Raw genomic sequence first — 500,101 nt, 5'->3', positions numbered from 1 at the left:
CCCTGCTTAATAAAAGGACAGTGCAGTTTAGAAAGTGTGGTCTCTGGAGTCAGAGAGACAGAGGGTTAAGTCCTTGCTCATCCATAAATCAGCTCTGTATTCAAGGGCAAGTTACCCACTTTGAGCCCTGCTCTTCATCTGTAAAATGGGGCTAAAGTGTAGGGAGAATTTAATAAGGTATAATATAAAGTATACAGGTCCAGGGCAGTGCCTAGCACACAGCAGAACACTCCATGCCTCAGCTTCTCATCTGTAAAATGAGGTAATAATCAGCTAGCACACGGAGTTGTCAGGGAATTAGATGAGATTATGTATGGACAGTGCATAGTAGATGCTAAATGATCAGTGTCTTTTATAATAATTGGCAGAAATTCTGGAGCCCAGGCCTTCCCAAGTCCCCTAGGCCTCTGTCCCCCACCTCCCACGTGGCTCTAACTTTCAAGGCAACAAGCAGCCCACAGCTTTCCGGAAGGTGCTGGCAGCCCCCTCCTCTTAGGGCTCCCAGGGCCACCCCAGCCACACCTCCTGCAATTAGATTTGTAAGTGGGAACAGGCTTTTGTCAGAGGCTCCTGATTGGCTCCGGGCAAAAACACAGTTTAGCGCTCAGTCAAGCTGCATTTTAGGGCCTCTGTCTCTTTCTCCCCCCTCATCCCCCTTAATTGCAATCTGTTCAGTAATTTCCTTTTCCAGCACTGCAGAACACAGAGAAACTGAAGCCACCAGGAGCAGGGCTGGGAGGAGGGAAAGAGCTCCCGCGGCCTGCAGTGGGTCTGTGGGTCTAGAACACCGTGTGTGTGTGTGTGTGTGTGTGTGTGTGTGTGTGTGTGTGTGTGTGTGTGTGTGTCCAGAACCAGACACGCATGCGGACGTGGGGAGACGCTGCCCAAGATCAGGCCAGGGCGCAGTTTGAAAGGGGCACCCACTGGCACCAGGCACTTCACAATTAGTATTTTATTTAATCCTGAGGAGGATTAATTTAATTTAATTCCAGAATCACATAGAAAGAAAGGAGCAGAGTTAGGACTTGAACCCAGGACTGTGTGATAGTAGGGCCCTAGGTTCGCACTTGACATCTTTTTCTCTTTTGGCTTCTAAGGCTTTGCTTTTAGGAAAAGAAAAAAAGCTAAGGAATCCTCTTGCACAAAGGAACATGGAGAAGTTTCTTTTCCCAGAGAGAACTGCAGTATCCCAGGGACAAAAAGCCTTTGCTAGAGAAATGAAATATTAATGGCAGAATTGCAGCGAGCAAGCTGAGTCAAAGAGAGGGAGGAGTTTAAGGGGGAACTCGCTTGGAGACCTGAAGGTACACGGGTTGGGGGCAGAACTCACATTTAGCTAAGCAAACTACTTACTACACCTTTTAGTAATTAACTGATTTGATTCTTTGATTAGCCTACGAGATGGCCATTACTATTCCTATCTCCAGTAGAGGAAAACAAGGCTCACAGAGGTTAAGTCACCTGCCTAGAATCACACAGCTAGGAAAAGGCTTAACTGGGATTCCTGCTGGCTCACTGAAAAGCCCACTGCCCTTCTACAGAAAAGCAGGCCCTTTAACTGCTAGGGGCAGTTGGGGAATGGGAATCCAGGAAACTCTAAGCACTCTTTGACACACACACACACACACACACACACACACACACACACACACACACATACACCCCTTCAGGACCCACAACACAAGGCCTATTCCCAGAGTTCCAGAGTCGGCTGCTGCCCTGGAGGCCACCAGCAGAGGTGGCCAAAGAGGCTAGGAAGCTGTTTGGGCTCCGTCCTGGAATCAGCTGCCTCTATTCCCACCCTGGGCTTGGCAGCTCCCCCAGAACCAGTTCACTGGCCCAAAATGGAGGCAAGGGAGTATTGAAGCACAAGGGCCAGCAGCCCCGAGAGTCCATACTACTGAAGGGAGAGGAGGAAGGATAGACTACAGAAGAGTCGTGTGGACTCTCCACTGACCATCTCTCCTTGACTGGGGAAGCCTAACACCTGAGCCACCGCTGACTCCTATGGGAGAGAATGCTTCACGCCAGGATGCAAGGCTTGGTACCAGCTGAGGACCCTTCAGCAGGTGCCCTTGTGTAAGGTACAAGGTGCACAGCTGTGCTTGGTGGCCTTGTGCCTCCATCCCGCCCCACCCAAGCCACCAGGGCCATATGCCCTGGGAGGTTGGAGCCCTGCATCTTGCCTGCCTTGACCTTCCTTGCTGCCAAGAGGTCAGAATTAGACAGAATCCTGCTAGCACACCAACCTCTCTCTTTGGACTCTCGGGGCACAGGGCAAGCCTGATCTGGGGTTTTTGTAGATGAAGGGGGCTTCCCTTGAGCCCCCGGATGACAGGGCCAAAGCAATTTTCCTGCCCGGAGGCTACAGATGTCATTTGGAGAGAAGGGGATAAAGAGCTTTGATTTGTAAGTAACAGCCCATCTTCCCCCAGTTTCAGCCTGAATTTCACACTGACTGCCCCTTACCCCCCACCCCCAGGCCCCTTTCCTACCCTGAGACCTCCAGATCTGGCAGAACAATGGGTTGAAAGTAAAATAGGGAAGAAGGGGCATTCAGAGGCTGGGCTGCTGATCCAGGCTGAGGGGAGGGGTGTCTGCACAGCTGCAGGCAGTCTCTCTACCCCAAGTCTGTGAATGGGCACATCACCCCCTCCCGCCCGCCTGCCTCGGCTCCTGAAACAGTTGGGCCTAATGAACACGAGGCCGGCAGGGCAGCTGTGTGCATTATCCATATGCCTGGGGAGGTGTATATTTATCCTCACATCCCACCCCACCCTGCAGCTGCTGCCACCCCCTTTGCAGGAGGGAGAACAGGCACGCGGACCCAGGCTGCTCCTGGGCCCCCTCTTCCTCCAGCCCTCCCTCCCTAACCCACACCCACAGCCTTCACTTGACCCATTTTGGAGGCAGAAGTTTGTATGTGTTTGAGAGAGAGAGAAAGCACAAGTGTGCACACATCATTTCCCCAGTTGGTGCTTTTGATTTCCTCTGAAATATCTTGATTGCGGACGTACAATGGCATCTTGCTGCCAGTGCTCCCTCAGCAGCTTCTGGCTCTGCACTGCCTCCTCCCTAGAGCAGGGATTTTCTGCTGACTCGGGGGGCCATGGCTGGCTGGCAAGGAAGAGAGAGCTGGAGCCAAGCTTCCATCCCTCGGTCTGAGTAGTGGGACCTGGAGGCTTCCCAAAGTACTTCCTGCTCCTCAGACCCAGGCCAGTCTACACCTGTGCATTCTACCTCCTCTCTTACTTGCACTGCCCTTGGCTCCTAATGGGCCTCTTGTGTCCTCCTACCTAGCCACTCATTCCCTCCGTGGTAAGAGCCATCCTTATAAAATGCCATCGCCCCGCTCACAGGCGTGCAGAGGCCCTGCTGCTATGGGAAATTCAAGCCCAAACTTTTCATCCTGTCATTCAAAACCCCTCTGGAATCTGACCCCAAACTTTTTTGACAGGCTTATCAGCTATGGATAAAAACTCACTCAGACCCTGTGCTCCACGTGAGCTATCCTCACTGAGCACAACCCCCGCCCCACCCCGAACATCACCCCCACACCCCCATAATTTTGTTTCCACACCCATGCTCACAGCGATCTCCTCCATGAGCTGTCTATCCCTCTCTTATACTTCTCTCTCTCTCTCCAAGTAAATGGCCTGCTACCCTCCAGCCCATAGGACTCCCTCCTCGGGCCCCAACTATCCTCAGCATTTGGTATTCACTCATTCATTCATTCAGCAAATATCTCTTGAGCAAGAGCAAAGTATTTACAAAGGCCTGGTATCCTAATCCCTGTTCCCTCAGCCCCTCACTGACCTCATCACTCACTACTTGGCCCCCCCAAACCCCACTTTCCCTCTGCAGCCATACCTCCTTGCTGGCCCTGAAATAAGCATCTTCTGCCTCAGGGCTTGCACTTGTGGTTTCCTCTGCATAGAACATTCTTCCCTCAATATATCCCCAGATCCTGCTCCCTCCCATTCTTGTGACATTCTCAATGTCACCCTCTCAGGAAAGCTTTCTGTGACCTCCCTATGTAAAAACTACCAAGCCCCCTCATTCCTAGCTGATATCCTCTACCCTACTCATTTGTTTAATTTTTTTGTGGTACTTACCACTGACTCACAGATTTACTTATTTAGTGTTCAACAACTATCTCTTCCCCATTAGGTTGTAAGCTCTCAAGTACAGAGGGTTTGCCTGTTTTGTTTATTGATGGCTCCCCAACATTGGAATAGTGCCTGGCAATTGTTAAATGAATGAATGAATCAGGCACTCTGCTAGGCTCTGGAAAATCAGCGATGACTAACATTTCATGTTTTCAAGGGACTCACAAGCTAATTGGAGTAACTGATATGTAACACCCAATTAGCGGCAATATCAAGTGGAGAGCTAAGTGCACAGATGTAGAGTTGGCCCAAAGGAACACAAGCACTGGGATGGCCATCACTCCCTGAAAGCTGACTATACCAGCACCAGCCTTGGCACTTCATAGGCATCATCTCATTACTCCTCAGCACACCCTCTGGAAAGGCTAGGGGAGGGGTTGCAGCAGAGGGGATGAGACCCCTACATAGACAATCAGACAGAGGGATCAGCAAGTCCCAAACCACTGGGCCATGGAACCAGTTGGGTTGTTGGAAGACTGACTGTAAGCATATGGTTTGATGGGTGAGGGCCAGGGAGCTGCAGCTGGCGGATGGCATTTGGTGTGGCTGGTGAGTCCCTATCTGTTTTAGGCCATGAGCTGCCCATTTGCATTTGTGCCCCCTTTCTGCTCTATGCCCTGCAGCAGACACACACATGGAGAGTGTCTGATGGTAATATCTGATTCATAACTAGACAAGCAGGACATCCACATGTCAAATAACTCAATGGAATTTTCCAGGTGGACCAGAAGCCTGCACCACCCCTAACACTCAGTTCGTGGACATCCCCCATTCCACTTTCATCCTGCAATTTTGAGATCATACCCGTGTGCCACTTCTAACTCCCCATTCTACAAGCTGTTGAAAACCAACCCACAAATCGCCCCCCCCAACAATACCCTTTTCTTGCCTCAATGTAAATAATGAAAAACAAACTGTGACACAAAGCAGATGGGTTCTCTTCCAAAAAGACTCAATTATTGAAGATCAAGTGCAAGGAGAAGCCGTAACTATCCCAACTCGCTGCAGTTGAGAGGAATTAACCACACAGTAATGAAAGCGTATCAGTCTTCCATGGAAGAAACAATCAAGCACCCCCAGTACAGAACTCTGGGAAAAGTTCATTGCGGGGTTCCTGTACTATAAATGCAAGATTTCAGGAATCTTAAAGGCTTCTCTCACTCACTCTGGGAGTGTGTTATATTCTACCATGGAGAATATGGTAGAACCCAAAACTCTACCCATCAGATTTCCATTTGCTATTTGGAAGAACTTTCACTGTGGAAGTGGGCATCTTGAGATTGTGAGTACTCTGTCACTGCTGGGCAGAGACTGGGTATATCCTGCTTTGGAAGGGAACAAAACATTTTGTTGTGTGTGTAAAGGGTAGACTGTTGAGGGGAGAAAGGGACAAACTGAAAGAAGCAGCTAAATTTCTCAAAGCCAGCCCCTTTCTGATCCAGGTCCATAGCTTCTCACCATGAGCCCCCCCGCCCCCCCGAATCTTAGCTGCCTCTGTCCCCACATTCTGATCGGCTTCCCATTCTCTTCAGTCACCAAAGAAGTTTCTGGAATCTTAGCCTTGAAGAGCCTGGATCCCAGGCTCTTGCCCCAGCACTTTAGCACAGAGTACAGGGCAGGTGCAATCCAAGGGTGCCCTGAATTCCATCTGTTGCCTGGCTAACTAGAAGAAACAGAACTCAGAGGATACTGGAACCATTACCAGGATCCGCACACACACAACCTTTATTTTTCTGGCCTAGAGAGCTAGGTTAGGAAGGGCTGGTCTAGACCCCCATAATTTACAGGAGGCTGGGTGGGGGTCCAGGTGCCGTCCTGAAAGGGCTCATTGGTTCTCCCCCACCCTGAGAAGGAGGAGAAGAGAAAGGTTATCTGAGGAAGAGTCCTGGTGACCAGGACAGGGCCTAAGCGCGTGGGTGTGAGGAGGGCCGGTAAGAACCCAGAATGAGAAAGTGGGGTTCTGGCTTCGACTGTGGGGCCTGGGGCGCTGACTCAGCGGAGTCGGTCCTCCAGGGTGTTCCCGCTGCCCGCCCCGGCCCTCCTCCCGCCCGCAGGATGCCCTTTGAAGTTGGGAAGGGGCTTTGATCTGGGGTCTACCGGGCGCTCAGCTGCCCCGGCCAGATGCGCAGGGGGAGGGGCGGAGGAGCCGGCCATCCCCCCCCCCCCCCCGCGCCACCCCCCGCTCACCCGGGCCTCGCCCTTCTCCCGACTCCCCTGCACCCACTCCTCGGCGAGGAGACGGTTTCCGGCAGTTGCTGGGGGGCAGCTGAGCACCCCTCACCCCCGTCTTGCAGCTGTTTCCCAGCTGCCCGGCCCCACCCCAAAGACAGCTGGGAGAGAGGCTGAGGGAGGGGGCGGAGGAAGCGGGCCCAGCTGCTCGGCTCCGGGGCTGCGGCTGGGGGGAGGGCAGCGACATGAAAGACTTCAGGCCGGCGGGGGTGGCGGGCAGAGGAAACCCCCGGCGGTCGGACCCCTCCCGTGGGCTCCGCACATCTGGGCCCCAGGAGCTGCCGCCCCCGGTAGGCGGGGAGGGGAGGCCGCGGGTCGGACACCCAGCCCTTCCGGGAAAGGGGAGGAGTGATGACCTCTCAGGGGAAGGGGGCGGAGGGCACCGCTCCGGGCGGGGAGGTTGTGAGTGCTGGTATCTCGGAGTCGGTTAGGGGGTGTGAGGACAGGGCGTTCACCCTGTGGGTGCGGGGAGGCTCTGAGTGTGCACACCAGTTCAGGGCCGGGAAGGCCCTTGGCAGGCCTTCCTGGGACTGCCCTGTGTCCTGCGGCTGCTTGGGTCTCTGGGCCTCCTCAGCCCCTGACACTTTTGGGAAGTGGGTGACAGCTGCTCCTACAAAGCCAGCGACAGCTGGATGGGGTTAGTGTCTCCTTGCTGCTCTGGCTGTCTGGCAACCTCAGGCCACCCTGCGGGCAGCTGGCTGCTTGGCCTACAGCTGTGTGCCTGAGCTCTTAATGGTCTGGGGTGGGCTTTCAAAGCTGGAGGGTGGGCTCAGGCCCATCCCACCCCCTGCACATTTCAATCTGATTGATATATTTGATGTATCCGAAGAAAAGGACCCTTTCCCCCACCCCTATCAGATAAAACAAAGCTAAGCCAAGCAGGTAAGAAAGTGGGCAGCTTTGTCTTGACCTCCAACTCCTTGCACAGGGGGTTATCCAAGGTCTCCTGATAACTGGAGATAAGGGATAGCAAGACAGGAACAGATATGAATGGAGTTAAATGTCTGTCATTGTCCACCAGGATCTGCCCCAGGCATCCTTCCACCCTGGGCTGGAGAAGCATGGTTCTCCACCCATCTGTACCTTTCCTTTAACCCAAACGGGTACAAGGAAATGGAAAGGGACAAGCTGGCTGATGTCATAGCTGGGGAAGGGGAAGCAATGAGGCAAGGGTCCACTCCACCCTTAGTCAGCTTCTACTCCCACAGGAAGAGACACTGGCAGGACCAATAGTCGGTCTGACTCAGCCCAACTGGCCAAGTGGCAAGACCTGACCATGTCCTTCCACCTGAATTTTTATTTTGGGAAGAAGGATGACGAGTGGTCAGGGAGGCCTGGGACTCATGGCACGGGACTTCCCCATAATCTCCCTGCCTTGCTCTAGGCTTCCTGGGGTAAAAGATGTTCAGGCCCCTATTCTGCCCAGACAGGGGTAAAGAGAAACAGGCACCCAGCAAAAGGTTGCCCCTCCTCCAAGTATGGGAGAAGGGCGGGGTGGCAGGGCTCTCCTCTGTGCTCTTCAACATAGACAGAACCACGCAAAACATCAGCAACAGATCAGAGAACCTTTTTAAAGACAAGCCCCCCACCACCACCAACCCTCCCCAAATCCAAGCTGGGCCTCAGTAATCAGCCCTTGTAACAAGTTCCCAGAGTTGCTTGCTTTGAGGAACTCTGCCACAGGAACTGAGGGTGGGTTATCTTTTTCATCTTGCTAACCTACCCCTCCCAGGGCCAAAGCACCCAAAGCAGGCTGGTAAGTTTCCTCTGCAGCCCAACTGGTGATCACTCCCCCTACCTGCCCTTCCTCCACCTTCAGGGGCAGGGCCCAGAGCCCCAAGTCATCAAAAGACTGGCGGGGCTGAGTGGTCCCTCCCCTCTTCCCATCAGGGCTAAGATCTGGCTAGATTCCAGGACAGGGTCTGACCTGCCTGTAGGCCCACAGTCCTGAGGTGCCTGGCACTTTGTGCTCAAGAAATATTTGTGGATCGAAAGAGGTAAATTTTGTGAAGATGTTTGTCCTTTGTCTTTGCCAATAGCACATTAGCAGGACCTCAAAGAGTACCAGTCTCTTGCAGGATAGGACCAGGCCTGAAAGAGTCACACGAAGCCAAGGCCTCAGATTTACACTCACAGGCTTGGACCTGACTAGACCCCACAATGCAGAATCAAAGCAAAGAGGGCACGGGCTTCTGTCCCTGGAAGACCCTTCCCTATACCAAGGCCTGAAGACCCCAGACCTGAGAGAGTGGGGGATAAGAGGCGAGGCAGGGAGTGGGACTGCGCCATCATGTTTATTAGAAGTTTGGATTTTGGTGTGTGCTCTAGACAGAATACAGAATAAATACCTGCACCTTGAGAACAGGAAGTCGACGATTCATACAAAGTGCTCACTACAGGAAGTTGCTGTGTCAAAATCCAGGCAAAGAACCAACTAGGGGCAGCCCCTCCTCCCCTGCTGACCTCAACAAGGGCGTGATGTTGTGTTTTTTTATTTCATTATTTTTTCAATTTCTCTTTATTATTATTAATATTATTAATTGCTTTTGCTGTGGTCACTATTATTGGCAAAGTTCCTTTTCCCCTTTCCTGGACATGGGGTTCCTGTCTTTAAAAGATACCACTTTGAGGCTGAAGATGCCAAAAGCTGCTTGAGAAGCAGCCTTTGAACTCTGGGAGGATGATGAGAAGGAAGGAAAAATCATTCTTGGTTTAAAATAAAAAAAAAAGTCCCACAATCTACAGGTCATTCCTTACTCAGTGATCAAACCGCCCAAAAGAAAAACAAGGAGAGAAACAGGCCAGTGGGCACTGGTCCTTCCTCCCAGGATGGGGTGAGGGGTTGGAGGCCCCCAAGGCTTTAGGGAAAACTGAGGCTTGTTCCAGCCAAGGGGGTTTGAAGGTGAAGGAGTGGGAGAAACAGAAGGAGGGAAGGGGCGAGAGAGGGGGAGAGAGAGAGAGAGAGATCAGAGCCTTGAAACAGACAACTTCCCAACTCCAGGGCCACCTGTGGCCCCAGCTCGGACCAGCTCCTGCTGTCACCTCTGCATCCAGGAGATTCATAAAAAAAAAAAATTCAAAAACAAAACAAAACCCAAAAGAAAAAACCTGGGGGAATGGAAGGAGGAAGGGAGGGAGGAGAGGAAGATAAGAGGGTAGGTCTCTGGATGCATAATTCCCGAGCCTCCAGGGGCTTGGGGGGAAGATTCCCCAGCACCCTGCCGCCCGCATGGCGTTAGCTGGTCACGTAGTGTTTGGTGGACGGCTGCCCATACACCCTGTAGAAATCCTGGTGGCCAGGTTGCTGGGAGGCGTCGAGCCAGTCTCTGACAGCTAGGCCGGGAAGGGACTGGGGGACCGAGGGTGTGGGTGGAAGCGGGTGTGAGTACTCCTGCGAGGGTACTGTCCAGGGGAAGTGGCCGGAACGGGGATAGGGCTGGTGGCCGCCATGGTTGGCCACGGAAGAACAGTAACAGTTGTCCACAGAACAGACGAGAATCTTGCGGCCGCCGTACTGGGGGAGCATGGGCTGCTGGGCGGCAGAGCCATTGGGATACTGTGATGGGGGGAACACGGGACTTGAGTGCACTGGTTGGGCGCCGCCCGGCAGGGCCACCAAGTGCTGCGTGGAGCTGCAGGGCCCCAGGGGCTGCCCAGACTGGCCCTCGCCGCTGGCTGTGCCCGCCGCCCCAAACTGGCTGCCCACAGGGCCCGATGACGTCTCTAGGAAACTGGCCTCAGGGAAGGCTGTTGAGTGCTTGCGCTTTTCTGCCCCAGAGCTGTTCACGCCACAAGGGTACAGTGGGACACTCTGCAGGAAGGGCACCGGTGTGCTGAAGGGGCCTGTGGAGAGGTTGGGGCAAAAGTCGCCAAAGCTCCCACCCTAAGCAACCCAGGCCTCCTCTCCCCTGAGGAACTTATACATCTATAGAACCAGGTACGTTACATCAGGCATCACACCTCGGCCAAAGTTCACTATTCCAAGAGGTAGATACTCTTATTCCCATTTTACAGCTGAAGAAACTGAGGTTGTATGCCACTTGCCCAAGAAATAGCAACGTCAGGATATGAATAAAGTTCTACCTAACTGGGTCATACTGTCTGTCGGAGGGAAGGCTCTGGCATTTACCCCCTCCCCATAGAGCTCTCTCCCTTCTACTGAGGACCCCACCCTCACCTTCTAGCATCTTCCGCAGTTGCTTCTCCTTCTTGGCAACCTCATTCAGGAAGAGCTTGGAGTTCAGGTGGCCAATCTTAGGGGGAGAAAGGCTGCTGCCTGTGCAGTTCTGGGTCCTGGGGGCAGTGGACGGGGCATCTGCTGTGAGGAGGTGTCACCGGTGAGCCCGCCCTACCTCCCCCGTGGACTTAGCCTCCCTGTCTCCCCCAGATGTGTTCCCCTGAGGGTCAAGGTCCATGTGCTCACCTGTCCATTAGGATTTTCACAGACTTGGTGTTCTGAGGGGAGAAAACAGCATCAGTCAGAGGAAAAGGCAGCAAGAAGAGATGGGAAGAAGAAAGCTGCCACCATCCTCCCTCTCCCCAGGCAGAGCCGAGCATCTGATTCTGGCTAGCATAGGGCAAGATGGGGGATGGGGCTCACCACTGTTAGAAAGTAAAAATAGCTAGTATTTATTGAGCATTTATTATATGCTTTCTGTGCATCCTGTTTCATCCACACAAGTAGCCAAGAGGTGGGTTCCACATCTTTATCTGAAATCTGTGGAGCCAGATGCATTTTAGAATTTGGAATTTTTTGGATTTTGAAGGAAAATATGGTGATATTGCATATCACACCCAGCAGGACCTAAAGAGCACAATATAATCCATCAACATTTCTGCAACAAAATATTTGAATAATCACACAAAGAGAGATAAATAAAGACCATAAACTGTCCAACATCAGTTCAGGTAAGTTTTTGCCGTTAAATGAGTTGCATTATCTTTTTTTTTTTAAGTTTTCAGAGACTTTTAAAATTTGGAATTGTACATCAAGGATAGGTGATCTTATTATCATTCCCATAAGATATATGGAGAATATGTGACTTTCCCAAAGTCTGGCTTTGTAGCCAGAAAGAGCAGGAGTGGGATTTGAATCCATGTAGACTGGCTCCAAAGCCAAGGACATGTGAGCATACTATTGTAGGACATTATGGAGGGGAGCAGAGAAAGGCAGACCCTCATTTGAAAACAACCCCTGGGTCCCACCAGCCCAGCCTGGGCCCCAGCCCACCTTCATGAAGCTGACATCCTCAGTCTTGTCAAAGAGCAGCTGCAGGGAACCGAGGAGCTTCTTGGCTTCCTGCATGCGCTCACCAAGGTGCAGCGCCTGCGCCGCGTTCTCACTGCAGAACTTGGCCTGGGCCTTGTCCAGGACCTCCACTGTCTGCCGCAGGTCCTCGTCAAGGAGCTGGTGCAGCTTCTCGTACTGCAGTCGCACCTCCTCCTTCAGTTGGCTCACCTTCTCCTGCAGGCCCAGGGGAAAGAGTAGATGGACAAGTGAGCACTGGGGAACTCTGGCTGTTGCTCCTGCCTGTCTCAAAACCTGGATGGCTGTCTAGGACTGCAAGTCCACAGGCTGCCCCAGACTCCTAAGGGCAAGGTCTGATCTGCCAATTCCCAACTGGGTAGCCCAGGGCTCTATGCTCCACCCCCGGCCCCCGTGGGTTCACTGAATGACTGGCACAAACTGACCACAGATCCTTAATAAGGAACTACTTCAAGGCCTTGCACCCAAGCCGCCCCCACCCTATACCACCAGCTTGGGCTTAGCTACCTCCACCAGGCGCTTGTCTGACTCGAGTTTGTATAGCTGGTCCTCAATGTCCTGCTCTCGCTCCTCCAGCCGGTCCTGCTGCTTCATCAGCATCTTCTGTAGGGAAGTTGGGGTAGGGGCTTCAGAGAAGGGGCTGTGGCTCTATCCCTTCCCAAGAATGGGTGAACAGTACTCTCCCTCGACAGAACAGATTTATGCTACAGATGGCCTAAAATCTCTGCCACCCAACTCCTTCTGACCCCCATGCAATCCCAGAGGCCTAATGACAGCTGTCTGGCCAGCCTCTGACCCCAGTTACAGGAAGCCTGGAATAGATTCCCACACATACTTAAACCATGAGGGTAGGGTCAGGCCAGCCTCTGTCCTAAGCACTTTTCCTGCATTGACTTATCTAATCATCCCAGTAATGCTATGAGATAGGTACTATTAATACCCTCAAAGAGGAAACTGAGGCCCAGAGAGGCTAAGTAATTTGTCCAAAGTCACACAGCTAGTAGGTGGCAAACTGGGATACAAACCCAGGTGATCTAGTAGCAGGGTCTGATATAATTTAAGCCATGCTGCTTCTCTCCGGGGAGCCCCACCTTAGATATGAGCACCCTGGGATACAGAGAGTCAAGCAATCTATTGCCAAGGTCACAGATGTCCTACGGCTCACCATCCACTTGCCCCACACTAGGGGCCTCAAGCCAGCCACTCCCTCCATTGAGCTTGACATTGAGAGCTAGGCCTCTGGAGTCCTTCCTAACTCCCTCAACTCCTCAGTTGGATCCACCCAGGGAGATTATGGCTCTCCTAAGGCCTTAGGCCATTCTGCTGGAAGGTGCTGAACCAAGCTGCTCTTCTCACTTCTTAATCCCATCCATAGACCCTTCTCCTTCAAGCCTTGCCCAGCCCAACTGCTCGAGCCATCTGGTCATCCTCCAGACATACCTCTTCATAACAGGGTCACTCCCCTGCTCAAGAACCCTCAATGACAGCTCCTTTCAAATACTTTAGCATGGCAATTAAGATGCTCTTACAACTTGACTCTCCCAGCCAGGTGGTATGATGTCCTGTTCTCAACATTCTGTTTTAACTCCCCGGACTCTGTTCATGTTTTTCTGCAGCCCACAGTGCCTCTTCCTTCCTCTTGCCCATCTTTCAAAACCCCAACTTAAGTCCCCATTCCTCTAGAAAGCATTCTACGGCCCCTGCTCTGAGTCGCGTAGATCCCACCCCATCGACCACATAGTGAGGCTGGCACATGCTGCCCTCCCTTGGATTACACTGTCTGATATGGTGCCCACTAATGACATTTGGGTAAATTTACGTTAATTAAAATAAATTAAATTAAACACCAGTTCCTCAATTATGCCAGACTCATTTCAAATGCTCAATAGCCACACAAGCTAGTGGCTACCATACTGGACACCATGGATACAAAATGTTACCATCATTGCAGAAAGTTCTGCCAAACAGCACTGCTCTGACGTCATGTAATTGTCTGCGCCTGCCATGGTCCGATTTCCTCACAAAACTTGAGGCCTCTTGAAAACAGGGCTTTACTACTGTCTTCCTCCTCCTCCTTTCCCAGCTAGACCACTCAGAGGCCTGTGCACCCTGGAGGTGCCCAGTATAGCACAATCTGTGAAGCAGACTGCTCAGAGTGTCGTTCACAGTAAGTGTCTTCTCAGCAAAGAGGGGTACTCTTTTTTCCTCTGTGGGGGTCTCAGAGTTACCCTCAAGTTTGACTCTAAGAGCCCCACTTCCAGCCACACCCACTGTCTTTCCAAAGACAAGCTATCACTGATCCCTTTTCCATTCCAACCAACCCATTTAACATATTTTGAAACCAAGGCCAGCAAGAGCATTCAGCCAGCTCCCATTTTGTGGTGGTGGCTATCCTAGAAAAAAAGACTCAGGGCCCTGGGGGTAGGAGGAAGTAGGGGGCAAGGCTCTCAGATTCGAAGCTGGGGATACCTGAGGAATTTCTCCCACCAAACTTGGCCTTTCAGTCACCCAGGACAGGTGCTCTAAGAACTAGACCAGAAGATTCTGCTCCTAGCAGCACTTAGTCCTTTCAAAAGGGCTCCAGGGTCCAGCCCAGTCTACCAGGCACTGGGATCTACCAGACAGAGGAGTCTGAAAATAAAATTTGGGTGGAGGGCAGGAAAGAGGCAGTCCCAGGTTCCAAGCTGAATTTCCCTCAGAACACAGGAATTGGAGCTGTTCAAGTCCCACCCTCCAAGTTAGTGGGAAGCCCCCTGCTGAGGCGCTGGGAGAGCCCCAGGGGGTTCCTGGCTGACCCCTGAGAGCAGTCAATTTCTGCCCAGTTCTGAGAATAGGGCTCCACCCCTTCCCTCTACCATATCTCAGGCTCTCTCAGAGCCTTCCCTGGTGGCACTTATGCCCTGTGATCCTGCTATGTCTTCTCTTAGGCTTCAGGGACCCCAGTCCAGGCCTAGCAAAGGCAGGGGCCCACACTCCCTATTGGATAGAGGGCTTTCATTTCTCCTCCCCCAATTAGAGGCCTTGGGCTGCTGTCTCTGCTGCAGGGGTAGGGAATGGGGAGGGCAGGCAAGAGATACTGTTCCTGCCACACAAGGAAACTGGAGGGAAAGAGGGAAATGCCTACCTGCGGCCCTTTCATTACCCCCCCACCCCAATTCTGCAGAACGACCTACTCATTGAACCGCTGGAGGAAGAGGAGCAGAGGAAGCAAAGTCTGAACCCAACCAACTAACAGCAGCCTCCTTTCCACCCCAACCCCAAGCCTGCCTCTACAGGGTGAGAATTGTGAGGTCCCATTTCCTACCTAGGAAAAGGCTACAGGTAAAGTGGAACCAGATTTCCCAGCTCAAATCAGGGGATGGGGAGTGCCTTACCAAGTTGCTCCCAGCCCATGGGGAGTCACCTGGACCGGGGTGTACCTCAAGTACGCATGGGAGAACCATGGTCTAGACTCAAAACAATGCTTGAAGTGCCAGGCCCAGGGATCAGGCCTCCAGTGGGGGTGGAGAGGGAGGAACAACGTGGAGCCCAGCCTCCTTCAGTAGTCCCCGGCCCAGGCAGCACCTGCTCACCTTGCCATGCCTCTTGGGGCCTTGGGCCTTCCATGGTATGCTCCTAGGCCAGTAAGGGCAAAAGCTTCAAGAAGGCTTGGAGGTATTCCATTCCCATCCCTCTAAGGCCCCAGAGCATCCTGCAGCTCATACCTGTCGCTCATTCTAGACTGGCCAGGTCCAGCTGGCATTTTTGTTGCCGGACAGGACTAAGCAGATGGGATGAAGCCATGGGACACTGGGCTGTATGAAAGTTAAGAAATATTGATAAGAAAACCATCAAGTCAAGGTTGAGGAGAAGCAAGGTCAGAAGGGAACAAGACCCCACAGACTGGGGCAGAAGTAGGCCTTAGGTTTTGAGACAAGACCAGGACAGGCTCTAGCAGCCTCTCTTCTGCTCAAGCTCATGCCCAGATGACCCACAGGCCAGCCCCAGCCCTAGCTGCAGCCCTTGCTCAGAACCACTGCTTCTCAACCTCCTCTGTAGCTGCCAACCCCCTTACTCCCTCCCAACTCCCCCATCTAATCCAGGTTTACATTAGCCTCCTCTCTCCCTGGGGCCTACAGCACTTTCCCCTTCTCTCAGTAAATCTCCCCTTTCCATGCCTTAGCCCCTGCCTTGGGTTACCATGTTGTCCCCAGGCTGGAAAACCACACAGCCAGAGAGAGGTGTCTATGGAGGGAGTGGGGGTGGGGGGAGCCTGGGAAAGGGGAGAGGCAGCACCTCGGAGGCAGCCTCAGCAGACCCCAGAGAGGTTTCCCAGCTGTAGAACAGAATCAGCTTTTGCCATGCAGAGAGCAGTGCTCTGGGGCAGCAGAACAAAGAGGAGAGAGAGAAAGCCCCCCTTTGTCTGGGTTTGAATGCCAGGCCAGCCGGGAAGGAAAGCTTTCCCAGAACCAGGGCCGAGGCCGGCCAAGCCCTGCCTGCTCAGCCCAGGGCGGTGGCCCAAGCTGGGCTTCCCCCACTTCCAGTGCCTATCCAGGTTGCCTCCCATACCACATCGCAGGATCCATCCCAGCATCTACCTCCAACCCCCCACGAGCAATAAGCACCCCATAAGGAGAATCTCATCATCCCCTTCCCTACCCAACAATCCCAGCAGTTGAGAAAGTCTCATGTCCTTGGCACAGACTCACAGCCACCAAATAACCATCACTGTGAGCAGAGACTCACACTAGCACAGTTGTGCTAACAGTCACGCATGCAAGCTCACTTCCATTCACAGGTACACTGTAAGCACGACAGGTAGACACCCTTTTCTCTCTCCAACATATATATACACACACACACACACATGCACGCAACACATCCCTTCCTGACCACACAACCATATAATTCAGTCAGTTACTCACATTGTACCTTTCCAGAGATATATATTTGAGAAACAAAAAGCTAGTCACATTGAGATACACAACCCAGACACCCTGGCTACATACATGCAGAGAGAAACACACACACACACCTGCTGATAGACATGGATGCACCACCCAGAGCTGCAGGAGGCAGAGCAATCAATAGGGCATGCAGGACAGGAGCTGGGCTGTGTCAGCAGGATCCTGGGGTGGAGACCGAGGGGTGGGGGCTGGGTCTTTGCCTGAGGCTCCTCTCAGGGCCCAAGGGCCAAGGCCATGCCAGTCCAACTTCCACACAGATTTGGGATGGTTAAAGAAAGAGTAGCTCCCCATGATCCTCCCAGGCACACAGCCTTCCTACCCTAGCTCCCAACTCTGCCTTAGGCCTCAGGAGAATGGTCTGTACCCCTGAGTCAGGTTCTTCCCATCCGGCATGGCCGGGCAAGGGCAGCTCTCCCTCCCATAGCCCACACAGAGACAGAAACATGGCAGTGGAGACCCAGGGTTCTCTCCTAGCTCCCAGTGCAACTCCTCCACACAGGGGCAATGTGAACTCACCCCACGCAGCAGTAGCCCCTAAGTGGCTCAGGCAGTGGGACCCCCTCCCCAGAGAACACTCTTCTCTACTATGAACCTCTGAGAATGCAAGGAATGGGGTCCTGGCAATGTCAGCAGAGAGGCCTCCATCTGGGGCCCTAAGGATGACTCAGACACACCACCATGACCGCACAAACACACCCTGCACAGTCCCTCACACACACAATTAGGCTTCTTTAGGTCTTCTTTCCATGAGATAAGGGGTGTTCCCCACCCTTACCAATCCTCTGTTGCTTATATAAGCCCCTGAACTGGAGGCTGGGGGCTAGAAAGTGGTTTGATCATCCTGGGCTGCCAGGCCTGAGCCCACCTGGAAGTCCCAGTCTTAGGCTTTCCACAGCCAGACATTTAGGATCTAGACATGTTCAGAGATGTTCTCTGGAGCCTGCCCAGTGGGCAGCCCAGCCTCAGCCTCTGCCTACTCCACCTCAGGGCAGTATGGCCCACACTGCTTCCCAAGGGCAGAGTGGAGCAACTGCCTGTACAGAAGACCTGCTTGCCTTTGCCTCCCTGCTGGGCCCCTGCTCCAGGCAGCATGTCCATGTGCACATGCCAGTGGGGACTGCCAGGGAGGGGTTAGTCAGGGTTTCCTATTTCTAGCAGAGAGGGCATTTCAGCAGCCCCCTGGGAGGGCAGAAGAGGAAGCATGAGAAACAGAATGGTATTTTAAGGCACGTGCCAGATCTCCAAGCTTCTGCTCCTATCCTGGAAAATTCTGCTGCTCTCATCCACCACACCAACAGAGGCCCTTTAAGACAGACTTCCTCCTGCAGGGGAAAAATGGCCAAGGTAAAGGCCCCTCCCCCGGTCTGGCTAGAGCTGCTGGAGAGTTGTAGATAGAGGGTTCCTCCGTTTGCGGCCTCCTCCCCCAACATTCAGTAAGTCAAACTTACCCTTGAGTGACACTGGCCTATTGAAGGGTTTCTATCCCCAGTGCCCTGTGGCCCCAGAAAGAACCCAGAGGGCCTGGGGTAGGGGAGCCTGGAGGAAGATGAGACTCAGGCTGCTGAGTACAAGCACAGATGCTGAGTGCACAGAATTGCACATCTCGCTCCGGTGCAACTCACTCATTCTGAACCAGCCCATACCAGACTGGAACATAAACACTGAACAAGTTCAGTGCCTGCCTCCAACCGGTTCCTGCCAAGAACCCAAGGATTCTGGGGTCTGCTGGTGGGAACCCCAGACTATAATCTGCATGCATGTGCTACCCCCCCACCCCCAATTATACAGGCAAAGACAGGTGCATTTAAGGGTAAACAAGACAGCCTCAAGGAGACTCAATCAGGGAGACAAACACACCTAAAGATACCCTCCTACTACCAAGTCAAGCACAATTATGTTTCTCCCCTACCCCAATTAAACACACACCCCAGCACTCAGATACAGCTAAGATCACAACCATGGATATAGGTACACATATGCTCATCACCCTGGGATGCGGCCCCTCTTCTGTCCCTTTCAGTCACATCCCTTTCCCCTCCCCTCATTTTCTGCTGCCAATCCCAGGACAGAGCAAAGGACGGCCCGCCTTTTTCCTGCCTCTGCACTTTTCCCAGCCTCCTCCCCCAGTCTATCTTTATTAATAGCAGCAGTTTCCCCAAACTGGGAAAAGTCAGGGCTTTGCCTGCCCTGAATGGGGGGTAGAGAGGTGGAGGACACCAGGGGTTCATCCATTTCCCCTAGGCCTCTGCCTTTCCAATCCATGTGTGTTTGTGTATATGGTGGATTCTCTCTCCTTTCCCCCATACTTTCTGAGAAAACTAGCCCATCCAATTGGAAACTAATTATACAGCAAATTTTATTTGTTATCCCCACCCTCAGCCTGTGGCGGCCCTCCTGCCTTTTGTTGGTTGTATGTGTCTGTGACTCATTCTGACTGGTCCCCCCACAGGAAACAATCCCCATCTACAACCATCCCCTGATCAGAGCTTCCTCATACCCAAGCTCTCCAATGACCTCAACTAGCCTCTGGGAGCCCCCACCCATAAACACTCCCAGCCCTACCAAAGCCCAAGCTTGCCCCCAGGCCCCAAGCTGGGGCTTCCAAGATTGCTCAGACAGTCTCAGGCCAACCCCCTTCCTTCTGGTATGACTCAACCCTGAAAGCCTGGGGACCAGGGAGGGACCTAGGAGCCCCCCTCAACTGACTGGGAAGGAAGTATTGCCTCAGTCCAGCTCCCAAAGCCAGGCCCAGAGGCCTGAGGGGGAAGGAGGTTTTGACATTGGCCACTGCTGCAGGGTGTATACAATGGGAGGGGATGTGGTTCCGTAATCACCCTGCCGGCAGCCCAGGGGAGCCAGCTGCCTGAAACCAGATTTCAAGGCGGCTCAACCTTAAACCCACAGGATTCTTTTTCTGTCTTCTACTTCCCCTCCCCAAATGTGGGAGGGCTGGTGACAGAGGGCTGGGTTGGGAGAAGAGGGTTCAGGGTGATGGAAGACACATACTTTAGGATTTGTTCATGCAGCCGCCTGCAATATGCACTGACACACAGAGGGCAGGGAGTCTTACACACAGAGAGCCGGCTATTGGGAATAATCCTGATGGCTGCGGGATACTGTCTGAGACTCTGCTGGCCTTAGCAGGCCTTGTCCACTTAGATACCCCAAGTTCTGCTCTCCCTCCAGAAGCCCCCCTCCCCCAACGTGTTTCCAGTAGAGCTTGAAACTAACATGGCTGCTTTTGTTTACTTCCTCATTGGTATGCCAGCATCATGGATCATGTCAGCCACAGCAGCAGCACCAGGACACTCATTACATAAACAGCAGCTGGGGAAGGAGGACTGGGGTCACTGCCTTGGTGACTTCCCATAGGGCCTACAGAAAAAACACTAGGGGAGGGAGCTACACAACACAGAAAAGCAACACCCAAACTCTACTCTTGACAACCCCACACCCCAATTCTACAAATGACTCAAGATGGACCCTATAAGCACAGGTGCCGGAACGGTTTGAGTGGTTACAGGGAACCCTTCTACCCAGGACCCTGTCTCCAAACTTTCAAAGTAGAAGAGTCTGGAAGAGGACCTCTAGCCTGATGTCACAAAGCTGGCTCGGTCCCCATGCGTGGACACAGATACCCAGGCAGGAAGGTTGTGTGTGTGTCTGTGTGTGTGTGTGTGTGTGTGTGTGTGTGTTCTGTGTATGTGTAGGGTACTTGCCCGGATCTCATTCCTCCGGATCTCCACGTCGCACACCGAGTGTCCCTGATGCGCGCCGCTGTAGTAGCAGCAGTACTGGCATACAGCCACCTGCTCGGCCTCGCAATGGTAAAGGCGGTAGGCGTTGTGCTGCGGGCAGCTCCAGGCCCGCACGTCGTCCGCCTCCACAAGGAGGTGCCCGCGGGCGGTGGAGGGCTGCTGCAGGTGCGTCTGCACGTGGGACTGGCAGCAGGGCGCCTCGCAGCGCAGGCAGACCTTCTGCGCGGGCAGCGGGGGGCCGCGGCGGCAGAACACGCAATGCAGCGCCGCCGGCGGCTTCTCCACGTGCAAGGCGTTGAACTTCTCCACGATGTTGGTGAGCTTCAGATTCTTCTCTAGGCCCGGCTTCTGGTTGTAGGCCTGGTTGCACTCCGGGCAGCGCACCAGACCGCTGTCCTTTGCCCACGCCTCACCGATGCAACCCCGGCAGAAGTTATGTTTGCACGGCAGCTGCACCGGCTCCACGAAGACGTGCAGGCAGATAGGGCAGATAAGCTCCTCCTCGAAGCAGTTCTTCCAATTCTCCGCCATGGCGGCTGCGGGCAGGGGACCTGAGAAGGCCTCCCCAACTGCGCAGCCCTGGGAGTCCGTCCGGTTCAGTTGTAGATCCACCGAGCCCCGAGCTCCGGCCCCAGCCAGCCCCGACAGTTGCCCAGTCACCAGAGCCTTCCGTGCGCCCGCCCCCCCGAGGAGGGAGCTTCGGTCCTCCCGCCGCGCGCGTAGCCGGCTGCGTCTCCTCCTCCGCCCGAGCGTTTAGCGGGAGGCTGCGGACTGCGCCAGGGCCGGGGCACCAGCCCTGATGGGGAGAGCCGGGGTCCAAATTCCATATAAGAGACCGCCTCCCCGTCGGCGCGGCTAGGGTAGCGACGGACCGCGGCCTGCGCTCGGCCCCGTCGCTGACATTGGGGCGCGCCCCAAGGCGGACAGAGCCCGGGAGCCGCACACTTCCTCTAGCGACAGCGACGGCGTTGGTGCTCCCTCCCGGCTCGCCCGCGCCGCGCCTCCCTCGCCTCCTCCGGAGTCCGAGAGGCTGGGGGAAGCGAGTGCGACCGCGCCGAGGCTGGCTAGACCCGGACGGGACGGGTGAGGCGAGCCGGCGGCCCCTGAGCTGTGGCGCGGACGCACCCCGGGTGGTAGGCAGTCCTCGGGTGCGAGGTGCGGAGCGCAGGCGGGCCGACTCCGGGGCGCTGCGTGCGCGCAGGGGCAGTCATTCAGATGAAATTCCAGTCCCCGGCCAGAGACACCAGCCCGCCTCTGCCTTCCTCCTCCCTTCACAAATAGAAACGGAAGGGGGAGGGAGAGAAGTGGGGAAAAAAAAAAAAAACAAATGGAGGGAGGAAGCAGCCCCGGAGGTCCTCTGGCTTGACCCCCTCGTCGGTACTTCTGCGTTCCCGCGAGGCCCCGCGCCGTACGCCCCCGCCGCGGAGAGACCCCACTCTCCGTCTCCGCGCTGGGCGGGCGCCTCGGCTCTGCCGAGGAAAACAAGGATTGATCAAACTAGAAAGGAATTTTTCTCAACTGCTAATGAACAGGAGGCTCGGCTCCCGGCCCTCCCCTCCCCCCGCCCCGGCCCTCCCTCTTAGCCACCTCGGCCCCCTCCCCCCCCCACTTTCTTTTCTTCTCGGCCTCTGCTCTGGCCTGGAAGGCTCCGGGCTGCGGTCGCAACCAGCCTGCGGTGGCAGGGCCGAACGGGCTGCCTCCCTCAGCGCCCAGCCATCTTGGGCTTCTGGCGGCGGCGGCCGGGTATCTGGGTGCGCTCGCCCGAGGGTCCTGCAACGTTTGGGTTTTCTTTTTTTTTTCTTTCTTTCTTTCTTTTTTTCTTTCTTTTTTTTTTTTTTTTTAGGGGAGGGCTGGAGGCATCCGGCAAATTAGAAGAGAGAGGGGAGAAAATGCCAAGTCCCGATTTCTCTCCACCTCTGCTCCACCCACCCCGGTCCTTTCCAAAAAAAAAGATTAGAATTCAAAGAAGTCGGCGGAAAGGCGAGCGCCCGCGGCCCCGGGCTGCTGTCCAGGCGACGCGTCCGGGGCGGGCCTGCGCCCGTCGCTCCGTCGGTGGGTCCGTTCTTCTACCCGCTGCTTCTCAACTGAGGGGAGGGCACTCCGGGCAGGGTCTCCGCAGCGGCCGTCGCCTCAGAGCTTTATCCTCAGATTAAAAGAAAGAAAAAAAGAGGAAGAAAAAACCCAACCCCAACACTCTCATCACAGCCACCTTCAGCCATCTTGCGCGTATTATTACTACTTCAGGAATAATCTGTTTAATAAAAATAGCTGCGTCTCTAGCCCCCTCCCCTGCCTCCTGAGCTCCCGCCCCCTTTTAATAATAATCTCAATAATAAAAATGATCGGCGGGCCGGGCAGTCCGCGGCTGCCTTTTCCTGCCTCGGCTCGCTCAGGCTCCGGCTCTTCCTCCCCACAGGAGGGGCTCGCGGGGGGCGGGAGGTGTTCGCCGCCGGGGCTCGACGTGTGTGTGTGTGTGTGGGGGGGTGCGTCCCTGCAGCCCTCCAGTCTGCCCCCTCCGCGGGGAGGGAAGGGCGCCCTCGCCGCTGCCGCGCTGCTGCGAGGGCGGGCAGGGGAGGGGCTCCGGCCCCTGGGACCGGCTGGACGGGCGCACAAGGTCTCCCGGATCCTCCCGCCTCGGTCTGGCCCCAGAGTCCGCAGCCGCGGGGAATACAATGGGCCCGGAGCAGAGTACAGCGGGCAGGGTGGGGACGCGGGCGGATAGTGGGTTGCGGCGAGCCAGGCTCCAGGGCTGGGACAGATAGAGGCGGGGGGTGCCGTCCCCACATCAAGGCCGGTCCCGCTACTCTGGGAGGGGGCGGGGATATGGGGAGGGGGCAGGCGAGGAGAAAGCGGCAGAGCGGCGGCGGCGCCTTTAATCAGCACCGGCTGGTTGAGCCTGCCCCGCACCGGTGATATAAACGGGCGGGGGGAGGGGGCGGGGCTTCTTGCCCGGAAGTGCTGTTACAGCTGCTGAGGAACCAGACTCCTCCCTTTACCCTGTCTGGGGTCCGGGCTTTCCGGAAGCTGTTCCTGCTATTGGGCCCCAAGATGAGGCCCCGCCCCTTTAAGGCGGGGCAAACCCGCCAGTCTGACCTGCACTAACTTCGGTACCTTAAACATTGTCGCGGGGAGTGGGGTCTTGCCTCTTAAGAGGGCGATGCTTTCTGATGCGTAGTGGGACCACTTCTTCCCGGACTTTGCCAGCCGTAGCCCTTTCTACCTGAGAAGGCAGGGTTTGTCATTCAGTATGCTCATCTAATGGAACTGAACAGGGAATTGCAAAGGTTCACAGTGAGGCAAACAATTTCCCCCTGTGGTTAATACTTTTCCCCATTTGCCTGGTGCTTGAAACTGCCACGCAAAATAGGCTTTATTATCCCGCTTTTATTGACAAGGAAACTGAGACTTAAGGAATTTAAGTAATCTGTCCGAGGTCAGTAAGTTAACAAATATTGAACAAAATACTTTATATGCCAGGCATTTTTCTAGGCCCTGGGGATTCAGCCGAGAACATGTACCAAATAGTAATAACAACAACAAGTAGGATTATTTCTGTGACAGAGGACAAGGGCTCTCAAAAAAGTGACATTTGAGCTAAGACCAGAATGCTGAAGAGGAATCAGGCAGGTGACAACCTGAAGGAAGAGTGTTCTAGTCAGAAGAAAAATAAATGCAAAAGCAATAGATAGGCATGTTCCAGAACAGAAAGAAGGCGGTGTAGAGGAGAGCGACAAGTAGGGGCCAGCAGCACAAGCAGGCGGTAGTTAGAAGTTAGGACTTTAAGCTTGTTATGAGAAGCTGTCAGTTTTGGTATCTGTTTTGGAAATAGCACCAACAGGACTTGCCCATGGATTAGATATGGGGTGGAAAGCAACCAACACAATTTTGGTAGTGGTATAGGGATCAAGGTGTGCGTTTCACTGTACGTAAACTTTATTTATGTATATTATCTATGCCCCCAAAAGGTTTTTAAATCATTCACTAGGATTTCATCCTTAATAAGTAAATGGATGATGGTGTCATTTACTGAGAAGGGGAAAATTGGAAGGGGTTGAATTTGGTGGGGGATTTTTAGTACTTCTGTCTAGCAATGTAAAGTTTGAGTTGGCTCAGATATTCCAGTGGAAATTTGAGAAGGCAATTGTATACGGAGGACTAGTGCTTAGAGGGGAGGTTTGTACGGGAGATATGGATTAGAGACGTCATCAGTGATTAAATTCTAAATGGTAGAGCTGAGATTCAAATCCAGTTAGCAGTCAGTCGGACCTCTGGATTCCTCATCCTTCCATCACATCAGAGGGCTCTGTGCTCCAGGATGTTTATTTCCTTATTCCCGATGAGATGAGAGGGCTAGTGTAAGCCCTTCAAGGACAGAGCCTGTGTCTACCATTTTGTATTCCCTACACATAGGAATGAATGAACAAAAAAGGGGAAAATGGTTTCCTAGACCTAATTCTCAAATCCACACCCTTAGTATACTGCAAAGAAACAAGAAGGCCTAGCTAGGAACAGTTGGAGGATCCTTCTCTTGGTGATTTCCCGGATAATAAATCTAAAGGGTTTCTCTCATTTCTTATCTTTTTTTGACAGCTCCCCTTGACCTGTAAGACATCATACTTTTCTGGCTTTCTCCTGATTGTTCTAACCACAGACATTTTCTATTTCTATCTCACAAATGTTGATATTCCTAAGAGTCCTGCCTGCCATCCTTACTAATCTACACCTGATCCCTGGGGGATCTCATTGCTCGCATCTATATAGTGATGACTCCTCAGTCAATCTAGATCCCAACCCTCCTGGTGGCAGACCTATATAGCCAACTATCCTCTCCACCCAGATGTCCCACAGGCACCTTGAATTCAATATGTGGAAATGAAACCCCTTCCCCTCTTCACATTCCAGACTGTTTCTCCTCATGCATTTCCTATCTCAGTCAGCAGACACATCAGCTACCCAGTTAGCAAGCCAAGAATCAGGTAGGTTACTTTGACATCTCCTTCATCCTCCTTATCTATCCAATCAGTCATAAGGTCCTGAAGATACTTCTCTTAAATCTCTAGGTTCATCACTTGACACCTTTACTTAGAGGAACAATGAGCATCTCAAGTTCAACATGGCCAAAACTAAACAAATTAATGTCCCCCCAACCTGCTTCTGCTGCAGTCTTCTGATTCTCAACGAACACATTCCCAACCCTTCAGAAAATCATGACTTCACCATAATCTTTTACCTGGTTTCCTTGTTTCTGCCCTTACCTTCTAGAGATAATTCCTAACGTAGTCACCAGAGTGATCCTTTAAAAATATAAATCAGGTTATGACACTCCTTTGCTCAAAATTTTCCAATAGCTTCTCACCTCAACCAGAATAAAAGTCAAAGTTTTATAGTTACCTACAAGGCCTCACCTAATCTGGCCCCTGAAAAACTCTCTGGCCTCATCTATCACTCCCCTTCCCCTTTCTCATTCTACTTCCCTCTTGTCCATTGTTCCACAAACACTCCTGGTGTGTTGTCCACTCCCCACATCTTTGTACTTCCTTTTCACTTTGCCCGGGCCACTCTTCTCCCTATGGCTCACTTCTTCCTCTTATTGAGCTTCTTTGTTCAGATGTCAGCTGTGTAATAAGGTCTTCTCTGACCCCTCTACTTAAAAATGTACATACACACACACGGCCCTCACTATACCCCCTCCTCTGATGTTTTCTTCACAGCATGTATCTCTATGTACTATGTACTACTTTTTTAAAAATTATCACCCATCATTAAAATGTCAGCTCCATGAAAGGAAGGATTTTCTTTAATGCTGTATCATAGTGCCTAGAATGGGACCCAGCACATAGTAGGTGCTCATTAAATATATGTTCAATCAATGAATGAAGCCTCTTCTCCCATGTTTACTGCTTCTACCCTAATCCAGGTCCAAGTGGTCTCCTTGCCTCCAGTTTTACCCTCTTCCAAAATGTTCTCCATTCAGTAGGCAAGGAGTTGGTCCTAAAGTGAAAGCTTGACATCTTCAACCATATACTCAAAAAGAGTTTTGGGGCTTTTGCCCTTGTTGTCCCCTTTGCCTTGAGAGATTTTGAAAGTAAATCTCTTCTTTATTTTCCCAGCTCATTCTTAAGTGTCCTTCAGGTTTTGTCATAGGCGTCACTTCCTTCAAGAGACATTTTTAATCTTCCCAAATTGGGTTGGCACCTCTTCTGTGTACATACCCTAGCATAGTCTTTTAAGAAAGGTTAACACTAATTAAGCAATGACTACATACCAGGCATCTCATGTGTTTTATATCTTATAATATTCACAAAATCTCCACGAGGCAAGAATCCATTTGCAGACAGAGAAACTGAGGCACAGAGGGAGTTAGTTAACCTGTCTAAGATTATGCTGAGAATAAGTGATGGAACTGGGGTAGGACAGAAAGCAGCTTGATCCTATTCCTTGTAATAGTTTATTTCCTTGTCCATTCCCCCCCACACTGGACTATGAGCTCCTTAAGGCAAGGCCTGTATCCAGTCCCCCAGGACACAGACGACTGCCTAGCACACGTTTTCTGAAAGAACAAGTGAATGAACATTATTTTTGAATTCTTACCATTCCCACAGGGTTATTGTTGAGGTTCAACAATGCACAGTTTACCTTCTTCCATCTTGTAAAGGTTGCAACCCAGAAGCCAATTCTCCATCCTTTCAAAGCTCTTAGGGTTCTGAGATGGGAAGTGGGGAGGAGGTGGGTAAAAATGGAAAAACAAAGGAACAAGGTCTCTGCCCTAACAAGGCTACTTCTCTCATCACGACCCCCTGGAAGGCTGCCTTACCCTGTAAATTAGGCAAAGCTGTGCTGGCATGCCATGGACACCCACCAGCTTTCAAATTGCTCCTTGCTCTACTCTACTCTTTAGCTGTCTCCCAAAGCTTTCCTGGCACCAAGGAGGAGAGAAGGGAACTGAATCAGCCTCCCAGACCCTACACACTACGGGCCCAGGGATGGCTGTCCTTCCCAGATTACATCCTGGCCTGCCCCTGTGGTCCTGGGATACTTCTCTCCCTCCTCCTGTCCAGCAAACCACTCCCCAGCCCACTTCTGGTCTCTCCACCTCCTCCCCTTCGGCAGTCCCAGCTGCCACAGTGCCTGGCAGGCTGGGTTGAGTCACTTCCAGCTCAAATTCTCCTTCTGGTCAGGCCAGTTTGGCAAACTTCTCAGGCTCCCTCACCCCACAGCCCTGGAATCTGTGTGCTTCCCTCCCCAAGGCTCCTGGGGTCCCCCCACCCAGAAGCCGGCAGAGCAGACACCTGAAGGAATGTATAAGCTTTTTGGGAATGACATTAAAGGTCACATGGTAATTTCTCTACTACCCAAATCTAGGGATGGGGTCCCTTCTCTGGGTCCAGAAGCCCTTTTCTTTCCACAAACAACTCCAGCTTGGTCATATCTCCCTGAACCACCTGGAACAGAGTCTTGCTACTCTGAGGGAAGGACTTCACCCTGACCCTGGGTTGTTCTTGGCTAGAGTCAGATGAGGAAGAAGAGATAAGCACTCTCCATCTCCAGTCTCCAGGGAGAAAGGAAAGGGGGCATGGCCTGGGCCACTTGGGTTGTCAGCCTAGCCTCAGACCCTCCCTTGCACTGACTGCCAGAGAGGCTGAGGGGCCCCAGACAGGACCTGCCCACTGCTCCAAGGGCCAGTCACTTGCCAGCCAGAGTTCAGGATGAGGTCACAGGGAAAGGAGTGCTGCACTCTTCCTGGGAAAGGTCTCAAAGAAGACAGGGAAAGGCAGTTGTGTCCTTTGGCAGCAGCTGACATTTCCCCCTCTTCCCAGGATTTTTGCTTCCAGCCCCAGTGGAAACTCCTGAGTGCTACAGACCAGTCCTGAGGAGCAGGAGAAAAAGTCCTGCCACTCCCCAGTAGTTAGAAAACCAGGCCTAGCAAGAAGGGTAAGAATGTGTGAGGGCCAAGGAGAGTGCCACAGATTCTGGGAATTCCACCTGGGTATAGACCCCATTCTGCCTTCCTCTAAGGTGCCAAGCTGTTGCCTTCTCCCCAATGGAAATTGGGCTCTGTTGCACCCAACTCACACCCCCAAGAGGAAGGAGCTGATAGGAAGGGTGGGCTGGCCTCTGGGTCACTCAGTGGTATTCTGCATTCTAAGTCTTAGGTCCTCCACCCAGATCCTCAGTCCTGCCTCCAGGCCCTGGATTAGATCGCTGAATTGAGTTGCCTGGTGAGGGAAGTGGCAATCTCTTGGTTCTGGTTTTAAGGGGAATGTGGGGGTGAGAACCCCAAAACTGGAAGTGAGGGAGGCCCAGCTTCCTCACCCTTTGGGGCCCCTCTTCTCAAGGGGAAAGGACTTTTGGGTGAGAGGAGGATAGAGGAGGAATAAAGTGGCAAAGAGAGCACCCACTCATCTCCTCATACTGTGTTCCTTATTCCTACCCCCTTGACCTTAGAGGAATTCAAAACCAGTGAGGGAGAGCTTGTCCCTGCAAAGCCATTTCTGCATGACTGAACAGTCTCCAGCTGCGTGATCCTGCTCCTTGGCACCCCCTCCACTCAAGTCCTTGGGGCCTTCCCCCATCCTTGTTGTTTCTAAGTGGTTGACTCCAACCTGCCCCCTCTGCCAGGGCCCCAAGGCTTCTCACTCCCCTACTCCAAGAAGCCAGAAAAAGTGTACACAATCCAGGCACTTCTGCAAATATGTTTAATGCACTTAGATTACACGGAGGAAGAGGGGGTAAGAAGGAAATGACATCTAAGTGATCATCCAAAAAATTTTACTTAAGTCCCAGGCTGGCTGCAGCCCCCAGGAACTGAGTTGCCACTGACATTAGAAACTAATATAAAATTTTACAAAAATCTGCTCATTGCAGCATTCAGGTACTTGTACAAAAGCAGGGGCTCTCTCTACAGGGCTCCTGACTTGTAACAGGAACACAGGAACCTCCCCTGGCAACGAGGTCCTGGAAGCCAGAGATGGAAGACAACCAGATAAAAAAATACAGTCCAGTAAATTCTCTACCGGGTTGCCCCATAGGGGCACCAAGCTTCAGGATTTTTTTTTTCCCTGCTCTCAGCTCAATCTCAAAGGTCAGTCCCAAGACCCTGTGTCTATTTTAAAAAGTGTTCTAGCCCTTTTAGACTCACCTAAGGCGTTCCCAGCTCTTGTCCTGGAGCCACTCCTTTGGATGAGGAAGAGGACAGGAAGAGGCACCAGCTCCCCCTGCCAGACCTGAGACCTTGCATGCAGCCTCTTTTTGCAGCCCACATTGGACATGTGTAGCACAGGAGGCCCCCCTTATCTAGCAGGCAAATAGCGGGGAGTGCTCTCCTCTCTGAAGCTCCAGCACCAAGGACCTGGAGGGTTGGATTAAGCCTGGGTAAGTCTCGAAGAGGTCTTTGGAAACAGCAAAAAGAGGCAAGGAGGGAGGAAGGGAGGCTCCTTTCCTCTTCAACCCACAATGAGCCCCACGGAGCTGCAGGGAGGGAAAAAGGGGTACATTTCTGAGCACCAACTACATGCCACGGGCTGTGCTGGGTATGGTACATGCTCAACTCAATGGAGAGCCCCCTCCTCCAGGAACCTCTGGGAAGGCACCACCACCCAAGGGAAAGGAAGCCTGATTGGGGATAGCTAATGTCTGCCACTCTGCCTGAGTCAATGCACTGCAGGGAAATGAGACAGAGGCCTGGCTCCTGCAGGACTCCTGGGTATGGTCTCAGAGCTCACCTACTTCCCTTTTGCCTCCCCTACTCCCCATGCACATGGCCACCATGCTGGCAGTGCTGACCAGCAGTCCACAAAGGCCATGCCAGTCTGGGGTGACCTGCTGACAAAGTCAGAAAATGCTCCCCCTCCCCCAAGCAGACTGATGGAGGGCAGACTGATGACCCTCAGGCAGGTCCTAAAAAGAGAAGAGATCTTGAAGAGACCTTCAAGAAGAAGGTCAGGGTGGCAAGGAAAGGAGGCAAGCTAATGGCACCTCTGTGCCCATGAAATGTCAGATACAACAGCTTCAAAGTCAGGGCCAATGAAGTACGCAAAGGCCAGGAAATGCCCTTCTGGAAATATCCTGGGGCAGTAGAAGGCACAACTGCTGACATCAGGTCCAGAGAGGCTCCTATCTTAGCTGTGGGTGGAAGGGGGCCTGGATCCAGTCTCTCCCAATGCTCTAGATGATCTGCCTTGAAGCTCTTCACCTGGATGGAGCTACCAGTCATGAAGGGCAGAGGCAAGAGCCAAGCCCTCAGAGCCGGGGCAGTGCCCTGGCTGGCTCCCTCATCAGAGGGATCTGGCAGCCCCATGGGCCTCCTGTGACACTCCTGGTGGAGCCTATGTGTGTGTGTGTGGCAGGGGTGGATAGAGGCTATGAGGAGGCCTGCCTGGTCCCTGACAAACAAAATGACTTTGATTTGGAGAGGCCTGAAGAGTGATCTTGAAGAAGCATTCCCTGAAGTCAGGGAGGAGGGGAGTAAAAGGGCTTGCTGGTTCCAGGCCAGGAGCAGGAGGTAACTTAAGACTGTGGACCAGAGATAGGATGGCTTCTAGAAGGAAGGCTGCTAAGGTCTGCAGTATTGGAAGCAAGGGACCAAGGACCACCAAAGGCTAGAGATGGAACAAGGAATAAGAAATCAAAGATGAGGAATGAATGGATGCAAGGAAGATGGGAGAGAGGCAAAGTGCAGTGCTGGCAAAATCAAAGTGAAAGAGATGTTGAGAGGTTGATTTTTTGGTTTTTAATAATCCATAGTTCTGCAGCCTGGAGACCCAAGGAATAAGAAATTGGGATAGGATGGTCAAAGAGCTGGAGATCCAGGTCCTGAGCAGCAGCTAGGGATGGTCTATGAGGGGCTGGGCCTCTTCCTCTCTCAGGTGGGCCTGGGTGGGTGGAAAAGGCCTGAAAGATAAGACTGGTTACCACCAAGTTTCTGAGACTCTTGAACTTTGTGGGGGTCCAGTCCACTTGGAAAATAGCAGAACTCCTCTCTGGCCTCAGCTAAGTTGAACTCATGGCTGCATGGGGGAGTGTTGTCTCAGCTCTCTCCCCTGCCCGAGCTCTGCCAGATCTAGCTGGAAAAAAAGCCTCTCTATGAAGCTGACTCCTCCAGGGCCCTATTGGCAGGCAAACACCAGGCACCTTCTCCTCTGGCAGTACAGGGGGAGACACAGCCTGACGCCCTTGTCTGAGGGGGTGACAAAGTTCATTTGGGAATAAAGTTCTGTTTAAAAAACATCATATACACGGCTTCTGGACATCTTTGCAGAGCATTAAAATACCATCCGGTTTCTAAAAAATAAAATAAGGAGAAAGGAAACCAAACAGGATTGGGAGAATTGTTCCATGGCCAGAGGATCTTGACTACCAAAGGTTTTCAAGTTGAGTTGTGAACTTTTCAGCGGTGGGTCTCCACCTCCCTCCTGCCAGGTGGTGTGGCAGGGGGTAGGTGAAAATGAGGCCTGTAAATCCAGGGGCACATCAAGGGTCCAGAGTCAAATCTCAAAACCAGAACCTGTGGCAGTGACAGGAGAGGGGAATTTGCATTTGCCTGCTCACTGGCCCAGCGGTGCCAGGGCCTGGTCCCATGGGTGTGGTCAGCTGAGTGGGCTGAGGCCCCTAAGCCGGAGGTGAAATGGGGTCTGTAGCCTGTGCTCAGCATCCCACCAAGACTGCAGGTGCTGTGGCTGTGGAGTGATCCTCACGCTTCTCCTTTTATTTGTGGGAATCTCTTTTATGCAGTTGTTACACTGGAAGTCACCAGGAAGCAGCTGGGCTCCCCTTCGGCCCTTGCAGGGCCTAGCCCAGGCTAGTGCAGTGGACTGTCAAACACCACGTCAGGTAGGATGGAGACTTTCAGCTTCTTTTCAGGCCAGCTGTATTCTTTGGGAAGTTTGAACTGTGGAGGGAGAAAGCACACACCCAGAGTGTTCATGGTTAGTGGGATCTACTGCCCTCTTCCCAAAGATTGCCTGGAGAGCCAAGGATCCATATCCAGGCCCTGTTCAAGGGATGCCAGGAGTAAGACAGGCTACTAGAGGCCTAGCTTCAAATGCTAGACCCAGGTGGGCACCTAGAGTTAAACTGTTGGAGTTCAGTGACCCCTTCTTTCCCCATGCCCTGGACAATAATTAACCAGGGTTGGAGGAGGCATGTTTTCTAACTTTTTCTTGACTGTGCTGACCTCCCTCCTGCTCACTTCCTTGGTTCTGCCTCCGGCCACAAGCATGTAAGGAATCTGCTCCCTGAGGCCCTGGGGTTGGAGGATGGGGGATAGAGGGAGAGTGCAGATGCTACAGGGAAGAGGCTTAAGGTCTGGAACTCTGGTCCTATCCCCACCATGACCTCTCTTCAGAGGTTGGTGTGGGAAGGACCCTGGAACCTGTCCTCTCTAGCCTTTGCCATAGAGCCCAAAGGGATGGTAGCCTTGGCTCAAACCCAAAGTCAGACCCACACTTGCTGCCTGAGTGAGAGTAGAGAAGGAGGAGGATTGTGGCTGCAGATTTCTTGGGCCTGGTGCATACTCAGGAGGAGCAAATCCCCATCCTGTTCCCCTTTGTTTCTTTGCATCCATTTACCAGGGTTACAGCCTGAGAGTGGCCCAAAATCTTCCTATTCAGCCCAGGAATCTCTGATTTGCTTATAGTTTTGTGTCTCCCAATAGCCTGGGACCTTCTGGTGGGAGAGGGAGAGGAAGCTGACATATCTTATTTCTTTGTATTCCAGAAACTTGCATGCAGTCTGGCATACAGCAGTGTTCAATAGATGCTCATTTGGATTGATGCTGAAGCTTGGAAACAGGGTTTGCCTTTTATATCTCCCACTATCCCAGGACTAGGCAAGAAGTCAGGGCCAGGGCAAAAGGGAGAGAACAGTGTTCTCAGCCCACTTGGAGCTGGATTGGAAGTGAACCTGCCGCTTCCTGCCTGGCTGAGAGAGCCAGCCAGGAAGCATCAGGTCCAAAGTAGAGAGTGAAGCAGGGTGTGGGGATAGCCTCTGGACAGGAAAGCAAAAAAAAAAAAAAAAGTCATTTTTAGTGACCTACTTTCCAAAGCTCCCCCTGGCTCCTGTCCCTCCTGCCTGGACTGTCCCCTCCCACCCCCTCAACACCCAAGCTCAAAGCAGCAGTCTGGCACAGAGCCATGCCAGTGCGACAAGGCCCTCCGGAAGCACTTCTGGGCAGCTGGCTCTGGTCTGGCTGAATGGGGAGCTGGGCCTCAGGGGCCAGTGTCTTGTGGGGGTTGAGTAGTTGGCACAAAGGCTGGCATGGACTGGGTGCTCAGTGACTGTGAGATTTATGAATGAATTTATTTATTGAGCTGCATCCCAGAGGACAGAGAAAACACTATCCTATTAGGACTCTGAGTAGTTCCTGTTCACCTGGAGACCTGGATAGGATAGCCTTGCTCTGTGTGCTCTCACTAGCCTCTTGAACATCAGAGGCCTCTGTGTCCCCGCTTGGCCATGGAAGCTGGGAAGCTGGATGCTCTAGCCCTAGGCTGAAACCTAGTGCTCTTGCCTGTCCTCCCTTTGGCTTAAAAGCCTGGCCTCTGGGAGGTGAAGCTCTCCCCGAAGCACACTTCCTGGCAGAAAGGGCAAGGAAGGGTCTATCCCTGCCCCAGGCAGGGGAGGGCCCAGGAGAGTGTTCCAGAGGCAGGGCCAGTTTGCTAATGTTCAACTAACCCACCAGGCATTGAGGCCAGGAAGGCTCAGATCCCACAGGGCAGTTGGTTAGTAGGAGATAGGGGGAGGGGAAGGGACTTTCCAGGATGAGGTAAGTCCCTGCAAATGATGCTGGGAACAAGGAAGAAAAACAAAGGGGATTATAGGCTCTGTTCCTATACCCCAGAGAGCAGCCAGGGAAGGCATAAGCCTCTACCTGGCCTGCTAGCAACTCAGGCTCTGGGCTGAGCCTGGAAGAGACGAAGGGGTAAACTTATGGCTGGAGAAGGGAGGAAGGGAGAGTGGCTTCTGGGTGGCCCAAGGCAGGAGCAGGAGTCCCTCGCTGCCCACCAGAACTCCCCAGTGGAAAGTCCTCTGGCAATAGATGTGGGCTTTTTGTTCAGAACCTGCCAGGGAATCGCAGAGGCTGAAGAAGAACTCCTACTAGCCTAAAGTCCTGACTGCCTCTTCAAGGAGGTACTCAGGAGCTGACAATTTGGACAATTTGCTGGGTGTCCTTACAAGAACTATGGGTGAGACATGGGATTTGGTTCAAGGAAACAGAAAAGAAATGAGTCAGGGTATCCCCCCAGCCCCCCACACCTCTGAGATGAATCTGTAGATGCAAGCAAACAGATACAAACGCTCTCTCTCTGTCTCTCTCTCTCTCTCTCACCACTGGCAGGCAGACAGGCGCATACTCCCAGAGACTGGAACCTGCTATCAGAGGGAATGAAACCAGCTTACTTCCTCTGGAGAAGTCAAATCTTCCAAGTCCTCCAACATTTTCTCTACGAACTCTTCGGTCAACAGAATCTGGAAAGAAGAATAAGGAAAGCTTTTATTTTTTTATATATGATATTTCTGCCAACTGCCAGGCTGTGGACTTTTCTTCCGGCCATAGAGGAGGTATAAGCCCACTGAGATCTGTTCCAGGGATAGAGGGAAGTTTGAGCCCCTTCCATCAAATATTCCCTTCCTACCCTGCCCCCACCCCCGCCCCTGCCCCAATACCTCCCACCACCACCTGCCTGGAATATTAGCATGATTTGAGCAGAGAAGAAAGGTGGTTAGAGGACAGTGGGGAAAGGAGCAGGGAGATCTGGAGGGTTGGTAGTGCTGGTCCCAGAAGGCGGATGGAAATGGGCAGCGGGGGTGGGAAGCCTGTACTGGCTGTTCAGGCTTCCTGCATGTTGCAGCCCAGTAGAGGGGAAACAGAAAAGCCAGAGGGGCAGAGAAGACCTGTGCCAACATCCTCCTTGCCCAACCAGGTTCACATGTCAAAAGCACCCCACCCCCACCACTTGATAGGACAAAAGGAATATCTGTCTGGATTTAGAATACATGCCTTATTTGGAATCTGGAAATGCCCCAAAAGGTACATCCAAGAATGTCTGAGCAGAGAATTAAAACTCAACTCTCATTTCCCTCCATAGTATCTGTATTCTCTTAAGATGGAAACCCCCAAATCCCTACCCTGCCGGCCCCATTAAATCACTGAGTTCTTCAAGACTTCCTTTGGGATGACTCTTTTCTAGGTTACCTCCCAGCTCTCCCATTTTGCTGCTCCAGTCTGACACCTTGTCATCTTGTGCTCTGAAGTCTAGGACAGTCTGGTCCCACTATTCAGCTGGTACAACCATCACTATCCATCCCTACAGAAGTTTTCACAGTCAATGGGAACATCCAAGTTGTTCTTCTGGACTCTTAGAGCCTCTAAATCAGGCATTCCTCAATCTGATGGGCTGTTTTCTCTGTCACAAAGAAGAGGCCAAGCTAAGCTCACTCCATGCCTGCATCACACTGGGTCCTGGCTGAGGATGTTTCCTCTTCCAGATCTGACCTCTTCCCTCCATTTTCATCCCTGTGCCTGTCCATGGGACTCCTGGTCTCTGCAGCAGACTCTCTTGCATTGCCCTGGCTGCCTCTATTTGTCTCTACTCAGCACACCTTAAGCACCTTGGGTGGAGCACAAAAGAAGAAAGACTGTCCTACTTGGGGCAGCATATATGACAGTGAAACACCAACATCCAGGCCAGGGTGAAGGACAGGGTGAGGGGGCTCCTCTGAGTGAAACCAGCCCTGGGAGAAGGATGGGAATCAAGAACTTGAGAAAATACCCACCAGGCTTCCCCAGAGGCATCCACTCTGAAAAGCTGTATTGGAACCAAGGGAAGCTTCAACAGTGGGAATATAGTCAGCTTGTGAAGTAAAATGAAATGCAGAGAAAGGAAGCAGGATCCAGGAACTAAACAGGATTGAGGGGCTCCAAAGGAAGAAGCTGATGGGGTAGGGTAGGAGCAAGAAATGAGAACATTACACCCAAGTGAGCAGAAAAACCACCACTTTACCAGGAACTATGTGAACTGCTCATATATCTTATCTCCTTCAATCTCCTAACAAATGAGGCAATTGAGGCACAGATAGGTTATACACATTGCACGATGCCACATAGCCTGTGAATGGCTAAGACAAGACCATATCCCAGTCATGTTTGGACTGCTAGTATCCAAAGTACTGCTTCCAAATCCTGAACTCTTATTCCCAGGACATTTACCCATTTACCCATTCTTCTATTCATCCACCCATCGATCCATTCGATTCCATATGTATTCTCTGAGTGCCTCTGCTAGGCAGGCCCTGGTGGAGCCTGGCAGACACAGGCATGAAGGTAGCTCATTCCCCATCTGGACAAGTAAAGTGCAAAGACCTCTCTTTCCCAGGCTCTAAGCCCACAAGCAGGAACCAAAACAGCTCTGACTGCTGGCCCACATCTAATCAAGGTTTCTGTTCCAGGTCCACAGATAGGCCTCAAGTGGGGACAGAGACAGGGCAGGAGAAAGGGAAGCTTAGAGACAGAGGGAAACAGGCACCACCTGGGTTCTACCTCCAACTTCCCCACACTGGGACTGGCAAACTCTGCAATCTCAGACTACAATGCACCTTCCCAGCCATCCGACCCCTGCCCCAGCTTGGGCCCCTGCTCCTTTTGCTCTCATTCCAGGGTTTTTCCCTCCAGAAGTCCCGAGTTTCCCCACTAGTCATCACCAGTCTGCTTGAGTAGCACAAAAGTCACATTCATATTTTTGGCACTTCCAGGGCTTGTTGCCATCTCTGCAAATGCTAGCACAAACACAAGCATACCTAAAACCCAATTATATTACAATGGCTCCAGTCTGGGCCAGGCTGGGCTGATTTCTAACCCACAAATAATTTGGAGGGAGGGACTCTCTGCCAGAGAAGGGAAACAGGCTGAGGACTGGAGCTAGTACTGGGGGTGAGATGGGGAGGGGGAAGGGCGGGCAGAGGGGGAAAAGTTTACAGGGACTGTGGTCCCCCAGTGAGACTACAAAGAAAGTTTTTCTCTAACAACGGGGAAAGGTTAACTCTACCAACACTGAGTTTAGTCCTAAGCCAGTTCTGACAAAGGCCTGGACTTGGTGCTGGGGAGAGGGTGAGCTTTGGTAGCTCTTAGAAGAGCAACCAAGCATGGTACCATCTGTCTGTGGTCTCATGAAATCAATCGGAGGAGGGGACTGCAAGACCAAAAGTGGGAATAGACCACAGTTGCTCCTACTTTTTACACTTTTTTGCCTCCTCAACTTTTACTTTTGGTGACTTGCTGGTTCCTGTTGCAAACATCACATTATTTTAAAAGAATTAAAGGGGAAAAATCATACCCAAGATCTGCATGATATTAAGAGTGACATCCCCTACAAAAAAACAGGGCAGACTATCAGACTACCATAGCTCCAGGCACCTAATTTAATTTCCTCCGGGAGTTAAACCTTAGAAGGTTGGACTGAACAAACAGGCCCTGTTCTTTGTATATTTCAGATGTGGAGTTGAGAATGTTAACAGATCTTATCAATAGGACACTGAAGATAGCTATGATGGAGCAGCTCCTGGGTTTTCTCACAAGTAACAGACTCGCTGTTGTGATGCAACTGTGGGAAAAGCCTGTGCAATTCTAGGCTTGGAGCTCTTGGAACTCAGTGGGTCCCCATGGAGCTTCCTGGCTTTGCCAGGATAATAATGAGAATGGTTATGATAGTGACAGTAGTCACGATAACACCACCTAAAGCAAGGGCAGTGCCTTCCCGTGTGCCAGCCACTGCTAAGTCCTTGATCTACATCATCTCATTGGACCTTCCTGGAGGTCCTGCAAGGGAGGTGACTCTTCCATTTTGCAGATGAGGAAGTGCTGAGAGAAAAGTCTCCTGGACTTTAGAAGAACAATGGACTGGCTCATGGTGGTGGTTACACTTTTACTACCTGGGGAAGGTACCCCAACTCTAGAAGTCTGTATATTCGGGGCTGAACCCTCCCTCTTCTCTGACAGGGAAAGTGAAAGTGACTTTGGCTTCCACCTGGAAAAGCAGCAATACCAACCCCACCCAGCCACAGCTCTCCTGGCCACCTGCACAGCTCAAGAGGGTCTCTGCACGGCTGAAACCCTGAGCCCCACAGACATGCAGCTGCTCAAAAACAAGTTCACCAGCTGGAAAGGAAGGGAAACCATGCCCAAAGAGGTTTTCCAATTGGGGACAAAGGAGGGCAAAGTTCCAGGCCAGCTTGATGAATACATACGGTTAGTGAAGGCAACAGTTACTCTAACCCAGAGAACAGCAGTAGAAGTAATGATGATGATGATGATGATGACAGCAGCACTCGTTGATAAGGGCCCTTGCCAAGAGCCAGGCACAAAATGCTTATGTTTGTTATCCCATTTTGTGTGCACAAACAGGCCTTGGATGGAGGAGGCCCTCTAGGGAGAGAGGGAAGACCCCCTCTCTCACTTTCTTTTTGTCTTCTCTCCTTCCTTAAAAATAAAAAATAAACATCTTCAACAAACAAACAAACAAAAAAAGCCAGTAGGTTGGGATGATGGGCCAAGGCCTAGGTAAAATCAAAATAAAATACGGAGATACTAGAAGAAAATTAAATAAATAAATAAATAAAAATATGGAGATACTAAGCCTCATCCAGACCATGTGAATCAAAACATGCAAGGCCAAGGCATTTCCATTTTTAAAAGCTACTCCAGGAGATCATGATGTGGGAAGTGCTGGGAAATGCTCAGGCACATAGGAGGAAGGGCTCTGGGAACAGTCTTAACCAACAGGAGTGAGTTGGTGGCTACAGCTCCACCACCATCTAATTGGCTGAGCTGTAGGATGAGAGCAATGCACTAACCCCCACAACCCCAAGCTTTTTGCCAGTGAGTGGGCTCAGAATCTAGGCCAGCAGTGCCGGCTTCCTCCAATGGGCTGCTCACACTAAGTACCTTATGACAGCTTGGCTACTTGGTAGTGAGGGAGGATTGTCAACAACCTCCCATTCCTCAGGCCCCAGCAAGTTCCAGAAAGGAACCTGAAAAGTCATCTTTCGTCAGTGCCTACCCTGGGCAGGCCTGGCTGTGCCATAGGCAGGAGCCCAGCTGCTGCTGATCTGACCCTGATTCAAATGTCTGTGGTCAATGATATTTCTAGTCTGCAAACAGCGGCTGACAATGCCTGCTCCTTCCTTTTGGTATGACAATCCGCACTTTGTCCAGGGCCTTGTTTGCTCTTCGGGTTGACATGTTGTTCTTGCTTCCCAACAAGTCTGGCTTTCTTTTTCCCTCCCTTTCCTTCTCTCAGGATAGGAAATGTTTTGTTTACAATGGTGAGGACTGCCAAGGAGCTGCTCCGGCACCTATGATGGCAGTGGAGGAGGCAGGATGAAGAAGCAGTTCAGAGTGCGTCCCTTTCCCCAAACCAGGCAAAAGCCAGAAAACAGACTGGAGACCCCCTCCCCCAGGCCTAGGGGCAGAGGCATGTGTGGTGTGTGCCAGGCTGCAGTGGTGGCACAGTGAAGCCTCATCCATTTCCTCATTCTTGGTGGGTAGCCAGAAACAGTCTTAGATCCCTTCTGCCCTGGCTATTGGTCACCAGAGTCCTCTCCCCAGGCACATTTCTGGGGTTTATGCCTTCATGAGAGTGCCCTTGGCCAGTGAGGTCTCCGAGACAGCCCAAACAAAGTCTCCAGGGAGAACATTAACTGTGGCCAGGTTCACCTGTGCAAGGAAAAATCAATAGAGCCACCAAAGAGGACCAGCCCAGGGATTCTCAATTAGGTGGTTGGGGACAGGAGAAAGAGGGGGCCTTGTCCGGAGGAGAATGGGGAGTCAGTGGCTGGGCTAGGATGAGAGCCCACAGCAATTCCTGAGCCTAGCCTGGAGCAGTAGGGTCCACTAGGAACAGCTGCTAGGTCTCTTCTCCCAAGCCTGGGGCGTCCCATCAGGATTACAGGGAATGGCTGTGAATGGGGGCACCACTAGGTGAGCTGTCAGATACCATGCAGCTGAGAAAGCATTTCAGGACTTAAAAAAATATTCTCATATTTGGTGATATGACCCCTATGTGACCTCTGGGCCAGACCTCTCCCCCTTCAGATTACCCTTGGCTGGGGATGGATGAGCAACTCGGCTCTGGGCCGGGCTCCCGCTCACAGGACTAACAGCTCGTGTTGACAGAGTCAAGGGAGAGAGACTTGTTGGAGTCACTGGGATGAGGGAATGAGGGACAGCTGGGGGAGGGTGGGTATAGATGAGAAGTATAGCCTTGGCCTTGGCAGGCTTCCCATCTGGAGTCTGAAGACCCTACTGCAAAAGTCTAGGTAGGATAGAAACAGCAAATTTCTAGCACAGACAGAGTTAAGTTGACTTCAGAAAACTGAAAAGCCTGTGGAATGGGAGCTGGATTCCTGCCTCTCCAGCTCCTCCATAAAGCAGGGAATGCCTACTGTACTCGGCCCAGCATTGTGGACAGCCCTGCTTTTCTGTGTGCTGGGACCTTGACTTGCCTGGGCCTGGAGAGAGTAGGGCAGATACAGGACAGGTGGGGGAAGGCCTGTCTAGGGTTATTCCGCAAGCTCTAGAAAGATGCCCAGATTCCATAACCTTCTGACTTCTATCTCTGTCTCCCCTTTCGTTCCTCATGAGGGGTGTCTTTGCTGAGCCTTCTCCTCAAGAGATAACAGGCCTGGGCTGGTAGCCAGAACAAGGTGCCAAGGCTGAGAGTGAGGGCTTCCAAAGCTGTTGAAGACTGATGCAAGAAAGTCATCCCAGCCCCTCCCAATTCAGCTGGGACCAACAGGGAGAGTTCAAGCAGCAGCCAAAAGAACAGGAATCTGGGTCTCTTCATGTCTTGGGTCTGCTGTGTTCAGCTCCTTCCTACCCTTTTGCCTGCAAAAGGCTAGGCACATGGGGGCCACGGAGAAACCCATGAGACCTGCAAGAGTGAGCAAGACAGACCTACGGGGGGCCAGGTCAGGGATCACTGTGTTGGAGTCTCTCTGCTGTGGTGCCTGAGGGATCTCCCCCGCCCAAAGGAGTGGGCCCTCACTGGTAACTACAGGCCTAACCCCAGGTCTCCAGGAGGTCCTGTAGACTCCTGGGGAGACAGCCAGCCTCACAGGGAGACTTAGAGATCCACAAGTAATTACAAGCCCAGATTCCCACAAGCTAGAGAGCTGCCTGTGACCACAGCGGCAAGACCCTGAAGGGAATGCAGACTACCAGTCAGATGGAGAAAATGCTGACTGCTTTAGAGGGGAGGGAGGATTTGGTGTGGGTGTTGGCTGAGCAGCTGAGAATCTGGCTAGGCAGGGTCAGAGGATTTCCCAGGGCTCCTTTTAAAGGGCCTAAGAAACCCCTCAGTGTGTGAGGGTGCTTGCCTCGGAAGGGGGGCCTCAGTCAGCCTTCCCAGGACTCCCTGTGAGTCAGCTCCCCGTGGTGGGTCACGCTAATGAGCCCATAACACAGGCCTTTGATTAAGCAGCTCTCAGCACAGCAACTTTATTGAAACACAGTGCTTGTTCCCATCGCTCCCCAGTTCCCCAGGCAACAAACGGCCCAAGGGAGGGAGCTGTGTGCTGGGGAGTCAGCGGGTGCTGAGTGCTCAAGTTCGCTGAGGGGCTGCCAAGGAAGTGAGGGGGTTGTGGGTCTGGGAGAAAGAATGCCGGCAGTTGGGGAGGGTGGGGGTGGATAAGGAGTTTCCCCTTTTCCTTTCAGCATGTGGTTGGGCCCAGAAGACTTTGTGGGGAACTAAGGGGCAATGTAAAATCTGCAGTAGGGCCTGCATGAGTGGGTGTTCAGGTTTCTGGTCTGTGAAAACTGAAGATGGTGAACACCCTCCCTCTTCAGGGCAGGGAGGTGTCCTCAGCCTAAACTTCCCTGGGTTTCCTGCTATTGGGGAGCGAAGAAGTTCCAAGGGAGATGGCAGAACTCCAAGAACAGGTACAGAGATGAGGATGAGAAGCATAATTGTGTGGAATTTCTTCTTGGGTTTGGAAAGACCCTAGTCCCTTCTTTCCCAAGAAAATGTGCTTAAACCTTCATTACACATAAATGCTGAGGACATTTCTGCTGAGATCTGGCAGTGTGTCGTCAATGCCTGGGAACCATGAATCTCAACTTTTAGGGTTCCTCACCATCCTCCTCCTCACCAGTTCTGCCCAGAAGAGAAGTCTGCTCGCCTTCTGCTCTTCAAATAGACAGCAGTGGCAGCTTGGGGCATAGCTGGGGGGTGGGGGTGGGGGGGTGGAAGGAGGCCCTTTCCACTTGTGCTGGGCTAATTTCAAATGTTACACTTCAGAGCTTTTGTTACAGTAACTACCAACACCACATGGATAGAAATCTAATGTTACCAAGTGGGACTTTTAAAATGTATTTATAACTTTATGGTTCAAAGTAATTTTGTTATGAAACAATGTAATAACAACAGTGGAAAAAGGCAAGATAATTTATAGAACACAATATCCCTAAAGCACTAGCTTCCATTTCTACCTCCACTTAGTCTGGGGAATGTGGTTGGTGGCCTTTGTTTGCTGTTTGTTTTAATTAAGGGTTAGTATTTTGGTGGTGGTGGTTGGGGAGCCAGTCAAAGGAGGAGAAATTCTGTTGCAAAGACAGATACACACTCGGGACAAAAAGAATGCCATATTAAGAGTATAAATACTTCACAGACACCACCCCCAGACAGGGGTAAACCCACAAAGTCAGCATAATTTTCCTCCTCTCCTTATTGTAATTCACCCCTCCTCCAGCTACACAGCAAACAAGATGTGGTCACCTTCCAGGCTTGGGTCAGATTCCCTTTCTTGATAATCCCAAGAGAGTTAAGGTAAAATGTTTCTTCTCCTCACCTCCTCACTCCCAACAAGCAAAGGAAACGAAAAAGGGTGCTGTTCCTTCAAAGTATGTGGGATATGTTGGACCAGTACCCATTAGAGACCTGGGAAAGGGTAGGAGCTGGAAGGAGGCCTGTGGCTCTCAGGCTCCAGAGCTTTGGCAGCTGCTTTGAAGCTGTGCTCCAGCCAGAAGAGCCAAAGAGGGACAAAGTGTTCAGGAGCAGCAGGTTTCTGCTCAGACAAGCTGGGTTTCCATCAAGAGGAATGGGAGAACCATTAGATGTGGGATGGAGTGGAGGGGTGGGGGGGGGCACACTCTGGCTGCTGAGACCTGCCCATCCTAGCCTTAGGTCCAGGTATGCATGCCTGCTCTCTATGAATTCTGACAGGATTGTCATATGGGCCACTGAAGAGTAGCTTCCACACATCTTCCGGTCCTGCTTCACTCGTAGTTTCCTGTGCTTTGGTTTACTCAGGGTGCAGAAAACCCTACATCCCTCAAACCTAGATTTCCATGTGTAACAAAACTACCCAATGGACAGGGCCTGGAGAGGTATCTCTAATGTCTCAGGTGATAGGGGAAGCAAGCTGGAAAGTGTTCCTGGAGCTGATGGGGCAAATGGCATGATCTAGCCTCCAAATCTCCAGCCTTGTCTCTCATTGCTTTTTCTATACTCTCCATCTCCTGGACCTCCTGTCTACTGCAGTCACATTGCTTCTCACTCCCCCCCCCCCCCCCCCGCCCCCTGCCCCGGCTAGGATGCCCTTCTTCCCTCTTTTACAAGGTAAATGCTTATTCTTTCAAGATTCAGCTCAAGTTTCACTTCTTTGAAGCTTTTCTGTCAAAAGAACCGGCTGTTTGCTTTTTTTCCTTGCAGTGCACAATGTATAGATGTCTGTCATGCTGTCTGTGGTGGTATATTACACAGGAACTATTTAAATAGTTGCTTCTTCTATTAGACAGTAGACTCCTTTGCAAATGTTTTTTGAATGAATACTTGAAAAAAAATAGCTTCAGTTCAAGCACCAGGTTTAAAGACGGAAGGAAAAGAGAGAAATCAGCCCATATATATACCCATTATTTGTTAGGGCAATGAATTCTCAAATTACTTTCCTAAAAGATTGTGCCCATTTAAATACTAGAGTTTCTAGAATAAATATTAAAAAAAGGAAAGAGACTTTATCAACAAATGTAATATAAGTAAACTGATTACTACTACCTTATAGAAGAATTCTAAGGTTAAAGACCCTTTGTGTGTGTGTATATGTGTATGTGTTTTAAATGTGTCTGTAAACAAAAAAAAAAGTCTTGACTCCAAGAGGTTTCTCGTAGCCAGCCCCTCAGGAAGGAGAGTCACCAAGGGAGGAGAGGAAGGGGATTAGCGAGGGAAGAGCCTACAGAAAGAAGGTAGGGAAGAAAAAGAGCCTTCTCACTTGTAACCAGGGTCCATGAGCTGCGTAAGGGTGCTCCTCAGTGGCAAAGGCGCCTTCCACTCCCGTGGAGACAAACGTGATGGCCATGTCACCTGTGATACTTTTATATGTAAAGTGCCGTCCATGCAGGAGCCTGCCCCTGGGGGTGGGAACATGGAGACAGTGAGGTGCTGGGCCTGGACAAAGCCCCAAGAGCAGCAGGCTAGGCTAGGGCTCGAGAAGTATGGGGGCTACGCTCCCTGGGTTGGATGCATGGTAAAGATCCTCCTGCCTGCCTGCCTGCCCAGTAACAGGGGATGTAATGAAACATACTGATTTAAAAGCCTTCAAAGAGAAGCCTCTCTCACAAGTTCTTTAATGTCATTCTTCCAAAGTGCTCAAAGCTAGAAGAGACAACACTCCATTGGAGTTCAAAGGGACTGCAGAGATATGAAGTCTATTTCCCTCATGTTCTGATGAAAAGAGTGAGGCCAGAGTGGGAAGGAAACAATGTGCCCAAAATCACACCCAGAGCAGAGCTGCAGGGACACCCCATGGTTGAGGCTGGGGGGAAGTAGTGCCTAAACAAATTTCCTGAACCCCTGGGATAATGGTGTAGTACCTTCGACAGCATAACCCCTGTGTCTGGGGCAGAACCTTCCACCTGCTTCCAGGCCTTTCCACAGATCTAAATGGCTAGCTCCAAAGCCACCAACATCTTTAAAAATAAAAACTGAAGCCAAGTCAGGTCACTCTGAGGGAGCTACAAGAAGTTACTGTTAATATCCAGTCTGGAAATACCCCTGGGGGAAGGGCAGGCAGGGGCATCCAGTGAGGCAGAGATGCCCATGGGCAAAGGAAGTAAAACGGACTCTCTGCTTTCTCAGGCTGTTTTGGATTAACTCTTCATCAACCTAAAGATCCTGGGCAAGAGAAGCAGCCTGGGAAGAAATGGTTGGGGTCATGGTGGTAGGCCCTGCTAGGTCCTGTTCATTCTGATGATTGCCATCTTTGCTTTGCTGCCCAGGGTAGCTGGCCAAGGCTGGTTATAATCCAAGCTCCTTTCCCAGGCTCCAGGGACAGTGGAAAGGACCCAAACCAGTGCAACCCTCTTCCTCCTTGTTTTAGTTCTTCAAGTTTAAAGTTCTTCTTGTTGCCTCCCCTAATACAAAAATGGGGGTGGAACCCCAGAGGGTTGCAAGGAAGCTAGCTACAACAGATTCAGCCCAGTACAACATCCCAGGAGCACAACGCTGAATTCTGGCCACAGGGCTGGGTTTCTGGCACAGTTGTCAGCAGCAGAAAGGACACAGCTGGGCTTCCTGGTCCCTCAAGGAGTCTTCTGGGCTGGCCACTGGGTTTGGAGAACTAATGTTTTACATGGGAAAAGTAGCACGCATGAAAAAATTAAGCTCCATTCACCAGAACCCCTGCCCCCCAAATCCAGTGCTGCTAGTGACCCTGCCATCCCCAGAGACTCTGGGCTTGCAGGATAGCTGGGAGGCATCAGAGCCTCCCTGTGGCACTGAACCTTTCTAAGAGGAGCAAGGCTGAGGGATAATTTTTTGATTGAAGGAGAGTACTTTAGTATCTATTCCCTGTGGATTCACAGACTTCAAAAGCTTGCATATGAGGAGGATCTGTCAACCAAGGAATCAGAGTAGAGACCAATGGGGCTTCCTGGCTACTCTGGGCTAGAGAGGAGATGTAGAAAAGAGAGCCCCTCTCTAGGGACATTCATCAGGGCCGGCTGGATCCCCACCGCTGGCAGACTTCTCACCACCTAGGCTGGCCAGAAGCTTCTCCCTCCCGCCCCGGAGTCCAGACTCTGCCTAGGTATGTGGGGACATGGCAACCAAAGGACTGGTGGCTCTTCAGGGTTTGGATGATGCTGGGAGGAGGGGGAAGGTGCTTACATGCCCCCTGGGGCCAAGATGGGCACTATGGAGCTGAGTGGAGTAGTGGGGTTGGCTGGGCTCACCTTAGGCAGAGAGGAATGAGGGCTCCAGACTCCTGGTTGAATTTCAGATGTACACTCTCGAGCTGCCGCGTACGGATCAGCTCATGGGGAATAATGGCGGTGGAGCTGTCGCTTTCCAGGCTGTCTTTGCGGCTCCTGCAAACCAACCACAGGAACAGGTTCAGCACAAGGTAAAAACTAGGGAGGAGCAGGATGGGAGGCTCTCAGGCTCCTGAACAATAATAGCAATAATGGTGACTGATGATAATGATGACAGTCACAACAGCCACCATCCAGTACTGACTGGCTACTCCTCACAAGGTTATTATTAACTCCATTTTACAGATAAGGAACCAGGGATCAGGGAAGTTAAGTAACTTGGGCAGGTAGCACAGCCAGTGATTGGATGGAGCTGGGATTTGGTCCCAGGTAAGTCAGGTTCTAAAGCCTGCATCTTTGGCCAACACGTTACATTGTAGCTTATGTCACAATGGCTTGTTTTACCCTATGATGTCAGCAGAAACTTCTAGGAGCCCTCATTCCTGGAGCCTGGGACCTACTCACCCCAACTTTAATTCTCCAAGGTGGGATGACAGGGCATGTGAGATGTAACTCCAAGAAAGTCCCTCCAGCTGACCCTGAAAAGGCTGTAACATCAGAGCAGGCTTTGAGCACTCATTTCCAGCATGCTAATAGCTGGAGCTGTACTGACATACACATCCTTCATCTTGCCAGGAAATGATACAATCCTCATTGAGGAGGTGGAAACTGGGCTCTTAGGAGTTGGGACCAGTGGGCTTGGCTGGCGGCAGAGTTGGGGTCCCCACCCTGCTAGACTCTTGAGGCCCCAGGAGCCCTGCAACAGATTCCTTGGGACTGTGGCCTTGGTCTCAGTGAGCAGTGACTGCTGCCTCACACTCCCTCCTGCCCTGTTTCCCACCAAAAGCTTGCCCCACAGCCATGGGGTCACTTTGTAAATGAAGATTTGCTCTTTCAAATTCAGCTATCTCCACTGACAACCTCTCAAATATGGCTCGCCAGAAATGAGGGTTACCCACTGATCATATTCAAAAAGCCGGATCCTGGTTTGGGCTTGTGAATCTCAGAACAATTCCCCAAGTGTCTGTCAAAAGGCTGGGAGAGAAGCTCTAGTTATTCATCATTCAAGCGGAGGAGCCACCCAGGATGTTTGGGCACAGCAGGCAGGCAGCAGCTGAGGGGTAGGCCCAACCTCCACCCACACTGGAGGCTAAGTGCTGGGGCCTGGTGTCGATAAGGTACCCCTACAAGCAAAGCACCTCCCCAGGGGAAGGGTGAGGTCAGCAAGCAAAAGAATGGAGAGTGATAAGGCACTGCACAAGGCCTGCAGGGGCAGAGATTTAAAAATGCCTTGGAGGTACTGGGGATCACTCCCACCAACAGGCCTCCTCCTCCCTCAGGAGCACCCACACCCAGGCTGGACTGCTCTGTCACAAAGCAGTCCTGACTTTTGTTTCCCAAAGCTAATTCTGAAACTGTCCTCCTTTCTCCTAGCTTCTCTTTTGACAAACCCTCTTATAAGACTTGTGAAGGAGACAAATGCTACAGCCCAGAGGGTCATGGAATTTCAGCTTCAGAGTTAGGCTGTTTAATCAACGTCTTTACTTTACAAAAGAGAGGCAGTAACTCATCCAAGGCCACAGAGCTGGTCTGTGACAGGCCAACATATGTGCCTCCCCAGAGAAGGGCAACACCACATTGCATCTTGGCCAGGGACTATGATGGCATGACATAGGGCTGCCCTCAGGGCCCAAACAAGAGCAGAACTCCGGAAATAGAAGCCCACATTTGTCAAGCCCTAACTCTGTGTCAGTCTCTGTGCAAAGTCCATAGATTCACTCATAGCAAACACCAGAGGTAGATTCTATTATAAATCCTCCTTTTACAGAGGAGGAGACAAGCTCAGAGAGGTAGGGTGACAAGCCTGAGGTCACAGACAGAGTAAGTGAGAGAGCCAGAGCATGACTGTCACAATCCCTCCCCCCCGTGCTATGTGGCACTGGGTTCCAGCATCAATGCATGCCCCCATGCTCCCGAAAGGTGCTGAGGCCTGGCTCACCCAGGCAGGGACTCTGGGCCCAGGGAGCCTGCTAGAGGATCCCAGCTTCTCTAGCACAGATAAAAATGCTGATGAACAGGAACTGGGGGTGGGGGTGGGGGATTGGTAGAGAAGAATCAACAGCACACAGGGCTAGAGACGTCTCAAGCTGGAGGGAAAAATAAATTGTTGAAAGTCAGCTAAAGTCACCTTGGTAACTGCTACAACACACTCACCCGGAACGAGGACATCAAACCCAACTGCAAACAGCTTTAAAGAAATGGAATAGAACTTAATCATCTGAAGAATTAATGTGACAAGTGCCCACATTTTACACCTCCCACCAACCTTCAATCATTTGAAAATGTACTTTAATCTTTTAAGAGAAAAAAATCACAAAATGCTAGATCTGCAGTCCTGGAGCTTGGGTATTTCCGGCATGCTGCTTCAATGGAAATGCGGCTGCTCCGCACACGCAGGAGCCCAGCTTTTTGCTGATTTGTTTTTTCTGGACATCGATGCAGGAGCATGAATTATTTGTGTGGGCTGGGTGAGGTATTAAATCTGCAGCTGACACAGGTTTGTAATGTTTTGCATGGTTGTCAGCTTAATCTTAGTTACAAAAAAATAAGTAGTTTGCTCACCAGCATGGCCTAATTTTCAGCTGGGCTGTTTTCTCCCTGAGTTCTCAGTGGAGAGGAAGGCAGCATTTTGGGGATTGGGTATGAAAGGGGATCCTATGGCCCACACTTACTGGGGACTGCTAGGAACATGGGACCCAGGGATGAAGGATGAACTAGTGCTCTGGGACAGTGGCTAAAACCATGGGTTCTGGGTCAGGGAGACCTGGGTTCGAGTCCTGTGTTAATTTGGGCAAGTGACAACCTTTTTAAACTCCATTAACTTTTCAGTGGGCATTAATAACAATACTCTCCTCATTAAGATCACTACAGGGATTAAATAAGATGATTCATGTGAAGCATCTTAGAGTGCCTAGGATGCAGTATATATTCAAAATATAACTGAGGAAATGAATTAGTGAGTTGATGTTGGTGCCTCTAGAAATCTGTCTGCTCCTTCTACAAGAATGCCAGTGACTTAATAGAGACTTACTTGCCTTTACCCTGAGCAGAGAATCCAACAGCCTCTGGCCAGATGGGTACTCTCTGCTAAGTAAAGTTCCTTGCCCTGAGCTTGGGAGAAGGGATCACTGAGATGGTGCTTGAAAGATCTCCTGACTTCTTGAGAAGTCATTGCAAGCCCTGGTCAACTACTATTGCTCTGGAAAAGACTGATGAAGGCCAATAAAAATCTTTGAAGCCTCTGTCCCACTGAGGGAGGTGCTGGCAGAGTTCTCTTTCTTCTACAGAGCACAATCTGCCTTCCTACAGTTCTCACTCACAGGTCCTCAATCACCCAAAGTAATCAACCTTCCTATCACAGCCTTTCAAATGCCTGAGGCTGTTCTCACATCCCATCAACAGTTTCTCTTTTCCAGTATCCACAGAACCAACTTTCAACTAGATTCTTAAGACAGGGTTCCAAACTATTCCATCCAGTCAAGTCCCTCTCCCTTGGATTCACTGTAGAGTGTTGTGTCTAGAAGTCAACCAAGTGTTATGTGCAGAAGTAAATACAGTATGTGGTTTAACCAGTGCAGATCACAGAGGGACTATGGTTTTTCTTGTTTGGGACACTTCATTTCTATTAAAACTGTCATCAAATTGTCTATTCTTTGTAACCTCATCATACTACCAACTCACACTGCATTTCCTCTGTCAACAAAATCTCCCTCAGGATTTCTTCCATGAGCTGCTCTTAGACCTCTTCTCTCCCATTTTGTATTTGTACTGTTGATTATTTGAAGTTAAGAGCACAACTCTGCATTATCTGGCTAATGTTCCAAGCAGTCTGGATATTTCTGAAACCTGACTCTGGCATCCATCATATTGGCATTCCCTCCTGACTTCATATCATTGACACTACAGATAAACTCACCATCCCATGCTCTCATCCCAGGGTTTGACTAACAGTGAGCAGGAAAAGGCTGGGCAGAAGACATAGTGAGAGAATGACGTCATTACTCTTTAGTTATGCTCATTTAACCAATTATAAATAAACTCAACCATCACCACCACCCCCATCAAGTCCCTCCCCATCCTGGATACTCTGTGGACAGCTCTCTGTTTTGCCTGCCGCTTCCAGTGCCAGAAGATATTCTCAAAACGTCTTGCTAAACCCCCTATAACCAAGTCTACAGCACACTTCCTCTGCCTACTTGGCCTTTCTAAAAAGGCAGTGATGACGGTCTGGCATGCCTGACTCTTTGTGAATCCGTGCTGACTCTCAAGGCTCATTGTTTCTCTTTAAGAGACTGTACAGCCCAAATTAAAAAAATGTTTTTGCATGAGGAAGAACCAAGGAATGTCAATACTGCAGGGTGTTGAAAATAGATGGTAATTAATATTTAAAAACTTTAACTTATGTGTGAGACTAAAGCCAAAAGTGTTTATTTGGTACAAAATTTATACTTTGACTAGTGCATTTCTTAATATAACTTATGTGGACAGCTTAATTGAACACCATAATATTTGGAACCTTGAGTAGGGCATGAGATTTTGGAGGTTTGTCCAGAGTGATGCCCCAATAAATCCCAGAGAGATCTGAACAGTGAACAAAAAAAGTATTTGCAAAGTTCCCTTTGGGGAATGGTAAGAAAGGGGGGAAATTCAACTTCCCCAAGTGGGGAATTCTTGATATTCTCACAAGCAGTAGGGACAACCAAGCAATAGGCTGAGCCCCCAATCTTGGTGTTTGTTCATAAGAAACTTAACCCCGCAAAGGATAGGCTAAGCCTATTTAAAATTAGGCCTTAGAGTCGCACCCAAGAGAGCCTCTTTTGCTGCTTGGATGAGGCCCCTCTCTCTCATCCAACATGACAAGCAAACTCACCGCCCTCCCCCTCTCTACGTGGGACATGACTCCCAGGGATATGGACCTTCCTGGCATCATGGGACAAATATTCTAGAATGAGCTGAGGCCTCAGGATCAAGGGATTGAGAAAACTTTCTTGACCAAAGGAGGAAGAGCAAAATGAGACAAAATTAAGTGTCAATGGCTGAGAGATTCCAAACAGAGTCGAGAGGTTATCCTAGAGGTTATTCTTATGCATAAAATAGATATCACTTGTTTATTTAAGGTGTAATGGAGAGGCTGAAGGGAACTGCCTGAAAATGTAGAGCTGTGCTCCAGTGGCCATGTCTCTTGAAGATGATTGTATAATGATGTTGCTTTCACAATGTGACTGTGTGGTTGTGAAAACCTTGTGTCTGCTCCTATTATCTACCTTCTCAACAGACAAGTAAAACATCTGGATTTAAAATAAATAAATAAGGGGAACAAATGTTAAAATAAATTTAGTAGATTGAAATGCCAGTGATCAATGAAAGGGAGGGGTAAGGGGTATGGTATGTATGATTTTTTTTCTGTTTTCTTTTTATTTCTTTTTCTGAATTGATGCAAATGTGCCAAGAAATGATCATGATGATGAATATACAACTATGTGATGATATTGTGAGTTACTGATTATATAACAAGAATGGAATGATCATATGGTAAGAATGTTTGTGTTTGTATGTGGTTATATTTCATAAACTAAAAAAAAAGAGAGAAAGAATATACAGCCTACTTGCTAAATAATGTAGTCCAGAATTTTCCCTGAGAGTAACACCAAGTTCACTAGTCCAGAGAGTGCAAGACACTTTTTGCATCTTGACACTTCTGAGTACTTCCAGTCAATTAATACCTCTCTCCTTTTCCTTCAAAGATTACTGACACCAGCTTCAGAAATCTCATTCACCAGTTTTGGTATTGTGGGGGCACAATACAAGTGGATCAGAAGATATGAAATCATTACTTCAATTTCTCTTACCAATGCCTGTTTGAACTTTCCTAGTCTGTTGGTCATGCTCTTTGCTATAGAAGTATAACAGAAATTGAGCACATTCTGCTTTCTCTTTACCACTGATTAAGTCAACATCACTCTACTTGTCCAAACAATGGGAGCCAAGGTTTCCTTCTTGCTCCAAAGAAAAGTACAAAAAATAAAGCCCTTTTTGCTGGCCATTGCACCTTTTTTTAAAAAAAATACTCAGTTCATCATGAGTTTCAGCTTTTCTTGACCCTGTTCCTTTCCTTAAAGTCTGTGTTATTAAAACATACTTTTCTATGGGGGAAAATTCAACTTCCCCAAGTTGAATTCTTGATACTCTCACAAGCAGTGAGGACAACCAAAGCTATAGGCTGACACCCAGTCTTGGGGTTTGTTCATATGAAACTTAACCCCACAAAGGATGGTCAAGTCTACTTAAAATTTAGGCCTGAGTCACCCCCAAGAGAGCCTCTTTTGTTGCTCAGATGTGGCCTCTCTCTCCAGCCAACATAACAAGCAAATTCACCACCCTCCCCCTGTCTACGTGGGACATGACTCCCAGGGGTGTGGACCTTCCTGGCAACGTGGGATAGAAATCCTAGAATGAGCTGAGACTCAGCATCAAGGGATTGAGAAAACCTTCTGGACCAAAAGGGGGAAGAGTGAAATGAGACAAAGTGTCAATGGCTAAGAGATTCCAAACAGAGTCGAGAGGTTATCCTGGAGGTTATTCTTACGCATTAAGTAGATATTACATTGTGATTCAAGATGTAATGGTGAGGCTGGAGGGAACTGCCTGAAAATGTAGAGCTATGTTCCAGTAGCCATGCTTCTTGATGATGATTGAATAATGATATAGCTTTCACAATGTGACTGTGATTGTGAAACCTTGTGTCTTATGCTCCTTTCATCTACCTTGTCAACAGACGAGTAGAACATATGGAATAAAAATAAATAATAGGGGGAACAAATGTTAAAATAAATTTAGTTTGAAATGCTAGTGATCAATGAAAGGGAGGGGTAAGGGGTATGGTATGTATAATCTTTTTTTTTTTCTGTTTTTGCTTTATTTCTTTTTCTGTTGTGTTTTTATTTCTTTTTGTGAATTGATGCAAATGTTCTAAGAAATGATCATGAGGATGAATATGCAACTACGTGTTGATATTGTGAATTACTTATTATATATGTAGAACGGAATGATGTTAAGAATGTTTTTGTTTGTTTGCTATTAAATTTTTTTAATTAATAAATAAAAAATAATAAATAAATTAAAAAAAACTTCTCTTTCTAGCTTAGGTTCAAATTGTTCAAATTCATCTAAAAGTCTGAGTTGTATGAAGGATTCTCTACATACCTATCCTGGTTCCTGGAGGTATTATACCTTCTTTTTGTTTTCAGGGGGCTCTTCACAATAATAATATTAAGACGCCTTTATTGAGCACAGACCATGGTGTCAAGTCCTCTGCTAAACTCTTTAAATACTTTCCTTCCTTTCATTCTCACCATAACCCTATAAATAAGCAGTATATTTCCCATTTTACAAATGAGGAAACTGAAACTTGGAGACTTAAATAACTAGTCCAAGATCAAACAATGAGCAAATAAAGAGCTGGGACAAAAAACTCAGGTCTTCTTGATGCCAGTTAAAATGTAAACACAGGGTGCAAGGGTAGTGCAGTGGTAGAATTCTCGCCTGCAGGAAACTCAGGTTCGATTCCCCGTTCATGCACTCCCCAAAAACAAACAAGCAAAACAAACAAACAAAATTCAACAAATGGTGCTGCAATAACAGGATACTCACGTGGACAAATAATGAAATGCAACCCCGACATACAGGATCAAAAAAAAAGTAACCACAGTATTTCTTCTTAAGAACCTCCCATTCCTTTTTTTGTGTTTTATTTTATTTTTTAAAATACCAAAAAAACACCAAATAAACGCAAACATTCCTATTTTGATCAATTCCCTTCTACACATATAATCAGTAATTCACAATATCATCATATAGTTGCATATTCATCATCATGATCATTTCTTGGAACATTTGCATCTATTCAGAAAAAGAAAGAAGACAAAAACAGAAAAAAATAATTATACATACCATACCCCTTACCCTCCCTTTCATTGATCACTAGCATTTCAAACTAAATTTATTTTAACATTTGTTCCCCCTATTATTTATTTTTATTCCATATGTTCTACTCGTCTGTTGACAAGGTAGATAAAAGGAGCATCAGACACAAGGTTTTCATAATCACACAGTCACATTGTGAATGCTTTATCATTATACAATCATCTTTAAGAAACATGGCTACTGGAACATAGCTCTACATTTTCAAGCAGTTCCCTCCAGCCTCTCCATTACATCTTGAATAACAAGGTGATATCTACCTAATGCATAAGAATAACCTCCAGGATAACCTCTCGACTCTGTTTGGACTCTTTTAGCCATTGACACTTTGTCTCATTTCACTCTTCCCTCTTTTGGTCAAGAAGGTTTTCTCAATCCCTTAATGCTCAGTTTCAGCTCATTCTAGGATTTCTGTCCCATGTTGCCAGGAAGATCCACATCCCTGGGAGTCATGTCCCACGTAGACAGGGGGAGGGTGGTGAGTTTGCTTGTTATGTTGGCTGGAGAGAGAGGCCACATCTGAGCAACAAAAGAGGCTCTCTTGGGGGTGACTCTTAGGCCTAATTTTAAGTAGGCTTGACCTATCCTTTGTGGGGTTAAGTTTCATATGAACAAATTCCAAGACTGGGTGTCAGCCTATAGCTTTGGTTGTCCACACTGCTTGTGAGAATATCAAGAATTCAGCTTGGGGAAGTTGAATTTTCCCCTGTTCTCACCATTCCCCAAAGGGGACTTTGCAAATACTTTTTTATTCACTGATCAAATCACTCTGGGATTCATCGGGACATCACTCTGGACAAACCAACAAAGTCTTATGTCCTACTCAAGGTTCCAACCTCCCATTCCTTTTGTGTGGTCTTTTCTTTTGGGGTTCCAGACCATGAAGAGATATCTATTTTTTCACTGAATTCTTCAAAGAACTACCTTCTTAGAAGATAGGGTAGGGCTTCTGAAAGGGTATTTAATGGGATCTTTTTTTGCATGGACAGGCACTGGGAAACTATTTAATGGGATTTTAATCTGAGAGAAGCTTCTAGAAAAGCAGGTGTGATAAGGGCTGGGGAATGCAAGACACCATATCTCAGATTAGAGTTACAGAATGTTGGCACTTTGAAGACACTGAAAAGAACTACAGAAAGAAAATAAACTGCTTTCATTTTGTGTAAGTTGGCATTTTCCAACCTTAGCCAGAGAACCCCCCTTTCACATACCACCTAACAAAACCCCCTAAAATGCTGTGAGGACTCTCTCTGGAGAATGCTGAGCAGATGCTGCTCTGATAGAGCCCAGGGTTTTCCCTCCTGAACTCCATCTGCCCTGCTGACATGCTTTCTCAAAAGGTCCTGCTACTTCTAATTCATCAACCTCCTTGCTGGTGAGCAGGAGGTCTGCAGCATAGTTCCCTCATCATTTCCTTTACTCTTTTTTTTTTTAATTAATTAAAAAAAACTAACAAACAAACAAAACAATAAGATATCATTCCATTCTACCTATATAATCAGTAATTCTTAATATCATCACATAGTTGCATATTCATAATTTCTTAGAACATTTGCATCGATTTAGAAAAAGAAATAAAAAGACAACAGAAAAAGAAATAAAATGATAATAGAGAAAAGAAAGTTATACATACCATACCCTTTACCCTCCTTTTCATTTACCACTAGCATTTCAAACTAAATTTATTTTAATGTTTGTTCCCCCTATTATTTATTTTTATTCCATATGTTCTACTCTTTTGTTGATACAGTAGATAAAAGGAGCATCAGACACAAGGTTTTCACATTCAAAGAGTCACATTGTGAAAGCTATATCATTGTTCAACCATCATCAAGAAACATGGCTACTGGAACACAGCTCTACATTTTCAGGCAGTTCCCTCCAGCCTCTCCACTATATCTTGAACAACAAGGTGATATCTACTTAATGCGTAAGAATAACTTCCAGGATAACCTCTCAACTCTGTTTGGAATCTCTCAGCCATTGACACTTAGTCTCATTTAACTCTTCCCCCTTTTGGTCGAGAAGGTTCTCTCAATCCCTTGATGTTAATTCTCAGCTCATTCTAGGGTTTTTCTCAGTCCCTTGATGCTGAGTCTCAGCTCATTCCAGGATTTCTGTCCCACGTTGCCAGGAAGGTCCACACCCCTGGGAGTCATGTCCCACGCAGAGAGGGGGAGGGTGGTGAGACTGCTCGTCATGTTAGCTGGAGGGAGAGGCCACATCTGAGCAACAAAAGAGGCTCTCTTGGGGGTGACTCTTAGGCCTAAATTTTAAGTAGACTTGACCTATCCTTTGTGGGGTTAAGTTTCATATGAACAAACCCCAAGACTGGGGGCTCAGCCTGTAGTTTTGGTTGTCCATCCTTTACTCTCAACAGACGCTTTCTATGAGGTCTGTCTGGCAGTTATCTACTACTCACCTTCAATTCTTAGCCTGATGCTGGGGAAGCTGAAGTTCCTCTTCATGACTAGAGCTTGCCTCAGTGCCAATTTTTAAATTTTTACCTGGAATATGTCCTTTCTTTTCACCAATAGCTCTGACTTTTTTTAAGCTTAAAGAGTCGAACAGTTCTATAAGGCTCATTACAATAGTCAGCAGTGTTCCCACTTTCACCTCTTTTAGCTGATTTGTGTTGTTTGTGTGTACTTTTACTGATATCTCAATATATTTTACTGCTACTTCCCAGTATTTAAGTTTTAGTCTTTACCTACTGACTTCTTATTAGGGAAGATGGTCTTTTAACTCTCTCTTGCCTCCCCATCCTTCCAAGATAAATGTATCATAAGTTTAGATCAGCATTAAGTGTTGTCATTATGACTATTTCAATGTTATTTAAAGCTGAGCCATGTAGTGTACTATGATTACTTTTACTTTCTGGTGTAATTTTCTATTTTCCTTAGATTTAATGACTGCCAATTTTCTATGTGTTTATCAATAATTCAATCCTAAATTAAATACTAATCATCTACCAGATTCTCCCAAAACTTGATAAATACATCAAGTTTTTGAAGACAGTTCTCCAGAGGATCCTTTCAACCTATTTCAGTCTGGGCTGGTTGTCCTCCATTCTTGCTGCACAATTGTCATCATGGAATCATCCTAGTGATTCCCCTGGCTTCTTTCTCATGTTAAAGCCTGTTTCCCAGAACTCATGTCTTCCTCATTCATTCTGATAGAGCATCTCTCCAGGAAATTTCACTTTATTGTTTAGTATATCTCTCACACCCAAATGATCTCCCTTTGATCTGCCATCCTCCTGGATTTCCAGACAGACTAAAATACCAGCTTTACTCTGTGCACTGATATGTAGGCTTCTAAGGCTCTCTTTCCAGTTTCTTTTCCTGTGAATTGGCAGACACCTCCTCCACTTTTAGCCCTCTTTCACAGATAGCGAACAGTGGTAAAGAGGCAAACAACATAGAATCAGACAACCCAGTGTTCCAATTCCTGTTCTGACACTTATTCCTAGAAGTTGGCCCCTCGATAAGTTATACAACCTAACTAAGCCTCAGTTTTCTCATTTGTAAAATCAGGACAACAGCAGCCCATAGCACAGGGCCTAGCACATGGCAATATTCAATACTGCTCAGCCACAAGAACATGTCCAGCCCAGGATTCCTCCTGTATTGGAAACAGTAAGGGATGGCTTACAAGATGGCTTAGAGGTACCTCAATTGAAGCCTTTCAGTAATTCAGAAATTGATCTAAATCTTTCCACTTATTTCTTTGTTAACATCTCTCTACAGAACACAGTCTATATTTATACTTCTTACTGCATAAGGTAAGGTGACTTTTTATATATCCTTTCCTTTCAGTGTCACAGTAGGATTCCAGTTTCCAGTACGGTATAGTTTACAGCACATGGCCCTATTCACCCTACTTGCTTTTTTTTTTTTTAAATTTATTTATTAATTTAAAAAATTAACAAATGAAATAAAAATTAACATAGATAATCAGTAATTCACAATATCATCACTTAGTTGCATATTCATCATTTCTTAGAACATTTGCATCCATTCAGAAAAAGAAATAAACAGACAATAGAAAAAGAACTAAAACGAAAACATAAAAAAAAGAAAAAAAATATTATACCTACCATACCCCTTACCCCTCGCTTTCACTGATCACTAGCATTTCAACTAAATTTATTTTTAACATTTGTTCCCCCTATTATTTATTTTTATTCCATATATTCTACTCGTCTGTTGACAAGGTAGATAAAAGGAGCATCAGACACAAGGTTTTCACAATCACACAGTCACATTGTGAAAGCTATATCATCATTCAATCATCAAGAAACATGGCTACTGGAACACAGCTCTACATTTTCAGGCAGTTCCCTCCAGCCTCTCCATTACATCTTGAATAACAAGGTGATATCTACTCAATGCGTAAGAATAACCTCCAGGATAACCTCTCGACTCTGTTTGGAATCTCTTAGCCATTGACACTTTGTCTCATTTCACTCTTCCCCCTTTTGGTCGAGAAGGTTTTCTCAATCCCTTGATGCTGAGTCTCAGCTCATTCTAGGATTTCTGTCCCACGTTGCCAGGAAGGTCCACACCCCTGGGAGTCATGTCCCACGTAGACAGGGGGAGAGTGGTGAGATTGCTTGTTGTGTTGGCTGGAGAGAGAGGCCACATCTGAGCAACAAAAGAGGCTCTCTTGGGGATGACTCTTAGGTCTAAATTTTAAGTAGACTTGACCTATTCTTTGTGGGGTTAAGGTTCATATGAACAAACCCCAAGACTAGGGGCTCAGTTTGTAGCTTTGGTTGTCCACACTGCTTGTGAGAATATCAAGAATTCAACTTGGGGAAGTTGAATTTCTCCCCGTTCTCACCATTCCCCAAAGGGGGCTTTGCAAATACTTTTCCCTCACTGATTGAATCACTCTGGCCTACCTGCTTTTTACTGACAGAACCCGATCCAAATTTTTTCTCCACCCTGGTCTCTTCCGACTGAAAAGTTCTAATTCTTCTGTTTTAGCCTAAGGGTACTAGTTATATCAGCCTTAGCAGAATGGAAAGAGGAGCGAAATCACCAAACCTCCTTTTAGTTACAATCTCAGTCCTGTGATGGTCATGACATCTAAAGTGGCTACACAACTTGAGGCCTTTTCCTTGGGGAAGCATTAGAGTTGGCAACTACTTGGAGGTGGAGTGGCTTTGGTCTGCTGAGTCCAGCTCAACCTCTGGCCTCTGCTTCTAGCCTGGGATATTACTCCCTTTGCTTTCTGATTGCTGATAAAAACGCTGAACTATCCAGAGAGAGAGCCACTTGCAGGTCCTCCTTCTGGGTGTGGGTATGGAAAGAGGGGAACCAGCTCATCATTACAGTTACTGTTAAGCACACACACATATGCAGTGAGCTTTATAGTTATCTGAGCAGATAATTACCCTGAAACAGACATATGTGTCTTCTAGGGACCAGGCACTGAGAGTCATCAAGTTTCCTAGTATTGGACAAGGCTGTATTACCTCGTCATTCTGACAAATTTCCCAATAGGGACAATACCAGATGTAAAAGACCACAAACGATTATTGGTAAACATCAAAACCAAATAATAAAATGCAATAATTTCACTATGAAAATCACCAAGATGGACTAAGATAAGGTAAGCAGAGTGTTGCTGAAGAAGACAGGGCAAGTAAAGGCTGGAGGATTCCCTAATCAATTACTAACCCCTCTGGGAATCAGGGACCTCCATCCACTGACTTCACCTTCTTATCTGGGTGGGATATTAGGACCCCTGCTTTCCTAAATGAGCCACGCTAGTTAGAGCCCTTGGCTTTCCCTTTTTTGAGACACTGAGTCATTTCCCTCTCCAGCTCTCATCTTTGAGCCTTCCTTTTCTCTTCCCTGGAGAAGTGACTCATTGCTGAAGTGCTGGTGATACTGAGGGTCAAGGATGGATAATAAAAATACTCCTGATTGTGCAACCCTGGGAAGGGAGATGTAGCATTTGAACTGAGAGTTCAAAGAGCCAGTGATGAACTCTGAAATTGGGGTATTAACAGTGGTCATGGCTTAATCTGTTTGGGAAAGTGGAAAAGAGCATGGGGTTAAAACAGAAACGTACCCACGGCAGATTTTCTGTGGAGTCCCTTGTTCTGTCCTTTCCAATGTGTACTTATGAGAAACGCACATAAAGACCCTGCAAAGTCCCTGATTCTTCACTTTCCAACGTGTTTCTGAGAAGGTCCATAAAGGCACTTAGCACGACAAACAAGGATCACAGCAAGGCAGGCAAAAAGCAGGATGCTGAGAGGCCTTGGCCCTTCCTCCCTCAGCCCTGCAGAAACTGGTGAGGGCCCTGAGAAGGAGGGCTGGTTCTCTCTGGGTGTTCTCTCCAGTGAAAACAACTGTACTTCCCCAGCGTGGGAGTGGTAGGGGAAGCCAATGAGACAGACTCAGGCTCCAGGCTGGCCGCTACACTGACGTGAACCCACGAGGTCTGGATACCAAAGACTGCTCTGCGTGAGAGTGGTGACAACAGCCCAGTTGTTTTCCCAAAGGAAAACTCACCTTCCTTTATTCAAACTCACTGGTCTCACTGGTAGGTTGTATGCAAACTAGATATTTTCTTCTAATAAATCTTCACGGGACTTATAAGTTGAGAAAAACAGAACAACTTCTCTCTAAAGGAAGACTCTCTGCTAGGTTATAAGCTATTCAAGATGGGAAGAGAGGAAGCAGAAATCACCCCGTCCAAAAGGCAAAGAGATGGAGCAGAGACCCTCAAAATAATATAAAGTGGACAGAAATATATGTGTGTACATTTGTGTGTATGTGTGTATGAGTGAGGTGGGGGCAGATAAGAATATCAGAACACAATAATCCATGCTACAGAATCTTAATTCTCCAGGAAATCAAGGCAAAGAAAATGCCTTAAAAGTCACTGGTGTAGTTCCAAAAGACCAAGAAACTCGGCTCACCAATGAGACTAGTTTGCTTTTTAATGATGTCTTCAATCACAAAGCGCTTTTCCCACAGCCAAGAAACTTCCCATTCCAACACGTGTACACATACCCACAAGTCCCTGCCCCGTGAGAGGGTACCTGACCCAGAGAGCTCCCTGAAGGTCTGCCCACCCTCGGTCAGTGTGTGAGTCACTGGCAGAGGGAGGAGGAGGTCCTGGAATACTGGCCCGGGTTGCCAGCTCTGTGAGTTTATAGAAATGCAAACATCTCCATGTGATGCACCTGGCCACAGGCGTCCCCCAAATCACTGTGGAGAGATGGTAGCTAGGGCCAGACTCCAAAGAGCAGCCCATTCCTAATAGGTGATCTCAGACAGAGAGGATGTCCATGACATTTTCCCCAGGCCCCTATAAACGCTGGCAGGTAGCAGTCTGTAAGTGAGGCTGTCCTCAGTGGCACGAAGTGGTTCCTTTGCCCATTTTCCAAACTCACCCAAGCAGACAGTTGGAAGGGAGGCGCCAGCCAGCCGAAGGAGGCTTTTCTCAACTGATCATCTCGGGAAAAGCCAGATACAAATTTTACAGATGGAATGCAAGGGTTGTGAAATGCTAGAAGAAGCCCCAAAGAGGGCCAAGGGCTCTCCGGGAAGGCAGTGGGAGGAGGACTGGTGACAGAGACTGGGAGAGTAGCAGGTTACCCAGAGGGGCCTGTCTTTCTGGGAAGCAGGAAGCAAGGCCTCAAGAAAGAAAGAAATCAATCCCTGGCCCCGAGGTGGTGGAGGGGCTAGAGATAGGACTGCTTTTGTTTCTGAAATGAAGAAAATGGGCCATGTGTCAAAAAGTAATTCTGGTATAAATGAGCCAATTATGACACAGCTTGTTATTTCTGGGATTTGGAATCACCAAGGCTATGGCATGTCCTTGCTTAGAGTTAAATAAGCACAGGAAGCTCCTGACTTGGGGTTTTAGCCTTGTCCTCAGTGTCAAGCTACAGGTAGATAAGGGCCACTACTAACTCAGAGAGAAGTGTTGTTCCAGGGGGTCTCTGTGAATGGGGTACGGAAGACCACACATGTTTAATGACTAAGATCTCTCAAGCTCCACCCCTACAAACCTCGGATAAGTGACCTTATTAGGCTATCAATACCATACCTCAGTTTTGTCATCTGTAAAAGGGGAATAATAAGATCATCTGCTTCACAGAATGGCTATGAGGATGAATTAAATTAATATATGTATAAAGCACTTAGATCATTAGTTGGCACGTAGTAAGAACTATGTAAGTGTTAGTTGCTACTGAGGTGTGAAAAGAGCGAGTGCCTGATTCTCCCAAATAGGCCAGAACCCAGCTGCTAACCCAGCCTGGATCAGCTGTTCTGACCCTCATAGCCTCTTCATACCATGTATGGAGCCATGAAGATCCATGCATCAGAGCTCTCCAGTTCAGAAATCCTGACTAAAGGAAAACCAGACACTTAGACAAAATAAGGCCCACGCTGGCTGCTCCCCGACAGGGAGAGGAGCAAACACTGGTGCCAGCACATTTTGGGTTGGTGTTTTCAGTTGCAATCCATGCAGTTTATCTGAAATGGGGTCAAGTCCCCAAGTGCGCAGTACAGATATTACGATTGTGCTTGCTAATCTGAACTGAGTCCATCATCATCGATCCTGAGATAACAGGGAGCTGGAATCTTAGAGACTTGAGTGTTGGAAAATGTTCTTGCCTAAGGAAGAAGAATAATTTCTCAACCAATTGCTAAAAAATCTGTAACCAGCACTGAGAACTTCAGAGGAGACATTCTGATTCCCCGTGGATTGAAGATTCTGGCACTTTAGAGACCTGACTGGGTACACATGAGCTGCAGGGAAGGGAGACTACCCCAGAGGGCTGATATCTCCAGTCTATTCCCCACTGTGTCTCAGTAACTCAGGCCAAGGGGTGGAGGCAGCAGCCTCTCTGCTTGTATATAGCTAGCCCTCTGACCAGAACTGATGCTTCCCTGCCCAGTCAGGGACTGGGCTGAGTCTGGGTCTGTGTGTGTGTCTACAGGAACCCAGAGCATTGTGTCCCCTCACAATGCCTGGGGGCTCAGCATGAGAGCTCAGGCCTGTCTCAGATACATGGGAGGAGCGGGAGGAATGTGTCCTCTGCAGGAATTCCTGCCCTACTACCCAGAGACCTCCTGGCTTTCCAGAGAAGGAAAGGCCATCTGGTCTGAGAACGTCTACAAGTTACAGGTAATCTGTTTGAGCCTTCAAACCTCCATGAACCTCCCAGCCTCCTGCCAGTGCCAAAGGGGCCCAGAGTAAGAAGCTAAGCTCAGGGCATAGGAAGGAATGTAGCCTCTGGGACAGAGTTCAGACTCAAAGCAGAGAGCTGCCAGATGTCTCATAACCCAGCCTGCCTATATTCTGTGGCCAAGGGAGGACCAGAGTGCCTCAAACCAGTAACTTCAAGGCTGCTGGCTAAAGAAACCTAAAGACTGGAGTCAAAAGTCACTCTGAGGTGGTGGTAGAGGCTTCTCCAGGCTCTTGTTAAAGAGCCCAATTCTCATGGCTTCTGGATGGTAGAGTCACCAAATAAGCCATTTTGTTCCGCCCTATTTTAAAATCTGCTCCCAGGTTGCAGCCTTAACTTTACCTAGCCAGATCTCTTATTCTATCCCCTACAGCTCTTTCTCCTGCTTGTTAAAATTCTAGGATGTCTTTGAGTTCCAGTTCACTTTCTGCCTCCTCCAAGAAGCCCTCCCTAACTACTCCAGATCATGGTGTCCTCTTCTTTCTATAGTATACCGAATCACTATCACTTCTGGGGTTCATGAATGAGAAACTAGAGCTAAAACCCAAAGAAGCCATTTCCAACAAACTGCATCTACAGCCAGACTCACACCATTAAAGTTAATTGTTTCAGTCATGCTTTTCCAAAGGAAAGGCCTGCAGCACCCCACATGGCCCCCTGGGTCCTGGGCTTGCCACACAGCAAGTGTGTAATAAAGACTTCTTAGAAGAGGGACAGATTACCCTGGCCTTGCAGGATTAGTCTGCCTCCCATTTAGCCGAGGGCATAACAATTTCCTCCCTGGCAGACAGGGTTCCTGCTCTGGGCTGCCAACTCCCAGGCATCCCTTGCCAGCAGCTCTTCCCTAGAGCTTCCCTGGGACTAAGGGCATAGGGAGGCATCCAGCTCTAGTCCTGCCCACCATTTGTCTCTGATCAGAGAAGAAGAGGTCAACAGGAAGAAGCTCTGATGGCTGGATGGCCACAGTCTCTCCCAAGGGCTACAGGGGCCTCTGGGGAGGCAACAGAGGTCTGCAAAGGACTTCCTTTCCCTTCCCTGGACCCCAGGGAACGGAGGCAGGAAGAGGGGCCTCAGCAGCAGGCAACCAATATGGGGCTGGCCAGACAGGGAGGCCCCTGGGGTTGCAGCTATCAGCCGGAGACCAGGCTCCAGGAAGGAAGGAAGGGCAATTCTGGCCGAGGCTGAGATAAGGAGGGGAACTGTACTCAGCACAATGGGCTCCCACAAGGCTGGGAGGCCCCAAGTTAGATTTTGCCCCAACCTGGCCTCCTGTCTGTTCACACAGCCCGTGTAAATATTTACTGATGTTTATATTCCCAGTCCATCGGGTCCCCTCTGAGGCCCTTTCCTAATCTAAGGTCCCATAGATTTGTGTGTTCCAGACCATGCCTGCCTTCAAGACCAGAGCCCCCAGACTTTAGCTATGGGCATTGTTCGCTCTTGTGCAAGCTCTCATGAGAATGAGTCTCTCTCATTCAAGAAAAAACTGCCCCCTTGTCTCAGCCATGGGTTGACAAGCCCCTCGACAGGATCCCTTACCACTGTTGTCAGGAAGCAATACTAAATCCCCCTGTGGGTGGGTGGGAAACTTACGGGGCCCTGTCGTGGGTGAAGCCGTTCTGCCGCTGAGGGTTGATTGGTGGAAGGACAGGTTTGCTGTTGATCTCAAGTCCTCTCCTCAGCGTCTCTCGGATTTGCTCTGTATCTGCAATGACACCACTAGGTTGCCTACTGGCTCTTTGGGCTCCCAGCATCCCCCAACACCGCCCTTGAAACCTGGCTCTGTAGATACACTGGGGAAAGCTCAAGGCCAGCCAGTCCCAGCCTGCCCTAGGCATCCTGACATGAGATCCAGTGAGTGCGGACCATGCAAAGGGCAGATGGGGCACCATGCTCTCAAGAAACACCTGGGCTGAAGAATACCATTCTTATAGAAGACAAAGGGTGGCCTCTGGACTTCAGAAGAGCTCTCAAGACAGAGCTCTTCTCTGTAGTCCTTTCTCTTCAAGCATCACAGGCTGTCAGCTTACCTTTAAAATAGATCCAGACAGTGACTGACTGACAAGGCCTTTGCCACTACCCAAGACTATAATAGAATTCTGCGCACTGCAATGGGTGAGGATAAGAACTGCAAGAGCCCTGCCATGAATGGGTAGGTGCCTCTTACACTAATTTCTGGGTTCTGGGTACTCTACTAGTATCCTTCCTGGCCACCCCTTTTTCTTAGGCCTGGATCAGTGGGATGCTGAGGTTATCTCCCCATGTTGTCCCTTACCCAGGAACTCTGCCTCTTCATGGATCTGGTTAGGGCCAGGAGACAGGAGAGGAATCCCTTGATGGAATTATTTCTTTGCAAAGTGCTTTGCTGGTCATTGGTGGTGAAGCTTACTAATCTGGTCCACATATAGAGATTTTCATCTAAGATTCACCTCTGCAAATTTCCCACCACACACACACACACACATACAATACACCCAAGCAAATTAACATTTGTTGTCCAAAGGCTGGGCTTAGAGTGGAGAGGAAATGATTATTAACTTTTCCAGGTTACAATGACGTGGATTACTTTTATACTTAAAAAAAAATAGCCAATAATGGTTAAAATTTTAGAGAGATTAAAAATCCCTCCTTTTATGAAAAGCAACTCTCTCTGAACCCCCCAGAGGGCTCAGCACACCATTAAGAACAAACAGGAAGAAAGAAAGGATCAGATATTTGCACTAGAGGTTTAAGTTTTTGGAAAGAGAAACACTTTCACCAGTGTTATCACATCTGAAGATATTTTATTAAGGTCTGTAAGTATTTTGTTGTTCAAAAAAACATGAAAAGATAAAGGAGCAGAGAAAAGAAGTGGAAAAATAATTGGTAAACACATGTAATTGTAACGTCTTTGGAGTTCGTCAGGGGATATCCTTTGCTAAAAACCACAACTGTTCCTGCAGCCAAAACCAGCATGATGAGCTTCCAACAGGAGAACTATAACCTTCCCCAAGGCTCCATCAGGAATGCAGAGGGCACAGTGTGCCCTGCCTATAGCCCCTTACACTGTAACTGCAGGACGGTGGAGGGTGGGGGAGGGGGGTAGTTTGTAAACTGGCCTCACTGTTAGGCCTCTCTTGTCTAAGGCCTGGGAGGGCTTGAGGCCAGAGTGATCCTCGGATTTGGCATGGCTTTCAGGCCAGAGTTGGGCCCTGTGTCAATTCTGTGGGTGGGCAATGCTTGTTCTTTTGCACTTGGGTGGACTATGGCCCTTTCCTGTAACTGTTCTATGGCTTCCACTTACCTCAGCTTGCAAGAGGGAAGTCTAAAACACAATGGTCACTGCTGGTGGTGCATTTGGAATACACACAGGAAAAACAACCAGAAATGGGCCACTAAAGCTCCCTTAATCCTACCCTGCTGGAAGATTTCACTTGCTGTTTAAATCAGACCAAGAAATAAACTATTGACTGGACTATTTTTTTAGAGACCCATCCTAGTAAGCCTGAAAACCAGGCCTGGGGAAAGGAAGAGGGAAAGTTGGGTGATCCCTCCCACCTTTGCCAGAGAGCCGCCTGGGCTGTGTGCCAATACAGATGCTACGGCTGTCCTCGTCATCCTCAGGGGGCCGGCTCAGGTCATCCCAGGCACACTTGGCACTGACCCCGCTCAGGTTGGAGCCGTCTGTCTCGATGCCTTTGTCAACTCTCTCCTGCTTGAAAAGAACCAAACAGCGAGTTCCTTCAGCGAACTAGTGGCCCAAGGTCCCGCCCAACCACTCACCCTTCCAGTATTTATTGAGCCCCTCTAGATGTTGAGCATAGGATATGTGCTGGGAGAGCGGGGTCTCTGCCCCTGTTCTGCCTTGGTTACCAAGAGATGACACTCTCTGCCAGTCATTGGATTCCTCCAGGGGAAGTAGGGCTTAGAGGAATAAAGAACAATGAAAATTCCAAGGGAAGCTTCTCCTCCTATCAAATTTCCAGCCACACTCTGTCTGCCCCACGCTGGCCCATGGAGCTGATGTGTAGAGACTGCACCTACTTCCTTGAGGAAAGGCACAATCCTTCCTCCCTCCCCTGATCCTCCAGAAGGAGTTCTTTGCCTCCCCTGTCCCTGACACAGAGGACAGAGTGGAAACCTGCCATTCACCAGAGGACTATGACTCATATCAACTTCTCCCTGACTCCACACCAGTACTTTCCTCTTTTAATAGCCAGAGGGTGGGGTCACACAGCACAGTGCTCCCAGAGAGTAGGGCCAGGCTTCCCCAAGCCACATAGGCTAACCTGTTTGGCAAAGGACTCCAGATGGAATTTCGTTTCCATTTCTCAGACTGAAGTGGGACCCCACCAGAAGCCCTGCCTTCATATAGGCCTTGGCACTACTGAGTCTAAACACGGCTCTCCAAATGGCCTCAAGGAAGAGTTGTACCCAGAACATCCCTGGGATTTTCTGGTGAAACAGTTTTGTGATGCTGGGCTTTGGATTAAAGGTCATCTGGAAGGCTCTAGCAACCTTGCTCATAAACAGCCATGTGGGCCAAAGAAAACCTTGTGAGGGAACACCCCAATAAGAGCCTGCGCTTCCCTGCCTGACATTCCACATGCACCAAACTGGCCTGCTGCAGCTGGAAGCCTACCTGGGGGAAGTGCAAGGTACAGTCCTTATTTCTTGAGACCAGTCAGCAGGTGGCGCTGCCCCCAGATGTCTTTTCCCCATCAATCACAATCTCCTTCCCAGTGCTATCATCAGCATAGGCTCAGCTGGGGATTCTGAAAGGGTCTGAGAAGCTGACTGCAGAGAAGCAGTTCTATGTAGGGAGTGTGTGGGCCCTGGTTTGCTTTGGATTTAGCCTGCACTTTTCCCTCTCCACTGGCTGCCCTGAGGCCCCTCACCCAAGTAAAGAAGTGAGGATACCTCTCAGCTCGTTTTGGCCAACCCATGTAACTTTATAAATAAAATGAAAGAAGAGTTAAGACCCAGAGACGTTAAGGGATGTGTTTGAGGCACACAGCTGGTTAGTGGTAGAGCTCGGATCAAAGGAACACAAGCCAGCTCTAAAATGAACTGATTGTAAGGAGGCCCCAGAAAGGCATAAGTGAGTACAGAGGAGTTCATTCATGATGAATCAGGAAAGGGACATCAGGAAAGAAAGCTGGGTTTTCTCCCCATAGTCCACCTGCTTGCTTTCAAAGACTACTAGGTGCTCTGGGTCCTGCTGGCTGGTCTTGAGACAGCCTGCAGATTAGGGAGAATTGTTTTTGGCATGCAGAAAAAGGATGATCTGCTTATCCTACTAGCTCAAATGACCAGGTTCTTTCTTAGCACTTGGCACTTAGACGACATGGGCCAAACAACAGCCCACAGTGCCCCATGCTGGATCACAGTGTGGCTGCAAACAAAGGCTTAGGGAAACATAGCCTTCATGGTTCCCGGTTCTCACATAAGCAGAAGCTATAAGGAAACCTAGTTTAAAGTAGAGATAACAGAGGATCCTGGCAGCAATTTGAGAACTTCAGTGTTAAAGGTGCTAGGAATAAAGAGAAGCATCATCTGTGAATGAGAGCATTTATGCCCCAGAACTCACAGATCTGTAGTACAGAACCCAGGGACTGCTGGCTACATGTTTGCTTGCCACCTTTCCCCTGCTCTAGAGACACAACCCCTGGCAGCTGTCTGCAGCTTACAGGTTTTTCAAGAAACCTGACAGTTCAGAGATGACAAAGGCCTTCAATTGGTGGTGTGGGAACGAAAAGCAGAAGGCGGAGACACGTGTCAGGCACTTTATTTGCTGTCTGCTGCTCCTGATTCATGAGCAGCCCATAAGAAAGCCAAGTGTGCTCTATATGGCTTTCAATATTCATCTGCATGCAAAAAAGATGCTTCTTCTAAGAAGCCAAAGATGACCCTGAAACTCTGTACAGGCAGGCCACAGTGAGTGCACAACTATAGGCCTGTGTGTACAGACTCCCTTTATACATCAAGGAATGCCAACCTTTAACTGCCCAGGATGTAAAAGGGGAATGGGACCATTAGTCCAATCAGCACTCACCCCTGGAGCTGGGTGGTGGGGTCAATATCACCTACAATTATTGTCTGTTACAGGGTGGGGGAGGGGTGACTTCCTAAAAAATCCATAATCTTTTAAGATAGAAGAAGTGAGGAAATGAATATTGAACAAGCAATATTTACTATACTGGTTTTCTTTTGTTGGTGATCTAATTTTTCTTTAAGTTAGGTTCATTGATGTATAATTTACATACAACACAATTCATTCTTTTTAAATGTAAAATAAATGTGTTTAAGACAAGCTTTCCTGGCTGGAAATTTCTGCTCCATTATACACTCTGTAAAAGTCAGGAGACAAGTTCCAAATCATGCCATATTTCTATTCACTCACAAATAAAGCGCCTCCATTTCCCCAAGAAGAAAGCCAGTGCTATTTGGAAGAGGTCTAGAACACAATGTGCTAGAAAGGTTTTCCTCACTCAAGACATACTTGCAGGTGTGGATCGATCTCAAATATGGTCTCTCCCCTCCGCATGTCAGTTATCAGCCAGGGGCCACCAGCGCTGTGGACAAGGAAAGGGGATACAATGGTAACTGATGGGCTATATCTGGGAAACAGTGGTTGGGGACTGCAAGGAAGGCCTGGTGTGACAAACCAGTCCTGAAACAGCAATGTAATGGGGGGCCCCAAACATGGTCAGGGTAAGGATTCCCGCCCCCAGGCCCAGGGAGCCAGGCCCCAGCATGTAGGTCAGGGGTGTACTCACACAGGCACTGTCCGTAGCAGCTCCAGGATGCCCTGTCCATTCCACTGCTGGGCTGCGTGCAGCTCCTCAGTGCAGACGCCAACAATCTGAGACCCAGGGACAAGGTGCCATCATGCATTAATGGTTGGCTCCCCATTCCACTTTCCCAGAAGGTCACCTCGTCATGGTGAACCATAGGCAAATCTGTGCTCAGGGCTGATGTTTCCAAGACAGAATGGTTCTCTTAGGAGGGAGAAGCTGCCTGGCTAGGAGATGGCACTCAGACAGGGCACTGAAGGCTGACCCTTGCCCTTGCTGCAGACCCAAAGTCTAGCCCTAGGCTGCACAGGAGAAAACTGAGGCCTGAGTCCCAGGATGGTCCCCAGGCCATGCCTCTAGGAGCAAGGGAGGTCCAGTGAGACATTCCTGCCCAATCTAGCATTATGGGGAATAAAAACAGGAGATTTTGAGAGCCTTTAAGCTGAGTACCAAGATCAAGCGGCCCCAGCAGCCTGCAGAGAAGCTCCCTTTCCTTACGCTCCCTTCCCTACCAGAGGCTAAGCCTTTGTGTAACTCTCATGGGGACCATCTGAACCTTTATACAGATCCCATTATGAACACCAAGCTGCAGTTTGGGTGGGTGCACACCCTGTCTGGGTAAGGACAAGTTCAGTACAAAGCTAGCTTCCTGCTGGGAAGTCCTGTGTTTGTGGCTGACACCCCCTTTCACCTACAACCATTCTCTCCCACTCAGATGGCCCTGTCTCTTCCCCCTTCACCCATTTCAGCAAGTTAAATCAGACCATGTGAATCTACCTGACAAACCATCAGTGGGAACAGGAAATGCGAGAGTAGCAAAAGAAACCTCCTGCTCCCTTAACTCATCCCTCCCCAAACTCTTGTTTTGCCCACTTTTTACACAGGGAAGCCTCAAGCCAACATCCAACCTCGCCTCACCTGGAGGAAGGTAACTACTCCAAAGGGTGTCTGCACAGGTTGCATCTGCGGGTCCTCTGTCAGCAGCATGTGCTGAATTCTTGACTCACTGTTATCCAAAGGGCTGTGCCAAGACACATGGTCCCCACTGCAGAAGGTGTTCTCTGTGGGAGAGACATGAGATCCTTAATGCTTGAGGCCCTGGTTCTAACCCTGGAACCCAATCTGGTATCTGAGAACCACCCCAGGCTGGGTGACTCCCCAGCATTCCAGGGTAGCTCTTGTGAAGGAGGGTAAGCATTCTCTCTGGATGGGAGCTAAGAATTTGTGGCCATTTCGAAAAACTCAAATGTGTTCCTGTTCACCAATCCCATCAGCTTTCAGAGAAAAGGACAGGCTGCTAGTGTGGATGCTATTTGGCCTGGGAAGCCCAAAGATGTCCAGCATCTGCTCCACTTGCCCTCACTCATGCAAGGAGGGGAGCAGCCATGATCAAGTTGGCCAAGAAAGAATAAAGAGATTTGCTATGAGGCCACTGGTCAGAAGTGCATAGGAAGGCTGGAAGGCAGTGAAAGCCCTTTATCAAGGAAGCATAGATCAGGATTTCTGTGCTGCTGAAATTTCTGTAAGCCTCCAAAAGGAACACCAACCTTGGAGGGTCTTTGAAATCTGTCACCGGTTTCCCACAGGTAAACAGATTAAGGGACTTCTGAGGAACACTGGAGGCTTAAAGTAAATGGAGGTCTTGACAGCATCTCACTCTTCAGCAGAGATGTACAGCTAGGAAGGGTGGCTATTTCCATGAGAACAGAGACACTGGGCCAGGCTGCCCAAGAGAAATGCATGTGTGTATACATGGCCATCTCATAGATTCATCACTGCACTTCTTACAGGGTCATTATTTCTAAAAAAATTGTTTAAGGTAGTATAGTCACAAGAAAAAAAAGAAATCAAGTGGTACTAAGTCTCCCACCACCCGTGACTCTTGTTTTAGGTACCATAAGTACTCTACATTTACCAGCCTATATACATCTATAGGTTCTACTCTATCTTTTTTTTCCTAATACAAATGGAAGCACATCATCTTACTTAACTGTAACTCCTAGGGATCATATCACATGAGCACATAGAGAGCTATCTCATTATTATTATTATTTTTTACATGGGCAGGCACCAGGAATCGAACCCAGATCCTCTGACACAGCAGGCAAGCATTCTTGCCTGCTGAGCCACCGTGGCCCGACCCTATCTCATTTAAAAAAATTTTTTTTTATTAATTAAAAAAAATTATAAGAAACAAACATTCCCAACACATACACTCAGCAATTCAAAATATCATCACATAGTTGCATATTCATCATCATGATCATTTCCCAGAACATTAGCATCAATTCAGAAAAAGAAATAAAAAGACAACAGAAAGATATAACAAACAGAAAAAAAAAATTTTTACAGGCCATACCCCTTACTGATCCCTTTCATTGATCACTAGCATTTCAAACTAAATCTAGTTTATTTGTTCCCCCTACTATTTATTTTTAATTTTTTATTAATTAAAAAAATTACAAGAAACAAACATTCCCAACACATACACTCAGCAATTCACAATATCATCACATAGTTGCATATTCATCATCATGATCATTTCCCAGAACATTAGCATCAATTCAGAAAAAGAAATAAACAGACAACAGAAAAATATAACAAACAGAAAAAAAAAATTTACAGGCCATACCCCTTACTGATCCCTTTCATTGATCACTAGCATTTCAAACTAAATCTATTTTAACATTTGTTCCCCCTATTATTTATTTTTATTCCATATGTTCCTCTCATCTGTTGACAAGGTAGATAAAAGGAGCATCAGACACAAGGTTTTCACAATCACACAGTCACATTGTGAAAGCTATATTATACAATCATCATCAAGAAACATGGCTACTGGAACACAGCTCTACATTTTCAGGCAGTTCCCTCCAGCCTCTCCATTACATCTTGGATAACAAGGTGATATCTACTTAATGCAGAAGAATAACCTCCAGGATAACCTCTCAACTCTGTTTGGAATCTCTCAGCCATTGACACTTTGTCTCATTTCACTCTTCCCCCTTTTGGTCGAGAAGATTTTCTCAATCCCTTGATGCTGGGTCTCAGCTCTTTCTAGAGTTTTTCTCAATCTCTTGATGCTGAATCTCAGCTCATTCTGGGATTTCTGTCCCATGCTGCCAGGAAGATCCACACCCCTGGTAGTCATGTCCCACGTAGACAGGGGGAGGGTGGTGAATCTGCTTGCTGTGTTGGCTGGAGAGAGAGGCCACATCTGAGCAACAAAAGAGGTTCTCTTGGGGGTGACTCTAAGGCTTAATTTTAAGTAGGCTTGACCTATCCCCTGTGGGGTTAAGTTTCATATGAACAAACCCCAAGAATGGGGGCTCAGCCTATAGCTTTGGTTGTCCACACTGCTTGTGAGAATATCAAGAATTCAACTTGGGGAAGTTGAGTTTTCCCCCGTTCTCACCATTCCCCCAAGGGGACTTTGCAAATACTTTTCCACTCACTGATCAAATCACTGGGATTCATCAGGGCATCACCTGGACAAACTAACAAAATCTCATGTCCTGTACAAAGTTCCATGCACTTAAGGTGTTCAGTCAACTATCTACATAAATTATATTAGGAGATGCACTAGTCAAAGTATAGATTTGTCCCAAATAAACATTTTTTGCTTTAGTCTCACACATTAGTTGAAATTTTAAAATATTAAGTACCATCTATCTTCAGCACACTGCAGTAATGACATTCTTTTGTTCTTCCTCATGTGTCTTTTGATTGGAGAGTTTAATCCATTAACATTCAGTGTTATTACTGCATGGGTAGTACTTTCTTCTACTATTTGCCTTCTGGATTTTATATGTCATATCTAATCCTCCTTCTTTTTACCTTTACTCATAGTCTTCCTTTCTACACTCTTCTCCACACCTCTCTCTTCTGTCTTCATATCTGCCTCTAGTGTTCCCTTTAGTATTTCTTGCAGAGCTGGTCTCTTGGTCACAAATTCTCTCAGTGATTTTTTTGTCTGAAAATGTTTTAATTTCTTCCTCATTTTTGAAGGACAATTTTGCTGGATATAGAATTCTTGGTTGGCAGTTTTTCTCTTTTAATAATTTAAATATATCATCCCACTGTCTTCTCACCTCCATGGTTTCTGCTGAGAGATCTGTGCATAGTCTTATTGGGCTCCCCTTGTATGTGATGGATTGCTTTTCTCTTGCTGCTTTCAAGATCCTCTCTTTCTCTTCGGCCTCTGACAACATTCTGACGAGTAAATGTCTTGGAGAACGTCTATTTGGATCTACTTTCTTTGGGGTGTGCTGCACTTCTTGGATCTGTAATTTTAGGTCTTTCATAAGTGTTGGGAAATTTTCAGTGATAATTTCCTCGATTAGTTTTTCTCCTCCTTTTCCCTTCTCTTCTCCTTCTGGGACACCCACAACACGTATATTCATGCGCTTCATATTGTCTTTCAATTCCCTGAGTCCCTGCTCATATTTTTCCATTTTTTTCCTATAGTTTTTGTTTCTTGTCGGATTTCAGATGTTCCATCCTCCAGTTCAGAAATCCTATGTTCTGTCTCTCGAAATCTACCATTGTAGGTTTCCATTGTTTTTTTTCATCTCTTCTACTGTGTCTTTCATTCCCATAAGTTCTGTGATTTGTTTTTTCAGACTTTCAGTTTCTTCTTTTTGTTCTTTCCTTGACTTCTTTATATCCTCCCTCAATTCATTGATTTGGTTTTTGATGAGGTTTTCCATATCTGTACATTCTGAAATAATTGTTTCAGCTCCTGTATGTCATTTGAATTGTTGGTTTGTTCCTTTGATTGGGCCATATCTTCAATTTTCCTAGTGTGATTTGTTATTTTTTGCTGGTGTCTAGACATTTAATTACCTTAATTAGTTTATTCTGGAGATTGCTTTCACTTCTTTTATCTAGGGTTTTCTTGTTGGATGAATTTGTTGTCTATCTGTTCTTTGACATTCTGTTCAGCTTTATCTGGACCTTTAGTTTAAGTTTTGTTTAACAGAGGAGAAATTTTCAGTTCTTGTTTTCTTGTTTCTTGCCCTGCTTGTGTGGTGCCTTCCCCACACACACACACTTAGGAGGGTCTATTTAGATATTATAGACCCCAGCCAGATTTTCCCAGACCAAACTGGCCTCTTATCAGGAGAAAAGGGTCACCTGCGTCAGTCTTCCCTGAGGGTGAGACCCAGCAGGTTGAAAGACTTTCCTGTTAAGTCTCTGGACTCTGTTTTTCTTATCCTGCCCAGTATGTGGTGCTTGTCTGACTGCAGGTCCCACCAGCATAAGATGATGCGGTACCTTTAACTTTGACAGACTCTCCCTGCTGGGGGCGTGGTGGAGACAGAGGAGAGGTTGGAGGCTGGTTTTAATGGCTTGAAATTACCAAGCCCTGGTGTCTGAATTCCTTGATGGAGGGATTCCACCTGGGTGGGGCTTCATCCCTCCCCTGAGGAAGGTACAAGCTCCAGATAAGCCCCCAAAAGAGCTCACTTCTGCCTATGCCTGGGGCAGTTGCAGCCTGAAAAGTCCTGCTGCTGTATCCAGAGGCAGTCAAGCCTTTGTAGATACACAGCCACAAAAACCTCTGTTTCCTTCTTTTTTTTTTTTCCCCCTTTTTCTGTCAGTCCTGCCCCCTTGGCGCTGGGGCAAAAATGAGCAACCTCTGCTTTGATCAGGTTCACCTAAGCTGGGAGCCTATTCTTAGTAGTCAGAATTTGTTAATTAGTTCCACAATTGGTGTTTGATTGTGCCCAGTCCCTGCTGCTGGTACAGTCCTTTCCTTTCCCCTCTGGGAAGCGGCCTGTGGGGGAGGGGCACTGGCCGCCGCAGTTTGGGAACTCACGTTTCTGGGGGGTGCTCGCAGCCGGTCCAGCTGGTCCAGACTGGGATATGCTGTGTGTCTGGTCACTATTGTGGCTCCGGGAACTGTTCTGTAGTGTTTCTGGTTATTTAGTAGTTGTTCTGGAGGATGAACTAAAATGCGCATGTTGTTAAACTGCCATCTTGACCCAGAACTCTCCGCTATCTCATTTTTTAAATGACTTATGGTAGTTCATTGTGGTCTGTCACATATTATCTGGGAATCTCAACAGTTAAGGGCCTTTTACTTTTTATCAATATTTAGGACAAGGCAAGAAAAACAATGAACAAACAAAAACTCAGCCTAAAGAGTCCTTGGGAGGTCTAAGAAAGCTTCTGCTCTTGCTTGCTTTGATGTGAATGCTAACTCCTTTCTGTTTAAGGTTGTGTTAAACAACCATCTTCTCCATTCAAGAGACAGCCTCAAGTTATTGGTCCTAAAACTCAAAAGCATTCATTTAAGAGGGAGGAAGCAAGACTAGCTGCTTCCTCTAAGGGACACAGGATAATAAAGGGGAGAAAAAAGGGTAAGCTCTAGGCAGAGAAAACCAGAATTTGCCAAATTTCCCAACTCCTACTAGACCCACTCTTTCCAGACTTCCTCTCCTTCTACAAGTGTATATCTGCAAGCAGCTTGCATGCCCTACAAAAAGGAAACAATACCACAAATAAAAAGATCGAGTTAGTAATTTTTTAATTTCTACAAAGAAAAGCACAGGCCAAGATAGCTTCACTATTGAATTTTACCAAATATTTAGAGAAGAATACCAATTCTTCACAAATTCTTCCAAAAAATACAAGTGGAAGGAACGCTTCACAATTTATTCTCTGAGACCAGTACGATCCTGATACCAAAATCAGACAAAGATATCACAAGAAAAGAAAAACACAGTCCAATATTCCTTATGTACATAGACACAAAAATCTTCAACAAAATACTGGAAAATCAAAACCAGCAACACATGAAAAGTTATACACCATGGCCAAGTGGAATTTATCCCAGGAATGCAAGGGTGGTTTAATATATAAAAATCAATGTAGGGTGCAGGTAGTTCAGTGGTTAGAATGCCTACCTTTCATGCGGGAGACCTGGGTTCAATTCCTGGACCATGCACCATACCCCACTGCCCAAAAATCAGTGTAATACTGAGTTGATGGTATGGTAGCCCATGCCAAACTCTGGGATCTGTCTTGTAACAACTTGTTGAAGAGAGCTGTGAAAACTACTGTTTTTTTCTTCTTTGCTTTGTATATATATATATTATATTATAAATTTTAAAAAGTTAAAAACAAAATAAAAAAATCAGTGTAACATACCATTATCAATAGGATAAAGGTAAAAAAAAAAAAAACCCACATGATCATCTCAATAAATGCAGAAAAAGCATGTGACAAAACTCAACATCTTTTCATGATAAAAACACTCAACGAACTAGGAATAGACAAGAATTTCCCCAATCTTATAAAGGGCATGTAAGAAAAACCACACCTAACATCATAACTATGTTGGAATTCTGGTGCAACACTAAGCAGCATTCAGGGAAGAGCTGGAGAAAAAAGCTAGTAAATTGTGCAGGAGCTACCATCCCCTCCCTATCCTCCAACTGCATGGCAGGTAGTGGGGATTGCAGCAAAGGCTCTTGGTGTAGTTTGTTGGTGGCAGGGTAGGCTATAAGGACGTAGTCCTCCAAAATCAGGGGTTGTGTGGTCTGATCACAGATCACTGCTTTGGGTTAGTTACTTCTGATCACTGGGGGGCCAGCTTTAAAGGAGGCCATTGTTTCAAAACCCCTGGGGGAAAATGGCAGAGGAGTCTCAAAGAGGCAGTATTCCCCCACCCCCATCCCCACCCCACACCATTTATCTTTCCATTCCTTGTTTGGGAGTAAAAACAGTTTGGAAAAGCTACAAATTGATGGCTCAGTCCTCAACAACAAACAAACAAACAAACCCCAGCAATCCCAGAGGAGCAGGAAACTAGATTTCCAGAGTTATAATAATATAATACTCAGAATGTCTGGTTATAAAGAAAAAATTGCAAAACACACAAAGAAATAGAGTATGACCCATTCACAAACAAAAAAAGAATTTGCTAGAAACCATGCCTGAAGAAGCTCATACATTTGAACTATTAGTCAAAGAAGCTCTTACATTAGAATTATTAAATCAACGGTCTTAAATATGTTCAATGAGCTAAATGAATCTATATACAAAGAACTAAAGGAAATGTTGTTTGAATAAAATAAAGAAATGGTAATTATAAAAAGGAACCAAATGGAAATTTGAGATGCAAAATACAATAATTGAAATGAAAAATTCATTAGATATATTCAACAGCAGATTTGAATAGGCAGAAGAAAGGTTCAGTGAACCTGAAGACCAGACAATTGAAATTATTCAGTGTGAAGAGCAGAAATAAAAAAATAATGGAGAAAAATGAACACAGCCTGAGAGATCTTGGGACATCATCAAGCATACCAACAAATACATCATTAGAGTCCCTTAAAGGATAAGAGATAAGAGAAAGAATGGTGCAGAAAAATTTTTTAAATAAATAATAGTCAAAAACTTCCCAAATCTGATGAAAGACATAAATATACACATCCAAGAATTCCAAGCAAGAGAGATTCTAAGAGATTTACACCAAGAGAGATTATACTGAATTGTCAGAGTCCAAAAACAAAACAAGAATTTTGAAAGCAGCAAGAGAGAAATGACTTGTCATGAACAAGGGATCCTTAATAACATTAACAACAGATTTCTCATCAGAAGCCAAGGAAGCCAGAAGATAGTGGGATGACAGATTGAAAGTTATTAAAAACAAAAACAAAAACCTGTCAACCAATAATTCTATATAGAGCAAAATTATCTTTCAAAAGTAAAGGAGAAATTAAGACATTTAGAAATAAAAGCTCAAAGAGTTCATTACCAGAAGACCTGCCCTATTTAAGAAATGTTAAAGGGAGGCCTTCAGGCTGTAAGAAAAGGGCACTAGATGGCAAATAGTAGCCATAAGAAGAAATAAAGAACATTGGTAAAGGTAACTAAATAGGTAAATATAAAATTTTGTATTATCATACTTTCAGTTTTCAACTGCTTCTCCCCCTGCCCCCACCATATGATTTAACAGGCAAATGTGTAAAATAAATTTAAAAAGATTAAAATCTTTGTTAATGGGACACAATATATAAAAATGTAATATGAGGCAATAACAATATAAAGGGGAGAGGCCAGAAATATATATAGGATTAGAGAGTCTGTATACTACTGAAGTTACTAGGTAGGTGCTAGTAGAACTAGGCTTTTATTAGTTTAAGATGTTAACTGTAATTACAAAAGTAAACAGTAAGAAAATAACTAAAAGATATAAAGAAGATGAAAGAAAAAAAAGGAATCAAAATGGTACAACATAAAAAAGCAATTAAATACCAAAAAAGGGGCAGTAATGGAGTAAATTAAGAGCAAAAAACAAAAGACAGACTGAAAACAAATAGCCAAATGGCAAAAGTAAAAAATTTCTTTTCTGTTATTACCTTAATGTCAAAGGATTAAATTAGCCTATTAAAAAGTAGAGGTTGGTAGAATGGATTAAAAAAAGTATCCATCTATAAGCTCTCTATAAGAGACTCACCTTAGGTACAAAGATACAAAGAGGTTGAAAGTAAAAGGGTGGAAAAAAATATTCCATGCAAATAGAAATCAAAAGAGAGCCAGAATTGCTATGCTATCATCAGAAAAATAAATTTTAAGTCAAAAGAGTTTACAAGATATGAAAAAGGATATTATATATTGACCATATACCTGGTAACTCCACCCCTAGGCATATATATCCAAAAGAATTGAAAACAAGGACTCGGACAGATATTTGCACACCAATGTCTATTACAGTATTATTCACAATAGCCAAACAGTGGAAGCAACCCAAGTAAGTGTCCATTAACAGATGTATGGGTAAATAAAATATATCATACAATGGAATATTATTTGGCCATAAAAACATAAAGTGCTGATACATGCTACAACATGGCTAAACCTTGGAGACATTATGTTGAATGAAATAAGCCAGAAGCAAAAGGACACATGTATTGTTTCTTTTATATGAAATAAGTAAATTCATAGACACAGAAAGCAGAATAGTGGTTACCAAGGGTGGGGAGTAAGGGGAATGAGGAGTTATACTGAGTATGAGTTTTGGTGTAGGATGATGAAAATAGCCTGGAAATAGATAGTGGTGAAAATTACATGGTATTGTCAACGTACTTTATGTCAAAAAATTGTCCACTTAAAATGGTTGAAATGATTTTACTGCTATGCATATCTTACCACAATCATTACTTAATTATTATAAAATAGTAAAAAACTGTTAGAATAGACAAGCTTAGCAATGTTGCAAGATACTATATAAATATACAGAAATCAATTATATTTCTATACACTAATAATGAACAATCCAAAAATGAAATTAAGAAAATTCCATTCACAATAGCATCAAAAAGAATATAATATTTAGGAATAAATTTAATGAAATCAGAGTACATACTTTGAAACCGCAAAACACTGTTGCAAGTAATTAAAGAAGCTCTAAATAAGTGATATCCCATATTCATGGATTGAAAAATTTAAAATTGTTAAGATGACAATAGCCCTTCAACTGGTTTTCAGATTCAATGTAAACTGAATCAAAATCCTTACTGCCTTTTTTGAAGAAATTGACAAGCTCATCTTAAAATTCATATGGAAATGTAAGAGTCCCAGAATAGCCAAAACAATCTTTAAAAATAACAAAATTTGAGGATTCATACTTTCCAATTCAAATTTGCTCCAAAGGTACATTAATCAAGCTACTGTGGTGCAGGCAAAAGAACAGATCAGTGGAACAGAGTAGAGAGTCCAGAATTAAGCTCTCACATCAATGTTCTATTGATTTTTGACAAGAATGCCAAAACAATTCAGTGGGGGAAAGAACAGTCTTTTCAGCAAATAGTGTTGGAACAAAAAAAAAAAAACATGAAGATGGATGCCTTCTTTATACCATATACAAAAATTAACCCCAAATGGATCACATATCTGAGACTGAGACTTAGACCTCCAAAGCTATGAAAGTCAGCAATACTCCATACAGAACTGTTTAAAAAGTTTAAAAAGTGATCAAACTTGGAGCAGAGAGATGAATGAAGTTGATTTGGATAGGACTAAGGTATATCAGAATATAGGGTAAAGGATGGTATCTTCTATATTTTAAAACTTCAAGCTATAATAAATAAATAAATAAATAAATAAATAAATAAAACTTCAAATTCTGTGTGAGACTAAAGGGAAAGATATTTGTGCAAAATTTTTGTTTTGGGTAGTGCATTTCCTAATTTATCTTGTATAGTCAGTTTAGTTGATGTGCTGGTTTGAAAGGATGTACGTACCCTAGAAAAGCCATGTTTTAATCCTAATCCCATTTTGTAAAGGCAGCCATTTTTTCTAATCCCTATTCAGTACTGTATGTTTGGATCTGTAATTAGATCACCCCCCTGGAGATGTGACTCAATCAAGAGCGGTTGTTAAACTGGATTAGGTAGAGACTGTCTCCACCGATTTGGGTGGGTCTTGATTAGTTTACTGGAATCCTTTAAAAGAGAAAACATTTTGGAGAAAGTGAGAGATTCAGAGAGAGCAGAGAATGCTGCAGCACCATGAAGCAGAGAGTTCACCAGCCAGCACTTTGGAGATGAAGAAGGAAACCACCTCCCAGGGAGCTTCATGAAACAGGAAGCCAGGAGAGAAAGCTAACAGATGATGCCGTGTTCACCACGTGCCCTTCCAGATGAGAGAGAAACCCTGACTGTGTTTGTCATGTGCCTTCTCACTTGAGAGAGAAACCCTGAACTTCAATGGCCTTCTTGAACCAAGGTATCCTTCCCTGGATGCCTCTGACTGGACATTTCTATAGACTTGTTTTAATTGGGACATTTTCTTGGCCTTAGAACTGTAAACTAGTAATTTATTAAATTCCCCTTTTTAAAAGCCACTCCGTTTCTGGTATATTGCATTCTGGTAGCTAACAAACTAGAACAGAATACCATAAGTACATGAAATCTTGAACAGAGTGTGAGATCTTACTGGTTTGTCCAGGTTAGTGTGATGCCCGGAATATATCCCAGAATGATTTGGGCAGTGAATAAAGAAGTATTTGCAAAGTCCCCTTGGGGGACTGGGAAGAAAGGAAGAAATATTCAACTTCCCCATTTGGAGAATTTCTAATATTTTCTCAAGCAGTGGAGATAACCAAATCAATAGGCTGAGCCCTCAATCCTGGGGTCTGCCCCTATGAAACTTATTTCTGCAAAGGATAGGGCTAAGTCTACTTAAAATTAGACCTAAGAGTCACCCCCAGAGAATCTCTCTTGTTACTCAGATGTGGCCTCTTCCTCTAAGTCAACTTGGTAGGTAAACTCACTGCCCTCCCTCCTGTGTGGGACATGACTTCCAGGGGTGTAAATTTCCCTGGCAATGTGGGACAACACTCATCCTAGGATGAGCTGAGACCTGGAATCAAGGGATTAAGAAAGACTTCTTGACCAAAAAGGGAAGAGAGAAATGAGACAAAACAAAGTCTCAGTGGCTGAGAGATTTCAAACAGAGTTGAGAGGTTATCCTGGAGATTATTTTTATGTATTATATAGATATCCCTTTTTACTTTATGGTGTATTGGAGCAGCTGCAGGGAAGTACCTAAAACTGCTGAGCTGTGTTCCAGTAGCCTTGATTCTTGAAGATGATTGTATAAAGATATAATGTTTACAATGTAACTGTGTGATTGTGAAAACCTGTGTCCTTTCATCCAGGGTATGGACAAATGAGTAAAAAAATATATAGATCAAAAAATTAACAAATAATAGGGAGGACAAAGAGTAAAATAAATTGGGTAGATGGAAATACCAGTGGTCAGTGAGAGGGAGGGGTAAGGTATATGGTATGTATGATTTTTTCTTTTCACTTCTTTTTCTGGTCTGATGCAAATGTTAAAAAAAAATGATCATGATCATACACCATGTATGGAATGTATGTGTGTGAAGATTTCTCAATAAAATATTAAAAAAAATATAAATATTCAGACTCCACCACTGAAAAACAAACAAAAAACACCTGGATCACAGACCTAACTACAATAGCTAAAACACTTAGAAGAAAACAGAGGAGAAAATCTTCATAACTTTGGATTATACAGTGGTTTCTTAGATCTGATACCAAAAGCACAGCCACAAAACAAAGTAGACATTATCAAAATTTAAAAATCTTATGCTGCAAACAATAGTATCAAGAAAGTGAAGACAAACTACAAGATGGGAGAGAATATTTGCAAATCATATATTTGATAAGTATCCAGAAAATATAAAGTATACTGTATTTAGAATGTAGAAAGAACTCTTATAACTCAAAAAAAGACAAAAATTCGATTAAAAAATGGCCAAAGAATTTTTCTCCAAAGAAGATATACAAATGCACAATAAGCACATGAGAAGATGATCAACAGGACTATCCATTAGAGAAATGCAAATCATTACCACAATGAGATGGATACCATTTCACAACCACTAGGATGTCTACAACAAAAAAGACAAGTGTTGGTTAGGATATGGTGAGACTGTAAAATGGAGCAGCCACTTTGGAAAACAGTTTAGTAGTTCCTCAAAATTCTGAACATGGAGTTACCATAATACCCAGCAATTCTACTCTATACATACCCAGAGAAAATGAGAACATATGGCCACACAAAGACTTGTACATGAATGTTCATAGCAACGCTATTGATAATAGCCAAAAGGTAAAAACAACCCAAATGTCCATCAATAGATGAATGGATAAACAAAACATGGTATATCCACACAATGGAATATTATTTGGCAATAAAAAGCAATGAAATACTGATATATGCTACAACATGGATGAATCTTGAAAACATGCTAAATGAAAGAAGCCAGTCACACAAGACAATATGATTCCACTTATGTGAAATGTCTAGAATAATATCTAATAGGCACATCTATGGAAGCAAAGTAGATTAGTGGTTGCCTAGAGCTGGGAAGGTTGAGAGGGAAGAGAGAGTGGCCAGTATGGGATTACTTTTTAGGTGTGATGAAAATATTTTGGTTTACTGTGGTGATGGTTCTACAACTGCAGAGATGTGAAAATCATTAATTGTACACTTTAAATAGGTGAATTGTATGAGATATGAGTTATATCTTGAGGTTTGCTAAAGCTGCCAGAATGCAATATACCAGAAATGGAATGGCTTTTAAAAAGGGAATTTATTAAGTTTCAAGTCTACGGTTCTAAGGCCATACAAATGTCCAAACTAAGGTATCCAGATAAAGATGCCTTACTCCAAAGAAAGAGCCGATGACGTTTGGAGTTTCTCTCTCAGCTGGGAAGGCCCAAGGCAACATCTGCTAGCTTTTCTCCTGGTTTCTTCAAATAGCTTTCCCAGGATGTTTTCCTTCTGCATCTCCAAAGGTCTCTGCCTGTGTGGGCTCTCAAGCTTTTTCAAAATGTCTCCCTCTTAAAGGATTCTAGTAGGCAGATTAAGACTTACCTTGAACGGGAGGAGATATATCTCCATGAAAACCACCTAATCAAAAGGTCCCACCTACAATTGGGTGTTCACATCTCCATGGAAACAAAACGATCCCACCCAACAATATTGAATGAGGATTAAAGGACATGGCTTTTCTGGGGTACACAACAGTTTCAAACCAGCACTATACACACACACACACACACACACACACACACACACACATATATGTATATGAATGTAGTAGGTAAAAGAGAAGAGGAGTTCAGGGGAAAAGGCAAGGTAGAGCGAGCAAGGCCAAGCTTCTGGATTCCTGCTATCATCTCCTCAGGCTAAGCAGCTGGGGCCTGGGAAAAACCTGGCTCACAAAGCCTGAACAATACAGCATTCTATGGGTCTACCTGGCCGAACAATCACTTAATCCAACATTTTCATTTTCTACAAACGAGGAAAAGATCCTTGAGACTGCCCCAGGTCTCAGGGCAAGACAGTGAGGATGGGCAGGCACAGTGCAATGCTTCCTGAACTTGAGTCACCCCTTACACCCATCAAGATTTTCTCCATCTCTGTGTGCCACCTGTACTGTTATCGCCCTTCATTTTTTCCCTTAAAATTGGCTCATATGTTTTACTGAAATAAATTTATATTTAAAAGGAAATTTCCTATCATTACATTATATATAGAATTCAGTATTGGTTACCATAAAGTGGAAGATAATTTGTTAACTTCAAAATAATACAATGAAAACAAAATGTTATTAATCTCTAGTTGATACTGTTGTCTACCTAATGTTGTAAAAACTGAAATGAACAAGGGTAAAGGAGCTGATAAAGGTTTAAAGAGTCACATCAAACAGACAAAACCAGTAGATCCAAGTCATTTTATTGAAATGCTTTGTCTAGTTACACCCTAAAATATCTTGCTGGCTTTGGCAAACCCTGGTAGAGTGAAGAGGAAGGCCAGTTTTGGAATTCGGAAGATCTGATTCCAATTTGTTTCTGCTGGTTCTAGTTGCGACCCTGGGCAACTTACCCACAATTTCTAAGCCTCAGTTTCCTCATCTGTGAACAGTCAATAGTGAACTTAATTCAGCGCGCTTTCCATTGCTGCATCTTATTATTCTTGGACTGGAACACTTCCACCAAAGTTCAAGAGAACAGGACTGGCCACATAGCCTGGGAGCTAACAGCAAGTGCCCAGTAGATGGCACCATTGCTCCTGGTTTAAGAGACCATTGGTTAGTCCCTGGAGTTCCTCAAGCCTATCAATTGTCTTGTCTGTAGAAATATACATACAGTACCCCAAATGGTACTTTTGGCTGTAAACAGAAAAGGCAGAAAAGGTCGGGTGGCAGGGCTTTCTAATAATCAGACATTGGTTTAAAAATATTGTGCAAACACAAACTCACTCAATGAAATAAGAATAACTAAAGAGCACTCAGTGCACGCCTCATTTGGAAAAGGGTTTAACAGGCAGTTGGGAGAGGGAGACCCTCAGGTAAGAAAAGGGAATCAGACCAAGTCGCTGTTCTAAAACCAACACACTCCATCCTGGGCAGCGTGATCAAGATTTGACAAAGAGCACTAGTGAGTTAATGAGGGGGGGAGAGGAGAAAGTGTAACTTCTCACAGATAGGGCTTAGAGAGCACGAAGCTACAAGAAACTTCCAGCGAGGGAAAGGGTCTTTCCCAGTCCTGCCTGATTGGGGCACTGGACTTATTAGCTCTGCTGTGGCCAAGAAACAGTCTTTCTTAACAAAGAAAGAGCCTTGGTCACAGTTTTCAAGCCTGGGACAAAGCCACAAAGGGCTCATTCTTGAATCTGGTCTGCTCTTTACGCCCTGGATGTTCAGCCCCATTCTGTGTGCAGCCATCTCCGGTCTCAGCACTCAGGCCCCAGTGCCTTTCCCCAGGAAGCCCTTGGCCCCTTCAGAGGGGTTTTCAAATGCTAATAAAGCCCGGTCGGAGGCTCCGTGGCTCAGGCCCGTGGTTACAGGCGCTCTTCTCCCTGGAGCTCTGGGCATACTCTCTCCCTTCCTCACTTCAGAGCCCTGTGGTATCCTTACCAAGAAATTAGGGTAAAACTTCCTGGGACTCCCACCCAAACCCAAACCTGTGAGGGACCGCTTGCCATTCTAGGTAAGGCTTGCGTGGTCACTTCCCTTCCCTCCTCTGAGCTTTGCTCTCAGCTACCAAGTCCTTCATGTTGCACTGAAGGGGAAAGCTGCCTGTTTGGAAAATTCACCAGAGGGGAAATACCACTCCAGGGTGGCAAAATAGTCCAAAAAATGTTATAGCTCTAACTTCACTTGAGAGAAAGGTTTAATTACTGTATGTCCTGGTTTCTTATTAGCAAATAACCCTAGAAATAACTTTTAAAAGCTGGGGAGAGGGCTTGTATGGGTGTGCAGATTCTAAATAGCTCCTCCAATTGGCCATCACTGCAGCCCCACCTCCCAAATATCCAGCTTTAGTTGTGGTTTGAAGTCAGACAGTCCCGGATATAACAAGTTAGGGAAATCTAGAGAAATGGGTTGCAGCAGAAAAAAACTATTGTTTGCAAAATAATTAGTGCAGACTTTGAAACACTGAGAAACAAATACATTCTTCAAGGGTTTAATTCATCCCAACTCTGGAGAATGACTGTCTCCATTCTGTGCAAAAGTACAGTGCCAGGGAGGTTTTAAACAATAGTTCAGAGGGCTATGCCCCACCCCCAGTCCAAAAGCCAGAATTAATACTTTTGGTCAGTGGAGAATGGTCTCATGTTCTATTTCAGAGCCCAGGAGAGTGGGTTTCTAAAGCTTGGAACCCTGAAGTCAAATATCCAGGACCTCTTTGACTCCCATGCCCCCTATGACCTCTGAGGTGATTACCTCTTTCCAGGGGAAGAGGGCAAGAGCAGGAAACCTGGTTGAATTGCGCAGGTGAGAAATGAGTGGCTGAACGGCAAGAGGTGTTTCAGAGCGGGCAGGAAAATGGGAGGTGCTCCACAGCAGGCTGGCAGGTTCAGGTCTGTAAACTTTGAGGTCAAACTTGTGAATAATAGCACAGCCATCATGGTTTCTTAAGAAAAAGTTTCCATCCATCTTGCCTTCTTGGTGTTCACAAATTACTTTGAGAACCATAGTTAAATTATCCTGTAGGAAGACACAGAGCTGGTTCCTAGGGGGACTTAACAGTTCTCCAAAACATCAGATGCATGAAATCTGCCCCAGCGGTACAGGCAGAAAATGGGGAGGGGTCAGTTAGCCCATCCTCCTGTCTCTGGGAAGTCTGAGGATGATGCCAACACACATGCGGAGAATCTTGCAACTGCCTTACACTGCGTTCCTTACAGGGCAGGCATAAGCTGCCGCTTCAGCCATGGGGGCTCTAAGTGGAAATGGGTCGGAGAAGGCTTCCTCTGAGATTAGAATACAGACCCTTAAAGTCGACTGAAATATATCAATGGGATCAAAACACAGGGAAAGGAAACAATTTTGGTGCTTTTTGTGAATGAGCCAACCCTTCTTGCTGAGGCAGTGGTAGAAGTAAAGTTCCAAAATCAGTCCTGTTAGTCTCTATCCAGCCCAGCCTGCTCACTGCCTCCAATGGATCTCTCACCTAGGCCTATCCTAACTTTTAAAACCCAAGGGCTTTCTCCTTGCTCTAAGCCAAGTCAGTGGAAGGAGAGTGGGGATGTATGTGCCCAGCCTATTAGTTTCTTGCTATATTTCCAGAAATAAAGACCTACACAATTTCAGAAGGTCCTGGAGTATAGGACAGCCTGGAGTCACTCGCACAGACTACATTTCTGTAGGCCTTAATGCTGGGGATGCTACCCTCATCGCACGAAGGGGATCACTCCAGGCATTGCACAGAAGATACTGTCCTCATTTGCTACCCCAGCACCCTAAGAGCTTGTGTCTCCTCCACCTGTACCTAATAGCACCCACCAAAGGAAAGGCAGCAGACTCTCTTTTCTTGCTGGGTAAGAGCATCACTAAGGCTGGAACCTTTTGTTTTCTTTTTAATTTATTTTTTATTATCAAAACAAAACAACACACAAACATGAACATTCTTTTTTTTTTTTTTTTTTTTTAAAGAAAGACAGAGAAGGAAGGAAGGATAGAAGGAAGGAAAGGAGGAAGAAAGGGAAACATCTTTAAACATTTTCTTATTTTATTATATTTTGTTTGTTTGTTTGTTTTTTACATGGGCTGGGGCCGGGAATCGAACCAGGGTCCTCCGGCATGGCAGGCAAGCACTCTTGCCCGCTGAGCCACCGCGGCCCGCCAAACATGAACATTCTTAACATACAAATATTCTGTGCACAGTGTACAATCAATGCACAATATCATCACATAGTAGTATTTCATCACCATGATCATTTTTTAGAACACTTGCATTACTCCAGAAAAAGAGAAAAAGAAAAAAGAAAAAACTCATATATACCATGCCCCTTGCCCCTCCCTCTCATTGACCACTAGTATTTCCATCTACTCAATATATTTTAACCTTTGTTTTTTTTCTAATTTATTTTTTTGGAATCTTTTCTTTTTTGAATTAAAAAATTACCTGATTATTTAATAAAAATTTTAAAATAAAAAATTAGTTTAAATTTTAAAATTTATTTTTGAATAATTTTTTATTAGAGAAATCGTGCAGAAAACACATATGCATGTCCCCTTCACATAGTTTTCCCTATTATTAACACTTTGTATTAGTGTAGTACCTTTGTTACCGTATATTATTATAAAAGTATATTATTATAATTTTACTATTAACTGTAGTCCAGAGTTGACAAAAGGGTTCAATATAAGTGCTGTACAATCCTATCTTTTTTTAAAAATTTTTGTTCTAGGAACATGTACACAACCAAAAATATCACCTATTAACCACATTCAAACATATAATTCAGTGGAGTTAATTACATTCACAGTGTTCTGCTACCATCATCACCGTCCATTACCAAAACCTTTCTATCACCCCCAACAGAAACTTTATAGATTAAGCATTAACTCCCCGTCCCCTACCTCCACACCAGCCCCTGGTATTCCAGTTTCTTACTGTATGAATTTGCTTAATCTAATTATTTCATATCAGTAGGATCATTTAATAATTGTCCTTCTGTGTTTGGTTTAATTCATTAAACATAATGTCTTCAAGGTTCATCCATTTGTCTCATGTATCAGAATGTCATTCCTTCTTATAGCTGAATAATATTTAATTGCATGGATATACCACATTTTGTTTATCCATTCATCTGCTTATGGATACAGGTTGCTTCCGTCTTTTGTCAATCGTGAATAATGCCACTATGAACACTGGTGTGCAAATGTCTGTTCAAGTGCCGGCTTTCAACTCACTTGGTTATATGCCTACAAATGTGCTTGTCAGATCATATAGTGATTCTATACATAAGTTTCTGAGGAATCACCAAATTTTTTTTCCACAGCAGTTGCATCATTTTACATTCCTACCAATAATGAATGACATTGAATGACTGTTCCTATTTCTACTCATTCTCTTCAACAGTATTTTCCGTTTTTTTAAAAAAATTATTAATTAAAAAAATTAACAAACCAAATAAAACATCAATATATATTGATCAATAATTCACAATATCATCACTTAGTTGCATATTCATCATTTCTTAGAACATTTGCATTAATTCAGAAAAAGAAATAAAAAGACAATAGAAAAAGAAATAAAATGAACACAGGAAAGAAAAAAAGATTATACCTACCATACCCCTTACCCCTCACTTTCATTGATCACTAGCATTTCAAACTAAATTTATTTTATCCATTTTTTTTTTAATAGTAGCTGTGCTGGTTGAAACTGATATGTACCTCCAGAAAGCCATGTTCTTCTATCCAATCTTGTAGGGACAGACCTATAATTGGGTGGGACCTTTTGATTAGGTTGTTTCCATGGAGATGTGATCCCACTCATTCAAGGTAGGTCTTAATCTGCTTACCAGAGTCCTTTAAGAGGGAGACATTTTGGAGAAAGCACAGAAATTTGGAGAGCCAATTTAGAGAGATAGAGAAACCCTGGACGCCATTGGCCTTTCTTGACAACCTCTTGTTGTCTTTAAATGACATTTAAAAATGTCCATAAAAATTTGGACATTTTTATGGCCTTAGAACTGTAAGTTAATAAATCCTCTTTATAAAAGCCAATCAATTCCTGGTATATTGCACTCTGGCAGCTTCAGCAAACCAAAAAAGATTTTGGTGCCAGAGAAATGGGATGCTGTGATTTGCAAATACCAAAAGTGCTAAAACAGTTTTATAAACAGACAAGGGGAAGATTCTGGAAGAATTGTGAGATGTGTGACAGAGAAGTCCAGTTTGCTTTGAAGAGACTGTTGGTATAAATATGGACACTAAAGGTTCTTCCAGTGAGGGCTTTGAGAAAAATAATGTGTCATTGCAAACTGGAGGAAGGGCGATCCTTGTTTTTTAAAGTGGCAGAGAATTTGGCAAAGTTGAGTACTGGTGTTGGATGGAAGGCAGAATTTGAAAGTGACAAACTGGCATACTTAGCTGAAGAGATTTCCAATTTAAATATGGAAAATGCAGCGGGGCTTCTCCTTATGGCATATATTAAAATGTGACAAGAAAGGGATAAGCTGAGAACTGAACTCGTGGGTACAAAGAAACCAGAAATTGATAGTTTGCAAAATTCTGAGCTTTTGGAAATCAGTTCCCAGGGAATAGTGCCTTATGTAAGGATTTAACCAAACATGGAACCAGTCAGCCATTTCAGCACAAGCCAGGATTGGAGATGGAGTTATCCAGAAATGATCTGTGGACAGTCCTGTTGTTTGATTGTTGTGGTTCCTGTATACTGCATGGAAAACCAACAAATGGTGCAGGATCTGTATAAATGGAACCACTGCCAGTCTGGACTAAAAGGGACAGATAAAGGACAAGTTGAATTAAAAATGACTTAAGAGGCAGAACCATGGGAGCTAAGGGCTGGAGCCAGGAAATCTTAGGCCAGGAGAAAGGATCCATGTATGTATGTGGAGAGGGTGAGTTTGCCCCAGAAGCAGAGGGTGGAAAACTGTTGCTACCTCAGGCCTCAGAGAGGGTAGAGTACATTCCCCAGGGATTGCGGACAGCCTGGCCACCACCCCAATTTTTGAAATGGTTGAGTGTATGCCCGAGAGATGTGAGAGAGTCCAGATGCCACTCAGATGCCCGTAGAGAGTGGGGCCAATATTAAGGAGGTCTCCCCAATGTTGCAACCCTTATCCCACTGTTTGGAGAGAACAGGGCCACTGTGTAAGCCCTTGAAAAGGGTGGGAATGCCACTTTACCAAGCCCCAAGAATAAAACGCCATTCTCTAAATGATTCACAGACTTTAAAATGTAATGGAGTTTGCCCTGTTGGTTTTCGGAACTGTTTGGGTCTGGTGATCCCTCTTTCCCTGTTGAAATGGGAACATTTATCCTCTGACTGCACTTCCTTTGTATACTGGCAGCAGACAGTTTGTTCTGAGTTTCACAGGTCCACAGTCAGAGCAGAATTTTGGCTTAGGACAGACAATTCCTGTAACTGATATTGATGAGATTTTGTACTGTTTCTGAATTGTATTTGTACTATCACTGAAATTGCTTAAGGCTTTTGTGATATTGTGATGGAATGAATATATTTTGTATATGGAAAGAACATGTCTTTTTTGAGGTCCACAGGGTGGAAAGTGCTGGTTTGAAACTGTTATATTCCCCAGAAAAGCCATGTTCTTCTAATCCAATCTAGTGGGGGCAGACCTATAATTGGTGGGACATTTTGATTAGATTGTTTCCATGGAGCTGTGACTCCACTCATTCAAGGTACTTAATCTGCTAACCAGAGTCCTTTAAGAAGGAGACATTTTGGAGAAAGCACAGGATGCTTAGAGAGAGAATACAGAGAGTAGACACTTGGAGACAGAACACCCCAGGAGATGCTAAGGAAGGACCCACAGGAGCCAGAGATCCATTTTGAAACCAACCCAGGAGAAAAGGGCCAGCAGACACTGCCATTTGCAGTGTAATGAAGAAACCCTAGACTCGATCGGCTGTTCTTTTTTTTTTTTTCCTTTTAGAGAAGTTGTAGGTTTGCAGAAATGTATAAAATACAGACTTCCCATCGATCAGCCTATTATTTCATGGTTTTGCTTCGCATTTCACTAACAGTTAATGATGTTGACATGTTTTCATGTGTTTATTGGCCATTTGTGTATCTTCTCTGGAGAAATTGTTTATTCAGGCCCTTTGCCCATTTTAAAATTTGACTGTCTTCTTGTTGATCTGTAGGCATTCTTTATATATTCTGGATAATAAGCTCTTATCAGATACACAGTTTCCAAATATTTTCTCCCATTCTGTAGGTAGTCTTACTTTCTTGATAATTTCCTCTGATGCACAAAAGTTTTTAATTTGATGAAGTCCAATTTATCTATTGTTTCTTTTGTAGTCCATGCTTTTGGTGTCATATCTAAGAGTCCATAGCCAAAGACAAGATCCCAGAGTCAATCAGCTGTTCTTGAATGAAGGTACCTCTTGTAGATGCCTTAATTGGCACATCTTTGTGGCCTTAGAATTTTAACTTGTAACTCAAATAAATCCCCTTTATAAAAGCTAAACCAATTCTGATATATTACATTTCCTTATGGTTAGTAATGTTGAGGATCTTTTTGTGTGCCTTTTGGCAACTTGTGTATCTTCTTTGGAAAAATGTCTATTCAAACCTTTTACCCATTTTTAAATTAGGCTGTTTGTCTTTCTGTTATTGTACTTGATCTGTTTGTCCTTCTGTTATTGAGTTGAAGGATTTCTTTGTGCCTACTGGATATTAAACCCTTACCAGATAAGTGGTTTCCAAATATTTCTTCCATTGTGAGGTTGTCATTTTCTTCAATGATAAAGTCCTTTGAGGCACAAAAGTTTTTAATTTTGGTGAGATACCATTTTTCTATTTTTCCTTTTGTTGCTTGTGCTTTGTGTGTAAAGTCTAAGAAACTTGTCATCTGATACAAGGTCCTAAAGATGATTTCCTCTGTTTTCTTCTAGGAGTTTAAAATTCTGGTTCTTATATTTAGGTCTTTGATCCATTTTGAGTTAATTTTTGTATATGTTATGAGATATACACCTTCATTTTTCTGAAGTCCTTTGAGGCACAAAAGTTTTTAATTTTGGTGAGATACCATTTTTCTATTTTTCCTTTTGTTGCTTGTGCTTTGTGTGTAAAGTCTAAGAAACTTGTCATCTGATACAAGGTCCTAAAGATGATTTCCTGTTTTCTTCTAGGAGTTTAAAATTCTGGTTCTTATATTTAGGTCTTTGATCCATTTTGAGTTAATTTTTGTATATGTTATGAGATATACACCTTCATTTTTCTGCAAATGGAGATTCCATTTGTTGAAGAGACTAATCTTTCCCAATTAAGTGGTCTTTGCCCCCTTGTCAAAAGCCAGCTGGCCATAAATGTGAGGGTTGATTTCTGAGCTCTCAATTCAATTCTATTGGTCTAGATGTCTGTCTTTGTACAATATCATGCTGTTTCATAATGAATCTTATGATCAGGAAGTGTGAGTCATCCAACTTCAGTCTTCTTTTCTCCAAGATGGGTTTGGCTACTAGGACTCCTTACTCTTCTGTATAAATTTGACAATTGGCTTTTCCATGGCTGCAAATAAGATTGTTGGAATTTTGATTCAGATTGTATTAGAATCTGTAAAGCATTTTGGGTAGAACTGACATCTTAACAATATTTAGCCTTCCAATCAATGAACATGGACTGTCCTTCCATTTGTTTATGTATTCTTTGACTTTTTTTTAAAGAATGTTTTGTAGTTTTCAATGTGCAAGTTAAATTTATTTTTATATCCTTGGTTAGATTTATTTCCAGATATTTGATTCTTTTAGTTGCTATTGTAAATGGATTTTTTTCTTGACTTCTTCCAATTGCTCATTAGTAGTATATAGAAATACTACTGATTTTGGGGTGTTGATCTTATACCCCATCACTTTGCTGAATTCATTTATTTGCTCTAAGAGCTTTGTGGATTTTTCAGGATTTTCTGGATCATATCATATGCAAATAAGGAAAGTTTTACTTCTTTCTATACCAAGGTGATGCCTTTTATTTCTTCTTCTTGCTTAATTGTTCTAGTTAGAACTTCTAGAACAAAGTTGAATAACAATGGTGACAATAGATATCCTTATCTTATTACTAATCTTAGAGGGAAAACTTTCTACCTTTCACCATCAAGTATGATGTTAGCTGTGGGTTTTGGATATATGCACTTTGTCATGTTGAAGAAGTCCCCTTCAATTCCTATTTTCCTATGTATTCTTAACAAGAAGGGTGCTGGATTTTGTCAAATACCTATTCTGCATCAATTGAGATGATCACATGGTTTTTCTCCTTCATTCTGTAATGTGGTGTATTACATTAATTGATATTCTTATGTTGAACCACCCTGTACAACTGGGATAAATCCCACTTGATCACAGTGTTTAATTCTTCTAATGTACTGCTGGATTTGGTTTGCAAGTATTGAGGATTCTTACTTCTATATTCATAAAAGATATTGTTGTATAATTTTCTTTTCTTGTGGTATCTTTATCTGGCTTTTGATATGAGGATGATGTTGGCCTAAAAGAATGAATTTATCTTTCATTCATTTTGAAGAATGTTCCCTTCTCTTCAAAATTTTTTTACAAGTTTGAGGTTTGGTGTTAATTCTTCTAGGAATATTTGGTAAAATTCCTCCATGAAGCCATCCAGTCCTGGATTTTTCTTTGTTGGGAGGTTCTTGATTACAATTTAATCTCTTTATTAGTTACTGGTTTTTGAGATCTTCTATTTCTTCTTGAGTCAGTATAGGCAGTTGGTGTGCTTCTAGGAATGTCTGTTTCATCTAGGTTATCTAATTTGTTGACATACAGTTGTTCATAGCATCCTCTTACAGTCCGTTTCATTTCATTGGGGTCAGTAGTAACGTCCCCCTATCATTTCTGATTTTAGTTATTTGCATCCTCTCTTTTTCTTTCTTGTCAGTCTAGCTAAAAGGGATTGTGGATTTTATTGATCTTTTCTAACAACCAACTTTTGGTTCTGCTAATTCCCTCTATTGTTTTTTTAAATTATTTATTTCATTTATCTCCACTGTAAATTTTGTTATTTCTTTCCTTCTGTTCACTTTGGATTTAGTTTTCTCTTCTTTTTCCTAAATCTTTCTGTCCTGAGGTTAGGTCTCCGATTTGATACAGTTCTCCTTTTTTAATGTAAGCATTTAGAGCTACCAATTTCCTTCTAGGCATTGCCTCTGCTGCATCCCTTAAGGTTTGGCATGTTTTGTTTTCATTTTCATTTGCCTCAAGATATTTCCTAAATTCCCTTGTGATTCTTCTTTGATCCTTGGTTGTTTAAGAATGCACTCTTTAACTTTCAAATATTTGTGAACTTTCCAGTTTTCCCTCTGTTATTGATTTCTAGTTTCACTCCATTATGATCAAGAAACACCATATGATTCCAACATTTTAAAATTTATTGAGACTTGTTCTGTGTCCTTACATATGGCCTATCCTTCAGAATGACCCATGTGCATCCATGCAGAAGTTGGGTGAAGTATTCTATGTTTCTGTGAGGTCTAGGTGTTTATAATATTGTTCAAGTCTTTTATTTCCTTGCTGACCTTCTATTTAGATGCTCTATCCATTATTGAAAGTGTTGTATTGTTGTGTCTTACTATTAAGGAAGAACCATCTATTTCTTCCCTTTAATCTGCCAATATCTGCTCCATATACTTTGGGGCTCTGCCATCAGTTGCATATATAATTATAATTGAGGATCAATTTTGGTACATCCAAGGTCTGGTTTTCTTCATTGATAGTTTCTAGATTTTTATCTTGTTCCTTTGGACAGACCATAATTTCCTGTTACTTTGTCTTGTAATCTTTTGTACACATTTTAAAATATTAAAATGTTAACTCTGAGACTTAGACCCTGAGCTGCCTACTCATAAAGTTTGTATCCAGCTAGTGACATGACAGAGACTTTCTTGAGTGCCAGGAGCTAAAGGAAACAAACAAACCAATGTAAAAAACACCTTTCACAGTCTTTGGGCTCTGTGTTGGCCAGTGCTCTCCTTGAGTTTTGCCCTCCTATCAAGAATGTTACCCTGACACAAATGTGAAGTACAAGATTCTGAGTCTGAGTCTTGTCCTGGGCTTGTTCTTGCTTGTAGCCTTAGGAATTCCCCCACGTACAGGAATTCCAATGCTCCCTCTGCTTCCTATGAAATAGACTTGCTTCCCCCTCCTGGGTGCTCCTTTAGTAGGTAATCCATTGTTCCAGGCCACTTTGATTTAATTGTTTCTTACACTGTTTTAATGTCCACAAGCTGCTTCTGCCAGCAGAGCAAGTTCTGGGCAGGGCAGGGTGGGGGTGGAGGAGCCAGAGATGAATTTCCTTATTTCAAGCTGCCACCCAGTAGTTTAGCACTGAAATAAAGATATCTCAGTATGCACATATGGGCTATTTTGCTTCCTCCAGAATAGAGACAGGGACACACAAGGGGAATGCAGGTTGGTTTACACCATGCCGGGGAGGGACCCGCAGGGGTCCCAGGAGCTTCTCCTACTATTTTTAAAGCTGTGTTTTCATTTGACACTTGCCCAGTCACTGCAACCCTTTAACTATTTTCTGAAATTTTAAGGGAGATGGCTCTGCCTGTTTTTGCTAATTGTTCAAAGATTCTGTGGGGAACAGCAACTTGGTGTGTCTCACATCACCCTCTTCATCAACAGGAAGCCCTGATACTTTTTGATAACAGAAACTTTCCTTCTTCCAGGGACCCATGTGGGCCAAACAAAGCTGTGAGTGAGCACCTCAATACAAGTCTGTACTTCTCTCCCTGCCTGACCCTACTGCCCATTCCCAGGCCAAAGCTAAGAGGTCAGTCTAGAGACCTGCAGCATAGTTATCAGCAAGACCCACACTAGGAACTTTGGATAAGAGTTGAAAGCAATGGTGTATCCATATCACACTGAAGTAAAAATTAGATAGGTCCTGGATGATTCCCCTTTAATATTCTATCTCCTACAAGGAAAAGAAAACAGTGAGATACTGTGGAGCTTAGAGGTCTCAACTTAGTACAAGACAGAGTTTGGCCCCCTCGCCCTTCACCACACATACGCACGGCAGACAAGATGCCTTTCAGAGAAGGAACTCCTAGGGGCATGATTGCACAATAACTCCATTGCAGGGGTTCAAATTAGACTCCTCCAAAGAAGGAGCAAAATAGAAGCCTTTCTTTAAAAAATGAATAAAAACAAGAACAATAAACACACAACAACAGATTCTCTGTACCGTGCAGTTAAAGAACTTTCGTGACTAGAAGGTGAAGTTCTTCATACCTGGATAAATGGTGTGGATAGTGGCCAGTCCTAATGTTTTTCCAACCTGGTCAGGTAGTGGAAGTAAGGATAAGCCCCTACCCATCAAGCTCTGAAGGCAGTTTCATGACTTGAAAAGTTCATTTTGAATGTTTGGTTAGAGAGCATCTTTCAACTAGTTCTGTCTAATATTAATTTGGCTAAGTGTGGTTGCAAGATTTCTATGAGGAAATGAATGTGCCGCAACATTTGATTAAATAAAAAGCAAGAGGAGACATGTTTGCTCTTGCAAAACTAAAAGGGAATGTAAAGGATACTCCTTCTAGGTTTTGCCTAGAATCAAAGGAGTCACAAAGGATTAGAAAGCTAGTCAAAGGAGACTCAATACTGTTTCCCTATGTATTTTCTCAAAAAAACTCTTGCTCTCCAGCTTCCTTCCTCTTCCCTCAAGGCCACAACCAAAAAGGAAAATAATGAAGTGTAAGGAAAATCCTTTTTTATAAGTAGAGGAGATCAGCAAACTGGAATACAGGCTATAATAGGTGTGGTAGGAGGCTGAGTGGCTGCTGCAGCCCTTGGGGGTATTCACCCCAAAAACTGCATCTGGGGGTTGCAGACCCTTCAAGGCAGGTTGACTACCCCATGATGGTACAGTTCCTCCCAGAGGCAGACTGCAGATCCCTGACTCACCTTGGGTCCAAACTCACGGCAAGACTGTCCTGGTAGAGAAGCCAAGGCCAAACAACTTCCTTTTCCTCCAGGTGAAATGAGTGCTTTGTATGCAAACAGAGCTTAGTAGGGGCTTACCTGACCACAGCCAGCTCACCCTGGCAGTACTCCAGTCACTAGTTAAATCCCTCCATTCACCCATTATGTGTCACACCCTTCTGCAAAAAACAGGTCTTTGCTCACAATTTCAAGAGAGCCTTGAGTCTTATTCAAGCAACTGCATTCTCTTTTTCCTTTAAACAGCTCCATCTATTTGGGAAGAAGGAATCTTCTGCCCAGAGACTTCTAACTGGACAGAACTTGCCTTACTCCTCTTATCCAAGCCTTGCTTCTACCAGCACAGAGAAGCCTATACATATATGCAGGTATGATTCCAAGTGCCTATGTTCTTGTTTTTGGGGGGGAGGTGCATAGTCTGGGAATTGAAAAAGTCCCAATATATATATATATATATATATATTTTTTTTTTTTACATGGTAGGCGAGAACTCTGCCAGTGAGCCACCGTGGCCTGCTCTTCCTATATCTGAAAGCCAAAGTGACTAAGGAAGTTTTAAACTTGCAGTCCCTATATACATTTCAACCAAAAAGTGCCTGAAGAGTTTTTGAAGCTTTAAAATCAAGCATATGCTTCTACTCCTTTCATCATTTTCCTGAGGGAAAAGTTAAATCCATGAAAATCCATTTGGTTGTCAGGGACATATAACCAGTACAGTCACTTTGGAGAGCAATATGGAAGAATCTATTAATTATACAAAGCACATTTCCTTTGCCCCAATCGTTCTACTTCTCAATGTCTACCCCAGAGAAAAACACGTTCACAAAGAGGAATGAACAAAGATACTCAGTGCACCAAGCACTGTTTCTAATAGTGGAAAACTGGAAACAACCTAAAAGCACATCAATAGAGGAATGGTTAAATTATGGTTTATCCATACTATTAAATCATAGGCAGCACTAAAAAAAAAAAAAAAAGAACTAGAAAATCTTTATATACTGACATGAAAGATCACCAAGACCTACTGTCAATTGAAAATTCCAATTGTGAAGGGCAGAATAGTTTTACTTACATTCAAGAAAGGAAAAAGCATACAAAACAAAACTATTTCTATAGGTACCTAAAAGGTGAACACATAGCAAAAAGTCTAGAAGAATGCAAGGACCCATAGCAAACTGAAAAGTGGTTATCTTTAGGGAGGAGTCTGAGATGAGGTAGTATGGTCAAGGGGAATTTACCTAAATTTTTAATCTCCTAAATGTATTTAAGTATTATTTATATATATTTTTAAAAATAAAATTAGAAAGATCTCCCTCTTTGATAGCCTCTGATACTTAGCAGGATCTCCTTTCACAGCCCCAACAGACATCGTGCTCCCACCTCACCATGTATTCTGGGAGTGCAGAGAAACAGGTTTGAATGAGAGGAGAATCTAGGAAGCCATCCTTGGTTCACAACTAAAATGTCATTATTGACACTTTCACCAGCTTAGCTTTTAAAGTTCTTGAACAGAAGCCCTGCCTTCTCCTAAATTAACCACAGGATAATGACACCCGTCCTTCTTGCCACAAACTTCAACCTTTTTCCATTTCTTTATTTTCCCTCTTGCTGGTTGTCTATTACAGAAAAACAGTTCCTTTCCCCCCTTACAATTTTTATTGGCCTTACTTCTGTTTCCATTCTAATTGTACACTGCTTATTATTAGCACTTTCAGAATTCTCACTGTTTTGTCGCTCAGGATTAATACTATGCTTAAAACATCTAAAATCTAAGATAAAAAAGTGTAACATGTCTATAGACTAACAACAGGACAGGCCTAGGTTTAGAATGACTGCACATACCTGTTATTCCCATTTGTTAGGGGTGGGCAGAGCTGATGTACTTTTGCTCTGTAGCTAAGGTGCATTTCTATCTACGACCATTCCTACATAGAGGAACTTTAGCATAGCCCTCATTTGCCTAAATTCCAAAGAGGAAAAGCATTCTGCTTCTTTGCAGGGTATTTTTTTTTTTAACTTTTTTTATTAATTAAAAAAAAATTAACAAACAAAACATTAAGATATCATTCCATTCTACATATACAATCAGTAATTCTTAATATCATCACATAGTTGCATATTCATCATTTCTTAGAACATTTGCATTGATTTAGAAAAAGAAATAAAAAGACAACAGAAAAAGAAATAAAATGATAATAGAGAAAAAAAAAGATTATACATACCATACCCCTCACCCCTCGCTTTTCTTTACCACTAGCATTTCAAACTAAATTTATTTTAACATTTGTTCCCCCCTATTATTTATTTTTATTCCATATGTTCTACTCTTCTGTTGATATAGTAACTAAAAGGAGCATCAGACACAAGGTTTTCACATTCACAGAGTCTCATTGTGAAAGTTATATCATTGTCCAATCATCATCAAGAAACATGGCTACTGGAACACAGCTCTACATTTTCAGGCAGTTCCCTCCAGCCTCTCCACTACATCTTGAACAACAAGGTGATATCCACTTAATGTGTAAGAATAACCTCCAGGATAACCTCTCGACTCTGTTTGGAATCTCTCAGCCATTGACACTTAGTCTCATTTCACTCTTCCCCCTTTGGTCGAGAAGGTTCTCTCAATCCCTTGATGTTAATTCTCAGCTCATTCTAGGGTTTTTCTCAGTCCCTTGATGCCGAGTCTCAGCTCATTCCAGGATTTCTGTCCCACATTGCCAGGAAGGTCCACACCCCTGGGAGTCATGTCCCACGCAGAGAGGGGGAGGGTGGTGAGACTGCTCGTCATGTTGGCTGGAGAGAGAGGCCACATCTGAGCAACAAAAGAGGCTCTCTTGGGGGTGACTCTTAGGCCTAAATTTTAAGTAGACTTGACCTATCCTTTGTGGGGTTAAGTTTCATATGAACAAACCCCAAGACTGGGGGCTCAGCCTATAGCTTTGGTTGTCCACACTGCTTGTGAGAATATCAAGAATTCAACTTGGGGCAGTTGAATTTCTCCCCACTTTCACCATTCCCCAAAGGGGGCTTACAAATACTTTTCCAGTCACTGATCAAATCAGTCTGGGATTCATCGGGGAATCACTCTGGACAAACCAACAAAATCTCATGTCCTAACTGAGATTCCAAGGACAGAGATTTTTGACTGTTTGCAGTTACTACTTTCTCCCCAGCACCTACAACAGAGCCTGGCAAATAGTAGATGTTCAATTAATATATTTTTTGGCATGATGGATGCAAAGGAGAGAGTATAGCTCTTCTATTTGTTTATAAAGCATGCCTGTTTCCAGGCTTCAGTCCACAATGCCTGTTTTCATACTCAAACACAGGTATAAAATAGTTAAATAAATGCACATACTTAATAAAATATGGCAGCTTTCTACTGCAGGGTATTTTTGTTTGTTTTGTTCTGTTTCATGTACGGGAAGAGTAGTGTTCTTGACACTTACAGCTACAGACAAAATAAATCTTCTGTTTACTTTTAGGGGAGAAAATGGTAAGGACGGAATGTGGCTCTGGCACCTTTCAGGAGAAGAACCTGGATCTGGCCTGGCCCTATATACACATAGTATTTGATTTCCAATTAATGTGAGGAGAGAAACTTTCTGGAGCCAGGTAAGGAGTTGAGTAGATCAAAAAGAAATTATCTCAAGTGCTATCCTTATTACAAAAAAAAAAAAAAAAAAAAAAAAAAGAGTCTGTCCTCATCCAGACTACAAGTGCAAATGAACCCAAGAGTGGAACCACTCAATGGCAGGCATGGCTAGTTAGCTCAGTCTTTTTACATCAATGCCCTCAGGAAGAAATCACTGCCAAGTGAGTCACTAGATTCAGTCCAGTGGCAAAGAAAACGGGCTGAATTAACCAAACCAACAAACTTCCTCCCTTCCTCCCACTCACCAACCTCACTGAAACAGTCTGAGAAGAAAGGAAAGCACCTGATTGAGAGGCGATTTGAGTATCAGAGAGCTCAGATTCCAGGGATTTCTTTCTTACTCTAACCAGTAGGGTTTGGTTAGTCCATCATCTTACCATACAGCTTTGTATTTCAAACCACCCCCAAGCACATTAAAAAACTAATAACATTTGCTTCTGGTCTGAAACTTTGAGTTAAAAACAAAAAATAAAACAAGAATAACAAAAAAAGTTTAATTTAAAACATATACCAAAATAGAGAAAAATACCAAAGTAGAGAAAATGATATAAGGAACCCTCTTATATCCATCCATCACTTGGTTTGAACAATTATGAATGCACAGACAATCCTGATTTATCTAAAATGCCACTCACTTCTCCAGCCCATTCCCACAGGATTATTTTAAAGCAAATCCCAAATAACATTTCAACCACAGATATTTCAGTATAGATCTCTAAATGATAAGGACTTTTTAAAAAAACATAATCATGATTACCAGCATCACACCTAAAAAAATTAACAGCAATTTCTTAATATTACTAAATATCTAAGTTACTGTTCACACTTGATTTTCCATAAATATCCTTTCACAATTGGTTTGTTCAAATCACTATCCAAACAAGTCTTATGCATTCCATTTGGCTGGTATATCTTTTTTATTTTAACTTTTTATATCGAATAATATAACATATATAGAAAGAAAAGCAATAATTTTCAAAGCACTCTTCAACAAGTAGTTACAGGACAGATCCCAGAATTCAACATCTCAGGTTTCTCCTTCTAGCTGCACCAGAACACTGAAAGCTAGAAGGAATATATATATATATATATACATATACAATTTCACAATTCTAGGTTTTTATTTCTAGCTGCTCTATGATACTGGAAACTAAAAGAAATATCAATATAATGATTCACTAATCATACTCATTTGCTAAACCCTACCTTCTCTGTACAACTCTACCATTACTTTCGATCTTTCTCTCTCTTTAGGGATGTTTTGGCTAAGCCTATTTCAACTTTTTCATGTTGGAAAGGGCTATTGATAATATGGGATAGAGGGATGGAACTTTATGATGTTCTCTATTTCAGGATTTATCTGGTCCAGGGACCCATCTAGAGGTTGTAGGTTTCAGGAAAGTGACTCTAATGTATGCAACCTTTGTAGAATCTTATATATAACCCTAGGTATTCTTTAGAATTGGAAGGAATTGTTTTGGTTGGGGTTTGGCAAGTTATGGTAGGTAGCAATGTCTAACTGAAGCTTGCCGACTCTATTTGAACTCTTTCAGCTACTGACACCTTATTTGCTATATATTTTTTTCTCCTTTTTGGTCAGGATGGCATTGTTGATCCCATGGTGCCAAGGCCAGACTCATTCCTGGCAGTCATCTAGGAGTTCTATCATTCTTTATAATTTTTTATAACGTTATCCTAAAGAAATCTTCTCTAAAGTTACCCTAAGGTAATCTATACAGGAAAGGCAGGTTAAATATTTGGTTCTTTTCCTTTATTTCCTAGTTTTCAGAATAATGAATTGGATTTCAGTATCTTCTAAATATGATCAATAAGGTGTTTTTGGTTTGCCCTTTTAAGTGTTATTGTGAACACCTGGACTATAACATTTGATTTCAATCCATGGCAGTTATTATTTTTAATATAATTATTACTTAAATTACCTCTTTTTAGTCACTGAGTCTCTACAATGGACTCCTGGGTCTGGTGAAATGAACCTTACAAACTTCCACGGCATCCTTGGGTCCTGCATGTTTCTGGCCCCAGACTGGAATCAGCCATTTTTCCAAAAATCCCTGGTTTCTTTCAGTGGGAAATGATATATAATGACCACAGTCTTGGGCCTAGAAATAGCTACTGTTAGTAGCTTGATGAGTATTTCAAGATCAGTGAACACAGATGAAATACACTCAATAAAAAAGAGAAAAAATCTTAACTTCATTCTGATACTTCCAATTCAAATTTAAGAACATAGCAGTTTTATTTAACTAATCTGATTTTTAAAAAACTTTTTAAATGTATAGTATAACATATCCACAAAGCAAAGAAATAAAAAAGCAATAGTTTTCAAAGCACTCTTCAACAAGTAGTTACAGGACAGATCCCAGAGTCTGTCATGGGCTACCATATGATCCTCTTGGATTTTTCCTTCTAGCTGCTCCAGAATATAGGAAGCAAGAAGGCTTAAATATTTTTTTATTATCACAATAAGCTTTTTTCCCTTCTTTTTTTGTGAAAAAATAACATATATACAAAAAAGCAATACATTTCAAAGCATAGCACCAGAATTAGTTGTAGAACATATTTCAGAGTTTGACATGGGTTATAATTCCAATTTTAGGTTCTTACTTCTACCTGCTCCAAGATACTGGAGACTAAAAGAGATATCAATATAATGATTCAGCATTCATATTCATTTGTTAAATCCTATCTTCACTGTATAATTCCACCATTTCCATCCCTCTCATTAGGGGTATTTGGACTATGGCCATTCTAAATTTTTCTTTTTGGAAGTGTCTGTCACTAACATGGGGTAGAGAGATGGAACTATCTGATGTTCTGGAGAGGCCGGGCCCTCTAGGCTTCAGGACTTATCTGGACCAGGGACCCACCTGGAGGTTGTAGGTTTCTGGAAAGTTACTCTAGCACATGGAACCCATGTGGAATCTTATATATTATCCTAGGCATTCTTTAGGATTGTCTGGAATGGTCCTGGTTGAGGGTTGGCAGGTTATGATAGGTAGCAAGGTCTAACTGAGGCTTGCATAAGAGCAACCTCCAGAGTAGTCTCTTGACTCTATTTGAACTCTCTCTCCCATTGATATTTCATTAGTTACACTTCTGTTCCCCCTTTTGGTCAGGATGGAATTGTTGATCCCATGGTGCCACGGTGGAATTCATCCCTGGGAGTCATTTCCCACATTGCCAGGTAGACTTTCACTCCTGGATATTATGTCCCATGTGGTGGGGAGGGCAATGATTTCACTTGCATAGTTGGGCTTAGAGAGAGTGAGGCCACACCCGAGCAACAAAAGAGGTCCTCCAGAAGTAACTCTTAGGCATGCCTATATGCAGTCAAAGCTTCTCCACTACCTACATAAGCGTCACAAGAGTAAGTCTCAGGATCGAGGGTATGGCCTATTGATTTGGGTGTCTTTAATGTTTGACAAAGTTTCAGGGGATTCCCTGATGGTAAGGTTTAATAGTTTCATATTCTTTCTCCCATCCCTCAAGGGACTTTGTCAATACTTTTTGATTATCTGCCTAATATACTCTAGGATGTATCCAGGCATTACAATAATCTGTACAGGATTAAAGGATCTCTTTCTGATTCTGGGCTCCCTGTGTCTCAATTCTTCAAATGAGCTATACAGATAGGTTGAGTTAGATATGTAGTACAGAAAATTTCACTTTCAGACCAGATAAACCTTTCTTCTTTTGGTCTCAAAGAGTATGTGTGATTCTAAAATATAGACACTGTCTTCCTTACCCATGTTCTGAATTACTTTAACCCCAAGCAGATCGGCTTTGTTCTTATCTCTAAATACCAGGTTATATATATACACATATAAAACAGCCTTTGTTCTTATCTCTAAATATCAGGTTATATATATATAAAACAGCCTCTTGAAATCCAGAAATAATAATCACCACTTCAGCTCTAAAAGCTCACAATCTAGGCCCCTGTTTTCTTATAAGCATTTTCTAAAGGTGGCCATACCATTGTTGTTCTTTTGTTTCTGGCTTATTTTGCCTCACCAAGTGTCCCATATGTTCATTCACATCATTGCATGGCTCAATGATATTTTGTTCCTTTTTGTAGCAGCACAACCTTCATTCATAAGTATACACCATCATTTGCCAATCTACTTCTCAGGCAGTGCATCCTTCAGCCACCTTTATGCTGGTCATAAAAGTGGACTCATAAAGTATCTATCCTTGTGTGTCTGGCTTATTTTACTCAGTATTATGTCCTCAAGGTTCATCCATCTTGTCATGTGCTTCAAGACGTCATTTCATCTTACGACTGCTGATATTCCGTCATATGTATATACCACATTTTGTTGATCCACTCATCTTGTTGGCAGGTATTTGGTTTGTTTCCATCTTTTAGTGATCATGAATAATGCTGCTATGAACATCGAAATGCAAATATCTGTGCCATTGCTTTCAGCTCTTCTGGGTATATACCAAGTAGTGCTACTGCTGTCATAGGGCAACTCAATATTTAGTTTCCTAAGGAACCACCAAGCTGTCTTGCATAGTGGCTGCACCACTATACATTCCCACCAGCAGGGGGTAAGTATCCCAGTTTCTCCACATCTTCTTCAATATTTATGGTTTCCTGTTTGTTTAATAGCAGCCATTCTTATAGGTGTGAAGTGGTATCTCATTGTAGTCTTGATTTGCATTTCCCTTATAGCCAATGAAAATGAGCAACTCTTCATGTGCTTTTGAGCCATCTGTATTTGCTCTTCAGCAAAATGTCTATTCATATCTTTAATTCATTTTATAATTGGGTTGTTTGTTCCTTTGTTGTTGGGTTATATGACTTCTTTCTATATACAGGAAATCAAACCTTTGTCTGATAAGTGATTTCCAAATATTTTCTCCCATTGAGTTGGCTGCCTCTCCATCTTTTTGAGAAAGTCTTTTGCAGTACATAAGCATTTGATTTTAAGGAGTTCCCATTTATCTATTTTTTTCTTTTGTTGCTTGTACTTTGGGTATAAAGTTTAGGAAGCTACGTTCTATTGCTAGGTCTTGAAGATGTTTTCCTACCTTTTCTTCTAGAAACTTTATGGTGCTAGTTCTCATATTTAGGTGTTTGATCCAATTTGAGTTAATTTTTAAGTATGGCGTAAGATAGAGGTCCTCTTTCATTCTTTTGGCTATTGATAACTAGTCCTTCCATGCCCAATTATTGAAAAGACAATTTTGTCCCAGTTCAGAGGATTTGGGGGCCTTATCAAAAATCAGTTGACCATAGATTTGGTGATTTATTTCTGCACTCTCAATTTGATTCCACTGCCCAATGCTTCTATCTTTGTGCCAGTACCATGCTGTTTTGACCACTGTGGCTTTATAATAGGTTTTAAAGTCAGGGAGCTTAATCCTCCCACTCCTTTTTTTCTTTTTTAGGATGTTTTTAGCTATTCAGGGTCTCTTTACCTTCCAGAATTTGGTAATTAGCTTTTCCAAGTCTTCAAAGTAGGTTGTTGGAATTTTGATTGGTACTGTTTTCAATCTGTAGATCAATTTGGGTAGAATTGACATCTTAACCATATTTAGCCTTCTTATCCATGGACATGGAATGTCTTTCCACTTATTTAGATCTCCTTTGATTTCTTTTAGCAAAGCTATATGGTTTATTGTGTACAAGTCCTTTATGTCCCTAGTTAAGTTCATTCTTAAGTACTTGATTCTTTTAGTTGCTATTTTGAATGGAATTTTTTCATTTACTTACTCCTCAGCTAGGTCATTGCTTGTGTATAGCAATGTTACTGATTGCTGCACATTAATTTTACATCCTGCCACGTTGCTGAATTTATTAGCTCAAGTAACTTGCTGTAGATTTCTGAGGATCTTCCAAGTATAGTATCATGTCATCTGCAAATTATAATAGAGCTTTACTTCTTTCTTTCCATTTTGGATGCCTTTATTGCCTGATTGCTCTAGCTAGATCTTCCAGAACAATGTTGAATAATAGTGGTGACAGGAGGCATCCTTGTTTTGTACCTGATCTTAGGGGGAAGGATTTCAGTCTCTCTTCATTGAGTATGATGCTGGCTATCAGTTTTTCACATATTCCCTTTATCATATTGAGGTAGTTATCTTAGATGCTGTGCTGGTTTGAAAGGATGTATATCCCCTAGAAAAGCCATGTTTTAATCTAAATTCTATTTCATAAAGGCAGTGTAATCCCTATTCAATACCGTATGTTTGAATCTGTAATTAGATCATCTCCCTGGAGATGTAACCCAATCAAGAGTGATTGTTAAGCTGGATTGGGGGAAATGTGTCTCCACCCATTTGGGTGGGTCTTGATTAGTTTCAAGTCCTATAAAAGAGGAAACATTTTGGAGAATGAGAGATTCAGAGAGAGCAGAGCAGAAATGACATAGCCACGATAAACAGAGTCCACCAGCCAGCAACCTTTGGAGATAGAGGAAAATGTCTCCTGGGGAGCTTCGTGAAACAGGAAGCCAGGAGAATAAGCTAGCAGATGACATCGTGTTCACCATGTGCCTTTCCAGATGAGAGAGAAACTGTGACTGTGTTCACCATGTGCCTTCTCACTTGAGAGAGACCCTGAACTTCTTTGGCCTTCATGAACCAAGGTATCATTCCCTGGATGCTTCTGATTGGACATTTCTATAGACTTGTTTTAATTGGGACTTTTTTTGGCCTTAGAATTGTAAACTAGCAACTTATTAAATTCCCCTTTTAAAAGGTATATTGCATTCTGGCAGCTAGCAAACTAGAACAGATGCCTATTTTTTGGAGTGTTTTTATCAGAAAAGGATATTGAATTTTGTTAGATGCTTTCTCAGCATCAATTGAGATGATCATGTGATTTTTTCCCTTTTGATTTGTTAATGTGCTGTATTACATTAATTGATTTTCTTCTGTTGAACCATCCTTTCATTCCTGGTATAAACCCCACTTGGTCATAGTGTTTAATTCTTCTAATGTGTTGTTGGATTTGATTTGCTAATATTTTGTTGAGAATTTTTGCATCTATGTTCATTAGGGAGACTGGCCTGTAGTTTTCCTTTCTTACAGCATCTTTACCCACTTTACCCATTTTTAGTATTAAAATGATTTAGCTTCATAAAATGAGTTAGGTAGAGTTCCTTCCTCAATTTTTTGGAAAAGTTTGAGCAGGATTGGTATTAGTTCTTTTTGGAATGTTTGATAAAATTCCCCCGTGAAGCCATCTGGTCCTGGGTTTTTCTTTGTAGGAAGATTTTTGATGACTGATTGAATCTCTTTACATTTGATTGGTTTGTTGAGAGCTTCTATTTCTTCTTGAGTCAGTGTAGGTTGTTTCTGTGTTTCCAGAAATTTGTCCATTTCATCTGAGTTGTCTAGTTTGTTGGCATACAGTTGTTCATAGTATCCTCTTATGATTTATTTCTTCAGGGTCTGTGGTTACGTACCCCTTCTCATTTCTGATTTTGTTTATTTGCATCCTCTCTGTTTTTTCCTTTGTCAGTCTTACTAGTGGCCCATCAGTCTTATTGATCTTCTCAAAGAAGCAACTTTCGGTTTTATTGATTCTTTCGTTCTCCCATTCATTTAGCTCTGCTTTAATCTTTGTTATTTCTCTTCTACTATTTGCTTTGGAGTTAGTTTGGTGTTCTTTCTCAGTTTTCTCCAGGTGTGCTGTTAAGTCCTCAATTTTTGCTCTTTCTTGTTTTTTAATATAGGCATTTAGGGCAATAAATTCCCCTCTCAGCACAGCCTTTGTTGCGGCGTCCCATTAGTTCTGATACATTGTATTCTCATTTTCATTTGTCTCCAGATAGCTACTGATTTATCTAGCAATGTCACCTTTGACCCACTCATTGTTTAAGAGTGTATTATTTAATCTCCATATATTTGTGAATGTTCTCATTCTTTGTTGGTTATTGAGATCCAGCTTCATCCTAATGTAATCAGAGAAAGTGCTTTGAATAATTTCAATGTTTTTAAATTTATAAAGGCCTGTTCTGTGCCCCAGCATGTGATCTATCCTGGAGAATGTTCCATGAGCACTAGAGAAGAATGTATATCCTAGTGCTTTGGCGTGTAATGACCTACATATGTCTATTAGGTCTAATTCACTTATCAAGTTATTTAATGTCTCTATTTCCTTGGTGATCTTCTGTTTGGTTGTTCTAGATATAGAGGTGAGTGGTGTATTGAAGTCTCCTACTATTATTGTTGAAACATCTATCCTTCCCTTCAGTTTTGCCAATGTCTGTCTTGGAGCTCCTTGATTGGGAGCAGAAGTACTTGATTGTTATATCTTCTTGGTGAACTGACCCTTTAATTAGTATATAGTGTCAGACCTCTTATGATGTCTTTATATTTAAAGCCCATTTTGTTTGATATTAGTATAGCTACTCCAGCTTTCTTTTGGTAACAACTTGCATGGACCATCTTTCTCCAACTTTTCACTTTCAATCTATTTGTATTCTTGTGTCTAAGATGAGTCTCTTGTAAGTAGCACATAGGTGGATTATATTTCTCAATCCATTCTGCCAGTTTGTATCTTCTAATTGGTAAGTTTAGTCCATTAACATTCAGAGTTATTACTGATAAGGCGTTTCTTGAATCCACCATCTCATCTTATTAATTTTATTTGTCAGATCTATTATTCTTTTCCCTCCTTCTCTTTTTATCCTTTATATTACCCTTACTGGTACTCCTCAATTCTGTGCCCTCTTCCAGACCTCCAGTCGACAGGACTCTTTTAGTATTTCTTGTAGGGCTGGTCTCTTGTTGAGGAATTTTTTCAGGACTTGTTTGTCTGTGAAAACTTTAATATCTCCCTCAGTTTTTTTTAATTAATTTATTTTTAACTTATGATACATAACCACATACAAACACATTCTTATCATATGATCATTCCGTTCTTGTTATATAATCAATAACTCACACTATCATCACATAGTTGTATATTCATCATGATCATTTCTTAGAACATCTGCATCAATTCAGAAAAAGCAATAAAAAGAAACAGAAAAAAATTCATACATACCATACTCCTTACCTTTCCCCTTCACCGATCACCAGTATTTCAATCTACTAAATTTATTTTTAACATTTGTTCCCCCTATTATTTATTCATTTTTAAATCCATATGTTTTACTTGTCTGTCGATAAGGTAGACAAAAGGAGCATCAGACATAAGGCTCTCACAACCACACAGTCACACTGTGACAGCCATACCAGCATACAATTATCTTCAAGAAACACGGCCACCAGAGCACAGCTCCATATTTTCAGGCAGTTCCTTCCAGCCTCTCCATTACACCTTAAATAAACAGGTGATATCTATTTTAAGCATAAGAATAACCTCTAGGATAACCTCCCGACTCCGTTTGGAATCTCTCAGCCACTGACACTTTATTTTGTCTCATTTTGCTCTTACCCCCTTTTGGCCGAGAAGGTTTTCTCAATTCCTTGATGCTGAGTCCCTAGCTCATTCTAGGATTTCTGTCCCACATTGCCAGGAAGATCCACACCCCTGGGAGTCATGTCCCATGTAGAGAGGGGGAGGGCAGTGAATTTGCTTGCTGTGTCGGCCAAGAGAGAGGCCGCATCTGAGCAACAGAAGAGGTTCTCTTGGGGGTGAATATTAGGCCTAATTTTAAGTAGTCTTAGCCTATCCTTAGCAGGGTTAAGTTTCATAGCAACAACCCCCAAGATTGGAGGCTCGGCCTATTGCTTTGGCTGTCCACATTGCCTGTGAGAATATCAATCTCCCTCAGTTTTGAAGGACTATTTGGCTGGATTCAGAATTCTTGGCTGGAAGTCTTCCTCTTTCAGGATATTGAATATATCATTCCACTGCCTTCTCACCTCTATGGTGCTAGTTGAGTAGTTAGAACTCAGTCTTACGTGGTTACCTTTGTAGGTAGTAGATTGTTTTTCTCTTGCTGCTTTCAGAATCTTCCTCTTCTCTTCAACATTTGACAGACCGATTAGTATGTGTCTTGGGGAAGGCCTACTTAGATTCTATTTGGGGTTCGTTAGGCTTCTTTGACTTGTATATTTATGTCCAGTATAAGGGTTGGGAAGTTTCCCCCCACTTATATCCTTGTGGTAGGTAGATTCAGTTGTCAACTTGGCCAGGTGAAGGCACCTAGTTCTGTTGCTGTGGACATGAGCCAATGGCACGTGAACCTCATCTGTTGCTGATTACATCTGCAGTTGGCTAGCAGGCGTGCCTGCTGTAATGAATGATGTTTGACTTAATTGGCTGGTGCTTAAATGAGAGAGCTCAACGTAGCACAGCCCAAGTGCTCAGCATACCTCATCTCAGCACTTGCAGCTCAGCCCAGGCTTTTGGAGATACAGAAAGAAATCACCCAGGGGAAAGTTGTTGGAACCCAGAGGTCTGGAGAGAAGGCCAGCAGAGACCATCCTGTGCCTTCCCACATAAGAAAGAACCTCAGTTGAAAGTTAGCTGCCTTTCCTCTGAAGAACTAACAAAATAAATTCCCTTTTATTAAAAGCCAATCTGTCTCTGGTATGTTGCATTCCAGCAGCTAGCAAAATAGAACAATCCTCAACTACTCTTCCTAGCTCTTTACTCTTCTCTTCTCCTTCTGGGATACCAATTATTCTTATATTTGTGTGCTTTGTTTTGTCTATCATTTCCCTGAGATCCAATTCAAATTTTTCCTTTTTTTTTTTTTTTTTGCCATTTGCTGTTTTGAGTCTTCGAAGTCAGTTATCCTGCCTTCTATATCACTTATTCTTTCCTCTGTCTCTTCAAATCTGGTGTTGTGTGCCTCTTGTATGTGAATTTGGTCAACAGAATCTTTAATCTCTGTGATATCTGCTATTTTTCTATTTAGTCTTTCAAATTCCTCTTTATGCTCTTCTAGTGTCTTCTTGATCTCCTTTATGTTATTTGTCATCTCACTTATTAAGAAGAGTTATATGAACATCTTTGATTAGTTGTTCCAACATCTGTGTCTCCTCTGGTGTTTTAATTTGGTTGTTAGGCTGGGGTATATCTGTCTGATTGTGATATGCTTAACGATCTTCTGTTGTTTTTGCATGTAAATATCTTGATTGATTTACTTTGGGAGTTGATTTGTTTCAGTAGTCTAAGGCCTTGTGTTTGCAGGATGGATGTGCAGCAGAGAGCAGGGTATGGGGCAGGGTACAACAGTGCAGTGATTCATTTCATGGCAGGTATAGGCACAGGTTGGGGATGTTATGCTGGTGTTTGTGAACGTGGGTGCCCAGTAGCCAGGGAAGCTACAGCTGTGCGGGTGCACAGGTCTAGGGGGCATAACCCTGGTGTGCAGTTGACTAGGGTGCGGGGCCCTTTGTTCGCATGCATAGAGCTGTGGCAGCAGGTCGCTGTTATGCCTTCGTTTGTTGGGGGCAGATTCGACCTGGCTGCGAAGGTCAGAACTTTCTCAGAGCTGACGGCCGTGCACATGCGCAGAACTAAGACTGCCATAAACTGCCGTTCTCAGAGCTGAATGACATGATTGGGGACCCATGTGCATGCGCGGGTCTGAGAGTGCCATAAACTGACGTTGCCGGAGCTGAAAGACATGATTGACATATCCATGCATATATGCATGTCTAGGAGTGCCGTAAACTGATGTGCAGAGCTTGGGAGGGTGGGGGAGCAGGGTGAGGCTGTGTAGCACTACGAACGGGGGTCAGGCGTAGCCTGGGTATGGAGGTTAGCATGTGTAACATTTATGTGCTGGTAACAGCCTGCAGGAAACAGGGAGGGGGGAGTGCTCAGGAGGGGTGCAGGAGAGGTGGGTTGGACTGCACTTGGGGTGGGGATATGGGGCAGGTATGCGCACTGGGGGCTGGTGGGGGAGCACTTGGAGCACAGGGAATGGGAGCGGGTGATGGGGTTTGGGTGCACAGGGTGTGGGTTGAGTCGCCAGTCAAGGGGCTGCACTGCTGAGGGTAGCACCTTGAAGGAACACAGCCTGGCTTACTTCTTTGTCCCCAGCTCCCCTCCACGCACTCCTGTGGGCTCTAAGAGCTCTGTGCCAGTCTCCAGCTTTCTGCTTCTCAATACCTTGGCTTCTGCAATCATGGCCACCCTATGTGGTGCAGAAGGCTCTTCCAGGTCAGTTGCACTCCTGAATTGCCATCTCAGTTGCCCTCCCATCCCTTCTAAAATTTTTCCATGGAGCAGGGCTGAACTCAAGCTATTCTATTCAACCATCTTCCTACAAGTCCCCTATTTAATTTTATATCTGTATTTAGTTTTCTCTTATGCTGAAAATCTTATTTCTAACACAATTACTTATTTGCTTTATCCTACTCTATATATACATGAGCTAGCCTCAGAATCATATTATTATTAACAATAAGATTACTGAAAACTGCTTGTTTTGTGATATATCTATTGGAGGTAAACAGTCAAATTACTCTGTCTTAAGATTTCTCTGTAGGGTGTGAGGCACACAACTAGGTGAATGAAGCTTAAGGACAGTATGCCAAATGAAAGGGTGGAAACAAAAAGACAATCATTACCATGCCTTACCCATATGGACTAACTATAATACACAAACTCAGAGAATAAGTCAAGAGCATGGGTTATCGGGTTGGGGCTTATTGTAAAGGGCCCTAGATTGTAAGCTCATATAGCAGTCACATTTATTCAGGAGCCGTTAACTGTAATTTCTAAATTCCGAGATACTGAGCTATTTGTGTATAATCTGGTCATTCCCTGAAACTTTGAGCATTTATGTGACACCTGAGACTCTGAGTTAGAGCACTGAAGCTCTGAAAGTCAGTATTAGCCATTCAGAAACTGTTTCAAAAGTTGAAAAAGTGATCAGACTTTGACTAGAGATATGAATGAAGCTGATCTGGAGAGGACTAAGGTAAATCAGGATACCAGAAAGGATGATACAGCCCATGGTTTAAAACTTCAACTTCTGTGTGAGAACAAAGAGAGAGAGAGATGTTTATTTGGTGCAAAATTTATATTTTGGGTAGTGCATTTCGTGATTTAACTTGTATGTTCAGTTTATTTGAACACGATAATTACATGGAATCTTGAATAGGGTGTGAGATCTTGTTGGTTTGTCCAGGTTAGTGTGATGCCCCAATATATCCCAGAGTAATTTGGGCAGAAAATAAACAAGTATTTGCAAAGTCCCCTTCAGGGACTAGGGAGAAAGAAGGAAATATTCAACTTCCCTATCTGGGGAATTCACGATATTCTTGCAAGCAGTGGGGACAACCAATTCAATAGTCTGAGTTCTTAATCTTGGGGTTTGCCCCTGTGAAACTTATTCCTAGAAAGGAGAAGCTAAGCCTTCTGATAATTATGCCTAAGAGTCAACCCCAGAGAACCTCTTCTGTTGCTCAGATGTGGCCTCTCTCTCTAAGCCAACCTGGCAGAAGAATCGACTGCCCTCCCCCCTACATGGGACATGACTCCCAGGAGTGTAAATCTCCCTGGCAATGTGGGAGAGAACTCCTGGGATAAGTCAGGACCTGGCATCATGGGAATGAGAAAGGCTTCTTGACCAAATGTGGGAGGAGAGAAATGAAACAAAACAAAATCTCAGTGGCTGAGAGATTTCAAATAGTTGAGAGGTTATACTGGAAGTTATTCTTACACATTATATAGATATCTCTTTTTAGTTTATGGTGTAGTGGAGTGGCTAGAGGGAAGTACCTGAAACTCTTGAACTGTGTTCCAGTAGCTTTGATTCCTGAAGATGATTATATAACTATATAGGTTTTACAATGTGACCATGTTATTTTGAAAACCCTCGTTTTCCTGCTGCTCCCTTTATTTGACAGATGAGTCAAAAAGAAGGGCAAAAATAAATGAATAAAAGGGGGGTGGGATAAGGAATAAAAAAATGGGTAGATTGAATTATTGTGGGTTAATGAGAGGGAGGGGTAAAGAGGTATGAGATGCATGATTTTTTTCTTTTTCTTTTTCTTTCTTTTTCTGGAGTGATGCAAATGTTCTAAAAATGATTACGGTGATGAATACAATAATATGAGCCATTGATTGTATAGTATGGATGGACTGTATGTGTGTGAAGATTTCTCAATAAAAATATTTTTTAAAATTTCACTTGTTTTATTTTGCTTTTCAATTTTAGGAACTGTGACAAGCAGTTTTTGAGGTGGCCCCCTGATCTGCACCCCAGTATTCACACCCTGTATAATGCTCTTTCCTTGGCAGTGGGTGGGAACTGTGACTTGCTTCTTACCAACAAAATATGGCAAAAGGGAAGAGATTTTACAGTTATGATTAAGGCTCCAAATCAGCTGATTTTGTAAAGGTAATTAAAAGACAGATTATCCTGGTGGACTTGATTGAGTCAGGTGAAAGCCCTTAAAAAGGGACTGTACATCCCCACCACAAGAAACTTTCTCCACTGTTGACTTTGAAGAAGCTGCCGTGAATCCTGTAGTCCTAAGGAAAGGGACTCTATCAGCAACCTGAGGGAACTTGAAAGTAGATCATTCTCCAAATAAGAATGCTGCCCAGGAGAGGGGCCAAGATGGCGGCTTAGTAAGGTACACGCGCTTCTTAGTTCCTCCTCCAGAGCAACTACTAGGTGACCAGAAACAGTGCAGAACAGCTCCCGGGTCCACGGCAGGGACCGGACACACAGCGTACCATAGTCTGGACTGGCTGGACCGGCTGCGAGACTCCGCTGCGGTGAGTTCCCCGAGCGGCGTGCGCTTCCCTGGGCCGCGGCGGCTGGCGGCTGGCGCCCCTCCCTCCCTCCTTCCCGGACCAGCTGAGAGTCTCCGAAAGGCAAGTTTCCTAAGCCACGGCGGCCGGCGGCCGGCACCCCTCTCTCATGGGCGGCTTTCCAGACCGGCTACGAGTCTCGGATCAGCAAGTTCCCCAAGCCGTGGCGGCCAGCACCCGGTGCCCCTCCCCCACAGGCGGCTTCCCGGTCCGGCAGCTAGTCTTGGATCAGCGAGTTCCCCAAGCCACGGCGGCCGGTGGCCGGCGCCCCTCCACCGCAGGTGGCTATCCGGAGGGAGAGGAGGGCGTTTCCGACAGTAGCAGGGACTGGGTCCAACCAAACACCAATAGTGGAATTAATAAAGGAGCCACAACATCTTTTGCTGGTGGGACCCGCAGACAGACAAGCGCCACATACTGGGCAGGATAAAAAAAACAGAGCCCAGAGACTTCACAGGAAAATCTTTCAACCTGCTGGGTCTCACACTCAGGGAAATCTGATTAAATGTCCAGACGCCAGCAAAAAATAACAAATCACACCAGGAAAATTGAAGATATGGCCCAGTCAAAGGAACAAACCAATAGTTCAAATGAGATACAGGAGCTGAGACAACTAATTCTGAATATACGAACAGAAATGGAAAACCTCTTCAAAAACCAAATCAATAAATTGAGGGAGGACATGAAGAAGGCAAGGGATGAACAAAAAGAAGAAATGGAAACTCTGAAAAAACAAATCACAGAACTTATGGGAATGAAAGATACAGTAGAAGAGATGAAAAAAACAATGGAAACCTACAATGGTAGATTTCAAGAGACAGAGGTTAGAATTAGTGAACTACAGGATGGAACATCTGAAATCCAAAAAGAAACAAAAACTATAGGGAAAAGAATGGAAAAATTTGAGTAGGGGCTCAGGGAATTGAATGATAATATGAAGCACACAAATATACGTGTTGTGGGTGTCCCAGAAGGAGAAGAGAAGGGAAAAGGAGGAGAAAAACTAATGGAAGAAATTATCACTGAAAATTTCCCAACTCTTATGAAAGACCTAAAATTACAGATCCAAGAAGTGCAGCGCACCCCAAAGAGAATAGATCCAAATAGGCGTTTTCCAAGACACTTACTAGTCAGAATGTCAGAGGTCAAAGAGAAAGAGAGGATCTTGAAAGCAGCACGAGAAAAGCAATCCATCACAAACAAGGGAAATCCAATAAGACTATGTGTAGATTTCTCATCAGAAACCATGGAGGCAAGAAGACAGTGGGACGATATATTTAAATTACTAAAAGAGAAAAACTGCCAACCAAGAATTCTATATCCAGCAAAATTGTCCTTCAAAAATGAGGGAGAAATTAAAACATTTTCAGACAAAAAGTCACTGAGAGAATTTGTGACCAAGAGACCAGCTCTGCAAGAAATACTAAAGGGAGCACTAGAGACAGATACGAAAAGACAGAAGAGAGAGGTGTGGAGAAGAGTGTAGAAAGAAGGAAAATTAGATATGATAGATATAATACAAAAGGCAAAATGATAGAGGAAAGTATTACCCAAACAGTAATAACACTAAATGTTAATATAATGAACTCCCCAATCAAAAGGCATAGACTGGCTGAATGGATTAAAAAACAAGATCCTTCTATATGCTGTTTACAGGAAACACATCTTAGACCCAAAGATAATAATAGGTTGAAAGTGAAAGGTTGGGAAAAGATATTTCATGCAAATAACAACCAGAAAAGAGCAGGAGTAGCTGTACTAATATCCAACAAATTAGACTTCAAATATAAAACAGTTAAAAGAGACAAAGAAGGATACTACCTACTAATAAAAGGAACAATTAAACAAGAAGACATAACAATCATAAATATTTACGTACCGAATCAGAATGCCCCAAAACATGTGAGGAATACACTACAAATACTGAAAAGGGAAATAGACACATCTACCATAATAGTTGGAGACTTCAATTCCCCACTCTCATCAATGGACAGAACATCTAGACAGATGATCAATAAAGAAACAGAGAATTTGAATATTACAATAAATGAGCTAGACTTAACAGACATCGATAAGACATTACACCCCACAACAGCAGGATACACCTTTTTCTCAAGTGCTCATGAATCATTCTCAAAGATAGACCATATGCTGGGTCACAAAGCAAGTATCAACAAATTTAAAAAGATTGAAATCATACACAACACTTTCTCAGATCATAAAGGAATGAAGTTGGAAATCAATAATAGGCAGAGTGCCAGAAAATTCACAAATATGTGGAGGCTCAACAACACACTCTTAAACAACCAGTGGGTCAAGGAAGAAATTACAGGAGAAATTAGTAAATATCTCAAGGCGAATGAAAATGAAAACACAACATATCAAAACCTATGGGACGCAGCAAAGGCAGTGCTAAGAGGGGAATTTATTGCCCTGAATGCCTATATCAAAAAAGAAGAAAGGGCAAAAATTCGGGAACTAACTGTCCACTTGGAAGAACTGGAGAAAGAACAGCAAACTAACCCCAAAGCAAGGAAAAGGAAAGAAATAACAAAGATTAGAGCAGAAATAAATGAAATTGAGAACATGAAAACAATAGAGAAAATCAATAAAACCAGAAGTTGGTTCTATGAGAAAATCAACAAGATTGATGGGCCCTTAGCAAGATTGACAAAAAGAAGAGAGAGGATGCAAATAAATAAGATCAGAAATGGAAGAAGAGACATAACCACTGACCTCACAGAAATAAAGGAGGTAATAACAGGATACTATGAACAACTTTATGCTAATAAACACAACAATGTAGATGAAATGGACAAGTTCCTAGAAAGGCATGAACAACCAACTTTGACTCAAGAAGAAATAGATGACCTCAACAAACCAATCACAAATAAAGAAATTGAATCAGTCATTCAAAAGCTTCCCAAAAAGAAAAGTCCAGGACCAGACGGCTTCACATGTGAATTCTACCAAACATTCCAGAAAGAATTAGTACCAACCCTGCTCAAACTCTTCAAAAAAATTGAAGTGCAGGGAAAGCTACCTAATTCATTCTATGAAGCCAACATCACCCTCATACCAAAACCAGGCAAAGATATTACAAAAAAAGAAAACTACAGACCAATCTCTCTAATGAATATAGATGCAAAAGTCCTCAGCAAAATTCTAGCAAATCGAATCCAGCAACACATTAAAAGAATTACACATCATGACCAAGTAGGATTCATCCCAGGTATGCAAGGATGGTTCAACATAAGAAAATCAATTAATGTAATACACCATATCAACAAATCAAAGCAGAAAAATCACATGATCATCTCAATTGATGCAGAGAAGGCATTTGACAAGATTCAACATCCTTTCCTGTTGAAAACACTTCAAAGGATAGGAATACAAGGGAACCTCCTTAAAATGATAGAGGGAATATATGAAAAACCCACACCTAATATCATCCTCAATGGGGAAAAATTGAAAACTTTCCCCCTAAGATCAGGAACAAGACAAGGATGTCCATTATCACCACTGTTATTCAGCATCATGTTGGAGGTTCTAGCCAGAGCAATTAGACAAGAAAAAGAAATACAAGGCATCAAAATTGGAAAGGAAGAAGTAAAACTATCACTGTTTGCAGATGATATGATACTATACGTCGAAAACCCTGAAAAATCCACAGCAAAACTACTAGAGCTAATAAATGAGTACAGTAAAGTAGCAGGTTACAAGATCAACATTCAAAAATCTGTAGTGTTTCTATACACTAGCAATGAACAAGCTGAGGGGGAAATCAAGAAACGAATTCCATTTACAACTGCAACTAAAAGAATAAAATACTTAGGAATAAATTTAACTAAAGAGACAAAAGACCTATACAAAGAAAACTACAAAAAACTGTTAGAAGAAATCACAGAAGACCTAAATAGATGGAAGGGCATACCGTGTTCATTGACTGGAAGATTAAATATAGTTAAGATGTCAATTCTACCTAATTTGATTTACAGATTCAACACAATACCAATCAAAATCCCAACAACTTATTTTTCAGAAATAGAAAAACCAATAAGCAAATTTATCTGGAAGGGCAGGGTGCCCCGAATTGCTAAAAGTATCTTGAGGAAAAAAAATGAAGCTGGAGGTCTCACGCTGTCTGACTTAAAGGCATATTATGAAGCCACAGTGGTCAAAACAGCATGGTACTGGCATAAAGACAGATATATCGACCAATGGAATCGGACAGAGTGCCCAGATATAGACCCTCTCATCTATGGACATTTGATCTTTGATAAGGCAGTCAAGCCAACTCACCTGGGACAGAACAGTCTCTTCAATAAATGGTGCCTAGAGAACTGGATATCCATATGCAAAAGAATGAAAGAGGACCCGTATCTCACACCCTATACAAAAGTTAACTCAAAATGGATCAAAGATCTAAACATTAGGTCTAAGACCATAAAACAGTTAGAGGAAAATGTTGGGAGATATCTTATGAATCTTACAATTGGGGGCGGTTTTATGGACCTTAAACCTAAAGCAAGAGCACTGAAGAAAGAAATAAATAAATGGGAGCTCCTCAAAATTAAACACTTTTGTGCATCAAAGAACTTCATCAAGAAAGTAGAAAGACAGCCTACACAATTGGAGACAATATTTGGAAACGACATACCAGATAAAGGTCTAGTATCCAGAATTTATAAGGAGATTGTTCAACTCAACAACAAAAAGACAGCCAATCCAATTACAAAATGGGAAAAAGACTTGAACAGACACCTCTCAGAAGAGGAAATACAAATGGCCAAAAGGCACATGAAGAGATGCTCAATGTCCCTGGCCATTAGAGAAATGCAAATCAAAACCACAATGAGATATCATCTCACACCCACCAGAATGGCCATTATCAACAAAACAGAAAATGACAAGTGCTGGAGAGGATGTGGAGAAAGAGGCACACTTATCCACTGTTGGTGGGAATGTCAAAGGGTGCAACCACTGTGGAAGGCAGTTTGGCGGTTCCTCAAAAAGCTGAATATAGAATTGCCATACGACCCAGCAATACCATTGCTAGGTATCTACTCAGAGGACTTAAGGGCAAAGACACAAACAGACATTTGCACACCAATGTTTATAGCAGCATTACTTACAATTGCAAAGAGATGGAAACAGCCAAAATGTCCATCAACAGAAGAGTGGCTAAACAAACTGTGGTATATACATACGATGGAATATTATGCAGCTTTAAGACAGAATAAACTTATGAAGCATGTAATAACATGGATGGACCTAGAGAACATTATGCTGAGTGAGACTAGCCAAAAACTAAAGGACAAATACTGTATGGTCCCACTGATGTGAACCGACATTAGAGAATAAACTTGGAATATGTCATTGGTAACAGAGACCATCAGGAGATAGAAATAGGGTAAGATAGTGGGTAATTGGAGCTGAAGGGATACAGACTGTGCAACAAGACTGGATACAAAAACTCAGAAATGGACAGCACAATACTACCTAATTGTAATGTAATTAGGTTAAAACACTGAATGAAGCTGCATCTGAGGTATAGTTTATTTTTTTATTTTTTTATTTTTTTCACTCTATTATCGTTTTATTTCTTTTTCTGTTGTCTTTTTACTTCTTTTTCTAAATTGATGCAAATGTACTAAGAAACGATGAATATGCATCTTTGTGATGATATTAAGAATTACTGATTGTATATGTAGAATGGAATGATTCCTAAATGTTGTGTTAATTTTTTTAATTAATTAAAAAAAAAAAAAAAAAAGAATGCTGCCCAGACAGCAACTTGATTTCAGCCTTGTGAAATGCTGAGCAGAGGACTTAGCTAAGTTGGGCCCAGAATCCTGAGCTAGAGAAACTGTGAGGTAATAACTGTGTGCTGTTTTAAACCATGAAGTTTGTGATAATTTGTTAAACAGCACAGAAAATTAATACAGGAAAATTTTTCATTATTTATCTTAATTTTGTTTTATAATCATATAACATTTCACATGGTTCCAAAGTCACAAATCTACAAAACAAGGTATATTCAGAAGAGTGGCTTCTATTTCTCTCCTTTCTATTCTCTTCCCATATAGGCTGACATTTATAAAACGTTATGGTTTATCTTTCCATTTAAAAACAATGAAGAAACAAAATAAAGAAAAACATGTTTTCTTATATACATTATAGTTTACTGTACTCACATTTCTCCACCTTGCTCTTTTTTTTTTTAAGACTGCAATGTTCTTTTTTCACTTTTTTCACAATACAGACTTACATTTGACTTTTATATTCCTGAAGGTTCAGCAACTTTATAGATTATTTGAAAAAGAAAAATAAAGCTAAGAAAGAATGATCAGGGATTAAGAGGTCATAATGAGATGCTTCAGGGCTCCATCTGCCACAGAAGCTTTGTACATCCAGCAAGAACTGGCAGAAACATCTTTCTCAAAGTTCCAGGAAATGAGGGCTGTCATAACAGGGCTAGTGGCATATGAAGTAAAAGCCTACTTAAAAGCAGTAGCATCTCATGGACTCTGGCTCTTCCCCATCCCCTCACCACCTTAGTGTGGAGCCAGCACATCCTCCCAGTATAGACCCTGGTTCTGCTCCAGGGGTAGCACAGTAACCCCTGCACACAAACTGGGAGCATGTATGTCTGGCACTATCTGTCTGACAGTGACCTGAGGGACTCACTATCCCAGAACTTGCCCTGCCTGTGGGAGGCAGTTCACTGAGCTCTCTTATAGAATGTTGGACAAGAACAGTCAAGTCTTGCTGCCTGAGACCATGACGAAACTGTTTCCTAGGGAAGAGGGAATTTTCAATATCTATAAATGGGGGAATTTCTAGAGCCACATAGCATGCCTAAAACAAGACACACGTGCAGTAAGGATTAGGGAGGACCCATGCTTTGGCCTGGAGCTATTCTTTGTATGGATAATCCCCAAAGGAGAGCACATGCACACGTCAACCTGCAAAAGACTGAGAATAGGGTTTTCCTTTTCTTTTTAAATGTTTTTAGCTCCTGGCATTCAAAGAAAGCTCTGTCACCATACTGGCTGGTATTAGCTTAAAGAACAGACACCTCAGAATCTAAATTTTAGCAATAAAGTCCTAAAATATAAAAATGTCTAGATTTCAACAAAACGCTACAAAACATACAAAGAAATAGGAAGTGATGGCTCAGGAAAAGAAGAAAATTAAAGCAACGAAAACATAAACGAGAAGGACCAGACCTAGGGGATACCGGACAAAGACTTTTCAAAAATGGCCCTAAATATGTTCAAAGAACTAAAGGAAAACATGGACAGAGAACTAAATGAAATCAAGAAAACAGATAACACAAAGAATATCAATAGAGAGATGGAAATTATGAAAAGGAAGCAAACAGAGCTGAAGACCACAGTAACAGAAATTAAAAATTCCCTTAGAGGAGTTCAACAGCAGATTGGAGTGGGCAAAAGAAAGAATCAGTGAACTTGAAGATATGAACTTGAAATTATCCAGTCTGAGAAGCAGAAAGAAGAAAGAATGAAGAAAAATGAAAAGAACTGGGGAATCTGTGGAATACGTTTAAGAGTACCTAATATAAGTATTGTGGGAGTTCCAGAAGGAGAAGAGAAAGATAAAGGAGCAGAGATAATATTCAAACAAAATTAACTTCCAAATTAATTTTGGAAAACTTCCCAAATTTAACAAAAGACACGAATATACACATCCAAGATGCTCAATGAACTCTGAACAGGATAAACCCAGATACACTCATACTGCAACATATTATGATCAGACTATCAAATGACAAAGTCAGAGAATTCTGAAAGCCACAAGAATGAAGCAAGATTGACCACAAGATTGAGGTTAGGTTGGTATCACAGCAAATTAGATTGTTACAGATTTAGGATGTTAAACTTAAGTCCCAAGTTAACTACAAAAAAATACTGGAGAATATGCAAGCTCACAACAACAGAAATTAGGGTACAGGTTGACAGGGGCAGGGGGCAGAGGGAATGGGGAGTTAATGCATAATAAGTCTAGGGTTTCTGTTTGAGGAGATGGGAAAGTTTTAATAATGGAATGTGGTGAGGGTACCACAATATTGTGAATGTGATTAATTCCATTGAATGGTATGCTTGGGAGTGGTTGAGATGGGAAAGTTTATGTTGTATATATATTTCAACAATTTTAGGAGAAAGCACAACTAAAGAGATAATAACAATTAAATAAAATACATGATCCTGGATGGGATCTAACAAGGGAGGAGAAAAGGCTCAAAGGCTCATTATGGGAACATACTTTGGTTCAGCTAACTGCCATTTTATTATTGTTTTTTCTTATTTATTTATTTATTAATCCATATTTTTTACTCATCTGTTCATACCATAGATAAAAGGAGCACCAGAACAAGGTTTTCACAGGCACACAGTCACTTTGTGAAAGCTATATCATTATACAATCATCTTCAAGAAACATGGCTACTGGAACACAGCTCTACAGTTTCAGGCACTTCCCTCTAGCCTCTCCTTAAAAAAGGGGTTATCTATATCATTCATAAGAATAACCTCCAGGATAACCTCTCAACTGTATTTGAAATCTTTTAGCCACTGACACTTTATTTTATCTCATTTCTCTTTCCCCTTTCAGCTGAGAAGCTACAAAATCTACCATTTAAAATAACAACTAACTCTGAGGACACTGCATAGACATGCCTGATGAGACAGTTCCATTGGTTATGCTCAACAACAGTCATTATTACTCTCAAATCTTTTACTTCACAGATAGGTTTCCTAATTGTCTAACATATAATGAATTATCTGCAAAATTGGTTGGATTTCTTTTTTTTTTTTAACTTTTTAAATTGTATAATATAACATATATTACAAATCAAAGAAAGAAAAAAAGCAACAGTTTTCAAAGTACACTTTAGCAAGTAGTTACAGGACAGATCCCAGAGTTTGTCATGGGCTACCATACCATCATCTCAATTTTTCCTTCTAGCTGCTTCAGAACATTGGAGGCCAGAAGGAATAAATACTTTTCTTATCATCACTATCAACATTCTTCTTTTTTGTGAAAAATAATATATATATATATATATATAAAGCAATAAATTTCAAAGCACATTGCAACAATTAGTTGTAGAACAGATTTTAGAGTTTGGCATGGATTACAATTCCACAATTTTAGGTGTTTACTTCTAACTACTTTAAGATACAGGAGACTAAAAGAAATATTAACATAATGATTCAGCAATCATACTCATTTGTTAAACCCTACCTTCTCTGTATAACTCCACCATCACCTTTGATCTTTCTATCCCACTTTAGGAGTATTTGGGTTATGGGCACTTTAACTTTCTCATGTGGGAAGGGGCTGTCAATAATATGGGGTAGGGAGATGGAACTAGCTGATATTCTGGAGAGATTGGCCCCTCTAGTTTTCAGGACTTACCTGGTCCAGGTGCCCATCTAGAGGTTGTAGGTTTCTGGAAAGTTACCCTAATGCATGGAACCTTTGTAGAATCTTATATATTGCTTTAGGTGTTCTTTAGGATTGGCAAGAACGGTTTTGGTTGGGGGTTTGCAAGTTATGATTGGTAAGAATGTTTAACTGAAGCTTATGTAAGAGTGACCTCCAGAGTAGCCTCTCAACTCTATTTGAACTCTCTTAACCACTGATACCTTATGAGAGTGGTTGGATTTCTACAGTTTAAGAGGTATCCTGTTAACCTAGGGTGTATTCTAGTTGGATAACCAGGATGATTTTTAAAAAGTCTATAAACCACTCTGCATGAATCACAAGTCTCTGAGTTTCCTGTGGTAAATTGATTTGCATTAGTAGCCTAAAAAATACTCTCCCTGAATTCATATCTTATGAATTTGTAGTTCCCTCCCTCTCTGACTCTAGGCTTCACAGTAGGCCTTGTTTTGGCCAATGAGAAAGTAGCAATTATAAGCTGAAGCTTGACAAAGCATGTGCACACTGCCACTTCTTCCCATGAGGTCCAACATGCCATGAGAAGATACCTGAGCTAGTTATGAACAAATAATGCCTCAATTAACAGCCATTTGTGAGTATCTCTTCATACTTCTGTTAGTATCTTTGGGATTCTTAGAAGAGGGATTGCTGGGATTGTGGTGTCAAAAGGTAAATTCATTTGCATTTTGATAGATATTGATACATTCCCTTCCATAGAGATAGCATCATTTTGCATCCCATCATAAATATGAAGTGCCTGTTTTCCAACAGCCTAATAACAGTGAATGTTATCAAACTTGGACTTTTATCAATCTAATAAGTGAGAAGTGCTATCTCAGGGTAGCTTAATTTATTACATTTCTGTTATTATACATGAAAGTATAATCCTTCATTTCTTATGTTCATGGGCCATTTGCTTCATCAACTTTTAAGGCAGTGAGTATTTGATTAGACTCAGTGAGTACTAGCAATCTGAAAAATGATATATTAATAAAACACAGACTTCTTTTCATTGTCACTGGCTACCATGGTGTAGAATGAAAGTATCATTTAAAAGGAGTGATTTTTTTTTCATTTATCAAATCATGGAGGCAAAAAAAAAAAAAGGCAAAATACAAAGAAGAAAAAACTAAACTAATAAACAAAAAAAGAAGAAAAAAACCATACATACAAAAAAGAAAAAACCAACAAATCATGGGGGCAAAGGATCACCCATAATGTACTATGCTTACCCTAAAATCCAAGGCATTTCTCTTTGCTTTAGTCTGTGATGCATTTTCCCCTGCTCTGGAACCATGGACAAGTCATTCAGTATCCCTGCATCAGTTTCTTGAGGTATCAAAATATGATCAAACGCTAAGACTGACTAGCTTGCATGGTGTTTCTTTCGTTCTTTCTTTTGATTTTTTTAAACTTTTTTTATTGTATAATATAGCATATATACAAAGCAAAGAAAGAAAAAAGCAATAGTTTTCAAAGTATACTTCAACAAGTAGTTACAGGACAGATCCCAGAGTTTGTCATGGGCTTCCATACCATCCTCTCAGATCTTTCTTCTAGCTGTTCCAGAATATAGGAGGCTAGAAGGAATAAACATTTCTTTTATCATCACAATACATTTTTTTCTTTTTTTTGTGAGAAATAATACATACATACATACATACATACATACATACATACATATATATATATATAGCAATAAATCTCAAAGCACATCATAACAATTAGTTGTAAAACAGATTTTAGAGTTTGGTGTGGATTACAATTCCACAATTTTAGGTTTTTACTTCTAACTACTTTAAGATACAGGAGACTAAAAGAAATATTAACATAATGATTCAGCGATCATACTCATTTGTTAAACCCTACCTTCTCTGTATAACTCCACCGTCACCTTTGATTTTTCTATCCCACTCTTTAGGGGTATTTGGGTTGTGCCCATTCTAACTTTCTCATGTTGGAAAGGGCTGTCAATAATATGGGGTAGGGAGATGGAACTAGCTGATGTTCTGGAGAGGCTGGGTCTTCTAGGTTTCAGGACTTATCTGTCTCCTGTACTTTGGAGCTCCTTGATTGGGAGCATAAACATTTATGATTATTTCTTTTTGGTGAATTGTTCCTTTTACTGATATATAATGCCCTTTTCTGTCTCTTATGATGTCCTCACATTTAAAGTATCTTTCGTCCAATATTAGTATAGCTGCTCCTGCTTTCTTTTGGTTACAACTTGTGTGGAACATCTTTTTCCATCCTTTCACTTTCAATCTATTTGTATCCTTATGTCTAAGATGAGTGTCTTGCAAACAGCATATAGCTGGATTATCTTTCTGGCAGAACTCCTTTAGTATTTCTTGTAGGGCCTGTCTCTTGTTGACAAATTCTTTCAGGATTTGTTTGTCTGTGAAAATTTTAATCTCTTCCTCAGTTTTGAAGGACAATTTGGCTGGGTACAGAATTCTTGGCTGGAAGTCTTTCTCTTTCAGGATCCTGAATGTATCATACCACTGCCTTCTTGCCTCCATAGTGCCTGCTGAGTAGTCTGAACTCAGTCCTTTGTGGTTTCCCTTGTACGTAGTAGCTTATTTTTCTCTTGCCACTTTCAGGATTTTCTGCTTCTCTTCAACATCTGACAGACTGATTAGTATGTTCTTGGATAAGGCTTATTTGGATTTATTCTATCTGGAGTTCATTAAGCTTCTTTGGCTTGTATATTTACGTCCTTTATAAAGCTTGGGAAGTTTTCCTCCATTATACCCTCAACTAATCTTCCCAGCCCCTTACTATTCTCTTTTACTTCTGGGACACCAATGATTTTTATATTTGTCTGCTTTGTTTTGTCCATCATTTCCCTGAGATCCAATTCAAATCTTTCCATCTTTTTTGCCATTTGCTGTTTTAAGTGTTTGAAATCTGTTGTCCTATCCTCTAGTTTGCTTATTCTTTTTTCTACCTTTTCAAATCTGCTGTTGTGTGTATGTTTTTTATTTGGTCTACAGCATCTTTAATCTCTGTGATATCTGCTATTTTTCTATTTATTCTTTCAAATTCCTCTTTATGCTCTTCTATTGTCTTCTTGATCTCCTTTATGTCATTAGCTATCCATTTATTTAATTTAGTAGAGTTATTTAAATATCTTTGATTAGTTGTCTCAATATCTGTGTGTCCTCTGGTGTTTTCATTTGGTCGTTAGGCTGGGCTTTATCTGTCTGCATCATGATATGTTTAGTGTTCTTCTGTTGTCTTTGCAGCACGTAAATACCTTGATTCATTTACTTTGGAAGTTGATTTCCTTCAGCAGTCTAAAGCCTCCCATTTTCAGGATGGATGTAGAGTAGGATGCAGGGCACAGGACAGGCCACAACAGTGCGGTGACGCATTGCAGCGCAGATATAGCTGCAGGTTGGGGATGTTATTAGTGCCTGTGAGTGTGGGCACCCAGTGGCAGGGGAGGATGTGGTTGTGCGGATGCATGGGTCTGGGGGGTGGTGCTCCAATGTGCACTGGTCTAGGGTACAGGGCCCTTTGTGTACATGCGCAGAGCTAGGGCAGTGGGTGGCATTATGCCTGTGTGGGCTGAGGGGAGGTGTAGACTGGGTATGTAGGTAAGCACCCACAGCCTTTATGTGCTAGCAACTGCCTACAAGGGGCAGGGATTGGAGGTAGGACTCAGGCGGGGTGGAGCAAGACTGCACTTGCACAGAAGAGGTGGGTTGGGCAGGGGCAGGCATGCACACACTTAAAGTGGGGTTGTAGGGCAGGTACGTGCACGAGGGGTTGGCGGGGGGGGGGGGAGGCACTTGGAGCAAGGGGAGGGAGATGGGTGACGGGATTCAGGTGTGTGAGGTCTGGGGTGAGTCGCGAGTCACAGGACTATAGTGGTGAGGGTAGAATGTTTAAGGAACAGGGCATGGCTTACCTCCTAGACCCCGTCTCCCCATCTGTGCACTCCTAAGGACTCCAAACTTCCACATAAGGCTGTTTGCACCAGCTGGACGGTCTCCAGTTCTCTGCTTCTCAGTTCCTCAGCTTTTGAAACGAGGGCCACCCTATGTGGTGCAGAAGACTTTTCCAGGTCATTTACACCCTGGAATCACCATCTCAGTCACCCTCCTGTCACTTCTCTAGCTGTTCCTTGGGCAGGGTTGAACTCAAACTATCCTATTCCGCCATCTTCTCAGAACCCTTGTCCTAACATGGTGGTTTTTAAAGTCAGATGAAATTAAAAATGTGAAAAAAATGTTCTGTATACTAAGAGTACCTTACAAATTAAGCAGTTGTTATTAATTTGAAAGATTCTATCACTGGAAAACACCACAACTGCTATGACAAAACAATAACAACAACAAAAAAGAAACAAAGGCAGAAGAGCACAGTAGGAACTGAACAACAGAATCCATTCACAGTGGCAAAGAAGACACTTTGCTCAAGGAGCCAATTCTAACTTAGAGTTCATGAAACTAACTTCCCTGTTCCTCCTTTAGTTTACATCAAGAATCACAACTATAGTACTTATGGGTATTTTCAAAGATTCTCCAGTGGGGTCAGACCTGGAGGGGCCTGACACGGAAGGCACCAAGAGCAAAGAGGCATGTTTGCAGGAAGCTAGACTGGAGCACAGCAGAAGAGTTGGAAAGAATGTTGGATTAAAAGAAAAAGGCTGTATTAAGTGGCCTCTGGGATCAGCAATCTAAGCTCTCCAATCACAAACCTCACACTTAGCATTTAAATCCCCTTTATAAAGTCCTGGGTTAGCAGCTTCTCAGATTTTGCTAGGACAACTTCAGATGGCAAGTTGCCTCCCAAGGCCTATTCATGTTAAGAAATGCTCCTACATTCCAATGAATTGTTAACAGCTTTCTAGTTCTCTATTCTAGGTAACAAAGAAAAAGTCAAATCCCTTTTCCATATGGCAAGACTTCAAATAATTTTAACAACTTATGATGAATTATAGTTTACCCCCCAACCCACCCCAAAGTCTTCTTCATACTAAAAAGTTTCCAGTTTCCTCACTTTTATAGCCATTCCTCACAGACCACAGTTTAGAGAGGTCTCGCCAGTCTGAAAATCACCCTTCTTTGGGTTCGCTCCAATTTGTCCATGTTATGCATAGTGTAGCACCCAGAAGGGGCCATTGGGAGAGAGATGGGATGTAAAGCAGGAACTTATATCTGAATATATGCGTAAAAAGCAGAGCCCCAGCTCTGTTGTGTCTGCCCTGTGTATTTCCAAAGTTCCCCTACCAATCATATAAACAATGGGGATTGGAGATAACCAATTTTGAGTGATCTGATATAGGAAGAGATAGCAGTAACTCATTAATGAGAACATTTGTGTGCTTAGGCCAGACTCCTTGCAAGCACCTTTTCCTGCTTGGAGGGATGAAGTAGGGGCTGAGTTGTGAGGGTGAGCTCAGTAAGTACGTTTTGCAGGGCTTCTTGAGAGTCATGGAGCCTGCTGAGCCTATAGGCCTTCAGACTCAAAAAGTTTCCCTAACATCGGAATAAAATCAGGCTTGGAGTTACCAAAAGCTGGAAGACTTATACAACTCATTTTGTGGACTTAAAAAACTATACGCTCCTGGAGCCTGCCCATGCCAAAAAGAAAAAAATAAAGACTATATGGTGGTTCCTTGGTGCCTGGGCTGCCAACTGGCCGTGACTATACAATGGCAGCTGGAGCTGGGGGCCACCCAGCCTAATGAAATCACTTTTATGGAGAACAGCCGGACATATATTCCAAACTGCAAAATGTGCAGATCTTGATGACCCAGTGATCCCACTTCTAGGAATTTATCCTGAGATAAATGGACATGGTAGACAAGATGTACATTCATGGATATTCTTTAGTGTTGTTTAAAATGGGGAAAACTGGAAACTATCTTAGAGTTCAAGAGGGGTCTGTCTGTGCTAAAGCTGTTGTATTACTATCATACCACCGAACACCCTACAACCATTGCAAACATTGTACTGATCTGTATTTCCTTAATTGGAAAGACTTCCATAACATGATGCTGGGTGAAGAAAGAATGTCAATACGCACAGTATTAAGTTAGGAAATTGTATAAATATTGCATGAATAGAGATATCCAGAAGGATGGTAACCAAATGTTAAGACTAGTGTCTCAGAGGCTAGGATTTTAGATAATGTTTATTTTTCTTTTTCAATTATATAGTTATTAAATTACAAGGTGATACAGACTTGTTACAAGAAATTCAAATTGTAAAGTGTATGAAATAAAAAAGGAAACGCTCTTTTCCCATCAGTCCCATGTCTTGGATGTAACCACTGTTAACATTTGATATGCATTCTTCAAGACTTTCTTCCAAGAATATATAATTAAATTTATACTTTCCTTCTTTTTTAAAACAAAGTAAAAATGTAACCACACTCTACCCAAATGTTCTGTGACTTGCTTTTTTCACGTTTTAAATATTGCTTGGATATTTTTTTAACTCCATTTTTTTAATTGGAAAAACAATATGGTTATGTTTATTTGGGCGAATAAAAGTGCACAAGACAGGATAGGACACAATGCATGTATGATCTGAGCAGCTCAGTGAAGAGAGGAAAATGATGAAGACTTCTCATATTTAGGTTGCCATGTTGGTCAATACCCCGATGTGCCCTGCCAGCCCAGGAGGTTAATAGTGTCCCATTCTCTCTAAATCTTCACACTCAAAGAGGGCCTCCGAGAGCAAGGCCCAAGGCTCAGGAAAGCCCAAACACTGGACTACAAGCCTGTCCTAGAGATGCCTCCTCTACCCCAGTGTGGTGCCCAGGTATGCAGCTTCCACTGGTCCAAGCAAGACAAGGCAGAGGAAAGCCACCCCATTGGCTGCTACCTGCCAGCAAAACAACCACCCTCACCCTGGGCTTGCTGCAATCCCTCTTAAAAAGCACCTGAGTTCCTATCTCCTTTTCTCTTCTGGTGCTAGTTTCAACTGTCATTATTTCTGGAGAAGGGGCTCTATGAGGGGCTGCTGAAACCTAATCAGAATTCTTGAGGGAGGAGCAGACTTGTTTCCTGGCCCAAGTCCTGGAGAGGAACCAAACAGCAAGCCTGTCACCACATCTGCCCTGCAAGGCAAGAAGACAGACCCATGTGCAGGGGAATCAGAAGAGAACTGTGTCTGGCTCTGGGGAACCATTCATTTCCAACTGAGAGAGCTATTAAGAAACTAAGCAGGGAAACTCCCCCAACTCACAGATTACTGCATCTTACTCAAAGCCTGTTCCAGTAAACATATTCTTATCACTACCAGAGGGCACACCCTGAGGTGGTGGCTTGTCCTCACCGACACTAGGGCCCAGTGGTATTGGTCTGGGGTGGCTGCGCAGGGCTCACTGTGTCTGTCCTCTAGGAAGTTTTCTTTAAATTTCAGTCATGCATCATGCTAGGTGAAATAATCCAGACACCAAAGGACAGATATTGTACAATTTCACTTACTTGAAGTATCCAGAATAGGCAAATTCAGAGAGCCAAAGTCGATTAGAGATTATCAGGGGCTGGTGGAGAGGGGGCAGTGGACAGTTAAATCTTTTTGTGTACAGAGTTTCTGTTTGGGGTGATGAAAAAGTTCTGGAAATAGTGGTGATAGGTGCACAACATTATAAATGTACATAATACCACTGAACTGTACACTTAAAATTGGCTAAAATGTTAAATTTTAGGTTATTTATATTTTACCACAATGAAAACAATTTTTTAAAAGTCTTGCAATGGTCTTCATTGTTGGTTTTGATTTGCATTTCCCCAATGACTAACGATATTGTATATCTTTTCATGATCAATGACCCATTTTGAATTAATTTTTGTATATGGTGTGAGGTGGGGGCTATGCAATAAAATTTTAAAATAATATTGCTTCCATTTATTGCACCATGCACTGCACTGCAAGCTTTAGATATATTATAAAGAGGATATTACTATTGCCCTGTTTTACATATTTAGTAACCAAGTCTTGGAGATGTTTAGTTTTGACCCCAGATCCCAAAGGTCTCACATGTCTTAACCAAAATTTGAACCCAGGTAACCTGCCTTTTGGATTCTTGTTCTCATCTCTACAATATTCTCCAGTCCTCTTTTCTGAACATTCTATCATGAGCGAATTTGAGGTTACCAAAGGGCTTTGCCTTTTGCAGAGATGCTGGGTCTCCCATCTTAACTCTTCAGCTGCTCTGCTCTGCCAAGCCTGTGGCTCTCACCACCCCCTGCAGGAAATATCCTTCAAATGAAGGTTCTAGAGACAAAGGGGCCACATCCTCCTGAAAAAGCCAGCCAATTAAGACTCCACAGGGGGCCAAAGATGAACTAGACTGAGAGGGAACTCTCTGAGCTTAAAACCTGTATCTAATCACCCCTTTCTACTAAGAAGCTCAAAGTATTACATGCAGTTCTCCAAGTAAGATACAGACCCACAGAAGCTAAAGGAATTTGCCTCAAATCACATAGCAGCTCAGCAAGAGATATATTCACCCCCTCTCTCAACAAACCTTCTGGGTATTGTAATCCCTCCATCATGGCTGGGGCACAGGATCCAGCTAAAAGGCAGTTCATTTCACAGGGCCCAGAGAGATTTAAAGATGACCACCTTCACTTGGGCCATTATTCAGAAGGAGAAAATACTCTCTAAGTTAGGAGTCAGCAAACTTTTGCTGTAATGGACCAGATATTAAATATCTAGGCTTTGAGGGCTATAGATAGAGTCTCTGTCTCAACCACTCAACTCTGCCGTTGAACACGAGAGAAGCCATAGACGATATGTAAACGAATGGGTGTGGCTGTGTTCAGTTAAATGTATTTACAATTAAGCATGAAAAGAGTCCACAGTATAATATATGCTGTGTGGAATAAATAATATTAAAGTAAGTGCTTATAAGGAATTAAAAAACAAACATGTATTTGCAAAGAGGCAATCATCAAGATTTGGCCTGTAGTTTGATAACCCCTGCTCTTAGGGTTTAAGTTCTCCCTAAAAATACTCATTTTGGGTAGACCTTCCATATTTAGATACTGGCTAGATTGCAATTTAGATGCAAACCACTTAAATTTATAGGGCACAAGCTCATTTCTGAGGGATTAATCTGTTTTTCTTCAGTGAAAAGGAACACAATTCATCTTTCAAATATTAGTCTAAAATCTTGGAAAAGTACAGAGAAACCAGGGATTGTTCTGCCTTATAGCTGGTCAGTATTACTAACAGATGAAAAGGAAAATATTTTACAGACCCATAGCAATCAGAAAAGAGAATAAATCAGGCTGAGGGAAAGAAAATGTCAGGAAAATAAAAAAGTATGAAGAAGAAAAATGATATTAATATAACCAGGCACTTCCATTTGGCTTCAGTTAGCTAACTGGGGCAATGGGCTACTCATCCAAACCAGGAAATGAAAGAACTCGACAGCTCTCATTGGTAATGATGGAGCATCTCCTTTCAAAAAAATCACGTGAGGCCAAGAAATGAAGATCAAGCACACTTGGGACATCTAGAGAAAAGAAAGCCAGATAAGCTGCTAATGATGAGAAGCTGAACTGTAGCCTAACAAAGCCTCACCTGGGGATGTGGGCTGAGCTCCTCACTCAATCTTGCTGATTTCCTTCAATCACCTGCAAAGCAGGCAAGAGGAGAGACGCCCTAAGGACGCATCACAGAACCTGCTGTTGAGCACAGGTAGGCTGAGGTTGCTAACATTCTGAAGAGCAGAGAAGCCCCTTCCCAGGCTGGAGAGCCTCAGGTGATAGCAGGTTGGAGAGAGGATTATACTGATCTCAAGTTCCCAAGGATTAGATTGGCAGAGTTGAGTGAACGCCATGACTCTGTGTCAGCTGTGCTCCAGCTGCTGCAGCAACCCCAGCCCATGCTTGGGGAAGAGTCCTCTCAAAATACAGGCAGAAAGCCTCAAACACTTCAAATCCAAGCATGTCTTACTTTTTTTTTTTTTTAAGATGGCTTTTCATGCCCAAAATTGGTCATTTTACTTTCATCTTCAAAATGCTTTTGTAGCTTTCCATTCCCTTAGAACCAAATCCAGACTCTTCAACACGATTTGTCTGCAAGGCCTGCACGTTCCAACCTTGGCCTAAGCCTCCAGCTCTTCAGAGCCTTCCCCTCTTCCTCACTTCCCTCCAGCCACACGAGCCATCTTTCATATTGTGTAAACTCTTTCCCTCCTCGGGGCCTGCACATGCTGCTCCCGTCTGCCAAAAGTTCAAGCCTGTCATTTCTGGCTCTTGAATTAAAATGGGTCCACCATCTTGTTCTTTTGGAGCACTCTGATATTTTCTGTTTTTTCAGTGTCTGTCTTCACTACTTAAGGGCAGGGACCCTGTCTGTTTGTTCAGTACAGGCTTCCCCAGCATCTAACAGTCCCTGGCATGCAGGAGACACAATAAATAAATGAAACTAATAAAAAAGAGTTCCTTTTCCTCAAATCCTCTTGTCATTTAAAACAGCATGCAAACTAATACTGGTTAGATCCTCCCTGAAGGCTCCCTCTGGCCACTTACCAACTGTATGAACACTGCCAGGCCGGTCACCTCTCAGAGCCTATTTCTATTTCTATAGAATGGCCATATCACAATGATCCTCACCAGGCTGGCTGCTACAGAGGTTAAATAGGAGAATGTAACTGCCTAGGATAGCTTGTTACGCAATAGCTACTGTTGTATCTATTTATTTTTAGCTACGAAAAGCAAGTAAAAATGGCCTCAATGGGAAAAGACTCAGCCACATGTAATTGTACTATTAGGAAGGGTAAGAGATGGCAAAACTCAAGAAATCTCCACAAGTCATTGAGATTCCACATATAAAACCTGATCTGCTGTTAAAATATGGAAAAATCTTTCTGAATTCAGGAGGTAGGCTGTTTCCCTCACGTTCAATTTCAGAGACAGGAAGCAAGATGGATGGGTTCCTGTGTGAAATCTAAACTGTACAAAACGCTGTAAAAGGGCTTGCTGATACTTCCTAATCCTCACTGTATGCCATTTAACATGCACTCCCTGTTTTTTTTTCAGGCCAAGTAACCTGGAAAGGTGACCAGTTCTCAAGGTCTCAACAGAATTACTTCGTAGCTATAAAAATAATTCTATGTAACAATCACTATATTGTTTTTTTGAAAACAATTATAACATTTACTGGATTGTCACAACTGTATTATTAAATTACATCCATCTAACTCCTTTACACTTAAAAAGATCCTTTAGTAATGGCTATGAGCATGTAAAATGTATATTTCCCTTGAAATCCCACTTCTAGGGCATTATCCCACAGAAATATTTAGGCAAAGACATACAAATAAAAGGATGCTCACTCACTAAAGTAGGTATGTGGTAGGAAAAGAAGTGGAAATACCCAAGTGCCCAACAACAGGAGCCTGGTTAAATAAGATGCAGTTTATCTAGATAATGGAAAAGTATACAATTAAAAAACCAAACATACTAGCATGAAAAGATTTCCAAAAGATATTAAGTTAAAAAACAATATGAAAAGCATGGTCTATTTTTATAAAACAAGAATAAGTCTATACAGATATATGGATTGAAAATGAAACCTGGAAATAGGAACACCAAAGTTTCTCAGTGGGGAATAAATTATGAAGGATTTCCATTTCCTGTCATATATTTCTGTCATATTTGTTTTTATAATGACCAAGCATCTAAACAGGGAAAAGAAGATGTAAATAAATAAATAAATCTCCATTGGCATTAGTCATCAATACCACCAACTTCAACTAGCCACAAGCTCTGACAACTCAGAAGAGGTCCCTGCTCACATGGAGATGGCCAGTCTCCCTGCTTGGGCCTGAATCACAAATCCAGCCAACTCAGCACATGTCTTGAGATTGTCATTAAACAGCAGCAAATGAAGGCACTTGAATTTCCAGTGTCAGTTACATGGCTGGGGGTAGGGTGGCATGGTTCTCCTAAAAACACAGATGAAGCTGCCTTGGAATTTGTGGTTAAGGCGTACCAATGGCAAAGCTGAGAGCAGACAGTCTCTCCAGCAGAATTCTAAAGTAAGCTCAGAAATCAAGCCCTGCTGAGTTGAGGAATGATTTACTTCTGATGAATCCCAGAGGTTAGGGGGTGGGGGGCAATCTGAGTAAAAAGAATAAACTGATCAAAAAATTAAAAGGGGATGGAGACGTAGGTAACTTCTGTATTTTTTTGGAAATTGGCTGTGAAGTAGGAACAAAAGAAGTTGCAAGAGTGAAGTTACCGATACAAAAGATTCATGCTAGAGGCTGGGTTTGATACTAAATCTTCAGAACAGTGGGTAAAACAAAGACAGCAGCCCTGTCCTCATGAATTGAGCATTCTCTTCTCACATGATACTTTTTACTGGGCCAATGTCTCAATCAATAAATATACAAGGTATGGTCCCAGGTGAGCCTAGGGCTTTAGGGAACAAGCATCAGACACTGTTTTGCCCCACCTAATAGCCATTTTCCTCCTTACTAACAGAATCCCAAGACTGACATATGGACACTGGAAGAAAAAAGCTTTCTGCCTGCTGGGAACATAAACTGGATAGAACTTGAAATTTGGAATGGTGGTGCTCATCTTTCCTGGTGCATGGGGAGAGCCAGTCTCTCCCCATGCAACAGGAGCATATAAATCAAGACATTCCTGGAACCCTGGACATCCTAGTTACCTAAGCCAATAAAGTCTAATACAATTGAAGGTAGTTTGAGTTGGGGTTTCTGTCATTTTTTGCAACTAGAAGAGTCTCAACTAAAATAAACACTAACCCATACCTCACCCCACCCTTGAAGCCTTCACCTTTTCTGGATATTCTTCTCCGACCTCTCATTTCCACTCCCTTTTCTCTACAGTTCACCTTCCCACCTCTGAGCAAACCTACCAAAGAGTAATCGCCCTCCAGCAGGTAGGGGATTCAATGTGATCTCTCTTGGATCATTCTTGACAGAACACTTAGAGGCAGTATCATGCAGTCCTGAGCCACCCCCCACTTTCTTCCCCATGAGAGTCTCATTTTCCTCTTTCCAGTACCCTGATGCTATTTCCAAGCCCTCATGGCAAAATTATGGATGCTATTTAAATCTGGAAAAGCAGGTCTAGGAATTCCACTTACTTGATTGTACTGGCCTGCATGTTCTCACATGAAAATGGGTAGGTGGAGGGCTCCACATAAAGTCACTGGGTATAAGTTGGAAAGCACAAGTGAGGCAAGGCCATCAAACAGAATTACAATGCCATTTACACATGTATGGTCTATCAATGTGCACATCAAACAATAAAATATATGTTCTGGGTATGTATAAGTGTAACCCTTGTAGCGTGTAACTCCTCATGGGATAGTATGATAGTGACACATCACAGAGTGTTCCTCTAAGGCATCAGTTGAGTGAACCTTGCTCTGAAGAAACCTGAAAGGCTTAAACCTAATCTTACAAAACAAAATAAATGGAAGTTATTCACACTATAAAAAATGTTTCCACTTTATTAAACGATTCACAAGGTCCAGCTAAACTGCATGTTGTCCTATTGAATTTAGAATGGGATTGGATTTTCATAAGACTTTACAGGGATTGTCAAATGCATAAATCAAAGAGCCATATTTGAAATGAATCTTTTTTTTTTGGTTGTATAATGTTATGTACAAAACAATGTAATTTTATTTGCATTACTGTATTAGTTTGCTAAAGCTGTCAGAATACCATATCCCTGAAATGGATCAGCTTTTGTAAAGGGGATTTATTAAGTTACAAGTTTATAGTTCTAAGGTCATAAAAATATCCAAACTAAGTCATCCAGAGAAAGATACCTTGATTTCGAAGCAAGAGGTGGATCGCATCCAGGTTTCCTCTGTCACATGGAAGGCATGTGTGTGCCGGTCCATTCTTAGCTTCCCTGGAGTGAAACTCTGGGTTTGGCTTGCTTAGTATCTCATGGGAAGACATATGGCAACATCTACTGGACTTCTCTCCTGTCTTCTGGTTTCAAACGATTCTTGCAGATCTTGTGAGTCCTTCTGGCGTTTTCCTGGGCATCTCCAAATATCTTCATCTAAGCTTTCTCCTAAATATGTTGGCTCTTTTAAGGACCCTGGTAAACCAATCAAGACCCACTTGAATGGGCAGTCACGTCTCTACCTAGTCAAAAGGTTACACCCACAATTTGTGTGCCACATCTCCATGGAAGTAATCTAATCAAAAGGTCCCACCATACCATATCATATCAGGATTAGAGTAACAAGCCTTTCTAGGGGTATATAACAGTTTCTAACCAACACATTTCACCCTCTAGACCCCAAAAAGACATGTTCTTTCCATATACAAAATGCATTCAATTCAGACAATGATGGTGATTAAATGTACAAAAATAAAAATGTTTTGGCATAAGGGAGAACAAATGAATGCAACATTGCATGGGGTTGAAGATGGATAGTATACAGGAAAAGGTACAATCAATGCAAGCTGGGTCCATAGTCAATAGCAACACTGTAATATGCTTCCATTGAATGTAACAAAGGCATTATGCCAAAACTAGATGCCAACAAGCAGGGGGCATGGGGAAGGGGTATGGATTCTATGTGGAAGAAAAGGAAATGTCTTCATATAGATCATGGTGGTGAAGGCATGTCTATTTACTTAGGTTGGACAGTATGATATGCAAATAAAATTGTTTAAAGATGAACAGAGAGAAACAAGTACTAGAGAAAATGTGGAGAAAGAAATGTACCTATTTACTGTTAGCAGGGAAGCTGAGAGGTGCGGTCCCTCTGGGGGGCAACGTGGTAGTTCCATAGGAGGCTAGGGGTGGGGTTGCCATATGATCTTGCAACCTCGTTGCTACGTATATACCGGGAGGAACTGAGAGCACAGACTGGAATGGACATTTGCCCACTGGTGTTTATAGCAGCAGTGCTCATGATTCACAATGGAAGTGGAAGGGTATGATGACTAAGGAATTGAAGGGGAAATTGTGGGATTTACATACAACAGACTACTGAGCAGCTGCAAGAAGGAATGAAGTTGTGAGGTATGCAACTAGGTGAATGAACCTTAAGGACAGTGTGCTGAATAAAATGTCAGAAGCAAAAAGGCAAATATTATCATGCCTCACTCACATAGATTAACTTTAGTATACAAACTCAGAGAATTGAAGTCGAGAGCATGGGTTATCTTGTTGGGGCCTATTGTAAAGGTTCCTAGAGTGTAAGCTCTTAGAGCAATCATATATATTTAGGTGTAACTGACTAAATTCTGAGATACTGGGCTATTTCTATATATCCTGAAACTTTGGGTGTTTATGTGACAACTGAGACTCAGAGTTAGAGCACTGAAGCTATGAAAATCAGCATTACCCAATTCAGCAACTGTCAAAAAAGCTGAAAAAGTGATCAGATTTTAACTAGAGACATAAATTAAGCTGATCTGGATAGGACTAAGGTATATCAGAATACAGGGTAAATTATGATATGGCTCTTATTTTCAAACTTCAAACTCTACACAAGACCAAAGGGAGAGATATTTCTTTGGTGCAAAATTTATATTTTGGGTAGCACATTATCTAATTTAACTTGTATGGTCAGTTTATTTGAACACCATAATTACATGGAATCTTGAATAGGGTGTGAGATCTTGTTGGTTTGTCCAGGTTAGTGTGATGCCCCAATATATCCCAGAGTAATGTGGGCAGAGAACAAAAAAGTATTTGCAAAGTCTCCTTGGTGGACTTGGGAGAAAGGAAGAAATACATTCAACTTCCCCATCTGGGGAATTCCTGATATTCTTGCAAGCAGTGGGGACAATCAATTTAATAGGCTGAGCCCTCAATCTTGGGGCTGGCTCCTATGAAGCTTATTCCTGCAAAGGAGAAGCTAAGCCAAACGATAACTATGCCTAAGAGTCACCCCCATTGTCGTTCAGATGTGGCTTCTCTCTCTAAGCCAACTCAGCAGGTGAACTCACTTCCCTCACCCTACATGGGACATGACTCCCAGGAGTATAAATATCCTTGTCCCAGGGATGAGCTGCAACCTGGCATCATGGGACTGAGAAAGCCTTCTTGACCAAAAGGGGGAAGAGAGAAATGAGAGAAGTGGCTGAGAGATTTCAGAGTTGAGAGGTTATCCTCTCAATTTCAGTAACAATAAAAATATAATACAAAGACAGAAACAGTACAAAATCTCATCAAAGTCAGTTACAGGCATGGTCTGTTCTAAGGCAAAAATTCTCTTCTGGCTGTGGCCTGTGAAATTCAGAACAAGTTACCTGCTTCCAACATACAAAAGAGGAACAGTCATCGGATAAACATTCCCATTGCCATAGGGGGAAGTTGGAAGGAAAACAGGTCAAAAGTCAAAGAATTTCAGAAATCTGCAGGGCATACTTCATTGGATTTCCAAGTCTGAGAGTTATTTATAGAATAATGTTTCATCCTCCTTGGAGCTTCAGAGAACAGCAATCCCATCTACTCTATGGGCTTGTGCAGTGGCCCTGTTCTCTTTAGATGCTGGAGTGAGGGTTGTAAATTTGGGGAACTTTGAGGAGACCACCTTTTCATCAGCTCCAGCCTCTCCGAGTATTGGGGCAGCACATGGACTTTCTTCCATCTCTGAGGCACACGCTCAACCCCTCCAGAACAATGCGGCAGCAGCCAGGCTCCCCACAACCCCCAGTTCATGTGCTCTACCCTCTCTGAGGCCTGGGGCACCAAAACTCTTCCTGAACATCGAGGCAGAAGGCCCACCCTGTGTTTCTGGGGCAAATTCCCCCTCTCCACACACGTGTGGATCCACTCTCCTGGCCTGAGATTTCTTGGCTCCAGACTTTAGCATTCATGGCTCTGCCTCAGAAGTAATTTTTCCTTCAGTCTGTCCCTTTTACTTCAGACTAGCAGGCATTCCATTTGTACAGATCTCACAAAAAAATATGTTGATTTTCCATGTATCACATAAGGATCCTAAAGCCATCAGAAAATAGGACTTTCCACAAATCCTTTCTAGATAACTGCATTTCCAATCCTGCCCTTTTCTAAAATGGCTAATTGGTTCCATGTTTGGTTAAATACTCATGAGACACTATTCTCTGGGGGGTTACTTTCTGAAAGCCCAGAATTTTCCAGACCATTAATTTCTGGTTTCTCTGTACCCAAGAGTTCAGTTCTCTGCTTATCCCTTTCCTGTTGCATTTTACTATAAGCTACAAGGAGAAGCCAGGTTGCATTGTCCACATTTACTTTGGACATCTCTTCAGCTCAGTATCCTACCTTGTCACTTTTTAATTCTGCCTTCCATTCAATACCAGTACTCAATTTTGCCAAATTTTCTGCCACTTTAAAAACAAGGGTTGCCCTTCTTCCTGTTTGCAGTGACACTTATCATTTCTGTCTAAGGCCTCACTGGAAGTATCTTTAGAGTCCAAATTTCTAACAGCCTCTTCAAAACAATTTAGGCCTTCTCTATCAAGCATATGACAATTCTTCCAGAACCTTCCCCTTATCCATTTAAAAAGCCATTCCAACATATGTGGAATTTGCAAATTGCAGCACCCCAATTCTCTGGTATCAAAATCTGTTTTGGTTCACTAAAGCTGTCAGAATGCAATATACCGGAAATGGATTGGCTTTTAGAAAGGGGGTTTATTAAGTTACAAGTTTACAGTTCTAGGGTCAAAAAAATATCCAAACTAAGGCATCCAGAGAAAAATACCTTGATTCCAAAGAAAGGGCTGGATGGAGTCTGGGTTTCCTCTGTCACATGGAAGGGACATTGCTGGTGTCTGTTGGTCCATTCTTAGTTTCTCTGGGGCAAAACTCCAGGTTATGGTTTTCTTAGCGTCTCATGAGAAGACGCTAAGCAATGTCTTCTGGGATCCTCTCCTGGCCTCTGGTTTCAAATGGCTCTTACATATCATATGGGTCCTTCTGGCATTTTCCTGGGCATCTCCAAATGTCTGTGTCTAAGCTTTCTCCTAAATGCTTCCCTGTGTTGGTTCTTTTTGAGGACTCCAGCAAACTGATCCTAAATGGGCAGAGTCACATCTCCAACTAGTCAAAAGGTCACATGCACAATTGGGTATGACACATCTCCATGGAAGTAATCTAATCAAAAGGTCCCAGTCTATAATATTGAGTCAGGATTAGAAGAAGAAAGCCTTTCTGGGGTACATAACAGTTTCAAACAAGCACAATCACTATTACTGATTTTCTGTGTGGGAGCAAGAGAATGGTACCAAATATCATCACATCAACTGAGGCAGACCTCTTATTCAGGGACAAAGCACTTCTTTTGTTTGTTTTCTTTTTTTTATTAGAGCAGTTACAGGTTTACAGAAAAATCATGCAGAAAATACAGCGTTCCTTTATCCACCCCATTCTCTCTCCCTTTTCCCTATGATTAACATTTTGCTTAGTGCAGTTCCTTTGTACAATTGATAAAATAATTTTATTAGAATCACATTATTACATTATTAACTATTCTCCATAGTTTACATTAGGATTCACTCTTTGTGTTGTACAGTTCTATGGGTCTAACAGTTTTTTGTTATTCTAATAAGACATATACAATCTAATGTATATTTTAATCACCTTCAAATATGCAATTCAATGGTGTATACTACATTCACAATGGTTTTTTTCTTTTTTTTATTGAGAAATCTTCACACACATATATTCTATACATGGTATACAATCAGTGGCTCATAATATCATCACATAGTTATGTGTTCATCACCATGATCTTTTTTCGAACATTTGCATCACTCCAGCAAAAGAAATAAAAAGGAAAAAACTCCTACATACCATACATCTTACCCCTTCCTCTCATTAACCACTAGTATTTCAATCTATTCAATTTATTTTAACCTTTGTTTGCCCTATTATTTGTTTATTTTTAATCCATATTTTTACTTATTTGTCCATTCACTACATAAAAAGAGCACCAGACACAAGTTTTTCACAATCACACAGTCACATTGTAAAAGCTGTATCATTATACAATCATTTTCAAGAAATAAGGCTACTGGAACACAACCGTATAGTTTCAGGTACTTCCCTCTAGCCACTCCAATACACTATAAACTAAAAAGGGATATCTATATAATGCATAAGAATACCTCCCAGGATAACCTCTCAACTGAAATCTCTTAGCCACTGACACTTTATTTTGTCTCATTTCTCTCTTCCCCCTTTTGGTCAAGAAGGCTTTCCTTTCCTCTTGATGCCAGGTCCTGGCTTATCCTTGGATTTCTGTCCCACGTTGCCAGAAAGATTTACACCCTTGGGAGTCATATCCCATGCAGGAGGGATGGCAGTCAGTTCCCCTGTCAAGTTTGCTTAGAGAGAGAGGCCACATCTGAGCAACAAAAGAGGTTCTCTAGGGGTGACTCTCAGGCCTAATTTTTTTTTTTTTCACATGGGCACGCTCTGGAAGTCAAACCCAGGTCTCCGGCATGGCAGGCGAGAATTCTGCCACTGTGTCTTAGGCCTAATTTTAAGTAGGTTTAGCTTTGTAGGAATAAGCTTCATAGGGGCAAACCCGAAGATCGAGGGCTTGGCCTATTGATTTGGTTGTCCCACTACTTGTGAGAATATCAGAAATTCTCCAAATGGGGAAGCTGAATATTTCCTCCAAACAAGGCATTTCTTAACAGAGTTTGCTGGTTGTTTTTTTTTTTTATTTTTATTAATAAAACCAATCAACATACAATATGAACATTCTTTTTTTATCACATATTTGTATATTCATCATCATGATTATTTCTTAGAACATGTGCATCAATTGAGTTTGCTATGTAATGGGGTCTTCACTGTCACTCAAGAAAAGATCAAGGTAGTCACCTTCTCAATCTACCCACAGAAATAATAATAATAGCAAGTAACACTTATATAGCAGTGACAATGTATCAGGCAATGTTCTAAGTGCTGTACAGGCCTAATCTCATTTCATCCTCTCAGTAACCCCATGCATAGTTGCTTTTATTATCCCTAGTTTATAGATGAACAAATAGATGTACAGAGCAACAACTGGCAATGCTGAGACACAAATGCAGGCATCTGGGTCCAGGGGCCATGCTCTTAGCTACTATACTATGAGGCCCCCTTGATCTGGCAGTCATGTGCAGGATGGAGGATGGTACAGGGGAGAGGAGTCGAAATGGGGACCCTACTTAGCATATTTATTACTAATGTTCAAGCACATGGTTCTGAGGACATGTACTGTTCAGCAGAATAGGAACAAAAATAAAAGGACAACGTTGTTAAAAATCAGGATAGGAGCTGCATGGTGGTTCAGTGGTAGAATTTTCACCTTCCATGTGGGAGACCTGGGTTCATTTCCTGGACCATGCACCCCTGCTCCCAGTCCAAAAAAAATTAATAAATCAGGATAGGGTAAGGGTACTGACTATCAGGAGGTACCAGGGAGGCTTCTAGGGAACTTAGTCTGTTTCTTGATTTGGGTTCTGGTTACATGGGTGTGCTCAATTTGTGTAAACCCAAGCCATACAGTCATATGTGTACTTTTTATATGCATCTGTACATGAATAAAAAGAAAAAATGAAAAGATGAACTTACAAAGATTTTGATCATTATAAATGGCTTTTGCCCTTCCGTATTTTCCAAATGTTATGTAATGTCATTATTTGAACATTAGTAGTCTAACACTAGGTAAAGCATCATGGAGCCCTGAAGCCATTTAAAACAGTAGTAATTATCCATGTGGATGATTCTCAAATTTCATTGTCCAGCCTGAGATAGCCAGCAGACCAGACATCATGGCAACACAGCATCATGGTTAAGAGTGTGGTGCTGACAACCCAATTACGAAATGGGAAAAAGACTTGAACAGACACCTACCAGAAGAAGAAATACGGATGGCCAAGAGGCACATGAAGAGATGCTCAATGTCCCTGGCCATTAGAGAAATGCAAATCAAAACCACAATGAGATATCATCTCACACCCACCAGAATGGCCATTATCAACAAAACAGAAAATGACAAGTGCTGGAGAGGATGCGGAGAAAGAGGCACACTTATCCACTGTTGGTGGGAATGTCAAAGGGTGCAACCACTGTGGAAGGCAGTTTGGCGGTTCCTCAAAAAGCTGAATATAGAATTGCCATACGACCCAGCAATACCATTGCTAGGTATCTACTCAAAGGACTTAAGGGCAAAGACACAAACGGACATTTGCACACCAATGTTTATAGCAGCGTTATTTACAATTGCAAAGAGATGGAAACAGCCAAAATCTCCATCAACAGAAGAGTGGCTAAACAAACTGTGGTATATACATACGATGGAATATTATGCAGCTTTAAGACAAGATAAACTTATGAACCATGTAATAACATGGATGGACCTAGAGAATATTATGCTGAGTGAATCCAGCCAAAAACTAAAGGACAAATACTGTATGGTCCCACTGATGTGAACGGACATTCGAGAATAAACTTGAAATATGTCATTGGTAACAGAGTTCAGCAGGAGTTAGAAACAGGGTAAGACAATGGGTAATTGAAGCTGAAGGGATACAGACTGTGCAACAGAACTAGATACAAAAACTCAAAAATGGACAGCACAATAATACCTAATTGTAAAGTAATCATGTTAAAACACTGAATGAAGCTGCATCTGAGCTATAGGGGTTTTTTTGTTTTTGTTTGCTTGTTGGTTTGTTTGTTGTTGTTGTTTTTTACTATTATTACTACTTTTATTTCTTTTCTTTATATTAACATTTTATATCTTTTTCTGTTGTGTTGCTAGTTCCTCTAAACCGATGCAAATGTACTAAGAAACAATGATGATGCATCTATGTGATGATGTTAAGAATTACTGAGTGCATATGTAGAACGGTATGATTTCTAAATGTTGTGTTAATTTCTTTTTTTTTTTCTTTCCGTTAATAAAAAAAAATTAAAAAAATTAAAAAAAAAAAAAAAGAGTGTGGTGCTGAGTTACAAAGCCTAGGTTCAAATCCTACCTTTGTACCTACTAGATGGGTAATCTTGGACATGCTACTCAGCCTCTCTGTGATGTCTTGCTTTTTACAGTTGTAAAGGTGGTGTAACAACAGAGCCTAATTCAGAGGGCTTTTCTGCAGATAAAATGAACAATTATAGAATAATAGCTGACAAATTGGAACACACTCACTAAATAGCTCTTACATTTGTCACTATTTAGGCCCACAGCCATAGTTTTCCATCTTAAATCAAACCATATCCTTCTCTTAATCATTTTCCCATTATTTAAATAATTTACCACTATTCCCTGCCATGCTCCAAAAATAATTTAAGGTAGATTTCTTTTCCCTATTATTTAAGTAATAGAATCATGTTACAGAACATCATGTATACTTTTAGCAGTGCAGTCGTTCTGTCCCAAGTCTGAAATCCCTGAAGTGACCTGCAGACACAAACTGCAGCAGTCACGTTAGAGATGCTGTAAGAGGGGCCAGCAGTGCCAAAGCACACACTAATCATTATCCAGTCAAGAAAGAGCCACATCTTTTTGAAACTGTTTAATCCTATAGAAAAGTTAAGAGTAGTACAATATATCGTTCACCTAGATTCACCAGTTAATGTTGTACCATATTTGCTTTCTCTCTTTCTCTCCATACAGTCACGTATACTTTAGTTTTTTGCTGAAACACTTGAAAATTAACTTACAGGCATGATCATTTTATCCATAAATATTTCAACCTGTATCTCCTAAGAACAAGGCCATTATCCTACATAAACATAATACCATCATCACTTACAGTGTTCATAATTAATATAGAGTCCATATTCAATTTTTCCCAACTGTCCTAAAAATTATCTTTATAACTTTTTTTCAAATCAGGAGCCAATCAAGGACCAGACAGTACATTTAAACTGTCATACTTTCTTTAATCTATGACAGCCCTGTCCCTTGCTTTTTTATGTCCTTCATAGTATTGACATTTTTGAAGGGTCCAAGCAATTACCTTATAAAATGTCCCCCAATTTGGATTTGTATGACTGTTTGCTCATGATTCAATTCAAGTAAAACATTTTTGGAAAAGTGCTACATACTTGATGTTGTATACTTCACATTGTAACACTTAAGGTACAAAATGATAATTTGTTCCATTATTAGTGTTGCTACACTTCATTATTTGGCTAAAGTGGTGTCCACCCAAAGTTTTCCATTGTAAAGGTATTTTTTTCTCTTTGTAACAAATAATCTTGTTTTATCTTACCTTGTGGTGTTTACTTTGTGATAAAACCTTGTTTTATCTTGCTTTGTGATAAAACCCTGTGTTTATCTTATTCCACAACAACCTTTTATTCAATGGCTTTAGCATTGGTTGATAATCCTCACCTGAATCAATAATTATATCAGTAGTTGCAAAAAGTTCACTAGTGATGTTTACTGTGTGGGTGAAATGAACCCTTGCAAATCAAATCCTATTTTCCAACTGACTTGCATTATAATTTCAGAACCAATTTCAGAAGTTCATCTGCTTGAGTTCCACCTGACAGTAGTTTGTAACACCTGTTTTACATTTTTCTGATCTCTATTCACTTGAGCAGGTACAGTAAGTGAAGACTAACACATGAATACACCAGCTTATGCAATGGAGCAGGGAGTTGAGTTACCTGTGTATACAAGCAAGAGGCTACCTTGTCTTTAGAGCCCCCTTTTCTATAGCAGATCAAATTCCATGTCAAGACAAGTTTATTTTCCCAAAGATTGTTCTGTAACAGAATCAGCTTCAAGTATCCAGGAGAAAGAGAGGGGGTACAAAGTACTCAGGCAGTAAACTCCTGGCACAATTTTAAAAGATTTTGCAAATCATACCAGCATAGTACTGAATCACATTGGCTAGTTGCTTCAAGCAGCCTGCTTCCTCTGCCTCTGTGAATGTTATCCTTTTTGGTCAACAACACTTGAAAGTCCAAACTCCATGTCCCTACATCAGAATCCCCTGGGAAGGTTAAGAAACAGATGCCCCAGTCCCACCTCTGGTCAACTGAACTAGAGCTCTGTTGAGAGGCTTAGGAATCAGTGTGTCAACAGCTCTCCAAGGGGTTCTGATGAGCAGACAGGTTTGGGAACCCCTGCTAAGATAGGACCTACTGTAGCCTCCAGGAGAGAACTATCCCATAGGACACATGCTGGAAGGTGGTTCTTATGGATCAGTCTCATTACGTGCAGCAGCCATTGACTACCAGGGTTCTGGAACAAGAGAAGGTTAATTCCACACAGAGGGGTGTACTGCAACACTGAATTATAACCTACTCAAGGCTAAAAAGAAAAGAAAAAGAAAAAAATCACTGTACCTAGAGAAGTTACCAGATCAATGGTTGTCCAAATGTAGTCTCTACCAAAAGCATCTGAGACCACAAAGATTCTGAGTCAGCAGGTCTACAGTGGGGCGCAGAATATGAGCTCCTAGGTGCTTCTGATGCAGGCGGTTTGACAACCACACTTGGAGAAAACCTGGCTGAGATGCTGTTTGGTCTTATCGATGGCAGTTGAAGGTAAGAAAAAGTGTCTCAGCCTGTTTTCTTTCTTTAGGTGCATGGTCTGGAAATAAAACCCGGGTCTCCAACATGGAAGGTGAGCATTCTACCATAGAATCACCCATGCACCCTCAGCTTTCATTTTAAGGCTACTTACCAAACAAAAGAAAAAAAAAAACTGAGGTCATATGGGAAATGTTTCTGGGCAATTAATTGGCCATCCAGAAGCAGTCAGATGATATGAAACTCTCCACAAAACACTAAATTCACCCTAACATTCCATCCCATTGGAGAACTATAGGCAGGCTGAAGCAAGACAGTGAGACCAAGGCTCCCAGCATAAATCCCCTGATTCAGGTTCTATTTTTTTGTCTTTATTTAAAAAAAATAATAATAAATTTTTTCTTATTTTTTTTAAGTTTTTTATTGTATAGTATAACATAAACAAAGCAAAAAAATAAAAAAGCAATAGTTTTCAAACAACTCCTCAACAAGAAATTATCTTTTTTTATTTTCAGGTTCTATTTTGGCAGTCTCCAAAGGTGCACCAAGAACAAAGAATAATCCCCTGGAGGGCATTTAACCAACTGAACCAAACACTATTTCTGATTGTCAAGGCCTTGCCTAATTCCAGCTTCTCCTCCTACCCTTCACACTATTTGGGAGCATACTCCTAGAGATTTCTTGCTTTACCTCTGTGCCCACCCTCCATTTTTAACCCAAGCCTTAGCTAAGATTAACATGTGATATGTTAATCTGGGCCTGTGGCCCCAGAAACAGAGATGGTCCTGCCACTTGATGGCAGGGAACAAGGACCATGTTAATTATGGGAATTGGAGCAGACACAGAAAGAGTGAGTCAATCTCCAAGCTGAGTTGTCCTCTAGCTCATGGGAATCAAAAGTAAGACTAGCAGACTGCAACAAGGGTGCGGGGCATCAGAATAGTGGCAGGGACAACAACCTGCTGCCAGAGGTCACAATGACATAGTCTTCTCCTCCATGGCCTAGGTGGCTTTCTAGCCAGGAAATATCAGGCAAGACAAGCCACTCTCATGGTATACAGGTGTATAGCACTCCCCAAAAAGTTCACTTCAAAGACATCAAAATATACCTGCGAGTTCCCAAAGCCAACCAGGCTTGTGGCAAAAGAACCACCAGATTGTTGGCTCCTGGGGCTCTTACCTGACTGGAACACATATCTGGCCAAGCCCTGCATTAGCTCTGCTGGCCATGTTGGTGGAGCAGACTCCCCTGTTTCTCTTTTCAGACGAAATGTCAACTCAAAGCCAAAACCACTGGGTCCATCTGTTCCTGTAAACCTGAAAATAATAAAAAGTAAATGTTTTTAGTTCAACTACCTTAGGAAAAAAACACCCAGTTTTAGAGGTCTAATTGAAGCAAAGTTCTCCATCTTTTTTTGCTGGCATCATCATCCAAACCCCCTAATCAGAGGCCTCTCCCAGGGTATGAGCCTGGGGATGGGGGGAGGAAGGATCCTGAAAGCCCAAAAGGAACCAGATTTCTTGTTCCTTTCGGAACACTCCTGCCTGCTACAAGTGACATATATAACACTGGCCTAGCCAATTAAATCCCCTTGCCTGGCACTCTTGAATCATGAATTCCAGACTTTGTGGCTCTGGAACATTCCTTTCTGTATGACTGAGGATCCATTACCAGAAATCTGCTTTATTAATGCTTACTATTCCTTCAGCTGTTCATAAGCACCTATTGAGTTTGCTAAGCATGCATACTGTTTCACGTACATGCCCTGGTGACCCATCACAAGGCTGAATGTTCATGAGACCCATTCTCCACCCCACCCTCACTCCACCAGCAGTCAGCCCTGGACCCTGCACTATAGGTGTAAAATGCCTTGAGCTGGGCTGGCTGGACTGGTCAGCTGGCTGGCTGTTGGCCTCCAACCTCAGCATTTGTGGATAGGTCCTAAGGGAGATTGCAAAGGTACTGGGTGGACCCATATTCTCCCTGAAACTGTATACCCCAAATGTACTCATTTGCTCTTCCTGAAACATGGCACCCCATGTATACTCTTCAATCCCTGAGACCTTGGGGAAGCACAATTTATCCTTCGTTCCCATCCCCAGGTGGCCCACAATGAAAAAGATCACTGCCTATTTGGCCACAACTCACCACAGTAAAAACAAGGCAAAGTAAGGATGCCTGCCTTGCTGTCTGATAGGAAACATTCAGGAGTCCTGAGTCTCCAGGGTTTTTCCCAAAATGGAGTTCTGCCAGGGAGCATAAAATTATGTAGATTACAAAGCAGGGCCTAGTTGGTGGGGTATAATGTCTCCTCAGGTGAAGTAAGCTTCCAGGGAGAAGTTTTTGAGAGGACATAGGCTTGCCAGTATGGGAAGGGTTAAAATATGTTCATGATATAATTTTCAGTAATTATATCTTGTACAAACATGAGCCTAATGACTGTACACATGTAAACTCCTCAGCATAGAAATACAAACTATATACTAAGATGACAGCCAACATTTTCTTGCTAGCCAAGGTACTGGAACAGGTAATCCTGGCTATATGAAGATATGGTGATGTAATGCCCAGCCTTGGATTCCATATGGCATCTTTCCTTCATCATTATTAACCTGAAGAGGCCAGGCCAAGACTGGATGGACAGGGATACCAGTCTCAGAAACTCTGATACTAGTGTCTTTGCCCTGGTTTTTTGTGCTGTAGCAAGCCCATCTTAGTTAAATGGGTCCAGCCCTCCTGCACTTGCTGCAGGGTGGAGATTATCTCTGATAAACTAAGTTCTATAAAGGATTAAAAAGGTATTCTTTAGAAATCATCATAGTCATACCCAATTACATTTAAAGGAGGTTTCCATTTTTTACAAATAGCCAACAGCACAGGAATGGAATCCATTTTGAGGGTATACACCTGGAATTTTGGAGACCAGGCTAGAAGATCCTTGGCAGGACACAATGTCAGCTATTCTACTTCTTTGCCAAATTGCCCTGTTCAGTGCAGGGAGGCTAAGGGAATAGCTATGCAAATTGAGGCTGAAAGAGCTACCTTCAGGGGGCTGCAGCCTGGAAGGGGTATGAAAACCACAGTGGGAGTAATGCAACAGAGATGGGTCACTAGGGCAAAGGGAAGACTTCAAGCAGCCACCAATTAGAGGCAGCTTTGTAAAATATATTAAACCATTACTCCAGAGCTTTCATCTTGGGCCAAAAAAAATACATGATTTCTAACCGCAAATCTTGAGAAACAGCCAAAAAGAAACATGTTCCTCTTGGACTGCGCAATGGGGAGAACCCTTGAATGCAGAGAGAAATAATATGCATTTGAGCAGCACCAACTCTCTAAGGAGGGCTAGTGTACACACACAATGGGTGTGCATGCCCGCACATGTAAGTGTACACCATCTGCCTCTACATGGGGTGCTTTCTGGGACAACTCTGTGGCAGGCCAGTCTTGCCTTGGCTGGGAGGCAGGGACAGGCCCAGCCAGATGGTCTCCACCTGCATTTGATTACCACCCACCAGGCTGGCTGGACGCAACCTTCAAAATCTGAAACACCAGTTTGGAATGACCCAGTCTCAGTCATAAACACATAATCGGGAGCCTGTCAGAAGGTCTCTTTTTCAAAGCAGGCTGTCCAGTCACTAGCCAAGTGACAAAGTCATTCAGTCCTAAAGTCTCCTTCTGGGCGCTGGCTGGGTTTGGACTTCCTCATGTGAGGTCTTCTCCAGTTAAAGTGGTTTTGTCTGACCAGAGGATGGAGCCCTTCCTAGGGAACAGCTGTCATTCACATTTTCTGAGGAAGGAAAGCATGAGAGGAAATTGGCATGTGCCAGAGAAGGTGGGATCTGGGTCAAAGCAAAGACTTTCCTAACAGAAGGCGGTTAAAATACTGGGTGGTGCTAAAGGATTAGGCCAGTGGAATTTCTTCCTACAAAGACTTTTAAAGAGATAAATGAGAGATTCTCCACAATCTGGCAGGGTGGGGATGGACTCTAACTGGCTCAGTCCTGTTGCAGTGGGATGGATAAGATGGCCTCTTGACATTGTTTCCAGTTCAAGATCACTGAGGTATCAGGGGAGAAGCTGGCTTTGTCAGCTTGGTGAGCAGGTCGGTGAGCCTATATGATGACTGCACCAGTCTTACTAGTAATATCAAATCTGTCAACGGGAAGAACATGGGTCTTGAATGTTACCCAAACATCGGAAGTTGCCCAAAGGTCTCCCCCAAACCATCTGACCAAGAAGATATCAATTTCCAAGAAACCAAAAGGAAAGCAGGAGAGGTACAGGAACCCGGCAGAGACTTTCTGGGGGAAACACAAAGCTGGGGAGCAGAAAGAGCTGAACTAAAAGTTGACATCTTATGCTCAACATTATTAACCATTAAAGAACTGCAAATCAAAAGCATGATTAGATACTACTTCATATACACTAGGATGGCTAAAATTAAAAAGACAGACACTGACAAGTATTGAAAAGGATATGCTAATACAATGCTGGTGGGAATGTAAAATGATGAGGTGCTCTGGAAAACAGTTTGGTTTTCTTCAAAATGTTAAATATAGAACTGCCATATGACCCAACAATTCCACTCCTAGGTATACACCTAAGAGAACGGAAAACCTATGTCCCATAAAAATCTGTACACAAATATGTTCTCAGTAGCATTATTCACATTAACCACGAAGTGCAAACAGCCCAAATGTTCATCAACTGATGAATGGATAAACAAAATGTGGTCCATTCATACAGCAGAGTATGATTTGGCAATAAAAAGGAGTAACATATTGATACATGCTACAACATGGATGAATCTTGAAAATAGTACGTGAAGCAAACAAAAGGCCAGACACAAAACGCCACACATTGTATGATTCCACTTATAAGAAATGTATGTGCTATGTGCCCCATGTCTCAAAAAGAAAGGAAAAAATAAAGAGGAGGGAGAGGGAGGAGGAGAAGGAGAAGGAGACTGAAAGGAAGAAGGAGCAGAAGATTATTCTGAGACAGAAACCATATGTGGCCTGCAGAGCCTTTCTATATTTACCATCTGGCCCTTCACAGAAAAAAAGTTTGCTAACAGTTGGTCTAAGCAGTCTCAGCTGGGATGGCTTGTCTCTGTTCCGTGTGGTTTCATCCTATACCAGTCTAGTCTAGGCTTCTTCAATAGTGGTACAACAGAGTAGCCAGCAGTAGCAATCTTGAGAGAGCAAGCTCTATGTACAAGCACTTATCAAGCCTCTGCTTGTGTCACATTTGTTAAAGTCTCATTAGCCAAAACATATCATATGGCCAAGCTCCAAGTCAACAGAGGAGAAAACTACACGAAAGTGTGGAGACAGGGAGCCTTGATTCTTTACGGCCATTACTGTGACAATCTATCACACACACAACCCCTCCCTTTCCATATGCTGGTCCATACCAATTTTTCAAAGTTCTTTCTGTGTCATTCTCAACTGGCCTCCTACTAACCTTATATCATTCTTCTACTTCCAAACATTTGGTTCCCTTCTCCTCATTCTTTGAAAGAATGACTCATCCATCTGGTTTCAGCATAAATATCACCTCAAAGAGACTTTCCTTGCCCATCTAAGACTGGGGGTCCCAGTGGGCTCCTGCATCATGATACACAATTACTGCATCATGTTAGCTTCCTCCACAACACTTACTATACCTTGTAGTTTACTCTTTATTGATTAATTACTTGTTTTCTGTCTGTCTCTTCCCCAAACTATAAGCTCCTCCTGGGCCAGGCACTTGTCTTTGATTTACTGATACAAACCCTGTGCAAATCCTTGGACCTACTATGTAACAAATGCTCAATAAAGACTTAATGAATTACTTAAAAGACTCAAGAAGCAGCCCTTTTATCTCACGGGCCAATCTGACCCTGGAGGAAGTGGTCCCTGCTGCCCTCCACTTCCTCTGATATCCAGTGGAAGTGCCCCGCAACCCTACAGTGCAGCTGGCAGCAATCCTTACCTATCACCCAGTACAAATGTGGACACCCATCTATCTTTCCAAGATGTGTTTGCTCCAGTAAGTCCATAGCTTGGGGTGTTGCCACACACACGAGCTACAAGGAACAGACTTTTAACACTGTATAATGATACCAGTCAGGGCTCTGGCTGAAGGAATTTGCTGCAGGGGAGGGGAGGGGTGATACCCAGCAGAGATATCCAGGACTCTCTTATTCCCTTCCCCAAAGCACCAAACTCCCAACTACCAAAACACAATTAGTCAACATGTAATCTAATCCACATCTCTGTCTGGAACAAATAGGGCCCCTGGTCACTCTGCCCTAAAACAAATCTGGTATGGCTGGAAAGCAAGAAGTGGACCTGGCCCTTCCTCATTCTTCTCCTAGTCATCGCCAGCCTCCCACGACCTAAGGAGGTTCCAACTCTTGACCAAGTTACTAAAGAAGACTTCATCCTGACCTCCAGGACTCTGGAGTTCCTTAAGTAGGTTGACCAACTTTCCTTGTTTGCCCAGGATTTCCCTGGGCTTTAGAATGGAAGGTCTGATGTCTCAAAAAGCTCTTTCCAGGCAAATTGGAAGAGTTTGTTACCCAATCCTCAAGTGTTACTGGCCCATACAAAGTAAAATGTTGCCGCATTTAAAAAGTGCCAAATATGCACCAAGAACCACCAAAATGTCAGCGGTGCAGGATAATGGCCAGAGTGTGGTTTCCGGAGTCAAACTGCCTATTCTCAAGTCCTGGCTCTGCAATTTCCTGGCTGTGTGACCCTTAGACAAATCACTTAGCCTTTCTGTGCCTTATTTCTTCACCTGTCAAAATGAGGATATGAGTAACTACCACATGGTAGCTACATAAATGAGTTAATCTATACAAAATATTTAGAATAGTACTGGGATCATAGTAGGTGCTATCTAAGGGTCAGCTATTAGATTAGTAGTTCCCAGTGCTGGGAGTTTAATAATTCTATATTTGGAAAAAGCCTTTTGTATAAATATATTTAGTGTTATTTATAAGAGTAAAAAAGCTAAAATATTCTAAATGTTCTACAAGTAGGGAATATTATATGAGTGCTTGTGCACTGTAGAGTAGTACAATACACAGTCATTAAAAATGAGAGTTCTCAAAGCAGTAAGACCAATCTGAGTTTTAAGAGGCAAAGGGATCTCCATTTCTAACTGATTAGGAAGAATAAGTTTACTTTAGAACCCCACTCTATAACCTCTATTGTTTTCTGTTCACTGATTATTAACTATACAGTAAAAATACAGATAACTTTTTAAAGCTATCATGAAAAAGCATGAAATGAAATTTAAGATACAAATATGAATCCAAACATTTGTGGATACACACAATGTAAAGAATATGGGAAAAAGAAAGAAAATGCAATAAAATTATATAATGATTATCACAGTACAATTTTTATTTCTTAAACTTCTTTGTATTTTCCAAATTTTCTACTGCTTATAATCTCCAGCTTAGTTTGCAAACCCTATGAGGGCAAGATTGTGCCTTGTTCACTACTATCTGCAGGTTTAGTCTGTGAGGTATCTCACAGAATCTGGTGACTCGGTATTTATACTGTTTAACCAAGAGGTATAACTGGAGAGGCCAATGGTTAGCACCCATTTCTCTAGGGGTGTTCTAAACACTTCCATTGGTCTCTGGAACAAGGAATGATGAGGCAGCACAAAGCTGCTGCTGATTCTGTGAAGGGGGTGCCTCTGCAGTTGGGTCTAAGGACTGTGGTTTGGTCTCAAGCTCAATGCTAGTGTTAGGAGAAAAGGAGGAGGGGACCACTTGCTTCAGGGAACATATGGCACGGGGCCAAGCCCTGTCCAATTCCAGAACCAAGGGTGAAGTTACTTCATTCCCTACAAAAGCTGGCATCCCCTCAGTCCCCCTCCTCTTACCCTGCCCCTGGTCCTCAGCAGGATGGAGAAAGGAGAGTTGGGTAGATCTGTCCTTTCTCCTGAGGTTGTTCCTCCTTTCTAACTAACTCTTCTTAGTAATGAATTAGGCTTACTTCCTGCTTTACTGCATTATATGTTCTTCCCCTGAAAAAATGGACACTCGAGGTTCTATTCCTTCTGGCATAGACCCAAAGACCTTTTCCTTCTGTGGCATCCCTCCAAGAACACACATATATTCCCCTATATATGTCCAACTTGTGTAGCCCAGCCTTAGACCCCAATGGACCCAGAGATTACAGAAAGACCTAACAAGACCTCCATTGCTCTGGGTCTCCGCATGGGAGGCCATCAACCCCTTCTTCACAAGCTCTCTAACCCCCAGGGCAATACCAAGCAACTTTAAGGACCACTCACCCAAACACCAGCATATGCTTGGGACCAGCTGCCTTTACTATTTGCAGCAAGTTTCCTGAGAAGATCAATTTGTCCCAAGGACCTCAGTGCTGCCCCAACCCCATGATGCCCTGGGACTAGCTACTGCTCTGCCCCTTACACCTATTGAAGAATAAAGAGCTGCCTGGCAATGGGAAGGCAACAGAGGAAACCACTTCACTAAGGGAAACAGAATACAAGCACTTCCCCTTGCACTGAGGAAAGAAGTACAAGGGCCAGAGCCTTGATTTCTCAACGGCTCCTAACCCTGCAGTTTCCTGAGTGGTCTCATGGAGAGAATTCATCCACCATAACTGTTGAGGATTCCCAAACCTATCTCTGAGCAAAGGATCAGACTCAGACACACCAAACTGAGTACATGCAAATCTGAAATCAATGCCTTTCCAAACCTCATCCTTCTCCATTTTTCCCTATTTTGAAGAATGCTACTATGGTAGCCTGAATAGTAGCCCCCTCACCAAAGATGTCCACAATCTAACCCAAAACCTGTGACTGTTCGACCTTACACGATAAAAAGGATTTGCAGATATGTTTAAGGATCTTGAGATGGGAAGATTTTCCTGGATTATTTAGATGGGCTCAATCTAATCTCTTCCACCCTAACGTTAGAAGAGAACGGCAGAAGAGTAGGTCAAAGAGATGTGGCATGGGGACTTGGTTTGCAATGCCAACTTTAATTGTGGAGGAAGAGAGCCAGGAGCCAAGGGATGTGGGCAGCCTTTAGAAGCCACAAAAGGCTCTCTCTAGAGCTTCCCATACAGGAACATAGCCTCATTGACATTTGACTTTAGCCAGTAAGATCCATGTCAGACTTTGGACTTCTAGAACTATAGGATAATAAATGTGTGTTGTTTTATACCATTAAGTTTGTGGTGACTTGTTAGACAGCAAAAGAAAACAAAGCCACCAAGCCAGAATCTCAGGAACTGTCCTCTGCTCCTTCCTCTCCTCTTGTTACCCTTGTTCAGATGGTCAGGCAGTCACCAAGTTCTTCCTTCTTCCTCTTCAGGAGTTCTCAAATCTGTCTTCTTTCCATCTCAGCAGTTACAGCATGGTCTGGTTTTAGCATCCTTCACTTAGATGGCCAACAACACTCTTCCTTACTCATCTCCTGCCTCCTGACCTGTTTAGCTCTTCACACTGTTGTTCCCAAACTGGAAATATGATCCATTCCAAAGCCCATCCCAAACCTTCAGGATAAAGACCAGACTTACAGGCCACCATAAACTGAGCTCTGCTCACCTCCTCTGCCTCACACTCTAAGATCTAGGCATGATGAAGGGACTTGCAGATCTCTGAACACACTGAGTTCCTTGCTTCTGAGTCTCATGGGATAGAGAAAACCTTCTTGACCCAAACGTGGAAGAGAGAAATGAGACAAAAAATAAAATCTCAGTGGCTGAGTGATTTCAAACAGAGTCGAGAGGTTATCCTGGAGGTTATTCTTATGCATTATATAGATAACCCTTTTTAGTCTATGGTATATTGGAGTGGCTGGAAGGAAGTACCTGAAACTGTTGAGCTGTGTTTCAGTAACTTGATTCTTGAAGACGATTGGATAATGATACAGCTTTTACAATGTGACTGTGTGATTGTGAAAATCTTGTGTCTAATGCTCCTTTTATCCAGGGTATGGACAGATGAGTAAAAAAAAAATATGGATAAAAATAAGTAAATAATGGGGGGATAAGAGGTAAAATAAGTTGTGTAGATTGAAATACCAGTGGTCCATGAGAGGAAGGGATAAGGGATATGGGATATGAGTTTTTCTTTTTATTTCTTTTCCTGGAGTGATGCAAATGTTTTAAAAATGATCACAGTGATGAAAACACATGTGATGATATTGTGAGCCACTGATTGTATACATGTATGGAATGTATATGTGTGAAGATTTGTCAATAAAAATATTTTTTAAATCATATTCTCAAATCACTATATCTTAAGGTTAAATTATGCTCTTTCCCACACCATGCTCACTCCAAGTACTCTGTGTTATCTCTACTATAGTCTTTCACGTGGTCTCCCTTACATTTTAAGCACGGATCTCTCACATTATACTGCAGACTCCTGACATTCTTCTACTTCTTTGTATTCCTCCAAAATGACAAATGCTGAACACAGAACAACGTTGGGCACATGCTAGTTGCTGAATACGTATCAGCTGACTAAACATTAGTAACTATACATGCTGAGACTAAATAAATGTTTACTAATTAGATTGAACCTGAGACAAGAGGCAAAGTTTTACAAGATTTAGAAGAGTGGTAAGACTGCCAGCAGTGAGAGGGAAGCCGACAAGTGAGGAAGATTTAAGTAAGTTTCTTAGTCTTGGGGTCCCTGGAATCTTGGAAGATCCCCCGATAGATTTAGGGTAGATATTACAAACAATTATACCACTCCAGGATCCCAATAAGATACTAGAGAGGAGTCCAAGGAAGTAGGCAAGAATACAGACTGTGAAGGCAGGTTAACCTGACACAAACCCTGACCTCCAGCACTTTCTAGCTGACCTTTGGGCAAGTTAACTTCCATGTGCCTGGTTTCCTTATCTGTAAAACTGGGATAAGAATACTTAGTTCATAAGGCAGTTAAGAAGCTTTTAATGATAAATAGAGTAGAATGAAATACTAGTGGTCAATGAAAGGGAGTGATAAGGGGTTGGCACTGAGTTTTTTCTTTTTTCTTTCTTTTGCTGGAGAGATGCAAATGTTCAAAAAAATGATCATGGTGATGAATACACAGCTATATGATGATATTGTGAGCCATTGATTGTAACCATGTCAAGAATGTTTGCATGTCAAGAATGTATGTATGTTTTTTCATTGTTTATAATAAAAATATTTTTAAAAACTTAAAAAAAAAAAAGGATGGCATAGTGTCTAGCACCCAGTAAGTGCCCAAACAGGGAAGCTACTGTTCATCGCTTCTTAATGCTCTCTAGAAGCAGGTGCTATTCATCATCTCTCCTTTAAAACAGCAGATGCCTCCAGCTTCCCTAAATTCTAGACACTGGAGCTTAATTAACTCAGTCCTTCAAGAGCTGACCAAGTTTTCCAGCTTTGCCTAATTTCCTGAACTTGGATCCCTCCCAGAGCCCTCCAACCATTCCTGAGATTCTTCCTGACTTCTACCACGCTGTGGGTGACAGCCATTGCAAAACAATTTAGCAAACAATTACTAAATAAACTCTCACAAACATGAATCACACACTCTTTTTATATTGAACAATTCACAATCTGTGACACTTCAATGCCATTTTGAAATGGTGTTTGATAACTACAAAACTGGTTAGATGGCAAAACTTTGTAAAATACTTTTGGAATACGTTTATATGGTAATATTCTGAAATAGCTAAAATTTTTCTAAAACTCCAGTTATAGTAAAGCAATTTTATATAATTTCCAAGGAAGGAAGAGAAGGGAAGGAGAAGGGAAGAGGAAGGAGAGGGGAGGAAATGGAAGGGAAGGGAAGGAAATGAAAAAAGAAAAAAGAACACACACACACACACACACACATATACACACATACACAAGCCCAAAACTCAGCACATTCACACCTGAGTGGCAGTCCGATGAGGCTACAATGCAGCACAGCACCTTAGAGTTTTAACTCTGAGTTATAGATGCACTCTAACCCCATTCAACCAGATTTATGGAATGTGTTTGCCTCACTCAAGTAGATGTTTCCCGAGATCCCTTGCTGGAGGCCAAAGACTGCTTTCCCACAGCATTCCTAAAGTTTGAAAACAGTAGCTCCTAGGACTGATTCAGCTGAGAATCCAGCCAAATAAACTTGCCTGGCTCCCAACGCTTTGGGTGACTCAACTGTGTCCTAGGCTTTCAGTGAGCAAAGAGATTCCCAGAGGAAGATGTCGAATCTAAGCAAACCACCAATCCCAAACCCTTTCTCTGCAGGATGGTGAGAGCATGCAGTCAATCCTCCCTCAGAAGAGATGTGGTGTACTTTCTTACCTCTATTTCCAAACAATGGCACCCCTACCCCCCAATCTTTGCCCCGCAAAGAACTGAAATGTCAGCCCCTAGGGGATTCCAAGCCAGCCTGGTGCTCTACAGGAACTCAGGCCAAAGAAGAAGCCTGGAACTGGGTGCTTAGCATCATTACTACAGCTACTGCTTTTGGCTTTGGCTTAAAGAAGCACTTAAATAAAAATCTTTTTAAAATTTGAAAAAAGGCAGGCAGACTAGTGCCTGTAAAATCACAGTCTGACTTGGGAAGTGAGGTGCCCTCTGCCCAGGTATGCAGCTTGGGAGCTTCTTGCTGAGTCAAGAGCCAGGGCATTCTGCCCAAGCACCTCTTGTCCACCCACCATTCTCCAAGACTCTGGGAACTCAGCCAGCCCAGAAGGTCAAGACATCTGAGAGAGAATATGAAAAGAAACACACCTTTCAGGATCTCAGTTCCCCAAGGGCAAAGACTGTACCTTTTGTGTGTTCTGTACATGGGCACATCATGTCACAGGTGAGCAAATGCTAAATGGTAATAACATTCCCACTGCCATCCAGAGAGATAATCAGGCTGAGACATTCACCAACAAGCAAGACAAGACAGTATTAAAAAGCAATGAGTGGGGAGGGTCACGGTGGCTCAGCAGGCAAGAATGCTCGCCTGCTATGCCCAAGGACCTGGGTTTGATTCCCGGTGCCTGCCCATGTAAAAAAAAAAGCAATGAGTGGGCCGGCCATGGTGGCTTAGCAGGCAGAGTTCTCGCCTACCATGCCAGAGACCTGGGTTTGATTCCTGGTGTCTGCCCATGTGAAAAAAAAAAAAGCAATGAGCTATCAACTCAAAATGGATCAAAGACTTAAATATAAGAGCCAGAACTACAAAACTAGAAAAAAATATAGGGAAGCATCTTCAGGACCTTCTGTTAGGTAATAGTTTCTTAGACTTTATACCCAAAGCACAAGCAACAAAATAAAAAATAGATAAATAGGACCTCATCAAAATGAAAAACTTTTGTTCCCCAAAGGACTTTATCATGAAAATAAAATGACAACCTATTCAGTGGGAGAAATAGTTGGAAACCACACATCCACACATCCAGTAAAGTTTAATATCTGGGATATATAAAGAAATCATTCAACTTAACAACAAAAAGACAAACAACCCAGCTTAGAAATGGGCAAAAGACTTGGACATCTCCCCAAAGAAGATACACAAATGGCCAGAAAGCATATGAAAAGATGCTCAACATCATTAGCCACCAGAGAAATGCAAATCAAAACCACATAGGGACTTCCGGAGAAGATGGCGGCTTAGTAAGACGCGCGGGTCTTAGTTCCTCCTCCAGAAAAGCAACTAAAGAAACAGAAACAATACAAAACAGCTCCCGGAGTCACGACAGAGACCAAAAAAGACAGCGTACCCCATTCTGGAACGGCTGAACGGGTAGGGAGAATCCACTGCTGTGAGATACCCGAGGGGTGCACGTTTTCCCGGCTGGGGTGGCTGGCGTCTGGGGTCCCCTCCACGCACGTGGCTCCCCGGTCTGACTGGGAACATTGGATAGCGGGGCCCTCCCGTCACGCTTGGCGTCTCGGGCCAGCTGGGCAATTTGGACCGGCACTCTCCCAAGCCGCGGCAGCCAGCGACCCCCCCTCCACACGCGGTTTCCCAGGCCGACTGCCCCGCAGACAAACGACCGCCACGAGCGCCACCTACTGGGCAGGAAAAGAAAAACAGAGCCCAGAGATTCCACAGAAAAACCTTTCAACCAGCTGGGTCCCACACCCAGGGAGATCTGATCAAATGCCCAGACACCAGCAGAAAATAATGGATGACGCTCGGAAAATTGAAGATATGGCCCAATCAAAGGAACAAACCAATAGTTCAAATGAGATACAGGAGCTGAGACAACTAATGCTGAATATACGAACAGAAATGGAAAAACTCTTCAAAAACCAAATCAATAAATTGAGGGAGGACATGAAGAAGATATGGGCTGAACAAAAAGAAGAAATAGAAAATCTGAAAAAACAAATCACAGAACTTGTGGGAGTGAAGGACAAAGAAGAAAAAATGGAAAAAACAATGGATACCTACAATGGTAGATCTAAAGAGACAGAAGCTACAATTAGTGAACTGGAGGATGGAACAACTGAATTCCAAAAAGAAACAGAAACTATAGGGAAAAGAATGGAAAAACTTGAGCAGGGAATCAGGGAACTGAATGACAATATGAAGCGCACAAATATACGTGTTGTGGGTGTCCCAGAAGGAGAAGAGAAGGGAAAAGGAGGAGAAAAACTAATGGAAGAAATTATCACTGAAAATTTCCCAACTCTTATGAAAGACCTAAATATACAGATCCAAGAAGTGCAGCGCACCCCAAAGAGAATAGACCCAAATAGGCGTTCTCCAAGACATTTACTAGTTAGAATGTCAGAGGTCAAAGAGAAAGAGAGGATCTTGAAAGCAGCAAGAGAAAAACAATCTGTCACATACAAGGGAAACCCAATAAGACTATGTGTAGATTTCTCAGCAGAAACCATGGAAGCTAGAAGACAGTGGGATGATATATTTAAATCACTAAAAGAGAAAAACTGCCAACCAAGACTCCTATATCCAGCAAAATTGTCCTTCAAAAATGAAGGAGAAATTAAAACATTTATAGACAAAAAGTCACTGAGAGAATTTGTGACCAAGAGACCAGCTCTGCAAGAAATACTAAAGGGAGCACTAGAGTCAGATACGAAAAGACAGAAGAGAGAGGTATGGAGTAAAGTGTAGAAAGAAGGAAAATCAGATATGATATATATAATACAAAAGCCAAAATGGTAGAGGAAAATATTATCCAAACAGTAATAACACTAAAAGTTAATGGACTGAATTTCCCAATCAAAAGACATAGAATGGCAGAATGGATTACGACCCAGCAATACCACTGCTAGGTATCTACTCAAAGGAGTTAAGGGCAAAGACACAGACGGACATTTACACACCAGTGTTTATAGCAGCATTATCTACAACTTCAAAGAGATGGAAACAGCCAAAATGCCCATCAACAGACGAGTGGCTAAACAAACTGTGGCGTATACCTATGATGGAATATTATGCAGCTTTAAGACAGACTAAACTTATGAAGTATGTAATAACATAGATGGACCTAGAGAACATTATGCTGAGTGAGTCTAGCCAAAAACTAAAGGACAAATACTGTATGGTCCCACTGATGTGAACCGACATTCGAGAATCAGCTTGGACTATATCATTGGTAACAGAGACCAGCAGGAGTTAGAAACAGGGTAAGATAATGGGTAATTGGAGCTGAAGGGATACAGACTGTGCAACAGGACTAGATACAAAAACTCAAAAATGGACAGCACAATAATACCTAAGTGTAATGTAACTAGGTTGGAACACTGAATGAAGCTGCACCTGAAATATGGTTTTTTGTTTGTTTGTTTGTGTGTTTGTATCTTTTGTTTTTGTTTTTTTCTTTATCCTTTATATATATATATATATTATTAGTATTATTATTTTAATTCTCTTCTCTATATTAACATTCTATATCTTTTTCTGCTGTTTTGCTAGTTCTTTTCCTAAATCGATGCAAATGTACTAAGAAATGATGATCATACATCTATGTGATGATACTAAGAATTACTGAGTGCATGTGTAGAATGGAATGATTTCTAAATGTTGTGTTAATTTCTTTTCTTTTTTTTGATTAATAAAAAAATTAAAAAATAAAAAAAAATAAATAAATAAAAAAAGAAAAAAAAAAAAAAACCACATAGGCAAAAAAAAAATACAGAGACACTATTTCATACCTATTAGAATGGCTGCTACTAAAAAAGAAAAAAAACAAAACAAAACAGAAAATAATAAGTGTTGGAGAGGCTGTGGAGAAATAGGAACACTCATTCATTGCTGTTGAATAGTGCAGCCACTATAGAAGACAATTTGGCCCTAAAACACTATTTGGCAGTTCCTCAGAAAGCTAAGTATAGAACTACCACACGACCTGGCAATGTCATTTCTAGATATACACCCAAAAGAAACGAAAGCAGGGAATGGAACAGATATTTGTTCACTGATATTCACAGTGACATTATTCACTATAGCCAATAGATGGAAGCAATCTAGGTGTCCACCAACTGATGAATGAAAAAATAAAATGTGGTATATACATACAATGGCATATTATTCAGCCATAAAAAGGAATGAAGTCCTGAAACATGAGACAACATGGATGAACCTTTAAGACAACATGTTGAGTGAAAAAAGTCAGACACAAAAGGGAAAATATTGTATGATCTCACTGTTTTGAAATAATTAGAATGAGCAAGCTCATAGAGTCAGAATCTAGACTATAGGTTACCAGGGGATGGCGTGGGGATAGGGAATGGGAAGTTCAAGCTTAAAATGTAAGGCTCTTTGATTTCCTAATATAACTCATGTAGATAGTTTGATTGAATGTCATAAGTACTTGGAATCTCAGGTAGCACATGAGATTTTGTTGGTTTGTCCAGAGTGATCCCCCAATGAATCCCAGAATGATTTGATCAGTGACTGGAAAAGCATTTGCAAGAACGGTGAGAGTGGGGAGAAATTCAACTTCCCCAAGTTGAATTCTTGATATTCTTACAAGCAGTGTGGACAACCAAAGCTATAGGCTGAACCCCCAGTCTTGGGGTTTGTTCAGACGAAACTTAACCCCACAAAGGATAGGTCAAGTCTACTTAAAATTTAGGCCTAAGAGTCACCCTCAAGAGAGCCTCTTTTGTTGCTCAGATGTGGCCTCTCTCTCCAGCCAATATGATGAGCAGCCTCATCACCCTCCCCCTCTCTGCATGGGACATGACTCCCAGGGGTGTGGACCTTCCTGGAAACGTGGGACAGAGATCCTGGAATGAGCTGAGACTCAGCATCAAAGGACTGAGAAAAACCCTAGAATGAGCTGAGAGTTAACATCAAGGGATTGAGAGAACCTTCTCGACCAAAAGGGGGAAGAGTAAAATGAGACAAAGTGTCAATGGCTGAGAGATTCCAAACAGAGTCGAGAGGTTATCCTGGAGGTTATTCTTATGCATTAAGTAGATATCACCTTGTTGTTCAAGATATAGTGGAGAGGCTGGAGGGAATTGCCTGAAAATGTAGTGCTGTGTTTCAGTAGCCATGTTTCTTGATGATGACTGAACAATGATATAGCTTTCACAGTGACACTCTGTGAATGTGAAAACCTTATGTCTGATGCTTCTTTTAGCTACTATATCAACAGAAGAGTAGAACATATGGAATAAAAATAAATAATAGGGGGAACAAATGTTAAAATAAATTCAGTTTGAAATAGTGGTAAATGAAAGCGAGGGGTAAGGGGTATGGTACGTATAGTTTTTTTTTCTCTATTATCATTTTATTTCTTTTTCTGTTGTCTTTTTATTTCTTTTTCTAAATCGATGCAAATGTACTAAGAAATGATGAATATGCAGCTATATGATGATATTAAGAATTACTGATTGTATATGTAGAATGGAATGATATCTAAATGTTTTGTTTGTTATTTTTTTTTAATTAATAAAAAAAGTTAAAAAAAAATTAAAAATTAAAAAAAAAATGTAAGGCTCTTTGGAATGATGGAAATGTTTTGGCAATGGATGGTAATGACAGTTGCCAAACATTGTGAACACAATTAACAGCAGGGATATATATATATATCTGCATATGATTAAAAGGGGAAATATCGGATTGTGTATATGATGACACAATAAAAACTGAAAAAATGAGCCCACTGTCCCAATCAAGAAAGCAGAATGAAAAACTTCAGGGCTCTATCCTCCCACAGAAACTCTGAACAACTAGCAAGAATTGGCAGAAACATATGATCCTGAAAAATGTTGCTCAGTATGGTGGGGACACATGAATGGACATTTGCACACTGGTGTTTCTGGTGGCAGTGTTCATGATCCACAATGAATGGAGATGGCCTAAGGGTATAACGACTGAGGAATGGAAGGGGGAACTACTGCGTATACTGCAAGAAGGAATAAAGTTGTGAGGTATGCAACCAGATGAATGAACCTTAAGAACTGTATGTTTGAATGAGATATCAGGAACAAAAAGACAAATACTATCATGCTTTAATCATATGGACTAACTATAATATAAAAATTCAGTGCACTAAAGTCAAGAACATGGGTTATCAGGTTGGGGCTTATTGTAGAGTCCAAGACTCTAAGCTTTTATAGCAGTCACATATATTCAGGAGGTGTAACTGTTAAATCTAAACTCTGAGATACTGAGCTGTTTTGTATATAACATGGTCTTTCCCAGAAACTTTGGGTATTTATGGGATACCTGAGACTCAGAGTCAGAGCCCTGAAGCTATGAAAGTCAGCAGTACTCCATACAGGAATTGTATAAAATGTTGAAAAAGGGACCAAACATTTAGTAGAGATATGAATGAAGCTGATCTGGATAGGACTAAGGTCTATCAGAAGACTGGGTAAATGATGATATGGTCCATATTTTAAAATTTCAACTTCTGTTTGAGACTAAAGGGAGAGATGTTTATTTGGCACAAAATTTATATTTTGGGTAGTGCATTTCCTAATTTAACTTGCATGGTCAATTTAGTTGAACACCATAAGTACATGGAATCTTGAATATGGCATGAGATCTTGTTGATTTGTCCAGGTTAGTGTGATGCCCTGATAAATCCCAGAGTGATTTAGACAGTGAATAAAGAAGTATTTGCCAAGTCCCTTTGGGGGAATGGGGAGAAAAGGAGAAATATTCAACTTCCCTTTTTGGAGAATTTCTGATATTCTCACAAGCAGTGGGGACAACCAAATCAATAGGCCAAGCCCTCAATCTTGGCATCTGCCCCTGTGAAACTTATTCCTGCAAAGGACAGGCTAAGCCTACTTAAAATTAGGCATAAAAATGTCACCTCCAGAGAACCTCTTTCGTTGCTCAGATATGGCCTCTCTCTCTCTAAGCTGACAAGGCAAGTGAACTCACTGTCCTCCCCCCCATGTGGGACATGACTCCCAGGGGTGTAAATCTCCCTGGCAACATGAGACAGAACTCTCAGGATGAGCTGGGACCTGGAATCAAGGGATTGAGAAAACCTTCTTAACCAAAAGAGGGAAGAGAGAAATGAGACAAAATAAAATGTCAATGGCTGAGAGACTTCAAATAGAGTCGAGGGGTTAACCTGAAGGTTATTCTTATGCATTATATAGATACCACCTTTTTAGTTTAAGGCATATTGGAGAGGTGGAGGGAAGTGTCTGAAACTGTAGAGCTGTGTTCCGGTAGCCATGTTTCTTAAAGATGATTGTATAATGATAAAGCTTTCGAAATGTGACTGTGTGATTGTGAAAACCTTGTGTCTGATGCTCCTTTTATCTACAGTATGGACAGATGAGTAGCACATATGGATTAAAAATAAATAAATAATAGGGGGAACAAATGTTAAAATAAATTTAGCAGATTGAAATGCTAGTGATCAACAAAAGGGAGTGGTAAGGGGTATAGAAAAAAAATAGGGAAACAAAGGCTAAAATATATTGGGTAGATGGAAATACTAGCAGTCAATGAGAGGGTAAGTATGAGTATGTATGAGTTTGAGTATGTAAAAGTATGAGTATGGTATGCATGAGTTTTTTCTTTTTTCTTTTTATTTCTTTTTCTAAATTGATACAAATGTTCTAAAAACTAATCATGGTGATGAATATACAACTATGTGATATTGTGAGTTACTGATTATACACCAAGAATGGAATGATCATATGGTAAGAATGTTCATATTTGTATGTCATTATGTTAAAAAAATTTTTTTTAATTAAAAAAATAGTCCTACAGGAACTATGTCTGTTTCTAATCATTATTGTATCTCCAGGGCCTGGCATTTGTTCAGTAGATAAACAAATGTTTACTTTCCATTTTACTAGAGTAAAAATCAAGAAACCTAGACCCTCTATTGAGCCATGTTTTTTTTAAATGGTGTGATTTAATCAGTACCAAAGACAAATTCCTGGTTTTGATATTATACCACAATTATTTAAGAGGTAATCATCAGGGAGAACTGGGTGAAGGGTACACAGGACCTCTCTGTGCCATCTTTACAACTTTCTGTGAATCATTAATTACCTCAAAATTAGAAGTTAAAAAATTTAAAATTAAAAACTAGTGTAGGGCGGGCCATGGTGGCTCAGCTGGCAAAGTTTTAGCCTGCAATGTCAGAAACCTAGGTTCAATTCCTGGTGCCTACCTATGCAAAAAAAGAAAAAAGAAAGAAAAAAAAGTAGTGTGACTTTCAAAAAAAAAAAAAAACCTAGCCTTAAATATGCCCAAAGAACTAAATGAAATCAGGAAAACAGATGAACGCAAAGGATATCAATAGAGAGATGGGAATTATGAAAAGGTACCAAACAGAGCTGAAGACCACAGTAACAACAATAAAAAATTCCCTACAGGGGTTGAACAGCAGATTGAAAGACAGAAGAAAGAATTAGTAAAACTGAAGATAAAACAATTGAAAACACTCAGCCTGAGGAGCAGAAAGAAGAAAGAAATAAGAAAAGTGAATAGAGCCTGAAGAATGCCTTGTGGAAACAGAAAGAAGATTCAAAGAAAATGTTGGAAAACAAGTTTAACAAATACATGAATATACACACCCAGGATGCTTGATGAACTCCAAACAGGGTTACCCCAAATAAATTCAAATAGACCCATGCCACAGCTAATTATAATCAGACTGTCAAATGCCAAAGATAAAGAGAGAATTCTGAAAGTTGCAAGAGATAAGCAACATGCCACATACAAGGGAAACTCAATAAGATTAAATGCTGATTTCTCATCAGGAATCATGGAGGCAGGAAGGGAGTGGGATGACACATTTAAAATGCTGAAAGCAAAAAATTGCCAACCAAGAATTCTATATCCAGCTTTTAAACGCCTTCAAAAATAAAGGGGAGATAGAGTATATTAAGTAGATAATCAAAAAGTATTGGCAAAAAGTATTGGGAGAAAAATATGGAACTATTAAACCTTACCATCAGGGAATCCCTGATACTGTGTCAAACTTTAGGGATACCCAAGTCAACAGGCCATGCCCTTGATCAGGAGGATTACTCCCGTGAAGCTTATGTAGGTAGCAGAGAAGTTTAGACTACCTATAGGGCATGCCTAAAAGTTACTTCTGGAGGATCTCTGTTGTTCAGATGTGGCCTCTCTCTTTCTAAGCCCAACTCTGCAAGGGAAATCATTGCCCTCTCTCCTATGTGGGACATGACATCCAGGGGTGAAAGTCTCCCTGGCGACGTGGGAGATGACTCCCAGGGATGAATCCAGACCTGGCACCATGGGATCAACAATTCCATCCTGACCAAATGGGGAAAAGAAGTGTAATTAATAAAGTTCCAGTGGCAGAGAGAGTTCAAATAAAGTCAAGAGGCTACTCTGGAGGTTGCTCTTACGCAAGCTTCAAGTAGACCTTGTTACATATCATAACCTGCCAACTCCCAACCAGGACCATTTCAGCCAATCCTAAAGAACACCTAGGGCAATATATAAGATTCCACAAGGGTTCCAGGCACTAGAGTAACTTTCCAGAAACCTACAACTTCCAGATGGGGCCCTGGTCCGGATAAGTCCTGAAACCTAGCCCAGCCTCTCTAGAACGTCAGATAGTTCCATCTCCCTACCCCATATTAGTGACAGACCCTTCCAATACGAAAAATTTAGAATCGCCATAGCCCAAACATCCCTAAAGACAGGGATGGAAAGATCAAAGGTGATGGTGGAGTTATACAGAGAAGATAGGATTTAACACATGAATATGAATACTGAATCATTAAATTGATATTTCTTTTAGTTTCCAGTATTTGAGAGCAGCTAAAAGTAAAAACCTCAAATTGTGAAACTGTAACCCATGTCAAACTCTGAGATATGTTCTACAACTAATTGTGGTGCTGCGCATTGAAATTTAGGGTTTTGCATATGTTATTTTTCACAAAAAAAGAAGGAAAAAAGTTGATTGTGATGATAAAAAAATATTTAAGCTCTCTAGCCTCCTATATTTTGGTGCAGCTAGAAAGAAAAATGTGAGAGGATCCTATGTTAGCCCATGACAAACTCTGGGATCTGTCCTGTAACTACTTGTTGAAGAGTGCTTTAAAACTATTGCTTTTTTATTTCTTTGCTTTGTATATATGTTATACTGTACAATAAAAAAAGTTTAAAAAAACACAAAAAATAAACAAATAAAAATAAAGGGGAGAATAAGACATAACCCAGGAAAGAAAAGTTGAGGGAGTCTGTCACCATTAGACTGCCCTAACAGGACAGGCTAAAAAGAGATCTACATTTGAAAGGAAATGACAATAGACAATAGACAGAAGTCATATGAATAAAGATCCCCAGTGAGGGTAAGAACATGGGTAAATTTAAATGCCAATATCATCGTATTTTTGGTTTGAAACTTACTTTTTACATCCTACAGGATCTAAAAGGCAGATGCATAATTTATAAGATAAATCAGTGTTCTGGGACTTAATATATAAACATGTACTCTGTTACATGAGCTACATAAAGGTGGGGTGCTGTAGGGGTATAGGAACATACTGCGTGTATACTATTGAAGTTAAGTTGGTATCAAAGCAAATAAATCTTTTATCTCCCTTATCAAGAGATGAGTAAAACATACGGATTAAAAAAAATAAATAATAGGGGAAACAAATGCTAAAATAAATTTAGTAGATTGAAATGCTAGTGATCAATTAAGGGAGGGGTAAAGGGTATAGTACGTATGAATTTTTTTCTGTTTTCTTTTTATTTTTTTCTGAATTGATGCAAATGTTCTACGAAATGATCATGATGAACAATATATAACTATGTGATGATATTGTGAGTTACTGATTATACATGCAGAATGGAATGATCATATGGTAAGAATGTTTGTGTTTGTATGTGGGTATGTTTAATAAAAAAAAAAAGCAAATAAGATTGTTATAGATTTAGGATGTTAAATTTAAGCCCCATGGTAACTACAAAGAAAATACCAGAGAATATGCAAGGTCATAGAGACAGAAATTAAGAGCACAGATTGCCAGGGACAGGGAGTAATAAGAATGGGGAATTAATGCATAATGGTTGTAGGGTTTATGTGTGGGGTGATGAGAATGTTTTAGTAATGAAAATTGGTGAGGGTACCACAATACTGTGAATGTGACTGAAATGCTTGGGGGTGACTGAGATAGGAAGGTTTATGTTATATATATGTTCCCATAATTAAAATAAAGAGCAGCTAAAGAGACAATGGCAATTAAATACATGATTCTGATGGGATCTAAAGAGGGAGGAGAAAAGGCTCATTACTGGGACATATGAAGAAACTGGAATACAGACTCTAAGCCTTTTATCAATGTTATATTTGTTTAACTTGATGCACTTAAGGTGAATACCCTTGTTCTTAGGAAATGTACATGGCTGGATTTAGGGCTTAAGGAGCATGATGTATACAACCTATACTCAAGTGTTCTGAAAATGGATTGATAAATAGGCAAACAGAAGGATAGATAAATAGACGGACAGAATGATATAAAAATATGGCAAAATGTTAAAATGGTGGATCTGGGCATGTGGGAATGGGGGTTAAGGGTATTTGGAGTTCGCTGTATAGGGTCTGTATTATTTTTGTAACTGTCCTACAAGTTTGAAAGTATTTCAAAATAAACAGTTAAAAAAAAGCAACGAGCCTTCCCCTCAGTCACTAACTATCAAAGCTAGATTCAAATATCTAAATGGCATTTCCTTTGAGCCACTTTTGCTTCTGTTTCCTTTTTAGGAAAATAAAATCATCAGTCAACTCTGTTCTCCTGCCTTTATAGTAGTGCTGAGGCTTACATACTACTGGAAAATTTTCCTAAAACCCCACCTGTATCCCCCCTTACATCATCCCTTTGTTTCCCTTATTTGATCAATAATAATTCAGTGAATATCACACTCTTTACCTTGTCTTCAAACTTTCTAACTTCAATGTGCTTCACTGCCCTTTCTATTCCTTAAACACTGAACACTTCAAGGTCACCTATACCTTGGGGCCTTTGCACTAGCTGTTCTCACTGCCTAGTATCTTCATATGGTTGACTGACTAGGACTCCCAGCATTATACAACTCCAGGGAATACCAATTACATAAAATAATATGAACAGTGTTCCGAGAACTGTGCATTGTGAGAGCCCTGGCTACTTCTTGGTCATTTATGCCTCACCTCAAATGTTATATCCTCAATGAGTCCATCCCTGATTAGGGCTAAATGCACCTTTTCCACCCAACCCATCTCCTAACTCCATCCAAGTACTCTCTAGCACATCATCTTGTTTTATTTTCTCCACAGCACTTGTCACTACCTAAAATTATACATACACATATACATATATATATATATATATATATATATATTTTACCTGTTTACCACTTAAGAACGTAAGATCTATGAGAACAGAAAGCTTGCCTGTCTTGCTCCCCAAGGTACCCACAGCCCTTAACAGAACAGCAGACACATAGGTAATGTGCGCTAAAAACTTATGAAAATGAATTAAATGCCTACCATATCCCAACACTATGGCTGGCAATGGGGGTACTCCTCCACCTCCCAGAAAGCAAGGCTGATATATTTCTTACCAAAAGCACAGCCTTCTCCCAGAGGGAGGCTCTGAGTCCTATGAAAACACACTAAGTATCTCCCCTCTTAAGGGAATAAGGGTCCAAACTGAACAAATCCTCCTGAATGAGCTAAATGCTCAGGCCTGGTACAGTGCTGGGAACATTCTTTGCCTCCAGGGGTGGGAATGCTTCCCAACAGCCAGAAAACCCCACAGAGCTGGGGCTGTCTCCAACTTCTTTACTTGTTCAACAAATAATTATCGCTGGGGAAACATCAATGGATAATAATAGATATAAATCCCTGCTCTGAGGAAGTTTACAATGTAGTGAAGGGGAGGGAGACAGATGATAAGCAAGCTAAATAAGCAAAAGAAGTTAAATGGTGATAGTGCTTTGAAGAATTAGGTATGAAAAGGAGATAGGGAAGTGCTTTGAGGAGAGGGTACGGGGTTACCCTAAATAAGGAGGTCAGGGAAAGCCTCTCTGAGTGGTGATATTTAAGGAAAAACCTAGGAGATGAGAGAGTAAGGAAGGTATGGGCTATCTGAGGGAAGAACTTTCCAAGCTTAGAAGAGAGCAAGTGCAAAAGCCCTGAGGCAGAAGAGTGCCTGGCATGTCAGAAGAATGGCAAGGAAGTCAGAGTGAGGAGAACAGAGTTGAGGAAGAGGGAGAGTGGCAGAGATGAGGTGGACTGAAGTTGGGTGCTTAAGACCTCGGAGACTATGGCCTTTGGCTTTTATTCAAGTAAGAAGGGAAGTTGTTGGATGTTCAGAGCAGAAGAGTGACAAGCAGCAGAGTCTGATGATGCATTACATGTTATGGACAATGGTTCCGGTCTCAGAGCTAACACAAAACTAAGGGATACACATCAGCAATGTACTTCCAAACTCCAACCCCCACAGGCTTCCTGATCAGCTACTGACTTGCTTCTGGGCCTTTCTCTGCATAAAAGTCCCTGGTTATGAGAATGAAAAATTGCCAAGCTGGCTCCAAAAAGGCGGGAATCTAGCATGTCTGCAATCTGATATATTGGAAAAACTGAAGCAGGAAGGAGAGCAGAGAGGACAAACCACAGTGTTGCTTGTCAGTTTTCACTACATTTTTTCCCTCTAACCAACCAAGCCATTCAGAAACATTTAGAGTCAAATCCATCACAGGCAAAAAGCACAGCCAGCCAGCTTGACCCTCTGGGTCCAGGAGCCTGGGCCAGGCCCCATTCTTCAGCAGTTACCCCTCCTCACAGCCACCATTCCTGAGTTCCTGTCCTCATGTTGAAGGGCCTGAGGGAAACAGGTGGTTAGAGGCAGGGTTCCAAGCAGCCCCAGACATGGAGATCAGTGCTAGAAAACCAAAAACACCTCCTTGACTGGCATTCCTGTAGCAAAGTCACCAGGCACTCAAGGAACCTGAATCATGGGAGGGGGAAAGAAGGATCTTTTACTATCAAAGTAAATTACTTTTTGAATTTTTTTATAATCTTTTACTAACATGCTGGTAGAGGGCCTGGGGTCCAGCCAGGATTGAAGGACAGTGAACTACACCTCTCTGAGAAGCTGCTAGTAAGCCACAGTCTCACTGACTAACAGGCAACAGGCATAGCCCCAAACAGAAGCCTGGCCATATTTCGGAGCCTCAGGATTTCTGCTCACAAAAAGCCCTCCACTACAACTCAAGGCCTGGACTGCAGAGAGGAGGTAAGGAGGTTCTGAGTGATCACCTAAGGCTCCAAAACTCTATCAGGCCCACCTCCCAAAAGACTGAAGGTTCCATGAGGGCCACGACCAGAATTGTGTTGTTCATTACTGTATCTTCATGCCCAGACTTGTGTCCCAACAATAACTATCTGCCATGATTAATGTTTGGCCTTCCAAATGAAGAGAGGCCAGTGATTAATGTTGGAAGGAAACCAAATGTGTCCACCTGTCACCTGGAAGACCCAGTATCAGAAGAGGCCAGCAGGTCAGCCACCCTTTCTCCTAGATTCAAAGATCAGATCCTGCTGCAAATGTACAGTGTTATGACAGAAAGCCCCACAAACCCTAAACGATAGCCCATTTATTTCAGGCAATTACCCAAAAAAGGCTCTCACATGTCTCTTGGCATTTGTGCTTACACCTGTGAACCACTGGTGGCCCTTATATACAAGGAGCCCAGGCACTGTGTAGGCCAAGGCCCTGTCTTCTGAATCCACACACCCAGGAAAGGAAGAAAGAAGGAGGCTCTTGGTTTTATTCCAAGGTGACACGGATCACCAAAACTTTTTTTTTAATATTTTTATAGAGATCTCTTCACGCACCATATAGTCCATCCAAAGTATATAATCAATGAATCACAACATCATCACATAATTGTGTATTCAACATCATCATTTTTAGAACATTGTATCACTCCAGAAAAAGAACTAAAAAGACAAAAGACAAAAACCATACATCCCATACCCTTCATCCCTCTCTCTCATTGACCACTATATTGCAAGATGCTGATCACCAAATCTTTTTTTATTTTTAATTGGGGGTGGTGTCTTTTTGTTTAATTAAATATACCAACATACAAACACAAACATTCTTACCATATGATCATTTCATTCTTGATAAATAATCAATATCTCACAATATCATCATAGTTATATATTCATCATCATGATTATTTCTTAGAATTGATGCATCAATTCAGAAAAAGAAATAAAAGGAAAACAGAAAAAAATTCATACATACCATACCCCTTACCCTTCACTTTCATTGATCACTAGCTTTTCAATCTACTAAATTTATTTTAACATTTGTTCCCCCTACTATTTATTTATTTTTAATCCATATGTTTTACTCAACTGTTGATAAGGTAGATAAAAGGAGCATCAGACACAAGGTTTCACAATCACACAGTCACATTGCGAAAGCTATATCATTATACAATCATCTTTAAGAAACATGGCTACTGGAATACAGCTCTGCATTTTCAGGCAGTTCCCTCCAGCCTCTCCATTATACCTTAACTAAAAAGGTGGTATCTATATTATGCATAAGAATAACCTCCAGGATAACCTCTCAACTCTGTTCGGAATCTCTCAGCCATTGACACTTTATTTTGTCTCATTTTGCTCTTCCCCCTTTGGTTGAGGTTTTCTTAATCCCTTGATGCTGAGTCCCAACTCATTCTAGCATTTCAGTCCCACGTTGCCAGAAAGGTCCACACCCCCTGGGAGTCATGTCCCACGCAGAGAGGGGGAGGGCAGTGAGTTTGCTTGTCGTGATCACCAAATCTTGACCCTTCTAAGGGCAAAACAACACCCTCAGGACTGCCACCACCATGCGTAATAGTAAAGTTGTGATTTTTATTTAAAGGACTTATATATTAACTGGGAGGTAGGTACAGCCAGTACATATACTATTACCTAGGCTGCTTTTTTAAAAGTCTTTTTTATGTATGAGAAGTCAAGAAGAAAAAAATGGATATAGTTAAAGCAACAATGAAAAGGATAAGAGCAGTATTCCCAATCAAATGTTCTGTTTTCAGGATCTAGAAGGCCAAGGAGCAGCTGGCACACTGAATTTAAAAACAGCATTTAGCTGTTTGGAAGATGTTAAGTCCCACATTGAGAGGAGACCCACACAAAGTGGAAGCCCTGACCACACCTTGGACAGCATCACTCCCTAGGAATTGTTTACAGAAATCAGCATAAGAACAGATGATACAGGATCACACACAAAGTGTCAGAGTGTGAGTGATTTTTTTCTTTCTTCTCTGATTTCCAACATTTTTGGCAAAATAATTCTCTACAAATGAAAAAGCAAATTTCTAACTAAAAAGTGACCATAATGGATGTAATAGGAAAAGTCCAGGCCCTAATGTCTAAATCCATGCTATGAGAAAAAGGTATGTGCTGTCAGGGCTGGAATGGGGAGGCTGGCAGGGAAGAGATGAGGCACAAAGACCGAGATACAACCATCTACACTGATAAGAGGACAGAGGAAAAAGTATCTTCTTTGAAGAACTCCTTTATAGCAGGAGTTCTTCCCAAATTGGCACTATAGGCATCTCACGTGGTTGTGAGATACCCCTAGCTTGGAAGTGTTCCTCATTTCTACACCCCCTCCCCAGAGAAAATAATCAGATACCCCACAAATAAGGGCCAAGACCTGGTCTGACTTTTGAAATGCTGGGTACATTCCTGATCATGCAAGCACAATAGGGAAAATCTATAAGAATTTGTCATGCAAGCCAGGAACATCACCTCCGTGCTTTTAAAAGTTGCAGACTTTCCTGGCAACTTGCTGAAAATGACTCCAGTAAGGTTACAGAGGTCTTCACTTGAGCAATGACATAACACCCTTTAACCTGTTCTCTGGTTTTACCCTTTTACTATTACTCAGTAGGACCCCTTCCTTCTCTGCCAAGTTGTCTTCAACATCCAGCTCAACACTTCCCCCACTACACACTCCCCTGATGAACTCTATTAAGCTATGATCACTCCATTAATCCAAGATACCCTTGAACTTAGATGGAGATCTCCAGTGTATACACACTCCCTCCCTTCTGCCACATCTTCTCTCTTTTTATTTTTTGATAGGGACAAGGGGGAATGGAGGGGAAGGTGTAGAGGAGCATTACTGGACCCAGATTGCCTGGGTTTATATCCCAGCTTCAGCACTAAATGGCTGCGTGGATGAGTCCCTTAACTTCTTTGTGCCTTGGTTTACTTCTATAAAATAAGGATACTAAGTTCTACCTCACAGAGTTGTTGTGAAGATTAAATGAGTTTACATTAGGCACTTAAAATAGCCTTGCACATAGTAAAGGCTGTAAGTGTTTGCAATTATTATTAGATGTTTTACATTTCCTGAAGTACTGAGGATCATAGGAATGAGAGGAGAGATAGTCCCAAAGCCACAGGAAGACAGGCAAAGCCAAAAATTGCTCCCAGCCCCAATCTTCATGGTCTTCTTTCCATCTTTTCCCTAGCAGATGTGATTTTTTTTAATGACAGTGGCTAGGTTGATTTCTCATTGTCCACCCCATCTTGTCCACTGTTCTGCCTAGAGTGGTCGGGACTTAACACAGCTTTGTTGATAGGGTAGACTGCACAGCCCAGACCTCTGTGCTCAGCTACAGAGAGCTCAGAAGGCAGGTCAGCAAGTGGGAAAGGTATTTAGGAAAAGTGAAGAGACCATTCCTCAGGGCTCAGGTCAGAGAGGACAAGATCACCCAAGGCATATCTCAGGATTTGGGATTAGAATTGAGCTACTGCAGAAGGAAACTAGCTGAGTTGGCTACCTCAGAGGCAGGATGGCAAAATAAATTTTGGAGTTACTGGCCAAAGTCTAGAGTTAGGACCTCTGAATCAGAATGCAGGGCAAAGTAAATGCTGGCAAACCCATACCCAGAATATGGAAGGTATGGGGGCCAGCATTTCATATGGAAAAAGCCACAGCCTGGAAGGTAGGAGCCCAGAGGGTAGGCTGGGCAGGGAAGAATCCTGGGACTGAGATCAGATTTCTGCCAAACTTGCAAAGGCTTCCAAGACTCTGCCTCTCTTTATAGGACAAGAAGGAAATCTCCCTATGCTGACCAGTCTGGAGCCATTCTCTGACCCAGCAGTCACTCCCCAGTCCCTGGCTAGTGAGCCTGGCTAGGCCATTCAAGGATTCTGTATTCAACTGTCTCCTTACTGCTGAAGGACTCTGAACTAGAAAGTATGGAATCTTACCCTGTGAAGAAAGAGAAAATCCATGCTGCAAAGGGAATGTATTTTGTAAAGGATGAGGCCACATACTCACATAGATCTATTGGAAAACCCCACAAGGCCTTAGTCTTCCTGTGATTACAAAAGAAAAGGTACCTGCCTTAACCTTCCACAGTTGGATCTGGGGCCTGAACTCCAACCATCAGAGGTGGTTTCAGCTTCAGGAAGACTTCCTGCTAACCCCTACTCCAGCCCTGGGCCAAGACCAAGGGTGCCACACTCCTGCTAGGTCCTAGCCATCAGCAGAGAGCTCCATCATTTCAGACAAACAGACATTCTAAAACTAAACACCTCGAAAAAAAAGGCAAAGGGACCATGGCTTCAGGGACGCTGGCCTCCAATGAGCTGGCAGAACCATCCTCTGCCCTGCTGAGCCCAGCTGGTGTGGGCTGTGATCCACAATCCATGATCGCAGATGGTTTAGTGAGGCCTTCCAGTTGCCACCCTCACAAAATCTTTAGGAGGAAAGCAAAGGCCTAGCCTAAGGAGAGCCCAAGGTCCCAGGGCAGGTATGTCAGGACAAAGGCAGGGTTTCTATTAGAAACCTGAAGGGATGAAATGACATGTTAAAAAGTTTCTGCATAGAATGCTTGCCTGCCAGGTAGAAGACCTGGTTCATTCCCAGCCCATGCATCCCTACAAAAAAAGTTCCTAAAAAATCACAAAGTTTGAGGGGGGAAAAATTTGCATTTTCCAAGCAGGGGACCAAGGTGACATAAAATAAGTAGAAAAGTTAGGCCACACTAAACAACTAGTAGAAAGTTTAATCTGTATCAGTTTTTTACTAAATAACTCATCCAGATACAGAGCCCAGCTAAGAGAAAAGGGAGGGAGGGTATCTCTACCAACCCAGTATAGGTAGCCATCTAAAGGTGATCAGCAGTTCCAGCCCACAAGGGGTACAAGAAAACTCCAAACCTCATTGGTTATACCTGCCAAGAAGTCAGCATTTGTGGGGTAGAGCTTAGACGGACTGTGGCAGCAGAGGTGAAATGTAGGCTCTCCCATGTGGGGTTGCCAGCCTTCGGGCCAACTCCACAAAAAGGCTGTTATTGGAACCAGCCCAACATTTACAGCAGATTACCTGCCCCAGTGGAATCCCATGAGGGAGGATTGCCTAATCACAAACATACTCTCCAACCTGCCAGCCTCCTGCCCTGGTTAAGCCCCGTATAGCTTTTGCGCAGTTAGGGTGGATGGCAGTCTCAGGGACAGCCAAAAGTCCTCACCCAGAGTGGGGCTGAAGCCACCTCTTCCGCAGCCCCACATATCTCCACATTCCAGTCCCCAGCTGCTCTGACACAGAGGGAAGGGCCAGAGCTGCAGGCTTCCAACAAGCACGTGGCAGCTCGGATGCCTTACACGTCCCAATTCCAGGAGAAAAGTAATAGGACTATCTTTCCCTGGACAATCTCATCTACTGAAATCAGCTGGGGATAGCCTTAGGGCTTCTAGAAAGGCACTCTGTTCTCTCCAGTGGCTACCATGAGCTGGAATTTGTTCCATCTCTCCTCCTCCAGAAACAGCCTCTTAAGAATCTTTTGATCCAAACAAGAGCTCTCTTGTCTTGTTTCATTTAGTGAATACAAACAGGGAAAGAAATTGAGTGGAACTGGCCATCCCAGTGCTTTTCCAAGCAGTTTGTTCTTCCCCCTTTTAGGGCTACCAGAGTGGGGCTCCCCTCTGCCCCTGAAGGATGATTGCCAGGAGCAAGAAGAAACGCAGGAGGTCCCTAGGCTTCTGCCTGTCCCTAGCCTCAATGAGCTAAGAGAAGAAAGATCCTATTGGAAAGAGGTATACAGTAGGCATTTAATAAGTAATGTTGACTGATAAAAATGCAAAAAGCAATACAGCACATTAGCTACGAAAACAGGCTGTGGAGTCACCAGACCTGGCTACTAGTTTACTAGGTTATATGACCTTGGGCAAGTTATTCAATTTCTCTAAGCCAGAGTTTATGCTCAGAGTAGTAAGAATTCCCATGTCATAGTAGTTACTGCGAGGATGATATAAAATAATTTTATCTAAAGAGTTTAGCACTAACCTGGAATATAGTAAAAACTAAAAAAACAAAACAAACAAAAAAATATTGCTTAAATTATTATCTCAAAGAGAAATAAGACCCCATATATTCCTCCCACCCCAATCACAAGAGAGAGCATAGAACAGTAGGGATGTTAGTAGACACTACTTCTACCTGCAGCTCTCATTAGCCTGCAGTATGGCCTTAGGCAGGCTACTGTAGTTTCCTCACCTGTACAATTAAGGGAGATGGACTCGATCAGCATTTCCTAGTGTGGAACTTGTCTGTGATGATAAATAATATCAAATCACACCATTAAAAAAAAAATATTTACGATCATATCAAGGTGTTAGCATAATTAGCATATCTTTTAAAAAGTTCTTTCATTTTGCTAGTTTCTCTCTTAAACAGGGAGCTAGCCTCAGGTTTAGAACCTTCTGTTACAGGCCACAGTATTAAGCTAGAATTTAATAACATTATTTCCAAAATTATCTTTAAATCATGGCAAGTGATCTTGGTTTCCAATTATGGTAATGACTTCATGATTCTTTTTAATATACTTAGGTCAGTAAAAAGAGGGAGACATAAAATAAACAATACAACAGGTGGCAAAAATTATGAAGGTGGCACCAAAAGTTTTGGAAACACCATATTAGAAATAATTTAAAGTCCCTCCCAGTCCTAAAAGTGAAGGCTGGCACCCTGGAGTGTCAGGCAGCAGCTCTCACCCCAAGACATCTACTACAAAGTTCAGTATCTGGTACAAGTAGGTGCTTTGATGGATGTGTACAGAATAAATGAACCAATACTCCAGCCCTGTATCCACTGAAGGAGAAGACAGAAGATAGTAGAAGAGCACTGCCAGAAACACAATTGCCATCATTCCAATTCAGCACCTCTTAGCACTTAAGGTAGTGGGTACAGTACTCCCCTTTCTGATCTCAGCTTCAAAATACTAAGTTAAATAAGAATCCATTTAAAGAGGCCATGCTATATGAAACACTTGGAAAAGCAGATCTTTCTTCAAGAAACTTACCAGGTATGCTGGTTTGAAAGGAAGTATGCCCCCTAAGAAAAGCCATGTTTTAATATAAATCTCATTTCTTAAAGGTAGAATAATCCCTATTCAATACTGTATATTTGAAACTGTAATGAGATCATCTCCCTGGTTGATGTGATTTAGTTAAGAATGGTTGTTAAACTGGATTAGGGGATGACATGTCTCCACCCATTTGAGTGGGTCTTGATTAGTTTCTGAAGTCCTATAAAAGAGGAAACATTTTGGAGAATGAGAGATTCAGAGAGATTCAGAGAGAGCAGAGAATGCTGCAGCACCACGAAGCAGAGAGTCCACCAGCCAGCGACCTTTGGAGATGAAGAAGGGAAACGCCTCCCAGGGAGCTTCATGAAACAGGAAGCCAGGAGACAAAGCTAGCAGATGACACCGTCTTCACCATGTGCCCTTCCAGCCGAGAGAGAAGCCCTGACTGTGTTCACCATGTACCTTCTCACTTGAGAGAGAAACCCTGAACTATATCAACCTTCTTGAATCAAGGTATCTTTCCCTGGATGTATGTCTTAGATTGGACATTTCTTTAGACTTGTTGTAATTGGAACATTTTCTCGGCCTTAGAATTGTAAACTTGCAACTTATTAAATTCCCCTTTTAAAAAGCCATTCCATTTCTGGTATATTGCATTCTGGCAGCTAGCAAACTAGAACACCAGGTTTAAGAAGAGACCAGTCACACCAGCACAAGGCCAATTACAAAGGCACTTTTAACTTCTGCAATATAGACCAGAGCTGTGTAAATATCCAAGAACAGTCTTTCCATGTCCTTCTAATGGCAGGATGGAATGCTAGAAAAATACCAGGCTTGAATAGTGAGGTGAAAACCCAAATGGAGGTCTCCCCACTGTCAAAACTGTCATTTGAATTTGAAAGTGTTTTATCCTCTAAAAATGATACACATTAGAGGGGACTGTTACACTAGGAAAAACAATAAGAAAGGCCCTCTTGCAAATTCAGAGGTTGCCCCCCATGAAATATGGAGTTTTCTCATTTATCTCTTCATGCTGCTTTGAGCCTTGGACCCAGTACCTGATGGGCAGGTAGACTGTAGGAATCTTTAAGCCACATAGGAAATGGTATTCTTTTAACTGGGATAAATCTGTCAACAGAAAGGTACAAGCTAGCCACACTAAATACCTTCTGCAGGTTCTTATTAAAGATATAAATTAAAGTCAAGCATAGGCCCTTTACTCCCCACATCTGTTTGCTATTCTATCTCCATTATTAATACTGTAATGCGGGGTCCCCATCCAAAAAGATTAATTCTCCGTTTCGAACGCCTTCTGCTGACATTACAATGGATCCATTTGGGAAGCTGTAGGGGCAGGCCCCGGCATTGGTCCTCAAACGTGACCACTGAGTTGATGAGGCCTGGGCCTCTGAGTTTAACAAGAGAAGAGGAAGTTAGGTTGAGTCTGTGATCAGAGAAGTAACCCAGTAGTTATGAACTTGGGACTTTGGACTCAGTCCCTTTCAGTCTCAGCTCTTTTATAACCTAGATGGGTGATATTAGGTAAGCCAGTTCCCTCATTTAAGAGCCTTAAGAGACTCAGTTTCCTCAAATATAAAATGGGAGATAAAAGAACCTGATAAGATTATAAACCATTTAACACAATAATGTGAGAAACAGAAACAATGAAACAAAAGAAAAAAAAAGGCTATTATCATCTTCATCATCACATCATCATCCTCATTTCTACAATAAGCTTCATAAAAAGCTGGAGCAGGGCAGGAAAGGACAGCCCTGCTGCCTTTTCAGCCTGCCCAGACTAAGCAGACACTACCAAGACTCAAAAAAGACGGTATAAGAGGCAAAAGAAGATGGCACCAGAAGCATAAAACAGAAGAGAAATCACAATAGACATAAAATCAGTTCTTGATTAACCACACTAATGAGGGGGAAGGAAGACTGTATTTAAACAGAAGGAAAGAATCCCCTTCCCCAAAAGATTATAGATCAAAAAATAATTGTTTATTTAAAAATTATACATGGCAGCTTATTGGAGTACATGACAACTGTTTAAGAGGGAACAAAGCACAGTCATTAAGAGTGTGGACTCTGGAGCCAGAACACCTGTGTTTGAATCCTGGCTCCACCATTTCCCAGCTGTGTGACTCTAAACTAGCAATAGAACCTCTTTGTGTCTCAGTTTCCTGATCTGTAAAATGGGCTAATATTAGTAGCTACCAGCACTAGAGGCTTGTTGTGAAGATTAGTTAATATATACACATATAAAATGATTAGAACAGTACCTGGCTAATAATCAGTGCTCAATAACTATTAGGTTTTTATTATTACTTTTGATGCTTCTGTTGTTATTTTAGTTGATTTAATACCAAGTTGATTATGTTTAATTTACTATTAAAACTTGTTTGCTGTCCCCTAAACACAAATTAAGTGATTATAGAGCAGAAGAAAGGACACAGGTGAGATTTGAAGTGTACAGGGCAGCCATGGAAGACAGATTAGAATGAAAAACATCTATGGATTGGCTAAGCACAGATAATCACAGGTTAAAATGAAATTGGTAAGATGGATAGAGGAAGAGAAAGATGGATAGATGTGCAATAAAGCAAATCAAGTAAAAATTAAAGGTAAAATCTAATTTGTGGCTATATGAGTGTTCACTATAAATTTCAACTTAGTTTTATGTTTAAAATTTTCATAATAAAATTGTGGGACTGCAGAGTCAAGAGGTTATCCTGGAGGTTATTCTTACACATGATATAGATATGCCCTTTTTAGTTTAAGGTGTATTAGAGTGGCTAGAGTGAAGTGCCTGAAACTGTAGAACTGTGTTCCAGTAGCCATGTTTCTTGAAGATGATTGTATAATGATATAGCTTTCACAGTGTGACTGCGTGACTGTGAAAACCTTGGGTCTGATGCTTCTTTTATCTATGGTATGGACAGATGAGTTAAAAATATGGATAAAAACCAAATAATAGGGGGAACAAATGTTAAAATAAATTGAGTAGATTGAAATACTAGTGACCAGTGAAAGGGAGTGGTAAGGGGTATAGGAAAAAAAATAGGGGGAAAAAAGGTTAAAATATGTTGCGTAGGTGGAAATACTAGTGGCCAATGAGAGGGAGGAGTAAGGGGTATGGTACGTATGAGTTTTTTTCTTTTTTCTTTTTATTTATTTTTCTAGAGTGATGCAAATGTTCTAAGAAATAATCATGGTGATGAATATACAACTATGTGATGATATTGTAAGCCACTGATTGTACACCAAGTATGGAATGTTCATATGTTAAGAATATTTGTGTCTGGATGTTGTTTTATCAATAAAAATATTTTTAAAAAATTCTGGGGCTGGGGGTGGCAGGGAGTATATTTAGAGGCATCAATCCAAATTCTGAGTTCTGGCTCTGCTGTATATCCTCCAAGCCCAGACTCCAGAATCTAATGGTTATGGGACAGATATCCTAGAATGAGCTGAGACTCAGCATCAAGGGATTGAGAAAAACCCTAGAATGAACTGAGACTCAGCATCAAGGGATTGAGAAAACCTTCCCGAACAAAAGGGGGAAGAGTGAAATAAGACAAAGTGTCAATGGCTGAGAGATTCCAAACACAGTAGAGAGGTTATCCTGGAGGTTATTTTTATACATTAAATAGATACCACCTTTCTAGTTAAGGTATTACAGAGAGGCTGGAGGGAACTGCCTGAAAATGTGGAGCTGTGTTCCAGTAGCCATGTTTCTTGAAGATGATTGTATAATGATATAGCTTTCACAATGTGACTGTGTGATTGTGAAAACCTTGTGTCTGATGCTTCTTTTATCTATCTTACGGACAGATGAGTAAAACATGTGGATTAAAAATAAATAATAGGGGGAACAAATGTTAAAATAAATTTAGTAGATTGAAATGCTAGTGATCAATGAAAGGGAGGGGCAAGGGGTATGGTATGTATATATATATATTTTTTCTGTTTTCGTTTTACTTCTTTTTCTGAATTGATGCAAATGTTCTAAGAAATGACCATGATGATGAATATGCAACTATGTGATGAAATTGTGAATTACTGATTATATACGTAGAACGGAATGATCAAAATAGGAGTGTCTGCATTTATTTGGTGCTTTTGTGTATTTAAAAAAATAAAAATAAATAAATAAATAAATTTTACTGGACCAGGAGAGTAGTACTTGGGTGCCGACCTGGACCATCTTGGCATGAGTAGACACAGGCAGAGGGCAGAAACTGAGAACATTATGACGTTATTACCCCTGCTCAGGAGAACCTCAAAAACTAAGCTCAAGGCTAAGGAAGAGGATGGTGGAGGGTAGGCAGGCAACACACACTCACTCATGGACTCTGCTGTCACCATAAAGATCACTCAGGCCGAAGCTGATGTAGTGCCAGTGCTCAGGGATGTTAGCAGAGGGACTCCCCACATTCCTGTACATGCTAACATAGTCCAACGGGTCTGGACCGCCCAACCTGCAAAAGACAAAACACAGGGGTGTCGGTGTGAGCCTGGATACCAGACAATGTCAAGCTAAGGGGCTTTGCCTTACAACCCTAAATTTACGCCCCATCCTGGAAGAACCTGGGGTGAAAGATGACTAAAGGGAAACCACACTTCTCTGGCATGAGACCAAGGGATGGGAAGCTGGAGGCTCTCTTACCCCCAAATATGCAGGACCTCTCTTAGAAATAAAACAAATAGGATGGTTGCTCGTTTTGCTTCCTGCTGTTTGAAACTATTGGTCCCAAGTGGGATTGGCAGGGATTATGACTCTTCCATGGTACCTGGTAAACATGCAAGCTTCAAGCCAAGAGGTACATCAGCAATCAACTGGCCTCTGTCGAAAGACTATGAGCATCCCCTAGGTATTGTTCCTAGAAGTAGAGACTCTACTTCACTCCTGCCTGTTAGATGGCTAATTCCTGAAAGACTTATTGTGCCCTATGTTAATTACAGTTTGTTCTAAACAACCCAAACCCCGTAGTTCCTGCAAACCAAAGCTGGTCCTTTATCATTGCAAGTGACAAAGGCCAAACTTAGGCTGGCTTGGCTCTGCAGAGAGAACTGCAGCCAAGAGCCAGGCTGAGCCCTGTGATCATCTACATCTGGAAAATGATCCCAGGAGACTGCTGGCTCAAAGGCAGAGCTGCAACATTAAATGATTTGGGGCCTCTGAGGACAACATAAAATTTCTCCCACAATCCTGCCACAAGAGAGACAATTGTAGAAGAGATTCAGTCTTTATCTCACTCTGAGGATTTAATTCAATAGTGGTTCCCTTTAGTACAGTGATTCGTGCTTTAAAAAAATCGTGCTTTTCTTCGGAACAGATAGAGAAACTCTGTAGATTTGAGAAACAGACTAAATGGAAACCATCAGCAGAAGAAAGTCTGCACTTAGCCCACAAACACTCTGAATTTGAGTTGCCTTGGACATCTGACCATTCCACAGACTCCAAAAACTTTGCCTGCCTCTGGGACACTGGGGGAGTGTACTTTGCAAGCGGGATAGTACGCTGAAAGAAAGCTAACAACCAAGTAAGAGACACATTACATATAATCCCAGCAAGTACCATGCAATTTCAACACTATTTAAAACCAGTAGGTTTGGTTTCATACTATTTCACCAGAATATTATTTGTCTTTGTAGAAAATCCTTATTCTTTAGTAGGAAATGTTAAGTTATTTATAGAACTTGTAAGAAAGCTGCTACAAATAATTTAGAAACTCAGCTGAGTGGATTAGAAAAAGGATAAATCTCCATGTCTGCCTTAACTCTGATTATACCAAATCATATGACTAATCTGTCCATCAATTGGATTTAGAAAAGTTTGCAGGCAGAAGGAGGAAAGAAAAGGGCAGAGACCCCTGAAAAGGCCCTATCATACTACAGAATCCTTAAAGAGACAGGAATGATGACAAGCCCCATATCTGCTCCAGTTTCCTGTTACGAATTCCCAATCTTTCCCTTCCAACATCAAGTGGCCAAGATACTTTTACCATCCATGCACCTTCTGCTGTACCACTGCAGCTCACTTTGCATTTCCACATTTCCCAGGGGCTATTGCATCCTTAAAACTCTAACTGCAGAGAATGACCAACAGTCAGACAAAATTAACCTCGGCCCCTAGCACTGCATGTTCTGTTCAATTACTCATAGAAACCTGACTGGAAGCAGATGAGTATGGGGAAAATAATCTATCCTGCACCTAGAAGATGTTATTCAAGGACCCAGAGCATGCCTCAACTTAATTCCAGAAGAGAACCCCGAACACCTAACTTCACTGGACAGGCTGGTTACAGGACTGAAGTGGGCCCAGGGCACAGGCTCTGCTTCCGACTCACCAAAGTCTCAGCTTTCAGCCAGGATGTCCTGGCCAGCACCACTAGCCAAAGAGCAATCCTGCTGCTGCAGGAAGAGGAATCCCAAGATACCCTGGGCCACAGTAAAACCCACACAACCTTGGTCAGTCATTCTGCTATGGGAAATAAAGAGGCCTCATAGAGTTAGGCAACATACAAAGATCCTAAATGTAAGAGATATGAAGTTCAGGATCTTAGGAAATACCAACTGCTAAACAATTTCTTCTTATTTTTCTACATATAGGTAGCATTTCTAATTTCACAAAGTGCTGTACAATCCTCTTTGGTCCATCTCTAAAGATAAGACCTGGCCTGATTAACAAATTTGCAGCAGGAAGGAGAGAAAAAAAAAAGTTGCCCAAACCAGTCTTGTCCTTTGCATGTGCTTCAATACATTTTACACACAGCTCCATCCTTTATGGCCACTTGAGTGACAGACAAAAACAGCTGCCCAAGTCTATGTGTGCATTTCTCCTCACAATCAAAGAAGGCCTAAACAAACAGTATGGTAGAGTCAGACCCACTTTTCTCTTGATACACTCCAACAAAGTTCATCACAACCCATATTTAAAATAAGAGATTCGATAAGCGTTAGCAAGAGCTGCTTTCCACTCAGAGGCTCTCTTCAAAAACTTTCAACCAAAGAACATGAACATTTTGCCTGCCAGAGAGAACTGCACCGCCAGCCACACCTGGTCCTGGCCACCCAGACAGAAACAGCCTGCTCCCCATGGCCCTTTCTTAAAGAGCAGATGACTGATCCCAAAAGCCCTCCACGCAGTCAGCTCTAGGGCCTGCATCCTCCCACTGACACAGTGAACCGGCCTCAGTCCTGCACAGCCTCCAGAAGTAAAAGGTAATCACTGAGGAGGGAGAGATAATCAGCCAAGACATTCACTTCAGGTCCTACCTTTCCCCTCTGGCCAAACCAATTCAGCTGCCTGACCTGTCTTTCCAGGCCCACTGAAGGGGAGCATCTAATACAATACCTGATGAGTACAGTCCTGGCCAGATTTAACTAATTTCTTAGTTAATATTTCATCTAGAAAGACCATGAGGACTGACTCTTTCCCAAAGTCCCATCTGTGGCCAGAGGCTGCAAAAAGACACAGGATATAAACAGGAATGGGAAACTAGAAAAGACCCACTCCTCAAAGGCAGCCCACCTAGCTATAATCCAGTGTGCTCCTTAAGGGAGCTACTTGAGGGTTACCCTCCTCAGCTTCCCTGAGAAAATCCTACTTATATTCTGAAACGCATGGCCAGAAAGTTCCTCTTAACATCTCACTGCACATTTCCTCTTCTCCCTGCCTGAGATCCCAGGTCCCCATCATTTACTTCCCAGTGGAAATGTAAGCTGTGACCCCCGTAAACCCTTAGCCAAAAGATGGGTCCGTTTGATCCTGCCCCTATTCTAGACAATGTTCCAAAGCAAAGAAGTTGCAGAGCCAGATGGGAGTTCTGCTTAAAGAACCGTGCAGAGTAAGCAAAAAGTTTATCAGGAAGAGTTGTTCCGGCAAACTTCAAAAGCAAAAGCTATACACTGATATTGAGTCTGAGCTCACTTGTATCAAAAGGAGACCTCCTCCTCATCTCTTCACGAGCACAACCCTCTCAACTCGTTCCCTTTCCAACTCACTAGAAAGCCCGGTGCCCCAGATCCGTCCCTATCCTATGCAGTTTCCTGCCCTCGGAGCTCCTCCAGCCTCGCTGCTCCAAAGCTCTCTCATTTGCTCCCCAGGCCCCGCCTCGCCTCCCCCATTCCACTTCAGCCCCCGCCTTGGCTTCCCCTCGCCCACTAATGACCCCCTACTGGCGACCCCTCCTTTCACCACGTTTACAGTTCCCCTCTCACTACGTTCCCCATTTTGCTCCCCATTCACACACCCCCAGTTCTCGGTCCATCCTCCTAATCCCAGTTAACCCTTCATCCTCCCCTCACCCGTTAACCCTTCACTGACCACACACTCCGTTAACCCCTTTGTCCCCATTCCCAACTTGAGCCTTAACTCCTTCCCTCAAAGCAGAAAGCCCTCCTTCCAAGTGCTTTAACCCTCCTCCTCCTCCTCTCCCTCAAATCTCTTTGCCCCGGGCGCTTTCCTCCCCTGTCCGTCTCCCCACGGCCCAGGTCTTACCAGTACTTGACGATAGCTGTAACCTGAAGCGGGTTCGGCTGGTCAGGGTAAAGGCGGCGGCACTCTCCGTAGATGGCGTGCAGTCCCGGGGGAAAGAGCGAGGCGAAGGCCGGGGGGGCAGTAGGGCCAGGGGCCGGGGGCGCGGTTGGGCCCGGGGCGCCGCTAGGCCGCAGCTCCGCCATCGGGGCAACTAGGGCGCTAGGGTAACCCGGGAGGGTGGGTGAAGGGGAAAGCACTGACGGGCCAGCGGGTAGACTCTGCGGGTACGACTCCCCGAAGCGATCCGGGCTGCAGCGAGGTCTACGCTCCGCGCCTGCGCACCGCGCTTCGTCCGCCCAGGCCGCCGCCGCTGCCGCCGCGGAGTCTACAAGAGGGTGCCTTGATGCCGCGGGGTGCTCGAGGGGGGCGGGGCGCCGGCGCGCCCTATCCAAGCACCAATTGGTTAGCGTCTGTGCCAGTCACAGATGGGGAAGGCGTGACCTGACAATAGGTCCGCCTCCCCACCTTGAGTTGAGGGTGTTCCAAGGCTCTTTATCTCCCCCTAGTGTTCGGAGGGAACCAGATTCAAATACAGATGTTGAGCATCCTTTTGAAGTACTAGAGTCCCACGAAAGCACTGGGAATGGCGCTGACAAAAGGGTTGCAATTGTTCTGCTGATACACTAACAAGGATTTAAACATAACTATGACAATGGATTGATTCATTCGTCCATGGGAATTAGTTTTAATGGATTATTAATCTAATGTTTCTTACTGTCTTTGAACGTCTTTAAATCATACTGACTGACACTGTTAACACGGCCAAATTCAGGGGTCCTATGCTGAAATAGAACAAGTCGACTTTTAATAATTTAACGCTTTTAATAACGATGACATTTTTTCTTCTGTTTTAGGTAGATGAACTGCAGATTACCTCGAGGCACTTCAATATTTATCATTTGCTATGGGTTTGCCTTTCGCTGTTACCTTGACTCTCCATAACTGGAATAATTTTTCTTTAATTTCTAAGGCATAGGATTTGGAATTGTCTTCCTGTCGATCGCGAAGAAATGCCAAGAGAAAGGGACAGAAGGGAGTGTTGGCTATAACTGCTATTGACTAAAGGGTCCCTCCAACTTGAACAGAGAAAAATAACATAGAGAAAAAGGCCCTGGTCTCATATGAGAGCAGTGCCACATAAACTTTCTTTTGATGGACTATCTTATCCATCAAAGTCATAGTTATTTTTAACTTAAAAATCAATATTTCTGTGGAAATTAAAGAGATATTAGGACAGTTCCCGAAACCCTTATATTAACGATGTTCTAATTAAAAAATCACCCATATTTATATACGCAAACGAATTAAAAACAGGAACTCAAAAAGATATTTGTACGCCAACATTCATAGTAGTATTATTCACAATAGCCAAAAGGTGAAAGCAACCCAAATGTTCATTAACAGATTATGAATAAACAAAATGTGGTATACCCGTTTTATTTAGCCATTAAAATGAATGACTTCCTGACACATGCTACAACACTGTTGAACCTTGAAGACACTATGGTGAACAAAATGAGACATACACAAAGAACAAATATTGTATGACTTCACTTATATGAAATACCTAAAATAAACAAATTCATAGATTGATTGAAACAGAAAGTACATTACAGGTTACCTGGAGATAAAAGTGAAGAAAAGTGAGGCATTATTGCTTAATGAGTACAGAGTTTCTGTGTGAGGTGATGAAAAAGTTTTGGAAATAGATGGTGGTGATGACAGCACAACACCGTGACTGTAAATAATATCACTAAATTATACACATGAAAAAGGTTAAAATGGGAAATTTTGCGTTGTATATATGTTCCCATGATGACAATAAAAACAAATCACCTATACCCAGTAGTTCCAAATGCCATTCAGATTGTCAGCCTTTTATAAAGTTTACACCTATTTAAAAAGTTTTTTAAATGCAAAAAGCTGCAATATACTGCTTTTTTCCTTAAAGTTATTATTATTTTCCTGTATTCTGGGAGCATATTCTTCTGTGTGTAGTGTTGTTTAATATGTCTAGAATGTAATGGCAATAGGAAATGCTTGTTTTTAATATCTTAAAGACCCAGATAAAAGCATGGCAACCGTACATTGTTTGGGGATAGGGTGGGCAATGACTGATCCATAAAAATTCAAACAGCCACGAATTACTGACCAATCCAAACCAAACTACAGACAAGTATTTTAAAAAAAAAACTACGCATTTCAGCACGCATTGCGAACCGCTTCAAAGAGACTACAGATCCGAGCACGCAATTTAAGCATCAATCTGTGTCCGAGTCTACTTATTTATGAACATGGACACTACAAACCCCAGAATACTGTGCGACCGAAACGCTAACGCCCAGTCCTTTAAACTGGGCGGGTCTCCGAGGAGGGTTTTCCGCCAACCCTGGTGCACGTCATGCTGGGGGTTGTAGTTCCTAGCAAAGGAGGTAGCGCCCCTCCCTGACTGCCCAGTGCCGGCGGCTAGACTGCGCATGCGTGTCAGCGGCGTTTGCAGCGGACCGGGCTGGCAGTTCCTTCCTCGGAAAGAGAGATTACTCTGCCATGGAGTCCTACGATGTGATCGCTAACCAGCCAGTCGTAATTGACAACGTGAGTTGCTTCTTTCCTCTCTCTAGAAGGACTTGTGCTCCCATCCCCGAAGGGATGGCTTCCCAGGTTTCAGGCTGGGCGGCCGGCTCTTTGTCACCGGCCTGGCCTGTCAGGCGGGTTTATCGCCGCCGCTTCCGTCCTCCCCCACCCATAGACCGCAGGCAGGGCGGTCGGCTGGCAACCTTGGGATGGAGAACTTTGGGGTGGGTAAAGGAAAGAACTGTAGTCCGAGTCAGATTCTTGGGCCCTTGGCTCGAGGGGCCTTAACCTCTCTGTGAGCTCCCGATGTCCGCCTTCTGCCCATTCCCGGATAATTCTATTGGCTGCGCTAGCTGTCCATCTTGACCAGTAACCCCGCCTCTAAGCCTTTCCGGATGAGGGCAACCCTATGCAGTGATTGGCCCGCCCTCCTGCCTTTCTTCCAGGCCGCCGTAGTGTTCCCCCTCTTGAGGGGCGGGGCGCTGCATGAAGTTTGAACGGATTATCTTGGGGTGGGGCCTGAAGGGCGAGGCCGGCGGGTGGGAAGGACTGAGTTTCCTTGGGTCCGGAACTGGCGGGGTGGCTTAATAGTGTATCTAGGTGGGGTCCGAGAATCTGGTGCCAGAAATGGCCATAGGGTTTCAGTTATTTCTGCTATTATAAGGCATAAAATTAATAAATGTTGAGAAGAAAGGAGAATGACAAAGCAAGACGGGAGGTGCCTTCCTCTTAGGAATGTTAGTTGTTGAGGAAACAATAATTACTAAACATAATAATATTTGCAAGATGCTCTAGTGTCTGCAAGGAGCTTTCACATGCTTTCGAGTTGGGTCCTCTCAAAAACTGCGGACAGTTAAGGAAATTTGTCATTTTACAGATAAGAAAACAAGCTCGTGGAGGTAAAGTGAGCCCAAGGTTACACATGAGACCAGGGTCATACAAGCCCTAAATAGAATGTTTTATTCGTTATTCATTTTGCTAGCGCCCCACGCAAATGCATCAATAGTGACAAATGTAAAGAATCAGAATACTACTTGTAATTGGGAGCGATAGTTGTGAGATTGCTGCATTTCTGTTTTACACTGAAAGGTTATGGTCCCACCGAGATAACCTTTCTGTGCCCCTTCTAGGTCCCTCCATTGGGGCTAAACTACCAATCCCCTCTGTCCTAAACTGATTTTTTCAGATCGCTCCTTTGAGCCAGCCCTTGGGCATGTTACATGGTACTTTCATTTGCATCATCTTGTTTAAGGTTCGGGTCTGGTAGGTAGGTTAAGAATTAACTATCTTCATTTTATGCGTGAAAGTGAGGCTTGGAGAGATTAAATAACGTATTTAAAACTACCAGGTTTGTGAGTTGAGGAATCAAAACTCAGACTGAGATCCAGTTCCAAGTTCTTCACTTTTTCTAAGGAAAGGTGTTTTTTTGTTGTTAGTTTTCTCACTGTGGGTATGGCTTCTGCCTTGGAAAGGGTGAGGTTGAGCTCAGTGAGACATCCCTTTTTGAAATTTTTTTTTCTTCCCTCACTAGACTGTTAAATCCTTGTGGGGAAAATGGTGTTCCTTTATTTTTTTTTATTACAAACCCCCACCCCACCCCCCTGCACACACACACACACACACACACACACACAGTAGTTAGGGCAGTGCCTGGCACACATAATGTGCCTAATAAATGCTTTTTTCATTGGGTTGATGGGTGGGTGGATGAATGACTGAATTATCTCTTGTCATAGTAACAGAGATGTCTCTAAATAAAGGATGGGGGGAAATCCCAGTTAGTTTTTGGAGGGAATTGACTAGGACTCGTTGTTCTTGATGTTGCTTTCCAGAGAACACTACCATTTCTATCTTCAGCCAGTCTGTATACTCATCTGCTTTTTCTTTAGTTGTAAAAATAATTAATTAATTAACAATTGGTAGCAATTTCCTATTTTTCATCAGCAGTCAGAAGGAGCAGTCCATGCATCTGACCAGATCCTTTGCTTTTTGAATGATTGGGCAGAAGTTCTGTCTTTAAAGTCATTGAAGCTAATGCTTCTTAATTCCTCCTTTGTCTTTTCTGATAATGGATACGAAATGCGTCAAAGCAGTGATGCATTTTCAGTTTTAAAGCTTAAAGGATTGTCTTTTCTCTGGGAAAACGTTCTCTTCCTTATCCTAATAATTCCCAAAAGGTGAAATAGAAGAACTTAAGTCATTTTCCCGTTTTGCAGAATATCTGCCACATTTTTAGATTTGGGGCCATGTGTAGTTCTTTCTGTTTGAAATTTAAAGAGTTGGTTTTGTTTGTTCTGTGTGTTTGTGTTTTTAACTCTCAAGATTACAGATGGATAGGAAAAATCATTTTAAATATTTGAGCCAATTTTATGAGAATAGTGTGGCAAATTTAACATCTCCATAGCTTAACATGTTGCTACAATTTTCTTTCTGGGCTAAGGAGAGTGTAATTAAAGGAGGAGGACAAAGAAAGCAGGGAAAAGATGGAAGAGCCCCATCATCAGTCCACAGCTTTTTCAATCTTAAAACAATTATTCCCTGGTACCAAATCTATTCATTGGAATGAATGAGGAATATGGAGATGTGTGTTTGTATGTGAGTCCACTTTAATGGCAACAATACAGTGATAGGTATTTTTAAAATTAAATGTAAGTAATTCCTTCTCAAAGGCCTATATCATAGATAGTAATTTAAGAAGAGAGCCAAGTTTTGAGGACTAAAGCACTTTGATCAGAATACTATGTTTATCTGAAGCTAAAATCTCTGCTAAGATCTTAAAGGTTACAATTCTGTCCTAAAATGGATCAAAGTTTTAGTCAATCTCAAAACTGTCTTTGTGACTAGGTGGGCCTCAATGCAGTAACAGTATCATATCTCCAAAAGTTCACCAATAAGCTGTTTCACTTTTCTAAAAATGTGTATCTTTAACCCCCTTTTAAAAAAATGAGATACTTTGAACATACAGAAAAGTTTAGAGAAGCTTACAACACAAACCCACCTAGTATGTGTCTACCACCTAGACTTAATAAATGTTGACATTTTGTCATATTTGCTTCAGATTTTTTTTTTAGGAAATAAAACACTGCAGGTATAATTGAAGACTCTTTTTACTTCTCCATAGCCCTGCCCTTTCTTTCTGTTTTCATCCATGATTTTATGGATATATGTATTTTATGTTTGTGTATAGTATTTGTGTATTGAATTTTTTTTTTTTTACATGAGTGGGCACCAGGAAACGAGCCACCGTGGCCCGCCCTGTGTATTGAAATTTAACTTGTGTTATCGTCTTATTCACCGGCTCTTTTTTTTTTCTTTTTATTATAGAATATTTGAAACGTATACAGAAGTAGAGGGAATTATACAGTGAATATCCACGTACCCATAATGTAGCTCTAACAGTTATCAACTCTTGGCCAGTCCTTTCAAGTGCATTCCCACCAGCTCCCCTCTCCCACATTCTTTTAAAAACATAATCAGTATAGCATTTTCTCATCTAATACAATTAATAATCATTTCTTAATATCATCAGATACCCAGTCAATGTTCAAATTTCACTGAGTGTCTCATAATTTTTTTAATAATTTGTCACCAGCTCTTAAGATCTTGCTAATGCTGATTGACCTAAGTTTTAGAAACACTAGAATTACTTCAGGAAATGAAGTGAATCTATATATTTAACACTACCACTTACAGTGTGACATACAGGCTGTTGGTGGTACAGCTTCAGTAAGAATCCATCCCTAATTTAATGGTAAGAGTGAAGAGGAGGTGCCTTTTTAGAGATAGTTTCACTGCTCAATTATGTATAATTTGAGAGCCATGGATGTGCTTCAGATCAAGCTAGGTGCTCTAAGGGAAACCAGATATACTGTGCAGAGGAAGAAACATCATTAATTTATCATTGCTGGGAATGCCTAGACTAGTTTCAAATGCAGTGCCTGCAGAGGCCAAGAAGGAACAGAAATACATTTAAAAAGCAACAGAAGGTGGTCTCAAAGACTCTGTGGGGAATCTGGAAAGTGTACTTGAGCATGCCTGACCAAAGGGCAAACTGCTTCCCATTTCCAGCCAGTTGACCCTCTGTAGGAAGGCAGGCCCAGTGTTCTGAAATGTTAAATTCATGTTAAAGTAAGAAATGTTAAATTTCATATGCAATCTCCAATGTTTAACTGTTGGCTGTTAATTTAAAAGCACTTTGTGACCTATAGAGACAGAAAGTAGACTAGTGATTGTCCCGGGCTGGATATGTGGGGCAGTGACTATTAATGGGTGCAGGATTTCTTTTGGGGGTAATGAAAAAAGTTCTGAAATTAGATTGTGGTAATGGTTACACAACTCTGAATAATAATTGAATTGTATACTTTAAATGGGTTAATTATATGTTATGTGACCGTATCTTAATAAAGCTATTTTTTTTAAAGTACTTTGTGGTCCAAACCAAATATACCTTTGTGCCAAATGGACCACCAGTAGCAGCCACAGTCTTAGAATCTGTGGCTCCATTTCTCTCAGCGTCCTTTTCTCATTTGTAAACTGGGAGACAACTAGTCTTCTTCCTAGCAAGCCGGGAATAATCAGGAGGCCCTGGGATAAAGATTGCTCAAGCCACAAGATCTATGGCTGGCAGGCGACTGAGAATGCCTTCCTGAGGAGTTTGCTGTTTGTTTGCCTGCATCAAAAGGAGGATGGTCATTGGTGGGTGGCAGCAGACCTGAAATCTTCAAAAATCAAATTTAATGAGACCACTTTTCCAAGAAGCCTACTGCAAGGCATCTGTTTACTTGGCTTTGCCATAGTGAATAACAAAGAAAGTGGCAGTTCATTTGCCAAATGCACAGCTCCTAGTTGTAAAAATTGTTTAAGAAATTGGCCTCACCCTTTTGTAGCTCTTCTGGTTTGGCTTGAGCAGCATAGAGGCAGCTCAGCTGCCTCCACTGTCCCCACCCATTCCTCACCCAACTATTAGCCTGACAGGCCAGGTCAGGGGCTGCTGGGACAAGCTAGGTCTGGTTCCTCCTTGTGCCTCATTCCCAATGCTGCCTTCCCCTTTCCTTCACGGCCTCCGCCCTGAGCTACTGGCATTCCAGCTGCTCATTCAAGTTCCATACTTAAAGTTTCACCTACCAGTTATTTGCGGTTGATTTTCCTTTTAGTCAACCATCGTCTATCGAATATGCAGCAAATGCCAGATGCTGCTGATATATAAAGTCTCTGACCTCAAGGAACTTTAAGAAACCATAAATTCTAATAGAAAGCAGAGTAAAATGCTTGCTGCTTAGTGGTACAGTAATCTCAGATTTGCTGTGAGATCATAAGAAAAGGATAATTAATTCCAACTGAGGATTATTCTTCAAGAGGAAGGGGGTGATTTCTTATTATATCAGAACTTATGATATTTATTTCTGAATGGCTGTTTTGCTCATACATGTCTTCAGAAAGTTCTTTCGAATTTTTAAAATTTAAAAACATAGTTTGTAGTATAATATATAATCTACAAGTAATTTTTAGGAAAAATATCACACCACAATATACATTATATTCTTAGTTCAAATTCTGTAACATAAGGAAATAACTATTATAGATCAAATCAACTGAGAGAAAGAAAAATTCAGTTTGCCTTAAATTACGCACACAGGTTATTTCTGTCATGACTTCAACTTGAATTATTAAAAGTTAAACTTTAATGTTACATCACTCAAAGACTTCATAAATATGCTACAGTGACCAGGCATATACGACGTTAGTTCCACAGGGGTCCATCTTCATCGAAGTCCAAGGCAGGGTCACCTCATGACTAAGTTAGTTTAATGGTAACAAAGCCAAACAATCTTTTCCCCATGTACTGTATTTCTGAAACTGCCCAGTAAATACAGACTGGAATTTGTTGCCTTTAAGTTAGTGCTCCCAAATTTCAGGTTTAAGACTCTAAATGCTTTATCTAATCATATTTTCCTGAAGTAAAGATAGTTTTCTACTAATCTTTCACCTTTGTTCTTTGGTATTTGTTTCCTGTATGCCACTTCTTTCTCTTTTTTTTACATGGGCCAGGACTCAGACATGTGTCTCCTGCATGGCAGGCGAGCATTCTACCACTGAACCACCTGTGCACCCCTATACTCCATTTCTTAATCACAGAGGATATGATTTTCCAAAGTAAGGATTAATACTAACTCAGAGTGATTTTATGGAAAAGCCATTCCAGGAAGTAATTTGACATGAAAGAATTCACTGAATGATGTTTTCTTTCAAAGTACTGGATGGCACTTTGGATGGCCAGTTTACACTAGTTTCAGTAGAGCTTTTCAGGCATAAGTTACCCTTGTTTGTTTGTTTATTTGAATTTTTATTATGGTAATATATATAACATTAAATTTCCCATTTTAGCAATTTTTAAGTGTACAATTCAGTGGTATTAATTACATTTATAATGTTGTACTACCATTACCACCATCCTTTACCAAAACTTTTTTGCCACCCCAAACAGAAACTCTGTACCTATAAGCAATAAATCCCCATTTCCCCCCCCCCAGGCCCCTCGTACCCTGTAATCTACTTTCTAAGAATTTGCTTATTCTAGATATTTCATGTAATTGAAATACAATATTTGTCCTTTTGTGTCTAGCTTATTTTACTTAGCATAATCTTTTCAAAGTTCATCTGTGTTGTAGCATGTATCAGAACTTCATTGTTCTTTTTATGGCTGAATATTCCATTGCATGTATATACCACATTTTGTTTATCTGTTCATCTGTTGAGGAACACTTGGGTGTTTCCAGCTTTGCGTTGTTTTGAATAATGCTTCTATGAACTTTGGTGTACAAGTACCAGTTCCAAGTTCTTGTTTTCAGTTCTTTTGAGTGTATACCTAGAAGTGGAATTGCCAGGTCATATAGTAATTCTATGTTTAACCTTTTGAGGAATCACCAAACTGTTTTGGTGGTGATATTTGAACTGGGCCAATTATACTCTTGCTGGGAAGGACAGAGAGTAAGAAATTAATATGACATCTTAATCTGCATTGTACCCAGACTGTAGTCCTTTTGCTAGTAAACTGAATATCAGATATTCAAGAAAATCATCTCTTAAAAATATCCAGAGTCAGAAACACAGAACATCTTTATGTTTCTTGCTTTCAGCGTATGCCAGGAGATCCAATTAGTCTGTCTGCACCACCACACCGAGATAAAATCAGTGAACAGTCCTGGAGGCTTGAGTTAACAAGTTCTGGATTCTCATGTACAGTGCCATTCTTGTTTATTCATTCTGCTGTGCCAGATCCTTGAGTTTGCAGTAGGATAGTACTCCCTCCTTCCCAGGCTTCCACCTCAGTTTACAGCTGCACCATTTCCATGCTCTTTGCTGAACCACCCAAACCAGTGAGTCTGTACATTGTCTCCTGTTTTCTCTCTTCTGTAGGCAGAGGTCCTGTCCCTTAGAGAACTGGCTTGTCCAGCTTCCTCCCATACCTTTTTCCTTGCCCTTCAACCACTTCTTACTTCCTCCTCCCCAGCCTCTGTCTTGCCAGAGTCAAGTACCAGGATGGACAGTCTTGCTCTTCATTCTTTAATAGAACAGAAATAAGAGAGCCAGGGAGCCAGGGCGTGTTGCTGGGAAGCCTTTTGCTGTCATCTACCCCTGCCCAACTCGGTTTCTCAACTTCTCCAGGTTTTCTCTCTTTTTCTTCCCTTTATTAATATTACATTTCATTCAGAATTAAAACATACCGAATGTGGAAAAGTCAAAGGCGGCAAAAAATCCAACAGTAATTTGAGTATACAATGAAAGTTCTCCTCACCACCTCTCCAGTCCTGCTTCCCCCCTTTTAGTATGCAGTCGGCTTTTTCTGTGCTAATATAAATGTACATATTATACACAAATTTAAGGTCTTCTAAAATATATATATTGTATATGTTGTCCTAGAACCTACTCTTGTTTTTGTGATAAATCTGACTTCTCCCTCTCTCTCCTCTCTCTTCAGGGATCTGGTGTGATTAAAGCTGGTTTTGCTGGTGATCAGATCCCCAAATACTGCTTTCCAAACTAGTAAGTCGTTCTGTGGCCTAAGCAGAAATTTGGGAGAGTTGTCAGCTTTTATTATGGGGCCAGGCCTCCCTTTGTTTGGAGGAAGGAATTCAATTAGATGGGCCTTGGTACTCAAAACAACAATAAGCAAGATATAGGAGCTGGCTCTTGGAGTAAGCAAAAGAAATGGTTGCTTACATGGTACAATTTGAGAAGCATAGGCAAGAAGCCTCTGTTTTAAATCTGTTTTATCTGATGCCAAAAAGTTCATCACTGGTGATTCATTCCTTTGGATGCTTGCCTCTTCAGGGAACCCTCTAAAATTCTCCTATAACCCAGGACAGGGTTGAACAGTAAACCATACCCCACCATCTTAGTAAGAATGAGTTTCTCAGAGCCCCCCTCCCAAGGCAGAAAGACTGCAAGCAAGAGAAGGATACAGATGCCTGGGGAAGTAGCTTAAAAGGGAAAAAATGGAAGAAAATTCTCTGTCACAGTTACACATCACAGTTTTACTAATAGAGAGGCCCTGAAGAAGAAGCCAAAGAGATTAAAATTGTTTTAGTTAACCATCCATTTAGAAATTCTTGTTTCCTTCTCTCTCATTGTCTACACATACCTTGGGGAAAAAGAAGAACTAGAGGTATTGAATCTTCTGAAATTTGTTTTTAACAAATTATAAAATAACATAAATACAATAAAAAATGTGAAACCATATACAAATAACTTAAAATAATACATATTCATTGTTGACATTTTGGAAAATGCAGGAGAGTATAAAGAAAAAAATAAAAATCAACCATAATCTCATTCTTCAAAGATAATAGTAAAATTTGAATATATTTCCTTCTAATCTAAGTATATACATCTATACATCCTTCCTGTGTTCTGTCATGAAATGAAAAGCGTTGGCTCTCCTTGCTCTCTTGTAGTGTAGGCAGACCGAAGCACGTCCGGGTCATGGCAGGAGCCCTCGAAGGTGATATCTTCATTGGCCCCAAAGCTGAGGTAATTCCCAACCCTACAGAAGCAGCCTCAAGCCAATAGAAGACCTTCATTATTCATCACATGGGAAGTGTCTCAAGTAAAAAGAATAATATCCTCTTAAAATCTCCCTCTTGAATCCCTTTATCCTAGGCTGTGGCCATTTATTTCTCCCAGGGGCAGCTTCTGGTCTTGGAGAGGAAATATCTGGAGACTCACTTTGGGAAACACTGAAACCAGTCTAGAAAACAGGGCTTTGGCCTTTCTTCTGTATTCTGTCAATACCTTGCCAATGATCAGACTGAATGGCTTGGTTGTGTTTTTGGCAAAAGGGATTCAGTGGGAAGATCCTGGAGGGGATATCCTGGGGATGAGTTAATTAGCGCAGTTTTGGCAGAGCCCTCAGGCAGCCTCTAGTAAGCGGAACAACAGAGTCCTTGCTGCCAATCTTGGCTCCACATGCTGAGGCCCAGAGGTGGGAGCCAGATTGTTAAAGCACCAGGTGGGACCAGGTGTGAGGAGGCTGCCTGCTGTCTCTTGTGCTAGGGCCACCAGAAGGCCCATGGAAATGCAGAAGCCTTTGCTTTGCCAGCTGCTTGGGCAGTAAGGGTCCTTTGCAGCCTGTAAACATGGAGACTAGGTACCCACCCTTAGCTCTGGGTGAGGACAGTGGGTGGTGGTGGGTAGAGAGAGTGGGGGTACTTAACCAAGACTCTTTATGAAGCACTTCCTCGCTGGCTAGCCAAGCACAGTCCTGGGACAGTAGGGTCCCAGGTGGCCTGGCTGACAGGTTGACCAAGGATACCAAGCCCTGTTCTCTGCCCCCAGGAGCACCGAGGGCTGCTGTCAATCCGCTACCCCATGGAACATGGCATTGTCAAGGACTGGAACGACATGGAGCGCATCTGGCAATATGTCTACTCTAAGGATCAGCTACAGACTTTCTCAGAGGAGGTGAGGGTCCTGTGTGTAGGGTGCTTGCGGAGATGTGCAGAGCTGGTCAGAGCCCCTACCCCTGGGATGATTGTGATGACAATGATAACTACCAAGAGCATTTGAGTTTTTACTCTGTGCCAGGGACCAAGCCATGTGTTTTCAGACATAATCAAATGTAGTCTTCACTTCATTTCTATCAGATATGGGTTGTATATCTCCTTTCTACAGGAGAAGCCAAGTAATATTTCTCAGGTCACAGAGTGAATAAAACATTAGTGCTGGAATTCAAGTCCATATCTTTCGTACTTCAGAACCTATACTCCTTAACTTCTAGGGAAGTAACTCTCAACTCAGAAATATGAAGGAAAGTACATATTAGGCATACCAGAATTTTGAGGGAAGGGATATATATTCAGGTTTTTTAGAAGCACATTCATTGAAATCTAATTTTTTATTTTGAAAAATTTTAAACTTTATTTTTTTATATTTTTATAAATAAATTTCCTATTTTAACCATTTTAAGTATTCAGGTATTTCAAGTACCTGTGCTACCGTCACACCATTCATTACCAAACCTTTTCCATCGCTCCAATAGAAATTATACCCAACAAGCAATTTTATCATAATAATTCAAAATACAGAGTTTAGCAAAATCCTCTTGGCATTTGGAGCTATTCAGTAGATAAGGGGGTCTATATAAGAATCTTGAAGGACAAGGAGGAGAATAGAGGGTGGAGGTAAGGACAGAGTGAGACATTAAAAGGGCATGAATTTGGGAAGTTGAGAAACCAGCTTGGGCAGGGGTAGATGACAGGCCCAGTTTGCCTTTAGAGAAGGAGACTAACGAAGGGCTCATGGGCTCTCTAGCTAGCCATGCAGGGGCTTTTCCCCCATTACTAATGAGGGGTAGAAATCTGGCCTCACCCTGATCGCTGGTTGGGCATCTTTCACCAGCATCCTGTGCTCCTGACAGAGGCGCCTTTAAACCCACGGAAAAACCGGGAACGAGCTGCTGAAGTTTTCTTCGAGACCTTCAATGTGCCAGCCCTTTTCATCTCCATGCAAGCAGTGCTCAGCCTGTGAGTAGCAGCCTGGCTGACTAGCCTGTCCACTAGGAAAAGAAAAGAGCCCGTTGGCAGAATATAAGCTGACCCTTCTTTGTGTTGCCTGGTTCAAAGCAGCTTGTGTATCCCCTGCTATAGGGAAGGTTTGAAGATAGTGGAAAAGCGAGAGAGGCTTCTACTTGAAATGAAAAGAAGAAATGTGGCTGATATTAAGACTTTAGCCCAATCTCAATTCTCTTAGCAGGTTTGGTGGCCAAGGCTCTCCCCAAGACTCTCTGGGAAGGCCACATGCTGCTGTAACTCTTCCTGAAGGCCTCTATTGATTCACTGTATGCCAGGTGCTATGCTAGGCTGGTGACACAGTTGTGGTCAAAACACAACCAGTCCCATTCCACTATCATTCTTGTCATGTTCCCACCCTGCCTCACATCAGGGTTAGTTCACTGTGGAGATTGTACACCGGTGACCTACAGATGGGATTTGTTTGGTCCCATTAAAGCATTGTGAGCCTGCATTTAAAAATTGGGGTATTAAATACAAATTTTGGGCTTCTCTTTAAAAAGTGGAAAGATATCACACTAGGCTTGTTTTCTTATAGGGCGAAAAACAGCTGGAGCTCAGCAGCAGCTGCCATTTTAGATAGGGTTTTCAAGTTTGACTTCATCACAGTCCGCTTCATTCTCTGTTGTCTTCCCAATACTGAAATAGTTTACCAGTTGCTATTTATCAAACATTGTTTTGTTTTTTCCTTTGTCTCTACCAAAAAAGAGAAAAACTAAAGACAGATATAGAATGTCAAGTGGGGGGAAAAACCTAGTTTTCTATGAAGTGAAAAATGCTCTTATTTTCTTCTACTTTTTTATTTCATCTGCCTGGCCCCTGTAGGTATTTGAGTTTTTTTCTCTTGTCTAAAGAGTAAAAACTTTGATCCCCTAGCCTGCATCCTCTGAAGAAGTTGAAGGCCAGACCATCTCCTCAGATTACAAAGCCTGCTATTCTGGGGACAGGGGAGGGAGCCTGGAGAAGCTCAGCTCCTTTCATTCAGATATTTCAGGGCTGGTGCCAAGGCTTAGACTTCCTTAATGCTCATCCCATTCTAAGGTAGCATCTGGAAAAAGGCAGACCTGAACTTTGGTTTAGCTGACATTGAACTCTAAAAGAAGTGACTTTCTTCCCAGGGAGAGAAGGCAGGGGTTAGTGATAGTCTGTCTCCTTTGCTTCAGTTATGCCACAGGCAGGACCACGGGTGTAGTGCTGGATTCTGGGGATGGCGTCACACATGCTGTGCCCATTTATGAGGGCTTCGCCATGCCTCACTCTATCATGCGCATCGACATCGCTGGCCGTGACGTCTCTCGCTTCCTTCGCCTCTACCTACGCAAAGAGGGCTATGACTTCCACTCATCCTCTGAGTTTGAGATTGTTAAGGCCATAAAAGAAGTGAGTGCTGACCCATGGGCCTATGGGATGGGATGGGATGGGATGGGCAATAGGCAAGGCAGCCAGGACCTTGGTGACCTAAGAGTGAAGTGGGGTGAAGCTCCTGTCTGGGGGTCTGGGGTCAGGTGCCCTTCCCAGAGCCAGATCTCCTGAGAGCTGTGTCATCTTCAGCTGGGGCTCTTCCCACTGACAAAATCACTTCCTGAAGTGCTGCCATCTGGTGGTGGAAAATGCAGCTACTTGTATTTCTTTAACTGAGTTGGGTAGGAGGGACCTAACCAATGGACACAGAACCATAGTCCCTCTATGAGTGGCAGAAGGAAAAAATGCCTGGGTTGACATAAAAAATTGATTTGTGGTCTCAGACCCAGGATCCATAAAGCCAAGTTCTCAAGCCTGTGCCCAAGAGGAAGATAGAGCTGGAAAGAATATATACCTGAAATACTGCCTACTGAAGGCTGGCAGAGGGTCCCTGCTCCTGCTCCTGGGCCACAGCTCTCATGGCCTTTGGGGCAATCATTGTGGAAGGGAAGATTTCTGCAGCAGCACATCATGCCCCTGGGACTTTGATCAAGTATGTGCCAGTTTCCTGCCAGCCTGACTGTTGTGCTTGTTTCTGCAGAGAGCCTGTTACCTATCCATAAACCCCCAGAAGGATGAGACACTAGAAACAGAGAAGGCCCAATACTACCTGCCTGATGGCAGCACCATTGAGGTAGGCAGTTGGACGTCTTCCCTCAGTTCTCTTAGGCATGCAGAGGTTCTGGGCCCAAATAGAACTATTGGTGAGGAGGCTGGAAGCAGCTGTCCTAATCCTTTAAAACTTGGAACAGTATACCTCTTGAGTAGCATTGACTCCTTAAAAGTTAGGGAGCAGGGACTCTGCTTCCTCCTGAGATTGGGATGGGATTAGGAAGTAGGATTATTAGTGCTGTCTTTAACCACTCCTGGGCACCACATAGGGTGGCATTCAGGCTGTGTTGCCCCTTCCTGGGACTCCCAGTGATAGGAAAAAATTTGTAAATGAATGAATCCATGAATTAATGCCAAACATCTCTTAGCTGGAAAATGCTAGAGCTAGGATTAAACATATGAGCTCCCCCTCTCTCTTTTCCCAGGTACCTTACCTGTACCCTTTTTTTCCTTGAGGCCCTTAACATGTAGGGACTTAACTGAGCCTGGCCTTCATAGCCACCTGGTTATTAAGAGATGAGCAGAGGAGCCTCTTCTATTTAGTAACCTGCCAAAGGAACTGAGTTCCAGTCCCAGCCTCTGAAGCTGCACTTCTACTCTGCAGATTGGTCCTTCCCGATTCCGGGCTCCTGAGCTGCTGTTCAGACCAGACCTGATAGGTGAGGAGAGTGAGGGCATCCATGAAGTTCTGGTGTTTGCCATTCAGAAGTCTGACATGGACCTGCGGCGTACCCTTTTCTCCAACATCGTACTCTCAGGGGGCTCCACCCTGTTCAAAGGTTGGTTTGTACCCTCAGTGCCCTGCCTAAGGAAGCTTCCAGACCTCTGGGCCCAAACACCCAGGGAATTAAGATTCTCCTTTTGTGCCCACGCAGGTTTTGGTGACAGGCTACTGAGTGAAGTGAAGAAACTGGCTCCAAAAGACGTGAAGATCAGGGTAGGAGCATGGTTGGGGCTGGGCCTGAGTGGAGCTGGGCTTCTAGGGATCTGGAAGGCCACATATTATGGCCTCCCTCCAGCTCTGCCTGAGTACTTCAGGCAGCTGTAGTCCACAAAAAGGCACTGTCAGATGGCTCCCAGGAACAGTTTATCAGCCTACACCTTGACCCTGAGATCTAGGTCTGCCAGAGAGGCGGACACATTCTCATTCTCCCACTTCACTCAAAAGGAAGGCACTTCTAACACCCAGATAGCATAAGTTCTAAGCTGGGCCCCACGTTAGTCCCCCAGGGGAAATGTAAAATGTCAGGAGACTGGCTTTTGCTGCTCCTGGGCCCCTTGCTCAGGTGGCTTCCCTGTAACACAGTTGGAGCTCTTTGTGACTGCCAACGGGAGTTGGCTAGCCTGAGGAGAGGAGGGATCCTAACGAAGGAGGGAGGTTCCTGCCACGGAGTCTGCCTTACCCCCTAGCCTCCCAACAGGGCAGAATCTTGCCCCCAGATGGCCCCAACTTCCCTGGGAGCTGTAGATACTTGGGCTGCTGGAAACCTACCTTCCCAAATGAGTATCAGGCTGGCCACAGTACCCCCAAGAGAGGGCACAGGTTCAGCAGGGACAGAGCTTAAAACCCACTGTGTGAAATGCATCCACTACCATGGATAAAGACATACCTTAGAAGGGAGAGAGAAAAGGAGGGATGAAAGCTCAGATTCCTCTTTCTACCTACCCTTGCAGATATCAGCACCTCAGGAGAGACTATACTCTACATGGATTGGGTGAGTAACTTTCTTTGAATAAGAGCAGAATGGGAAATGAAGACATTGATTACCCCTTGATCCCCCTCCCTTTCTCCAAAGATAGCCTTATGCTTTGGCCCCATGGGGACTGGCTGACTCCATGGACATCCACTGTCTTTCACACTCTTCCTTTGTATTCCCTCCAATCCAGGGGCTCTATCCTCGCCTCCCTGGACACCTTTAAGAAGATGTGGGTCTCCAAGAAGGAATATGAGGAAGATGGTGCCCGATCAATCCACAGGAAAACCTTCTAATGTTGGGACATCATCGTCACCTCTTTCTGAAGTTAACTCCACTTTAAAACTCGCTTTCTTAAGTTGGAGTGTTTGCGAGGAGCTGCCTGTTTATGCGAGTGCATGTGTGGGTGCGTGGGTATGAGTGTGTGCACATATACGAATGCCATGTGGCCCAGGAATCCCATGGCCCAGAAAGGACAATGAACTGCCCAAGATGGCGACAGCCTATGGCCTAGGGTTGACCACTAACTGGCCCCTGACAGGTAAGACCACTGGCAGAGGGCCCCACTCCTTTGTCAGCTAGGCCTTTGTTTGGCTCTGTGGGACTATGTTTACTACCATAGGGAGATGTAGAAGGTGGTGAACCCAACCCCCATGAGACCTTGCTGCTGCCCATTCCCTCAACCTCCCCAGGGCAGCTTGAAGTCCAAGGCAACTGCTGCCTTCCCATGCTCATCATTTTGTTCTCCATGGACTGATCAAACTGGGACCAGGGTTGAGTTCTATCTGGTTTTGTTGTTATGGTTTGTGAGGCTGGAAAAACACTCCAGGAGCTGTTACAGAGATTCCAGGATCAGGGAGAGGGCCTCAAGATCTCCTGGGGACCAGGTCTGGACATTTGAGGATGACAAAATAGTGCTACTTCAGATTGGCTGCGTAGGGGGTCTTGGAAGAGCTTGAAGAGCATTTTGGCTCAGGTACTGTTCCTTGGCTTTTCATCCATCCTTGTTTCAATGCCATCTTCAGTTTTATTTATTGAAGTGTTTGTTCAGTAAGGGGACTGGAGACAGGTAGCTTATCACCTCCTGCTGCCCCCACCCCCCATTATCTGTTCACACTAATGTTTACAGCATCAAAGCTTAGCACAGCACGCAGGGCCCTGCCAATCTCTGCTAATGGTGAACTGACAGTATCCATAGGCCTCAAAACTAGTTTGACATTGAGGCTACTCCCAAAGGCACTCCCACCTCCCTTTCTACTTGTTTACTGCCCTGGAACAAGCTGGTTCCTGGTCAGATTTTCCCCAAACAGAAGGTAGAATCACTTTTTTTTTTGGCAGAAGCCCCTAGTAAAGGAGGGATGTTGGAGATCCAGCCCCCTTAGGACAAGAGAAGGAGCCACCATCAGAACAGCATTAACCAAGTTCCCTTTTCCCACTCTAGCTGACCTGGGGGCCTAGGTTATAGAGGCGGGAAGGCTTCCTTAGGGCTGATCTTGTGCCATTCTTGACATTGGACCTGCTTGGATAGAGAGGGAAGGGACCACACCAGAGTGCTAGTAGGTGATGGGCTCAGGCTTATCTTCTCTGGTCCAGTGGGCCAAGGGCCTAGCCTGGACTGAATTGGCCTGTAACAGTGGTCCAAAGGCCCTTCAAGCCCAGAGGGTACAAAGCTGGAGCTAGCAAGTCTTCACCGGCGCCCTTGCCTGTGACACCAAGACTCGCCTCAATTCCAAATTCCAGGCAGTATTCTCCCCATGCTATCTTATGACCAAAGGCCTCTGCCAGATGTGGGCCGCAGCAGGTGTGTATGAAAGCAGTGTGGCGACCTGCAGACTGCAGTGTGCTTCACAAACTCGCCTCCCTTCTCTTAGCCCTACCCTATCCCTTGCGCAGCCTCGCACAAACCATGTTGCCTGGTGGGGCCCAGTGTACTTAAATAAAGTTGTTCGATAGACATGTCATTTAGACCTCTAACTTAAGCCAGTGCTGGGTGAGAAGAGGGAGGAGCTGTGGCCCCCTGAATCTGAGATGGTGCCTAAATCTCATCTGCCCTCTGTAGAGTACTTGTTGCATCAGACCTTTGCCCAACTCCCAGTCTGTAAGGTGGATCCAGAGAAAATGGTGTTCGTGCCAAAGCATCAGTTAAGGAACTGAGGGTCTCCAGCCCTGCATATACACTCAAGCTCTGCACTGTGAATGATAAGAGCAGCTCTTGATATCTATGAAGTCAGAGATTCTCAAAATTGTGTGTATAAGAGTCTTGGGAGCTTAAAATGCTGTTTCTGGGGCCCATTCTCAGATATTATGATTAATCAGTTCTCCATTTTAAACCTGAACTTGGGGGGAAAAAAACTTGCCTGGCACTTTACAAATGTTAATGCATTTAATCTTCCCAATAATCCTATAAAATGTAGGTATTTTTAGTATTTCTTTTATAGAAATGGAATTAAGAGCCGCCAAAGGGTTAAGGAATTTTCCTTAATGAAGGTTCTGTCCTTCATTAGCTAGGATTTGGCAATATGCCCCAGTACCTACATTCTCAACCACCATGCAGACCTCAAAACACCAATGGCCTAGAACACTTCTCAATTGAGGCCAGTTTTGCACCACTACCCCCAGGACACATTCAGCAAGTCTGTTTGGTTGTCACATCTGGGTGGTGGGGGTGCTACTGGCATCTAATGGATAGAGGCCAAAGATGATGCTAAATATTCACAACAAAGAATTATCTAGCCCAAAATGTTTCCAGTGCCAGAGCTGAGAAGTACTAGCCTAGAGCAGTTGTTTCTAATCCCAGCAGCATGGTAAAATACCTACAGAACTTTTAGAGACCCCCAGTGCCCAGGCTATACCCCATAACCATTAATTCCAAATCTTTGAGAACAGAACTCAGACAAGTACTTTTTATAAACTCTCCTGGTGATTGATTATAAGGAGATTATAATTGCCCTGGAAACTGGCTCCAGGCCTGAAAGTTACTTTGTTCCCAAGTCCCCAGGCAGCCAGTCTGTTCTCTCACTGGTACCTCAGCAAGGCTAATGCAGGTAACCCACTAGTTGGGAAAATGCCCAACCACAGTATCCTACTACTCACATACACAGTAAAGACCTGGGGAATAGAAACAGTTGGCTTTAATCAGTCTGTATGGAATGAACTCTTAGATGCCAGGTGAAGGTAGGGGAACTCTGCAGTAGATCGGGTGTGTTAACTTCAGGCATAGCTGAGAGAAACCACTGGCGAGACTTACACTCAGCTTCCCTTAACTAGGCAAAAGGAAGCAATGGTTCCTGAGCTCACACAGCAGCCAGGCTCAACCAACATCAGAAGAGGCCTCTGTGCCCCCATAGCAACCCTATATGTACTGCTGGACAGCCCTGACTCTTCTTGGTCCTCTTCCTTCTACTGCATAATGGGGAAACAGGTCCCTGAGCACATCCAGCCCAGCCCTTGCCTGAGTTAGGCCAGACAACCAAGCAGAAACGGGCCTCAGTGAAGCTCCTGGCTCAGACGAAACACTCCTACTTTGCATCTGTCCACTTTGCAAAAGTAGCTCCTGCCCAGGCTGCAGGCAGTGTCTTCCTGCACCGTAGCCTTGCCCCATCTCTCACACTGTCTTAACATTCAGAGTTTGGGCCTGTGACAGGTTCTGGCGCTGGGCTTTGACCATGTGCAGGCGTCTGCCATGCAACGTGAACTGGGACCAGATGAACAGCTGCAGCAGAGCACAAGTGATGGGCACCAGCACCAGCAGGTAGAAACAGCCCTGGCGGAGTGTTGGGGCCTGTGCCGGAGGTGGGGCCGGGGGCTCTGGCCAGGGCTGGGCACTCCCCACAGGTGTCAGTGGGGGCTGCTGGAAGAGATCATGGCCTAGGACAAGAGCACAGAGAGCATGGTCAGCTCAGTTCCCCTCCAAAGTCCAGTGTGTAACACCTCAAACTTCACAGATACACGTTCAAATCACAACTCTGGATTTCTTCTCCCAAACTTGCTCCTCCCCTTTCCTTCCCTTCTCAGTGAACAGTACCACTGTCTACCCAATAACTCAGGTCAAAAGCCTCAAAGGCTTTCTCGAGCCCTCAAGTTCTGTCATCATTTCCCAACATCCAATCCTTTTTCTCCCAACTCTATAACATAGCCCAAACCCATCTACTTCTTTCCAGGCCCCCTGCCACCACCCTAGTCCAGGCCTCCATTGCCTCTGCCTCAGCCTCCCAATGATTTCCTGCTGTTCCCACTGGCCTCGCTATAATCTTTTTTCTACATAATAGCCAGAGTAAACTTTTAAAAATGTAAAGCAGACCATGTCACTCACCTGCTTAAAACTTTGCCAATAGCTTCTCTTTGTATCAAGAATGAACAAAGCCTTCTTCACTTCTCCACCCTTATCTTCTAAGCACTCCTGATAACCTTGGGCCTTTGCACTTAACTGTTCCCTCCATCAGGGATGCCCTGAGATCTTTTCTAGACCAACTCCTGACCATTTGGCTCATCTTGAGTGTCACCTCCTCAGAGAGGCCTTTCCTATTCCAGTAAATAGCTTCTTAATCATACTGTTTCATATTGTCCTATTTTTTATCATACCACTACCTTTGACAAAATATCAGCTCCATGACAGCCAAGACCTTGTCTGCCATTCACTGTTAATTCCTTAACACATAGAGCAACACCTGGCACAAAGAAGGTATTCTATGCATATTTATGGAATGAATGAATGACTATTAGAATAAAGAATCTCAGACCTAGGCCCCTTTATCAAGTGGGAAGGGACAGAGGAGGGGTATTAACCCAGGGCCCAGGCCCAGCCTGGATCAAGATGGTCACCATTCTCTCTCTCTCTCAGTGAACCCAGACTCAGGCTCATCAGCTGGTGCCCCAGGTAAACTGTATCCCTGGGAGCTTCAAGAGCCCCTTGCCAGCTGCTGGGCCCTCACCTGTATAGAAGCAGAGCAGCCAGGTGCCCAGTAGTGGGGCGAAGGTCTGGCCTGGTTTGGTCACCAGGGCAACCATGCCGAAGAGGAGTGCCGAGGCCGCCTGCTTGCGGTGGTTTAGCACCAGGTCCTCATCCACCAAGTCAGTGACCACCAGGGTCAGCAGCTTACAGGTGCCCTCAGTAAAGACGCGATTACTGCCAGCAAAGAGAGAGAAGGCAAGAGAGTAGGGCGTGGAGCAGATGTGTGGGGGTGAGGGAGAACAGGGGCATACCTGGCAATAAAGAGGCAGAGCAGGCCAGGGTGGTCCGGGCCAGCTAACAGCATTAGCAGGCTGAGGCCCAGCTTGAGCAGGAAGAGCCCCCGGACCACAGCATAGACCCCCCGGCGCCGGCACAGGGGCAGAAAGTAGAGGTTGTTGAGATGGGGAGCAACATAGGAGATACCTGGGGAGAAGGAGCCCAGCCTTGTCAGGGGACACTGCCACAGCTTCAACAATGATCAACATTTAACAAACAGAACCATAGTTTGCATTTATTGAATACTAACATGCCAGGCCCTAAGAGCTTCCTGGTCATTTTTTAATCTTCAGACTGCTTTAAGGTAAGTACTATTATCCCTATTTTACACTGAGAAATGGAGATCTGAAGAGATGAAATTCCCAAAGCCACATGGTGAATAAGCACAGAATCAGGACTCCCACCCAGGTCCACCAGCCTGTATTTGTCACTGTTAGCCACCCATAGCGCTACATGGCCTCTGGAATGATGGAAGAGCAGTCCCCACCCCTTCCTTGGAAAAACAGAGCTGGAGACTGAAGGCACAACCCTACAGAAAATTCATCCTGGCCCTGTGCCACGTGGGGCCCCAGTTGGGGAGGTGGCCATTCTTGCAGCCAGGCTAGGAGTTCTGGGGTGCAAGCCTCTGTTCTTCCAGCCTGCCTGAGACACTCACCCAACAAGAAGGAGCCCGTGGAGAGAGAGATGTGGTCTGACAGCAGATGCTCCAGGAAGAGGGGGAAGAAGTTGCTGTTGAAGTGGCAGTGAAAGACCTGCAACCCAATGTGGGCAGTGAGGAGGTTGCTGGAACTGGGGTGGGAGGAGAACCGGGAACTGGTGCCAAAACGGGAGCACAAGTCCCTTGTCCTCAGCACAGCTAGAGGGAAAGCAGGTCTTTATCCCCATGTCTCTAAACGTGGAACATGCCAGAACAAAACCTAACACCAAATTCCTGTTACCTATCTAATTTTGCAAAAGTTAGGAGTGATAAGACGGTAATTGGAACAATTAAAAGATTTTTTTAATTGAAAACGCCTTAATAAAACAATTTTAATGACATAATCTTATTTCTAAATAAGTAATGCATGTGTTTTAGGGGCAGCACTCAGATTTTTAAAAAGATTGCCAAAGTCCTCAAAAGGGGCATCTCTCATATCCTCACATTATAGATAAGGCTAAGGGTGCCCACAGGCTGAGCCCTGCCTCAGAACACATGGTAGTTAAAAGCACAGATGGTGCTAGAATCCAGGTCTTGCAACTGTCCTCCCTGTGTTCCTTCCTAACACAAGGCTCACAACTGATTCCCCAGCTCTTGAGGACCCGCCCCCCCCCCCCCAACCTTGAGTGAGGCATATTCCAGCCAGCCCAGGTGGGGTTGGGGGCGGGGGCGGGCACAGTTCCCCATACCTGCACCAGGTCCATGCCGACGAACCACAGGAAGTTCCTGTGGCATGCCAGCTGCCGGAGGTACTGGCCCAAGGTGATGCTGCCCGCTTCCTCACCACCCATAGGTAGCTCCTCTCCACAAAGGCTACAAGGCAGAAGGGAGTCAGAGCTGCCTAGGGCTGAGGCTAGGCCAGAACCATCCCCCCACTCCAGGACCGCCACCCATCAACCAGGGTAGACAGTGGTGAAATCAGACTCCTGGGCTAATCACTCACCCACCATCCACAGCCAGGGTTGAGCACCCTGGCTCCTTGCCAGCAGCCTCAACCCTCCGCCTCAGCAACTGCGTGGCCCCTACGAAGCCCAGCCCAGAGCCAGCAGCCAGTGCTACGCAGAAGGCACGGAAGGAGAAGAAGTTCTCCTTGTTCCAGAAGGCATAGGAGGCAAAGACAGAGAGGGAGCCAGCTGCACTGAAGAGGGAACAGTAGAAGTTGAGGTGGGTGCGGTCGTGGGCTGAGACGGCCAAGTCAGCCAGCAAGGCATGATGGTGCAGGTCTACAAGGGTCAGGAAGCCATCATAGAGGCACAGGCACAGCAAGAACTGCAGGCCAGCTGGGGCCCAGGGCACCCAGAATGCCAGGAATGACAGTGCCAGCAGTGGCCCATGCCAGCTTAGTGCCTGCACCCGTGCTAGCACCACTGCCTTTGAGGAGAGCCTGGTGCCTGACCTGTCAGGAAGAGAAGGGCTGTTAGAAGATGCCCTTTCAGCCTTGGTGAGTCCCCATTACCCCTGCTCAGGCCCCAGAAGGGGATGGATGCCCAGAGTCTAGGACCCACATGAGAGTAGTCCCAGTGCCCAAGTCAGGGGCTCCATTGCAACCTGAGTCCCGAGCAATCCAAGTTAGCAAGCACAACTTACCAGTAGGTACACTCTCTGTCCCAATCTCCCAATCTCCTCCCCTACTAGCCTGACAGGGCTGACAGTCAAAGGGTGGTAGGAGACACACTTCTCAGGGGTGGAGACAGTAATAGGACCCAAGCAGGGGTGGGATTAAGGAACATGCTAGAAGCAGCAGAGGGTGACTAGAGTACTGAGCCTAGTCCTGAGAGGCCAAATCAGGAAAGGTGGGGTAGATCTCTTCCCCTGGGTGAGCAAGGCAAGGGTTAGCCAAGGCCACTTCCCCAATCTGGACAGGGCCTACCCTGGGTCCCAGGAAGGCAGGGGGCACAGACAGCTGAAAATGGTTCCCTTTTCATTCCCCACCCTCAACATGGGCAGACATCCTCCAGTCCAGGGATGAGGGGTAGGGTAGAGCCAGCCACAAGGCACAAACCGGGGCTGAGAGCCGAGGAACTGGCGGTCACTGAGCCAGCCGAAGAGAGGGTCATTGAAGCTGTTCCAGAGGAGAAACACCGTCTGCAGGCAGAGGGGAGTAAGGGCAGGAGGGCTCCAGGCAGTCTCCTCTCCAGGGCTTTCCCCACCCGAGCCTGCTTGCCATCCCTCAAAGATGACCCCAGCTTTCCTGCCTACAAACCTCTGCTCATGTGAGCCCTTTTGTTAAAACCCATTTTACCAGCCACTGCCCCCATCCAACTTGTATTAAGTTGGATATATTGTACACATATTATACAGATATCATATATGTGTGTGTATATATACATTTATATATAATAATATACACCTACTATATTAATCTATGCCTTTGAACACATGTATTAATCTATGCCTTTGAATACATGTATTAAACATATATACACACATACACATATATTATATATATGAATATACAGAACAGTGCTTGGCTACCAGGACAGTGGCCAGGAGGGCTGGTCTAATCCCACTGAGGTAGAATCATCAAGGCCTCTACCTCCAGCTTCCCTTGCCGTGTCTTGGGTAGGCAGCCTGGCCTGCCCCATGCCCTGATTGGACAGGACCTCAGACATGCAATCTGCCCGGCAGCCCATGTATTCTCTAGGCTCCCACCTGGGCTCGCTGCCCCAGCCTAGCCCTACCTCTCCAACCCAGAAGGCTGTCTTGTTGATCTTGTACACTGAGACAAAGGTGTCCACGTAGTAGAGCAGGAACACATTGTGCAGGATGGAGATGAAGAGGGCCAAAGAGCCATAGACCATGGCCATTGGCAGGCCCAACAACCAGGTCTGGGGCCGGCCCAGCCCCATGGCTGCCAGCCCCAGCCCCAGCCTCAGCCCCAGAAGCACTGAGGAAGGCTCATGGCCACAGGAAGTCTCGCCATTCTTGTCCCTGGGGAAGAAGGAGCCAGTTAGCAGCAGGGATCAGACTTGGCTGTGCTTCTAACCACAGTCCCCCAAGTCTTTTAAAAACTCATTTCTTCTGAGAGAGTGTACGTACACAAAACAAACTTGGGAATCATCGTTGAAGTACACTGAAACAATGCTGACCTAGATACCATTACTGGGGGAGTAACTCACTAAAACCGATAAAACCCATAGAAGAGAAAGCAGGGCTTCCACAAGCCGAGACAGGCTGAGGGCTGTATGTTCATTATCTTATTTCATCCACACTGCATGATCTTAAATTATGAACATGACAAACCTAGGCTTCAGCACATAGTGTACTTTCCGTACAACCTTAGGCAAGCTATTTAACCCAAGCCTCTTTCCTCTTCTGTAAAGGCAAAGGGATATAATCAAACCTATTCTGCAGAGGAACCATGAGGATTAAATAAGGGAACTCACAGCAAGTGCTCAACAAATGGATGTCGGTAGTGCATTAACTTCCCCAAAACCCTACAAAGTCTGCAGCAATGTGATGATTTTATGGAAGAACCCCAAGTTCAGAGATGTTAAGTGACTTGCCCAATGTCACACAGCAATAAAGTAGCACATTTGAACTCAAAATCTGTTCTGCTCTTTGATCTCCCAAATCAGGTTTATTTTCACTGCTTGAGAGAATGGGGATGTGATGTGCACTCCATAATCTGGCAAAATATTATGGTAAGAGTTCACAGTTGCTCATGCACTTTGATTCCAGAAATTCCACCTCAAGAATGAACCCCAGAGGAATGTGGACAGAGACGTTTGTGACAGCAACATTTATAAACACCAAAAAACTGGACAAAGCCCAAGAATGCAACAAAAGGACTGGCTCAGAAAGCCCAGTGTTCTCCAGAAAGGGTGAGGAAGGGCTTGCACACGGGCAACATCAACACACGAGCAGAGAAACACAAGAACACGGCATGTAAAAAGAGGAGAATAAAGGACAGTGTGGGTGCCTAGCTCTCAGTCAGGCAGATTCATACACAAAGACTGACAGGCTAGACTGATCAGGAGTGGAAAAGGAAATAAAAATAGCATTCTTATTAGAGCAGCACTTCTCAAACTATAATGTGCTTAGGATTCTGACTCAGTAGGTCTGGGGAGGAATCTGAGATTCTGCATTTCTAACAGGCTTCCAAATGGGGCTGCCATCGCTGGTCTGTGACCACACTTTAAGTACGGTGGCATTAAATCTGTCTTTTTCTCTTTTTAAAACTCAAAACTGTTTTCTTTTTAGAAGAATAATTCCCATGTGGGCTTATCTATTCTCCCCAGCGTTGGGGGCTTCCCTCTCTCAAATACCCTGTTGTGGATTGAAATGTGTTCCCCAAAAAGATACGTTTAAGTCTTAACCTCCAATATCAGTGAATGAAACCCTATTTGGATACAGGGTCTTTGCAGATGTGACCAGGTTGAGGTCACACTGGATTAGGGTTGTGTCCTTATAAGAAAGAGGGAAGTTTGGCCAGAGATAGACACACACAGAGGGAAGACAGCCATATGAAGACAGAGATTGGAGTGATGCAGCTACAAGCCAAGGATCGCCACCAGAAGCTAGGAAGAAGAAAGTAAAGATTCTTTCCTGGAGCCTTCAGAGGGAGCATGGCCCTGCCAATACTTTGATTTCAGACTTGCGGCCTCCAGAACTGTGAGAGAATAAACTTCTGTTGTTTTAATTCACCCAATTTGTGGGACTTTGTTTCATAGCTCTGGGAAACGAATATACACCTGTTTTAGTTTGTAAGGCTGCTGAAAGCAGATATCATAACGTGGGTTGGCTTATTTTTTTTTTTTTTTTTGCAGGGCAGGCAATGGGAATCAAATCCAGGTCTCCGGCATGGCAGGCTAGAGCCACCGTGACCTGCCCTGGGTTGGCTTTTTAACAGTGAGAACATATTAGCTTAGTTTTGAGGTTGAGAAAAATGTCCAAATCAAGGCATCATCAAGGCAATGCTTTCTTCCCAAAGACTGGCTGCCGGTGATCCTGGACTCCTCCGCCACACAGCAAGGCACATGGCAGCACCTGCTAGCCTCTCCTTTCTCTTCTGGGTTTTGTTGCTTTCACCTTCTGGTCTCCCTGGCTTTCTCGCTCTCCTTCTCTGTATTCATTCTGTTTATAAAGGACTCCAATAAGAGGACTAAGACTCATCCTGAACAAAGTGAGTCACACCTTAACTGAAGGAGCCTTGTCAAAAGTTCCTACTTACAACAGGCCCACACCCACAGAAATGGATTAACTTTAAAAAGATGTCTTTCTGGGGTACATACAGCTTCAAATCATCAAAACAACCTCAGGGACTGAACCTTGGAGAACCCAAGCCTGTCCACGGGCTTCATCTGCCTGCACATGTTCATGCACACACACCCACATTCAGAGCTGAAACTTGTCCCCCAGCAAAGTCAGGCCCTGCAAGGCAGACTTCAGTCCAGTCCCACAGCAGCAGCAGCTACTCCCCAGCACCTGCCTTTGCCCCAGAACCCACCATGGCTCCCACTACCTAGAAGCCAAGGCCTCACCACCCCCACTACCCCTAGTTTTCAAGGGACTGTGTAATCTGGCCTCTCCCAGCCAGGCCAGTCTGGCCTCCCTCAGGTCTTCCAATCCCCCTCTTCTCTGGCCTTTGTTCTTGCTGGTACCTCCCACAGAAGCACCCTCCCTACCTCTTCATCTCAATCTCACCCATCCCTTCAGTAGCAAGCACCATGTCCAGGGAACCTTCCACAACTTATCCAGCCCTCACAGACCCTCTCAGCCCTGCACACCATTTGCTCTGTTTGCTCAGCAAGCACTCCTGCCTCTCCCCACCCCATCCTGACTACGGGGCTTCCAATGGCAGGGCCTGTGTTTTCACCTTCCATCTCCCTCAGGGAGAATGAGCTGGACTCAGCCTCTCTTGCTGCGGAGTGACTAACTGGGAGAGAAAGAAGCTCTGAGGGAAGAAAGGAGGCATCTCACTGGAGTCTCAAGCTCATTGGGCACCATGCAGATATTCATTCAAGAGATCCTTAGATACTACCTCATGCCAACCTTATGGCAGTCTATGCCTACTGGGTGAGGAAATGAGAGAAGGAGAAGCTGGCTAAAGCTACCTGAAACCTTGCAACCTCAGGTAAGTCACTTAACCTCTCTGAGCCCAGGAGGCCTCTCCCTGAGGGAATTGAATTCCTGAAGAAATCTTCAGTTGAAAATACTTTCCCTACAGTTTTACTGAGGTATAACTGACATACAATAAACTACACATATTCAAAGTGTACAGTTAGGTAAGTTTTCACCTATGTACGCACCTATGCAAACATCACAACTGAGATAATGAACAGATCCATTACCCTTAGTTTCCTCAGCGCTGCTTTCCTAAGTACCCTAATGGAAAGAAAATACAACTGGAGGTCTCATATTCTATGCCTTTGTTTCTCAATTTGTATTATGGGAGCAATATTTCCACCTACTTCATAAAGTTGTTAGCAGTCAATGAGAAAATACTCTAGAGCACATAAATACTCAATAAACCTTAGCACTTATTACCACCGAACCTTGCAGACTTTCCATAAGATAGAAAGGGCCCTGCTACCTACCACACAAGTACAGGGTTCGGATTAAATGAGATATCATCTAAAGGTACTTTTGGGCTAAAAAGCACAACGTACCCCTCTGCTACTATCCTTAACCCAGGTTCACTTTCTTGTTACCCCTGCCTTAAGCCCAAAGCCTTTGCCAAAAGCAAGTGAAGCCTCCCTGACCCCTACCCAGATGCCCTGGGAGTTGGAGAAGACACACATGGTCCCCAGCCTCCACCAGAAGCCACCTACACCCACACTGAGACAAAGGTAGAAGAAAACCTCAGAGGGCAGTGAGATGCCATCAGAAGGGCTTGGGTTCAAATCATAACTGCACTTCCCTCTACAATTGCAACCTCAGGCAAGTCACTTAACCTCTCTGAGCCCTGGTTTCCCCACCTAAAATGGGGTACAGGGAGGATGAAACTAACGCCCAGGAAGCAGGAGCACACTGCCCAGCACGTGGAAGATGCTCAAAAACAGGCTTTTTCTTGGTATCACTTATAACAGATTGATATAGGAGCAGGAAAATATGATGGGAATCAGGCTCCAGCCCCAGGTAGGGGACTTTAAATGAAAAAAAGAGCATGGAAGGAAGGTCAGAAAGGGGGGCCTGCTAGCAGCAGAACCAACTGTGTGCAACGTCTGGAAAGACCAGAGACTCCCAACACAAATCTGGACTCGAGCAAAACAGCATATCTGGGTGAACTGCTGCCATGGAGAAAGTAGGAATAAAGGGGTAGAGTCACTCTTCTGCAGTTTCCCTTCCAGATCCTTCTCTATCAGGAAACAGCCTTCCCCTACTAGCCTTCCCTAGCCCCAATCTGCCCCCAGCCTAGTTGCATAACCTAGGAGAAATAACCTGTACTCTATAGTTGCATAACCTGGGGGAAACAACCAACTCCACCCACACTTGGCACCTTGTGGGAGAGCCTGCCTGGCGGTTGGTTCCTGCAGTCTGTCTCTCCAGCTTTCCCCCCATGATACGGTATCAGCTATGTGGCCTCAAGCCAGTCACTCCCTCTCCTTGAGCCTCAGTCTTCTCATCTGTAAATGACAACCTTACAGTTGCTATGGGGCTGAAATGCAAAAGGCATAAAAAGCACCAAGCATAGGCCCAGCGCACAGAACCCTCAGTACACAGTAGCTCTTATTATTTTGCATTTGTCTTGGTTTCATGATCTTTAAAGAGTTTCAGTCAGTGTGCTCCTCTGCTTAATCTATGACTGAAGTTCTTCCAGCACCCAACACTGATGCATCTCCCTGCCTGGGATACCCAGCCCCTCTCATCTGGCATCCCTCAAATTATATTTCTTTCAGTGCCACCTCCACATCTTTATTCATGCTCTTCGTCCACCTAAAACACTAAATTCCATTTCTCAGGCATATGCTTGACTTGCACTCATCATCATGAATTCTTATAACTTTGTTACTATTTCCATCCCCATTTCACAGATGAAGAAACCAAGGCACTGAAGGTTAAACAACCAGCTCAGAGTCACATGGCGAGTAGATGCTGGAGCCAAGATTCAAAACAGGTGACTAAAAAGAAGTCTCAGCATGTCTCATTTCACCATGCCTCTTACCACCACCACCACAATCTTATCAAATCCTGTCCACTCAAGGCCCAGTGCAGTGTCACAAGCCTTCCCAAGTACACCCAGGCAGGTGTTCTCTTCCCTCTCTGCATCCCTGGGCCTCTTCACCAGGCATCCAAATGCCTCCCTGACCCCTCCTTCAGAGAAGGGCCAGGCCAGACCCACCGCTGACTTCTGCCCACTCCCCCCACCAGGCTCTATCACCTCAACTAATACCTGCTGGATGGGTTTGCCCTTAAAAGGTCAAGACATGTATACCCATTCCAAAAGCAGAGTAGCAACAGTTCTTCTGATGATAACAGAATCATCATCCCCAGATCCCACTGTACCCCCTTGCTCTGTGTTCTGCTTGGCTGTGGGGGTCGGAAAGAAAGAGGCAAACTGAGGATCCTTGATGTGCCCCATTGAGTAAAATAAGGCAATAGGTGTACTAAAGAACGCTGAGAATTACAAAAAGTAACATTTGTTTTAAGCTTTTAGCATGTCCCAAGATTGTGCTAAGAAAAACAGCACTATATGGGAGGAGAATTAGAGCAGAGAGGTAGAAAGGGGCCAGATCAGAAAGGGTTTTGTAAACCACAGGAAGAGTTCTATCCTGAGGACAATGAGGAGGTAGGGGTGGGAGGTGGCAGAAGGGATCTAATTTGGTGGGAGCTCCTTGGCATAGCATAGAAGCTTTTCCCACATTCATTCCATCAGGTTCCTCGGAAAGAACTAGAAAGGTACAAAAATAGCAGCATCTCCCTGATTTCGGAGCCAACTATGGTAGATGAGAGGTTGTCAGGAGGCTAATGGATGTGATGGAAGAAATCAAGAACTCCAGACTGGTCCCCAGGAGTGAGGGGCATCGGAAGGAGGAAGGGTGTTTGCCTGCAGGCCTAAAAACCACAGGAAAAGCAGTGCAGAGGGAAAAAGCTGCTAATGCGCATATGATTTGAAGTTGGAAGCCCTGGGTCAGGTTTGAATGTTATCACCAAATAGTGTGACTTTATTCCTACATCTATGAAACAGAGAAAACAATTCCATTGCCAGCCTCTCCCCAGGGATAACAACTCAACAAACGAAACTGAAAGGTGTAAAACTCTATGCAAATGTAGACATTTCCTTTCCTCAACAAGCAGCTGACCTCTGAACTGTTTCTGTGTTTCCTGTTTCACACTCCAGAGCACTGTCTCCCTGCCCAGCCTCCCCACAGCAGGGTCATGTCCTCAAATCGACTGCTGGGGACCCCACCCTCTATCCCCATTTCTAATGGACCCATCCTCCCCCACAGGCTGGGAATGAACTTTAATGCAACTGGGAGTGGGGAGACACTTTCTCCCTCTCTCTCCACTGCCACACTTACTACAGCAGCACTGAAGGGTCACCAGCTGCACCCCAGGGCCACCCGCCCCTCCCCAAACACAGAGGAATTTGCGATCAACCCAGGAGCTCGCTGAAAGCAGTGCAGCGGTTCTCCATCACGGCTGCACATTCAAGTCACCTGAAGGGCTATTTCATTACACGGAGGCCCAGGTACCACCTCAGATTAATTAAATCAGACTCTCTGGGAGTAGAGCCTACTCTCAGTGTTTCGTTTAAAGCTCCTTAAGTAGTTCTACGACGCCATCAGGTAAAGTCTAAATATATGTATGGGACTGATTCCGGCCTGACTCACTGCAGCCTGTGATCCCAACCCCCCAGGGACCCCATTCCACTCGCACCCCTCCAGCCCAAGCTTCTCCCACTCTGACCCTACGACTCTCCCAACCTACAAGCGGATCGCCTCAGGGATCCCCGCAGACAGCCGCCATACCCCTAGAGCATTCCCGTTTGCCTCGAGCTTGTCACTTGGGTCTGACAGGATCCCAGTCGCGAACGCTCCTGCCCCCGAGCCCCGCCGCTGGCCAGCCTCTTGCCGAAATGTTGGAACGTGTACAGAATCGCGCGGCAGCCGGGGGCCAGGTGCCAGCCAGTGCGCCTGCGCACACGCCGAGGGCCTCCTCGGCAGCAGCTCCCTCCGCCCCCGCTCAGCGATTGGCTCAGCTGGGCCCCCAGGACCGCAGCTGGAGCAGGTGACCGTGCCTGAGGCCGTCGCCGCCATATTTGCCATGGGCGTCTGCCCTTAGGGACCGAAGAGAATGTGCACACTAGGAAGAAGGGGACAGGTTGCCTGGATTCCTGGCGGCTTACCCTTTCTTTCACTTCCGCGAAGACTCGATGTCATTTCAGTTTAAATCAACAGGTCTTTCCTGAGCGCCTCCCTCCCCATCCTTGCTCAGTACTGATTTGGAGAATGAAGGAAGTCCAGCATCTTCTTCAAGCCTCATGGTCTGACTGGATGCACAGCTGACACAGATGTGGAGGTTGCAGCGGCATAACCTGGGACTGGAAGATAGATTATGAGCTCGTCAAGATGGAAAGGCCCAGCTTGAGCTGCGGGCATCAGGGCACAGACCAAAGGATTGGGGGCACTGGGAGGGGGCAACCCTGCAGCCCAACCTCCTCATATTAATGATAGTAAAATTAAAATATAAGGAGTACTGACCTCTTACTTTGTGCCCAGTACTGTTAAACATCATCTCTAGGAAGGAGATGCTTCTATCCCCATTTTACAAATGACGAAACTGAGGTTCAGTGACATACATTGACTTTCACACATGCAAGAGGCCAGTCAAGTTGGTACCCACCTCTCCTGACTCCCAGAAAAGGGGTTTTCCCTCTTACCTGGCTGCTTCACATACCCCTTGCCCAGGCCCTCCAAGTCAAGCTGTTTTACTCAGCCTAGTCTGTGGAAGGACATTCCATGTCATTCCCCAACTGTCCTGTAAGCTCACCACCACGGTTAGGTTATTTAGGCAAGCAAACAGTACACAGTCCAGACCTACTCAGTTTCCCTATACTAGGATATAGGGCAAAGTGTATGACCTATGGCTTCAAGGGAAATTGGGACTCAGGCTTCTAATTCAACCACTTCTTTGTCAGGGGCCCCTTTCTGAACCTCTGTTTTTATGCCTCACAGAGCTTTTGTGGACTTTAAATGAGAAGCAGGGGTATAAGAGTTGAGAAGCAAGGGTATAAGAGTTCCATGAACTGTTGTTCCTAAGAGGTCTTTGTTGATTGTTGTCAACAAGCTTCCTGCAGCAGGAACATTGGCCTCCTCCTCCTCCCTCTCAACAACCCTCACCATACATGTCAAAGGATGACCCACGGCAAATGGTCCAACACAGGAGTCCCAAGGTTCAAGGGCTAGGGCCCATTCCTTTAGCTCCTAGGGAGTCCCCAGGGACTGCATGAACCTTCCCCCCAGCATCCAGCTCCCCATTAGTCCATCTCACTTCTCTCCTTCTTCCCAACCTTACTCCCTCAAACTCTCTTCTCACCTCCTAGGTTCCTGCCAAGCCATACACACATACTACCTCTCTTCTAGACCTCAAGTAATTACTGAAACCCCTCCTGCTCCAGGAAGCCCTTACAACCAGAAGGAAGGTGATGATTTCTTTCCAGTCTCTATGCCTTACACCCATCTGTGCTTTCCTGTCTGAGACAGAGGGCAGGAAATCTAGCATTGAGGGTGGAGTCTAAGCCCTCCATAAATTTACTATAAGAGTCCCCCTGCCTTTCTCTCTCCAGTCAATGCGTTTCTTTATTTCAGAACAAACTCTTAATCTCTACAAAGCATCCTCCCCCAAGTGTCCAGTGGGGAACAGGGAAATGGGGAAGGATAGTGAGGGGATAGAACTGGGTGTCACCCAACAGGACTTTGGCCCTCATGTTGCACTTAAAGCCCATGATTACACTCTGATATGGTTTCCTCTGAGGTTCTTCAGCCCTCCAATTTCATAGACTATGTAACCTGTTACCTTTTTATGTCAGCCTCACAGGTGGGCCTTGTGACTGTCTCTGATTTCTCTTCCTGGTTGCCAAGCACAGAACTGTAAGGGAAGGGACATGGGAGCCTTATCACCTGCCTGACTCCTTGGGTCATTTAGGCGCATGGGATAGAAAGACACACAAACATTCTCTTCTTAAAAGTCTTTCCTCCTCTCTGATGTAGGTTCTACCAAGTTTTCCTCCTAATTCTCTGACAAATCTTCTCAATGCCCTTTACGGGGACACTTTTCCCCAGGGCTTTTATCTCAATGAGAGGAAGTTTCCATCTTCAACACTCCTAACTTATTCACTCAGACTTTTAGTCTATGTCAAGCCATAAACTAAATGAGCTAATAGGGGACTTCAAGAACAAGATTGTTGCCCTTAAGAGGCCTAAATGGGAACCTAACAAGTTGACAGCTGTGAAGACACAGTGTGATAAAGCCAGAGACAGGCACAGTGTAGCAGCTACTCTGGTAACTTCACCTAATACCTTTCCCTTCATGATTATCCCTACACACCTCCCTGAATATAAAATGGCCTGCAGGACAATGCCCCTGAATCTCCCACCTGAACTTACCATTCCCCCAATTTCCAATCTCCCTTTAGGATTGCATTGGCCACTCTGCCATCCCCACCCCCACCCCCAAGTCAGCCAACCCTCTATCCCATCCAGCCCCTCCATCCAAGCAGTCCTATGGGGTCAAGTCCAGGTGAATCCCATTCCCTTCTCACCTCTCTTTTCCATCCCCTGCTTCTGTTTTGGCTGTCAGTTTTCCTGGGCTAATGTAAATACCTCCTCACAGTCACCCTCTTTCCAGCCTGCCCTCTACTTTGCTCTCAAATGAGCTTCTACAAATGTGTATCTGATCATGAGGCTCCCCAATCAAGAATGACTCAGGTTGTATTACATATTGGAGATTTTTCATAATAAAATGCTGGCGGGGTGGGGGTACTGTGTCAGTTGCAGTTAGCAATAGAAGACCTCACTCAAGCTAGCTTAAGCAAAAAAAGGATTTCACTGGCTCCTGTAACTTTGAAGTCTAGGACTCAAATGATGCCATTAGGACTCAACTTATCTCTTTGCCCCTTAGCTCCACTTCTTCTGTGGCCCCATGCTCCAAAAGCCCTTCCCCTCACAATCCAGGCTGTACTCTTTCAGGTTTCTGACCTAGAAAAAAAAAGGCACTTCCCGGGGTTGCTTAGGTCTCCAGGATGCCTCCTTTTGGGGCCATGCCACCTGCACAGCCAGAATGTGGAGGCCTTCCTGAGGAGCCTGAAGATTTTCCTTGCTGCTGCTTAACTTAGAGGAGTACCACTTTGAACAGCATACAGCTACTCATATTCAATCCAAACGCAGTCAGAATGAAAGAAACATAAGGTTGCTATTTGGAGCATTGAAAAAAATTAATATAAGACTTAAACAAAAAGGCAAAACATACTAAGATAATATAAGTACTTATAGGTAAGCCTATTGCCTCTGAAAAGTGAACATCAAGATGAAGAAATCCTCAAAATTTTGTAATACATCACAGAACTATTGCTGATCATATCGAACTCCGTGAAGGGAAGCTTGAACATGGTACCTGTGTGAATGGCAGAATTTTCCAACCCATTTGCCCATGTGCCACCAGCTAGCTGCCTGTGTGCATAGATGTGATGTGATGTCATGGTGAGCTCATAGTGCAGAGGGTGGCAAATGGCTATAAGTGGTCATAGGTCATCATCACAAGGAAGGCTGGTTCAGTGGATCCAAAGAAGATAAACAGGAAAATCTGAGAGGCAGAGAATGGGAGGGAAATCAATTTACTGCCTGTCAGAAAATTCACAATCATTTTGGGAAGAGTAACTGAAATGCAGCAAAGATCATGATGGATAAATTGTCTATAAAGAAATACACTGGAGCATGTACATATGGGTCTATTACAATGGCAGTAAGACTTAAAATATTCCCAGTAAGGGCTCCTAGATAAAACACTAAAAACATCAGACCTAGTAAAACCTGGAGCTCCCAATTTCTCCATGAGGAGAAATTCTGTGAAGATGGTGAGATTCTCCATGTCTTCCAATATGTTGCTATCTCCCTGTTATCAAAATATAATGAAATAATATTTCATTATTATTTATATGAATAATAATGAATTTAAATGAATGCAATCCTCATTACTCACAAATAAAATGCCACCGGGACTTCCGGAGACGATGGCGGCTTAGTAAGACGCGCGGGTCTTAGTTCCTCGTCCAGAACAGCTACTAGGGAAGTAGAAACGGTACAGAACAGCTCCCGGAGCCACGACAGAGACCAAGAAGACAGCGTACCCCATTCTGGAACAGCTGACTGGCTGGGAGAACCCGCTGCGGTGAGATCACCGAGGGGAGCGCGCTTCTCCGGGCCGGGGCGGCAGGCGGCCGGAGTCCCTCCCTTCCTCCTTCCTGGGACTGCTGGGAGAATTGGACAGGCGATCCCCTCAAGCCGCGGCGGCTGGCGCCCACCCCCCCACCACGCGCACCCCCCCGGACCAGCTGGGAGAATTGGATCGGAGATCCCCCAAGCTGCGGAGACTGGCAACCGGGGTCCTTTCCAAACATGTGGCTTCCCGGTCCAGCTGGGAACAGTGGATAGGCACTCCCCCAAGCCACGGCGGCCGGCGGCCCCCCGCCACGCTTGGCGCCCCGGGCCGACTGGGAAATTTGGACAGGCGCTCCCCCAAGCTGCGGAGGCCGGCAACCCTCCCCACGCGCGGATTCCCGGGCCGGCTGGGAGATTCGGATTGGCACTCCCCCAAGCCGCTTAGGCTGGCGACCCTCCCCTACAGCGAGAGTTCTCCCAAGTTAAAGGAGCCACAGCATCTTTTACTGGTGGGACCCGCAGACAGACGAGCGCCATCTACTGGGCAGGATAAGAAAAACAGAGCCCAGAGATTTCACAGAAAAATCTTTCAACCTGCTGGATCCCACACCCAGGGAAATCTGATTAAATGCCCAGACGCCAGCAGAAGATAATGGATCACGCTCGGAAAATTGAAGATATGGCCCAGTCAAAGGTACAAACCAATAGTTCAAATGAGATACAGGAGCTGAGACAACTAATGCTGAATATACAAACAGAAATGGAAAACCTCTTCAAAAACCAAATCAATAAATTGAGGGATGACATGAAGAAGACATGGGCTGAACAAAAAGAAGAAATAGAAAAACTGAAAAAACAAATCACAGAACTTATGGGAGTGAAGGACAAAGTAGAAAAGATGGAAAAAACAATGGATACTACAATGGTAGATTTAAAGAGACAGAAGCTAAAATTAGTGAATTGGAGGATGGAACATCTGAATTCCAAAAAGAAACAGAAACTATAGGGAAAAAGAATGGAAAAATTTGAACAGGGGATCAGGGAACTGAATGACAATATGAAGCGCACAAATATACGTGTTGTGGGTGTCCAAGAAGGAGAAGAGAAGGGAAAAGGAGGAGAAAAACTAATGGAAGAAATTATGACTGAAAATTTCCCAACTCTTATGAAAGACCTAAAATTACAGATCCAAGAAGTGCAGCGCACCCCAAAGAGAATAGACCCAAATAGGCGTTCTCCAAGACACTTACTAGTTGGAATGTCAGAGGTCAAAGAGAAAGAGAGGATCTTGAAAGCAGCAAGAGAAAAACAATCCATCACATACAAGGGAAACCCAATAAGACTATGTGTAGATTTCTCAGCAGAAACCATGGAAGCTAGAAGACAGTGGGATGATATATTTAAATTACTAAAAGAGAAAAACTGCCAACCAAGACTTCTATATCCAGCAAATTGTCCTTCAAAAATGAGGGAGAAATGAAAACATTTTCAGACAAAAAGTCACTGAGAGAATTTGTGACCAAGAGACCAGCTCTGCAAGAAATACTAAAGGGAGCACTAGAGTCAGAACCGAAAAGACAGAAGAGAGAGGTATGGAGAAGAGTGTAGAAAGAAGGAAAATCAGATATGATATATATAATACAAAAGGCAAAATGGTAGAGGAAAATATTATCCAAACAGTAATAACACTAAATGTTAATGGGCTGAATTCCCCAATCAAAAAGCATAGACTGGCAGAATGGATTAAAAAACAGGATCCTTCTATATGCTGTCTACAGGAAACACATCTTAGACCCAAAGATAAACATAGGTTGAAAGTGAAAGGTTGGGAAAAGATATTTCATGCAAATAACAACCAGAAAAGAGCAGGAGTAGCTATACTAATATCCAACAAATTAGACTTCAAATGTAAAACAGTTAAAAGAGACAAAGAAGGACACTATATACTAATAAAAGGAACAATTAAACAAGAAGACATAACAATCATAAATATTTATGCACTGAACCAGAATGCCCCAAAATATATGAGGAATATACTGCAAACACTGAAAAGGGAAATAGACCCATATACCATAATAGTTGGAGACTTCAATTCACCACTCTCATCAATGGACAGAACATCTAGACAGAGGATCAATAAAGAAATAGAGAATCTGAATATTACTATAAAGGAGCTAGACTTAACAGACATTTATAGGACATTACATCCCACAACAGCAGGATACACCTTTTTCTCAAGTGCTCATGGATCATTCTCAAAGATAGAGCATATGCTGGGTCACAAAGCAAGTCTTAACAAATTTAAAAAGATTGAAATCATACACAACACTTTCTCGGATCATAAAGGAATGAAGTTGGAAATCAATAATAGGCGGAGGGCCAGAAAATTCACAAATACGTGGAGGCTCAACAACACACTCTTAACGAGTGGGTCAAGGAAGAAATTGCAAGAGAAATTAGTAAATATCTCGAGGCGAATGAAAATGAAAACACAACATATCAAAACCTATGGGACGCAGCAAAGGCAGTGCTAAGAGGGAAATTTATTGCCCTAAATGCCTATATCAGAAAAGAAGAAAAGGCAAAAATTCAGGAATTAACTGTCCACTTGGCAGAACTGGAGAAAGAACAGCAAACTAACCCCAAAGCAAGCAAAAGGAAAGAAATAACAAAGATTAAAGCAGAAATAAATGAAATTGAAAACATGAAAACAATAGAGAAAATCAATAAGACCAGAAGTTGGTTCTATGAGAAAATCAATAAGATTGATGGGCCCTTAGCAAGATTGACAAAAAGAAGAAGAGAGAGGATGCAAATAAATAAGATCAGAAATGGAAGAGGAGACATAACCATTGACCTCACAGAAATAAAGGAGGTAATAACAGGATACTATGAACAACTTTACGCTAATAAACACAACAATTTAGATGAAATGGACGGGTTCCTGGAAAGACATGAACAACCAACTTTGACTCAAGAAGAAATAGATGACCTCAACAAACCAATCACAAATAAAGAAATTGAATCAGTCATTCAAAAGCTCCCTTAAAAGAAAAGTCCAGGATCAGACGGCTTCATATGTGAATTCTACCAAACATTCCAGAAAGAATTAGTACCAACTCTCCTCAAACTCTTCAAAAAAACTGAAGTGCAGGGAAAGCTACCTAATTCATTCTATGAAGCCAACATCACCCTCATACCAAAACCAGGCAAAGATATTACAAAAAAAGAAAACTACAGACCAATCTCTCTAATGAATATAGATGCAAAAATCCTCAACAAAATTCTAGCAAATCGAATCCAGCAACACATTAAAAGAATTATGCATCATGACCAAGTAGGATTCATCCCAGGTATGCAAGGATGGTTCAACATAAGAAAATCAATTAATGTAATACACCATATCAACAAATCAAAGCAGAAAAATCACATGATCATCTCAATTGATGCAGAGAAGGCATTCGACAAGATTCAACATCCTTTCCTGTTGAAAACACTTCAAAAGATAGGAATACAAGGGAACTTCCTTAAAATGATAGAGGGAATATATGAAAAACCCACAGCTAATATCATCCTCAATGGGGAAAAATTGAAAACTTTCCCCCTAAGATCAGGAACAAGACAAGGATGTCCATTATCACCACTACTATTCAACATCGTGTTGGAGGTTCTAGCCAGAGCAATTAGACAAGAAAAAGAAATACAAGGCATCAAAATTGGAAAGGAAGAAGTAAAACTATCACTGTTGCAGATGATATGATACTATACGTCGAAAACCTGGAAAAATCCACAACAAAACTACTAGAGCTAATAAATGAGTACAGCAAAGTAGCAGGTTACAAGATCAACATTCAAAAATCTGTAGCATTTCTATACACTAGCAATGAACAAGCTGAGGGGGAAATCAAGAAACGAATCCCATTTACAATTGCAACTAAAAGAATAAAATACCTAGGAATAAATTTAACTAAAGAGACAAAAAACCTATACAAAGAAAACTACAAAAAACTGTTCAAAGAAATCACAGAAGACCTAAATAGATGGAAGGGCATACCGTGTTCATGGATTGGAAGACTAAATATAGTTAAGATGTCAATCCTACCTAAATTGATTTACAGATTCAATGCAATACCAATCAAAATCCCAACAACTTATTTTTCAGAAAAAGAAAAACCAATAAGCAAATTTATCTGGAAGGGCAGGGTGCCCGGAATTGCTAAAAGTATCTTGAGGAAAAAAAACGAAGCTGGAGGTCTCACGCTGCCTGACTTTAAGGCATATTATGAAGCCACAGTGGTCAAAACAGCATGGTACTGGCATAAAGATAGATATATCGACCAATGGAATCGAATAGAATGCTCAGATATAGACCCTCTCATCTATGGACATTTGATCTTTGATAAGGCAGTCAAGCCAACTCACCTGGGACAGAACAGTCTCTTCAATAAATGGTGCCTAGAGAACTGGATATCCATATGCAAAAGAATGAAAGAGGACCCGTATCTCACACCCTATACAAAAGTTAACTCAAAATGGATCAAAGATCTAAACATTAGGTCTAAGACCATAAAACAGTTAGAGGAAAATATAGGGACATATCTTATGAAACTTACAAGTGGAGGCGGTTTTATGGACCTTAAACCTAAAGCAAGAGCACTGAAGAAATAAATAAATAAATGGGAGCTCCTCAAAATTAAACACTTTTGTGCATCAAAGAACTTCATCAAGAAAGTAGAAAGACAGCCTACACAATGGGAGACAATATTTGGAAATGACATATCAGATAAAGGTCTAGTATCCAGAATTTATAAAGAGATTGTTCAACTCAACAACAAAAAGACAGCCAACCCAATTACAAAATGGGAAAAAGACTTGAACAGACACCTCTCAGAAGAGGAAATACAGATGGCCAAGAGGCACATGAAGAGATGCTCAATGTCCCTGGCCATTAGAGAAATGCAAATCAAAACCACAATGAGATATCATCTCACACCCACCAGAATGGCCATTATCAACAAAACAGAAAATGACAAGTGCTGGAGAGGATGCGGAGAAAGAGGCACACTTATCCGCTGTTGGTGGGAATGTCAAATGGTGCAACCACTGTGGAAGGCAGTTTGGCGGTTACTCAAAAAACTGAATATAGAATTGCCATACGACCCAGCAATACCATTGCTAGGTATCTACTCAGAGGACTTAAGGGCAAAGACACAAACTGACATTTGCACACCAATGTTTATAGCAGCATTATTTACAGTTGCAAAGAGATGGAAACAGCCAAAATCTCCATCAACAGACGAGTGGCTAAACAAACTGTGGTATATACATACGATGGAATATTATGCAGCTTTAAGACAGAATAAACTTATGAAGCATGTAATAACATGGATGGACCTAGAGAACTTTATGCTGAGTGAGACTAGCCAAAAACTAAAGGACAAATACCGTATGGTCCCACTGATGTGAACCGACATTCGAGAATAAACTTGGAATATGTCATTGGTAACAGAGACCATCAGGAGTTAGAAATAGGGTAAGATAATGGGTAATTGGAGCTGAAGGGATACAGACTGTGCAACAGGACTAGATACAAAAACTCAAAAATGGACAGCACAATAATACCTAATTGTAAAGTAATCATGTTAAAACACTGAATGAAGCTGCATCTGAGCTATAGTTTTTTGTTTGTTTGTTTGTTTGTTTGTGTCTTTTGTTTTCTTTTTCCTTTTCTTTTATTATTATTATTATTGTTGTTTTTTCTCTATATTAACATTCTATATCTTTTTCTGTTGTTTTGCTAGTTCTTTTCCTAAATCGATGCAAATATACTAAGAAATGATGATCATGCATGTATGTGATGATGTTAAGAATTACTGATTGCATATGTAGAATGGAATGATTTCTAAATGTTGTGTTAATTTTTTTCTTTAATTAATAAAAAAAATTGCCACCATTGATATTGAAAAAAAAAAGAATTACTGGAGCTTATCTAACAATCTAGAGTGAGAGGAGTGTGAGACAGTCTACAAGAAACCCTAGCACAGATTGGCAATAATGCAAATAGTATGAACATAACTCTTTGAGATAGATAACAGGGTAGAATTTTGCCCTCACCCGAACTAGCTGTGAATTTGGACAAGTTTACTTAATCTACATGTACTCAAAGTAGATTCCCATACATTGAGTATACTTACTGTGTACCAACCTGAAGAATATTAGTACCTGTGTTAGGATTGATATAAACTTGATGTTAGATGCTCATAAACAATTTAAGTCATGCCTGGCATGTAAGAGCTTCATGCAAATATTAGGATAACACAACCCAACTGGAAAAGCTGGGAGGTTGGGGTGTGAACAGGGAGTTAACCTGATTGGAAAGGAAGTTGGAAAGTCCTCAATGTATGTTGCAGGGCGGCAATCCCTGAGCACAAATAAGGTTCAACTTCTAGGTTGGGGCCAGACTGACCAGGAGACTCACACAGATGTCAACACAGACTGGCTGGCTTCTAGCCAGCTCAAGGTGTTTCCCTTTGCCTAGAAACCGGGAGGCAAGGCTAAGGCAGGGCATGGAGCAGGAGGCAGCTCAACTAAAAAGTGGTGGAGAGGAGCTCTGCTCTGCATCCTTCTGGCTGCCCCAAACGCTGGGGACCAGCTTCCCCAGGCTGAAGGAGACAAGTAAGTGGGGGGCTACCTGGGCAGAACACATCAGGGTTGAAAAGGCCTTGGGTCTTATTGATAGCTGGGAGCATGGGGTTCAGGCCCAGCTCTGGGACAAGAGGTCAAGGTTGGGGAGCTGAACACCTGATTTTGAAAGAATTACTAAAAGCCATTAGGTACAATGGGCCCCTGCCATGAACCTGAGGCCTCGATGGTGGTGGTGGTAGTAACAACAAAGTCTGTGCCTCCTAGCCCCCTCTGTCCCCCGCCCCACAGCTCTGATGCACGAGGAGGCCCCAGCAAAAATGCCCGCTGCCTGAGGTTCAGAGCATGTACTCATACAGCTGCCTGCCGCCCGGGGAAGGCCTCTGGCCTCCGCTGCAGCCCCTCACCTACACCTACCTGTCCACCCCTCTGCTGCTGCCCCCTATCCAGAGCCACAACTTCTGCAGCCGCCCCTGCGGTGAGTGCGCCGCCCCGCGAGAGTACCACCTCTTCTATGGCCCCGGCACGCCCCTGGCGGCCATGCAACCCTGGTGGGCCTTCCCTCAGGCCTACGCTACCGCCCCATACACGCCGTTCCCCGCCGCCGGCTACGTGGGGCCGGAGCTGCAACCCCTCTCGGCGACAGAGACCGTGGAGGCCGAGACCTGGACGCCGTGGCCGGAAGGCGGCAGCCTGCAAGCCGAGCTGCGCTGGGGCTACGTGGAGCGCGCGGTGGGCCCGCGCCTCCACCTGCCGGACTTCGTGCGCCGAGAGCTGCGGCGCGCGTACGGCACATTTCCGCACACCGACGTGCGCATCACCTACCGCCGCGGCCAGTTTCTGCTGCAGGCTGCGCCGCGCGTGCCCGAGCCCGAGAACCGCGTGGAAAGGCGCGTGCGGCGTCGCCTGGCCAGCGGCGGCGGCGACTCCCGCAGCGTCCACAGCAGCCCAGCCGCGGAAGCCGCGGAGCGCGGCCGCGGGAAGAGGAGGAAAGGCCTGAGCTGAGGGCGTCGGATGACCTTGCGCACGATTCTCGTTCCCTGCGCTTCCCGCCGCCACCCGGAGAGGAGCTGAGAGGCCGCTTCCCCCACCGTGCGCCGGAGCTGAGGGTACCTGTCTTTGTGCTTTTTTACCAAGACCCCGACATTGCCCCCTCCGCACCCCCGCGCCCCTCCTGCACTTCTTGACTTTTCCCACATCAATTGCTGGACAAGGGGGATGGGCAAGAAGAGATCAAGTTCATCTCTGGGTGTTCAGTTTCCTTCAAGACGGGTTTGGAGGAAGGGCCTGCACCCTCTTTTGCCTCCTTCCCCCCACCCCTCCTCTTCTCTTTATTCCCCGCCCCAGCCCAAGAAGCCTGCGCTGCAGCAAGCCCCAACTTTCCTTTTCTTCCTCTCCTCTCCTCAGCAAAGCTTCCCTCACATCCGCTCCCCAAGCTCAGGGACAATGATCCCCAGCTTGTAATGAAAAGTAAATAAACGAATGAAGTCAAGTGTATGCTGTGAGTCATTTTAATGCCTGGAGGTGGAGTGTTCCCCGATCTGTTTAATGGGAGCATTACCTCCCCACCCGGTGTCCGAGGAAACGGGAGGGACGGAAGGAGGTGAAGTTAGCTGAACCTCCGGAGACTTGTGTGCCCCTCTCCCCCAGCTCTCCTCTATGCAAGCGGGTAGCTCTGCTGGCCTTCCTTGGCCCTGAGGAGCACCGCCCAAGAGGGCGTGAGGTTTATTGTTGAAGTGTGTTAGGCATTGGCTGGGGAAAGGGACCCGAGAGCTGAGTTTAGGACTGGCTGTGACATTTTCTATGCAACTTTTGGCTCTCTGAGCCTGTTTCTTTATATGTAAAGGGGCCTTAAAACCAACCCAGCCAATGTGGAAGACTGATTAGTGCTGAAGGCACTGTGCCTTCCCACGTAAGAAGGAACCTCAGTTGAAAGTTAGCTGCCTTTCCTCTGAAGAACTAATGAAATAAATCCCCTTTTATTAAAAGCCAATCCGTCTCTGGTGTGTTGCATTCCGGCAGCTAGCAAACCAGAACAGCCCCCTGTGAAATCACTTCTACTGAATTTCCCCTTGTAGCTGGCTAACAGCTACCTGGGTATGCAGGTGTGTACTGAAGCTGTAGGCTACCTGACCACGCATTGTCATGCTAATGTGCTCCAGGGAGAAGTTCTCTCAAACCTCAGCAGTTGGGAAAGGTGTTTCTCCTGATCAGTAGCTTGCTTTTATCTTTTAAGGGCCAAGGATCTTATTAACCAATCACATTTTCCTCTTTGTCCTGGCTTCCAGGGAGCTCAGAGTCAAATTTGCCTGACACCTTTTGCATAAAGCCTGAATCCTGAGCTCTTATTACTCCTAGTTTCATCTGACTTTCCTATTCTTTTTTTTTAATTATAAAAATACAGGAACGTGGTATATTGTGAGATCGATCTGCTGTGTGACCTGGGGTGAATTACTTAACGTCCCAGAATGAGTTTCCTCATCTACAAATGGGAATGATGACCTCAGTACCTATCTCACAAGGTTATTGAAAGGATGTCATGAAAGCCTGCAAGTGTTTAGCACAGTGCCTGGCGTGTACTGTGCTCAAGTGTTAGTGTTCGTTTTAAAAAAAAGAAGTTTGCAATATAAGACCTATATAATGTAGAAAGTCAGTCTTTTAATTCCCCTCACCTTCAGATGATCACTGGGATCTAATCTGTTATTTTTCCAGTGTTTCTTTCCATGAACGATAGTATTAATTACATGAAAGGGATTGCACTGTTCTGCCTGGTGCATTTTATACTAACTATACCTTAGATGTCATTCCATGCCACTGTACATAGAGCAACCTCATTCTTTAAAGCTCCCCTGTTTTCTATGGCACTTGGATTATTTCAAGTTGTTAGCTATTAAAAGTTTATCCAATACATTTTTTGAGTGCTGTTATTTGCCAGGAACTGTTCTAGTCTCTGAGGAGACAGTGGTGATGAGAGAATATGGTAGTCCCTGCCCTCATGGGGCTTACATTTTACTCAGGAGCCATGGAGAGTGGGGCAACAGGCAAACAGATAAAGGGAAGTTGATATAAGTACTGCAGCAGAAATCAGAGGCTAAGATAAAAAAAAAATGAGAGTAGGGTAATGGAACTTACTTAGAACAGGATAATCAGGAAAGGCTTCTCTAAGGAGGTGACATGTAAGGTGAGATTTAAAGAGTGAGAATAAGCTAGAATATGCAAAGAGAAGGATGAGAGGAAATCCTGGAAAAAGTCAATGAGTGAACGTTATTTCATTCACTCAACAAGCATTTAAGAGCTCATGATATCCTGGGAAGTATTCTGGGCACTGGGGCTACAGCAGAAAACAATAAGTCCCTGTCCTCATGGAGCTTACATTTAAGAAGAGGAAACTGACAACAAATAAATAGATGAATATACGATATGTCAGCAATAAGTGATGGATAGGATCCAACACTTGTTGGATAAGATAATTAGGGAAGGCTTCCCTGAAGACGAGACTTGAGTAGAGGCCTAAATGAAGACCATCGCAAGCCATTTGAATACCTGGAAGAGAAAAGCAGGTACCAAGACACTTTGGCTGGGGTGCCCCTGTCCTGTGAGTAAGGGGGAACGTTGAGGCAAATGAGGTTAGAGATGAAGCCAAATACTTTGGGGCCTAGAAAGAAACCAGGTTGAGAATTTTTTATTTCATTCTTAGTGGGTGGAGTGTTATGAGCAGGAGAGTAATATGATCAGAGTTTTGTTTTGTTCTAATTCTGACTACTGTATGGAGAAGAAACTATAGAGAGATCATCCTGGCAGGAGGAGGACCAGTTAGGAGGCTTTTGAAATAATCCAGGCAAGGGAAGATGATGGCTGGGTCTTGTTTGGAATCGGTGAGGCTGATGAGAAGATAAATGCCCTTGAATATGCATTTTTGGTCTCTTATACATGTGTTCAGTTTTAGAATCTAAATGCTCGCCTTTCATGTGGGAGATCCGGGTTCGATTCCTGGACCATGTACCCCCAAAAAAGAAAAAGAAATGATGATAGTAACAAATTATAACCCATTATTAAAATAAGAATCTACCCTGACCAAAACCATTCCTGCCAATCCTAGAGAATACCTAGGGCTTTATCTGAGAGCCTACAAAGGTTCCATACACTATGATTACTCTCCAGAAACCTACAACCTCCAGGTGAGTTCCTAGGCCAGGTAAGTCCTGAAATGCAGAGGGCCCAGCCTCTCCAGAACATCAACTAGTTCTATCCCATTATCCCACATAATTGACAGTCCCTTCCAACATGAAAAAGTTACAATGGGCATAGCCCAAATACCCCTAAAGAGTGGGAAAAAGATCAACGGTGATGGTGGCATTATACAGAGAAGGTAGGGTTTAACACGAGTATGCTGAATCAGTATGCTGAATCAGTATGCTGATATTTCTTTTAGCCTCCAGTATCTTGGAGCAGCTAGAAGTAAAACCCTAAAATTGTGGAATTGTAACCCATACCAAACTCTGAAATCTGTTATACAAATAATTGTTGCAGTTTGCTTTGAACTTTTTTGTGTGTATATGTTATTTTTAACAATTAAAAAAAAGAAACTATAAGTCCATACTGACAGTGACTAATTAAACATACAAAGGGAAGCTCCTCCTTACAGTAAAAGGCATAATAAAATTAGAAAATTCCCATTCTCAACTATCATCGGAATAATTGATTCAGGTGAGAATCATTAAAGGATACTAAAACTAGTCTTGGATAAAAGTGTGATGCAAAACAGGATATTTACATAGTTTCAAAGTATGTTCCAATAAAATATTTATTAATTACAAAGTGAAAAAAATAACAGCCTAATAGTAGAGGAGAGAAAACTAGTGGATGCCATCTTAAATAAACAACATTATCAAGAATAGGGCAAAAATTAACATTATGTGCTTTCCGATATGTTAAACTAAGAAAACACAACATCAATTCAGTAGTAATGCATAATCATGAGAAAACATCAGATAAACCTAAAATAAAGGACAACTCTGCTGTCTTGTATTCTTCAAATGATCAATGTCATGAACGCCATGACTGAGAAACCATTTTAGGTCAAAGGAGACTGAAACGTGAAAGCTAAATGCAATGCACGATTCTGGATTGGACCCTGGGCCAGAATAAAAATTGCTATGAAGGACGTTATTGGGATAATTAGCAAGATTTGAAGAACAGCAATTTTAACTAATAGATTAGTTAAAACTAATAGATTAGTTAAAAGTAATGTATTTGTTCTGTGCTGGTTTGAAGTTGTTATGGACCCGAGAGAAGCCATGCTGTTTTAATTCAGTCTTGTGGGGGCAGACTTATGGTGGGTGGGATCTTTTGATTAGTTTGTTTCCATGGAAATGAGACCCATCCAATTGTGGGTGGGAACATTTGATTGAATTATTTCCCTGGACCCATTCAGGACGGATCTTAGTTTACCGGAGTCCTTAAAAGAGCCAACACAGAGAGCAGATGCCTTGACACAGACATTTGGAGATGCTTTGAGAGCTGACATAGAAAGCCACTGGAATCAGAAGCTGAAAGTAGTGCAACCCAGGAGCAAATGACCAGGAGATGCCAGCCACATGCCTTCCCAGCTGACAGAGAAACCCTGGATGTGATCAGCCTTTCTCTAGTGAAGGTATCCTCTTGTTGATGCCTTAATTTAGACATTTTCATGGCTGTCGAACTGTAAATTAGCTTAATAAATACCCTTTGGCAAACCAAAACAGAAAAGAAAAAGTAATGTATTGTTAAATTTCTCAATTTTTGTAATTGTACTGTGGTTATGTAAAAGAGTACCCTTTTTTAAAAATGTATTTTTATTGCGATGTCTTCACACACAATACAATCCACTCAAAGTATACAGTCAATGGTTCACATTATTACTTAGTTGTGTATTCACCACTGTGATCATTTTTTCCCCTCCGAGTTGATCTTTTTTTTTAAATATTTTTATTGTAAACAAAAAAATATACAAACATTCTTGACATACTAACATTCTTGACATGGTTACAATCAGTGGTTCACAATATCATCACATAGCTGTGTATTCATCACCATGATCATTTTCATTTATTTATTTTTATTTTATTTTTTAAATACCAAAAAAACCCAAATAAACGCAAACATTCCTATTTTGATCATTCCGTTCTACATACATAATCAGTATTTCAAAATATCATCACATAGTTGCATATTCATCATCATGATCATTTCTTGAAACATTTGCATCTATTCGGAAAAAGAAATAAAATGAAAACAGGAAAAAAATTATATATACCATACCCCTTACCCCTTCCTTTCGTTGATCACTAGCATTTCAAACTAAATCTATTTTAACATTTGTTCCCTCTATTATTTATTTTGATTCCATATGTTCTACTCGTCTGTTAACAAGGTAGATAAAAGGAGCATCAGACACAAGTTTTCACAATCACACAGTCACATTGTGAATGCTATATCATTATACAATCATCTTCAAGAAACATGGCTACTGGAACATAGCTCTACATTTTCAGGCAGTTCCTTCCAGCCTCTCCATTACATCTTGAATAACAAGGTGATATCTACTTAATGTGTAAGAATAACCTCCAGGGTAATCTCTCAACTGTTCGGAATCTCTCAGCCATTGACACTTTGTCTCATTTCACTCTTACCCCTTTTGGTTGAGAAGATTTTCTCAATCCCTTGATGCTGAGTCTCAGCTCATTCTAGGATTTCTGTCCCACATTCCCAGGAAGGTCCACACCCCTGGGAGTCATGTCCCACGTAGACAGGGGGACGGTGGTGAGTTTGCTTGTTGTGTTGGCTGGAGAGAGAGGCCACATCTGAGCAGCAAAAAAGGTTCTCTTGGGGGTGACTCTTAGGCCTAATTTTAGGTAGGCTTGACCTATCCTTTGTGGGGTTAAGTTTCATATGAACAACCCCCTAGACTGGGGGCTCAGCCTATAGCTTTGGTTGTCTACACTGCATTGTGAGGATATCAAGAATTCAACCTGGGGAAGTTGAATTTTCCCCTGTTCTCACCATTCTTTGCAAATACTTTTTTATTCACTGATCAAAACACTCTGGGATTTATCGGGGCAACCATGATCATTTTTTAAACATTTGCATTTCTCCAGCAAAAGAAAGAAAAAAGAAAAATCTCATACACGCCATACCCCTTACCCCTCCCTCTCATTGACCACTAGTATTTCAATCTATTCAATTTATTTTAACCGTTGTTCCCTCTATTATTATTTTTAATAATATTTATTTTTAATAATTAAATTAAATTTATTTTATTTTTTAATAATTTATTTATTTTTAAATAATATTTATTTTTTAAGGTTTTCACAATCACACAGTCACATTGTGAAAGCTATATTGTTATACAATTATCTTCAAGAAACATGGCTACTGGGACACAGCGTTTCAGTTTCAGGTATAGCCCTCTAGCCACTCTAATATACCATAAACTAAAAAGGGGATATCTGTATAACGCGTAAGAATAACCTCCAGGATAACCTCTCGACTATGTTTGAAATCCTTCAGCCACTGACATTTTATTTTGTCTCATTTCTCTCTTCCCCCTTTTAGTTGAGAAGGTTTTCTCAATCCCTTGATGCTGAGTCCCAGCTAATTCTAGGATTTCTGTCCCACATTACCAGGGAGCTTTACATCCCTGGGAGTCATGTCCCACCTAGAGTGGGGGAGAACAATGAGTTCGATTGCTGTGTTGGCTGAGAGAGAGAGGCCACATCTGAGCAACAAAAGAGGTTCTCTGGGGGTGACTCTTAGGCCTAATTTTAAATAGGCTTAGCCTGTCCTTTGTGGGAATAGGTTTCATAGGGGCAAACCTCAAGATTAAGGGCTCGGCCTATTGATTTGTTTGTCCCCACTGCTTGTGAGAATATCAGGAATTCTCCAAATGGGGAAGTTGAATTTTTTCCCCTTTCTCCCCAAGGGGACTTTCCAAATACTTCTTTATTCACTGTTCAAATCACTCTGGGATTTATCGGGGCATCACACTAACCTGGACAAACCAATAAAATCTCATGCCCTATTCAAGGTTCCATATACTTATGGTGTTCAATTAAACTGTCTATATAAGTTAAATTAGAAAATGCACTAGTCAAAATATGTTTTGTACCAAATAAGCATTTTTTACTTCTGTCTCATACAGAAGTTGAAGTTTTAAAATATGAATTGCCATCTATTTTCAATACTGCAGTAATGACATTCCTTTGTTCTTCCTCATGCAAAAACATGCTTTTTTTAAAAACTTTTTTATTAACTAAAAAAATTAACAAACAAAACATTGATATCATTCCATTCTACATATACAATCAGTGCAAAAACATGCTTTAATTTGTACATTTAGTCACTATCATTATACACTATAGGCATTCCTAGATTATACCATCTCAGTCTTTATTGTCTGTCTTTCCTTCTAGTTTCATATGTGCCCCCATTCTCCCTCTATCATTCTCACATTCACCTTCATTCAGTGTGCTTACATTATTGTGCTACAATCAGGTAGTATTGTGCTATCCATTTCTGAATTTTTACAATCAGTCCTGTTGCACAATCTGTATCTCTTCAGCTCCGATTACCCAATATCTTACCCTATTTCTATCTCCTGATGGTCTCTGATACCAACGAAATTCTCCAAGTTTATTCACTAATGTCAGTTCATATCAGTGAGACCATACAATATTTGTCCTTTTGTTTCTGGCTAATCTCACTCAGCATAATGTCCTTAAGGTCCATCCATGTTGTTACATACTTCATAACTTTATTCTGTCTTATAGCTGCATAATATTCCATTCTCCCTTGGGGAGAAAGGGGGAAAAATTCAACTTCCCCATTTGGAGAAATCCTTTGTATTTAGTTAAAGAAACTAAAAAAACAGTTTGTTTAGCCACTCGACTGTTGATGGACATTTTGGTCATTTCCTTCTCTTTGCAATTGTAAATAATGCTGCTATAAACATTGGTGTGCAAATGTCCATTTGTGTCCTTGCCCTCATGTCCTCTGAGTAGATACCTAATAATGGTATTGCCAGGTGATATAGCAATTCTATATTTAGCTTTTTGAGGAACTGCCAAACTGCCTTTCACAGCGGTTGTACATTCCCACCAACAGAGGATAAGTGTGCCTCTTTCTCCACATCCTCTCCAGCACTTGTCATTTTCTGTTTTATTGATAATGGCCATTCTGGTGGGTGTGAGATGATATCTCATTGTGATAAACTGTGCTCTTAACTGAAATTCTCCAAGTTCACTCATTACTGTGAGTTCTTATCAGTGAGACCACACAGTATTTGTCCTTTTGTTTCTGACTAATCTCACTTAGCATAATGTCTCAAGGCCCATTCATGGGCCTTACATGCTTCATGACTTTACTCTGTGTTACAGCTGCATAATATTCCATCGTATGTATATACCACGGCTTATTTAGCCACTCGTCTGTTGATGGACATTTGGGACCCACCGTGATTCTTTTTAGAACATTTGTATTACTCCAGAAAAAAGAAATAAAAAGAAAAAAGAAAAACCCCATACATCCCGTATACCTTACAATTTCTCTTATTGAGCACTAGTATTGCAATCTACCCAATTTTAAGACTTACAATAGAAGTAGGTTAACTAAGACAGTAAAGTATTGACATTATAGACACACACACACACACATCGGTGGAACAAAACAAAACATCCAGCTGTAGATCCATACAAACATGGGCAACTGACTTTTTTTTGCAATATAGTCACACAATCATTATCAAAGATCAGGGCTACTGGATTACAGTTCAACAACTTTCCTTCTGGCTATTCTAAAGCCCTGGACTCTAGAAAAATCTATATAATGAGTCAGTAGTCACAGTCATTTGTTAAATCCTAATTTCTCAGTTACACCTCTTTCCTCTCATTTAATCATTCTCTCCCTCTTCAGGAATACCTTGGCAATGTCTATTTTAACTTCTTCACAGCGGAAAGGGATGCTGACTTTATGGGGCAGAGGAATGAGTCTAGTCGTTATTCTTAGAAAGACTGGTACCTCTGGATTTCAGCATTTATCTGGCCTAGGCTCAATCTGGACGCCTTAAGTAAGAATGTCCTTCTTCATAGTAAAAATGTACTGAAAAGTTTAGGGATAAATGGGCATCAAATCTGCAATTTACCCTCAAATGCTTCAGAAAAAAATTATATAGCATATGTGTATATAGAGAGAGGGAGAATGAAAAAGAGAGAGAGAAAGCAAATATGTTAAAAGGTTAACAGTTGGTGAATCTGGTTGAAGGATAAGTAGGAATTTTTTGTACTACACTGGCAACTTTTCTGCAAGTTCGAAATAATGTCCAACTAAAAATGAAAATAATAGTAATAGATACATTGAACCTCTGGGTTAAAAAGAAGGTGCACTAAAAATGTAATAACGGGGAAATCTAGAAAGACATAAAGTAGATTAGTGGTTGGTTAGGGCTGGGAAGGGGGCTTCAGGGTAGGGGGTGATAGCTAAAGGGTATGGGGTTTGTTTTGGAGTTAATAAAGTGTTCTAAAGTTGACCAAGGTGATAGTTTCACATATCTGTGAAAATACTAAAGACCATTAAATTGCACAATTTTAAACTGGCTAATTGTATGATGTGCAAATTAGAGCTCAATAAAACTGTCAAAAAGAACTTTTAAAATGCATTAGATGTGTGTGGTGGATTGACTTGCGTACCCCCGTCTGCACATGCTCTTTGTCCTGCTCCACATTCTGGTGGGTTTGGACCCATTGTAAATAAAATCTTTTGCAAGATGTTATCGCACAGGGATGCACGGGTGGTTCAGTGATAGATAGCATGCTCGCCTGCCATGCAGGAGACCCGTTTTGATTCTGGCCCATCCACCCGAGAAAGAGAGAAAAATAGTAAAATTGTGGCCCCACTGAATCAGGTTGGGCTTTAATCCAGATTACTGGAGTCCTTTATTCAGTGAAAGTCAAATGGAGCCACAGAAGTTAACAGAACCCAGAAGAGAAAGGAGAAGACATCGCCATGTGCATTGCCATGTGAAGGAACCCCAGAGTTTTCCTGCCAGCCACAAAATATCGACCAGGGGAGGGAGCAAGCCTTCTAGCCTCAGAAACCATGAGCCAACAAATTCCTGTTGTTAAACCAACACATTCTATTTGAGCAGCCAGAAACTGAAACAATGTCTATGTCACTGATTTTATTATTATTTTTCATTTTGGAGAATTGTCTGCATGCTGGTAGCCTCCTCAAATCCTTTTGTGAATGTGACTGTGATTGTGAAAACCTTGTGTCTGATGCTCCTTTTATCTACCTTATCAACAGAGAGGAAAACATGGAATAAAGATGAATAATAGGGGGGAAAATCCTTTTGTGGAACAGGGCAGGTTTCAAATAAATCATGAGTCCCACATCAACATAAGGGGTATTCTGTGTCCCTTTCTCTCTCCCTCTTCTTGGGTTCAGGCCCTTGAAGTCTCTTAACTTCCCTCTTACAGAAATGGGGTATCTTATGTCATAGATGTAAGCTGTGACATCCACTTAGGTCCTGAAAATGCCCATGGCCCCACACAAATTTCCCCCTAACCCCAGCCCCAGCAAGGGAGGGGTGCCTGATCCAGTTTGGTGAGGGAGGTGCCACCACTCAACAAGGCTAGCATCCAGGCACTCGCTGCTTCAGGCCCTGTGGGTGTGCGTCCTGCAGGGAGCCTAGATGCTTCCTTCTTTGATCCTTTCTTTGAACTTAACCCTTAGAAGCTGAGAACTCATAAAACACCTGGACTGCCTTGCTGTTCATCTGGTCCAACCCACCCAAAGTACATCCTGCTGGAGAAAGGGGGTGACCTTCTCAAAGTCATACAGCAGGTAGAATCCAGGGCTCCCAGCTCCCAGCAGGGCTTGGGCTACCAAACCCTGATCCTGACACCTACTAGATCCTCCTGGCCTTTGTCCCAGTCATACCTGTTACCCATTCCCCGCATCTGGCCCCACAAGCCCTGACGGACCAAGCTCCATCCCACCCCACAACTGACCTTAACTTACCTTTGGGTAGCTCACATTCTACTGGGGAATATTATAAGAATCATAACACATTTATTGAATACTCACCACATGCCAGGCTCTGTGCTAAAGTCCATGACAGGGATTACCAATTCATTTTTATTTTAATCTCTACAAAAACTTGAGGTAGGTAAGTATAATTATTACTTCTACTTATAGATGCTGAAACTGAGGTTCAAGATCACATACTGAGAACACACCTGAGAAATCTGACTCCAGTCTTAACTTCTAGGCCAAACTGCCTGTTCACAGATGAGAGACACAGTTAGCAAAATGCAAAACACATTTATTAAACAGCTACTATGTGCAGAAGACTGGACTAACACTTTGGGGTCTCAAGAAGCTAGCCCTGCCAAAGAGGAGTGTGGAGGATTTGCAGGAGATTGTATGCATCATTGGGAGAGTTGAGAGAGGCTTCTTGGAAGAGGCCTCTGAAAGAGGCTTTGAAGGATATATAGGATTCCAAGAGTGGGGGCAAGGAGGTGTCCTGAGAAGCTCTGAGGAGGAGCCAGCATGAGTAAAAGCATGGCAGCAGGAGCAGAAAGCAGTAAGTCTTCACTGGAGGGCAGGATAGGATTAGGGAGCAATGGAAGAACAGACTTGAAAGCTCAGTGGAGGCCATACTACGAAAAATTTTAATTGCAGGGAGTGCCGGTTTGAAAGTATTATGTAACTCAGGAAAACCATGCTTTAATTCTGATCCAATTTTGTGGAAGCAGCTGATTCTTTTAATCCCTACTCAGCACTGTAGGTTGGGGAATTGATTAGATTATATCCATGGAGACATGGCACGCCCAGTTGTGGGTGTGACCTTTGATTAGATGGAGATGTGACTCCACCTATTCCAGGTGGGTCTTGATTAGATTACTGGAATCCTTTAAAAGAGGAGACATTTTAGAGAAAGACAGAGCCTAGAGAAACGACGGAAGCCTACAGAAATGACAGAAGCAATGGAAGCCTCAGAGCTGATAGAAACATCACAGGACTAACACAGATGCAGACACGTGGAGAACAGAGACACAACTGTTTGGAGATGCTTGGAGTCCAGCAGATGTTGCCATGAGATATTAAGCAAGCCAGAACTTGGAGAGAGCCAAGGGATGCCAAGAGATGAAAGCTAGCCTGAAGAAACAAAATGAGGAACTCCCACAGGAACAGAGGCTGAAAGCAACGGAGCCCAGAAGCAAAGGACCAGCAAAGCCAGCCCCGTGACTTCCTAGCTGATAGAGGTGTTCCTAACCCATTGGCCTTTCTAGAGTGAAGGTAACCTCTTGTTGGTGCCTTAGTGTGGACAATTTTATAGGCTTAGAACTGTAAACTTGTAACTTATTAAACTCTCCTCTTAAAAAGCCATTCCACTTCTGGTATATCACCTTCTGGCAGCTTACTAACATACAGGGAAAGAAATGTTGAGGGACCATTGCATGTCTTTGAGCAGAAGAGTACCCCAAATGAAGTGCAGGATGGGTGCCTCAGGGAGAGCCCAGCTGGGAGTCGTCTGGGAGAAGCTGACGCTGAGCCAGCCGCTTTCCCGGAGGCTCTGCCTTGATGCTGTAGTACAGCCGGGCACCAGAACTGAGTCCATAGGGCATTTGCTAGAGCTCACAGCCTATGGAATTCAGTTCTCAGAGCCAGGTGTCCAAAGTCCTCTCAGTCTTAACACTTTCCTCTTCCCTCCGGTGTTCTTTTCTGTGAATTTCCCCCTATTCCCAGGATGAACAAACTGAGACCCAAGATAGGCCAGGCAAGGGATCTCAAGATTCCTTCTATCCCAGGAAGAATCTGAATGTGCAGCTGAAAAGGGGCACCCATAGTTGGGGAAAGGTGAGGGACTCCTTAAATTCCAATAGGAATTAGGTTCGAGTATGAGAGGAGGGACCTCAAGTCTGTGACAGAGATTCCATCTCTCAGGCCCTGGGTACTGTGTGTCTTTCCCAAGTTATCTCCTGCCCAGACCGGCCCATGGTGGGGCGAGAGGCTGTGCCGGAGGGCCGGGCCGAGGCATGGGGGGACAGCCAGACACCCTCTGTGGGTCAAGGCGCTTCCTGAGCCAATGAAGCTCCCCACGAACCACCACGAGAAGTGAAATCCTGAAGTATGCGGGGTAGGGGAGGAGAAAGAACTCCCTGGAACTTACTTTCATTTTCTGGAGAGTTGAGCTGAGGGCTGGGGTGCTCTCCCCATTCACAAGACAGAGCTGCAGCCCCCGTCCCTGGAGAGGAGAAGCTGGCAGGCTCAGGAGCCACCCTACCCCCAGCCTGCCTGAGTCCAGAACAAAGGGGCCAGCACTTACCCACACAGACCCACGCAGTCTTCTCTCCCACGCTCCTGGGGCTGGATCTGCTATGATGCCCTCAGAGAGTGTTCTTTAAATAGGGCCCCCACCCGCCCCAGGCAACTCCCGCCCCCGCCCCTGAGGAATCCCAGCTCTTCTGAGAAAGGAGGAAGGTGTGGGAGGGCTGGGCATCCTGCCCAGAGAGTCCTTTCTGACCTCAAGCCAGTACGGGGACCCCTTCCCCTCTTCTTCACTTCAGTCTCCCTCCCAAGTCTGGATTCTTTCTCTACTCAGTGTCTGAAAATCTTCCCTTTATCCCTAATGCATGGCCAGTTCCTCATTCTGAGACAGGATGGTGGAGGAATTGATAGAGTAGGGGAAGCTTCACTGAGGGGGAGCTCAGAGTTTCTTTGGGGGAATGGTGGGAGAGAAGGCCCGCTCCACCTCTGTTCACCCTGTATGGCTTCAAGCAGCACCCAAAGGGCAGCTGGAGTCTGTGCCCCTCCTGGGGAGGGAGAGACTGAGGCCTGAGGGGTCGAAAACCCAAGTGCTTGTGGTCCAGCCAGCTGTGGAGACTTGGGCAGGACAGGGGCTCCCTGGAGTTTGTGTGTGTGTCCCTGTGTCTGTGGTCTCCTCAGCCCACCGCTGGTAATCCAGCCGCAGAACCTGACCCCTGAGAATGGTGGGGGGTGGGGGTGGGGGGGTTCCCATAAGACAGCTTTCCCACCTTCCTTCCTTGAAAGTTCAGGAGGTTCTTTCTGATATCTAGCTTCATCCAGCTGCCATCCAAGAAGCAGGGGAGGGGGGAAGGTCTGCAGGGGTCTTGGCCAGAACTGGTGGCAGCTCTACTGAGGAAACCTGAAAAATCCCGGAATGGGGGTGATGAGGAGTGAATAGTCATCAGTGCTGTGCAATGAGCCAGGATGGGGGTGGGGGGGGCATGTTAGTCTCTGGAGGGGTGGCAGAGGCCTGGGGCTGCTAAGGCCCCCACCAGGCCCCTCCGAGGAGCCTGCCTGGCAAGAGTTCAAAGTGCTGTCACCCCACCCCTCATTAACCCTAGCAGCGCCAGGCTGTCAGCGGCACTGTTTTTATGGAGGACGCCACGCCAAATCTCCCTTCACCCCACTGGGAGCCGCCAACCCCTTGCCCTCTCTGAGGTCAGAGGACCCTGCTGGAGAGGAAGGAGCCTGCAAAAAGGACAGCCGGAAAGAGAGGACGTGAGCTCTCTTTTCCTCCACATCTTGGCACTGCCTCAGTCCGTAGGAGAGAGGGAAGGATGGGACTTTCTCTCCTGGACTGTGAGCTCCTTGAGGGCAGTGACAGCCTCTGGATCCCCAGCACCCTATAAGGGGACTAGCAGAGGACCGAGGCTCGGAAAAAGAGATTTTTTCATACTTGAAGGGGACTGTTTTCCTCAAGTCCCACTGGAGGGTTCCCGGGAAGGAATGCCTGTGGGCTTTCCCATCCAGCAGAGCCGGGAAGCTGAGACAGCAGGAACAGAAAGAAGTAGCTTGCCAGGCCCCAAGAGTTCAGTTGCTCTGTTCTAGATGAGCACTTGCTTACATGGGCATGGAGGGACCGGGGTGGGCATGGCCCACGGACCGCCCTGAATCCGGGCGCAGATCGATCCTCAATCCAGGCACCATCTGCCCTCATGCCCAAACCAGGCTTCACAGCCGCAAGACCCAGACCGTAACTCAGTCTAGCCCTGGGGACACATCGCTGTTAAGGGGCAGATAGGATGGCAGACAGGGTAGGGAAGTCAGCGCCTAAGAATTGATTGGGTGACAGTCACGGAGGGGAAGAGACATGGGGATTTGGAGGACAGTACTAGGTTTGGGGATGGAGGACCCCAGATCCAAACCGGGAGTCCCGAGGTCTGTGGAATGGAGGGAGAGAAACGAGAATATAAGGGCAAAGAGAAAGAATTTAAGGGCGGAGGCCTTGGGGGCGGGGACGTAAGACGGATGGGAAGACCACAAGTGGAGTTGAAAGGTACGCAGCCTCTGGAAGAAGACAAGTGCAAGACAGGATACAGCCCCGGTCACAGCAACTCCGCCTACAGGCCGGTTCTCCACGCCTAACTCCTCTTCGCCCGCAACAAAAATGGCCACCGCGGGAGTAGGACAGAAGCCCTGCGACTGGTGAGAATAGAGAAGAAAGGCCCGCCCAGTTTAGGGCAAAGTACCCTTGTCAAAAATGGCCGCCGTGGCGCCACTGGAAGGAACCGCTCTGGGCCCCGCCTTTGATCTCGTTGGTGGGGCTGGGGGATGAGAGCTGCACAGCGCGGGACAAGTCGCCTGCGGCGCCCGACGGAGCAGGTGATTTCCCCTTCAGCCTCCGGCCCAGGGCTAGAAGAGTTGCGGAGAGCGTTGACCCAGGGTACTCGTCCTGTGTGTTCCCCCACGGTACACCCCTTGGACCCTCCTGACCCCCACCTCTGATTCTCGCCATGGCCTGTATCAATGCACAACCTAGCTTGCTCAGGCCTGCCGCGTCATGTGTGCCTCAGGGCCGCAACTGCACCCCTATGCTCTCGGGCCCACTATTCGAGACCCTTGTGGGTACCCTCCTGGCTGAAACTCCTGCTTCAGGGTTCAGCCATCATCGCGGTCCCGTTTGCTGTCCTCCTCCTTTACCCCCATACGTTTGTGATCCCGCAGGACTTTGGATGCCGGGATTCCTTGTAGTACTCAATGCCTACGTGCCTCTAGGACCTGACTTGAGAGTTGAGGGAGAATGGTGTTCTCTGAGACATGCGACATGGGGTTGGGGGCCAGGAGTAAGTCTCCACGGGCCCTGGGAGAAGCAGTGAAGACCTCGGTGCTAGACCCTTTGCTGTTTCCCTGGGCAACTCCCAGGATACCTCCCACATGGTTCCCAGGACTCATACTCCTCCCAAGTGGCCTTCTGCTCTCTCTCCACCTTTGAGCACAGTCCTTTCCCCAGGGAACAGTATGGAACTGCTTCCCCCCACCCGACTTTGTATCGAGCATTTGGACGGTCCAAGCCTGTGGACCTCCAGAAGCTTTTAGGTCGCTTAGGGAGTGGGAGAGGGGAGGGGCCTGGGAATGGGTGGAATGAGGATGGGGGCAGTCAGGGTTGGCTGCAAGGGAGAATGGGGGCTATGCAGAATGAAAAGATTTGGAGAGACAGGACAATGGTGTAAGGATTCTGAGGTAAGCAAGAGGGCCAGCCAGGGAGGAGAGGAAAATCAGAATATAGGCTAGGGCCAGGGCATTTGTATCATGAGAGGTGCTATAGTGTAGTGGTTAAACAGCAAGGACTTTGGAGCCACACTGCCTGGATGTAAATCTGCCGTTTAACTGCTGTGTGACCTTGGGCAAGTTTCTTAACCTCTCAGTATCTTCATTTCTTCCTGGGTAAGATGGGGATAATATTATCTGTGTTTTTGGGTTATTGTGGGGTTTAAATAGTTAATACATATAAAGTGCTTAGAACAATGGTGCATTGTAAGTTGTCGGTAAGTACTATTATCATCATCATCAGAGATGTTTAAGCCAGGCTTAAGACAGGATGGCAACTCATATTTCATGGGTGCCACCAACCAGTGGTCCCTGATTTGGAGTCCCCAGGAAGTAATAGGATATTGGGGCTACACCCAAAATTTGGAATGCCCCATGTAATTCATGGTTTTATCCTAGAGAAGACTGATTGTTCAGGTTTTAACTTAGGAAATCAGTTGCATAGACCACATATTCCCCACCAGGAGAAAATATATTGGAATGATATTAGGAGGAGCCCCTTGGCTGGAAAGAAATGTTATGGAAGGTTGGGGGAACATGGAAGGGTGAAGGAGAGAGGTGGAAGCTTTGAAGGCAGGATGAAAGTTTGCATGGTTCAGGAACAGGGTGGGGGAGTGTTCCCTTAGGAAACAAGCAGAGGAAAAGCTCAGGGGAGACTTTTTTTATTTGAGGACAGTGAGGAGCTTTACAATAACAACTCCCTAGCCCTTAAACCTTGATTAGAAACCCAGAGGGATGAGACACATCCTTGAGAGGCTTCTTCCATGGAAACTGAGCTCTCAGGCAGCAGCCTTGATCCTTTGTGGAGGTTGCCAGGGAACTGACAGCAGTTAGGAATTGAGAGTGATATAACTAAGTGCCCATGTAGGTCTCGAGAGGACACTTGCCCTTCCGGGGGAGATGCATGATAGGGTTTGGTATGCCTGGCCTAAGTAGCTTTGCTTTTCCCCAGAGCCCATGGCTGGGGGTCTGGAGTAAGAGGCAGGCTCAGAGCCAGGTATTTCCCTGGCAGACTGAGGCTTCTCAGTTCTGCTTTTCAAAGTGATCCCTGTGCTGTCACAGCTACTCTTGTTTCCATTCAGGGGACCAAGGAACTATGATCTTAACACAGTAGCCCTGTCCCAGCTCACATAGAGTCTTGATACCACTCCACCTCCCATCCCAAAGTAGCCCCTAGTATACATTGAATTAGGACATCTGGATTCAAATCTTGACTCTATCATAGTCAAGGTGTGACTTTGGGCAAGTTGTTAAAGCCACTAAACTTCAGTTTCCTCATCTGTAAAGTTAGAAGTAACTGTTTACTGAGTGCCTATATCATGAAAGATACTGATATACACTGATGAATAAGCTAGGTGTATAGTCCTTGCCCTCATAAACAACTAGAGGAAACCTTAAACATCACCCAAATAATTATTTAATTATAGCTGTGTAAGCTGCTGCTGTGTAAGGGAAAGTGCAATCTGCAATAAGGATGTAAGTGGGGACAGGGGAAACCCAAACCAGTCCTAGAGGGTCAAGTACAGCATTCCTTGAGGAAGAAAATTCTGAACAGAGACCTGAGAGGTGAAAAGGAATTAGGTAAGTGAAAGGGTGGAAGTGGAAGGATGTCTAGGCTGTGGAAACAGTTTACGCAAAGGCCCTTGCCAGGAAGTAACTTGAATATTGGCAAACTAAAAGAAAGCCAGCCTGAAGGGGGATGATCCACAGAGGGCATGGTGTGTGATGAGGCCAGAAAGATAGGCAGGGGTAAGGTCTGAATCGAGGCCACAAGATTCTGACCTTATCCAAAGGGTAGTGAGAAGCCAGTAATGGATTATAAGCAGGAGAATGACATGATTTTTTATAAAATTCACATATCTACAGTGTGGAGAATAGGTTGTTGGGGGAAAGATGCTAGTGGTGAGACGTATTAGGAAGTGCTTGCAGTAGTTAAGGCAAGAGGTGGACCAGTGGAAATTGAGATAGAGAGAAGTGGTTGTGATTGAGAAATAATGGTCAGGGTGTGATGACGGATTGGGTGTGAGGAGGCAAGAGACAAAGTAGTGTCGAGGATAATTCCTAGATTCCTGGCATGAATAGCTGGGTACATGGACATGCATTTACTGAGGACTGGAGGAGTAAAGAACTTGGGAGAACGTCAGTTTGGGACATGTAAGATGCCTGTAAGATGTCCTTGCAGAGGTGTCAGGGAGGTAGATGAACAAGCTTGTAGTTCAGGGGAAGGGACTGGACAAGAGGATTGAAGATCTAAGAATTGGCAATATAGAGTTGGTACATAAAGTGATGGGCCCAGGTGAGATCTTCCAAAGAGAGAGCAGCAGCTTGAGGAGGGGTGAGGACCAGCTCTGAACCTAAGGAATAGCTGCATTTAGAGGTCAGATGTGAGGGGAGCAGAGAAGGAACTTGGGAAGAAATGGCCAAAGAGGTAGAAGGGAACCAGGAGAGGGTGATGTGTCAGGAATCAAGCTTCTTGCTGCTGACAGGACAAATAATAGGCAAAACCAAAGAATTTTTAAAATCAAAACAGGCAAAATTGGTGAGCTCATATGGTTCATCCTAAAAGACTGAAACCTGGAAAAGTAACTGGTGACTTTGAATGAGAGATTTTGATGGAGATGTTGAAGCAAAAGTCAGACTATAGATGGGGAGAAGTGTATAGATTAGAGAAAAAGAAGGGAATAGAACTGACAGGATTTGGTGATTGGATAGAAGGGAATAGAACTGACAGGATTTGGTGATTGGATATAATAGGTAGAGGTGAGAGGGGGAAATCAAGGGTAACCACCAAGTTTCAGATTTGGCAGCTGAGCGAATGAATTATTGTATCAGTTGATGAAATGGGGGGGGGGGGTGGGCACAGATTAAGGAAGGTATGAGTTTGGAGCAGGTGGAATTTAGGGTGACTCTGAGCTGCTTGAGTGGATAAGGGACAGACATTTGGACCTCTGGGTCTAGAGCCATTCACCACCACCTTCATGTTCCTGATTCCCAAATACAGGCTTTTTGGAGACAAAAGCATGTAGATGGGAATGAAATAAATCAATAAGTAATTTATTGAGCAACATAAAATAACATTAAGCTATAGAAAATGAAGGCATTAGGGAGTATAGGGAATATCTTTTTTGGATAAGTTAGTCAGGAAAGGTTTCTCTCTATACAAAATACATGTAGTATTTTGGGGATATAGGCAGGAAGCAGCTCAGCAACTTTGAGGAACAGCAAGGAGGCTGATGGGGCAGGAATGGAATGGTACAGTTGGAGAGGTAGGCAAGGGCCAGATCTTGTAGGGCCCACCAGGCCTTGGGAATAAGGATGTGAAGGTCCTTTATAGAGAGCCCCATGCTTCTGGAAGGGAGGAAGGAGAGAATTCTTTAAAGACCTCCCTTTCCATCTGGGCCCTGAAGCCAGAAAAGCCCCTTTGTGCAGAGGGTGGGTGGCCCATTCTGGGTGGGGGAAAGACTGTGCTCAGTCCTGAGGCCTGCTCCTTGGGGGGCTGGACAATGGGGCCCCTTGTGGTCAGACTTGTGGGCCAGGTGGCCCCCTTGTTGGTGAGATTCCTCAGCCAAGAAGCATGTGACCCCAAGACCTTGGCTTCTTGCCAAAGGGCCTGGGACTGCTGGTGAGGGGTAGGAGTGAGGAGGGTGGAGGAGCAAGGGTTAAGGGGTGGGGAATGACAGCCTCCACTTGGCCGTTCTCTGGAGACAGTACTGTGCCCTGTCTTTAGGCTGGAGGAGGTGGAGAGATGGGGTAGGGAGGGGGCCATGACTCTGCTTGGGGGAGTGAGGAAGAGCTAGGGAGCTGGAAGCCATGGGCAACATCATCAGATGGTTCCACAACAGGCTAGGAGGGAGGAGCTGGCCACCTCCAGGCCCAGTGAAAAGGGTGGGGACAGGGAGAAGAGGGCCTGGCAACCCTCTGTCTTGTGTCCCTTCAGAAGAGAGAGCATGGAGCTGGAGAGGATCGTCAGTGCAGCCCTCCTTGCATTTGTCCAGACACACCTTCCAGAGGCCGACCTCAGGTAGAGACAGCTCTCCCCCAGAAGGGACATGCTAGGGTCAGGGAAACTGCCAATCAGTCTTTCAGGCTGTGGCCACTGGGAAGACTAGTGTGGAAAGCACTCAGCCCTGTTCCTGGGTGGGGGGTGGGGGGGGTAGGGGGGCAGGGAGGGAGGGTTGATCATGATTTGCGGGGTAGGCATTACCCCTCATCCTGTCCCTTACATTTTTGGACAGATAGGAAACCAAAGCTCTGAGAGAGGGTCGGATAATCTCTGGCCTCAAGGATTGTAGTCTGGCTAATGGTTCCCATGAAGCTGAGGGCAGGAATCTTAGGCTAAGTGGGAGTGCTGGAGGAGCCAGTGTCCTACCCAGGACTTGTCCTATACTCTCCCTGCAGCGGCTTGGATGAGGTCATCTTCTCCTATGTTCTCGGGGTCCTAGAGGACTTGGGCCCCTCAGGCCCATCAGAGGAGAACTTCGACATGGAAGCCTTCATTGAGATGATGGAGGCCTATGTGCCTGGCTTCGCCCATATCCCCAGGTGGGGCCTGGCTGCGGCCAAGAGGAGGAGGGGTGCTGGCTGATGGGGTGGTGGGAAGAGCTGTCCCCTCACTACCCTCCTTGTCCTCTCAGGGTCACAATAGGGGACATGATGCAAAAGCTCTCAGGGCAGCTGAGTGATGCCAGGAATAAAGGTGAGTTTGGGAATCTAGGTACTTGGGTAATTCATAATTCTTCCCCAAAGGCCTGGCAAACCCGCTGCTCTCTCTACCCCTTTAAGAGAACCTGCAACCGCAGAGCTCTGGGGTCCATACTCAGGTGCCCATCTCCCCAGAACCTTTGCAACGACCTGAAAAGCTCAAAGAAGAGATGAGGTCCTCTCCTGCAGCTGCTGGAAACACTCAAGACAAGGTACTGGTTGAAGGAGGTACTGATGAGGGAGCAAGGGGACAGAAAGGAAGTTCTGCCTCTTGTCAACATTCATGCCCACAGGCAGCTGGTGCTGAGGAGGAGCTGCTGCCAGGGGTAGATGTACTCCTGGAGATGTTCCCTACCTGCTCAGTGGGACAGGCCCAGTGGGTACTGGCCAAAGCTCGGGGAGACTTGGAAGAAGCTGTGCAGATGCTGGTAGAGGGGAAGGAAGAAGGTCCTCAAGCCTGGGATGGCCCCAACCAGGTATCTTCCCCCATCTCTCCCTGTTAGTGCCAGTACTCAGACCTCCTCCCCCACCTTTTGGCCTCAGCTGCTTGGTATTAAACCTCCACCCTCTAATCTGTCCTTATGTGCTTCCCCTGCTGGTGCCTTAGAATCTAAACTGGGCTTCCCCTCTCTGCAGGACTTGCCCAGGCGTCTCAGAGGCCCCCAAAAGGATGAGCTGAAGTCTTTCATCCTGCAAAAGTGAGGCTGGGCTGGGCTGGGGCCCAGGGGGTCTTCTCAGGGTGGTGAGAGCTTCATCCAGCCAATTTTTGGCAGGTACATGATGGTGGATAGCGCAGATGATGAGAAGATTCACCGGCCCATGGCTCCCAGAGAGGTGAGAGAATTGGGATGGCTAGAGTTTATGAAGTGGGTGGGACTGTCTCCTGGCTTTTGCCGCTCACTACCTGACTGCCCAACAGGCCCCTAAGAAGCTGATCCGCTACATTGACAACCAGGTAGTGAGCACCAAAGGGGAGCGATTCAAAGATGTGCGGAACCCTGAGGCTGAGGAGATGAAGGCCACATACATCAACCTCAAGCCGGCCAGAAAGTACCGCTTCCACTGAGGCACTCACCAAACTCTGCCAGAGGGATGCAGGAGCCCTATACCCCCAAACAGGGGCCTCCCTAGCTCCTGTCCCCCTTCTCTACTTCCTTGCACTACAGTGTTAACTTCTTGGAGCTGCTCACAGGCACAGTAAAGGCAGCCTGGAGAAGGTGTGAGTGCATTCTGGTCATTTCTGCCACAGGGCTGGGGTACTGTGTCTGTCTGACATTCCCTCCCCAACATCCCCATCATCCACAGGGCAGGAGCTACCAGGCAAGAGGGGGTAAAAAGCTCTTTATTTGTAGCTCCAGGATGGGGCAGGGCACTGGCCTCTCACCAGAGGCCCCCACAGTCCAGCTTTCCTACAGCTCACAGTCAGGCCCCTGCCACACAGTCCAGCTGTGCCCTCACCAGCGGGCAGGTCAGACCTGCAGGTTGACAAAAGGTGCGAAGCCCGCCATGTCCTGCAACAGCACCAGGGCCTGGTGCAAGGGCGGCACCACGTCGATGTCCACGCCGCGCTTCCGCAAGCGGCTCAGGCTGGGCTCGGCCACGTGGTGGCAGTGCCGCACCCGCAGCGAGCGCAGCTTAGGGCAGTACTCGGCCAAAGTCCTAGGGGAGGAGGGATCAGACTAGGGGCGGGAAGCCGCCACGCCCACGAAGGAGACAGAGCCCCGGACCTCCTCTGCCTCCGACTGATTCCCCCAAAGCCCCTGTCTCCTGCCTGGGTATATATTTTTCCACCGTACATGAGGGAGGGGGCCTGGATTCGGGTCATACAACTCAATGCCTCCAATGAGCCGGAAATTTCATTGGGGAACCTGCTAATTGGCCCTGCCCAGGATTGCAAGATTTTCCCCAGTTGAAGAGAAGCCAGAAATCTGACTTTCTATGTGAAATCTCCCAATGTGTAAATATTGGTTTAAAAAGGTTTTTAAAATGTGTGGGCTCTCTGGCCTAGGCAATCCTAGAGCCTTATCCGTTCAGAATGGGGGTGCCGTAGTAACAGGAAGACCAAGAATCCCCCAATTCTGCCTCCTGACAACTACAGCCCCTCACCGCACCCCACTGCCCCATGCCCAGGCACCTGACGCCGTCGCTTCCCACGCGGAGGCAGCCGGTGAGGTCGAGGTGCTCGAGTTGTGGGCAGTTGCGAGCCAACTCCTGGACGGCGGCGTCCCCCACATTGGCGTTGACAGCCAGCGAGAGGCTGCGGAGGCCGGCGCCGCGCCTCTGCGCCAGGTACACGATAGCCTCGTCCTTGAGCTGGCGGCAGGCGGTGAGATCTAGCTCCTCAAGAGCCGGACAGCGGTCGGCGAGGCCGCGCAGCGCCAGCCCGTCCACCCAGTCACAGTGCGCGAGCGACAGACTCTGCAGGCGGGGGCAGCCCTCGGCCAGCGCCACCAGCGCGCGGCGGCTCAGTTGCCCGCAGCCGGCCAGCGCCACACTCCGCAGCTGCGGGTTCCGCGCCAGCACAGGCACCAGGTCCTCGTCAGAGAGCCATTCGTGACACGGCGCCAGCGCCAGGTCCTGCAGCCCCTCGGCGTCCCGCAGCAGCCCGGCCAATGCTGCCTGTGGAATCTGCGAACCCACCTGTGGGCGGGGAAGCACCCCGACTCTTCAACCCGCCCCGGAGGCGGGACAGGTGCTGCCTGTCCGCCCTTGAGGAGTTCTTTCCTGGCAGTCACCCGCCCTCGGGACTTGCCACTTACCCTCCGGGAGAGACCCCATCCGCTCTCTAAGTCGCTATCTGGTATCCGCCCTTGAGCAGAACTCCCTGCTCTGAGAATCCCTGCTTGCGGGACAGCCCTAGTGCTCTCAGGGGGTCCGGAAGGTTGGACAGTGGAGCTGGGGGCTGGGCTGGAAGCGGGGCTGCGGTCCCCAGCTCACCTGAGCCGCGTCGAAGCGGCGCAGCCCTGCCAGGTGCAGCTGCACTAGCGCCCGGAAGGCCCTGCTGACGCGCTGCAGCCGGAGCAACTGGCGCAACGGGACCCGGCTTAGGACGTGTGGGAGTAGCACGTCTTCCCAGGGCAGGTCCAGGAGCCTGCGGGTAAAGAGGCGTTAGCGGCAGCGTCCAAGGGTCGCTCTGTTACGGACAATCCGCCTCCGTTCAGCTCCGGTGCTCACAGGAGCGGCCCCCAGACCCAACTCAGCTTCCCTCCCCCAGTTCCTCTTCCCACCTTCGGCCCCTCTGGTCCTCGGTACCTGACGGCTCCCGGCTCTTGCTCCCCTCCGGACGGCTCCATTGGAGGCTCCATCGGCTGCCTACTGCGCGTGCGCAGTAAAGTCTCCTTTTACGCGCCCTGGAGTGGCCGCTGAGAGCCCGCCTCCTTGGGCTATAGAGACAGACCTTTTCAATCGAGTGCCGTCTCACTGAGCATCCTCTAAGAAAGCCTTCCTATGGACCCCGAAACTAAGGCGGAACAGGCGGGAGGGGTAGCATTAGACATCGCCTTCTCGGCTACGGGGCTTGAAACCCAGGCTAAAGAACGCGAAAGACAGCAGAATCTGACTTCTTCGTCTTGGGCCATTGACCGCCTCTGAGTGAAATGGTGATGGAGGAATAGGCAAGGCCGAAAGCAAAAGGGGTGGAGCCAAAAACCCGAGTTTCCAGGTCGCTCCTAACCCCACCAAATCGCATTTAGCGACTTTGAAAAATGGGGAGAAATTATCCAGGCCTACTGCCTGTCACGTAGTAAGGGCTCAATAAGTAATTCTTAAATGAATGAATGAATGGGACGAAGCTAGAATTTTTCTTATTCAAGAAAACTTGATCAGAACTACCACTCCTGTTTAATTGGGAAGTACAGCGCTACCAGCCCCCTTCATTCCGGGACAGTGTGAGACAGGTTTACACCTGAGGAGAGAGACAAGGGGGACGGATAAGAAGGAATTTATCTCCAGCCGCGTCCCTTTCCTTTCCCCAGAAGATCCAGAATGAGTGCTCAGTTCAGCCTGCTGGAATACTGCTTCTTGCTACAGGCTTGGGGGTTTAGTCGTGAGGCCTGGAACTGGACCCGCTTTGGGCCAGTGACGTCCCTGAGTTATAGATTCAGCTTCTGGTCAGTCATCCTACCGAGTCCCCAGACCCTACTTCCAGGACCCTCTCCCGGGAACCCTTTGCACAGTGCATTCCTCATCCTCCATGATGTGGGGTGGGAGGCAGGGGGTAGGTCGAAGGCCGGCAAAGGCCTGAGTGGCACGCTGCTGAGGAGCTGCCCTCCATCAGAGTTTCTCGATTCCTCAGTGTGAGCACCTTACCTGCCTCTTCATAACGAAAACTGCTTCCTGTTCGTTACCTCATCAGGACTTCTGGCCCCTGGCAAGGTGGGCAGGACTGTGCTGTCACTCCATTTTAAAGATGGGGAAACCGAGGCCCTGAAGAGGACGTGCCTTGTCCAGGGCCAAGACAATCCAGGATAGAGAACCCAGACAAGCTGGCTTTCCCAGAGTCTCTTCCATGCTCCCCCACCCCAGAGAGAAGGGAGAGGCAAGCAACGGAAAGGGCCACAACAAGGGCAGGTTGGGTAAAGGACTTGCTTTCTCTTTCTTCCCAGCTGCCTGGGGAGAGGGTAATAGGACTGACCTCGCTAGTCTAGGGCCACGTGGGCGCTCACCATCTCCCGCCGAACGCCTCCTCTCCCTCCCTGCTTTGTTCGCTTCTGCGCCTGCGCAGTGCGACAAATCTGTCGCTGTCCCCTTCAGCACCACACGGAACCCGCGCCGCCCCTCCCCGCGGTGAGCCCCGCGCGTCCCCGTCTCGCACGTCTCCGCGCCCCCTGATCGCCCGAATAGACCCCTTTTTCCTTCCGAAGTCACCACCTGCCTGCCCTGGCCTTTCCAAGGGGAGCAATCGCCATAAAAACTCGAGCGGCGTTTTTTAAAAATAGCCGGCCCAAGGGCACCCTTTTACCCTGGCCAAGGGCACAAGAGATAAAAGTGCTGCCTGCCCCCTACTTCCTCCAGTCTCGGAGTCATCTCATCTAACCTGTTAACCCTAGACCGGTGGGACACCTAACTCAGGCAGCAAGGAAGTTCTTCCTTCAGTCTGACTAACATCCCTCCTGCTGCACCCTAGGTGGATGGTCAGGATCCAAGACTCAGAACGCCGTAGGGTGGTAGTCCCCAGAGTTCCCCTCCATTAAGTTGACAGTCTCCGGATCGGGGGGCGGGTCCCGTCTACTCCTATATCTTGCGCTTGGCGCGGCCGCGTGCTCGTGGGGGCGGGAGCGCGTGTGGCATGTAACAGGTCATGTGGAAACCGCCTAGGGACACGCGTGGGTCTGGAGCAGGACATGCATGTACAGCTAGGGCCCTGCGTGCGGTTCTGGGGCGGTGGGTGAGAGGAACGTGGACACGAGTGGGGTGGGGCACGTGAGGGTGAGGGTCTGGGTAACAAGACTGGAGATTCCATACTCCCACCCCCTCGTCAGGGGCGGGTCTCGGGTTGGCGGGAGAGCCCAGCGGGGACTTAGCGACAAGCGGGGGGCAGCCCCTGGGGCTCAAGAGCCCTGAGGGGGGGGATTAGCGCCGCCTGAGTGGCGCGTAGGGGGGAGGAGGAGGGACTGAGAGGCGGGCGGGCCCCGGAGCGAGCGGGAGTCGTTCTGCCTTCACCGCCGAGCTGGGCCCAGCCTCTTCCCTGCCTCTCCAAGGCCCCGGCTCCCGGCGAGCAGCGGTGAGTACTGAGGTGGCTCCCAGTCGGGGCTGCACAGGGGACGCGCTGGGCCGCGGTTGAGCTTCTAGAACCTGCCTGGCAGGATTGCTGTTCCTGACCTCTGCTCCTACCCTGCATTGCCACCAGAGGCCCCATTACGTTTTTGGGCTTCCTCCCAGGTTGGACAAAATCTGTCATACCCCTTGGGGAGGCTGGGGTGGGGGATGATGCAGACCCCCCCACCTGTGACTGGTGATGTGTGTGTGGGGGAGGGTGTATGTCTCTGCTTGAGGATGCATGTGAGTGTGCAAACAAACAGTATTTGTGTGTGCAATATGCCTATAGACTGGTAGGTCTCTGTGAGTATCTCTGTGTGCATTGGAGAGTGAGGACCTGTGTGTATGTTTGAAATATCTCTTTGTGTGTTCCTGTCTGTCTGTATGACAGTGTGTGTGTATAAAACAAGCATTTGACTGTCTATTGCACACATACCTGTTGTGACTGTGAGAGTGTGTGACTGTGTGTCTTTGAGCAGTATATGCATGTGCCTGTATCAGTGTGCCAGAGGGTGTTGCCTGTGAATAACCATGTACAAGTGTATTTGTCCTTATGTATGTCTCTGTGTGTGTATGTGCACATGTGCCTATGTGTATTGTGTGTGTGTGCCAATACCTGTGTGGAGAACAAGAATGGCCCTTTCACATTCAGCATGTATTGGAGTAGGGACCTCTGTACAGAGCTTTCTCCCCGCCCCCCCCCCCACCTTCCCTGTGCCGCTCAGGCTCTCATTGTCCCTACATAACCCTCCCTTCTTCTCCTTTCTCTTTCCAGGGAGCCTGAGTTCCCCTTCCCTGGGGAAATGGCCTCCCTAAGAGGGACTGTAAGGGACCAGGGCTATAAGATAGTGCTGGCTGGCTGGCACCCATAGTCCAGAGGGTGGGGTATCAGCCTCTCTCCCACTGGTAGCAGCTACAAAATGCCTCTGGACTCACCCCACTTCTGAAATAGCTTCCTCTCCTCCCTGATGCTTATGCAGAAGGAGAGGGGCCAAGGGTCCTTTGGAGGGCTGTTACTTCTCCTTGGGCCTCCATGGAAGTAGCCCATGCAGGAGGCCAGATCACCCCCAGTGGTAGGATCAGTGATCCCATATTCCCAGGGTGGGCTAGACCCCTGGTCTCAGATGCCCCAGCCAGCTCCCTCCTCCCTCTCCAGACTTTCCTGTCCATCTACTTTCCCCGTAATTCACCCCTTATTCCCCTTCCTCTCTTGCAGGCCTGTCTGAAGAGCATGCTGCCCCCTCACTTCCCGCCCGGCCTCGCCATCCCTGCCCCCCCAGCCTGACCCCCGGCACCAGCATGGCCCAGGGTGCCATGCGCTTCTGCTCAGAAGGCGACTGTGCCATCTCCCCACCACGATGCCCACGCCGCTGGCTCCCCGAAGGCCCTATGCCCCAAAGCCCCCCAGCCAGCATGTATGGCAGCACAGGCTCCCTGCTACGGCGGGTGGCAGGTCCAGGCCCCCGGGGCCGGGAACTGGGACGTGTGACAGCACCCTGTACACCCCTGCGTGGCCCCCCCTCACCCCATGCTGCTCCCTCACCATGGGCACCCTCTTCACCCACTGGGCAGCCCCCGCCAGGGACCCGGAGCTCTGTGGTCATCTTCCGTTTTGTGGAAAAGGCCAGCGTGAAGCCTCTGAATGGGCTACCTGCTCTTGGAGGCTTGAGTCGGAGCTGGGACCTGGGTAGGGTCTCTCTTCCCAGGCCCACCCCAGGTCTTGGGCCTGGCTCTAACAGGAAGTTGCGGCTAGAGGCATCCACATCAGATCCACTCCCAGCTGGAGGAGGCTCAGCCCTGCCTGGCAGCCAAGGCCCCTTCCTTGGGCCCCCAGCCCCATGCCAGATTGGGGCAGATGGCCTTTACTCCTCTCTCCCCAATGGGCTAGGGGGGCCCCCTGAGCACCTGGCTACACTATTCCAAGGACCTGTCAACACTGGACTCCTGAACCAGGTATGTGACACACATCCCCCCACCCCCACCCCCACCCCGCTCTTGGGCACCAGAGCCCCAGTGAAGGCACAAGGCTTGCTTGGCCCTGAGCATTTGGGCCTATCTGCTGTTCACTCTGAATCCTTGCATTTATCCCTAACCTGTTTCTTTGTTGCCTTCTGTGTTTGTCCCTGTGTCTTTTCACCTCCATCTATCTTTCTGTGTGTGCTTTTTTCTGTTTTTATTCCGTGTTCCTGTGGATTTGTGTCTGGTTTATCCTTCCTTCTTTGGCTTAGGGGGACACCTGGTCCTCCCCCTGCGAAGTCTCTTCTCATGCCCAGAGAATCGCTCGAGCCAAATGGGAATTCTTCTATGGCTCCTTGGACCCCCCCAACTCAGGTAAGGGCTGGGATTGTGGTGAGGGAAACAGAGCAAGGCCTTTCCCACCAGCAGCTGGGCTTGGTAGGGAGCCTTCCTTCAGCCCCCCCACCCCCGCCCCTTTCCTGCATTCTCAGTTGGCTAATGCCTCTCCAAGTCACATCTTTGTTATGATGGGGAGGGGAGGGATAGGCGCTGGCTTGGGAAGACAAAGTCAGAGAGTGGAGGGAGGGCATGGTAGGATTTCAAGGGTCATCTCTTGGAGGAGAAAAAAGATTGGTCTCTCTCAGGCCCCTGAAAGCTATTTGATGAGAAGTTGGTTTAAAATGAGCTCTGTTGGCACTGGGAACAAGTTGAGTTTGTAGCTGGAGAAATTGTGGCTAGACAGTGAAAGGACTTCTTGCCAATGTGACACAGTGGGGGTGATCCCAGCAGAGGATCTGGACAGGGAGTCAACCTGGATAACCTCCTGACCCGGATGCCTATGCATACTGCAGGTGCTAAGCCCCCAGAGCAGGCCCCCCCAACTCCACCCGGGGTGGGCTCAGGGCAGGGCTCTGGGGTGGCTGTGGGGCGAGCAGCCAAGTACTCCGAGACGGACCTGGACACGGTGCCCCTGAGGTGCTACCGCGAGACGGACATCGATGAGGTGCTGGCTGAGAGGGAGGAGGCTGACTCGGCCATCGAGAGTCAGCCCAGCTCTGAGGGCCCACCTGGCACTGCCCGCCCACCTGCCCCTCATCCAAGCCCATGCCCCGGCCCTCATTCCAGCCTGGGCAGTGGCAGTGAGGACGAGGATGAGGCAGGCGGGGAAGAGGATGTGGACGACGAGGTGTTTGAGGCCTCAGAGGGGGCCCGGTGAGTGGGGAGTGGGAGAGGAAGGTGGCTTGCTCCTTTCCACTGGCCCAGTGGCAGAGCTGGGGACAAAGGGTCTGGAATAGGGATGAGGGTGGGACTGGGAGGGTCAGGACCAAGCTGGGGGTGGTGGTGGCAGTGTGGTGTGGGTAGCAGGAGATTCAGGACAGAGCTTGAGTTCTAACAGAACCCTAGGGGTGGGGGTGGGGCCGAGGTACAAACCCAGGAGGGTGGGGGGCAGCCAGGGTAGAGGAGGTAGGAGGTTCCAGCAGAAGAACAGCGGGAGAGCAAGAGGCCTGAACAAGCCTGGGGACATGGGAGCATCAGTCTGGATCTTGGAGGCTGGTGGGAGAGGGGGGAGTGTGGGGGCTTTCCTTTCCCGTCTCACACCCCATTGCAGCTTGGAGCTTCATCTTCTTCTCCTAAGATGTTGCCAGAAATAGAAATGGGATGGCAGGAGGGGAGCGGATCAGGGAGAAGGAAGAGAAAGGGAGATTAGCAGGGAGGGAGGGGAAGGGGACTGGGGACTGGGGGCAGGGCTGGGCTGCCCTAGGGGCACTGAATAGTTTAGGGGGAACCAGGTGGCTCTTTTTTGAAAAGAGTTGTGGACATAGGAGCAAGAAGCCTTTAGCATCAGGTTCAAACAGGGTCTAAATCCTGGTTGTGCAGTCTCAAGTAAGTGACCTCCTATCTTTGAACCTCATTCTTTTTGCTATAAAATGGGGCTGATAATCCCTATCACATAGTTAGTGTGAGAATTCAATGAAATGCCCAAGATCTGCCCGCTGGGCATGGTGGTGCCCCTCATCAAAGACTCTCCCTGCCCCTGCAGGCCAGGGACCCGGATGTCTCACCCTGGGCCTCTCAAGTCACCTGTGCCCTTTCTACCTGGGACCAGCCCCTCGGCTGATGGGCCTGACTCTTTCAGTTGCGTGTTTGAAGCCATCCTGGAGTCACACCGGGCCAAGGGCACCTCCTACACCAGCCTCGCCTCACTGGAGGCCCTAGCCTCACCTGGTCCAACCCAGAGCCCCTTCTTCACCTTCGAGCTGCCCCCCCAGCCCCCTGCCCCCCGGCCTGACCCATCTACTCTTGCCCCGCTTGCCCCACTGGAGCTGGATTCTGGTACCAGCTCTGCTGCTGATGGGCCGTGGACACAGAGAGGGGAGGAGGAGGAGGCAGAGCCCGCAGTCAAGCTGGTACAGAGAGAACCCCCTAGTCCGTGCCACTCAGAGGACAGTTTTGGGCTAGGCACAGCACTCTTGGGCAGGTGAGTGATTTCTTTGGCCCCTCAGAGCTGAAACCCCCAGCACCCCAAGAACCCAGAAGTAGCTGACCCAAGGGACAGAGCCTGATTGTGGGAATGTAGTTTATATCCCTTACTCCTGAGTGGGGTGGGTAGGGATGCAGATGCCTGTTTTCCCGTTGGGAGGACTACTTCCATTGGCTGGGAGAAGATGCCCTCCACTCTGGTCACAAATCCAGTGACTTGAGAAACCATGATTGAAGGGTCCCCAGAGAACACTTCCCTTTCTCTCTAGGAGGGCTCTTGTCTCCTCAGGCAGAACCTCTAATCTGCTTAGAATTCCTGTGACCCCCACCTCCATTAGGAATCTCACCCCTTCTCCAGGAAGTCCTTTCATTAGTCTAACCTTTTTGCTCCCCCCTCCACCAGCTACCCTCTCAGTCATAGAAGCCATGGCAACAGGAGGGGGTGGCCAGGGAGAACAGGTTGCCTAGCAACCAGGAGTTTCCGGCCTCTGTCTCTGGGGTGACAGGTGGCTTTGAGAGTAGAGCAGCTGGGGTGGGAAGGGAATGGGAGGAGGAAGAAGGGGGTAAGGGGGCGCACCCTGACCCTCAATCCCCCTACCCAAGAGCCTGCTTCTTGGTGGGTGGAAGGGAAGCAGAGAGGAGGAGGCTCTTCTTCCTAAAAAGGGGCAGAGAACAGACAAGGAAGTAGAGTCTAGGGGTGTCCCTGCTGCCCTCAAATCTCTGCCTGATCCTCCACTATTCCTCCCTGGCTCCCCATCCGTCGCAGTTTTCCCCATATTTTCAGAAAGAGAGGACTGTGGGTTGAGTAGGAGCAGTATGGGGATGGGGAATCTGTGTCCAACAGCAAAGGTAGGCCCCTGGGAGCTAGAACTCCCACTAAAGCAAGATGAATGTGGGTTAGATTTGAGGCAGGACTTCCACAGAGAAGGTAGAAATGATGGATTAGGCTGATGGAAAGAACCTGTAACAGCTCTTCTGTGGAGAAAAGAAAAATGCCTTCCCCTTGTCCCTCTCTCCCCTTCTCCGTTATCTTGGTCTGGAGGTAGAGGGAGGGACTGAATAACCTCCGAGGGCCCTGGTCACCCCTGAACTGGTGTCCCACTCTGGCAGTGAACCACCCTTGAGCCAGCTTGTGTCCGACTCGGACTCAGAGCTGGACAGCACGGAGCAGCTGGCCCTGGGAAGCACAGACACCCTGTCCAATGGGCAGAAAGCGGACCTGGAGGCTGCACAACGCTTAGCTAAGAGGCTGTACCGACTCGACGGCTTCAGGAAGGCCGACGTGGCCCGGCACCTGGGCAAAAAGTAATGCCCCCCCAGAGACTGGGGGGAGTGGGATGCATCCTGGGGGCAGCACCTCCACATCCCCTCCGTCTAATGCCCTCAGGTCTCCGGGTATCCCTTTCCTGACCCCATGACACTCCCCCTGGTAACCCCAGATGTCTCTCTGCCGTGTCCACAGCAATGACTTCAGCAAACTGGTGGCTGGCGAGTACCTCAAGTTCTTTGTCTTCACAGGCATGACTCTGGACCAAGCTCTCAGGTAGGTCTGAGCCCTCTGTGGGTAGCTCCCGCTCTCCAGACCTGGAGTGCAGGGTGTCAGCCATACTTCCTCTGAGCCCCTGTGCCTCCCCCTGCTGCCCCAGATGTGACCCTTCTCAAGCTGGCTGGTTAGGACCAAGGTTCCAGGCTTCCTGCAAAGGGGACCTGGGAAGGGAGTGACAGTCTCTCATTCCTTCTTCTCAGGGTGTTTCTGAAAGAGCTGGCCTTAATGGGTGAGACCCAGGAAAGGGAGCGTGTGCTGGCGCACTTTTCCCAGCGATACTTCCAGTGCAATCCCGGCTCTCTGTCCTCAGAGGGTGAGATGGTCTGGGGCATCGGGTTGTTCCTGTTGTCTGCCAAGGGAGATGGCTGGGCACTGTGTGTGTGTATGTGTGTGTGTGTGCAGGAGTGAATGTGTTTTGAGGCCTGTGAACATGTATGCACGCAGACCACTGATCTTTTCACGTGTGTGCAGTGCTGACATGTGGGCAGGCACATGGCTAGGGTTAAGTATGGCTTAACCCTAGCCATACTTAACTAACATGGCTGGGGATATCAAACCAGACCCTTGATGGAGAGATCTCCCATCCTGGGAGGTGCAGGGTGCCCCAAGCTCACAGGTCTCTGTGTTGTAAAGAGGCATGTGGTAGGTGGTGTTTGCATGCAATTTTTACATACATGTGCAGGACAATGCTTGGCTTGAATGGGGATTCTGTTGGGCTGCACTGGTCTGTGCAGACCTGCTCGCCCTAGTGTGTTTAGTGCACAGATACTTAGGCGTGTCCCTGGGAGGTGACAGGTTGAACTTCAACTCTTCCCCAGACGGAGCCCACACGCTGACCTGTGCCCTCATGCTACTCAACACCGATCTCCATGGCCACGTGAGTGCGGGGCGGGAGAGAGGGAGCTTGGAAACCAGACCCTTGATGGAGAGATCTCCCATCCTGGGAGGTGCAGGGTGCCCCAAGCTCACAGGTCTCTGTGTCCTCCCTTAGAACATCGGGAAGCGCATGACCTGCGGGGATTTCATCGGGAACCTGGAGGGCCTCAACGATGGCGGCGACTTCCCCAGAGAGCTGCTCAAGGTGGAGGGGGTGGGGGAAGCAGGGTAGAGAGAGCTGGTTCTGAGAATGGGGGACCCAGATGGCGGCTGAGTTGGAGGAAGGGGCGGGGAAAGGGAGGAGCCGGCCGGCCCCCACCTCTCGCCGCGGGGTGCGCGGGCTCGCGTGACTCAGCCGGGGGACCGCCCCCTCCCCCCAGCCCGCACCCGCAGGCTCGCCCGGAACCTGCACACACACGTGCAGTCGCGGCCGCGCGCAGCGGGGGAGGGGAAACGGTTTTCGAAGCCAAGTCACCCTGCGTTTGCTTTGATCAATGCCCCTCCTCCTGTGTTCCCTGGCGGAGGGGGGAGGGGTTACTGCCTGTGCGGGGTGGGGTGGGGTGGGGAGGTAGATGGAACTCGCAGGAACCCCTGTGTACACGGCCACAAAGGTCTTCCTGGTACCTGGGGCCAGAGAGGGACAAAGGCTTTTCCAAAGTCTTTCAGCGAATTAGCACTAAACTAGGACTAGATACTGCACTTCTGGCCCCTCTGGGCAGGCCGGGCGCCTAGGAGCCAGCCCTTCGTGGGTCGGATATGTAGGGGTGGGTGCGGGTGGGAGGAGAAAGAGAAGCTCCCGGTTCCCGGGGTCGCGCGCCTCCCTGGTCGAGTGGTGTTTTATCTAAGGAGGCCTGGGCTCACTTGAAGAAACCTCTGGGTTGGACAGTTGGGTCTCTGAGCCTGCACATACCCGTGAGGCACAGGAGCCTCATTGGATGTGTTTATGAACCGAGGGTGTGTTGGGATTATGAGTTCGGGAAAGTACCTGAGTGGTGGGTGGGTCTGTTGTGAGTTGGGGGTAAATGCTTGAGTTGTCTGTATATGATTTAGGGTGTCTGAGTCAAGGGGTGCCTGTGTTGCGGGGTGTTTGTGCTGTAGGGCTTATGAATTAGAATGTGTGTCTGAGTTGGGGTGTTTATGTGTGTTGGGGTGTAATCTTTCTATTGGCTGTCTGATTCGTGACGTGTCCTTGAGTAGGGGGGTAGTGTATGTGAGTTAAAGAGTGTGTACTTTGAGGTGTACGTCCGAATTTGGGAGTCTGTGAGTTGGGGTGACTGTGAGTGAATTGGTGCGTCTGTTTGGCTGGGGTGTACGTCTGTGAATTAGGGGTGTGGATATATACATGGGCGGCTGGGGATATCTGCAGGACCCCAGCCCCAGTGAGTTGGGTGAGGCCAGGGCAATTCCGTGGCTGCCTCCAGCCTGCGCCGCTGTCCGCTGCCTGTGGCTCCTCCAGACTGAACTAGGGCGAGGAGGTGGCTCAACATTGCCCCCAAACCCACCCCGAACTAGAACGAGTCAGGAGAAAGCTCCAGATCCTACGGGGTCAGCCCACCCTCACAGTCCTAGGCCTAGGAGCTCCCAGCGCACGCTCCCCATGCCCCGCCCCACACCACCATTCCTAGAGCTGCCCACCCCTACGCAAGTCCCCTCCCCCCCCCACTGGCCTCCCCAGGACTCTTCCCCTGGCGGCGTGCTGAGGGTCCCGCTCTCTACCGGGCGCCTCCATTTTGCACCGTTCCCGCCCCAACCCTCGCCCTCCCCTCCCCGTCGGCGCCCCCCCCCCCCCCCCACCGCCCGCTCTCGCGGAGCTGCAGAGCAGACAGCGCCGCCGCCGCGCCGCGGCGCGCTCAGTGCGTCGGTGGGAGCCGAGCCGGGCTCAGGCCGGGCCGCTCGCGCCGGCTGTCGGGGGATAAGTCCGCGGGCCGTCCTGGCCGTCCTGGCCGTCCGGGGCCAAGGGCGGGCGGGGGCATGGCTGGGGGCCGCGGCGCGCCGGCCGGGCCAGCATGATCGGCGTCAACAGCATCCACAGCAGCGCCGGGCGGCTGCGCTCGCGCTCGCTGTGCTCTGTGCGCTACGGGCGCACCCACCGCGGTGCCGAGACCCTGTGCTACGGCTGGCCGCAGCGCTCACGCAGTCTCAAGCCCGTGCTCTACACCGACCTTGTGGTCAGCCGCCTGCAGAGCCGCAAGAAGAAAAAGGCGGTGAGAGCGTTGGGGCCGCGGCCCACGCCAGGCTGGGGGAGCGACGGAGGGGATTGCTGAGGGCGCGGCGACCGAGGGGGCGTTCTGAGGGAGGCATCCATGGGGCCAGGGACAGAGGTGGGGATCCCAGCAGAGATAGAACTCGTGGGCAGCCAAGAGTAGGCATGGACTGGGGTTGGGGGCATGGCACAGACTGAGTGGCTGGTACACTGGTACCAAGGTGGGTCTCACAAACCAAATAGTCTTTGGAGACATGACATGGGACCTACTGATGGGGTTCAGAATGCACCAAGATGTGGCTGGGGGCCAAAGTGGGTCCCCAGTGGATTGAGAGATAGACCCGAAGGCTGGATACAAGGCTTGTAGGTTGAGTCTTAGTGGCCACTTCAGCCTCTGGGCCAGAGAGTGGGGGAATGAGGGTTTAGAGTCTGGGACCCAGAGAGGACTATGTGTGCACAAGCCTGGGTTGTGTTGGTGTCTGTGTGTGTTGTGCGTATGTGTGAGAAGGCCCAAGAGGCTGCACCCCCTCCTGGCAGGACATCTGGCTGGGCTTGTGGCTTTTGGGCAGTGGCAGTCAGAGACCGTGATGTGCTGGGGGTTATGGGCTGTGTCCATCATGGTGAAGGCACCGACGTCACCGCTGCACCCAGCTCACACGCAGGCAGCATCACATGCCACACACTCAGCCTGACAAGCACATGTTGGAGACACACCCACTCACAGACAGGCTGGCGGAAGCGCCCCCACATTCAGAGGTACTGGCATGGACCCATGTTCCAGGCCACTCTCAAAAAGGGGGGTCCCCTCACACCATTCCTGGAGTCTGGCCCTTCCTCTGACCACATCCAAGGCCCCCAAATGTCCCCCAGACCAACTGTACAGAGGATAAGTGACTGGTTCAGGAGGTTACAGGGTGTTTGGGATGAATGAGGCTTGGAAGTTAAAATTACTCCCTTTTGGACTAGTGTTTGCTTGCCTGTAACTTGTAGAATGTGAATGGGCACGGGGCTGGACAACCCTGGCACTTGACTTGGCGAGGCTCTTTGGGTTGGGGGAGGGTCCCAGTTCATCCTGGGATTGGGAGCCAGGTCAGTGAGTTCTCTGTTAGCCAAGGAAGGAGCTGACAGGGTGAGTACCTTGGCCTCAGTTTCCCTATATGCTATGTGTGGAAACCAGCCAGAGCACTTGGGTGGGGGAAGGAGAGCTTCTTGGGTTGTTCTTTTCCATTTTCTCCAGGGCTTTGCTTCTTCTGCTCAGGATCTGAGTAGGCTAGCCAACTTAACAATAACAATAAAAATAATCACAGCAGCTGCCATTTGCTGCACATCAGTCATGTGCCAGAATGCCCTATGCTAAATGCTTGACCTCTGTTAAACATGTGACTACATTGGTTCCTCCCATGGATACTTGCCCAAAGCCATGCAGCTAAAGTGGTGGAGCTGGGCCTGGGTCCTGGAACTCTGTGCTCCAGTGCCTGTGTTCCTAGTCATTACACCCTGCTCTCCCCCTTATTTTTTTCTAACTTGAGGGAGGGTTCTGAGCTCTGGCGTTGGGATAAAGGGTGCCCTTCCCCCTGGGATTGATCCACACCCTGATTTATTCCTCCCTCCCTAGGCCTTGTACAGCTCCATCAAAAATGAGAAGTTGCAGTGGGCCATGTAAGTCCCGGGGCTGTGTGGTGGAGGTGGGAACGGGGCATGGGGAGGGGGCTGTCTGGGGTGGGCCATGTGAGTCCTCAAGCTATGGTGTCAGGGGTGGGGATGGGAAGCCATGAGAGGCAGTGAGGCTGCATCATTTCCTTCTTTGGAGATGCCTGCCTGGACTTGGGGTTCTGTGTCTTGTCTTTAGCTGGGTTGTTTTGACAAACTGGGGTGGGCGGCTGCTGTCAGCTCGCCTCGGAGGAGCAATGTTGAAACAAAAAGGAGAGGTCCCTTGGCAACCTTCTTGGGAGAGCAGGAGGTAGGGACCTGACCAGTACAGGAGAGCCCCTCTCGGGTCTTAGGGAGCCCACAGCGTCATGGAGTAAGGAACTATATTGTCTATTCTTGGCAGCCCCCAGGTGAAACAGAGAGAGTAAATCTTGGAGTCCAGCCTGAGGGAGGAGTTACAGTTTTAGCTTTGGGGTCCCCAGTCTGAGCAGGGAGCTCTCACCTAACTAGTCAATAGACAACTCGTATTTGCTGTCATCTGCTGAGAATCCAGTCATTGCTCAGTTTAGCTGGGGGTTCCCAGTCAGCAGGTGAGAAAATGTCAGAAGAGGCAGAGCTCAGGATTGTGGTGCAGGGGGAGATCAGGGAAAGCTTCTTGGAGGATTGGGACGTAAGGCAAGTCCTGAAGGAGGGGAAGCATTTATTTGGGGAGAGAAAAGGGAAAGTCAGTATTTGAGAGGCAAAGATGGGGCAGTTGAAATGAGTGTGGGGTGGAGAGATCATAAGGAGATAGGCCAGGCTGGAATGGAGGGTAGAAGAAGAAAGAGACAAATGTTGGTGGGGATGGGGGCCAGACCTCAAGATGAAGTGAAGTTCTTGAACGAGGAGTGACAAGATAGAATCAGAATTTTTTTATGGCATCTGACAGAGCCGGCAGGCCAGGATGTACTGGGGGGCCATTAGGAAGCTACTTTTTCCTTCTTCTGCCATCATTTAGCCAAACAAGCTATGAGTAAAGCCTGGGGCTGGGTGTGGCTGATAGTCAGAGCTGAGTCAGAGTAGAATGAAGAAGGGTGTGAGGGTTGGGGTGTGTGTACAGAAATGGAGAGGAGAGGACAGGGCTGGTTACAGGTGGGGAGGGAGACACAGCCCTATCCTGGGGAGCTGTAATCTGAGGGAGGAGACATGCTGCCTCCAGGAACCCTGATCTGTGGGAAGAGATACAGCTATACCCTGGAGAGGTCTGGTTTTGGGCAGAGATAAGACCTCAGGCGTCTCAGGTTGAGGGGAGCCACCCCCCTTGGGAGCAGCAGGTCTCCCAATCACCACAAACACTGGGGGCACTTACCTGGGTGGGCAGAGGCCAGGGCTGAAGTGGGGGGGGGGTTGTGGCTCCATGGCCGGCCCCCTCTGAGGTGATCGCACCTGCAGAGACGAGGAAGAGCTGCGACGCTCTCTGTCTGAGTTGGCCGACCCCAACCCCAAGGTCATCAAGAGGGTCAGCGGGGGCAGTGGCAGCGGCTCTAGCCCTTTCCTGGACCTGACTCCCGAGCCCGGGGCCGCCGTCTACAAGCACGGGGCTCTGGTTCGCAAGGTGCACGCAGACCCTGACTGCCGGAAGAGTACGTGGTTAGGTGGGGGGTCTGGGGGATGGATGGGAGTGGGCCTGCCCCAGGCCCCCCTGACCTGTCTCCCCCCCCCCCCCCCAGCACCTCGGGGCAAGCGGGGCTGGAAGAGCTTCCACGGGATCCTCAAGGGCATGATCCTCTACCTGCAGAAGGTGCGGGCCTGGCCGCGGGCTCGGGGCTGGGCAGGCTCAGGGGAGGCGGGGCGGGGAAGGCTGGGCCGGTTGGGACTGGGGCCAGGACAAGGTGGGCACCCCCACAGGAGGAGTACCAGCCTGGGAAGGCCCTGTCGGAAGCAGAGCTCAAAAATGCCATCAGCATCCACCACGCGCTGGCCACCCGTGCCAGCGACTACAGCAAGAGGCCCCACGTCTTCTACCTGCGCACAGCTGACTGGCGGGTCTTCCTCTTTGAGGCCCCGTGAGTGCCCTCCTCCTCACCGCCCCAGCCCCTCTCCCTCACTTCCTAACTGGCTCCCCTCTCAGGTCACATCCTGAGCCAGGACTGGCGTCCTTGGGCGGGAACTCTGGGCACCGGTCCCAAGTGGCTGGGTTGTTCCACCAGGAGCCTAGAGCAGATGCAGTCCTGGATCACACGCATCAATGTGGTGGCCGCCATGTTCTCTGCACCCCCCTTCCCAGCTGCTGTTAGCTCCCAGAAGAAGTTCAGCCGCCCTCTACTGCCCAGTGCTGCCACCCGCCTCTCCCAGGTACCCCCAGCTCAGTCCAAGGGCAGACGGGTGGAGTGGGGTAGGCCCAGGCCAGCTGCACCCCAGGCATATGCTCGTGGAGAGGCCCACCACTGCAGGACGTGGGCCAGAGGGGGTAAAATGCAGCCCTACTCCATGTGCCAAGCTGCGAACCCCAATCATAGTGCTTTGTTTTTCCAAAGGAAGGGGCACCGTTTTTTGTTTGTTTGTTTGTTTTTAATTCACACAAAGGCACCATATGGGCTAGAATGACCCTGATTGCTTCCCCTGGCCGCCAGGAGGAGCAGGTGCGGACTCACGAGGCCAAGCTGAAGGCCATGGCAAGTGAGCTGCGGGAGCATCGGGCCACCCACCTGGGCAAGAAGGCCCGGGGCAAGGAGGCAGAAGAGCAGCGGCAGAAGGAGGCCTACCTGGAGTTTGAGGTGAGCCTTCCCGCCTGGCACCCCTGTGGCTCCTTCCTCAATCAGCGGTGCCTCTGTGTCCCCCTAAACTAGTTGTTAAGGGCACGGACTCTCTAAGAGTGAGACCAGCTGGGTAGCCTTGGGCAGGCTGCTTAATGTCTCTGAGCCTCAGTTTCCTCTCCTGTGGAACAGGGATAACCTTCCCTACCCCCCAGAGTAATCAAGTGAGATGATGGCTGTCAAGAGCTTGGGTTTTCTAACTCTGACAAAGGGCTTAAGAAACATTAGATGTTTCAACTGGTAGTCCTGATTGCGCCCAGAGGGTCACCAGCCTGCTAGGGGTCATCTCATGGTGTGAGAAGCTTTGGGACTTTTGAGGTAGGCAAGAACCTTCCACCTCCTAGCCTCCTTTGGTGTCCCTCCCTGGTCCAGATGGCGGTGGGGTGGGCGGAGGGTAGAGAGTGGGTTCTCACAGGTCCTACCCCTCTGCTCAGAAATCCCGCTATGGCACATACGCAGCACTGCTTCGGGCCAAGCTGAAGGCGGGCGGCGAGGAGCTGGATGCAGTAGAGGCAGCACTGGCCCAGGCTGGGGGCATGGAGGACGGCATCCCCCCATCTCACTCCAGTCCCTCCCTGCAGCCCAACACCTCCAGGCAGCCCCGGGCCCATCGTCATGGCTCAGAGCCTCAGGCAGGGGCAGGCAGTGGGCAGCAGAAGCCCTGAGTGAGGGGTGGGAGTTTGGGGGGCAGTGCCCGCTGGGCATCCGCATGACGGGGCCCTGCCTGAGCCCGGGCCGGCCTCGGGCCACCCATAAGGGCCCCTGGCCCAGGGCCCGACCGCGCCGGACGCGGTGTCCGGGGCAGGGCAGGGCTGGGGCATGGACCTCGGGAACCTGGGCTAAGGGCCCCTCTGAGACCCCCATTTTGTGATAATGTTTTGCACTTTTTTCGTACAGGGTGGGCGGGGACAGGGGAGGCCAGGGTCCCTGGACTTTTGATGCTTTTTTTTGTGGGGGAGGCCTGACAACATTTCTGCTTTCTGCTGAGACCACCCCCACCCTGACACCAGCAATCCCCCTCCATCCTGGGGCTTGGCTCAGATAGAGACCAGGAGCTGGGGCTGAGCTGGTTTCTCCTCCCTTCCTCCCTAAGGGTCCCCTCTCTCTTCCCCAAGGTAGAGGAAGAGCATCATGCTGAGGCCCCTGGAGGCACAGTCTTGCTTTCCCTTCTTGGGGGCCCTGCCCCTTGTAGAGCCTCCACCCCATTAAAATTGCTCTGGACTTGCTGGCTCAGCCTCCTTATTGTCTCTTCCAGTACCCGGCTTGGGGCCAGGGACAGCAGCTGGTTCCGGGGACAAGAGTCACATTGGGGGGCTGCCATAAGTTGGGTAGGGTTCGGGCCCCCCCTTTCTGTGAGAATCCTTTATTTGCCCCAACTGAGGGGTGGGCATGGGGTGTTAAATAAGAGTTGGAACAGGTAGGGATGCTGTACAGATGGTGCCCAGGAAGGGGTCTGGGGGCAGGTGGCAGGTCAGTGCACCTGAGGCTGGGGGTGCCCATGGCAGAGCCCTCCTGGCGGCTCAGGGGGTGGGCCCAGCTTCTCTGCCTCCTGTTCCACTGACTGGCTGCCATATGCACTGTCCTCCTTCACCTCTGCTGGGGGAGGGAGGGGAAAAGGGGATAGTTAAAGTCTTAGACTTCCCATCCCCCAGGTCCAGACCAACCTCCTAGGCAGGGCCCCTTCACCTGTGCTGGGCAGCTTGTCTCGTGTCTCGGGACTCCTCAGCAACCTCACTCCCTCCTCCAGGCCCATGTCGGAGAGAGCCTCTAGCAGACCTGACAAGTCCCCACCAGCCAGCTGAGGGAAGGGAAGAAGGATGAGATCTGAATTATGGTTAGAGTGTGGGGTGAGGAGCCGTGGGGCCAAGGAAGCATCTGGGATCTGGGACAGGGGAAGGCTGCTGGGGCTGGGCCTGGGCTGACCTCGTAGCTGCGCAGGAGGCTGCCGCTGGGTGAGACAGTCTTCCGGTATGTGTCCACCAGACTGCGCAGCCCCAGCCGCTCTGCCAGCTCTGCCCAGCTGCCCTGGGCTCCGGGGCCGTCTAAGAGCTGCTCCAGATTCTTCAGGGCTGCGTCCCCGAGTGACAACCCTGGCCCTGAGGGGGTCATACATATAGACATTTCAGTTACCTCCAGAAATTAACAGAAGCACAGACATTTGGATACCAGCTTTCTCCCAGGGTGCTCTGACAGAGGAGGCAGAATGGGCCGCTGGGGGCAATGGAGGAGGAGGGCAGAGAGAGGGAAAGCTGACCCTCAAAGGAGATACCTCTGTGAGGACGGGTCTGCGGTTTGGCACTAGGTGGAGAGGTCTTATCTGCTGGGCTGGGTGGGGTCAGGGGGGGCTCCATGGTGTCCTGAGCAGCATTTAGCAGCAAGGTCTTCACCTGGGGAGACAGCTTCAGTTTGACTACCTTGCATTCCAGTCCCTAAGCCCAGATAACCCTAACTCCAGATCCTCTGGGTCTCATCCGCAAACTCGGGTATACTGTTCCTGGTACTTTGGTCTAGGCTGGCCTCACCTTGGTGCTTCGAGTGAGGTCAAGAGGCGTGTGGCCCCGGAAGCTGCCTCGGGTGTCCCGCTCGGGGCCCTCAGAATCTGAGTCGCTATCAGAAGTGGGGGGTGAGGGCAGTGGGCACAGGGGCTCTTCATTCTCCGCGTGGATGTCGGCACCTGTGGGAGGGAGGCAGTCATAGGAGGCACAATAGAGGCCCACATTCGGGATTGCAAAGTGGGGGTACCGGGAGATATCCCTTTTCCTCCCCCCTAGCCCTGCTCATGTGCCCGTGGGTGAGACTGACCAGCCTTTAGAAGGAGGCGGGTGAGGGTTGGTGATCCCAGTCCGGCTGCGAGGTGCAGGGGCGTGTTTCCCGCAAAGGTGCGGGCATTCACATTAGCACCAAGCTGTGGGGTGCCAGGGGGTGGTTAGTCTGAAATAGTCCACTTAGTCTTTTCTCTCCGCAGTCCCATTCACCATCCTTGGCCCCTCCCCTTCCATAGTCCTCAGTCCCCACCCTCTCACAGTGCTGCTCGTCCCACCTTGGTGACCAGATGGGTGACCAACCCCAGCTCTTCCATTTCTGTGGCTAGATGTAGGGCTGTTCGGCCCCCTTGCCGCTCTGCAGCCTCCACCTCAGCTCCGTCACCCACCAGCAGATCCAGGCATTCTGGGCTGCGAGCATGGACTGCCAGGTGTACCGGGTACAGCCCTAGGGACACACGATAGCCTGCAGCTGTGACCCCAGGTTAGTCCCCAGATTGGCCTGGCCAGCTGACCTCAGCACTTCATGTCCACTCTTGGAATTCATCAGATACCCTCCCTGGATCCCCAACCCAGGTCTCCCAGGAGCCAGGATGACAGGGGGAACTCACCCTCGAAGTCAGGCATGTGCAGAAGCTGGGCCAAAGAGGGTGCCCCACTCTGCAGTAGCGCTCGCAGCAGGTCTGGGGCACCGGCCCCCGCCCGCAGCGCCAGGTGCACCGCTGAGTCTCCATGCCGGTCCAGCAGCGCTGGGTCAGCACCCACCTGCAGCAGGAAGCTCACCACGCTGGTCTGCCCTGTGATTACTGCCAAGTGCAGGGGGGTCTGGGGGCAAAGGTAGGGGTGAGGCAGGCCCACTTCAGCCTAGATCTGGCTTGCCCTCTAACCCTACCCCTTCACTGGTAGGTGACCACTTACCTGGTGTAGGTGGTTGGTGAGGTTGACGATGCCGAGGTGTGGGGCATGGTAGATGACATGCACTATCTGCTCTATGACACTTGTCTGCGCGTGGATGATGGCCAGGTGCAGGGGCCTGGAGGGGTGGGGTGTTGAGACTGCCCTAGCAAGCCCAGCCACTCAGTGGCCTCTACCCTCAAAGTCCTGCCTCCCCTAACTTCCCTGGCTTGGGGCCTGATGTGAAACCCCGTCTGCTCAACGCAGAGCCAACTCCACCTCCAACTCTTTGCAGGACCTGCCCCCTGCTCCTCATGCCCTTCTGTCCGGCAACGCATCCCCGACCCTTGTCCTGGGTACCCCAGTGCCCTTCCCCTTGGCCTACGTGTCTCCGTTCTCGTCCTGCGCTGTCAGCAGGTGGCGCTGTCCAGCCAGCAGAGCGCGCGCGTCCGCCGTGACGCCGTAGTCTAGCAAGGCTCGGGCGCTGCGCTGCGCCAGGCCGAACAGGCGCGCGTTGTATTCGCGGGCTGTCGGCGACAGGGAGCGTGGGCGCGGGCCACCGGCGCCGGGAGGCTCCTCACCCCACCCGTCCTGACCGCGGGATTCGGGAGGCCCTACCTCGCTGCAGCATCTCCGGAGCCTGCGGCTTGCACTTGGGAACCACCGGGGGCGCGCTCGGCTCGGCTGCTTCCTCACCCGCATCCCCATCAGGCGCCAAGGTGGCCATCTGCGCCCCGCCCCCGCCTCCCGGGTAGCAGCCCATTGGGGCCGCGCCGGACTGGTAGGGGCTGTAGGCCAGGGAGGAGGGGAAAAAGCCGAGGCTGCCACCTGTGGGTACAGGTAGGGCTGTGGGGAAGGGGCACCAGCGAGGGCTCCCAGACTTCTTTCCCCTAACTTCATTCCCTTTCATTTCTCCCTCCTCTCTCCCCCTTGCAGCCACCAGCAACCCCTCACCTCCTCCTCCAGCTCCTCCATAACCCCCAGCCGAGCCCCCTGAGCCTCCACCCATGTGGGAGCCACCTCCGAAGGGCTGGGAAAAGGTGGGTAAGGCCTTCCTCCTCTTCCGCTGTACCTCCTCCTTGTCTGGGGACAAAGGGAAATAGAAGTTAAACACCTCCAGAGCCCTGATCCAAAAAGCACTCAGCTTACACTCTCAGGCTGACTCCTAGGACCACTTTCTCCTGGAACCCTTCCCACTGCTGACTTGGCTTATGGTCCCCTGATCTAATTCTTGGGACCCTCCTGACTAGCCCCTAGTCCCACTCAGCACCCAAGGATCTCCACCTTCCACCAGTGGGTAATAGGTGAACTGCTTGGAGTCAGAGACATCTCCCCCACGCTTGCGTTTCAGTTGCAGGAACACTGTGACAGGACGCTCAATCTTCATCTTGTGATAGGGGGGTGTCCGGAACACAATGGCATACTGGGGGGGGAGGGGTATACACAGGGTGTGAGTGAAGCCTTCGCCAAATTTGGTGCCTAGCCCTGTCCCAGCCCATGGATACCTGTTTATGAACATCCGTGGGAGAGAAGTCCCCAAAGGCCTGCCAGCCATTCTCATCATCCTCGTAGAACCGAACCTCAATGTCATCTACAAGGAAAACGGAAGCTTAGCTACAGCTTCTAGTGGTATCTCCAGCTCCAGGAAAGTCCTAGAGCTACCCTACCTGCCCAGGCCTGGCCCCCAATCTTGACGCCCAGCCTAAGCTTCAGTCTCACCTTTCTGCACCTTGTCACATAGCAGATAAACTTCATCTCCGCCCCGCACAGAGCCGGCTGTCTTGTCCATCCGAGATATCTTCAGGTTTGAGGCCCCTGGAGACTCTATGGGGTTGGGATATGGATTCATTGGGATGATATAATAGCAATGGCCCCATTTATAAAGCCAAGTGCTTTATATTTATTATCTCAACAACCCCAAAAGGCACAAGAACTGATAGTATCCCTGTTTACCAAAGACGGATGTGATGCTCAGAGGGGAAAAGTGACTTGCTCAAGATCACTTAGGTCAAATGTGGCAGGGCCAAGTTCAAACCCAGGCCTATCTGACTGTACAGCCCCCCACCCCCACCCCTACCATGCATCCTCTGCTACCCCGGCCTGGACACTCCTGGTGGTCAGGATACTCACTGCTGTCATGGATGGGCTGGGAGATAACCGGCTTTAGGGGTAGAGAGAAGGAACCATCGCTGGCTCGAAGGAAGGCAGAGAAGCGCAGCCGCACAATACTCAGATCCATCACTTTCTTCAGTTCCTTGGCTTCCTGCTCAAGTTCCCGCCGCTCAGTCTCTGGGCAAGCAGGCACATCTGTGGTCACGGGGCTGCTCCTCCTATGCCTCATCCATGACCACCTCCCATGACTTCCCCTACTCCCTTCTCCCTACCTGTAAGGCCCTGGGGTCTGGAGCGGAGCCGTTGCCTCTGAAGTTTTTGTATCATAATCTCCATCATGTTTTTCTTGGTCACATGCAGGACTCCCAGGTTGTTAAATCTGGGGGGAGGGGGTTTCAGAAGCCTTTGCCCAAGTGGTTCTTTCTCCTGAAGCACCCTCCCCACTGCCAGGGCTCAGGTCAGCAAAGCCTGACTTCTTCAAGGAGGTGCTCCTGATTTTACTTTGTGCCTTGGGATCTGGGGCCAATCTATGTCTCTTTCCTCGGTCAGATGCTAAGTTCCCAGAGGTCTTCTTGGGCCTAGGTCTGGCAGGAAGTGAGGGGGCACACCACTGGGGTCCAGGGGTAGGGGGCACCTACTGGGCAGTCATGTCCTTGGGCCCCACAGACACAGCGCAGACCCCCAGTTCCGAGCATTGCTTGCCCACCAGGCTGTGGGCATGAGCGCGAGGCGGGTCGCTGTGCGTTACCAGGTCCACCTCGATTTTGGCTGGTCCCTCGTAGTTACAGATCTGTGAGGGGCAGGGGCTGTCAGTAATGCCCTGGATGCATTATCCACTAACCCCACCCTCAGCAGCATCCAGGCTCACCTTGACAGTGGGATAGGTCTTCCGGCCCTTCTCACTGGAGGCACCTGGCAGTCCTCCATGGGAGGGGCCTTCGCAGCCATATCGAAATCGGAAGCCTCGCTGAAGGTCCCGAGGGCAGAGTGACATTGTGATCAGGAGAGACTACCCCAGCTAGCCATGCTGCTGGTCAGCACTGACCACAATGTCCGGTGGTTTTGCCCTGAACCACCACCACTCCACTGTGATCAGCAGCAGCCAACCATCCCACCCCCATGGCCATCCAGTGACAACTACCCAACATGCCCCAAAGCTGAAGTCCCACACCATCTCTTCTGCTCACTCACCTGCTTAGGCTGCTCCACAATCACCAGGTAGGGGCCATCAGCTGGGGACAAAGGGACCTTGCTGACCCAGGATCCCCAAGCCCATTTTCCAGGCAGAGGGCACATGCCTCTTCTCACCCCCTCCCTCTAACACAAGGGGAAGTTGGGGGGGGGGATGTTACTGACCCGTCTCTGGGGCTGGTTCCTTGGGTTCCACAATGGAGGGGTTGAATTTGAAATCATCATACTCAATGATGCCATCCAGGCCCTGGTTAGGAGACATATTGGGGGTGGCAGCCGATTCTGAGTCACCACCAGAGCCCTCCACCTGGCTCAGCTCTAAGCCCTCAGTAACCCCTCTCTCTCCTCCCCAGGCCCAAGAGAAAGCTCCTTTGGAAGCAGTTTGCAGACAGAGTGATTGACAGGCAGGCAAAGGACGGTGTGGAGGGGCATTAGAGTAGACACTTTTGAGATCTGATGTAAGATAGATGCAGGAGGCAGCAGACAGATGTCTGGCAGGCTGAGCTAACAGGAGGGGTAGACAGGTGTAAGGCAGCAGAGGGGCCCCTGATAGGAAGACAAGCAGACGGAGAAGGGGACAGCCGGCTGGCTCTGGGGCCAGGTGGCGTAACTCACTGGGTCGTAGCAACCGTCCATGTCTTTGGGCTAAGCCCGGCTCTGGCTGGTGGCTCCAGCCGGGTTCCGTTTCCCAGAGTTTCAGGTGCCCGCCTTGCGGGGGGTGGGGGTGGGGTGGGGTAGGGGGGACGGATCAGGCCGGGGGGTGGCAGGAGAGCGGAGCACCAAATATGGGGGAGGGTCCGATCTCCTCCAGCCGCCTGTCCGGGTGTGGCGGACGAAATCCGGTGGACGGCGAGATCCGGAGCTGGGCTGGGCCGGGTCAGGGGCAGGAAAGTTAGAACAGCTTAGGAAAGTCCCGAAAATACCAGGGGGGGGGCGGGGCCGGAGGGGGCGGGCCTGGAAATGACGCTACTGGCCCCGCCCCAGCTGCGGGAGGGGTGCGAGACCTCAGCCAGCCAGCGGGCCCCGGCCGCCTCCGCGACAGAGAGGGGATAAAAACCAGGGAAGCCCCCAAGGGGGTTGGGGCCTCCCCTCCACCCTTCAGGGCAGGCTCCGGGGACAGGAGGGTCTTTCACGGCGGGGGAGGCTCCCAGTCCGTGGCCGGGCCTGGAGCAAGCTTGGGATTTTCTGCCGAGAGGGAAGCCAGGGCTGATTCACCTCGGGGGCTTTTGAGGGGACATTCCTAGAGTAGGGAGGCCTCCTCTCCGAATGGCCTGTAGGCGGGGGCTCTTTCCAGTGGGGGGCCCCAGGGTTCTGCCACGAGAAAGGGACTCTGGGGACTGCGACGTGGGGCGGGTGGGGGGAGGTGTCTCCTCCTTGGGGCAGGTTCCTCTTTTCTTCTCCCCATTGATTCCCACACCACACAGGCTCCCAGGAGAGGGACAGACCCTGCACGCTTCCCACCCCAGTCCCACAGACATGTGTGTCTCCACAGGTACACAGGTTTGTTTTGGCCCATGTGCTTGGGTGCATACTGTGTGTGCATAGCGTCAACATGCATGTGGAAGTGAGCATGTCCGTATATAGGTGCATGTTCGTAAACTTCTCAATATGTATATGTCCGAGCATGTCTGATATGTAAGGGTACAGGTGATCATAGCTTGGAGTTTGTGCGGGAAGGATGTGGTCCACCGGTGCCCGAATGAGCACGTTGCGAGTGTATGTTGTGCGAGTCCGAGTGCACGGAATATGCTGTGCGCGTGCCGCGTACATACAACGATGCTCAAGAATGTACATACATACAACCCGTCTGTTTCGTGTGTGTGTGCATGCTCTGCGTGTGTGCATATGCAGCTCTCCAGTCCAGGGGCTGGTTCAATGAAAGCCCTCCTCCGCCTCTCCCGCGTCCCGGCCACCCAAGAGTCCGGACCCCACTCACCGCCGAGGCGGCTCGGGTTCGGTCTTTTCTCCCCGTCCGACCAGCCTTGGACGGGTCGCGACACCTCTCTAGCCACTAGGGCTCCAGCCGGGAAAGTACCTTTTCCGCCCCCCGGAGGGGGGAATTCCCATGACGTTTCTGCGCGTCATTCCCCATGCCCTTTTTCATTGGCCAGAAGTTTAACGCCCGGACTCAAGTAGCCAATCAGGAGCGACTCAGGAGCGTCTCCTAGCGGGGAAAGATTCACTCAGGGCAGGGAGCTGGGGGTCTGGATGGCCGTTGCCCGCCCAGATGTCTAGCTTCCGGGTTACCCCGAGGTAAGACTTGCTGACCGAGCACCAGGCCCTGCCCGGGACGAAAGCCGGGCCCTTGTCCTCTGGGGGCCGCATGAGCCTGCTCGGGACGGCTGGGAGACCCACTGCCTTCATACTTATGCTGCGCCGAATGCTTGGCCACGTCTGAAGCCGGGGAACCCCAGGGGGAAGCCAGCCGGTCTCAGCTGGCTTCCCCCTCCCAGAGCCGAGCCCGGCTGCCGGGAAAAGTTAGGGGAAGAGGAAGGAAGTCGATCTTGCGGTCGGTCCCACGGCGCCATCTGGCGGCCTCCCTGGGCACCTGAAGCCGTAAAGACTGTTAGTCTCTTATTCAGTCTCCGGCCTGACTCAAAGCCTCTGGAAGAGACCTGCCGGCTCTAAAACGTATTCTATTAGTGCCAGGTTCACAGTGGGCCGGGAGTTCTATGCGGGGGAAGTGGAATGGGGTGTTTTTCTGGGGGATTTCGGGCCTCTTCCAGTCATCACAGAGATCTTAAATGTTGGAATTGAAAAGGCGTTGAAAGTCTTAAATAGTTCAAAAGTCCTCTTATGTAGGAGATCGACTCTTACCTACTTCCCAGCTTCCTCTTGAATCCTTCTACTGGCGGTGAGGTCAGTACAGTATTTCACAAAACACTGACCCCGTAGCTGGACTTCTCTGGTTGGTGGAGTTTCTCTTTGGGAAGCACACAGAGAAGTAATCTCTGATCATGGAGTCATCTTCCCTAGGCCGGTGATAGAACACAGGCTGTTTCAGGTCTCTCCTACAGTTGCCCCTGACCTTCCTGGAACTGCAGGACTGCACTAGCACCGAGTGACTATTATGGCCCTTGATTTGGAAACTTATTTTCCTGTGACTTCCCCCTCCTTCTCACCTTGTCCATAAATGTCAGGTACTTTAGTATAAGTTCTTATTCTTCTCAACAACCCCAGGAGGTTAATCTTACCTTTACTGGAAAAGAAATTAAGGCTCAGATATCAGGCAGAAGCTCTTTCCCCTAAATTCATATAAAACAAAGTAGGCCTTTCCACCTATTGTGGGTCATTCAAGCAAATATAGTGTCAAATACTTTGCTGGAATCCACATTTATTGTCAACCAAGTTCCCTTGATAAATCAGATTCTTAAATATGTGGTTAGTTTGGTATATGCCAACTGAGTGAGCCTGTGCTCGTTGCCATTGACCACAACTGTTCTTTCAACGTGCTCAAAAAGCACCTGCTGAAATTGGTATGTATTCTTTCAGGGTTCACAATGTCTCCAAAAGCACCCCAAGGGGTTGACCTGTTTTAGTTACAAGATACCGAGCTGTAATTTATTTGGAGATTAAAAAAAAAAACACTACAACTTTATTATGGGAAATTTTAAGCATTTAAAAAGTAGAGAATATAGTATAATGATATTTATGTATCCTTAATTATCTTCAACAATTCTCAATTTATGTGGGGCTGGAGAGTTTTAACTCAAAGTAGTTTATTTATTGTCTGTTGCTGTGGCTTCATCAATCTGGGTTTAAGAAATCTCATTATGTTTATTTCACTAATTTGCAATCTGATCATCTGTTTCTGCACCCAGCCCTAGCGCAACACCTGCTGAGAACATATGCACCATAAATCCACTCTATTTATTCACCAACAAACAGTGAGGGCATATTTTGCTTGCAGGAAGCTTACATTCTAGTGGGACGAATCAGGCAAGTATCAAATAGATTTACGTCTGTTGGTGATAATTGCTATAAACAAAAATAAAGCAGGTAAGGGAATAGAGAGTGACAAAGGTTTTCTATATAGCAGTCCGACAAGGCTTCTTTGGTAACATTTGAACAAGGATTTGAAAAAAAATGAGGGAGTGGACAATGGATATCTGGAGGCAGAGCATTCCAGGTGGAGGGAATAGCAAATGCAAAGGTCTGTTGTGAATATGATTTGCATATTTGAAGAACAGCAAGGGTAGTTAGGTGGAACGAAGTAAGAATTTGGATTTTATTCTGAATGAGATGGAAAGCTGTTAGAGGATTTTAAGCAGTGCAGTGAAAATGATATGGCTTGTTTAAAAGGATCGGTTTGGCTGCTGTGCAGACAGGAGAGTGGAGTATGTAGAGGGGGGGGACCAGTAGACTACAGATAGCAGCCTGGACTTGGGTGGTAATCGGTGAGGATAGAGAGAAGTGATCAGACTCTGGATAGATTTGAAAGAGAGAAGCAACAAGATTTGGTGAGGGGCTGGGTGTAGGATGTGAGAAAAGGGGAGGTTTTTGACGTAAGAACCTGGAAGAATGGTGTTGTCCTTTACCGATATGAGCTAGACCAAGGAGGAACAGATTTGTAAAGGGCTGTAAAAATTTTTTCTTTTTTCTTCACTCAGAGGTGTGGACACTATTCTGGAGGCATGGTAAGACACAGCTTTTTCCTTTTTAAAATTTTTATTTATTTAAACTTTCATTGTGGTAACATATACAATATAACATTTCCCATTTTAATCACTTTCTAGTATTCTATTCAGTAGAGTTAATTATAATCATAATTGTGCTGATTTGAAAGGATGTATGATCCCATACAAAAGCCATGTTTTAATCTAAATCCCGTTTCGTAAAGGCAGAATAATCCCTATTCAATACTGTATGTTTGAATCTGTAATTAGATCATCTCCCTGGAGATGTAACACAATCAAGAGTAGTTGTTAAACTGGATTGGGGGAAATGTGTCTCCACCCATTTGGGTGGGTCTTGATTAGTTTTTCTAGAGTCCTATTAAGAGGGAACATTTTGGAGAACGAGAGAGATTCAGAGAGAGAGCAGAGAATGCTGCAGCACCATGAAGCAGAGTCCACGAGCCAGCGACCTTTGGAGATGAAGAAGGAAAACGCCTCCCAGGGAGCTTCATGAAACCAGAAGCCAGGAGAGGAAGCTAGTAGATGACGCTGTGTTTGCCATGTGCCCTTCAACTGAGAGAGAAGCCCTGACTGTGTCTGCCATGCACCTTCTCACTTGAGAGAAACCCTGAACTCCATTGGCCTTCTTGAAGCAAGGTATCTTTCCCTGGATGTCTTAGATTGGACACTTCTATAGATTTGTTTTAACTGGGACACTTTCTTGGCCATATAACTGTAAACTAGCAACTTATTAAATTCCCCTTTTTAAAAGCCATTCTGTTTCTGGTATATTGCATTCCAGCAGCTAGCAAACTAGAACAACAATGTTGTGCTATCTTCACCACCATGTATAAGAATTTTTCTTTTTAAGTTTGTAATATTAAGATGGCTCTGAGGCATGTGAGTGGAGATGTCAAGAGGCAGGTGGATGTAGGAGTCTGGATTTGAGAGGAGGGTCAGGATAGAGATACAAAGTTAGAGCTAGGTATAACAATAGTATAATGGATGGTCTTTAAAGTCTTGCCAGTAGACAAGATCACACAGGGAGTATAGAGAAAAGATTTAAGAGCTGAGCCCTGGCTATCTTAATTTTAGAGGCTGTAGAGACGAGGAGCCCACAAAAGAAATTGAAAGGGCATGCCCAGTGAGATAGAAAAGAACCAAGAAAAAGTTTCAGAAGCCAGTTTCAAGGAGGAGAAGTGATGAGTTGTTTTCTTGAACTAAAACTCTTTCTCTCCAACTGGAGGCCAGGGGCTGAGTGGTTTTCCTGTCTCATGGCCACTTGTCTCCCAAGCAGTGAAACCTGAACAAATATAACCATCCACAGGCTCTAATAACCACATTTAAATTTTTTCCTGCTATTGTGGGTTGTGTGTGCGGCAGGGGGTGGGGGGTGGAACTATGCCAATGGTAGCTCATTCTGTAGTTAATTTTTCCTGATACCATTTTTATGGGCTCAGAGAATTCGTATTTATTCTTGGCATATCTTTCCAGTTTTAATACACTTCTACTAAACTCTGAACTCACTAGGTTAAATAGCCTGTACAGCCAATGGCTGATTCAGAGCCTCAACCTTTTATTTCCTATTGGAAACTACAGAAAATATATTTAGCTTAGGAGGATTTTTGCACCAACACCAATACTTTTGAATTAAAGAAGTGTCACTGGAAAATACCATGAGGTTTGGAGTAAGATAGACCTGGGTTTGAGTCCCAACTTCTTCATTTCCCAATGCCTTGACCTCTCTGAACCTGTTTCTTCATCTGGAAGAGGAGTAAATACCTCTAAAGGTTGTTTCACCAATTCCCTTTGTAATTACATACATGATAGGTACTCTAAAAATGTCAGTTCTCTATGTTATGGTCTTAGGTCATGGAACCATCTCTAGCTTTCCTCTGGATTTTTTGGACTCTGCTTTCCTAGAATTCTGGTAGGAGATAAGATTAAGATCAGCATTTCCCTCTGGTTTACACTATCACTTTCCCCCAAAGTTTTTTTTGGTCACTTCCACATCACTAAATCATTCTTCCTTGATGGTCAGAAATAAGGCCCAAGTATTAGTTCCTCTTATAGCTTCCTCTGCTTTCTAAGAGACAACACTGTCAACAACAGAGGTCATGCATGTGTGTGTCAGCTGCTCTTTTTATAGCAGAATAAGCCTTCTGGCAAATGTTTTTCTTTTTTATGCAGTGGAGAGAGGATCAGTTTGCAATCTCTCCAGCTTCTTTTCCAACTGAAGGACAGACTGTCATATTCCTTTGTTTGTATGCTGGACCGCACATCTCTTTGTAGCAACCGACACTATTTTCCCCAAACACATGGAAGCTTCTAAAGCAGAGCTTGTGAGGATTAAATGGGAGAACTGGGATACCATAGCTGAGGTCAAGAGCCCTAGTGTCCACCTGACTGTAGATACAAGTTTTTCTGCAACACACACAGAACCTCTATCTCTGTTCCTTGCTCCAGTGTTAGGGTTGTGCAAGGCCTATGGTTAGTGTGGAAACTGGGCATGGTCTGGGTGACTTGAAGGGAAGAGAGAGAAACTAAGCTAAAAGCTTCTGATCTCTGTCTTTTTCACATTGGGCTGTTCCCATTTCGGAGATGCCCCGTTCCATACCTGAGGGATGTGCTTACAGAGGTCCAACCTCCCAGCAACATTCATATGGAAGTGCTAAGTAAGGGGAAGCCCAAGGTGATACATGATCATACAGCCAGGGGGGCTCTTTGAAGAGGGTGAGTGCCTCTAACTGTCTATGACAGAAGTTGTACAAGAGGATACCACCCTCCCAAGAGGAAGCCAAGATGATGCAGATTTCACTTGGGAAAGCTTAATACACACACATCTGCATATCACCCATAGCACCTCAGGTCTGCCACACTGCCTGCCCCATGGACACTCCCACCTATCTTACCCTGACTCAAAGGGAAAGAAGGGGATGAATCTTCCAATCATGCCACGATGACTGGGATAGATGGAGATTATGCGGTAGGAAGAAATTGTCCTTCCTCAGTGTGGGGCCCAAATGAATGCCCTGTACCCAAAAACATGATCAAAGCTGTGGGCAAGATGGTCTGCCTTCTTAAGTCCCATTGGACTCTTTTGTGCCCTGGGCCACGAGTCACATTCAAGGGAAGGTTTCTGAATAACCACAACTCCATTCTAACACATCTTCCCTCTGACTCCAGGCCAGGCTTTCTCAGGTCTCTCCCTTACAGCAGTTATAAAGGCTAACTACCCAAGCTCCTGGCACACTGGTGACAAGGGTATACCGCTGTGATGTTGTAGGGGATGGCTGCAATGGCAAAGGAATCCTAATCCTAGTCCTGGCATCTGGCTGGTGGCCAGGAGCCATGTGGGCCAGATCATTTGTAGCACGTCTTACTTCTATTTGTACAAGGCCCAAGCTCTGAGTATTCCAATAACATGGGGCCCTGACCCACAAACTTAAGAAGGAAACTGGAGGGAAAGGCAATGTTGTTGGTACCAAGACATTTATTACATCATAAAAAGTCCATTTTTTCCTGTCTGTTTTTCCATATGTACATGCTCCTGTGGGCAGTCCAGTCCCTCTGTCTGGCCCCACTTGCTCACCCTCCATGGTGCTAATCAACTCTCCAAACTGACCGACTAATTAATAAAAGAGGAAGAACTGGAAGAGATGGTCCAGAGTTGATGGGTGTGGGAATAGATGAGATAAACAAAGTGCAGAGTTTGGGTTTGGCTCTCATGGCTTTACCGATGGGCAGGAGGGACACATTAGCACTGCAGGGTTGGCACAGTGAAGCCTGCCCAGAGCTGCCAGGCTGGAGGCGGAGCTGCAGGTGGTACCTGAGCGGGCTCTCAGGTGGGACTCCCAGGAATGGAGAGCAGAGGAGGAAGAAGATCCTTTTCCCAGGAGGGGATTTGAAAGTATTTTTCTTTTTTAGTTCTCATCCAAGTGGCAGCTGCAGCAGCTCAGGCTGGCCATAAAGAGTTTGTGGCCCCTGCCACAGCTAGAAAAGGGGGCCAGGGAAAGCCTGGTAGGAAGTACTGGTCCTGATCTCTGAGGGACCTGCCTTAGTTGACCTCCGAGGTGGGCATGGGGTCTGTGGGACGAGGTGTGGCTAGGAGGGGCACTGGTGAGGTGGCCTCGATAAGTGCAGGGTTGAGGATGATGGGCAGAGTCATGGGTGGCACACCCACCTGCAGCGGGGAGGCCAAGGGCTGCAGGATCAGTGGGGGCTGAGCCAGGGGTGGAGGCCCATCCGGGGTAGGGCTCAACCTGCTGGGACTAGAAGCCACTGGTGATCCAGGGGAGCTGCTGTTAGTGGCTCGAAGGCCCTCAGGCTTCTCGAAGTCTATAGGGAGAGCAAGGCAGATGCAGTCAGATTCTGTTGTTGGCATAGGATAGTTCTCCCATTCCCCAGCTGGTTTAAACAAACCTCTGTTGTCCCCCTCCCGCTTGCATCCCTGTGAGCTAAATGGCCTGTATCAGGCTAAAAAGTTTGGAATCTCCTCTTGAATCGCATTCTGATGTCCAACTACCTTCCACCTCCTTTGTTGTATCCCCAGTCAGGTTAATTTTGGTCTGCTCTTTACTAGAATCCCTGAAGGGCAACCTCTGCATATTCATTCCAAATCCCAGGCAAGCCTTTTCTTCCAAAGGTGAAACTCTCAAGCAACTAGCTCATCATTGCTTACTTGGTCCTGCTGTTTCTCACAGGCAGGGCAGGTAAGCAAGATTCTTTAGTTTCTCACTTCCTCTGGCTCATAGGCCATGCCCAGTAGCAAGCCCAAGCTATCCTAGGCCTCCTCTTAAGCCTCCTGCTTCCTACCCAACACCCAGCAGGCTAGCCCACTGCCCAACACCCAGCAGGCTAGCACAGAAGACTCACCACAGGCCCCTAGCTCAGAGGGCATCTCTGGAGGAGGTGGATGGCCAGGTGTCCTTGTATCACCCCCAGCAGGAATAAGGTGGGCTGAGGTCAGAGGTTTTGGGGCATGAGGCTCCATGGGTATGGGGTCTGGGGAGGGTAGAGAATCCAGATGGCAGCTCTAGTGTTTTATTTCCAAGAGAGCTCTGGCTGCCCACTGGTTTTCCCACCCATCTAGGGCTCAGAGAACTAGTTCAGTTTCTGACTTATTTAGAGCTTTGGGGTGCTTTTTCTTGATGAAATTGGGCTGAGCCCCTACCCTGGATGACAGTTTGCTTGAAGAGCTCATCTCGTAGGTGGGGCAGAAAACAATCAATGCGCTCCCATGTGATCTCCCAGAGGGCTGAGGGGCCACCTCCTCGTCCATCTGCACTGTGGAAAATCTCTGCTGTGTCCATCACCAGGAGCATGTTCTTCAAAGACTCTGGGATGGCCTCTGACTACAGGGAGCACCACAAAGATAAGAAAAGGGTTATAGGGAAATATGGTAAGGGGGAAGTAGCTATCAATGGGAAACCAGCAAGTCTTCCCAGCAGGTGGGAGAAAAGCAGGCAGCAGAAGTTGGGCTGAGGTGGAACATACCAGTAAGTCACTGGAGCCTGCATGCATGTACTTGTCCATGAAGTCCAGGATGGTCAGCCAGAGGGCCGCAAAGGTAGAGAGTGACAGCAGTGGAGACAGATGCTGCAGGAAGACCTATGGCCCACCAGCCTCTTTCAGCCAAGGGTAGCATAGGAGCCTTCTGTACCCCTCATCAAGGCTGGGAGGCAAGACTGCTCTATCTTGCATGGGCATCTTAGATCAGAGATTCCTCTGAGATTCAGAATCTTCTTGGGTCCCACTAAGTCTCCATAGCTGGGGGTCCTCAGCACCTACCAGAAGCCCTGGCTTTCCTCTTTGGAAGAGGCACATGTGGGGAGAGTTGACCGGAAGAGGTGGGCATAGAGTGGTGAAGAGTACCTTAGAGAGCAGTGTGGAGGCTCTCATCCGGGTCTCCTCCATCCCACCCACATCTGCAGGGCTGATGTTCTCCAAGAGCTTTGTCAGTAGTGGAAACAGCACCTGGTGGATAAATACCCAATATCCCCCATCAGAGTCAGCTGGGAAGTCTTGCCTGTCCCAAGGAAACCAGGGGCTGGGGTAGATGGGTACAAAGCAGGAGGGAAGGTATGATCCAGGCTGAGGATTAGAGATTCTTCAGACTGCCTGGTTCTCCTTGTTTTAAGGATTTGTACTAATCTTAAGACAGTGAGAAGTCCTACCTTGTTAAAACAGGACTCCCATTCTAGGGCATCTAGCTTTTGCAGATCATGTACCAGTAGTGCTCGCTGTAGATAGGTCAGGGCCTGCATCCTCACCTGGCGCCGGGCATCACAGCACAGGCAGGCAATACCTGGGAGCAAAAACAGTGTTAGAATCCCTTCAGGCAACCCGATCCTGGTACTTCCCAAGCTCCAGCTCCACACCCTGCCCCTACCCTGCCTGATCCCCCAAGGTACCCTGCAGTAAAGGGCACCAGCAGTGGGCCCAGAGAGTGCGTGAATCTGCATCAATCTTCCGGCCACCTGTCTCCAGGTGGCGCTGCTCCTCCGCCCATGAGCTGTAGATAGAGGCTGCTCGAGTGTGCAGGGTATGCATCAGGTCTAGCAACTGGGATCACAGGAAGGGGACAGAACATGAGTGGGGTTAGGTCTGGTGTACCTCCTTCTCCCCTCCCCCCTTCCTGTCCCTGACTGATCCTTAAGGGGCCCCTCTCACTACTCACCTTTCCCTTGATTTTAAAGGCTGGTTGCCCCAGTCCTGGGCAGTGTTTCCCAAAGTGTCAGTCAGGCATTACTTTGTGACAGAGGAAATTTCAGGGAGTATATGAACTAAGCATTTAGTAACACTGAATTACACAGTGAGAAAGGTACTTTTCTTTTCAGTTCTATTTCAAATCTTCATTTTGTTAATCTCATTTTAAAAACAGAAATTCAAACCTCAGTCTCAGATGGCTTTGCTGGGCAATAGTGTTGGCCAGATTTAATAATTTTTTATTTTCATCATTTTTCTAAGGTTATTCTATTTAAGGCAATTAGTTCTCTACTTATTTAGTAATATAAAGCCTTCTCTTAAAAGAAATGTTATATCCCTTGTATAGATACAAAATAACTCTGGAAGGATACAGAAGAAACTGATGGTAGTGGTTGCCTGTGGGAAGGCAAACATAGTGGCTGGGGAAAGGAATGGAAGGGAGACACTCTTATCTGTTTTGCCCTTTTGTACATTTTGAACTTTATATTACTATGTGCATATATTACCTATTCAAAAAATAAATAAACTTTAAGAATAAATTTAAAAAAAATAAATAAATTTAAGCAAACAGTGAAAGACACGTGATCTTAGAAAAGGAGAGAACTGTGAAGGTGTGGGTGGGGGCTTGGTCTGAAATACCTGGGCCCTTCCTCTCAGCCCTGACTTTCCCTGGCCCCACCCAGCTCCCAATACCAGGTGCAGAGAGAGGAGAGGAAGTAAAGTGTGTTATACTTACGTCCTGACTGACCTGTAAAGACACAGTATGGTAGCTGGCAGGCACGCCTTCATCCTCATCATCATCACTATGCCCGCCCCGAGTGGCATGTTGGCTAGAGGTTCGAGGCCGCCGAAGCACTGAGCCCTCCTTGGATTTCTTCTTGAAGCGGTTCCCCTTGCTGTCATATTTGTGATTCTTGCTCCGTTTCTCCTGGGACTTGTACCCTGAGCAGAGACAGATCCAAATCACATTTCCATATCCATGTGCATAGACGTCCTATCTTTTCCTCCCCTCTCTACCTCTCCCCCTGGATATTCAACTCATATGGCAATTCCCCATCTGCCCTTTCACCAAGTGACCCACCGCCATTCAGACTGGCCTCCACAAAAATGCGGAGAGTCTTGACGCAGAGCTCAAAGTTGTCAGGTGTGATATGGGCAGCATCACGCACGATGAAAGACAGCGATTCCACACACTTAAGCAGAGACTTAGTGTCATGTGGCCCCAGGTCGAGCCCTACTGTCAGGCTGTATTGATTGACCAGGGGTGAAGGGCTTGGTCGGCTGGGCCCCGGCCCTGGCTTGGAGTTGTCGATGTCGTCCTTCCCCACCTATAAAGTACACAGAGGAAGCTGGGGACCCAGGCTTGACCTCTAACTATCCTACTGATGTGCTTTCATACAACCAGGAATCTTTTCCTCGGGCCAAAGAGAAAAGATTCACCCTTTGTCAATACCCTCACTCACCACTAACCAACCGCTGTTGACCACATCAGCATCTGTGGCTGACCGGTGTATCTTGCCAGGTCTGCCATGGTCAGTGTAGACCTCTGAGTCAGAAGTGTAACCTCGATCCAGACTCACGTCATTTGGATGGTAGGATGGGAGTTCACTATCTGACTGGGCTCCTGAGCCAGATAGGGAAAACGGCAGAGTCAGGGTAGGGATGAAGACATTGGGAAAAAGGATAATTCAGGCTCTCAGAAGAAGGGTGCCGAAGCCCGTTCTCCACTCTCTCTGGCCTAGCTTAGTTTCAGCCTTGTCACCAGAGGGCTGAAGGATAGCCTGGACAGCTTCTCTCTTGACCAAATAGGGTAGCAGGCTAATTTGGGCTCCTGATGGCATCTAGTAACAGCTGTTTGTGTATGTGTATGTGCATGGCGTGGTGTGTGTGTGTGTGTGTGTGTGTGTGTGTGTGTCTGTGTCTGGCTTCATAGCTTTCATTGCCTACTTGCTTTCAGGTTATTGGACCAGTGAATATTGGGGAGAGGCCAACGGGTACCAGAAACTCTGGAAGCAAATGGCAGAAGCCTGGGGTATTTACTCTGCCAAATGCAATAATCTGTGTTTTGCTTTCCTGTCCTAGCCCCTGAGGCCCAAACTGTTTATCTGACAATGAAGATCTTCCTGGGAAAGGCCTTACCAGCATCAGGTGCATCAGCCCTGGCCGTGGCTTGCAGAGCAGCTGGAGGTTTCACACCAGAGCCAATGCACTCCAGTAGTGTGAAGAGGGTAGCCCAGTCATCGCCTGAGTGGATGTTGGCCGCGTTGGTCTTAAGAAGTTCATGGAGCCCAAAGGCAACCTGGTGGCTGACTCGAGACAGCACACTGGGCTTCATCAGTAGCAAAATGCGCAGGGAGAGGAGTACCTGGGGTGGGGAGTGGGTACACAGTTTTCTGTCTAATCTCCTCTACCAGTCTCTTTAGGCCAAAGAGGAAAGTCTGGCTAGGGCCCAATGTTGAGCACTGCTAGTGGTCTTTTCTTTTATTCAGTTTTTTTAATTGACATTTTATTGAGATAATATGTAGTTGTAGGAAATAATACAGAGAGAGCCTTTATACACTTTACCTGATTGACCCCAATGGTTACATGATGCAAAACTATGGTATATCACTAGCAGGGTGCTGACATTAATACATTGATCTTTTTTAGATTTCCCTAGTTTTACTTTACTCCTATGTGCATGTGTGTGTATATTAAGTTCTATACAATTTTATCACTTGTGTAGGTTCATGTATTCACCACTATAGTCAAGATAGTTAACAGTTCCAACACCACAGGATCCCTCATGTTGCCCTTTTATAACCATACCCACCTTCCTCCTGTCCCATCCCTGTCTTCAACTTCTAAGAATATTCACATATAGGTTTTTATATGACTAAGTTTTCATTCTCTGGAATAAATGCCCAAGAGTGCAATTGCTGGGTGGTTTGGCAATTGCATGTTTAGTTTTATAAGAAACTGCCAACAGAGTGGCTGTACCAATTTATATTCCCAGCAGTCATGTATGAGTGATCCAGTTTCTCCAAATCCTCACCAGCATCTGGTATTGTCATTAGTTTATATTTTAGCCATTCTGATAGGTATGTAATGATAACTCATTGTGGTTTTAATTTGTATTTCCTTGGTGGCTAATGATGTTGAATATCTTTTTGTGTGCTTATTTACCATCCATATATCATCTTCAGAGAAATGTGTGCTCATGTCTTTTGCCCATTTTCTATTTAGATTTTTTTCTTGATTTTTGAGAATTACTTAAATATTTTAAATACCATTCCTTTGCCAGATACGTGATTTGCAAAAATTTTCTCCCAGTCTGTAGCTTGTCTTTTTATCCTCTTCATATGGGCTTTCACAAGAGTCCACATCTTTAATATTGATGAAGCCCATTTTATCCATTTTTCCTTTGATGGATGATGATTTTAGTGTTGAGAATAAGGACTCTTTGCCTATCCCTAGATCCTAAAGATTTTCTCCTGTTTCTTTCTAGAAGTTTTAGTTTTATGTTTCATACTTAAGTCTGTGATCAATTCTGAGTTAATTTTTATAGAAGGTATGAGGTTCAAGTGAAGTTTCATTTTTTTCCCCTTTATGGATCTCAATTACTTCAGTACTATTTGTCAAAAAGTCTTTCCCTCTCCACTGAATTGTTTTTGTCAAAAATCAGTGGTACATATTGTTGTGGATCTATTTCTGAGTTCTTCATTCTATTTCATTGAACTACATGTCTGTATTCTGAAAATACTGCATAGTCTTCATTACTGTGGCTATAAAGTAAGCCTTAATATATCAAAAGAGTGATTCCTCCCACCTTTTTCTTTGTCAAGATGGCATTGACTATTTTAAGGCCTGTCCCTTTCCATATAAATTTTTAGAATAAGCTTTTCTATATGTTCAAAAATCCTTTCTGAGATTTTGGTAGGAGTTGCATTAAAATGATAGATCAATTTGGGGAAAATTGAAATCCATGAACAGTTTATGAACATAGTATGTCTCTTCATTTATTTAGGTAAATGAAGCAACTGCATATGGTATTGTGTTTTTAATTTCAGTTTCCATATATTAATTGCTAGTGTTCAGAAATATGATTGGTGTGTGTTGCTTTTATATCCTGTAATGTTGTGGAACTCACTTATTAATTCTATGCTGGTGGTCTTTTATAGCTGAACTGAGAGATCTCAGGAGGTTCCTAAGCGAGAGAGCCGGAAACTAGGTATAGGGTGAAGACTGCTATAAGGCACCATCAGTTCAGTTTTGAGAGCAGATTAATTTGTAGGAGCCTGCATAGGTGCTGAGCACCAGCTTCATGACTGAAACCACCTCAGATTCACCCCCAAAGCCACCTGTTAGACCCCACCAGTGCTGTGGTTGATCACTGGGCTCATGCCATGGGGTACTGAACGTGCTCTCTGTCTCAGGCCATATCTACAACTGACACTGGCTTAGCCCCTTGCATACCCACCTGCCTTCCCTGGCATACTCTGCTTACCTGGCCACTGATCTCTTCTCTCCGGAGCAGCCGAATGGCCAGACGGAGCAGCCCCACAACTGCCCTCTCCACAAGGAAGCAGAAATCCTGTGCCTGGACACACAGGTGGTATAGATGGTCTCTGACAGTCTGCCACACACAGCCCACACGGTCCCTGCAAGGAACCCAAGAGATAAGGACAGTTTCAGTTGGAGAGGCCACTGAGCAATAAGCTTCCCTTCCTGATACAGGCTAGACCTTTCGAGGCTCATTGATATACTCTGAGTAGAAGGGTATAATGAGGAAGCTTCTTCCCCTTGTCTATAGCCTCACATGCATCTTACCCAGATAGCTCCAGACTTCCATCCCATTATAGGGCATGCCTAAAGATGCCTTCATCTGCCTTTTCCTACCTGTTCTCTAGTACAATTCTCAGGAGCATCTCTAGGCAGAAAGCAGCATCCTCCTCATCATATGTCTCTTCATCTGGTGTCACTGAGACCAAAGCCTGGAAGAGAAGTAGCAGGAAGGCAGACATAGAGAAGCCAGCCCCACACAGCCCACACCGACCCTGCCCTGACAGGACTCCAGACATACACTGCTTTGTCCCCAGACCCCAGACCCAGCCATCCATTTTTCCTCTTCATACTCTACCTTCATGAGTTCCTGCAGTGACTCCAGCTGGAGGAATTTGCTTTCTGTGATCATCTTTTCTGGGTCACATTGCTAGAGAAGGCACAAGACAGTAACAAGGGCTGGAGGGAAGAGAATATCCCCAAAAGCCAGGGAGAGAGGACAGGAGTAATGATTCTATTTTTCAGCTTTCAGGGCAAGTGTCTCCCCAGAAGGGAGAGACCACCGGGGGTGGGCAGGCAGTTACCTTGATACAATCCAAGGCCACTCTCTTGGCCTCTTGATTCTCAGTGGACAAACCTCGCACACTGGACTGCTCAGGACCACTCAGTGTCAGCCAGCTCACAAAGCTCAGCACTGTTGACTCTCCTCTGTAGAAACAGGTACAGCCCCAGTGAACCCCAGAACCCTGATTCTTCTTACCTAAGGCTTTCAGCCTCTGTCTACACTCACCGGTTTGATGGTGTCTCCTCCCGCTGTAGAGAAATCTTGCCATTTGGATCCACAAAATCTTCTATCTGAAAAAGCAGTTTAAGTATAATTTATTTCCACATGCCCTTTGCATTTTCTGGCCCATATGGAAAATTCTCTGGCTCTTTTCCTAGAGCCCTCTGCCCCATACTACTGGGCCTCTTCTAATCAGTAGCTGAACAATAGCTCCCAGCCTTCCTTATAGCTATCCCAGGGATCAATGGTCTTACATTTGAAGAATTCCTGGTAAGCTTCAGCAGGCATCAGGCCCAGAGCTATTGTTAACCAGTTCTGAATATATACAGCTTGTAATCTTGAGGCTTTTGCCTTGTTATTGTTGACTACTCACTCTCCTTACAAGAATTACCTCCACCATAGCCTTGGGCAGCAGTTGGGCTCGGAAGAGCTGCAGCATGGCCTCCATGATGTTCTTCCAGCCCTCGCGCAAGATGTCGCCATGACGATGGGCCAAATGGAATACCGTCTTGGCTGCAATGTGAGCTTTAGGGTTGCTTCCAAACACACTGGGCAGGTTCTCGATAGACTGGAAAAGAGAATGAGAAGAGGCTTAGGATCTGGCTGTTGTCGGGAAAGGAAAATCTCTTAAGCCTCTGCTTTGGTTCCCTAAGGATTCTTCTGCTAGCTCTGCTTCAATCCCCCGAAATACTTGAAGGAAGGGCTAAACTGGTTAAGATGTTCCCCACACCTGTATCTCTTCTCCCATCTCCATTACATGGAATCATACTGTTCTCATTTTAGGATATGCAAAACGGAAAGGGTCTAGGGTCTGTTTGAGGTCAAGGGGACTGAGGGAAGTTGTGGAGAGAAACCAGCTCCACATATAAGGTTAGCTCCATGGCTAGAAAAGAGGTCCTCCTTTAGAACTCAAAGTACACAAGCCCTGCCCCTGCTCACCTCACTGCTGAGAGCTGTGAATTTGCACAGAGAGATGATGAGATTGTCAAACACATCGCTGAGGCCATAGTGGGCGGAGATCATGGCGCACTTCCTGTAACATCACCCCCATCCCCAAAAAAGAGTCACTGAAAGGCTAGGCAGCTCTTCCAATTCTCTAAGAAGCTGGCTTGGGACTCTTCCCCACCAGTCCTAGGAAGAAATCTTTTACTTTCAAGTCTGTTTTAAGACTAAACTTTCCCAAGCTACAGCCTTCTTCCAAAAACTCAGGAGGAACCCCATTCTATGGAAAATAAGGATGAGAGTCAGAGAGAAATGCAGGCAACTATGGTTGCTCAAAGAGTTGGGAGGATGTCAAGACCAAGAGCAAAGGGGTTACCTGAAGCCTGAGATGGCCTTTTGTATGATTGTCTCTTCAAGGCTTTTGTCAAAGACATAAGAAAGAGCAGCAATAGTGGGGCCCCAGGTCATGGTGAAGAGGTCAAGATCATAGCTGCCAGCAGGCAAACGCAGGAATACACCTTCCGGAGTGGCTCCTCGATGAAGCAGCACATTCCATACATAGTTCTCTCGAACCAGGCCTGTCTGCTCCTCAGGCATCACAATTTCCTCATTCCTGTTACCAGGCAAGGAAAGGAGTGGGGCCTTTCTGAAGAAGGAAGATCTTAACACTTTCTGAGTGTGAGAGAATGAACAAGTCTCTCTACCTTTTCTGATTTACAGTCAAGAATTAAAGAGCCCATCTGATCTATGACCCAAATCTTACCCTCCAGTGGCCCAATGTTGAGTTTTCCATCAGTCCCAGTATGCATATTGTGAGCTAGACAGGAAAACCCAGCTGCTTTGGGTTTGGGAAGAAGGACCATGGCACCCCATTTAAGAGGGACAGTTTGGATCTTAGTTTCAAGTATTAGAGTCCCAATATGGTTCAGGCGTCTATAAGGAAGAAACAAGTTGGGAGAGAGGGAGCTGCCCAACCAAGTCCCAAGGGTAAATCCAGGGCATACAAGTCACCACAGAGTCTGGTATGACTCTAAAATCTGGAAAAGGAGGCAATGTGCTTCTCCTTAATAGAGAAGACACACTGTTCTCCATTCATACTCACTTGATTGCATGGTACATGTCCTCCAGGATGTCTTGCTCAAAGTCCTTGCCTCCGTTCACACCTTTTAGGTTTTTGCGAAACTCCTAGAGACAGGCCAGTGAGCTTCCCCACTGTGTTAATGCTGCAGCCCCACCTAAGGAACTCCTAGTCTGTGGCAAATTGGACTTGGGAAACTAAGTGAAAGAATCCATCCCACTTTCCACCTTAGTTCCTTTTAATTTCTTCAGAGAGAACCCTATCTTCTGTGCCCATTGAAAATCCCCTGTCCTTCCTGCTACTGCCAAACCTGTGCTGGATCTTCTTTACCCTGGCTGGGATCCAAGCTTACCTCCAGGGTCATGGGTGCATTCTGTTTGCGAACATTGTGGTTGTGCTGGTCGGTATTAAGCATGATAACAGCATAGGCCAGGGCAAAGCAGGCATCGCTATTGGCAAATGGGGAGCCATTACAACTCTGAAAAAGCAAAGACCCCACCTGTGTCAATGCCCTTCTTTGGCCAATTAAGCCTTTACTACCAACCCAGGGTCACTGATAATATAGAGGGGAGGTACTCCTAGAAAAGTGGCCAACCTCTTGTCAACCCCTTAACAGAAGCTAGTCTCTCCATGGAAAGCTCACTGAGGTTGCCCTCAGCCTTCTTAGGAGACAGCAGTTGGGTCCTTTAGTTGGAGCCAGAGAAACACTCAAACTGACCTGGGATCCTGGGCTTAGCCCCTGCCTCTCAAACTCACCCTCCAATGCTCTGTGAATGCCTCCAGCAGCCTCTGGATGACTGGTGCTTCCCCAGGCAAGCGGAAGGCTTCCAGGTAGAGACGGAGAGCTTCATCCAGTCGCAGACCCTGAAAGCTGAAGGTGCTGTAGGAGAAGAAAGGATGAAGAAACTGAAGATATGTAAGGCTGCAAATGCTGACTTTCTATTAGCCAATTTTGTTTTCTTAATAATGCTCTAACTGAAAAAGAGGAGCCTGAGGACTCTGGCAAAAGCGAGATATCTCCTGGTTATCCATAACACAAATCAAAACTTTGACAATACCTAACTTTAGTACTTTCACATCAGTAGGTGCTCATCCCCTATAACCCAGCCTTGACCCTTTGCAATACTCTGTATACAAAATGAAGTGGCTCCCAAAACTAGTTGTCTGAAGCCTCCTTCAGGTGCAACACATATAGATGAGAAGAGGAAGAGCATGTCGCTCTGGGCCACTAGCAGGAATTTACTGAAACTGCTTTGAGGGAGAGCTGTCCTGTCCCCCCACACTAATTACCGACTATATTCCACACAGCTTACAACTTCCTTACCTCACAAAGCTCTCCAAAAGGTCAATGTTCTTGCGGTCACTCACAAACTCCCCAATCATTTTCTTGTCTAGCCGAGGGTTCTCTCGGAGCCACTGGGCTACTTCTGTATTGTCCATTGGGATGGTGAGGAGGCCCTTCTCCTGCAGAAACTGGACACCCTTCTTTGGTTTCTGGTTGAATTGTTCTGTGCCAGTGATCAGTAACTGAAGGAGAGAGACTATAGGTGTCAGAAGCTGTTCTATTCCTAAATCAGACAAGGCCAGGCCAGGCTGGATTCCATCATAGCCCAAAGCTGTTCATCTAATGGGTTCCTAAGATGTGGTAGTCTGTGACTCCAGAACTAAGGTTAGATCATACTGGCCCTAGCTTAACCCCATTTTCACATCTAATTAGAACTGGCTGAGGAACTCCTTTTCATTTCTTTTCTGACTGTTTAAGATACATGGGACAGCTCCCTCTCCTCCAACTGGAGGATCAGGTTAAAAAGAAGTAAGAGACCAGAGAAGATTTTCTTCTTTTCTCCAATTTTATATCTATCCCTGGCATTTGTTTACAGCAGCATCTTGTGTACAGTCCAGCTTAGATTCCTCTCCTTTCTTTGGCTGCCTAACTCTTAAGGCCACAGGGTTTGAAGGACAAGGTGAACTATGATAATAAACTCTGTCTCTCCAATCACAACCCTGCAATCAAAAGCACACATAAGACAAAGTCATTTAGGAGCTATGCTAGGCTGGTGATAAGAATAAAAATGGGTTACAGAGATTTTCTTTTGTGTTAAGAAAACCAAAAGCATAAACAATTATTTGACCTTTACTAAAATAAAGCACCAGAAAAAATGTCAATTTCCTTTTATTCTCAATCACCAACCCAGAGCTGGAGATGACCAATAATCTTCTGTGACTCATAAGACACCAGCTCCCAAGGCTCTGGCCACCCCCAGTAACACCTGGCTGTCAGCTAGATTAGCATTTGCCCCAGAGCATTCAATAGGATTTGCCCAACCACATGGCTCAGGAGTAAGGAAAGGATTTCAAAGGGGTTGCAAAGATCCTGGTAAGCACATAGACTAATCTTAGGAAGCTCTACAATGAACTGGTAGATGTTTCCTCATCCTCAGGGACAGGAACTCTACACAGGACATCCAGAGATGGTTAACGGCTGAGTTACAGGGTCTGTTAACTATATGTACCTTCTTTTTGTTTTTAATTTCAATCAGTTCCCGTGGATCTGGCAGGAGACAGGAAAATCGAGGTGGTTTCCGGATAAACTTTTTGTCAGCTAGGAATGGCAAGAAGAGGGTGAAAAATCCATTTAACACCTTGCTTATCAGGAAAATGGCCTTTGAAAGGTCACTGAGATACTGCTGCAGTGAAAAAGGATGTCTCAGAATTTTTCTCTCTTTATCAGTCTTCCACTTCCCGGAAGCACTCTCTTCAGAGGCTCCAGATATCTTCTTTCCTCTCTCTGGGTCTAAAGGCATGGTTAGCAGCCAAGGCTCACTCAGCTGTTGCCCTAAGTTATCTGTGCTCCCCTCCCTCCACTCTCCACCAGGCCCTTCAGTTGAGGGTGCTAAGATCATGAACACCCATACCCACCCCTAGAGTCACCAGCTTCCTCCAGATCACTGCATCCTGGTTTCCCATGTTCTGCCGGCAGCTGCCCTCCACCTGGAAAATGCAGGCCCGGGATGTCTGGGACCATGCCTACAGCTTTCCCATTGCTGGCTGCTCTCTCAGCTGGCAAGGAAGAAGAATTGTGAAGACTTAAGAGGTAGGAAGCCGAGCAGAGCTGCAGCCGAGTTTGAGTGCCAAGCCAAGGAAACCTGAATGTTCCCACACAGGGAGCCAGCTCTGATCAGGACAAACCCAAACCAAAAGAAGTGGTAATTTCCCAGGTGAGCTAAGGATTAGATTCTATAACTAAATGAAGAGATTACCCAGTTACCTTCCATGATGTTCTGCAACCTCAATCTCAAGAGGAAGACAGAAAAGATTTATTAGAGGGGGAGGTAGATACTGGGGATGTAGGTGAGGTGGGGGAGGGTGGGACTTAGAGCTTTTAGGTATAAAAGTCCAATATATATCCTTTAATCTCTGTTCTTTTCTCTCTCCCTAAAAAGATAATAATTCTGTAAAAACCCAAAGTAGGGAAAAGGAGAAAGGGAGAAGTCCATGAATTCTGCTATCCTGCCTGACATATGATTCAAACTATCAAACCCCAAAAACAAAGAATAGGGAGCACTCCAGGGGAAATGATATAAGAGCTCAATAAGTAGAGAAAAGGTAATGATAGAGCCCGAGGAACCTCAAAGAAAGAATTGCTTCTCACTGTTGTTGGCCTCTTGGATGCCATCTACTGCCTCATAGCTAGGTCTAGTTGCTTCTTTCTTTTCCTGCTGGGTGAGGTTGTTGAGGACTTTGGCCTGGCAGTGGGCCTCAGTGCTGTCAATCACTGTCAATAGGGCATCAAGAGATAGCAGGTGTGTTGTATAGAGCTGACCAGAGACAGGGAAGGCATTCTGGAAAGTAAATGGATCCAACAGACTTGAGGTTAGGAGAATATTTTACACTTTAAATGATGCTTTTTCAAAAATTCTGAAACCTCCTATAACTTCTATGTTGCCCTAAGAAAATGCCATTATCTTCCTGTTTTTCAGCTCCCAAGTGTTCCCCTCCCTGTTCGTAGTATCCCCACTACCACTAAGGAGATTTCCTTAATAGAGCCTTCTTTCAAGAGGCCATTAATAGTGCTCAGTACCTTAGACAGCAGCTTGGTGAGGTCTTCAAAAAGGTTGGAACAATAGTAGTCACAATCATAGTTGATGTAGAGCTCAGTAACAAAGCTAGGGATGCGCCAGAGCTGCACAATGGCCTCCAGTGCCATCTCCTTCATCTCATAAGGCATCTTCGGGTTCTCCACAGTGATGATCTCCATGAGCTTTTTGATATACATCTGGCAATAACCCAGTAATTGCCATTGGTACCATTTGGTGGGGGAAAGGATTCAAGATAGGAAGAGACAGATTTGGACAAGAAGAATATTAAATAGAGGAAGCAGATGCTCAGTTAGCAAGCATGCAGTAAGGGACACCTAAAAGTATTTCATCCCCTAAATATATACCCTCTTGTATATGGCCTCCAGGGATAAGTTCTAGCTCTCTAACCCATGCCTGATCCAAAACAAGTTGCCTGTTGACCTCTTGTGCTATGTGGGCCTGACTTGGTCCTATTTATAAGTCCTTTTTGCAAACTATTGACAAAGCCAGCTTGACTTGCCTGCCTGTATTGCAGAGGAACTGCTAAGCAAAAGAGCTGTTCCCACTCATGGTGAGACTATCCGCTACTCCTCCTATTTGGGTTCTTCCATTCTATAACCAGCCAATTTTCTCAGGGTTCTTTTTAACTTCTCCACTAAAGAAGCCAGCCAGTGAACCGAATTATGGGGGCTAAAAGCACTCTCTTACAGGAAGCCACTGCAGCACGACAGAGCTGGGCCCATTGATGATGTCATACACTTGCTTATTTTTATTTCTCTGTCTTCCAAGGTCAGGATACTCACCTCCAATTGGAACTTGAGATGCTCCCGCATACTCTCAAAGAGTAGAAAGCATACCCGAAGGGAAGCAGCATACAGGTTCAGCCGCTCAACGCTGAGTAGCTGGAGATCAGAGTAGGGTGGGTCATGAGGTATCTGAACCTGATTATGGCTCAACCAGGAGAGAGCAGGAGCGTAAACTAGGTGAAGTTGCTCCAAGGGAACTTTATATCTAACCATTCTTCTATTTCCCTTTGGGTGCCAGAGTCCTAGGGAACTACTGGAACTCTCTTACTATGATTACTGGCCCATCAGGGGGAGGTATTATCCTGGGTGCTATACTCTACTCAGAAACCACCCAGACCTCCTTGTGTAACCCTGACCTTGAGAGACCCTGAAAAACTGGCAGGGGCTTTGAGCCCCAGTTTTACCTGGAATAAGTGGCGACACATTTCATCCTTGATGAGACCTAAGAGGATCTGGCACTGGGTCACAGGGGCTGACTCAAGAGCCACTGTTAGCAAATGCAGTCCCATGTGGATCATAACCTCTGAGTTGTGGCGGTCATGTGGGTTGGTGAGAGATATGAGGAATCGGAAGAGCTCGCGGATGCAGGGAAGACCATATGGGACCAAAGCTGTACCTGGGAAAGGACAGAAGGAAGTAGGACTGCTAAGAAACAACTGGCCTTATGGTGTGGGCTAGCTTTCTCTAACTTAACACAAGACAATTTCAGATAAGTGATTCTCTTCACGGAAGAAAGGATCTGGGAAGGTATGGGGCCTAGCCTCACTTATTGGAGGTAGTCAAAATTAATCCTACCTTTCTGTTAAAAGTACCAAACTTTCTATCTTTCCTCTCACTTCCTATTGTCCATCAAACTCCCTTCCTGTAAAAGTTAGGGAAGGGCTCCATCCATGCCAATAGTCCCTTGCTTGATTCCATTTTCTGACTACAAAATGGCCTAGAATGTGGAGCAGCAGGCAGCTGTTACCTTGGGCCCAAGGATTAGGCTCAGGCAGAATGGTAGAGTGGGGGAGGTGAAGAAATGAATGGACAGAGCCTGCCAGAGGGTACCCACCTTCTTTCTGGGAGGACTGAGTAAAGCGCACACCTCGGGGATTGACGTAATCCATGTCATGGACAGAGGCAGAATCAGAATGGTCAGCTGGAGACGTGCATTCCTCTAACACTTCAGGGATGGATTCCACAGATGCTGACTGGGCCTTTTCTACCTGGGCCCCCTCCTGCTATGACCAGTAACAGGGGAATGTAGTAAGAGGGACAACTTAGAACGTACATTCCTGAAGTACCTGCATTCCGCGCTGTCTCAATTGAACTGCAGGTGTAGGGTCAGCTTAGTGAGCTATGAGTTGATGCAAGATGGCTCAGGGCAGGAATATGATGAAGGACTCAGAAAACATCTTCTGAGGCATCAGTGAATTACAATAACTGGAACCCTAGAGTCAGTAGAGGCACTTGCAGACTTGGGATTCAGATCATTACCTTCCAGAAAAAGTCATGACCAGCTTTCTCACCTTTGCCAAGTACCACCCATACGGATAACTTGATAACCCCCATTAGTTATCTCTCACAGTAAGTCAGCTGTGGTTTTCCAGGGAGCAAAGCTAATTCTAGGAAACAGGGGAGGAAGAAGAACCTACCCTACCCATCCTTCTTTTCAGCCAGGACCCGGATAATGCCCCAAAGGATCAAGTCAGTTCCCATAATGGAAGACTGGAGAGGGACCTTTAGATATCAAAGCCATACCTGGAGGTCAGACTGCTCAGAAACCCCTAGCTCACTGCTCTCAAGCTCTGGCGCTGTGATGTATGCTGGAGAAGTAGCTTGCTCCAGATCAGTGAGGTCCTCCTTGGAGGTGGTCTGGGAGGAGAACTCCAGGCCACTATCTGTAGAGGGGCTGACTACTGCTGAGGCAGCTTCTGAACTTGCGGAGGAGATGGGAGTGGGCGCATCAATGAAGGGCATGCCACCTGCCAAGTCAAATAAGTGAGGCTTGAAGGAAAAGAAAGGGCAGACTGTGGGAAAAACATATCCTCCATGGTATCTGGGCCTCTAATTCTAGACTGCACACTATTCTGCATATATTGGTCTCTAAAGTAGTCAGAATTCCTCTGAAAGGAGAATAATCTTAAGTTGCAATGGTTACAGTCTGATTTGACCTGGAGTTTTTCTTTTTGCTATCAGCAGAAAGAACAAAGCCCCTCAGTGGGATTTCAAAATCCCTAAGAGAGGGAGGAGCTTTTTTTCTATTTGTTCTAATCAGAGGAAAACAGCCCAGGCACTCACCAGTAGGATTAGAGGATAAGGTGGTTCCATTCGGGGTGGGCAACTCTGAACCTGGTGTGGCTTTGGTCACATGACGTGGGGGCCGGGGAGATCTCTTCTGCTTCTTCCACTTGGATGAATCACTCATGCCTCCTGCTCTCATTTTCAGCTGGAAATATCATACCTCATTAGCATTGGTATCTAAACCAAGATTCTATCCCTAGAAATCTCTCTTCTCTTAGTTCTACTGTTCCTTAGAAAGCTGTCTATATCCCACATCTGTCCAAACTAAGTTCTAGATCATCAGATTACATTTCTACTCTTCTAATCTGGTTTCTACTTTTGGCACTTTACAGGTCAGCTTGGCAGCCTCCATGTAGAAGGTGACACTGTGCTTCTAGGCTGGTCATTGACAGGGCCAGCTTTCACACTTATCACTTTGCTTCCCTGGATCCCAGGTATTGCATTAAGCAGGCAATCCTGAGTCCTGTAGATGGTACATGTCCCTCTTGCAGAAAGAGTAAGGGCAGGGGCTCCTTTGCCCAGAGCTTCAGGTCTACAGGCCCATGGACTCTTGGGCTTTTCTTTTTAACCACCATGCACAGAAGCTTCCTACTCCTGCTAGTTCTATCCAATTATAAGAGCCTACTCCTTTTTATCAAGGCTCTTAGCTTTCCCTATTACCTTGTGGACTGGGCCTAGGTTACAAACACACCCCTTACTCTCTGGAATTTCTGTATCAAATTGGTCAAAGGCTAATTTCTTGGAGTTAAGGAAGGAATGGCATCACATTCCAGTTTACTTGTACAGTAAAGGATGCAGGGTCATGTCATGCTGCTGCTCTACTCTCTGCCATTCCCAATTTTGGTATATTAATAGGATGCCTTGATCTTTCTAGATTCAACTTTACATTTTCAGATAGTAAAGCCATTGATTGCTTGGATCTTCACTCTATTCCATTTCCCTCTCTTGCTTTAGTTCTGTTCTTTCTATAGCTTCTTTTTAATCACAAAGGACAATCTCTATCATTTCCTGACTACTATAAATACAAGTTTTTTTTATGCCTTTCCTCCATCCTAAGTTCATAGCTTCTTTATTTGGGCCCATTTCATTTCCCTAGCTCTGATGCTTTTTCAGTTGTGGTTTGAACCCAGTATCTCCACAGAGTTATACTAAACTATTCCTAGACCATTCCTGGATGGGCAACAGCAACTCTTCCAGGACCATTAGAAGCACTTTTCCTCCCTGCCTTTTCTAAAGGTTAAATATATCTATATTATCCTTGGCCTGTTCATATCCTTCTGATATTTGGAGAAAGAACCCCTTCCTTACATTCTCCCAAGCCATCCAGAATCTGGGTAATCTTGATTTCTTGCTTAGAAACCACATTATGCTTCCTTCCCTACCAACAGCTCCTTCCATAAAGGAAAGAGGCCCAAAAGCTGAGCCCTTTCCTCAGCTCTTAGTAACATAGCAACACTTTGCATTGGATTTACACTTATCCTTCCATCTCCAAAATACCTGCAATCATATACCTAGGTTGGATCTTCAATGCTCTGAGCTCCGTGGCAAAGCAGGAACCAGAAGAACATTCTCCCAGGGCTAAAGTTCCCTAGAAATTTGTTCTAGTTTTAGCAGAAGTAGGGCCTGCGGAGGCTAGGAGAGCTCCCCACTAGAGCTCAGGTAGGTCAAGTTCATGGTTAAAAAAAAAAAAGTTCTGGGGGAGAAGTCAAATATATAGAAGAGCAAGAAGTCCAAGAGATTAATGAAGAAAAACAAGAACCTCTTGGCTTTAGTGGCAATTGTCACTGAGTTCCAAAAAGTTCTAATGTCTGCAACCACTTTTATGAGAAACCCCTTCTCTCCTAGAGATTCCCTCATTTCAGGGACTCAAGGCACTCCTACTTCCACTGAGAAGCCAGTCACTCACTGAGAATCCTTCCCACATTAGGATCAATCCTTCTTTACTGTTTCCTTTTCTGTCTTTTGAAAAGCTAGTTCTAACCTGGTAATTTCAATGAGCTTTCTCTGCCTCCTGGCAGGGGTAGGGATCAAGGGCTACCAGTTTTCAGAAATGCCTCAGTCCTTAAAAAGTATAGTTGAGCTTTCTTCCCTATGGTCGGAAGGTGGGGGTGGAGGTGGGGTAGGCAGTAGGTGTTCATGGAACCCTACACCACATTATTTGTACAACTCTGTATTCCCAAAGGACAGGGTAGACTTTACCAAAAAAAGGGCAGGTCCTAGGTTAATAATCATGGCAACATGCCAGGTAGCCACTGAAGAGAGCTGCAACTTGATACTAGGCAAGCACACAAATGAAACTTGAGACAACGCATGCAAAGAAAACAGAGCTCTATGGATTGCCTAGCTGGGAGGATACACATGCACATGCACACACATGCATGCACACATAGTCCTTTTTATCTTCAATGACCTGAATGTCCACAACCACATCTCTACCATGCATACTCTTGTGACAGATGGCCTAGACAGCCATACCTTCCTTTTTCCCTCTTCTTCCTTAAGGCAGGCATATGGGGATTAGGGTAATCTTTAGCTTGAACCCCTCTTCTAAACTCCCTTACATCTCAATTTTTAAAGGAGAGGAACTGCATAGATGCCAAGTATTCCCAGTGTTCTGGGCTAACCTGACACCTGACTTCTCTCCATCAATCTAGAATTCTAAACCGTAGAATGGCTGCTTTAATAATAATAATAAAAATACCAGCTAGATGGACTACCCTTTCCCTCCAGATCCAGTCAAGTTATCCATGTAGAGTCAAAGATCATGTTTAAGCTCTCTATGCCAGCTCAGAGACAGGAAAAAGGTAAAATAGATGAAGGAAGAGCTTGCTAAAAGGTCCCTCACAGTTTTTTCTAGGAATGGTAGATCTTAACCTTCCCTACAAGGTGAGAGAGGATCCAGGCTCTCTATCTAGGCTTACTAGATGATGTATCACCAGTTCAAAGCTTCCTTCTCTTGCCTCCACACACGAGATGCCCTAGAAGAATTCCCAACACTGCAAAGCTTCAAACACAAGCAACTCTTCCAAAGCCACGCTATATGTTACAAAGGAGTGATAAACTGTGCTCTACACAATGGAAATGGGGTCCAGGTGTTACATATAAAAATTAATATTTAAAGAAATAAATAAAAAGGGGGAAAGGAGAGGGAAAGGGGGAGGGAGAGGGAGAGAGACCTTGAGGTTCTTAAAGAGTAGTACCCTCTCTAACTGGTTCAGGGCTTTGGGCTGCTCCCCACTACTTAGTTCCAGTTTGTTGAGGAGACATGGAGAAATCTGTGAAAAACAGGCAAACGCACGATTTAAACAGAGTGAAATAAACACAGACACACGCCAACAGGGCACAGGGTAGGAATGGGGATGGATGACAGTGGAGAGGGGAAGGTAAGGTGCATGCACCAAACAGCCAAAGGCCATCTCCATGGGCAGAACCTCTTAATGGTGGCAAGCAGAATCCTTATCAGAGGCCTGTGAAGTCCCGGGCTTCAGTTCAAGATAGAAAGAGGCCATTCTTCTGACCACCAATCTTCTCCTAGCAGTCTGAGAACCTTCTGACCTGGAGTCAGGCTTGATTTATCTCTTCAACAGAGTTAGCACAAGCATGAGCCCAGTCTAATCCAGCATTAGGGTAGGATTTGAGGCATAGCTTTTCTAGGCCTCCAACCTGCTGATAAGACCAGATCCTGAGAGGATGGCATGATTTTCATTTTGGTCAACTTACATTTTCAGCCCAGCCTAGTGGGCCTCACTCAGTTTCCATGAAGGACTGGCTCACCAGCTTATGTGGTGGGATAACAAAGATGGGCCAAAAAGGAAAAATTGGGGAAGGAGAGACATCTGGGAAAGAATAAATTTCTCATTGAAGGAATTATAGCTATTTCTAGATTCTAAGCAGATGTGTCTAGACAAAAGCATGTTTTTGCTAGTCAAGGCTATCCAGGAAGATTCCCACAACACTGAATTTGGGAGACCAAGCCTTGGATAAGGGATAGCAGACCAGTTTCCAGATTATACCTTCTTCATGCTGGTCCCCATATAGTTCTTGGGTTCTTCTTTAAACTGAGGTAACCTACAAGATAGAAAATTCCAGGGAATACCATTAGGGATAATGAAAAATTTTCCCTTCTATGTCAGCCGCAGCCCAGAGATGCTCTGAATCAGAGCATGCCATCTCTCAGGAAAAGCTAGGAAGAGAAAGCAGGATAATTTTACCCTTTTCAGGGCTTCATCATAGACCACAGGAATTGAGGGATGTATGACATGAACACTTTCTGAAAGAGAAGGTAAAATCAGTAGGGAAAGAAAACTAAGTGCTCTTGGAATGTGGATGCTCTTTTCATCCTTCAACTAATTCCTTCCTACTTCTGTTCACTTTGCAAGTGTTTGCTGAAAGTCAAGAGATGGGAAGAGGATGTCTAACAAAACCCCAAGTGACTGGGCCTACAGTGAGAAGTAAAAGGCAGGTTGAAGTTTTGAATCCAGAAAATTTGAGCCTGAGGGTCTTTGCAACAGGGTCTGAATTATTATCTACTGATCAGGAGAACAAAAAGAAATAACAATAATAATAAAAAATAAAAAATTTAAAAATCCAGGGGCAGCTTATAAAACCATCTCCTCAGCTCTTCTTAAAGCTAGTCTATTGAAAGGAGGTATAGGAAACAGGTAGTTAGGGATAGTAAGAAAAGGCCTCCTAGACTCTAGGCTGAAAGTCTTGTCTAGGGTAACTGACTGTCTGATTTGCCTGGGACTGGGGGTTTTCCCAGGATGTGTGAATTTCAGTGCTAAAAGCACAGTCCCAGGCAAACCAAGATTGTTGGTCACCCTAACTTTGGTCCTGTCCCATAGAAATCAGGCTGAGCTCTGGGAGCTTTGGTTCCTTTTTCCAGGCTCCCCTTGAGTCTGGCTTCTTCTTGGGTTCCCTTTCCTAGTGGCTACCTGTGCAGGAACCGACACTAATTTTGGGAAACAGATGATGTCTGTTCAGCCTAGATCAAATAACCCTCTGCCTCCCATGGAGGCGAAGCCAGCTCCCTCCTTTTCTCCCTTGCCTGGTAACCAGGGCCCAAAGAACTACCCCAATCTATAATCCCAGTGGCCCCTGATGTGGCTATGGGCTTGACTAGGTCTCTGAAGTGGCTGTATAGAAGCAAGCAGGCTCAAGAGGCCTGGGCAGCCGGGCTGAAGCAAACAGCAGCAGGTTTACCTTGTGAAGAGCAGCTGCACCATGTCTACGAGAGTGTGCTCTGCGGATTTTCTCAATAACTCTGCACAGGCAAAAACAAATAACACAGGTGTCATTACTTGCCGTGCTATTATCAGGAGGCTTCTCAGAGCAGACTCCCCTCCAAACCTTGTTTACCAAGGATTATGCCAAACTTATTAAAACCAGCTCCAGTTTGGTCTGGCAACCGTAACTTCAGTGGCCCGCTAGGTGGCACTACCGAGCCAGAAAAAAAGGGAAGTGATGGTTGTGTTTTCAGTGGTTGCAGCTGGTGTTAATCCCAGTAACCCTAAAGGAGGGAGTTGGTGCCTGGGCTGAGTTGGTCTGGGATCCATCCAACTCCTGCCCTGGCACAATGGAGCTGAGGTCTCTATTCTAGTGTCACAACACATAGTCAAGGATAGAGATTTTTAGACCCTTTTGGCGCCATAAAGTAAGAGATGGAGGAGTCCTGAATTTTCCATTTCTACAGGGTTCAGAGAGAGCATCCTGTGTTCACACTAAGATACTGGCCTCAGGAAAGTGAAGAAGAAAAGATTCAAGCACCTACCGCTGAGCCTCATTTCAAAGCAGATCCGGAAGCAGGACTGCATAATCTCACATACAGATTCATTGGTCAAGTGGGCACCCACTGGGGTTAGCAACAGAGTCCGCAGAACCTACCATAAAGGGGAGATATACTATGATAAACAAGGCAGGCTGGGTGAAGAGGGGTATACCTGAGGGGAGAAAAGCTGCCTTATGTTCCTCTAGTCTCTGGGGGAAGCACTAAAGGGTGAGAAAGAGAGGTTAGCATGAATGCTGACCTTGCTTCAGTTTGGTAGGACTCTAAGGAGATTGTCTTGGGAACTATTTCTTTATTTTGCAATGCTCTGAAATGGCTCAGAATTTATTTAAGCCCTAGCCCATGAGCCCAATTGATGGATGGCACAGATATAGTCTGTCAGAGGTACAAGTGTATTAAGGGCTTCCAGTATTTGATATCAATTCATTTAAAGCTTTTAATTATTTTCCTTAGAAAAAGCTTTCACTTAGGGTATCTGAGCTGCTTGTTTGGAAACAAAGTACCTCCCTAAGCCTCAGTGGAGTCAAAACACAGCTTCATGCTCCAGACAGACTCTTGGTAAGTAGAGCCGGGGGCATCAGCTCCTGGCCATTAGCCTGATTGCTCTTCTCCACTTACCTGAAGGATTTTCATCAGGACAACCTCATCACTGGCAGGATCCGTGCCCACAAAACGGGCGTGGGTGACAGCATCTGCCATATTCTCCATACCCTCTGCTGTGCCCTCATGAGTGGGATCTGCTCCAGCGAAAAAGGAAAGACTAAATGATGTGGAGAGGAGAGAGAGAAAAGTCAAGGCATCCTGTCTAGGGACTTATTTAAGAGACTGGTTTTCCCTCTCCAATTCCCTAACCTGTGGCTCCTTAAGTTATCTGAGAAGTTTTGCCTGTAACTGGTTCTAATGAGCTCCTCAGCACAAACTTATCTATGAAACAGGGGTTTTGAGACATAAGCATGTCTCAGAATCACCTGGGGGGCCTTGTTAAAATATAAATTGTTGGAGCCGCCTCCAGAGTTTATTTAGTCTGGGGTGGGGCCTGAGAATTTGCATTTCTAACAAGATCTTAAGTGACCCTAATACTGCTGGTCAGGAGACCACACTTTGGGAATCACTAGGGTAAAGCCATTCAATTTATGAAGGAAAGGCCTAGATATATGATTTTTAGCCCAGAGCAAGAACTGAGTAGGGCCAGAACTTCGAATGCCATGGTTGCAGCCTTTCTCTTTTCCTCTCTGAACACACAACTTCTCTCTGGCTGCTTTTAGAGATTTGTGTTCAGGAGCAACTGAGGTAGGGGTGTGGGGAGGAAACAGTCTGCTGTCAAAACTCATATCTGGTACCATATTACAGCAGCTCAGAAATAGCTCTTCTTGCTTTGGTTTCATTCTTATTTAAAACAACATGGTATGTTTGGTGGATACAGAGTTTGTAAATAAAATTTAAAAATAAATAGGCAATTGCATATAGAGTTAGAAGGCTTATGAACCTATGATCCGGGACTGTACAGATGATGGTAATAACATGAACACAATTAAATACTGAAATATTTTTGCCTATGTGACAGGCATAGTGTTAAGCTCTTTCCATAGACATTTAAAAAGATTTATTTTAAAATACTTTCAAATTTACAGGACAGTTACAAAAATAATGCAAGCCCCATACAGAAAACTCCAACATACCCTTACCCACTCAGATACCCAAATCTATCAATTTTAACATTTTGCCACATTTGCCATATCATTCTATTTATCTATCTAATTTCTCTATCCATATGTTCATTTACTGAACACTTGAGTATAGGCTGTATACATCATGCTCTCTGAGCACTTAATACTGCCATTAATATTTCCTAAGAACAAGAATATTCACATATGTAACTAACTTAAGTGCAGTTATCAGGTTTAAGAAATTTAACATTTCTTAATGTTAAATTAAGTATGAAGTATATACTCCAGTTTTTCATATGTCCTAAAACATCCCTTTGAGCCTTTTCTCCTTTGCTAGATCCCATCCAGGATTACGTATTACATTTAATCGTCATCATCTCTTTAGTTGCTCTTACCTTTTTTTTAACTGTGGGAATGTATATACAACATAAACTTTCCTATCTCAACCATTCTCCCAAATATACCATTCAGTTTGATCAACCACATTCCCAATATTGTGGTACCTTCACCACCTTCCATTACTAAAACTTTCTCATCTTTCCAATACCCTATACCCATTATGCATTAACTCCCTAGTCCCCTGCTTCCCCTGCTCCCTTCACAACCTGCAGTCTAATTTCTCTCCATGAGCCTGTATTCTCCAAAATTTTCTTTGTAGTTACCATGGGGTTTAAATTTAACATTCTGAATCTATAACAATCTTGTTTGCTTTGATATCAATTTAATTTCAATAGTATTAAACTATGAAATATGTTCCTATACCCCTCTGTCCATCCTCCACCTTTAGGTAGTTCACAAATTACATGTTTCTACATCATGTGTTCAAAACTACTGATTTATCTTTACACTTAATGCATCTGTCTTTTAGATTCTGTGGGAAATAAAAAGTGGAGTTACAAACCAAAAATACAATAGGACTGGCATTTATATTTACCCATGTCATTACCTTCACCAGAGATCTTATTTCTTCATACAACTTTGATCTATTGTCTACTATCCTTTTCTTTCAAACTGCCTAATTCTCTTTAGCACCCTTTGTAGGACTGGTCTAGTGGGGATGAAGTCTCAGCTTTTGTATATCTGGGAATGTCTTAATCTCTCCCTCATTTTTGAAAGATAGCTTTGCTGGATATAGTATTTGTGATTGGCAGCTTTTGCTTTTGGCACTTTAAAAATGTCATCCTATTGTATTCTTGCCTCTATGGTTTTTGATGAGAAATTGCACTTAATCTTATTGAGTCTCCTTATATGTGACATGTTGCTTCTCTCTTTTGGCTTTCAGAATTCTCTGTCTCTGGCATTCCACAGTCTGATCATAATATGCAGTGGCAGTGGTGCATTTGGGCGTATCCTGTTTGGAGTTAGTTGAGCATCTTGGATGTGTATATTCATGTCTTCCATTAAATTTGGGAAGTTCTCAGCCATTCTTTCTTTGAATAGTCTCTTTGCTCTCTTTTCTTTTCTCCTTCTGGGACTCCCACAATGTGTATATTGGGATGCTTGATGATGTACCACAGGTTCCTTAGACTCTGTTTATTTTTCTTCATTCTTTTCCTTTTTCCTGCTCCTCGAATGGATGATTTCAATTATCTGATCTTCAAGTTCACTGATTCTTCTGTCAGCTCTGATTTGTTGTTGAACCCCTCTAGGGAATTTTTGATTTCTGTTACTACGGTCTTCAGCTCTGTTTGGTTCCTTATCATACTCTCTATTGATGTTATCTTTGTGTTCACATTTTGTTTTCTGAATTTCTTTTAGTTCTTTGCCCATGCTTTCTGTTAGCTCTCTGAGCATATTTAGGATCATTGTTTTACAAGGTTTTTGTCTCTAATATCCCAGGTTTGATCCTTCTCATTTATGGTTTCTAATGCTTTAATCTTCCTTGCCTGGCCACTGTTTCCTGTTTCTTTTTATGTTTTGCAACACTTTGTCAAAACCTGGATATTTTGATACTTTAATGTTACCATTTTGATACTTTAATGTTACAATTTAGACTCTGAGACATATGTTCTTACACTTGTATCCAGCTAGTGTTATGAATGAATTTTCCTTGAACACCAGGAACTAACAAAAAAGGAAGAAAGAAGAAAGAAAATAGTTTTCCCATTCTCTGCAGACTGACTTGCGCAAGTGCTCTCTTGCAGGGTCTAGTCATACAATGAGTTTAGAGAATAACTCCAGACCAAAGCACAGGGCCCTTCCTAATCCTTTCTGCACATGTGTTTCATCTTGGGCATGCACATGGCCTTAGGAATTCCCTTAGGAATGTTTCATTTTCCTTAGGAAACAGTTTCCTCAAAGTTCTAGGAAACTCTCTGCACATCCTACAGCCAGCAATTCCTCTTCACAGGCAGCATGACTTGACAATTCTGCCCTAATGTTCTGTAAGGGAGTCTGGTGAGCTGCTTTTATGCACAGGGCAAATTCTGGGTCATCAGATCCTTCAGGCCACCAACAGAGAGACTGAGCCAGACATAACATGCTCCTAGGATGTGCACACGGGCTACTCTGCTTCCTCTGGAACCAGGACTGGGGATTCACATTAGGAGCATAGGCTGGTTCTGCTCCAACCTTGTGGGGGGTGGTGGAGGAGGCAGCCAGGGCACCAAGAGATCCTACCACCTCTAGGTAGGCTTTCTTGATTTGGCACTCACCCTGTTACTGCAGCCCTTTATCTGTTTTCTGGAGCTGTGAGATGTTCTTGCTGGTTGATCAAAGCGGATGGAGCCCTGAAGAGTTTCATTCTGCCATCTTGACGGGTACATTCCCCCATATCATTTTTAAAAAGTCCTCCAAAATCAGTGATAAATCATTTACCTTTATTATCCACATTTTATAGATGTGAACAGGAAGGCACAAGCAGGTTAAATAACTTGCCAAAAGTTACACATCCAGCCAGTGGCAGGGGAAAGCAGTAGCAAATTCAACCAAACCAAGCCAAATCAATATGGCATTGAGCAAGAATCCTGTTACTAAGCTTAACTAAATAGGCATTAGGAGGCAAAAGACAAATTAAATAGGGTTGGAGGTTAGCTAACTGGAGAGTGGAAGTAGGCAGGATTTCAGCTCTGAGGGACCCCTTTTCCACTGCTGTTTGGTGCTGAAAAGGAAACAAAAGTAGGAAAAAAGGCAAGGAGATATGACAGAGTTTTGTGAGAGACAGAGAAAGTTACTCTAGAGGTGGCATGGTGTAATGCAGGGTCACCTCCTAGCTTCACCTGATAAGAGTTAGAAGGAGAAAATTCTTTATATGTTCTCTTTTCTCATTCCTGCAATTAATGGAGTTCCTGAGCTTAAACCTCAGGGAATAGCTGAGAAACCTGAACATTCCTCTAACAACAACGAGCCAGAAAAGTTTCATTAATTTTGAGTGATTTTCACTTGTTTTATTCTGTTCTTTGCAAAGACTGTCTTTGTCCTACTTAAAGCATCCTTCTACTTAGCACCAGTGGCTACTTGAGAGGTCATGCAGGTGGAAGCCAATTTCATGATGATACATAGTGTACTAGAGCCACCAGCTCCTTCTATCACTCCAGCTCTGTGCATTTCTCTCAATCAGCACACAAAAAATTCTATACTCTTAAGGGCCTTGCCTAAGTCCTCTCTCACTGCCCTGCTTGATAATTCTTACTGACCTCCAGCACCCACAGTGTGGAAATCCAGGTCCTCAGTTTGTGTGGTGATTCAGAGCTCAGCAGATGGCAGCTTTGCTTTCAAATTACAAGTGGTCCTGGGGGTGCATTTTCCCCCCTCTTTAAGTAATCTTTCTTGGTAAAGTGGTTTAGGCTCTATAGATCCATTTCTTTGTAGCTCTTATCCCCTGACCTTGAAGCATGTAACAAAGTTAATTTTGTTACAAGGCAGGTAAGACTGATAGGTCTTTAGAACCACAGGCAGGACCCACCAGCAAACCAGGCTGTCAGCAGCACAGATCCTGGTTTAGCAGCTGTATAAGGGCCAAAACAAAAGGCTGTTCCTTGGACCAGGACCTAAAATAATCCCAGAAGCCTTGTCACAAGGTTCTGGAAAGGCAACCTAAACAAAGGATTATTGGTTTGGACCCACTCAGCAGACCTAGTCTTCCCCAATATTCTTCCCTGGAATGTCCTTCTCTCCTGGCCACTCTGGAACAGAATGCAGGGAAATTTGGCAATTTCATGCCTCTTTTCTCCTGCCTACTGCAGTCACCACTTCCAGCATTCTCCTTTCCCTCCATAGGAAGCTCCTTTGATCAGCTGGCCTGAGAGAGTGGAAGTAGAAAGACTTCAGCTGTGAATAAGGTCTTCAATGACTAGCCTGTCTGCTAAGTCCAGGAAGGGGAGAAAGTACATGGAGAAGAGAGTAGAGGGAAAAGGCACTAAAGGGCAGCTTTTGGAGGCTGTTAAGAAAGATGACCTGCAGGTGGTGCTCAGGGCAAGGCTGGAACTGGCTGGGTCTGATTTGCTTAGGAAAAATAGGAAGCCAGGCAGAGAGTGCCTGAGACGCATCCATTCAGAACCTAGCTGGCCCCTAGCATTCCTGCTCAGGATCCTGAAAGCTTTAGCTATGCAAATTCAACTTTCTAAGAAAGATAGAGGGTTTTCTTGCTCTAAACTTAGGGTCATTTTTCTTTCTGGCTAGCTTCAGACTAAGCCTCATCTTTTCTTGTCCCCCTACTTAAAAACAAAGACAGCCGCCTGTTTTCTATGTTCTTCACCTTTGCACATAAGCTCGCAACAGAAGAAAAGAAATTCAGAATCCTGAGTGACAAGACTAACTAAAAAGGAATTAATATGGGTGGTTCAGTGGTAGAATGCTTGTCTTCCATACGGGAGACCTAGGTTCGATTCATGGACCTTGCACATACACCCCCCACCTTCCCAAAAAAGGAATCCATAAACAAATTCAGAGATAATAGATTAGGTGAAAATATTGGGGCTAGACTGGGAAAGAAACAGCTGTAATACTATAACACATAAAGGGTTAGTATCTCTAATATCAAAGAGATACAAACTTGTAAGAAAAAAACAACTCAATTAAAAATGGCAAAGGATAGGAAATCAAATGGCAAATGTTCAACTTCCGGAAAATAAAAACAAGAAAATACCAAAATGCCACCAAATTGGCACAAATAAAGAATAGTGATAATTTCAGTACTGGTAACAAAATGGGGACATGGAAACTCTCTTACAATGCTAATAGAAGTGTAAAATGCTGTAATATTTTGGGAAGGTAACCTGGTAAAAGCTAAGAAAATGTAATATGCACATGACCTTTAATCCAGAAATCCTTAGTATAAGAATCTTACACAACAAAAATTAGTAAATAAGGAGATATGAACAAGAATGCTTACTTCAGCATTATTTATAATGGCTCCAAACAGGAAACAACCAAAATATTAATAACTGATTGAATTGTGCTACATCCTATGCTAAGGAAATTATACAATTATTAAGGAGAATAAATCAAACTGAGAATTACATAATGTACATCTTTCCAAGTTAATACTGTTAAGTCAGAAAATAAAACATGCAGCACATAATCCATTTTTATTTATTTCTAAAAAGGAGCGGTATCATTCCATCTTGACCAAAAGGGGGAAAAGAAGTATAACTAAAAAAGTATCAGTGGCAGAGAGAGTTCAAATAGAATCAAGAGGCTACTCTGGAGGTTGCTCTTACACAAGCTTCAGTTAGACATTACTACCGATTAAAACTGCCAAACCCCAACCAGGACCGATTCAAGCCAATACTAAAGAACACCTAGAGCAATATGTAAGATCCCACAAAGGTTCCATGCATTAGTGTAAGTTTCCAGAAACCTATAACCCCAGATGGCTCCCTGTTCAGATAAGTCCTGAAACCTAGAGGGCCCAGCCTCTCCAGAACATCAGATAGTTCTATCTCCCTACCCCTTATTACTGACAGACCCTTCCAACATGAAAAAATCAGAATACCCATAGCCTAAGCACCCCTAAAGAGAGGGACAGAAAGATCAAAGGTGATGGTGGAGTTATACAGGGAAGATAGGATTTAACAAATGAATATGATTGCTGGATCATTAAATTGATCTCTTTTAGTCTCCAGCATCTTAGAGCAGCTAGAAGTAAAAACCTAAAATTGGAATTGTAACCCATGTCAAACTCTGAAATCTGTTCTACCAACTAATTGTGGTGCTGTGCTTTGAAATTCATTGCTTTTTTGTACATATGTTATTTTTCACAAAAAAAGAAAGAAAAAAGTCAATTGGGTGATAAAAAACCATTTAAACCTTCTAGCTTCCTATATCCTGGAGCAGCTAGAAGGAGAAATCAGAGAGGATTATATGGTAGCCAATGACAAACTCTGGGATCTGTCCTGAAACTACCTGTTGAAGAGTGCTTTGACAACTACTGCTTTTGTACTTCTTTGCTTTTACTGTATATATATATACAGTAAAAAAGTTAAAAAAAAAAGTGGTATCTAACATATATTTATGTATACATAGAGAAAGATATAGAAGTCCTACCAGACTTCCAGATTTACATCAGGAAGAGTTAAAAACATTGAGAAAGATACGGGAGAGACCATTAACTTTTTATTTAGACATTCTTTATTGTTTATCTTCTTAAACATGCATTATATTTATAACTTTAAAAATAAGCCAAGCCCTACAGAAAGGAACAAAGTTGTGAGGCATGCAATGAGGTGAATGAACTTTGGACATTATGTGGTGCAAAATAAGTCAGAAACAAAATAACTAATATGATATGGTTTCTTTTAGAAAATACTTAATAAGAAAATTGGGGCCTATATTTTAAGAGCTTACTTATATCAGTCACATTTAGTCCAGTTATTTCTAGATTTTGAGATGTTGTACTATACATGAATAACCTGGTATTTCCCTGGAACGTTGGCTACCTGTGTGGCACCTAAGACTAAGTTGGAGTGCTGCAGCTCTGAAAGTCAGCATTGCTACATATAACTACTGTTAATGAAACAGAAAAAGAGATTAGGCTTCAATCAGAGATAAGAACAAAGCCAATCGGGTCGGGACTAAAGTAAATCAGAATATAGGGGTAAGGATGACACTGTCAGTATTTTAGAACTTCACCTACTGTATGAGACCAAAGGCAGAAAGGTTTATTTTGTCTAAAACCTAAATTTTCTATAGCACAAAATGTAATTCAACTTGTCTGAATAGCTCATTTAAACAACCCAAACACATGGAGTCCAAACACATGGAGCCCAGAATGGGAAGGAGGGTTTGTAATTTGGTATAGGTTAACATAATACCTGGATACATCCTAGAGAATGTTGGGCAAATAATTAAAAAGTTTTGGCAAAGTCTCTTGAGGGAGTAGAGAAAAATATGGAACTATTAAGCTTTACTAATATGGAAACTTCTGATACTGTCTCAAATATTAGGGACTCCCAAGTTAATAGGCCAAGCAAGCCCTTGGTCTTGAGGCTTGCTCTTAGGAAGCTTATTTCTGTACCAGGGAAGCTAAGCCTACCTTTAGTTATGCCTAAGAGTTACTTCTAGAAAACCACGTTTGTTGCTCAGATGTGGCCTCTCTCTAAGTCCAACTCGGCAAGTAAAATTGTTACCCTCCTTCTACGTGGGATTGACATCCGGGAGTAAAAGCCTCCCTGGTAATGAGGGTCATGACTCCTAGGAATGAGCCTGGCCCGGGCACCATGGGATTGATAATGCCTTCCTGACCAAAAGGGGGAAAAGAAATGTAACAAAATAAGGTTATCAGTGGCTAAGGGAGTTCAAATAGAGTCTGGAGGCTACTCCTATCGAAGTTCCAACTAGATACTGCTAATTACCACGGTCTGCCAACACCCAACCAAAACCATTCCTGTTAACCCTAAAGAACACCTAGGGCTCTATCGGAGATTCTACAAAAGTTTCATGTACTAAGATTATTTTCCAGAAACCTAAAACCTCCAGATGGTTCTGAGGCCAGATAAGTCTTGAAACCCAGAGGGGCCAGCATCTCCAAGAACATCAACTAGTGCCATTCCCCTATCCCATATTAACACCCTTTTACAACACGTAAAAGTTAGAATGGGCATAGCCCAATAACCCTAAAGATTGGGAGAAGGATCAAGGAGAATGTGGAGTTATAACAGAGAAGATAAGATTTAACAAATGAGTATGACTGCTGAATCATTATATTGATATTTCTTTTAGCATCCAGTGTCTTGGAGCAGCTAGAAGGAACAACCTGAAATTGTGGAACTGTAACCCATACCAAACTTTGAAATCTATTCTATAACTATTTGTTACAATGTACTTTGAAGTTTATTGCTTTTTTGCATATATGTTATATTTCACAAGAAAAAATGTTAAAAAAAGAAAAACAAGGGAAAGAAATAAAAATAAGTCAAACCAACAAACCAAAACCTCAAAGGGCCCCACACCCGTTAGTACCTCAAAACACAGTCAGAGGAACCAGACTCAGGGAAACCTGCCCTCCCAGCACAACCTGAGTAAATTAGCATGATGAGCAACAAATAACAATCATGTTTCTCTTCTAATAGAAAAGAGATGGCTGGGAAAAAACTTCTGAGAATGGCAGGTTTGTTGCCTAAGGCCTGACCCCAACCACATCCCTCTAGGAGAGACAGGAAATGAAGTGCTAATGTCATCCAACAAAAGTCTGAGCTCTTACCTATGAGAGCATAGGACAGGAACTTGTTAACAGAGGTGAGTGCCAGTCCAGTGATAGGGCCAGTGGTATCTTCAGAGCGAATCACTTCCAGGAATGGACGAAGGAACACATTAGGCTCAATCTCTGAGAGTTCTGCAAGAAAAGAAACCAGGAATGAAGAGATGCCCTCTAACAAAAAGCTAAATCCTAGGAAAAGGCTCTTAGTATTTGTGCCACAAGCTAGAGGTCTTGTTGCCAGGTTGAATGTTCTCCCTCTGGATTATCTTGAATCACAACCCAGACATGGTATTGTTTTATCTATAAATTTTTTTATGTGCAACTCTAAAAGATAGAAAAATTAAAAATAAAACCCACCATTATCAGGCTTAACAAAATTAATGTTAAGTTTTTAATATCATGAAACCTTATTGGGTTGATTTTCCTTGTCCATTTCAGGAGGAAATGCTCAAATCTCTCACCCTCCCCTGTGATACACAGGTAAAGCTCACTTTGTGCCTTGCTGGGTATAGCCAGTGTGGCCAAAAGATCCCAGAGTTTCCCACTGCTGTCTTTATGTCTTTTGCAGTTATGGTCAAGGTCACTCCTCTCAGGAAAAGAAAAGAGCACATCCAAGGAAAATGGAGGGAAACCTTCTTGAGCCTTCTTGTCTCACTGAAAAATAAGCAGAAAAAGAACAAAAGGCTGACTAGTCCCTCACTTAGGGAGGAAGTGTGTAACCTTCAAAGGTTCTAACTATTCTCTAGCCCCCTTCCTGCTACACTTAAGCAGAGAGCTAACTGCCCTGAGATAAAGGGGCAATTTACAATTCCTATTTTACAGATGAGAAAAATAAGGCTCAGATGAGATGCATGACTGGCCCCCAAATCACACAGCTAGTAAGAAGCAGAGATGGGATTTGAACCCTGTCAATGCATTTCCAAAACTTATGTCTATTCTACCTAATTACCAGGTCTATGAAGCTACAGAACTCTGGACGCACTCCCTACCCTACTCTATCCAGGGTCTAATATTTTGTTTTTCTTGATTCTACCATGCTTTTCATTTCTCAGATACTAGCTTCCTAAAAGGCTCCCTAAATAGAACAGAAAGTTTAGGGATGTGATCAAGGCTGGCCCACCTTTACAGACAGAAGGGTTTCCCCTAAACACCTTCATTTTCATGCAAATACAGGGAGCTTCCTATTTAATTTCTACCACCCCTCTCTCTGGGTAAACATCCCTGGGCCTGGCTGCTCCTTAGATTAATGCTTTAATTAATTGGCAGACTGGGTAGCATTTTCCTAGCTTGTCTGTACCGTGATCACATCAGCTGTATAAAACCTGTTTCTCATTCCCCACTGCCCCCTCTTAGATATGTACAATTTGCATAAAAATCCTGGAGAAAAACCTTTGTGTGTGTGTGTGTGTGTGTGTGTGAGAGAGAGAGAGATTGTGGTAGGTTTTGAAATGTAAGGAATAGAAATATTTGTAAAAACTGAAATATATAAAATACTTTTAAAAAGTCATATTAAACATTTTAAGGTCATCTAGTCATCCTACTTTAGAAGCAAAAATGCATTATATACAATTTGGACTGTCATTAAAAAAATGGTCATGTTTGTATATTTTGACATGCAAAAATCTAGAAGGAAAAAAATATCTTTGAGGAGTAGGTCAGGGAATAGATTGTCTGAGTTTTCACCCAGCAACTACAACCATATTTGTTTTATGTCTCTTCAAGACCAGAGACATGGGCAATTTTATAGCCAGGGGTTGACACTTCCTCTGCCTCTTTTTATAAAAAATTTTTTTAATTAACATAGTGTAAAACTTACGTTCTTTGGATATAGTTCTATGCATTTTAACACATGTATAGAATCCTGTAACTACCACGACAATCAGGATATAGAACAATTTTCCTCCCAAACTCCCTCTGCTAAGCCCTTTGTAGTCATACTTTTCCCCTACCCCTACATTCTGTCAACTACCAATCTATTCTCCATCACCATGGCTTTACCAAGGACAGAAAAATGGTATCATATAGTATGTAGCCTTTTGAGACTGGCTTCCTTCAGTCAGCATGGTGCCTTTGAGATTTGTGAGGCTGTTGTATGTATCAGCAGTTTGTTTCTTTTTGTTGCTGAGTAGTATTCCATTATGCATAGGTACTACAATTTCTATATCCATTCATCTGTTTTATACATATATATATTCCCCATTTTAACTACTTTAAGTGTACAATTCAGTGATACTAATTATATTTGCAATATTGTGTTATCATTACCACCATCCACCACCATAACTTTTCCATTACCCTGAAAAGAAAACTCTATATCCATTAAGCAATACCCCTATTCCCCTTCCACCAGCCTCTGGTAGCCCCAAATCTACTTTCTATCTCTATGAGTTTGCTAATTTTAGCTATTTCATATAAGTGGAATCATAAAATATTTGTCCTCTAATGTCTGGCTTATTTGTTCTGGACATTCATCCATGTTGTAGCAACATCAGAACTTCATTTCTTTTTTATGGCTGAATAATACTCCACTGTATATTTATATAACATTTTGTTTATCTATTCATCTGTTGTTGGACACACAAAGATATTTGTGAATTAGTAATAAACAAGCTTCTGGGATATACATTGTAAAAATATGTACTTTAAAAGAACATTTTATTTTAAACCTATAGGTATTGTTAGTGAAAAAAAATTTAATAACTTTTAATAGCATTTTTAATGCATAAATTTCATGAATGATTCTTTTGAAGAAATATAAATTTTTTGCCTTTCCTTTGATGTTTAAGTAGTATTCTAGCAATAAATCTGACAATATTGATCATGAATCACTTTATAATATGAATATTGGAATACAAGTATCTGTTCGAGTCTCTCAATTCTTTTGCGTATAAACTGTGTTTTAGTTTTACCTTAGCTGTTATCACAAATCCCATGCAAAAGTTGGGCTCAAACAACAAGCATTTATTGGTTCACAGTTTCAGAGGCCAGAAGTTCAACATCAAGATATTCACAAGGCTTCTTGACCAAAAGGGGGAAGAGTGAAATGAGACAAAGTGTCAATGGCTCAGAGATTCCAAACAGAGTTGAGAGGTTATCCTGGAGGTTATTCTTATGCATTAAGTAGATATCACCTTGTTATCTAAGATGTAATGGAGAGGCTGGAGGGAACTGCCTGAAAATGTAGAGCTGTGTTCCAGCATCCATGTTTCTTGATGATGACTGTATAATGATATATCTTTCACAATGTGACTGTGTGATTGTGAAAACCTTGTGTCTGATGCTCCTTTTATCTACCTTGTCAACAGATGAGAGGAACATATGGAATAAAAATAAATAATAGGGGGAACAAATGTTAAAACAGATTTATTTTGAAATGCTAGTGATCAATGAAAGGGATCAGTAAGGGGTATGGCCTGTAAAAATTTTTTTTTTCTGTTTGTTATATTTTTCTGTTGTCTTTTTATTTCTTTTTCTGAATTGATGCTAATGTTCTGGGAATGATCATGATGATGAATATGCAACTATGTGATGATATTGTGAATTGCTGAGTGTATGTGATGATATTGTGAATTGCTGAGTGTATGTGTTGGGAATGTTTGTGTTTCTTGTAATTTTTTTTAATTAATAAAAAATTAAAAAAAAAAAAAGATATTCACAAGGCTTTGTTTTCTCCCCAAAGATAGTGGCATTCTAGTGCTGGCTTGCCTGCAATCCTTGGGGTTCCTTGGCTTTACCGCCACATGGCAATGTCCCCTACTTTCTCTTCCAGGTTCCATTAATTTCCTACTTCTGGCTCCTCTCCATTGCTTTCTCTCTCTCTGAATTTCTTCTGTAATCAGGATAAAGCCTCAACCTTAACTAAAACAACATCTTCAAGAGATCCTATTTACAATGGGTTCACACCCACTGGAACACAAATCAAGACCAAGATCATGTCTAAATTGAGTTACATAATTCAATCCACCACATACCTAGAAGAGAACTTACTGGATCATATGGTAATTCTATGTTTAACTCTCTGAGGAACTGCCAAACAGTTTTCCACAGCAGCTGCAAGATTTTACATTCCCACCAACAATGTATGAGGGTTTCAATTTCCCCACATCTGCATCAACACTTATTTTCCATTTTTAAAAATAATAGTCAGCCTAGTGGGTATGAAGTGGTTCAGTCCATTTTAAAACTGAATTGTTTTCTTGCTGTTGAGTTTTGATCATTCTTTATCTATTCTGGATTCAAGTCCTTTATTGGATATATTGGATATACAATGTTTACTTAAATTTTCTCCTAGTCTACAGTTTGTCTTTTCATTCTCTGTAACAGTGTATGTTGCAGGACAAATTTAAAATTTTGATTAATTCATCCATATCCATTTTATGGATTGTGCTTTTTATATCCCAAGTATTCTTTGCCTGGTCCTAGGTCACAAAGATTTTCTTTTATGTTCTCCCCTAAAGATTCTCCAGATTTATGTTTTTCATTTAAACTATGATCTAATTTGAGTTAATTCTTTATTTTTTAAATTAATTTTTTAATTTATGATACACAACCACATACAAACACATTCTTATCATACAATCATTCTGTTCTTGTTATATAATCAATAACTCACACTATCATCACAGTTACACATTCATCATCACGATCATTTCTTAGAACATCTGCATCAATTCAGAAAAATTAAAAAACAGAAAAAAATTCATACATATCATACCCCTTAACCCTTCCCTTCACCAATCACCAGCACTTCAATCTACTAAATTTATTTTAACATTTGTTTCCCCTATTATTTATTTATTTTTTTAAAAAATATGGAACACTTCACGAATTTGCATGTCATCCTTGCACAGGGGCGATGCTAATCTTCTCTGTATCGTTCCAATTTTAGTATATGTGCTGCCGAAGTGAGCATCCTATTATTTATTTTTAATTCATATGTTTTCCTTGTCTGCAATAAGGTATACAAAAGGAGCATCAGACACAATGCTCTCACAACCACATAGTCACACTGTGACAGCCATATCATCATACAATTATCTTCAAGAAACATGGCCACCGGAGCACAGCTCCACATTTTCAGGCAGTTCCCTCTAGCCTCTCCATTATACCTTAGCTAAATAGGTGATAGCTATTTAATGTGTAAGAATAACCTCCAGGATAACCTCTCGATTCTGTTTGGAATCTCTCAGCCATTGACACTTTATTTTGTCTCATTTCACTCTTTCCCCTTTTGGTCGAGAAGATTTTCTCAATCCCTTGATACTGAGTCCCTAGCTCATTCTAGGATTTCTGTCCCACATTGCCAGGAAGGTCCACACCCCTGGGAGTCATGTCCCATGTAGAGAGGGGGAGGGCAGTGAGTTTGCTTGCTGTGTCAGCCAAGAGAGAGAGAGGCCACATCTGAGCAACAAAAGAGGTTCTCTTGGGGGTGACTCTTTGGCCTAATTTAAATAGGTTTAGCCTATACTTTGCGGGATTAAGTTTCATACGAACAAACCCCAAGATTGGAGGCTCAGCCTATTGCTTTGGCTGTCCCCATTGCCTGTGAGAATACCAAGAATTCTCTACTTGGGGAAGGTGAATTTTCCCCCTTTCTCACCATTCCCCCTAGGGTACTCTGCAAATACTTCCCTATGCACTGTTCAAATTGCTCTGGGATTTATCTAGGCATCATTCTGGACAAACCTACAAAATCTCATGCCTTACACAAGGTTCCAAGTACTATGGCGTTTGATTAAGCTGTCCACATAAGTTATATTAGGAAATGCACTAGTCAAAATATAAATTTTGTACCAAATAAACATTTTTTGCTTGTCTAATGTGAGTTAACTCTTCTATAAGGTGTGAAGTTTAGATTGAGGTTCTTTTTTTTTCTCATATGCATCTCTATTTTGTTCCAATACCAGAGATGAAAAGATATCCTTTTTACATTGAGTTCTTTTTGCTGCTTTGTAAAAAATCAAATAGCCATTTTTGCAGTCTATTCCGGATTTTCATTCGGTTCCAATGATCGATGTGACTGACTCTGACAAAACCACACTGCTTTGATTCTATAGCTATAAATTAAGTCTTAAAATCGAGTAGTATGATTTTTCCAACTTCATTCTTAATTTTCAATATCATTTTTGTTATTCCACTTCCTTTGCCTTTCAATAACAATTTTTTCATTTTTAGGCTTTTTTTATTCTGAAATATAACATATATACAAAAAACACCAATAATTTTCAAAGTACATTTTAACAAGTAGTTAGAGAACAGATTTCAAAGTTTGGTATGGATTACCATTCTACATTTTCAGATTTTTCCTTCTAGGGGCTCCAAAACACTGGAAGCTAAAAGGAATATCATTATAGTGATTCAACAGTTTGTTAAATCCTAACTTCTCTGTCATAACTGCTTCTTTTTTCTATTTTTAACTTTTTAAAAATTCTATAACATATATACAAAGCAAAGAAATAAAAAAGCAATAGTTTTCAAAGCACTCTTCAACAAGCATTACAGGATAGATCCCAGAGTTTGTCATGGGCTAACGTACTATCCTCTCATATTTTTCCTTCTAGCTGCTCCAAAATATAGGAGGCTAGAGAGCGTAAGTATTTTTTTATTATCAAAATTGACTTTTTTCCTTCTTTTTTTGGTGAAAAAAATAACCATATATAAAAAAGCTTATAAATTTCAAAGTACAGCACCACAATTAGTTGTAGAACTTGTTTAAGAGTTTGACATGGGTTACAATTTCACAATTTTAGGCTTTTACTTCTAGCTGCTCTACAAGAGCATATCAACTAAAAGAGATATCAATTTAATAATTCAGCATTCATATTCCTTTGTTAAATCCTATTTCTCGGTATATTCCACCATCACCTTTGATCTTTCCATCCTCTCTTTAGGGGTGTTTGGGCTATGGAAATTCTAAATTTTTGATATTGGAAGGGTGTGTCACTAATACGGGGTAGACAGATGGAAATATCTGATATCCTGGAGAAGCTGGCTAGCTTTCAGGACTTATCTGGATCAGGGACCCATCTGGAGGTTGTAGGTTCTGGAAAGTTACTCAAGTGCCTCGAACCCTTGTAGATTCTTATATATTGCCTTAGGTGTTCTTTAGGATTGATTGGAATTGTCCTGGTTGGGGGTTGGCAGGTTATGATAGGTAGCAATGTCTAACTGAAGCGTGTGTAAGAGCAACCTCCAGAGTAGCCTCTCGACTCTATTTAAACTCTCTCTTCCACTGATACTTTTTAATTATACTTCTTTCCCCCTTTTGGTCAGGATGGAATTGTTGATCCCATGGTGCCAGGTCTGGATTCATCCCTGGGAGTCAACTTCCACGTCGCCAGGGAGACTTTCACCCCTGGATGCCATGTCCCTTGTATGTGGGAGGGCAATGATTTCACTTGCATAGTTGGGCTTAGAGACTGAGGCCACATCTGAGCAACAACAGAGGCCTCCAGACGTAACTCTTAGGCATGCCTATATGTGGTTTAAGTTTCTCCCCTACCTACATAAGCTTCACAAGAGTAAGCCTCATGATCAAGGGCATGGCTGATTGATTTGGGTGTACCTAAAGTTTGACACAGTATCAGGGGATTCCCTGATGGTAAGGTTTAATAGTTTCATATTCTTTCTCCCATCCCTCAGGGACTTTGCCAATACTTTTTGATTATATGCTTAATATACTCTAGGATGTATCAAGGCAATACAATAATCTATACAGGACTAAAGGATCTCCTTCTTATTCTGCGCTCTCTGTGTTTCAATTGTTCAAATGAGCTCTACAGATAGGCTGAATTAGATTATGCACTATAGAAAATTTCAATTTCGGACCAAATAAAACTTTCTTCCATTGGTCTCAAAGAGTATGTGTGGTTCTAAGATACAGACACTGTCTTCCTTACCCCTATGTTCTGAATTACTTTAACCCCAATCTGTTCGGCTTCATTCTTATCTCTAAATATCAGGTTATATATATGAAACAGCCTTTCAAATTCCAGAAATAATAATCACTACTCTGGATTTAATGTGTCTGCTTACAACCTAGGCCCCTGTTTTCTTATAAGCATTTTTTAAAGGTGACCACACCATTGTTAACTTTTTTGTTTCTGGCTTATTTTGTCTCACCAAATGTCCCACATGTTCATTCACATCACAAGTCACATGCCTCATGACTTTGTTTCTTTTTGTAGCAGCACAACCTTCATTCATAAGTACACACCATCGTTCGCCAATCTACTTCTACATCTTCCCCTTAACGATTTTAAGATAAACTTGTCTATGTCTCTAAACATCTTATTGGGAGTTTGATAAGAACTGCATTGAATCCAGGGAGAATTGACAACTTTTCAATGTTGCACCTTTCAATCCATGAACATGATATGTCTCTTTCAATTTACTTAGGTCTTCTTGATTTCTTTCATCAGTGAACTGTAGTTTTCAGTATACAGATTCTATAAATGTCTTGTCAGGTTTGTACTTAAGTATTTCATTTGTTTTGAGCAACGAAAAATGGTATTGTGTTTTTAATTTCAGTTTTCATAAATTCACTGTTAGTATATAGAAATGCAATTGATTTTTGCATTGACTTTGAATCCTGTGACCTTATTTAACTCATTTATTAGTTCTAGGAAATTTTTTGTAGATTCTTTGGAGTTTTCTACATAGACCAGTTGTTATTTTTTCTATTTGTCTATTTATGGATAATGTTATTGGAAATATGGACAGTTTTATTTTTTCCTTTCCAATATATATATATTTTGTCTTATTGCACTGGCTAGGACTTCCAGTACTTTAACACAGTAATTTGTTAAATAATAATGAAAGTGGACTTCTTTGTGTTAGTCCCAAATTTAGGGTGAAAGCATTAAGTGTTTCACTCTAAAGCATGATGCTAGCCATAAGTTTATTTTGCAGATGTTCATTAAGTTAAGGAAATTCCTTTCAATTTCTAATTTGCTGAGTTGCGTATGTTTTTTTCATGTGAATGGATGTTAAATTTTGTCAAATGCCTTTTCTGTGTCAACTGATATGATCATATCGTTTTTCTTCTTTAGAATGTTAATATTTGGATTATATTGACTGATTTTCAAACACTGAATCAGCATTGCATTCCCAACATAAACCTTGTTTACTCTTGGTATATTATTCTTTTTATATATTCCTGGATTCAATTAGCTAATCTTCTGCACTTCTTAAGATGAAAGAGATCTATTAGGCACTGAGATGCTTGAAGGGGACAGGAATGATACCATACAGAGTATTGGACAAAGCCCTATGGAGAACTTCCCAAAGGCTCTGGGTGTGGCACTCACAAAATATACAATCCAGTCAAAGTATACATTATTCTCTCCCCCACTGATAGCGAAGTGTATGATACTAAAGCTTCTCATTTGTCAAATTAGGGAGTTGGAATCTATGCTGCTAGGATACATTATTCTAGCACTTCCATTCTTTGAGTCAATGCTTTATGGAAACTTACTGTTCAAAAATTAAAGGGCTGGACTTTTTAATAGGAATGTTCACTATCACTCTCACTCCTCTACCCTTTCAAAAAAAGGGAATCATGGTATAGAAAGTGTACTTTACTAAAAGAGTTTGGTCTAGGCCAAATTGGAGCTTTGTTCTGTAGGTTCAACTGCTGATTGCCAGGAGCATCAGAAAAGTTCTAACTGGAGCAACTACTGCAACTTCAGAGGGAGATAGGGAAAGGATACACCTAGTTGGGCACTAGCAAGGATATTTCTGATTTAAGAGTACCTCTATGTATGTAAACATGTAATTTGTTTTGATGTGTCCTCTAAAATAGCATTCCTCAAGCTATCTGTGATAAAGGGTCAGGTTTTTCCTTTATATTAATCCACTGCAGATCCAAACTACCATGAAATATAATAAAATGAGTTCCTCAAAAAACAAAATTAAAAAATCCAAAGATATAATGTTTATTATTAAAATCAATGTACTTAAAATTTATAAGTCAAGTTGTTATAAAAATATCTAAATGTTTTGTCTTAATTTCTGCATGCATCTCATTGTGTATGAAGCAGCAGTTTGTGGTTCTGCTTAAGCTTGCAGATTATATATACATAGTATATTTTTAACACAATTTTATTGTGATATATTATAAATTCACATGCCATATCATCATCCAAATTATACAGTTAGTGGTTCACAGTATCATCATATAGCTGTGCATTCATCACCACAATCAATATTTGAATATTTTTATTACTCAAAAAAAATAATAAAAAATAAAAGTGAAAAAGGACACTAAAACATCCCATACCCTCCCCTTCACCATATTATTAATTTTTGGTCTTTTTCCCTTACTCATCTATACATATATTGGAAAAAGGGAGTTGCAGATTATATTCTGAATTATAGTGCTCTAGAAAAATAAATCCTAATTTTTGGCTGGCCAATGCAGAAAATTCTCCAAATTCTAGGATAATATAGTTAGGCAGTCCCTAAAAATAATTTACAAATGAAGTAACTGAGATTTAGGGAGGTTAAATAATTTGATGGCACAAAGCCAGGTAGTGATGGAAGCAAGTACTGAAGTTGAGAGCACTAGTATAAATATGGTCTTTAGAGTAGGGTTCAAATCCAAGTTCTACAACCTAGTAGCTGTGTAATCTTAGCTACTTAGCTTTCTAAGCCTCTATTTTATCACCTGCAAAGTGAGTGTTAGAGAACTAAAATGAATGAAATTAAAAATAATAGCAACTAATATTTACTGAGCATATTCTATGAATCAGGCCCTGTGTTAAGCACTTTATATACATTATATTTCATTTATTCTATGCAAAACACTTGGTATAATGCATGGAAAAAAGTAAGTGAGCAACAAATACAATACAACGAAGTATCGTTATTCTAATTTTTTAGTTCTGGAGTCCCAATTCATTGTTCTTTATTAGTTTATTTCTTAAGATTAAAGGGGATATAAAAGAAATTCAAAGGCAGAACTACTACCTTTGATTCCTAAACCTGACAGGGAAACAAATTAAGGATAAACGGCAAGACAACTGGTAGTTGTTACTTATGGTATAGTTTAGTATAGTTTTTTTAATTTCCAAGTACTTCAGATTTCTTCAGGGTGTACACAGTATCAGAAAAAGTAACAGGCTTCCTTTTTTTTTTTCTGCATAGGTAGGCAGCAGGAATTGAACCCGGGTCTCCGGCATGGCAGGCAAGAATTCTGCCACTGAGCCACTGTTGCACCACCCAACAGGCTTCCTTTATTTTTTTTTTTTAATTAAAAAAAATTAAAAAAAAAAATTAACAAAACATTTAGAAATCATTGCATTCTACATGTACAATCAGTAATTCTTAATATCATCACATAGTTGCATATCATCATTTCTTAGTACATTTGCATCGATTTAGAAAAAGAAATAAAAAGACAACAGAATAAGAATTAAAACGATAATAGAGAGAAAAAAATAACCTATACCTCACATGCAGCTTCATTCAATGTTTTAACATAATTGCATTACAATTAGGTAGTATTGTGCTGTCCATTTCTGAGTTTTTATATCCAGTCCTGTTGCACAGTCTGTATCCCTTCAGCTCCAATTACCCCTTCTCTTTTTTTTTTTTTAAATTAACGGAAAAAAAGAAATTAACCTAACATTTAGAATTCATACCATTCTACATATGCAATCAGTAATTCTTAACATCATCACATAGATGCATGATCATCGTTTCTTAATACATTTGCATCGGTTTAGAAGAACTAGCAACACAACCGAAAAAGATATAGAATGTTAATATAGAGAAAAAAATAAAAGTAATAATAGTAAAAACAAAACAAAACAAAACAAAAACCTATAGCTCAGATGCAGCTTCATTCAGTGTTTTAACATGATTACTTTACAATTAGGTATTATTGTGCTGTCCATTTTTGAGTTTTTGTATCTAGTCCTGTTGCACACTCCGTATCCCTTCAGCTCCAATTGCCCATTATCTTACCCTGTTTCTACCTCCTGCTGGACTCTGTTACCAATGACATATTCCAAATTTATTCTCGAATGTCCGTTCACATCAGTGGAACCATACAGTACTTGTCCTTTAGTTTTTGGCTAGACTCACTCAGCATAATGTTCTCTAGGTCCATCCATGTTATTACATGCGTCATAAGTTTATCCTGTCTTAAAGCTGCATAATATTCCATCGTATGTATATACCACAGTTTGTTTAGCCACTCTTCTGTTGATGGCAGGCTACCTTTTTAAAACAAAGGATTGAAAAACATCATCCTCCCTTTATAAGAGATAATGATAACAATAATACAGAAGCAGCCACCATTTATTACTCTGTACAATGCCATGTGCTAATAAGCGCTTTGCAAACCTTCTTTCCTTACAATTATCCCCATTTTGAAGATGAAAATAAGACTTAGAAAGGATAAGTTAAGAGCCACCCACCAACTAAGACCATACAATCAGCAAGTGGCAGATACCGGACTCAAATCCAGGTTGACCTGACTCCAAAAACTAAGCTCCTACTCACTCAACTCTAGGCCAGCACAGAAAGGTTTCTGGTATACTACCTTCCTGCTCAGCCTGCTTGTAGACTGATATTCAAATGTCTGGATATCCTTCAGATGAGTGAGAAGAGCTGCCTGAGCCCTCCAGCGGAGAGATGCCATGATGCTGCCCATAGTAAGCAGGCTGAATAATTTCATAACCAAGGAGACATCTGACACCCCACTCAAGCAGCCAAAATTCCCACCTTGGAAGACTGTCAACCTCAAGGCACAAATAGTCCAGTAAACAGAGAGTGCAGTTTAGGTGGAGGGGTGTGCTAAAGGTGACTGGTTCATGTTCTAAGACAGGGAGAAAAAAAAATAAGGAATGGGTATAATGACAGGAAGAACAACTCTCCACTGGAGAAAGAATACTTGGGATATTTCTAGGACTAAGTTACCCGTTTATAAAATCAAATCCAGGTCTACCCCAAAGGGAGAGACGTTTATTTGGTGCAAAATGTATATTTTGGGTAGTGCATTTCCTAATTTAACTTGTATGGTAGTTTAGCTGAATACAGTTATTTTTAACTGTATTCGAAATAAAAATACCCAATTTATTTTACCCCTATCCCCCCATTATGTATTTATTTTTTATCCATATTTTTTGCTCATCTGTCCATACCCTGGATAAAAGGAGCATCAGACAAGGTTTTCACGATCACACAGTCACAATTTAAAAGTTTTATCTTTATACAATCATCTTCAAGAATCAAGGCTTCTGGAATACAGCTCCACAATTTCTTGAATTTTGTTGGTTTGTCCAGATTAGTGTGATGTCCCAATATGTCCCAGAGTAATCTGGGCAGTGAATAAAGAAGTATCTGCAAAGTCTCCTTAGGACTACATGGGACATAACTTCCCAGGGGGTATAAATCTCCCTGGCAATGAGGGACAGAATTCCTGTGATGAGCTGGGACGAGGTATCAAGGGATTGAGAAAGCCTTTTTGACTAAAAGGGAGAAGAGAGAAATGAGGCAAAATAAAGTTTCAGTGGCTGAGAGATTTCAAACAGAGTCAAGAGGTTATTCTGGTATTTTGGAGATACACATTTTTAGTTTATGGTGTATTGGAGGGGCTAGAGTGTAGTACCTGAAACTGTGGAGCTGTATCCCAGACGCCTTGATCCTTGAAGATGATTGTATAAAGATAAAACTTTTAAATTGTGACTGTGTGATCGTGAAAACCTTGTCTGATGCTCCTTTTATCCAGGGTATGGACAAATGAGCAAAAAATACGGATAAAAAAATAAATACATAATGGGGGGGATAAGGGGTAAAATAAATTGGGTAGATGGAAATACTAGTAGTCAATAAGAGGGAGGGGTAAGGTGTATGGTATGTATGAGTTTTTTCTTTTTACTTCTTTTTCTGGAGTGATGCAAATATTCTAAAAAATGGTCGTGGTATGACATACACATTATGTGATGATATTGTGAGCCCTTGATTATATACCATGTATGGACCGTACGTGTGTGAAAATCGGTCAATAAGAATATTAAAACAAAAAATCCAGGTCTACCTCCTAGCCAGTCAGTGCTTAATAATGATAATTATAAGAATTGTTAAGCTGTTTTTGGAAAAGCCCACAGGACTTTAACCCAAAGCAAAGTAAAGTTCTTAAGAGATGTTTTGATGGTGTTTGGTTCATACTCTGCCAACTACCCAGTAGGCAGGGAGCTCAGTTTCCTGAATTATGACATTAAAGACAGAAAAGTCTTAGTTTGGCTCAATGCCAGTCTGAGAATCTACATAAGCCCACCCAAGTCTTCTGGCTTCACAGATGATGAGGTGACCTGTCCAAAAGGAGGGTGGATCCTGAGACTGTTTTCTTTTTTCATTTGGAGCTACCACTCTCTTTGATAATCTATGCCAACGTCTTGCTTATGTACGGTCTCAATCACTGTTCTTGGACAGAAGGGAAAACTCTCCTCCTACCCTCCAGGGGAGCAGTCACCATCCTTCTGGGAGACTTGTGTTCTCCATTCTGCAGCAGTCTTTTCTCATTTGGCCAGCACTGGGCTGGCACATTCCTGAGACAAAATGCACACATAAGCTGCTTTCCCCGGTTGCTAGCTCTTCACTCCTGAGTGATTCTTATTAGGGATAGTTGGGCATTTTCAATTGGATTACGCTGACAAGGAAAAAGTCCTGCTAGTATATTATTTCAACACCATTTGGCTTCAGAAATGCCTGTCTGGACCCTTTTTCCCTTGGAGCCCACTTGTTCTTTCTTGCTTTCTAAAGGGTTGCCAGCTTGCCCCCCATACTAGCTCTTCATCCTGTAAATATTGGCCCATGTTTCTGAGGACAGATTATCATTATCCACAAGATGGATCACATGTAATAGGCTTTAACGAATCAGAGCGTGATAAAAACAGAAGTCAAGTTCATTTAGCCCTCTTGACATTTCTGTTTCCAGAGGCACAGAACAAAATTATTTTAGTACAAAGAGTTATGTGGTTTTTCTATCTATGCCTGTACATCTCATTTTAGGAGGAAGTATTAAGCCCTCATATTCTACTTTTCTGCCCATGCATACATAAGAGCATTTCTTGGAAAAGTCAAAATAAGATTGAGAATGATTTACAAATGAACTTCTAAGCTATTATAAGTTCAGTAGGAAAGAGCTATGCTCTTCTTTCTGGTCACTTGGGGACATCATGAGTAGTGGTCCGCAGGATGAGGAAAACTAATTTTTGGCAAAGCCAGAAGACTGTGGAGTATCTGTCACATTTATCATACCTTTGTTTATCAGTTTCAGTTTTCCAGACATGTGAATAGCCAGGTAGGGATTTATGGTTGATTTCAGAAAGTGATTCCATACTGCCAATGGCAGCTCCCAAAGAAATGTATTTCCTAGCCCGGGTTTAAGGGTCAAACACCTTGTCACCTGTTATGAGTCCAGACAGGGCTTTTCAACTATACCCTTTATAACAGGATAAATGAAATGAATACATACACTAGTTTTAGTCCTGGTTTTATCATTGTGTGACCTTGGGTAAAACACCTCATCTCTACAGGTCTTAGTTTCCTCATTCAAAGGGTTTTTCTGGGGGAGGTGGTGGTGGTAGTGATGGTAGTAGTTTAACGAGATCCTTTAAGGACTGTTTAGATCTCTAAAACTTATGATTCTAAATGCAAAGTACAATTTGGAAGTAAATGCATGGCAGGCCTGTTACAAAGGCATCCAGGGAAGAAAGGAAGCCCAGTTTGTTTAAGCTCTAGACAATGGTTCCTCTTTTTCCAATTATCAGCCCACAGTTTCTAAAAGAGGTTTCCTTTTCTCAAACAAATATTTAGCCTCAAGGCACCTCTAGATGAGGGGGGCAAAGGGGAAGTGGGGTGAAGAAGGAGGGAAGAATTATCTTTGATATTATGACTCTTTAAGAGACAAAGTATAATGATGGCTCAATCACTGCAGTGTCTAGGTACAAAGTAGGCCCATGGGTCCACCTACATACAGCTGTAGAAAATAACGTACCAACCACTCATAGTGAAAAAGGCAACTGATTTCCAACACTTGATCCCTTAAAAACTCTTTGAGAACTAACTGTTCATTTTTCAGGCTATTTTATCCCTCAATGGCCAACCCAACCTGTTTTTTTTTTAATGAATCAGAAAACCAAACAGTTACTTCCTTCACTGATTAAACAGGCGCAATTACCTTAGTTTTTTACTAAAATTATCCAACCCCAGGGATTTTAAATCACAATTTTATATTTTCCCCCAAACTGTCATTGATAAGTAAGTTGTAAAAGGTCATGTTCATGAGGCCAGACTCTAAGCCAGGGATGCTATAAAAATTCCTCCTCCCTAGATATCTGGTACAAAAATGTTCAAGACGATCAAGAAAGAAAAGGGCTTTTGGTATTACCACATATGCTCTCTTGCTCACTTCGTCAGGAACTTGACCATCTCTTTGTCCCTACAACAGGTACACCTCTCCTTAGGGAGAGGATAGCAAAATGATGAACAGTTTCAGGGTTGAAATCCCTGACAGCATGTGGAGCCAATAGCAGGATGCTTTAGTAAAACTCTGCTCCTGAAATCCTCACTTTTACCATCTCTTTCTTGGTGAGTGGGGCAACCCTGGTCTGCGTGGGGTCAGATTAAGCCTCCACTTTCAATATATAAGACAGGCACTTATGGCATGAAAAATGGTTTATTGGATGAGTTTCTCCAATATGATGCATGAATCCTGATTAGAAAAGAAATAAACTTCTCACCTTAAGCATTCCTGTTAAATAGCCAGGTTAGCTTGCTGCTCAAAACTATTTAGTAACTTTACAAAAAGAATCACATTCTATTGCCTAGGACAATCTTACTTTGCCTTAGACATCACCAACAGCTATGTGGATTATTAAACATAATTGTTATAGATTATTTTATTTTATCCTCCCCAAGCCCTGATAAATAGTTATTACTGTCTCCATTTTACAGATAAGGAAACCAAGTCTCTGAGAGGTTAAGTGGCTTGCCCCAGGTCATACAGTAAGTGGAAGAGATAGGGTTTGAACCCATGTCTGTTTTGACTCTGAAGTCCATGATCTTAAACACTGCGTTGTGCATTTAAATATTATACCATGCTATAGAGACAGGTTTATTACTAGATATAATAAGTGTATGACCTGGATGGCAAACAAAATTTTAAAACCCAGAATCAAAGTTTCTTCCATACCTCTTAACCAGTGACTATAAACCATTAGTTATTAGTTTCAGCACTGCCCCACAAATTAAGAGTAAGTTCTGCCCAGATTCCCTCTTAATGAGAGAGAGAGGAAGAAAGTGAGAGAGGGAGAGAGGGAGAGAACGAGAGAGGGAGAGAGGAACAGAGAGAGTGAGAGACCCCTTTAACAAGGCTGGCAGGGCTAAATGAGGCCTTCAGGGACTGGCCTCAAACATACTGCAGAGGCCCAAGGACTGACTGATCTATCTGTCTTACTAAGAACACAAGTTTCACACATATCAACTCTAAACACTAGTTCTCTCCCTTCTACAGGAAACTGGCACACATTGAAAGGAAAGCAATTAGGTTGTAACATATTGGCACACTAGGGCTGCTGTAGTCCTTTACTCAGCCTTCTTTTCTGTATGCAATGCACAAGACCAAGTTCAAACTTAAGCAGGCAATTTGAAAACCCAGGAGAAACTAAAAACTTCTGTGGTTATACTTTAGAACAGAACAATTCACCCAGCTTTATGCAGTCATTACATTTGGGGTGGCTTTCTCAACCCAAATTTCTCACGTGGTCTAGTAAAAATTTTCATAAAGCAGCTAGAAGAAAAGACAATTATAGGTTTATTATCAATTACCATCTTGTCAGGTCTCCTCTGGGGGCTCTAAAGGTAAGTACAAGAAAATAAAGTACTAAACTGTGAATCAACATTAGCAAATTTTATAGATGATAGAGAAGGCTGAAGGGTCAATGCCAAACCTATTATTATAGAAGAATCAGAGAATTCCCAAAGAGTGTATCAGTGATGGGACTGCTCAGCAACCTCTCCCTGTCCCTTAAGTGTACAGAATGCTACTAATTCATTCTCTCTACCAACTGGAAATGGTTACCACAGCAGCATATCATAAATTCTTAGTGACAACCTGACTGAGGAGTCTTTTCTGCCTCAGCTATCCTTGTGCCAACTGTATGATAAGGGACATTCCCATTTTACTGATGGGGAAAACCAAGGTATCAAAAATGTAATAGCGCTAGAACAAATACTCTCACCACTTGCCATTGTTGTCTCTAAAAACCTGTCTGTGAGCTAGACAGTAAACAAATAAAGTTTATGGAAGCAGCAGTACTCTGAAAAGTCATACCTTATTTGCTCTGGAAAGTGTCCAGATAATCTTCAAGACAGCTGAATCGGGAGGAAAAAACCTGAAAGAGTTGGAGAACAACTCCACAAAAACATGGAAGAGAGCCAGGGCCTAGCTAGCATGTGTTCCCCAACAATATCTGTTTATATGCCTGCCTGTCTTGTTTTATCTGAATTGCACACTTAAAACAAAAGCTGTGTTATTCTGGCAAAGTTGTATTCCAACCCAGAGTGCTGAATTAATGTTTTTTACAACCTGCATGCCTCCTTATGATGGATGGCCACTTACAATGAAATACTTTATGCTTAATCAACTTACAAATAATGAGTGTTCCATTATATGGCATTCAAAACATACCCAAATTCAGAAAGACATGGAAAAAAACAAGGAGGAATAAGGATGATTGCTGAAAAGAGAGGAGGGGCCTAAGAAAGGTGAATACTCTGTAACTCCTTTACTCCTCGATGAAAAGGTACAGTCCTAAATAGAATTTGGTGGCTAAAATGGCATTGAATTCAACAAATGGTGTTGGAGCAATTGAACATCCATATACAAAATAATAATAATAATAACAATAATAAATAACCTCAATCTAAATCTCACACATATAAAAATTAACTAACAATGGACCACAGATCTAAATGAAAAATTTTAAATTGTAACATTTTTAGAAGAAAACATAGAACATCTTTTTGGTAGAGTACTTAGACATGACACTAAAAGTACAACCCACAAAATAATTTGTATTCAGAATAAATAACTCTCACAAAATACAACAGTAAGAAAACAATTTCATTTAAAAATGGGCAAAATGCAATAGGACTAGATACAAAAACTCAAAAATGGACAGCACAATAATACCTAATTGTAAAGTAATCATGTTAAAACACTGAATGAAGCTGCATCCGAGCTATAGGTTTTTGTCTTGTTTTGTTTTGTTCTTACTATTATTACTTTTATTTTTTTTCTCTATATTAACATTCTGTATCTTTTTCGGTTATATTGCTAGTTCTTCTAAACTGATGCAAATGTACTAATAAACGATGATCATGCATCTATGTGATGATGTTAAGAATTACTGACTGCATATGTAGAATGGTATGATTTCTAAAAAAAAAATGGACAGCACAATACTACCTAATTGTAATGTAATTATGTTAAAACACTGAATGAAGCTGCATCTGAGCTATAGTTTTTTTTAAATTTTTTTTCTTATATATTTTTGTATTTTTTATTTTTATTTCTTCTCTATATTATCATTTTATTTCTTTTTCTGTTGTCTTGCTATTTCTTTTTCTAAATGGATGCATATGTACTAAGAAATGATGATCATACATCTATGTGATGATATTAAGAATTACTGATTGCATATGTAGAATGGAATGATTTCTAAATGTTGTGTTAGTTAATTTTTTTTTTAATTAATAAAAAAAAATGGGCAAAAGACTTGACCAGACATTTCATGAGGGAGGATATACAAATGGTAAATAAGCACATGAAAAGATGTTCAACATTGGGGACTTCCAGGAAGACAGCCAACTACAGTAGCTCGAGATTAGCCCTGCTCCACAGAAAAGTTAGAGAAGGAACAGGAGGGAAACTGAGGTGGCAATTTAGGAGTGCAGCTGACCTGGGAGAGCTTTCTGCACCACAGGTGGCAGCCCTGGTTGCAAAGGCTGAGGAACTGAGAAGCTGAAAACAGGAGCCTGGAGCAGAGGCGCAGAGCCTGCCAGAGTGCACAGACGGGAGCGCAGGACTAGGAAGTAAGCCAGGCCACATTCCTTGGGTGTGCTCCCCTCACCAGCACAGCCTCGTGACTGGCAACTCACCCCACCAGCACCTGAATTCCATCACCCTCTCCCATGTAGCTGTGCAGGTGCAGCAGTCTGGGGAGCGTAACCCTCATGTGCACTGGTCTAAGACACGGGGCCCTTTGTGCACATGTGTAGAACTGTGGCAGCAGGTCGGCATTATGCTTTTGTGGATTGGGGGCAGATGTGACCTGGCTGCACAGGTCAGTACTCAGAGCTGGGAAATGAGGCTGAGGGCTGTGCACATGTGCAGTTCTAGGACTACTGGAAAGTGTGGCTCCTACAGCTGAATGATGTGATTGGGGGCCCGTGCCCATGCATGGGCCCCACCCCACCAGCTCCCAGTATACACACATACCTGCCCCCCACCCCCAACCCAAGTGCAGCCCAACCCACTTCTGTACACCTCCCAAGCACTGCCTCCCCCTCCCTGTTCCCTGCAGGCAGTTGCCAGCACATAAAGGTTGCAGACACTAACCTCCATACCTAGGCTACCCCTGCCCCATGCCCATAGTGTCACACAGCCTCACCCTGCTCCCCCTGAGCTCAATGCATCTGTTTATGGCACTCCCAGGCCCATGTATGGGCACGGGCCCCCAATCACATCATTCAGCTGTAGGAGCCACACTTTCCAGTAGTCCTAGAACTGCACATGTGCACAGCCCTCAGCCTCATTTCCCAGCTCTGAGTACTGACCTGTGCAGCCAGGTCACATCTGCCCCCAATCCACAAAAGCATAATGCCGACCTGCTGCCACAGTTCTACACATGTGCACAAAGGGCCCCGTGTCTTAGACCAGTGCACATGAGGGTTACGCTCCCCAGACTGCTGCACCTGCACAGCTACATCCTCCCTGACTGCTGGGCACCCATGTTCACAAGCATCAACGTTAACACCCCCAACCTGCGCCCGTTCCTGCCCTGAAACAAATCACCATACTGAGTACTTCACCCCATGCCCTGATCCCTGCTGTACAACCATCCCACAAATAGAAGGCCTTAGACTACTGAAAGAAATCAACTCCCAAAGTTAATTAATCAAGATATTTACATGTGATGAAGACAGCAGAAGATCACTAAGCATATCACAATGAAGACAGAAATAGCCCTGCCTAATGACAAAATTAAAACACCAGAGGAGACACAGACATTGGAACAACTAATCAAAGATGTTCATACAACTCTACTTAATCAGTGGGATAGCAAATGACATAAAGGAGATCAAGAGCACAGAGAGGAATTTGAAAGAATAAATAGAAAAATAACAGATATCACAGAGATTAAAGACTCTGTTGATCACATAAAAAACATACTAGAGGCATACAACACCAGATTTGAAGAGACAGAAAAAAGAATAAGTGATATAGAGGACAGGATAATTGATTTCAAAGACTCAAAACAGCAAATGGCAAAAAAGATGGAAAAAACTGAATGGGAACTCAGGGAAATGACATAAAAACAAAGCACACAAATATAAGAATTATTGGTGTCCCAGAAGGAGAAGAGAGTAGCAAAGGGCTAGGAAGAGTAGCTGAGATATAATGGGGGGAAATTTCCCATCTCTCATAAGGACATAAATATACAAGTCAAAGAAGCCCAAAGGACTCCAAACAGAATAAATCCAAATAGGCCTTCCCCAAGGCACATACTAATCACTCTGTCAAATGTTGAAGAGAAGCAGAAAATTCTGAAAGTGGCAAGAGAAAAACAATCTACTACATACAAGGGAAATCAAATAAGACTGAGTTCACACTACTCAACTAGGACTCTGGAGGTGAGAAGGCAGTGGTATGATATATTCAAGATCCTGAAAGACAAAGACTTCCAGCCAAGAATTCTGTACTTGGCCAAATTGTCCTTTAAAATTGAGGGAGAGATTAAAGTTTTCGCAGACAAAGAAGTCCTGAAAGAATCTGTCAACAAGAGATCGGCCCTACAAGAAATATTAAAAGGAGTTCTGCCAGTTGAAAAAAAAAGACAGAAGAGGGAGGTCTGGAAGGAGGGCACAGAATTGAAGAGTACCACTAAGGGTAATGTAAAGAATACAAAGAGAAAGAGAGAAAAGAATATATAAATTTGACAAATAAAATTAAAAAGATAAGATGGTGGAATCAAGAAATGCCTTTTCAGTAATAATTTTGAATGTTAATGGACTAACTTACCAACTAAAAGAAAGAGATTGGCAGAACAGATTAAGAAACATAATTCACCTATATGCTGCTCACAAGAGACTCATCTTAGACACAAGGATACAAATAGATTGAAAGTGAAAGGATGGAAAACGATTTTTCCATGCAAGTTGTAACCAAAAGAAAGCAGGAGTAGCTATACTAATATTGGACAAAATAGACTTTAAATGTAAAGACATCATAAGAGACAAAGAAGGACACTAATACTAATTAAAGGGCTAATTCACCAAGAAGATATATCATAAATGTTTTTGCTCCCAATCAAGGAGCTCCAAAGTACATGAGACAGACTTTGGCAAAACTGAAGGGAGCAATAGATATTTCAACAATAATAGTAGGAGACTTCAATACACAACTCTCCTCTACAGATAAAATAGACAGAAGATCAACAAGGAAATAGAGAAGTCAAATAACTTGATAAATTAATTAGACTAACAGACATATATAGGTCATTGCACCCCAAAGCACAAGGTTATACATTCTTCTCTAGTACTCATGGAACATTCTGATCATATGCTGGGGTACAAAAACAGGTCTTCATAAATATAAAAATACTGAAATTCAAGAAACGAATTCCATTTACAATTGCAACTAAAAGAATAAAACACTTAGGAATAAACTTAACTAAAGAGACAAAAGACCTATACAAAGAAAACTACAAAAAACTGTTCAAAGAAATCACAGAAGACCTAAATAGATGGAAGGGCATACAGTGTTCATGGATTGGAAGACTAAATATAGTTAAGATGTTAATTCTACCTAAATTGATTTACAGATTCAACGCAATACCAATCAAAATCCCAACAACTTATTTTTCAGAAATAGAAAAACCAATAAGCAAATTTATCTGGAAGGGCAGGGTACCCCGAATCGCTAAAAGTATCTTGAGGAAAAAAAACGAAGCTGGAGGTCTCACACTGCCTGACTTTAAGGCATATTATGAAGCCACAGTGGTCAAAACAGCATGGTACTGGCATAAAGATAGATATATCGACCAATGGAATCGAATAGAGTGCTCAGATATAGACCCTCTCATCTATGGACATTTGATCTTTGATAAGGCAGTCAAGCCAACTCACCTGGGACAGAACAGTCTCTTCAATAAATGGTGCCTAAAGAACTGGATATCCATATGCAAAAGAATGAAAGAGGACCCGTATCTCACACTCTATATAAAAGTTAACTCAAAATGGATCAAAGATCTGAACATTAGGTCTAAGATCATAAAACAGTTAGAGGAAAATGTAGGGAGATATCTTATGAATCTTATAATTGGAGGCGGTTTTATGGACCTTAAACCTAAAGCAAGAGCACTGAAGAAAGAAATAAATAAATGGGAGCGCCTCAAAATTAAACACTTTTGTGCATCAAAGAACTTCATCAAGAAAGTAGAAAGACAGCCTACACAATGGGAGACAATATTTGGAAATGACATATCAAATAAAGGTCTAGTATCCAGAATTTATAAAGAGATTGTTCAACTCAACAACAAAAAGACAGACAATCCAATTACAAAATGGGAAAAAGACTTGAACAGACACCTCTCAGAAGAGGAAATACAAATGGCCAAAAGGCACATGAAGAGATGCTCAATGTCCCTGGCCATTAGAGAAATGCAAATCAAAACCACAATGAGATATCATCTCACACCCACCAGAATGGCCATTATCAACAAAACAGAAAATGACAAGTGCTGGAGAGGATGCGGTGAAAGAGGCACACTTATCCACTGTTGGTGGGAATGTCAAATGGTGCAACCACTGTGGAAGGCAGTTTGGCGGTTCCTCAAAAAGCTGAATATAGAATTGCCATACGACCCAGCAATACCATTGCTAGGTATCTACTCAGAGGACTTAAGGGCAAAGACACAAACAGACATTTGCACACCAATGTTTATAGCAGCATTACTTACAATTGCAAAGAGATGGAAACAGCCAAAATGTCCATCAACAGACGAGTGGCTAAACAAACTGTGGTATATACATATGATGGAATATTATGCAGCTTTAAGACAGAATAAACTTATGAAGCATGTAATAACATGGATGGACCTAGAGAACTTTATGCTGAGTGAGACTAGCCAAAAACTAAAGGACAAATACTGTATGGTCCCACTGATGTGAACCGACATTAGAGAATAAACTTGGAATATGTCATTGGTAACAGAGACCATCAGGAGATAGAAATAGGGTAAGATAATGGGTAATTGGAGCTGAAGGGATACAGACTGTGCAACAAGACTGGATACAAAAACTCAGAAATGGACAGCACAATACTACCTAATTGTAATGTAATTAGGTTAAAACACTGAATGAAGCTGCATCTGAGGTATAGTTTTTTTTTCTTCTTTTTTTAAATTTTTTTCTCTCTATTATCGTTTTATTTCTTTTTCTGTTGTCTTTCTATTTCTTTTTCTAAATCGATGCAAATGTACTGAGAAACAATGAATATGCATCTATGTGATGATATTAAGAATTACTGATTGTATATGTAGAATGGAATGATTTCTAAATGTTGTGTTAGTTGATTTTTTTAATTAATAATAAAAAAAACACTGAAATTATTGAAAGCACTTTCTCTGGTCTCAATGGGATGAAGCTGGATCTCAATAACCACCAAAGAGTGAGAGAGCACAAGGATACACATTCTTCTCTTGTGCTCATAGAACATTCTCCAGGATAGATAATATGCTGGGGGCACAAAACACATCTTAATAAACTTTAAAATACTGAAATTATTCAAAGCACTTTTTCTGACCACAATGGGATGAAGCTAGATCTCAACAACCACCAAAGAACGAGAACATTTACACATACATGGAGATTAAATAACACACTCTTAAACAACCAGTGGGTCAAAGAAGAAATTGCTAGAGAAATCAGTAGCTATCTGGAGGTGAATGAAAATGAGAATATGACTTATAAGAACTTATGGGATGCAGCAAAGGCGGTGCTGAGAGGGAAATTTATTGCCTTAAATGCCTATATTAAAAAATAAGAAAGAGCAAAAATCGAGGACTTAACAGCAAACATGGAGGAACTTGAGAAAGAACAGCAAACAAACCCCAAAGCAAATAGGAGAAGAGAAATAACAAAGATTAAAGCAGAGATAAATGAATGGGAAAACAAAAGAACAACAGAATCAATAAAACCAAAAGTTGGTTCTTTGAGAAAATCAATAAAATTGATGGGCCACTAGCAAGACTGACAAAGAAAAAAAGAGAGAGGATGCAAATAAATAAAATCAGAAGTGAGAAGGGGTGCGTTACCACAGACCCTGAAGAAACAAAATAAATCATAAGAGGATACTATGAACAACTATACGCCAACAAAGTAGACAACTTAGATGAAATGGACAAATTCTTGGAGATGCACAAACAAGCTACACTGATCAGGAAGAAATAGAAGATCTCAACAAACCAATCACAAGTAAAGAGATTCAATCAGTAGTCAAAAATTTTCCTATAAAGAAAAGCCCAGGGCCAGATGGCTTCACAGAGGAATTTAATCAAACATTCCAGAAAGAACTAACACCAATTCTGTTCAAGCTTTTCCAAAAAATTGAGAAAAAAGGAACTCTACCTAACTTATCTTATAAGCTAATATCATTTTAATACAAAAACCGGGTAAAGATATAAGAAAGGAAAACTACAGGCCACTCTCCCTAATGAACATAAATGCAAAAATTCTCAATAAAATATGAGCAAATCCAACAGCACATTAAAAGAATTATACACCATGACCAAGTGGGATTTATGCCAGGAATGCAAGGATGGTTCAACACAAGAAAATCAATTAATGTAATGCAGCAAATTAACAAATCAAAAGGGAAAAATCACATGATCATCTCGATTGATGCTGAAAAAGCATCTGACAAAATTCAGCAACCTTTTCTGATAAAAAACACTCCAAAAAATAGGAATCAAAGGTAACTACCTCAATATGATAAAGGGAATATATGAAAAACCAACAGGCAGCATCATACTCAATGAAGAGAGACTGAAAGCTTTCCTCCTAAGATCAGGAACTAGACAAGGATGCCGACAGTCACCACTATCATTCAACATTGTGCTGGAAGTTCTAGCAAGAGCAATCAGGTAGGACAAAGAAATAAAAGGTATCCAAATTGGAAAGGAAGAAAAATTCTCATTATTTCCTGATGATATACTATACTCAGAAGATCCTAAGAAATCTATAGCAAAGTTACTTGAGTTAATAAATTCAGCCAGGTGGCAGGATATAAAATTAATGTGCAAAAATCACATTTCTATACACAAGTAATGAGCTAGCAGAGGTGTCAGTTAAGGAAAAAAATTTCCATTCAAAATAGCAAGTGAATGAATCAAATACTTAGGAATGAACTTAACTAGGGACATAAAGGACTTGTACATGGAAAACTACATAACATTGCTAAAAGAAATCAAAGGAGATCTAAATAGGCAGAAAGACATTCCCTGCTCATGGAGAGGAAGGCTAAATATGGTTAAGACGTCATTCTCCCCAAGTTGATCTACAGATTCAACACAATACCAATCACAATTCCAAAAAATTACTTTGAAGATTTGGAAAAGCTAATTACCAAATTCATCTGGAAGGGAAAGAGACCCCGAATAACTAAAAGCATCCTAAAAAAGAAGAATGAAGCGGGAGGATTAACGCTTCCTGACTTTAAAACCTATTATAAAGCCACAGTGGTCAAAATAGCATGGTACTGGCACAAAGATGGAAGCACTGACCAACGGAATCAAATTGAGAGTGCAGAAATAGACCACGAAATCTATGATCAACTGATTTTTGACAAGGCCCCCAAATCCTCTGAACTGGGACAAAATAGTATTTTCAATATTTGGGCATGGAAGAACTGGATATCAATAGGCAAGAGAATGAAAGAGGACCCCTATCTTACACAAAAATTAACTCAAAGTGGATCAAACACCTAAATATAAGAACTAGCACCAAAGCTTCTAGAAGAAAATGTAGGGAAACATCTTCAAGACCTAGAAAGAGGCAATAGCTTCCTAAACTTTACACCCAAAGCACAAGCAACAAAAGAAAAAATAGACAAAGGGAACTCCTCAAAACCAAATGCTTCTGCACCTCAAAAGACTTTGCCAAAAAGGTGAAGAGGCAGCCAACTCGATGGGAGAAAATATTTAGAAATCATATATCAGACAAAGGTTTGATTTCCTGTATATACAAAGAAATCATACAACTCAACAACAAAAGAACAAACAATCCAATTATAAAATGGGCTAAAGATATGAATAGACATTTTTCTGAAGAGCAAATACAGATGGCGCACAAGCACATGAAGAGATGCTCATTTTCACTGGATATAAGGGAAATGTAGATCAAGACTATAATGAGATACCACCTCACACCTATAAGAATGGCTGCTATTAAGCAAACAGGAAACTATAAATGTTGGAGAGGATGTGGAGAAACTGGGACACTTATGCACTGCTGGTGGGAATGTATAACGGTGCAGCCACTATGGAAGACTGTTTGGCGATTCCTTAGGCAACTAAATATCGACTTGTCCTATGACCCAGCAATAGCACTCCTTGGCATATCACCAGAAGAAATGAAAGCACTGACACAAACAGACATTTGCACACTGATGTTCATAGCAGCATTATTCACAATCATAAAAAGATGGAACAAACCAAATGCCCATCAACAGATGAGTGGATCAACAAAATGTGGTATATACATATGATGGAATATTACGCAGCAGTAAGACAAAATGACATCCTGAAGCACATGACAAAACGGATGAGCCTTGAGGACATAATGCTGAGTGAAGTTAGCCAGACACAAAAGGATAGAAACCATATGAGACCACTTTTATGACCAGCATAAAGGTATCATCAGAGGCTTATAATACAAAAGATAGGAGACTTAGAGATACATAGAAGCTAGAGATGGTTGAACTATTACCTAATGAGGTTGAACTCCAATGTAAGGGAATAGATAGGAGCGAAGGTGATTCTCTGGTGGGTCTAGAAGTAATATTATCATGTTGTAGATGAACTAGATTGAAAGGGATTGTATAGACCTATGTGTCCCACTGATTCACACTAGAAATATGAATGAGTTCTCCTAAGAATTATTTCAAAGATACGATTCTTGTATAAAGAGTGTTTAAATCCAGGGTACGGGGGGAAACTGCTATTGCATGCTATAAGCTATGTTCAAAAGGAAATCATCAGCACTACCACTGCAACAGCAGAGGTAAATAATGGGGGGAGGGACAAGAGTTAAGAGGAGGTTTAGATTGTCTATTTGGCGAGGGCATGTTTATTGGTTTTCTGTTTCTTAGGAACAATGAAATTTTCTAAAATTGAGAATGTTGATGGATTTTCGGCCCTCTACATGATGCCCAATGAAAGCAGGTGGCTGAAAGGATGCACTGATGGAGAAGTAGATCGGCAAATGATGGTGCATATTCATGATCAAAGGTTGTGCTGCTACAGAAAGGAACAATATCATGAGGCATGCAACGATGTGAATGAACATGTGGGACATTTGGTGAGACAAAATAAGCCAGAAACAAAAAAGAACAATGGTATGGTCACCTTTAAAAAATGCTTATAAGAAAACAGGGGCCTAGATTGTAAGCATTTAGAGCAGACACACTAAGTCGAGACTGGTGATTATTATTTCTGGATTTTGAGAGGCTGTTTTATATATATAACCTGATATTCAGAGATAAGAACAAACCTGAACAGGTTGGGGTTAATGTAATTCAGAACACAGGGGTAAGGAAGACAGTGTTTATATTTTAGAACCACATATACTCTTTGAGACCAATGGAAGAAAGGTCTATTTGATCTGGAAATGAAATTTTCTATAGTGCATAATCTAATTCAGCCTATCTGTATAGCTCATTTGAACAAATGAAACACAGGAAGCACAGATTAAGAAAGAGGTCCTTTAATCCTGTATAGATTATTGTAAAGCCTGGAAACATCCTAGAGTATATTAAGCAGATAATCAAAAAGCATTGGCAAAGTCCCCTGAGGGAGGTGAGAAAGACTATGGAACTATCAAACCTTACCACCCCCTGATACTGTGTCAAACTTTAGTGATACCCAAATCAATAGGCCATGCCCTCGATCATGAGGTTTACTCTTGTGAAGCTTATGTAGGTAGGGGAGAAGCTTAGACTACCTACAGGCATGCCTAAGAGTTACTTCTGGAGGACCTCTGTTGTTGCTCAGATGTGGCCTCAGTCTCTCTAAGCCCAATTCTGCAAGTGAAATCATTGCCCTTTCCCCTACATGGGACATGGCATCCAGGGTGAAAGTCTCCCTGCCGACGTGGGAGACGACTTCCAGGGATGAATCCAGACCTGTACTGTGGGATCAACAGTTCCATCCTGACCAAAAGGGGGAAAGAAGTGTAATTAAAAAGTATCAGTGGCAGAGAGAGTTCAAATAGGGTCGAGAGGCTACTTTGGAGGTTGCTCTTACACAAGATTCAGGTAGACCTTGCTCCCTATCATACATAACTTGCCAATCCCTATCCAGGACTATTCTAGTCAATCCTAAAGAACATGTAGGGCAATATATAAGATTTCACAAGGGTTTCAGGTACTAGAGTAACTTCACAGAACCTACAATCTCCAGATGGGTCCAGATAAGTCCTGAAACCTAGCCCAGCCTCTCCAGAACATCAGATAGTTCCACCTCCCTACCCTATATTAGTGACAGACCCTTCCAATATAAAAAATTTAGAATTGTCATAGCCCAAACAACCCCAAAGAGAGGTACGGAAAGATCAAAGGTAATGGTGGAATTATACATAGAAGATAGGAGTTAACAAATGAATATGAATGCTGAATCATTAAATCGATATCTCTTTTAGTCTCCAATATTTTAGAGCAACTAGAAATAAAAACTTAAAATTGTGAAATTGTAACCCATGTCAAAGTCTGAAATATGTTCTACAACTAACTGTGGTGTTGTTCTTTGAAAGTTACAGTTTTTTTGTAGATCTGTTATTTTTCACAAAAAAAGAAGGAAAAAAAATCAATTGTGATGATAAAAAAGCATTAAGCCCTCTAGCCTCTTATATTCTGGAGCAGCTAGAAGGAAAAATACGAGAGGATCAAATAGTAGCCCATGACAAATTCTGGGATCTGTCCTGTAACCACTTGTTGAAGAGTGCTTTGAAAACTATTAATTTTTATTTCTTTGCTTTCTATATATGGTATTCTATACAATCAAAAAAGTTAAGAAAAAAAAAAGATGTTCAATATCATTAGGAATTAGGGAAATGTAGACTTAAAACATGTCAAGATACCACTACTTACCTACAAGAATGACTTAAATAAAAAATATTGAAAATACCAAATGTTGCCAGGGAAGTAGAACAACTCTTAACACACACATATTGCTGGTGGAAAGGCAAAGTGATACAATTAGCAGTTCTTAAGGTTAAACATACACTTTACCCTTTTACCCAGAAATCCCACTCCTAGTTACATGCACTAGAGAAATAAAAACCTACGTTCACACAAAAACTTATACACAAATGCTATAGCAGCTGTACTCATAATTGCCCCAAACTAGAACATCCAGCTATCCTTCAAAAGGTGAATAGATAAACAAACTGTGGTACATACACACAATGGAGTACTACTCAGCAACAAAAAGAATTAAACTACTGATACATGCAACAGACTGGACAACTCTCAAACATGCTGACTGAAAGAAGCCAGTCTCAAAAGGTTACATACTGTATGATTCCATTTATCTGTCCTTGATAAAACCATGGTGATAGAGAACAGATTGATGGTTGACAGGGATTAGGGGTCCGGGAGGGTATGAATACAAAGGGATAGCAGGAGAGAGTTTCCTAGGGTGATAAAACTCTTTTGTATCCTGACTACTAATATTTATAATTCATAGACTTATACACCAAATAAAGTCTATCCTATAGTATGATAATTAAAAGGGAAAAAAGGTATTGACTGAATCTCACTCAAGGTTATGAATCTCAGCCTAATTCACACCAAGTTCACCTCATGTAGTCTAATACCTATGAAATGACTACATCTATGAAGGTGGAACTGAATTCAGAAACACCTTCAAGGATTGGTGAAGAGGCTAACCTAGCGTGGAGAGCCTATTTCTTCTCTCCCTGGGCTCTTTTAAGAATATTAGAAAAGATTTGGAATTCTTCAGTTGGAGCAACCCCTTAAAGACAGATCAAATTTCTATCAATTTCAACTCCACTAAGCATGGTTAGAGAAACCACTGCTTTGGTACTTTTATGTCATTTGGTTTTTTTTTTTTAATGTGTCAAACGCTGCAATATTCTTTTTTTTATTATTAATTAAAAAAAATGAACAGACAAAACATTAAGATATCATTCCATTCTACATATACAATCAGTAATTCTTAATATCATCACATAGTTGCATATTCATCATTTCTAGAACATTTGCATCGATTTAGAAAAAAATAAAAAAGACAACAGAAAAAGAAATAAAACAATAACAGAAAAAAAAAGATTATACATGCCATACCCCTTACCCCTCGCTTTCATTTACCACTAGCACTTTAAACTAAATTTATTTTTAACATTTGTTCCCCCATTATTTATTTATTTATTTATTTATTTTTTAATTAATTAAAAAAATTAACACAACATTTAGAAATCATTCCATTCTACATATGCAATCAGTAATTCTTAATATCATCACATAGATGTATAACCATCATTTCTAAGTACATTTGCATCGATTTAGGAAAAGAACTAGCAAAACAACAGAAAAAGATATAGAATGATAATATAGAGAAAAAATAAAAATAATAATAATAAAAAATATATATATATAAAAAAAACACAAACAAACAAACTGTCATTTGGTTTTGAAAGCCCACACCTTAACCTTCAGTTTCTTGCTTTAACTCTTGGCCCATGAGAATTCCTTCTCCAAGGCCTGGTAATATAGAGGTATTAAAGATGTAGAGAGAGAATTTCCCAGGGCATAACTCACTCCCATTCTCTTTCACATACAGGATACTAAGTCTTACCTGGCTAAAGGCCCTTCACAATGTTAACTTTACTAAGGTGACTTAGGAAAATGGTGACTTCCATTGCACATAACTTCAAAGAGAAAAGGTAGAGTTAGAAAGCAGAAGCAGGGAGCGGCTTTCATCAGACACACTGCCTAACTAACCCCTGCTTAAGCAATATTTGGGTCACTAAAGGTCTCTTTCTACATGAAGATGTTGGTTTACCTGCTTCAAATGTACCAAGTCACAACAGATACACTATTATGAAGGCAATTACGTCCTGCAAAAGTCCTTAATCCAGCATCCATTAGATTAGCCTCAAATTCTGCTTACCAAATCTTAGTTTCTCAGGGGGCCTGGCACCAAGCAGGGAGTCTGGCATAGGGTTTCAAACACCTGTTTCAGACTTTTAAGTGTCCAGTTCAGGCCACTGTGCTCTGGTAGCAGGGATTCTAATGATGTGGGTTCTCCTCTTCTGCCAAGTCCTCAACTTAAAGAACCTAGCCCCCTCAGAACAGAAAAAGATAGAGCTGAAGATGTATAGTCCACTGTGTACAATAATTTTTTTTAACATAAACACACATCTATCAATTCCACTCGGGTATTTTCCCAAGTGAATTAAAATATATGTTCAAAAGCACATGTACAGGCGGTGCCATGGTGACTCAGTGGCAAAATTCTTGCCTGCCATGCCAGAGATCCAGGTTCAATTCCCAGAGACTGCCCATGGGAAAAAAAAAAAAAGCACATGTACAGAGGTGCAAGGGTAGTTCAGTGGTAGAATTCTTGCCTGCCATGCAGGAGACCTGGGTTCGATTCCCAGTCCATGCACTTCCCAAAAAACAAACAAAAATTCAAAAAATGGTACTCAATAATGGGATACTCACATGAAAAAATAATGACATGTGACCCCACCATACGCATACCAAAAAAACCCAAAAAACACGTGTACTAAAATGTTTTGGCAGTCTTATTCATAATAGCCAAAAACTGGAAACAACTCAAATGTCCTTCAATAAGAGAATGAGAAAATTATTTTATGATATATTCATATAATGGAAAACTAGTCAGAAATAAAAGAACAAACTACCACTATATGTAAGAACATGATGACTCTCGAGACTGGTTAAGCAAAAAGAAGACAGACACAAAAGAATGCATCCTGTATAACTCCATTTACATGAAATCCAAAAATAAAACAAATCTATAGTGATAGAAATCAGAAAGTGGTTGCATGTGTATATATGTGTGTGTGGCAGGGAAACTGACTCAAAAGGGAACATGAAGGAATTTTCTGGGGCAATGAAAATGCTCTTTTTTTTTCATAGTGGTAGTTACATAGGTTTATACAATTACCAAAACTCATCAATGGAACACCTAAGATCTGTGTATTTTACCATATATTAATTACAACTCAAAAAAAAAAAAAGAGAGAGACAGAGAGATGGCGTGGGTAGGTTGGGGTGAGTATCTCCTACTTGTTATTAATTGAAGACAGAAAAGAAGAAACAAATTTACTTCTCAATTCATCATTCTGGGAACAGAGGCTCAACAGTCAGCTGAACTGCCACCTCAGTGTCCCCTGGGCAATCTTTGGGCAAAGAAGAGACTTTCAGGTGGTAATAAATATATCTCAAAGGGGCCCTGTTGCTCCCCAAAGGAGTGTCATTGAAATGTCTTCAACACTTTTCTTCCCTAATGGTAAAAGGATCAAGATTTCAATTTAGAAGAAAAAAGTTCTCATGTAACAAAAATTAGGCATTCAAATTAGAAGAAGAAAGTTCACATGTAATAAAAATTAGGTCCTGAGAGTCTTAAAAAGATTAAATTATAACCATGGTAATAGACCAGTGGACAGAGCTCTAATTCCAGAACAAGGCATGATCTTCTCTGAGCCACAGTTATGTCTCTCAAAACTGAAGGGTTGGACTAGATGACCTCTATGATTCATTTTAGCTCTAACACTGTATGATTTTATAACACTTATAAGCTCATACGGCTGCCAGGGTGAGAGGGGAAGGCAAGTCTTACAGTTCCTTTCATAATCCTTATGGAGGCCCATCTTTTAGTTTAACGAGGACCTCAGAGGAATACTGCATATCATGTGAAATGATTCCATCCCTTTAACACACTTACACAGTTAAGTTCAGGTAGAAAAACAACATATCTAATATGTAAGAAGCTACTTACCTGGTAAACCCAAAGTGGTACTTATAGGATAAAAGATGAGTGACATGCATCAAGCGCATACCATGTCCAAGGTATGCATTGTGCCAAGCACCTAGCACACATCATCTCATTTAATCCTCGCATCTCATTTAATCCTTGATAAAACAAGGCAAGTTTTTATCTCAATTTTACAGATGAGAAATGGAGGCTCAAAGAAGTCAAGTAAGTGCCCAAGACAACCCACTGGTAGAAATGGGATTTCAACACAGGTCTATCTGACTCCAAAGTCCATGTTCTGTTTCTATTAATACCATTTAGCACAAACTAAGTTGGAGATACCAGCTCCCATAGGGTTCTGTGAAATCCTAGCATTTTCTATTTGCAAATGATTCATTTTGTATTTCCTGAGCAGCCCTTAGCACTGTACAGAAAAAAAGGGTTAAACTTAGAGTTAGGAAGAAATTCCTTGGAAAAATGAAACACATGCTATGGCTCTGACTAAATTTCATGCCAGTTCTGTTGAGCAACATCCATAGTATGTGAGAAAAGACTCCTTCCCTCCCTTACCCCACCCTACTCACACCCTTTATACATTCCATCACCTGCTGCCTTCCTTCAGACTAAGCTATGGGGGTGGAAGGGAAGAAGACTATACATCTTTGCTTAGTGTATATTTAAGCCAGAGGTTAGCAAACCCAGGGTAGGAAGAAGTAATATGTGAAAAAAGAAAAGGAATAACATCTTCTCATTTCTACTCCGACAAGCAGAGGAGGGAGATCTTATAACAAGTCATAATGAGGGTGGAGTTGGCCTTCTGCTGGGGAGAAAAAGGGGAAGCTGTCCTTGCAGGATAGTAGCCAGGATTCAAGAGAATGAGGCCAATTTATAACAGTCCCTTTGACAGGTATTTCATGCTGAAGTGAACTCCGTATTTCCATCCATGAGCGTTACTCCTCACCCAGGAGAGAAAATGGGAGATGGAATTTTTTTTTTTAACCCTGCTAATCCCTTCAGCCAGATTCCTGCTTATGACAATGATACTGACAACTGATTGGATAAAAAGATACTCATGGGAACCTAAGAGTCTGGGGTAGCTACCTAGAATGAAAGAAAAGGAAGAAAAAAAGAAGGATAAAAGAATAAATGCCATTATGGTAGTTAGTCTCCAAAGATTGTCCTGTACAATTCCTTCCCTTACATGTTTCTTCTTCAATCATGAGTTGGAGATTATGTCTCCTCCCTTGGATCTGGTCTGTGATTACTTTGATGGAACGTAAAAGCAACAATTTGGGATTTCCAAGCCTAAGTTCTAAAAAGGCTCTGAAATTCCTGTTTCTTCTATTATGGAGACCTAAACGGCCATGTGAAAATTCCAAGCTACACTGCGGGAGAGAGAAGTCATAAAGAGTAGTCCTGGAGATTAAGGAATTACATCAAATGAAGAGGCGCCAGATACCCAAGCAACAGACACCATTGACTATAATTGCAGGAGAGATCCCAAGTGAAACCAGTAGAACTACCTAACTGAGCCCTAGATAACCTATGAAATTGTGAGACATAATAAAATGGTTGTTGTTTTAAGCCATAACATTTTGGAGCAGTTGGTTTGTTGCAACATATAACTGAAATAGATGGCTTCTGTTAAAAATGAACCTAGTAGTTTTACATCATAGACACACAGCATAAATTGTATTGCAGGGAAATCTACCCAGTTTTAGTTAAAATAAAATGAATTTACAAGAGGAAGGATGTCATCCCCCCAGAAACTAAAAATGTAAAATGCTTTGGGATATACCCAGAAGATCTGAAAGAAGGGATGCAATCAGACATTTGTACATCAATATTCATAGTGGCATTATTCACAATTGCCAAAAGATGGAAACAACCCAAATGTCCATCAACAGATGAATGGATAAACAAAATGTGGTATATACATACGATGGAATACTATTCAGCAGTAAGAAAGAATGAAATCCTGAAGCATATGACAACATGGATGAACCTTGAGGACATTATGTTCAGTGAAATAAGTCAGACACAAAAGAAGTATTTTATGTGCTCAGTGATATGAACTAATTATAATATGTATGAACTAATTATAATATGTAAACTCATAGACATAAAATATAGAATATTAGTTACCAGGATATAGAATGAGGCTAAAGAATGGGGAGCAGTTGCTTAATATGTACAGAATGTTTAACTAGGATGAACTTAAACGTTTGGAAATGGACAGAGTGATGGCAGTACTTTATTGTGAGAATAATTAACAGTGCCGAATGGGTGTGAGTGTGGTGGAAAGGAGAAGTTTAGAGTCATGTATGTCACCAGAAGAAATGTATAACATAGTGAATCTTGTGAACAATGTCTGTGATGAACTGCACAAATATAAAAAAAAATCCTTTCATGAACTATAGCAGATATATAACACTATTATAAGGAGTTAATAATAGAAGAGTATATGGAAAAAATGTACCTACTGCAAACTGTGGTACAGATGAACTACAGTTAATAGTAATATTTTAAAACTCTATCATCAATAGTAACAAATGTACCAAACACATGGGTCAATAATATGGGGGGAAAAGTATGGGAGGATTAGGGTTTTCTTTTTTTCTTTTTACTTTTCTAGAGTAATGAAAATATCCTAAATTTGATGATGAGGCTGTTGCACAACCATATGATGATACTGTAAACCAATGATTTTATACTTTGGATGATTTCTATGCTGTGAGACTATATCTCAAAAAAAAGGCATTAAAATATATATAATGCCTAAGAATAAACTTTCATAATAAATTTATGGGACTTAAAGGGAGGAAGGAAGAACATATAAACATTACCATGTCACTAAAGAAGTCTTGAATAGATGGAGAAGCCATAACATGTTCCTGGATAGGGAGGACAAATATATTTATAAAGGTGTCAACTCTCCCCATATTAACTTATGATTGGTTGTATATATGTAAGTACGTGCAGTAAAATATAAATAAAATAATTTTGCCATTTTAACCATTTTTAAGTGTATGATTCAGTAGCATTAATTATATTCACAATGGCATGCAACCATCATAACATATGTTTCTGAATAAAAATCTCAAAGCATTAAAAAAAAACTTGACTAAGTGACTCTGTAATACACCTGAAAGAATAACCAGATGAGGATAGCCAGAATATTTTTAAAACAACTAATGATGGAAAGTCTGTAATATCATTTAAAAATGTATTATAAAGCTATAACAAATAATCTATGTACTACTAGCAAAAGAATAGGTAGGATATATGATTTATGACATTTCACAATTAGTGAAGAAGTAAGAGTATTCAATGCACGATCTTGGAACATATGTTTATTTACTGATGCTGCGGTGGTTAAATTCCTATTTCACTCCATTTGACAAAATTAATTCTATTTGATTAAAGGAAGATAACAGTTCATTCAACAAATATTTATGAGCACCAACTTTGTGCCAGTCACTAGCACAGTACAAATGAATACACTCCCTGCTCTCATGGAGTTTCCTTTGTAATGGTAGAGAAAGACATTAAGAAAGGGATCACACAATTAGGTAATTATAATTGTGACAAGTATTGTGAAGGAAAAGTGCAAGGTACTAACAGTGTTCAAGTTTTAAACATAAAATGATCTTTGGGTGAAGAGTCAACAGTGAATGAGATTCATCAGAGGATTCTTGGTAGAAAGAAAGGAAATGGAAGTAGAGCAAAAAAAAGCTGAATACCAAGTAACATTAGAGGGAAGTACCAGTAAGAAACAAGCTCTAAAATGGAGGGACCAGATGGTGAGTGAGGCAAAGAACAGAAAATAGGGGAACTAAGTTGAGAGAACAGAAAAAAACAGAAGGAAATTATTGAAGAACTAATATGAGATACTACCCCAAAGCCAAATGATACAAAATGAATAAACAAAATGTGGTGTATATATATATATAAACCAATGGATATTATTCAGCCATTAAAGGGAATGAAGTTCAGATAGATGCTACAACATAGATAAACATCCAAAAACATTATGCTAAGTGAAATAAGCCGGACGCAAGAAGACCATATTAAATTATTCCACTTATATGAAGTAAATAGAACAGACAAATTCATAGGCACAGTAAATAGAATAGAGGTTACCAGCATGTGGGAGGAGAGAAGGTGGGGAGTTATGGCTTAATGGATACAGAGTATCTTCGGGATGATAAAAAAGTTCTGGAAAAAGTGATGATGGTTATGCAGTACTGTGAATATACTCAAAAATGGTTAAAATGGTAACCACAATTTAAAAATAAGGCAAAAAAAACAACCCACAAAAAACCCAAAACCAAGAAACCCAAATAATATGATTTTCTAGGTCGAAAGGATCCTCACTAAGAACCTAGCACAATGAATGAAAAAAAGACTCAAACCAAGGCTTATCACTGTGAGATTTTAGAGATCATAATAACTTCTAATTCAAATACAAAGGACAGAGATTCAATATGTCATCAGACCACTCAGGATCAACACCAGAAGTGAGAAGACAAAGGAGTAAACCCACCAAGTTGTGAATGAAAATTATTTCTAACTGAAATTGTATACCCTGGCAAACCTTCAATTGAGTATTAGTATGGAATAAAGGTAGTTTCAGATATGCAGAGTTTAAAGAAATTTACATCCCAAGTGTCCTTTTCTAGTACTTACTGTAAGATTTTTTTTAAACCAAAAATGAGAAAGTAAAACAAGAAAGAATGGGCATAGGATCCAGAAACAGGATATGCAGAGAAAAGCAAAGGGAATTTTCAGACTGACATTTGTGTCTGTTGTTTGTTAGAGAACAACCAACGCAGAATGGAAGAGATGGGAAGCTCTGAAAAGGTGTCTCTAGGAAGAAATAAAAATGGAATAGAAGAGTTGTGTGTTTGGCCATGTGGAAAACAGTATTCAGAGAGTTTCAGCAGCTCTATTACAGTATAGAGGTTAAGAAAAAATAGTGACAGTAACATACAGAAAACAAAGCAAATTTTCTAAAAGGAGGATAAATACTTGACTTGGTAGTGAACAATATATAAGATCTTAATTAGGTAAAAATTAAGTATTGATTTCAACAAATTGTGATATAACTATATCAGGAAGAAAAGGGAAGGAAACAGGATGCAGGGTACTGCAAAAGTGCTATACTCATATCTAGGAGTAGGAAGTCAATAAAATGTCTAAAATGTAAAAATCCTATTTAAAAACAGCAGTATTAATACAGTAGAAGGAAAAATAACAAGGAGGAAAGTCTTCTTCAGTAGAAGATTTTTCAAGTTTAGGAAAAAAACAGTAGTATCAGCATATTATTTAGATATATAAAAATAAATACAGTACCTGAACAAACAGCTAAATGAGTTTAGGGAAGGGGCCCTTGAAGAGCGTGTGTATATTAATTACATGCTTTGCTGTATTACTGGACTTTTTAGAACTATGTACATGTATTAACTGGATAGACAAAAAAATAATTAAAAGAATCTATTATATAGAAATAAAAGTGACAAAGATTTATGTTCCAAGATATTTATATTACCTTGCTTATAATACTGAAGAACTAAAAATAATCTAAATAACCAATGACAGGAAACTTTAATTAAATTTTGAAATACTCATACAGTGACTATTAGTCATTAGATCTTATTTTTAAAGAATGTGTAATGATGTTAGAAAATGTCCAATATGTATGATAAAAGAAAAAAGAAAGGTAAAAATATATAGAGTATGATCCCAATTTTTCTAAAGGGTGATACTATATGTTTAGGTGCACAAAAACAGATAAAACAATTGTTATCTCTAGGTGACTAGACTGTGGATGGTCTTTATTTCCTCTCTTTATATCATTTGCATTTTCCATAATTTTCTACATTGAATATTATTTTAAATATATATTTTAAAGCTAATTAGAAAAAAGGGGAAATTGGGTAGCCTAAAATCAGAGTCTAATGAAATATTATCACTATTTTAATAAAACTGACAGTCAAAGATTGATATAAATACTTATTGTTGTTCATAAATAGCTGATAGTTTTTAATTATAATTTTCTCTCCATTATTAAAAAATTGTCACTTATAAGATCACTGACTAAATACCGGTCTTTCTGGATTCAAATCCCTCATCTTTTCCTTTAACAAAACCATTGAACACTATGCTAGCTGTTGGAGGTACAATGATGAATAACCCACAGTTCTTGCTTACATAGTATAGACTACACTAACTTGTATGATCAAGACCAAACTTCAGATTTTCTGGGTGTCTGTCTGTCTATCTATCTAATTGCCTACCTACCTATCCACCTAAAAGGATAGGATTAGAAATGACTACACAGATATTCTATGACTATGATTTCCTTTTTCTTCGCTAAACTTTTTAATTTGAAATAATGTCAAACTTATGCGAGTTGCAAAAATAATACAAAATCCGTACAGAAAACTCCAACATACACCCTGCCAGATACCCAGATCTACCAATTTTACCACAACTGCCGGGTCTGTTGTCCATCCGTCCGTCTATTTTTTGTGCATTTGTGAGTAGGCTGTATACATTATACTCTTTGAACACATGATACGTCCATGTACACTTCCTATGAATGAGTATATGCACTAGTGCAGCCACCTTAAGTACACTTATTAAGTTTAAGAAATTTAACATTGTTATAAAGCTTACAGTCTATATTCCAATCTTTTTATATGGTTCTAATAATGTTCTTTTGAGACTTTTCTCCAGCATTACTAGATCCTGTCCAGGATCATGTACTGTACTTAACTGTCATGGTCTCTTTAGTTGCTCTCTCCTTCTCATTTATAATTGTGGGAACATAAAAATTTTCCTCTCTCAGTTACTCCCAAGCATATCATTCAACGGAATTAACTGCCTTCACAGTGTTCTGCTACCCTCACCACAATCCATTACCAGAACATTCCTATCACCCCAAATGGAAACTCTACACCCATAATGCATTAATTCCCCATTCTCCCAGCCCACCATTCCTGGTAACCTGTACCCTACTTTCTGTCTCTGTCAGTTTGCATATTTTAGTCATCTAAGTGGAATTATATAATATCCATCCCTTTATGTCTGAATTATTTCACGCAACATGATATCCTCAAGGTTCATCCACTTATTAGCATGTGCCAGACCTTAATTCCTTTTAAAGACTGACTAATATTCCACTGTAAGTGTATACCACATTTTGTGTATCCATTCATCTGCTGCTAGGTTCCCTTTGCCTTTTGGGTTTTGTGAATAATGTTTCTATAAACATTGATATGCAAATAAATAAATATGTATCTGTGCAAATTTTTGTATTTAGCTGATTTAGTGAACCCTTTAGAATACTTTCTCATTTCCTTCTGTGCATATTTTTCTGATATTTTCTTTTCATGGGACTTATATTTAATATCTCAAATCTTTAAAATCCCATTTGGTTTGAAACCAACTTAACTTCAATAGCATACAAAACTATGTTCTAATACCCCTCCATCCCCCCACCTTTATGTCACAAATTACATATTTGTACATTCTGAGTCTAAAACCATTGGTTTATCATTATTTTTTATGCATTTGCATTTTAATTTTAGATCCTATAAGGAAGCAAAAAGTAGAGTTACAATCCAAAAAATATAATAGTACTGGCATTCATATTTACCCATGTCATTACTTTTACCAGAGATCTTTATTTCTTCATGGGGTTTTGATCAATTGTCTAGTATCCTTTCCTGTCAAACTACTGAACTCCCTTCAGCATTGCTTGGAGGGCCACTCTACTGGTGACAAACTCCTTCAGCTTTTGTTTATCTGGGAATGTCTTCATCTCATCCATATTTTTCAATGACAGTTTTGGTGGATACAGAATTGTTAGTTGGTAGTTTTGTTCCTTTCAGCAGTTTAAAATGTCATCCTACTGCCATCTTGCCTCCATTGTTTCTGATTAGAAACCAGCACTTATTGAGGTTCCCTTGTATGTCATACTTTGCTTTTCTCTGTGGCTTTTCAGAATATTCTCCTTATCTTTGGCATTTTGACAGTTTGATTATAATATGTGTTGGTGTACATCTCTTTGGGCTTATTTCCCGTTTGGAGTTTTTTGAGCAACTTAGATGTGTACTTTCATGTCTTTCCTTAAGTTAGGAGAGTTTTCAGTCATTATTTCTTTGAATATTCTCTTTGCTCCTTTCTCGCTTTTTTCCTTTTGGGACTCATATGATACATATATTGGTATGCCTTATGGTATACCACAGGTCTCTCAGGCTCTGTTCGCTTTTATTTTTACTTTTTTTCTGCTTCTCTGATTCAATAATTTCAATTGTTTTATTTTTAAGTTGACTGATTTTTCTATCAGCTCCAAGCTGTTGCTGAATCTCTTTAGGGAATTTTTAATTTCTATTACTGTGATCTTCAGTCTGTTTATGATTTCTATCTCTTTATGACATGCTCTTTGTGTTCATTTATCAGTTTCTTCACTTCTTTTAGTCCTTTGTTTATATTTTCGTTTAGCTTTGAGAATATTTAGGACTGTTTTTTTTTTATCTTCTTTTTTTGGTTGGTTTTTGTTTTTGCATAGGCAGTCTCCGGGAATCGTATCTGGGTCCCGGGCAAAGCAGATGAGAATTCTGCCACTAAGCCACCCTTGCCCGCCTAGGACTGTATTTTTAAAGTCCTTGTCTGGTATATCCCAGGTCTGGTCTTCTTCATTGATGGTGCCTACTGCTTTAATGTTCTCCTTTGCATGAGCCAATGTGTCGTGTGTTTTTTTGTATATTTTGTTATCTTTTGTTGAAACCTCAATATTTTGATATTTTAATGCATTATCACTGGAATTTAGATTTGTAAACATCTGTTCCTTAAGCTCATATCCAGCTAGCATTATGACAGAGATTTCCTTGATTTCTAGGAGTTAACAAAAAAATAAAACTGGAAAAAAAAAAAGCACCTTTTCCAGTCTTTGCAGATTGGCCTATGTTGAGTGCTCTCCTTCAGAGCTTAGCCATAAAATGAGTTTAGAGAGCAGACTGAGGAAAAAGTGTAGGATCTCCCCTGTGTTTTCTACATATGCATCTTGTTCTGGGTATGCACAGTGTGGTCTTAGAAATTCCCCTGTTTACATGGATATGAATATCCTCATTGCCCTAGGAAACAGTATTTCCTCGCAGGCCCAGGTGCTACACTGTACGTCTCACAGCTGGTACTCATTTGCTCCAGGGAGCTAATGAGCTGCCTATTTTCCTATAGAGTTCCATAAAAGACCTCTGTGACTTGCCTTTAGGCACAAGGCAAATTCTGGAATAGTGAGCCTGCGATGCATAACCTGGTTCAGTCCTTTAGGCTGTCCCAAGACAGACTGGCAAAGACTTACATGCACCCTGGTATGTGCACAAAGGTGTTCCCTTTGGAATTGGGATCATGGATCCACACTGGGAGTGTCTGCTGACTCTGCACCAAACCTATGAGTGGATGGGGGAGGGGCCAGCAAGGGCAACAGGAGATTCTACCAGTCCTAAGTTGCCTTTTTCTTAATTTGTTAAGAAATCTTGTTACTGTAATCCTTTGTTTTCTGGAGTTTTGAAAACAATATTTCCCTCAATTCTGTTTGTCCATCAAGCCTTCTGTTGGGGGGTGAGGGAGTGGGAGAAGGGGGAGGGGAGCTCTGAAGTGTCTCTCTCCACCATCTTGATCAGGGTGGGACCTGATGGTCAGGCATGTCAAGTGTTCCTACTTGTTAACTGGGGTAGTATTAAATCTTTGGCTCAAACACAGAACCTAAATGGTTCTGTTCCCACCTTGTTGAATAGTCATTAATACTGAGATGACATACAGTATGAAGGTAAAAGGGGAAAAGGACAAATGAAATTGAAATTACCAGGAAATATAAGCAGACCATATCCCCTCCCACACTGTACTCCATCAAAAACTACAGTGGTAAAGCCTCTCAGAGTATGATCTAAATATAGAAGTAACTAACAAGGGACTACTGCCCTCATTTTGATATGAAGTATATACCAATTTGAATTACAAAGAAAACTGAGGCATACAAGCAATAATGCAGATTACCACTGCTCTCCTTGCAGTAAAACTAGGAAGCACTACTGCCACTGTGATGTGCCAATATCCCTATTCTGAATTAGTTCTTAGCCACTGGGTTCAGGGTACACAAGGTCTCTGCTTTGATGGCAGTGAAAAACCATAGTCTTTCCAAGACTCTAGGCCTGCCTCTCCCTCTACTTACTTTTACATTTTCAAAGACAGTTATCCTTGATTTCTTGCTACCGGAGTTCTCTTCCTTCTTTCTCCATAGAGTGCTGTTGCTCTAGCATAGTATATTCTGATTTACGGACTAGCTAGATGAAACCTGTAACCTCCTGGAAGTCATAGAGGGACAAGGCTTCTTTGCTTTGGTGTCATCTACAGTGGTTGGTAGAGGGTCTTGACTATAATAGTGCTCAACCAGTGTTTTTCTACTATTTGAAAAAGGTCATATGGCAGTACTAATAAAACCCACACCCCATTTTCCTATCAAAGATTTCTCATCTTTTCCAGGAAAAATTGTAAAAAAGTGATGTTTACAAAGAATAGGGCAGCACCTGAACAGAAGGTCCCTCCATATGTGACCAGTGGCTGTTGGCCAGGAGTGAGAATTTAGAGAAGTAACATATCTGAGAACAGCCAGCCAACAGTGATGGAAAGTAGCCTAAACTCTGAAGTGGCTGTATTTGGAAGGGAAAAGAAAGGGGGTGGGGGGAAGCATTTTGTGCTCTTTGGGGAAAATGTTAATGAGAAGTTTCACAAATGTCAGACTTGCCTGATTAAACGAAGCCAGCTAGGTAGATGTTTTTCATATTAATGCCATCTCTGCTGAAAGAGCAAAGTGAGGGGTGGGGGTGGGGGGGTGGCAGCCTTGAGAAAAGGAAATTACTTACAAAAGAAATTATACTTCTGAGAGCTTGGGCAAGGATATCAGAGAAGAGAATTGTTATCTGGCAGGTTTGGCTGCTCTACTTCCTTGCCCCTTCCAAAGAGAAAAATTCAAGCCCTGTAGCCAGGAGAGAAGATAGAACAGTACCTAGCCAAGGTATCAACTGATTAAGAACTAAGGAAGTTAATTTGCAGAGAAAGTTCTATTTGAATATTTACTCTTAATACTTGTTCCTGACACACTCTTATTATTACTTCTAAAACTGTTCCCAAGAGTTTTTATAGTTTTTGTCATTTAAACTAATGGCTAGGAGTGGGCAAACGCTGTTGATTAGAGAGCTCAGCCTCCTTTTGCCCTTATTTCTCCCCACTCCAGCTTGCAATTGTGTCCCAATCAACCAGCATTAATATAGATACACAGAGGTATTCATTTGCTGCTGATTCTGCCTGGCTGTATTGAGACCCAATTCCATGTGTATTTAATAAATCACACTGGTTAGGTGGACAGGATTAGTTCCAAGTCACCTAATGACTATATCATGAACTGCAGCATTAAAGGGATTAATATTAATCTGAGCTGTTGCAGTTCAGTGGGAAAGGCCAGTCCATTCTCCAACAGGAGCCGTGGTTGGCAAGAAGTCCTCAACAAGACCGGGAAGATTAATGACAGCTTCTACATTCTGCCTGCAAATCTTCACCTACCAGGCTGTGGGATAGTGAATCCCAGTCCAGACGAGCTCATAAATAACCCACAATATCACAGGTATTTGGGGCAGCTGAGCCCCAGCAAGGGAGGCCAGCTAGCCTTCTCCATCTTCTCTTGTAACCTACTCCACCGAGATGTCATAGGAATTTTACAGGCCCACACAGCAGCCGGTTTTGTTTTCTTTCACACAAGAGCCACACCTCATAAATCACTTTCTTATTTCAGGAAAAGAAAAGGATTAGCTGGGTATTGACTTGTGTGTACTTAGAGGAACATGAAGCTTCTTGTTTTAGTGTCACTTCTCTGAAGTTGGGAAAATAAACTGACCTTCACAATACATGGAGCATGTTTTTGAGCCATGAAATTTTTCCTTTTCTTAGTGTCACAATTTCTCTTCATAAGCACCACAGTATGCTATGTCTGCAGTGGGCCTTTGAGTTCAACATTCAGGACCACTTTCTTGGTCCTGTCAAAGTGAGTGGTCACTAAGAAGAACTGTATCCATAACTATTTATGAAGACACCATAAGAACCAACATTTCCTGGAATCTTGACCCTAATTTCACCACTAGGAAACCACCAAGATGAGACTACCCAAGCCTCAGACTCCACAGGGCAAGGCACATCTTGGCTACAAGTGGCTCAGAAAGTAACTAATCATGTCAGTTGTGTAATGCAGGCAGAAAAAGCAAAAAAAAAAACAGATTTAAATTGGATTCAGTGGAAGACCTTATTTCTTTTTCATTGTCTCTACAGCCCCTTGAAGAAGACAACAGGAGCAGAGTTTCATGGACAGAGTTGTTTCTGCTGGATAAACCAAACTGAAACAGCTCTTTCAATCGCATAGCATTACAGTTTCATAGTTTGGGAACGTCAAAATATGGGTTTACTCCAACTAAAGACCCTTTAACCTATGTAGACAACAGAGCATCAACAGCTAAGATCCCTTGCAATGGATAGGAATGCCTATTAGAATAGTTAGGCCCATACCAACAAAGGTTATTGAACTAAAAGCTAAACTTCAGTACCATTAAAATGTAAGTGAACTGAAGGCATGGTGCCAGGTTATCCAAAGTTTACAAATACTTGCTAAGCAACCTAAACATAGAGCTGCCTTGGTTGCAGCTGAGCAGAAAGGAAAGGACCCATTAAATGCACTATCCCTCAACCCCATTACAGACTAGGGGCAGAGAGAGGTTTAACAATTTCTAAGTTTGTAAATATTCCACCATACTTGTAAGAGGGACAAAAAAGTGGGGCTCCTACAAGTTCTTCATTAAGTAAAGGAGGAGCTGTTAAAGCTGGATCTCTGTTTTTCAGTTATGTTGCAAGGGAAGAAAACTCTCACATTTCCTGGGAAAATGCCCTGAGAAGCTAGAGGACCTGAAAATCCTCAGTTCCATTAGAGTAGTTCAACTTTGGGGAAATTCATAGGGCACAGGAATGGTAGGTTCTACAATAAGCCAACAAAGGCAGTTCAAATGAGTGGAAACAGAAGAAAATTAGGCTCACATTCACAATTCATGATTTCCTGACAGCCAGAATGGTTTGCATGAGTTCCCAAGGGACTGATTATGTTTAAGTGGCCAGGACTTTCCTTCAACCTCGCTAAGCCAAAGCCTATAAGCTCCCATCAGACATATGAGCCTCATTCTCCACAAGACAAATACACAGAAACAGCAGCATGAGATCATCCTGGAGAAGAAAATGAAAATATACAGCAACTTTTCTTGATAGTTGCAGAAGGTTCAATTCTTTCTCTACCTATATTCTCTGTACCATTCTTTTACCTTCTCATCTGCTGTAGCTTCTCTCCTCATTCTAAGAAAATTAACCAAGAACTTGTAGGAGCCCCACTTTTTTGGCCACAGAGTCCAAAACCCTCTCTACGTAACAAGTCAGCTCAACTTAAGGCTCAAAAGACAAGGGCCTTAGGACAGCTAAGGACATTAATCAACATGCTAAGAGATTACATATACTATAGCAATCTGCTTAGAGCTTTTGTCCCAAGACAGAATGAGTAGGAATATTTATAGAACATAAGAGCATCTCCGTCTCTTGCCAGACATTCCTGTCCTTCTAACAAATGAGTCTTCAAACCACCACTGGAAAGACATGGAGAAGCTGTATCAAATGACTATGAGAAGGGGATTCTGCAAGCAGTAGCAAACTTTCTTTCCTCAAAACACTCTCTAAAGGAGAGCATCCTATTCTGCACACTGCTGAATCCCAGGCCACCAAATGCAGGAACAGGGCCATCCAGCAGGATGCATCAGGCTCCAGGAATGCTGAAGTCCACATATTTGCCATTCAACACCAAAATGGCTTTTCATGTTCAATCAGCTATAAATGTTGCTTTGTTTTAATTTTCCACTGAACTTCCTGGAACCTATTATCCAACTGTCAGGGATGTATATTTAGCAATAGCAACATGGCCTTTTGCTGCTGCCCCACTGCTCACGTCACCTCTAATAAATAGAACCAACCAACCCCTTCCTCAACCCCTAAAGTAAAAGTGGGTTGATAGAGAACAATCTTGGTTTATAGGCCACAAACAGGCCAACCCCCATAGTTACCTGTAAATCCTAATCTCTCCCAGATTAATGCTGTTGTCAGGCTTTCTAACAGTCCCAGGAAAAAAATTCCTATTACTTGTACTCATCAGAATACAAACCTGCATATATGCCTCTATTTGGGGGGGACACCAGTAGTAGAAATGACCTAACAGAGACCAGAAATCTAACACAGATTAATAGGAATCTCAACTAAAATAGGTATAGCAGACTCTGAAACATTCAATGCCAATACAGTATATCACATTTAATAGGAAATATTTGAAAAATTCAAATCAGGGCTAAGAAGAATAGGTACAGTTTCAACATCATCTTGGGAAACTAGTTTGAAAACATTAACCTTTTCTTGGTCAATATAACATGAAGCACAACTTTCCCACTGTTTAGATTCTTTTACCTTTTCCAGCTACTGACATCTTTTACTGTGACATTAAACAGTTAAGAATAGACTAGACTTGAATGAGAAATACGCGTACTCCACCACTTTTCCAATTCACTTCTTCTACCGACTACAAATCCACCTAAATCCCATAACTATCCACATGGCCTCTTTCTAGTTCCACAACATCCAGCATACTCCAACAGAAAAGATGAGGTCTATATATATCTAAAATACAGTTGGTCAGATTTTAACTCGATGCAAATGTAAGACAAGACTTTTGTTTGTTTAAGTTTTTTTTTTTAATGAAACTTTTCTGTAATTCAAAAACCCAATAAACTAACTTGGAATTGAAAGCAATTTCTAGGATCAATTCAGTATCACTAAATTAACTTCTGAATAAAACTTTATGACATTAGATCTAGGATCTATCTTGTCTTTCATTCTACAACTAAATCAGTGGTCAAGTGTCAGATATACAAACAAGGACATACAAAACTTACAACTAGGAAGACCAAAACTTCTCAAAAAAATCTTTAAAAAAAAAAAAAGAGGATTAAAAAAAAGCAGCCTTACCTAAACAATTATAGTGGACAAGGTCAACTCATCAGAGAGGGGAGGTGGGCAAGCAATATTCTACTTGCAAATGAGGAAAGTAAGGTAAAGCAAGAAAAGACAAGCTAAACTGCCTAAAAAGAAAGAACAAGCATCACATTTACAATCTCAAGGTCTCAACCCCAACAGGAGGAAAAATCAGTATTATCAGGGGAAACATTAAGACTGCCCACCTTGTTATTTCATTTTGGTGACCTTATAATCATTTCTCCAAAGGCCATCTTATTAGCATTGATGATGGCCAAAATAATACATACCCTTGATCCACAGATTTAATTTACTGCTTGAACTATTCAAGAGTGACTCAAGACAAATTGTTATTGATAATTTCGCTGAGACTTAAATTTGAATCCCACTCTAAGACTAATTTGTAGCAGAAAGTTATTTAGTAGTTGATTGCTCAGTATCTACAAATTTAAACTCCTCTCCCCTTTTTAGGAAACTTTCAAATTGAAGGATATAACATCATAAGTATACAGCTTGATGAATTTTCAAATAATTAACCACCCAGGTAATTAGCACCCAGACGAAAAAAAATAGGGCATTATAAGAACCCAGAAGTCCTAATTATGGATTCGAGTCATGATCCCTCCAAAGCTAACCACTATTCTGACTTATACCATTAATTTGCTTTGCCTGAACATCATGAACAATGGATTCCTTTGAGTTTGGCTTTTTTTGCTCAACGTTATGTTGGATTCATCTGTGTTGTAATGTGTTGTTTACTAATTCTTAATGATGTATAGAATTTCATCGTGAAAATAAACCTTATTTTACTTATTCATATTATTTGATGGATATTTGGAGTCTCTTCTCTTTTGGCTACTATAAATAGTGCTGCTCTGAATATTTTTATACATATCTTTTGAAGCAAGGTTTCCAATTTACATTCTCATCTTCATTGCGTGAGTTTCAGTTACTTCATGTCTTTACTATTACTTGGTATTGTTTGCCTTTTTCATTTTAGCCATTCCGCTCTATGTGCAGTAGTACTGCATTGTGGTTTAATATGAATTCCTCTAATGACTAATGAAGTTGACTTCCTTTTATTATGTTTATTAACATTCAGATATCCAATTTTTTGAGGTGTCTGTTCAGTCTCTTGCCCATTTTTCTATTGGATTGTTGGTCTATTTTTATTGATTTAAACAAGTTCTTATAGGGACTTTTTTATTTGCTAAGTTTGGTGATTTGTGAACATTGTTGGAAATATTCCTCTCAAAAATCGAGAGTTTTTTCATGTCTCTATTATTCTCCGGATGAAACTCAACTCCAGCTAAATTTTTATTTCAACTTTTGACCAGCAGTTCCAACCTCTGAGTCTATTATCTTAAAGCCCTTGGCATCTAAGAGTAGCAGGAACCACTAAGGGGCCAGGCCCCAATAAAAGCTGCAAACATCTTCCCTAAGGACAAAAATGTGAGGAAAGGGGAAGAGAGAAAGTAATACCTTCCCTGGAATGAAAGCCTCAGGCCTATATACAGTACACAGGCCTGATTAGTAAATGGAAATTCTAGATAGTCTCTGAATAGAATCCTTTTCCACCTTTCAAATAATTTACAGCTTAATGTCGGCTAAACTTAGTAACTTCTCCCATTTGTCCATGGCAAGGAGATTCTTGGCTGGCTTTCCATGGTCTTTACAGGCCTTCGCATAGATCCCTGAAATATGATGTGGCCATCAAAATGTCAGCACTTACCTGTTGCCCACTCTGGACACATGGTCCATCTCTCGGGTCAGTGGCTGACAACATGAGGAAACAAGACCAGCTTATGTTATGATTGAAGAACAGATACTTGGCAGCTCCCAAGTTTTCAATATTAGCTACAACTCCTTGGCCACATCAAAAACTAAAGTGGCAGTCCCTCTCAGAACAATCATGGAAGGGTGGAAGAAACAGCATTAATAAATAGGACCATCCAAGTAGTGGAGCAGCAGTAATTCTGTTATTGAAAACTCCCAAGCTTAGAAACCTACAAAGATTTTCTAATTCTAACTGAACTAAGTAGAATAACATAATTTTAAACCTTTAAGGAAACAAGCACTTATCCAGCCCATTTCTTTTCCCATTTATGTGTGTGTGTATTTGTATATCAAGAGAGGTCAAGTCAAGATCACACACCAAGTTATGACAAAGCTCAGCCTATATCTCAAGTTGTTAGACTTCCAGTTAGGTCTTTTTCACTATATGCAGTAACCTTCCTCAGTTGGCTTTTTTATTTTTAGAGAAAGAAAGAGTTTATTACTAGGCACAAAGTAGGAAGGCAGAGGGCCTAGCAGCCCAAAATCTGTCTCCCTGAACTGCAGTAATTCGAAAGTTTTACTAGAGAAAAAGATGGGCAGGATTTAGGATAATGAGCACAGTGGCCCCAGGTGATGTGATCTAATTACTGAGCACACACAGACTGATTACACGCTTGGTAACAGAACATGTGTAAGAAAATGACAGAATGGGGTATAGGTGAATTGGATATTAAAGTCTAAGCTACTGCATATGTCAGGTGGGCCCATTCTGGATAGATCCAGTCTAGGTTATCAAGATTACTTTGGGCTGGGGGTGGGTTAGTTTTGGGCTGACCCAAGACCCTTCATTAATAACCTCAGTTGGCATTTAAGGCACTCAACAACAAGAGTTCAACCTATTCACCCTTTTATCCAACCTTTTGACAGGAATGGGCTCCTTTTATCCTTTACCTATCCAGAATAGTACCTGGCACTCATATGTTAACATTTGTATTCCATGAAGCACCCAAAAGGGTCTGGCATACAGAAGACATTCAATAAAAACTTACTGAAATGATTCTTCTCTAGGACAGAAACAGTTGATAGGACTTAAATTTCTATAGCTAGGAGAAAGATACTGTCCAGAGTTAGAAGCAGAGTGGTCCTCTTGATACTATTTTACTAAGGTGGCCAAGTATGAAACAAACACTTCCTCAGGCATGTAAGGCCAAGAATGACAATTCATAGAGAAAAGAAGTTTTAATGCCAGAGTAGGGATCACATGACAGTTCCATAATTTTACAAGTGAAAGAAAATGAAGCACAGAAAAGTAAAGTTACTTGCCCAAGTTCACAAATATTTAGAATGTAATAGCTCCCTTTGGAATTCTGATGATATGGATTTTCTCACCAGAAAAGTATGTGCATATGTACATGTACATACACATGTACACACACACAATTCTATGCATAATTTCAGGGGGTTAATCAATCTCTTGAAGCTGATTCCTAAACTTCAGATCAAAATGCCTGATATCAATCCTTCCTGAATGAATCTCTTACATAAAATTTTATAAATGCACTTATAGCCACTTAAGGAAGAACTTTTTCTTATATCTAATTCTAATTTGAAACATTCCTGAATTCTAAACATTTATCTTTATTTTATTTTACCCTTCTCTGAATTTTTTCAGCCTTTTATCTCTGTTTTAGATACTGGAACAAGAACCATATAAAGTATTCAAGATGCTGGCATCTTGAATTTTCAAAATTCTATATGATAAGGGCCATCATTTTGTGCTATATAACAAATGAGAAGCCAGTGTATGCACAGAACATCCCCTTTCTGTATCAGAATATAGACTCTAAAAGATCAATGAATTTTAAATATAGTTTAGATTTTTTCCCCCTTATATATACAATATCTTAAACTTAAACCTCATGTGCCATTTTTCTGCTTAGGTACATTCTTACAGTTATTTTATTCCTATTAGAAGAACTCAATTATATGTGAAGATGGAAACCTCATGATTATATGCTTTCTAAAGGCAATGGCTTTGAAGTAAAAAAAAAAAAAAAAAAAAAAACAGATAAAGATTTAAATTCCATTCCAGTGTGATCATAGCAATAAACTTCTCAAAACTTCAGTTTTTGCATCTGTAAAATGGAGATTTAAAAAAACTTTACCTCATTGGCTTATTGGAAGATTAAGTAAAATAATGTATACAAAATATTCAGGTAAGGATAGCCAAGAAAAATTTTGAGAAAGCTAAGTACTGAGGGTACTTGCTTTGTATATTAAAATGTATTATATAACAACAATAATGTTAGAGAGAATTCAGAGTAATTGGTAGGGAGTTGGATAAATAATCATTAGGGTCCTTCACAATTTAATGCTATGTCTTAGCCTAGGGAACCTTAAGGTGCATAGTGAGAGCTGCCTGATTATATGTCAGAAAAGGGTTTAGAGATATCCTACCTATAACCTATCCTCAAGGTGTAGCAGCATCCATATGGAAATACTGAATTATTCTTTAGGTAGCTAAAGCAGTACAGAGTCATCAAGATTTTCCAAGGCCTCAGAGAGGCTGTGTAAGGCTTTTTTAGGAAATATCTGTATAGATATTAAAATCATTTGACACCAGGATCTTTCATGGTTGTTTGATTTTGACAAGGGCACCAAGATCACTCAATGGGGAAAGAATAATCTTTTCAACAAACAATGCTAGGACAACTGGATATCCACATGCAAAAGAATGAAGTTGGGTCTCTATGACACCATATAGAAAAATTAATGTCAACTGGATCATAGACCTAAATGTAAGAGCTAAAACTATAAAACTCTTAGAAGAAAACATAGGTATAAAATTTACACCAGGTGATGGTAGAGTTATACAGAGAAGATTGAGTTTAACAAATGAGTATGACTGCTGAATCATTATATTTGATTATATTTCTTTTAATATAATCATTATATTTCTTTTAATCTCCAGAATCATAGAGCGGCTAGAAGTAAAAACCTAAAATTGTGGAACTGTAACCCATACCAAACTTTAATTTGCTCTACAACTGTTGTGCTGTGCTGTGAAATTTATTGCTTTTTTGTATATGTTTTTTTGTTTTTTAAAGTTGACTGTGATGATAAAAAAATAAATATTCCTTCTAGCACCCAATGTTCTAGAGCAGTTAGAAGGAAAAATCTGAGATGATGTTATGGTAGCCCATGACAAACTCTGCGATCAGTCCCGTAACTACTTGTTAAAGAATGCTTTGAAAATTACTGCTTTTTCCTTTTTTTTTTGGTTTGTATCTATATTATATTATACAATTTAAAAAATTAAGGGCAATGTAACAGTGGCTCAGTGGCAGAATTCTCACCTGCCATGCCAGACACCTGGGTTCAATTCCAGCAGTCTGCCCATGCAAAGAAAAAAAAAAAAGTTGAAAAATATTTTTTCACCAGGGTTTCTCAACCACTCTTTGATAAAATTCTTTGTTGTGGGGGATTGTTCAAAGCCATATAGGTTGTTTAGCAGCATTCCTCTTGGCCTCTAACCACTAGGTACCAGTTGAAACAACCAAAAATATCTCCAGACCTTGCCAGATTTTCAGTGGTGGGGTGGGTGGGTAAAATCACCCCACATTGAGAACTACTGGTTTAGGCTAAGTAATGCTCCTTTTCCTCCTTGCAAAATTACCAATGTGATTGTCATAGCTACCCTAATGGTTAGTTGCTTAGAAGATGAATTCTAGGAACTCTTCAGAAATATCAGTAAATATCAATAATTCATATCTTGGAATCGTCAAAGGACCATGCTTAAGTGCCAATAACTCCATTTCGATAAGTTCTTGGTCCAACTCCTTCTATCAGAAGCTGTCAGAGCACTAGGGGTAGGGGGTGGCATCTCTTTTTAATAACAACTTTATTGAGATATAATCCACCCCTTTAAAAGGTAAAATTCAATGGTTTTTATATAAATCACAAATATGATGATTTTTTTAAAATTCTAATTCTTTCATATTTTAAACCATTATCCTACTCAACTTTTCTTAGCATAACCATGAGGAAACAAAAAGCAAAATCAAAACAAAATAACAGGTAGGTCACCTTGGCACTGACTCCTCGCAGCCAGAAAAGAATGATGTTCCTCATAGAAATTAATGACTTAGTCACAAATGTACAATAAACAAGCTATCAGAAGCAAATTGAATGATAGCACTTTTTTTGAAATTTAATGTTACCGTTGTAAAGAAATTAGGAAAAATTAAGTCACTCCTAAACCAAGGCCCTATACCAGGAACCCCAAACATTCCTTTCATTCTGTTTCTGAACTTCAGAGTTATTAGTTAAAATGAATGTTATTCAAAGACCCATAAGTGCCAACTAGCATAGCAGGCACCATAAGGTCAGCATCATTTTTACCATCAATGTGTATCATTTTGAAATAAGTTCTGAGCTTCTATACAAGAAAGCCAATCTACTTGATGGAAAGTTCAAGGCTTCACTTTAGATCCTCTTTTTCAGTACAAGTTTAACTACAATGCCATGGCGACCTTAACTTTTCTTTTAGGTCTTGACTAATGTTTGCCCTGTTACTGTCACCATATAATCCAGACCCTGGCTGGCAGGAGGAAATGGCTCTTGAAGTCAAAACTGTTATAAAAACCAGTTACCATCTTCCAAATATGAAAACCACTTCGAGCTCCCTCCTCAATCAGAGTTTGTTCAATCCAAATTTCAGATCTAAACTAAAGCCAGTGAAAAGCTATTTTGTTGAAGAATAATGTCAAGGGAACTGTATATACAGCCAATAAGAAGTCAGCTGCAAGATACTCAAGAAACACTAGGTTTAATCTTCCCCTACTTTCCAGAAGACCTCAAGCTCCTTGCCAAGTCATGTGAAAACACACACTCCACCTGACTCACGAGTGACTATTTTTCTTACTATTTTATCGACTGTACCCATGTATGGTGTGGAAATTTACTCCATCTTCCTTTCAATGAATTTCACTAATTTACTATCATATTTTTAATAATAACAATAAAAATAACAATAATAAAAAAACAACCATTTAGTCATCGTATACTACACTCAGGTACTATGATAAATTACTTATTTTTACTTTTCACAATCATCTTATGAGAAAGGTTTTATTATGATCCCCTTTTTTAATTTATTAAAAAATTTTAGCATATCAAAATTCTCTTTGTGTGTGTATTGTTCTATGAATCTGAACACATTTATAGGGTCACATAATCATTACCATAATGAGGATACAAAACAGTTTTATCATCTCCAAAAATTCATTCCTATTGCCCCTTTGTAGTCACTACTTCCCCCAACTTCTAACCTCTGACAACCATGATCTGTTTCTCAGCCCTATAGTTCTACCTTTCCCAGAATGCCATGTAATTGGAATCATACAGTACATAACTTTTGAGACTATTTTTTTTTCACCCAGCTTAATGTCTTTGAGAGCCATCCAAGTGGCTGCATGAATCAATAGTTCATTCCTTTTTACTGCTGACTAGTATTCCACATTGTCCCATGTTATAGAATAAGGCAGCTGAGCCTTAGAAAGGTTAAAGAACCTACCCAAGGTCACCAAAGTGAAACCAGAATTCAAACTCAGATCTGTGCAGCTCTAAAATCCATATTCTTTACTGCTATGCAGTACTGGCCCTTTTAGCCTAGGTTCTCGGAAGAGAGACAACTGTCCATGATCCATGATTCTGTTTAAACAACATAAGAAATGAGTCTCATGTTCACCTAAAGGAAGCCTGGAAAGAGTTTATCAAGACTTCCTGCCCTGCTTCCAAAGCCCTCAAGGGGGAATGATACAGAGGTAAAATTAGGAGCTATAATCTATGAAGCAGACCTAAGCTTAGAATTCCAGTTCTGCCACTTAAGTATGTGACCTTACACAACAAGTTCTTCACTGGTGGAACTTCAATTTCTTCTTCTATGAAATGGAGATAATATTAGCTAGCTTATATAGCATTCTTGGAAGACTTAAATGCGATGATATATGTAAAACTTCTGACATACAATATTATTATCACCAATTCTGAATTTTAAATAATGCCAATAAAGTCACGCCAAACAAATTATCTACGCAATACACAAGCCAGTATTCATTAAGCTCTGAAAGAGGTAGAAGGCATGCATGGTCCCTGACTACAAGGAGCTTATATTCTAGCTAAAGAGACAAACATTTTCCTAAAATTAGAATAGATGTCATTATATAATACAACACTAAATTGTGCAGCTGAATCTATAGATAAAATATACAGATATGCTCACAATTTTATTTTAGCCAATAGCTTCAGCTATCCATTTTCAGAGTCAAGACTAAGATGTGGACTCTACCTGACCAGTCTAACTAGTCAACGTCTGGAATGTATTTTATATATGAATGTGTTTAAAAGGGGAAATTTTAGGTTGTATATATGTTACTAGAATAAAAAAAAATCCATGGAACTGCACAACACAAACAGCAAATCCTAAATTAAAACACAGACTACAGGTAATAGTACAATTATAAAAATGTGCTTTCATCTATTAAAACAAATGTACCACACCAATGTGAGGTGTTAATAATAGGGTGGTATATGGGAATACTGTATTTTATGCACGATTTTTCTATAAACCTACAACTTCTATAAAAAATAGACAAACACTATGGACATTATAAACGATGCCCAGTAAATGGAAGTGGCTGAAGGATGCACTGACTGAGAAGTAGATTGGTGAACGATGGTGTATACATATGATCAAATATTGTGCTGCTACAAAAAAGAACAAAGTTATGAGGCACACAATGTTGTGAATGAATCTGTGGAACATTTGGTGAGGCAAAATAAGCCAGAAACAAAAGAGCAAATACTGTATGGTCTCCTTTAGAAAATGCTTATAAGAAAACTGGAGCCTAGATTGTAAATTCTAGCAGCAGACACACTTAGTCCAGAGCGGTAATAGTTATTTTTGGATTTTGAGAGGCTATTTTATATATATGTATAACCTGGTATTTAAAGATAAGAATGAAGATGATCAGCTCAGGATTGAGGTAAATTCAGAATACAGGGATAAGACATTGTCTGTATTTTAGAACCTCATCTACTCTTTGAGACCAAAAGAAGAAAGGTTTATTTTGTCCAGAACCTGAATTTTCTGTAGCATATAATCTAATTCACCCTGTCTTAATAGATCATTTAAACACTCCAACACAGGGAGCCCAAAATAAGAATGAGGGCTTTCAATACTGTGTAGTTTAATACAATGCTTGTATATATCCCAGAATATATTAAGCAGAGAATTAAAAAGTATTGGCAAAGTCCCTTGAAGGATGGGAGAAAAAATGTGGAACTATTAAACTTTACCACTAGGGAAACCCTGATACTGTGTCAAACGTTAGGGAAACCCAAATCAATAGGCCAAGCCCTTGATCTTGAGGCTTGCTCTTGTGAAGCTTATGTATATAGCAGAAACACTTAGCCTACCTACAGGTATGCCTAAGAGTTACTTCTAGAGGACCTCTTTTATGCTCTGATGTGGCCTCTCTCTCTAAGACCAACTCTGCAAGTGAAACACCCACTGCCCTCCCTCCTATGTGGGACATGACATCCAGGGGTAAAAGTCTCCCTGGCAGCATGGGAGACGACTTCTAGGGATGAGCCTGGCCCTGGCACCATGGAATCAACAATGCCATCCTGACCAAAAGGGGGAAAAGAAGTGTAACAAATAAGGTATCAGTGGCTGAGAGAGTTCAAATAGAGTCGAGAGGCTATTCTGGAGGTCACTCTTACACAAGCTTCAGTTAGACATTGCTTCCTATCATAACTTGCCAAACTCCAACCAGGACCATTTCTGCCAATCCTAAAGAATACCTAGGGCAGTATATAAGATTTCACAAAGGTTCCATGCACTAGGGTAACTTTTCAGAAATCTACAACCTCCAGAAGGGCCCCTGGACCAGATAAGCCCTGAAATGCAGAGGGGCCAGGCTCTCCAGAAAATCAAATAGTTCCATCCCCCTATCCCATATTATCAACAGACCCTTACAACATGAAAAAGTTAGAATGGGCAAAGCCCACATACCCCTGAAGAGCGGGAGAAAGATCAAAGGTGATGTTGGAGTTATACAGAGAAGGGAGGGTTTAACAAACAAGTAAGACTGCTGAATTATTATATTGATATTTCTTTTAGCTTCCAGCATCTCAGAGCAGCTAGAAGTAAAAACCTACAATTGTAGAACTGTAACCATACCAAACTCTGAAATCTGTTCCACAACTAATCATTGCGATATGCTTTGACATTTAATGCTTTTTTGTATATATGTTATTTTTCACAAAAAAGAAAAAAAATGTCGATTGTGACGACAAATGCATAGTTATATGATGATGTGAACCACTGACTGTACACTTTGGAATTATTACACGGTATGTGAATATATAATATATCAATAATAAATGAATATATATATATATATACACACACACACACACACACATATATATATATAATTAAAAAAAACCCAAAAACACTGTTTCCAATTCTTTCACCCCAGGTATCTACTTCAATTTTAAAACAGCAAGTTTTTCTTCTAACAATTTTTGACATCTGAGAGGGAAAAAAAATACATAAAAAGCCTGAGTTCTGTGCCACTCAATGAGTGACTGTTTTAATAAAATCCCTTTAGATAAAACAGGGTCGCTTCAAAAGGGTTATGAACTAAGATCCAAAAGAACTCAAACTCTCTGTCCAAAGAATTTGGTAAGATATTTCTTTCCCTCCTGCCTCTAGGTTTGTCTGAGTGGGAAAATACATAAATAAACAGGAATGGTAGGATAGAAAGGTTAAAAAGCTGGAACGTCAAGCCAACTCACCTGGGACAGAACAGTCTCTTCAATAAATGGTGCCTAGAGAACTGGATATCCATATGCAAAAGAATGAAAGAAGACCCATATCTCACACCCTATACAAAAGTTAACTCAAAATGGATCAAAGATCTAAACATTAGGTCTAAGACCATAAAACAGTTAGAGGAAAATGTAAGGAGATATCTTATGAATCTTACAATTGGAGGCGGTTTTATGGACCTTAAACCTAAAGCAAGAGCACTGAAGAAGGAAATAAATAAATGGGAACTCCTCAAAATTAAACACTTTTGTACATCAAAGAACTTCATCAAGAAAGTAGAAAGACAGCCTACACAATGGGAGACAATATTTGGAAACGACATATCAGATAAAGGTCTAGTATCCAGAATTTATAAAGAGATTGTTCAACTCAACAACAAAAAGACAGCCAACCCAATTACAAAATGGGAAAAAGACTTGAACAGACATCTCTCAGAAGAGGAAATACAAATGGCCAAAAGGCACATGAAGAGATGCTCAATGTCCCTGGCCATTAGAGAAATGCAAATCAAAACCACAATGAGATATCATCTCACACCCACCAGAATGGCCATTATCAACAAAACAGAAAATGACAAGTGCTGGAGAGGATGCGGTGAAAGAGGCACACTTATCCACTGTTGGTGGGAATGTCAAATGGTGCAACCACTGTGGAAGGCAGTTTAGCGGTTCCTCAAAAAGCTGAATATAGAATTGCCATACGACCCAGCAATACCATTGCTGGGAATCTACTCAAAGGAATTAAGGGCAAAAACTCAAACGGACATTTGCACACCAATGTTTATAGCAGCATTATTTACAATTGCAAAGAGATGGAAACAGCCAAAATGTCCATCAACAGACGAGTGGCTAAACAAACTGTGGTATATACATACGATGGAATATTATACAGCTTTAAGACAGGATAAACTTATGAAGCATTTAATAACATGGATGGACCTAGAGAACATTATGCTGAGTGAGTCTAGCCAAAAACTAAAAGGCAAATACTGTATGGTCCCAATGATGTGAATCGACATTCGAGAATAAACTTGGAATATGTCATTGGTAACAGAGTCCAGCAGGAGGTAGAAACAGGGTAAGATAATGGGTAATTGGAGCTGAAGGGATACAGACTGTGCAACAGGACTAGATACAAAAACTCAAAAATGGACAGCACAATAATACCTAATTGTAAAGTAATCATGTTAAAACACTGAATGAAGCTGCATCCGAGCTATAGGTTTTTGTTTTGTTTTGTTTTTACTATTATTACTTTTATTTTTTTCTCTATATTAACATTCTATATCTTTTTTGGTTGTGTTGCTAGTTCTTCTAAACCGATGCAAATGTACTAAGAAACGATGATCATGCATCTATGTGATGATGTTAAGAATTACTGATTGCATATGTAGAATGGTATGATTTCTAAATGTTGGGTTAATTTCTTTTTTTCAGTTAATTAATAAAAAAAAAAAGCTGGAACGGTAGAAAAACTATTTAAGTCTCTCTACAAGAGTACATTCTACTTTCTTCTGGATGCTTTCTTTAAATCCTCCACCCTTAACTGATGTTCATTATGTTAATCTTTGCCAGCACAGAAATAGCTTTTTGAAAGTCAGCTAAGATTTATTAGGTTTTTTAATTAAGCAAGTACAGAAAACATACATAAAAGGAGACTGCCCAAATCCTTACTCCCAATTTGATCTGGAAACAAAACCTAGTGACAGGTCTATTGCAAGTCATCTTGTCAAGGTTCTGTCACAGCCACTTAGTAATACATTCTAAAAAGTTGACAAATTTGTACATCTATATTGCTAGTTTGCTGGTTTGGACTTGAAGAGTTAAATTTTAAAAAATTAAAAAGTTAAAGTCTACACCCAGGAGTTTGTAATGGGAGACAAATCTTATTTGGAGACTTCAATAGAAAGAAGGATTTCATTTTTCCAATCCTGCTCAGCTTGTTTTACTTGCCTAAGTTCTGCAATTTCTTGTCATCCAAGGAAATAAAACTATCCCGAGATCTGGATTTCGACTAGACTTTAAGGCTAAATCTCTTAGCCCTATCACTTTACAAAAAGAGAGAAGCCAAATCTTTAGTAAATATTCTAAAAACAAATAGCTAACGTTAGGAAGCAGAAGAAAACTGCTCAAGCCATACTATAAACCTTTTTTTCTTATTTACATCAGTTGGGCAATTTTCTCAGAAGAGGAAGCAATGGATGGGAAATCGACAGACCTGACTTCTCGCTTCCCCACTAATAAGCTCTATTACCTTATTCTAATAAGCTCTATTACCTTATTCTAAATATAACCTCGCTAGGCCTTAGTTTTGTCATCTGATAAATGAGATGGTTAGAGTGGGTTCAGGAGACATAAACTGAAGGGCAGATAAACATATTTGGTCTGGTCCATGGATGCTAGATGCATTTTATTTAGTGTGTTCTGTGAGTTTTGTTTTTTTATAGCAAAAAAATGAGAATAACTGAAGACATATTTTAGAATGAGATGTAATCTACTACTTTAGAATATGTAAATATTTATTTGAGTATAATATTTTTTAAAATATGCTAAACAAATACTTATAATAATAAATAATTATTTAGCTGAATATACTATTAAGGGTGTGGTGACAAACCTTAATGAATATAGCTAATAGAATTCCCTTTGTTCTAGCCTCATCTGGATTTCTTTCCTCCTCATTCTAATGTTCCTCTTCTAAGTTCTAAAACATATAATTCTTTTTTAAAAAATAACTCTGGAAAATTTCAAAACAATACAAAAGAAAATATACTAATACAATGAACCTTCATGTGCCTCCCTGCATGTCCCCCCAAAAATCAGCCTCAATAATTAGCAACTCAGGGCTAATTTTGTTTTTCCTATATCCCCTCTCACTTCCATATTATTTTGAAGCAAATCCTGAACATCATATCATTTCATCCATTTTTAACAAAACCATAATACCATTATCATCAGATCTAAAAAGAATAATATTGCCTTAATATCAAAGTTTTAGTCAGTGCTGAATTTGTAATTATTCAATTTCTATAATTGTCATAAGCTTTTAAAAATAGCTTGCTTGTATGAATCAAGATCCAAATAAGGTCCATATATTGCAACCGTTTAAGTTTAAAACTGAATTGATGTTTAATGCATATAGTGTTTCTGTTTTGGGTTATGAAGAAGTTTTGGTAATGGATGAGGTGATGATAGCACAACCCTGTAAATGTAATTAATATCACTGATTTTTACACTTAAAAATGTTTAAATTGGCAACAAAATAAATATAGAGAGATAAACAGGCAAATAAATAAAAATAAAAGGGACTTAAAAATATATATATTAGATTTGAAATCCAGCTTAGATGCAAATCCAGGCTCTGCCACTCACTACCTCTATTACCTTAAGCAACACTACTTAACCTCTGTGAGTCTCAATTTCCTCATCTGCTAAAGGGATAACTAAAGTGTTGACCTTACTTTATTGTTGGGAAGATAAAATGAAAAAATTATGCCAAGAACTTATAGCACAGTGCTTGGCACAGAGTAATGTTCAATAAATACTGTTATCACCATTTAAAAAAATCCACTGAATTTGTACACTTAAAAATCAAATGAAGTTTGAAAATATTTTAAAATAAAAAAAATTTATTTGTAAACTTTTTAAACTTCAAAAAAGGCTTGAATGGCAAGTTTTATGGTATATACATACACACATATGCACACATTAGCAGGGAGACAAAACGAGTGGAACTTCACACATAAACTGAAAAAATCAAGAAGTAGTAATATAAGCTTGCTCCTTAGAAAAATGGAAGTAGATACCAAAAGAATCCACTAAAACAGATGAAACAAGTTGCCTCTGGGGAGTAGGATATGACAGAGAAGGGAGGTATTGGAACACTGCTATTCTACAAGCTCATTCCACATGTGAGGAAAATGCCTACCTCACAGTATTGTTGTGAGGCTTAAGTGAGATATTCATGCATCTTCATAAAATTTAATATATAAAATGTAAGATATTTTAATGAGTAAAAATTTAAAAATCAAAATGGAAGCGGTTCATTTGACATTGGTGCAACATTAAGTTCATTCTCAAGAATTACTGATATTATTTAAGAGATACCAAGGTCTTAGAATTCGTCACTAGAAACTAAATGACCATTAAAAGACTCCATGACAAGCTTAATTATCTGGTTATTTATCTGGAAACAGAAAGGAAAAACAAAATTGTAGAGCTGTATATGATGGTTCAGTTAGACCATTTCAAAAGGTGTATATTCTAGTTTGCTAGCTGCCGGAATGCAATACACCAGAAACGGAACGGCTTTTTAAAAGGGGAATTTAATAAGGTGCTAGTTTACAGTTCTAAGGCCGAGAAAATGTCCAATTAAAACAAGTCTATGGAACTGTCCAATCAAAGGTATCCAGGGAAAGATACCTTGGTTCAAGAAGGCCGATGAAGTTCAGGGTTTTTCTAAAGTGAGAAGGCACATGGCAAACAGTCAAGGCTTCTCTCTTGGCTTGGAGGGCATATGTAGAACACAGTGGCATCTGCTAGTTTTCATTCCTGGCTTCCGGTTTCTTGAAGCTCCCCAGGAGGCATTTTCCTTCTTCATCTCCAAAGATCGCTGGCTGGTGGACTCTCTGCTTCGCAGTGCTGCAGCATTCTCTGCTCTCTCTGAATCGCCCATTCTCCAAAACATTTCCTCTTTTATAGGATTCCAATAAACCAATCAAGACCTGCCCAAATGGGTGGAGACATGTCCTCACCTAATCCAGCTTAACAATCACTCTTGACTAAATAAATCACATCATCCAGGGAGATGATCTGATTACAGTTTCAAACATACAGTATTGAATAAGGATTATTCTACCTTTATGAAATGGGATTTTGATCAAAATATGGCTTTTCTAGCGGGCATACATCCTTTTAAACCAGTACAGGGTAGAAGCAAAAATTGCGTATTTTGGTTCTTTAATTTAAAGGCTATGATACTCAACATCAAATTTTTCATTACAAATAAATTGTAATGATATTCATATGGAAAATAATTCATCTGCTCAAGTTGAATTCTTGATATTCTCACAAGCAGTGTGGACAACCAAAGCTATAGGCTGAGCCCCCAGTCTTGGGGTTTGTTCACATGAAACTTAACCCCACAAAGGATAGGTCAAGTCTACTTAAAATTTAGGTCTAAGAGTCACCCCCAAGAGAGGCACTTTTGTTGCTCAGATGTGGCCTCTCTCTCCAGCCAATATGATGAGCAGTCTCACCACCCTCCCCCTCTCTGCATGGGACATGACTCCCAGGGGTGTGGACCTTCCTGGCAACGTGGGACAAAGATCCTGGAATGAGCTGAGACTCAGCATCAAAGGACTGAGAAAAACCCTAGAATGAGTTGAGAATTAACATCAAGGGATTGAGAGAACCTTCTCGACCAAAAGGGGGAAGAGTAAAATGAGACAAAGTGTCAATGGCTGAGAGATTCCAAACAGAGTCGAGAGGTTATCCTGGAGGTTATTCTTACGCATTAAGTAGATATCACCTTGTTGTTCAAGATGCAGTGGAGAGGCTGGAGGGAATTGCCTGAAAACGTAGTGCTGTGTTCCAGTAGCCATGTGTCTTGATGATGATTGAAAAATGATAAAGCTTTTACAATGAGACTCTGTGAATGTGAAAACCTTATGTCTGATGCTCCTTTTAGCTACTATATCAACAGAAGATTAGAACATATGGAATAAATATAAATAATAGGGGGAACAAATGTTAAAATAAATTCAGTTTGAAATAGTGGTATATGAAAGCGAGGGGTAAGGGGGTATGGTACGTATAGTTTTTTTTTTCTCTATTATCATTTTATTTCTTTTTCTGTTGTCTTTTTATTTCTTTTTCTAAATCGATGCAAATGTACTAAGAAATGATGAATATGCAACTATGTGATGATATTAAGAATTACTGATTGTATATGTAGAATGGAATGATATCTAAATGTTTTGTTTGTTAATTTTTTTTAATTAATAAAAAAAGTTTAAAAAATAAATGAAACATAGAGCATGCAAAAAAAAAAGAAAATAATTCATCTGGAAGTATTCCTAAAGATGGGTGAAAGAATAATGGACCCAATGAATTTTTAGAGCTCATTTGGTTCAAATTATCATTTTAGAAGAGGAAACAGAGTCTGAAGAGGAGAATACTAAAATCTAGGCTCTCAGCAAAAGTCCTAGGAGTCTGGGTTTCTAGCTGTCTGCAAAGAGCCCAGAGTATTATTAGATGTAGCAGTCTATAACAGAGGTAAAAGAGGACCCTTGTCAATGGTGAGAAAAATGACACATGCTGAGTTACTAGCTCCCCTTTCATGTGGTCAGTCTGTCCTAGGCATGGTGCCATGGCAAAGGGATACAGGGCCTTTCGCTATTTAGAATTCCACTTTCTTGCTTAGGAAGCTGGATATCATCTCTAGGCAAATTAGTTCCCAAACCCAGACTTTTCACCCAGTTATCTCACACTAACAGAAATGAGAAAACAAGAGGCCGAGTTGATCAGTAGCAGCATTTTTCACTTTCTGATTGCTAAAAACTGTTAACATTTTCTCCAAAGGTCCTATTGCCCCTTTCTCCATGGTCAACCAGAAAATAACTTAAGGAAGAGAATAAAAGTGACCTAATTCCTATTTCAAAGTACAAAGCTAAACCTTAGGTTATTTATAGGACTGGTGTCAGCCTTGTCCTTATCTCCCCCTCGGTACACCTTGGATTGCCTGCTCTCCACACAGGGAGGCTCTCATGCACACTCTGATTCAAAGGCTCACACAGGACCTTTCATTTCTACACTTCTAATGCAAATTAACTAGCTGATGCCCAAGCACCTCCCTGTAAAAATAAAAAATACAACTACCTCTCTCAGTTTGAAATAACCCATAGCAATAAGGAAAAAAAAAAAAGACAGTGGCAATATATATGAAAAGATAAAAAAGCTTTATTCAGATATGAAAGAAGCTGATACAAATTTTAAAGGACAATATCCAATTTCTGTTAAATAAGTAGCCAAGAATTAACAACAGATAATTCACATAAGAAAAAACCCAAACAGCAAAATATTGGAAAAAATACTATTATTAAAGAAATATAAACAAACTATAAATCACCTTGTCACTAAAATTAGCAAAAATAAATAGAAGTTAGAAAACCCAATACAGAATATAGGTAACTATAAAGTTGTTATTCCATTACTGGAACTACTACTTCATGAAAATAATTTAAAAGAAAAACAATGTTAGCAATACAAAGATGTTGCACTATATACAACAAAATTAAAAATCTATATTCTTACCATTTGAAGAATAGTTAAATAACCTATGGATTCTAATTTAATTTATTATTATTATATTGCCATTAAAAATGATAACTATATAAGTAAATGCATGGGAAATTCTGTATGAAGTTATGCTAAATGAATAAAAAGAACACAAAAATGATATGGCATATTGATTAAACTATTTAAAATTATGTTCATATAATGATAAAGAATAGAGGAAGTCATGGAGATAGGTTAACGGTGATTTTATGATAAAATAGTTTTTGTTCTTGTTTACCTGCTTTGTTACTTTTATTTATATTATCCTATGAAAGTTAGTTAAACACAATTTTGGTTCCCTTTTCAGTGCCAAAAAAGCACTCAATGGATTTTCCCAGGTGAATTCTTTACTAGGCCAGTCAACAGTTACAGGAATATGAAGCCAGAATTCATTCACAGGTTCAGGCTGTTTGCTAGGAAGCCAAAGATGCTCTGGAATTTTTGAAAAAGTAAACTGACTCCCCAGTTTAAGCCCCCAAAAGTTGAACAAGTTCAATCTCACAACAGGGTTTTTTTGTTACCAGGTCTAGAGTCTGACATATTGCCAAGGTGGGGAAAAGACAGGAAAGACGTCAATATAATAGCATAGCTGGAATGGCCAACAAACATGGAGACAGGACAATGTCCCTGGTTAGCTTCCAAACTCCTTTATTTCTGAAATTATCCAAATGAAGAATCCATTTGTGCATTCCCTCATCACTGTGACTATAAACCTGCTTGTCCTGGAAAGGTGAAGAACAGCAAACAATTCCTCAGGCTATTACATGACTGGTATACAAAGGACCAGATGAATCCATCAAGTGACAGACAAGTAATTTTTAAATATCTCCCAAACATTAGGCCTTTATCTCTATTTCAGAGCTCTTGGATAGAATCCAAGAAGAGTTCAGTTCGATATATCTCAATCTGGGGGATCCATGGTAGCCTTATAATTCTCATCACTCTAATTCACTTGCACCAAATTTTAGAAGATCAACTGTCAGTAGGTTGAGATAACCTGAATACAATTGAAGAGAGGGCTCCTTGGTCAGTTGCCACGGACTTCCTGGTAGGAGGGAAGTAGGTAGGAATCATGCTTATTGGTTTGCTTTAGAAAAAGAGTATGAGTTTATATTAGGGCTTAAGGCTGAGGTTTGAAGAGAAAGAGATTCACATCCTGAAGCAGTATTCACCTACATATTTGCCATCTATGCCCTGGATAATTTCAGAAATAGAGGAGTTTGGAAAAAGGCAGGAAGAGAGGCTGAGTGAGAAGGGCAGAATTTTTCAAATAAAAATATCAATCTATAAGACCAAGTAAACACCCAAAATTTTCTTTTTAACTTCCATTGTAACCAGCCTTCAAGATGACTCTCACTGATCTCTCCCATGATTACACTCTGTGTAATTCCCTCTCATACTGTAACAGGATTGGTCTGTGTGACCAATATAATATTGCAGAAGTGATAATAACCTTACTTCAGAGGCTAGGTCATAAAAGATAGCGTGGCTCCTGCCGTTTCTCTTAGATCATTTGCTAGCTTCTATGTCATGAGCAGCCCTATGAAGAGACCCACAGGTAAACAACTAAGGCCTCTGATCAACAGCCATGTGAATGAGCTCGGAAATGGATCCTAGACAAGCCTTCAAATGACTGCAGCACTGGCTGACATCTTGAGAAAAATTAAGCCAGCACCACCTAGCTAAACTACTCCCAGACCCCTGACCCTCAGAAATAGTGTGAAGTAATAAATGTCTGGGTTTTAATTTTTTAGCTGCTCAGTCTTGGGGTTATTAATTACACAGCAATAGATTACACAATAACATAACATCAGGCTAAACAAGTTTGATGGGGAACAGTACCATGTGGTAGTATAATTTCATTTACGGAGGGTGGAAAAGAATCATCTTCAAATTAAAAGTGACTTTTGCCAAAGACACCACTGTAAGCTAAAGAAGCCTAAAGAAGGTGCTCCTTTGGAGGGATGAACCACCCTTCTCCTCCAACATTAATCTTAATATTTTACAGTCAGAGAAGCTCCATTGGAAGAATCCAACACAGTCCCCTTCCCTTCCCACTATATTTTCTAGCCTAGAGTCATCTGATGGGAATTAGTTATGGGTAGGTTCTATAGGCAAGACTGCCACTGTGAGGGTGTTGTCCCATATCAGAACAGACAAGGGTTAAAGTTGAGGCAGCAAACTTATCCCCAGAGATACAAGCTTGGCACTAAGCTGAGATTCACAAGATTCTCCCTGAGTTTTCCTTACCTCTCAATGCTGGGATAACTGATGCTCACTGAATGCCGATATTTGTATAAATAAAAATGAAGGGATTTAGCAAATCTTGTTCCTGCACACAGTTGTCAAAAAAAATCTGACCTTTACAACAGGAAAAAGAGGGGGGATTTAAAGATTTAAAGAAGAGGCAGTGACTGTCTGCTGTATAACAAACCTTTGAAAAATTATGAAGCAGTGAAAATCCCCTACAGGTCCCAACAAAATGTGTCCAATTTGCATTCCAGCAAAGCTTTCCACACATACCATTTGGTTCCTGCTTGTACTTTCAGGCAAATAAATCCTGAGGAATAATCCCACTGGGACCTCAGTCTGATCTCTGATATATTACTGCTCCACAGCTCCAGACCAGGCTCCACAAACTGCCTTTTTGTTTCCAAATAACTAAATCAAAATCATCCTGATAAAGCTTTGAAAACAGGGAATGTGAGGAGTGGTTTAATGAATGTTACAACTCAACCTATAATGGACTACAGTACATTACTGGAAGAGAGAGAGGGGGGAAAAAAAGCCCTCATGCTTTTACATCCCCAAATCCTCAAGATCAAATCCAGACATACCTGTCATTCACCACACCTGACCATAAGCCTTATTCGAAGCTGATTTTGATCAAATGGTTAAGGATGCATTTGCAAACCAAAAACCAGTGTGTGGAGGGGGGAGGAAGAAGGGATTCAGTAAAGACTACAATTTTAATTTTACTTTGAAAACTGGTCCAAACTGAAGTGAAAAAGAAAGTAGCAAAAAATACTGAAATATATTCTAACTTAAAATACTGTAAGAAAAAAATTAGCAAACATATTATAATAGATAAAAAGAATTTTTCTAAAAAGTTAGAAAAATGTCCCACCACCTACTACATAATCTGGTGAAAGTAATGTTAAGAAAAAAAGGAAAGCTAGATTTTGAGAGAAAACAGAGTTTCAGGTGTCCTAGATTCCAGCATTAATTTTCTGCTTTCACAAGAAGATAATTTTCACAAAAGGAAAAGAAATCTAGACAAGATACACAAAAACTATAGTAACTATGATTAGAAAAATTATAAAATATGTAGATTTAAAAGTGGACACTGATAAGATAAAAAAGAAAAGAGTAAGAAAAAGGTACTCAGGGGTGCAATAGTTTGATGCAGAAAACATGAATAATAAGAAACCACTCTGCCACATAGCAAAAAGATGGGGACATTAGCATTTCAATAAATTTGTAAATCATTCATATAATTAGTACTGAAGTAACAATTGAAATAAGTTTATATAGCATCTTAAGAAGAACCAGTCACTTATCAGAACTTAGAGTTAACCCAATCTCCAAGAGGTTATTCAGCAAACAGTAAAATAAGCTGGCAACCTGCACGCAAACTGAGCCTCCTATTTAGTCAATACGACCCAGCCCATTGCCTGGTCTAGGATTCTGATGGCAGACTAAACCAGAAATATTCCCACCTATTCCCAAGATCCAAAACATAATCGACAATCTTCCCAGCCCCCTCCCTTGCCCTGCAGGTCAGATTTCAACCCTGTCTAGGCAACCTGTTTCAGCTGCGATCATTATGTTTGTACAGATTTTGGAAGAAAGTCATTCTTTAGCACAAAAGCTAAAATCTCAATACCTTCCTTGGCCCAGAAAAGCCATCCAAATATTTTAGGAGAAATCTAGAAGGACTGGAAGAAGCTTCATCATCAAAGTTCTACCTAGTCTCAATCTCTAGCAGCTATAATAAAAAACTGGAAAATAACAAAGTGTTGGTGAGGATGTACAGAAACTGAAACCCTCCAAAGCACTGCCGGTGGGAATGTAAAATAGCACAGCCACTGTGTAAAACAGTTTGGCGGTTCCTCAAAAAGTTAAACATAGAATTACCATATGATCCAGTAATTCCATTCCTAAGCATATACCCAATAGAAATGAAAACAAATAGATGTACACACATGTTCAAAGTAGCAGTATTCACAATAGCCAAAAGGTGGTAAAAGCCCAAATGTCCATCAGTCGATGAAGTTCTTGAAAATGAAAATAAAGATTCTCTTATCTCTAATTCTACTTAATTTTCTGAAGTGCTTTAACAGGATATGAGCTTCCCATCTGGGAAATTATAACTGAGTACCAGTTAAAGCCTGCGGTGTCCTCTCTGTAGTTTTTGTAGGGACAGTCACTTCAGTCAACAGTGTGAGGGGATACAACATTCTTGCAAAACTGAAGTACACCTAATAGCTTTCCATTAACCAAAATTGGTTACCCTGAAGCAGAATTGTCAATGGGCATCTCTATCCGCATGCCCAAAATGGTTCTTTGGAGGCTTGCTGAACCTTAGCTTCTTCAGTCTGCTCCAAACTCTTCCTTGGTCTTGAGACCCCTACATCAGCTGAGACCTGATGCAAATTTCACATTATACAATACTGCAGTAAGAAAATTTCTTGTCCTTCAACACTGCTCAATACAAAGTTCTCCAAAGATACTGGTATTTCATTTACTGTTTTCTTCTTGCATTTCCAACAAAAGACACTCTCCCAGGCTTTTCTCCTACTTCAGAACAGCTTAAATCTAACCAAAAGACAGGTTTTTCTGGTTGCAGTTTTTTTAAAAAACAAAACAAAACAAAACAATTTCATTCAGACACAATACAACCCATTCAGTACAATCAATGACTCTTGGTAGAACCACAGAGTTATGCATCCAGCACCACAATCAATTTGAGCACATTTTCATTGCTTCCAGTAACACTCTACATAGTTACTTGGTCTTTCAATTTTCTCTTTCAAATTGTTGGAGCAAAAGCATTTTCAGAATCCTGTGGTGCTTAATATGTGTTATAATCCTTGTTCCCATCAATAAACTCCCACTGTCCTGGCAGAAGCCCTTAATTTAAAGACTCCTGTAATTGATGGTTTATAATTTCTTCCCTGCCCCCATCTCATTCTATGATACCATGAAGATACACATGTATCTTTCAGAACTTCCTGAAACTCTTCTTCATTGTTTTCTTCACTGCTATCTCCAGAGCTGTCTTTTGGATAAAAAGTCAGGATTTTCCTGACTTCACAGTTAGTTAAAGAAGGTAATAATCACTGCCAAATTAGTTTTTATGCTGACAGCCATATATCATAAAAACCTAAAACGAGAATTATCCCTTTTCCATTAATTAAAAAAATAAATTGCTCTAATAAAAAGTAGTTGTTAATTTTATCAATAAACTTCTTACTCTCTGTCAGCCTAAATTGGAACATTTGAAAGTTCCTCTTTAGGATCCAGGTATAATCCCTATGACTACTTCTCTAAAAGAAGTTTATTATTATTGATACACATAGGCAGGATGCGCTATTCCCTTTTTTAAGATCCAATAATTTATACCCCCATTGCTTCCATCACCCTGAGATGATCTTTTAATAGTACCTAAGATCAGTAACATACCACTTTACCTCCTCTCACCCCTCTCCCACACTCATCCCTTTGGGTGGAGTATTTACAGGCAGTATTTGCCATGTCTAGTTGGATTTTTAGATGTTCTACCTCTCAGCACTACAGGTCTTGTGAACCTCCTAAGCCCAAGCCAGAACTTCACCCTGCCCAACTAGACTCTGGAACTAAAAACTGATGTGCTTTATTTCCAGGGAATTATGTCCACACATGCAGGGAACTACCTAGCTATGTTAGTGTACAAGTCATGATTTTAATGGGTCTTCCCATTGAAGCTGGATATCAAACAACAGAGACCAGTGAGTAGCCTGAAGTATGCTGCTAGAGGACAAAGTCACCTGGACAGCCAGCCCAGGATTCTTAGGAATCAGTTCCTTTGGTAGACATGGCAGAATTACAAAGAGGAGGGGTTTTCCCCATAGAAGTGTGCTTAAAATAATAATGTTAATTTGTTTAAAATAATAATGTTAATTTGTATCCAGGTAACACAGAAGGATCTAAGAACAAGCAAGCTATATTCACCTGTCTCTCGCATTCTGCAAATGGTCCACCTGAACGTTAGCTATAGTTCTGCCCCATCCACAAAGAAAGCAAATAAACACCTCAATGCTTTTCTCCAAATCATAATCACATTTTAATAGATGCTTTTACTAACTGTGTGACCTTGAACAAGTTACTTAACCTTTCTGGAATCTGAATTTTTATATGTATAAGGGGGATACAAACAAATGCCCAGTGTGTTGTATGGGGTTTTGTAAGACTTAAATGGAAAAAACACATGCAAACTGTCACAGCCAAGAGGCACCAAAGGAGACCTGAAGACTAATTGTAATATGGTATTCTAGATGCGATATTGTAATAGAAAAAGGAAGGTAAAATCAAGGAAATCTGAATAAAGTATGAACTTGAGTTAATAATGTTTCAATATTGTTCATTAATTGGGACAAATGTATCATATTAATAAAGTTGTTAGTAATAGGGAAGAGCGAGTGTGAAGCATATGGGAATTCTGTACTATCTTCGCAACTTTTCTGTAAATCTAACTATTCTAAAATAAAAAGTTAATTTTGGAAGTATTTTAAATATGCAAAAGCACTTTAAAAGTTATAAGGTTCTAGTCAGTTGTAAAATATCATGTAATTTAATAGATTTAGTCTCTTATATAGATTGTTGGTTGGTAGCCATCTCAAGTAGCTCAGATAACAAAGACAGCTTGAACAGTTAAGTTCTGATGTGGAAGACGTCTCAAGTCTAGTCACCAGAAACATACCAGCTGTTTCCTGCCAGCTGGCACCTCATGTCTGATTTCAACAGAGCTGATTTTCTTTGTATTATTATTTTTGCTTCTCAACCGGTCAGTCTTACTAAAAGAACAGCTATTTTTTAAAAAGAGACTTTAAGCAGATGTGTGCTTTAATTTAAGATTCCAAAGAGTGAATTGTATAGAATGGGTATGGCTATTTATTGAGTCCATTTCCTAACTATCTGATGATCTGATTTCTACTCCCAAGTTTAAATGTAGGAATAGACACCCTGAGATAGAATACAGCAAATGCACCTAACCCCTGCCAACTTCTGTTCTGCCATAAAAAATAAAATAAAAATAAATTTTTTAAAAAGAAGAGTCCCAGAAGTGCAGGAAATTGTTTCTCAGACGAAAGACAACACTTCCTTTCCCAGAACAATCCATCTCCCACACTGATATCCTGCTCCTGCTATATTTACTCAAACCAAATCTGCCGATGATATACTTCCAGCTGCACTCCAACCACATGGTCCTGTCACTCATCCTGAACACTCAGAAGGGAATCAGTCCAGAGGACAGAGCCTAGAAATCACTACACACTAATCCATGCTTCCTCTGCTGCTAGCCTTCAGAGTAAAGTGAGACAAAATATGGACAGTATTACTCCCTGTTTATTTTGGAAGTGACTGGGGAGACAAGAGGTACTTCATTTTAGATAGTTGCTAATTTTGACTGCTTTCCTAGTAGCCAATGGAGAAGCCTGAACAATGAAAAGATTGAAATAGGAGGTTAAAAATAACTCCATTAACGCTAGCTAGCCAAAAAAAATCACTAAATAGCCTCTTCCATCCTAGCCACTAGAATCAGGCTATCAAGTCACCTTATCACAGGATAAATCCTTTAATTCTCTCGGTAGATGGATCCAAGGAGTCAAGGATGGGACCATTTCATTTACCCCACCTCACCTTATCTCATAGAACACTCTACTGAAAAGGAAAGAATCAAACCCCAGATTGAGTGAAGGTAAATGCTACAGCTGACTCCTATTTTCCTATTTTAGCAGCTCTGTATTCTTGGTCCTTCCTTTTCAACCCTGCATCCCTACCCCAAGTTCTTTTCTTCTGCCACTTTCTGCTCATTCTTCTTTATTTTATCCCTCTGGTTGCTTTTCTTTTCTTTCTCTATTTATCTCTCATCTTTTTCAGGGACCAAGTTCCCTCAGCAAAACATAATTGGTAGCTATAGGACTTTCACTAGTAATGATTACATTATTAGCATATTTACCACAAAAATAACAGTAAAGAGTCTGAGACTCAAGAGCAATATCTTTTTTTCTCCCTGCCCTTTCTTTTTTCTTAAGGAAGCTCAGTTATGCATAGTACTCAAATCCTTCAAGGCAATGAAAGGAAAGGAAAGGCAAAAGGAAAGATGAGGCGAAATAAGCAGGAAGGTGAGAAAATGGTGATAATGGATGAGAATGAGAAAATGCTTTCCTAACCTTTCATCTCATAAAGCTCCTGGGTGGTGGGAATTTTCAAAGTTTATAGATTTAAAAAAGCTTATGTGGAAGTTCTTAAAGAGTCTAACCAAGTAAAATAAATTTGAGACTAAAAGTTGAAGCAGGAAAGATGAATTCATAGCAAGTTCTATTTATTAAAAGGAAAAAGGGAGCAAAAAAGAAGGGAATTGGCTTCACATGGCTATTCCCTATCTGGCTTACAGGAGAAACATTTATGCTATTGGTTGAGTGGAGAACAATTCTACTGAGTGATGTTGCCATATTCTAGGAAATTACTAAGCCTCCAGTCATGCCTCCTTGAGCCAAACCTATTTCAAATTTTCAACTCTTATTAGTTACTAGACATTTTTAAAAATCAGCATCACCAATAACATACAGATGTTTAGGGCATGCAGTTGCATTTCTTAAAGGAAGAGAAATGAACACAATCAAGTTAGGAAGACAGTTTTTGTCCACACCTAAGAACAAGATTTTATGAACAAGATTTCAAGCAACCACTCAAAATTTATCATCACTGCTACCCGAGATTGGCTTGGACAAGAATTATCAATGTATGATAAATTGTAAGGGGAAAGTTTGAGGAGGAGCAAAATATGGTCTAAAGTGTCTCCCCACAAACTGCTTATTAGTCATAAAGAGGAAACAGTATCTATATAATGTAGAAAACAGGTAACACCCTGACCAGATGATCAAAATTACTATCAACAATGAGAGGAACCTCTGGATGTAACACCCTGAGAAGGACAAGATACCAGTTATGTAGCTTCCCACTGGAGTTTGTGTACAACCTGAATCTAATCATAAATAAATGCCAGGTAAACTCAAAATGAGGGATGTTCTCTTGTAAAAAAATAAGAAAAAATCTGACCTGTATTTAGCAAAATTGTCAATGTCATGAAGGACAAATAAAGACTGGGGAACCATTCAAGCTTAAAGGAGACTAAAGAAACATGATAAATAAATTCACTATATGATCCCTGACTAAAGGAGGAAAAAAAAGCCACTAAATTTTTTGGCAATTGATGAAATTGGAATATGAATAGTAAATTAAAGTATTGTATCAATGCTAAATTTCTTGAATTTGATAACTGTTCTAAGACTATGTAAGAATAAATCTGTATTCTTAGGAAATATACACTGAGGTATTAAGGGATAAAGTCATGTTCAGGGTACAGAGGTATTTCAGGAGTTCAGTGGTAGAATTCTTGCCTGCCATGCTGGAAACGAGGATTTGATTTTCCTGGCCCATGAACCCACCCCCTCACCCACCCCCCAAAACAGTTATAAACAAAATTCTCTGTGATATACATATCATATATCTGCCTCTGTAAGTGTGCATATGTAGATAAAGAAATACTTTCATGTAGGGAGACATTCAAAAAAGGGGTCATGATGTATAGAATGTACTCTCAAATCATTTAGAAAATAAAATTTTATATACATACATATGTGTGTCCATGTAGAGAAGGAGAATAATAAAAACAAGTAGCAAAAGGGTATATAGAGTTCCGGGTCAAGATGGCGGCTTAACAATGTGCGCATTTTAGTTCATCCTCCAGAATAAATACTAAATAACCAGAAACAGTACAGAACAGCTCCTGGGGCCACAACAGTGACTGGACACACAGCATACCCGAGTCTGGACCAGCTGGACCAGCAGCAAGCCCTCCCAGAACCATGAGTTACCAAAGCCGCCATGGCCGACGCCCCTCCCGCACAGCCTGCTTCCCCAGAGGGGAAAGGAAAGGAAATTTACCAGCAGCAGGGGCTGAGCACAATCAGATGCCAACTGTGGAATTAATTAACAAATTCTGACTACTAAAAATCGTCCCCCAGCTCAGGTGAAGATGGTCAAAGTGGAGGTGGCTCATTTTTGCCCCGGCACCAAGTGGGCAGGGCTGACGGAAAAAGAAAAAAAGAAAAAAAAAGAAGGAAACAGAGGTTTTTGTGGCTGTCTTTCTACAAAGGCTTGACTGCCTTTGCATATAGCGCCTTCCCCAGGGGAGGGGTGAAGTCCAACTCAGGTGGAATCCCTCTTTCAAGGAATTCAGACCTCAGGGTTTGGAAATTTGAAGCCATTAAAACCAGCCTACAACCTCTCCTCTGTCTCCATCACGCCCCCAGCAGGGACAGTCTGCCAAAGTTAAAGGGACCGCATCATCTTATGCTGGTGGGACCCGCAGGCAGACAAGCACCACATACTGGACAGGATAAGAAAAACAGAGTCCAGAGACTTCACAGAAAGTCTTTCAACCTGCTGGGTCTCACCCTAGGGGAAAACCGACACAGGTGACTCTTTCCTCCTGATGGGAAAATCCAGCGGGGGTCTATAATACCTAAGTAGACCCTCCTAAGGATGGGGGAGGGGGGGAGGCACGATACAGGCAGGGCAAGAAACAAGAAAACAAGAACTGAAAAATTCTCCTCTGTTAAACAAAACTTAAGCTAGAGGTCCAGATAAAGCTGAACTGAATGTCAAAGAACAGATAGACAACAAATTCATCCAGCAAGAAAACCCTAGGTAAAAGAAGAGAAAGCAATCTCCAGAATAAACTAATTAAGGTAATTAAATGTCTAGACGCCAGCAAAAAATAACAAATCACACTAGGAAAATTGAAGATATGGCTCAGTCAAAGGAACAAACCAACAATTCAAATGAGATACAGGAGCTGAAATATTTAATTCAGAATATACGAACAGACATGGAAAAACTCATCAAAAACCAAATCAATGAATTGAGGGAGGATATAAAGAAGGCAAGGAATGAACAAAAAGAAGAAACTGAAAGTTTGAAAAAACAAATCACAGAACTTACGGGAATGAAAGGCAAGGTAGAAGAGGTGAAAAAACAATGGAAACCTACAATGGTAGATTTCGAGAGACAGAACATAGGATTAGTGAACTGGAGGATGGAACATCTGAAATCTAGCAACAAAAAGAAAATATAGGGAAAAAAATAGAAAAATATGAGCAGGGACTCAGGGAATTGAAAGACAATATGAAGCGCATGAATATACGTGTTGTGGGTATCCCAGAAAGAGAAGAGAAGGGAAAAGGAGGAGAAAAACTAATGGAGGAAATTATCACTGAAAATTTCCCAACTCTTATGAAAGACTTAAAATTACAGATCCAAGAAGTGCAGCATACGCCAAAGAGAATAGACCCAAATAGACGTACTCCAAGACATGTACTAATCAGAATGTCAGAGGTCAAAGAGAAAGAGAGAATCTTGAAAGCAGCAAGAGAAAAGCAATCCATCACATACAAGGGAAGCCCAATAAGACTATGCATAGATCTCTCAGCAGAAACCATGGAGGCAAGAAGACAGTGGGATGATATATTTAAATTCTTAAAAGAGAAAAACTGCCAACCAAGAATTCTATACCCAGCAAAATTGTCCTTCAAAAATGAGGAAGAAATTAAAACATTTTCAGACAAAAAATCACTGAGAGAAATTGTGACCAAGAGACCAGCTCTGTAAGAAATACTAAAGGGAGCACTAGAGACAGATACAAAGACAGAAGACAGAGGTGTGGAAAAGAGTGTAAAAAGGAAGGCCATGAGTAAAGGTAAAAAGAAGGAAAATGAGGTATGACATATGTGCTGGTTTGAAAGGAAGTATGCCCCCTAAGAAAAGCCATGTTTTGATATAAATCCCATTTCATAAAGGTAGAATAATCCCTATTCAATACTGTATATTTGAAACTGTAATGAGATCATCTCCCTGGTTGATGTGATTTAGTCAAGAATGGTTGTTAAACTGGATTAGGGGATGACATGTCTCCACCCATCTGAGTGGGTCTTGATTGGTTTACTGGAGTCCTATAAAAGAGGAAACATTTTGGAGAGAGAGATTCAGAGAGAGCAGAACGATGTAGCCACGAGATGCAGAGAGTCCACGATCCAGCAACCTTTAGAGATGAAGAAGGAAAACACCTCCCGGGGAGCATCATGAAATAGGAAGCCAGGAGAGTAAGCTAGCAGATGACGCCATGTTGGCCATGTGCCCTTCCAGCTGAGAGAGAAGCCCTGACTGTGTTCGCCATGTGCCTTCTCACTTGAGAGAGAAACCCTGAACTTCATCGGCCTTCTTGAACCAAGGTATCTTTCCCTGGATGCCTTTGATTGGACATTTCTTTAGACTTGTTTTAATTGGGACATTTTCTTGGCCTTAGAACTGTAAACTAGCAACTCATTAAATTCCCCTTTTTAAAAGCCATTCCGTTTCTGGTAATAGTGTATTCCAGCAGCTAGCAAACTAGAACAACATATAAAATCCAGAAGGCAAAATAGTAGAAGAAAGTACTACCCATGCAGTAATAACACTAAATGTTAATGGATTAAATTCCCCAATCAAAAGACATAGTCTGGCAGAATGGATTAAAAAACAGGACCTATCTATATGCTGTCTCTACTCAAAGGACATGAGGGCAAGGACACAAATGGACATTTGCACACCAATTTTTATAGCAGCATTATTTACAATTACCAAGAGAGGGAAACAGTCAAAATGTCCATCAACAGATGGTTGGCTAAACAAACTGTGGCATATACATAAGATGGAATTATTATGCAGTTGTAAGACAGAATAAAGTTATGAAGTATGTAACAACATGAATGGACCTTAAGGACATTACACTGAGTGAGATTAGCCAGAAACAAAAGTCCAAATACTGTATGGTCTCACTGATACGAACTGATATTAGTGAATAAACTTGGAATATCTCCTTGGTAACAGAGACCACCAGGAGATAGAAATAGGGTAAGATATTGGGTAATTGGAGCTGAAGGGATACAGATTATGCAACAGGACTGAATATAAAAACTCGGAAATGGACAGCACAATATTACCTAACTGTAATACAATTATGTTAAAATGCTAAATGAAGCTGCATGTGAGAATGATAGAGGGAGGAGGGCTGGGGCATACATGAAATCACAAAGAAAGATAGACGATAAAGATTGAGATGGTATAACCTAGGAATGCCTAGAGTGTATAATGATAGTGACTAAATGTACAAATTTAAAAAATGTTTTTGCATGAGGAAGAACAAAAGAATGTCATTACTGCAGTGTGCTGAAAATAGATGGTAATTAAGATTTTAAAATTTCAACTTATGTGTGAGACTAAAGCAAAAAACGTTAATTTGGTACAAATTTATATTTTGACTAGTGCATCTCCTAATATAACTTATGGAGATAGTTGGTTGAACACCTTAAGTACATGGAACTTTGGGTAGGACATGGGATTTTGTTGGTTTATCCAGGTGATGCCCTGATGAATCCCAGAGTGATCTGATCAGTGAGTGGAAAAGTATTTGCAAAGTCCCCTCCGGGTATGGTGAGAACGGGGGAAAACTCAACTTCCCCAAATTGAATTCTTGATATTCTCACAAGCAGTGTGGACAACCAAAGCTATAGGCTGAGCCCCCAGTCTTGGGGTTTGTTCATATAAAACTTAACCCCACAGGGGATAGGTCAAGCCTACATAAAATCAGGCCTAAGAGTCACCTCCAAGAGAACCTCTTTTGTTGCTCAGATGTGGCCTCTCTCTCCAGCCAACACAGCAAGCAAACTCACCACCTTCCCCCTGTCTACGTGGGACATGACTACCAGGGGTGTGGATCTTCCTGGCAACATGGGACAGAAATCCCAGAATGACCTGAGATTCAGCATCAAGGGATTGAGAAAAACTCTAGAATGAGCTGAGGCCCAGCACAAGGGATTGAGAAAAACTTCTCGACCAAAAGGGGGAAGAGTGAAATGAGACAAAGTGTCAATGGCTGAGAGATTCCAAACAGAGTCGAGTAGTTATCCTTGAGGTTATTCTTATGCATTAAGTAGATATCATCTTGTTATCCAAGATGTAATGGAGAGGCTGGAGGGAACTGCCTGTAAATGCAGAGCTGTGTTCCAGTAGCCATGTTTCTTGATGATGATTATATAATGATATAGATTTCACAATGTGACTATGTGATTGTGAAAACCTTGTGTCTGATGCTCCTTGTATCTACCTTGTTGACAGATGAGTAGAACATATGGAATAAAAATAAATAATAGGGGGAACAAATGTTAAAATAAATTTAGTTTGAAATGCTAGTGATCAATGAATGGGAGTGGTAAGGAGTATGGTATGTAAAATTTTTTTTTCTGTTTTCGTTTTATTTTTCTGTTGTCTTTTTATTTCTTTTTCTGAGTTGATGCAAATGTTCTGGGGAATTATCATGAGGATGAATATGCAACTATGTGATGATATTGTGAATTGCTGAGTATATGTGTAGAGCCGAACGAGCATGTGTTGGGAATGTTTGTGTTTCTTTCTTGTAATTTTTTTTCATTAATAAAAAAATTTAAAAAAAAAAAGGGTATATAGAGCCCTACCTCATTAAGGGGGCAGAGTGAGCTGCTTTGGGGCTCTATCCCCCGCCCCAGAAGTTTTTAATAAGTTTCCACACAAAAGCTGTGAACAACCAGCAAGAACTGGCAGAAACATCTTTCTCGGGACTTCAGGAAACAGTTAAAGGACTGTAGAAACAGCATGCAGGTTGAATAAGAAAAAGGCTTCTTAAAAGTTGTAGGATGTCCTGGCATCCCGGCTGGCCCTTCCTCTTTTACTCCTGGCCCACGCTTCCAGTGCAGATCCCTAGTCCTAGTTCCAGAGGGGACAGAATGGCTCTTGTGCACATGCATGGTGCATCCATGTCTGGCCCAATCTCTCTGGTGATGGCCTGAGGGATTCACTGTCCTAGAATTTGCCTTGTAACTAGAAGGCAGCTAGAGAGCTCTCCTGTAGAACACTGTGGGAAGGCAATCAAGTCATGCTGCCTAGGCAAGGTATTGCTGGCTGAGGATATACAGTGCAGTGCCCAGAACAGTAAGGAAACCATTTCCTAGGAAAGAGGGGACATTTTTAATTGTGTAAATAGGAAACTTTCCAAGGCCACATACACATCCCCCAGACAATTCACTAGCTAACAAAGGATCAGTAAAGCCCCTAGTTGTAGCTAAAGTGACGATCATATAACCCATTGCCCAGATAAACCCTGAAGAAGAGCACTTGCATAGGTTGATCTGCAAACATGGGAAAGGTGTTTTCTTTCCTTTTTTTTTTTTTTGTTTGCTACTGGCATACAAGGAAAACTTGATCATAACACTGCTGGCTACAAGTGTAAGGAACAGATGCCTCAGAGTCTAAATTTCAGTGATAACTCATTAAAATACCAACAGGTCCAGGTTTCAACAAAAGATTAGAAAGTATACAAAAAACAGGAAGTGATGGCCCATGCAAAGGAGAAGATAAAAGCATTAGAAACCATAAACAAAGAGGACCAAACCTGAGATGCAACAAAGACTAAAAAAAAGGTTCTAAATATGTTCAAAGAGTTAAAGGAAAACATGGACAAAGAATTAAAGGAAATCAAGAAAACTATAGATGAACACAAGGAGGATATCAATAAAGAGATGGAAATTATGAAAAAGAACCAGAGCTGAAGACCACAGTAACAGAAATTAACAATTCCCTAGAGAGGTTCAATAGCAGGTTAGAGCTAGCAGAAGAAAGAATCAGAGAACTTGAAGATAAAACCATTGAAATCATTCAGTCTGAGGAGTAGGAAAAAAAAAAGTGAACAGAGCCTGAGGACCCTGTGGGACACTATCAAGCATATAAAATATATACTGTGGGAGTCCCAGAATGAGAAGAAACAGCAAGAGAAAAAGAGAATATTTAAAGAAATAATGGCTGAAAACTTCCCAAATTTAATGAAAGTCATGTATATACAGATTCAAGACACTCAGCAAACTCCCAACAGGATAAACCCAAATGGACCCATACTGTAGCATATTATAATCAAACTGCCAAGTGCCAAAAATAGAGTATTCTGAAAGCCACAACAGAGATCCAACATATTATGTACAAGGGAGCCTCAATAAAATTAATCGTCAATTTTTCATGGAAACCATGAAGGCAAGAATGCAGTGGGATGACATATTTAAAGTGCTGAAAGCAAAAAACTACCAATCAAGTTTTATATCCAGCAAAACCGTCTTTCAAAAATAAGGGAGCTATTTGGAGAATTTCTGATATTCTCACAAGTAGTGGGGACAACCAAGTCAATAGGCCAAACCTTCGATTTTGGGGTTCACCCTTATGAAACTTATTCCTGCAAAGGATAGGCTAATTCTACTTAACATTAGGCCTGAGTCACCCCCAGAGAACTTTCTTTGTTGCTCAGATATGGCCTCTCTCTCTCTAAGCCAACTTGACAGGGGAACTCACTGCTCTCCCTTCTATGCGGGACATGATGCATGGGGGTATAAATCTTCCTGGCTACCTGGGACAGAAATCCCAGGATGAGCTGGGACCCAGCATCAATGGACTGAGAAAGTCTTGTTGACCAAAAGGAGGAAGAGAGAAATGAGACAAAATAAAGTTTCCATGGCTGAGAGATTTCAAACAGAGTCAAGAGGTTATCCTGGAGGCTATTCTTTTTTTTGCATGGGTAGGCACCAGGAATCGAACCCAGGTCTCCAGCATGGCAGGTAAGAACTCCGCCTGCTGAGCCACCATGGTGCACCCCTGGAGGTTATTCTTATGCATTATGTAGACATCCCTTTTTAGTTTATGGTATATTGGAGTGGCTGGAGGGAAGTACCTGAAACTGTCGAGCTGTGCTCCAGTAGTCTTGATTCTTGAAGATGAATGTATAAAGATATAACATTTACAGTGTGACTGTGTGATTATGAAAATCTTGTGTTTGATGTTTCTTTTATCCAGGGTATGGAAAGATGAGTAAAAAAATATGGATAAAAATATAAAGAATGGGGGGGACAAATGGTAAAATAAACTGGGTAGATGGAAATACAAGTGGTCGATGAGAGGGAAAATTTTTATTTTCTTTTCTGGAGTGATACAAATGTTCTAAAAAATGATCATGGTGATGAATACACAGCTATGTGATGATATTGTGAGCCACTGCTTGTACGCCATGTATGCAATGTATGTGTGTGAAGATTTCTCAATAAAAAAAAAAATAAGGGAGCAATTAAGACATTCCCAGATAAACAAAAGCTGAGGGAGCTCATTATAAGTAGACTGGCCCTATAAGAGATGCTAAAGAAAGTTATACAGATCGAAAGGAAAGGACAATAGACAATAGACTGAAGCCACATAAAGAAATCAAGACCTCACGTGAGAATAATGACATGGGTAAATATAAATACCAGTTCTATTATATTTTTGGTTTATAACTCCACTTTCTACTTCCTAGAGGATCTAAAAGGAAAATGTATAAAATATAATGATGATTAGTGGTTTTAGACTCCATAATGTATCAATATGTACTGTATTACAAAAACTAAATAAAGGTGGGAGGATGGAGGTAAAGGCACATAATTTGTATATACTATTGAAGCTAAGTTGGTATCAAAGCAAATAAAATTGTTAAAGACTTACAATGTTAAAATTTAAGGCTCATGGTAACTACAAAGAAAATATCAGAGAATATGTAGGTTCATAGTGACAGAAATTAGAGTACAAGTTGCCAAGGGTAGGGAACAGGAAGCATGAGGAGTTAATACACTGTGGATATAGGGTTTCTGTTTGGGGAGATGGGAAAGTTTTAGTAATGGAAGATGGTGAAGATACCACCACATTGTGAATGTAATTAATTCCATTGAACGATATGCTTAAGACTGACTGAGATGGGAAATTTTATGTTGTATCCACGTTCCCACAATTAAAAAAAAAGAAATAGCCACTAAAGAGACAATGATAATTAATGCAATACATGATCCTGAATGGTATATAGCAAGGGAGGAGAAAAGGCTCAAAGGGACATTATTGGCACATGAAAAAATTAGAATATACGCTATAAGTTTTGTATTAATGTTAAGTCTTAAACTTGATAACTGCACTTAAGATAGTTAAATAAGTGAATATCCTTGTTCTTAGGAAATGTACATGGCAGCATTAAGTGTTCAAGGAGCATGATGTATACAACCTACACTCAAGTGTAGAGAAAATGGATTGATAAATAGATCAATAGACAGAATGATAAAGTTAAATTTGGCAGATTTGGGTACATGCGGACATAAGGGCATGCTGGAGTTCTTTGAATGCATTTTATATTATTTTTGTAACTGTCCTATAATTTTAAATGTATTTCAAAATAAAAAGTTTTTTTTTAAGGCACATATGGGAGTCCTCTGTATTATTCTTGTAACTTTCCTATCAGTTTGAAATTATTTCAAAATAAAAATTCAACATGAGTTGATCTAATAAAATGTCCTGACACCAATTACGTAAAAGGAGAAATGGGGGTAAGCTCATATTCTAGATAGCCATAAAACAGCCTTTTCTAGAGAAGTGAACCAAATTTTTCCTTCTCTTTAGAGCTGAAGAAAGAAAACTATTACTAACGTAAATATTTCCCATTCTCTGACTTCCTTTACTGCATGGCATAATTCAAGTTTGTGGACTGATGAGTCTGCAGTCTGCCTAGGATCACTTAGGACTCTCACAACATCTCCAAATTCCCAAATACCAAACAGATCTTCCAAAGGCAGCCATTGTTCATTTTTTCCTTCACAGAACCTAGAGAACAGAATGAGTCTTTAAAGTTCCTGAAATGAGACTGATTAAGATGCTAATCTCAGGCTCACTTGGGAGGATTAATAAGCCATATTTGGATTCTGAAAAGAGGAATTCATTTTCCCTTGTCTATTTTCCCATAGTGCTTCTATGTATATGGGCTGGACCAAGAATTTTTCTTCCTGGTCAGAAGAGAACCAAGATCCTCTGAGAGAGTCACCAGACTCTGATCACAAAAAGTAGAGATTAAGGATGTACCTTTGATGTAGACTCAACCCAGGAAAAAAGGATGTAGACTCAACTCAGGAAAAAAGAGAGAAAGGAGAAAGAACTGCACTTTAAATTCAGAATACAATAGGGTATAGGGCAAATAATGAGTCACAGGTCTTCCTGTGGAATACGCTTGTATGTCAAGATCCTCCAAGTTTCCTCTTTGAAAGATCTAAACCACTGCTTAATTGCTTCATTGCTTCACCATCTCTTTCTTCCCTTGAAAGTCTCAGGAATACCTTTCTTTTCTTTTTTGAAGGGAGTGGCAGGTAGGGGTGGGGCAGTAAGGGCAGTGTTTGGGGCCGGGACTCAAACCGGGATCTTCTGCATGGCAGGCAAGTATTATACCACTGAACCACACGAATACTTTTCTAGGCTTGGTGACACTCTCTATGAGAATGATGAGATGTTCTACTGGTTATAAAGCCAAATCCTGCATCAAAGTTGTATAGCTTTTGATATTTCTTTCCTCACTTGAGGCCTTTGGGCTAAAGGTTGCTACTGAAAAACATTCATGTTATTTTTGAACTGGACTATTAGATTCTGACTAGAGAAAAGGACTTTCCTCATTCTTTAAGTACCTTAGCTAAATAGCCACTGAAATCTTGTTTTGTGCTCCTTAACTTCAAAATCTAACAATAGTTGTCTACTTAAATTCCAGAGAGTCTCAAGTCATCAGCCAGCTGGAGTATAAACTTTATGAGGACAGAAACTATGTCAGTCTCTTTGAAAACCAGGTCCCTAGTATATAGTTCAGCGTCTGGTACACAGCAAATACTCAAAAAAAAAAAAACAAAAAAACAGAAAAAAGAAAAAAACTGTTGACTAAATATATAAATGAACTTCCACTAAGGGAAAAGTTCCTGGAGAAGATTAGAATCTCTCCAATGCAAAAGACTCCTTCCTCAACCCACCAAAAGGCTCAAAAGGATGGCCACTTCCAATATAATGTGTCATCTGCATTTCCCTAAACAACCAGTTTAGCATAATACAAAAGGAGTAAGTACAAGTGCACAGTGTCTAGTCAGTCATAATTATATCTAGAATTCTTATTTCCTTGGGGAAGAATACTTCTTATTCTAACATTCTTCAGGACTGGATGACTCAAACAGGCTAAATTTAATCTCTGTTTTACAAAACCTGATTCATCCAGAGAGAAACAATCCAAGTATTTAAACAGAAGTGCTTAACTGAGACCAAAGTTGACAGGGATGAAACCCAGATGTAACTGTCTACTGGTTTTATTCTAGGTATATACACCAAAAAAACTGAAAGCAGGGACTCAAAACAGATACCTATATGCCAATGTTCACAGCAGCATTATTCACAATAGCTAGAAGGTAGAAGGAATTCAACTGTCCACCAACAGATGAACAGATCAACAAAATGTGATGTGTGTGTGTATATATATATATAATGGAATATTATGCAACTATAAAAAGAAACGAAGTTTTAATACATGCTACATCATGGATGAAACTTGAAGACATTGTGTTGAGTGAAATAACCAGACACAAAAGGACAAAATTCCATGATTTCAGTATTTTATGAAATAATTAGAATATGCAACTCTATAGACAGAGAGTAGATTGAAATTTACTAGGGGCAGTGGAAGGGGGGAAACTAGGAGTTAACATTTAATGGATACAAGCTTCTCTTCCTTTGGAAAATGTCCACATTCCTCTTCCTTAGAGCATGTACTTTCACTAAACATTAAAGTTTTGAGCTGTAAAATATATATATTTACTTAATGGGTACAAGAGCTTTAATTTGAAGTGATGAAAAAGTTTTGATAATAGATTATGGTAATGGTAACACATTGTGATAGCAATTAATACCACTGAACTGTATACTTTAAAGTGGGAAAAATGGGAAATTTTATGATATATATATAGTCACACACACACAACAGTCCAATGGTTCCCCCAAAGGTTCAGGGCTAAGGCACTCACATAGTCCTTCACAGAATGCCAAGAAAATAGTGAGAGAGGCACCATTGCTCAACATCCTCTTTGACTCCTTGCCCAAAAAAATAACACAGCAAAGAGACAAATTCAAATCAGCGCTGAAACAGGGGTAAACCACAAGCTCTCTCTACCAAAGCTTTCAAGTTCTTACACTGGAACCAGAACATACATATTTCCAACTGAAACAAAAGCTTCACAGAACAATACTGTGCCGGTTTGAAAGGAATATATGTACCCTAGAAAAGCCATGTTTTAATTCTACTCCCATTATGTAAAGGCAGCTATTTCTTCTAATCCCTATTCAGTACTATGGTTTGAAAATTTAACTAGATTATCTCCCTGGAGATGTGACTAAATCAAGAGTGGCTGTTAATCAAACAGAGTCGAGAGGTTATCCTAGAGGTTATTCTTACGCATTACATAGATATCACCTTTTTAGTTAAGGTATATTGGAGAGGCTGGAGGGAAGTACCTGAAAATATAGAGCTGTGTTCCAGTAGCTATGTTTCTTGAAGATGATTCCATAATGATATAGCTTTCGCAATGTGACTGTGTGATTGTGAAAACCTTGTGTTTGATGCTCCTTTTATCTATGGTATGGACAGATGAGTAAAACATATGGATTAAAAATAAATAAATAACAGGGGGAACAAATGTTAAAATAAATTTAGTAGATTGAAATGCTAGTCATCAATGAAAGGGAGGGGTAAGGGGTATGGTATGTATGAATTTTTCTCTGTTTTCCTTTTATTTCTTTTTCTGAATTGATGCAAATGTTCTCAGAAATGATCATGATGATGAGCAAACAACTATGTGATGATATTGTGAATTACTGATGATATACCAAGAATGGAATGATCATATGGTAAGAATGTCTGTGTTTGTATGTTATGTTTTTTAAAAATTTTTTTTTAAAAAGTGGTTATTAAACAGGATTAGGTGGAGATGTGTCTCCACCCACTCTAGGTGGGTCTTGATTAATTTACTGGAATCCTATAAAAGAGGAAACATTTTAGAGAAAGCTGGAGATTCAGAGACAGCATAGCAGAATGACATAGCCACGAGAAGCAGAGAACCCACCAGCCAGCAACCTTTGCAGATAGAGAATGAAAATGCCTTCCGGGGATCTTCATGAAATAGGAAGCCAGGAGAGAAAGCTAGGAGATGACGCCGTGTTCTCTACATGCCTTTCCAGATGAGGAAGAAACCCTGACCATGTTCGATATGCCCTCTTACTTGAGAGAGAAACCCTGAACTTCATCGGCCTTCTTGAACCAAGTATCTTTCCCTGGATGTCTTAGATTGGACATTCCTATAGACTTGTTTTAATTGCAACCCTTTTTCAGCCTTAGAACTGAAAACTAGCAACTTATTAAATTTCCGTTTTTAAAAGCCATTCCATTTCTGGTACATTGCATTCCGGCAGCTAGCAAACTAGAACAAATACATGTCCTTATTATGTGTGATGCACTGATATTTTCTCTTTCATTCGCTTCCTTTTCTCTTTTCTTCTTTTTTTTAATGTTGGTTGCTTGTAACCAAAAAGCACTTAAGTGTTCAAAGACCAGTGAGGTTGTACTAGAAGAACAGTTGAAGAGCTCTACCTGGCCAAACTTGAAACAATTTGAGTACCAAAAATAATTACTGTAATTAACTGTAAAACAGTGAATAAATAAAGACTCACAAGGCCAAACAAAAAAGGGGCAGGATTGGTCCCTCATTTGCCATCATTAGTGATGAACAGCACTAACTCCTTACTCTAAAAATTGGCAATTAAAGCAAACTAAGCATTTATTTACCCTGCCTTTTTAGAAGAAACTGTGACTTATCCTCCAGTTGATGAGGGGAAGCAGCCCTTTACAGAAAATTCCAGCTAATATGTACAGAAAGAACAATGAAATAAGTGATTCAGGCAAAGATTCATCAGTGGATGATAATTAGATAATAGGATGTTGTTCTAGTTTGCTAGCTGCCGGAATGCAATATACCAAAAACGGAATGGCTTTTAAAAAGGGGAATTTAATGAGTTGCTAGTTTACAGATCTAAGGCCGAGAAAATGTCCCAATTAAAACAAGTCTATAGAAATGTCCAATCAAAGGCATCCAGGGAAAGATACCTTGGTTCAAGAAGGCCGATGAAGTTCAGGGTTTCTCTCTCAAGTGAGACGGCACATGGCGAACACAGTCAGGGCTTCTCTCTCGGCTGGAAGGGCACATGGTGAATACGGTGTCATCTGCTAGCTTTGTCTCCTGGCTTCCTGTTTCATGAAGCTCCCCGGGAGGCGTTTTCCTTCTTCATCTCCAAAGGTCACTGGCTGGTGGACTCTCTGCTTCGTGGTGCTGCAGCATTCTCTGCTCTCTTTGAATCTCTCATTCTCCTCTTTTATAGGACTTCAGAAACTAATCAAAACCCACTCAAATGGGTGGAGACATGTCATCCCCTAATCCAGTTTAACAAGCATTCTTAACTAAATCACATCAACCAGGGAGATGATCTCATTACAGTTTCAAATACACAGTATTGAATAGGGATTATTCTACCTTTAAGAAATGGGATTTATATTAAAACATGGCTTTTCTTAGGGGGCATACTTCCTTTCAAACCAGCACAGATGTTATAGAACAGATTATTTACCAGGTACCAAATTATTGCCTCACAGATTACTTAGTAATTTGAAAAGAAAATAATAAATGTTTCTTTACAGCAGTCACCACCAGAAGTAATCAAACATAATCAAACTCAGCACCGCCAACGTAGAACAACTTGGCAAAATGTGCCTCCTGTGGTGATATAATGTAAAGAACATGTATCACCTGTGAAGTGTCATTGAAAAAATGTTCAACCTCAATCTAATCAAGTCTTTAATACTAACTTCTAGTAACAGGGAATAGGAATAGAGGAACAAATTAAATGGTACCACAAGGACACAGACAAATCCAGAATGTAGAACATTCCAAAGGTAAATGGATTAGTCTCTCCAAAAAGTCAATGCCAAGGAAATTAAAAAGGGTGGAGAAAACCATTAAACTGTAAAAGACTAAAGAGACATAACTACCTAATGAAATGAGTTTTTGCTTGAATTTTGGTTTTTAAAACCACCTAAAAAAAGGCATTTTGAAGACAAATGGGGTATGTTTAATATGGACTAGATATTAGTTGGCAAATTATTAGATTTCTTAGGGGTGATAATGGTACTGCAATTGCGCAGGAGAATGTCCTTACTTAGGATACCATGAAAATATTTAAGGGTGATATGTGAAGATGTCTGCAACTTATTCTCAAATGGTCTATGAAAAAATAGTACACTCATATATACGGATAAAGCAAATACAGCTTAATAATTTTGACTCCAAATGTGGGCATGAGTGGTTACTATAGTATTTTTTTCAATTTTTGGCATGTTTGAAAATTTTCATAATAAAATATTAGGGAAAAATCCTACATAACTATTAATATTATATCACAGTCTATTAAAGGGATGCAATCTACAGTCTGAAAAATACCAGCCTGTGGAAAGGCAGTCATAATACTATTTCAGCTCAGCTCTCATTTTATTATCAACCTGGTACCGATTTTCTCAAAACTGCTGTTTTTCCAGAGAAAAGAATGAACTTGCATTTAAAAACTCATGTGGCGGAACCTTGAGCAGGACATGAGATTTTGTAGGTTTGTCCAGAGTGATGTCCCGATACCCCAGAGTGATTTGAACAGTGAATAAAAAAGTATTTGCAAAGTCCCCTTCGGGGAATGGTGAGAAAGGGGGAAAATTCAACTTCCCCAAATTGAATTCCTGATATTCTCATAAGCAGTGTGGACAAACAAAGCTATAGGCTGAGCACCCAGTCTCGGGGTTTGTTCATATGAAACTTAACCCCACAACAGATAGGTCAAGCCTACTTAAAATTAGGGCTAAGAGTCACCCCCAAGAGGACCTCTTTTGCTGTTCAAATGTGGCCTCTCTCTCCAGCCAACACAACAAGCAAACTCACCACTCTCCCCCTGTCTACGTGGGACATGATTCCCAGAGGTGTGGACCTTCCTGGCAATGTGGGACAGAAATCCTAGAATGAGCTGAGACTCAGCATCAAGGAATTGAGGAAACTTTCTCGACCAAAAGGGGGAAGAGTGAAATGAGACAAAATAAAGTGTCAATGGCTGACAGATTCCAAACAGAGTTGAGAGGTTTTCCTGGAGGTTATTCTTACGCATTAAACAGATATCACCTTGTTAGTCAAGATGTAGTAGAGAGGCTGGAGGGAACTGCCTGAAAATGTGGAGCTGTGTTCCAGTAGCCATGTTTCTTGAAGATGATTGTATAATGATATAGCTTTCACAATGTGACTGTGTGATTGTGAAAACCTTGTGTCTGATGCTCCTTTTATCTACCTTATCAACAGACGAGTAAAACATATGGAATAAAGATGAATAATAGGGGGAACAAATGTTAAAATAAATTTAGTTTGAAATGCTAGTGATCAATGAAAGGGAGGGGTGGGGAGTATGGTATGTATGAATTTTCTTCTGTTTTCTCTTTATTTCTTTTTCTGAATAGATGCAAATGTTTCAAGAAATGACTATGATGATGAATATGCAACTATGTGATGATATTGTGAATTACTGATTATAAATGTAGACTGGAGTTATCAAAAGTTAAGAATGTTTGCGTTTGGTGTTTTATGGTATTTAAAAAAACAATAAAAAACTCATGTGGAACGAGGCTTTCTTGTTCTGCAATTTCTTGCCAAGAGTCTCCCTGGTTTTATACTTTTTTTACTAACTGATAACTTACTTGACTTGAAAACGAAGAATAATCAGTAGAAAAACTCCCACCAGAGTCAGGAAAATTTCATTTGTCCTTCGACTTGTAGAAAACTTTCCCCAACTGAGAGCCCATCACAGATGACATTGAAGTTCTTTTGATACTTTTCCTCACCAATTAATGTCCCTAACCATCCTTAATTTCCAGTTCCCAAGCTGCTTTCCAGGACACCTGGAAGCAAGCTGCATGGTTGACTGTAGAAAAACCCTTGCTCCCACACTGCATCTGGTCCTGCCTTTCCACCAAATCAAATGCCAATTTATTGCCCTCTGATGTACAGTCTATCAGGCCACTTCCTGGATGCCCCTACTTCATACAGGGCCAGAAACCCAAGGCAATAATATGAGTTCCACAGCAGGCAAGTAATTGCTCAATAAGCGTGGAACAAGGAAAGGTCAGTTATGATCTGTGCACATGTGGCAGCCCTTCACAACTCAACCTACAATGGTAACAGTGGTAACAAAAGGCTGGTGTTACAGAAGAGGCATGCAATGAAAAACCAGCCAAGAGGCAGCCAGGAGTGCTTGTCCATCTAAGTCCTTCAGGATCTCCAAAGAACAAAGGGAAAGGAAAAAAGGCCTCAAAACTAGTGAAGGGTATTTCATCTCCAGGTTTCCTGAAGCAAAACTGATAATGTAAGGTAACTACTGCTCTCCATCCACAACCCTTTCTTAATGAGGTGATCTGAAATGAAATAATCTTATCTCCACTTTGATCTATATCTGGCTCTGTTTTCTAACAGGTGCCAGGGCAGAAAACACAAATGCACTTACCCTTTCCATAAACATATCCAATATCACTTCAGAAATTGGGGTGATCAGATAAGTATTTATGGACATGGCTAGAGGGGGGCACAGCTATGTAGAGACATGGTTATGGAGGGACAAGGCTATCACTATCACTCCTAATCAAAACTGCACATTGAATTTCAAATATCTGGCTTCTTCTGAAACCCTCTTGGCACTTGTTCTGAGTGTGAGTGGACTGGAAATGAAAGAAAGGACACTGCCTGCCTCCTTGTTAAAAACAAAGCAGCAGCTGGTTTTCCCTCTTTTTACTCATCTGACTACTGTCATGGCAAGATGAGCATATACCAATCCTCAAAAGGTGGCTGTGCTAAAGTGGACAATGCCAATGAGATTACCAGCCACTTGAAAACCCAACACAGACCTCACTGTCCCCCACACTCTGGTAGAAAAAAAGTTAGGTTCTTTTGCCTCCTCTTTTGAGAGCCAAGTTATTAAGAACGCCCTTTCTTCTTTTTAAAAGCACTCTTTCTGATATATATAGTAGAAAATGTGCCCTCCCACCAACCAGCAAAGTAGTTCTGATAGCTAAGTGTGTTTGGGTATCAGGAAGAGAAAAAGAGAGAACTGGCCCCATGAAAAGCCAGACAATGCAGAGCTGCTACTTCTCAAGAGTCTTCATTTTCTAATTTCAAAGACAAACAAATGGTCGGAAAAACTTCTAGGTTTAGAAACGTCAAATGAAGAGGATTCATAGATCATTTGGATAAGGCCTCAATAAAAAGAAATGTCAAAGTCATCAAAATGCTGGTCTCTTAGAGTCACCTTATTGATATGAATATTCTCTGAGAAAAAAAAGAATAACAGTATCTGCCCACAAGTCTGGGGCCACTAAGCTACTAAAATCCTAAAGTGCCAAAGTCAGTCTGATTCAAATTCAAATCACATCTTAACATATTTTCAATAATCTCCAAATTAATATATTATTTATTTAGAACAAGAAAATTAAAAAAGGCTTTGGGAAGAGATACTTATATAAGCTTGATCAATCTGGCCTCTCCCAACACTCAGCCTATTACAAGAATTCATCTGCCAAATTTTATCATACTTGGTTCAGTTCTTTTAGTCTCCACTTTTTCAGACCTTGAACAATTCACAAGCTCAATTCCAAGCAGGCAAAGCTAATAAGCCATTCAACTTTATTCTCATGCTGATTAATAAGGACATATTGCCTATTGTACTAGTCCACAAATTATAGCTCCCTACAGAAAAAAAATCCACATGGGAAATAAAGACTTTAGTAATTTTTTTCAAATAATATATTCTTATTCAAATTTTTTTCCTGACAATGACTACTAAAATCTATTTTCCCTATCTCCCCATCTTCCAAATGAAACAGATTAAACTTGAGATATGAGACATCTTCAGAACAGTTTTACTTAAACCTAGAAGACAGTTTCTAAGAGGCCTAGGCTAGACAGGTGCTAAGTCATAGTACTCAATCTCCAACAGCGAGGTATCCAGACTCTGTTTAAATGTGCTCTCCAAATCTCTGGAGGTTAGATAGACTCATACCTCCTAGCTTAGGCTCTGAGACAGACAGTACTCTACAGGTGTGTTTGTCCAGGATAAATAATATTCAAATAAACTCCTGACACATCCATTTTCTCCAGACACCCACTTCTTCCTCTTGCACTTAAGCACTCCACAGTTTGCTGTGCAGGTGAGCTCAGTAAAGAAATATTCTATCCTTCAGAACTATTCTTACAACCCACCAATGTCTCTGAGAATATCTAAACTCTGTCTAGGACAGCTTTATGTGACAAAACCATATAAACAAATATATAAGCTATCATTTTTGTTTGTTTCTTTGATTGTTAGTTTATTATGTAATGGAAAGAATGGGACTAAGAAGAGTTAGCAGCAGATTGCTCTCATTCACAATCATACAATCCATGCCTGATAAGGAGCCACATGACAGACAGTAGCAGCCACAAAGCTTAGCTTTGGAATGATCAGCTAGAGCCACTACTCTTGTAACACTGGTGACTATGAGGACAGGGAAGTGTGACTGTTTACCATTATGGGCCCAATGCTAAAGTGCCTAAGCAAAGTGACTAGCACACAGCAGATATTCAATAAATACTGGTTAGAAGCAACGCAATCGCCAGGCTCAGAAGAATCCAAGATGCTAGAACAATGCCATAGTAAATAAAGGGGCTTATCCAGGGCTACAAGACTACCTTTGCCTTATGCGGAACACCCCCAATCTTGATGGGTCCTCAGAAGTAAAAAACACTGATGTTAAATCTCCAAAGGTAAACTTCTCCCACCACACACATACACACACACACACACACACACACACACACACACACACGCTACTAAGATATCTTCCTCAAGCCGAGGTCCTGAAGGCTTTAAAGTCATTAAGAGGTGATTCCATAAGAGATCTTAGTTGTTTATGTAGACAGCTTAAGTGAACATCATAAGTACATGGAACCTTGAGTAGGACATGAGGTTTTGTTGGTTTGTCCAGACTGATGCCCCAATAAATCCCAGAGTGATTTGAACAGTGAATAAAAAAGTATTTGCAAAGTCCCCTTTGGGGAATGGTGAGAAAGAGGGAAAATTCAACTTCCCGAAGTTGAATTCTTGATATTCTCATAAGCAGTGCGGACAATAAAAGCTATAAGTTGAGCCCCCAATCTTGGGGTTTGTTCATATGAAACTTAATCCCACAACAGACAGGTCAAGCTTACTTAAAATTAGGCCTAAGAGTAACCCCCAAGAGAACCGCTCTTGTTGCTCAGATGTGGCCTCTCTCTCCAGCCAACACAACAAGCAAACTCACCACCCTCCCTCTGTCTACGTGGGACATGATTCCCAGGGGTGTGGACCTTCCTGGCAATGTGGGACAGAAATCCTAGAATGAGCTGAGACTCAGCATCAAGGGATTGAGGAAACCTTCTCGACCAAAAGGGGGAAGAGTGAAATGAGACAAAATAAAGTGTCAATGGCTGAGAGATTCCAAACAGAGTTGAGAGGTTTTCCTGGAGGTTATTCTTACGCATTAAACAGATATCACCTTGTTAGTCAAGATGCAGTAGAGAGGCTGGAGGGAACTGCCTGAAAATGTGGAGCTGTGTTCCAGTAGCCATGTTTCTTGAAGATGATTGTATAATGATATAGCTTTCACAATGTGACTGTGTGATTGTGAAAACCTTGTGTCTGATGCTCCTTTTATCTACCTTATCAACAGACGAGAAAAACATATGGAATTAAGATGAATAATAGAGGGAACAAATGTTAAAATAAATTTAGAGTGAAATGCTGGTGATCAGTGAGGGGGAGGGATGGGGGTATGGTATTTACGAATTTTTTTCTGTTTTCTTTTTATTTCTTTTTCTGAATAGATGCAAATGTTTCAAGAAATGATCATGATGATGAATATGTAACTATGTGATGATGTTGTGAATTACTGATCATATATGTAGAATGGAATGATCAAAAATTAAAAAAAAAAAGAGATCTTAGTTGTGATACTTTTTTTTTTTATGCTGTATGGCAGGGTCACATTTCATTCTTTTTCCATGTGAGTATCCCATTATTACAGTACCATCGTTGAATTTTTGTTTGGTTGGTTTTTTTGTGTTTGTTTTTTGGGGAAGTGCATGGGCCGGGAATCAAACCCGGCTCTCCAGCATGGCAGGCAAGAATTCTACCACTGAACTACCCTCACACCCCCCAGTTGTGATACTTTTAAACTGTTCTTTTCTTCCTGCTTTAAAACAAAAATCTTCTCGTTGTCTGATTCAAATTGCTGAGAGAATGAGTCTCATAGGAAAAGAATCTTTTTGTAATGACCTAAGTCTAAAGACCAGAGACAAAGGCAGCCTTATTCTAGAGGCAAATAAACCATAGCCAAACACCACAAATCACAACTAGCTAGAGCCCTTTACATAAAGTTATACTGGATGGAGTGTGCTAATGCCTATAAGAACTTGCCTAGTCCGGGTATAATCAAAGACCATAGATCATATTGGCTAGAAGCATTCTTCTAAACTATCTGTTCTCTTCAGACCTAAAACCAAGAGTAGTATCAAGTATGGTGATATTCTGCTTACCCTCCCATCCTCCTATCCCACACCACATAGTCTAGCTATGAAATTGAAGATAATTCCAATTCAAAAGAGACCCCACAAGTCTACTAAAGGGTAAAAGGAAACATGTCTTTGGAATCTATGCCCATGGCAGGGCTTGGGCAGATATAAGGGAGAGGGAGTGGTGGTCCCTCTGCCCCTAAGGCCAGGGCGCCTAGCCCTGCAGGCAGCACAGAGTTAACTACCCACCCGTTTTGAGAAGCACAAAGGTACATCACTGCAACATGCCTAACATTTACATTGCCTCTCTGTGCTCATTAAACAGGTTTTGGTTAAATAATGAGCAAACTGTATTACAGACTCCGATGAGAATTCCAAAATTATAAATCAACTGGGAAAGCCCAAAGGGGCAGACAGACAGGGAGGGGGGAGAAGGATAATATTGACTAATATAAAGGGCGCAGCTTGACAGTGGATATTCCAGCCACACCTGATCAAACACACTCCGTGGGGGGAGGGGAAAGAAAGCAAAAGAGGGGAGATGGGACAAGACAGCCTGAAATTTGCATCCGGAAAAGATTAAAACGGATTCTTTGGGGATAGAGAAAATACATAATATATATTACTATAAATGCAAAACTGTACTAAAAGCTAACTCAAATGTCAAAGATTACAGCTTGAATAAATTTAAATATAAAAGCCATGTGCTTCCTTGAGTTAATGAGAGAGACATAAAAGGACAAACTGGGCCAGGAGGCTGAACAGTGCCTCATGCTGCCTTTGCTGAGCAATGGGTCCAAAGCACAGCAGAGACTCAGTCAGAGGGTTCCCTCTATAGCCTGAAGCCCTGAAAGAGAACTGGGAAATCCCAACACTTTTCCAACCTAGATTTTCTCCTTATTCTTAATTGAGATATAATTCACATACTGTAAAACTCACCCTTTTAAAGTACACAAGTCAGTGATTTTTAGTATATTCATAAAGTTGTGCAACCATAATGGCTATCTAATTTCAGAACATCTTCATCACCCAAAAAGAAACCTCACATCCATTTGCAGTCATTCCCCACATGCCCTTCCAATCTCTGACAACCACAAATCTGCTTTAACTCTTTCAGAACAACTTCCTAAAAGGAGTCCCAAGATTCCCTAACAAAGAAATGAGGGGCAGCAGGCAAGTTTCTCTCACTGGTGGTAAGCTAAGGCTTTATCGAAAGCAGCAATATGCAAATCTTGCTCTTGGGCACCCTGTATCTTCCAAACGCACCCTCTCTCTTTTAGTATGGCATTAGAATATTCTATTATTCTAAATGCTGCAGAGCATGCAGTTTGGGCAAACACTGACTGCAAAAGTGGTCCAGAGACACAAAACTGTGAAAATAACTGATATGGATGAAGCCAATCTTACTGGAGACAATGGATTTATTTCCTTCACAATGATCAGGTAATACTCCTGGTAATGCTTATGCCCTTAAAAGATCCTCTGTTTACAAGAAAAGAAAAAGAAATCATCTTGGTTCACCGACAATGTACAATGAACTATCCATTTCCAAAAGTGGTATTCTTACCAACCAAAGCAGTAGACAGCCTAGAAAAATGCAAACAGAAAGCCTTTGTAAATAGAGACCAAACCCAAGTCAGTTTCATGAATTAAACTGTGTGGAAGTTCTAAAATTCCTGCCATCCCTTCTCCAATCTATGTGGTATACCATTTCCAGTCATAAAGCATGGGCAGAGTTCCTTCAGTTTCTCTCTCCAAGTTCAAAACCCTTTCCCAGCCTCCTACCATTAGCAGGCTTCCAGGAAAGCAGTCCTCCTGACACTGCCAATCAGAAAAATCTGTTTGTTTCAGTAAAAGAAACAAGAATTTGTCATGGACTAGAGTCCAGGACCACAGGGGCAGCTGATCCATAAGCCTGCTCCTTGGAGCCAGCACTGGGGGATGGGGTGGCAACAGGGCAGGGGGGATGGGGGTGCACAGGAAGGTCAGAATCAATCAGGCACTCTAGAAGACCATGAAATACTCTACTTTGGGTCCTCTCTGTCATTTTCTCAGGCAGGTAATATGCTAAAAACCAAGAACAACAGGGCAACCTTGGCACATACCATTTCAACAGCTGCCACAACTGCTGACCTCTGAAAAACATTGCCACCTTCCGCCTCACTCCAGAGGAAAGCTTGGCAATGCCTGGCTATGCTTCTAATACCATTAACAAAAAAGTGGCTCCTCCGCACATTCTGGTTTTATTAGTTCCTCTCCTCTATACTTGATCCTTTGGGTAACATTTTCAAAGCTTTTTCCATTGAGTGAAATTTGTTCCTTTAAAGATAAGTAGGGAACCCTTAGATAACTTCAGTTCATGTTTAGGAAAGTAAAAGGGATTTTTTTTTCCAGATCTGCTCTCATATTTCTCATGAAAGGAAGAAATATATTTGTTTAATTTACAGAAAGCTAACCTATTTCAATTTGCAGGGCTATGCACTACAAAAGCCCTTGATGGTCAACAGAGAAACACAGCTCTGAGGCTTTCCCCTTCAGTCTGTATCTCCCTCCTTGTAAAACTCAGAAGTATGGAGACTTCCCTCTTTCCCTGTCATATATATATACATAATATAAGGCACTTCATGTATACATTCTCCTCTAGCTGTATGAACAGAAGTAATGCAGAGCAGGAGAAAGAACATTGTATCAGAAGTCGGAGGCAGGTCCATTCAAGTCTTTTCACTTATTAGTTCTAAGAAGCAGGTAATCTAGATTCTTAATCTAAGGATGTAAGAAAATTAGGCAGCAAATTCACTTCTTAAGATGATCTAGAGATCTGAAGTCCTAGACTACACATACACTACAGGTATGATCAGGACATATCAGGATGGAGAAAACAGATGGGATCTGGATTGGATGGCATGCAAGAAATGTTGCTCTGTCAGGATAGCAGCATGTCCTTAGCTTCAGAGATTTGCCTAGTACCCAAAGGGCCTAGGAGTTTATTCCAGTTTGATCTTAGCATTTTAGAGCATCCCCCAAAACTTAGAGCAATAGTTCACAGTTTATGAATTGCTTACCAAGTGTTTCTAAATATACTATCTTATTGAATCTCTTAAAATCTCTTAGAAAGATAGGTACTCTGAACTCTGGCATGCCTCTACTCACTCACTCTTTCTAGTAGATATATATAAGCTTTATCTGTAATGTTAAAAAAAAAAAAACAAAAAAACAAAAAAAACTGTCCAAGCAGCCAAGTCACTTACAGTACAGGCTTTAAAAGAATATGCTGGGCTGGCCACGATGGCTCAGCAGGCAAGAATGCTCACCTGCCATGCCAGAGGACCTGGGTTCGATTCCCAGTGCCTGCCCATGTAAAAAAAAATATATATATATGCCACCTAGTCGCAGCATTATTCCTGCTAACTAGCTAACAACTGACTCCTCTATACTTGATCCTTTGGGTAACATTTTCAAAGCTTTTTCCATTGAGTGAAATTTGTTCCTTTAAAGATAAGTAGGGAACCCTTAGATAACTTCAGTTCATGTTTAGGAAAGTAAAAGGGATTTTTTTTTCCAGATCTGCTCTCATATTTCTCATGAAAGGAAGAAATATATTTGTTTAATTTACAGAAAGCTAACCTATTTCAATTTGCAGGGCTATGCACTACAAAAGCCCTTGATGGTCAACAGAGAAACACAGCTCTGAGGCTTTCCCCTTCAGTCTGTATCTCCCTCCTTGTAAAACTCAGAAGTATGGAGACTTCCCTCTTTCCCTGTCATATATATATACATAATATAAGGCACTTCATGTATACATTCTCCTCTAGCTGTATGAACAGAAGTAATGCAGAGCAGGAGAAAGAACATTGTATCAGAAGTCGGAGGCAGGTCCATTCAAGTCTTTTCACTATCTCTGAGGACCAGTGTGACCTCCATTAAATCACTCAAAACCTCTCTGAGATTCAACTTTATTTATTAAAAAAAAAAAAGAAACACCATCCTGTGTGCTTCCCTCACACTGTTGTATAAAGATTCAGTAAGGTAATAAATGTGAAAGTGGTTTTGAAAAATTTTAAACATATATATTATACAGATTATGATTAGGAAAATAGGGAAAAAACAAAGGGACAAAAGACTCGGGAAATACATTAAGATTGAGAGCTGCATTATAGAATGCTAAGGCACTAATAGTAACACTGACTTTCCATAAGAGAAAGGTCTGTACCAATTTCTGACCTCATGGCATAAATGAAGCAGGAAGAAGATAGTTAAAACAAACAAAAACAAAAACAAAAAATCCAAAATAACTATATTATAACTCAGTCAATTAGGGAAGCTTATGATTATATGAACACTGAATTTCCATTAAGTATGGCACTCTACTAGGAACTCTAGAAAAGGATTAGCAACGCAACAAACCAGGGGATAGCAAACTACACCCATAGGCCAAATCCGGCCTTCAGCTGGTTTTGTTTTTTTCCTTTTTATTAGAGAAGCTGAAAGTTTACAGAAAAATCATGCATTGTAGTTCATTTTTTAAAAGTAAAACGTTACTAAAACATAGCCTTGCCCATTCATCTATGTATGAGGTATGACTGTTTTTGAGCTACAATGGCAGAATTGAGTAGTTCCACAGAGACTACATGGCCCACAAAGTCTAAAACATTTGCTCTTTATCCCATTAGAGAAAAAGTTTTTGACCTCTGCAATAAACCAAACATAGGTAATTTTTGCCCGGATAAGTAATCCTACCTAGACACGAGGACTTACCTGTTATATTATTCAGAACTTCCTTTAGATGACTGAAACTATGCAGCAGAGGATCCCGTTCTTCATCCTGTAGAAAACATGGGTTAAAAAAAAAGTCATTATTGAACCAAAATGGGGGTTGGGGGTGCAAAAAAGGATAAATCAAGGGTTCTTTCTCTGAATCCAACCACCAGAAAAGCTAGTAAGTTTTCTTTCAAAGGAAAAGAAACTTAATCATGGTTCATATTTTCTGTTCCTTAATCTCCTATTACATAGAGATAGTCTAAGCTTACTTAAAATAGTGAATCCTGAAGTACTAATCTCCACTATGCACAGCACTCGTGCAACCACAGATTCCTAGACTCTTTATATGCATATCATCCTATCTCCTCTTTTCCTTTACATATTCATTTCACAGATATTCCTGACTCTACTCTCAATTCTAGAACAATTAATTTTTAAAAATGAACCTGAGAAATTTTCAAACACACTTACCAAACTTATCGCTGCAAAGTATAGGTTAAGCCTCCTTAAAATTAGGCCTAAGAGTCATTCCCAGAGAACCTCTTTTGTTGCTCAGATGTGGCATCTCTCTCTCTCTCTAAGCCGACATGGCAAATGAACTCACTGTCCTCCCCCCTTACACGGGACATGGTTCCCAGGGGTGTAACGCTTCTGAGCCACATGGGACAGAAATCCCAGGATGAGCCAGCCACGGCATAAAGGGATTCTCGACCAAAAAGGGAAAGAGAAATGAGACAAAATAAAGTCTCAGTTGCTGAGAGATTTCAGAGTCAAGAGGTTATCTGGAGGTTATTCCTACACATTATATAGATAATCCTCTTTAGTTTAAGGTGTATTGGAGTGGCCAGAGGGAAGTACCTGAAACTGTAAAGCTGTGTTCTAATAGCCTTGTTTCTTGAAGATGACTGTATAATGATACAGCTTTTACAATGTGGCTGTGTTACTGTGAAAAGCTTGTGTCTGATGCTCCTTTTATCTAGCATATGGACAGATGAGTAAAAATACGGATAAAAAAATAAGCAAATAATAGGGGAACAAAGGTTAAAAAAAATTGAGTAGATTGAAATACTACTCAATGAGGGGGGTCAATGAGGGGGAGGAGTAAGATGTATGTAATGAGCTTTTTCTTTTTTATTTCTTTTGCTGGAATGATGCAAATGTTCAAAAAAATGATCATGATGATGAATACACAACTATGTGATGATATTGTGAGCCACTGATTGTACACCATGTATGAAATGTTTATATATCAAGAATGTTTGTATGTTAAGTTTTTACAATAAAATATTAAAAAGAAAAAAAAAGACATTTCCAAATACACTCACCAAACTAGAAATTTCTAAACTTGTTTTTACAATTGTGTCAAAAACAATTTTGCATAATTGAAAATAAATTTTTTTGAATATACACATACATTTAAAAAAAACTATAGTAGGCAAGTTTCTTACTCATCTGACTGATAAGGTATGGATAGCTCTATATATATAGAAGTTTGCTGAACTCCCAAGAAGGTATATCATTACCAAGCTAAACCTTTCCATTTTTCAATAACTAAACAAATTTAAATTAATTTGATAGCTAATTATAGGCCTAGGAAATTAAAAGATAAGGAATCTTTCTGGAATTTTTAAGCATATTAAAGAGGTCCCAGTACTAGATCAAGCTATTTACAAAAACAGCTAGAAGAAGAATGGTGTTGCTATTTTGGGTCCCAGAGGAAAAAAGGCAGCCTATAAATTTAACGTTAGTTGTAATAAAACAGAAGGTTCCTTGCTACAAAGAACAACTCAGAATTTCTAGTATTATTCTTACTTGGAACTCGATTGTGTTTTTAACCATATATCAAATCCCCTAGATCAACTCAGTGACTAGGCTATCTGCCCATTCCCTTCTTACCAGTGGGGTGTGGGTGCTCCATCGGGCATTTCGTTTGATGGCCCCGACCACAATGTTTATCTCCCCTTGAATGATGTAAATATTTTTGTCCACCATCCTGGCAAACCTACCAAAACAATTAAGAGAAAATTCTAGTTATTACATACGTCCTAGGACTTCTGAACCATTCCACAACTTTGGTTATATGTATTTTGCTATTTTAAGTAATTCTATAACAAACATCTTTGCTTTAAAAAAAGAGAGAGAAGGTGATGTGATGGTGACTCAGTGGCAGAATTCTTGCCTGCCATGCTCGAGACCCAGGTTTGATTCCCGGTGCCTGCCCATGCAAAAAAAAAAAAAAAAAAAAAAAAAAAATGGAGAGAGAGAAGCTAAGCCTACCTCTAATAAGGCCTTTGAGTTACTTCTAGAGAACCTCTTTTGTTGCTCAGATGTGGCCTCACTCTCTCTAAGCCGAACACTGCAAGTAAAATCATTACCCTCCTCACTACATGGGACATAACATCCAGGGATCTAAGTCTCTTGGGCAATGTGGGATATGACTCCCAGGCATGAATCTGGTCCTGGCACCATGGGAAGGACAACTACCTGACCAAAAGGGGGAAAATAAATTAGTAAAATAAACTATCATGGTCAAGGGATTTCAAATAGAGTCAAGCTGTTATTCTTACGCAAGCTTCAGCTACATATTGCTAATTGCCATGGTATGCCAAACCCCAACTAACAGTAAACCCTAAAGAATATCCAGGGCTCCATCTGAGACCTTATAAAAGTTTCACTAAGTTTATTTTTCAGAAAGCTATAACCTCCAGATGGTTCCTAGACCAGAGAAGCCCCGAAACTCAGAGTTACCAGCCTCTCCAAGAGCATCAACCATTTGCATACTTCTACCCCTAATGTTGACACTCTTTTTCAACATCAAGTTGTAAGTATAAACATTGCCCAAATATCCCTAAAGATTGGGAGAAGGATCAAAGGAGGAGGAGCTGTATTAGAGAAGAGAGGATTTAACAAATGAATATGACTACTGAATCATTATATCGACATTTCTTTTTAGTCTCTGTCTTAGAGAGCTAGAAGGAAACACTGGAAATGGTGGAACTGTAACCCATACCAAACGTTGAAACTTGTTCTATAACTACTTGTTAAAATGTATTTTGAAGCCAGAAAGGCCAGCTCTCCAGAACATCAACTAGTTCCATCCCGTTTTCCATATAATCGACAGCCCTTTCCAATATGAAAAAGTTAGAATGGGCATAGTCCAAATATCTCTAAACAGTGAGAGAAAGATCAAAGGAGAAGGTGGAGTTATAACACAGAAGATAGGATTTAACAAATGATGCTCCCGCATCATTATCATCACCTGCCCTCCTCACCAGATTCCTACAGCCAGCCTCCCTACTCCCCTAGCCATGACGGTTCCAGCCTATAACCCCACGCCGCCCCATTACGGAAGGAAGTAGCCAGAAAGATCTCAGCACCCTATTATCACAAAAGGATGGAATGTTAGGTTGCGGGAACGGGGACAGGCACTGCAACTGGAGCTGCAGAGGGTGTGTCACCCTTCCCAACCTGCCTTCCGGAACTGATGAACCGCCCCTTCCGGATGTTACCTGACCCCCATCCTTAAAAGCTGCCCGCGCAGAAGCCCACGTGCTGACTCACCTCTCTCCATCTTGGATGCAGTGAGCTCTACCTGGGAGCGCAGAAACCAACCCCCCCCCCCACTTTAAATTTCCTGGTGTACCTTTCTTCTTTATCACCCTTTTGCCTCCTAAACCTTTCACTTTCTTTTTTTTTGCTGTTTGCCGACACCTTGATCAATAAATCTTCCCCTTGACAAGTCAAAAAAAAAAATACTGATTATGTTGAATCAGTTTCAACATAATGACTGCTCATTCATTATGTTGATAATTCTTTTAGTCTCCTGTATTTTGGAGAAGCTTTAAAAGGAAGAACCTAAAATTGTGTAATTGTAACCCATACCAAACTCTGAAATCTGCTCAACAACTGATTGTTGCAATGTGTTTTGAAATTTATTGCTTTTTTTTGTATATACATTATTTTTCACAATAAAAAAAACAATTCCACAATCAGAAAGAAAAGTACTTTGAAATTTTTTAGTTTTTTAATGTTATATTTAAATATGTTCTATTTCTCAATAAAAAACATTGAAAGAGAGAGAGAGAGAAAAGCCTGGTTAATATTTGGTTACCCAGAGCATATCCATCCTCAAATCAGTACCTGATAAGGTTAGAACTGTGATTTAACTTTTCAGTACCAAAATTCCCTACCTTTAATACTAAGATGGGATGAAGTCCCACTACCTGGCAGAGGCCTCTGGAAGTTCAGAGTAGTTCAACATACAACTCAAAAAGCTATAGACCAGAATACGTTTTAAAAGTACCTAAAGAATGTCTAGCAAGCAAGTCAAATTTTTCAGTCAGTCATCTTCAAAATCTCTTCTGTGAAGGTTCAGGTACGTAGATAGATCCATGATGCTAGTTTCTTAAAGACAATATTTCAGATTGTCCCTTTGGTTTTTTTATCCATGCAGTGAAATAATGATAAAGCTCAGCCGAGAAGAAATGAATAGCCCTTGTTTGGAACCACAGTTACAATATCAATTTACAGATTGAACCCATTCTGCCAAGTCAGCTCCAGAAAACTAGACAGTGACAATTAAACAACCTTTGAAAAGTTCTGAAAATGCATGTTCACTTGTTTATAGCTAGGATCCCTAATAAGAAGCTCGAAAGGCTGTCTCTTTTTAAAGCTGCTCTGAAGCAAAGCTGAGATATTATTTTAGTATTTTAAGTGCTCCTACTGAACCATCACAAGATTCTCTTTGCTACCTAGAAGGGGACTTAGAAAAGATATTTAATTCTCCTCCCAGGTGAAAATATAAAAGACAGAATTTCTTCTTGGCATAGAGAAAACCCTATGAGCATGTAAAACAAACATTACCACCTTTTAGTATTTAGAAACCCTCTTCTGAAAGGGAAAAGTAAAAAGAGCAGAAAGGGAAAAAAGAAAAGGACTTACAGTTAGGATAAACATTTAGATCAAGCTCAAGGAGACCTAAAACAGTAATGCTATCAAGGAAAAAAGAAAGAAGAAACTCCAAAAACACTTATCAAACACCTACTATACATAAAGCATCTTGCAGAGTATTGAATATACAAAGCAAATAATTCATGGATATCTCATACATATTGTAGAGTGAAAAACAACTGTATAATAATATGTACTGTATGTTACCATTTATGAAGAAACCAGCCAACCCTACACAAAATACTAGACTTTTATTTTTAAAAATGCAATATTTAATTTACCATAAGATAAAAAAAATAATATAACAGCAGTACTCAGATTAAGAACAGTAAAACTGAAGCACCTGTATGTCTTTCCTAACCACATCCTCTCTTTCCTCTATAGGTTTCACTAGTCTAAATTTGATGTTTGTTAAACCCTTATGATTCTTTATACTTTTATTTCATTGATTAAAATTAAAGGATACATAGAATTATTTTGTATGTCTTCATATTTTATATAGCTGGTTTCATATTGAACGCATTCTTCTGCAATTTGTCTTTTTACCCTGCAACATGAATCATTCATGTTGACAAGTATAATTAACATTATTTTATAAGGTTACATATATAGGTATGTAAATGAAGGGTCCGGGTAAATGTACCCAAAATTCATAACTACAGTTATCTGTAGAGAAGTACTGTGAGATCAGGGTATAGGCAGAGGATGCTTTAGCCTTACCTGTAATGTTTTCATTTTTTTTTACAAAAGCAATATATTATCGTACTATCAACATAATTAAAAATTATTATAAAAAAGGATAAGATAATAATGTCTGCCCTTGCGGCATTTATATTTAGTCCAGTCTAAAAGAAACAGAGACACAGTCAGAGATAATAGAGGAAAAAATGCACCCTGCAAGTACCTCCATTTGAATATTTTGCACAAGACAGTAAGAAAGAAGTAAGAAGAGCACCACAATAAAAGGAAAAAAAGAACTGGTACAAATTTTGTCCATGCTTACAATAGCTCCCCAATCCACAAGGGAATCCAATACAAAACAATACATATTTTAATGACAGTTTAAATAAATTGTTAGTCAGAAGACTATCTGCTTTCCAAATGCTCTAGGTACACAACATACTTAAGACAATGTTCTGAGAAGGAGAACCAAGAAACAAAGAATGATAAGCAAACTCAAAAATCATTTTAAAATATGAGAACAGAAAAGACAAAGTCTCTCCTAGTATCTCTACTTCCTTAAACTATTTAGGCAAGATGAATATGCTCTATGTCTCTGAAAGGATTTGCAAGCAACTGCTAACAGAGGTTGCTTCCGGGGAGAACTGGCTGACTGGGAAACTGGATGATTGGGGAACAAGGGTGAGAGGAAGATATAATTTTCTCTGTATATCCTTTTGAATTTTTGTCACATGCATATATTCCCTATTATCTACTTAAAATTTTAATTGATTTTTAAAAAATGAATTACGACCTTTAGAAAAGTAATTGCATTACTTTGCTTTTTGACAAGGCAAAAAGCCACGTCCACTCAAATGGGAAAGAATAGTCTCTTCAACAAATGGTGCTGGAAGAACTGGATACCCAAATACAAAAGAATGAAGAAAGACCTCTATCTCACACCACATATAAAAAATAAACTCAAAATGGATCAAAGACCTAAAGAATCTTTAGGTAAAGATAAGAATTGATAAGAATCAAGACTATAAAGCTCCTAGAAGAAAATGCAGGGAAACATCTTCAGGTTAAACAATGATATCTTAGACTTTATACTAAAAGCATAAGCTACAAAAGAAAAAAATAGAATAATGGGACCACATCAAAATTTAAAATTTTTGTGCATCAAAGGAATTTATCATAAAAGTGAAAAGATAACCTACTCAATGGGAGAAAATATTTGGAAGCCACATATCCAATAAGAGTTTAATATCCAGAATATATAAAGAAATCCTACAACTCAACAATAAAAAGACGAACAATACAATTAGAAAATGAGCAAAAGCCTACTTGGGACATACATCCAAGGATGAAAGTCTCCCTGGCGACGTGAGAGATGATCCCCAGCAATGAGTCTGGTCCTGGCACTGTGGGATCAACAATCTCATCCTGACCAAAAGGGGGGAAAGAAGAGTAACAAATAAGGTATCAGTGACTGAGAGAGTTCAAATAGAGCCAAGAGGTTACTCTGGAGGTCACTCTTATGCTAGCTTCAGTTAGACAGTGCTACTATCATAACTTGCCAAACCCAAACCAAAACTATTCATGCCAATCCTAAAGAATACCTAGGGCATTATATAAGATTCTACAAATGGTCCATGCGCTAGGGTAACTTTCCAAAACCTACAACCTCCAGATGGGTCCCTAGACCAGATAAGTCCTGAAAAAACAGAGGGGCCAGCCTCTCCAGCAAATCAACTAGTTCCATCACCCTAATCTCATATTATTGACAGCTCCTTCCAACATGAAAAAGTTAGAATGGCCATAGCCCAAACACCCCTAAAGAGTGAGAGAAAGATCAAAGGTGATGGTGGAGTTATACAGAGAAGGTAGGGTTTAGCAAACGAGTATGAATGCTGAATCAATATACTGATATTTCTTTGAGTCTCCTGTCATGGTCAGGTTCATGCATCAACTTGGCCAAGTGGTAGTTGGGCAAGTGCTGGCTTGTCTGTTGCGATGAGGACATTTCATAGAATTAAATCATGATCATATCAGCTGCATCTACAGCTGATTCCATTTGTAATCAGCCAAAGGGGCGTGCCTTCTGCAATGAGTAATGCTTAATCTAATCACTGAAAGCCTTATAAGGAGGATTCAGAAGAGACAGGCTCTTCCTGTTTCGCGGCTGGTGAGCCTCTCCTGTGAAGTTCGTCCAGACCCTCCGGAATCATCGGCTTCACAGCCTACTCTGCGGATTTTGGACTCTGCATTCCCACGGTCACATGAGACACTTTTGTAAATTTTATATTTGCAAGTGTTCCCTGTTGATTCTGTTTCTCTAGAGAACCCTAACTAATATACCTCCCGTACCTTAGAGCAGCTAGAAATAAAAACCTAAAATTGTGGACCTGTAACTCATACCAAACTCTGAAGTCTTTTCTACAACTAATTGTTGCAATATACCTTAAAATTTATTGCTTTTTTGTATATGTGTTATTTTTCACAGAAAAGGAAAAAAAAAAAAGAAGAGTACAATAGAGAAGATAGGATTTAACAAATAAATATGACTGCTGAATTAATACATTGATAATTCTTTTGTTCCCCAGTGTCTTGGAGCAGCTAGAAAAAAATGAAAAATCACGGAATTGTAACCCATACTAAACTTTAAAATCTATTGTATAACTACTTGTTAAAATGTACTTGCAAATGTTTTGCTTTTTTTGTATATGTTATTTTCCACAGTTAAAAAAATTAAAAAGCAAAGGGGTAAAAAAAAAAAAACAAAAACAAAAACAAGAGCAAAAGACTTGTACAGACATTTCTCCAAAAAAGATATGCAAATGGTTAAAAAAGCACATGAAAAGATGCTCAATATCATAAGCTATTAGGGAAATACAAATCAAAACCACAATGAGATACCATTTTATAACCACTAGAATGGCTACTATTTTAAAAAAACTGAAAATTACAAGTGGTAGAGAGAATGTGGAGAAACAGGAATACTTATTCATTGTGGGTAGGAATGTAAAATGGTGCAGCTGTTATGGAAGACAGTTGACAGTTGGTCAGAAAACTAAGCATAGAATTACCATATGATCTGGCAATCCCTCTAGTAGGTATATACCCAAAAGAACTGAAAGCAGACACTTGAACAGGTACTTGCACACTGGTGTTTATAGCAGCATTATTCACTATTGCCAAAAGATGGAAGCAACCCCAGTGTCCATCAAAATGTATACATACAGGGGTTCCGGAGAAGATGGCGGCTTAGTAAGACGCGCGGGTCTTAGTTCCTCCCCCAGAAAAGCAACTAAAGAAACAGAAACAATACGAAACAGCTCCCGGAGCCACGACAGAGACCAAAAAGACAGCGTACCCCATTCTGGAACGGCTGAACAGGCAGGGAGAATCCGCTGCGGTGAGATACCCGAGGGGCGCGCGTTTTCCCGGCCGGAGCGGCTGGCGACTGGGGTCCCCTCCACGCACGTGGCTCCCCGGTCTGACTGGGAACGTTGGATAGCGGGGCCCTCCCGCCACGCTTGGCGTCTCGGGCCAGCTGGGCAATTTGGACCAGCACTCCCCCAAGCTGCGGCGGCCGGCGACACCCCCTCCACGCGCGGTTTCCCGGGCCCACTGCGAGATTTCCCGGGCCCACTGCGAGATTTGGATTGGCAAGTTAAAGGAGCCACAGCATCTTTTACTAGTGGGCCCCACAGACAGACGAGTGCCACGAGCACCACCTACTGGGCAAGAAAAGAAAAACAGAGCCCAGAGATTTCACAGAAAAACCTTTCAACCAGCCGGGTCCCACACCCAGGGAAATCTGATCAAATGTCCAGACACCAGCAGAAAATAATGGATGACGCTCGGAAAATTGAAGATATGGCCCAGTCAAAGGAACAAACCAATAGTTCAAATGAGATACAGGAGCTGAGACAACTAATGCTGAATATACGAACAGAAATGGAAAAACTCTTCAAAAACCAAATCAATAAATTGAGGGAGGACATGAAGAAGACATGGGCTGAACAAAAAGAAGAAATAGAAAAACTGAAAAAACAAACCACAGAACTTATGGGAGTGAAGGACAAAGAAGAAAAAATGGAAAAAACAATGGATACCTACAATGGTAGATCTAAAGAGACAGAAGCTACAATTAGTGAACTGGAGGATGGAACATCTGAATTCCAAAAAGAAACAGAAACTATAGGGAAAAGAATGGAAAAACTTGAGCAGGGGATCAGGGAACTGAATGACAATATGAAGCACACAAATATACGTGTTGTGGGTGTCCCAGAAGGAGAAGAGAAGGGAAAAGGAGGAGAAAAACTAATGGAAGAAATTATCACTGAAAATTTCCCAACTTTTATGAAAGACCTAAATTTACAGATCCAAGAAGTGCAGCGCACCCCAAAGAGAATAGACCCAAATAGGCGTTCTCCAAGACATTTACTAGTTAGAATGTCAGAGGTCAAAGAGAAAGAGAGGATCTTGAAAGCAGCAAGAGAAAAACAATCTGTCACATACAAGGGAAACCCAATAAGACTATGTGTAGATTTCTCAGCAGAAACCATGGAAGCTAGAAGACAGTGGGATGATATTTAAATTACTAAAAGAGAAAAACTGCCAACCAAGACTTCTATATCCAGCAAAATTGTCCTTCAAAAATGAAGGAGAAATTAAAACATTTATAGACAAAAAGTCACTGAGAGAATTTGTGACCAAGAGACCAGCTCTGCAAGAAATACTAAAGGGAGCACTAGAGTCAGATACGAAAAGACAGAAGAGAGAGGAGGTATGGAGTAAAGTGTAGAAAGACAGAAAATCAGATATGATATATATAATACAAAAGCCAAAATGGTAGAGGAAAATATTATCCAAACAGTAATAACACTAAAAGTTAATGGACTGAATTTCCCAATCAAAAGACATAGACTGGCAGAATGGATTACAACCCAGCAATACCACTGCTAGGTATCTACTCAAAGGACTTAAGGGCAAAGACACAGACGGACATTTGCACACCAGTGTTTATAGCAGCATTATCTACAATTGCAAAGCAGCCAAAATGTCCATCAACAGACGAGTGGCTAAACAAACTGTGGCGTATACCTACGATGGAATATTATGCAGCTTTAAGACAGACTAAACTTATGAAGCATGTAATAACATGGATGGACCTAGAGAACATTATGCTGAGTGAGTCTAGCCAAAAACTAAAGGACAAATACTGTATGGTCCCACTGATGTGAACCGACATTCGAGAATCAGCTTGGAATATATCATTGGTAACAGAGACCAGCAGGAGTTAGAAACAGGGTAAGATAATGGGTAATTGGAACTGAAGGGATACAGACTGTGCAACAGGACTAGATACAAAAACTCAAAAATGGACAGCACAATAATACCTAAGTGTAATGTAACTAGGTTGGAACACTGAATGAAGCTGCACCTGAAATATGGTTTTTTGTTTGTTTGTTTGTTTGTATCTTTTGTTTTTGTTTTTTCTTTTTCCTTTTTTTATATATATATATATTTTTATTAGTATTATTATTTTAATTCTCTTCTCTATATTAACATTCTATATCTTTTTCTGCTGTTTTGCTAGTTCTTTTCCTAAATCGATGCAAATGTACTAAGAAATGATGATCATACATCTATGTGATGATACTAAGAATTACTGAGTGCATGTGTAGAATGGAATGATTTCTAAATGTTGTGTTAATTTCTTTTCTTTTTTTTGATTAATAAAAAAAATGTGAAAAAAAAATGTATACATACAGACAATGAAATATTATTCAGTATTAAAAAGGAATGAGATTATGCCAACCCTAAAGATCACCTAGGGCTTTATCTGAGATTCTACAAAGGTTCCATGAACTATGATTACTTTCCAGAAAGCTACAACCTCCAGATGATTCCAAGGCCAGATAAGTCCTGAAATCCAGAGGGGCCAGCTTCTCCAAGAACATCAACTACTTCCATTCCCCCATCCCATATTATCGACAGTCCTTTCCAATATGAAAAAGTTAGAACAGGTATAGTGCAAATACCCTTAAAGAGTGGGAAAAAATCAAAGGAGAAGGTGAAATTATAACAGAGAAGACAGGATTTAACAAATGAGTATGACTGCTGAATCATTATAGTGACGTATCTTTTAATCTCCAGTGACCTAGAGCAACTAGAAGGAAAAAACTAAAATTGTAGAACTGTAGCCCATACCAAACTCTGAAACCTGTTCTATAACTAGTTGTTGTGGTGTCCTTTGAAATGTGTTGCTTTTTTATACATGTTATTTTTCACAATAAAAAGACTGTGTCATATAAAAAAAATAAGGTTATTCATAAAACTTGGAATATAAATTACAAAGAGATAGAATGAGGCTAGTGAATGAGGAGCTGTTGCCCATTATGTACAGAATCTTTAATGATGTTGAACTTAAATGTTTGGAAATGGATAGAGTTTATGGTAGCTCATTATTGGGATTATAAGTAATAGTGTTAAATTGTAGGTGAATATGGTTGTAAGGAGTTGTTTAGAGTCATATATGTCACCAGAAGGAAAGCTAGAAGTTAAAATATGGGATTATATAACACAGTAAACCTTATGGTGGACGAGGTTTATGATTAACACTACAAATATAGATAAATTTTTTCATGAAGTAGTACAAATGTATGACAATTGTTCAAAGAGTTAATAATAGAGTGGTTTATGGGGGGAAAAGTACCTATTGCAAATTATGGACTACAGTTAACAGTAATATCTTAATATTCTTTCATCAACAGCAACAAATATACCACACCAATACTAGGGGTCAATAACTGGGGGTGAGGGTGAGGGTAAGGGGAATGGGGTGTTTGGGCTTTCTTTTTTATTTCTATTTGTTACTTTTCTTTTTGGAGTAATGAAAATGTTCTAAAATTAGTTGTGATGATGACTGCACAACTAGGCGATGATACTGTGAGACTGTATACTTTGAATGGATTATATGGTATATGAATGCAGTTAAAAAAAAGAGGAATGCGCTATTGCATGCTATGGGCTATGTTCAAAAGGAAAACATCAGCACTACCACAGCAACAGCAGAGGTAAATAATGGGGGAGGGAGAACATTTAAGAGGAGGTTTAGATTTCCTATTTGGTGAGGGTGTGTTTATCGGCTTTCTTTCTCTTGGGAACAATGAAATTATCTAAAATTGAGAATGTTGATGGACTATGGACTTTGGGCCTTCTACATGATGTCCAATGAATGCAGGTGGCTGAAGGATGAACTGACAGAGAAGTAGATTGGTAAACAATGGTGTATACTTATGAACAAAGGTTGTACTGCTACAAAAATGAACAAAGTTGTGAGGCATGCAACAATGTGAATGAACATGTGAATGGACATTTGGTGAGACAAAAAAAGCCAAAAACAAAAGAAGAACAATGCTTTGGTCACCTTTAGAAAATGCTTATAAGAAAACAGGGGCCTAGATTGTAAGCTTTTAGAGTAGACACATTAAGTCCGGAGTGGTGATTATTATTTCTGTATTTTGAGAGGCTGTTTTATATATATATAAATATATATATAACCTGATATTTAGAGATAAGAACAAAACTGATTAGATTGGGGTTAAAGTAATTCAGAACACAGGGGTGAGGAAGACAGTGTCTATATTTTAGAACCACACATACTCTTTGAGACCTTTGGTTTATTTGGTCTGGAACTGAAATTTTCTGTAGGGCATAATCTAATTCAACCTATCTGTTTGAACAACTGAAAAACAGGGAGCCCAGAATAAGAAAGAGGTCCTTTAATCCTGTTTATATTATTGTAATGCCTGGATATATCCTACAGTATATTAAGCAGATAATCAAAAAGTATTGGCAAAGTCCTTTAAGGAATGGGAGAAAGAATATGGAACAATTAAACCTTACCAGCAGGGAAACCCCTGATACTGTGCCAAATTTTAGGGATATCCAAATCAATAGGCTATGCCCTCTATCCTGAGGCTTACTCTTGTAAAGCTTATGTAGGTAGCAGAGAAGCTTAGACTACATATAGGCATGCCTAAGAGTTACTTCTGGAGGATCTTTCTTTTTGCTCAGGATCTCTTTTGTTGCTCAGAAGTAGCCTCAGTCTAAGCCCAGCTATGCAAGTGAAATCATTGCCCTCCCCCCTAATGGCATCCAAAGGTGAAAGTCTCCCTGGAGACATGGGAGATAATTCCCAGGGATGAATACAGCCCTGGCACCGTGGGATCAACAATTCCATCCTGACCAAAAAGGGGAAAAGAAGTGTAACTGATAAAGTATCAGTGGCAGAGAGAGAGTTCAAATAGAGTCAAGAGGCTAGTCTGGAGGTTGGTCTTCTGCAAGCTTCAGTTAGACATTGCTACTTATCATAAACTAGGACCATTCCAGCCAATCCTAAAGAATAAGATTTCACAAAGGTTCTATGCACTAGAGTAACTTTCCAGAAACCTACAACCTCCAGATGGGCCCGTGGCCCACATAAGTCCTGAAACCTAGAGAGCCCAGCCTCTCCAGAACATCAAATAGTTCCATCTCCCTACCCCATATTAGTGACAGACCCTTCCAACATGAAAAAGTTAGAATGGTCAAAACCCAAACACCCCTAAAGAGAGGGACAGAAAGATCAAAGGTGATGGTGGAGATATACAGTGATGATAGGATTTAACAAACAAATATGAATGCTGAATCATTAAGTTGATATCTCTTTTAGTCTCCAGTATCTTAAAGCAGCTAGAAGTAAAAACCTAAAATTGTAGAATTATAACCCACGTCAAACTCTGAAATATGTTCTACAACTAATTGTGGTGCTGTGTTTTGAAATTTATTGCTTTTTTGCATATATGTTATTTTTCACAAATAAAAAGAAGGGGAAAAAAGTCTATTGTGATAATCAAAAAAATACTTAAGCTTTCTGTCTCCCATATTCTGGAACAGCTAGAAGGAAAAATATGAGAGAATTGTAAGGTAGCCCATGACAAACTCTGGGATCTGTCCTATAACTACGTGTTGAAGAGTACTTTGAAAACTATTGCTTTTTTATTTCTTTGCTTTGTTTGTTATACTATACAATAAAAAAGTTAAAAAAAAAAAAGGAATGAGGTTCTGGTTCATGTGACAACATACATGTCCCCTGAAGACATTATGTTGAACAAAATAAGGCAGACACAAAGGAGAAATATTGCATGACCTCACGGATGTGAAATAATTAGAAGAAGCAAACTGACAGAGTTAGAATCTAGAATATAGGTTACCAGGAGATGGACTGGGGCTAGGAAATGGGGAGTTAATACTTAATTTGTACAGAATTTCTATTTGGTTATAAGTTTTGGAAATGAATGGCGATAATGGTAGCAAAAACACAGAGAATGTAATTAAACAGCACCAAATTACACCTGTGAGTATGGCTAAAAGGGAAAATTTTAGATCATATGTATGTTACTAAAATAAAAATTAAAAGAAGGGTACATGGTGATTCAGTGGTAGAATGTTTACCTTACATTCAGGAGACCTGGGTTCAATTCCCAGACCATGCACCCCCCATAAAAAAAAAATTAAAAGATAAAAATAGGAATGTACAATGCAGTGAACCCTACTGTAAATAATGGACTATAGTTAATAGAACAATTATAAAAATGTTCTTCCATTAATTATAATAAATGTACTACACTAATGCAAAGTATTAATAATAAGGTGGTATATTCGGGAAAAATTGAACCCCCCTAATGTAAACTATGTGCTATAGCTAATACTACAATTACAATATTCTTTCATCAATTGTTACAAAGATACCACAGTAATGCAAAGTGTTAATAATAGGGTAGACTTCGGGGTCATGATGGCGGCTTAACAACGTGCTCATTTTAGTTCATCCTCCAGAACAACTACTAAATAACCAGAAACAATACAGAACAGCTCCTGGGGCCACTCAGTGACCAGACACACAGCATACCCCAGACTGGACCAGCTGGACCGGCTGCGAGCACCCCCCAGAACCATGAGTTCCCAAAGCTGCAGTAGCCAGCGCCCCTCCCCCACAGGCCGCTTCCCAGAGGGGAAAGGAAAGGACTTTACCAGCAGCAGGGACTGGGCACAATCAATGCCAATTGTGGAACTAATTAACAAATTCTGACTACTAAAAATAGGCACCCAGCTTAGGTGAATCTGATCAAAGCGGAGGTTGCTCATTTTTGCCCCAGCGCCAAGGGGGCAGGACTGACAGAAAAAGGGGGGAAAAAAAAGAAGGAAACAGAGGTTTTTGTGGCTGTGTATCTACAAAGGCTTGACTGACTGTGGATACAGCGCAGGACTTTTCAGGCTGCAACTGCCCCAGGTATAGGCAGAAGTGAGCTCTTTTGGGGGCTTGTCTGGAGCCTGTGCCTTCCCCAGGGGAGGGGTGAAGCCCAACTCAGGTGGAATCCCTCCATCAAGGAATTCAGACCCCAGGGCTTGGTAATTTGAAGCCATTAAAACCAGTCTACAACCTCTTCTCTGTCTCCACCACGCCCCTACCAGGGAGAGTCTGCCAAAGTTAAAGGTACCGCATCATCTTATGTTGGTGGGACCTGCAGTCAGATAAGCGCCACACACAGGGCAGGATAAGAAAAACAGAGTCCAGAGACTTCACAGGAAAGTCTTTCAACCTGCTGGGTCTTACCCTCAGGGAAAACCAACGCAGGTGACTCTTTCCTCCAGATAGGAGGCCAGTTTGGTCTTGGAAAATCTGGCTGGGGTATATAATATCTAAGTAGACCCTCCTAAGTGTGTGTGTGGGGGGAAAGGCACCACAAAAGCAGGGCAAGAAACAAGAAAACAAGAACTGAAAAATTCTCTGTTAAACAAAACTTAAGCTAAAGGTCCAGAGAAAGCTGAACGGAATGTCAAAGAACAGATAGACAACAGATTCATCCAGCAAGAAAACCCTAGATAAAAGAAGTGAAAGCAATCTCCAGAATAAACTAATTAAGGTAATTAAATGCCTAGATGCCAGCAAAAAATAACAAATCACACTAGGAAAATTGAAGATATGGCCCAGTCAAAGGAACAAACCAACGATTCAAATTACATACAGGAGCTGAAACAATTAATTCAGAATGTACAAACAGACATGGAAAACCTCATCAAAAACCAAATCAATGAATTGAGGGAGGATATAAAGAAGGCAAGGAAAGAACAAAAGAAGAAACTGAAAGTCTGAAAAAACAAATCACAGAACTTATGGGAATGAAAGACAGTAGAAGAGATGAAAAAAAAACAATGGAAACCTACAATGGTAGATTTCGAGAGACAGAACATAGGATTTGAAAACTGGAGGACGGAACATCTGAAATCCAACAAGAAACAGAAACTATAGGAAAAAAATGGAAAAATATGAGCAGGGACTCAGGGAATTGAAAGACAATATGAAGCGCACGAATATACGTGTTGTGGGTGTACCAGAAGGAGAAGAGAAGGGAAAAGGAGGAGAAAAACTAATGGAGGAAATTATCACTGAAAATTTCCCAACTCTTATGAAAGACTTAAAATTACAGATCCAAGAAGTGCAGCGTACCCCAAAGAGAATAGATCCAAATAGACATACTCCAAGACATTTAATAATCAGAATGTCAGAGGTCAAAGAGAAAGAGAGGATCTTGAAAGCAGCAAGAGAAAAGCAATCCATCACACACAAGGGAAGACCAATAAGACTATGCGCAGATCTCTCAGCAGAAACCATGGAGGCGAGAAGACAGTGGGATAATATATTTAAATTATTAAAAGAGAAAAACTGCCAACCAAGAATTCTATATCCAGCAAAATTGTCCTTCAAAAATAAGAGAGAAATTAAAACATTTTCAGACAAAAAATCAGTGAGAGAATTTGTGACCAAGAGGCCAGCTCTGTAAGAAACACTAAAGGAGGGTAGGCCACGGTGGCTCAGCAGGTAAGAGTGCTTGCCTGCCATGCCCGAGGACCCGGGTTAGATTCCCAGTGCCTGCCCATGTAAAAAAAGAAATACTAAAGGGAACACTAGAGACAGATACGAAGACAGAAGAGAGAGGTGTGGAGAAGAGTGTAGAAAGAAGACCATGAGTAAAGGTAAAAAGAAGGAAAATTAGATATGACATATAAAATCCAGAAGGCAAAATATTAGAAGAAAGTACTACCCATGCAGTAATAATACTGAATGTTAATGGATTAAACTCTCCAATCAAAAGACATAGTCTGGCAGAATGGATTAAAAAACAGGACCCATCTATATGCTGTCTCTACTCAAAGGACACGAGGCCAAGGACACAAATGGACATTTACACACCAATGTTTACAGCAGCATTATTAACAATTACCAAGAGATGGAAACAGCCAAAATGTCCATCAGCAGACAGTTGACTAAACAAACTGTGACATTTACATAAGATGGGATATTATGCAGCTGTAAGACAGAATAAAGTTATGAAGTATGTAATAACATGATGGACCTTAAGGACATTATGCTGAATGAGATTAGCCAGAAACAAAAGTCCAAATACTGTATGGTCTCACTGATATGAACTGACATTAGTGAATAAACTTGGAATATCTCCTTGGTAACAGAGACCATCAGGAGACAGAAATAGGGTGAAATATTGGGTAATTGGAGCTGAAGGGATACAGATTGTGCAACAGGACTGGATACAAAAACTCAGAAATGGACAGCACAATACTACCTAATTGTAATGTAATTATGTTAAAACATTGAATGAAGCTGCATGTGAGAATGATAGAGAGAGGAGGGCTGGGGACATAAATGTAATCAGAAAGAAAGATAGATGTTAAACATCGAGATGGTATAATCTAGGAATGCCTAGAGTGTATTATAATAGTGAAATGTACAATGTACAGATTTTAAAAATGTTTTTGCATGAGGAAGAACAAAGGATTGTCATTATTGCAGGGTGAAAATAGATGATATCTATTACTTTAAAATGTCACATTATGTGTGAGACTAAAGCAAAAAATGCTTATTTGTTACAAAATTTAGATTTTGACTAGAGCATTTCCTAATATAACTAATGTAGATAGTTTGACTGAATGTCATAAGTACTTGGAATCTCAGGTAGCACATGAGTTTTTGTTGGTTTGTCCAGAGTGATCCCCCGACGAATCCAGAATGATTGATCAGTGACTGGAAAAGTATTTGCAAGCCCCCTTCGGGGAATGGTGAGAGTGGGGAGAAATTCAACTTCCCCAAGTTGAATTCTTGATATTCTCACAAGCAGTGTGGACAACCAAAGCTATAGGCTGAGCCCCCAGTCTTGGGGTTTGTTCACATGAAACTTAACCCCACAAAAGATAGGTCAAGTCTACTTAAAATTTAGGTCTAAGAGTCACCCCCAAGAGAGCCTCTTTTGTTGCTCAGATGTGGCCTCTCTCTCCAGCCAATATGATGAGCATTCTCACCACCCTCCCCCTCTCTCTGTGGGACATGACTCCCAGGGGTGTGGACCTTCCTGGTAACGTGGGACAAAGATCCTGGAATGAACTGAGACTCAGCATCAAAGGACTGAGAAAAACCCTAGAATGAGCTGAGAATTAACATCAAGAGACTGAGAGAACCTTCTCGACCAAAAGGGGGAAGAGTAAAATGAGGCAAAGTTTCAATGGCTGAGAGATTCCAAACAGAGTCAAGAGGTTATCCTGGAGGTTATTCTTATGCATTAAGTAGATATCACCTTGTTGTTCAAGATGTAGTGGAGAGGCTGGAGGGAATTGCCTGAAAATGTAGTGCTGTGTTCCAGTAGCCATGTTTCCTGATGATGATTGAACAATGATATAGCTTTCACAATGAGACTCTGTCAATGTGAAAACCTTTGTCTGATGCTCCTTTTAGCTACTATATCAACAGAAGAGTAGAACATATGGAATAAAAATAAATAACAGGGGGAACAGACGTTAAAATAAATTCAGTTTGAAATAGCGGTAGGTAAAGGTGAGGGGGAAGGGGTATGGTACGAATAGTTTTTTTTTTTCTTTTTTCTCTCTATTATCGTTTTATTTCTTTTTCTGTTGTCCTTTTATTTCTTTTTCTAAATCGATGCAAATGTACTAAGAAATGATGAATATGCAACTATGTGATGATATTAAGAATTACTGATTATATATGTAGAATGGAATGATTTCTAAATGTTTTGTTAGTTAATTTTTTTAATTAATTAAAAAAAAAAGACTGAGATGGTATAATCTAGGAATGCCTAGAGTGTATATGATAGTGACTAAATGTACAAATTTAAAAATGTTTTTGCATGAGGAAGAACAAAAGAATGTCATTACTGCAGTGTGCTGAAAATAGATGGTAATATTTTAAAATTTCAACTAATGTGTGAGACTAAAGCAAAAAATATTTGTTTGGTACAAATCTATACTTTGACTAGTGCATCTCCTAATATAACTTATGTAGATAGTTGATTGAACACCTTAAGTACGTGGAACTTTGTATAGGACATGAGATTTTGTTGGTTTGTCCAGGTGATGCCCTGATGAATCCCAGAGTGATTTGATCAGTGAGTGGAAAAGTATTTGCAACATCCCCTTCAGGGAATGGTGAGAACGGGGGAAAACTCAACTTCCCCAAGTTGAATTCTTGATATTCTCACAAGCAGTGTGGACAACCAAAGCTATAGGCTGAGCCCCCAGTCTTGGGGTTTGTTCATAAGAAACTTAACCCCACAGGGGATAGGTCAAGCCTACTTAAAATTAAGCCTAAGAGTCACTTCCAAGAGAACCTCTTTTGTTGCTCAGATGTGGCCTCTCTCTCCAGCCAACACAGCAAGCAGACTCACCACCCTCCCCCTGTCTACGTGGGACATGACTACCAGGGTTGTGGATCTTCCTGGCAGCGTGGGACAGAAATCCCAGAATGAGCTGAGATTCAGCATCAAGGGATTGAGAAAAACTCTAGAATGAGCTGACCCCAGCATCAAGGGATTGAGAAAACCTTCTCGACCAAAAGGGGGAAGAGTGAAATGAGACAAAGTGTCAATGGCTGAGAGATTCCAAACAGAGTCGAGAGGTTATCCTGGAGGTTATTCTTATGCATTAAGTAGATATCACCTTGTTATCCAAGATGTAATGAGAGGCTGGAGGGAACTGCCTGAAAATGTAGAGCTGTGTTCCAGTAGCCATGTTTCTTGATGATGATTGTATAATGATATAGCTTTCACAGTGTGACTGTGTGATTGTGAATACCTTGTGTCTGATGCTCCTTTTATCTACCTTGTCAACAGATGAGAGGAACACATGGAATAAAAATAAATAATAGGGGGAAAAAATGTTAAAACAGATTTAGTTTGAAATGCTAGTGATCAATGAAAGGGATCAATAAGGGGTATGGCCTGTAAAATCTTTCCAATAAGGGGTATGGCCTGTAAAATCTTTCTTTTTTTTCTGTTTGTTATATTTTTCTGTTGTCTTTTTATTTCTTTTTCTGAACTGATGCTAATGTTCTGAGAAATGATCATGATGATGAATATGCAACTATTTGATGATATTGTGAATTGCTGAGTGTATGTGTTGGGAATGTTTGTGTTTCTTATAATTTTTTTTAATTAATAAAAAATTTTAAAAATAATAAAAAATAATAGGGTAAGCAAAGCTGATTTAACAAACATTTATTTCATTCAGTTAATGAGATACTATTTAGTATATGCTAAACAAAACGCAGGAGACAGTCATACAGAATTGTCTTTACCCATCCACAAGGAGTTTATAATCTAATTGGATAAGATAAAAAAAATACATATGCACACAAATACATTTCCAGTATATGAATAGCATAGTGTTATAGGCATGAAGCAAAGAAAACTACTTCTGGCAGAGGTACCTGGAAAGGCAGCTGAAGGACAGACAGGATTAAAATAGTCAAAAATATAAGGAAGGAATGGCAAGAGTGGAAGACTCAGAAGTGGGAAAATTTAATATGTATCTAGGGGATCATGATTATTCCTGGAGTAGATCAAATACACCTAGGGGAATAATGGGAAATAAAACTAGGAAAGCGAGTAGCACGTATACCTTGGACGGCCTTCAATACGTAGTTAAGGAAATTACTGTACCCATCATTGTAAAAAAATACCCGGGGGGCTTGGAAGGGACACTATAAAATAAAAATATTCAATTTCTCTTTCAAAGAACAAGGAGAAGGAGAAAAAAAAAATACCCATACCATAAGCAACACAGAAACAAGTTAAAAGGACAAAACAAAACAAAATTACACTATAAATTGCAAGCAAAAGTGCCAAGAGGAGATCTAGTAGGATCTACATACTATTTGAAAGGCTTCCTGTAGGAGATAAATTTTGAACTATGATTCCAACTGAGATAGTCAACCCAATATCTAATCAAAATTCATTAGGTAGCAAAGACCTAAGTAAAAAAAAAAGAAAAATCACACTGTCCTAAAGCTGTTTTTCTTAGTATTAAAAAAAGTATCTAGAGAATGAAGAAGAATTATTTCATGAACTGTGCAGAATTGTGTAATCTCCCTCCAGGCCTCCGAACAATATGTCTCTTCAACCAGGGAATCTCCCAAAGGAATCCACCCTTCAAACTTCAAATGGGAAACTCTGATGAACCAATTGCTTTCTTAGTAGTGGGATGGCCTAGAACCCCTTGTCATAAGGTTACAAAAGGCCTGCAAAGATCTCAGATGAGTATGACAGAAGAGAATTTAAGATTTGTATTGTATCAGAAATAACATGAATATACTACTATGTGATGATATTGTAACCCATTGGTTGCACACCATGCATGGAATGTTTGTATGTTAAGAATGTGCATGTTTGTATGTTGTTTTGGTTTGATAATAAAAAACAAATTAAAAAAAAAAACTAGAGGGCCCAGCCTCTCCAGAACATCAGATAGTTTCATCTCCCTACCCCATATTATTGACAGACCCTTCCAGCATGAAAAAGTTACAATGGCCATAGCCCAAACACCCCTAAAGAGAAGGACAGAAAGAGCAAAGGTCATGGTGGAGTTATACAGTAAAGATAGGATTTAACAAATGAATATGAATGCTGAGCCATCAAATTGATATTTCTTTTAGTCTCCAGTATCTTAGAGCAGCTAGAAGTAAAAACCTAAAATTGTGGAATTGTAACCCATGTCAAACTCTGAAATATGTTCTACAATTAATTGTTGTGCTATGTTTTGAAATTTATTGCTTTTTTGTACACATTATTTTTCACACGCAAAAAGTCAGTCGTGTTCATAAAAAAAGATTTATGCCTTCTTGCCTCCTATATTCTGGCACAGCTAGCAGGAAAAATCTGAGAGGATCATATAGCAGCCCATGACAAACTTTGGAATCTGTCCTGTAACTACTTGTTGAAGAGTGCTTTGAAAACTATTACCTTTTTATTTCTTTGCTCTGTATATATGCTATATTACACAATAAAAAGTTTTTAAAAAATTGACTACTTTAATAAAAATAAGGTAAAATTCAAAATGAAAGAAATAACATGAGAAGGAACAACCAAATAATAATCCTAGCCAGAAAAGACATTGACCCAGAGCCTTTGTGCAATGTATATCCTTTGAAAACACTGTCTGTGTAACTCTGAGTCTATAACATTCCCCTGGAGCTTTGTGATATTTGAGTTACCCTAACAGGATCCAAAAACAGGGAGACACTATATTAACTGGCAACTCTTCCTAAATCCAAACAAAAGCAGGAAAAACAGAAACAATAAATCGGATTCTTACTTCGTGAAATATCAAAAAATGTATTCCAAATGAATAAAAAATGTTGATAGGAAAAGTAAAATTTTAAAACTTTTAGAAGAGAGTATGAGAATATTTTTATAACCTCAGAATAGGGGAGAAATACCTAAACAAGAAACAAAAAAGTGCAAACCATAAAATAAAAAAACTGATAAATTCAACCATGTTAAAATTAGAAATGTTTGTTCAAAGTACACCATAAAATAGAAAAAGACAGCTCATAAACTCAGAGGAAATATTTATAACACATACAACTAATAAAGGAGTAATATTCAAAATATAAAATAATTGCACAACTCTATAGGAAATAGACACAGAATACCCCTTCCTCAAATTGGCAAGAGATAATAAGCATTTCACGAAAGAGGAAATACAAATGGCAAATAAATATATGAGAAGATGATTCGCTTCCATTAACAATCAGGAAATTACAAAATAAAATTATAATGAGATAACTATTTTACAACCCCCAAATAGCAAAATTCTGAAAATCTGGCAATACTACCAAAATGGTAAATATGTAAACCAAATGGCTGGTGAGTACCTAAATTGATACGACCAGTTGGTAACAATTTGGCATTATCCTGCAAAGTTGAAGAACATCATACCCTATAACCTAGCAATTCTACTTCTAAGACTCAGATAAAACTCACAAGAAATGTAGAATAGTGGAGGGAACAGAAATTAACAGAATAGGGTATACATGCAGCTTCAGTTTTGGTGATGTTCTGTTTATAAGCTGGATGGGGACATGGGTGCCCCATATATGCTATATGTATTCTTTGAATTATACATTCAAAGACCACCAAAAGTTTCCTCTTTTTCAAGTCATGTATTTGCTGCCTCTTTGCCTTTGTATTCCCTTTCAATGCTTTTTCCCACTCTTGCCCACTTGATGAACCCTTCCTCATTCCATCCAAAAGTCACTGAGGGACTCAGAAAAACACAGTGGTTATAAGAATAGGATTCAGAATCAAGTTCAGACCTGGGGCTCCAGTTCTGACTATTACTACCTATGTGATTTCAGCCAAATTCCTTAGCTTCTCTGAGCCTGAGCTTACAGTTCTCCACGGCAAACAAGAGATAACAGTACCTCCTCATGGGTTTGTTCTGAGGCTTAAATAAGAACTCTGTAAAGCACATAGCATGGTACTTGATACATTAAGACCTAATAAATGTGAGCTGCTGTTATGATAATACCTTCTCTGTGAAGTCTTTCCCTGCTAACCTTCTCACCTACCCCAGGGAGTATTAGTACCCTTTTCTGTCACCCCATAACACTTTGTACATAACTCTATATAAACAGATTTTATACTGATTTCTAAACATGTATTTAGTCTCTCTCTCTCTCTCCCATAAGCCTATGACCATCTCAAGGAAAGAGACCATGATTTATTCATCTTTTTATCCCCAATGGTGAACATATAGTAAGAAAAAAATCAATACTGAATGAACAAATGAATGAATGGTTGAACGAATGAATTAGCATCAGGACTGCCTCTTCAATAGTGGTGCAACTCACATCTAATGCTTGTGAGAACGATGACTTCATAGATGATGACTCTGAACCAAGCAAGCAAACATTTCTGTATCCCATATTTGTTTCTCTACCAGAAGCTAAAAGCCTTCCACACAAGCCTCCCTATAGGCATAAAGAGCCCACATTTGCCCATCAGCCAAATCATAATCTTTCCATTTTCACATCTGCTTTCCTGAAGTCTCCTCACATGCTATTTGTAAATTAGTGTTTCTTCTTTGAAACATATACTTCTTTATGCAATTGCCATTTCTTATAGAAGGGAATATGCCTTATTTTCTTTAGTTCTAAATATCTGCAATTAGCATATTATTGTTTGGTTTTTTCTTAATCACTTTCAAAGCTGTCCTTATCCAATGAGAAGTTAGGCTCTCCAAAGGAAAAGACTCAATTTTTTTTCTTTCATTTTCATAGTGCCTTGGTTTCTAGCACAGAACTGGGCTAACCAAGAAAACCCTGACAGGATTTCCGAGAGAGGGTAGATGGTACCAAAGAGCTGAATGCCCCTTAAGTGGTCATTCCAAGGTTTATATCCTCTCAATTTCTCAAACAATCCAGAGAAGCGCTTAAGACAGAGTTTACAAGGTTTCCAGAGCTAGCTAAGGAACACACCATAGTTCTGTGCTCTCTATAGAGAGGGACCAAGAATTATTGAACCAGTAAACAAATTACTAGGCTCAAGAAATTTACTCAAAGGGTGGAGGTAAGAGAAAGTCAAACCAGGAAAAAAGGTGGTACCCTAACCGGGCATGACTAGAAAATCTTCCCAAACCTGATGATCAGCTGACAGGTGTACCTCTGACTCTGCCATGCTACCTCTTCCCTCTCTGGAGATTCTGAGACTATCCGAAGAACCATATGCAGAGTGAGCCACTGAAAAAGGTCCAAAGGTGTCCAAAGGTCTCCAGAGCTGTCCCTTCTGTTAGCTTGGAGATGAAAAAGTAAAGCAAGGCTTCTTTCTCTCACTCATCTGTTAACCACTGGGCCACCCCAAGATATAAGGGAGACAGTAGAGAAGGGCAAAGAAAAAAGTCTACGTGAATTATACATATAGAACTGCAGTGATTATGTCTCAGAAGGCCTGCTCATCCATGTAATCAGTATCATTATCTAGTGGTCACTGGGCAGAACGCAGTCACAGATATATGGTTTGGCCTGAAAAAGATTTGACTATTTTTTTAAATTGTTGCCAACAGTTCAAAAATATAATTATCTAGATTTTCAGGTTCTCCTGAAAAATAAGAAAGTTGGTCATCCTGAGTCCACATTCCCAGACAGTAAGACAGCTAAAGAAGTAGCAGTTGCCTCCTTTAAATGAGGGCATGGGTTTTCCAGTTCACCATAGTCCATACACATCATAATACAGTCCCATCTGGCCCATTTCACTCATTTACATTACCTAACACTCAGAGGCACTTAAGCTTGTAAATCCTGGTTTATTTGATGGCAACAAACCATTACTTCCATGATCACTTCCACTACTACTGGGACTCCAAATCAGCACCCTGCTATATTATATTTTCATTTAATTAAACAACTGCACTTGAACACACTGAAATATAGGAAACAACAAACAATGGAAGCTACATAGCAGCTGATTACATTTATATAGCTCTTCCTGCCTGAGGGCAAAATCAATCTCCCTTTCTCCCTTCACCTTAATTCCACCATTACTCCAACAGCAGAATCATTCTAACCAGACACATTGAACCACAGGGATAGAGCATGTGATAGGTACGAAAGGTAGGATGATTCTTCTAATGGGTAATTTATAAATACAGTGAGTTTCCTCAAAAGCAGGAGCTGTGTCTTCCTCTTCTCTAGCTGCCCACATCAGTCAATCTAAGTACCTTATCAGTGAAGTTATTATCTAAAAGTGGCAGTCATCCTGTGTTCTGGAACACAGGAAGGTGAAATAGTAATGGAACTCTGAGAACAGAATTCTGAGAACAGTTTCAGTGAGCTGAAACCAGGATTGGTGCCCAGCTATTCATGAAGAGATGTGTCTACAACCAAGCTCCCAATGTGTCAATGAGCATTGCTGTCAAGATTAGAATGTACAAGTCTGCTTACAGTCACCATTAAAAAGCAGCTCAAAAACAAAGCTTGAAGGAAGGACAAATTTCATGATTTGGGGGTGGGGTGGGTGAGTAAAGAACTATTCCTATTTAGAAAATGACTTTTTTCTTTAAGTAAAAAAAAGGGAAAATCTTTGGTGCCTCTGTAGTTACCCCCAAACCCAATGGAAAAGATGCTGGACTAGACACATTATCCATCCAAAACCTAGATTATGGATACTTCTTGGGCTGGCTATGTCATTTTATTTGCCACTTTCAACTACTTTTTGGAAATTCTGCAACTTAGGTCAACAAGTAAAAAATGCAAATAGTTTCCTGTACCATTTCCACCCCACTTATTTAAATCAATAAATGTAAACAATAAATGTCATCCCTCTCTCCTCAAAACATATCTGCACACACACACACACACACACTCTCTCTCTCTCTCTGAAGGGCACAGGGCAGTAGGTAGCAAGGAACTCAGTTCAGCCATTCTAAGATCCTAGTTTTCCTTTCTGACATTAGGAGGTTTTGTTTCTCCTTATTACTATCTCACCATGCAAAGTGTAGTGTGCCTGATTGCCAGGATTAGAACTGGGCCACAAGTCCTGATCACATACTAAAACTAATCCCACTACAGATAGATAGCATTTATTGAATTCCATTACACACTGAGACGTGTTAGAATGCTCCTGCTTTTAGACCTATTGCATGCTCTAGCTAGGCCACTGTATATAGATGCTACTGCTTTGATGAAGTGCATAAACTTAGATTTAGCAGTGATCCCAAAACAAATGTTTGTATTTGTATCCTCCATAGGGTCGAGAGGAGTGCCTTGTGTATCTGAATTCAATAAAGACATAAAAGTTACTATGTTGTGAATGAAAAGGCACTATTTGCATATTCCTCACTTTTAAAAGCACTCTTTACCCTTGAGGGGGGCGTGTTACAACTTTACTACACAGGAATTTATCAAAGGTTATCACAGTGCCATACACTGCACTTTCTGGGGTTATTTTCCATCATAAACCCTGCTGCCCTGACCCTACGACTTTTAAATTGGCTAAACATCTCTCATGACTCTTTTTACCCACTAAAAATAATAGGCCAGACTTTGCCAGTATTCAAATCCCTCTCTGCTCTCCAGTCAAATGCTATAATAGAGGCGGTTCTTTGTGATTAAAACCCACCTCCTTAGGCCAAATGAAGAGAAGACCCATGGGGAGGGAAATCTCAAACCAAATACACCAGAAAAGGCTATCTGTAATACGAAGGGAAAAAATGGGCTCAGAATAAGCCCATGTTTTCATCCAGGCCCAGATGGACAGTTGAGCTGCCCTATAAGAGGAAAGACTCCTCACAGCCCGCCTCCCAAAGTTGCTGGCCTCAACCCTTTACAGCTTTGCTCATTACCTGACTCTCTGGTGCACTGGTTCATCATCCAATATTAATGAGGCAGCTCAGTTGTATTAATGAGGCGGTCACACATACTGGACGCGGGACCCTCATATCTAAGCCCTAAAAAACAATCCTTAAAAGTAGATACCCTGCTCCTTTACGGTCTGCTTTCAGCTTTTGAGGATTGGGCTCTTTAGGATATAGAAAGCTCCGGAAGAGAGGAGCTGAAGATTAGGTTAAGCTTGGGAACACAGGAAGAGAAGGAATCCGGCACCCGCAAGGGATCAGATCTCAGAGCTGAAATCGCCTTTCCTGTAGCAGGGTCCTGACCTTTGCCCCCTCCACGCCTCCAAGTTCCCTCCCATAACAATCCTTACCTCTTCTTACCTCTGCCTCTAGAGTGCTAAACCCACCCCGAGTCGCCCAACTTAAATCTTTCCCCTTTATTGCCTACAACGATATCTGGTAGGACTTCACAACAGTGAAATTCTAGGAAGAGTCTTCGCTGACCTGTCAGCGTATCCAAAATGGCGGGGCCTAGTCCCAGGACCGGCAGCTGCTGTTCATGTCCAGCCTGGGCCCCGGAGGCGACTCCGAGTGGCTCTCCCGGCTCTGATGGCAGAAGGGTGAAGGGACGGGGCCCGGTTCCTGGAAGTTGAGGCCGAAGTCAGGGTGGGACCGTAAAGCCAGGCGGGATGAGTCGGCCGGGACCGGCGGTGGAGCCGGATACCTTTCCTGTCAGTTCACTGACGTGGTAACTAGCCTCAGTCTAGCCCGCTGCCTGGTAACTGCGCGAGCCCCGACGCATACAGCCAATCATAGCTTTGTATCATGTAAAGTGGCATTCCAGCTATCCAATCTAAGAAAGGAAATTGGTTTCAGGAGGCGGGTAGTACCTAACGAGGCGAGATTACAAGGGAAAGAAAAGAGTAGGGGTACAACCAACGAATTCGAGGACTCTTTGAGTGACAGTTATAAAAGCCAAAGAAAACTAAGGAATGTGCTGGGCGGTTGGAGAGGTGGAGTTTAGGTCAAGTTCGGTTGCAGTGCGTGGCTTGGCCGTGGCTGCTGGGCATTATGGGGAGAAAGGCTATGATTTGCTGGAAAGGGGGCGGGGTCCCTTTTGAGAGCTAGAGCGGGCGTCCTTACTCCCTCGGCCTACACCCAAGCGAAGTCACTTAGGCCAAAATCATAAGCCTTGAACGATCATTCTTTCGAGGTAGCTCTGAGGTCTGTCCATCCTAAAACCAGTCGGGCAATCTATTTCTTTAGCCTGTTCCCTGTATGGTTTCTCATAGTTGTGTCTCTTCACTGCCCAACTCTGTTTCTGTGTCTTCTGCTGCACCATCCTATCATCCAGGAATAGGAAAAAAAAAAAAGATAGATAGATGGCAGAAACCGTGGATATCTAATTCAAGTCCCTTCATTTTACACAGCAGGAAACTGAGGCTGAGTGGAAAGATGGCCCCACGTTGGCATACCTAGTCGATGACTGAAGAGAGACAAACCCCACTCCAGCTCTCTTTTCCACTGCCCCTATCTCCTATGTCTTAGTACTATCAGGTTGTGATTCCAGCTCTGCCACCTCAGACCAAGCCTCAGACCTTTTTACCTAACAAGAAAAAAAAGACAATCACACAGGTTAGTCCAAGTCACCAGTGATAGGAAACTGAAGACTTTCCTGTTTGGTTTAAATGCTAAGAGGTCTGAGGGCTGGATGCCACCCCAATCTTCACTCTCCTGCCTCCAGGTGCCTGCCCACCTCCTGGCAAGAGATGACAGAGGATGCTAGGATATTTAGAGTTACCTAGAAGTGAGAATGTGCAGAAAAAAGGACAAGACAATAGTTTTTTCATACAGACTGTCTGCTGGAATGGAGCCCAAGCGCTTGGAAAGGCTGCTGGGAGGCAGTGAAGATAAATACCAATTCTCTTCCTACTTCATCCCATCTATGGAAGATTCCTCAAGTTCAGGAAATCTCCATAACTAACCCCATAGAAACGTGGTCTCAAGCCACTCAGGGACCATCCATGTGCCAAGATCCTCTAATTTGAAGAATCCATTAGACCTGAAGAACCCCTCAGTAGCCCCCTATGCCTATATGCTGGGGTCCTGGTCTCTGGCCCCAGCTAAGGATCTTGTCTCTTTCATCAAAAGTGAGTCTGAAAGAGACAAGATCCTTAGCTGGGATCCTTAGCTGTATAATCTTTTTTTTCTCTGTTATCATTTTATTTCTTTTTCTGTTGTCTTTTTATTTCTTTTTCTAAATTGATGCAAATGTTCTAAGAAATTATGAATATGCAACTATGTGATGATATTAAAAATTACTGATTGTATATGTAGAATGGAATGGTATCTTAATGTTTTGTTTGTTGTTAATTTTTTTTAATTAATAAAAAAAAGTGAGTCTGAGGAAGAGGATACTACCACCAGAGCACCTCTTTGCACACTGCCTCTGAGCCAATTTTCTCTTTATTTGAAAGCTGGGCGTTGGTCTCCTGGACCTGTCTCAGATTGCGAGGTTCTAGGTAGTCAACTGGAAAGTCATCCAAATAGGCAAGAACTCCTTACTCCTCCATCTCCATTTGCACATACTTCCAGAAATTCATCACCATTACCTAAATGCATGGCACGTGATTGTGGATTAGAGATGAGAAAGAGAAAGATGACAATTCTCTAACTAGCTCCTATCCACCAACCAACATCTTACCAGGCAGGACATCTCCTTCTTAGATTTCAGTATCATAAATTGAGTTTCTACATTATGCCTACTACATTATGAAAAAAAATGTGTTTCTACATTATGAAAAAGATGTGGCCTTTACCCTTCTAAATCTTAACCAAGTAGGAGACAATATATAAGCTTATCTCTTCAACATGGTAAGTGGGGCAATAGAGGGTATAAAACATAACAAGGAGGGTCATGGGATCAAGAGCTTAGAAATCTGGCTAAACTGCGAGTTCAGAAAAAGCGTCCCAGAGAAAACAAGGCTCAAGTGAAGCTTAGGAGGATAAGTAGGAGTTGGCAAGTTGAAGAATAGTGGGAAATATGTTACTACCCAAAAATAGGCCAGTGGTATGCACGGAACTGCTAGGAGACTGGAGATAAAGGCCAGATCAGGGCCTGAAGGCCTTGTTTACCTACTTAGAAAGTTAGCCTTTATCCCAAGTACAATCAGGAGCCATTGAAAGGTTATAAGCAGAGGTATGGCTGCTCAGATTTGTCTTAAGGGGGCTACCATGAGCGAGGATCAGGGTGCAGTCTGATTCCACATGTTCCTTGGAATACTTGTCCTGTACCATGCAATTCCCTAACCAGCACACACCAAGACCACATATTGCCCACAAGACCGAACCTGGTACCACCAGAGGAAGCCAGCCCTATTGAAGATGGGAGAGTAGAACATGGGTGAGTCACAGGAGCTGACTGACAGCCTTTGAGGACTCGTAGATGGGATCACACTTCTTTGAGAAGCATTCAGCCCAAGTCCTGAGATCCAGTGGGAGCCTCCTTTGGGGGAAGGGGAGATGATAGCTAATTTACATGTCCAAGGCCACTCGATGAAGCTGCGGTTGGTGGCAGGGTTGGAATATCGCTTTGTCTCATTTCAAGAAAAAAAAAAAAAGCGCAGAAAGTCCTGCTTTCTCTCCGAAGCCAGCTTCATTGGAGAACAGAAACAAGGAAAGAATGGAGAAGAGGAAGAGAGACGTTTGAAAAAAAATAAAGAGAAACAGGAAAAAAATTAATCTCTAAAATGGCAGAAGAGAGGAGGGAAGCAAATAGCAGGAGCGAAGCGACGGAGAAAGAAGAGGAAAGAAAGGCGAGACGTGGGAGGATTGGGGCAAAGACAAAAGGACAGAGAGACGGACAGCGACAAGTGGAGAAAATCTGCGAAACTTGAGCAGCGTTGAAGTCTGAGCGCTACGACCCGGCGGCCCCTCCCGGACGGTGCGCCCTCCCACCTGGCGCCCCGGCCGCCCGCCCCTGCAGCCCTCTCCCCCGGTCTGCTCCACTTCGTTTGGGTGGCTGCCCGGCCTCACCTCGTCGCCCGCCAGCCCTGGCTCCGAGGCACTACCCAGCCCGTTTTACTCTCCCAGGTTTGGCTCTGCCAAAGCGTCCCTACTGGAGCCAAGGGCCCGCCACGTGGGGAGAGGCGTGGCCCCGCTGCTGAGGAGCGCCTCCGATTGGCTAGGGGGAGGGTTTCTTGGCGATTCGCCGGCCAGACCCCGCCCCAAAAGGCGGGGCCTGAAGAGTCACAGCTGGAAGGGGCGAGGCCAGGAGGGCGCAGCTGGAAGGGGGCGGGGCCCGCCGCGCCTGGCTCCCGCGGCCTCTGGCTGGGGGCGCCCTGGGCTGCCATAAAGTGAATGGGCGCCCGCGAGGGGTGGCAGTCGGCGGCGAGGCGCACTCTACTTCCGCGACTCCAGGAGTGCCGGAGCGCAGCGGCGGCACCGGCGCAGGGGGGCGGCCTCCACCCCGGCCCGGTGCCCGGCCCCTGGCTCCTGCCTACTCTCCAGACCGCGGCCGCCGCCGCCTGTGCGGAGTCTGCCTGCTGCGGGACGCACTGTGAGTCCTCAACCATGCGGGGGACAGGGGCTCACGGGGCCAAGGGGTCATGGCAGGACCTGGTGATTCCTGAAGCGGGAGCAGGGGCGACTGGACTCCGGTGCTTGGGGAACGGGTCGAGGCTGAGAAGGCGGACTGTAAACCCGGGACGATGACTCGAATAGAGGGAAACTCAGAGTCGGGACCCGGGGAACTGGAAAGGGAGAGACTCGGAGACTCGGAGCCATAAAGCCAGGACAGGGCTCCGCGAGGCAAGGAAAGGGGTTCGGGAAATCATTACCAGAAAGTGGCCTGGAATCCGAGGGCGCTGGGCAGGCGGCCCGGGAGCAGAAGGGGTTGCCGAGGTCCTGGCCAGCGGGGGGAGCTGGCTGCGGCAGTCCAGCATAGGGGCTGTTGGAGGCGCCCAACCCCCTTCGGCCCGGACTCAGACTCCAGGGGCTGGGAGTAAGGGTGCTCCTGGTCGCACGCGCTTCCTTTCCCAGCTGCTCCGCAGATCGAATGGAAGCCGTGTTATGAGAACCCGGCCGCAACCCGGTCAGATGGCCTCTGTGCGGGGGTCAGGGCTATGGCTGGGCGGCCGGAGTGGCCAGGCGGTGGGTCTAGCGGCTCCGGCTTGGGGTGTTAGGATCCGGAAGGGTCTCGGCCTGAGGCCGCCTCGGAATCGGACCGAATGTCCGCGACGCACCGGGCTCGGAGCGGACAGAATGTCCGGGGCGACTAGGTGGATCTCGCCGGAGCAGGCGTTGTATCCGGCAGCCGCGGACAGAATGTCCCTGGCTGGGTGGCATGTCCGTCTACCCGGCAGCGCCTGCCCAGCTGCTGAGTGTGCAGTGGGGTGGGCTGCGATGGATCACCTCGAATCCCAGCCCACACTTTGCAAACTTATTTCTACTCCTCCGGGTTGTGGGAACCAGGAGCAATGTGTGAGAGTAGAGACTGTGGCCTGGCCTTGGGGTGGGCTGGCGCTGGGAGATATTCCCTCTCCAATACAGAATAGACTCTAGCATCCACCCCGACTTTCAGAATCCAAATCTGAGGTGAGAAGACCAATGATGGGACTGCTAGTGGGTATCAAGACCAAGGAAGGAAGGAAGGAGCCACAAAGGGCAGGGAGGAGCCCAACACAACCCCCTGACAACCTCGCTCCCTTGCAAACTGGGGATTGAGTCAATCCCCAATTCCAGTACAGCTGACCAGGCACCGACCAGGCACCCCCCAGGCACCCTTGCTGGAGCCCAGATCAACAGGACCTCATGCCTGAAGAGGGAGCTGAAGCCTCCCGTTCCTCAGCAAAGCAAACCCTGTGGTCCTGTTTCCTTTTTTGCTTCTTCCACCTCACCTGCCCCCACAATACTTTCGTGACTGAGAAAAAATGAGGAGAAAAATGGAATCCAGGCTTTGGGGTCCAACATGGAGCCAAAATGGGCGAGTCTGGTTGGGAAGGATGTCTCGGCCCTAGCCAAATGTCCTCTGTGCTTTCCCTGTGGCTGAGGGAGAGCCTTGACTCCCTTGAACCCATACAATGACCACCCACCCTGATCCTTACTCTTTAACCAAAGCCCAGCTAACCTGAAGAGGAAAGAGTGGAGAAAACTCTCCACAATCTATGTGAGCAAGCAAAACAATCTAGCCGGCAACTGAGTGTTCACTGGGGCAAGTGCAAGGCGATGTGTTTAGCAATGAGTAATCTAAACAAGTGGTTCTCACCTTTTCTCATCCTCCCCTATGAGTGACAGATAATACATATTCCCCACACCTCCACCTCTATTCCTCAACTTTTAAGTTTGCTTATTACCATCTAGAACAATGCTTCTCCACTTTTTTTTTTTTGCCACTTGCCTACTTTTGAACAAGTCACACACCAATTACCCCACCAGATCTGATCCTTTTCAGAGCCTTATATTTCTACCACCCTTGAAAATCACAGAAATCATGGGTGAAATGAAAGGGTCTGAGAAAGGAAAGGCTTGCTCAGGACTGTTCCCTGAAGACCTTAGCCAAAGTTCTGCTTTTGCCAAAAAGACCAAAAAGCCATGGCATCATAATGAAGATTGGAAACCAATGAGAGAAACCTTAGACACCCTTGCATGAAAAACATTTGGCTGTGTGCATGTCTGGTCACTGGTCACTAGGAAGAATTTCATGGGCTGAGAGAAGGGCCAGAAAATGGTACAAAGAATGGGGAGCCAGAGATTGCTGGAGAGAGCAAATTTCAGAGTTCAGGCCTCTGGAAGATGAGACAGGATGTAAATCCACAAAATAATGAAAGATCTAGATAAGTAAAAGACTTGTTTGCTCCCCAAGACCTGAAACCGGAGATGAGGGGGCCTCTTAGAACTGGAGTGATGCAAGCTCAGGATGAATAGGAAAACGTTCTTTGGCAAACTGTGGGCAGCAAACTTCCAGAGCTCATTTCCAGAGAGGTGGTGGAGACAGGAAGTAGAAATGGAATCCTTTAGGGCTCTGGAGGATCAGTGTATGTCAGAATCACAAATGGCTGCCAGGGTGGAGGTGGGGAGGAGTAGAAAGAACCCTGACCTAGGTCTTTAGGAAAAACAGGTTCAAATCTCCACTGACTAAATGTATAAAATGTATAACCTGCTTCCTTAGAGGTGAAATAGGGATGGCCATTCCTGCCACAGGAGTGTCTGAGACAGTTAAATGAATCTTGTATAGAAAGCCCTTTAAAAATGGAGAAGCACTGCTATTTTTATATCCAAAGTGCAGGTCCCCTGTAAGTACAGAATCTTTGTTTGGAAAGGTAGGGTCTCAAGCTTCAGAGCAGCTTGATAACATTCTTGATCCAGCCACAGGAAGGTTCTTAAAAAACAATAGACTGCACACCTTATCCCAGGGTTCAGATGCTAACCCTCTCCTGCTTCTCTCCAGGGAGAATTCCAGGGAGCCCCCCAAATGCTCAGCCTTCTACCAGGCCAAACATCTTCATATTGTTCCTGCCTGCCGCCCTGCTGAAGGACATGAATATGGGCCCAAAACCCAGGTCTAGGAAGGAGGGCAGAGGCAGCAAGATGAAGCTGAGTTTGAGGATGGAAATGAGAGAAGGACAGGACCTCCTGAATCTTTGCCTCTCTCTTCATTCTAAATGATGTTTCCCTATGTGGAAGGAAGGAAGGAGACAGCAGCTAACCTGACAGATCCAGTAGATCCCCTGGACACTCTAGTCCCATGGTTACTGTCAGGGACTCATGAGAAGAGTGATGGGGAGGGAAAGGAAAAGAAGATGAGGCGGGGAGAGATATCACTGGAAAAATCTGGAGAAAGGGCTTTCAAAGCTCTGCCCACCTTTCATTGTCCATTGTCCTATACTCAGGTCTTCTTTACACCTTTCAGTTAATAGTTTTCCCTGTTCTATCCCTCCCCTGTCTAATCCATTCTGCTCACTACTGACAAAAACCCCAAAGATGCCATTTTTCCGTTTCTCCCCTGCCTCAAAACCTCCAGTGACTCCCACTGCTTGGGGCAATGCTTCTCAGTTGGGGAATGAAGTGGGAGGAGGGCAATGCAGGCGCAGAAGGGCCCTGATGCTGCCGGCTAAACACAGCCCACCTTCTTGGGTGTAAGTGTCACTTGAAGACTGGAAGTTGGAGGGGGGGGGGATGTATTTTTATATTAAAATAAGCATGACTAAAGTAAGGAATAGAATGTAAAATTTGCTTGAATTTTTAGCATACAGCTGGACATCTCAGAAATTTCATACTGGTGGCAGCTGTTTCAGGTTGTGCCCCCAGTCTCCTGGGTTCGCTTTTCTTTCTTATTCTTCCTAGGGAATTTTTGATGGAAAAGCTTAGACTGTATAAAATCTGAACCACCATCCCTTGCCTCTCATTGGAGGCCCTCTCAGCCTGCCCCATTTTTCTTTGCTGATTTCCCATCGCCCGCACTGAGACTCTGGCCAAGCTAGGCTCTCCACTGCCTTCTGAACTTGCCAGCTCATTCCCAATAGTGCTCTAATATTTAGAAGGCCCTGCTCCTTCTCTTCCTCCCCAATTCCCAGCTTAGCCATGTGCCTCCACTCTCTGAACTCCAAAAACCTTACAAGGGCTTCCATCTCTCTGATTTCCCACAGTCTGAGAGTCAGGTCCATGCAGCCCATCATTTCATCCCCAGACTGTAGGCTCCTAGAAGTTAGGGTCTGTGCCTTACCATTCTTATGGATCCCTCTTAACACTAACACATGCTGAAAGAAAGGAAGGAGGAGAGGAAAGGGTATGGGACCTTATTCACTCCTTAATAACTTACATGCATCAAATCATTGCTACCGCCACCTGAGTTTTGGGGTTTCATCTTGGGGCCATGCATCCCATCCACAGTCATCTTCATTTGCTCCCACCTACACACTGCAGTTCAGCCAACAAGACTGTTTGGATGCTCAGCATCCCTAATGAACATGAGGCCCTGTGTACTTAAGGACCTCACTTCAGTTTCAGGTTTATAGGATGGTTCTATTCTCCAACTTGCTTACTGTGCTGAGCCTCAGCATCACAATTCAGCCCCCCTTATCTTTCTCTCCATTTAGCCCTAGAAGAGAAAGGTTTTCTCCCATTTAAGTTCCAGCTTATGTCCCCTGCTGTAAGCATTGTTATTGCAACCACTCAGGAGCCCTATGGCTGTGGCGCTGGTTTACCTCTCTGGCTCAGATTGAAGTCAACTTTTTGCCATAAGCTGGGATCCTCTTGAAAACCATAGCTTCCCCATTGTGGCCCCTCAAGCCTATAATAGGCTCTTCTGTCCACCTTATATGTCCTGGATATTTTGTTCTCATTGAAGTCCAGCCTGGACTTCAGAATCAGAGCACACCTGCAGGTTTTCTATTCTCCCTAGGGCTGACACCAGTGGGGCCTGGGCCACGCATCCCCAGTAGGGTGTGTCAGAAAGGCTGAGTATGGGGCAGGCAGCCCCCTCCCAGGACTGGCCTCACCACTACTGTTACCTCTTGAGTCTGTTTGGCCTTGTCTGATATTTCCTACCAGCATCTACCAATCCTCGGGCTTCCAGGCCAGCTTACAGCTTGTCCCTCTATGCTGAGTGAGGTGAAGTCCCTAGCTTCAGTTCCAATTCCCCAACTTCTAGCAGTTCCAACTTCTAGCAGTGTGGGGGTTGCTTAACCCTCTACCAGTCTGTCTCCAGCTCAGACAATACCTTGGTGCCCCCGAGCCTCTACCTGACCAGCCCACCAGAGTCTGCTAGGGGACTATGCCCCACCCTATCTCTCTATCGCCTGCTTGGCTTTAGTGTTCTTTCCTGCTTTCTTTATAGTTTCAGTGTCAGGGCTCTTCTCAGCGTTGTCCCCTCTCTCCTCTGCTACTAACCCATTCAGGAACCTGAAGGCTTCATTCTTTCCTTTATCAGTTCCTAGTCCCAAAGTGGTTCCCAGCCTGGGTTACTCTGCCCATTTTGCTGTTCATAACACACATTCACATTCCTCTCTAAAATGCCTCCTCACCTTTGATCACCAGAGAAATTCACTGTCAGATATAGGATCTGGGAGGAAGATGGAGAGGAGAACCACTCCAGCAAGGCCAGAGGTGAGGATGAGACCTTACTCACCACTCTAAATTCAGCATCTCACTCAATGCCCAGCTCATAGAAGGTGCTAAAAAAAAATTGTTCGGTGAATGAAAAGAACTCCTTGGTAGAGTTTTACCCCTATCCATTTTTACATATTGTTTTATTTAATCCTTAAAACAGTACTGAATGAAGGGAGAGAGAGGGAGAGGAGTTATGCTCTCACTTTTAGAGATGAAGAAAAATGCCTAGAGAGGTAAAGTAACTTGCCAAGGTCACACAGCTAGTAAGTTGAGCAGCCAGGACATAAACCCAGACCTTTTTAATTCAAACTGAATTTGGGGGGGGCTATACCAGGTTACTTTTCTAAGAGGAGCCTGGGCAGTTTCTGTCCTGCCTCTCCACCCCATCCTCTGGCTCCAGCATTTTCAAGACTTCTCTTCCACCCCCACCCCCTTAGCCAAGCAGATTTTCCCCAGTAGCCCAAGTGTAGACCACTCCCTGGGCCCCCTTATCCTCTTCCTCCTCCCCACACAGAGTCTTCAGCTCCTGGGACGGAGAGCTGAGGTTCAGTGGGGCCAAGAAGGGGAGGGGGGAGGGGAATGGCCAGCTCCAAAACAACCCAGGCAGCTGTCCTTGTCACAGACAGAGGAGACTGTGTGACGGTGTGTGTCTGTCTGCCTGAACGTAGGAGCGCATGTGTGGGAGAGTGTGTGTTTGTGTGCCTCTAGCTCCAAGCCCAAGTGCTATTTTGTCTGAGTTGAGACCCATGTGTGTCTCCATGTGTGTCTGTCTGTCTTTGGGAACTCTGCTTTCTCAGCCTCGTCTTTTACTCTGGCCCTTATCCCTCCTCCCCCTGCCTCCCCCTGCTGAAATAAAGAGTGAAACCACGACCCAGGTATGGAATGCTGGGGGAAGGGGAGTTTGGAAAATTGGAAGTCTGGAGCCAAAGCAGACTAGCAGGATGAGTGGTGATTGTGGGACTTAACATTCCCCCAAAGCAAACTTCTTTTTTCATGTCCCTCTTTTCCCAGCTTCTATGGCCTATGGAAAAGTTAGGAGTATGATTTGCATTTTGAGGGCATCTTGGGCATGAAATAGGGGGAGACTTCAGACCACACCATTTTTTCTAACTCTTAGTTCTGAGTCTTTCTCCCTTATCTTCCCAGCTGATTTGGGAAGAGCTGCCAGACAAGGCTGCCACAGATCCTTCCCAAGGGCATCTCCCTTCCATTGGAGCATCGTTGGGCCAAAGTTTCCCAGCTTAAGCCTCTGGCTCCTGATCTCAGATCTGAAGGGAGGTAAGCTAATAACACCCCTCTCCCTGGACTAACTTCTCTCCTTCTTTCCCCCTTTCCCTCCAGCCCTGCCCCTCCAGTCCCAGGAAAATGTCAATAAGCCCTAGTCCCCTCTGCCTGTGGAAACACCAAGGAGTGTTACTCAACTTCCTGTTTCGACCAATGTCCCACTCCCCAAAGTAGCCTGAGAGGTGGGGCAGGGGGGCAGCTTTGATCTCTGAGCTGGCTGAAGGGGGCATTACCATGTGTAAATATAGGCTGCTGCCCATCTGCGCCTCCCTGAGAAAGGCTCCTAATAAATTCGGAGCAGTCAAGTGACACACATCTCAATCTAGACTAATACACCACATTAATGCCACCCCACACAGCCTGTATTAAGCCCCTGTTAATAGAAAGGGAATGGGGGAGGGAAGATGGACTCCTCCCACCCAGAAAGAATGTCCCTCTGGCCCTAGCTTCCTTTCGTTCTCCTCCTGACCAAGAGCCATCCAGAGTCCTGAGTAGTATTTCCCTTCCTCCCACAAGAGGAGTCCTGGGAAAGCCAGCAGGGCTCCTGGGCAATGTCAGGCCAGGCTTGGGATAGGAAGGATGGGGAGGACAATGATTTTAAGGAGCCCATACCTACTGTCTGGGGTGCACCTGTTAGAGGCCATGCATGAGAGTGGCGCAATAGCTGGCGGGATTTGATATGTATCTGGGCAGGCTTAGGAGCAGACAGGACCCTAGAGCCCAGTGGTTTTCAAACTTAAAAAAAAAAAAAATTGTGGTAGCATATATACAACACAAAATTTACCATTTTAACTTCCATGTATTCAATTCAGTGATATAAATTTTATTCAAATATTGTGCTACCAATACCACCATCTATCTTCAAATGTGTTTTGATCCTAGATTTTTTTCAGGTGGAATCTCTCCAGAGAGCATAAACAAAGCAGACAAAAGCAGAGCTGCCTTGGTTGAAGCAGGCCCAAGTGAGGCCAGGCTAGAGTCCTAGTCCTTTCTCTGAGGGGCGCTTTAGGTAGGACCCCAAAGAACACAATTTGAAAAAGCCAATCAAATCATTAGTTGAGGAATCTCACAGTCCACTACCTACAAGCTCTGCAGCCTTAAGTATATTAAAGTCTCAGTTTTCTCATCTGAAAAAGGATGATAACACTTAATCCTGACACATTCTTGTGAGGGTGAAGGGTAATGAGGGGAGGACACATCATAAGTACTTATAAATGATAGCAGTAATTACTTTTATGGTAGAAATATCAGGTCTTGTTCAAAATCAAATCAGTCTGAAGGACAGTGGATAAAGAGGCTTGGGCTGTGACTTGGGTATGACTCACTGAGGGCATGTATGAGTATATGGGGGATATGTTTTCATTTAGAGGCAACTGAAGTTTTTGAGGTATGTGGTGTGCAAGTGTGCATTTTCATTAATTCATTAAATATTTATTGAACACCAACTGTGTACCAGGCACTGTTGTGGTACCCAGCAGAGAATAAAGCAAAGTTTAGGGTATATATCTACATAAAACCTCTGAGTATAACCTTTTTTTTCCCTGTAGGCTGCTATTTTCCCATTCTATCTTAGGGTGCCCCACACAGGGGTAGCTTTAGGTCAGTGGCTGAGAAAGGGGGCAAGGAACTTATGGTAAATACTATTGAGAACCGGATAGCCCTAAGATTTTACCCCCATTAACGTGGCCTATATCCTCCCTTGCCTCCAGAGCCCTCCCTCCATGGAGTTCAGCCTGCTCAGCGAGGCGGAGGCCCGGAGCCCTGCCCTGTCACTGTCAGACGCGGGTACTCCCCATCCCCCGCTCCCAGAGCACGGCTGCAAGGGCCCAGAGCACAGCGGTGAGCGTGCCCCCTTCTGGGAGTGGAGGAGATAACAGCTCAGTCCCTAAGGGGAGTGGGACCCGGAGGTGGGGGGCTTGCGGGTGGAGGGGATTGAGGAAGTCCCTGAGTGGAGAAAGCCAGGCAGGCCTGGGCGCCTTGTGACCTGTCCCAACCCCGGCCCAGACTCAGAGAAGGCTTCGGTTTCGCTGCCCGGTGGCTCCCCAGAGGACGGCTCACTGAAGAAGAAGCAGCGGAGGCAGCGCACCCACTTCACCAGCCAGCAGCTGCAGGAGCTGGAGGCGACCTTCCAGAGGAACCGCTACCCCGACATGAGCACGCGCGAGGAAATCGCCGTGTGGACCAACCTCACCGAAGCCCGCGTGCGGGTATGGCCGGCCCTGACGCGGAACCCTCACCCCCGGCCTCCCTCTCGCCGCCCCTTAGTGAGCAGCTTCGGGATCCACTGTCCCTGGTTCTGCCTCACCTGTACCCATCCGCAGATCCAACATTCGACGCCCCCCACCCCACAAGATCTTCCTTCCACAACCCTGTCTCTGGACCGCGTGTTGCTTTGCCCCTGACACCGGCCTCTTGCCTACTGCCCACCCCCACCCCCGACCCTTTCGCCCCTGACTCGTCCTCCCTCCCTCTGCCTCAGTTCTCCTGATCCCTCCCACCCCTTCTAGCTGTTCCATGACCCCCGTCCTCGCCTCCAGTCATTTCATTTTCTTTATCCTCCGTACGGCCCCGGCCTCGGTTTGAGCCCGGGTCCGGATGACCCATCCACCAGCTGCTCAGACCGACCCCCGCTCCGCCCCGGCCCCTGACAGCTTTCCTCCGGCGCCCGCAGGTGTGGTTCAAGAACCGGCGCGCCAAGTGGCGAAAGCGGGAACGTAGCCAGCAGGCGGAGCTGTGCAAGGGCGGCTTCGCGGCGCCGCTAGGAGGGCTGGTGCCGCCCTACGAGGAGGTGTACCCCGGCTACTCGTACGGGAACTGGCCACCCAAGGCACTCGCCCCGCCGCTCGCCGCCAAGACCTTCCCGTTCGCCTTCAACTCGGTCAACGTGGGGCCTCTGGCTTCGCAGCCTGTCTTCTCGCCGCCCAGCTCCATCGCCGCCTCCATGGTACCCTCGGCCGCGGCTGCCCCGGGTACCGTGCCAGGGCCCGGGGCCCTGCAGGGCCTGGGCGGGGGCCCTCCCGGGCTGGCTCCGGCCGCTGTGTCCTCCGGGGCCGTGTCCTGCCCTTACGCCTCGGCAGCCGCTGCTGCAGCTGCAGCCGCCTCCTCCCCCTACGTATACCGGGACCCGTGTAACTCGAGCTTGGCCAGCCTGCGGCTCAAGGCCAAACAGCACGCCTCTTTCAGCTACCCCGCCGTGCCCGGGCCGTCCCCGGCCGCCAACCTCAGCCCGTGCCAGTACGCTGTGGAACGGCCAGTATGAGCGGCCGGGCCCATTGGTCACCTCCGAGGGCGGGGCAATAACTCACAGCCTCTCAAGACTGGGGTCATCTTGACTTGCTTGCTCCCACCCCAGGGTATGAGAGGGGTTGATTGGGCAGCTGGGGGCGGCCGGTTGTGTTAAGGGCCTTCTCCCCTCCTGGCCCTGAGGGGTGGACTGGGCCCTGCACACAGATCGCGGCCCTGGGACTAAGGCCAGGAACAGGGACCAGTTCCCCGGGGGGCCAACTCACTCTTGGCTCATCCCGCCTTCTCCAGACTCCCCCTCCCCCGTTTTCGAAGATAAATAAATGTGCGCGGACTGTCAAAGGCCTGATGATTCAGAGTTGCGGTTGAACCCAAACTCAAGCCTCAAGCTCCCCCATGGTTTACAGGAGGAGGGCTGGGCTGTATAGGAGCGGGATGAGGGTCCAGGCTTCTTGGGCTTTAATGCCTCTCGCCCTAACCCCGCTCCCAGGATGGAAAAGTCTGGGAGAAAGAAATGAAGGGGAGAAGAGGGGTGTGTGTGTGTGTATATGTGTGTGCGTGTGTACATGGCTTGAGAGTCAGGGGACCCTCTAGTCAGCTGGCACAGCCAAGCTGGTGCTGCCGCGCCACCTCGCGGTCTCAGGAAGGATAGCTGGTTGGTCTGGCCTCACGCTTACTTGCAGGTGTCTAGGTGGGGAGGTCCTTTATTAAGGTGGAGTAATGAAAATGGTCCTAAATTCTGCAACTTAGGAGGTTTGTGACCTTGGATAAACAACTCCATCTATCTGCACCTGTTTCTCGCTGGGTCGTATGAAGGGCTTGGGCCTCTTAAAGCAATAAAATTCTAGTCTGTAACATTATGTGTTTACGAGGCCTAGGATTCTTATTGAGTGTCTGTGTGTGTGCCTCTCATCCTTCCACAAACACTCCTAGGCTTCCCACCTGCTGATAACCCTACTACTAGCAGCCACCCTCCCACAATCACAGCAGTACACTTCTCCATATCCCAAAAGGATGACTCACCTTATTGAAATCTTTAATTAAAAAACTAGAGCAAGAAGAGGAAAGATTTCTGGATAGAAACATAAATAACTCAGCTCTGGGACCCTTGTCAGTCACACTCCGATCCCAGGGCCTGCTTGGCCTTCACATAAAAACAGAAGCATCATAGTAGGAAAGCACATTGCCATCCCAACCACCACATCCCACAGGGAAACCATGCATGTAACACATTCTAATCATTATTCCAATCTAGTTTACTCTCTCAGTGCCCAGGGTTCCCTCTTTCTCTCCAACCCTTTACTGTTTCTTGGTTTTGCCTTTGATCTTGGGCATGATGTAGGATTGGTGAAAAAAGTGAACAAAGAGGATGAAATACGATGCATACAACATGGAGGACCAGAAGAAGAGCTGCACGGTGGTATGGCATCCGTTTTCCTGTCTCCAGATGTAAGCCAGGATGCTAATGATGGCTCCTAAAAACATCTGCAAGATCTGCATGCTGGTGATGACCATGGAAAGCATCCTGGGGGCCTTCACTTTGGCAGCCTTCAGAGTGTAGTAGGTATACATGATGGCATGCACACTGAAGTTCATGACCATGAACCAGCCGCCAGCATCCACCTTGTTCTTGTATGCAAAACTCGTATACACTAGCACTGTGCTGTGGTGGTACCAGTGCATAAAGATGAGTGGCCGTTTACGCAGGATGATGAAGGCCGTGTCTCCTGGGAGATGGGAATTCATAGCTGGGACATCCAATACTGAGGTCACTATCCACACCAGGTTTGGGGACCCAGGGGGAACTCTCAGGGCATGGAGGGGGTATTTGTGGCAGGGAATCTCAAGAGGGGCTTGGGTGAGAGGTGTTGTTAGCATCCAGGGATGGGGAAAGGGGCTGCCGTGTGATAGCTGAGAGGAGAGTTCTGAGCAGGGATGCAATTCACTGGGCACCAGAGGGACAAAACCTTACCACTCACCGAATTCAATGATCTTGCTGAGAAGAAAGACGCAGGACCAGAATCTGACTGTGGAATTGTCGGCGAAGGTGGAGAAGCATACAGTTTGTTTTAGGCCCCCTCTAAGGAACACGGTTCCCATAAATCCCCACATCCTCACTGCCCCCAGGATACTGAAATGGGACAGAGGAAGAGGGTGTAAGGGTAATTCCTAGGCACCAATCCACCCTTGCCCCTGGCCTTGCCAGATCACTAAATTCCAAGCTCTACCACTTCCCCATCCTTCCAGCAGGGATGGGTCACAGCTTCAGAGATCCTGGGACCAATCTGGTAGAGCCAACCAGTAGTTTAGCAGAGATGAAGGTTGGCTAAGGACCAAGGGATACTGGGAAATGGAAATAAAGACAGGGTTAAGGAATGGCGCTCTGGATGGGATAGGAGCCTGGCAGGTGATGGGTGGAAGCACAGGGAAGATAGAAGGAGTTTGGGGGTGGAACTTTGGGCTGGAGAGACTAGAGGAGTTATTGGAAGATCTTGGGAGAAGCTGTTAGGAGCTGTGAGCATTTTGATGCTGGAAAATTTTGGTGGAAGTACACAGACCCCCATGAGGCTAAGAGGGATAAAGTAGAGACTGCCAATTTGGAGCCTGGGGGAGAAGGAAAACAGGATAATATGGAAGGAGAGTAGAAGCTTGGCAGAGGAACAGAGCTGAGAAAACGGGATAGGTAGAGTTTAAGGAGGCAGCTTGAAGGTAAGGTTGGGGGTTGATGCAGGTGAGGTTTCTAGAAAGCTGTGTAGGATAAAATAGGAGTCTAAAGTCTAGAGACTAGCCAGGGGGAGGGGAGGAGGGTCTTACCTGAAGATGGCAAGGCAGAAGGACCAGAGGATAAGTGGCCTCTGTAGGCTGTAGCCCTTCTGTGACTTCATGTAGTTCTGTCCCACAATGATGAGCAGCAGGTAGATCAGAGCTATGGGGAAAGCAGTTGCCCTGGCAGGCAAAAGGCAGAGGGGATGGGCTCATGGGTGGGTGTTAGTTAGAGGAATGCCTCTCTCCAGGTGAGTGCTCTGGGTAGGAGTCCCAGCTCTGCCACTTACCAGCTGTGTGACACTGGAAAAACTACTTATTTCTGTGAGCCTCAGAGTCCTTCCCTGTACTCCTCTCCCACCAAAGTTAATGTGTATAAAGTGCATAGCATAGGATAGGGGCCATATCCAAGGTTCCTGTGGTTACTGCTCTCTCTGGGTTGGGGGTAGGTGAGAGTTGTCTGGCCCACACCCAGAATCAGCCCAAAAGCCTTAGTGTAGGAAGAATGTAGCAATAGCTTCGGTCTGGCTGGGCCACGGCAAACTGGCTGGAACACAAAGCATCCCATTAACACCTCTTGAGGAGCTTTTGGGCAAAGCCAGAAAGCCTGAGGAAAGCTTAGAAGAGCTCTCTCACTTGGCCTCCTCCACAGCAGGAACAATGGAGCGAGCATCTGGGGAACAATGTGATAATTATCAAGGGAACCGGCACTATCCACGCGGGTGCGCTCGCACACACGGCCACGACGGACAGAGGAAGAGCACCCGAGATGGAGGGGAATAGGGGCTCGGATCAACCCATTCCTCCGCGACCAGTTCGTAATAGGACTCTTTCTCGTCGGTTTCTGTGTCCTCCCATTCTTCTCCCCATCCTCTTATTTCTACCTCCTTCCCTCTCCCCTCTCTTTCTCCCTTTCCCTTCCCCTCCTCACCCTTCCCTTCCCTGTTCCCTTCCTTCTTCCTTCTTTCCAGCTCCCCGCCTCTCTTCAACTCTAATCTTTTTAAGGAGCCACACTACCTGTGCCTTGGACAGGGGGGATGTGGAACCGGCACCGGGACCCGATTCCTTCGCTCTTCAGGGACATCATTAAGGGGCATTCCGTAACCCCTACTCCTACCCAAGCGCCTGGCACGGCGCTTCCCGCTCCCCAGGTCTCACCAGTACTCCTCCAAAAAGGGCTTCGTGTTATAGAGCATCTCAAAGTTGTAGGGCGGGAACAGCTGCTCCATTTCGTAGGAGACGTTCATGACCACGGCCATTTCGTTCTGCGAGGTCTCGAGTTTGGGAGCTGGATAAGAAGTGAGGGGTCCAAAGATGAAGCGAACCCTGAGTGAACCAGGATGGAAAGAATCCAGGGCAAGCGGAGGAGAGCGCCGGAGCCAGGCCCGGGCGCCGCGGCCACTGCGGTATATAACGCGCACGGGGAAAGCGAAGAGCGGGTCCCGCGGGCACCCCTGCTGGGGCCGGGCCTCTATCCAATCTCGGCCAAGATGCGCCACTGCCCCGCCCCCGGGCTGCCACTCCAGGTGCCTCTCACGCCCCGCCCCTATCTCGCCACCGCAACTGCTTGGCTCGACCTCAGGAGCTTCGCCGGTGCGGGGCAGGCCAGTGCTCCTAGGCACTATCGGCCGCAACCTTTGCATCTGTTTGTTTAATCCTGACCCACTTGGCTGTGAGGAGAGAGTGGAGGTGTCACCTCCGATTTATCCACCCAGAGAAGAAGGCGTCATTGTCCCCCAAACTTGGGGAAGGAATGGAATCCGTTTCTAGGCTTCTGAGACAATTGTTTTTAAGTTTTCTGGGAGCTTCCTAGAGCCTAGGGAGGGGGAGGTGCAGTGCATCTCCCAGGGTTCTGCTGTTCTCCCTCAGAGTCTGTGATTGTTTAGTAAACTCTGTTTCTTTCTGGGCCTGGGTAGCCAAAGAAAAATATTTTAAACACTTAGAGCCTTGACTGTCCCTTATTTGTCTTCTAGGCTTTATGAGAGAGGGAGACTTGAGGGAAGTTTGAGATAACATGTAGATTTGTAAAACAAATGCTAAGATAAATATAAAATATTTAAAATGAACATGCAGCTATTAAATGGCTATGTGCAGTAAAGTCCACAGGCTCTGGAACCAGGGGCCCCAGGAAGGAATCCCACCCAGCTCCACCTCTAAGCCAGTGTCCACCGAAGGGTGGGGTGGGAAGTCTTGTTCATGGCATCCAAATGACTCTCAAGTGCATCCCTTTGTCTGTGCCTCTCACCTCTCACCGGGTTATTACAGCCACCACTGTATCCACATTAACTGGTTGCACCATCACCTTCTCTAATCTGTTGTTTATCCCTCTTTATTTAGTGCATTAGAATCAGAAAAGAGTTCCCAAACCTGACTGATGTTCAGATTCCTGAACCCAACCCCAGAGATTCTGACTCCATAGGTGGTCTTACCCAAAAGAGGGGTCTGTCTAAAACCTAAATTGGATCATGCTGCTTTCCTACTTCCATGACTCCCAACTGCTCTGTATGCAGCCTGACACTCAGAAGGTGCTTAACACATTTGATGGATGAATAAATAAATGAAATAATATTAAAAGAATAATAAGGCATTACAAGACCTGGTTTCAAGTCCGAGTGCCACCATTAACCAGCCATGTAACATTAGGCAAGTTACCTAACCTCTCTGGCACATTCGTCACCAGTAAAATGCATGTAATCAAACTTAGAAAACCTCTCCCTCACAAGGCTAGGATGAGTATACAAGTAAGATAATGCAAAAGATAGGACATTGTGGACTAGCCACATGCAAATGTCAGGGTGAATATTATGGTAAGTTTACAAATGAATTTAGGGAAGATACACTCAGGTCTAGATTTCTCTAAAATGAAGATATTTTACATTGCCTCTCCCTGTGAGTTTAAAGGTGGAACATGGGGGAGGGTGCTTGGAAGAGAGGAAGAGGAGGAAAAATCTCCAGAAATTATTTCCTAGGACAAATATTCCTTGACTCTTGGACTTGGTCTGGTACCCCTAATATATTATAAGCTACTCTCATAGAGTGGTATTTTTTTCCTTCACTAAGAGTTTATAGTTATTTAGTTATTTTTATGATTTCTTGATCAATGCCTGCTTTCCCCTCTAGTCCTTGAGCTCACTGATCACAGAGAATGTCTATTATGCTCAATATTATTCCCCTAAAAATGGGCACATAATAAGTACTCAAGTAATATTTGTAACTTGAGCTATCAAATGGATGAAATCCCCAGCCTATAAACTTGAGTGACAATCTTTGTTTCTCCAGAAAGAACACTCCAAACTTGTCAGGTCTTCTATGCTATCACATATTTTTCTGATTTTTCCTGATTCTCAGCTATCCTGCTAGCTTCTGCATAGGGGAAGATGAGGTGGTCAGTGTAGGGCAGTGTGAGCTAATGAATAAGTCAAGTTGTGGCTTTGGAAGTTTACAAAACACCAGTCACTTATACCATCAGGTATCCAGTATCTGTATGCCATTTCCATGAGTTCTCAGCCCAGTTTTTCTCCCCATTTCCAACTGCCTATGGACATCACATGTTCTGGTAGCCCCCTCAAAGAAACATATCCCAAACAGAATTTAACATCTTCCTCCAAATTAGGCTATTCGACCCAGCCAACATTTTTCTCATCTCCCAGGCTAGAAATTGAGAGGTCATGTTTTACTCTTCCATGTGACACCAAGTCCTGTCATTTCTTCTAGAGGTGGCACAGTCATCAGAACACCTCCATTCAAATTCTGCCTCTGTCATTTGCTAGCTATGTGACCTTGGATAAGGCATCATCGAACATCTCTTAGCCTCAGCTTTCTCATCTGTAAAATGAAGATAATACCCACCTCAGAAGGATGTTTATGAGGATCAAATGAGATTATATATGTTAAAGGGTATTATCCAATGTAAAGCATTGAGCAAGCATCACTAATTATTACCAAAAAAAGTTACCGTGTAAATTTCAACTTCTTTTTAAATACAATTCAACTAAATTAAGTTAAAAGGAAAGCCATGAAATGGGAATATAGTGTTAAGTAGGACAGGTTAAGTAGGACTTCATGTACATGTTACATTAAAAATATATCTATAGTCCGATCTCTGACTCTTGGTAAATGGCTAAGGACACAAATAGGTTCATCTTATTGACTCTATCAACTCCAAATCTACCTCTCGTTTGCTGCCAGAAAGAGTTTTCTAAAACACACATCAGCTAATGTCATTCCTCTTTAACCTTCAGAATAAAGAGCAGATTCCTGAGTTTAGCCCTGACCCTTCCTTTCCAGCCAATGTCCCATCATCTCTCAGCCCCAGCATTCTACACTTTACTGGAAGTCACAACTCCACACCACAAGTACTATATTATTAGTTTCCTCAACTCATTTATCTCTCTACATATTGTTCCTTGTCCCCCAGACATCCTCTTTTCACTTTTGTCTCACTTGGTCAAATCTTACTCATTGTTCAGTCCTCCCTCTGAAGTCACTGGCCCTGCAAAAGCCTAATCTATTTCAGACATGGTCGTTCCCTTCCATCTTGGTCTTCCACCCATGGGACTTTTCCCAAGCTGCCTACCTGTGTTGTGCTTCTGTAGATGGAGGACGTTAGTTATAGATTGTCTATATCCTCCGGGCTCCTCCACCTTATCCTAGATGGTCATTTTTGTTAGCTCACTCAACCTTGAGAGTAACCAACATGGTGGGCACTAAAATATGTCTGTTGCTTTGAATTGAGTAGGCACCTAACAGGAAATACAAACAATAAACATAAAAAAGACTCAACTTCCTTAGTAATTAGGGAAATGCAAATTAAAGACTGTATGTCTAGTATGGTCCCAATTAACAACCATTAAAGAGGTTACAAATTAAATGGCTAACGCTAGTCAAAGCTTTGGGAAATAGGTACATTCACACCTGGCTCTTGGCCAGGTAAACTGGCAGCATACTCCTTTAGAAAACACTTTGAAGAGCCAATGGACTTGCTGGTTTTGACCCAGTCCCTCACCTAAGAATTTAAACCAGTGAAATAAACCAAAAGGATAAAACATCTGTATGTACTAAAATACTTAATTTGGTGGGACTTAAAATAATAGAGAGCTGGAAACTACTACTCACAGATGATTAAACGACTGAATACTAACATCAGAGAACAGTTAGCAGCTACCAAAACATGGAGGAATATGAAAGCATGATTATAAAATAACGTGAAAAAAACATTAACATAATCATACATTATTCAAAATTGTATCTACCCTATTACCTCAATTTTTAAAAAGTGATGATGTCCTTAAATATTGAAGTTGAAAGGAAAACACTAAAATGTGAAATTGGTTGATGAAGTAGGCGGGATTATAAACAAAAATTTATGTTTTCTTTCATGATGTTTTAAAACTTAGGCCCTAACATTTTGGAATTCTAGATATCCAAGAAATAAAACTTCTAATGGTATGGGAAATTCTCAGGATATAATGTTAATTTTTTAAAAAGTGATTGTACGTAAGTATGGTCTCAGATTTGTAGGTTAAAAATGTGGAAGAAATGTAGTTGGAAAGAATATTTGTACAGATTTTGTAGAAAAAAATTACGGAAAAAAACTATGTAGAGAAAAAAGACTGTTAGGGGCAGGGTCTCCATGGTGGACTACAGTAGCTCCACGTGCAGGAGGTGGCGGACTCCAGGGTGAAGACTCTGGAGAGAGAGAGACCATCCTCGTGTCCTGGTGCAGCACCAGCTGTGGTGAGGACAGCCAGGTGTCCATGCAGCAAGTGCATCAGTGCATTGAGTGCTGCGACGCTCCTCTGGCTCAGTCCCAAGCCCTAGCGACCAGCGAGCTGGAGAAGTTCCAGGACCGCCTCGCCCAGTGCACAATGCATTGCAACGACAAAGCCAGAGACTCAATGGATGCAGGTGGTAAGGAGCTTCAGGTGAAATGGCAGCTGGAGAGCTGTGTGACCAAGTGTGTGGATGGCCACATGCCCATCCACGACCAAGAAGATGAAGGAGTCTCTCTCATCCATGGGGAATGAGAGTCTTGGCCAGTGACATCGGGGATGAGGGCAGGAATCTCTACAAAAGAGGACTGGAAAATTTGGTCTTTTAAGTGAAGTTTATGAATGAAGAACTTAAGGATTTCAACAAGGTTAAGGAATATGTCACCTGCCTCTGGACACTGGTAGCTATATATACTTCAGTCCATAACAAGTGAAATGGAAAAAAAACTGGTGCTAAAATTTGGATCCAAGATAGCGCAGGAGTGTTTTTTAAAGCCTAAATTTCATGTAGCAAGTGTTTGTCCTGGTGCCAGTAGGATGCTTCCAGAACCCTCCAACATACCAAATTCTTCTCGATACATAAGTACTAACAAGCTAGGCAGTTTCCTCTAACTTGCTTGTTTGAGAAGGGGTGTTTCTGTTTTTTGCCAACCTCCTGTTTTACCAGAAGTTATCATCATACCACTCTCCATAAACTTTAAAACAAAATCCATGAGGACACTAATTTAGAAGGGGGAAATAAGGTTTCTGGGTCTTTGATTTACATTAATTAAAGGAAAACTCCCTCTCCCACTCCTTTCTTCAGTCCTCCTTCCCAGAGGTAACCACTAGTATCAATTTCTTGGTATCCTTTCAGAGAGCATCTATGCATAAATAAGTCTGTTTGCATATACTTTCTTTAAAAAGGGATAGCATTTTTTCATATTGTTTTATACCTTGCTTTAGAAATACACGTAGTCATGGTGCGTAGGTACCTGGCTCTGGCAGTGGCAGTGGTGGTGAGAGCCTTCTTCACCTGTCAGCTTGCATCCTCAAAGAAGCAATGCCAATATGCAAGTGCCTGCACTCCAAATTTAAAAAAAGAAGCCAATTCCTGGGAGGGGTGGCAGGTCAGTACCAAGAAATTATCTCTATTCTCAGTCAATGGGAATTGGTGAGATAGTTCCTCTGCAGTGGAGAAACTTGGAATGGCCAAATATCAAGGTGAGGCTCAAATTTTGAAACTGGGTGATGATTCCATTTAAGAAAGAGTAAGGGACCAGGTACTTGTGGCAATTATGATCAGCTTCACTTTGATTGTTACCCAGCATGTTGCACTTTTCAGAAACGCACATCAAAACATTCACCCAAGATTAAAATCTATTGAATACATGGAAATGCTAGCGGTCAATGAGAGGGAGGGGTAAGGGGTATGATATGTGTGGGTTTTTTCTTTTTTCTTTTTACTTCTTTTTCTAGAGTGATGCAAACGTTCTAAAAAATGATCATGGTGATGAATATACCACTATGTGATGATATTGTGAGCCATTGATTATACACCATACACAAAATGTTAGTATGTTAAGAATGTTCATGTTTGTATGTTGTTTTGGTTTGATAATACAAAACATATTAAATTAAAAAATAAAATTAAACAAAAAACAAAACATTCACCCAAATGCCCCACCCTGAACAAGACTACAGAGTGAGAAGCTTCCAGCCTCGGTTCCCCACAGAAATTTTGACCAACAAGCAAGAACTGGTAGAAGTGTCTTTATTAAAGCTCCAGAAAATGATTAAGGGACTGCAATAACAGGGCAAGTGCAGAATCAAAAGCTATTTACCATGATTTGCCAATCCCCAACCAAAACCATTCCTGTCAGCCCTAAAGAATACCTAGGGCTCTATCTGAGATTCTACAAAAGTTTCACATACTATGATAACTTTCCAGAAACCTACAAACTCCAGATGGGGACTTAGGCCAGATAAGTCCTTAAACACAAAGGGGCCAGCTTCTCCAAGAACATCAACTAGTTCCATCCCCCATCCCATATTATCGACAGCCCTTTTCAACATGAAAAATTTAGAATGGGCATAGCCCAAATACCCCTAAAGACTGGGCAAAGGATCAGAGGAGAAGGAGGAGTTATAATAGAGAAGATAGGATTTAACAAATGAGTATGACTGATGAATCATTATATTGATATTTCTTTTAGTCCCTAGTGTCTTAGAGCAGCTAGAAAGAAGAACCTAAAATTGTGGAACTGTAGCCCATACCAACTCTGAAATCTGTTCTATAACTCCTTTTTACAATGTACTTTGAAATTTATTGCTGTTTTGAATATATATTTCACAAGGAAAAATGTTTTTAAAAAGTGATAGGATCTAATGGCATCCTGGTTGGCCCTTTCCTGCCCCCATCAGCTGAGCATGGAGCCAGCCCACATTCCCAGTGTGGATCCCTGGTCCCAGTTCCAGAGAGAGCAGAGTAACTCTCATGCACATATTGGTAGCCTGTATGTCTGGCTCAGCCTGCCTGGTGGTGGTATGAGGACTTACCATCCTAGAACTTGCTTACATTTAGAAGACAGCTCAGTAAGCTCTGCTAAACAATGCTGTGGGATAGCAGCCAAGTCACTGCCTGGAGCAAGGCATTGTTGTATATAGGAGAGACAGTGCAGTGCCTGGGACTGTGAGGAAATGGTTTCCTAGGGAAGATGGGGTATTTGAAACTATGTAAATGGAGGAATTCCTAGGGCCACATGTGCATGCCCAAGACGAAACACAAGGTAAGACACACATACAGAAAGAACCAGGGAGGTCCCTACACTTTGGCCTCAAACTACTCTCTCAACTCATTGTGTGGATAAACTCTAAAGAAGAGCACTCACATGGGTCAATCTGCAAAGATTGGGAAACCCGTTTTCTTTTTCTTTCTTTCTTTCTTCCTTCCTTCCTTCCTTTCTTCCTTTCTTCGCTTCTTCTTTCCTTCCTTCCTTCCTTCCTTCCTCCCTCCCTCCCTCCCTCCCTCTCTTCCTTTCTTTCCTCTTTCACCTCCTCCTCCTCCTCCTTCTTCCTTTCTCTCTCTCTCCTCCTGGAATTCAAGGAAATCTCTGTATTACACTAGCTGGATACTAGCTTAAGGAAGAGATGCCTCAGAGTCTGAATTCTAGTGATAACACATTAAAATATCAAAGTGTCCAGATTTCAAGAAAAGATTAGAAAATACTTAAAGAAATGGGAAGTGACATCTCAGAAAAAGAAGAAGATTAAAGCATTGGTAATCATCTTTGAGGAGGATCAGGGTTGAGACATTTCAGAAAAGATTTTTTTTAATGGTCCTAAATATACTCAAAGAGCTAAAGAAAAATATGGGCAAATAACTAAAGGAAATCAGGAAAATGATAGATGAACACAAAGGGAATATCAATGAAGAGACAGAAATTATGAAATGGAACCAAGCAGAGCTGAAGACCACAGTAACAGAAATATAAAATTTCCCAGAGGGGTTCAACAGCAGATGGAAGCTGGCAGAAGAATTAGTGATCTTGAAGATAAGATCATTGAAATCATCCAGTCTGAGGAGCAAAAGAAGAAAGAATGAAGAAAGCTGAACAGAACCTGAGGACACCTTCAAGCATATAAACATATGCATTGTGAGATTCCCAGAAGGAGAAGAAATAGAGAAAGGGGCAGAGAGAATATTGAAAGAAATAATGGCTTAAAACTTCCCAAATTTAGCAAAAGAAATGAATATACACATTTAAGATGCTCAAATAGGATAAAACCAAACAGACGCGCACTGTGTCATGTTATAATCAAACTGTCAATGCCAAAGACAAATAGAGAATTCTGAAAGCCACAAAAGAGAAGCAACATGTCATATACAGGAGAGCCTCAATAAGATTAAGTACTGGTTTCTCATCAGAAACCATGGAGGCAAGAAGGCAGTGAGAAGACTTGCTTATATTGCTGAAAGCAAAAACTGCCAACCAACAATTATATATCCAACAAAACTGTCTGTCAAAAAGAAGGGAGAGGGCAGGCCACGGTGGCTCAGCAGGCAGAGTTCTCACCTGCCATGCCAGAGACCCGGGTTCATTTCCCGGTGCCTGCTCATGAAAAAAAAGAAAGAAAAAAAAAAAAGAGGGAGAGATGAAGACATTCCCAGAAAAACAAAGGCTGAGGGAGTTACTCACCACTAGATTGGCCCTATAATGATGCTAGAGGGTGTTCTGCAGTTTTAAAGGGCAGGACAAAAGACAACAGATTGAAGCTGCATGAGAAAATAATGATGTTTTGGTAAGGATAACAGCATGGGTAAATATAAATGCCAGTCCTATTATATTTTGGTTTGTAACCCCACTTTTTACCTCTAACAGGATCTAAAAGGCAAATACATAATCAAATGTCATGATAACTCAATGGTTTGGGACTTATGTATAAATATGTCATCTGTGACAAGAACTATATAAAAGTGGGGGGAAGGTGGGGTATGGGACAATAGTTTATATATGCTATTGAAGTTCATTTGATATCTGTTATGGCTTGCTAAAGCAGCTAGAATGCAATTTCCTAGAAATCGGTTGGACTTTTCAATGGAAATTTATTAGTTTCCATTTGCAAATTTAGTTACAAATGTACAGTTCTAAGGCCATGAAAATATCCAAATTAAGGCATCAAAAGGAAAATACCTTCTTTGGGGAAAGAATGCTGTCATGGACAGGCACATGGCAACGTCCGCTAGTCTTTCTCTCCAAAATGACCTTTTGCTTTTATGGGTCCTTCCTTGTTTCTCCCAGGGCATTTCTTTCTAAGCTCTCTCTCTGTGAGCTCTCTTAAAGGACTCCAATAAAGGATGACAACCCCCCTTGAATGGGCTAGGTCGCATCTCCATGGAAACAACTTAAGTAAAAACGTCCCACCCACAATAGGTCTGCATCCACAAGGATGGATTAAAAGAACATAGGCTCTTCTATGTTCAAACCAGCACACTCCACTCTCTGGACCCCCAAAAGACATGTTCTTTCTATATGCAAAATGCATTCATTCCATCATAATATCACAAAAGCCAAAATCATTTCAGTGAGAATATTAACTAAAAGTCTTATCAAAATCAGTCACAGCAACTGTGAACTTTGGGCATTATACATGATGCCTAATGAATGCAGGTGGCTGAAGGATGCACGGACTGAGTAGACTGGTGAACGATGGTATATACATATGAAAGAATATTGTGCTGCTACAAAAAGGAACGAAATTGTGAGGCATGCAATGATCTGAATGAACCTGTGGGACATTTGGTGAGGCAAAAATAAGCCAGAAAACAAAAGAACAATTATTGAATGGTCTCCTTTAGAAAATGCTTATAAGAAATTAGGAGCCTAAATTGCAAGCTCTTATAGCAGACACACTTAGTCCAGAGTAGTAATTGTTATTCCTGAATTTTGAAAGGCTGTTTTATATATTTATAACCTGGTATTTAGAGATAAGAACAAAGCTGATCAGGTCGACATTAAGGTAATTCAGAACACAGGGGTAAGGAAGATATTGTCTATATTTTAGAACCACACTTACTCTTTGAGACCAAAGGAAGAAAGGTTTATTTGTCTGGAACCTAAATTTTCTGTAGCACATACTTTAACTCAACCTGTCTGGATAGCTCATTTGAATAATTGAAACACAGGGAGCCCAGAATAAGAATGATGGCCTTTAATCCTGTATAGTTTAATGTAAAGCCTGGATACATACTAGAATATACTAAGCAGATAATAAAAAAGTATTGGCAAAGTCCCTTGAGGGATGGAAGAAAAAATATGGAACTGTTAAATTTACCATCGGGGAATCCCCTGATACTGTGTCAAACATTAGGGACACCCAAATCAGTAGGCCAAGCCCTTGATATTGAGGCTTTCTCTCATGAAGCTTATGTAGGAAACGGAGAAGCTTAGCCTACCTATATATGCCTAAGAGTTACTTCTGGAGGACCTCTTTTGTTGCTCAGATGTAGCCTAAGTCTCTCTAAGCCCAACTCTGTAAGTGAAATCGTTGCCCTCCCTGCTACGTGGGACATGACGTCCAGGGGTGAATGTCTCCCTGGCGGCATGGGAGATGACTTCCAGGGATGAGTCTGGCCCTGGCATGGTGAGAGCAACAATTCTATCCTGACCAAAATGGGGAAAAGAAGTGTAACTAATAAAGTATCAGTGCGTTGAGATTTTGTAGCTTTGTCTAGAGTGATGCCCTGATAAATCCCAGAGTGATTTGAACAGTGAATAAAAAAGTATTTGCAAAGTCCCCTTGGGGGAATGGTGAGAAAGGGGAAAAATTCAATTTCCCCATTTGGAGAATTCCTGATATTCTCACAAGCAGTGGGGACAATCAAAGCAATAGGCTGAGCCCCCAATCTTGGGGTTTGTTCATATGAAGCTTAGCCCTGCGAAGGATAGGCTAAGCCTACTTAAAATTAGGCCTAAGAGTCACCCCCAAGAGAATCTCTTTTGTTGCTCAGATGTGGCCTCTCTCTCTCAGCCAACATGACAAACAAACTCACTGCCCTCCCCCTCTCTACATGCGACATGACTCCCAGGGGTGTGGACCTTCCTGGCAACATGGGACAGAAATCCTAGAATGAGCTGGGACTCAGCACCAAGGGACTGAGAAAACTCTCTTGACCAAAAGGGGGAAGAAAGAAATGAGTCAAAGTAAAGTGTCAGTGGCTGAGAGATTCCAATCCGAGTCAAAAGGTTATCCTGGAGGTTATTCTTATGCATTAAATAGATATCACCTTGTTAGTTATGGCAGAACAGAGAGGCTGGAGGAAACTGCCTGAAAACGTAGAGCTGTGTTCTAGTAGCCATGTGTCATGGTTAGGGACAGGTATCAACTTGGCCAAGTTGTGGTACCTGTTCATCTGATTGGGCAAGCGCTGGCCTGTCTGTTGCAATGAGGACATTTCATAGGATTAGGTCATGATCACGTCAGCTACATCCACAGCGGATTCCATTTGTAATCAGCCAAAGGGGAGTGTCTTCTGCAATTAGTGATGCTAAATGCAATCATGGGAAGCCTTTTAAGGAGGACTCAGAGGAGACAGGTTCCATTCCTGCTTTGGCTGGTGAGCCTCAGCTAGTTCCATCTTCCTACCCCATATTATTGACAGCCCCTTCCAATATGAAAAATTTAGAATGGCCATAGCCCAAATACCCCTAAAGAGTGGGATAGAAAGATCCAAGGTGATGATGGAGTTATACAGAGAAGGTGGGGTTTAACAAATGAATATGATTGCTGAATCATTAAATTGATATTTCTTTTAGTCTCCAGTACCTTAGAGCAGCTAGAAGTGAAAATCTGAAATTGTGGAATTGTAACCCATACCAAATTACGAAATCTGTTCTACATACAATTGTTGTGCTGTGCTTCTAAATGTATTGCTTTTTTGTATATGTGTTATTTTTTACAAAAAATGAAAAAAGTTGATTGTGATGATAAAAAAATATTTATTCATTCTAGCCTTCTATATTCTGGAGCAGCTAGAGGAAAAATCTGAGAGGATGGTATGGTAGCCCATGACAAACTCTGGGATCTGCCCTGAAACTACTTGTTGAAGAGTGCTCTGAAAATTATTGCTTTTTTCTTTCTTTGCTTTGTTTATATGTTGTATTTACAATAAAAAAGTAAAAAAAAAAAAAAAAAAGAATCAGCTACAGCAGGAAGATATCAACAGTACCACACCAATACCAAGGGAAAATAATTGGGGGTAAGGACAAGAGTTAAGGGGAAGTTTGGATTTTCTATTTGGTGAGCATGTGTTTATTGGTTATTTTTCTCTTTGGAGCCATAAAAATAGTCTAAAATTGAGAGTGTTGATAATTATATAACTAAGAAAGGATAATATGAGACACAGATTGTTTACTTTAGATATTATCCATGATGCCCAAAGAATGGAAATGGCTCAAGGATACATTGACTGAGAAGCAGAATGTCAAACTGTGGTGTATGCATATGATGGAATATTATGTGACTGCAGAAAGGATTGAAATAGTGGGGATGCAACATTGCGAATGAGCCTTGGGGACACTGTGTGGTGCAAAATAAGCCAGAAATGAAAGAAGAAATATTGTATGGCCTCTTTTAGAAACACTTACAAAAAATTGGGGCTTAGATTGTAAGCTCTTATAGCAGTCACATTTAGTCTACAGCTGTAAATGTTATTTCTCGATTTTGAGATGCTGTGCTATATATGCATAACCTGGATTTTTGGCTACCTGTGTGACACCTAAGACTCAGATTTGGAGTTCTGCAATTCTGAAAGTCAGCATTGCTACATACAACAACTGTTAAACTGAAAGAGAGATCAGGCTTCAATTAGAGATAAGAACCAAGTTGATCTAGTCAGGACAAAGGTAAATCAGAATGCAGAGGTAAGGGTGACATTGTCTGTATTTTAAAACTTTACTATTTTATGAGACCAAAGGCAGAGCTGTTTATTTTGCCCAAAATCTAACTTTTCTATAGCACATATTCCAACTCAACCTGTTTGGATAACTTATTTAAATAACCCAAACACTTGGAGTCCAGAATGGGAATGAGGGCATGTAATTATAGCTTAATGTAATACCTGGATACATCCCAAAGTATGTTGGGCAGATAATTTAAAAGTATTGACAAAGTCCCTTGAGGGATGGAAGGAAAAATATGGAACTATTAAGGTTTCCCACTGGGGAAACCCCTGATACTGTCTCAAACATTAGGGACTCCCAAGTTAATAGGCCAAGCCCTTGAACTTGAGGCTTGCTCTTATGAAGTTTATTTCTGTAGCAGAAAAGCTAGGCCTACCTATAGTTATGCCAAGAATTACTTCCAGAAAATCTCTTTTGTTGTGCAAATGTGGCCTTTCTAAGCCCAACTCTGCAAGGAAAATCATTATTCTCCCCCCTACATAGGACATGACATTCAAGAACAATGTGGGACATGACTCCCAAGGATGAGCCCAAGCCTTGCACTGTGGGATTGATAATGCCTTTCTGATTAAAAAGGGTAAAGAAATGTAACAAAATAAGGTATCAGTGGCTGGGAGAGTACAAAGAGAGTCGAAAGGTTATTCCGGAGGCTTCTCTTATGTAAGCTTCAGCTAGATAATGCTACCTATCATGGTTTGCCAAATCCCAACCAAACCCACTCCTGCCAACCCTAAAGAACATCTAGATCCTTCTCTAAGATTCTGCAATGGTTTTACACAGGAGGATTACTTTTCAGAAACCTACAAATCAGATGGGTTTCCAGGCCAGGTAAGTCCTGAAACCCAGAGGGTCAGCCTCTCCAAGACCATCAACTAGTGCCATCCCCCTTTCCCAGATTATGGACAGTGCTTTCCAACATGAAAAAGTTAGAATGGTCCTAGCCCAAATACCTTTAAAGATTGGGAGAAGGATCAAAGGAGAAGGAGGAGTTATAACAAAGAAGATAGGATTTAACAAATGAATGTGACTACCAAATCATTACATTGATATTTCTTTTAGTCCCCAGGGTCTTTGAGCAGCGAAAAGGAAAAACCTGAGAGGGGGGTGGGGCCAAGATGGCAGCTTAGCAATGTGCACGTTTTAGTTCGTCCTCCAGAACAACTACTAAATAACCAGAAACAGTACAGAACAGCTCCTGGAGCCACGATAGTGACCAGACACACAGCGTACCCCAGTCTGGACCAGCTGGACCGGCTGCGAGTCTCCAGAACAGGAGAGCCTTCCAAAGTTAAAGGAGCCACAACATCTTTTGCTGGTGGGACCCACAGACAGACAAGCGCCACATACTGGGCAGGATAAGAAAAACGAGTCCAGGGACTTCACAGGAAAGTCTTTCAACCTGCAGGGTCTCACCCTCAGGGAAAACTGATGGAGATGACTCCTTCCTCCTGATAGGAGGCCAGTTTAGTCCGGGAAAACCCGGCTGGAGTCTGTAATACCTATGTAGACCCTCCTAAGGGTGGGGAGGGAAAAGGCACCTTACAAGCAGGACAAGAAACAAGAAAACAAGAACTGAAAAATTACCCTCTGTTAAACAAAACTTAAGCTAGAGGCCCAGAAAAAGCTGAACTGAAGGTCAAAGAACAGATAGACAACAAACTCATCTAGCAAGAAAACCCTAGGTAAGATAAGTGAAAGCAATCTCCAGAATAAACTAATTAAGGTAATTAAATGTCCAGATGGCAGCAAAAAATAACAAATCACACCAGGAAAATTGAAGATATGGCCCAGTCAAAGGAACAAACCAATAGTTCAAATGAGATACAGGAGCTGAAACAACTAATTCAGAATATACGAACAGAAATGGAAAACCTCTTCAAAAACCAAATCAATGAATTGAGGGAGGACATGAAGAATGCAAGGAATGAACAAAAAGAAGAAATGGAAAGTCTGAAAAAACAAATCACAGAACTTATGGGAATGAAAGATACAGTAGAAGAGATGAAAAAAACAATGGAAACCTACAATGGTAGATTTCAAGAGACAGAGGTTAGGATTAGTGAACTGGAGGATGGAACATCTGAAATCCGACAAGATACAGAAACTATAGGGAAAAAATGGAAAAATATGAGCAGGGACTCAGGGAACTGAATGATAATATGAAGCGCACAAATATACGTGTTGTGGGTGTCCCAGAAGGAGAAGAGAAGGGAAAAGGAGGAGAAAAACTAATGGAAGAAATTATCACTGAAAATTTCCCAACTCTTATGAAAGACCTAAAATTACAGATCCAAGAAGTGCAGCGCACCCCAAAGAGAATAGATCCAAATAGATGTTCTCCGAGACACTTACTAGTCAGAATGTCAGAGGTCAAAGAGAAAGAGAGGATCTTGAAAGCAGCAAGAGAAAAGCAATCCATCACATACAAGGGAAACCCAATAAGACTATGTGTAGATTTCTCAGCAGAAACCATGGAGGCGAAAAGACAGTGGGATGATATATTTAAATTACTAAAAGAGAAAAACTGCCAACCAAGAATTCTATATCCAGCAAAATTGTCCTTCAAAAATGAGGGAGAAATGAAAACATTTTCAGACAAAAAGTCACCGAGAGAATTTGTGACCAAGAGACCAGCTCGGCAAGAAATACTAAAGGGAGCACTACAGACAGATACGAAAAGACAGCAAAGAGAGGTGTGGAGAAGAGTGTAGAAAGAAGGAAAATTAGATATGACATATAAAATACAAAAGGCAAAATGGTAGAGGAAAATACTACCCAAACAGTAATAACACTAAATGTTAATGGATCGAACTCTCCAATCAAAAGACATAGACTGGCAAAATGGATTAAAAAACAGGATCCTTCTATATGCTGTCTACAGGAAACACATCTTAAACCCAAAGATAAACATAGGTTGAAAGTGAAAGGTTGGGAAAAGATATTTCATGCAAATAACAACCAGAAAAGAGCAGGAATAGCTATACTAATATCCAACAAATTAGACTTCAAATGTAAAACAGTTAAAAGAGACAAAGAAGGATATTATCTACTAATAAAAGGAACAATTCAACAAGAAGACATAACAATCATAAATATTTATGCACCAAACCAGAATGCCCCAAAAATACGTGAGGCAAACACTGCAAATACTGAAAAGGGAAATAGACACATCTACCATAATAGTTGGAGACTTCAATTCCCCACTCTCATCAATGGACAGAACATCTAGATAGAGGATCAATAAAGAAACAGAGAATTTGAATATTACAATAAATGAGCTAGACTTAATAGACATTTTTAGGACATTACATCCCACAACAGCAGGATACACCTTTTTCTCAAGTGCTCATGGATCATTTTCAAAGATAGACCATATGCTGGGTCACAAAGCAAGTCTCAACAAATTACAAAGATTGAAATCATACAAAACACTTTCTCAGAGCATAAGGGAATGAAGTTGGAAATCAATAATAGGCAAAGTGCCAGAAAATTCACAAATATGTGGAGGCTCAACAACACACTCTTAAACAACCAGTGGGTCAAGGAAGAAATTACAAGAGAAATTAGTAAATATCTCGAGGCAAATGAAAATGAAAACACAACATATCAAAACTTATGGGATGTAGCAAAGGCAGTGCTAAGAGGGAAATTTATTGCCCTAAATGCAACAAATTTATCAAAAAAGAAAAAAGGGCAAAAATACAGGAATTAACTGTCCACTTGGAAGAACTGGAGAAAAAACAGCAACTAACCCCAAAGCAAGCAAAAGGAAAGAAATAACAAAGATGAAAGCAGAAATAAATGAAATTGAGAACATGAAAACAATAGAGAAAATTAATAAGACCAGAAGTTGGTTCTATGAGAAAATCAGTAAGATTGATGGACCCTTAGCAAGATTGACAAAAAGAAGAAGAGAGAGGACGCAAATAAATAAGATCAGAAATGGAAGAGGAGACAAGTCCAGGACCAGACGGCTTCACATGTGAATTCTATCAAACATTCCAGAAAGAATTAGTACCAACCCTGCTCAAACTCTTCAAAAAAATTGAAGTGGAGGGAAAGCTACCTAATTCATACTATGAAGCCAACATCGCCCTCATACCAAAACCAGGCAAAGATATTACAAAAAAAGAAAACTACAGGCCAATCTCTCTAATGAATATAGATGCAAAAATCCTCAACAAAATTCTAGCAAATCTAATCCAGCAACACATTGAAAGAATTATACATCATGACCAAGTAGGATTCATTCCAGGTATGCAAGGATGGTTCAACATAAGAAAATCAATTAATGTTAATACACCATATCAACAAATCAAAAATCACAAGATCATTTCAATTGATGAAAAGAAGGCATTTGACAAGATTCAACACCCTTTCCTGTTGAAAACACTTCAAAGGATAGGAATACAAGGGAACTTCCTTAAAATGATAGAGGGAATATATGAAAAACCCACAGCTAATATCATCCTCAATGGGGAAAAATTGAAAACTTTCCTCCTAAGATCAGGAACAAGACAAGGATGTCCACTATCACCACTATTATTCAACATCGTGTTGGAAATTCTAGCCAGAGCAATTAGGCAAGAAAAAGAAATACAAGGCATCAAAATTGGAAAGGAAGAAGTAAAACTATCACTGTTTGCAGATGATATGATACTGTACGTCGAAAACCCTGAAAAATCCACAGCAAAATTACTAGAGCTAATAAACGAGTACAGCAAAGTGGCAGGTTACAAGATCAACATTCAAAAATCTGTAGTGTTTTTATACACTAGTAATGAACAAGCTGAGGGGAAAATCAAGAAACGAATTCCATTTACAATTGCAACTAAAAGTATAAAATACTTAGGAATAAATTTAACTAAAGAGACAAAAGACCTATACAAAGAAAACTACAAGAAACTGTTAAAAGAAATCACAGAAGACCTAAATAGATGGAAGGGCATACCATGTTCATGGATTGGAAGTTAAGATGTCAATTCTACCTAAATTGAATTACAGATTCAACGCAATACCAATCAAAATCCCAACAACTTACTTTTCAGAACTAGAAAAACCAATAAGCAAATTTTTCTGGAAGGGCAGTGTGCCCCGAATTGCTAAAAGTATCTTGAGGAAAAAAAACAAAGCTGGAGGTCTCATGCTGCCTGACTTTAAGGCATATTATGAAGCCACAGTGGTCAAAACAGCATGGTACTGGCATAAAGATAGATATATCGACCAATGGAATCGAATAGAGTGCTCAGATATAGACCCTCTCATCTATGGACATTTGATCTTTGATAAGGCAGTCAAGCCAACTCATTTGGGACAGAACAGTCTCTTCAATAAATGGTGCCTAGAGAACTGGATATCTATATGCAAAAGAATGAAAGAGGACCCGTATCTCACACCCTATACAAAAGTTAACTCAAAATGGATCAAAGATCTAAACATTAGGTCTAAGACCATAAAACAGTTAGAGGAAAATGTAGGGAGATATCTTATGAATCTTATAATTGGAGGCGGTTTTATGGACCTTACACCTAAAGCAAGAGCACTGAAGAAAGAAAGAAATAAATGGGAGCTCCTCAAAATTAAACACAAACAAGTTCTTTGTGCATCAAAGAACTTCATCAAGAAAATAAAAAGACAGCCTACACAATGGGAGACAATATTTGGAAATGACATATCAGATAAAGGTCTAGTATCCAGAATTTATAAAGAGATTGTCCAACTCAACAACAAAAAGACAGCCAACCCAATTACAAAATGGGAAAAAGACTTGAACAGACACCTCTCAGAAGAGGAAATACAAATGGCCAAAAGGCACATGAAGAGATGCTCAATGTCCCTGGCCATTAGAGAAATGCAAATCAAAACCACAATGAGATATCATCTCACACCCACCAGAATGGCCATTATCAACAAAACAGAAAATGACAGGTGCTGGAGAGGATGCGGAGAAAGAGGCACACTTATCCACTGTTGGTGGGAATGTCAAATGGTGCAACCACTGTGGAAGGCAGTTTGGCGGTTCCTCAAAAAGCTGAATATAGAATTGCCATATGACCCAGCAATACCATTGCTGGGAATCTACTCAGAGGACTTAAGGGCAAAGACACAAACGGACATTTGCACACCAATGTTTATAGCAGCATTATTTACAATTGCAAGGAGATGGAAACAGCCAAAATGTCCATCAACAGACGAGTGGCTAAACAAACTGTGGTATATACATACGATGGAATATTATGCAACTCTAAGACAGAATACACTTATGAAGTATGTAACAACATGGATGGACCTTGAGTACATTATGGTGAGTGAGACTAGCCAAAAACTAAAGGACAAATACTGTATGGTCTCACTGATATGAACTGACTTTAGTGAATAAACTTGGAATATGTCATTGGTAACAGAGACCATCAGGAGATAGAAATAGGGTAAGATAGTGGGTAATTGGAGCTGAAGGGATACAGACTGTGCAACAGGACTGGATCCGTGAATGTGAAAACCTTATGTCTGATGCTCCCTTTAGCTACTATATCAACAGAAGAGTAGAACATATGGAATAAAAATAAATAATAGGGGGAACAAATGTTAAAATAAATTCAGTTTGAAATAGTGGTAAATGAAAGCAAGGGGTAAGGGGTATGGTATGTATAGTCTTTTTTTTCTCTATTATCATTTTATTTCTTTTTCTGTTGTCTTTTTATTTCTTTTTCTAAATCGATGCAAGTGTACTAAGAAATGATGAATATGCAACTATGTGATGATATTAAGAATTACTGATTGTATATGTAGAATGGAATGATATCTAATTGTTTTGTTTATTAATTTTTTTAATTAATAAAAAAAGTTTAAAAAAAAAAGGAAAAACTTGAGATTGTGGAACTGTAACCCATACCAAACTTTGAAATATGTTCTATAACTACTTGATGCAAGGTACTTCAGAATGTATTGATTTTTTGTATGTATATTTGACAATAAAAAATATTAAAAGAAAAAAGTAAATTTAAAAAGCTTATTTCATTATATGGATGTACCATATTCCTATTACTTAACAAAAAGAAAAGGAAAATTGTTTCTGACACTGTGGAAAATTTTGAGAATATCAAGAAATAAAAAAAAATCACCCCTGAGTCATAAAGATTTTTGTATGAATAGTCAGTTGCAGCAAGAATGTGTGACTCCAAAGACGTGTGAAAGAAAACTTGATTAGTACTCACAGTGCTAGAAAACAGAGGCATGGGAAGGCCTGCAAAGCCACACAGGATAGACTATCAGGAGTGTAGGCTCAACTAAGCAGGCAGGGAGCAAAGGTTACAGTAGATTAGGGGACCATGCCTTTATAATGTTATAAGAGTGAAGCTGTAGTAGTTGTTCAAGTGAAAGTGGATTGAGGGGCTTGCATTTTATATTCATGGGGGCACAAATCAGGGTAGGAGTGGAGAGCAGAGGTAGAAACTGTTTATCTTGTATAATCAGGTATTAGGATGGTTACTGAAGGGTCTGGATACTGAGGCATCATGACAGTGCAAAGCCCCTATTTTGTTTTAATTCACTACAAAAACCTTGTTATGCCTCAGCATCAGGGGTAATAGCCAACATGTCACTGTGGATTTATAGGAGAGTACATGGGAAGCCTCAGGTAGAGGGGAGGAAGCATTGGCGGTGTTAATCCCCTGGGTACTATGGCTTTGTAAGCATTGCTTGGACCCACGTGGCATTTGTGCACATCTCAGGGCAGTGTTGCAATAACTCACTCAGGGTTTGGCAGCCTGGTTTTAGCTAGTAGGAGTTTCCCTGAAGGCAGACAGCCCTCTTAGGGAAGTAAAATTCCAGGTACGTGGGAAGGGTATATTGGCAAAGACATCTCTGAAGCTGT

General features: G+C 43.1%; 12 protein-coding genes, 2 long non-coding RNA genes, 2 other non-coding genes and 1 pseudogene across 51 annotated transcripts; 8 read left to right on the top strand and 9 right to left on the bottom strand.

The window, feature by feature from the left end:
- Positions 1–8,673: 8,673 nt before the first annotated feature.
- Positions 8,674–22,892, bottom strand: TRIM8 (tripartite motif containing 8). The gene is made up of 6 exons (XM_077125880.1): positions 20,330–22,892; positions 12,172–12,267; positions 11,629–11,862; positions 10,822–10,853; positions 10,576–10,691; positions 8,674–10,241 (listed from the first exon to the last, which is right to left on the bottom strand). Exons 1-6 carry the CDS (start codon positions 20,897–20,899, stop codon positions 9,634–9,636), a joined length of 1,656 nt encoding a protein of 551 aa, XP_076981995.1. The 5' UTR covers positions 20,900–22,892; the 3' UTR covers positions 8,674–9,633.
- Positions 22,893–29,050: 6,158 nt separating this feature from the next.
- SUFU (SUFU negative regulator of hedgehog signaling) lies at positions 29,051–194,184 on the bottom strand. 3 transcript variants are annotated; one of them, XM_077125877.1, is made up of 12 exons: positions 193,812–194,179; positions 189,652–189,786; positions 152,699–152,835; positions 71,622–71,764; positions 70,686–70,771; positions 70,409–70,481; positions 67,465–67,621; positions 65,521–65,632; positions 46,587–46,721; positions 44,627–44,765; positions 34,766–34,834; positions 29,051–32,255 (listed from the first exon to the last, which is right to left on the bottom strand). In XM_077125877.1, exons 1-12 carry the CDS (start codon positions 193,991–193,993, stop codon positions 32,166–32,168), a joined length of 1,458 nt encoding a protein of 485 aa, XP_076981992.1. In that variant the 5' UTR covers positions 193,994–194,179; the 3' UTR covers positions 29,051–32,165. The 3 variants fall into 3 exon arrangements, with proteins under 3 accessions (XP_076981992.1, XP_076981993.1, XP_076981994.1); XM_077125878.1 differs by having other exon boundaries at positions 67,465–67,618; XM_077125879.1 differs by lacking the exons at positions 29,051–32,255; positions 34,766–34,834; positions 44,627–44,765 and adding an exon at positions 44,779–45,323 and having other exon boundaries at positions 193,812–194,184.
- Positions 32,060–35,586, top strand: LOC143654218 (uncharacterized). Its single transcript, XR_013161709.1, has 3 exons — positions 32,060–32,585; positions 33,083–33,158; positions 34,704–35,586. It is a non-coding gene; the product is annotated as an uncharacterized LOC143654218 (long non-coding RNA).
- LOC143654219 (uncharacterized) lies at positions 123,377–148,061 on the bottom strand. Its single transcript, XR_013161710.1, has 3 exons — positions 136,610–148,061; positions 130,972–131,101; positions 123,377–128,635 (listed from the first exon to the last, which is right to left on the bottom strand). It is a non-coding gene; the product is annotated as an uncharacterized LOC143654219 (long non-coding RNA).
- Positions 194,185–196,307: 2,123 nt separating the features above from the next.
- Positions 196,308–215,478, top strand: ACTR1A (actin related protein 1A). Of its 2 annotated transcripts, XM_077125875.1 has the most exons (11): positions 196,308–196,445; positions 204,403–204,467; positions 205,379–205,454; positions 206,259–206,384; positions 207,321–207,445; positions 208,654–208,870; positions 209,493–209,585; positions 210,168–210,342; positions 210,439–210,500; positions 211,238–211,278; positions 211,451–215,474. In XM_077125875.1, the coding sequence occupies exons 1-11, from the start codon at positions 196,398–196,400 to the stop codon at positions 211,551–211,553; spliced, it is 1,131 nt and encodes a 376-aa protein (XP_076981990.1). In that variant the 5' UTR covers positions 196,308–196,397; the 3' UTR covers positions 211,554–215,474. The 2 variants fall into 2 exon arrangements, with proteins under 2 accessions (XP_076981990.1, XP_076981991.1); XM_077125876.1 differs by lacking the exon at positions 204,403–204,467 and having other exon boundaries at positions 196,332–196,445; positions 211,451–215,478.
- SLC68A1 (solute carrier family 68 member 1) lies at positions 214,371–231,243 on the bottom strand. Of its 10 annotated transcripts, none has more exons than XM_077125869.1 (13): positions 230,739–231,243; positions 229,143–229,214; positions 228,007–228,068; positions 227,473–227,667; positions 224,623–224,749; positions 219,863–220,112; positions 219,184–219,266; positions 218,125–218,577; positions 217,871–217,994; positions 217,140–217,236; positions 216,460–216,631; positions 216,189–216,382; positions 214,371–215,124 (listed from the first exon to the last, which is right to left on the bottom strand). In XM_077125869.1, exons 5-13 carry the CDS (start codon positions 224,682–224,684, stop codon positions 214,862–214,864), a joined length of 1,698 nt encoding a protein of 565 aa, XP_076981984.1. In that variant the 5' UTR covers positions 224,685–224,749; positions 227,473–227,667; positions 228,007–228,068; positions 229,143–229,214; positions 230,739–231,243; the 3' UTR covers positions 214,371–214,861. The 10 variants fall into 10 exon arrangements, with proteins under 10 accessions (XP_076981984.1, XP_076981983.1, XP_076981982.1 ...); XM_077125868.1 differs by lacking the exon at positions 228,007–228,068 and having other exon boundaries at positions 230,739–230,927; positions 231,145–231,234; XM_077125867.1 differs by lacking the exon at positions 228,007–228,068.
- Positions 231,244–237,883: 6,640 nt separating this feature from the next.
- C13H10orf95 (chromosome 13 C10orf95 homolog) lies at positions 237,884–239,626 on the top strand. Its single transcript, XM_077124412.1, has 2 exons — positions 237,884–238,177; positions 238,436–239,626. Exon 2 carries the CDS (start codon positions 238,490–238,492, stop codon positions 239,147–239,149), a length of 660 nt encoding a protein of 219 aa, XP_076980527.1. The 5' UTR covers positions 237,884–238,177; positions 238,436–238,489; the 3' UTR covers positions 239,150–239,626.
- A 15,076-nt stretch (positions 239,627–254,702) lies between these two features.
- Positions 254,703–261,678, top strand: CUEDC2 (CUE domain containing 2). Of its 6 annotated transcripts, none has more exons than XM_077125864.1 (9): positions 254,703–254,812; positions 259,695–259,778; positions 260,156–260,299; positions 260,392–260,453; positions 260,594–260,670; positions 260,752–260,934; positions 261,095–261,156; positions 261,232–261,292; positions 261,378–261,678. In XM_077125864.1, the coding sequence occupies exons 2-9, from the start codon at positions 259,705–259,707 to the stop codon at positions 261,522–261,524; spliced, it is 810 nt and encodes a 269-aa protein (XP_076981979.1). In that variant the 5' UTR covers positions 254,703–254,812; positions 259,695–259,704; the 3' UTR covers positions 261,525–261,678. The 6 variants fall into 6 exon arrangements, with proteins under 6 accessions (XP_076981979.1, XP_076981974.1, XP_076981977.1 ...); XM_077125859.1 differs by having other exon boundaries at positions 260,540–260,670; XM_077125862.1 differs by having other exon boundaries at positions 254,731–254,812; positions 259,698–259,778; positions 260,540–260,670.
- On the bottom strand, positions 259,937–263,854 carry FBXL15 (F-box and leucine rich repeat protein 15). Its single transcript, XM_077125858.1, has 4 exons — positions 263,711–263,854; positions 263,396–263,549; positions 262,593–263,098; positions 259,937–262,117 (listed from the first exon to the last, which is right to left on the bottom strand). The coding sequence occupies exons 1-4, from the start codon at positions 263,761–263,763 to the stop codon at positions 261,928–261,930; spliced, it is 903 nt and encodes a 300-aa protein (XP_076981973.1). The 5' UTR covers positions 263,764–263,854; the 3' UTR covers positions 259,937–261,927.
- A 3,645-nt stretch (positions 263,855–267,499) lies between these two features.
- PSD (pleckstrin and Sec7 domain containing) lies at positions 267,500–280,948 on the top strand. 3 transcript variants are annotated; one of them, XM_077125852.1, is made up of 16 exons: positions 267,500–268,168; positions 268,444–268,546; positions 269,023–269,383; positions 270,213–270,650; positions 271,763–271,957; positions 272,115–272,195; positions 272,399–272,511; positions 273,017–273,075; positions 273,190–273,279; positions 276,893–276,936; positions 278,359–278,549; positions 278,637–278,707; positions 278,815–278,972; positions 279,117–279,261; positions 279,540–279,683; positions 280,157–280,948. In XM_077125852.1, exons 1-16 carry the CDS (start codon positions 267,515–267,517, stop codon positions 280,385–280,387), a joined length of 3,078 nt encoding a protein of 1,025 aa, XP_076981967.1. In that variant the 5' UTR covers positions 267,500–267,514; the 3' UTR covers positions 280,388–280,948. The 3 variants fall into 3 exon arrangements, with proteins under 3 accessions (XP_076981967.1, XP_076981968.1, XP_076981969.1); XM_077125853.1 differs by lacking the exons at positions 267,500–268,168; positions 268,444–268,546; positions 269,023–269,383; positions 270,213–270,650 and adding an exon at positions 271,125–271,215; XM_077125854.1 differs by lacking the exons at positions 267,500–268,168; positions 268,444–268,546; positions 269,023–269,383; ... (2 more) ...; positions 279,540–279,683; positions 280,157–280,948 and adding an exon at positions 271,125–271,215 and having other exon boundaries at positions 279,117–279,230.
- A 94-nt stretch (positions 280,949–281,042) lies between these two features.
- Positions 281,043–289,678, bottom strand: NFKB2 (nuclear factor kappa B subunit 2). 3 transcript variants are annotated; one of them, XM_077125856.1, is made up of 24 exons: positions 289,499–289,678; positions 288,618–288,845; positions 287,297–287,548; positions 286,847–286,928; positions 286,682–286,722; positions 286,359–286,457; positions 286,129–286,280; positions 285,763–285,869; positions 285,509–285,667; positions 285,098–285,202; positions 284,884–284,969; positions 284,663–284,801; positions 284,333–284,461; positions 283,997–284,206; positions 283,764–283,905; positions 283,403–283,517; positions 283,096–283,309; positions 282,763–282,932; positions 282,525–282,627; positions 282,245–282,396; positions 281,992–282,109; positions 281,646–281,818; positions 281,409–281,520; positions 281,043–281,318 (listed from the first exon to the last, which is right to left on the bottom strand). In XM_077125856.1, exons 3-24 carry the CDS (start codon positions 287,315–287,317, stop codon positions 281,194–281,196), a joined length of 2,754 nt encoding a protein of 917 aa, XP_076981971.1. In that variant the 5' UTR covers positions 287,318–287,548; positions 288,618–288,845; positions 289,499–289,678; the 3' UTR covers positions 281,043–281,193. The 3 variants fall into 3 exon arrangements, with proteins under 3 accessions (XP_076981971.1, XP_076981970.1, XP_076981972.1); XM_077125855.1 differs by lacking the exon at positions 289,499–289,678 and having other exon boundaries at positions 288,618–289,085; XM_077125857.1 differs by lacking the exon at positions 289,499–289,678 and having other exon boundaries at positions 281,043–281,315; positions 288,618–289,082.
- Positions 289,679–294,772: 5,094 nt separating this feature from the next.
- On the bottom strand, positions 294,773–461,408 carry GBF1 (golgi brefeldin A resistant guanine nucleotide exchange factor 1). 14 transcript variants are annotated; one of them, XM_077125839.1, is made up of 41 exons: positions 461,124–461,408; positions 434,151–434,256; positions 432,252–432,318; positions 328,835–328,966; positions 319,145–319,263; positions 318,512–318,620; positions 317,944–318,004; positions 316,755–316,809; positions 315,918–316,016; positions 312,739–312,886; positions 312,199–312,422; positions 311,510–311,678; positions 310,860–311,071; positions 310,453–310,551; positions 309,652–309,846; positions 309,223–309,412; positions 308,490–308,630; positions 308,084–308,172; positions 306,895–307,097; positions 306,327–306,450; positions 305,923–306,048; positions 305,595–305,677; positions 304,869–305,105; positions 304,490–304,583; positions 303,942–304,118; positions 303,557–303,621; positions 303,351–303,474; positions 303,125–303,196; positions 302,884–302,978; positions 302,492–302,645; positions 300,145–300,370; positions 299,469–299,629; positions 299,087–299,333; positions 298,742–298,947; positions 297,711–297,861; positions 297,474–297,604; positions 297,172–297,273; positions 296,794–296,907; positions 296,471–296,651; positions 296,173–296,301; positions 294,773–295,635 (listed from the first exon to the last, which is right to left on the bottom strand). In XM_077125839.1, the coding sequence occupies exons 2-41, from the start codon at positions 434,244–434,246 to the stop codon at positions 295,355–295,357; spliced, it is 5,688 nt and encodes a 1,895-aa protein (XP_076981954.1). In that variant the 5' UTR covers positions 434,247–434,256; positions 461,124–461,408; the 3' UTR covers positions 294,773–295,354. The 14 variants fall into 14 exon arrangements, with proteins under 14 accessions (XP_076981954.1, XP_076981952.1, XP_076981955.1 ...); XM_077125837.1 differs by lacking the exon at positions 461,124–461,408 and adding an exon at positions 439,223–439,243; XM_077125840.1 differs by lacking the exon at positions 461,124–461,408 and adding an exon at positions 439,223–439,243 and having other exon boundaries at positions 298,754–298,947.
- LOC143654725 (U6 spliceosomal RNA) lies at positions 333,637–333,743 on the bottom strand. Its single transcript, XR_013161916.1, has one exon. It is a non-coding gene; the product is annotated as a U6 spliceosomal RNA (small nuclear RNA).
- TRNAG-GCC (transfer RNA glycine (anticodon GCC)) lies at positions 361,961–362,031 on the top strand. Its single transcript has one exon. It is a non-coding gene; the product is annotated as a tRNA-Gly (tRNA).
- Positions 461,409–470,654: 9,246 nt separating the features above from the next.
- PITX3 (paired like homeodomain 3) lies at positions 470,655–475,595 on the top strand. 2 transcript variants are annotated; one of them, XM_077124411.1, is made up of 6 exons: positions 470,655–470,723; positions 471,873–472,004; positions 472,893–473,019; positions 473,720–473,849; positions 474,015–474,217; positions 474,682–475,595. In XM_077124411.1, exons 4-6 carry the CDS (start codon positions 473,732–473,734, stop codon positions 475,267–475,269), a joined length of 909 nt encoding a protein of 302 aa, XP_076980526.1. In that variant the 5' UTR covers positions 470,655–470,723; positions 471,873–472,004; positions 472,893–473,019; positions 473,720–473,731; the 3' UTR covers positions 475,270–475,595. The 2 variants fall into 2 exon arrangements, with proteins under 2 accessions (XP_076980526.1, XP_076980525.1); XM_077124410.1 differs by lacking the exon at positions 472,893–473,019.
- Positions 475,596–476,400: 805 nt separating this feature from the next.
- On the bottom strand, positions 476,401–479,335 carry ELOVL3 (ELOVL fatty acid elongase 3). Its single transcript, XM_077124409.1, has 4 exons — positions 479,175–479,335; positions 478,068–478,199; positions 477,233–477,384; positions 476,401–476,980 (listed from the first exon to the last, which is right to left on the bottom strand). Exons 1-4 carry the CDS (start codon positions 479,273–479,275, stop codon positions 476,553–476,555), a joined length of 813 nt encoding a protein of 270 aa, XP_076980524.1. The 5' UTR covers positions 479,276–479,335; the 3' UTR covers positions 476,401–476,552.
- A 21-nt stretch (positions 479,336–479,356) lies between these two features.
- Positions 479,357–484,058, top strand: LOC143653417 (protein FAM136A pseudogene; annotated as a pseudogene).
- The last annotated feature ends 16,043 nt before the right edge of the window (positions 484,059–500,101 follow it).

The sequence above is a fragment of the Tamandua tetradactyla genome, chromosome 13 (genome assembly GCF_023851605.1).
Source record: "Tamandua tetradactyla isolate mTamTet1 chromosome 13, mTamTet1.pri, whole genome shotgun sequence".
NCBI classification, from domain to species: Eukaryota; Metazoa; Chordata; class Mammalia; order Pilosa; family Myrmecophagidae; genus Tamandua; species Tamandua tetradactyla.
This window is presented reverse-complemented; position numbering and strand designations above follow the sequence as displayed.

Excerpts from the sequence above, each read along its gene's own strand:
- TRIM8 (XM_077125880.1), bottom strand. The coding sequence starts at position 20,899 with ATGGCGGAGAATTGGAAGAACTGCTTCGAGGAGGAGCTTATCTGCCCT. Across the intron at positions 12,268-20,329 it reads TCCGGAGGAATGAGATCCGG|AAGATGCTGATGAAGCAGCA; the intron begins GCAAGTACCCTA and ends ACTTCCCTACAG. Across the intron at positions 11,863-12,171 it reads CAGACAAGCGCCTGGTGGAG|GAGAAGGTGAGCCAACTGAA; the intron begins GTAGCTAAGCCC and ends CTGGGCCTGCAG.
- SUFU (XM_077125877.1), bottom strand. The coding sequence starts at position 193,993 with ATGGCGGAGCTGCGGCCTAGCGGCGCCCCGGGCCCAACCGCGCCCCCG. Across the intron at positions 189,787-193,811 it reads ACAGCTATCGTCAAGTACTG|GTTGGGCGGTCCAGACCCGT; the intron begins GTAAGACCTGGG and ends TGTCTTTTGCAG. Across the intron at positions 34,835-44,626 it reads CTCATGGACCCTGGTTACAA|ATTCTGTTGACCGAAGAGTT; the intron begins GTGAGAAGGCTC and ends TCTTCTTTCCAG.
- ACTR1A (XM_077125875.1), top strand. The coding sequence starts at position 196,398 with ATGGAGTCCTACGATGTGATCGCTAACCAGCCAGTCGTAATTGACAAC. Across the intron at positions 206,385-207,320 it reads TACAGACTTTCTCAGAGGAG|CATCCTGTGCTCCTGACAGA; the intron begins GTGAGGGTCCTG and ends ATCTTTCACCAG. Across the intron at positions 208,871-209,492 it reads TTGTTAAGGCCATAAAAGAA|AGAGCCTGTTACCTATCCAT; the intron begins GTGAGTGCTGAC and ends TTGTTTCTGCAG.
- SLC68A1 (XM_077125869.1), bottom strand. The coding sequence starts at position 224,684 with ATGGGGGGAAAGCTGGAGAGACAGACTGCAGGAACCAACCGCCAGGCA. Across the intron at positions 217,995-218,124 it reads ACCCTGGCTGTGGATGGTGG|CCTTTGTGGAGAGGAGCTAC; the intron begins GTGAGTGATTAG and ends TCTGCCTTGTAG. Across the intron at positions 216,632-217,139 it reads CACGGGCTCCTTCTTGTTGG|GTATCTCCTATGTTGCTCCC; the intron begins GTGAGTGTCTCA and ends CCTTCTCCCCAG.
- C13H10orf95 (XM_077124412.1), top strand. The coding sequence starts at position 238,490 with ATGTACTCATACAGCTGCCTGCCGCCCGGGGAAGGCCTCTGGCCTCCG.
- CUEDC2 (XM_077125859.1), top strand. The coding sequence starts at position 259,705 with ATGGAGCTGGAGAGGATCGTCAGTGCAGCCCTCCTTGCATTTGTCCAG. Across the intron at positions 260,454-260,539 it reads GAGTGATGCCAGGAATAAAG|AGAACCTGCAACCGCAGAGC; the intron begins GTGAGTTTGGGA and ends TACCCCTTTAAG. Across the intron at positions 260,671-260,751 it reads CTGGAAACACTCAAGACAAG|GCAGCTGGTGCTGAGGAGGA; the intron begins GTACTGGTTGAA and ends TCATGCCCACAG.
- FBXL15 (XM_077125858.1), bottom strand. The coding sequence starts at position 263,763 with ATGGAGCCTCCAATGGAGCCGTCCGGAGGGGAGCAAGAGCCGGGAGCC. Across the intron at positions 263,550-263,710 it reads CAAGAGCCGGGAGCCGTCAG|GCTCCTGGACCTGCCCTGGG; the intron begins GTACCGAGGACC and ends CTTTACCCGCAG. Across the intron at positions 263,099-263,395 it reads GCCGCTTCGACGCGGCTCAG|GTGGGTTCGCAGATTCCACA; the intron begins GTGAGCTGGGGA and ends CCCCGCCCACAG.
- PSD (XM_077125852.1), top strand. The coding sequence starts at position 267,515 with ATGGCCCAGGGTGCCATGCGCTTCTGCTCAGAAGGCGACTGTGCCATC. Across the intron at positions 268,169-268,443 it reads ACACTGGACTCCTGAACCAG|GGGGACACCTGGTCCTCCCC; the intron begins GTATGTGACACA and ends TCTTTGGCTTAG. Across the intron at positions 278,708-278,814 it reads TGATCCTCTACCTGCAGAAG|GAGGAGTACCAGCCTGGGAA; the intron begins GTGCGGGCCTGG and ends GCACCCCCACAG.
- NFKB2 (XM_077125856.1), bottom strand. The coding sequence starts at position 287,317 with ATGGACGGTTGCTACGACCCA. Across the intron at positions 284,802-284,883 it reads CCACGGATGTTCATAAACAG|TATGCCATTGTGTTCCGGAC; the intron begins GTATCCATGGGC and ends CTCCCCCCCCAG. Across the intron at positions 283,906-283,996 it reads TCCGGAGATGCTGCAGCGAG|CCCGCGAATACAACGCGCGC; the intron begins GTAGGGCCTCCC and ends TGTCGCCGACAG.
- GBF1 (XM_077125837.1), bottom strand. Across the intron at positions 319,264-328,834 it reads CCTGTCCTATGCTCTCATAG|ATCCCACTCATGAGGGCACA; the intron begins GTAAGAGCTCAG and ends TCGCTGGAGCAG. Across the intron at positions 303,622-303,941 it reads TGCCCAAGGCTATGGTGGAG|ATAGAAGATTTTGTGGATCC; the intron begins GTAATTCTTGTA and ends CTGCTTTTTCAG.
- PITX3 (XM_077124410.1), top strand. The coding sequence starts at position 473,732 with ATGGAGTTCAGCCTGCTCAGCGAGGCGGAGGCCCGGAGCCCTGCCCTG. Across the intron at positions 473,850-474,014 it reads CAAGGGCCCAGAGCACAGCG|ACTCAGAGAAGGCTTCGGTT; the intron begins GTGAGCGTGCCC and ends ACCCCGGCCCAG. Across the intron at positions 474,218-474,681 it reads TCACCGAAGCCCGCGTGCGG|GTGTGGTTCAAGAACCGGCG; the intron begins GTATGGCCGGCC and ends CGGCGCCCGCAG.
- ELOVL3 (XM_077124409.1), bottom strand. The coding sequence starts at position 479,275 with ATGGCCGTGGTCATGAACGTCTCCTACGAAATGGAGCAGCTGTTCCCG. Across the intron at positions 478,200-479,174 it reads CCCTTTTTGGAGGAGTACTG|GGCAACTGCTTTCCCCATAG; the intron begins GTGAGACCTGGG and ends TTTGCCTGCCAG. Across the intron at positions 476,981-477,232 it reads CAGCAAGATCATTGAATTCG|GAGACACGGCCTTCATCATC; the intron begins GTGAGTGGTAAG and ends CCCATCTCCCAG.